The 576,716-nt window shown below is 36.8% G+C and overlaps 4 protein-coding genes and 2 long non-coding RNA genes across 24 annotated transcripts in view; 5 read left to right on the forward strand and 1 right to left on the reverse strand.

The window, feature by feature from the left end:
* The first annotated feature begins 17,679 nt into the window (after window positions 1-17,679).
* CACNB2 (calcium voltage-gated channel auxiliary subunit beta 2) lies at window positions 17,680-267,832 on the forward strand. Of its 12 annotated transcripts, none has more exons than XM_032678280.1 (15): window positions 17,680-17,882; window positions 29,208-29,300; window positions 181,060-181,179; window positions 225,357-225,479; window positions 229,809-229,945; window positions 231,771-231,847; window positions 235,599-235,732; window positions 239,304-239,384; window positions 239,662-239,720; window positions 241,583-241,692; window positions 247,911-247,919; window positions 256,133-256,284; window positions 256,976-257,071; window positions 258,303-258,488; window positions 263,103-267,832. In XM_032678280.1, exons 1-15 carry the CDS (start codon window positions 17,784-17,786, stop codon window positions 263,592-263,594), a joined length of 1,968 nt encoding a protein of 655 aa, XP_032534171.1. In that variant the 5' UTR covers window positions 17,680-17,783; the 3' UTR covers window positions 263,595-267,832. The 12 variants fall into 12 exon arrangements, with proteins under 12 accessions (XP_032534171.1, XP_032534181.1, XP_032534211.1 ...); XM_032678290.1 differs by having other exon boundaries at window positions 263,106-267,832; XM_032678320.1 differs by lacking the exon at window positions 235,599-235,732 and adding an exon at window positions 235,878-235,897.
* On the forward strand, window positions 167,610-174,683 carry LOC116782182. Its single transcript, XR_004355161.1, has 3 exons — window positions 167,610-167,709; window positions 172,694-172,743; window positions 174,674-174,683. It is a non-coding gene; the product is annotated as an uncharacterized LOC116782182 (long non-coding RNA).
* A 2,017-nt stretch (window positions 267,833-269,849) lies between the features above and the next one.
* Window positions 269,850-291,494, reverse strand: NSUN6 (NOP2/Sun RNA methyltransferase 6). Of its 5 annotated transcripts, none has more exons than XM_032678393.1 (12): window positions 291,392-291,494; window positions 289,388-289,477; window positions 288,538-288,693; window positions 286,784-286,863; window positions 285,961-286,070; window positions 283,115-283,271; window positions 281,706-281,787; window positions 280,589-280,708; window positions 278,946-279,090; window positions 277,078-277,226; window positions 274,456-274,581; window positions 269,850-271,565 (listed from the first exon to the last, which is right to left on the reverse strand). In XM_032678393.1, the coding sequence occupies exons 2-12, from the start codon at window positions 289,460-289,462 to the stop codon at window positions 271,353-271,355; spliced, it is 1,413 nt and encodes a 470-aa protein (XP_032534284.1). In that variant the 5' UTR covers window positions 289,463-289,477; window positions 291,392-291,494; the 3' UTR covers window positions 269,850-271,352. The 5 variants fall into 5 exon arrangements, with proteins under 5 accessions (XP_032534284.1, XP_032534323.1, XP_032534314.1 ...); XM_032678432.1 differs by having other exon boundaries at window positions 271,075-271,565; window positions 283,115-283,268; window positions 286,784-286,860; XM_032678423.1 differs by having other exon boundaries at window positions 271,075-271,565; window positions 286,784-286,860.
* A 728-nt stretch (window positions 291,495-292,222) lies between these two features.
* ARL5B (ADP ribosylation factor like GTPase 5B) lies at window positions 292,223-313,617 on the forward strand. Of its 4 annotated transcripts, none has more exons than XM_032698801.1 (7): window positions 292,231-292,431; window positions 302,622-302,682; window positions 303,837-303,984; window positions 306,904-306,987; window positions 308,624-308,775; window positions 310,693-310,732; window positions 313,473-313,617. In XM_032698801.1, the coding sequence occupies exons 1-7, from the start codon at window positions 292,386-292,388 to the stop codon at window positions 313,590-313,592; spliced, it is 651 nt and encodes a 216-aa protein (XP_032554692.1). In that variant the 5' UTR covers window positions 292,231-292,385; the 3' UTR covers window positions 313,593-313,617. The 4 variants fall into 4 exon arrangements, with proteins under 4 accessions (XP_032554702.1, XP_032554692.1, XP_032554675.1 ...); XM_032698784.1 differs by lacking the exon at window positions 292,231-292,431 and adding an exon at window positions 294,376-294,682; XM_032698811.1 differs by lacking the exon at window positions 313,473-313,617 and having other exon boundaries at window positions 292,223-292,431; window positions 310,693-312,984.
* Window positions 313,618-314,709: 1,092 nt separating this feature from the next.
* On the forward strand, window positions 314,710-320,788 carry LOC116780603. Its single transcript, XR_004354532.1, has 2 exons — window positions 314,710-315,607; window positions 315,676-320,788. It is a non-coding gene; the product is annotated as an uncharacterized LOC116780603 (long non-coding RNA).
* An 81,569-nt stretch (window positions 320,789-402,357) lies between these two features.
* The window catches only part of MALRD1 (MAM and LDL receptor class A domain containing 1), a 238,601-nt gene continuing 64,242 nt past the window's right edge, over window positions 402,358-576,716 (forward strand). Inside the window, exons 1-32 of the mRNA XM_032689585.1 lie at window positions 402,358-402,534; window positions 406,617-406,740; window positions 410,630-410,724; window positions 410,804-410,965; window positions 414,267-414,360; window positions 418,762-418,905; window positions 423,634-423,791; window positions 430,224-430,316; window positions 432,511-432,718; window positions 440,085-440,231; window positions 443,161-443,270; window positions 446,661-446,828; window positions 449,148-449,268; window positions 458,789-458,941; window positions 459,094-459,199; window positions 460,484-460,851; window positions 462,444-462,856; window positions 475,420-475,507; window positions 479,247-479,423; window positions 481,706-481,883; window positions 489,395-489,551; window positions 491,761-491,871; window positions 492,715-492,928; window positions 497,370-497,617; window positions 503,010-503,307; window positions 522,818-523,063; window positions 524,232-524,389; window positions 550,093-550,273; window positions 562,746-562,874; window positions 566,278-566,439; window positions 569,110-569,267; window positions 576,075-576,276. Coding sequence (XP_032545476.1) covers window positions 402,358-402,534; window positions 406,617-406,740; window positions 410,630-410,724; window positions 410,804-410,965; window positions 414,267-414,360; window positions 418,762-418,905; window positions 423,634-423,791; window positions 430,224-430,316; window positions 432,511-432,718; window positions 440,085-440,231; window positions 443,161-443,270; window positions 446,661-446,828; window positions 449,148-449,268; window positions 458,789-458,941; window positions 459,094-459,199; window positions 460,484-460,851; window positions 462,444-462,856; window positions 475,420-475,507; window positions 479,247-479,423; window positions 481,706-481,883; window positions 489,395-489,551; window positions 491,761-491,871; window positions 492,715-492,928; window positions 497,370-497,617; window positions 503,010-503,307; window positions 522,818-523,063; window positions 524,232-524,389; window positions 550,093-550,273; window positions 562,746-562,874; window positions 566,278-566,439; window positions 569,110-569,267; window positions 576,075-576,276 — 5,548 coding nt within the window. The remainder of the gene's footprint in view (window positions 402,535-406,616; window positions 406,741-410,629; window positions 410,725-410,803; window positions 410,966-414,266; window positions 414,361-418,761; window positions 418,906-423,633; window positions 423,792-430,223; window positions 430,317-432,510; window positions 432,719-440,084; window positions 440,232-443,160; window positions 443,271-446,660; window positions 446,829-449,147; window positions 449,269-458,788; window positions 458,942-459,093; window positions 459,200-460,483; window positions 460,852-462,443; window positions 462,857-475,419; window positions 475,508-479,246; window positions 479,424-481,705; window positions 481,884-489,394; window positions 489,552-491,760; window positions 491,872-492,714; window positions 492,929-497,369; window positions 497,618-503,009; window positions 503,308-522,817; window positions 523,064-524,231; window positions 524,390-550,092; window positions 550,274-562,745; window positions 562,875-566,277; window positions 566,440-569,109; window positions 569,268-576,074; window positions 576,277-576,716) is intronic.

The following is a 576,716-nucleotide window of genomic DNA, read 5'->3' on the forward strand; positions in this document are numbered from 1 at the left end:
CTTGACCTACTACCTTAAATTAATTCTTATGGAATTCTAATGAGAGTAGAGGAGTGTCGCTCCCCAGCATTACCATTAAGTGTGATGTAAACATAGTCCTTTAGGGAGCAGGAGACAGGGATTTCAACCTCCTCCTGATGAAAGCAACAAGCTAATATCTCCAGCAAAGTTCTTCATGCATTAGATTAAGCATAGGGATCTGTGTTTCTCTCTTAACCACCTCTGGAAAGGCAGTGATCATACTTTTTGTCAGAAGACAGTTCACACATTAGGCAATGTCTTAACTCCGCCACAGAAAATGTTTTATTTCTAGGTCTTGAACCCTTGAAAGATACATTCTAAATTGCTCAGACTGTGACAGAAGATGAATTTTAGGGAGTTTACAAATTGAAAGGAGATATTTAACAAGCTCTAAAAATTATGCATATATGACAACTTTACCCTGACTTTGTCCTCTTTATCGAGCCTTACAGAACCTCCACAGTGTAGAGTATTCTCTGTCAAACTACTGCTACAGACTCTAGAAAAGGGAGATGAGATGAGACAGATATTGCATAGTTATTTCATTCTGTCTAGCACTCCCAGCTAGTCCCCATCCCTTCAAATTAGTACAGTTTATGCTGCACAAGAAACATTAGAGCTGCAGATTTTTATGTTTAAAAGTTTAAACAAATAAACATTTTCAAAAAAATGAAATAAAAATTGCAAACTCTACTTACAACTATCTTCATTTCTGTCAAAACTATGTCAATATGTAAAGTACCCAAACACTGACTCATTAATAAGCTTGTTTGAAAACTGAAATTCAAAGAATAACATTTTCTTTTCATAGGTTAACAGTTTCCTTGCTATCAATAAACTTGTTCAGTTTCCTACACTGCACAGATTTGACTGTACTATGAGCTTTAAATGCTTTTGTTAATCCCAAAATGTGCCCATCAGATAAAATTTTCTATTTGGATAGCACTTCTTCTCTTTCCAAAGTTGCTCATAACTCTGGAACATGAGCTTTAAAATGCCAAGTTAATAAGATGTCTCTTTATCTAAGTGAATGTGTCCCCATTTAAAGCAATAGCCCGTTATATTTCAGAAATCACCTTAAGAGAAATAGGGAAGAAATTAAAGATAAATGTGACTGAATTACAATGATGCACTGAATATATCTCAAAGATGATCTCAACACATTGTAGTTGTATAATTTAATTAAATACAAATTTAATAAATCAGAGACCCTTTAATTAGAACAGTTTTCAGAGCCCCTGGTTCATTTCTTTAGCAGTTTCAGGACTGACTCCTGCTTTAAGTCATGGAAATTCAACTGCACTGGCTGATTGTTCTTTGAAAGAGCCGTGGTGGGGGTAGTGCTGCTCCTCTAGTCTGTTCATAAAGCATGTTGCAAGTTTGTTATCCCTAACTTGGAAAATTTAGTTGAGAGAGGAAGCAACAATAGACTATTAGGTTGTTTGATCACACAGCCCCTGAAAAGTAAACTAAAAGGATCACTGTAGGATGCAGTTCACCCTGATTCTCAAAGATTTAACAGAAGTTTGAGTTTCAACAAGCATCTCCAAGTTACTATCTTCCTACTCAGGAAAGTTTGTTTAAATACAAGTCAAGCTCTTACAACACTACTCAAATGTGACAATATCCAAACCAACACTCCAATTCTTAAAATGCAAACTAAAAGTTCAAATGAAATTTAAAAATATCACAGAATCAATCACTGACTCAACCAGACTGGAAAAGATCTCTGAGATCATCAAGTTCAACCCTTGACCAACACGCCAACTAGAACAGGGCACTAAGTGCCACATCCAGTCTTTTCTTAAACCACTTCAGGGACTGTGACTCCATCACCTCCCTAGGCAGTCCGTTCCAATGTTTAATCACCTTTTCTGTGAAGAAATTCCTCCTAATGTCCAACCTCAACCTCCCCTTGCACACCTTACAATCTGTCACTTGTTACCTGGGAGAAGAGGCCAACCCCCACCTGGCTACACCCTCCCTTCAGGTAGTTGTAGAGAGCAATAAGGTCACCCCTGAGCCTCTTCTTCTCTGGGCTAAACACCCCCAGCTTCCTCAGCCACTCTTCATATGACTTGTGCTCCAGATCCTTCACCAGCTTCCTTGCCCTTTTCTGGACACTCTCCAGCACCTCAGTGTCCTTCCTGAATTGAGAGGCCCATCTAGTCTGGTAAAAACCTAGAAGGGAAATGCCATCTGAAATATAATAGCAAGATTAAGTTTTTTGATTAACCTCTAATGAAGAATTGTGCTGTATTGATACTGTGTTTGTATTTTGTAGACTGAGTGAATTTAAATCACTTTTTCTTTATGAAGTCTTCCATATTCTCAGATGATTTGGATGTCTCTAGCTAACTTTATAGTTATACAGACAGGAAAAGATGTTTTGGTTTGGTGTAGAAAATTATGAGACTACAGAAATGGTAAGATTATTAAAAAAATTAAGAGAAAACATTACTTCTTTCTAAGTGTAGCACTCAGTTCATAAATTTATCCATTCGCAAAAAAAAATTGAATTGCTTATTTCTTGCTGTAAAAAATTTATCAGTATATATAGTTGCAATTATAGCTACATGCCAAATATTTCATCTGTAGAAAACTAAAATTAAATAATTTCATTAACAGTGAAATGTGTTCTTTGAAAGTTCACAAATATACACCTCTGTGTCGTTTCAGTTACGTTTAGTGCTTTGGTCACACACTTTTTCAAAGGTTTACTGGGCAATTACAATTGGGCACTTCACAAAGGTGCTACAAGGTAAAGTGGAGGGCAATCACTGGACTGGACTGGATTTGCAGCAATATTTACTCCTGTTGACTTTTTTCCAAAATGTTCAACATGTGGTTCCTCCAGGGAAAGTTCTTTTATTCACCCTAAGATTCATATTTTACTGTGATACAATGAAAGACAATCTCTTGTGCTGTAAATAGCAATGTAATTCTAAAATAATTCTATTCACCCAAGGAAGGCTATGTTTCAATAATATTTAATCCCAAGTAAATTTTTAATGTGAAATCTTTAAAATGCATTTCCTTGAGAAGTGTAATTCTTCTCATTGTTATATGCTCATCGGTTTGCAATCCATGGGATTTTTTAAATATTGTTTCTTGACATCTTTTAGTCATAAACATCTTTTAGTCATAAACAATACAAAACAGAAGTAGATGATATGGATGCTCTAGATAAACTAATATCTCTTTTCTAAATGTAATTTTTTTCTGGTCATAAAATCATACCAAATAACAGTTCATATCATAAATTGTACAAAAATACTAACAATTTTAGTGGTGAATCTACCTGTATATTCCATGTCGGCCCTGAGAACACATTTATGGTCTGAAGAAAATCTGGAGATAATGAAAGTGGTAGTAAATGCATTCTTACAAATACTGTATACTTCATACTAACCCCTTATTTATGGCATGGGCCAGACGAAAGATAGTAGAAAAGAAAATTAAGAGGTATTTTTCTGGCAGGAAAGTTTACTCCTTTATTATGCGCTAGATATCACAACAAAGAAGGGCTGTTTCTATGTGGGCTTTCCCAGTGAATTGACAAGACATTCGGCTGTCGTCCTTAAAATTTTTGGATACACAAAACCAGGCTTTGCAGTAAATATTGACATTTGATTGTGAGGTGCTTTTTTAGTTTTGTTTTGTTTTGTATTTTGTTTTCTTTTACTGTACCAAGACCAAGTGAGAAAAAGACTTTAGACCCTCAAAAAATGTTGAAGCAATATTTATCTTTTCTCGTTTTAAATCATTCCTCTCTTTTTACTTCTCCTTTGGGAATTCCTAGCAAGATCAAATTGTCTGAGGCTTTTAAAATAACAGAAGAGAAGATTTGGGAGCTGCTGTGAAAAATAAGTTACTGTCATGTGAAGCTTGTTTTCTACCCAAGATCTTATAGAGGTCCAGCAGCTTAGGTGGATAATTCATGTCTCTTAAGTGATTACATTTTGCAAGGAAATAATAATAGCTGTCTGAACAGATTCCCCTTTAAAGGTTTGTGTATTTAAAACAGTGGCTGGTACAAAATCTTGAAGTGAGAGTTGTATCCATTTATTTATTTATTTATTACCAAAGTAAGCTAAGTTGCATTCATGCGAAATTACTACTGAGAAATGGAAAAGATGGTAATAAGTGTAGCTATAGCATTCCCTGCTTTTTTTGTCACTATGTAGTGCAAGACAATATCAGAGTGAGAGCAGTGGCTTTGTCTGGAGTGTCCAGCTCATGACTAGGTAATGCACTGCTACGTTACTTCCCCAGTTCCCAATGTACAGGGGAGTTGTATCAGAATGGGAATTAGATAAACATGTTGCTCAGGTTTGTTGATTAGGACTCAAATTTGGATTCTTTGGTATAATGGTATGACATTGTGGCATCCATATAGGGGAGAGACGTACACTCAATATTTTGACCTGAGTTTGAGGCTACTATGCAAAAAGGGCTACCTAATAGCTGTCAGCGTTATAAATTCTCTGAAGAACAATAGTTTTAGCAAATTTAAAGAACTGCAATAAACAAGCTTCATTTTATGGCAGTTTTAATACTTGATAGAAGCCCAGAGCACTGCAACAATCAAACTAGAAAAATCTGATCTCTTCTCTGGAGTGACTTATCTGGCAATGCTCAGAGAACCTGACCTAATTTGAACTACGCTTCTTGCACTCATGCTAATATGAAATGTGACAAAAGCACTTAAAAACTATTCCTGATAAAATCTCAGGGGCAAGAGGTGGCCGTATCCTGTCTCATTACCCCAGCAGGCAGCTCTACAAACTGAGCTGTCTTAGCTGGAACCCAAATGACTCATCATTTTAAAGACAATTCCAATTTAAAGCATGCATTCTGTAGTAGCTTGAAACACTCCCTATTGCACTTAAATGAGATGACTTTGTAAATAAGAGTGTGTATTGATATTGTTATTGTTTTCTCTTTCTCTTAGAGGTTTATGATAATAATTCCAAAATTGTTCATCCTTACAAAATACATAAGAAGAGTTTTTAGAGAATAATTGATAGTTTTAAATTGTTATTTAAATAATTAGAGCTTGCCTGGCCTCTGCCTCAGTTCAGAGCTCTCCTATAGGAGTTCATCAATGAAAATAACAAATAAGTTATCCCTCCTTGACTGTAGTCATTTTAGGATATCTGATGTCACAGAAAGGTTGTTTCAGGGGTTTTTTGTTTGTTTGTTGTTGGGGGTGTTTATTTATTTGGTTTGGTTGTTTGTTTTAATTATCACTCCTTTTTTACTAGCCTGCTTGCTGAGATATCCTTTACTAGACCGCACTTATATTTATGGAGCTGAAATAAAATACTGAATTTTAAAAAAGTTATGCCTAGACCTTATGCAGTGTGATATGATTGTCTGTGACACAACTAATAATGCGGGTATGATGTTTACAAGTCTCTCAGGATAGTTGTCTTGCTCACAAGTAATACTGGTGAAATGTTATTTTGGGAAGTGTTATCATATGAAGTGTTTTTACTAGCAGCATTCTTGAGCATGTGTGTTGTTAATCTGAGAAGCCTCTGTAAGTGCTACAACCAATGTATGCTTAAAATAACCAGGATACAAGAGCTGTAAGACTCTAGTAATAAAATTGCCAGGTAGAAAGGTGTTGATAACAAAAATTACAATCAGAATAAATACCATGTACAAGGCCATGGAATAATATGGAACAACATGGAGCAATAGAGAAACTGCTGCTTTGATGAAAAGGTAAGGAGACATCAGAGAGCAGATTGTGAAATTTTAGCCTCAAGGAAGTGATAAAATTTATTAGTTAACAAATTATTTTCATTCTGTATGGTGGCTTCAATGGTGTTGGATCAAACAGTGCTTCAAAACCACAGACACGGTTGCTTGGTACTCAATATGACAACCTGGTAGGTATGTATAAGCAGTCAGATGAATCCCAAACCCTGAAATGCAGAATCATACTTAATCTCTGTGTCAATGAATCTTATTTTTTGATTGTGCTCTGCTTACAGCTAAAAGTTTTTCTGTGGTACCTCTCAGCACAGTGTAGCTTTTTGACATTTTGACCTTTTTCTAAGTGGTGGGTACAGCTCTCAACATGTTTTTCTCTTAAACTTAATGAAAAGCAACCGAGGAGCTGTGGAAACAAAGGTCTCCTGGCATATACATACTTACTAGAATGAAAGGGAACTAGTCATAAAAGTCAAAATTTAAAATCCTTCCAAGATTAATTGCAAGATGTTCAAGAAACTTTATTATCAGTCCAGTCAGTCGTGATGTCCTTGCTTTGTGGTATGTGTGATTGTTGCCTTTTTGGCACTGTATATTATTTCCTGTAGGGCTGAAAGGGCTGCAGTTACATGGCTCTTTGTACAAACTGATTTTACTGCAAACCTTTTTAGGCTGTAGGAAATATCAGAAGTTTGTATGGTTTCTCTTGATTAGATAGTGCAATCTGGAAAGTACCACCACAGGAGTCTAATCTGTCTGTACTCTAAATGCACAGGGATTAGTGCTAAAAGAAGTTGCATGTGAGACTCACTCACAGGATCCAGAGAATAGCCAGGCATCACTTCCCATTCATGACATTCTGCTATGTTTATCTTAGGGCATTTTGACCTCAGAGTTTCCATATATGAAATCATATTCACATGGAGCAACCTTCAGCTAAATCATCTTCCCTCTGAAACAATAAGGCAAATGAACCTGAGAAGGGTTAGATTCATTCTGAAAGCCCTACATTTAGCTAACCCACGAGTTTCAGCTCATATCTCACTATAGCCAAGGATGACACAGGCTGAAGCCATAAATCAAAGGTAGTTTTATAAGAGCTGGCCAGCACAGAAGAAGCATGCTTGCATCGGACAGAGTGCAGTATGTGCCAGCCACCTGAGTACTACCAGCTTGCTCAGGCAGAATGTGCAGCCCTGGCTGAACCCCAATGCTTTCCTGTTTTCCGTGCCAGCTCACTTCAGCTGTTTGCAGTACAGACCTCTGGTTGCCGGGGACAGGCTGTGAGACACCTTTACACACTTTGCTAAACCATGTTGTCACAGAGCCACTGTTCCAGAGCAAGCTTTCGTTTACCCTAGGCTTTATAAACCTTTGTGGATCAGCAGTAGCATTTCAAAAAAATTCTGAAGCAGGGGAGAAGGCGATGAAATAATTTGGATTCCCAATCTGCAGTTTTGCTCTCAGCAAAGCCACTGACTGACAAATATTTAACAATTCAAATGTTTTATGCTAGAGATGCAAAAATGCAATCTATCTACAGATGTAATTATTCACAGCATTAACATATTGGGGTTTTCTTCAGAGAGCAAGGAAAGTTGAAATAAAGATTATGAAAATGCCTCTTGACAAGGCTGGTTCTTGTTAATCAAAGGTTCCACAGAGAACAGTAATTTCCTACTGACAAAGATATGATTCAAAGGTCATGTGGTCCCTGTCACCTAACAAACAATGAAAGCTGCTGATTTTACTTCTGCAGCAGATGTACGTCTTCTGTACTGTACAGCCTGAGGGCTTCACACATTCTGAGAACTTACAGGACTACTCTGATATCAGTGAAATGAGAAAATTATATAAAGTCCATGGCCTGCCCATGTTAAAAATATGATTTTCCTATTGCTACCCTGAATGGCTAAGTAAATATTAAAACTGCTTGGAAATTATTTTATATTCTATAGAAAACAATTGCCTTTTATTGAATGTCTTTTTGTCTGTGTTTTCTCTTCTCAAGTCTTTAAGGCCTTCATTGTTTTTACTTTACCAGCAATTTTATTTTGTCTCTTTCTTTCTTCCATCTTTCTTTTCCTTTTTTTTTTTTGCCAAACTTGGTCTTGGATCACCGGTAGATGAACCTGAACTAAGGGTTACAAGTAGGGTTTACTATGTGTTTTTTGCCAATAAAGTTGGCCGTCAAATCTAGTCCTCCTTTTTTGTACAATTGCTAAACCCATTTATAAAGTAATGGCATTGAATCATTTTAAAGAAGTTTGATTCCACCTGTCTGGGCAATGACAGTGGTAGCAGCAAACAATTTTAAGATACTAAACCTTGAAAGATTTCATTTTAGTTTGGAGTGGGAGGGTGTTCTTCATTCTGTAATAAAATGATGCTATACACTAGTTGCAAATGGGTCCCGGTCTGATCATTAATTTTAAATGTAATGCAGTGCTACTTCTAACTCTCTGAGCTCTGAAAATACAAGCAAACTACATTTTCATAATATTATGCCTAAGTTTATTCTTCCATGCTTTCCTTACTGAAGCATATGTTTAGTAAAGAAGATATGAAAATATTAATGAATGCTCCATGTTCCTTTGCACTGGTAAGTTGCAATACATCATTTTACTTCCTGGACATTTGTTTTTCAAGATTTATTTTGTTAAAGGAATTATTTTTAAAACATTCTACATTTATAGTTTTGCACTTGTATGTTAAATTTACAACCAATCTATCTTTTTAATATTTATGATGTTCATAATTAAAAAATGTTGATGTATAGACCAACTGAACAAACAGTAACTGCACTGAAAGAGTTTTTGTTTCTGGTTTTAAGGATATTTTGGGTTGTATTCTGATATCTATTTTATTACCCAAAAGCCAAAAAAGGACATTTTTCTGTGTGTTATATCAGCTTTGTTTACTGCTTGTGTTTTCAATACTTTTGTCATGTTTTTCTGCTTAGAATTGAATTTTTTTGTGTTTTTTTGACAATCAGATTGGATTTCCTCTAAAAGATGTTGTGTAGTATCTCTGAAATTTAAGCTACTTCTAAAATGTATGGGATGATCTAAAAATAGGATTAATCTCCTAAAATGGGATCTGAATTGAAACTCAGCAGTAATAAAGAGCAAACCTGAAAAGCTCTGCTGGTGTGCCAAGGCATCTCGAAGGCACTCGATGAACATCGCATTTCTTTCTCAAGCTACACTTGTGAACAAAGACTAGATAACTTTTTTTCCAAAAGAAACAGCTATAAGGTTGCTTAGATTCACGTCATTTATCTGTCAGGAGGTTCCTGTAACCATTACAGGCAGTGGATGCCCCATCCCTGAAAACATTCAGGGTCAGATTGGACAGGGCTCTGAGCAATCTGTTCTAGTTGGGATGTCCCTGCTCATTGCAGGAGGGTGGACCAGATGACTTTTAAATGTCTCGTCCAAACTAAACCATTCTGTTATTCTATGTCCCTCTGATCATGAATGGTCTGTACTGGAAACACTTTTTATTGGGACTAGGAATGAAAGGAAGAGTAAATATTGGTTTTTAGTCTGATGGTTGAATAATCCAAGAAGTTTGGAATATTCTGAATTTCGATTCCTTTTCTTAAAGGACATTTTAATTTATCCAGTGGCTATTTTGGTTAAAAAGCCAGAATATTCTCACCTTGGAAACACTGAACTCTTCTGTATTTTTTTTCCTGATCTGTAAGTTATAATTTCACTGGCTAATTAAAGTATTATTTCTAATCAACATTATATATAAAAATATTTTAAAAATTTAAATTTTGCAGTGCCAGACATTCACAAAATTACTAATTCTATAAGACATTCAGAATAATTAAAACATTAAATGTACCAGAACACATCTTTGTGCATGAGAGACACTTCTCTTAAGGTTGGGTTTTCCCTCTCCATTGAAGCACAGTAGCAAATACAGAAGAGGGGTGAATTTTCTTACAGCACAGAGAATGTAGCTATGCACATGAAGAGATTATATAAACAGTATAGTAGACTGTGGTAAATAAACTTTTATTGCAGTGGCAAACAGCAACATGAATGCTAATTAAAAAGAGTTTATGAGCTTGTTGTACAACAGTATATGTACAATCCAAGAAAAACAGAGCAGACACTCAGCTACATAGTGATCTAAGTCTGCAGTGCGAAGGAGCGCTTGCGAACCGCATCTAATCTTCTGTTTCTGAAATCTCAGAGCAAGAAGGATATAAGAAATTTCTTTCTTTTACATCATCTTCATGTAGATAGTTTCATGTGAAGTCTGTTTTCATTGCTAATTGGTGAAAACGACATGTAAAAGCCCTTGTTACAACTTTAACCTTGTTTAATTAGGGGGAAAAAAAGAAAGAAAGTTTATCCAGTACACTTACTCTGGCAAAGGTTCCTAATAAAAGCCTTTTTAGTTTACACTAGTGGCTGAACAAACACTGCAGACAAATTAATGTTTCCTCCAGAAGGAACTACACAGCAAATGAATTTGGAATCACTGAGTGGGTCACACTCAGCTGGCCACTTTGCTGCTTTAGGACATTGCTGCTTCAGCAAAAAAAAGATGGCCAAATGGCTACTGTTTGGAGAATGATTACACTCAACATACAAGTGAGAACCAAGAATTAATTTTGTGTTAAATTAGCATACTGGATTTAAAACAGCAGGAGTTCAGGAGTTGATTCACAAACAATGGTTTGGCTACAAGCAGCTAAAATTTCTGTTCTGACTATTTCACTGTGTTTACTGTCATTGTTTCCTTTATGCTGGGTGACATATATAGCAAAACTAAATAAAACAGTATTGTTTTTTTGTAAGACCATGCAATAGAGATTTTTCTCAGAGAAACAACCTCACAGTGAACCAAACTGCAAACCCTTGAGATTCACACTAATACCTAATTCTTATGACATTGGCCTTATTAATTATGCAAGCAGCCATTCACCGATGTGTTATTCAGTTGTTAAGAGACTTACTTTAATACACAGTCATGTCTTTTTTTGTGTGTTTGATCTATTCTAAATATTTTCTGTCAGCCTCTAGAAATGAAAACGTGGGTTTTTGCTATGTGTTGAATAGTAGGTAAGCATTTGGAAGATACAATTGTATTTGCTACAGTAAATATTGCATTAATTTATATAAAGTGTTAAATTTTCATGAAGTAAGAGTTTTGTTAGTATTTATGAGCCATACTGAAATATGTGAGAAAACACATGTGGGATTCTGGCATCCAGTTGAAGACTAAAGTAGAGCACCTTGTAGCTCATGAAAGGTTCTATGAAGTCAATGAAGCTACTTCCATGAATGATTTTCAGGACTCCTTTTGGTGCCTTTATATAAAGCTCATTCACAAATCTCGGAAAACTAGAGCTTAAGTAATAGCTGAACATGAATGGTTCTGGTTTTTGATGCTTCAGGTGAGCATGAAAAATTGTAGGACTTCATGAGCTTTGAGTGTATAAACAGTCACACTGATTATACTAGGAAAAAAAAAAAGAAAGGAAACAAAACAACTGTGTGAAATTTATCTGAATATTGTCCAAACAAAGGCTGTAAAATCTCATCCTGAATATATTTTACTCCCAGGAAAAATCCTTTATGGTTCATTACCAGAGACCATGATACACTTCTTTTCTTCAGGAGGAAATTTTTTAAGGCTTTGCTCATTATCACTCTCTGAAATTATTTTTCTTCCTGTTGTGCTAGAATACGCTCCACGTATCTTTGTAGAATTAGGTCTCTGGCTAACAGGCTGTTTCTTTAGTATTTGTTGCCATGGAGCTGGCTCTCTCTATTGAATTCACCTGGGCAGACTTCAGATGGCACACCAGAGGTGATGTAGCCTGTCACTGACACGTGTCTTCAGTGACCGCAGAATTTCGCAAACACCATAAGGAAAAGCAGGTCCTGATCAGATTTCCTATTAAGGGATTATTTTGAGTAATACTAAAGATTCAGGTTTTTATAGATGCTTTATGAGATCACTGATGGCCTGAAATGCCCTCCTTGAAGGAGCAATGCTTCATCACTTGTGTTCTTTGCTGCCTTTTTCAGAAATATCAATTCAGAAAACTAACCCAAGAGTGAATATGGATGTGTTTCACCATAGCTTTCACTGGAAGCAGAAGCTTATGCACTGACTACAATAGTAGTACAGCATGGTTTGATTTTTAATGTCCAGGGTGGCACAGGTTTAGACACCAGTACATTAGCTGTTTCTTTTAATAGATACTCGTTTAAAAATTGACCCTTCCCTATTATTTTTATCAGTGTAATTCCATCATGAAGGGAAAAAAAAAAAAATACTATGTCTATTTCGAGCTTTTCCTCCAAATAATAAACCAGGGTAAATTTGAGAGAAAATTCATTTTCTTAGTATCTCATAATACAAGGAAACCATACAGATTTGAGAAAGGTGTCATAGGAAGTACTCGAGAGTGTATTTTAAAACACATTGTTTCAAAATATTATAAAAGTATATATTTAGTTTCAAAATACAGAGTAAATTTTATGGATACTGCCACTGTTTTCTTCTTTGCACTGGGATCACAATGTTGCTATTAGGCTTTTGGTTTTTTTTTCTAGAGAAGTCATGTGGAATACCATTGCAATGTTACAATAGAAAATTATTATTTCAGTAAAAACTTGGTTCTTAGGCTTTTTGAAGGACACTTCAATGACACTTATCTCACTAAAATTTAAGGCACCACAGTCAGAGAATATAGTGAAGCTTTATGCACCATCTTGTGTTTCAGGGGAAAAAAGGTTTCCCTCCGAAATTTTTCTCTGGAAATAGATAAGATAGTTTTGATGGCAATTAATTGACTGTGGCTATTAAAGGATTTACATCATGGTATTAATATGACTACTGATATCTTATTTTTCAGAATGATTTTTCTTATGAAACTTGAAGGGTGCTTCATTGAGAATTGTTTTCTTACAAAATTCGAACCTTTATTTTTGTAAAAATTGGGGGAAGGATGAGTAAAAGAGGCTTAGCAATAAGGGAGAAAAAGGAGTAACAACCTAAAGTTTGAAGACTTGTCTTTCTTTGCCCTCTTTTTGCTACATAAACTCAAAGTACTTACCAAAAATTACTTTTGTGAAACCAAATGAACCTTATTCTGCAGTAATGTTCTCAAAACCGACCCTGTTTGCAATTTAATGTTTATAGCTAAGCTGCTTTAAGGGCTGGTGTGCTGCCAGGAAGGAATTTTTCAGCCCTGCTCTGAGTTGTGTATTCCTGCTGTCTCCCCCTTTCACCCTGGCAGTTGCACTACTCGGTCTTCATGGTAGGATGGCTCATGGAGGTAAAGCAGCAGATATACCCTGTGGAAAGGTAATTAATTTTCTGCTGCATTTTACCTTTAGTTCTGGAGTGGAGTCCCTCATGCTCAGAGACACAAGTGTGTGCCATGGAGGATCAGGTTAACACAGCCAAGGCAAGGAGGGAGGGGAATGACATCTGGCAAATATTCACTGTTAAAATCGACTTGATGGTAACATGGAGCAGTGCCATCAGCGATCTGCACTTCAGATCTGTGCATGCCTAAATTGGCAAAGAATTTGTAAACTCCTAGGCGTATTAGCACCGCCAACAACCTTGGTAATGATGAGTTAACTGTCAACCACCTTGAAGGTTTTCCAATCCTCACACAGATTAGAGGTTGTCATTGTCTTATCTTACACCATTTATTGTGAATGAATTTTTGCTTCAGGGCCACAAATAAGTGATTTTTGGGTGGAAAAATAAAACGTCTTCCCAAAAGCAGAGAAGCCCAAGCTGAGCGCAGGGCTTAATGAAGGCTGAAGGAAAGGCAACCCTCAAGGAGATGAGGAGACCTCGGATGCTACCCTTGGACATAGGCCGCATGGTCTATTAAAAGTATTCTCTCATGTCAGTAAGTCACACAGGCTGAGCATATTTGTGGGTGAGAGTGCTATAAAGACTTTTTGTGTTCTTGTGATTCAAGTATTTAATAATAAGAGAGCAATAATGCTATAAATAGGAACACCATAGTTGGTAAGGACTGGGAATACAAAAGGAGATATGCAGTCTCAGTTATGACAGGAGGGGAAAAAAAAAGGAAAGAAAACATCAACTGAAACCAGCAACTTCTGCAGAAGTGCTTAATCAAACATAAACTTTGTATACAACCCATTGACAGCAAATTTGCCTCTCACAAAGTGAACAGCTTGCAAGCAGGAGTGTGCCTTTTTTGGTTACGTTTTGCAAAGGGCTGAAAATATGTGCTTAGTAGTTGTTGTGGCTTTTTCAAGTATCATGAGCCTTTCTGTGCATTAAAAGCATTTTAGCCAGTGTTTATATCTTGCTTCTATCTTCCATCATGTAGAAACTTTACTCCTTCCGATCCCATCTTCCCTTGAATATATTGTAACAATATCAATCAAGACTTTTTTGCTGCATGACGCCTATATCCTAAAGAATAAAACATAATAAACACAGGGTGGAAGAATGGATTAGTTCATTAAATTCAGCCAGATGATGTTGTTCTCTGATACAGACTGATAACGGATTCATAAGTGAGCCTGTTTGGAGTGGTTTTGTTCAGACTTGTGTGAAAGATAAAGTACAAAAATAAGAGAAATCCCTTCAGTATGCAATTGTGACAGCCAGCTCCCAGTTTATTATTGGAGAAGAAGATGAACTATGTCTGTTTTCAGATATTAAAAGCAGGTAATCAAGTGAATTCTTCTTTTTACAATATTGAATTTCTATCTACAATGGATTTTAAGCAGGATGTGACACACAGTAATAGATGGCCAGCATTTCTTTTTAACTGATGGTCCTAAAGAAATATGCTGTATCAGGGCTTTAAACATATGCTCAATTAGAAGCATTTTAGTAGTTTCATAAGAGTCATTGTAAGCTCACTGATCTGTATTTATGCAAGTTTTAAATGAAATCCATTGGATCTCAGTTATAAGCTTTTAGCTGCATTTGCACAAATATCAGCCAACCCTCCTAGGCCTGTTTTTGCACATTCAAATGAGAGTTACAGACTAAACCAAACCTATACTTGCTGTACATGTATACAAGGTTAGGACATGGTGCTGACACCACAATCTCATCTTGGTGGTAAAGAACAATTAAACCTGCAAAGTAATGTAGTCCTCCTTGCTCTAAAATAATATATAATCTCTCATGCAACAAACCCACATATTTTTTGGCACCCCAATCAGGTTATCTTCTTTGTCAGCCTAAGGTCTGGGGTTGTTTTTTTAAAGCAAAACAGACAAACAAACAACTTCAAACAAAACAGCTTCTATTTTTGTCTGGTTTTCTAAAATTTACATGTTTAGCTAAACGCAAATAAGCATGCACGACACCTCTCCATTGCAGATAAAAGTGTAAATAAATGCAGCAGTGTGGTTTTCTGTTGAGCAGTGGCTAGGCATACCATGTTGCTTTTCCCCCTGAGAAAGAACAAGCAATTTAGGACCTCTGCATATTGTTTTTACACACTGATCCTTATCCTGGAGCAGATGTGGCCAAAAACAGGATGCAGAGAGATGACTACATGTATATGTGTTCACCGCACATTTCAAGGTTAGAGAACACTGATCAACTGCTAGACAAAAGGAGTGAAGCAGAGTAAGACACTTACAATTGTATTTCTAGGCTAATCTTCAAGCCACTCATTACATCAAGGCAACAAATTATAATTGCTGCTAAAGAACAGTTAGGTAGAAGGTTTTTCCTCAGGAAGAAGAGCAAAATAAACTTATTAGAAATTCAGATGTCATTAGTGTGTGTTGAGGGGGTTCGTGTGGGTTTATTTAGAGAAAAATGTACAACATAAATATTTATATTTATTTTAAGTAAGTGATTTCCCTTCTGTTTATTTGTGCCTTAAAAACTTTTTTCCTGCTTTCTGTAGCCCGTATATGCGTGTATATAAACAAGCAAAATCATGGTCATTATATTTTTAAAAAGGAAAGAAAAAAAGAGAAATTAATTATAAAAATATAAGAAAGCACACAAAAAATTACCTTTGTTTGATATATTCAAGCTCTAATTTATAAGGGAGTAGAAATACCCTTTCAATCCAGATGTGCAATCTATGGTTTTAGAAACTATAATATTTCCAAAATGGTCACTGCTACTCTTAAAGAAGGATGGTATGCTTGAAAAAAAATGCTGTCACTTATACACCCTTTAAAAAGTGAAAATTCAGAAGGGAATACGAAGGACCACTGTTACATGATTAAATAACTTCCACTCCCTTCTCTGTGTGAGAGAGAACAGGCGATCTCTGACAGATGCCTGAAAATCTACCAAGTAAAGGTACTGAATCATGGCAGATCATCAAGTGCCTTTCCTAGAGTATGATAGAAGGGTAAATGATTCCAAAGCAATCAAGGTGTTAGAAGTCAAAGACAACATCTTTCGATAACAACACCCCACTCAGCAATCATTAACAGGAATATTGTGTTCAGGTTTTTCAGTAAGTTCCTTAATTACGATGATGGTCACAAAAAGTAATTCCATTAAAACAATCTAATTTGAAGTGACAAAGAAATAAGTGCTTTGAGGCCTCTATTAGAAGGTGAAGTATGCATCTTTTGAAAGTTAAGCACATAAAAGACATTCTTTTCACTTAAAATTAAGGTTCTATTTTGCCATGGACAAGAACAAAATTTTAGAAATTATTTTTGAAGAATACTACTACAACATTTCAAAATGAAATGTGAAACTTTTTGGACAAGTGAAAGTTCTCAAGCTTCTTCAAACCTTGGAGCGCTTCCACTTGCAGAGAAAGCCAATTTCTTCACAAAAAAAGTGGGCAGTTCCTGTAGGATTTTCACTATTCATATGAGAAAATCCATAGGGGTAAGCTAATGTAGAGAGAAAATCTATTAGCTATTATGAAAAATGAAATAAATCAACCATGCAATTGAGAAAAAGCATGAAAGTATGTCTCGAAACTGATCTGGCTTTTGTGCTGGCTTTGCTTTACTGGTTTCCTTTCCTGTAAGTGACTATTATATTGCTTTTAGTAATGGTTGTGATTTTAAGTATATGGCATTAGTCCACTTAGTTTCTTTACTGCCTTTTCACTGTTTACAATCAGCTGATAAGAGATTTCACAAGCAATCACGAAGGGATACTGAAAACCTAAGTTTCCCTCTCATGCTGCATGGAGCACAGCTAGGTCCAACCCAGTGATCAAAACGAAAAGTAACAAGGTTACGAGTGGGCTTTAGGGGGTCAGAGGGTTTAGTGTTTATCAAGACAGTCATTAAGCTGGGTGTCACAAAGATTTCTTAGGCATGACAGGTCATCTCGGGGTGGAAGGCGATTTTCCCAGGTCGGGTTTTGAACAGGTCTTTCGAAAGCCTCCTGTGGGGTACCGATGGCACGATTGAGATTGTGCTGCTATAGGTTGTACAAAATTAGAAGGTTGGTTTCATCTCGCTCATCCCTTGTTGATATGTGCACGGAAAGGTCCAAGTACAGGCAAAAACCGTATCAACACGACAGATCTACAGAACTTTATCTTTGAAAGTGCCTGTTTCCCCACTAAAACCATGGATTGGGCTCAGACGAGGGCCGAGGCAGGCGATGCCTTGCGGCCAGGGTCGAGATGTCCGGCAGGGCTGAAAGGACAAGCAGGGCCCGACCCCTCCCCGGTTCCCATCTCCAACTTTCCCGCTGGCCACTCCGCCGCGTCCGCGCATCCAGCGGGGCCGACGGGGAGCCCTGCAGGGAGCGCGGCGCCGCCCCCGCCCTGCGCTGCCGGGAGGGAGATGCTCGCTGTCACTTTCTCTCTTCCCCAGCGCCGCCCCCTGCCCTCCCCCGCGCCCGCCGCCGGCGCTGCCCCGTCCCCCGGCGCCGAGCGCGCTCCCCGCCGGCACAGCCAGGGCTGGGCAGGGCAGGGCAGGGCAGGGCCGCCCGCCCGCTCCGCGGCATGGCCGGGCGCTGAGCGGCGCCTGCCGCCCCGGCTCGGCTCGGCTCGGCTCGGCTCTGTCCCGCCGAGGGGCTCGGCGCCCAGCCGCCCGCTCTCCTCGCCAATGGTCCAGAGAGACATGTCCAAATCGCCTCCCAGCCCGGCGCAGGAGGTGCAGATGGAGCTGCTGGACAACCCCTTGCCCGCGGCGGCGGCAGCGCAGGTACCGCGGGGCTCGGCCGGGCTGCGGCCGGAGCGGGGTGGGGGCGCGGGGCCGGGCTGGGCTCGGAGGCTTCGCCCTGGGGCGGTGGGGCTGCCGGAGCTCCCCGTCCTCAACTTCGGTCCCCGCCGTCAGAAAAGTTTCACGGCTCCTCTAAGGCGCCCGAAACCCCTGTTCTCGCCCCCACCCCCAAATGCCTGGTAATTAACATACATGGGGTGCTCTGTGCCGTAGAAGCGTCGTAAGTCAAGAAAACCTTGCGATTGTCTGGAGGGTGGATATGTAAGAATACGTTGCTATTGAGCTGCTCTTCTGTGCATGTACTGCTCACAGGTTACGGCTATTTTCCCCTGTTTCAGTAACCTGTTGTATCTGTACCTGATGCTTACCATGCGCTGCTGAAACCTCACTTATCTGTTACACGGGCTGGTGGCAGTCTGCGTTGGTGGGGATAGGCGATTCACGCCGATTGTTGAGCAGGAATTTTGGGAAGGCTGAAGGTGTTGAGCACACTGCAGATTTAAGCTGCTCGGTTTCTGTGCAGAAGGGTGGTTGTACAGTCATCTCTGAAATTTTAATAAGTCGGTCCATGTGCACAGTGTTCAGGTGGATGGGTGATGTGAGGGAGGCAGGGTATGGATGCTTGCACACTTGGTAAAGACTTTATATTTTGAAAGGTTGTTCCTGTTTATTATATGAATGTATAATTTCTTTGAGTTTGCAATAGCTGGCTACAAAGACAACGGTGCTATTTTTAAACCCAGTAAAAGGGTGGTAAAATCTGATTGTGTGCAGTTTAAATTACAAACATGTATGTTCTTTTAGGACACAGGTTTTTTTCATTTTGAGGCGGCAGTTTTTACTGTTGCTGCCACAGCTATCTCAGATGCTTTATTTGAGAAGGTGCTTGAGTTTCATCCCAGAAGTACTCCGTTGACAGAGGAAAATGCTGTCAGTTTGTCAAAAGACTTGCTGATTGATCTTTACTTACTGGGGACTGGTGACAATAGAACAAAATCCAGACACTGAAGCAGAGACTAGGTTAAGCTAAAAAAGAAAAAGTGTCTCTTTGGATGTAAATTTGTCTGCAGCCTCCAAGCACAGAACAGACATTTCAGTAGGGCCATATGCTTTGCCAGCTTCTCTAGAAGCAGTGGCAAGGGAACTAATTTTTGACCTACAAATCCCCCCCTTTTTATATCTTTTCAGCCCTAAGCACAGAATCGGCAACTGTCAAGTCATATGGTGCCTCTCTGCTGTGGACAAATGTCAAATACTGATCATAAAATTGATTTCTCACTCATCTTTTAACTAGGCATAAAAAACCTCTGTTTAGAGAGGGAGAATAGTTTGCTAACACCCATGTTATTTATGTTTCAGGTAATAAACTTAGATTCTGTTTTATAAAAGAGGTTTCTGAACATAACACTCATAGCCAAAAAGATTCACTTCTTGAGACAATAATAATGCAGCTTTTTGTTTCAGGAATGTTTTTCAGTTTTGGAATCAAAGATATTAGGCAAAACAGGAATCATATCTCCTCAATAGGTACTTAATTTTAGTCATACATAAACCTTTTGTATAGAGGAAATAAGATTATGGAAGAAAAAGAGCCCTTTGTCTGAATAACAATGGAATTAAATTCCTTAGCATGCACTGCACTGAGAGACAATTATTTTTATTTGAATTTTTGCTCCATTAATGTGATTTTTAAAAAAATCAATATTGTAGAATCTTGCTGCTTTAGAACACACTCCCAGTGACAAGAAGAGGCTTAATAAGGACATGTGAATCATCAAGTAGATTGCCTACAGGTACTTCAGCTATGCACACCACTATCTTTTTCACCAAGGTACTTGAGTAGGAATCCTAGAAACATTTCATGCCGAGTAATGTGTCAGGGAAAAAACCCTCAATATGCGAGCTTATGGAGTGATATCACTCCTAAAAGTATTTGTTCTGAAGTACTACTTCTGGGAATTACGATTTAGCAAAATGTAATTGAAGAGCATTTGTAAAGTTGTGACAAGCCTCAAAATTTCTCTTATCCAAGACTTCTATTTTTGCAAAGCTGAGATTTCTTTTAGCTTACCTGTACATCATGGTCGATGTCTTTGATTGTGCCTGTCCATCCATTTTGGCTAAACTTGTGGCAAAAGGAGTGAACGTAGTTAACATTCTGGAATTATTACACTTAAAAGGTAGTTAAATGTGTGAAATATTCCTAGATAGCCTCTGTGTAAAATCTATTTTTTATTTTCATAATGCATTTTCCTAACAAGATCTGCAAACAAAGTAAAATCTCCTTGGGTGTTGATCATTACAGTAATACTGTATTGTCCCTGGGAAGTTCTTTGCAATGGGAACAAGGTATTGGTGCATTATTCTGTATTATTATTATCTGTGGCTTTTAGTTCCATATTACTATAAAAAACATAGTTCTAGGTACTCACTGTGATCCTAGTCTAGATGGGGTTGCAGTATATTTTCAGATGTCCAGTTTTATCCAGACAAATGTACATGCTAACAGTTACACTGTGGAATTATTCACAATGTTCAGGGATATGTCAATGAAAAATGGTAGTTTGAGGTGTAGCCCTTTTGTAATAAAATTAACATGTGTGATTTTCTAAAATCATAAAAGAAGCAAACTCTGTTCAAATGCATCACTGATGATCAGTATCTTTTTTTAAACAAAATCAACTCAACTCCTCTTTTTAGTTTTTAATTTCAAGAACCCCCCTTTATTTTAGGAATCTGAATTAGTAGAATATTTGATTTAATAACTTTAATTAACCCAGATGCTATGTTGATTTGTTTATACTATAACATAGCCTTTCATGGCAACTCTTGGCCTCTCTTCTTTTTTCCTCTCCCTTCCATATAATTTTCTTATGATCCTACTTCAAAGTCCCTCAGTCCCCAGAAATCATTAGATTCAATTTCTATTGCTATTTTCTTATGATAAAGTTTCCTGTATTGTGCATTAGGAGCAGTCATAGCAAATCAGATCAGCAAATTACACAAGATGTTTCAAAGAAGATATAATGAAACCTTCTATCGAGCAACTACGGACTATCTTGTGGAGGGAAAAGGTATCTTACTCTAGATGAATTCTCCCCTATTCCTCATTATTATTTTCTTCCTGTTCTTTTTCTTGCCTTCTTATGCATCATTTGTTGATGCAGGTCCTAACAACCTGACACATTTTAAATGAAAACAATTCTCTTCTGGATTGTTTTCTTCAACTCTTTCACTTGCATTTAGATTTCCTCCATCACCTGGTACTGTTAAGTGCTTCTACCTTCCAAGTCTAAAGGTTTCATTCTCCCTGGAGTGCTTGACTAGTTTTTCATGTTGCACTGCTGAAGGTAAACTGAATGCATGGGGCTAGGGACAGGCTTGTTCAGTTTTCCTCCTGTATCAAATACAGTTGATGTTAGTATGAATTTTAGAGTGATGTGCATGTGGTGATTCTAGAATATCAGCTTAGTTATTTGGCCTTTAGACTGACTGTTGTCCTTCCTCAATCTCCAGCTACCTTTCCAGTTGCATAGCACCATCCCTTCACTACCTGTATTGTGATGATGAGGAATGGAAAGAATATCCAGAGATTTGTTCTCAGCAAACTAATCACACTGCCCTCTGCTGCTTTCTTTCAGCCGGATGTATCACAATTCATGCGTGTTTACCTATTCTTCAAACAAACATTTTGCAACAGTGTATTTCCCAGTACTGACTTACAAGAATACTTTGTAAGCCATAAACAAACAAGAATTATATCACTTTTATTACTTAAATAATAACAGTACCCATTCATTATAGAGGCATGGAAGGTTTTACTCTCTTCTGGCAGCATCCCTGGAATCCAGATCCAATGTAGCAGCAACTCGGTGGAGTATATACAGAGATAAAATCCTCCATTCATTGGACTTTCTCATGGTTCTCAGCAAGGGGTGGTGTTTTCTCTCCCAATGTGGTAATCTCCTTTCAGTGTTGTACTCCTTACTGACAAAAATAAATTTTAATAGTCCTTCACTGAAGAAAGCCCTTTCGATTTCCACTATTACTTTTCTGATGATTTTCCTCTGCTCTTTGGGTTTATTTGTCCTGAACTCTACCAGTAAAAAGTGATTTTGCATGCTCATCTCTTCCTGAGACATATTCCATTTGGATATTGCACATGATCAGCATATATGGGCTATAATAATTTTTCTTTACTTTTTCTTAGAGTGTAAAATCCCTCAAAAATAATTCAGCAGCTTCAGTCCTAACTTATTTCTGTATCTGGCAACTGTCTTCCAGAGGCAGTCTCTGGATTTGTCTTGTTTTGTCTCTATGTTTCTAATTTCAGACAGTTACTGATGAAAAGTTCCTGTACTCTTCCAAGGTTGGCTTCTCTGGAGTCTTGGTTACTTTTCTTCTGCTTCTTTTACTCAGTTCTTTCCTATGCCAGGATAGAAGAGCTTTCAAATAAAACAAAGCAATGGAAATCACCCTCTCTGCCCCCCAAGGTCTTGGTTTCTGTCCCCGGGGCAGCAGACCCTTAGCAGAGGTCCTCAGTGTTTGCCCAATAGTTGGCTATTGCTCCCTCCAAGTAACTTTCTGTCATAGAATCAGATCTCTTTTTCTGTTTGCTCATGTAAGAGAAATAAAGAGACCCATGGAGAGCAGGTGGGTATGTGCAGGCACGTGGCCTGCAACTGTAGTTGCCAATCTTAAAAAGCTGCAGGAAGCACAGAGTGGTTTGGGCATGAGCTTCAGCACCTTCTGCTGCTGGGAGCTGATATCTTCATCACTGGCATTACAGATACATGTGCAACAGGTTTGCACTGGAGTGGGTTTCCAAGACACTGTGGAGGAGCAGAGCAAGCCAAGTTCTCAGCTTCTTGTCTGGCAGATGGAAACTGCCAGGTGACCTGGTCTGAGGCCAGGGTAAGAGCACTGGGAGATGGCTTAGGAGTGTAGGAGTTGGTGAGAATACGACTATTTCTAGCTGCAGTGTTGGAAAGGCTTTATCACAGGCCAGCAGAAAAGAGCATCTAAGATTTCTCTGTTACAGATTTCTCAGTAGAAACTGTTTTTTTTTTTTTTTTCCTTTTTACGTGGGGGAAAAAGAAGTATGTGTCAAATACTTATTTGTGTGTTATGTATGCAAGTTTTTAGAAATAAATAATTTGTTTGTTTGTTTCTATGGATTTTTTTTTTTTTGGTGTAGGTGGAGGATTCTCTAAAATGTCTATGGAATGGACTTTGCAAACTCATCACTGTAGTTTGCATGAACTTGATGACTGTATATGGAGATCCTCAATTTGATAGGATTCCTGGAGGGAAACCCTGTCTTTTCTGAATGGTGTCCTTATAGCAAATGTTGTTTGTTTAGAGAAATCCAGGTTTCAAAACCTAACTTGGGGATTCTTCTCTGCTATGGGGACAGGAGTCTGTGCTGCTCAGGCAACTTCTTTGCTCAAGGTGTGTCACAAGGCTGAGTGCCTGTCACAGAACTGCACTAATGTTTGCCATGTAGGATGACCTGAAACCCCAGCCCTGAGACAAAGGCTACCCAGAATATTTTGCTATGTTCCAAGTTCCCATCACGGAAGGGAGCTGTGGAGTGCTGGGGAGCTCATCATCAAGGTCTGTGTTCAACTTCTAGCCCTTGGCTGCGCTGTCAGAAGGCTGACCTCATCTCCTTTATGAGATTAGTATGATTTGTGGTGCTAAGATCAGAAATATTCACATCCCTTTCTGTAGAGTGAGGATGTGGGGGTTTGCAGCCACGCAGCTGATGCTGGAGGCTACACTATCCAGTAGCTGAAGGGTATCATTTCTGAGTGGAGACAAGCCTGGCCATGGACCAGAGAGGGCTCAGGGGGGCTGAGCTACGGAAACATTTGTTGCCTTGTTGTAAGGAATTGTTTAAAGTGGCAATGGCTTATTCTTCTAAGGGGAGGATAGAGCTGGATGTGTATATTCTGCACTATCCCGGGTTGCTATCCTTTGGCTAGAACATGGGCATTTTTAACTATTTTCAAAGCTTTGGCCTGGGAAGGAAAAATACTTAGTTCATTCTTGCATTTCTGACATTTCTAGCAATTCTCTAATCCTTTAGGGGTGTCACTCTTTACCTTTAGGTGTTCTCTTGATCTTTATAATTGGTCACTTATTCATCTGAGATAATGTAAGATACATTCTAGCTCTGATTTTTTTTCTTTTTCTCTCCAATTTCTGTCTTGCATCTTTGTTTAAAGATCTGACTTGACATCAGTGACTCTATTGCCTAAATCTTCTGTATCTTTTCATCATTCTTGGAATGAGACCAGTAAGATATTTTTTTAAGGAGCTATTTTACCTATAATAAACAGTAAGGGTTCAGGCTCACTCTACTTTAATATAAAATACCATGAGAGTGGTTACTGGTGAAGGGCATTTTAAAATTCTCTCTGAAGATCAGTTCCCTGGATGTAGATAGTTGGTAATTTTAAATGTTTTATATTTCGTCTTCCGGATGATAGTATTTTGCCTACAGGGATAAACCATGCCTTCTGTTTGTCATGTGTGTTAGAGGATTAAATGTTATGGATGCATGCTTTTCATGTGTTGAGGCAGGACCTCATTAGTATGAAAGGGTTTCACTGAGTGACATTGATCTCATCTGTTTGCAATAACAAGTAAATGTATATAAAACTGTTAATTATCTGAAAACTGCTATGTATGCCTTTAACGCTTCAGATGATTCCCATATTTAATTTGATTACATGGGTTGAATAATGATTGCACAATGTACTTTCTAGTCAGAGTTGGAAAGCAGAGACTTTACTTTCTAAAGACTTTGTTGATGAAATGTTTTTTACAAAGATACTTTGATGGTTTGTTTTCGGGTTTTTTTGGGGGGGTTTTTGTTTTGTTTTGTTTTTTTGTTTTGTTTTGTTTTTGTTTTTGTTTTTCTGTGAGATTTCACATTGTTTGCCAGGTATTTTGAGAAGCTGTAGAACATAAATGTGTGTGTTTTGTTTCTTGTCTCTGGCAGCTCAGACAATTTTAAAAGAATTTCACAGATCTGACTAATAAACCAAGCTACAGTTTTGATCTTGTAAACACTTAAATGTATACATAACTTTATGTTTGTGTAAGATGTTCTGCTAAAATCCAGTTAGAATGTTCCTGTCAGCAAAGTTTTTATATGAACAGGCTTCTTTGCAGGACTGGAGTCAGTTGTATTCAAATTAGCTGGGGCAAATGCTGGTGTGCCATAGGCACCCTCCTCTGCTGGGGGCTGGGATTGTTACCATTGGGCACTGTATACTGGGGTGCGGAAGCATTTGGTCTCCAGTGGTTGTCTGTTGGGTACCATATAGATTAAGAACAATTACCTCATGTTGTTGGTTTTATTGGCCAATGTCCACACATCATGATTCAGCCCTTTATTTTTAGCTACTAAATTGCAGCCAACTGCTGAACAGAACACAGATAAGGCAGCTAATTTTAATATGAAAATCACAGTAACATATTGGCTTCATTGTTAAAAAAATTTCTTTTTTTCTTTTATTCCCAGAATTGAAAACAACTGGTAGATTTTTTTTTTTTTTTTTTTTTTTTTTTTGTACAGAGGTACACTTAAAAAAGCAAAACATAAAGACTGTGACAGGGTGAGTATTCATGAGTCTCCACATGACAGAGATAGTTAATAATTTTTAAAAATATTCAAGACTGTTTTGTTTATGGAAGACTTATTTTCAGAAGAAAGTTTTGTGCATTTTTGACTGTGGGAATAAGCTTGAAAGGCATAGAAGACAAATGTAGTCCCTGATTAGCATCCTTTTAAAATAATGAAAGGAGTCATCAAATCCCAGTTTTCCCTTGTGCCAAAGTTGTCTCCCTTTCCTCTGAGTATCAGTCTGTGCAAAGAAGCCGGTGTAAAACTGACTTTGTCTACACTCTGCAACCACAGCCTGCCATCATGTCAACAGTTTTTTTGTATTTAAGGTCAGTATTTAGCTTGTGCTTCTGAATAGTTTCCACTTATAAAAGACTAGAACAAAAACATATGTTCTGCCATGCAAAAAAAAACCTTCTCAAACTGAAAAATCAAGGTGAGTTTCAGTGTAAGTTGCATTTGCTGTGTGACGTTTCCAGAAATAAATGCTTTTAGTCATTGCTATGCAGATAGAGAGGTGTGCATTTTATCTGTGTTTGTAACATGGTTTTATTCTCCTCTTTGTTTTGTCCTCATCACTCTAGACTCAGTCCCTCTTTTGCCTTTGTCATAATTTTTTGTGTTATAAAAGTGAACACTATGACACTTTAAATAAAATAATATTGTAGAAACTGGGGACAAATACAAACAAAACATGAAGGAGAATATGTATACATTTTTTCTAGTATCTCCTTGGGAATCACACAATACTATACACCATTTACGAAATTGCCTGTATAGTGTGATGTTTATATGAATGCTTTATATTCTTGAGCTCCTTTGAGAATGTTAGAAATTCTATGGTTTTTTCCTTAGTACATTTTTATTTACTTCCACAAAAATTGTAGAAAAGGGGTTCAGAGTGTTTGTGAGTGACAAAGTCAGTTACCTCAATAAGAACCATTTTTAAGAGTTAATTTTGATTTTAAGATGTTGTTGTATGTGGGAACTACTGCTATTAAAGATACTTTTAATGTATTTTAGGTACTTTAATATTATATTAGGTGACATATTTTATTATATTATGTGGAAAAAGATGGTTCTGATAGAACTGTCTATTCTAACCGTAACTGGAAAATATTTTGAAGAATTTGCTGGTAATGGTGGTTTCAACCTACTTTGTATTCTTATTGATCTATGAAGACCTTTCTATTATCAAAAAGTTCTTCTATTATCAAAGATTTCTTTTAGAAATGCAACCCTGTAAAACTATTCCTCGTTGAAATTTAATTTTACATTTTGAGACCTACTGGGTTACAGTTCTAGACTCTTCAGAAAGTAGCATGCTGATCTTCCTATGATTCCGCCCTAACCAGCATGTGTAGAATCAATTTGTGTGCCTTTCAGAAATTTCTTACGTGGCTGTTTTACAGTTTTGAAAAAATCATATGAGCTTGGCAAAATATCTTTCCCATAAATTTGTATTTTTAGGGATAAAGCATTGCTGTTGTTGTAGGTCATTGTTAGGCCAGTGACATAACAGATATTATTTTTACTGAGAGTATCAGGCTAACAGAACTATTGTTGCTTGAGACATCCTTTCTAAAAGATTGGTATGTTCTATTTCAACCAGTGCTCCAAACTTGCCTAGACCCAATATGGTCCAGATACAACTTGATATTGTTCTCTTGCATCTCAAGGAGGCAAGTTACCTGGATTTGTCAAATGATCTGAAGTTTGTAGTGACTATATGTTGTCCTCCTCAGTTACTCTTAAATTGCAAAATATTTCATCATATTTACCGTACCTATTACTGCTAAGAACAACAGTTCAGATTTTTAAGTCATTATCTGAAAAATCTGCCAGTATGAGATTTTAAGTGTCTCTCGGAGCTGCCACTGTAGCCCATCCTTCCCTACCATGAGAACCGGAGGACTCAGGCCCAAAGCTTAGCATGGTGCTCTGAAGATTGCTCAGGCCCAGGGAAGGACACACCTTATGCACCAGGCAGGGTTTTATCCCAGGGTTTGCTGTATTAGGGCCAGGTTATCAGGAGTTCTGTGCTGTAATGCATGCACAGTCATGTTCTCCAGTAAGCTGATCATAATTTTCTCATTGTGCCTAAACCTGAGACCAAGAGCGGCTTATGACCAAAGTCAACAGCAGGATGTGGATGCGTGGACTTGGGATCCTGGGAAGTAGTAGTGGATAAATAATCTCCTTTATTAGTATAATATTTTGAGATACACTAATGCCTTATTATCAAGAGTTTTGGGGTTTTTTTGCTATATATTTAAAGGAGAACAACAAGATTTCTGTAAAGGAATTTTTGTCCCTGGGAGAAGAACTGCAAAGTATTATGGGAGAAAGTAATATGAAATTACTTTCTGAAAATTTAGCATGTTGAGGATGGAGACTGGTGCTTGGTTTTGTGTTGTTTTGGTTTTTTTCCCCTGAGTTATTGTGGAATTTGAAAGTTGGGTGCTGAATGCAGGATGAGAGGTAAGATTGGGAATAGGCCAACACAGACCTTGAAAGAGAAGACAAAGACCTTGTTTATTTCAGGGAACTGTGGGAGGTATTCAAAGAGAGGAGTCATGATCCAGAGAGATGGATTAGTAAAATGACCTTTACAGCAGCACGATGAGTGAGGAAAAAAATTGTATTTATCAGCCTCAAGGAAAATAATGTTTTAAATAGTCAAGACATAATTTTATTGTAAGTTTAGATGAACTTAAACAATTGGACTAGCATAGGAAGGGCTGTGTTGTAATGTCATTCTGCAGAACAAATCTGTGAGACTTTTCTATACCTGGGAGGATACGCTGGTCAGAGATGGTGTCATGGCACAGTTTACAGTCACCACATAAATAAGGGTTTGCAAATAACATAGTTTTGAATTCTTTCACGTTTTTAAAATTTATTTTAATTGTATTTATTGATGATCAGTATTCAATGCACAGAACAAATAGGGGTTTTTGGGGGGGAGGGACACAAACACGTTTGCTATGTTTCTAAACTATGGTTTTAAATTTTTGCTTAAGCAAACCATAGCTTTCTCCTAATGTCTTTTTAACTTCCTGATAGATAAAAGTGATGCCTTGCTTTTCAGTTGCATTTATTCCTTTTCCAGTTACACCTGTATTCCTTTTTTATTATTATTCTGCTTTTACTTTCTTCAAGTTTTAAAAAAAAACATTATTGTAAACTCTCCCTGTGTTATAAGATTGTATCTCAATCAACAAGTTGTTGGTCACTTCTTGCTGTTTAGTGTTCCCTCAGCTGACTTGGCTCATTGCTGTGGTGTACTGGAGACTGTTCCAGTATCTCCTTTCCTACCTTGTTTATTTAAACTAGCTGCAAAACAAACTGTACTTTTTAATCACTGTGACTTGACTGAATAATTCTACATCTATACAAGTCTATAAATGCTTTTCCAAACCCCAATGTGAAGAAAACCAAAAACAGCAAAGCATTTAGGGCTCAATTGACCAAACCTGGCAAGCACTTGCTCACATCCCATCAGTTACTTACTGAAAATTTGCTTATTGATTGTCATAAAGCTGATAATCTGAATCCCTGCTTGCCTAGGAGACACTGAAAGCTTTCTGTGCGACACAAACTGATGCTTTAATGCTGTAATGCTGTTTCTCTAATCTGTGTTTTTTTCTGTTTTCTTTTATTTTTTACAGTCTTATGGTAAAGGGGCAAGAAGGAAAAACAGATTTAAAGGATCAGATGGGAGTACATCTTCTGACACTACCTCTAACAGTTTTGTACGCCAGGTATGGGTTTTTCAGCTTCTGAAAGACTGGATGATTTACTGATGTAAATGTTCAAGTAATTTTTTTTTTTTTTTTGGAAATTGTCAAATCAAAGAGTGACACTGTAGCCTGAGAAATAGCAGAAGCCTGTCCCGGCACAATGAAAAATATTTGGTTGCTATTGTTTTGGTCTTGGCAGGAAAATACTTTTTCATTTCTCATTCATTTCCATGTATAGTAGTTTTCCTTATTTTTGTTACTCTAATTAAAGGTGATTAAAGCTGGAGGAGGAGGCAGAGTCTGATGGGAGTGCCTAAAGTGGCAACATTTGGGAGGAAGAATCAAAACCCTATCAATCCTCAGGGTTTTCCTACTTAAAATAGTCCTGTGTGAGGCAGTGTTAACCTAGTTGCTTTCCTCCCACATCCCAGTGTTATTTTGAGGCATAGTTTGGAGGGGAAATCCCTGGCAACATTTGTCCCCATTGCACTGATGCTGAAAGAAGCCTGTCAAAGATGAGGGGGTGTTGTAGACTCCCATGGCCGGTGTCTGCGTGTCTCTCCCTCAGAAGGAGAGATCCAAATGGAACCTCACGGGGATCCCAGCCCACTGTGGGTGCTTGGAGACAGCTCAGTCTGGCTGACAGAGGTATCTGGGAGGATATCCAGAGTGCAGTGTGGTCTTTGGCTGAAGAATGGTGCTACTGAGACTGTGCTTTTGGGGAGGGAGTGTGTGTTTTGATGTGCTTGTGGTCGTCAACGACTTGGAGAGCAGAAATGATACACAGAACTTCACAGTGACTGAACCTGTGCAGAGTCCAAAACACAGTTCTTCGTGTCCCGTTGATTTAAGTCATGGTATTGTGAATACAGACTTTGCCATTTTTTTCAGAGGGGTTCTTGAATTTGGAAGCTTTCATGGTAGAGTTTTTGGTTTAACCATAAGCAGGCATCACACCTCCCTCTCTACTTGCTTGTTACGCATGTTCCTTCATCTCAAAACTGCATCTCCACTGTTGTTGCGTTGGTTGTATCAGTACACATCTTCTGTTTGCAAAATTCTACTTTGTCCTGGTGTAACGATGTTGATAGGTTTTGTGATAGCCTGTGGATTCGATAAAGTCAGGCCCCTATTGCATTTCAGTGTCGGTTGGACATAGGCATGAAGTATTAATTGATCATGGTAATTTCTCAGTGGCAGTAAACAACATCAAGGTATAAACCCCAGATCAAGTAAATTACTTATTTGTGACATTTTGTCCTGTCTTAAAATACTCTGAAAAAACCAGTCCTAGTCGTGTTTGGGAGCAGCAACAGGATCTCCCCGTTCCAAGGAATCTTTGTGAGGAATTCTGTGTTGCTGTTTAACTTAGCTCCTCGTGGATGTTGCATTCAGCCTGGAACATTTTTAGCAGAGTATGAGTGTTTATTTTACACCAGCTGCACATGCTTCTTTCTTTGCCTTTCTTGTTTATCTAAATGAAATCTGAAGTTGGTCTCAAGTTTATCTCCTTTTGCTGTCATGAGGGGGAACGGGGCAAAGAGGATGTGTAGCACAAGGAGGTGGATCATCAAATAATATAGAGATGTTGAGTTGGACTCCTGTAGTCAATGGAGATCTGACTGTCTCTAAAGACTGTTGAGGCATGATTTATCAAATCTTTAAAACATGTATAAAACAGGGTTGGTGAGCTATACTTTAAGTGTGCCTGTATCTTTCCAAAGTCTCTAAAGGGAGCATGGAGTGTAACTTCCTCAAGTGTTGATTTTTACAGAAGAGATTTATATATTTCCATGAAATAAATCCAAATTTAGTAATTACTTTAGTGACATAATACCAATGATTGAAAGGTGAGTGGGCTTCTGCGAAAAATCAGAGATTTCATAGATTGCTGAAGTGAAACTCAGTCTTGTGATGTTATTGTCACTGAAGATAATGAAGAGATGTTAATGAATAAATGAATTAATGAATAAATATATGTTATGTGACATTGTCCAGAATAAATTTTTAAAAATGCCCACAAAACATTCCAAGCAAGTAATGTGCAGGCAGAGCTGTTCAAGTTGTAGCAGATGTATGAGAGAAATGTCTCTTCACAGTTACTTCTGGGAGGTTTATTTCAGAGTTTGGCTACATCTTCGACAGGCTTTCTTGCTCTGATTCTTTTCCTGGGGCAGCTTGATTTCTCTTGCAGTAAGAAAGAATTGCTGCCAAGATGACCAGGATGCCTAGTGCCCCAGATATTAAACAAAATGGGTGCAGTCATTTTTGGGCTCAGCTGCTCTGTCCTTCCCAGAAACTACCTTGGTGCTACACATTGCTTGTTCCTGTCTGTCTTGGGGGATATTTTGCCTGGTATAAATGAACAGAATTGTTTTGTAATAATAATTTATTTGCAGGAGAAAATGTGTTTCTCCCAAGATAGATGAAAGTGGTAGAAAAGCAGAGAGGATAAATGAATTCAAAGCCAGTATAATCAATGATGGACCCTTTATTTTCTGTTATTTTGTTTGAGTTCTGTCTTAAAACCAGGAAGTGAGTTTTTGCATAAAAGTGATTTGTGGATTTATTTGGCACTTGTTTTGATGCAGACATGGGATACACACAACATGTTTGTTTTAACAATACTTGTGATGTTTATAGCTACCTTTTTTCCCTCCAACCTCATTTCCCCCCATAGGTTCCTGTCATCTCCTTTCCCATTTACTTCTTAACTTGTCCTGCAACTTTTGTGTGCATCTCTACAAGTACTCCCTTCTGCACTCCAGAAAGAATCCTTGGATTGTCCTGAACATTTATCACTAAGATCTGTCTACATTCTTCATAAAGAAGAAAGAATGTTTGGAAGGTGCTTTTGCGTAATATTTAGCTGGCCTGTCCTTAAACTGGGGGAGCTGTGAAAGGTATGCAGGTTGTCATCAGCATCAATGGGAAGTGGATATTTCCTAACAGAGAACTGTATTGGCACTGGATAAAAGAGACAAATATGTTTAATCCTAAAGAAATGTTATGTATGTTGAAGTCAGTGGAGGTATTTGGCAAGAGCAAAGATACAGGATTCAGTCTTTTGCACCTACAGAGTTGCTGGGCATTTAAGTTAGAGCTGCTACAGGAGGGAGCGACTTAGTGTCTATTGCTTACATTGATAAAGCTTTGTTGTGTCTGCATTTTATTATTTCATTAAGGACATATGCCCCTCTAGCTCCAATATATACCTGGCAAGTTTCCTGCTATGCATACCAAATGCTACAGTAGTAAAAATAACGCCAACTTAATTTTATTTGAATGAGAGAGAACAAAGTAAAATTTTACTCAATTGGTTGAAAATTCCTGCTGTTGTATAAGAAGAAAATGCACTCTGCAAATTCTGTGCACAGTGATCTTTTCCTTTTAAATCTGTTTTGCAGAGTGTTGAAAGAAAGCAGAGCAATTTGTCCAGTATTGTTTCTAATGTGTATAGAAGAAGCCTTAAAATGGAGCAAGAGCATCTGTATATAATACACAAATTTAAAAAAACATTCTTTTCAATCCAGTTAAGACTCCTTTGTGCTGGGAATTTTATTATTGATATAGATTAATATTTTAATTTTTCCTTCTGACATTAAGAAAACCCAAGAGATTTTAGAAGAATGTTTTGGATCATGTTCTATTTGTTTGTTATAAAAAATTGTTTGTTTAGTTTTGTCTCCATTTATTGATGATATTGGAGCTTAAAAAAATAACAACAACTTGGCCTTTCTTTCACTTGCCAGCAGCTATTTCTTGACTTTTCAGTAGCAGGAGAGGGACTTTTTTTTTTCCCTATCTGTTTTGTTGTGAAGTTGTATTGGCAATTAAGTCGTGTATTTGGAAAGCAGAAGCATCATTTCTCTCCAATCAGCTCCTAACTGAATTTAATCAGTTGTCTTTAGGGAGCTAAAGGACATTGTGTTATATAGTTTTCATCATCTTTTTGAGCTTTGAGTGATAAGCAGCTTGTTCTGAGGGTTAGTTATGAAAGACTGAATTGGATCTGATCTCTACTTGTTGCTATTTTGACTGATGCTTGGTAATGATTTTGTTCCCAAGGGTTTTTTCAAAATACGGATCAGGCAAAATATTTTGCACACAACACTATGGTGCTTCCCGGGAACATTATTTTAAGCAAATTGCATGTTCTGATAGCATTACATATTTCGTGGTTGTGCTTCTGGACCTGTCTTTGTCAAGGTTTTATTTTAAATCTTAATGATTAATCACAGAGGCAGCCTGAGTTGTTGGGATTTTTATGTGTTGCAAGGGCAGATTAGATTGTGAAATAGGCTGTAGTCTATGGACTGGCTTACAGAAATATTTAAGGTTTTACAAATATGTTTTTTTGCCTTTAAATATTGGCTTGATGCCTGTTACACTGTGTTCACTCGAAAACATAGCTATAAATAATTAGGTAGGGAATTCATTATTCTTTTACTTTCCTCTAAGGACATTTGCTTAGTTGTGTAATTACCTATTGAATTTTATGAATGGTAAAACTAAGATTTGCACTAAAAACCAATTTGAAAATATTGACTTAGTTTTGCTCACAAACATGCCTCTTAATCTTGATTTCACCAGAGAACTGGGCCATGTCAGACATGTATTCCTCTTATTTTAATTGCCTTTTTTTCCTGATGTAGAGCTTATGTTTGATTTTTTTGATTTTTCTTTTTCTTTTCACAAGGGGAAGAGCTTATATATTTAGATCATACGTGCAGCCTGCTAGTGAGGCAATGCATTTACGGGCTGAGCCACAAAGAGCTTGTATAGAGTGGGCACAGATAGCTTTGGTCTTCATGCCCAGTACTAACAATCTTATGCTGAAAACCTGCCTATGCTTTCCCTGCTAGAAGCTATTTCTTCTTCTTGAAGACTATATGTGAACAAGATTGTGGCTAGATGGAAGATCTAAATAAATAATTACAAAAAAAGCTCATTTGCAAATTGATATATTCTTACATTCTTTGTGTGCCTCAAATGATGAGACGTGTTTTGCTTCCAGAGAAAAAAAAAGGAGCTTTTCAGACTTTAGCTTTTACCCATAACAAAATGAAGGTATTTTTGGAGGTATTGTACAAACACTGATTTTAATACATAAAAATATGTATCTACTGCTCAGCTTAATTTTCTCATCTGTTTCTGATGCAAATGTCTGGGGGTATTTTGTTAGGTTCAGATTTTTTCTGATCTCTTTTTGCTGATTCCTCTGAAAGCCACAGCAGTGATGCTGGTGGCCCCTGCTTGCTATTGTGGTTACATTGAAGCCTTACACAAGTGATAAATACTAGAATGTCCGATTATTTAAAACACATCTGAAACACATTAAAACTATTATTTCATGGGCAATTGGTGGAATTGTGGTGCCCTATGTTTTTCACTCTAAGTTATAAGTTATTGAAGGAAATGTGTTGCACTTGGATGAAGCCACCTTACAGTGAGGCTGGCATATGGAGTATGATGTCTGTACTGCTCTGTTCGGGTGTTAGTGGGAGCAACCAAACTTTGCTCTTAAGGCCAGTGCGTGACCTTAAATTGTGGGCAGACAATGTAGTTTCAGGGTGACCTGATGTTTGTATCATACAATGTTAATCAGTTTTTAGTCAAATAAAGTGAGACTACCTTTATTATGATACAAAATTACACAATGTCACTAGGAGTAGTACTAGTATGGGAAAGTAACTGTTTTATATGTATTTCTTGTTGTGTGAAGTGTACCAACTTCACCGAGAAGGTGTGTGTGAAGCACTTAGAACAGTACAGGGATTCATAAGAATATGTCAGTTCAGCAGCTGATGCAGAGTTTCATTCATGGCTTGTATTTGTTCCTCAGTCATGTGGTAAGAACCAGCAAGATGGGGAGTGGGCATAGGACAGCTTTTAGAAGAGACCTGGCTTGGGAGTGTGTGGCTGCAGAAAGAGAGGGAGGAGAGAAGGACTTTCCCTTCTGATGGCAGTTGTGGAGCTGCAGACATGGGGGAAAAAATTGCATTAGGCTCATTGAGCTATAGATTTCCTCAGCTGTAGTAAGAGTTTGAAAAGTCTCCTTTTTTGGCCTGGAGAGAATAGAACAGATGCCCCTATAAAGCATGGGATTTTGGCAGGCATGACTGGAGGGGAGATGGCTGAGAAAAACCCAGCAGAAAAGAAGTTCATTTGTGGACTTCAATTCTTTCATGGGCCCCTTTTTGCTTCAAATGGTTTCTAAGAATAGAAATAAAAATGTTGTCATGTATTTAAAAAACTCACAAACCCTTTAACCAAAACAGACAAAACATCATAAAGCTCTTCTTACATGTCCATTTACTCTTCTTGTATCAGGGTGTGAGAAAATTACAGGGGGGAACAACTGAATAATACTTTATTAAAAATTGAAGGATAGGAGCTCTCTTTGCAGGCTTGAATGGGTGTACATGTTTGATGTTACTCTGTATGCAGCTGAAGTCAACACATCCTTTTCCAAGCAGCAGTAGAAATCTCAAAGATGGGGCTCATATGTGATGGCTTCTGAGATGACTGCTAGCATAGCTTTTGATCTTGCTGAGGTGATGGGTGGGTGTTGCAAGGTGTCCAAGAGGTCCTATGTGGCCTCCTGCGAGAGAACAGGGGAGATGCGAGTTCTGAAGGAGGGTGGGTGGCATCCCTACTAGTGGCAGATGTTGGACCTTCTTTGGCATTCCCGTTGCTGCTGTCTTGCGTGCTGTCTGTGTGCTTCTCCTCTGAGTCTGAGAGGGAGAGGAGAAATGGGGCTTTCCAGTTGCTCAGGATCTACCAGAGCCTGCACTCAATCCAGTTTGGCAGCATCAGGTGCTCCCCTTTTCAACAGGGCGATCGAAGGGTGTGGCAGTACTTGTGTATCTCTGCGCCGGGTGGGACTTCTGCAGAGGAGGAGGAGGTAGGGGCTTGGTTATTTAGATAGGCAGAAATGTGAGGGGTTTTTAAGCAGTTAGACAAACTGCTGAAGTTTAAGAATGATCTTTGCAACTTTGCTAAATATACAGTGGGAGACTCTTCCGTCACAGTGGGTGGTGTATGGAATGAGAAGAAAGGATTAGCTTAACTCAGTGTTTAGGCTTTTTCTTTGGCCAAATATCTTCATTACTGCTCTCTGACAGTCTCTCTCTTTCAGTTGTGTTCTAATCAGAGTAGGTTTGCAAGAACTGAACCTCTCAAAGCCTTACATGTGTGCTGAGAAACTCCTTGCCTGGTTTTGCTTGTCTGTTGGGTGGGGGATAGCAGGAGCTCCAAGAAAAAAAACTACACAGTAGTAAATAGTTAAGATCAAAATTAGGAATAGGAATGAATGAAAATCAAGTGTTTTGTTTTATTTTGTCCCCTACTTCTCCCAGAAAATTCACTGTGGTTTCTGGTTCTTGTATGCAGCATTGTCTTACTCAATAATTTTGAACATTGTGGTGAGATGCGAGGTCTATTATATGTTATCATTGAATGTCTTCTAGTTATGGTAAGCACAAACATACAAAGTATCTGCGATGGGGCAAGGGTTCTGATGCACATACTTAATTATAGCTAATGCAGAGACTGTTGAAAATGTTTTATGAAGATAAATGCAGTACTTTCACAACATTTTCTTGTGGGTCTATTTACTTGGAAGGTTTTTTTAACAAGACCTTAAAATATGGGGGTTCTTTTTAGAAATAAGATGTTATAAGTCAGTTGCAAAATTCAGCTTATAATTACATATAAGTGCACCATAAACATAACTGCATAATTCCTTTTATGGAAAAGTAAATCTGAAGTGATTTTTGTAATTTTAAATATTGCACAGATTTTCAGGGTTCGCTTTGATGCTGTGTGGTTTTGATTGGGAACAAACACCTAACACAAGGGAACAGCTTGGTCCTCTGTAAAGCAAATGTCATCCTCTGCTCCAAAATGCAAGTGTTTTCAAGGGAAAATAACTGCCCGTTGGAATGTGCACAAGCAGCTTTAGTTTCTCTCCCTTGTGAAACCAGGCTGCTCCTAGTCGCTGTCAGGATTCAGGGAGTAAAGAAAGATACTTTGTAATTAGCCAGAGGGATTTACTGAACCTTTTGTCTTTCACGATACTGCACCAGTACATTCCTGTTTAACGCAGGAGTGTTTTGTTTCGTCCCTCACTAAGTAGATACATTTTAACATATACAAGAGCCATTTCTGTCCAATTAGTCACAAAATTGCCAGTTTTGTGGGCAGTAGCAGCACAGAGCTGTCTTCTCTTGGGCTATGCTCTTAGACATTACTTCCAGCACTGATTATATGTTCCTGTAGATTTGAATGCTGCTTTTTTGTGTCATTTCACTCAGACTTTGCTGGAATATTAGGTAGGACCTGAAGCAATCCTAGATATATAAAAACACTTCCTTAAAATCTGGTATTGTAAAATATCTCATTCTTCCACCTCTTCATTAATAGGTCATTAATAATACTGTTGAGATGCATAGTATTATTTCTAAGTTCCACATAAACCTGTAGTCCCCTATGTGTTGAATGATTTTCAGCAGCTGGTTTACTCATAGGATAATCAAGTCTTGGGTAGGAAAGACAAAGAACTGGTTCTTGCCAAAAAGTGAGTTGCTGAAAGATGGGAATATGGGTGAAGTAGAAAAAGGCAGAAATATGTATAGATATGCCTTTGATAGGTTTCCTCCTATTGTCTCCAGTGGTGGTTTTGAGTTTTCAGTTGTTTTGTAGATTGAACTTGGGGAGACTGTTGCAGGATGAAAACTAACCTTCTGCTTTTAGGCCAAATTAGCTTTAAATGCTGTGTCTTTTATGTTAGAAATATAGCTTTAAGCCATGGTTAATCAGTTGGCTCTCAAAAATGTCATTATCAGGCCCAGCTTTTAGGGGGCTCCTCTAGAAACCATGAAGCATAGCTAGTTGGATTTATTTTCCCTAAAAATGATGAAAATTATAGTATTTATTCAGTATTTATTATTCCCCTTACTACTTTTCTAAACACATCTTATTGCACGTGTAGCTCTCTGAAAAATAAATCAGTCTTTGTCCAACTTCTTTGATCTTATTTACTTTTTAGGAATTCTTTTGAAAACAGTAATGTGTCAAGGAAATGTTTGCTTATAATAAGGAAAGATTAAAGACTATTTCAGCCTTGTCCTTGAAATAATTGCCAAGGAAATTGCTAGAGTTAGTAATAGCGTTTAATCAGGAGTCTGTTCGTTTTACACATCTCTTTCCAACATTAGCTACAATTTATCCATCATCTGCCATTTAAACTGAAATGGAAATAAGATGCTTTCCTAAGCTGCTTGTATTATTAAATAATGTGCTGAAATAATATGTTGAAATAAAATTTCCCATGCTTAGGAGAAATAATGTTTGCTCAAACTCCATAAGCAGTTTGAAGTTATTGAAGGATAAAATTTGTAAAATCTTCAAGTTCCTGTTATTATCTGAGAAAAGTGAACAGTATTTTAAATGCAGTTACAGATATGACAAAGAAATGAAAGCACATCAACAGATTTGCCCAACTATTCTGTTACTATACTTTAAAATGTGAATGCATAACATTAGTCAACATGTTACATAATAAATGTGATGATAAACTGTGGTATTGATATAAAGCCTTGGAATGAGATGATACAGCCAAGTGGAAGAGAGACAGCATCAGTCTGAGGCCTAAGAAGCAGTGATTAATTGGAGATAGTGTGAGAGAATTGGCAGGGTACTGTGTGCTTTTTTTATGGAAACAACTTAGCTCTGGAAGGTTTAAGATTTTTCTAATCTTACTGATTAATTGCTCATAAGCAACAGCTACTTAGACCAATGCTTGAAAATTTTGCACAGTGTTCAACCTCCATGTGATATTTATTTATTTTAGAAAAACTCCTGGCAGTTTGAAGTACACTGCAGTATCACATTTTATCTTTCCTACAAATTTTTGCTATTCAGAGTTCAACTCAGAACTTACTTAATTTTGTCCCATTATATGGCTAAAAGTCAGTGTAGTAAAATCCTGTTTAACAGAACTTCAGAATTTGGCATTTAATCTGGTATTCTTCTTTTTATCACAAATCTGCTTTCTGCTGTGGCTAGGTTCATCACATCAGTCCAGAGCTAAATCCCTTTGTCTCCTTGATATCACACACTCTTTATCCTACACCTTGTAGTTTCTTGCAAAAGGTCAGCTAAATCCAGGGCTTATTTCCATCATGCATCAAATGAATATCAGTTAGAGAACGTCCTATTAGTTCTTTTTTTTTTAATGGTAGATGGAGCTCAAAACCACTAGAAAATATGTATTTTTGGTACATCATATCTCTGTAACTGTAGTTTGTAACTATAGCTATGGTTGTTTCATGGTTGATGTGGGAAAGCACTTGTGGGTGGCTTACATTTAGCCAAGAGTTACCAAGAGATGAAATAATAATGAAACTTACTGTTGCAGTGGTTGTTTCATTAAATAAAAGAGGGAAAGATCATCGATGGGAACAAGAAGGGTTTGAGATATTATGATTTTGGGAGATGTGTGTATCATTTGTCCTTTTATCACCAATGCAGAAAAAAGCCCCAGCCCCAGTCGGAAAGAGAGTTTTTCTTCTCTGATGGTTCCCTTGGGGTTGCTCTGAAATGAATTTGCTTGTACTGTGCTTCTGACTAAAGACTGAAGCATGTTGTTCAGAAAATGGCATTGATCTTTTCCATTTGTCTAATTTTTGTGCTGTAAAATACTAACCTGTTTTGACTTGCCAGTACTATTCGTTCCACAGGCCATTTACAAAAAGAGACAGATCTTGACCAGATGAAATTTTTGTCTCTGCTGTTTCCAAGGTAGTTTTCATTTTCCACCATTGGGAAATTTGTAGTCAGTCAGCTTAAAATTCTGAATCAATTTATGCATCTGAAAAGAAGAGTTCTTGATTTAGACATTGAATGACCTCCTCCTATTGCCTGAATATTTGGTAGACAGTGGACTTGGGGGAAATCCTATTCCTAGCTAGTACAAAACTTAAACAGAAGGCTCCCAGGCAGACTTTTTTTGGCAGCACACATAAGATTTTATTTTTCATGCTAGGAAAGTTCACTGTATTTATAAGACTAGTGTTATTCATGGTTTTTCAGAACACATACTTGAAGTCAAGCAGCTGCAATTTACAGTTAATCTGGCAAACATTTACCTCTCTGCTTAATCTGAGTATCACTCAGGGATCTTTCTCTACTAGTTCTTTATAAGACTTTTTGAAAACTCTCACCAAAATTGTTTTTCCAGGTGCAGAACAGGACCTTAACTTGGTCTTGTTTGTACTATTGGACTTTCCTTTCAAGCCTGTTTAACTGTGTGTGTATCACTAAATTTTTCTGTGAAAGTGGTATTTTAGTGGTCATCCAAGAGTTGGAAATACAATATCCCTTGTATTTCCAGGAAGACAGGATCTGTCTTAAAATACATCATCAGTTTTATTACATAAGTTATCCCCAAACCAGAACTATGAAAATCTGAAATGTGTATAAACTTACCTCTACCAGCTTGAGAAAGTGCTTCTTATTGTTTTGCACTTGGCTGATAAGAGTGCTGCCAGCCACTGAGGCAAGGAGACAGCCCTCAGACAAGAGGATGAGCCACTGAAGAGTAATTTACCAGTGCTGTAAATCACCAAACTACACTTGCACTGGTTTGCTGGGCCAGGGAGGCTACACGGGCTGCTCACCTGGTGGTGAGGGGAAGGGTCTGGACGCTGTGTTCAGACAGGTGTCCTCTCCAGTCCCAGGTGGCCTCTGCATTGCTGGTAGGCTGTTTTAGGTCAAGTTCTGCATGCTGCTTCTTAGCCACAGAATGGACCATAGGAACAGTCACATGGATGTATACTATATACAGTACAGCCCAGGGCTGAAGAGTGTGGTTGAAATCCCTATCATGCCAAAACCCATCAAATTTGGATGTCTTGGTCTCTCTGGTTTTGTTCAAACTGCGGGAAGCCCTTGAGTTTGGAGCCCACCCTACCTGTACCATGAGAAGCAGAAATGTGTGTGAGCACACCTTTTTCCTCACCTCCTTATTGTAGTTTTCCTGGAAAGAAGTGAGTTTGTAAGGAGACCCAATCTGCTGTGTGTTCCAGAAGGTTCTGAGTTTGGGCAATGGCTGGACTGTTCTCTCTCTGGGACTGCTGGACATTTCTCCAATAGTTTCACACTTGTGCTGGGGGCATGGACGTCTCTAGCTACTAGCAGGAGAGATTAAATCCAGTTTTGAATTAATGTTTTGTCAAAAAATGTATTGTAAATTGTGATATCAGCAGGTATTCAGTATGAGATACGTTAGGAAGCAGATAGACATGGAAATTAAGTTGATATATAAGCACAGATAAAAATTCCCAGCCTTTTTAAGCAGAAAACCCAGAATACCAGGGTAAACGAAGTGAATTTTCCCACTGTGCCTATAAACATTTTGTACGGCCCATTTGCTGTATAGAGTATTCTAGGGATTTCTGAATAGAACTGATTTATCAGATTGCTAGCAGTCTGTTGTTTGTTAGGTCTCTAGGCACCATAAATGAGGGTGACTGAGGCATTTGGATAAATGTTGTTTCTTCCTTATATGGTACATCCTTACCGTCTAAGAGAGTATCTATTAATTACTATCCACTTTGCAAACTTGTCTGTTTTTTCATGAGAAGATAGGGTACAATTTGAACTATTCTATTTTTACAATCCTTTTTTCTCTGCTTTTATCCTGCTTTTCTAGGAGAAATGGAGAACCTGGTACAGCCTCTGTTGCTTAGCTCATTTTATCTGCCTTCAGTGAATGCTGTTGGCGTCAGCCAGGGCAGAAAGTGCTGTTAGAGCTCTCACCCGAGCTAGCAGCATTCCTGTGTGTGTGCTTGATTATGGAGACAGGCCATCTTTTCCAGAAGTTGATTTGTATTGCCTGAATTAGTCTTCTGCTCTGAATTACTCCAAATTACTCTCTTCTGAGCACAGGGGGAACATCAGTAAACCAGCTTTCTCGTTTAACTGCCTGTGGCTGGTTGCTGTGAACACTGTCTTTTGCTCATACCTGTGTCTGATGGTCAGACTCTCTTCTCAGTTGATGTTTCTGGAGCTGTTTAGCATTAACAGCACCTTTTTAGCTATTGTGCACAGATCTAGCACACATTGCTACAGTGTTTTCTGTGTCTTTGCAGCTTTCTTGTTTCGATGGAACCTTTTTGCATCTGTTCTGCTCTATCGAAATCATATGTTCTATACCTATGGGGTGTAGAATACAGCAGCACATAAGCTGTTTTTAATTTTGTTGCTGTTCTGCATTTAGGAGTGACTCATTGCTCTGGAGACTGAGTTGATAAAACATTTGCACATCTCATTAATCTAATACTGTAATTCCCAAGAAACATTACACTGAAAAAACCTATTGGTAAGATGGTGCATGGTGAGCTTTACTGTATTGTTAGTACTATGGTCTGCATGTAACAAACCTAGGTGTAATTTTCTATCAAATAAAAATAAAGTCCTCAAATGCAAGGACTTCTTCACAGAATCCAAAAATTGATGTCTTGGAACTCAGATCTCAGAGAGCATTGGATCAAGGGTTTGAAAAGGCTGCAGTTTCATTTTGTTAGTCATACCTTTAATTGTCACTAATATCAACTTTTATGCTTTTCTGAGCAGTGACACTTCTCTTTCTTTTTCAACATAAATCTTGGAAATTGGTGACAACCACCAGATTCATCAAGCAACTGGTTTTAGAACTATTTTAAAGCTCTTAGTTTATGTAATGGTAGTCCATAAAGTCATACAGAATAATTAAAAAAAATGGAAACCCACATACAGCCTTGCTCCCCTATGGTTCTATGATTCCCATTTAGACAAATATTTTAATGTATAAAATATCTAAGTGAGCTACTTTATAAATTCTGAGCACTAAACTGATTATCTGCTTGTCTTCACTGACTATTTGTTTTTACTTTGTCTTGGAATATAGTGTCTCATGTCTCCCCTGCTTCCCTTCCCCTCCCGAAGACTTCAAACAAGAAAGAGCTCATGAAGGATCCCTACAGTCCATCTTTTCAGTATAAAAAATTCTAGAAGTGAGGAGAAGTTGAAGGTAACATGTGACATGGCAAACAACCATTCCCAATACTAATTGTAAAGGAATGTGCTTTTTGTAGAAAAGACAAGCAAAAAGTAGGAAGCAAAACCACTGAAGGGTCCATTGGAAAACATTTTACTATAGTCAATCTTCAAACCTCTCACTTCAAAGACAGTAATACTTGACCAGGCTTCAGAGCAACCTGTTTTTGGGGATCTGAGCAGCCTGCCCCCCTGTGAACTTGAAAACTCCCTATGTGGAGCAAAAGCTTGGTGTTTGCTGTAACATTCTTCATGATGAATGCTAGTTTGCAGCATTTTTTTGTCTTCTGAAAGTAATACCTTTTTAGGTAGTAAAGTGATGATAACATACCAAGGGTGAAAATTTGGAATGTGGTAAAATGTATGGGCAGTTCTCGACTTAAGCCAAACTCCGTTCTTGTAAATTTTTTTCTGACATGAGAAGATCACACGATGAAGTAGAGCACCTAAGATAGCAAGCTGAACCTGAGCTTTGTTGTTTTTTTTTTTTTTTTAAGTTATCCATAGTATGTGTGTGTGTGTATACATGCTTTATTTCGTTTTCGTCCAGAAGACATAAAAAAAGTTCTCTTGCCGTGTCACCAGTCACCTGTGGGCAGACTGGTGAGCACCTGATGTGTGAATTTGCCCCACAGTTTCTGGAGGGCAACGTTCTCCAAGTCACAGTGATTTTTTTTGTTGTTGTTTTTGTTTTGCCTCGTGTAAATGACATCTGCTCTGTTCAACTTTGTATGCATTCCAGGGACTTTCTGTTTATTGCAAATATAAGACTAGGCACCGAAACTCCAACTGAAGAAATATTTCTTTAACTTCCTATAACTTGAGATAATAACCTCCAGTTTAGGTTGGAGAGTATACCTACATGCAATTCAGCCTAGCAGGTAGTGTTTTAGCATTTCTTGGTTCAAGATAGAGAAATATAAATGAGCAAATGAGCAACAGATAAATTGTATGGACATAATTACCTGTAATAAATTGATTTTTAGATACCTGAAGTCCACTGATAACCTTATATATTTCTTATGCAGCCTGTCCGTTATCCACCTGGGGTTCTTAACCTCTAGACTAAGATAAATGCCAAAATAGTAACCTTTTTTCTTTTTGATTATGTCCAAATCTTTATTCTTTTTCACAGCTGATGACATAGTGTTGTTTTGCACATAAATTCTAGTTAAAGTTCTCCTGTACAAAACAGGAAAACGTGATGAGAAAGTTATGTCCCAAATATTAGAAGTTTTATAGTAAAAGGAAAAAAAAGAAATATACTGTCCTATACCTTGCTTAACTGTAGGTATGTTTATAATCTTTTTATCCAAGCTTCATTGTTTTTTAGTTTCCATAGAAATGTCTTTTTTAACTGTGATTAATACCATCTTCTGTGTGCTACAGGCAGTAAAATAGAGTACATAATACTTCTAGAGTGTGTCAGACACCTGCTTTCAGTGTTCTCCAAAATATTTATGTGAATTAAAATAGACTGTTTTCAAATTTTTTTGAAAAGTACATCTTCTTCAATTTTTTGGTTTTTTTTTTGTTTTAAGTAAAAACTGTATTATTATGTAGCAATATTTCTAGTACTGGGATTTGTCTTTATGTTTCTTCTTCATTTCAGATACGAAAAGTCTTTCAGGCAGGATTTATATAACACCTTTTTATGCCAAATATCTTGCATATTCTTTAAAAAAAAAAGAAAAAAGAAAAGGCAGTATATTATTACCCAGATGATTCAAATGTCTGCTAAATTGAAATATTAAATTTGATACTGAAACTCTTACCGTATGTTTGGAAGCAAGGAAAATAGCGAGAGGAATGAGAGGGAGTCAGAACACGAGGAAAATTTTGGCAAATGCTGAGACAAGTGCTTCAGCACTAGGATGGACTTCATGATGTGTGGGGTGTGGGTGAGCTTCCATAGCAAGGAGGGCCACCCTGGAGCAGCCTTTGAAGTGGGAAGCAGCAGCCTTTGGTAGTCAGGGAGTGAGGAGACGGTGTGCACCAGGAGCAGGATACCTTGGGTCCTGCTTGGGCCCTTCTTTCCTCAGGGGCTGGTGAGGGCCTTATCCTTGAGCAGTGACATCAACAGGTAAAAAGGTTAATATGGGTGGGAATAACAAACATGGGGGAAGTGTGGTCTCTCATGCCATCTCTTTGGTGTCCTACAAGCGTGGGGGCAGCTCTGTGAAGACCAAGTTGAGCATGAGTGTCCAGCCAGAGAAAATGTATGCCGTGTTTTGTTTTCTTCAGCTTGAAAACAACCAGGAGTGTTTTCTTCGTAGCCTCCTTCAGCATGAGTGCAAGGCACGTGTGTCAGGTGGTGGTGTCTGCCATGTGAGCAGGGAGCAGAGGGGCTCTCCTGTGTGTGACCCTATTAATTGTGTTAAATGGGCAGGGAGGGAGAGAAAAAATATGAAGTTCTTGAACACCTGACAGGTGCATTTGGTGTTTAATATCCTTATCTGCCCAGAAATTTAAGGATTAAAGAAGCATGATTTGTTACAGCCATTTTCCCCTCTTGGATCTGTCATCTTGGCTGTAAGTAATGGATTATTTTGAGGAGGAAAAAAATGCCTCAAGGACACAACTCACTGCCCTCACAAATGACTTTATATCTTTTTTCCACGTATGTTTGAATTACTTTTATCAGAGATTCTGAAACAGTGCCCTGGTACATAAGTTGTGGGATATGGTTGCAAAGGCTGCAAGCTTTTGTATTTGTGAGTTTCCCTGATCTTGATGGAATGCAGACTTGATAGACACAAGTGAGAGTTGTAGTATCTTGAAGGAAGGGTTCTTGGCTCCTTGAAGCAGAGGCAGCTGACTAAAGTTTAACCCATGTTAGCTTGTTGTTTCATTTGCATGCTAAGCAAATAAAAAATTTTAAATATTTGGTTTACTGTTAGTCTACATGCATTATTAATATAAGCTACCAGATACTACCTCTTCTAATTAATCCTGCAGGAAAATAGTTGATCCCTATTAGCAATATTACTAATAATTGATAGTACCAACTATTAAGTTGCCATAATACTTTCATAATGAAACCCAGTTTGTGTAACTTAAGTTTTTTTCACCTTAAGAGATGTGGCAAAAATGGAATTTCCTTTTTTCCTAGAAAGTCAAATAATATATGTTCTCATTGCAATTCAGGTAGTTCAGAAAAATGCTAATTAAATATATTCAGTCGATTGAAGATGTAGCCAGGTTTTGCTCTTTAACTTTTCAATTTACCATTTCCCTTGCTCTTTTCTAGTACTACATATTTGGTCACATACATTCAATAGGTAATCTCCCTATCAGAAGCTTGCGTCATCTTCTGCTTAAATTGCATAAATTAAATTAGCAAATTCCTACTATAGCATCTTGTGTTTGATGTACCACTAAATTGAATACACACTGGGTAACTGTTCTTCATGTTACTCGACCTTTGAGCCTGAGAGCTCCAACAGTGTTGTAAGTTCTATCATACTGGACAGAGTTTGGTGTCAAGTGTTTCATAGAATCATATGATAGTTTGGGTTGGAAGGGACCATTGAAGGTCATCTAGTCCCACCCCCCTGCAATGAGCAGGAACATCTTCAACTGGATCGTGTTGCTGAGAACTGCATCTAACCTGGCCTTTAATGTTTCTAGGGATGGGACATCTACCATCTCTCTGGGCAATCTGTTTCAGTGTCTCACCACCCCAGACATAAAAAATGTCTCCCTTACATGATGTCTGAGATCTAGTTTCCTTCCCATCTATGCATATTGGAAGAAATTTCTTTCCACATCTGTTCCTGTCCCCATTTTGCAGTTACTTTGAACTCTAGAGCTGATTACTGAAAGCTTCAAAAAGGCTCCTTGGATCAGACCAGTATCAGTGAGCTGAAGCTCAGTAATCCTGAGTAATTTGTGTCAGTTTTGGTTCTGTCTCACTACCACAATGTCTAGAGCTCTCCTATGAGAGGACCCACTGTGCTGTTTTTTACCTGCAAGTCACTTTAAAGATAATTCTTCCAAATAAAATGAAATCTGTTCTTTAATAGGTACAGCTCACGAGTGAAATAAAAAATTGCTCAGAGTGGTGATTTTAAAATAGGACTATTTTAAACCAGATGTGCTTTTTGTTTTATTTACTTGCTGGGAGCAGGGTTCAGGTGTCTGTAATCGTTCCCTGTGAGTGACGATGCTCTCGTTACCAGGTTGCTTTGTAAGGAGTACTCTGCCTTTTGCTGCATCAGGGTGGGCAATGGAATTGGCTCTTGGAGATGAGGCCTGGGGCCCTACACCTGATAGGCTTCAGGAATCAAATATTTCAGACTTTGTAGAGGACACTCTAAGTCTTAGACCCAAGGATGAGCTGGAAACAATTCCTGTGGAAGAAGTTCGAGACCTTAAACCTGAAGATTTGCAAGAATCTGCTCCTGCTGAAGCAACGCAGGACACTAAACCAGGGACTGGGCAGGTACAGCAAAGGGGTACTATAGGTTAAAGGTTTGGGGCAATTTTATGTCTACAGTAATGTATTTATTAACAATTATAATCTTACTGTTTTCTCAATTATTCTTGAGAAGACTTGCTTGGCTTTTGTGGATTCAGCCTGTTATTTCTAAGAGGTCAGATCTGTGAAGCCCCAACAAGGCAGTGCATGTCATGCAAGCCCTTTTTGCCCTAGCTAGGCAGAAGTTTATGTACGCCCTGTCATCTTCAGGTGAACTGAGTGGAATGAGAGTATCTGTTGCAAGGTGACCTACATAGCCAACTTCTAGAGATAATGCTGATAGTGGATAAATTGAAGCTATCCTAATATGACGTAGACTTTTGTGTACAATTTGATATTACTAGCCTCTGTTGAGAGTGAGGCTAGAAATACATGTTTCTATCTATAATTTTTGTGGTACTGTGTTCCTCTGTAGAAAACTGCACTCTTTGGTATCACACAGCTCAAGGACAAACATGAATATTGGGAGCTTCAAGTACAGCAGGTGTAAAAGAGGTTTTTTTATATTGGAACAAACTTAAAATCTTTTTCAGTGTTGTTCCAAACGAGTGAAAAAAAGATGTCAGGAATGAGAGACAGGCTTTGATGAACAGTTCTGGTGATCTGATCCTTCACTGTAAAACAAGTCCTTGCTTTTCTGTGCTGCAAGAAGCACACGTCCTAAATGATGGATGGGGTTCTGCCCCCATTTGTATGAACTGTTCAGCTCTCTCTGTAGCAGGCATTTAAAACCTCTCTTACAAACCAGGTGAGTGTCCTACCCAGCAGGTGAGTGGGTCTGTGTCTTTTTCTCTGAGTCAATTGTCCAAATCTACTGGAAGTTGGATCTCAGCCTGCTATGTTTTGTGATAAGTGCTTTGAGGTTTTTTTAAATTGAGATTTTCACCAAGAGTCCTATCTGGAACTTGAGAAGTCTGTCCCAAAGAAGCTTTTGTTAAAAATAGAATATTGTTGCAGAAAGTGTAGCTGACAGATTGACTGCTTTTATCTACAGTGTTGTTCTTTTCAAAAACTCTTAATTGAGAAATGTTAGGAAGAATTCCCTGTCAGAATGAAAAGATGAGTCTTGTTTCTGGATGAAAGAATATTTAATAATGCAACAAAAAAATTAACAAGTGTCTGACATTCTAATAATTCATGAATCTGAAAATATTTTTTACAGAGTGCCTTGACTCTGTTGGAAAATATGAACTTCTGATATTGAATGTTTTTTCATTTTCTTATCGAGGGTTTGCCTGAGTTTTAGAGAGAAGGGTCAAGGTGAGATGTGACATGCTGTCATGCTTGCCAGCAGCCAAGCCCCACACAGCCACTCACTAACTCACTCACTCCCCCACCAATGGGATCTGGGAGAGAATCAGGAGGGTAAAAGCAAGCAAACTCATAGGTTGAGATAAAGACAGTTCAGTAGGAATAGGAAGAGCAAAAGCCGTGTGCACAAGCAAAGCAAAACAAGGAATTGATTCACTGCTTCCCATGGGCAGGCAGGTGTTCAGCCATCCCCAGGAGAGCAGGGCCCCATCACACAGTAACAGTGACTTGGGAAGGCAAACACCATCACTCCAAATGTCCCCCTCTCCATCCTTCTTCCCCCAACTTTTTATACCAAGAATGATGCCATAAGCTACATAATATTCCTTTGGTCAGTTTGTTTCAGCTGTCCCAGTTGTGTCTCCTTCCAGCCTCCCATGCAGACCCAATTGCCTCACCAGCATGGCAATATGAAAAGCAGAAAAGGCCTTGGCTCTGTGTAAGCCCTGCTCAGCAATAACAAAAACATCTCTATGTTATTAACCTTGTGTTCAGCACAAATCCAAAACACAGCCCCCTACTAGCCACAGTGAAGAAAATTAACTCTACCACAGCCATAATCAGCACATATGCAACTCAGATACTAAAATTTTGAAGAATAAATGCTGCTGAAACATGGCTTTCTTTCTACTTCTAAAAATGATTTCTTGGTATGAGCAGACTTCACTCTAAATCTTGGCCTGTAATGGTTGATTTTCCTCTTTGCCAAATAATTTATTTATTTACTAAATAAGAATATTATTCCATCTGTAATATTAAAATGTGAGGGAATTCTTTAAGTTCCGCTTTAACAGTTCATCTTTTATAACTTTTTACCCAAGTAAAATTAACTATTGCTGAATAGAAGAGTGTGATTGATTAATTAACAGTTGGGAACCCATTACATATGCCCTACATTCTTGAGGCTGGTTTTGAGAGGAAATAAGCCCTAATATGCATTTTCAAGTATGGAGTAAGGAAAGGATAAGGGCTATTTTCAAAACCTTGCGATTTAATCTTGGCATAGTTTATTGCTCTGCTCTGATGCCACTGAACATGCTTTTTCAGACCATAAAAATACAGCTCTGTGAAAACATTCGCTTTGGCATAACCCTCCACTTTTCTCTCTCTAATAGCTGGGAACGGTTCTTGCTGTTTAGTTCTGTAATGTTTCCTGAGTTCTTTTTGCTGTTGCTGACTGCATCTGTGGGACCTCATGAGTTCCAGGGTTGTATGTGTACATGGCCCCTTTCAAAATGAAACTATTAATCATGTTGATAAAGTTGCAAAATTCTTGGCACATGCTCAGGAGTTCTTGCTTATATTCAGAAGCTCTTTTTATTGTTTTTAAAACTCATCCTAACATTTCTTTAAGCTCTCTAGTGAACATTTAATTTAGCTAAAAAAAGAGAGGATTCATAAGAAAATATGTTCTCTCTTAGGAAATTTCTTAGTTTTAATACTTTGAACTAGATATAAATGAGTTAAGAAATGATTTCCATTAGGGTTTTAATGTTAGGTAAATAAAAGCAAAGAACCATTTATAAAGAACTAAAGAATGCTATTGTTAGTAATGATACAAAATGCTCAATCAACGCTTTTAAAAATATTTCTGCCTTTTTAGGACTGTCAAGAGGCAAACTTTCAGTGTATTCTGGACACTAAGCACTTGCATTATATAATGATGTGTGTGTAGTTCTTGAACTTTTAAAATAATGTTTAGTTTATGAACTTTTCAACTTGAGATACAGCAGATTCTGCCTGGTGACAGAAAGTAAACAGAAGTTAGAACCTGCAGTTTCATTAGCTGCCTAGACTAAATACAGTTTGTTTTCTAACACAGCAGTGTGAATGCCATTCATTCCCCAGCCTTTATATTCGGGGACTTCTAGTAGATTTATGGATCTTGAGTGTCTTTTTCTTTCTGTTTCTTGGTCTCTGTCCCTCCTTTTCTGGCATCATTTTGTAATGATTCAAATATTCCACTATTCTCTCTTTAAAATGCCAGTAGTGCTTGCTAGAAATGCCAATGTAATGGACTAGGAAATTCTGGCTCCTTTTCTCTAGAAACAATCCAGCATCATCATACAGATGACAAAGACACCATATCTTACCAATTTTAGCCTATGAGTGGGGAATCATTAGCAACCAATAACTGCCCCTAATAATAGCAGGCACTCCTACTATTAGGGGAGCACAGACTGACTGGGGCACAGGAGAGGATTGTTTCCGATAAGGTTTCCTATAAAGTGTGAGTGTGTTTAAATAAGAACAAGTGACATGCTCAGCCAAGTATTTGGGTTTTATTACTCTCAAGGTGTTCTGCATAGCCCCTTGTAATTCCCCATTCTGCACTGTTTGCTCTGCTCCCTTCCTCCATGAGGATAACTTCATTAATTGCTCCAAGTTAGTGTAATAGTTCTGACCTAAAGAAACTAAGTTTGATGCAGACTGGCTCCTTGGTATAACCTAGACATTCAATACCACTGTTCCTGCTGTCAGTGCTTTCTTTGGATGCAATCACAAAGCAACGCTAAAAGGACCTGGAGTCTGCAACATTGGCTCATTCCCAACATTTGTTACATCATGCCTTCTTCAGGGACTGCAGTCGTGTGTCGTCTTCACATATGGTCAGAGTACATTATGAGTGAATGGTGCTCTTTCCCAAAGAATGTGCAGCTGTTTTTTCTGTTTGTGGTCAGGAGCAATTTAGATTGATAATATCCTTGGAGGAAGAAAAAATGTATTTGTGGTGATGGATATCATGATTTCTGTTCGCTATTCGCATTAGAATCTTACTTGTCAGAATTTGCAATGCCTGTGATAATGGCTTTCTTCCCTTAAGGGGATTCATGTAAAATTTTTGAATCATGTACAAATTCATTTACAGGTCAGACTGCCTAATGCTTTCTGAGTTTTTATAAATTAATTTAATTGTAGCTGAGATAGTTCTTGTGATTTTTGGCTTTTCTTCCAGTCTGAATTAATGATTATTACTTCAACTGGTTGTAACAGGATTCACTTGGATATTGGGTAATTGATCATAGAATGATAGAATCAACTGGGTTGGAAAAGACCACCGAGATCATCAAGTTCAACCCTTGATCCAACACTGTCGTGGTTACTAGACCATGGCACAAAGTGCCACATCCACTCTCATCTTAAAAACCTCCAGGTTCAGTGAATCCACCACCTCCCTGGGCAGCCAATTCCAATATCTGATTACTCTATCCATAAACATTTTCTTCTTAATATCCAACCTAATCTTCCCCTGGTAAAACTTAAGATCGTGCCCTCTTGTCCTACTGCTGTTTGCCTGGGAAAAGAGACCAACCCCCTCCTGCCTACAACCTCCTCTCAGGTAGTTGTAGAGAGTGATGAGGTCTCCCCTGAGCCTCCTTTTCACCAGGCTGAACAACCCCAACTCCCTCAGCCTCTCCTCATAGGACTTGTGCTCGAGTCCCTTCACCAGCCTTGTTGCTCTTCTCTGGACCTGCTCCAGCACCTCAATATTCTTCCTGAACTGACGGGCCCAGAACTGGACACAGAACACAAGGTGTGGCCTCACCAGCACTGAGTACAGGGCAAGAATCACTTCCCTGGTCCTGCTGGCCACGCTGTTCCTGATACAGGCCAGGATGAATGTCCTATATCATTGGGATGAATGTTGTTTACTATTGCCATTAGTGACATAAACGAAGGGATCGAGTGCACCCTCAGCAAATTTGCAGATGACACCAAACTGTGTGGTGCAGTTGACACACCTGAGGGATGGGATGCTATTCAGAGTGACCTGCACAAGCTCAAAAAATGGGCACCCGGGAGTCTCGTGAGATTTAGTAAGACCAAGCACAAGGTGCTGCACCTGGGTCCAGGCAGCCCCTGATTTCAATACAAGCTGGCAGATTAAGCCCTGCCAAGAAGGACTTGGGAGTGCTGGTGTATGAGAGACTGGACATGAGCTGGCAGTGTGTGCTTGCAGCCCAGAAAACCAATTGTATGCTGGGCTGCATCTAAAGAAGCATGGCCAGCAGTTCAAGGGAGGTGATTCTGCCCCTCTACTCTTTAATTCATTACTGTGAGCGTGGTGAAGCACTGAAACAGGTTACCCAGAGAAGTTTTGGATGCTCCATCCCTGGAAGTGTTCAAGACCAGGTTGGATGGGACTCTGAGCAACCTGGTCTAGTGGAAGGTGTCCCTGCCCATGGCAGATGAGTTGGAACGAGATGAGCTTTAAGGTCCCTTCCAATCCAAATAATTCTATGAATCTATGAGGATTGGCACGTCCTGAATGGGTCCTGTTTCATAAATGTAACCTCCTGAATCTCAAGCCAGTAGCTGGAACTGAGTTTGGCTTTTCAAGCAGGTTCTGGAGTGTATTGACACATTACTTCACAAGTCTGAACTGAGGTAAACCATTGGTTTTGAAACTGAACGTTCCAGCAGGAAAGAGCTGCTGCTTACAAGCTGAGTTTTGCTGTCCCTGGCCATGGTCAGTTAAGCTGGTGTTAGAGGAGGTAGAGCAAATGTGCTACATGACTTAGCCTACAGTCTAAGCCCTTTACAATCACAGTCTACCAAGTCCTATGTGAAACATGCGTGAGCAGCTGGAGAATTGTGATCATTGCTCGTAATGAGGAGCCATAACTTAGGCAAATATAAATGGTGACTCAGGGGACACTGTGAATTGTAAAACAGAACAGCAGATTAGTTTCAGAGGGGCAGGTAGATGAATGCCCAGCAACCTCCCTTCAGCAACCCAAGGAGTGGAAAATGGCCCATTAAATGCCAAATGATCCAAAACACAAACTCTAATTATATGCATGATTTCAGATTCTAGATGAAAATTAGAAGGTTTCATAAATCAAGTTTTTAGGAGTAGAAGAAAGTATGAGGTTGATATTAGTTTACAAAAAGCTTTTTTTTCAGATCATAGCATTGTGAATCAGGTTGTGTCTCAAATTACATTAGTTTAGAACTTACATTATCTGTATTACTTAAGCAGGTCAAAAGTGTTTTACTACATTTTAGTATTTATATGGTTAATGGATCATCACGAATTTCTTCACTATTTTAATGCTAAAAAAATCACTTCACCGACTTTTCTTCCCTCCTGCCCCCAATAGCCTTTCCTAGTTTTTTAAAGCTGTCATCCACCTTAGTTCTTATAGACTGTCCAAAATGCAGTTACACTCACCTAATTTGTCTAGCTTCAGTTTCTAATCCTTTGCTTTTGTTTTGACATTTTCTACTAGATTAAAGACCTGTTTACTGTTATAAGCCCTTCCTGCTCTAGCTTGTGTGTAATCCTTGTTCAAGCCACCTCCAAAATTTCTCACTGCAATAAACAGACTCAACTGCTTTAACATGCCTGAAGTAATTTTTCCATCACTCCTCTAAGATTTTACAGTTTTTAGCAGCAGCCTAAAAGACATGGGTGCCTGTCCTGCACCTATTATCGTAGTAATAATCTTGCTAATACCATAACATCACCTACTTGCTCTCTCTTGACATTTTTTTATAGGTTCAAATATCATGCTGACCTTTTAAGCTGCAGACTTGCGAAGAGTCTTTGTGTGAAACCAGTATTGTTCATGATCCTTTCTAGATTGCTCCTTTCCAAAATATTCTACTACTACCTAGTTCCCCTTTTAAATATATCTGTGTGTTTTGCTTAAATTAATTAAGTCAGGCCAAATTCCAAGTAATTGAGTCATCTCCATCATTGTTTTTGCATCCTAGGGTTTTCAGATCAACCTACCAGTGAAGTGTCCACTTCTGCAAAATCATTGCCTTAGTCCTTCAAATTTGGTAGAGCAGTGGAGCTCCCAAAGATGTTAATTTTATGCTGAAGTTGTGATAAAAAAGAGCAGGGGCTGTGAAGTAGACAGAAAAGGGTAATTCCGCAGTGAGCAGATGGGTGCAATCTGATCTTTGTCCCCTCTGTATGGCAGTGGTTGGATGGTGAGTAGATGTGAAACTTGTTGTGGAGCCACAAGCACATGTGTACATTCAGGACAGCTGCTGTCATCTCAAGTTTGCCCTTGCAGAGGTAGAAAAGGATACTGGTGAAAGGAGGGAGCCAAGAATAGGAATTTGATGCATGAGGGGGCTTCAGGAATCGGGGACACTGGGCTAATGCACTGGGCTAATGCAATGGACTTAAACAAATGCAGGTTTTGCTGGTTTAGGCTGCCATTAGTTCCACTGAACTGGTTTACCATCCTTATGTTCACATATTAGGTGTGTCATGGGTCTGGGCTGCATATTTAGACTGAAAGGTAATTGTTTGTCAAATATTTTTTATATGTCAGTGCATTAAACACCCAAATCTATCTGAAAAAAAGTATTTCTATTTATGTTAAAAAAAATGATTGTACTATCCTAGTTTTTCTCAATGAAAAATTCAAACGAGATAGTCACAGCTAGAAACACTAAGCAAATATTTTAGAGCAGCAGAAGAAACCTAGTGTTGTGTTACTTTGGGTACTGTATGACAAAATTGATTAGAATGCTGTTTAAGAGCTAGCCTGTATTTTCAAAGACAAATCCTACATGATTAGACTAATGCATTATTCATGATACTAGGGAGAGGTATAGATTTCTGCTGATAGTTACATATGGCCAGCCAGAGCAGTAGCATCTAGTCTTGCCATTACTTGCCATGGGGAAACATGATCAGGACTGTTGTGCTGTTACAGGGCAGTTTAGACCTCATTCTCTGCTGCTGTACAGAAAGCCAAATACAAAAAAGGGAATGGCAGTGAGAAGATATTAATTTATGTAGATTTTTTTGATGACAGTGGTTCAATTTTGAATAACATCATTTAATGATTGTGAGTTGCTGTATTTTATATTTTTGTCAAAGTAATATTTTATTTCTTAAAAATACTCTAGCAGAAATGTTTCTAAACACGTATATATAGAAGAAACAGATAAAAATATTATATGACCTTCAACTGCATCTTTTAGAACAAGTTTTCAAAAAGTTACTGGGCTAGATTACTTAACTTTTTCTGTGTTACTTTCTCTCAATTTTTTAAAATAATATCTTTTAAATAACAATGCATTATGATATATAGACCTCAACTCATGTTGCATGCTCTCTTTAAATGATTTGCTCATTGAATTTGCTCTACCAAAGCTATCTGTTATAAATATTTTGCTGGTGTCCAAGCACTGTTCAAATAAACTTTCTAATAATGTCTCTGAAGTGTGACATAGCAGGTGATTTGTTATGGTTATACAAAGGTAGGACTTAAAAGATTAAGGCACTTGGCCTTGGAGCATTTGACTGTGAAGATCAAATATTCAGTATAAGTCTATACAAAGATGGTGTTGCGGTATTTTTGATTTATCATGAAAATGAAGAAAATTGCTATAACAGCAGATCATTGAAATATTTTACTGTTTCTGAAGACTGCTTTTCTTACTGGTTTGGAAACTGGGTCAGTTGTATTCCCCCCATTCTGTTATCCACTGATGTCCAAATGATACTAATTTCTACTCCATTTTTACATAACCTGTGAGGTCCCATGCAGATTTAACGTCCTTTACTGAAGAAGTGTTTTAGGAATAGTTTTAAGTACATTAAGACCAGAATTGTATCATTTCTATCTCTATAGTGTCTAACAAATCAGATTTTTACATTTGTTAAATTGTTACATGATATTTTAGGTTAAGTTTTTATTATACCTACTATTAGCAATAATTGATTGGAGAGTCAGCTTATATTTTTCTGGTTTATTAATACAGCAAATTTAATGAATTTTTTGTTTTGTTTTGTTACCAATCCTTCAAAATATAACCACAAGAATCCTGTTTTGCCTGGTGAATTTAATGAAATATTCTTTTTATTGTGGTTCAGAGGGGTATCTCTTTACCATGCAAGGAAATTGAATTAAAAGCTGTCAGACTTCAAGGGGAGTTTTTTACACCAAGCATGTAATGGAATTAGACCTAGATTGCAAGAATTAAAAAATATTGTGTTGTTAATAAATTGCCTCACCTATTAGCTAAGCATGCCCCTTTGGTTGCCTCGAAGTAGCAGCCAGTAGTTCAGATAATCAGATTGTAAACATCAGTGTGCAGTGATCTACTCTTGGCCTGCTTCAGGAAATCTGCTAGTCATATATAAAGAAACACTAAAAAAGACACATTTAAAAATGGGTAAAGAAATTTAATACACACTATTCTGTGCATGCAAGTGAATTCACCATAATTTACATTTAATTTCTTGTCAAATACTATGCATTTGATTGTAAACTCTGTGAAGTTGAGCTACATGCTGCAATTGGCATCTTCTGGAAATACTGCTCAAAGTGATAAAAAGTGCTTAAAAGTGTTATTGAAAGCTGGTAAGAAGGAAGAAAGACATTACAAGGAAGTATTATTCCAGATATGTGAGCACAATGGATTAAACTGTTGAATCTAAAATTAGTTTTTGCTAGGTGTTTCTTTTTTCTTTTTGGCCAACACATTAAAGAATTTTAAACAGGATAAATTATCATAGGGAAAAACAAAAAAAAAGGAAGACAGCATCAATATTATTTTTGGAGGGTTTTAAAGTGCTTTTTGTTCTCTTTGGTTTATTTGAATTGTTTTTATTCTTGTGACTGAAAAAAGCAGTCAGGTAGATTAACTGTATTAATCAAAGACAGTGACCAATGAATCAGACGAGGAAGGATAAGAAGTCATCATCACTTCTGTAATACCTGAGCAAAGTATATTGTAAATGCAAAATACAGTCTCCATGAGTGTGCATTGGGACATAATTTAGAGAAGCTGCTAGAGTTGGTTTCTGTTATTCATTCTCTCTTCCTGATCGTACAAGCTAATCGTACAAGGATTAGCTCTTCATATTTGTTATTGCCCAGGTTTTGTAAGTTATTTGCAACATAAAGTAGAATTAAAATTTCCTACAACATATTCTAAGTTAAAAAAGACAAGTTCAAAATGTAATGATAATGTTCAATGTGTAAGTACAATAGCTTTATTTGAGAAAATGATAATTTTTTTTGCTGACAAAGGTGATGCCCTACTTGTGTAATTTGTTTTTGTAGTATCTCATCAACATGTATTCAGGGAAATAGAAAATATGTCTAGCTATATTTTCTAAACTATCAATCATTGTTAGAGAAGCATAATATATGATATATATATCTTTTAATGGCCAAGGTACTGTGTCCATAATTACTACAGGGTTTTTTATTCATGTAAATAAAACCAAAGCATTTTAAAATGTTAAATTGCATAGATTCTTTGTGAAATGTGTTTCTTTTTTTCTACTCAGCAATCAGGCTTAAGTCCCTTTGAATATGGATGCTTATCTCTTGTCATTTTTGCATCAGAGATAAATGTGGTTGAACTGAAGTTGCTGTGTACTGCCAGGACACTTGTATTTTTTTCCTAATACGTATTCTGCTGCATCAACTGGCCAGCAGCACATGTGTGTGCATAACGAATTTCTCTTTTTTGTTTTCATGTATCCTCTGAGGATAAATCTTTTGCTACATGTAATTGTAATACTCAGAACATATTCTCTCAGTGACCCCAAATGTTATGGACTTTTTGGTTCCTGTAGTGTTGTAAGTGTCAGCTAAGGGATATCTAAGCTTAAGAACACAAATACATAAAAATGCAATGCCATCATTCTGATTTTTGTTCTTCACAGTTTAATGTTTTATAAAGTTTCTCAATACAGTGAATAAACAAAAGCATGGCTATTACTTGGTTCTGTCTGAATTAGGCTGCAGTGAGTTCATATAGAATACTAAATCACTGTTTCAAGAATGATTATAGAGAATGATTTGTCAGTTGTCTTATGCTCTGATGAAAAGAAAACTGGTTTTGAGTACAGTGCAAACGTTTCCATTGTCTTCTAAATTTTGAGGTTAAAAAAGTTAGACACAAAAGAAATTTTGTTAATGAACATTGAATGTTAAGTAAATCAATTTCATTGAATTAAAATGAAGATTTAATAGGCAGAAACCAATGTCAAATGGTTACTGAGCATATCTAGGAAGAAGATGAAACACAACTAATTTTTTTTTTTGTATACTTGCAGAGATTGTTTTGGATTTCAAACAGTTACACACACGCACAAAAAAAGACAGGTCTTAAGAAATTCTACTGTAGTTATAAAGGGTAGACCAGCAAAGAGGTTAATAATGTTTTCATTCAGTTTCCATGCAATTGTGTGCAACTTCCACATAAATTGTCAGAACAATCAGATGACAGTGAACTGGTTAATATTTACAGAATTATATTCTTGGATACAGAACTGTTGGTCTGGAAAATGAAATTCCATTTTTAATTTCTAAATATATATTTGTTCCCTCTGTTCTCTGAATTTTATATTTAGTCCAATACACATGACATGGATGCTAAGTTTACCTAAAACAATTATCAATCTCGCCAGCCTTGACAAGGTTAGGGGAATTGTTCTGACCTTTTGCAGTGTCATTTAAAATCAAATATATCTCATGCTGCGGTGTTACATATGTCAGAAAACTTTCTAATAAGAATCGTTTTGATCCCATCTTAAACTGCACCATCGTATGCTAAAGTAGTTCTCTGTTCCAACAGGATTATTTTGTGTTTAAAATTTATGCATGTTATTTTTAAAATTTTCATAATTTTTTATTTCTCTGATAGTGCACACACATTTATCATAGATATAGCACCAAAATAATTAAGTCATAATCAATGAAGCAGCATAGAATTCCCAGATATCATACATTGTATATTAGTCGCACAATTGCAGGGAAAAAGTTCTGCAGTGCTTGAGTATCTGAGTGTATAATTGCTGTTAATGTTCATTAACTTGGTAAGACATATCTTTTGAAAATGTAAAGCAAATTGGATCAAACACTGGTTTTACTAAACCTTTACGGAACATTTTCATATAATTTTAAGGTTCAGATTTTTTTTCCAAATTATCATTTTCTCCATAGACGGTTCATTTGCTTTCATGTTCCCACTTTCACTGTGAGGTTTGAAAGATCAAAACTGAACAAAACTCATAAATTTCCTTGATATCATGCTGAAAATTTTACATGATATTACTGAAGAGACACAAGTCAACTCCGGTCTACTGCAAGATTTCAGGGACTTCTTTGTTTATATATTAAGAATACTTTAAAATTTGAACTGGAAGTAAATTTCCTGATTATAGAATGGTTTTGATAAGCATGATAAAAAGCTAAAGTGGCAGCTGTGTGTAAAAGCAGAAACTTGAGTTATGCCCCAAATGTACCCCAATCCTTTATGGGGTCCAAACCAATGGTTGAACTGTACGTGTGCTGAAAAATTTTGTCCAACACTAAATCTTGTCTGAAATAAAAAACTTTCTGTATGTAGTGGAGGCCTATAGGGGCCTTGGCACCAATTTTTGTTGATCTACTAAATGATTCCTGTTGTGCTGCATAATTGCTAATGGAGACATAGCCAAGAATGTAATCTCCTACCAGTGTTAATTACTTCCTTAGATAACCCATTTCAAAGCTTCCTCCTTAGCATCCCACAACCTCCCCACTTCTTTCTTCTTTAAATGCTAGTACATTTTGTAAAAGTTGTTACTATTGAGTTAAATAGAGGTGGGTATTTTTTCAGTTATTGGCTTCCATTTCTTGCACACTATGCAAACCTTGACTTTTGGCTAAAAAAAGAATTAGGATTGTTAGTGGTATAAGGTACTTGTGCAGCCAGAGCATTTGTTTTTGAAAACTGCTCCCTACATGTATGTATTATCAGGAAGGATGTATAGCATCCTGACATTTGTTTCTATGTTCACTGACATCAGGAATGTGATAAACCCACAAAATGGGTTTGTGGGCAAAATTATGAAAACAACACTTTAGATCTATTTAATTTTGCCTAAATCTGTGAAAAAAAGAGTCTACACTGACTACAGTTGGTGGTTATTTTTCAGGATAATTATAGATCCAAACTAAGGTTGCTTGAGCACTGAGATTACTTTCACAACTAAACAAATATAGATATCTTTGCAAAATGGATTATCAAGGTCTAGAACATGAAAGACTCTCTTTAGCACTGGATTGAAGTCTTCTTACAAGACTCATTCTTAATTCTCTTGTAGTACTGTAGTCAGTCGAGTAATTTACAGCTTTGGGTGGCAGTGGAAGTCTATGTCACGCAAACTCTAGTGACAAATAAACTTCTGACAGCATAGGATCACCATGCTGCTCCCTTAGTGCCCCTTCCACATACTGAAGAGAGAAGTGGTTTTGTTATTCCAGATTGCCCCTTTCTGCCTTGAATGAAGCCAGAATGCTGTAATGCCGACCTTCAGCATGTGGATGATTGATGTTCTGCAAATCAGCATTTTCCCAAGCAAAAGAAATGGACTGATATTAATAAGTTTTATTCACTGTAAGTTCTATAATTTATTAAAAGCCTTTGTATAGCCAGTTACTTTCCACCAAAAATTACATTTAGTACGAAAGTATTTCCCTATCTAAAAGTAAGAGTCCCTTTTATTTTCTCTGTCTTCTAAAATACTGAAAGGTAAAGAAGAGAGTGTCTTGCATCCCTGACATTGAATTTACCTTCCATTCATGTGTTATGTGCCTTAATATAATATTGTTCTGTTCAGGACATGAACTGCAGGACAAAAATGTCTCTCCAGTTGTAGAGGCGTTTAATTTTTTTCTCTTTGTTGTTTTCTCATATCTGCATTTCTTTGTTTGTTCTTTTTTCCTCCAAAAGATGGATAAGTCTTCATATTCTATGTTTTAGAAACAGTGTGGTTAAATGTTTCTGTTGAGATTGATATCTTTCTAAAAACAGTTCTATATAGTAGATACTCAGAAATATTGTACCAGTAGCCCTCTTCCAGTATTTGAGTTTCAGAATAAAATAGTAACCAAATACTTGATGAGCACATGGATTATGGATCTTGAAGGTTATATATGTCTGGGATCTGAAAAACATTGGCTTTTTTATGAGAGTGTCTTTATGTAGTTACGGAGATAGTGCTGGTGAGCTTTAATTAGTATTTTATTAAGTAAAAAGTTTTTTAAGAAGCTTTTGTAGGTTTCTTGCACTTGAATAATATCTTGGGACTAGAGTGGGACATTAAAGAGTGATATATTTTAAATACATGAATAGTCTTCCAGTATGCAAAATCCCCCATTTTGTTTCCTTTGCTAGGTTTCCTTTTGATTACAGATGGTCTGTGTGATAGTTGCTATAGAAACCAGACCATTTTACTTCAATCTCTCCCTGTTGCTATGGTGTGCAGAGAGCTGCTATGTGTAATGTGTCATTTAGAATTTTTTGTGATACTCCATGTAATAGTTAACTTGCAATCAATATTCTCTAACAGCAGATAGAGTAATGTGACATGCTAATTAATGCTTTCTGCCACCAACTGTTGGATTCAACAGTTTGGCAGAAATTAGTTGCAAAGCTAGTTTGATGAATTCTGCAGATACAGCTTCCTTTAAATGCTCTAATATTAGAAGAAAATAACTCTGTTAACTCGCTGTTAGGCAGAATTGTTTTTCTTGCAATAGCACACTCCCTAACTGAGGATGAATGTATACAAGGCACTCAGAACCTCTGAAGTCAGAAACCTTGGGTCTTCGGGGAGGCTACACCAGCCAAAGAAGCTGGTTTTGCAATCTGCAGTTGCTAGTGGCATCTGTAGCCTTCCAGCAGTTCCCAAAGGCAGCAGCAATTGGGATCGGTAAGCGTGAATAAGCTGGATCGCAGCTGTCGTGGCCTCCAACCTTCATCCTTCTGTCAGCCTGAAATAAAACCAGTGTGGGATAGGGTGTAAGACTTGTAACCCTTCCACGTTGCAGTTTTTGTATCTGGATTTGGCAACTAAAAATTTAAAAAAAATAAAATTCAGTTTCTGTCAGACTTCAAAAATTAAATCTTCAGGAAATGCTCTAAGGACGGCATGAACAAGTCCTTGGTGAAGATGATGATCTTGTCATTCGTTGTCCTGAGGTGAAGATGAGATTATTTTTATGCAGAACAGTTATATACAGGAGGAAACCCTGATCTGAAGCACATCACTGAGGACATCTATGTACTATGGCAAATGTTCAGTGATCAGTTGCCTGCCACCAGACTTGGTTTAGTCGTAGCTCCTCCTTGATTTATTTTGCTCGCACCCCACTGCCAATGCAGCATAAAAATAACAGAGCTTGCCCTGCACCTGAAGGGTCGGGAGGAGTCCATGCTATAGGAACGTGGTGGCTCTTTGCCTCCCCTCTGGGGTGACCAACCCCTAAAGGGGCTGTGCTGGGTGGGATCAGGAGTCGGGTTTGTGCGTCACCATAGGCTGGCACAGCACCTTGGCCTGCAGCGCCAGTGTGTTCCCCAGGAGCACATTCTATGCAAATAAAGTGAGTTTCATGGGGATTTCATTTGTTCCCAAGTGTTGTCACCCCAGAGAGGCTTCAAAATCCTCATCCCACTTTCCCCGCACAGTTTCAGTAATAAACAGCAAGGAGTGTTTAGATGATGTTGTCTATGTCCTGATGCTTCTGTGGGCTATCTCTTCAGATGTGAAACTGGTATCATCAGGGTGAATCTGTGTATGGCTTTGGTAGAGTTTTCAAGGGAGAGACTTTAAGTCATGAAGCGGAACTCACTTTGAGACGGGAAAGCTTAGTTATAGTCCCTTTTCAGATGTGAAGTATTCTTTAATATTATTTAACCTGAAGTAAAGAAGAATAAAGAAAACTCTTTGTTCTGTTAAGAGCAGTTCTGAGGAAATGATGTGTGCTCTTTAGAAGTGCAATAAGATAAACCTTTGGAAACATCAGAATCCCTCTGCCAGTGTATGCAGTATGCACTATTTATATGTTTGCATAACCATGTTTTCAGAGTTAAGCCTTGTATAAGTTAAATGACAATTCATGTTCAGCATAGCTAATTACCTCACAGCTCACATTTCGTAGTCATGAATCATAGGATCATTAAGGTTGGAAAAGACTTCCAAGATCCTAGAGTCCAAGATCCTAGAGTCCAACCTTTGGCAAAACACCACTATGTCAACTAAACCATAGCACTAAGCACTAAGTGCCATGTCCAGTTGTTTCTTGAACCCTTCCAGACTATCAAGTCCAGCCATTAACCCATAACCACTGTGTTCACCACTAAACCATGTCTCTGTCACATCTGCATGCCTTTGTACACTTTCAATGACAGTGATTCCACCACTTCCCTGGGCAGCCCATTCCAATGCCTGACCACCCTTTCAGTGAATAAAATTTATTCTGATGTCCGACTTTAACATCCCCTGGTGAAATTGAGGCCATTTCCTCTTGTCCTGCTTTTTTCTTAAATTATGTCCAGCCTTCCTGGACCCCTTTGTTTTTAACCAAGGGACTCTGAACGAGTATCCTGAACAGACCAAAGTCCTCCCTTCAAAAGTCCAAGGCAGAGGTTTTGTTGACCCCCTTGTTGCTTCACCAGAAATCGGAAACTCATTGTTTTGTGTTCACTGTGCCTGAGATGGACTCTGACCACCACGTCTCCCACCAGCTCTTCTCTGTTCATAAACAGCAGGTCTAGTGGGCACTGTCCCTGGTAGCCTTGCTTACCAGCTGTGTCAGGAATTTATCTTTCACACACTACAGGAACCTCCTAGACTGTCTTCTCTCCACTGTGTTGAGTTCCCAGCAGATATCCAGCAAGTTAAAGTCTCCCCAAAGAATTTCATCTCATTTTGATTTTTTTCAAAGTGATAAATATATGGAGTTAAATGTGCTAAATTGAATTTTTTTCTTAATCTGATTTACAGTGCTGAAGTTGAGTAGCACATATGCCTATTACCTATCATTTGAGCACCTAAATCAGGAGATAGTCATAACACTTACACCTTCCACTGTTGCTGTTTGTTTTTTTAATCACTTCTTTTTCTGTTTTTTCTTGACTGAACTTAAAATGAAATAATCAAAACTTCTAGTTTAGGTCTCATGTCTTTGTTTAGAAAAAATACAAATTTTTGCATCTTGGAGAAACATTGGCTCACATAGCTACGAGTGCAAAGCACAGTTCTTTATTCTTTGAGAGAGAGATATGTTTGTCATGTCATAGGAACTGGCATCCTTTCCAACACAGATGTGTACAAATGACAGTCACAGGGTTTATGTTTCACAGCAACTGTCTGTCACAGTCTCTACGGACCATGGGTGTGGGCCCTGTTGCATTCTAATAATATGAATTTTCAGAGTTGTAATAGTTTATTAATATTTACAAAGGAGAGGATAAATTCCAACAGTAAAGTAGTGCACATTTCAGCATAATTTTTCATATTAAAGGTTAAAGTCTTGTTTAACTAGTCTCCTTAATTAAAAATTAAGTCACCAAACACACTACAGAATTGAGGAAAGCTGTCTGAAACTGTTGCTGTAAGAGTCAAAATTGAAATGGAGGGTAACATATGTTTTTATTCTATCTCATTCATTCTTTTTGTTGTTATTGTTGCACGCGAGCTAATGAAAATGAAAGACCTCTAATCTAGATAATTGAGCCTAGTCAGCTAAGATGCATTGAGAATCTGACATCTGGAAACATCAAGGTATATTAATCTTGTCATTTTAAGTGGTTATGTTTTAGAGGACAGTACTAAAACTGCTATGCTGTGTTTATGGTTTGGGCTGTTTCCAAAATCAATCTTTGTCTTAAAATATATGTCCATGTGGATAGTATTGAAGATAGGTATACAGATGGATGCTCATCTGGTGTCATATAAAATGTAATCCAGAGATCGTTCTTAAAATTTTAAGGTTTTATTTTAGAAGTCCAGATTGAGTTGCTTCTTTGTATCACTGTTATCTAGGGAAAACAGAAAAATTATAGTAACCACTAGAAGTCACAGGTTATTTCCAAGTTACACATAATGTGTTCTTGAGCAGGAAATGTTACTTGCACCATGCTGGCTGAAATAATTATCAGTTATTGACTGGAATGCATTTAAATACATTAGTTCAGACATGGCTTGATAATTTTGAGTATAATTTTACTTTTTGTAGCTATGTAGCAACTGGATAGTCTTTAATTACAAATGAAGTATTTTTAATTTACTTCTTGCAGATTGAGCCTGTTTGTACTATTTTAATTCTTAAGTGACTTGTTAAAACACCTAAAACCCAACAAAAATCATTAAAGAATTTTTTTTAAGAGCATAGCCTTTATAGATTATGTACAAGACTACTTCCTACAGAGATTTCCTTTATACCCTAAAGAAGGCTGTTGCATTACTAAATGTCGTTCTAGCTCTCTTAATCCTTCTTCAGCAAAAGAGAGACATCTTTTGTTTCTTTGGTTGTGATGAGCTGTACTTGCTTTTAAAACCCCATGTGATTTGTGGGGTTTAGGTTTGTGCTTACTGTAGGCAAAATATTACCAGTAGTGCAGGGGTTTTTTTCTTTTTGAGAGGTACTTGATGTTTGATGTAGTAGTGCTTTATAATTAGCTGTGGAGGTAGGTTTCTTTTACATTTGTTTCTGGAGAATATTAGATGTGGCATGGATATTGTGTGCACTTGTATTTCTAGAAGTGAAAGTTTCTCTGTTGAAGACTTGAGGCAAAGTGTAATGAAGCTGCTTCTGAAATTACATGTTTATTGCATCTTTGATGAAAGTGGTAGACTTCTGATTGATTTTACTAATGTCTTTCTTCTGTCCTCATGCCTTCCTCCCCCCCGCCCCCTTCTGCTTGTGCTACTTCTAAAAATTACGTTGCAATCTCTCTGGAACACATACTTTGCTCTGTTTCAGTTCCTTGGAGTACTTCGCACAGTTGGAGCAATGAAAATTATCAGATGTTGGAAGTAATACCTCAATTCACATTCTAGATGGTGAAAAGTAGACAAGACTAAACTAAGGTGTTTTTTTTTTTAAAGGAAAGAAAATGGAGAAATGTATTTATAACTTAAAGAAAGGGAAAGAAAAAATATCCTTACTTGTTTTCTTCCATAATTCAGGAGCGATTCTGGACTTAATTTAGCATCCCCACCACTGCTCAGCTTTTACAATTTTTGTGTAAGATATAGCACACAGAACTAAATTCAAAATTAAACTTGCAGGAAGCAAAACTTGCTTTGCTATATTTTAACAAAAATAGTGAATATACTGTTGAGATTCCTAGTGGCAATTAAATCTACAGGATTTGCTGGAGCACAATATAAATTCAAACAACAAGTCCATAAGCGTGCTTGACAACTAATTTCTTCACTCAAGAGAGAACGGCCTCCTCCTTTGTTTGATGCCAAAACCATTCTGTGCCTATTGTGTGTGTGGCAGCAGCTGTATAGAATGATTTCCTATACTGTGAATATAGTTAATTGCTGCAACTATAATTTCCCTTGGTGGAAGAAAAGTCCCATACCATCTGAAGGGGAAAGGAGAAAAGGAAAAAAAGTCCTTCAGGACTGGCATTGTAATTATGGGTTTGTTTTCTCTATTCTTTGTCAAGGTAGATTGGTACTGAAAAGATAAGCCTGACAGTGAGTTGAAAGTTGCTGGTGCACTGGAAGGTTGCTGTCCTTATGATAAATGCAATGCCAACGATGTGACATCTGTGAACAGTGTAACAGATACTCATCTCCATGAGTAATTGATGGCAAATAATGTTCTTGGTTTTCTAAGATGTAGGACTGTGTTAAGAAGTGTCTTTCTTTTTCATGAGATGCATCTTTCTCCATAGAGTGGACCTGTTTGCCCCTTCGTTAACACTATCACTGTCTTTAATTCTGCTGAGGGAAGTGACAGCTTACTGTGTATGAGGCACATACTCTTTCACCTACCCTGCAAAAATGTCAAGCTGCTCAAAATGTTGAAGATGCGTTGGACTCTTTCTTCCCCTGCTTACTTTTCTGACAATGAAGATCAATGCATAGATTTTAGCCTCTGTTCCTGTTTTGCTTTAGTCTTTTTGCCATTTTCTCCCTATAAAATGATTATGAGAACAGAGGTATGCAAAACAATTTTTATATTAATTTTTGGTACTCCTTTTAGGAACCACGGTTGTGTTTCAAAGGAGGAAGAGCTGTAAATTCAGAATTAGTTTCAGTCCCTAGTATAAAAAGGTAAAGCTCTAAAATATTTCATTAATTCCCCTTTTGAATATTGTGCATTTGCTAAAGTTTGTTTTTTCAAAAATAAGCTCACTAGCTTGCTGATTATTGGTGTCACATTATGGACAAGCTGAAGGTGTGACTAAGCATAAGACATGCAAGCTTTCCTGTGTCTGTGATCCTGGACAAATAGAATTTGAGACAAATTCTTCTGAATAATTTCATCAGTGAATGAAACCAAGGAAGTAATTGTCCAGGAGTAAGCATTTGGTGTGTGCTACATGATAGTGGTGTTTAACCTTTTACGAGGTGTCAAGACTTAGTATACCTGATGCTACACAGGAACACATCTACAATTGATCTGAATCCAGCTGTACTCTTTGTTAATATAATTTATGTGCTCTGTCATAACCAAAGCACTATGCAGACATAGTCTAAATCAACCATTTTGTAAGTGAAATAAGCTGCACTCTGTGGAAAAACAGTGAAGATATAAGATTGGTCTTGGAAGATTTTTTTTTTTTGGTCCTATTTACAAAGTGCATTAATTATTGCATGCAGTTAGGTGACATCTAACTTCTGCCCTCTGGAACATGTGAAGGAAATTCTGTTAAGCTTAACTATAGCAATTATTGCTTTTGTAAGAGGAAAAGTCCTAAAAAGAATGAATGATGTCAAAAGATGAGAGAAAGCAAGATTTATGTAACCACTTGTAGTGACCTCATAAAACTGTGATGAAAGCAGCAGAAGTACTGTATTGCTTTTTAAAAGAGCTATAGCAATACTCTTTTTGAATATATTGTCCTTAAATAAGGATAGTCACTCCTGAATTAGCAGAAGCTAAGATTTTTATGCATTGTGAAGAGTAGGTGAGAGACTGGAGAGGATAGCAGAACATCTTTTTGCATAAAGATTTGTTCTCTTTTGACTTTCATGAAGCAGAGATTGAAATATCAGCCCTCAGGTGTGGCATAGATGTAGGAAAGGGTATGCTGGTCTTAACCATTTTCTAACCATTCATGACCAAACTTAGTGGTGGTGTTGAATAGATTGACATTAGATATTCTTGGGCCACCCCAAGCCTTCTACCTGGGAAAATTTAAAGTGGAGAAAACTGGGCCATCTGTTCAGGAGCAGATCCCAATACTGAAACTACTGCAGACTTTAACTGGGGCACAGCAGTACCAGGGACTACACTGGGCAGCCCATGGTCAGAAGGAGATGTCTTCCATTCCCATCTCTCCTGTCACTTCTCATCCAGGTCGGACTGCTGGCAGGTGTGGGAAGGGGCCTGTGTTTGCTCATCTCTGAGTGATGCTGATGCCAATTCCTGGTCTTTCCCTGGGGAGGAGGTGGTGGGCAGTGGGAAAGCATTTGGCTGGCTACCAGCAGGGCCCTGAAGGATATTAAGCTACATTTTAAACTAGTAAAGTTGGTGCAAGGGGGTTTAAGTTCTGGCTTCAAAACAAAGTTTTTGTTTTCACGGTTGACCATATTTTTATTTTTTTTTAATTAAGTAGTTTAAGAATACAGAAACTAAACATTTCATTATAGATCAAGTAAAATGTTTGGGATTCTTAATATAGTATTTCCTGAACTGTTCATGTCTGTGTAAACAATCTGACTTTTTTCTTTTTACTGGAAACCAATTTACTTTCTTAATTTGTGAACAGTTCAAAACCTATTTTATGCAGGACATCTTATGAATTCTGTCATGATTTTAGTTATTTGCTCTTGTTTCTTTTCAGAATGGAGCTGCTATTTTTCATTTATTTTAGGCATCACTCCATGTTTAGTGTTGTACCCATTTAGGATTCAAAGTTGCATCTACAAGGAAATGTAAAGGCATTAGCAGCACATGGCACTACAGTTTGCTTTCTGTATCATACTTTTGTTTGCAAGTGGTAACATTTTTTGACTTGATTATGCCTCTAGGAGAAAAAAATGATAATGACATGCTGCATTTCACAGTATTGTGCTGTATTCTTTATTATGTATACATTACATGGCTATGAAAACTGCAGTTCATGCTCTGCTGCTCTTCCCTCATTCCAGCCCATTTGAACTTCTGATCACTCTGTTGTCAAAACAATATACCATCCAAACAGAGAAGCCAAGATTAGTAAGACTTAAGTTATCATGTATGCAGTCTGTCTCAGGAGACAAGAGCTTCCTGACACCACATCAGGTTTCAAGCAAAGTAGGACTGTGAGGTTTAAAATGTTTTCATTTCCGGTGAAATGCTTTAATGCCATCTGAATTCTTCCAAGCAACAAGTAGCTGGAGGAAGTAGAGATTTCATTAGTTAATACCCTAGGGATATCTTATTTGAGTTCACGAGATGTGCCATCTGGAAATTCTTGTTCATTCACATGCTGCATCCTTTTTTGGACACTGAATAGCTCTGAGGTGCTTGATTTGAGTTGCTTTGGAAGTGCCCAAAATAAAATGGGGAGAAATATTTGAAAGTCTCTATTAAAAAATAAATAAATAATGAAAAAATCTGTTTTCATCTGAGTTGCCCAGGTTACCCTTCTCCGCTATGAAACCAGTCCAAACTTCTCTTCTCCTCACTGCTATGCTCCAAGCACTGCCTTTTTTTCTTCTACTTTGCATCCAGTTATCCCTTAAATTTGCTAATAGGTCACCATCATCAGCATATCCTTCTCTTTACCTCTCTTTTTCTTCTGCCCCTCTTCACCCACTAGAGTCTCCAGTAGGGTTTATAGAAACTTTGGGAACATTGCCAACTCCAGACAAGCATAATCAGCCCAATCATTGTGACATTTTGATGACATCCCTTAGCCATCTTGCTTGTCATTGGATACATTTGCTAGGATGAAGCTTGGGGTCTCCTGGTTCAATTGGGTTTTGCTAGCAAAATGTTAATTTGGGAAAAGTCTTTGATTTGGCAGAGCCCAAAGAGTGTCAGAAGTGTAACTTATGGTTTTCTGTCTCTCTTTGCCTCCTATCCCATAGCCCCAGCCTTGGAGCTCAAGGGTTTCTGGGTTTTTTTAGTCTGGGGTATCGTAGCTGCCCATGGAGCCAGAGATTGGGAAATCCACATCCCCACAGAGACTGGCAAAGCCCACAGGGTGCTGCAAAACTGGTAATAATGTGTTTATTTTCACTCACCATTGCATAACACAGACATCCTTCTTGGGCCTTGGGTCAGGTTGGAGAAGAAAGAATGTTTTGAATTACTTTAATGAAGTGTGCTGAAAATTCAATAATAAAATAGGATTTATTTTGTTATTTCAAAATCTATTCAAATATATTTAGCCTTAGTTTCTAAGGCATTTTGTCCAAAACTATGGCCCTTTGTGTAATAGCAGCCGTGTTTATCCCTCAGTGTTTTCTACAGAATCTACAGTTTCTTTTTACTTGGCTACTCATTTAAGGAAATTTCTTGGAAATTAATGTTAAGTGAGGTTGTCTCCCTTATTCAAATATTACCAAAACTGGCAAATGAGCCCAGTGCAAAGAGGGAGACAAGTTTTATTTTATTAGGAAACCAGTCTAAGAGGTGATTTTTATTTACTTCTGTTTGTTTGGAAATAGTGAAATATTGCCCATCATCTGCAGAAAATCCACTGCATATTGCACCAGCTACTTTTACTGTACTAGATTTATTTTCCTAGAAATGTTTCTTTTAAATAAGCTGTGATATGTATTTTAGAAAAAGTTGGAGTTTTTGTTTGTTTATTTTGTAAGAAAGAACTATCAGGGAATTTAACTGAGTACTGTGAAAAATATGATTTGTGTTGCATTTGAACTTTTCTGTTCCTTATTTTATGGTTTGCCAATCAGCAACAACACAATTCAGTAGAAATACAGTAGCTGTTTTCCAAGAGTCCAACAGATTTTTTAATTATGGAAGGAATATTTGAAGAAGGCTTTAGAAGATAGTGAAACTACTGTAAAAGGAAAGTTCTGTTATGTTTTGTTGGTTTTTTTTTTTAAATGTAGTTTTGGTTTACTTTTTCATAGCAGTGCATTCTTGCAACTTTCTAGCTTCTTCTCAATGTCTATAACAGCTTCACAAACAATTGTAAAGCATCGTGTAATTGTCTTTTGAATACATTTCTTTTCCCATTAGTAATAAGGACAGATTTAGAAAACCAGAGTTCTTTTCAATAAAAATTAAACTGGTTATGCCCTTTCTTACAATACAAGAAATAATAGGGCGTTACTTTCCCATTGTATTCTAAAAGCTAAACATTAAGTAGTATAAGAAATGGAGATTGTAAGTTCTTTCTTTAAGCAACAAGACTGCTGCAAGTTAAATTTAGGCAAAATTCTGTGAAAGACATCGATGGAGATCATTTAGTCCAACCCCCTGCTCAGAGCAGGCTCAGCTAGAGCTGGTTGTTTTAAGTATGTCTCAGGATGGAGACTGCACAGTCTCCCTAGGCAACTCGTTAAATGTGCTTGACCACCCTAACCATAAAATAGTTTTCTAATATTTAATTTGAATTGTCTGTATTTCAGCTTGTGCCCATTGCCTCTTGTGCTGCATGGGGCATCACTGCATAGGTGACGTCCCTTTGGGTATGTGAACATATGGATAAGGTCTCCCCGAACCTTCTCTTCTCCAGGCTGAATTTTGCCAGCTTTCTCTTCTTTCATGTAAGGTGCTCCAAGCCTTTAATCATCTTCATGGGCCTTGGCTGGACTGACTTTAGTCTGTTCATATATGATGATACTGTGTTTCCCTGGGGAAGAAGATTTTCTACAGGAAAGACGATTTGCAAGATTATGCCCCTCTGGGAATGTGTGATGAACTCTTCACCTCATAGAAGCACTGTGAGTGAGTGGTCTGGAGCCTCTGAGATGTGGGGGCTCCCGTGTGCCCTCACTGTGGACATCATTATAAGCTGCTTCTAAGTGACCTGTCAGCAGAATCCTGCGTTTTTGGGGACTGAAAAACAAATGTATCTAGCTGTGAGAGTACCTTGCTCTGTCTCTCATGTACTCCTGAAATTGAAGTGCTCAAATGTGCTTAGCAGGTGCCTTGTCTTATGTTCCTCCTTTATCATCCCCTGCTCCTTCTCACATTGTGCTCTGGATAGAGAAATGCAGCAGTTTAGGTTAAGAACTCCGCGTGGTTCTGGCTGTTTATTTTAACCTCTCGCATTACACAGAAGCTCATAGATTTTGTAGCTGTGTCAGTGTGATCAGTGCTTTACTGACATGTTAAATGACACACATCTAGGAATGGAACTGGATGCTACTGAGCAAAAATACATTCCACATCTACTGCGTGTAGCTGGTAACTTTCCAAATGGGCAGTGCTCATTGCTTTGGAATGACTCGTTCTTGGGCTGATTTCTTCTGTTTTCTTTCCTCCTTGTTCTGAGTGGGATGTTTTTTAATGAGTGTCACTTAATAGAAAGTGCAAACTGCATAGTGTTGATCTTCAGCAGTAGCTCGTCCCCTTTTGCTGTAAAGAATACGATCGAAACTGTTGAGCAGTTCCTATCTGCAGTGGTTGTCTCCCTTTGATGCTCACACTCCTTTTTCTCTCCAGTCTCCCTCCCTTGACAGTGTGATGCTGTAGCCCCAGTGGCTTGTAAGGGGCTTAATATGACAAGAGCTTATCATTAGCACACACACTCAATACAGTAAGTTTATAACTTTCTGACTGGTTAAGTAGTTCAGTCAAGCCTAAAGTCCTTGACATTGGAGTTCACCATACTTCTATCTTGGGGCTAAGCAGGTATTTCCCATGAAACATGAGAAAACATGCCAGGATCCTCCTGCCTTTATGTACTCTTTGGGCACTTCATGCTCCTGGTTAATGTTTTTTATGGGGTTTTTGTTTGTTTGTTTGTTTTGTTTTGTTTTGTTTTTGGTAGAGAGACATACTAATACTGTGAATAGATTTTTACTAAGTGATGCTTCAGTAGCTCTATGGGGACTGTGGGACTGAAAAGCTCTTCTTCCAAACTCCTTTCTTTAACATGAGTTACAGATGAGTCAGGTGGGATTTGCTTTGCAGTATATTTGCAGAGAGTTTGTGGATTAACTAATGTGCATTTCATGTCATGATTAGCTGCATTGGAGCTACAACTGAACCCAGTACATTGGGATGTGTAAGCATAGACAGCTTGGAATTTAATGTAAAGCATGAATCAACAAGCAGATGTGCTAAAATAAAGAGAAAAAATAAGAACTAGACAGAACAGGTTAAGGAGAGTAAAGTACTGCAAGAAAAGGTTAAAAGACTGCCTGTCTTTCTAAAGTATTTTCTGAAAGGCAACCAGATGGAGAGTTTGACTGTTCTGATTTGAAAGGAAGAAAAGCAGCTTTTATGTCAAGAAACATAAGGAGTACTGTGTCTTATGTAGTCAAAAGATAGCATTACTGTGCCTGCTGTCAAGTCAGAAGATAGTGTATGTGTTAATAGGTGTCCTTTTCTAAACTTAAAATCTGTATTCAGTATTTTTATTGCTGCCCAGTGTCGTAATTTCTCCATGTGACTTCAAGAACATCTGCTAAAATTATTTTTTCTTCTTTTATTTTAAGGATTTTGATAGATTGATGAAGCAGTTTAATAATACTTACAGATAATGTCATAAAATATATTTATGATTATTGACTTTTTATTGCTTTAAACTTTTTTATTTTCTGTGGTATTTTTTACATAAGCCTTTTATATTTAAATAGAGAGATATAGTCAAGTTTCAAATATTTAGTTACTAGTAACAGTTCTTTGGTCAACTTTGCCATCTAGTGGCTGTAATTAAACAGAACCGCTCATTTTCTTGATTTTTTTTTTTTTTTAACAAAAAGTAATGTACCACAGTATTGCTGGGTTTTTTCTTTGCATCAAATATTCTATCATTTTTGAGTTGTCATAATGTGTTGAGTTGTCATAATGTTGTCATAATGTGGTTTCAGATGCGACTGAAACCACACCCAATATGCTTATGAAAATAACCACTTTATCTTCTAATGTTTAAAAGCTTAGTAAATGAGTGACTGCAAGTATAGGAGAGTTTGATACATTCATTTTCTGTTTTTAAAAGAAAGTAGTCTTCTCATAATAGAATCAAAAGAAAAAACATAATCCGTGTTAAAATCTCTCATGAAAAGATGTCATTTTAGGCTTCTTTTTGTACTACACATTGCTTTTCCTTTAATATCCTTGTAGCATATGTAAAATAAATTATCCTTCCTCAAATATCATCCCTACAATGTAGAGAAAGGAGAAACCTGCAGCTGCAGTGCTTGTGCTCCTAGTATGCTTTATAGGCACCTTGGCAGGCTGCTGAGTCCACAGACTGTATAAATACTGTTTTCTCCTCTTCTTCTTAGTTCTGATGCAGAACCAGATCCAAGAGAAATAGAAATTAATATGGCTCTAAGTTGTAATTTTGTATATTGTACTGCCTATTTTTCTGTGAACTGCCGTTAAAATAGAAACTGTAACAGCTGTTTCCTCAATCTTCCATATCCTGCAATGGCATGAGCTGTGAACAACTACAGCAAAGAAATGTGTGGTGCAGTAACGACCCCTAAAACCTCTGGACAGTGATCCAGCTGCCATCCTCTGTCTGAACTACACCAAACCACAGGCAAGGCAGCTCCTCAATTGATATGTAATCTTTTTTTTTTTCTCTTTCTTTTTTTTTCAATCTACGAGCATTTTTTTTTTTCTTGCTCATATGTTTTGTTTAAATTTAGGAAAAAGTGGCTTAAAGAGAGATTAAGGGAAAGTTAATTCTTTCATCAGGAAAAAAAAAAAAAAATCTCTATCCATAACATGGGCATTTGAAATTAACGGTGATATTTAATTTTTGAAGATGTCAAAACTGCCACTGCAGCAAGTTGATTTTTAAACATGAATTATCTTCTCTCAATCTCTTTTCAGTTCCAAAGGAACAAAGTAGCTGTTCTCTGAACAGTAGAGTTACAGAAACTTGATTTTCTTTTGTTGTATACCTTTGTTTATTTCATATATCCCAATGATAATAAATCTTTCTAGGCAAGTGACAGCATGTGATGTGACTGATCCAAAGTTATATATATATATGATGATTTCCCACACATATAGACACAATATAGTATTGTAGCAGAGCATGTAATGTTTGTTTATAATTCCATATGATTTTGTAATTATCAGGAGTTTGGGTATCTCTTATTTTATCCATCTTCTAGTAGTCGCCAAGCCTGCAGAAGCAAAGTATCTTGAAATTTCCAGTACATGAATTAAATTGACTAACAAGTGGAGAAACTGATGATGTGATGACAGAGAGAACCATCTGCTGGATGAAAGGAAGAATCACAGAATTACATAAAGCTTTGTTCCCGTAAGAAATCTCGTCTAAAAAGCGATGGGAAAGGTTGTCATACGTCTTGGTCAAAATAGGGCCAAGAGAGCACAAGAAACTACAATAAGAAACTGAAACTAACAGTAAGAAGTAGCATGAACATCTTCTTAATGTTTCATAACAGTCATATTATCAAATTCAATGCAGCAAATTATTTAACTTTCGGAACTTGTTTAATACATTCCTGAAGTACAGGAATGAGTAGACATAAGAGCAGAACAAAAAGGAGGGGGTGGTGCAGACTGTCTTTAATGACAAAGAAACAAGTCCTTGACTTTTGAGCTGGGGACTAGGGAGAGGTGCTGATAATGTCTGAGATGGCGCGAGAGATGACCTTCACATTGAAGGAGAAAACAAAGATGACTGGATGTAGAAGCTGCCAAAAGTGCATTGCTAATGAATTTCTGATAACATCTGTATATGCATGATATGACCTGAACTGATGGCAGAACATATCTGAACATTAGAGTTCTCAGGTGGAAACAGTAGGATTATAGACAAATTGGAGGAAAGAGAGGATACCACATAGAAACATGGTGTGTTCAAATACCTGTCTGACAGGAAAACCTGAAAAGCAGGCTGCCAATAGAGAAGGTGATGGATACAAGTAGAGGATCACAAGGAAAGAAGTTGAAATACAGTTGATGTTTTTGGATAACAAGAGGCAGAGTGAACTGCAGACATAAAGAACTTCAGCTGGCCCGAAGACAACATGTGTCTGTGAGCAGAACTCCCTTTAAAGAAGACTAGATATCTTGGATAGCAGATCACATAAAATATCCTGCATCAGAGCAGTGGTCCTTCTACCACAGTAGTCAATCTCTAACTGTAGTTAAAAATTATACTAGTTGGAGAGGGTAGCAGAGAGCCTGTCAGATCTTTGAGGTCCCTCATTTTCCTTGTTTTTTCAGAGGGTGTATCCCTCACTACTTACACTTGTGTCAGTTTATGTATCTGCTGTCCTTGAATTCGTCCTCTCTTCTTCAGTAGTGTCTGTGGTACTGCCAGTGGCAGCAAATAGCAAAATTTCATATCTAGTGTTGTAAGAAATATTTTATTTTATTTGTTTGATTTTATTTTACTTGTTTGAAACTGATCTCCTAGAAAGTTTAAACTATGACTTGCTGGTTGCAATTCTCTGACGTAAATCTGTGTGAGAAAAATTGCAGCTTGGATGATACCTTAGCAGATTCATATAAATCAAGGTTAGTGATCATTTAAGGCAAATTGTTTATGATCTGTCTTTGAAGAGCTTTAAACATCAAAAAATGAGCTTGAAAAAATTTGCAGTTTGGATTACTTCTCTAGATTAATAGGCAAAGTAGGGTTTGCATACATTGCTTCTTTTCAGGATCAGCTATTATAACAATGAGGAACTGTTTTACTTAAAGATAATTTTTAAATTATTTAAGTTATTTTTGCTCAGCAATTATGTGTGCATAGAAGTTGTAAGCAAGATCTAAATATAGCTGATTAATTAATATATTTGAACCAACAAAAATAACATAGTGATAGATAAAAAAATCAAAATATTTTAGGTTAAAAGCATTTTGCTCCTTTCCAGTCTCTTTAGAAAAAATTAAGTGCAACTTCATTAGCTTTATAAGATTAAAAAAAATTGAGCAGTACAGCTCTGAGGTGGAGGCAGCCAGCATGAAGAGATCTTAATGAACATGAAACTCCTTAACACCAATATTTTTTTCCAGAGAAAGGCGAGCAGAGAAGAGACATTTATAACATTAATAGAAAGTCAACAACGTTCATTTCTGGTGGAAGAAAGAAAGGTGGGAGCCATACTTTGCAAAAGCTCATTGTCAATGATTAAATCAGCAAACTGTTACTTAAAAATGTAATCTGAATGCAGACTTCTTGAGCTAGTATTGCATATTTTTTATATTACATTAACTTTTCTCCTGGACAACAGAGATCATGTATGGATGATACAGTAGACTTATTCTTTTGTAATACCACTAAAAAGGCATCTGACTGAAGAATATTGTGGTCTTTCAAGCGGTAGAAGAGTTAGACATCAAAAAAAGTAGGTTCTTTAAAAGCCTTGTGAGGAATTGAGTGCAGCACATGTTCAGTAAAATGTCATGTGGAGAAAGATGACACTCCTTGAGAGAAGTCACATTCTGAAGGTTATTTCCAGCAGTTTCTAAGAGCCAGAGTTCTCATACTTTGTGTGTGTGTGTGTGTGTGTAATTTATTGCATAATACATAGGAAATGCTTTGTAAAAGTTGGACTTTTGAGAATCTCATATAGGTTTTTTACCTGTAACTTCATAAGCAGAATGTGTTTTTTGGTTTGGTTTTGATTTTTAAGGGGCGTGGACTGCATCACTTTCTGTACAATTCAGAAAACTGAGGGATTCAGAAACAACTTATTCTGCCAAAAAGTCTGAGATGTATTTGTTATAATTTCTCTGTCACCATAGACCCCTCATACAGTTTTGAATGGATGCTTTAAATGCTTTATTTGTGGATAACTGAGTGGTTTAAAATATCTCAAATCAGTTTCTCTGAAGTGCTTCCCATTAAATGTTAATGCGTAAATTAGTCTGTTTAGCAACTGACCAATATGCCAAAAACCTTTAGCTAAAAATAATACATTATTTCATAAACACTGACTCAGGTAAACTATTAAGAAGTGAACCTGAAAAGCTTCAGAAGGATTACAATTAGAAGCAAATTAAACATTCTGATGCAAATTCAGGAATCCATTCACATACTTAGAATGAAGTTATGATGCAACCTAAATGTATGTGCAAATTTTTAGGGGGAGAGGCCTTTCTGAGGGACAGTGATTTACACTGAGTATCCATAACACAAAGCTGATGTCCCAGAAAAGTGGCTTTTAATGATCTTCCGAGAGTCATGATGATTTGGGAGGGTTTTTAAGGACTGGAAGAAAGCAAATATAACCACAGTCTCCATGAAGGCTGAGAAGAAAAAGAAGAATCTAGAGAGCTACAGACTGGTAACCTTTCCCTCAATCCTGGTGAAAGCGCTGGAGCAAGTCCTTTTGGAAACCGTTATTAAACATATGAAGGACAAATAGGTGACTGGGACCAGTCAGCATACATTTACAAAGGGTAAATCGGGCTTGACCAGCTTGACAGTCTTTTACAATGAGGCTTAGAAGACAAGGGTAGAAGAATGGACGCTGTCTATCCTTCCTCTGGTGAAGTTTTCCAAGCTGTTTCCCAGGACATCCTCATAGGCAAAATGATGGACTAAATAAGTGGATGGTGAAGTGACTTGTCCGAACTGCCAGACTCAAAGGATTGTGTTTAGCAGTGTGAAGTGCAGCCCATACTGGAGTCCAGTCACTAGTTTTGTGCCCCAAAGGTGGTCCTGGAGCCAATATAGTGTAACCTCTTCATTAATAGTCTGGATGATTGAGTGGAGAGTACCCTCAGCAAGTTTGCGGGTGCTATAAAACTGGGAGAAGTGGATGATACGTCACAGCATTGTGCTGTCTTCCAGATGGACCTCAACAGGTTGAAGAAAAGGTCTGATGGAAACCTCATGAAGTTCAACAAAGGGAAGTGCAGAAAAAAATAACCCTGTGCACTAGTATAAACTGGGGCTGATCATCTACAAAGCAGCTTTGTAGAAAAGGCAATGGGATCCTGGTGGACTCCAAGTGAACACAAGCCAGCAACATGTCCTTACTGCAAAGCCCAAGAGCCTTCTAGGCTGTATTAGGAAGAGTACTGCCAGCAAGTCAAGGAGATGATCTTTCTCTGCTCAGCACTTGTGAGACACTTCTGGAGTGCTTCATCCAGTTCTGGGTTCCCTTGGATGAGAGAGACATGGACATTCTAGAGTGACACCAGCCAAGAGCCACAAAATACAGGCAATTCCAATTAAACATAAGATAAAGCTTTTTTTCTGCGGGAGTGGTCTAACACTTTTAACAGGTTGCCCAGAGAGGTTATGTCCATCGTTGCAGATAACTTGAAACTCCCTTGGATATGGCCCTGAGCAACCTGTTCTTGCTGAACCTGCTCTGACCAGGGTGTTGGACCCATGATCTCCAGTAGTGCCTTCCTACTTCAACCATTTTGTGATTCTGTGGATAAACTGAAATAATAATTTAAAGAACTTATCTGTAATGGATTCTGAAGGTAGCATAGGGTGCGCAATCAATTTTTCTGTGACTTCTTATAAGGTGTTTTGAGGGGAGGTTTTATTCTGTGGTTTGTTGTTTTTTTTTTTTCATCCAGAAAAAGGATTCAGCATAGGTTTTTTCTGTCATTACTCTCATTTGGAATGGATGCAATGCTGTTTGAGGTAGCTGAGGCAGCTGTTCATTGAGCTTGCTGGCATTAAACACTTCAGATCCATCTCATTAGCTCTGGGCAGTCACTTGATCAGATTATGGACGATCTGGCCACGAGCTTTGGGTGACTGTGAGATGGCAGAGGCTTTACCCAGAGAGTGCTGGTTAGCTGAGGAAGCCAATCAAAGTAAACGACAACAATTCTCTGACAGCCTCTTTTTCTTTTCCCACTCTTCAGTTTATGTAACCTGTGAGATGAAGCACTTAAGGAGAATACAAATAACTGTATCCCTCATTTACCCTCTAAAGGTTCATTCCTATTCAATTTTTCATGCCAACCCATTCATTTAATTTCAGATAGGAACTTTTGTCCTTTCTTCTGTGCTGTTTCAGTATTGGAAAAGCTGCATCTAAATATTTGAAAATCAGCCTCACCTATTACTTCAAAACTCTTCTGAAGTTTCTCCTTATTTATTGTACCTGTCGGTATATGTGTCAGTATTTCTTCCTGCTTCCCAAGTGTCTCTACAAGTGTTCTGAATGTTTTCTATCTGATAAGCTCCTTTTTTGAAGATGCTATTGTTTTGCCCTGTGTGCAAAAACAAAATCAATCACTGAGTACATTAACCTTGGTATTGTCTTAATGATAATGGCTAACTAAAAGGTCATTTCAAAAATACATCACAAGAAAAACAAGCTTCATATATTTATTTTTGGTTTTCAATGTTAGAGCATGGAAAAAATACCTTTCACTGGCTTGGTGGTTTTCTGTCTTTTAGTGAGGTTTTCAGATTTTTAGTTATTCTTGTGTTAGATGCCTTGTTACACCTCCAATTTAAGGCAGCATGGAAGTTTTTTTATTAGAGTGACAATGGTAAGGGGAGTTTTGGTTGCAGTTTTGCTGAGAATCGTTTGACTCTTGCAGTTTGCCTTAAGACTAAGCTTACCCAGAAAGTACAGGGAAGATAGTGATAAAATTTGCTAATACAATAGTCATCATTGTTTCTCTAAATGCAATAAACACTACTAGACATCGTACATTTTGTAATGAGAATGTGGAAGACCAAAAAAAAAAAAAAAAGTAAGATCCTTCACGGCACACTGTGTGTGCTGAAGAAAATTTAACATAAAATGTACATGATCCGATTCTGTATTCACTGCATTGTCCTACGGGAACTATGGAAAAGTCATATTTGCTGAGCATAAAATTTTACTGGATTTCAACTATAATGGAGTTTGCCTTGGACATATTTGTGTTCCTTCTATCCCCAAAATAGTCATCCCCCCCTCACCCCTCCATAAAAAGCAACTGGGACTCACAATGAAAAAAAAATTCTTTGGTAATTGTTTGACGTAAGTCATGACGAAGTATTTTAGTAATTTGGGAGTAGGAAGGGAGAGAGAAAACGAAGCAATTTTCCTGTCTATGTTGAAAGGAAAGATTTTATGGTTAAATTATGAAATCTTTGGTTGTGAGAGTAGTTGTAGACTAATTTGAGCAAGAGTTCTTGTACTGTTTTTTTAAGAGATGGCCGTGGTTGCTATGGGTCTTCTTGATGAGTTTCAGGAATAATTAAAAACATAGATGCATTTATCTTCTCTAGAAGCAATTGAAACTTCTAATATTAATTGATACTTTTCATATTGTTTGCCTTACAAGTGCAACACTTACATGAAGCCAATATTATTGATGATTTCCAAACAAAATTCACAAATCTTTAAAGAAGTTGAATGTATAACATATAGTTGAAGCATGGCTTTTATATTTGTGTTTATGTATGGATCTTCCAAAAGAGTAAAAAGTAGTCATTATAAGGAGAGAATTTAGAGAACTGATTGTTATGTATATATGTAAGGAACTGCTGTATTTTTCTGTCTAGCTGTATCTAATGTATTATTCTATCATTAACTGTTTTAAAAAATGATACTTTTTTATGGTAATGGTCACTATATCCTGACTTCACAATGCTTTTTTCTTCCTGCTAGTTGTCATTATTGGTATTATTAATGGTTTTATTAGAGTAACTCTAAACAGTCCTGATTAGTGAGATTAATGGTCTGCATTGTTTATTGATCTGGTATACTGCTTCTGGACTGTGAAAGTGTTACAAGGACACTTCCTTATGTCTCACCGTGAAGTACCAACTTCTGTTCTTCTGCTAATAAATCAGTACCTATCTGACTGTGTGTTAAGAGATAAAATAAAGATAACTTAGATTTAGGTGTATAGATTAGGTCCTTATATCCACAATTTCCTGTTTTTAATTTTATTAGTCTTATTATATTTTTTTAAGATGCTGAGAGGATCTGCAGATCCAGCTGGGATGAATTATCAGCAATACATCTTCACTAACAGTTGTGGCTTTACACCAAAACTACATTTGACTTAGAAAGACCAGTCAACCCATTGGTGTCTGTAGGAGCTGCTAGTTGTTAGATAGAGTGGAATAAAAACAACCAAAAAACTCCCACCACAAGCAAAACCCCAAACCGATCAAGCTAGTGATATTTGAATGACTAAATAGGCATTTTATTCCCCAAAGACACATAGATGCTTAGCACCACTGCTTTTAATTTTTTTAAGAGGGATGTTGCACATGAAAAAAAAGCGTACTTGAAATTGGCAGGAGTTAGGTGCATGAAGTGAGTTTGAGTTGCCACACTTTGGGCCTGTAAATGTTAACTCTCTTGGTTGCATGATTTCGTCACAGAGTCAGAGGGCTTCTGACTTCTATGGGCCGAACCTCATTATCTTCCACTGGAATAAAACTCTTCTCACCATTCAACTGGTTTGATTATCTGATAACATTTTGCCCACACACAGATAACTTACGTTCTTTGGAGTCCCCTCTTTCAAGCTTGGAACCCAAGCCAACCTCTGAGGAGTACCATCTTCTTTTTCTTTACCTTTTTGAAAAGATTTAACCTTTTCATTAGTCATGATCACACAGTTTACATAAAAACAAGATAAAGATATCTTGTATAATCTCTAATTTTTTCATTGCAGCTTTTAATAATATTATGATATAATTATAGTTAAAATTATTATAATCAATGTAACAAATATTAATGTATTAAATATTCTTTCAGTAATAATAGCTGTTTATTGTACTAAAAATATTTTCAGCATACTGCATATTCTAGTTTTTAGCAAAATGCTGGTAGTGAAAGAGTTAAGTACACCTCAATGTTAAAAAAGTGCCTCATATATTTATCTGACCGTAGATATGCGGTACTGGAGACATTTGAGACTCTTAGACCACTGCTATAAAGTAGTGAAGGATTTAATTTTAAGATATAATGTAGCTATTAAGCCCTTTCAATATTGGAATACTCAGTCTCTCCCAAAAGAAAAGTGATGAACTGTGATCATAAACAGGTTAATTTAATCTGACCTGATTTCAGAAGTGTACCCTTATTACTTTAAGGGTAATAATTTTTCATTATATTTGTCTTTTCAAAATCATTATCTATAAGTCTCAATTATCCAAGTATTTAATTAGTTCTCTCAGTGTTTTTGGTAAAAAGAAAAAAAAGGTTGAAGTGTGTATTCTGAGTTTTAATGTTCTCTCAAGTTCTTTTTGTAAACAGTATCAGCAGAGGAGACTGTGCCTCTGATGCAAGTCAGGTAGCAAGGCCACTCAGCAGTCCTGCCTACAGTTCATGTGAAACACGTATCGCCAGACAAAGCATCTGCCTATTTGGAGGGTGGTTCTGTAGTCCTGTGAATCCGGAGTGAATTAAAGTCACTCCATCATTTTTTCAGGCTGTTGGGAAGGGTTAATTAACAAATCAGATATGCCTAAGACCAGAGGTAACACTGAAGCAAGGATGCTCTTGCTGGTTTGTGCATTGGGAAGAAAGCTGTAATAGCAGCAGCAGCAGCAATAACAACAGCAGCAGCGACAGCAGCAGCAGCAAGAGACCTTCGGAAAGCCACGGTTGCAGTGGTCTGAGATATAAAGATCCTGTTATGTCTCTGTCTCTCCCAACTTCAGAATGGTTGATACGAACCTTACGCCACGTGTAGTAAAGGATGCATACGAATATGGAATTTGCTTTGTAATAACTGGATGCTGAGGAAATAAAGACGTGCCTCTGGGTTTTTGTTGTTGGAGTTTTTTTTTCTGCCTTTCTTTTTAAATCATCGGAAACAGAAGAAATTGATTTACTCAGAGAGAATAAGTTTCGTCTGTCTTCAACATAATTTAAAACATCCTGGGAGCTGAAGGGTGACTGTTTTGTTACCTGTTCCCTTGCACTTGGGGCTGAAAAGTGAGGAGAGATGGACAGCGTCTCAGACGAGACAGGAATGACTGAAGCTTGGTGAAAGCATATCCTGATTGTTGTCTGCTGTCCTCTTCATGCAGTGCTGTGGGTTGGTGCACCGACGGCGAGTACGAGTTTCCTATGTAAGTTTTGATTTGTGTAAGAATGATGCTAACTTCTTTGTTCAACTCCTAATATATTAGATGGTATGGCTGAGGCAGGTATTTTAATGTATAGCTGAGTGACCGACCAGAGTGCTAACTGCATGTGAAGTAAGTTTTTACAGCCCAAAGACACAAGGATCTTTTTAACAGGTATGAGTCTCTTGTCATCTATTTTCTTCTAACTTGTTCATATTCTCAAGAATATCTCTTATTTTAAAATAAACCTGTAGTGTTAAAAGACTGGAAGTCTGACCCTTCTGACTTCTTTTTCTAAGCTGTGTATTTATTCTTGCTAGTAGCTCTGTGTAAGTGGAGTCATTAGAAAAGGACATCTATTTATCTGTGTAAGATAAATGAAAATAAATTAAAGTTATAAGCAATTAGGGTCTGGGCACAAAAATTATTTGAAAGACCCTGAGGAACATAAAAATAATCTTATGAGGTAGTTCTTTTGAAAAAGAGCAGTAGTACAGTGGCAGAAGTATTGCCTGCTGGTTTGCACAGTGTATTTGCTTTCCAGAACAGGGTACTTCAATACTCTGGTGTGGTATGACTGCTCTGTCTTGCAAAATGGCTGTCTCCAACAAATTCCACAAGGAAGGCCAGCACCAAAGCTCAAGTATTAGTAATGAAAAAGATTGACTATTAGTTGAAATATGTCTGAACTATACTCAGCTGATATGCTAATCTGAGTAATTAATTTGTGTTTTAACATTCAGTTTCTATTCTGCTGTTCAGTTGTCAGAGAGACATGATGAGAAGCAGGAGGTTGCAATGATCAGGCTAAGCTGCAAATTGAAATTTCTGAGTATTAGCAACAAGCAGCTTGTAGCTTGTTGCAGAAGGAAAGAGCAAAGGCATCAGGAGAAATAATTCTGTTGTCAGAAATGCTGGGTGTTTCTCTGTGCTGTAGAAAGGTCTTTTAGACAGTGCTTAAAAATCAATCACAGAACAAGCAAGGTCATAAATAGGTGTGATCTAGGTCAAAGTTTGTGTAGGGGATTGATGAAGAGAATAAAATTATTAAAAAGAAAACACATCTCTTCATAACATATTGCAGAGATGTAACCAATTGTAAATGTGAGTGTGGTCATAGTTGTTTTGTACAGCTAATTTGACTTTGGATGTATTTTGTTCTGACTGGTGCAATAGTTGATACTGTTCTCCAAGAAGCAGGCAGAAGTATGGAGCATCAGACAAGATCAAGGTAAGAACTAAAATAGTACAGCATTTTGTATAAATAAGGCAAAAAACAGTGCACAGTTACTTTTAGCCATCAATTCAATATAAAAGCAAAACTCGGACATCTCTTATACAGATACTTATTTGACATATAGCTATTCCCACCGTTATGCAGAAGTTGAAATACAAATACATTTTATGTATTTCTTAATTGTTAGCTCTCTCAAGCCAGTGGAGTTTAGGGCATTTGAAAATACCGACCTCTTGAGATGCATCACCTTTCATTTCTCCTTGTTATTGTAGCACCAGCCATTGTGAATAATATTATCTAGGCAGAATAAAATATTTGCCTGTTTCACAACCTGGAAGTGTCAGAACTCTCATTTGTGAATGACCATGACATCTACTCAGCTTTAGTCTCAGATTAAACCCCATGAATGCCATCATTTTTTTGATGTTTACGGGCAATGGAAAGATGCTTAGTGAATATTTTATAAAGTATTAAGATTTGTACCTTATTTTGTGATACTTTTTGTGTAAATTGTATTGTGCCATGCTGATGGATCTTGTGGTATTCTGAAGACCCCACTAACTGTTTATGAAAAAGAAGGTTGCTCTGTCTTAGTTAGGACAAGTGAAATGAAGTTTGCCCTTGATCTTTTTGATCCAGTCCCTCTTGCGTGAAAGATGACTGTGTTCTTAAATAACTTAATTACAATAAAAATTCTCACTGTTGTTTGAATCCTTGATTATCCAAACCCACTATTATTAAATTTTTTTGGCGTTCCCCATGGCATTGGGCTAATTGAGGTTGTACTGCGTGATTCTTTTGGGACGAAAGCACTGAAATTAAAGTAAGCCAAGATATGACCCTTTTTATTAACGTCTGAGTCACTGGGGAAAAACATTAGACTTTTATTCTGGGTTATTAGTGTACAGTTCTGAAATTGCTTATGAATTTGTAGTGGTGAATGATCCACCTTAGAACTTAGGGGGTTTTTTTCATTTTTTGGGGAGTTTAAGATTCTGTACGTTATGTAACCAAAAACATATGACCAAATCTAACTGACTGTTGTTTGCTTCCAAAACAGCTCATTCTGGTCCAGGTCCTAAAAATTGTGCAGATCTTCAGCATAATCAATCCCTTTGATGATCTTTTGGGTCAGGAATAGATCATTACCCTTAGTTACACAGGCTCACATTGTTTCTTTGGAGGTGCAGCATTGTTGGTAAAGAAGATGGTTGTATTCATATGTTGCTCCTTTCTGTGATCGCTTGCATGTTAGACTGTCATGCACAGAGATTAGTCCTGCATCTTGTGCAGGGATAAAATTGAAGGCCTGGATGGATTGTATCCATCTTTACCTTCTCTCCAGGCTTTGCGGCTCTTGAGTGATGTGCAGACCACACAATGGTAACAAAATGAAATTTGGCTCAGGAGTTCTCTCTGGGCTTTTCTCTCATTAACTGTTCCTTCATCAGGGCACCATGTAAGGCCTGCATTAAGTCCTGACTCTTTCTCGTCCTGTTCTGCAGTTTCTCTGGGTTGGTGGGTAATCAGGGTGATGGGAGGCTGAAGTGTCATTTAATGCAATATGTTTAATATGGTGTGGAATAGTCTGCAGCTTCTAATGGTAGGATATGTCATATGAACATTATGACTGCATACTAATACTCAATTCCAGAAATAATGATTCTTATATTGGGCATTTTCATGGCAAAGCTGGAGATAAGTCCAAATAACTTCTTCACCTTATTCCACTAGTCATGTGTGTGAGATGGGGTCATGCCATTTGTCAGTCAGGATCTATTTGGGGTAGTATTGAGGACCAGCTGTGTGGAGTCCTTCCAGTGAACAATCTCATCTCTTTCTGGAAGTGGAGTTTAAAACTAATTGTATGTTGGCCAGAAATGTTCTCACAACTCTTCCTGTTTGCACTATACAGAACATCTAAAAGCACTGGAGCCTGAAGACTGACTGACCAGTTTATTTCACTTTCAAACTTTAGTCCAGTCTATCCATCTGTTGGTCCAGCTTTCAAGAGAAGTTGTAGTCTGATGGAGGTCACTCAGAAATCTTACACTGTCTCCAGGTCTCTGCTGTTTTCCCTGGATGTGTCTGGAAATGAAGACTGTTTGAACACAGAGTCCAAGATAATTCCAGAGTCTGCACATTTCTGAACAGAGCAATTCTGTCAACCTCTTTGCTTGACTGTATGTGCTACCTTCTCTTACTGCTGTGAGTGATCTCGTTTGCAATGATGCAGCTTTCCAGCCAAACTAGAAAAATTGTTTTTATGGCAATATAATAGGAGTTGATTCTGAACTTTTTATCCATTGCAAGTGAAATCAAGGAGGAGAGTCCATATTGTTTCTTGAAAGACTCTACAAGTCAGTGAACATGGAAGTGACCAAATACACATCTGGAAGTCATCTACCAGAGCACACAGACAGGTAAATTTAAGCACCTTGAGCATGTTAGTGTACTGCAGAGCTTCCTGGCTTCTCAGGGTGCAGGTGTGTTTGCAGAGTACTTGTTTATTGCCGTTCTTACAGGAGAAGAGTAGGTATGGATGCCATGGAGGACCAAAAAGTGCTAATCTGGATAGGCAAGCCATAGGCTGGAATCCATTGTACTTTTAATAACAGCTTAAAATCTTTAGTTGTCTGGATTTCAGAACATTGTATATAATAGTGATTTGTTTGAAAAATATTAATTTGTTTGAAAAGTCATGTTGTTGACCTCTTGAATTTTTGTGTGCTTTTTTGTTTTGGTTTGGGTTTTTTCTAGAATTATCAAATGACTTTTTTGCTTAACTGGATGGACTATTCAGAATAAGACTGAGTCAATGTTTTAAATATTTTCCTTAGCTTTAGAACTAATTTGATAAAACCTGGAGATGACGTCTGAAAGGCAAATATTCATTACTCTGGCTCTAATCCCTAACAAAGGGCTACTGTAATTTGCCATGAAAAAAAGGGGGGTAAAACCCTTTAAAAATGCATTTCAAAACAATATAAACTTTATTTAAATATAAGTAGTGAAATTTATGGTATGGCTTGTACCGTGTATTTTGGTTTAACGTAATTAAGTTCCTTGGTGTCATTTTTGTTTCAAGATACTTCTTGTCTAACAATGGGGACTGTAATTGGAGAGCTTTCTGCCTGCAGCAGCGAGCAGAATCCAGACGGTAGGCTTTTTGTGCCTGTGTCTGGAGGATATTTCAGACCTCCTGAGGAAATGTTCTCTTTTTGGTGGTGTTAGATTTGGACTAGGTCTTTTTTTTTCTGTTCCTTTTGAGACTGTAATCTTTTCCATCTATCACTTAATCATGTTCCTCACCAGACCATTCTTTATCATAGCAGATGCTGTCCTTTCCCTTGTTCCTTTTGCTCTCTACCTCCCTTTCTCTTCTTCATTGCTGATTTATAGTTTTGGGTTTTTTCCAGATATAGCTACTTTTTTTACTCTTCTCCACCATGCTTCTCTGGTTTTGACCTGCAAAATTCTTACGTCACATTTCTAAATTTCTTTTCCTTCTGTTGACATTAGCCTCAGCCTTGTATTTTCCCTTCCTAGGACTGCACCTGCAGGGCTATTTCTATGATCCCTAACACTCCGGTGCTGTTAAACCTAGTCTGGCATCTATCCCTCTTTTCTCCATTGCTGCTGTCATCAGTCTTAGTGGGAGTTTGAGCTGTTCACAAGTAAAAGTTGCAGGCTAAGGCAGCCATGGATGAACTGATGTTATCAGGATTTACCTCCATGATTCTCTTTGTATATTGTAGGCAGAAAAGCACATGCTGAGAAGGAGGAAAGGAAGTATAGAGAAGTTGTGGTTTACTGATGATGAGATTTAAAGCAGTTCTTTTAGTATAAACCTGTTATATTTATAACTTAAAGGAATTGGTTGGAAAAGGAAAAATAGTCCTCTAACCTTTTTTAGTGACTGGACTGCCCTCAATATTGGGTGCCTCAGTACTGTTATGGAGCAACACATAATCTATGGATTTGGAGTATATTTTCTGTATTTAAAATATTTTTGGAAGTTCTTTTACATCTATACCCTTATTTTCTAATATTTCTCTTTGCTGGTGTGGAAAGAAGATAGTAAGTGAATAAAGTGGAATAAACTGATGTGGCAATATTTAAGGGGAAAGTGATCTTAAGCAAGACTCTGTTAGTTGTTTTATACCAGTCAAACTAGGACTGCTAAACTTTGCACTGATGAAATGAAAAAAAATAAATTCCCTTTACCTGCATTTACTCTGCTACAATTGTCTAACAAGTTGTTATTCATTATGCTGGGGAGTAGTACTGAAGCTAAAGTGTTTAGATTACAGCTCCAGTCTTTTCACGTGAAAATTCACAAATTTGCTCCTATTGTTTTTCCTGTCCCATAATTAAGTAGTCATAATTTCTCTTTTGGACTCTGTGGCTCCATTTAAATGATTGCTTTCCATTTTGTAGCACAGAGTTTGGACTACAAAGCCTCTGTTTAAAGAAAATACTTTTTTTCTCTCCCTTCTTTAAATTCTTTCTTCTTTCTACATTCCCTAGGTACAGCCTTTGAATTTAATTAACTACCAAAAGGGGCTTCTTTTGAAAAAAAACCAAAAACTTACATTTAGGAGAATTAAATGGAACATTTATAGCTCATTTTGCATCTTGAAGTAAAAAATATATATAACAATATGGCTGGTGGGTAAAATATTGTAGGCAATATCTGCAGTAAGGATCTGGTGTCTTTCCTTTTTTATTCTATACATAATGTGGCTGTTTGAATAATATATTTAAAAAGTTAAAATTTCAAGATAGGAGTAATATCACAATTTTAATTTTATACTGAAGTAAAGAGTTATAGAACCCCATTTTAATTACTTTCCTCTATTCTCATCTGCTAAGGCTGAATTCCTATTTCTTCTGGTAATCCTATCACTATTTCACTAATTGCTTAACTGGGGCATTATTTTGTTACTCCCTTCTAATTTGGGTGTATCAAATTGGTGACATTATTTGCATTATTACTAGCAAGAAAAGCTCAAACTGGTGAAACCAAACTTCTTCACTTGTAAACTCCTCTTCCTCCCCCACCTTGACTTTATTTTATGCATATTATTTTAATATTGCAGTTTTCTGAAGCTCTGTTTAAATAAGGTGTTTTTAAAAATGCTTTGTGTTTTCTGAAACCTGTGGTATATTACTGAAAATAAGTTGCAAATTTGCAACAAGTTATACACTTAGACCACTGTACGCTCTATGATTAGGCTGTTGGAGTTAATAAGTGGGAATCAGGACTTATAACCTTTGTCTCCAGAACCACCAGTGATTCATCCTGTGGCTGTGAACAAATCATATGGAAAGAGGCCTGGGGCACTTCCTTTCCACAAAACTGACTCTTTGATGGAAGGAGAATCCTGCTACACAAGTATGTGTGCAGAAATATAATATTTTGTATGAAACCTGAAAAGAAGAGTATTTGTTGAAACTAAACACTTAAAACTAGTTTGAGATTGCTACAAGTAAAATGTAATCCATTTTCATATTTCATATCTTTTCAGCTCACAGTCTTTTTATCCTCTGCCTTTTCTCCCACTTCATACACAGTGAACTTTGTCATTCTTAGTTGGTAAAAATGTTTTTCTCCTTTGTTCTTAGGCTTTTATTGGTTTGGTTGTTTCGTTCTTTTGTGATTGTATTTTTTCCTTTTCAGCACTTACTTTTTCCTTCTGCTCTTCTTGGATATAATGTCTTTGAGTACAGTACTTACTGACTTCAGTGGTAGAGGAAAAATTTAAATACTCCTGGCAATTTTAATACATTTTCTGATGAATTGGCATTCCATAATTTTATGAGACTGTGAAGTCATGATAAATTAACTGTCTGTCTTACAATACTAATTGAGTCTCCTGAATTCTCTAAGGAAGATTGCAATGTTTAATGTCTTTCCTGCTATCTTTATACTAAAGTGGCAAAATTAGTAACTTACTGACAGGGAAATGATAGAAAATAAAAGAATACTTTTATATTTGAATGGAAAAGATAGATTTGGTGAAGTGCTGAACATAGCAAAAGTGCTTCACTGAGCAGAATCTCTTCTGGTAAAAGTCTTGCTATGGTCTGGTGTGATTAAACACCCCCTTCCAGCAGGAACATTGAAAGAACACTGAAAAATTTTCCGAGCAAAGCCCTGACAGAATTAAATCTATCCAGAGATGTCAAGGGCAACAACAAAATCTTCTATAGGTATATTGGTGATAAAAGGAAAACAAAGAAAAATGTGGTACCTGTGAAGACAGAAACAGGATATCTGGGTACTTGGGACTTGGAGAAGACTGAGGTACTCAAAAACTTTTTTGCTTCAGTCTTCATTGACAAATGCTTCAACCACACCACCCAAGTCACAGAAGGCAAAGGCAGAGAGAATGTAGAACTGCCTGCTGTAGGAGATCATGTTTGAGACCATCTAAGGAACCTGAAGGTGCACAAGTCCATGGGACCTGATGAAATGCATCTGCAGGTTCTGAGGCAACTGGCAGATGAAGTGGCTAAGCCACTATCCATCATATGTGAGAAGTCATGGCAGTCAAGGGAAGTTCTCACTGACTTGAAAAGGGGAAATGTAATCCCATATGCTATGGAATATGGAGAATAAGGAGGTGATTGGTGACAGTCAACATGGCTTTACTAAGGGAAAATCATACCTGACAGATTTGGTGGCCTTCTACATCTGGGCTACAGCATCAGTGGATGAGGGAAGAGAAACTGACATCATTTACCTGGGCTTGTGCAAAGCATTTGACACTGCCCTGCACAGCATCCTGGTCTCTAAACTGGGGAGACATGGATCTGACAGATGGACCACTCGGTGAATAAGGAATTGGCTGATGGTCTCACTCAAAGGGTTGTGGCCAGTGGCTCAATGTCGTTGTTGAGAGTGTTTAACATCTTTGCCAGCAACATGGACAATGGGATAAAGTGCACTGCCAGCACGTTGACTGACGTTAACAAGTTACGTGGTGCAGTTGACATACTGGAGGGCAGAGATGCCATGCATAAGGACTTTGTCCCACTTAAGAAGTGCGCTTTTGCCAACCTCAAGAATTTCAATAAGACCAAGTACAGGGTCTTGCATCTGGGTCAGGGCAATCCCAAGCACAGGTACAGGCTGGGCAGAGAGTATTCTGAGTGGACTGAGAGCCATAGCCCCGAGGAGAAAGACTTAGAGGTGTTGGTGGATGAGAAGCTCAACATGACTAGGCAATGTGCACTTGCAGTCCAGAAATTCAGCTGTATCCTGAGCTGCATCAAAAGAAGTGTGGCCAGCAGGTTGACGGAGGTGATTCTCCCCTTCTACTCTGCTCTCCTGAGACCCTGCCTGGAGCACTGCATTCAGCTCTGGGGCCCCCAACATAAGAAGGACATGAACTTGCTGGAGTGAGTCCAAAGGAGGGCCATGAACATGATCAGAGGCACAGAACACCTCTCCTATGAAGACAGGCTGACGGAGTTGTGGAAAAGAGTAGACTCTGGGCAAACCTTACAGCACCTTCCAGTCCCTGAAGGGGGCCTACAAGAAAGCCGAACAGGGACTTTTTGCACTGGCCTGTGGTGATAGGACAAGGGAGAATGGTTTTAAACTCAAAGAGGGCAGATGTTACAAAGAAATTCTTCACTATATGAATGGTGAGACACTAGAGCAGGTTGTTTAGAGAAGTTTGGGCTGCCCCATCCCTGGAAGTGTTCAACACAAGGTTGGATGGGGATTTGAGCAACTTGTTTCAGTGAAAGGTGTTCCTGCTTATGGCAGGGGCTTTGGAACTGAATGATCTTTAAGGTCCCTTCCAACCCAGACCATTCTATGGTTCTGTAAAAAGTAAGCTGTTGGTTAGTGAGTGAACAAAGCATCGGTTTGATTTATACCTCAGAGAGCAGTTTCACTTGTAGAGCTCTTTTATATGTCATTTCCAGTCACATCAACTTTAACATTATTCATGGCTGCTGATATGCCCTGTACCATGTAGATTGTAAATGTTAATAGTTTTGATGCTTATAACATTGTAATTTCTGATCAGTTCAACCAAGCATGCACTACTGTAAGAAACAGATTATTTGTAGGGCTGTGGTACCAGGTGGCAGGGCCTTTATACTGAGTGCGCTGTGTTAATGGTTTATATCTATTCTTTATTTAAAAACAACCAGTCATCAGGAACGAGTAGTGTTTACAAACTCCTCCTCTAGATGGAACCACTCTGCTACTTCACTTGGATGAAATACTATTAGTTTAACAGCTGAAGAAACTGTTGCAGTATGTATTTGCAGTCATGATCTATGTTAACGTGCACAAGTGTAACTAGGAGCATACTGTGTGGCATTAGGGAATAATGCAAAACAAGGAATGCTCTTGAGGTTTGTGTTCCTTCTGGAAACAATTTGAAGGTAGCATTTGAAAGCTTTGATCTGTTATAAAGCAATGAAAATTATTATCTTTATGGGAATAGTGACCTATTTATTCTACATCTGGCAAAATGCTTCATCTTATCCCTCATCTCTGTAAAGTCTTTTTCAGAGCTTATAACCAGACTGCTAGCAATAACACTCACCATCTTCACATTTTATAGTCTTTTCTGTTTATGAGTTTGTACACAGAACTCGCTCAACTATACCAGGCATTGACACATCTATTTTCAGCAGAAACATCTTGCTTCATTTCTTGCTCTTCTATTTACATTTGTTACTTCTAGAAACTATCCCAGATAAAATAGCTTTCTTTTTCTTTACTAACACTTTTCCCATATTTTCTGATCACTTTGGATTTTTTCAGTAAGTTGTGAATACAACTTTTCCAAGGTTTCTCTCTTTTTATCTGACTTAAAAATACTCTGTTTTACTCATTTTTCCAGTTGTGAATGTGAGCTACATGTATTAGAAAATGTACTCTTTGCTGGTTTTATTGAATTAATTTGTGAGCCACAGATATTAATTAAACTGGATTTTTTGCTATTTCTAAGAGCATCACTTGTGTGCAAGACTTGTCTCACATGCAAAAGATTCAGAAGATAGACTAGTTTGTTTAACTATGTGCCTACTCAGAATCAAACAGAGCAAAAAGTTGTCCGAAAGAGAAGAAAGAAAAATATTGTAATACAGTTAATCTAGTGGGGTTTAGTCTTCATTTTCTCCCAGAATATTGAAAGTGTGCTGAAATAGCATAGTTCTACACAAAACAAGCATTGGTAAATAAATATAAGATGCTGGTTCTTGGCCCCCAGCAGCTAAGGAAGACAGGCTTAGTCAGGCAATTATTTTAAGACTGTGTCCATTGTTTGGTGCTATCCTATCTGCCTTGTGAGCAGAAGGAGATATGGCAATGGATTGTTACTCATTTCGTAGAATCTTTGTTACCACATAATAATACTGAAATACCAAGTGATGAAACATTGTTACAGAAGGAATAGTGTAACTGATTTGCATTAGGGAAGTCATATATGTTCTAGAAAAAAATACATTTCAACGTAGATGGTAGACGAGACAGAAAAGCCAGTTTATGACTACTGCAGTAAAAAAAAAAGAGTTGTTCAAGAAGAGTTCAACCAGCTGGAAATCAAAATTTTGTAAAACTGCCAAAGTCAGTGAGACCCAAAGCAATTCTCTGATTCAATGATGGTCACATGCTCATGTGCCTGTGTGTTTTCTTTAATTTCTGTACTTTCATGCTGTTAAATTTAAAGCATGCTAAAAAAGGACAAATTAGACAAATAAAACTTGCAGTTATGGTAATTTCTTTAGAGCTTCTATTCTTTTTTTGTGTATGTGACAAGTTTCTGGAGTGCTCTTCAAATACAGAGGTGTGTGAATCACAAATCAAAAGTAACTTCTCTGTCATTTTGTCATAAAAAATGTGGATTTCTGACCTAAGAGGTGGAAAAGTAATTTTTTTTTTTTTTTTAAGAAATTATTACTATCTGGTTCCTTGATTCAATTTAGCAAATTACATTTACAGGTCTAAATATACAAATTTATTTTGCTTAGAGGAAGTGGAATTGTTCAAGGCCAGGTTGGATGAGGCCCTGAGCAACCTAATTTAGCGAATGGCATCCCTGCCCACGGCAGGGGGCTTGGAACTGGAGGGTTTTTAAGTTCCCTTACAACTCCAACCATTCTATGATTCTCTTAATATAAGTGACTAAATTACTGAGATAAATACAGAACTCTTACCATGATTTCAGTAGGTTAACTTTCTCAGTTTGAACTTCAGAGATTCCTCAGTGTACTTCCCATACTGAGTAGGTACAATGTGGTATCTCTATTGTAACACGACAGACCAGTTTGTCCAAGCTGCAGGGCTGACCAGCAACAGTGAATGTTACAACCCAGGAAAAATTGGTTATAAGAAATTCCTTCTTTCAGGACTTGCGTTTCCCAGTAAGAACTGGGATGAGAAAATAAAATGTGTCACTCACGACTCAGAAAGGTCTTGCCCAAGTCAAGCAAATGAGATAAATTTAAGGCCTATTTGCCGGACTTGCAATGGTGTCTTGCCAAAATAAGATGCAAACTCCAGGAAGCTGGAAAAGGTATGGTCAGGACCATTCTCAGCCACCAAGACTGCTTGTCCTGGTTCGGTTTCAATTTGTTGAGGCAGGATGTCAGCGCCAGCCCAGCACCAAGAGGGATACATGAGCTGCTGCTGCACAAGGTAAACCTGCCTCCAAACACACTAAAGTCTTGGAGATCAATGGGAATATCTGGCTTCACACATTTTGTCGAAGTGAAGTTTCGAAACTTTGCCAATGGTTGCACCTTGCTGTGAAGGAGGACAGAGCAGGGATCTCAGGAGAGGCCATTGCCACTGCAGCCACTGCAGCCACTGCAGCCACTACCTGCCTCCTGCCTGCCTCCTGCCTGCCGAGCACCACAGCCTGGCAGCACCAGGGTGGAAAATGGCTGTCCCTGTGCAGGAGGAGGAGGAGGAAGAGCTGGAGCAATGCTGGCTCTTCATCAGCTTAAGTTGAAGGTATATTGCAGCCCCAGTGTTACATGTTGTGAATCATGTTGAGATAAAGATATTTGTGTTAGGTTATGGGCTTTATGACAATCTTTTTCTCTCTCATTTTTAATTTGCATGAGCCCTTCCAGGTTTGCAGACTGGTCTGTCCCACTGGCTGTTCTCTTAGCTCAGGAGGCCACTTTCTGGCACTACTGATAGGACACTCCTGTTAACAGACAGCATAAATTGCTGCACATCATTCTGTCACATGCTGATCGCTTTTATCCAGCAGTGCCCAAGATGTGCTCCTGAGCTTGTTCTGTGCTGGAACATTTAATTTGGTACATGAAAGATGATGTAATTCATGGCCTTTTTCCAGTACAATACTCTTGATTATATTGGATCGTGTTGGGCAACCTAGGAGGATAATCTGTGTATATAATACATAAATATTACCTGGACAAGCTGAACTTTATTTAATTACCTTTTCTTTGTCCCCTGTTCTGCCTTTTCACCCCAGTCTTGTTGACTAACTACAAAGGTACTATAAGCCAGAGCCAAGTGTTTTCCCTTGATCTGTCCTGGGCTGGCCGGTCACACCACTCTTGCTGTCTTCCCTGCACGTAAATGCTGTAACACGAGAAGCAGAGATACAAGTCCATCATATCACTTTGTGTATAGCAAATATAAATAGACATGAGAAAGGCGAGAAGAAAAAGGCTGTATAAGCCAGTATCTTTCTTGATACACGGTCTTCAAGATGGCAAATATTGTAATCTTTTAATAGCATGTTTCAGAGCATTTTTTGTTTAGAAAGCCATTATTTGCAGTATGCTGCTTGTCCCTGAGGAATGATGTGACACGGTAGAACAGATTCTGCTTTGTACTTGCTTTTCATTGATGATTTCATTGATTAAAATACAACATTGTGAGAGTTTAAAATGAAACTGTCTCTCTGAAAGGCTTGCACAGTTCTAGTAATAATTTTGAATATCACTGCTGTAAACTTCATTGCTCACTTTTAGCAATTTTGGCTTGAAATGCTCGATGTTTTCTAATAACAACATCTAATAAGCTTTGTTTTTTCATAGTCTAGGGTATTTGGCTTTTCAGACTGTGAAATTTTTCAATCAATGCAAGAGATGGCCACAGGAAAATAGTATCATCTGATGGTGTATTTAATTAGTGTTAGAAGTAAAAAAAAGTTAAAATAAATTTTTGTTTCTCTCTTATATTCTTCATGGCTTTACTTGTGTGTATGCAATGTTTCAGTGGTTTTGTTATATAAAATATTGCAAATGGGTCAGATCCTTTTTTTTTTTTTGTCTCTGTGTGTGTATTCTGAAGGAACTGTTGGAATAGTCATAAGACAAAGAACAGAAAAATAAAAAAGAAAATATTCAAGTCATGTCAATAACTCATAGTAAAGGATATTAAACAAGATTTCAAATAAATAAAAGCATTAAAAAGCATTTATTTAATGTAAATATATTTGGATGAGAGATGCACACAAATGGGTTGGGGTAGTAGGTTTCATAGTGTATTCACTGTACTTTTGATTTTCTTATGTAAGAATAATAGAAACTTTTTCAGGTGTAGAAACAATTACTAGATTTTGAAAAAGACACCAGAATTCTTATTACTCCCCAAGGCTCGAGGAATTTTGTTTCATGGAAACATTCTTGGAATTAATTATTACTTCAGGAACTGATACCTTTCTTAACATGTAGTATATCTTTCACAGAAAGATTTGATTTGGCTTGCCGTTGATTAATGATTGATGCTTTTGATCATTTTTCTATGTGATTTCAAATGCAATTTAAGACTCACCAAGTATTAAATCTCAGTTCTTTAAGTATTTTTAGTAATTCCATTATTTTTTATATGCAATGAACTGAAATACCACTGAAATATTACATTTACATACTCTTTAAGCTTTCCTTTGCCATGAGCATATCATTAATTTTCTACTTATAAATATCTAATGTGAACTTTTCAGTTACCTCTAAAGCATCATGCAAAACCTTGTAAAAATCATAGATATTTTTTGTTTCACATTTTTTTGGTGAACCACTTTTTTTACACTTTTCTACATTATTATGAAACATTTCTATTTTTTCTTTGTGCTGCTAAATAGAACAGATATAGAAAGAAGTTTTTGTCCTACCAGCTTTAGAAACTAGCTACAGGAAACAGATACTGCATGCTGTTAGTAGCCATAGAATTTCTTCCTGTTCTGAGAAACATAACCCCTGAGTCAGCTGCAGTATCTCAGATAATACACTTTGAAAATATGAATGATGATTATAACCTATGGCAAATACTGAAGAATTATTTTTAAATCAAACTTCAAGTTATCTGAATTTTGGTTGGCTTCAGACCTTTGCAGTTAGGGCTATTCTGGCTCCTTGTAAATCCATCCCATTTTCTTCCCTGCCTGCTAGGCTGCACCAGTGTGGCAGCAGCTTCTTGCCTTGCTACCTGACTCCTTCATTCATCCCATACACATTGACTCCGAAATTGTGCAACTTGGAGGTTTTCTACAACCACGGCCTGTATTCCAGAAGTTTTTTTAGAATGAGATTAGAGGAAATGAGATGATCCTTTGAGAAACATTAGTTACAAGTATGATTTGGAGTAAGCTGTGGGGATCTGTCTAGAGCAAGGAGTCGGTTTGCCGCTGTTCTTTGTTTGGCTGGCCAAGTTGGGTGGTGACAGCACTGGTGGCTGAGACTGATGGGAGGGACAGTGAGGTTGGGAGTCAGAGGAGTTGGAAGGGAGGCCAGCAACTGGGCTGTGCAGTCGCAAGTCATTTGGTGGCAGGGAGGAGATGCAGGAGATGCAGAGCTGGCAGGGAAGCAGGAGGAGGGCACAGTGTCTAAGCAGCAATATCTTTCCACTATCAGTAAGCAGAAGACCATTTATCTGATCCTTTTTGAGGGTCTGGCCATTATTCTGCATAAAGAACAGCATATACAGTTTGGCAGACCATGTCATGGATTCCTGTGTTATGTATACAAAGACTTTTCTTTAATGATCTTCATTAAGCAGTGCAGTCCTATAATATTCATCTAATTGCTTCACAAACTTTAATGAGCAAATTTACAGCATTTCTTTGCAAGGTTACATTCTTATTCTGTTTTATATTGAGAAAGCAGACACATTAATTCAAGTGTCTGGTAAGTTTGGGGAGCCAAAATGAAATGTCTTGGGTAACATGTATCTGTTTCAGTCACAGCTCTGAACTGAGGACAGTTGCAGGAAGTACTGTGAAGATTGTTACAATCAGAATCAATGCACACATTCATTTTTTTTTTTCTGGTGGTGAGGGTGCTGGAACTTTTATTAAAACCTATTAAAAAAGCAAAACCTCTGAAGAAAGTATTGAGATTAGGAATTCAGTTATTTGAAAGCTGAAAGACCCTAGAATTTTGTGTATATGCTGCAATGTGCTATTTAGAGACCAAGAACCACATTCTTTTCTTCCTAAGACCATAGCTATATTCATTACAGGATGACTGATACTCAGAAACAAAAAAACCCAACAATTATCTTGATGTGAGACATCATTTTGTTGCTCAAGGCGGAGTTCACTAAGTCAATGTAGGGCAGGAAGACAGAGGATAGTTTTATGAATCGAATGGAAATGGATTTGGTACTTGTTTGGCTTTTGGTGAGGCTGAACATTTTGATTAAATTGAGATTTGGCTAATAGTCTAAGTATCTTGTGTACCAAAATTTGGGAATACCCAGCTTAAAACAGCTCAATGATCTCAAAATTGAAGTGCTGAAGATTTGTTTGCAGAACTGCTGAGTATGCAAAACAGCAAAAGTCCACAAATGTGCTCTAGATACAGAAAACATTACAGAATGTAAATTCTTGAAAGGATCAGACCAGAATCCTCTCAGACTAGACTCCTCATTAACTAATGGACTCATCTGGAATTTATATTCCAGCTATCAAATGAGAATAACAGTAGCATCTCCCCTCACAAACATCTTCTGAAAACATGTTCATTACAGACAGAAAAACTATTGGATATTGCAGTCATTATACAAGAAATGCATCCTGAGAAAGGAGAGGATGCATGATGAACACATGCAGAATATGTTTCTCATTTTATGTTTATTGTTCAGCATTGTTCCTCTTATGAGGGCCATCCATTTTCTACAGTGAGATATGTGTCCTCTGGAATTAAAGATTATACCATAGGTCCTACATATAACAGCTAATTTCTGGACTTTCTAGTCTTGTTAGCATCTAAATTTTTAACCCTTATTGTCTTTTATTTCATGATAGTTTTGCAGTAAGAATTGTTTAATGTATACCATTGGCACTAATTTAGCTGCTTTAAGTAAAATCCAGTATTACAAAATCCTTCTGTGTGAGGGAATAAATTTAGTTCATTTTATTTGAGCACATGCCTGGCAAGCCATTAGCAGCTGCTACTCTAAAATTCTGTGAACTGAGTTAATATTAAGAAGGAGAAAGCTCAAATGCAGCTGTTTTCCAGCTGGTTCATATGGGACCAAGTTCATGTTTATTATCACAATATATAGGGACAGATCTGATGCAATCTGTTCTACACCAGTGACAGTACTGTAGGATACCTTTGTGTTAGGTACTAATGTAACAGACTTTATACTTATATTCTTTAACTTTCAGAATGGAATAAAGTAATTAATTTCTCCGTGAAATATTTTCTTTAATATGTCTAGACATGGTATATTTGAAACAGAACTGTTTCTAATAAATGCCTAACAACTCATTGAGAATCTGTCTTGTACTTGTGTTTCACTGCATAAAGTTGCTACATTGCTGGGTGTCTATCCAGTCATATACCTTTGTATTCCTCCTGTCCATCTGCTAGAATTGGAACCTCAGTGCATTTACTGGAGGCAATTATCCATTGTTTTATTTGAGCCCTAATCATTTGAAGCTACAGATAGTTCTTTAGCTCTATGAGACTAAGTGGACTTACGAAGAAAAGAGGTATCTAATTCAAAACTTTGTGCATATAAACCTTCATTCTAGTATATGCAAAGCAGAGTGTACCAGACTTCTATTACCTTCAACGTGGATCTGAAGAAGACTGTAATTATTTTGAAATCAGATAGTTATTTCCACTGGAAAATGCGCACACTTTATGTCTATCCTGGTCAGGATAAGCAGTTTCTAGAGTTTTGGGTTTTTTTAACAAAATAAAACATTTATGTTGCCACCTGGGAAAAGACCTTAATATTATTCTAATACCCACCAAAAAATTATGGACCATCCACAAATTGAATTTGTGGAATCATGAACCCATTGCATTTATGCAAATACATTAAATAATCAGTGTAAAGTGACAGATGATGCTTGAAACATAATCTAGATCTGTATCATCAGCAGATAATAATATTAAGTTATTATTTAGGAAGTCCTAGAAAAATGGGGTGTTGTAATGCAAGCTGCATCTGTGTATCATATTCTCAATATCTGTCAGCTGGATTTAATTTTGTACATTTTTTAAATTGTTTTTTATCATCTTGCCCTCTTGTTCTGTTCCACCATCTCCTTCTGTATTTTATTTTTTGTTTTCTTCTTTTCAAGATAAAATATCACCATTTCAGGATAGCACTGTAGTTTTATGATATGTCCTACCTTCTTACCTGCTGACTTCTATTTATATTTAAATAACCTAACATATATATATATTTGAATATGGTTCAAGCAGGTCACTTCCTTATACATTTAATTATATGCTTTGGAAAAAGAACTTTTTAATTAGATTCTGTTCATGAGTTGTGTAGATACCAGCAGTAGGATTTCCAGATGTTATCCCAGGAAAGGATGATCCTTCTCACAACTTCAGTGCTCAGACACCTTGCAGGTACACTTGTACTGGATCCATACCTGAGCAGTAGCAACCAGATACACAGAGCACTTTAGGTACATACTACCATTCTTGGATATACCATGCTCTCTGGTGAATCCATGAGACCCCAACAACCTCTTCCATGTGGAAATGGTTTGAAAGATTCCCCTGTAAATTCATGCAGCTACTGAAAACAGGATCCGTTTTTCTCTCTCTTTAAAGACAGCGCAGTCTGGTTTTTTTCACTGCACTGTTTCTCTTCTAATGGACTGCTCCAAATGCTCTCATACTGTGCAGTGAAGCGTAAGTATTTTGCAAATGGTACTGGCCTGTGTGCTGAGTGAGGGAGCAGAGGTCTTCCTGTATAATCCGATTTCAATCAACTCACTCTAATCACTACTGATAGTTGCAAAATTTAGCCTGGATCTGCTCTGGTAATCTAGATTGACAGGAGGTAAAAGTAAAAGGACAGAAGGGCAGAGGAACAAAGAGAAACGAGCAGGGACAGTGATTTTCTGCCTTTGCTTCCCCTTCTGGGACGCGTGTCTGTGCCGGCGGGTGAGCCCAGCGTGGCGGCAGGTGCTGGGAGAACAGGTGCCCTCCGCAGGGCTGGAGCTGCAGCCACCACACCACGGGCACTGGCGGTGCCACAGGTACCTGCATGATCTGTTGGCATGCATTATTTATTGACATTGAGATCCTAATTCTCTTAATTACTCAAAAGATCCTGGGGTCGTGAAATATTCAGGTATAGCAGCAGTTAAACAGTGCATCCATCCAGCAACTGTGTATCTCTGACATCCTCTGAAGGCAAGTGGCTTCCAGTGTTGGGCTTCATTCTCCTACAACCTCAGAGCTTGGGTGGAAGCTTGGAGGATAACTGAACTCTGCATTTTCTCACTGAAAGGATGAAGTGTCTGTGAAAATAAGTCTTTTTGACTTTTGGGTTTAACTTTTCCAAGAGAAGAGCCAACTTTGGATTTCATGGATATACAGAAGTACAGTCAGCTGCTGCTGAAGACAGATGTGTCTTGGTTTGACTGGATTGTACATCGGGAAGAAAAATGACTTTTTTTATCGTTACCTGACCACATGCTCAGAGTGCCTGTGTCAGCCAGGCTAAGGGAGATACACTCTGGTGTAACCAAGGCACCTGGACTACCCCTCCATCTGACTTTCCATGCTGGTGGGGCTGTTGTTGGTCTTTTCAGCCTTGCATGTTGCCATGCTAAAAACACCCAAGGCTAAAAATGTGTCCTGGGTAAGTACAAAAGGATGAACAAAGTTTCTATAAATATGCATTTTTCATATATATATGAATATGCTTCTCTTTATATATGTAGAAATATAAACTTATACAGACTGAGGTGTAAGGTAGATGAAAAGACTATAAATCATTAAATATCATAATTATTTAAAATATTCCTAAGAATTAAGAAAAAAGCATACAGTATTTTGAATACTGGAATTTTGGAGGAACTGTATTAGAAAATTTTACAATTAGAGACTCTCATCTTACTTGTTTTTTATATATACTTTTCATCTATGCTAGTAAAGGATTTGTGCTGTGTACTTTTAAATCCATTGCAAAATTGCTGTGGCTTTCAGGGTGCACGGTCAACATTTTATGGTTTAAAGATCTTGAGGGGTTCAATGACCAATTATAGTTTAATTTCTATTTTCTTTTATTTCAGTAATTTGATACTGTAGGTGTTCTTCTGTGTGGTATGATTCACATCTTTAAGCATTATTTAAAAAGTCCAGGAATTGTTTCAGTATGTTGTTCTAATACACAGTGGGATGAGAGAGTCCGTTTTAGTGTCTTTTCTGTTGACTTTCCTCTTTTTTACTAAGAAAATACATTGTTATTTTGTTCTTATGTGTTATTTCTGTGCCAGAAACTAGGATTCCTATTGGGGAATAAAGTAAGCCACAAAATATAATTCCTGAGTAAGTAACAGTGCCCTTTCCTAACCCCCATCATATATGATTATACAACGCTACCAGTGCACAGCCTGCTCTAGCAAATAAGCAGAATATCATCAAATCCCAGTTCCATGTAGAGTCCTGGAAATGCTGACAACTGCTCAGTAGATATCTTCAGGGCTTCTTCAGTGACCTCTGAGTCCCAAATACTGCCCCAACTCTGTTCACCATAACTGCATTGCCTTTTCTAAAGTGGGGTTGTTTGGAAGTAAAGGATGTTGCTGCCAGTTGTGAGGATACAGATACCTTCCCTTCCCTGCTTAGTGATTAATAGCTATGAAAATGCATTAAATTTCAGATTAATTAGAAATTTAAGTATGTTCATGAAGCAGGTTGTGGTTGTATATAAGCATAGTTGAGAGGTGTTTGTATCCCCCAATTTATGTACTGAGGGATAAACTGCTCACATACGAAGTGTGTCTTCCTGGAAGTAGAAATCTCATATGTTTGCAGCTATGATGGTCTCCAGGTTTGGGTATTTAAATATAAGGTATATTTAAGTGTCGAAATATGTGTTTCTGTTGGAGAATGCTGAAGTACTTATTACCCATGGTTTTGCAGCATGGAATAATTACCAAGAATAAAATAAATAAGTCCTCTCTCCCACTCCATGCTTTCACTACCAGTTTGCATAAAAAAGGGAATTAGATATATGCTGTCATCGAAATGGTAAATTTTGGTAATTGTTTCAATTGTGTGATTGATACAGATTTTATCTATCATAGCATAGTTCTATGTTGTAGACACTAATGACCTTTAATTGTTTCACTAAACCCTTAGTTGCACACGTGAAATGTATAAAGTATAAACTGATTTGAAAATTTCTGTGCAAATATGACAACTTACATGATTGCAACTATGTGCTATATAAAGAAATAGATGCAGCATCCAAACCACTGTAGCTTTTGGTATTACTTCTACTTCATGTACCATTTTCACATTAAATAAAACCCACAAACAAACCTGCAAAACTTATCTGTAAGGATTTCTGACTTTGTTTTGAACTGTGTTCTATTAGTAATTTATAATTGTGACTGAATAGCTGCTTGAGCAAAAGTAAGAAATTCATAGTTATAAAAGGATGAAGATAGTTTCATGTAATTCTTGCATTCATCTCTTGCTCTTCAGTTTTATTGTGGAATGTGTGTGTTAAATCATTCCATCCATCCTTGGCAATACAATGTAAAAGTCACTCACTACTAAGTGATAGAAGGTATCACTTCTTTAGTAAGTATAATTTTATGATAAGTATTTTAAATGAAAAAAAAGGAAAAAGAATACCTATTGCATCAAGAATGTTTAAAACAAGTAATGAGAGTAGTGATTTCTTTTTAGTGCTTTAATGTTTTGAAAATCTGACGTATCCTGCAGTGAAGTACAAGGGTACCTTACAGAATCAGATACCTGCTCAACGTATCACTTGGTTTAAATCCCAGCAAGTGGGATTATCTTCAACTCCCTGAAAATCTGGATTTTGTCTCTGAAAGTTTTACCTGTCTGGGGATTCGATCTTGACCTTTGTGCATATGCAGTGAAAATATGAGGGTCCAAGGCTGAATCACAAGGATGAGTGCATGAAAAAAATTTTGGCTGTAATTTAGCAAGACACTTTAATATCTGGCAAAATTTCGCCTCATTTTTCACCTGCACAGTATTGAGCTTGTGGCCAACCACTTTGCTGAATCAGAGTCTTTGCTAAATTTTTGCTATTCTGTGATTGAAGTTGACATTCCGTCTTTGTATCTTTAACATACAGTGTTCTTAAGGACAGAAACCACACTGTGCTGGTGTATCTTTTTACCAAAAAACTGCTACTTGCATAATTCATAGTTTCTCTTCAGGGACTTGAAGTGCCTACCTGAGCGCCTGCCCTTGTGAAAAAGAAAATCCAAACCTGCTACAGCGTTTGAAAACTAGGCAGCTTCTGGGACCTTTGCCAACATTTTGCACCAATGTGTCTGGCAATGCTGACTACTACAAGGACCCTCACCTCAGAAATAGCAAGGCTGAAAAATTAATATCTCATGTCTTTCAAGCACTGAGGAGTCAACAACCTCTTAGTGTGTTGTTTCATCCCCAGAAGCTCTTCAGATACCATCTGATAGATCTGCATGCCTTCGATACAGGCTCTGTGACTTGCAGCCATGGTTTTGTGCATACGATCTCGAGGAAAGCTTTGATCGCTGCTGTGTGTGGTTTCTGGCTTTTTAAAGGTTGTAAATGGCCTCCTAGGAGCTGTGGAGACTTCAGTTTTAACTTACGTGGAGAATGTTTTCACTTCTCTCTCTAGTGGCTGCCACATGTGAGTGTTTTTGAAAGTTACTGGGAAGAACTGAAGTTGACCTAGACAAGAAGACTGTAAAATCTGTTTGTCATCTAGTGCCTTGGGGTTTTTTATATTTGATTTGCAAAATGCATTCATCTAATTATCCCTAATGGAATAATTTTTTTAAATTGACTCCTATTGACATGAATTTAATTTTCATTGTCTAACATACGCAATTTGATTGTTTCTTTATGTAACAAAGCTACCTTTGAGCTCTGTGACAACTGTAGTTAGGACCTATAACTGTGGAATAACCAGTAGGTTACAATAAATGCAGCTATGTGACATGATATATTTCTTTAAACCATGTTTTCAACCTAGGCAGTAGATGCTGGTGAGAACTTTGAAATATGAAGTACCATAGCATCTTCAAAATATTGTTTTATGTGTGTTAGTGAAAGATTTTTCCCCTATAGTTTCTTTGTCTTTAAACTATTTGGCTTGTCTGTTATACCAGTATATTAGAGGAATAAACACCTTCCAGTATTCTATAAAAGACATCTAATTGTGTACCTAATGTAATTTTCAAGGGTAGCATCATTTTAGTATTCCAATTACAATCATTTTTACCTATCCAAACGTCCTCTGGTCTTTGGAATCTTATGAGCACTGCTGGAGGGCCACAAACCTTGACTCTGTGCCAAGGAAGCCTACTGAGCAGAAAGGTCATTGAGCCATAAATGCACAAAAATAAATTCTAGCTCTTTAGCTGAAAGCCGTAGAACCTCCCGCCATGCTCTGCTGCAAGTAGTTATAGATTGTGGCACCCACTGCAAAAAAAAGAGCAAAATCTGCGTGCCACTTCGGTAGAGTAACTCTTCTTCCCTGAAACACAGGTTGGGGTGGGTGGGAAATTTGCTGCGTTGCTATTACTGTAAGTAGGATGCTTATGAGTGCGCACACAGTATGTTTCTGCTTTTATTAATATTTAAATTGAGTTGTCAGTGTTGGTATTTAAGAGAAAAATCTTCTTGATTGCAAAGTATCTTTTATCTCTGTCTTCTTAATTATTAGCACTCTTTGTTGCACACCTACTATCACTCAAGTTCAAAGGAATGGAAGTATAGAGGAGAAATACTGACTTTAATGTAATTAACTAAATTTTAATTCCTGGTGAATTCCCTCAGCTAATAAAAGGGATTGATATTTCTATCTCACTTTATTACTTAAGAAGTTATGTGATGATCCACATAGTATTACAACGGTACAGAAAGTGAGTGAAGAAAGAAGTAAAAGAGGATGCAAATAATGAAATATGCTTGTTCTAGCTCAAAATTATTTCAAGATAGGATGGGTCATCTGTGGAACATTTATAGAATAGTTCAGTTATATTGAAACTCTTGAAACCTGAAAAAATGGAGGATTATGTAGTCAAAGAAAAAGGGAGAGGAGGAGATAAAATTCTAGGGTAGAAAAGGGAGATAAAGAAAAAGGAGAAGTAGAGCTTTGAATCTAAAGAGATGTGATAGTATTAGAAAGGAAGGATTACACAAATGTAGAAATACCAAGAAGAGGATGTAGCTACATTAAGAGCTCTATTTTTGTGTCTTCATTTGGGATCAACTTGAAAATAGGAAACTAAACAAGTAGTTTGAAGGACAGAGTGCAAAAAGCCTGGAAATAATAGGAAAGTTACCTAAGTATGATTTCATGTTTACCATGAAACATGAAAGATTATGGTAATATGAATGAAATTTGATGTACTTCTAACAAAGAGGACAAAAGGTTCCCTTGCATGAGTTGTCTTGCTTGAGGTTCTCAAGGCATGTGAATGAGAGGAAAACTTGGAGAGAACTTGCTATTCACAGGCATGCTGTTACTGTGTTTTGGATTAGTAGCGATCTTGTGAAGAGACTGTAAAAGTAAATGAGGTCAGGAAATATTGAAGGTCACATGTCACCTTTCTCTGATACAATAATAAAATCATTGTTCATTTTATAGAGCTGTTTTAAAATGTTACCGAAAGAGGGTAGGCAAGGATCTGATGGAAGGTTTAAGGAGATAGATGCTGACTGCAACAGTATCTCTGTGGTATCCATGCGATAATTGTAACAGTCTGAGATAATTGATACTTCAATTCTGTCTTGCACGGAGGACTTTGTCCTTTGAAAAATCGTGACTCTTGCCATTTGAATATTAACATAGCTGAAACAGCTGTAGGTATTTTTGGCTGAAATGTACCATTACTGGTGACAAACAGAAAAATAAAAAAAATCTTGTGTGTTACATTGCTTATGAAGTGGTGTTTCTTTTCAGTAAATTGATAGGTTGCTGTTTTAGTTCTGTCTTGGCCTGGGCTTAGTGTATGCTAATGAAAAATTATACTCATTCTGTCAAATAATCATAGACTGAAATGACACTGTAATTTGCTTTTTTCCTGGTTGTTATCAAGTCCTCAGTTTCTATTGGAGACAGCTCTTAGCATTCTTGGGTAATAGGCCAAGCTTCTTCAGAAAAGTTCTGATGTCAACTTTGTCTCTCTCTGCTGGCAGCACAGGTTTTTTTCTATTAATAGAGGCAGGCCTGGGTTATCTCCATCCCTCAGAGGCAAACCTGTGAGAAAGCTCCTGTGGCTGCTGAATTGTCTTTCTTCACTTGCACAGTGCTCCCGTGGTGTGCTACAGAAAGTTCAGGGGATTCAAAGCACTAGGAAAGAAAAGGCAAAAAGCTTAGCTGCATATTATCCCTTCCTCTGTTTTTTCTTTTACTTATTTATCAGTGCAATTCCTACTGATTTTGGTTTGAGGTACATTCATAATCCAATTAGCAAAAAGGTCATCAGGGCATGCAGAACTTTGAGTAGTGTGCTGTAAGCTAGAGGACTTGCTTTCCTTGACATTTCTGAATGTTTTGCCTTGAATCAGGGGAACCAGGATTCTGCCACATCCTCAGAGCAGCTGGGCTGTGCCAGCAAACAGAGCTGCATGGATGGCAGCTTCTTTGGGAAGTATTGGCCCATGTGCAAGGCTGCAATTGCACTTGGTCTGCTGGCACTGGGAGTCTGGGATGGATGGGGGTGATACATCCCCATCGATAACACTGCTTGAGTCAGGCAAGACGGCCTGATCTTTAACATTGGGCAATCATGTCTGAAAAATTAATGAGGCATTCCAAATTGGAATCTATCATTAATTTTAGCACTGCATCTTTGTGTAGAGTGTGCTGAGTTTGTGACTACTAGGCAGCAATTTTAAAGAGTCTGGAGGGTAATTTATGTTAAAGGCAGAAGGTTGTTGTTAACTGACTTCATACAGGAATGAGGACTTAACATTCTCAGAATACTTTTTTGTGAATACCATGCAATAGCATATACAAGCATTTACCACAGATTTCTAACTGCTACTTCTAAGCTCTGTGGACTTCTGTAACCACACAAATATAATGGGGAAGGTAAGAGGAATATGTTTTCCCCTTTTTAAGATATAAGAGTTAGAGGTGGGGGTTTTTCACTATCAAGAGTTAATAACAAAACAAGAAGTTACCAGTTGACCCAGTCACAACTGATTTGAGCTACCTTGAAATTTTTAGAGGTCTTATGTTTATTCTGAGACAGAGGAGAGTGTAGGAAAAAATACAAACCTGACTTTGAAGGTAATGTCGTCTGAGTTAAATAGAAGGTGAAATTACAGAAGCATCTGTGCATAAAAGGAAATTGTACCTGTTTTTCTCAGCAGTATTTTTATTGGCCTTTGACATTACAATTGGGACACAGGAATGCCAGCTGTATATTCCAGTGGCTTAGTTATTTCTCTTGTAATTTCATTTTTAGTTTTATAAGTTTTTTGCCCCTGCAAAAATTGGAGATGCTTGCAATACAAATGTATACAGTAATTTTCCTATATTTAAATTGCAAAGATTAAAACTGTCTGGGGTTGCAATTTAGGACAAATTGCCAGATATATCTCGCATTTCTAGAGGCATAAATGGGCCCATAGTGAATAAAGTATAAATGGATTATTTTTCCAATGATGCATGACAAATTTAAACATGTAACTCAAAACATCAGTGCACTAATGGGAGAATTATTCCTAAAACTATGGTAGCCAAGGGAAACAGAAAGGTAGGCAAGAGAGTGCATAGTGGACATTTAGGGCTGAGAAAATACTGCAAGTCTATGAATACTCTATAAAAACTAAAGAAGATGCTGAAGTTTTAACTCATTCATATTTGCCTAATGTTACAGATGATAGGGAAATATTTTGTTCCGTTGAACACACTAGTGCTGTATGTTAAGGCTGTATATTTTCAGTTTGGATTCATCTTTCTCCCTTTTAAAAATACTTGTCCTCATCACAGTTGCTAAATTTCAACTGGAATTCTGCTCATGTATAGATTTGGTAATGTCCTGCCGTTATTTTATACCATTAAGTTATGTTGTCCTTCAAGTAATGTGTGATATGGAACAAAAATTATGCATATCATAAAAAAGGCTCATGAGAAATGTTCAAGAAATGTGTCCATATTTTAGTCATAAAATTTTGGATACATCTGATCAGAATTTCGTGTTCAAACTGTTCTGCATCTGTTTATTTATTACTATGTTTACTCGTTCATAAGAAGATATTTTTATCTAACCATTAACTATTTTATACTTAATTCCTAAAGGCTTCTGATTACATTGAAAACCTTCTAAAGTTCCATTTCTAGTCGGTGGCCTGTTCAGTATTTCCCATGTGGAAATTGTTTTTGAGTATTTAGGTCCAATTTGAATGTAATACTGTGCAGAAAATTAAGCCAAGTACGCCATTAGTTTTTATTATCTATTGTGGTAGAAAGAACTATGATAAAAATTACCACAATAAAAAAAAAAAAAAAGCAGCACATTTAACATAGTTTCTCTGAATGGTCATCAGGAAATACTTACCTAGTTATTATAAAGTGTGTATTTGTTTCCTCTTAAGGTGTCAGTAAGCTGTGTAGTAAGATGTCTTCTGTATAATGAGAACAGCATCATCACTTGTTAACACAGAATATAACAGTTGATTACTAGACTAGATAAATCTCAAGAAAGATATGTAGAGGTATGTCAAACAGAAAAAAAAGCTACAAATACCCTGCAAAATGTTATGTATGTGGATACACATTGGCAATGAAAATATCTCTCCCACTATACATGATTTCTAAATGTTTTCAGTCACAAGTGAAACATCTTGGAAATGAAAGAAGAAATTCAAAGAACAATAGAGAGTGACATTAATTTGCTCTGAAAAAGCAGTAAAGAAGCAAATATAGGTGTAAAAGCTCTAGGTTTCAAGAATTGAAAAGTCCAGACCTGCACCTAGAGCCTGTTGGTGAGTCCTACTCTGCAGCGGCTCAAAGGATGGCCTTATATCTCTGCCTCCTAATTTCTTTCAGTTCATGTTAGCTTGGGTAAATAAGTATTTGGGTACTATAATAGATGCAGTTCTGTCAGATACAGCATACTGAATTCTTGCCATATTTCCAGACTAAATGCTTTTTTTCTCATTTCAATATATCTGGCTTCTCTTCCAGGAATATCCTACTCCGTGAGATTTCTGCCATGTTATAGAACCTGGTTCTTGAATATAAAGTATTTTTAATCAACTCTGTGAGAATTTATTAAGCAAATTTAATTTGATAAACTTCAACAGACACTCTGATACTTTCTGTAGTATCTTGCTTACAGAATTTTTAGAAAATAATAGGAGTTTCTTTGCAAACCGCACCTCAGTTTTTTAGTTTTCAGCATTCCAAAGCAGTACCATATTCTTCATGTGCGAATTATTTTATTACAGGCTCATCTATGTGTATTACTTGCAGGTTTTTCTATCTTGTGGTTTTTTCTTCCACTGGAAGAAATGCTGTGACAAACAGTTATTTGTATTTTTTTATGTGACTTCCCTTGAGTCTTCCAGTCATTTTGAGGGTTTATTGTCTGATTTCCCTCTATATCCACTCTGTGTTGAATAAAGAATTCATATGCACCATAGGAGACAGTAATCAAAAGAGAAGACCATGAAATTCAACCAAGAAAAATGCAGGGTCCTGTACCTGGGGAAGAATAACCCCATGAACCAGTATGGGCTGCAGGTTGACCTGTTGGAAGGCAGCTCTGTGGAGAAGGACATGGGTGTTCATGAGCCAGCAGTGTGTCCATGTGGCCAGGGACATCAAGGATATCCTGCGCTGCACTAGGAAGAGCACTGCCAGTGGGTCGAGGGAGGTGATCCTGCCCCTCTGCTCAGCCCTAGCAAGGCCCAGTCTGGAGTGGTGTGTCCATTTCGAGGCTCCTCAGTACAAGACAGACATGGAGCTCTTGGATCAGATCCAGCAGAGTGCTATGAAGATGATTGGGGCTCTGGAGCATCTCTCTTACGAGGAATGGTGAGGAATTACGAGGGGACCTCATCAGTCTCTATAATTACCTGAAGGAAGGGTGCCAAGAGGATGGATCTAGGCTCTTCTCAATGATACCAGGCAATAGTACAAGAGGCAGTGGGCAGAAACTGATGCACAGGAAGTTCCTCCAGGATGTGAGGAAGAGCTTCTTTACTGTGCAGTGACTGAGCACTGCAACAGATTACTCAGAGAGGTTGTGAAGTCTCCCTCACTGCAGACATTCAAGAACCGTCTGGATGCAATTCTATTCAACTTGCTCTAGGATGACCCTGCTTGAGCGGGGAGGTTGGGCCAGATGACCCACTGTGGTCTCTTCCAACCTGACCTATTCTGTAATTCTGTGAAATATATACAGCACTGTCTAGTGTACTAGGTACTCTTATTGTGAGTAAGGATAATATTTTTGTTAAATAATATTGAACATGTTATTTCTTAAATATGCATGTTATTTCTTAAAATAAGACTAGTAAACAATTTGAGAGAGATGCATTTAAAAAACATAATCTCCTTAAGACTGAGAGGAAGATGTTAAAAAAAAATTGCGTGTTACTGTGTTTGGTCCTCTGAGTGCATTAATATGCAAGATATTATTTTACAGATTTTTTCATTGCTGCACTTCTGAATGAGGTTTCCTGTTGCTAAACTCCAAGTACCAAAAGCTCTGATTTACTCCTTCTTGGACTAACAAAGGCCATTCAGATGTCCTTGAAGTTAAAGTTCCTTCCTAAAGATACAGGAATATCTAAAGACATCAGGAAAACCAGAACGAAATCCAAAAAGCACAAGGGGAACAGGGAAAACAAAGTAATGTTATCCCAGCTGTTGATATTTACTTCTTTATTTGTTTCATATTATAAGGCTTGGATCAAACATGACATATTCTGAGAAACTGCTTACTCGTTATAAATCGTCATCTCAATCTAGTCCTAGAGCTGTTCTTGCCTGTTGGTGAAAATGGGATGTTACTGGAATGCCTTTACTGGTTGTCAGAAATTAGAACAATAGTTAATAAGATCTGCTTTGATTCAGACAGGTGAGTATGAAGCAGAAGCACCAAGGTACAACACCCAAATTCAAGAACTTTCTTCTCACAAAAACCTTGATTTGCAAACTCGGAAGTTGCTCATATACCGTACCTTGTTTCTCACAAACCAGACAACTAATTTTTTGGTTCTGTTTGATTGATCACTTAGAAAAAAGTGCACTTCCTTCTAATTTTATCATACTTTCTATTGTACAGAAATTGAGATTTTAATTAGTGATTTCTGAACACTGACAAAACAAAGATTTGTAAGTTCTTGGTGTGCATACATGCATGGAATACTGTGCTTGGAAGACATTAATACATGGTGATGTTCTTTGGAGTTATTAACAACTGATAGAGAATTAAGCTAATGAGGCAAAATATAACTATAGAATGGACATTAATTTAAAATAACATATTTTTAGGAGTAGATTTTTGCAGAGGAAGAAGAAACACAATCACGCATTGCCATCTAAAGCAGATCTGCAATTTGGCAACAGACAAATTGTATTCTTTCATGGAAAATAAACAAAACATTTAATTTCAAATCTGTTTTAAACTTTTAAAAAGTTTTAATGTAATATGGATATATTATTAATGTAATATTATAGTCTATATTGAGTTTCATTTAGGTAGTTTTCATTTTAAGAGTTTTGACAAATTATTATTTTTTTAAAAATTGTAAAATACTTCTCAATATCATGGAAACTTGTGTTAGGAGATTTTTCCCATTGTAAACAGAAATTAAACAAACTCTGTGCCAGCTATTTCAGTACTGCAGGGCCCTTGCAAGGTCACTTAAAAGAGCTCATAAACTTAATTGAGTTCTCCTCAAGCTTTGATATGACGAGTAAGTAGAAAAGTGTTGGATCGCCAGAAATTTCAAAGTGTTCCCAGTGCCATGGCCAAGAAAGCAGCAGGAGAAGGGACAGGGCAGAGCAGCGATGTCCTCTTGAGTTCCTGGCAAAATGACACAAAGATTACAGCAAAATCTATTAAGTGACTTTCCAACTTTCTTTTGAACAAACTGTACTCTCAAGTGTAATTTCAAATGTCATCAACTTTGTCACATGCTTAATGTAGTCCTATAAGTTTAAGTAATTATCTCTAAATGCTTGTTCAAAGTCAGTAAATCTGTTCTAGTGTAACCTCTGTGCTGTGTAAGTGCAAGGGCAAAGCTAGGTGTGGTTATACTATATTTCTGATGAGTAAAATAGCATCAGTCACATAATCTCTCTCCACTGTCACCAGATCAGACATTTCAGTCTTTTCACCTGCATTAGGGATGACAAGGATTGTGGGCTGCACTGCAAGGCTTATGTTATTGATCTGTTTTTCTCTATCAGATAGTCTCGTTATCAATATATCACCTCTCTACAGTGTTGGACCAGAAGTCTATTTAAATGGGCAAACCCGATGTCTCACCTTTTCAAAACAAATGAGAAGTTTATTTTTATTTCAGCAAGTCTAGTGATCCAGGAACAACCCCCAAGGCCTGGGCCTGGGAAATCTGAGTGGAATGTTCAGCTACTGTGCATGACTGGAGTGAGGTGGTTTTGCTTCAGACAGAAGTTAAGTCCCTGCTGTTAGCCTAGCAGCATGGCTGTTTAACCAGCACCATAATTTCTAATCTGTTTGTGGGAGGATCCAGGTTTGGGGCTGCTTGATAAGCTCCCCCAAACACCATCAGTCACTGCATTGATCTGCCAACCCTTATTTTCCCTTCTCTCCTCCCAAGTTCTTCACCTTTCCCACCCTCATTCTCATCCAAATAAAAAACCCTCCCCTAAATACTTTTTTCCCAATTTGTCCCAATTTTGATATGTCTGACAGTGTTGCCCAGGTAATATGGCCTTACAGCACCTTACTGATAGGGTTACTTGCGCACTGTGTTACATGTGTGACCAGTTTGGTGGGAGAGGGAGGAGAAAGGTTCATATGCTGATGGGTAAATGAGGCACTGGTACCTCTCTAAATCTGAACTGCTACTGGGAAAACAACATGCTAAGTGATCAGATCCAAGTAAACATGCAAGTTTTAATTTGAACTCTTTTGTGGGTGATTCAAACACTCATGAAGAAATGGCTTTATAATTGCAGTCTTTCCTGTAAATTTGCCTTAAGATCTTAGTTAATTGGAAAGAGATTATTTTGAGATATTTTGTAGGTGACTTCTTCCAAGGGACAAAGTGTCTGGTTTGTTTTTCAAAGTGCTTCTTTGAAATGTATTTGTAACTAAAATAAATCTTAAAAATGTGCAACTTGCCTCCTTTAGAAAAAAACAATAAAAAAGTCCAAAACCCAATTGCTCTAAACTATTGGAGTGATTTCTGCATATTTATAACTGGAACAGTGCTAGACTAGCTCATGATCGAGAATTAAAGACTTCTTTTCACTTGCAGCCAATGCTTTTAACTACTCCCTTCTATCTTTTTCTCTGTATATTTATTGTTGCTAAGGGAAATACTTTGAATCCTGTGAGAAATGAGGTATGTTCCCACACTAATGGAAACTACTGCATTCTTGTACTGTGCAGTTTTAAAGGAACTCTTCATGCTGCAAGTTACATCATGAGTAATGAACACATTGGCTCTGGGAAACAATGTTTTCCTAGTGATGGTGTAAACTTTGTTGTAAATATGGCATTTTTAAGGAAAAGGAATGAAAAAGCTCTTTAGCAATGACTCAGGCATTTCAGATTAATTAATTATAGTGTTGTGTGATGGTCTTTGAACTCAGGCTCTACTTCAAGTACTAGTAGCTGATTTATTGTTGATATATTGTAGTGTGCTAATGTCCTACTGATGGGTTTTAGCAATGTGATTTTTATAGCTGTTGGATGGTTGTATTAACCTTTGTATTGTTGCACAATGAATGGTACTACAGTTCTAAATCTGCACAGAAACTTGAAGTAGTGAAGATTTGAGGCCAAATCTCACTGTGGTGTGAGAAAGAGGGGAGTTAACTTTCTACAGTTATTTCAGGCATAAGACATGTAGGTTAAGGTAAATAATAGGAAGGTAAATACTTGCAATGGTAGTAATATTGGAGTATATTTAGAAACAAAGGGCAAACTTTCTCTGAAGTATGTTATACCTTGTGGCATGGAATCTTAGATTGGCTTTGGAGGGACCCTAAAGACCATCTAGTTCCAATCCCATGCCATGGGCAGGGACACCTTCGAGTCGACTGGATTGCTCAAAGGTCCATCCAACTTGGCCTTGAACGCTTCCAGGGCTGAAGCGTCCACAGCTTCTCTGGGAAACCTGTTCCAGTGCCTCATGAGCCTCCCAGTGAAGAATTTCTTCCTAATATCTGTTCTAAATCTCCACTCTTTTAATTTTAAAACCATTCCCCCTTGTCCTATCACTACATGTTCTTGTAAAAAGTCCCTCTTCAGCTTTCTTGTTGGCCCCCTTTACATACTGGAAGGTTGCTCTGAAGTCCTCATGGAGCCTTCTCTTCTGCAAACGCAGCAGACCCAAGTCTCTCAGTCTGTCTTCATAGGAGAGGTGCTCCAGCTCTCTGATCATCTTTGTGGCCTTCTCTGGACTTGTTCTAACAGGTCCGGGTCCTTATGTTGGGGGCCCCAGAGCTGGATGCACTACTCCTGGTGGGGTCTCACAAGGGCACATAACCTGCTGGTCACACCTCTTTTGATGCAGCCCAGGACATGGTTGGCTTTCTGTGATGTGAGCACACATTGCCAGCTCATACTGAACTTCCCATCCACCTACCAAGTCCTTCTTGTCAGGGTCGCTCTCAGTCCATTTTCTGCCCAGCCTGTATTCGTACTTGCAATTGCCCTGACCCAGTTGCACCTGTCATTAACAAGAGACTTAATGGCACTGTTAAAACTCTAGTTTAGGTTGAAGTTTCAAGACTTGACAGACTGTGTAACTTGTAAAAATAGGTAGGTAATTCCTCAAGTCTGTAACTAACTACTTAATGCATGCATTAAGGAGTAAGAAATCCATTCAAAACCATTGTGCTTCCAAAGTGAATGTTTTCTTTTTTTTCTGGTATTGGCCTTGACTTGTATTAAACTACACAAAAAGCAGCCTAATTAGATGTTCACTCTTGTGTGGCCATAATGTGCAAATTGACAGAGAATATGAAACCCAAAGAGAAAAAAATTCTCCCTAAAGATTCCAAGTAGTCATTGTGTTAAAGAATGAGAAGAGAGAGAGTTTTATACCTCACCGATGCAAAAGACTTTTTTGCTAACTGATAAATGCAGGACTCCAAATTAATGTTTATGAGCGTAACAGAGACATTCATCTACTTGTTGAATGGGGATAAACTTGGATCTCATGTAAGAGAGTGGCCAGGCTGTTCTCTACTTAAGACAGGAGAAAAGGATTTTAACAAAAAAATAATAAGCTTTTGGATAATCTGAAAAGAGAGAGTAACTGAAAAAGTTAATCCAGAGGGCAGCGGATGTTCAGGAATGTTGAAATCTTTGCATTTTTATCTGTAACTGGATTGAACTAACTGTAAGCATCCATGGTGGGCCATTTCTTAGGCAAGGATTAGACCCATATATGAGCTGCGGCCTTGCAAAACCATCAGAGGGTGTTCCTGCTCTCCTCTTCATCATGCAGCATGGCCAGAAAAGAAGCCAAGGAGAATAGCCAATGTTTAGAGTCAGAGCTTAACTTTCAAGAGTTGGTAAGACAACAGGACGTGGATCTGATCCCACACTCTTTGAGACAGTGACCAATTCCCATTATAAATTAGTTTAAGGTGGAAAAAAAAATACCATAGTTCTCAACCTTTCCTCTTTAACCCTGCCTGTTAAACTGCAGCTTCTTGGGTTAGAATAGTAAAGTAAATGAAGTACTTTTGCAGTCAAAACCAACCTATCTTCCTTCTAGCAGAAAACCACCTAGAAAGGAGAAAAGATTGCAGACTGAAAACATAATAAAGAAAGTTGAATTGCAAAATAATTCAGCAATAGCATTAATTATTGACAGGACATTTATATAGTAATTAAAAAAATAATATACATTGTTTACTATCTCTTTTAAGGCCATCATCAATTTCTACTCATACATTCATTTTCAGGGACACTACGAAGATACTAGAAACCCAGGTTTGTGTCACCATTTACCTAAAGAATGCATTCACTAAACACTGTAGAACAGACCAATGTAATATTTTGTGCTCAAGGTCTTCAAGTTGCTTACAGTAATTCATGATACCTTTGCAGCTCTGTGCTTAAGCTTATATGTTTTATTTTTTCATTAATATATTGTTTAACCTGAGAAATGTGACTGTGGTTCTGTTGCACAAAATGTAACAACTGTGGCTTCACCCAGACTATCCTGTCTGTGTTCACATTTTTCAAGTTATCCATGGCACTTTAATCCTTAGCAAGTTGTCTTTTGGTGTGTTGTGTCCCTTAATGGTACTGAACTTCGTCGTACAATATTACTGGAGAACTGGTGAGTTCTCTGGCTAAATGGGTGCAACTGCTTAGCACTGTTACTGCCAAATACTTCTTTCTGTTTCTGATGTTTTTAATTTGCATGATTAAGAATTGCTTTGTCTGTTTGCAGCTGTAAATTAGTACAGCTGAATGCCTTTTTATTTTTTTTCACAGACAGAACAGGGCAAATATTGGTTATTTATAGGAATTTATCATAGCATACAGGGAGGGTTTTGGGACCATCTATTGCATCCCTTTGTTACCCCCAGGGGATCTCTCCAGGCAGTCAACCTCTTCCTGGGCTCTCAGGTTTCTGGGGGGAAAGTCTTCCTTCATCGTGACCAACCCATGGTCAGAGTAGGGGATAAAAAATTTAAACCTTAACATTTTGAAGAGTTTTTGCTTATTACCACTGTTCTGCTGATGTAGGCACTCCTACAAGATGTTAGTAAAGATCATCCATCTTTTCAGCTTGCCTTTTCCTGGTCAAACATAACCTCCAGGCTCAGAAGTGTGTCAGGTCCACACATTTGTGAATGTGAATTGGGGATTCTGTGGAATGAGAGGAGGAGTGTAAGAAATGCCTTCAGTGAGACCCATTTCCGTCATTCTTTAAGCATAAGTCAGCATATTAAAAAGAGCTGTATTTTTAGCCAGGGTTGCTTCCTAGCAACGGACCATTTACTGTACTATGGGCTTAAAAAGTATTAAATAATTTTAGCTTTCCTACTTTAACCTCGATGGATTACACTAATGCCTCTAGGCTCTTTTCCTGTGTTATGTTATATGCCTTCCGGTACAGCAAACTACTGTCAAGGCCATATTGTTCTTAACCCCAAATGCTGTAAAACTTTTTTTAGCATATAGATGGGTAACATAATTTCTGCTAGCTTCCTTCTAAGCAACTAATTAGAAACTCAAGAGATTGCTATCTAAAAGCTGTCCTGATTTAGACTTTCACAAGTTTATTAAAAAAAAAAAAAAAAAAAAAGAAGCTATGTAATTTTGTAAAAGATATAAATAAAAATTAAGGCAAAAAAAAAAAAGGAATTGGGAGCAGTTAACCTTTAAAACTGATAAATTTGCAGAATTTTTAGTTATTTCCATTGGATAGGGTGGAATATAATTCATTGACTAGATTTCTGTTATATTTTGAATTTTTAAAAAAAATTATCTTGACTAATTTCCTTTTATTTCTAAATATTTAATACTTATTACTCAACAATTCTCACTTTATGATTCAATTTTGACTTCTTTATTCACATTATAGTATTTTTTTGTAGAACTTACTTCAAAAGTGGTTTTGATTTTCAGCCGTGACCGGTGCACATATCCTGCTGAAGGCAAATAATTAACCTGTCTGGCTTGATCAGCTTATTGTCTAAATAAAGCCTGTATTGTTTAAAGAGGATACTTTGGCTAAAGTATTTAAATGGTCTAGACCTGATAGTGCAAGAAGGCAAAGGTCATGCAAGTCATTTTCTTCCATACCCTCCTGCCTTTTAAATGTTACTTAGATCTGAAGAAAATCACTCCCCTTGACAGAGAACCTGCCTTTCCGTAGGCAAAGTTAGTCACCTAGGCTAAAGCAAAAATTACTTTTACACGCATTTTAAATAGCTAGAAATAGTTACAGAAAGAAGCAAATAACAAACCTTCAGTAAACTCCAGCCAGTGACTACTCCTTGTAGACTTATAAAATATCTTAAAGTTTAATTATTTTGAAAATATTTTAATTTTGATTTTATTTTAAGAAGTTTAAGACTTGAAATATTTTTATCTTCTCCAACTATAAAATGGTGGATATTTGAAATATTCAGTTCTCGAAACAGTTAAAATATTTTTTACCATTTAAAAGAAACATCTATTGATTTAGCCCTTATAACTAAATTTATGCCCTATTCAGCATCAAGGTCAATAGACTACAAATCTCCTATGATTTAGGAATTTTATAATTTTTCCATATCATGTTTTTTGTCCTGTTTCTAGTGGGTTTTTTCCTAGGTCTAGGCTAAGTGTTTTTCCAGTGTTTCTGGAAGTGATAACCTTTTTCTTTACCCTGTTAGGCTTCACATTTAAAATGTGAAGCAAAAGTCTTTGGGCCGATTTTGTTGTTCTTTATGCATGGCTAAAGCAAACCACAGCTGTCAGCTTCTGTGCACGCCATGGAAGATGTTTATGCAAATCACTGAATAGGTCATTATACATGCTTAATGCAGTTTTGCATGTAATAAAAGCCTTCCATTTGAAAAACAAAAGTGCTGATCAAAAATGTCTATTTACTCTGGTTGAGGAAGTCTTTTATTATGTAGAAGGGTAAACATAAATGGTAAGCATATTGCCCTAGTGCTGTGTCTCAGGTCTTGCCTGGTGGGAAGAAAAATATTAGTCTGTCTTGTTTCTTTGGTTCAGGTGCTTTTCTGTTTGATTACCAATTAATATTAACTGAGATAATGAGTATATAGTGCGGAAACAGGAACTGAGTATTCCATGGTCTGGCAGAAGGGAGACATGTTTAACTGTTACTGAGATGCAAAGGGAAACCAATGAATTCATAACACTGTTCATTATCGAGGCCCAAATACCTGTAAGGTTCTGAAGGGCAGCTTGTACTTTTAGCATACAATCTGAATTCAGATATTTCTTCAAATCAAGTCCTGAATCGGACACTGATATTTAATTTTTTTTTTAAACCCAAATGATTAATTTTGCATTTGCATTTCAGTAAAAGTAAATAGAAAAAAAATTTGGTGTATTCCTAGTATTTTACAAGACATTACACAATGTTCCAAGACACTGATTTGGCCCCTGCTCCCACAAAAAAATGATTCAAGCAGCACTAATTAGCAGTGGTGGAACATGACCTTCAACACTGCTTTCCTGCATCAGATCAAGTGCTTGAAATCAGTGGATGTTTCCTACGTTTCATACAGCTAAAAGTACTTATTTTTATTCTCTTACACTTTTTATGTATTTGGGTCTCACTCTTTCCCATGTTATGTTGTAGTAATTTGGTCCTACTTGTGCATGCTCTGGAGCTGCCAGATGAAGTCTGGCAGGGGAGCAGTGCAGAGACACTCTGTGATCTCAGCGTTAGGAGCTGATGTCTTGTTTGTCTGAAGAGTAAGATGCTTCTTTCCCCTAAGAAATTTTGGAGCTTCCAGGAAAGAAGGTTGAAATGGTTGAAATGTTAGGTTTGGCCTCTACTTTTGCCACATCCTTTTCTGGATCTGGTGTTCCCCATCCTTCATGAGCATATGGTACCTTGCCATGAGGCTTATCTGTTTGGCACAGCTGGATGTGGATCCAGTCAGAATGGCCTAAAGTGCCAGTAACTCTCAAATGTAGTCAAGGAGGACAGCTTGAAATTTGTCCAGGTGTAATGCTGTGATACTCCCCTTGTTCCTTGCTCTTTATGCATGAGTATGCATAGGAATGCCCAGCTGTGTGTAAGCGTGCCCAAACCCAGCTGGGAACACCTGTCATGGTGGGAGATTGTACAGCTCAATTCTCTAGCACTGACCATGCGTTGCGCTGTTTTTGGGGTTGGGATAATGCAATCTGAAAACATTGTATAATAAATATTAGGATTATGCTAAGCTTAAAACATTCTACAGTGTCTTTTTATATTGTGCTAGGAAAATTTCAGCCCTTATAAAAATTGTTGTTTGGGATGTCATTTAATACCTATTTTGTATTGAGCTTCTGGTTTTCTCTTTTACATGTAGTTTGACATGAGAAAAGATGAAATCATCTAATATATTTCAGAGCAAAAAGGCAGGGTGAAATGTAATATCCATGCTGATATGGCAATGGGCTGCAGAGCACTGAGCTGAAAACTCTTTTGAAAAAGTCTAAGGTCATATTTTTCAGGTCCTAAATTTTCAGAGAGAGAGATGTTTTAGTTGTGTTTTCCTATACTCTTGAGAAATCTAAACAAGCTTCCTGGCTTGCGTCAGGGCTGCCCAGGCTGGCTGTGGCTGTGGCACAGAGTCCCTGGGGCCTCTCACTGGTTTGTGCTGGGAGGTGCAGAATCAGGTCCGAAATCTGCACTTCTACCTTTTACAAAATCCTGCCATACAGTGAGTTTATGCTGCTGTCAGAACTTCAGGTTTTTATGCTTCCATATTTTCTATTGTCCCAGTTTCAAGACGAATTCTAGAGAGATTATAATAAGAATATGTCTTTTAAATTTTCTTTAGTAAATCTGAATAGATTAGTCTGAATCAAACATATAAGAAAAATATATTAAAGTAGCAGTATTAAAATCCCAAGTATGAAACATCATCCTGAGTTCCTCTGAAAAGTAGCCTTGCCAGAGCCAGCAAAATAACCTTCTTGAAGCCCACTTTCTTCTCTGCTCTGAAGGATTTTCTTATTCTTTTGCAAACAACTTTCACTATCCTGACCCCTTTCTAAAGATTTTGTTGAGCTTCAGAGATATTTATAGCTGGCTGCAGTGTTTTATCATATAACATTCTCAGGTCCAGTTGATGGTACAGGAAACCCTCCCCAAATCCATATGTCTTTTACAGACAGTTGGTCTGATATATGATGTGGTGAGGGGCATGCCAAGTCTTTCAATGTTTCTATGTTACATTTGAGTGTTACAGCTTTAGTGTTCTTTTGTGGCTTTTGGTTTATAAAACTGTATTGGTGTTATTGTAGCAGAACTTAAAAATTCTGTTGCTATTGAATGTAATTTATTTACTGAGATAACTTTAAAAATGGTCTATGATGAATATAAAATAATTACTCATCAGAATTTGTTTTGTTGCACATATGCCTTCAGATATCTGTCTAATTGAAGAAAACTGTATATTTAAATATTTAGTTGACTTGATAGTCTTAGTTTTCTTACTAAAATTGTCTTCAAGGGAATGTGATGGAGTGTAGAGCACTAGCAGAGCAGATACAAATTTCCTTATGCTGCTACACTGGATTTTTTCAAGGTTTTTATGTTTCTGCTTTGCTAGGAAAAAAAAAAATTAAAAATCAGCAGTCTCAGGACTTGTAGAGTTAAAATTTAGTTTTACCATGGATATTTATTAGAGTGTTTTAAACAAGGCAAGAGACAACAGGCGAAGAAATTGAGTGAAATTGAAGCTGTAAAAAAGTCTGTGGTCTTTAGATGGTACCCATATGCTCCGAGCAGAGTCATCAGTGAAAATGAAGAGATATGTCACTCATGTACCTTATGTCATGAGGACAGGGACATCCTGAAAAGTATAGGTGTAGTTATCTGCATAATGTGGAGTTCCTGGCTTTGACATCAGACAGAGCAGCAGTATCTTCTTTCATGCCTTCTGTGACCTGCCCATTTTGCAGAGCTGTGCATAAACAGCAAGTGCAGCCAGGTGAGCTCTTCCTCATTTCTGTAGGCAGCTGGACATGAAGCTGACAAATCCAGGCTGCCAAAGAACAGGAAACCCTGGACTTGGGGTAGAGGCCAGCCCTGTTTATTCCCTACATGGCATGAATGGGAAAGCAGAGTACTTCTCCCCAGGGACGGCACCAGTGCAGATTGCCTTTTATTTCGAATAGATTACAGTGTCAGCAGAGCAGGGAGCTGAACCTGGAAATGTTTATAAAAATGGTTTCCATTTAGTAGAGAAGACCAATTTGTTTGCAGGATCTGGTTTTATTTATATCATAGTTTCCTATGCTAAACCCTCACTCCTAAATCCAGGGTTATAGGTAGTGAGCTGTAAGTGCAGCTCAGGCGAGGAGGTACAAAATGGCCTCTTGAGCTGTCAGCCTTGGGACAATGACATGACAGAATCTAAACTCTTCCCGGCTCTGCTCCAGAAGCCTCTGGGATGCTCAGTCCATCACTTCTCCCTGTGTTCCCCTCCTCTCACAGGCCCTTTTTCTGGGAGCCAGGAGCTAAATATTGTAAAAACAGCTGCTCTGTTCCCGCTGCTCTGCTCTTGCTGCTCCGCTCTTGCTGCTCCAGTGTCTCATTTTAATTGAAGTCCTAAGACACTAAACAAATGGGATTGTTATTTTTATCTTATTCATTAGATGGTTCTCGGGTTCTCTGAAACTCTCTTTCTAAATGATCTTGCTTGTATTTTGTAATTTGTGATGTACCTTGTATAAATACAATAAATGTGGGATGATGCTACCCTTGCAAAGACTCTATAATTTCCAAATGAATGTCCCAATCTGCAGACAACAATAATCGTAGTTGGTTTTGATTTCTTTCTCAAGAAAGATTTTATTGTCACCATTTCTATGTTGTAATACAAGTCAGATGGAAAAGGCTTGGAAATTAAATCGTAGCACTAGGCAAACTGATTCAGTGGCATTGAAATGTCATTTCTAGAATTATCCGGCTTACTGGGGAGTGTTTCAAGGAATAACCTTCTGGTGTGGCCGACTACAGTGGGGGGATTATATGGGCCTTGTGCAGCGGGCCAAATTCTGCCGGTGTTAATTAGGATTGTGTGAGCATAAGTGAGACACGAACTGTCCCAGTGAGTGCCATTTTATTTTTTAAATCTCTGTGGAATATTTATGACACTATTTATTTCAGGTAGGAATGGGTTTATATCCCTTTTACTTAAAAAAAAAAAAAGAAGACAATTAGATGATGTACTGACAAAATTGTTCTACAAAGTCACAGCATTTGTTTTGTTTTCTGAAATTTTGGATATGTTTAGGACCCTGTTTTCAATAGAAATATATCTGATTTTAATTTTTTCTTAGAAACTCTGCAATATTACCCTGTGAGCAGGACCTAGAGGTTTGAAGGTTTCCAAAACATCCTTAGAACACAACTGAATGCTGTTTACAGAGGTTTCCAGAAAGGCAAGAAAGATCCTAAGGAAGCCACAGAGTGAAGAGTAGATACTGAGCCTGCGAGGCAGTTCTTCTGGTCCTACAACCATCCCAGCTTCTGCAACAGCATAAAAAGAAAGAAATTGAGGATGGAAACTTTTGGATTCTACTCCCAAAACCTGTCAGCAGAAGAATATGGGAAGTTAGGATGAACAAACTTTATCTGAAAATGTTAGCATGATGCTTTGCATGACTCCCAATTTGCTATTTAACAGTGTCAGAATGAAATATTAAAAGACACAACTTTGAATTTCGAGTCAGTCTGAGTGTAGAATAGAATATGCAGCCCGCTGTCTTCTGCTTCAAGAGACTAGAAGAAAATTGAGCTGCTTAAATAGCATTAATACTGTTATTTTCAATAATGTTCTTTTGGACTGGGAGACTTTGCTATTTTTAAGAAAGTCAGATCAAAAGTTCAAGTGCTAAGAGGTGCTATAATTGCAATAAGCTTCTAACATAGTGAAGGGAACTTTTGGAACTGTGGCTAAAAGGGTGATTGTTACTGATTTAATGGTGTTCAGTGGGAGCTACCAAACAACTTATTAAAAGCAGAATCCAGGGCAAAGAAGAGGTATTTGTATTTAAATTATTTTTATGAGGAAATAAGACAATATGTGAGCTGTATTTAGGCCACTTCATTTTTACCTGGGATAAAAAATGCAGATGGGTGCTGGTGGTGAGGAGGAGGAGAAATGCGTCTTTCCATTAAGTGACATCATTTGGGAGGCAGGGGTGTTTTCTTGTCTGCCTTCTACTGGACATCTGGCAAACTGCTAATTTCTTGATAATTTCCTGATAATTTCATTGTGCAAATGATTGGACCATTTTTTTAAAGACTTCATAATTCTGTTATTAATTGTTCAGTTTGTTAGTATGCATTGAACATGAACAGGTTTAAAAAGCAGAAGCTGTTGCTTCTAAAATCAAGCAGGTTTTTGTGTTGATTTTGCAATTTTATAGCAACTAAAGATTTTAAAAAATTAATATTATATATATTAAATATAGTTATACTTAATAATGATGCAAGTGATATTTGTGCAATTAAGTATTATAATATCTAATACTATATTAATGCTAATAATTTTAATCGACTAATATTTAATATTATTCAGTTTACTGGGGGAAAATCTGACTAGGCTTGAAACCTTGTAACTTGTGAATGCTAATTTCTTCTGTAGTTTTGCTACAGATATACTCTACTTCATGGACCAAGGATCAAGCCTAATACAATAACTCATTATTTGAGTTCTATCTCTTTCCTTTTGATAGTTGGCATTGGAAAAATATTTAATAATTGCATGTGTTTATTCTGTTAATGGTTTTCATACTATGTATGTAATTCAGGGCTTTTAATATTGTTTTTCATAAAACTTTTCATTTATACTTGCCTTCACAGTTTTTTAAGTAGTTTGGTTTTGCTACTGCCGAGAAATGGAAACCTTTAAAATCAGTCCTATGATTAAATGATAAGATTAGGTAGTAGAAGAGGAGAGTACACAGAAATGACTAACTTATAATTTTTGCCAGCCGCCCATGCACCCTTGGCTCATCAGGAAAGGTGCTGGCAGCTGTTTGTTTATGTTAAGAGGGGATGGCATTTATGTCTTGTGTTAAATCCTTGATTGACGCAAACTGCCTAAATCTCCTTAGGAAGAAACAATCACTGAGAGGCAGGATGGGTCGGGTGGGCAGGAGACGCCTCTCGTAGGCAGAGCGGTGTCAGGACAAGCGCCTGCCTTGTGTTACCGGAGTCACTTTGCTAAATGAGAAGGATGAGGAGCGGCAGCCAAACGCTTCCTTTGCTCTCCCCCCGCGTGGCCTTTGCCGGAGGGCTGCATGGGGTGCGCAAAGCAGTAAACTGTGGTTCAAAACGGTTACTTGAAGTGCAACGGCGCTTGAATTTCTTCTCACAGCAAGATAAGGAGTAAATTGTAAAAATAACAAATGTAAGGAAAAGTTAATTTCTCTGTTCTCTATGGGAATTCCCCTCGATGGATCAATAAACCCAAAGCTGGTCTTTTTTTGGGTTTTTTTGGGTGTGGTTTTTTTTGGGAACAGAACTGCAGCGTTTTGCTTCCTTTAAGTAATCCCACACTGCAGAGAAGGGGACAAATTGAAATGACGCCGCTTACTAGCAAGAATACCTTCCTGTCTCAGTTGAAAAAAAATAAAACTTTTGCAGCCATGACATGACCTGTTTCGTGATCATACTGAGCTTGGTAGTGGCAAACTGATACCTGAGTATTCCCATTCTCTTGTGCACTATTTCTCACATAGACTGATGTGAAAGTGTATCAGGAGATGAGAAATACATAACCAAGGAGAGAGAGGGGGCTCTGAAGCCTCCATCAAAAGTTATCTGTCACAAAACGTCCTGTAAAGCAGCTCTGAACCAAAAATACTAGAGATGTAGCACCTTCCAAATGACCTGACTTTTTCATGTACCAAAATGATTTATATTCTTCATTACAAATTCATTTTTGTCAGGGCTGATCTAATAGATTTACTACAGAAATAAGTTTGTAAGTAATAGATCTTTATTTAGGTCTATTTGATTTCATAAAAAAAAAGAATTAAGAATTTTTTATTTTTTTTAAGGAAACTGTATTTGCTGACAGCTATCAAGTGAGGTTTCAGGTCTTTAAAACAAGAATTATATATTAGTGTTTCATTAAATTACAATTTACAGGGTGTTTTAAGAAAGTAAGATTTGGAGAAAGGGTTTTCTTGCCGATTTTTTGTTGATTTTTCAAGGAACACCAGTATAGGAGAATAACACAATAAGGTGAGCAAGAATGATTTAAAAGAAGAACGGAAAATCATATTGATTAGGAAAAAAAGTCAAAATATTGTGAGAGCAGCAAATGATATAGAGGTAGAAGGGAATGATGACACAGAAAAGAATTAATCCAGAATTGAAGATGAGCTTTTAAGTCAACTTGAGTAACAACCATGTTTGGTTGATGCAGAAGTTGTAATCTGAAACAGAAGCAACCAGAACAACCAAATTCTTAAAAATTCATCTGATTTATAGATATTCTGTTAAGGTACTGTGGTTGGCATATTAATGTTTTAACATGTACCGAGGTGGTAAATTGAGAATACTGGTTTTGTACCTCTAACTTTGGGCTTATTGCTATCAGACACCACAAAACTTTTCGGTTTCTCTGTGTTGTCAACAACATTTGCACAGAACATGGAAGACAACATGATCAGATAAAGAGTGCTTCATTTCTGACATATGCATGCTATTAATGAACCAAATATGTAACATTAAAAATTTAGTCTACAAGATGATTTTAGTTTCTAATACTTTAAGAAAGAGGTGTAAAAGATTAATTCCATGTTTCTTCACCATCCAGAAGCTGGAAAAGGGATATCTCTCCTCCCTCTCTCAGCCTCAGCTGTGGGGTGGGCAGAGGGTTTTGGGTGGGCAGAGCAGCACTGAGCATGCTGCAGCTGTGCATTGGATTCAAAATCATTTCTGTAGTAAAATATGCTCTTTTAGAAAATACATTCGATTCATTCTCTTTTCTTCTTTAATTCCTGTCCCTTCTTTTATCTTTGTTACATAAGAAGCCTAATTGTTTTTACAATTCACGTTATTTCTTTTCTACAATGGAGCCACCTCTCTGCATCATGAGCTCTTATGTACCAAAAATAGCAAATGGGAGGGTTTTTTTTCTGTTTTGGTTTGATTTTGTGTTATGTTTTGTTTTCTCTTTTCTAGAAGCTTCTTTCCAGCAGCCTCTTGTCTAAATACTGCCCAGCAATCCTGTGGCATTCCCCAGATCTGGGACACAAAATCGTTCCCTTAATTCCTGTCTCTGATTACTTTCTGATTCCAACCAGTCTCTGGGGCTGAAACAAACAGATTTCGTATGTTTGATTTGCTGTGCTACTGAAATCTTTTATCGGCCAAGAATAAAAACAGACGAAAGAACTCCACACCCAAACCTCTTCTCTCTGCAGCTGTACTAGAGGGGGCACAGTCTTGGAGGGCCATGCAGTTTGAAATTCTCCCCAGGGGATCCAAAGTGAACATGTGCTTTATTTTGTATTATATTATACTGATCTGAATATGTCCCATGTCTGAAAAGTAAGGAAATTTTGTGTGGAAAGGCGATGAGAAAGGAAGCAGTGCTTGGGCTGGGTCCGTATCAGGGAAAACTTGTCTTAAAGAGGTTTATAGAAATAAACCCAGTTGCAAGAAGATAAATATGTATTTTTCTGAATAGATGTTTTCAGCAATCCTGAATCTGTGTGTAAAATGCCTGGACGTGTGATAGATGTGTATGTTACCAGGTCTTAAACAAACATCAACTACATTAATCTAACCAGGCGTTTAAATGACAGTGCTGCATCTAACAGTTTTGTTTTGTAAACTTCCTTTTAAATACTTCACCAAAGCTTTATGGAAATAATTAACTGAGTAAAAGTAAAAAAGTAAGAAGATTCAGAACAGAAATAAGCTGATATTAGCAGTGCTCAAGTATGTTGGAAAGTCTTGAAGCCTTTAAGAGACGTGAGATGTTCCATGGGCAGCTGATGGCCTGGCCCTGCCTCCTGAGGGGACGAGAGTCTGTCTTTTGAAAGAAAATTCTTGGTGAGCAGGTGAGAATATAAAATTGGAACACTTGAGTTGGTTTAGAAACAATGGTGAAACAATTACCTGAAGGCATTTTAAAGTACATTTGTGGCCAGAAATGGGCCATGGCGTTGCCTGTAGGAGTTACTGAAGCTGTCTAACATTAAGGCTGTTTCTGTTCATGGGAGCTGAGGAGCATCAGAGGTTTCCTGGCAAAGGAACACTCTGTAGAGTTGTCAGAGCAGTCCCTGGTGTGTGTTTGGCCAAGACTAACTTGCAGTCTTCCAGGCAGCTCTTTGGCATCACTTGTGAGACAGCACAGGCCAGGTATTTCTGTGGGACAGTTTGGATTCAACCACCCTCTTTTGAAGGGAAAGAGAGTTAGTTAAATACTATGGACTTGGCAACTCCAGGCCAATTGGCTTTGGTTCAGGAGAATGGTCCAGGTATGTTTGATGCATTAGACCCCAGTAAGAGGAGCCAGAAGTACTGTCCCATGACAGTAGCCACCAATTTATCTTCTGGGGCCCTGCAGTGATTGCTCTGCTAACTACTGTGACTGAACCAGGAGCCCAATGATCCAAGAGGAAAAGTCCTGATCTTTCTCCAACCTTGGAGGTACCTCAGTGTTTATTAAGAAGTATTTCTGTTTCTGTGCTTGTATGAAAGATGGCATTTGCATGGCCAAGACTGCATTTTAGCAATCATTTGTAAGTCATGTTGTGGTTGATAATTCATATAGTAGTAGATGTTTTGCAAAATACTTTTCTTTTTTGACTGAACAGATGATCTGAAATGCAATAAGTGGTATTTCACTGCCAAAAAATCATATGACCCTTTGGTTTCCATATTCTCCACATTCTTCTACTTTTTAAAATATTACTTTCACAAATATGTTCTGTGTTGAAAATGAAGCTTTTCAAACAAAATACTGATGTTAACTATACAGCAAAATTAAACAGGAAGTGCAGTGTCTACTACAACTTCTGGTTATGGGCAAAATCAGGTTTAAAAGCAGGGTATATCATGTCCTTGACTGATAGAGAATATTAAGGAAATAATCATGGGAAAAAATGGACTAAATTATATTAATCAGGAAAATAAAATAACACTATCAACTCAAGTCTCTATTTGCAGATATAACTTTCTGGGCAGTTCCTGTTTTCATGGGCTGTCCCTCTGCTGCCTAGTTCATGGTCAAAAGCACTGTTTAATGCTGTAGGGAAAACTCCTTCCCATAATCTGGTACTTTAGAGTACTAAGATCCTACTAACCTATGTAGTTTAGTGAAAATGCACAGCAGTTCTTTGTGCATTTTTTTTTTGTGTACAATCATGTGAAGGGATTGCATGCACTTAGTACCCCACATTTAGGTGTGATGTGTCTGGGGAATTTGTGCTTTAACACAATAAGAGGTTGCTTTTTATTTTACCAGAGGGAAAACTGAGTCCTTGATCACAAAAAGAGACCCAGAGTTAAAAGAGAAAAACATAAAAGGAATGAAAAGGAAACTTTAAGTATATTTAACACCAACCTCCTTCCCTGGAAGATTTTGCAGAGGCATTTCTAAGCCCTGAAGCCGTAGGAGCAGCTTAGCACCACGACACTTCCTGGGAGTTATGTTTTATATCAGCTTTTAAACTAACTTTGAACATTGAAGAACTCGGTGTGTAGATATAGTAGCCAGTAGCAGAAACAGAGAGAAACATAAGCCCAAAGAAAGTGGATAGTCATACCCCTCCACATAACAGTTTATTCTCCATGAGTACTGGCACAAGAACTGCAGCTGTGATACTTCTCTAAGGTTTATTTGTTCTGTGTTTACTGGCTCTCACTGGATTTGTTTTCCAAGAACGTGTTGTGTCCAGTCGCTTTTTGAGTCCAATTCTGTCATTTGCTGTGTATGCTACCTACTCAGTAGCAATATGGTTTCTGAATTTACACTGCAGATGGTTGTAATGGCTTAAGTTCTTTCTTCCAAAGATTTCCTTACAGGAGGATCTGTTCATGTTGTCAGCTGTTCGGAGGTGAGGCACTGATACAGGAAGCACCAGGCTTTCTCTTACCCACCAAACTATGGTGCTGCAGGCAACAAAAAGACTGCATGCTCCAATTTCGAATACTGACGAGATATTATGTCCCTTTTTGCCCATATTCTGCCCACTTAAAGTCTCATCTGTAAAGTGGGAAAAAAGTTTCCTCCATCTTACTTCTTATTGTGAAGATAAATTTTTGAAACTATAGAGAATGCCAGGGATGAGCTTCTCAGAAAATAGAAAAACCAGAAGTAAATAACAAAGGTTTCAGAACAATACAAGAGGCCTGAGTCCCAAATACTCAGGGGAATGAAGAGGAGAAAAAATATATAAGGTAGTAGATCAGTAAACATTCATCTGTCTGAATGCTAAAAAATATAGGAGCTCCCTGAAAATGAGAATATGATTATATGAGGACAAGGGAATTCAATTAACATTGACCAAATGCTTAATTGCTTTATTTTGCAGTCTAGTCTTCTGTCAAAGTAGGTTTTGTGGGTAATATATTGTAGTTTAAACTTGGTATGACTGTGTTTCTTATCATTCTTTCCCTGCTTACACAAAAAAAAACCCCTCCAGTGTTTGTTATTACTAAAAACCCTACAGTTTGTTATTATTAAAAAGAGTAAATTAGCTTTCTTTTTGCTGTGTTACATTGTTTTCTTTAGCATAATTTTGTGTCTTAATTGGCAAGTAATTGCTTTCTTAATCCAGATAAGTAGTCTTGAACTGTGAATTGCAAAGCCCAGTGCCTTTTAGATTCATGGGTGGAGATCCTACTATTGTTTGCGAAGGATCACTGAAAATACTGCATTATCAGCCTAATAAACTATAATTTCTATCAATATGGAAAGATAATCTCAGATACTTGTAGGCTGTAGTATTCTGTGATAAATTGGGAACATGAAATAAATAGATGAGTGTAAATAATCCACTCTTATTGCATTGATAAGAGTTGAGAAAATAATTTTAAAATAGCATATTTTTAGTTCTGTTGTACTGACCTATTTTTGATATAATCTCTGAGGCTTTAATCTGAAGACCATTCTCTGATTCCCTGTAAATCAGTGGACCTTACTGGGTAGTAGTTGTGGCTTATCTATTTATTTCAGCAAGGCTTTTTTCTATAGTAGTAATAATGAGTGCTTCACAAGGATTTAGTGATAATCCTGTTAACATTTTGTTTTTTGTGCAATTACAAGGATGGATATAGATATCCGAGTGTGATTTTTTTATTATAGGTAGGAAAAAAAAGCAATTTAACAAGAATTTGTAATTGTTCTTCACTGGAGCAAAATTATGCTTAAGAAGAAAGTAGATTTATAAGAGCTCATCATACTTCTACATTACACATATCTTAAGGGCTACTGTGTGGGGAGTTTTCACTGTTTGATAACAATCTCTTCCAAACTTCACTGTGAAGTTGCACATAAACAAATATGCATTCACTTACATATTAAAAATTGCTCTATGTGGGCTCTGCTATGGTGTGGTGTGTCTTTTGTACTTCAATATTAAATTGCTTTGCTGGCTCCTGATTAAGATCACAGACTAATCTAGAATTTACAAGGGATGTATATTTGCATAAAAATAACGTAGGAGAGGAGTAATGACCCTGGACCTTCTCCCTTCCAGTATTTCCAGATGTGGTAATAATGGTCTGCTGTTGTTTTTAACCTCTGTTCAGAGATGGTTGTTAATTTGCAAAGCACAGAACATAAAAAGCCCCTACACTGGAATATCGTGGGGGTGTATGTCATACAGAATTGCAGTATTTATTTCATTATTTTCTTGGAGAATATGTATTAATTTTTCCAAATTACAGGTGCCTGTTAAACAGAAATTAATTTATACACACATAAATTGTGTCTGCTGGAATTTGTATAGTTGAAATGGGCCCCAGATGTTGCAGTTATGTAAGGGCCTAATCTAAAGCCAAATGAAGAGAGCCTTGTGGGCTTCAGATCACGCCAATAAGAACATTTTCAGAAGAATTAACATTGAAGGAGATTGCAGTAAGCTAACATTGTCTGAAGCTATTATAAGCATAAAATCAAAATATATGGATGAAGGGGTGTGCCTTATTCACTGTGGATGGAGTTAAATTTGTACTTTGAATGGGAAAAATGTGGCATGAACTATCTTTAATTAAAAAAAAAAGCCTTCGTTTAAACACTAGCCCAATTGTATGTATTTCAAAAGCCATCATTTTTCCTGTTTACTTAAGCATTTTTGTGGGGGTGGTAAATTATTAGTATTTTGAATATGAGACACCTATTGTGAAGTAGGTGCCTTTTCTGCTTTTAAACTGATACAGTATTAAATTACAGAGCTATTGCTATGCATTACAAAATAGAAATAAAGCTCACAAAGGGGTTAGGCCCTTGATAGGTTATCTCGTAAGGTTTTGCTGTGATCTAGGCTTGTTGCTCCACTGCTACCAGCATCCTTTCCCCTGCTTTTGTTTCCTTTAGCTATTTCATCTTACTGACCCTGAAAAAAACCCCCACAAAACAAACAAGTAGTTCCCTACTAAGCCAGGTATGTCACTGTCCTCCTAGAGGGGTTTAACCAGTGCTGGGGCCAGCAGAGGGGTGGGAAGGGCCTGATGGAGGTACCATAGCTGGGGGCAAGAGTGGAGAGGACTGAGAGCTTTGCTCCCAGCAGTAGTGTTAATTTTTTTAAAATTTAACTGTTTTATGGGATGTTTGTCTTTTATGTGTTGCAATCAGACTCCTGTAAAGGTAACTTAAAATTTCATCTAGTGTTGAAGTTCCTTCTCTGCAGAAATTTAAACCAAACTGTATGTGCTCTGTGAATCCTGCTTGCCTAACTAACACCTAACCTTGAAGTACTGTTGGACACTGATCCTACTTTGTGGATCTTGCAGTAAGGTATTGTCATGTAAAAATGGGAGTTACTTAGACTGGTGGAATTCCACATTTTTCATTAAATTGATTTTTGGCAAAGCAGTGTTTACTTGAAGCCAGGAAGATCGGCATCCATGAAGATGCAGCAATTCACTCTTGAATGCAACTGAGGGTCTCAGGAGCAACAGTTTGCAAGACAATTTCTTCAAGCTAGCTGGTCAAAAATGAGAATATCAAGGTGCAGTTCTTGATAAGCCAGGCACTCTTTTTGCGCATTTCAGCTGTAAAACACAGCTGTGAACTTTTTTTCTCACAGTAGGTATCTAATCAAGTCATCTTGCCCTTGCTAAAAAACACCCATCTAACTCTTCCCTGTCTGTTATAACCAATAACACTGCTGGTTTGAATACTCACCTGTTTCAAACCTTCAAACCTATTCTGAAATATGTAGGGATTACAGAATTTTCTCCTTTATTCTGTGACAAATTTTTCATCTGGAGTCCTCTCCCACTTACAGAAAATAGTTGATTTTTCATTGGCGATGGAGAGAAAAACTGTCCTTTACTCAAACTGGACAGAGTGTACTTGGAAAGCGATCAGCGATCCTACAGCTCAGCTCCCAGTGTGCTGGGTGAGCAACTGGGCTGTTGTCTTTTGCTAGAAGTATCAGCCAGATGCTCTCTCAGCATCTCAGCTGGGGCTCTGCTGTGTCAGTGGGCACAGCAGAAAGTGGACTGGCCCTTTGGTAGAGATCTGAGAGGGGAGGATGAACCTGAGAAACTTTCATGGACTTTGACACGAACTAGGGGATTGAGTGGCCTCCTGCTGACAGGACCTGGGTGGGTTTGCGTGTTTTCTGTGGACAGGTGTTGCAAAAATTTAGAAAATCTGAGTATGGTCTGTTTGCTACTAAATTGTTGACTCCCTGTGATCTTTGACTAATTTATCATCTGTCTTCTCAACAAAAAATTTTTAGATGTCAAAATTCATATATATCAACTTTGCGTAGGCATATGCAGTCTTCTACTGTCTTGCCATGATAAATAAATAAGGGATTTTAGTCCCTTGATATCTTTTGGAAAGATTTTAGGTCTTCTAAAAGGGGAAAACAAACTCTTCTGAAGCTGAATCTTACCAGATGAGAAGAGCTGGTAATATATGACTCTTATAGGAAAGCCAAAGGGATAAATATTAACCTTCAAATAGTAAAAGGGAACAGCTTGGATTGTAGTTAATCCACAACCTGAGGTCTTTGTATGGGATACTTGGATACCTAAAGGTTTGACTGAGCCATCTCAGAAACATGAAGTTATGTTTTGAAAAATTTTGTAAGATTGATGAGATACTTGGTGACTGAATGAAAACAAATGTGATATCTGAGGTAACTGAAGAAAAACAAATGCATTATCTGCCTTTAAAATGGGAAAGAAATAAGAAATAGAATAATTTACCTGTATATATATATATGTATTAGATTTAGACATGTAGATTTACAAGTTGCCATGCATTACCTGTTCATGCATAAATCCATCACAAAATGTCAGATAACATAATTCATAATGAGGCAGAATTACAATAAATTGCCTTAATTTGTTTGCCATATGCTAAGCATGCCCACATGTCCACATATGGATCAGCTGATGCACAATAACTTGGTGATGAGAAAAATTACTCATATGTCTTAAGGTTTTATCAGCTTCTGAGTTATTGACTGTGTGATCTCTAAGTACTCATTTTTGATCTGGTTTGTCAACAAGAACTTTTATAGACTGACATCCATGCTTAACTTGGGATGAAAAGAGGCAGAGTGCAGATATCTCGCTTTGTTAGACAAAGAGACAAAACCAAAAAAACTTAAACATTCACAAGCAAGCCTCTATTAGTATGTTACTAAGCATTTAGTTAACCAGTACTTCTGTTTTCTGATGTTCTTAATGGCATTTATAGTCCAAACATAGTAAAATTTCATAAAGTTGTGTTTAAAATGATTTGAGGCTTCTGATGAAATCATTCTGTAAATACAGAATATTAGATTTAAAGGCTGCTTCTCCATTAGAGCTATACAGGATTAAAGAATGAATTACAATAATAATAATTGGATTAATTGTGTTCTGTTCTCTTAGTAAAGATGTTATATTTTTCTGTAAGGGGGTGAAGGTCACTTACTTTTGTTCTAAGGTACCCTAATTTGTCAGGATACACAGCAGGCAGCTTTTAACAGATCTGGTACTTCTTAGGTGATGATTCACCCTGTTGGGCAAAAATAGACAGAAATCATCTAGCACTTACTGTATACTAATTCCATGACTGTCTGCTCAGAAGTTAAAAATTAAAAAAAAAAACAAAAACCCACAACCCAAACAAACAAACAAACAAACAAAAATGAAAGAAAAAGAGGTGATTTCTATTATTCTATGGATAGAAGATTTAGGGAAATTCGGAAACTTTATGATTGGTACAGGTGAATTTTTCTGTTGTTGTTTCCACAGTTTAAATCATCTTATTACTGTGTTTTCTATTACAAAGTTCTTTTATTTCAATATTGTGATACCAAAATTTACCATGATGACAGCATGGTCTTACAAGCTTAGTTTCAGTATTCTGTAAATTCTGCTGAAGGGTAGAAAATAAGCCTCTGGAATGGGAGCTGCCCTGTCCTAATTGCAATATTCCAGCTGGGACTGTGATTGTGTGTTCTTCAGAGTAGTTCTGATTTGCCCCAAGGTATTTGTGTCCCACAGCATGTGTTAAACTTTTTAAGGATAATAACTTTGCCAAAAAGCTAGCTCAGTAACTTAACTGTAAAACCGCCGACATTATTAATACAGTGTTGCATCAGAAATTGCTATTTTTCTCACAGCCTTCTAAAATTGTATTTGCTGAAGTTTACTGTTTGCTTCCTCGGAAACTGGTAGTCGTTTCAACATTTTGAGTTTAATAATCCATCCTTAGAAGTGCCTTATGGAAGTCAAAATAAGTTATGCAAGAGGTTGTCAATGTTCTGTGTATTTTTCTTTGCTGAATCTATTTCAGGTAAATAGAAATGTCTATTTAATGAGAAAGAAAGGCAAAGTTTCTACTTATTTAGCATCCAAACTGGACCTAATATGAATACTGAATTCTTATTATGAGACATGTAGGTCTGCCTTTCCCTCTCCAAGTACTGTTGACTTTACAGATTCTACTCACAAAGTCAGTGTTAAGAGTTTGGCCTTTGAAAATAGGCAATGTTTTCAGCTCTCATAGACCACAGTTTGGACTGGTTGGACTTTATGGGGCTTTGCTTGTCTGGCATGCCTATTAAAGACCAGTCTGAAGATGTAGGCAGAGGAGAAGATAGCTTAGCTCACTGAGCAGCTGGAGCCAAAAGAATGTTTGTGCTTGTTGCTACTCTGAGGAGTCACTGTCTCAGCATTCATTACCTCAGTGGTAACAGAGGCAGAAGGCATCTTCTCTGGAACTCTTTCTCTGTTTGTACCATTCCTTGCCTGTTGTGCTCCCTGCTGCTTTCTCCTCTTTATTACACTCAGAACCCTCAGACCAATACAAACATATATCTTTCCTTCTTATTATTCACATCTAACCTATGCTCTTATTTTAAGTCTTGACCTTAATCTTGCAAATTCTTAAACTCATTAGGGCCAATAATACTATGCATGTGAGTTTTCCTGATGATTTCAGTGGACTGGCGAATGCACTGAAATATTGCCATGCTGATATGTCTAATGAGGCTTTTTTAGGATGGTGTTTTATATAAAGAATCATGATTAAGGTTCGTTTACATGTATCTTCTAAAATACTAGATCTTCTATCTTAATTATAGTCAACCAGAAATTTCCTACTTAAATTGAGATTTACAGCTTGAAATTCCAGTGCAAAATATCTCTGGGAGTGGGGGAGAAGAAAAAAAAGATTTGTATCCACAAGCATCAATCAATCGATTATGCAGTGTTTATGTTCAGGTGCTTCCCCAGGACTTGTTTCTGGCTGCACACCCAGTTGTAAGTTAACAGGGGGCCATGTGTGCTGCAAGGCATGCATCTGAGATTAATAAAGTGTTATGTTACTCCAGCAAGTGTGCAGGCTTCGTTCCTACAGCGCCTGACGTCACCATGAGCACGGAGCCCTCCCACTCCTCCTTGGTAATTGATGGTGACGGGCTCTCTGCTGAGCTGTAACCTAACATAGGGATTGAATCAGATCAACAGCTGAGAGAAATCGCCAGCAAACAGTCTTGCACCATATAGACAAAAGCTGGGCCCTGTAAACCAGGCCTTAGCTGGACAAGTATTTTAAATAATGGTTAATGTAGGCTGAGTTGCTGAAGTTTTTGCTGGTGCACTGCTTTGCTTCGGAGGTTTTGGTCCTGCAAGAAGTGTTGCTGTTGCTGGAAGGGCTGGCCTGCTTGGAGTGAGGCTGACATGCTTGACAGACGCCTGATGTCTCCTCAAACTAAGCACATTACTCCTGGGGTAAGCATATGCGGAAGGAGAGCAGGCCAGATGCTCGGGAGCCCTTTAATTTTACAATGTGATGTAGAGGCTGGCTTGCAAGTTAACTTAATTACAGTTAAACTGTTTCACTTTGTTCTCATCTAACAAGCTGAAATGTTGTTGAGAAGTGTGTCAGCCTTTTTATGGAAGTCCAAACTATACTTTTTTAAAACATACTAACTTGACTTATAATGTTGAAAAAGTGGAAAAAAAATTAGTCGAGGGGGAGGGAAAGCACTTGCAAGTGGCTGTTGCAGAGAGCTTCTGTCTATAACCCTATTAATGTAGTCAAAATGAAGTAGCTTGCTGTTTGTTCCGTGATTTTGGGGATTGTGCTAAATTATTTTCTCCTCAATATGAGTGCAATGGGACTCTCTGCTGGCTGTAGCTTGAAGTACATTCTCTTTACAGACACAAACATTATACTCTACTATTTTTGTTTGGGTTATTGTGGAACACACTCGGAAGTGGGTTTTTGGCAGCATTTGACCAGGTACATGTATCCTGGGGCCATAGACTTATAGCAGCAGATATCCCACAACAGCTGTGCTCGTAAAATAAAATATAAACAAATGACGAATACTATTTTTAAAGTTCTAATGGATGTGCTTTGTTTTCTTTTTTGCACTGTAAAACAAAGGAAGGGGATTAAAATAAAATTAACATAAACATAATTTTAAGTCAAATGTTTCGCTTAAGCTTGCTGCTTTCTATAACATTTATGAGAGATTTGAATAAAGTTGCAGTAAAAAACTGTACCACAGACATGACAGTAGCTTTCCAGGGTTATTCTGAGAAAATTCAGGGGCATTGTCTTGTGTAACAGCTGCTCCAGAGCTTTTTTCTAGCAGGAAATCAGATTTGGATCATTCTTATTCCTGGATTATTTAGGGATCGCCACATAGGAAGCTAAGTAGTTATTGCTAACATCCATTCTGTTCTCATTTTATGGACAACTTTTCTTTATGGACAACTTCTTTTACTCCAATTCTAATGTGCTTGTATGTTTGTGGGGGCAATAACGCAATGGTGAGTCTTACAGGAAGTATGCCATGAAGTAGCAAAGTGTACAAATACTATATACAACTCCACTGAACGTGTTTTCAGCATGGATGTTCAGAACAGTAGAAATCAGCTACTAATAGAATCACAGAACCATTTAGGTTGGAAAAGACCCTTGAGATCACTGAGTCCAACCACAGCTATAACCTTTAGTCTTTTCTTATCTAATTACTATAGTTGAAAGCTTAAGTCTTTATGTTTTAATTTATATACAAGCAATTATTAAAAGTTCTGATGAATAATTATGTTTTAAGGTTCTCTGACAACTCCAATACAACTTAAATGGGGAAAAATTGGAGCATAATTTTTTTTCCTTGGGAAAAATTTGTAAAGTGAAAAAAAAAAGTCAAATTGGAAAATACTGTTTTCCTAAAGAGAAGCAACCTAATGCTAGAACTTAGCACAAATAATGTCCACGTGTCCATGCAGCATTTTCATCTTTCTGTCTACTGGTTGTCAAATAATGTCATCAAGGAAAAGGTGAGTTTGATTTATCTGGGCTATAGAGTAAAATGAAGCTTTTCCCTCCTAGCACATCACGAAGAACTCCAAGTTCTGTTTAGCATGATCACAGAGGTCCTGTTAGATGGAGGAAGAAGTTACTGTTTGGCAGGGTAAGGGGATCACAGCGGGTGGTGCTGTGGATGTACAGCCCTTGTGAACTGAGAAGCAGCAATAAAGAGGGATAGGTGAAGTGAAACACAGGTGGCAAGGAATAAAAGGGATTCAACCATGTCTGTTGCATGGATATGTCAACATTTGGCCAAAGCTTTTTTCAAAGTCATATTTGATGACCATTCTTTTCATGTTTCCTCAGTTTTTATCCTAGCCTCTAGCTGTGTCACGAGGGAAAGACCATTTAGCTTTGCTAATGTGAATTTTGGCTGTAGTCACTTCTTGTTCAGAAGCATTTTATGGAAAACCATACTTGCAAATTAGCTTTTTTTTTTGGCAGTACTAGTCCTCAGACATTATCTAATTGAAAAAATGAATTTTTTAAATGTCTTTGAGGAAAGTAATTGCGAAGATTAAAGAAGAGATATAGCTTGAGAACTTTCATATTTCTTGGCACAAATAATTAAGTAAATTGATTATTGATGATAGTCTTTTAATGACAGTTGTTGCATCAAAGGTGGATACAAATTGCATAATTGGCCATTGATACATTTTTCTGAATTGTCAAATTTCAGGATGTCCTTGTAGCAGATTGACCCCTGACGTATTCAAGTTAATACAGAACGTTATAGTTGAATGAAATAAAACAATATTTATTGCATAACCACTGATACGTTTTCATCACCAACACAGTCACTGTAACATAAAAATTCTTCAATATGGAAAATTTGGTAACTGCCAGAAAGTGTAAGCACATCAGGCAGAGTAATTCTCTACAGTCTCCTGAGGCTGTCATTTTGTCCTTACCTCACCCTCTATGCAGACAAGTGGCACCCTGCCTTTTTCCAATTTACCCAAATTTACCTGAATTTATGTTTTTACCATCAGTGAAATATATATTTGCTGCTGCTATTTTTCATTCTTTTTTCAAGTTGCAGTGAACAAGCCTAGGAATTCATGAAACTGAAAGGGCTAATTCTGCTATTTACTTCCCAGAATCCATGGTGTGGAAATGCAGCAAAAAAAGGGTGTAAAAGGAGGGGTGGTAAAGTGCCTTGAAACTTCAATTGCATTCAGATACTCATTTTATAGGCTATTAAACTAGGATGCTTTATTTCAATATTTTTAAATTATTTTTTTGCTATGGGCCAAAATACAGGAGAGATCAGAATTTTGAAAACAGGTTGTCTAATTACATATGAATATATAATCTTAAGTCCTTCATTATAAGTTCAGCATTTGTTTACAAATTTTTATGTGCCACTGGTACTGCATGTACACTGTGCAAGAGCCTATGGTTTATACCATACTTGTAACTGCTTAATAACAGCAACCATTGTTCTGTGACAATGATAATTTGGAAATCTTCTGACTGACAGATTAAATGTTTACATTGCAGCTCATGCCATCATCTTATATTTAAACAAGTTGCTGAGTATTAAAGTGTATGGACAGTCTTTGTATAACAGCTATGATTTTTTAGGTTTATTTCCTAAGATTTATGCAATCCCACTTTCCATCTGTTAGTTGTGCTTCTCAGGAACTTCAATCCAATGGCCAATTTAAATCAGCCTTGCAGAGGTCTCAGAAGTGCTGAGTGACTATAACAGACCTTGGGGGCTGGACGGAGTTGTTAAAGCCATTTTCTCAACATGCCAGCATCGGAGACGTAAGACACTCTGGGCTCCTCTGGCATCCAAAAGATAACATCCAGCCAGCCAAGGAGCACGACTTTTACTCTGGAATAGCTGAAATGAATGTTGCCTCTTGTTCAACCAGCAGCTCATGGAAAGGGAAGAGAAGTTTGGGGAGGGGAGGGGAGCTGAGGGTACAGAACATGTGGTGTGTAGGGAAAATGAGAAAGAGCTGAAGGTACCGTGGAGGTGTGTGTGGGAACCCAAGCTCCATTTCTTCTGCTGTCACAAAACAACTTGTTTTTCTGCAGCTCATTAATGATACATTGCATTTTGCAGTATTTTAGTGGATATAAGCATCTATTTTTTCCTGAATATTTTGAGGCTGCTGAAAGGATGCCATCAGATTGACAATTTATAATATTTGTCCCTTAAAAATTTTTAGCTTGTTAGTTAATGGTATTAATGGAATATAATTACTAGAAAAAAATACCATTTTAAAGCTCTGGTAACAATTCTAGATTTAAAAGCTAAATTTCTCTTTGAGTAGGCTCATTCTGATCAAAGGATGCCTGTAGAAAGACTGTCTTACAGTTGCAATAATTGTAACTTACTGTCTTCTGAGTTTGACAAAGTTCTCAGTCAAGTACGTATTATTATTTCTGTGCAATTCCTGCACAGAATTGTCGTGTTAGTACACAATTCAGCATCTCAGTTCATCAAGCTAGAGTTTCTCAGAAAATCTCTGTGACTAAGATGTTCTTAGGCTTTACAGTTTTCCCTCTTATTAAAAACCTTACAGATGGGGTTTGGACCAAAACACCTTTAAGGGTCCCTTCCAACACAAAATATTCTATGATTCTATGAGCAATATTCAGCATTTATTTGAAAGAATCTTTTCATGTCACATTCACATCTACTTTATCATTTTTATAAAATGATAATGTTCTTTTTATAAGCTAACAATGAAGCAAGTATTTTCTAACCATAGTGTTATTTGAAAGAGTAATTTCTTCAGTATCTGTTCTCTAGAAACTTGCAAATGAATATATATATGAGGCATTGGAAAAAGTAATGTTTGAATTTTTAAAATAAAATATTTTATTTCAGCAATTTTTCAGCAATATTTCCTGTTTGTCTTGGGAACGGGGTCACTTTGGTATGTAAGAAATAGGTTAATGCTTGATTATATAATAGTTTCAATACCTGATGCTATGGTGGGATGCTAGAAAAGTCGCTTTCAAACTAAGCACTTTGGTAACTTACTGCAAAATTCAAAGTAAATCAGTGAGTTCCCAAAATATCATGATATTTTCTGGCTGAATGTTTTCTGTCAAGAAAATGTGATCAGGTTCTATTGCTGTGATTTCACATGGATCTCCCTGCTTCATTAGTGTTTGTATAGACATAAAAAAAGCAACTAGCATTGTAATGGGGGAAATATTTCATTTTAGGAAAAGCTTAAGGTGTTAGAACTAAACCACTTGAGAGAATAATTTCCTTATTAAATTTTAAAAAGAACTTTCTACACTAATTCTGGTTTAGTGTAAATCCATTATTCCATTCATGTCATGTACAGTATGATATACAATTTGAGTTCAATTGTATGAATTTAGGAGAGGAGAAATTCTTGCAGCTTGGAATTAAAAATACTGTCTTCTTATAGGTCACTACCATATTAAGATCAACAATTACGGATTTGATTAGAATTCTTGTAATATTGCCCTTTTTCCGCATTTTAAATCAATTGCCTAGTAAGTTTTTTGTACTTAGGAGGAGTTCCTCTGTGACTTCAGCAATTCTCATCCAACTCATTATGTATCATAGATTTGTACCTAAAAAGTTAGTAGAGTATGACTGCTGTATCATAGGAACAGGTTCACCTTTAAAACTCTAACTAGGATGTAGAAAATACCTAAATGCCTTTTTTGGAGTATCAGAGTCCTTCAGTGTCGGACAGAGAAGGCAAGCCTCACACAGAAATGCAATTGGAAGGATTGCTCTTTGCTTTGATGCATGAGCTGTTAGCACTGTCAGCACAAGGGAACCAGGCTGTTTGGAGCATTCTTTTTATAAGTACTGATTATGAACTGTAGCAAGAGAAGGGTAAAAAGATGTGCCAAACAGAAAAATGTAATTGCAAAATCACATTTTTACACCAATCTAGATTGTAAATGGGAAAAAATGTGTCCTTTCAGTGTGGAAGAGGAAGACCTTTTCACCTTGCCCTAAGTGTTCACCTTCTTACTCTCTGCTAACAAGATTCTGTTAATTTGAGTGGACAAGGAAGATTGACTAAAAGTACCTTACCTTCGTGCTGCATCTCATCAGGGCAGTTCTGAAGACGTTGTTGTAACATGCTGCATTAGTTCTCTGTAAGGAGCAACTTACAGTACTTTTTTCATCCATTACATCTCAAACTACTGCCCCCACTTAGCTGACATGCTGATATACTGTGTTTTCACCGCAACACCCTGAGAGTTACCACCAGGGTTACACATCTGGCTTCCTGCTCATCAAACTGAAGTACGTTTCTGCTGTGCCAGGGTGACGCCCAGTCTCATAGATGAGAGAGCCATTACAACAGCACATATGCTGCCTAAATTCCACTTTATTCCTATTTTGGACTCTGAAGTGGGTCTCAAGTGATAGATACTCCTTTCTGCAGAGACAAGTTTTCCAGCTTTCACATTTCACCAGAACTTATTTCACTGGAGTTTGTTAAATTGTACAAGCCAGTACACCAAAAATTAAACACAATTAATTAATAGGATTGCAAAACTGTGACCATCAGAAATATTAGAGGTTTCAAACACAGTAAAAATGAGAAATGGGAACTGAGATTTGAAGAAGTGATGAGGCCAAAGAAACCACAACATTTGGTGATAACCAATAATTTAAATTGGTGGAATTTTGGAATGATGGCTTGTGCCAAAAATGAATAAACAAAAGCAAAGTAAGCTAAAATGCCTGCTGTGGCCTGTTGTTGTGGCTCTCCTGGTTAGGTGCATTTTAGTTTCTGAAATGAGAACAGAATTTGGAGGTTTCGATTGCTCAAGTTTTACAAGCCCTTCTATAAATGCAATTCTGAGATATGGTTGGACATTTTAAAAAACAAAAACATTTTAAAGGACCAGGGGCTCAGACATCTCCTCTATGAACTATTAGTTACTAAGTTAATGTCCTGAGTATGGGAATTGCACAACAATAATACCCAGAGGACAAGTTGTAACTGGAGCACAGTTTTCAGGATGTGGATGTGGCCAGAGGTGGTTAATATCTGTGGTAGTTTGTGGTAGCTCCTGTACACAGCTACAAGCCAACGTTACTCCTCAGTCTGCAGCTTTGGGGGATCAGCATCTGGTGCTCATGGAGCTGCTCGTGGCACTTGAAACATTTCAGCGCCCCCAAAAGCAGACATATACTGAGTGTGAGAGTTAAGAGACTTTCACTGAGGTTAAAACCCACTGTTTGTTTGATGCTGCATTCGGTGCAGCAGGATGTGGTGATGACACTATAAATTAGTAACTTTTCAGTGGAAAGCTGTATGTTTTAAGGAAAAATAGCCAGGACAGGCCATTTTTATGGGGTTGTGTGAGGCTTATATGTTTTATTTCAAGATCTTAGTGTTGTCTCTGAAGATTGGTTCTGTTATTGATAGTCTATGCTCAAAAGCATATTCATTTCCCTTCTTGCAATTAAGAAGTATAGCAAAATGAACATTCTTTCTGTTTTAGTACTCAAAATATTATTTCTCTTAAATATGGTTTTTGAAGACATTTTTTTCCAACCACTTAAAGCTCTGACAGAATTTACTGTTTCAGAAGCTATTTCAGAAGTGTTTGGCAGAACATTTGGCTGCAGGTGACTTCTGTGACCATCCTAGACCAGCAACAGCATGTTGAACGCTTGAATTGTTCTTTCTGTTTATACTCCTGTTCTCTGTGTTTCACTGCAGCAATGTTCAACATGACTCTACATCACATGTAAAAAATAAAAATAAAAAGTCTTGCCCACACATGGGAACAATCACCTGTGAGCAGACCTTCCAACTTTATAGCATTTATAGCACCTCTCCAATATCCAAGTGATGCAGAGGATTCATAATACAACAAGTATTGGTATTATGTATCTGTAATACAAATGGTATCAAACCTTTGCTAAGTTTCTGACACTCATTGTGAGTTGGGTTAGATCTTTTAATATGTAACTGCAAGGAGAACAGCGGTTTGTTATTTCTGTGACACTGTGAGAACATACTTACGTTATCTTTCAGTGCAGCAGGAGATAGCATGTGCCCCTAATGTATGTATGTTTGCAAGCTGAGAAGTTAAGTCTGCTGTTAATGTTATCACTGCTGTATCCTGAAATAGAAAACTGCAGGCAGATTGGTTTGTGTTAGAGAATGGTAACCATAATAACCAATAACAATCTGCAAATGATAAGCAGCTTCAGTGTTTAAAAATAAAATTTACATAGCATTCCAAGAGTTCCATGGGCATACTTTCAGATTTTATTTTATTATTCATTCATTTTAAGCTTGGTTTTGAGATTTAAGATGTGGCATTAATCTGAAGGAAGTGTTTCATTAGTGCATCTTGAATTAGTTCACACTGGTTTTTTATATACCTAAATAAATCTCACAAAAAAAATCTTACTTAACAACCCTCTTTCAGATGTATACCATCCATAAGGGAGAATTATAAGCATTCTACAGGATGTATGGAATTTTATGGAAGGAGATGGACTTTGATTTTATGGTTGGATATAAAATGCATACATTCAGAAAAGAAATATAAAGTTTGCTGCAAATGCATCCTGATCATTTGGAATCTGCACCGTGTTCTGGGATGCTGCCCAACACTTCTGCTGATACAAAAATTAAAACAAACAAAAAAACCCCTCTTTAGCTTGACCCAAACCATGCTATTTTTTGAGGGATGCTTTAAAAAGAAAGGAAGGTGTCATTCAAAAGAAGGAAGAGGTCCAAATTGTGTCCTGGCCCTGCCATCCTTCTCCTTTCATACCCCCAGCATACAAATAGGGTGTTTAGAAGGAGTCTCAGAAACTCTTAATTACGTAACCTGTTATGAAAGTATATGAGCATGGTGTTATGATCAAGCTGTTAACTCTTTTGGGTTAACATGTTTTCATTCTCCCTTGCTGAGACAGCCCCGTCATTTTCATAAGATACCTGAATGTTTCTTAGAACATGGAGTCTTATTTCCCAGTTGCTCTTAACTGCCAAGACACTGTGGTTACCACCATACTGCATTCAGGGAGTTACAACAATGAGAAGAAATGGAAAAGATAGATTCTTCTAAATGTGCTGAGGTCCAGAGGAACAAGGTGTCCTGGGCTTCAGATCCATCCTGTAGCTCCTTCAGGGCAGCAACCCTCCTGGAGGTGTAAGCAAACCACAGTTCATGCTGCTGCAAGTGTGTTGCCCAGAGTTAGAATGACCTCCATGTGAGAAAATCAATCGAAGAGCTAAAATTCATATAAAAACTGAAAAATTGTTTGCTAATCATAACTTTCCCATATAAGTAACCTTGTTAAGACATTATTACGTGCTGGTATGGGATAGTTTGGATGGAGGGTTATTAAAGTGAAATAGTTTTTGCTCTTTCATCCCATACGTGAGAGGGGACAAGTTACTCAGAGGTTTTTTGCCAGAGGTAAATGAAAAATGAAAATAGCAGCATTGCCAAAATTCCTTTAAAATGAAACTGTCGTGTTTACAAGAGACAATTCTTGTTGCTAGCTGTGTAAGAGAGTTACAAGCTGTTGATATTCTTCACTGGGATTTGAATTTGAATCTGAATTAGGTAAGAGAGAGTCAATTGCTTTCCATTACAGTTCCTGAAGAAAAAAATGTTGTTACTGTTGGATGCAAGTTGAAAGCTTCTTGTTTATCAAGAAAGGTCTGTTTAGTCTATTAACCTTGACAACCATGTCAGCAGTTTTTTCTGTTGTTTTCCCAAAGGCACTAAGTTAAAGTACTATGATATACAAAGCTATTTATACTGTAGACAGTTCATAGCTATGCTTAAAAGACATAGGTCAGAGTTTAAATACCAGAGTTAAATCCTATTCTCTTTGGCAATTTGAAAAGTCGTTATGCTGAATCTTGGAATATTGAAATGGAGGGATAGAATCACTACAATATCAATGTGAATCAGATATTTTTACATGAATTTGTTGCAGGTTCACAGACTGATTGAAGTAAAAGGAACCTCTGGAGCTAGTCCAGTCACCTGCTAAGAGCAAGGCCACCTAGAGCTGATTACCCAGGACTGTGTTCAGCTGGCTTTTGAATATATCCAGGGATGGAGACTCCTCAACCTCCCTGGGCAATCTGTGCTAGTACTCAGTCACCTTCACAGTACAATAAAAAGATTCAGCAAAAAAACCACCACCACCACCAAAAAAATACCTATGTTCAAATGGATTTTCCTATATTTCAGTCAATACTCGTTCCTTTTTGTCTTTTCATTAGGAGTCACTGAGAAGAGTCTGGCTCTGTCTTCTTTACTCCCCTCCTACCAGATGCTATACACCTTAATAGATTTTTATAAAGGGAACAAAATTTAGGGAAGCAATCAGAGAAAACAAAGTCCACACATATTGACTCATGCATTTGTACCTGCTTGGCTCTGTTAACAGACGATTAGGATTGCTATTGCTGTCCTTGCTTCTACAGATGAGTAAGAGCTGCTCTAAAAGTGCTTGCATACAGTAGAAAGCTGAATAAGTTACTTATTTTATTGTTGTGATTTACTTCATCATTTGAGACTATAATCTTGACTCTCACCATCACAGTAGTTTATTTTTCTTTACTCTGAATGCTGCTCCTTAAGGGCTACTCTTCATCAAGTTGGGTTTGGGTACCTGTGTAGCTCTCTGTCATACATCTTCAAGAACATGTCCTCCTGAAAAGTACCAGTGGTGGAGAGGAGCAATTTCACCCTTAGCATTGTTTCCACCTTCCATTTTTTAGACCATTTGCTGTGGTTTTGATACTTTCTGCTTTTATCCCAGTTCTGTTGCTATACTAAAAATAGCATAGCAACTTTGTCTCTTGCTGAAGTCTCCAATTTACAGGTTTTACAATAGCCCATATTTGCTAGATCAACCAGTTCTACCCATTTCAGCATTTCTGCCCTGGTCCTCACCATTCCCCTCTTCCCTGGTTACCACCTAGCTTTAGGCTAGTCAGGTAGCCAGCTGTCCCTGTGAAAGTCTTTTCAAATCCTATTGTGCTCCCTACCTGCCATGAATGCTTTTCTTGCTTAATCCTAGTTCCTGCCTTCTGGCCTGGCTTTTAGACTCTCCTCCCTGTGGGTCACAGAGTCACACTGCTTTCTTCTTTTTTCTGTACTCTCATTCCACCACGTCTCCAGCGCCATCATTGCCAAATTCCTTTTTCCAACCTCTCTCTCTCTAATTTCCACTTTTGTACTCACTCTTTCTATGTGGATCATGGGATTCTGGTCTGCAAGGGTCAGCACTAGCTAGACACTGTCCGCCCTATGCTGGTCAGTCCCATGTCACACTAAGATACCAGCAGAAGGCTGCACAGCAAAAACCCACTATCACTTAGCTGGGAGTGGAGCAGAGGTCATCCAGCAGTGCTGTGCTAAGTTTAAACACCCTCAACAGGAGTGGCATTTTTGCAGACTTTTAACTCTTGAATCATAAAAGCTATATACAGATTTGCTTTGTGGAGCCCTGAGACAGACTTTGCTACCTGTCATGATGTTTCAATTCAACAGAGCAATGAGCAATTCAGCTTATTTACTGTCCAAGCTGCCAGACTCTGGCTGCTTGTACTGTCTGTAGTGAGAATTACTTGTGACATGAAAGTCACTTATGGTGACAGCCTGAATAATGCCCTAAGTCTCTGTTGAGTATTTGCAAACTGCAATCCTCCCTTGATTTCTTGTGCCCAAAGTAGAGAAGCTGATAAAATTATTTTAAAAATAATTAAAATCATAATAATTTTCATACGTAGAAAGGAATACGCTTTCCTTACTTTTGATGGTAGAAGCACTTGTAACATTCCTGCTGATTTTTTTTTCTCCAAATTTGATTAGGAGAGCCATATCCAAAAGGGAGCAATCAAGCCATGGCACCCAAAATTCAGTTGTTTATAAGAGCTGTGTCTGACAAACACAGTAATGAGTGATGACACTGGCTTTGCCTAGTATTGACAGGTGTGGTTTTGTGCTAAAAACACTGTGCAGTAAAGCTGAGGCAATTATATTAAAGCTAATAAGTATATGTGACCACACTTGTTCAGCATCGATATGGACAACCAACTTGGGCAAGTGACTCTTACATTCCACTAGTAGTGTCTGATGTCTGATATTTCCTGCCATACAGGAATTGTGCATGTTTTATTTAATTTCTGGGAACACAATGTTATGGTATTATTTGTTTGAAGAGTAATTTGCAGTTGATATAATGTGAAGTGACCAGTTTGGCTGACAGATAAACTGATGCTATTTTGTAAACATATGGTTAGAAATAAGATTAGTGTCTTCTGATTTCTAATTTGCCCTTTCCAACCATTTTCTTGGTTTTAACTCAGCTTGTGAATACATGAATACATACAAGAACTTGAAAAATCCAGAGTCATGAGTCACGTCACGTTTAGTCAACAGAGGACTAAAGGTCTGTTTTGACAGAGAAGGCAGATTGAGAGAAGAATATCCTACTAACTCACACAAAGAAATTGAGGTAGTCAAGACAAAGTCTATTTAAAATAAGCAGCAGATGAGGCAGGAGAAGGAACAGGGAGGATGTTTACAATGTATTTGAACTGCTTCATTTAGTGCTTTTGTTAGGAAAGAGGTCTTGTTTTCTTTCTTCTGTGGAAGAGAAGGAAATCGAGGAGCACAAAGTGGTTTTCAGTGCTCTGTGTGTATCTTGTCATGAGATGTGTATATTATATTAACTCGATTATAGATATAAATGGGCAAGCATACACCCACACATTTCCTCCTTAAGACATTACATATTCTGTATTTTTTTCCTAGGGTTTGTGTATAATTCTGATTATGGGATATAGTGCTAGCAGCAGGAGTGAGCTGAGAGGGGATGGGTTTCCTAGTGCTGTTTTAAAGCAGTTTTGAGTGTGGTCATTTTACTGGGTGCCAGCTGGTGGCCTTTTTCTCAGTTGTAAAGAACAGACTTTCCCAGAGGACACTATTTCTTCATCCCAGATTACTTTATGCTGTTCTAAAACATTTTTAATGGGATTTATTTTTAAGCCCCATTTTAATATTAGTTCGGGAATGCTGTTGGTGAATTAGTCTCTGAAGTCTTTTAGTGTTAAGTGTTTTATTCTGCTCTTTGGCTGCTTTTACTCTTTCCTGCCTGCTCTGCCTGGACTAGAAGTTGTCCAGGAGCGAGGCAGGATCTTGAATTCTTCTGTCACGGTGTGGTATTGCATGCTGGATCTGCTTCCCGTGCACTGGATGTAGCAGGTATACCTTTCTGTTACCTGAGTGCCATTGTGCTACAGAGATAAAATTGCATCGTGTCTCACTTACAGAGCAGTCTGGTACTAATCAGCAGAAGGAAAATGAAGTGAGTGAAACATAGAAACAGGAAAGAATCCTGGGCTGGTTTTGTTGTTATTGGTGGTGGTGGTGGTTTGGTTTGGTTTGGTTTTTCTAAGAGAGAGAGAATTTTTTTTTTTTCTAAGAGATAGTGAAATAGCTCCATGGGTTTCTGCAGGACTCTCAAAGGAGCGAGGTGATCCAGAGTGTGACCCCTCGGTTCACCCAGTGCTGCTGGCTCACCCCCAGCGCTCCGGCCGCAGCATCCTCCCCCTCAGCTTCTCGGTGATGAACACACCGAGCGGCCGCTCCCGAGGCGCGGCTCCCGCGGTGCGCCCGGGCTCTCCACCCCCGGCCACGGCTCCGCGGGCCCCACTCGCGTTTTCCCAACCACGCGTTTCCCCGAAGACAATTTGGGCGGCGCCGTGCGAGGCGGGGCAGGGCCGGAACGCGGCGCTGTCGCCTCCCGCTGCCCGCACCGCCCCGGCTGGGGCTGCCCCGCACCGCCCCGGCTGGGGCTGCCCGCCCCGCACGGCTCCGGACGGGCTCGGGGCTGCCGCTGCCGCCGCCGCAGCCGCCGTCCGGAGAGTTTGGCTCCCGGAGCACTTTTCCATCCCGCCGGCCCCGCAGCAGAGACTCGGAGTTCATGCCCGAGAGCAGCAGCGCTCCAGGAGCAGCCCAAGCGTGGGAAAGCTGTGCCGCCGCTGGGAAGTCTGCCCGGCTGGGACACTGGAGCTGAGCATGCAGGGGAAGATCTGACTTCAGGCGTTTGGGCGCTCTGGGCAACTAGTGTCAGGCTGCGAAGGTGCAACTATGTTCCTTTTTGGCAGTGAGGAATACGAAGCGGTAAGATGTAAACTATGGATTTTTTTTCCCCTCAATTGTTATTTACTTTTAACGTTCCTGTCTTCAGAGTTTGTTGGGCAGCTTTGAATTTCTGTCAATACAGTGGTCGAACTTTAGTACTCACTCATTCAATTACTTTTTCAAAATGACATTTTTCTGCAAGTTCTTGGAGTACTGAGATGCTATTTGCTAGATAAAATGCAATTTACTTTCTCTGTCTTGTTTACTGCATTGTGATGATATTGAAAATATTTAACTACTGAATATTATGAGGCAATTTGGACTCTTGAGTTAAGCAAATCCATGCCTACATTCAGAATTTGTCTCATACTTTGTAATGTAGATAGACTACAAGGAGCTTACAGAACTGCCCTTAATAGTATGTTTGTGGGGACGTTGCCAAACTGTTTCTTTCGTGCGGTTCAATGCCTGTCATTGTGATGTAATGCAATGTCCATCAAAAAAACTGGCTTAAAAAAACCCCCAAACACACCCACATTAAGATCTGACAAATCTTTACTTATGTTTGTAAAACAGCATTTGAAATAAGCTGATAACATCAGAGAAGACCAGAAGAAATTCACCAATAGCTCCACACTGTTGCGTGACATAAAAGTTTGACATAAAATTTTGTAGCCTGTGGTTCGAGTGCTACACTGTAAGCAAAATGGATGCATTCTTCCACCTACTTGTGACTGAGTCCAAACCTGAGGAGCTTTGGGGAAAAATAATGAGACTGAAAAATATGTATGAACTCTATAGGACATCGAAATAAATTTTATATGTTAAAAAGTGACAATTTTTTGCACATAACTGGCAATTGCAAAAGTTTTGTTTTGATTATTAGTTGCTCTTCAAACTATGAAAGGGTCTTTTATGGCAGTCTGGGTTCATTTCAAGGTATAATTCAGTTATTTTGGATTTTTTCCTTTTTTTTTTTTTTTTTTTTAATTCCAACCACCTATGTTTTTGAGGTGCAAGAAATGTAGAAGACATTCAGGAAAATAATTTAAGTGCAGCTGTCCGCACATTGAACTCATCTGTATGTGTGACTTGCACAAACTTTCACAAACCAAGAAAGGCAACTGAAAAGTACTTAGCTTCTCCAAAGTGTTGGAGTCATTATACTGTAGATTGTTTATTTGTGTATAAAAATTGTAAAGCAAAAGAGACTTTGCTTGCTTTGAAGCTTTTTTTTTTGTTTTGTTACATTTTGCAGGTATTTGTAAAGGGTTGCAAATCTCTCTTAACAGATTTTTAGATTTTTGCACAGTCTCCTCATTGCATTGTAGCCTGTAGAGTTACTTCCTGGTTTATATAGCTAGTCTGAAATTTTAAAGTATCTTGAAAATAACCTAGATTACTGAAGAATGGTGTTAGGGCTTTGGGCTCAAATCTCAATCTCTTCTCCTGATGCTGTTTCAACTTTTAGAAAGTATTGAAGTTGTCTGTGTCACGGAGCATAGTTTAATGTTTAAGACACCTTTCCCAGACAGGTGGACCATGTCATTCCAGTCCCTTTTCTACTACATAGTTGTGCAAAGTGAAATAACATCAATAAGAAAAGTAAGAAGTCCACCATGAATTGTGTGGAGTCAGGATTTTTTTTTAATTTTCTTTTTTTCTTTTGTTCTTTTTGATATCTCTAAAGGTCCCTGAAACTGAAGTGTAATGACCTGTTCAAATAAAATGTTTCATTAAGTGCAAACTGAAACATCATTTTGGTCGTTTCTTCTTCCTTTTTCTTTAAAGCAAAATAGTTCAGGGCAAAATAGAGATGCACTTTTTTGGTGTTATTTTGGCAGCCATACTTACCAAGATGTTTGCTTTATTTGGTGGGAAGTACAGTAGAATTGATGGTGTACATAAAGCTTTAAAAACACCTTTATTATTCAGTAAAAGCTATAATCAATGTGAAACTTCTATCTGTGTAGATTTGTCGTTCATGAAACCATATGCTCTGCACTGTGGAAAAGGCATTTGTTTTATCCTCCCACACAAACAATTACTTGAGTCACTGAAAGATGAAGTGAGTAAAAAGAGTGACAGTGAAGAATCTCAGAGTTTAATTTTAAGTTTGCTATTAATTTAAAGCAATTTTAATTTAGTTTTAGGCATTCTAGCTATGGATATAAAATTTGATTTTTATCCCAGGAAGGAGACTCCTGATGGAATGAAACAAAATATCACTAAAGCATCTCTTAGTGGAAATCCATCTTTAAAAACTCAACTTTTAAATAGAGTAATAGAGAAATGGAACTGTATGTGATCACTGTGTGCATTTCACATGCACACATGTATGTCCAGATGAGCCTTCAAACACACTTGCAGAAACATCAGCTGAAGCAATGTTGTAACTCAGTTAAATTTAATAGCAAAACAGTGCAGACTGGTGCTACCAGCTTTTGCATGTGGTGTCCACTTTGCTTTCTTTTTGTTCCTGTCTATAAGCTTGGATTATTAGCTTATTCTGAGTGCATAATAAGTCTAGATATCTGACAGTACTGATAATCAACTTTTATATCATCTCCCACCAACCCCAGCTAAACAGAGATAATATCACTTAAAAATCAGTTATCAAAAGACAAAGCTGGAGTTTATGACCACTTCATCTTAAAAATAAAAACAAGGTGTCATTTTATGACACAGTGACAAAAGCTATATTTTTGAAATTAATAATAAAACCATGTAGCTATGGTCCTTTCCTGTTTCCATTAGTATTTTCATAAATGTTCTGGCTTGGGGTGCAGAGTGTCTTTCACATTGCATTTTAACACTTTAGGCAGATGCTTATTAAGCTCTTTATAACTGGTGGAATAAACATGTAGTACCTTTTGAGGCATTTTTTTATGCCATGTACCTGGCATTGTAGAGGTGCTTGGCTGTATAAGTGATTTAATTTCATAAATACAGGAAACTATAAAATGCTACAGGCCGAACAGTCCCATTTGTGGCTCTAAGTTGTTTGTGTTTCCTGTTTGTTTGCAAAATAAACCTCTGATAACCAAACAGAATTTGAATAGTTCATCGAAAATGAAGCAGGAAGTGGGAGCTCCTTTTCACAGATACCTGGTAGATCACAGTCTGCACAAATCTCCAAAAGCAAAAGCGTCTAAAACTTACTCCCAAGAGTCTTTTGAGTTGATGGCTAAGGGATGATGCTAGTGCTAGCTAGTGCTTGCATGTTTGGGAGGCCTGGCTGGCTCTGCTGTGTCCCCAGGCTGCGCTTTTCCCATGGCTGCAGAGCCTTTGCTCTTCCTCCCTCAGGTGGCCTTGCCAGGGCCCTGGGTGCTGGGCATCTCCAGCTACATCCCCCACTGCCTTTCCAGGGGGCTCTGGGTGTAGGTATGTGGGCCAGGACTGATGCAGACTTGTCTCTGATGGGGTATGGGACACCTTTAGAATTTCATCTCTCCTTCCTGATGGCAGTCTTGCCTGGCAGAAACTTTGGGCTCTGTTGTGGCAGTATGATCAAACACTGTGATGGTAAGTGTAGGGTTAATTAGGATTTCTTCTGAGAACAACCTAATCATTGGAAAACTATTTTTTAGCAGAATAATTCAAGGGCAGGGAGGAGTTTTCATGGTGACTGGTCATTTAAGAAAAATCCTTGCATTTCTTTCAATCTATTGCATGAGTCTTTCAAACTTTTGCAAACAAGAAGCTGCTTTTAACTTTCTTAAGAAACTCAAAACTCAGCTTTTTTTTATCTCCATAGATATTTTTCTTGGGAAATGTTCTTACAAAGAATGGGAAACCTCTTTATAAATCCAGTGGTTGTGATGTTCAGAGCAAATGTTTTGGTTGCCTTGAAAAATCCAGCATTTGTCACTTGTGTTCTCCAGGCTAAAGTTTTGAACTTGTCTATTTAAATTAAATCTTCACTTCCCTGGAGTTTGCCTATGTCCTCTTGCAGGACGGAGCACTTCTTATGGAATATTAAGTATGATGTTGATAGATGCCAGTTATACTCACGGCTCCTGCAGGGCAGCATTATCTTCTAAAAAGTATGAAAATCTGTCTGCTAAATTTCTAAAGGAGGGAAAGATCTTGAAGCAGTCAAATGTCATTCAGGTTTGAGAAGACTTACTTTTTAACTGCTATTTGTGAATCAGACAAATCCCAGTTTCGTGTGCACAGACATTCAGCTGATAGGGCTGATTTTGCTGTGTGAAGGGAAAACCCCACCTATTTTAGAAATATGCTATTGTAAATCCTAGAAATCAGTAGGGAGAACACAGTGATGTGTTTTCAGCGTTTATTCTGAGTCATTACTACTTACCTTATTTCAGAAACAGTGCAGGGAGAAAAGATAATAAGGCTGTTGTTTAAAAATGGAGAGAGTCAGTGTATATGTTTAGCAACAGTAGTTTTAATCATATTGTGGACTGACACAGGACCATGTCTGAAAATTTTTTACAGCATTCTGCCACAGGGAGTTTTACTTGTGGCAGAATGCTGTAAAAAGGTAACTATAACATTTTGGAGTTACTTTTCCATGTTCACCTTAGTTCAACCTAAGGCAACAACACCTAATGCTTTGTTCAAATAGATAAGTAGTACAACGTGTAAGTGTAACTTGAAGTAAAGACTTGAAAGGTAGTAAAATTAAATTCAACCTCTGAGGTTAACATGAGTCCATCCTTGGACAAATCCACTGAGATTTTGATTCTTTGTCTTTAAATATGAGGAGATACTTGGTTCATTTCTAGTAACAATAGATGTTTATTTTTTAAACCTCGTAAATTTCTTTAAAAATATCAGCTTTATGCATAACAAATACTAGCATTTGATTAATTTCCAATCATAAGTGTTGTACAGGAGCACTAGGAATGGAGTTTCATGCCTAAAACTGTGTGTTTGGCAAGAAGAACACTTAATGTGGAAGAAGGAATTGCTTACACATGAAAGATAGATGTGTTCACATCCAGAGCTGGATGTAAATTCATGAAACGGTCACCCTTAGCAAGCCTTTTCCCTGTGGATTGTCTGCAGCAGCCAAAGTGTAGAAGCAATACAGTTTTTCTTTCCTAAATTGGGAAAATGAGGGTCATTCTGTATGGCATCGTTCCCCATGACAAGCTCAGAGACATCGCAGCTGTGTTTTAAGCACTGCGTGTGAGTTTTGGGATTCCCCCAAGGGAAGCCTGGAAGAGCTGCTCGTTTCGATCCTGTAGCAGAATGGCTCCTGAAGCAGTTTCACTTCAGAATAGGGAAACACTAGAGAGGGAAACTCTAATAAACCCATGCAGAGAAAGGTATTGGTCATTTCTGCGTTACTCCCAAAATACCCAGTGTACTTTCCAGTTAGTGACTTGCACAACTGTAGCAACCACACTTTTTTTCCCCAGAGAAAAACCACTTTTTAATCTAACTTCCTGTAGTGTATATGGAGTAGATTGTTTAATAATGATGTTACTGTTTTACCTTCATATGGCTTTCTTTTCCTTGTCTGCTGTCTTTAATTTGAATTTCACTGACTCGGGATGGAGCCTTTTATATTATTGACAATACATTGAAGGTATTTTTACTGTGTCTGACCTTTCTCTACCTCTGTTCCCACATAAACAGGCAAGAAAAAGGCAGGGGGCTCTGTGAAGGTTATAGATGGAGGCACTGAGTTGTAAGCCCTGTTACGTACATGAGTCTGTGAGCGGTAGATCAGCTGCCCCTCATGTAGAGTACAGCGTACCTGTTTTATAAATTAGTGTCCTGGGGTCTGTGGTGCTCTTGGAGATTAAAGACAGGGTTCCACTATCAGGAATTAACTTTTAGAAATAGGTATTTCCAACAGAAAGTAGGAAGCAAATCAACAACTACAATTAACGTGGATCCTTTCGTACTGGACTAGTGCTGAGAGGTGTCTGAAGACAATGGAGGAAGGGAACGAAGACATCTATCATTGTGGAAGAGGACTGCAGTTAGTACACGATGTTTGGGAAGCAGGTTTGTACCTAAGACATGCGTGGGAGGGAGCCCTGTGAAGTGACCAAAGGCCAAACAGTTTTTGACATTTAGAAACCAACCACACCGACCAGCTCCAGGTGACGAAAAAGCAAGGGAGAAGTTTACTTCTGTTTACAGAGCAGAGGCTAAGAGGTGTGAAGTGTGAAAACTGGCCTGTGTTGGGAGGACCAGTGCAGTTCACCTCACAAACATGAAGACAAAATAACAAAAACAGAGTACTTATAAATTGAGTACACAGATGGTGTGGGTGAGCAGCCTTATGAACACTTTTCACAAAATCACAGAATGGTTGAGAGTGGAAGACATTTCTGCAGGTCATCTGGTCCAACCCTCCTGCTCAGGCAGGGCTGCCCTACAGCCAGTGGCACAGGACCATATCCAGGCAGTTTTTGAGAATCTTCAAGGATAGAGACTCCACAACCTTTCTGGACAGTATATGGCAGTGTTCAGTCACCTTTGTGGTGAAAAAGTTTCTGATGTTCTGAGAGAACCTCCTGTGTTTCAGTTTGTGCCCACTGCCTCTGGTCTTGTGACTGGGCACTGAGAAGAGCTTGGCTCCACCCTCTTTGTACCCTCCTTTCAGGTATTTATATAAAACAAAAAGATGTCCCCTGAGCCTTTTCTTCTACAGGCTGAACAGTTTAAGCTCTCTCAGCCTTTCCTTATGTAAGACGTGCTCCAGTCCCTTCATCATCTTTGTGGCCTTTCATTGGACTCTCTTCAGAATGTCTTTCTCTTCCTTTTCCTGAGGAGCCAGTAACTGGACACATCATTCCAGGTGTGGCCTCACCAGTGCTGAGTGTTTTGTTTGTGTGTTTTTATTGTAGTTCCTTTCTTTGCTTCCACCTCCATCTTTCAGCTTGTAGTAAGTACTGGTGGAAAAAAACCAAAGGGTGGAGATGAGTGGAGAGACCTGTCTCTGCATGTCCTCTACCAAACTGCTTGAGGTAGCTCTGAACTTCTTAGCTACTTTTCCATTTGAAATAGCAGTGGGAAGGAGGGAAGGAAGTCTCTTATAAGATCTGGCTTCTGAGTGTGTTGATAGCACCAAGTCCTGATGAAATCTGTAAATTCATTAATTGGTCTTGGTTTCAGGTTTTTTTGCATGTGAAGGAAATGACCGTGATAATGACCTGCATCTTGGCAAAGCACTGATCGACCTCTTGTGTTAACTGGGATAGTTTGCCTTACTGAAGTGAACCAGTACAGACTTTGGAAAAAAAAAAACCTTAATGACTTTGTGATCAGGAATACTTGAGTTTTTCTATTCCATATTCATAATGTACTCAAATGTTAGTGGTAGGGGCAGTAATCTAGGTAGGGCAGCACAGAGCTAGCAATAAACTAGTTGACTGGGCTTCTCTGATTTACGTAGTAAAAGCACACTTAATCCTTGGATTCCTCTGCACATGTGTTGTGTCTGTGTATGTTTCCAGGCTTTTGGGAATTATTTACAGCTCTCTGTTACACCACATATATTCATACTTTTTATTTCATTAGGAGACCAATGTAGCTAGAGAAGTCTTCTGGGTAAAAGATACTAATGGCATGTCTGGTTTAAGCGATCCATTTATAACAGTTGGGGTGGAGCCCAAAGTTGGAGCTATTTAGAAGAAGGTAGCTTGAATGTCTTTGGTTAAAGAAATGGGATTTACTTATGCTGTGTATGAATATGGTACCAAAAAAAAATCCAGATCTTGCAGGAGCCCCAGTGTGGTGCCTTTAACAATAAAGTTATGTTAAAATTTGTTTTCCAGTTAAGTATTTATGACATGCATTTTGATGTCTATGTTGTTTAGCCTGTGGATGGATAAGGTAGCAGAAGGGGTGGCAGAAGGGTTAGCAGAAGATGTTTTATGTGCAAAATTGAAATCGTGACTTCCCTGCAGCACATATGGAAAACTAAAGTCAAGAAGGCATGTTCACTCTGTCTGCATTATGTGCCTGCCTGCCTGGTGCGGCAGACTGCCTGTTTTGGATGCTCTATCCCAGGTAGCAGAACTACTTCCCTCATGTCAATAGTGTGTGAGGTGGTGTCTGGCAGTCTAGATAGTTTGTTGCTCTCTTGACCTTTCAAAACTATAGCAGTTATGACAACTCAACTAAGCACTCCTAGCGTGCAGGCTGGATATAGTCCAGTAGCGTTTTGATAGGAACCTTCCACACAGGGAAATCAAGAGCCAAAAATCCTATTTCAGATTATCTGATCTGAAGTTTCTTTGTTAGTCTTTTCCAGGCACAATTCCTTTTTTTTTTTTCTCCCTCCTTTTTTTTTCCCCCTCTTCTTTTGCAATTGAGGTTTTGTGTTTATGTCTGTTTGGAAATATGTTTCTGTTTTCCAGTTGATAATAATAAGTAGGTCTGCTGAAAAAATTCAGAAACAGTTGATCACAGTAAACCTACCATTTGTTTTTATTTAATATTGGCTCACAGGAAAAGAATCCATCTACCTCCTTACCAAAGCCATAGACATCTGTCTTCATGAAGACATGTCTTCTCTAAATTATAAACAAGCTCTGGGCAACTGGGCTGACCAAATGAAGTGCTGTTTGTTTACTTATAATACATGTTACTTTCCAGATAATGACTTCACCTGATGAATACGAATTACAAAATGCTGAGATAGGTAACTAATCTTTGATAGGAATCATCAATTCTTTTTTCAGCAAGCCTTTTATTTACACAGAAATAGGTAATGATAGCCAAGCTGGCTTATTATTGTTTATTATTTTATACATCTCTGATCAGAATTAATGTGTAAGATTCTGCCCGGAGAAAATCTGGCAAAACTTGAGCATTTTCATTGCTGTAACTACAGCACTATAGGAACCAGACATTTAAAAAAGTTTTTTTCTGAGAAATGGAATAATAAATTCCCTGATAAATTCTCCTGTGCATATTTCATTGTACACTGTTGTTTACAACACAGTGTGATTCTATAAGTTTTAATTTAACAATACATAGGACTTTTTGGCATTTAAAATGTTTGAATTACATATCAAATTTTATGATTTACAATAGAGTTTTAGAGTTCTGTTAGATCTTACAAACCAGTCAAATGGAGTTAATTGGTTTTAATACTTTTTTTTGTTTTTCTTTTTTTTAAGGCATTTTTTGTGGTTTTTTCCTAAATATCTACACAAATGTTCTTATTAGAAATAAATTCTTTATATAAAAATAATTTCTTTAAATTTCTGTATTCATACAAGCTAAGCAATGTTGATTCAGAAATCAAAAATGAGAATGCTACCTACTCAGTTGAGTGCTGAAGTCTAAGGGCAGGTAGATCATTACAGAAATTCTAGGTCAGTTTATAGGAGCAAGGCTGATGCATGTATGTATCATAAGAACATAACTGTATTTCAAAGCTATTCCTTTAAGTAACAACTAAGTGTGATAAGAAAAAGGTTCTCTACATGTCTTTTTATAAAGTTTATTTACCTGAAGGGAAATTATAAACTTTTTTTTTCTTCATTCGAGGTTTATTTTATGTGCAGAAATGGGCTTTAATGAACTTGACTTAGTGCTTAAATTCATAGGCTTGTATTTATCTGCTTGTGGAGGCAGCTCAGTGGCTAATTTTTGAGGTTAAATGTCGTATAACTTCAGAGTTTATTATCTTTAGATGTTAATTACTCTTAGAATTTCTTTATTTTTCTGGTGTAGGAGATTAACAACTAAAATTCTTTGTAAACTTGAAAAATTTTAATCCATGGAGATTGTCAAAACTTAACTAGACAAGGCCCTGAGCGAGCTAATTGGGCTTTGAATCTGGCACTACTGAGCACGAGGTTGAACTAGATGTCTTTTCTCCAGATGTCGTCTCACCAGTCTACTTTTTTTCTGTGATTCCATTCAGAGCATGCAAGCTATGTAGAAGTCTTAAGGGAACCGAAGTAGAAATTCCCAGGTTTTTTATAAGTCAAAACTCACTCTTAGAAGTTTTCATCTTGTCCAGCAGTTGCCCATGATTTAGTTCCCGTTACTGAAGGACACCCAATATAATTCTGAAATTTTAGGCCTCCAATCTGTACTTCACTGTGATTCTTTTACCTTCATCTCCATTCCGTGTAAATATAGGGATATATCTATAAGGTAAGATCTGAAGGACAGAGGTTCAGATTGTTGCTCAAATATAGTCAATTTATCATATGTATATTATTGTGGTTTACTCCATACATTTAAGAAAGTTGTATTCTGTTTCCCTTGATTCCTTCTAAATGGAATTATTTGGATTGTGTGCTGTAGTTCTGTTATTCATTATACAGACATCCTGGCAAGAACATGGGTGGCCTTCAGACATGCTTAAGCAAAATCATAAGGCTCATTGTACAAGGCTCTAGTACCATATGTGAAATTTTGATTTTGCTGATTGAAATTTCACTTGAACTTAACAGTGAGAAAATGCTTTTTTTCTTTTAAATAGTCACCACAAGCACCCATTTCCTGATAACTTAAGCGGGTTTGCCTTCTAAGAGTTTTCCTATGCATGCGTGAATGTTATCCCCCACCTCTCCCTGTAACACAGATTTGTAAGGAGAAATGATTAATTCTGTTCAGCAGTATCATGTTAGTAGAAAATAATGTTCTTATCAGTTTGGATCCAGAGGTTTGGTGGAATTTGCAAGCCAGAACATCTGCAAAATGGTTTAGATGGGACTGTCCTTGGTGTCCTGAGAGAGAAAATACAATCCAACTGATAACATTTCCTCTAGCTGTTGTAGCCTTGTCAGCACAGGAAAAAAATTTCAGATATTTCTGTAATCAAATGCCTCCCAGTAAAATGCATATATTTAAAAAAACCAAGCATGGCAATTTGTGCTGTTTTGCTTAGGGCTATTTTAAATAAACCTGGACATCTGTGTCTGTAAGCGTGGTGAGAGAGATTAGTCCTGCCAGTTACACAACATGTTTTGTGGATCAGCTTGCCTTGTGACAATTGAAAGTGTTGCTCCTGGACTTCTCTGGTAGATTTTATGACGTGAGTGAAATGCTATTTGATTTAAATAAGGTCTATTTTAGCCTAATCAAAGAGGAAACAAGAAGGAACTGCTATAGAGATCATAGGCTATGATAATTTTGAAAATGAACAGGACTAAAAAATGTTGATGCCTTTTCAAACCATAAAAAGATCCATGCCTGCAGACAACTGACAAAACACGAGAGGTTATAAAAGACCATACTGTGTTACTGTGCCAACTACAGCAACAAACATTTCCTTTTCTTCTGCATGATGAAAGAAACAATAAGCCGTAATTTTTGGTTTATGCATTGTAAACTCAAAAACTTTGAATAGGAAGGAAGATGCTAACGTATTAATTGCTGATGAATATTGATAGAGTAACTATTACAGAAGGATTGATGGAAGGAGAGCAGTGCAAATCTAGTGTTGCATTTAGTGTTGACTTCTGACTTTAGCCTGGTCAGGGAAGCTCACGTTGTGTCTGAAGAATCCTTGAAGGGGTTTGAGTACAAATGTATTTTAATTGTGGTATAGCAGCACATATACAATCTACATGACTACTAAGCTGGCAATAGATGTGACCTAGAAAAGATGATGCATCTTGGGTTTCTTTAGAATTTTGTAATATTTGTCTGCTCATGTGTACTTTGGGAACTGACTTCATGTAAAACAGGATGAACACAGAGAGCCTGTTGAATGCTTGTAAGCAGAAAAAACAGTTGTGGAATTAGCTTTCTGTTTATATGCTTCAATTCAGAAGCCTAGAACCACTCGGTATTTATTGGTTGGCTATAATGGAAAATTACATACAGTACAGAGATGGAAGTGGTTAGATATTACAAAAATGTATATTATTAAAAATAATTTAAAAAAGGAAGATAGATTACTAACTCTCCTATTAGTGCCAGGTATATAAGCACAAATAACACTGAGGTAATTTTTTTTTGTTTGTCAGCATTTTTCTACAATATTTTTCATCCTAGAAAAGATACCTTTCTGCTTCTGTGATCTTCTCTGCTGCTAAACTGGAGAGTGAGTGGCAAGAACTAGTAAAAGCTCAGAAATGCTCGTTGGACTACCATCCATCTCTTACATTCTTGAAATATTATCTTATATTTCTCTTCTATTACTCTGAGATTTTTCCTCTCTAACCCTTCCTTGCTACTTTGTCATGGTGCTCCTCTTCTGGGTGATACGGATGATGCCCATCATTCATCTACCTGCTGTCTGCTGGCTCCTTGTTCACTCTCTTTATCTTTAGGACTCTCATCCAAATAAGAGTTGCCTTACTGATTAAGACAGCAGAGCAGCAATCTCAGTGACATCTTTGTAATGTTTCTGTCCCTCAGCAGAAATCCCGCGGTGATAGCAGCAGTGGTACTGATAATAAGTTTAGGTGGTAATACCTCAAGCAAGAGCTGAGGTATCACCCCATGTCCTGGGAGGCATCAGGCAAAGCATCACCAGCCAGTCGAGGGAGGGGATTGTCCCGCTCTGCTCTGCACTGGTGCAGCCTCACCCTGAATACTGTGTGTGCAGTTTTGGGCACTGCAATATAAGAAAGGTATTAAGCTGTTAGAGAGTGTCCAAAGGAGGGCAGTGAAGGTGGTGAAGAGCTTCGAGGGGAAGCCGTGTGAGGAGCGGCTGAGGGCACTCGGTCTGTTCAGCCTGGAGGAGAGGAGGCTGTTGCAGTTACAACTTCCTTGTGAAGGGAAGAGGAGGGGCAGGCACTGGTCACTTCTCTGTGGTGACCAGTGACAGGATCTGAGGGAATGGCCTAAAGTTGTGTCAGAAGGGGTTTAGGTTGGATATTAGGAAAAGGTTCTTCACCCAGAGGGTGGTTGGGCACTGGAACAGACTGTCCAGGACAGTGGTCACAGCACCAAGCCTGACAGAGCTCAAGAAGCATTTGGATGATACTCTCAGGCACATGGTGTGACTCTTGGGGATGGTCCTTCAGCAGAGCTGGGAGCTGGACTCGATGATCCTTGTGGCTCCCTTCCAACTCAACAGATTCTGTGATTCTGTAAACTGGAGGAAATATGACTTTTAATTGAGCGTAAAAATATGAGTTTAAGGAGGGAATTGATTTCCTTACCAACCAATGGAGCAGAGAGGAAAAACAGGCTTTAGCCAGTGCAATTCCTGAAAAAAATGAATTGTCAGGGATGACATGGATTGTCTGTATTTCTTTGGTGAGAGTTAGCACATGTTTTGAGACTTTAAGGCTTACAGAACTGGAGTTTCATTCTTGTGTCTTTCATCATTGCAGGTGCTGAAGACTCTTGTAAGTAGGAACTTGCTAGGGATGTGTTGGAAGGAATCTCTTCATCTGAGAGATTTTACAAAGTTAATTGATCCTGGTAGCACGTTAATAATGCTGTTTTACAGCAATATGAGGTACTGCTTGTCTTAAAATTTTTGAACAAGCTGACTGTTGTATAGCTCATGTAAAATCTATAAATGGAGGTTTGTCCAAAGTGTATGTTTGCTCTTTTTTTAGAATAATTCTATTGTATTTCCAAGGTCACAGATTCTTTTGAAATCATGAACTCTTGAGTCCTGTATGAACAGGAGCACAGGCATTATATCCAGGGAAGTGATCACAGCACTCGTTAGGACATACCTGCTTTACTGTGACCAGTTTTGGTGTCCCAATAGATGAAATATGTGGACAAATCAGAGAGGGTTCAGTGAAGGGCCTCAAGGATGGTTGGGGCTGGATCACTTGGCCTTCAGATGTAAGCTGAGGAAGGAGGGCTTGCACAGCCTGGAGACAAGATTCTTCAGCATATGCAAGGAGGTTATCAAAAGCACAGAGCCAGTCTCCTCAGAGGTATGTGGTGGGAGGGCAATAAGCATGTATTTTCTGTCAGTATTCAGTATAGCAACAACAGATGAAAGAGCAACCAGTGGTTAAAAATTTGGTGCATCTTCTAGAGGAGGAAATGGCTTAGTGAGGGATATGATATAATGTGCTCTCCTGACCCAGGCAAAGTCTGTTCTGAATCAGAAAGAAGTCTGTTCCTGATGTTTCTTTACGTCTGGAAAACAGAAAATGTTTGGTCTTCTGGGTTGCAATAATTTTAGAAACCTGGGTTCAGTTGTTATACTGGAAAGTGGCTGTTGTACTGTCCTAACATTTAAATGTTTCAGAAAACACAAAATATTCCAACATTGAATTAGAAAAGTTCACCACAACATGTGCTGCTTTTATGATTTCCTTTAGTTTTTCTATTGCAATTCATTTATATTTTACTTCCTTTCAGGTTAGCATCTAATCACTGTCACCATCTTCTGCAGTAGACACATTTCTGTTTCCATGTTACCTACAACAGACACTTCTCTTTTAACCCCCCCATCTTTATTTAAGCAGTCATATTTCAGTAATGCCAATATAAATCCATAGTACAATATCTCTTTTAGCTATAAGAAAATACTATATATAGTATATTATATACTATAATACGCAACCTTTTACGAATTCTTTTTTGTAAACAAATGTTATATATACTCTTCACATTCCTGTGTTCCCTTACAGATGGAAAACGGGGACCATAACATACAGAGGCTTCAGAGGCAACATACAGAGATGGGGAGAGTGCTCTAAAAGTGAGCAGAGTTAGAATCACAAACTCTTGTTTTGCTCTCCTTCTTTCAAAAGACAGTGGAGCCAATGGATGGCAACAGTTGGCATCAATCAATCAATCTATACATTAACTGGTATATTTTCATTTTAGAACAAAAACTATGAAGATATATGCTGGAGAGAGAGAATTTTCCAAGGTCATTTTGATATGTGATAGGCAAGAGGGACAAAAGGCCTTTCCAGAGATTTTTCCATTGATGTGAAAGTATTACAGACTGTTGCATTCTTGAAATCAGATGAGAATAATTGTAGTAAGTAAATAGTGAAAGGAGCCTTGTCCTCTTGGTAAAATCATAAGTAGTTGGCTTCAGTTTACTCTAGACCTGGTGGATAGGTAATGGGTATAAAGAAGCAGTCCTGATATTTTTCTAGCAGTGTACAAAGATGAAGGCTGAAACAAAGGACTAACACCTGAAACCACAAGAACTCACGTGACTTCTGACACTCTTGGAAACTGAGCTTACATTTAGCCCATTGATGAGGATATGTGTATTTTTTGCAGTGTGTATATCCTGAAGTAAATGATGCCATGCAGTGTGAAAGCTGCTCACTTGGTGTTTCTGGCAATATCAAAGAGAGGAAGACTGCAGATGCTTAAAGAGTCATCACATCTGCAAGGTATACCTTGACTGAGTCACAAACGACCCTCTGTTTGATGGGTTTGGGCTTTCAGTGAGCCTAGGTTAGGGAGATTCAATTAATTAATTCTTTAATCTTCACTGTGCACAGTTTAACAAAGGTGTTGATAAGAAAACCTCTCCTAATATAAGCAGTGAGCAAATTGCAGTGTTTTATGTCATGACAGTCACTGACTGCTGTTAACAAAAGATCATGACTAGAAAATCAAAATTTCTGTAGTAGATGATGGACTGGAAAATAAACTTAGCACTAGACAACTAGCATGTGATGGCGCTTTTTTCAGAGTGCGTGATTGTCAGACTAACCCATTAAGAGATACGGGGAAAAAAGATAGTTATTTAAACAGATGAACATTATGGTACAGAAATGAAAGGTAACAAGCAAAGCTATATGTAAAAACAGTAGTTACCTTTGAAAGCCGACAACATCTGAGTGCTGGAGCTTGCAGTTGGCATTAGCACAGTTGAGAGCCTCTGGCTAAGGATTAAGGGGCAAACAAAGTGTATATCATTGTGGGAGTCTTCTCTAGGCCACTCAGTTAGGACGACACTGAAGAATTATTCTTAAGGAATTAAGGGATACTTCTAAATCATTCATCCTTGCCCTTATGGAGAACTTCAACTTGCCAAATGTTAACTGGGATCACCACACAGTTGGCAAAAACAGGTCCAGAAAATTCCTAAAACATCTGGATGCTAACTTTATGATACAGGTCCTAAGGGAAGTGATTAGGAAAGATGTCCTTCTTGATTTGTTGCTTGTTAACAGGGAGAGTCTTGTGAGTGAAGTGGTGATTGGTGGCTGCCTTGGCGAAAGAGATCATGAAGCAGTCAAGTTTAAAATCTCTCATGATAGGAGGAAAACTGCCAGCAAACTTCAACACTGGATATGAGGAGAGCAGACTTCAGGCTTTTCGGGGAACTAGTGAGTAAGGTCCCCTGGGAAAATACTTTTGAAGGTACTGGGGTCCATCAGTGCTGGTTGCTTTTCAGGCACCACCTCCTAAAGGCAGAGAAGCAGGCAATTTCAAAATGTCAGAGGTCCAGCAGGCAAAGCAGAAGGCCAGCTTGGCTGAGCAGTGATCTTCTTCTGAAGCTAAGGCAAAAAAAGCCAATGGAAGAAAGGTCAAGTGATGTGGGACAACTACAGAGATGGTACTCACTATTGTAGAGAGAAAATTTGTGCAGCCAAAGCTCTAATACAGTTGAAGCTAGCCAGAAATGTGGGGGGCAATAAAAAGTGGTTTTTTAAATATTTTATTAACAAAATAACAGAAATAACATTGACCTATTACTTGATGAGGATTGTCACCACACAAACGGGGACATAGAAAAAGCAGAGATGTTTAATGCTTTCTTTGCTTCAACACTGGTGATGGGCTATGGGGGTCCCAGAACCCTGAGCTACAGGACCATGACTGTGAGAATGATAAAATCTGTCAACCCTAAAATTGTGCAGGATTTGCTGCTTATGGGGCTTGATGAGAATCATCCAAGAGTACTCAGAAGAGCTGGCTCATTTCATTGCGAGACCTCTCTCAATGACTTTTGAATGGCCTTGGTAATCTGGAGAGATCCCAGCTGAATGGAAGCTGGCAAATGTCCCAGTTTTCAAGAATGGTAAGAGGGATGACCCTGGAAACTATGGATCTGTCAGTCTCATGGACTGGGCACAAAGAGTCATAGTAAATGGGGTTACATCAGGCTGGCGACCTGTCACTAGTGGGGTTTTGGGGTTCCGCAGGGCTCAGTCTTAGGACCAGTTCTCTTCAACATCTTTGTAAATAACTTGGACTAAGGACATGAGGGTATGCCAATAACACTAAATTGGGAGGAGCTGTTGACTCTCTTGAAGGCAGAAACACGCTGCAGAGAGACCTCGACAAATTAGAGGACTGAGCAATCACCAACTGTATGAAGTTCAACAGGGGAAAGTGTCGGATTCTGCACCTGGGATGAGGCAACCCTGGATGTATATACAGACTGGGGAACAAGATGATGGAGAGTAGTACCATGGAAAGGGACCTGGGGGTCCTGGTCGATGGCAAGTTGAATATGAGTCAGCAGTGCCCTGGCAGCCAGGAGGGCCAACTGTGTCCTGAGGGCACCAGGTAAAGCATTGCCAACCACTCGAGGGAGGGGATTGTCCCACTCTGCCCTGCACTGGTGCGGCCTCACCTTGAATATTGTGGCAGTTTTCGGCACCACAATATAAGAAATGCTTATATTCGGCACCACAATATAAGAAAGGTATTAAGCTTTTAGAGAGTGTCCAAAGCAGGGCAACGAAGATGGTGAAGGGCCTTGAGGAGAAGCCATATGAGGGGTGGCTGAGGTCACTTGATCTATTCAGCCTGGAAAAGAGGAGACTGAGAGGAGACCTCATTGCAGTTACAACTTCCTTGTGAGGGGAAGAGGAGGGGCAGGCACTGATCTCTTCCGCGTGGTGACCAGTGACAGGACCTAAGGGAATGGCCTGAAGTTGTGTCAGGAGAGGTTTAGGTTGGATATTAGGAAAAGGTTCTTCACCCAGAGAGTGGCTGGGTGCAGGAACAGACTATTCAGGACAGTGGTCACAGCACCAACCCTGCCAGAGTTCAAGAAGCATTGGACAGTGATCTCAGGTGCATGGTGTGATTCTTGGGGCGGTCCTGTGCAGGCTCAGGAGTTGGACTCGATGATCGTTGTGGTCCCTTCCAACCCAGGATACTTTATGATTCTGTGAAACAGTAAAATAAGGAAAACTTCACTGTATATGCTTAACATCAACATTTTTACCAAGGTAAAAAAACAAACGAGCAAGACAGCACCCAAATCTTCCCTTTGTTATCTGGAGTAGATTAAAAATTTGACATTTAAAGACCAGGTAGAGATTGCATGTACTGAGATAATCTGATCAAATTCAAAGAAAATATTTTTTTTCCCTTCAGAATTCTCCATTGCTGACAAAATTTCATGTTGAATTTTCAAGGAAGCTATTTTTAACTATGCAGAAAATCTTAATGACTTGAACCAAAATCCCAGATAAAAATATACTGACGATCTGGAACACAGAATCTAAATTGGCACTTTTAACTGAGCTGAGACAAATTAAGATGATGGTTGCCATGCTCTCCTGCAAATTCGTTCTTTTTCTAGTTGTCTTTCTGTTTCGTTGTTGACATCCCAGATGTGTTTTCCATTTTTCCTCATTTTAACTGTTTCCTTTTAATTTTGTGGCTGACCCAATCTTTGTCTTTCTCTTTGAGCTCTTTTATCAACATATAGCATTACAATTTTAAATTCTTTTTTTTGAGTTGTGTTTCTGCAAATAAAATCCTTCCTTTGTGATATTTGCTGCTTATTAATTAATACACTCAAAAATTACATTTTCATTTTTTCTGAAAACCTTTAATTTTTAAGCCCCTTTTGCTCCAGTAAACAGCACCACAGGTCAGTTTATTGTTACTAATATGCCTCGTTTACCTTTACCTAGGGGCTTAAACATATAATCAAGTTACCATGAGTCAACCAAGTTGATATGACAATATCCATGTGTGTGCTGACAGTCTGAGACAAAAGTGAGATGATTCAGGTTCATGTTGCTTGCAATCATTTCCTTGGTGTATTTTTATTCCTTTGACACCTGTTTCTTAGTTGTTCCACTGGCAACATCTTAACTCTGTCATTGCTGTGACTTTTCTTTATAGCTCAAAATATTAATAGTTTAATGCCATCCTCTAGATCCAATTAACTGTCTCAAAACATCAAATCCCTTTTTCTTTTTTTCTCTAGTTTTGGGGACTTTTTTTTGTTTTGTTTTTAAAGTTCTCAATTATGTGATTATATTGTTGATAAAGCATTTTTTTATAAACTTGGAGTCCTCCTCCTATTCCTGTCATTGATCTCTCCCTCAAAAGCACTTTCTCTTATTTCATAAATGTGAGAATCTCTCTGTCAGAATATACAGAGCTACCAGATTATCCTCCTTCAGAGGCTTTCACAGAACTAATCTCTGCCATAATACATATAGGAAACTTACTTCAAGAACAACCCACTACGGTTATGCAAGGGATGAGTCATAATGCTGGTATCGAATATTTAAAAATGCTTTATTTTCTATTGCATTGCTACCTTGATCTCTTACTTACTCCCTTTTTTTTTTTTTTTTTTGCTCATATTCTCTCATCCTTTAGATTGCAAGCTTGTTTAAGCAGGGCTTGTCATTCACTTTGTGACTGTACGATAGGGATAGTGCATAGTACTTTAGGGATTCAAGGAGTTTTCCATCTTAGATTTTTTTTTGAAGAAGAAGATAAACTAACACACCAGAGCATCCTAGAGTTTTGGGGAAAGTTTAGCTCTGAGTATGAGGGCTTTCTCTGTTTGCTAACTAAGCTGAGCTCTGCAGCTGCCTTTTTTCATATTGTCAAAATTTTTCTGAAGAAGAAACTTCTTCAGAAAATGGCCATGAGAAGACCATCAGTCCTCTAAGAAAACCTACTCATGCTACTTTTTTGTAGTGAAACAACAGAAGAGCAAACATTTAAGCCAATATAATGAAATATGGGTGCAAATGTGTGGGTTTGTTTGGTGTCAGGGGTTATTTGGATTTTTGTTTTTTAGTTTGTTCCTGATAAAGTAACTGGTACAACTGTTTACCTGGTTCATGAATACCAAAATCTAGTCTTCTGAAAGCTTAAGGGCTATTTAAAAAAATCTGTGCTTTCATCTAGCTGTAGGTTGGATTAGCACCTTGGAATCCAGTTACTGTCGAGCTGGGTGCTGTGATCAAGCTTGACAAAGTCATGTTAAGGGTAAAGAGAAGACTGGTTTCCTATATAATCTCCTTTTTTAATCACATGGCCACCCTAAAGCTCCCAGCTGTTCTAAAATTTCAGTCCTGCTATTTGAACATTCCCCATGGCTGTAGATGCCAACAATGCCCTGTTCGCTCTAAACAACAACAAAAAAAATTCTAATCAACATTGGGTTTATTTTTTAATGCAAACTTAGCAGAGTATTTCAATGCCTACTGTAGGCCTCCTTGCATAGTAATTGTTTATTCACATGTAAATGTGTGTGGGCAGATGGCCAAGCACCGAAGGGCCCATGCCAATGAGGGAGTGGGAGTGGAGACCGGACATCAGGTGCAGACTTGGTAGTTGCCAGGTTGTGAAGTGTCCATGGCACTTACACAAGGAGTTAACAATTCATGCTTGATATCCCCTGAATGAAAACATGGCCTCTTTCCTTTTTTCCTTTGCTAAATGGTATTTCTTCAGTTTGTCATACACTTCAAATATACATTGCAAACAATTAATTGAATTAAATTTGGTCTCTCTATAAAAATTCTACCCTCAAATAATTAACTTTAACTTCTACCCTTAAATAACTAATAATTTAATAAATAACTATATTTAAATAACGTTGCATAGCATTCTCGGAGCAGCGTTTTGTGTTTTCTTCAAAACAATGACATTGTTTAGACATCTGGAGAAAACTTCATAGACAAGAAATTTTCACATTCACCACCTGTGCCACTCTGCCAAACTGAGGTCTTTACTCATGGTGCGTTTGGGAGTGCTTCTGACATCTAACTGTTGTGGCTCACACTTTTTGGGTTCATCAGTTTATGATGAAACAGGATAACCTGTATTCCTTATTGGCATTTTATAATTTGCCAGTGTTATCAGTTTCACTTCATGCTAAACTTTGACATTTCACATATTGCCTTTGTTCTGAATCAATTTTAAAAGATTTTAAGTGAAGTATATATTTTATGGAAATATATTTTTTACCATATTTTGAAGCACTCCAGAAGTAATTGCATATCACCAGGATATAATATACCATCTCAAATCATGTCCTAGCAGGATGTGATGTCATTCTTACTACTGCAACAGGATAAGAAGATAAGCAGTTAACAATAGCTCTGTATGCATTCTGAATATTGAAATGAATTGTTCCTCTTATTGGCGCAGTGAGGCCTGAGTTTTCCATATTCAAAGTATAAATCAAATTAAGACATAAATATATTTCTCCTTTTGGATTTAAAATTCTCATCAGCGTTAAATGAATGAAAAGACGACAAATATATCTCAGAGAAGACCCCAGTATCATAAATGAGGAGTTTTACATATATGTGCCATCATATGTATTTCTTTATTCCCGGTAAAATCTTACTGCATGTTTGCTTACTGCTTCATGCCTTCATTTAATAAATAATAATGTAAAAAGTCTTAACTTGAAGGAACTTGTTTTATCTTTCTAAAAAGAGAATTATTTGAGAATTTTCAGTAATTTGGAAAATTATCTGTTCTAATGATATCTAATTAATAAGTGGATTAGAGTCTGTTAAAGACTCATGGTACTCAGAGGATTGCTTTTATTTTTATGAGAAAGACACAATATAAAGGCTGTGATTGAATTGGCAAGAGTAATGGTAGTTGTATTATCCCGGTGAGAATTTATTACTGTACCAGAACAAACACATCAACAGATTTTACGCTACTAATGTAACACTGCAGTCAAAATCTGTACTTAAGCTCCAACTGTACAGATGAAAGTTAGGCGTGGGTACAGAAAACTAACAAGAAAATTAAGAGATCTAGAGGCACCACCTAATTTACCTAAAGAGTTTCTACCTGCAAGTAAAGGGAAGTGATAAAAAACCCTCTTACTTGAAGAACCCAGTCGTTTGAAGATGACGCACTTCTACAATACTAGAAACATAAGACATTTATGGTCTTGAAGGAAAAGGAGTTCAAATATGATCCCATATGATCATTAGCAATGGGAAGAACATGGGTTCACGTTATGAGAATAGCTCATAGAAACTACTCTGATAAAAGTGGTAAGATGGTTGGTAAATATTTGTCAAGCATGTAATTAAAACAGGAAATTATTTTTTGAACAAAATGAGTTTGTAAACGTGCCAAGTAAGGAAGAAAAGAAGAGGAATAATAAATAGATGGAGTAATTATTAACATGACTTATCTCACTTTTCTTAGACAGTTTCCCATGAAAGATGATGAACTGGGGGCTGCAGTAGAATATATTACATACATATATTACTGCAGCTCTTCCATTTTGCAGTGGAAGAAGATGGAGACCTGCAGAATTTCACAAAGGCTGAATTTCTGAAGCTCTTGGGAAAAGATTCATACTGTTCTCCAGAGCAACCCCATAAGCTTAAGTAACCCAGGGAGGAAAGTAGTTTCCTTGGTTCTCATGAATGGACAGTGCACATCCACTTGTCATTATTTTTCTTAAATAGTAGGGTATTTCTATTACAATTTCATCATAGTTTTTATCAAAGCTTGATTTCTTTTTCATCTTAAAGTGATTGAATGCATTCTTAGTGTAAATAAAAATGCTCAGAAGTTTATACAATCAATTAAATGTAATTGTATGCTACCCATTTTCCTGGATTACTCTGCTGTAAGACTTGATTTTTTTCCATATTTAAGAAGCAAAGAAGCTTCCAACTTCTCCGTTCCACAGAAAATTTGCATGACCACGTCCATCCCACTGGGAAAATAAATGTAATGTTGAGTTCGATTCATGTGATTTGTCAATATAATTAAAATAATTTGAGTCATTATGATTTTTTGGATGTGTGTTGGGACTGCGGCCAACATAAGACATGACCAGCACTGTAAATGATCTCTGTGGCCTGGAAGCTGAAATTCCAATTTTAGCGATTCTGGCCTGACTCAAAAGGCATTTTGCCCCCTTAGGGGAGATAAGAATTATGTTCCTGTGCTTTACGAATTTTTTTATAGGGTGAGAACCATTTAGGCAGCATCCCTTGTGGACAGCAGAATGAAGGATAGTAAAACTGATGCTATGCCACTTGGTCAGTGTCAAATATGATGTGCTCACCATGGAAGTGCTGTAGGAAGGTAACACCTACACTGGCCATCATCTGATTGCCATGTCAGGCTTAATGGCTGCTTTGTTTGTTTTCCTCTTACTTAAAGGTAATGTTGCTTCAGGGTTGGTTTATGACACCACGCCTCAGGCAGCAGAGTGGCACCAAGGAACTGCAGCGCTGGTGGGGAAGGGCTTGGATGTGCCCTTTCCAAAGAGGGAGTGCTGCCGGGCAGCAGAGTGTCCTGAGGGCTGGGACTCTATGGGGGAGCTCAGCTTTGATTAGTGCTGTGATAACATAAATGGTTTTGTCCATAGACCACTGTTGTGTCAACCATGACAGGATTTAAACTCTACACTAAACTTCTGTTGCTGCTCATCTTTTCCCATATTTTCATTGGTAGGTGTGTCAGAAGTTGTGGCAAAGGGAAATTTTAAAGAATAGCAAAATTTGACAGGATTTGGGGAGGTTACAGGGATGTTACAGGGCTTCTGCATTTTCTTAACGAACAAGATATTTTAAAAAATTCAAGAAAGTTTGAGTGTATATTCTTTTGTTGTCTGCTCCTTTTGCTCTAGCTCAGGAGGCATTTTAGATTTGAACAGTCACTGTAACATAGCAGATGTATCTGAACTTCTGAAAAGCAAAATACCCTTTGGAGAATAGGAGTTTTTTATGTCAGTTCAAACACAGATTATAAAACTATGCTGTAACAATTACAGGCTTCAGAAAAGGAAAAAAAAAATAAAACATTTGGAAAGTTAAAAATCTGCTTTATTATAAACCACGGGTTTAGTGAGAACTGTTGTTTGCTTTAGTAATGGTGAAATGTAGGCTGCTGCATCACTTGTGACGGGCAATTTCATTGTTATAAAGACATAAACCATGGCAGAATTCAAACCTTCCTGACACATGCTACAACATATGTATGACTACTGTTCTCAGCTGTAATCTCTATTTGCTATTTATCTTGTGATTGTGAACTTATATTGAAGGCAGGCACTGCAGTCAGCTACAGTGATCTTTTTCTACTGGAATGTTGTATGTCCATCAGTACATCATAAATGCCTTACCATGTTACTCCCATGTCAGTTTATTAAAGGGTAGAGGGTAACTCTGAAAAGCAGAATAGGGAAATTTAATGTTTTGTTTGGCTTTTGCCATATTAGGATCTAATATTTACATGTTGTGTGTTGCAGTTATTCTTCGCTTCTTTCTTCTGCTAATGTCAGAAAAAATATAAGCAGTAACCAGGTGGTTAAATTCCCACTCAACAGGCATAATTTTGGCTTTTGTAAGGGAGCTGTGAGTGGAGCGCAGCGCTTTGCTCAGCGGAGGGCAGCGTTGCGTGACGGAACCGAGCGTCCAAGGGAAACGTGGCTGGCAGCAGACATACATGAAGGGAACGAGACGCTGTACCAGCTCTTCCAGTTTCACAGGGACCTTGCGTTTTCCAGCTGTTTACCCTGGAGATGTAAAATGGCAATTTGGCATAGGCTAACAGCCCGGTGTGATGTGAGCATCTGCGTAAAAGGCTGCACATATGGAGCATGCCCAGTGGTATGAACAGCCTGTTACCCCACCCCCAGCCAATCTAGGAAGAGATGAAATGAACTTTGCACTTGCAAATGTCACTGAATACATTTTGAACAGGATTTTAAAAGGTTCTCTTGCAAGCACTATTTTTAACAGCCAAATCCGCCCCCCAAAACAGAAAGGAAAAAGCCCTAGGTATTTTTCTGTCATCGATCTGAGTTTCTGATCAGCTGAAGCATCTCTCACAACATTTACCTGAAGCCGGTTTTATTTTATGTTTTTATCATTCAAGTTGAGATTTTTGGAGGTGGTGTGGATTTTTTGGGAATGAATATTTTTATTTTTTTTTCTGGCATGAAAAAATTTGAGAATTTAATTGCAGTAGAATACTTGGAAACAGTGAGGCTGGAAGCTTGAAAGGCAGAGGGAAGAGAAGGAAGGCTCTCACAGCAGAGCATGGATAGGAAAGGAGCTGTGATTCTGCAGTGCTCAGTGTGCACATGTTTTATGAGATCAGTGCCGGGCGCTGCAGCTGCGGACAGTAACTGAGCTGTCTGGCTAATGAAGGCCACCTGGATCAGGCTTCTGAAAAGAGCCAAAGGAGGACGTCTGAAGAATTCTGATATCTGTGTAAGCCCTGCGTTTTCCTTATCAGCTTATACTGTATGTATTGCAGAGACAGAGAGAAAAAAGGCGGTGAGGAGAGGACAGTTGTTTTCATTCTGATTGAATTAGCAGAACTCTATTTTGTATGCAGGGAGATGCAGACGGAAAGCAGAGCTGTCATTATTTATAGAGCTGTTCTGGCATTGTGGCTGCTTCCATTGTGGCGATACGGGGACATGTGTTGAGTCCAGACGGATTTTATTAGTTGGAAGTTGATTTGTGGTCATTTGCATGTTTTGCTGAGGGGCAGAGATGGATATGAGCCATTTGCAGTTCTGATGGGGAAAGTGTGTCAGGTAAAGAGGCTGCCCTAAAATAAAAATGCATAGCAAAGGTTAAATCTCTTAGCAGTGATATTGTGTAATTGTAATTGTTGATACTGAATTTGCATTTTGATTATGAAAAGTCTGTTAGCTTGCTATTTCTGTCTCTGTTTGGAGTTTTCGTTTCTGTGGAGCCATCCTTGAAGCTGCTGTGTGTCCTTCAGCCCTGCACTGCACCAGTGCTGTAGCTCTACAGAGCAACTGGCTCTGCTTGCTGAAAAGCACACAAATAAGAGCGCAAGGATAGTGCAGGAAACAAAACACTGGGGAAGACACCTGCACTTTTGGAAAGTTTCCAGAAGAAAATATTAACCTAGGCATAATTTCTTCAAAGTGACTTTCCCTTTGGACAGTTACTCTATTTTCAGGGATACAGAAGTAAGAAAAAAGGCAAAGTGTATAGCCACTTCTACTTTTTTGTTGTTGTTGTTTTTTAAACATCAGAGGAACTTGTGACATTTTTTTCTTTTTCTTGTGCAGGGTTCGGCGGACTCCTACACCAGCCGTCCATCTGATTCAGATGTATCTCTGGAAGAAGATAGGGAAGCAGTGCGGAGAGAGGCAGAGCGACAGGCCCAGGCACAGCTTGAGAAAGCAAAGGTAAGGTGTTACTTCCAGTCACAAACTCATAAAATGCTCAGCTTTAGAGTGGGGGTTGAAATTAGAGGATCTTTAAGGTCCCTTCCAACTCAGACCATGCTGTGATTCTTTGACTGTCATCTCATCTGTTACTCATAAAATGTTTTTAATATGCTAACATATAGATTAGACCTCTTATAAACATACTCCAGGCAGCAGGTGAAAATCTGTTCCATGAAAAATCACTTGAAATAAGTTTTCCATAAAAGGGATTTGATTGACTTGTGTATTTCAGAACATTCTTATTTAAATGTGTGCATTTATTCTTTTATTAAATATATGCATTTATTGCAGTGTATAGGATCAAAGCCATGAGTTTTTACTGAAGATGTTTGTGAAAGTTTGCCTATGGATTGCTATGGCACTCAAAGCTTGCAGTTCCAAAAATCAGCCCTCAAACATTGTATTCATCTCCCTTCAATGAAGGATCAGTCCCTACAAATCATATGTAAATTGGGAGAATCTGTTACAAGGGTGTTTTTTTCCTGAAGACTTCATTGACTTTCTTTAGACTTTGTGTGTTAAATGACCCCATGAGTAATATATAGGTCTCCTACGTCCTACCTCATAAATAGTGACAATTTAGTAAGAAAACACTAAATAAGCTTTAGGTTTTTGATGTGTGTTTATGTATTTTCCATGAGATGCATTTAGGAATGTGAAGGTTTTAGCAGTGGAAGTCAACTGGCTTTTTTTTCTTTCATCCATGCTGTATCTTTAAATACTACTGTACTTGTGAAAATTGTGCTCATCTTAATTATCATTCATTTATCACTTCATTCCAGTTTTAGGTATTTTGTAAGCTACCTGCCAGATTTCAGTGTATTACTGTTTTCCAAAATCTGTTTTTCTTTCTAATATCTCATATTTAAATACACTGTTGAGATCCCTCCTCAGATCTACCTGATCTGCATTCTCTCTTTCCCTCTAACTCCCCTCCTCCATTTTGCCTTGTTTTTTATTTCTCTATCACCCTTCCATCTCCCATTCCATTTAATTTTTCTCCCATTCCATTTAATTTAGCTTTCCCTCTGCTCATTTAGGCCACCTGTTTTACAAGAGTTCTTCAGAAATCCGTTGAGTCCAGATCACTGAGCTATGCAGCTGATTGTATGGCAAGGACCAGCTCTGTAAATAATACAGGACTATAGTATACAAGCAGACATCTTCATTGGGCCAGAAAACCTGAATAGGGAAGCCAAAAATGTTTTTTTAAGATGTAGTTGTTAACTGATGTTTAATAAGAGCTCCTAAAGCAGCTTTTTAATGAGCTGCTGGAATGTGCCAACTGTAAGAGATGATGCACATCTTTTTGAAGTTGAGTCTTGCAGTCCTGGGATCAGTACAGCAGAAACTCGGCAGAAGCAGTCTGCTTTTTCCCTTCAGCCTTGTATCTCAGAAATGTTGCTGATTCTATCAGGAGTTTCAGTTTTATCAGAGCTAATTTTTGCTGGTTTGAGATTTCTTTGCTCTGAGAAAGGTGATAGAAGCTGCCCTGAAATTCAGGTGAAGTGTTGAATTTTATCAGGAAATACACGATCTTTAAAAGAAGAGTTGAAGTAATAGTATCTTGCAGATTAATCGGGGTAGCAGTGCAGCGCTTACTGCTGAACTGATGCATCTCTTAGCGATGAGTAAATCTATGTTAGTGTTGCTATGGGAATTTGGCTTACTGATGCTGGCTTGAATGCATGGACAGCCCTTATGTAATATTCATGACCTCTAGCACAGCTGCCATTGTAGTTTGTAGAGAAACTGCTAGCAGACCCTGACTTCTAAAAGCTGCATTTCTATACATCAAACCGATGTTCCCACTCCAGCTGGCATAAGATGTAGTCTCTAGGTCTGACACCGTCTGAAACTGTAAGACAACTTGTGAACAGCCAAAGTAGTAAAGGCGCTGGCAAAATCAACCTGCTATAACAATGGGTTATTCCACTCACAGAAAACAGAAAACACAAAATTAGTTGTTTAAATCATTTGTACTTTAAAAGGGAATAAGGTTGTAATTACACTAGCAGTTTTGTTTCTCTAGTCAAATGTTGAAAGTCATTCCAGGTTGTAATGTATGGAAATCATTTTATTTAGAGGCTATAGCAGTGTAATACTTAGTCTAGCATAGTATTTAAATTAATACTATTAAATAAAATATTATGTACAATTGGTGCTTATGTTTGAAATAAATGTTTAAAAATATGTTTAAATTAAACCTAACACCATAGATCTAAAATATGACAGGGTGTGTTTTTCTGTCTATACTGGTGTTTCTGTCCTTCACCTCCATGAAACACAGTAAAATTAATAAAGCAGTAGCTGCTGGTGGTGCTGCCTGGCTCCTGTCAGTCCCCAGATCTGTTTCCTGCAGGCAGCAGGTTTTGCTGCCTGTTCCCCACAGCTGCCTCTCCTTTGCCCTGACCGACTTCCAGGCAGAGCCAAGTGACACAGCTGCTTTAACTTTTTGCCTTTTCGCATTGTGAGTGGAGTGTTGATCCTAAATAAAACCATTATATTTGTCACAGGAATTAGAAGAGGATGATACACAGGAATAATGCAGTGGTGGAAGAAAGATGATGGTGAGCTAAGGGGGGAGGAAAACAAACCTATTGAACTCTGTCAGGGACTTAACGAAAACAGTTTAATGACATCCATTTTCCATCCTTACAGCTAAGGGAAAACATCTTAAACTGAAGAGAAAACTATAGTGATATAGCAGACAGTGGCAAATTTTTAGGATGATTTTAAGATTTTTAAATTGAGTTTTTATAGAGTCTAAGTGTTTGTGTACCATGAAGCTGGAATGTAGTACACATCTCTGCATTTTCCCAAACAGAGAGAATAAAACCAGAAAAGCTTGTAAGGAAATACACATTCTGACCACTTTTATTCATTTATATAATAGAGGCATCGATTCTCTGGAATACGGTTAAGCATATTTTGCTGACTCACTTTGGCATGTGACTTACTGTAAGGAAGGTGGGGCCATGGTTGAATATTCAGAGTCGTCCAGGGACAGAAAATTAAGAGGCAACCCATGAGGCTACCTGCAGGCCAATATTTACTCCTGAGAGAAATAGATCTTCAAATGAAGCTGTTAAACCCAAACTGAGATGAAAGGTTCTTTATTAAAACAGTTTAGGAATAAAAATGCAGAAAGGTTGGGGTTTTTTTGGTTTTTGTTTGTTTGTTTCTTTGGGGTTTTTGCTGTTGTTTCCTTGTTTGTTTTATATTAAAAAAAAACATTTCAAAGCATCGAGGATTTCTTTGGTATCCTCCTCACAGACCATAGGATGTGGCTGCATCTAGGATAAAGAGAGAGGACCTGTGTTGTGGCTAAATAGGGCATGGTAACATAACACAAATCTAAAGGCTTGTACAGATATTTTACTGAATTTCCTGTTTCCACGAAACCATGAATCTGAAGCATTCACAAGACAGAAAATAATGATATTAATTGTGTTTAATGTTAATCGGTTAAAAAAATTGTCATTTCTACAGACAAGGTTTTGAAGGATGAAGATTCAAGAAAAATTATAGTAAATAGAGGGGATTTTTTTTTTGTCTGTTCCTTGCAAGTATTCAATTAATTATCCCTTAAAATATTGCACCAAGTGAGAGGGATCAAAGGGAAACTGAAGTACAAGTTTTAATGAGACCTTTAAATTCAGTGCTAACTGAATTAAAATTGGTACATAAGAAAGGGGACTTCAGGAATGATTTTTGGTCCCCTTCAATGCTGGTAAAATCAATTCAGATATGCCACTGATTTCTTTTGCCTCAAGCACTTCATATGTTGTGGACCTAGTTTTTGACTGAAATACAATTAGTCAGGTAGTCTGTAAGCCTTTTTTCTCTTCTGAAAAAAGTAGCTTCTTTCTTCCCTTCAATCTCTTCAGATTTTTAAACTTTGCCTCTTTTTTCTTCCCATGGCTTTAGAGCTCCTTATTTAGAGACAGTTTTGAGCTGAGATCTATAGAATATTTTCACCATTTTAGAAAATTGGTTTTTTTCAGTTATTTCTGGTACATTAGGTACTGAAAGTGCCAGTTAATAATCCAGGTTCTGTTTCTCTGGGATTAAGGGACAGCTTTTTGTTCTCTGTTACAGATTGTTCCCAACATCATTTGCTCCTGAAACTTCTTAAATGACTGTCAAAATCAGATTGTGGTCTTTTAGAAATCAGTAATTGTGTTCATAATTCCTCTCAGCTCTTCTTTGTTTGCACTCTACCTAATGCTCCACTGCCAAGTGTCCTTTTAGGAGTTTGTAAAAATTTGAAATGCACATAGCCATAGCTTAAAATGCCATTTAAATACTTTTTATCTTAACCACTGAACTTTTGATAACAGACATCTCTTTGCTGCCTCTTAGGCAATAATATAAGCTGTGGTGGTTTGCTTTTTTGGTGTGTGCTGTAGTAGTGGTGATGGCTTGTGACTGCGAGTAATAATGCAATATCCTAAGTGTCCCCATGCATGGGTTGGGAACCACAGCTTGAAAAGTGTAGCAGGATGAAGGCATGAAAAAGATTGTCAGATGTAATTATCCAGTGCAATGTGCCAAGACTAGTTATTTGAGTATTTATTCACTCTCGGGCAGGTTTCACAGCCTCAGAATGACCCCATGCTGTTAGCAGGCAGCTGAAAAGCTAGTTGAGGTATATCTGCTGAAGCTGCAGTAGCATTTTTGACAGGCCAGAACTGCCCATCACCTTGATGTGTGTCCTTATATTATGTCAGCTTGTTCCATCATGGAGACTCTTTCTATTTTCTCTTAATTATGAGAACATCATGGTGCTGAACAGCACCCAAAGCTATAACAACATAGGATAGTACTTTGTGTTAGATGTTGTGTGTGGTAGTATTTTGTCATTCATTTCTTCCCCTTTTTCCTTTTGTTTTAGAATACTTTCATTGCATGTTATCATTTAGGTCACTAATGTTGTGTGTCAGAGTTGCTAAGATTACATGGGAGCTGGTACAGCAATGTAGCTAGAAAAAAATTAGTTGTTGATCCCAAAGTACAGTTGCAAATCTGGTTGTTGCTTAGCTGCAGGTGAGTTCTGCATTGCTGGATCTGCTCGAATCAGGTTACAGATACTCTTTTTCTTCATTTTCTTCATTAATTGCGGCTGCTTTTTCTTAGGACTGCAGCATTGGGATGTAAAGCAACTTCCTTTATGCTGTGACCTGTATTTTTTTTTTCTATTCATGATCTATTTTGTCTTCAATTTAAGTGTATACACCTATTTTACACTAGTGCCTGTCTTTATATTGGTTATTTTCCTGAACAGTTTATCTGTTCACACCATTGGGCTGCGTTGTTTGGAGGCTGGAATTCTTTCTTCCCATGGGGTCTCATGTAACCTGGAATCAAATGCCCCAGAGACAGTACTGTCTCTAATTAAAGAACATCTGTCATCTCCCATTCATTCTGTGATTACACAGTGATCAGATCTGTTTACTAAGTATCATAACATTTCCGCTTCTGCTTCTTGGGTGTGAGTAGAAAAAAGGAGTGATGTTAACACAGCCTACATTTAGATACCTAACTGCAGATAGATACTTTAGTGTCCTGACATTCTTCAAATAATAGCTAAAAGAGATAAATTGTCTCCAAGGAGCAGAGGCCATACTGAGAAGCAGTTCTGAGGACAAGCACAGCTCTTCTGTCTGCTCTCACCTGCTGCTTTCACATGAGCCTGCTCGCTCCTTTGATGAGATGTCTGCTCTGACTTGTTCTGTATGGTTAAATTACCATATACAGGACAGAAATACCAGTGGTACTTTGTGTAAAACTAAATGACTTCTTTATTAAAAGAATTCTCAAAGAAATATTTTAACCAAAGTAGGTGTTGTAAGTCATGTGCAAACACCTGCACGTCTTAAATACTTGCCCGTACATTTTTGTGCTCCTCCTCCTGCAGTTCTCTGGCAGACACAGCCAGTTAACTGTCAGCCTCTGCTGCAGGCTGGCACTGCACAGGTTACAGCAGAGGTTCCCAAGCCCTGATGTGCCTGCATCCCACCTGTGGCTGCTGAGCCAAGCTGCAGATAAAGTGTGCTCAGGCCAGCCCTCCCTGTGGTGGTGACCGATGGGTCTGGGTGTTGGGACAGATGCTGATGTGGGGGTCAACAGAAGCTGCTGAGGGTCATGGGAATCATACCAGAGTATGAGAAGTGGCCTTGGGGATGTTCTTTGTGATTGGTGGCGAGTGGGTGTGGCATGGGAAAGGAAGAATTACAATATGCCTTTGCAGCTGCTCAGGCTGGCACAAAGGCGAGCACTTTCGCTGATGTAGGTAGAGGTAGATGCTGCTGGTTGCTCTAAGCAAAGTAATTTCCATTTAAGACACATATGACCTGGTTCATTAACTTTCCTGAGGTTTATAGGGTCTGATTTACAATGTCTGAGACAGTACACTGTAATCCAAGCTTTGCTTTTATCAGCAGCTGTTCCAGCTACCTGGATACCATGGGGTTTTTAGTGGTTAACATATGGTTTTTTACTTAAAAGAGAATACTGAGTTAAATATAGAGGGAAAAATAGGATTTCAGGGCATAGGCCATTGTTAAAGGTAGCTATAATGGTTGTAATGTTTGATTTTAAATGTCTGTGGTTCTGCACCTGTGTGTGCTTATACATATATGTACACATTGCATAAATCCTTATACACATCCCTGTGTACATATGGATATACATTTGTATATATGTCTGCATGCATTAGATAACTTTCACTGGTGACTTGAACTGGCCATTTATATTCTACAGCTGGCTGTAAAATGGTTGTTTTATACATAGGGAGAACTTGTGAGAAAATATAAAGGTTTTTTCAGAGAATAAAGTTATCCTGTGACCAGAGCTGGTAGTGGACTGTCATGGGCTTTTTGGAGGAAAGAATGAGTCAGAGTAAGGACTTCAGTGCAGGCAACAAGTGGTTTGTCTTGCAGAGGTGCCCCAGCGAACACTGACCCACATGATGTGGTGCAGTGCCTTGGAGAAAGACTAGTTTGGACAGCAAAGCATTATGCTTTCTGCTTGTTATGCTGAAGGAACTAACCTGATTTCTGTTCTAGCAGACTCCCAGCTGATGTGTGTTATTATGCAGAAAAGTACTTCATCTGCAATGAAAGCAAACCTCCAGTGACAGTTCTTGAGTCCTTGGCAAAGATCTGAATCCCTTCCCTTTTCACTAACCCACCCTCCCAAAAGAACAGGAAGGAAGAAAAAAAGAACAAAAATCCCAGGTATCTGTAGTTTTGGCTTTGTATGGAAAAAAATGGAAAGAAGCTTCAAAAATAATATCTTTTTTTCTTCATAATTGCAACTTTTTTGGTAACATTACATGCAAGATGCCAATAAGTTCTAACTATAGGTAGCATTAGAGTGCTTTGGTACAAAATTAGACTGACATTAGATGTCAGTTGAAAAGCATTTCCTTTGGAAAATTTAATATTTGTTACATAAACTAGTCACAGATTCTATAAAACTTAAGAAAAATCAGTAGGAGCCCAAAGTAATCCTGTGATACCTGCAAGGAAGATACTGCACATTCCCAGGGTAGGAACATTTTAAGTGCAAAACTCATCTTGAACTATGAAGAGCATCTGGATTCTGCATAATTCATAGTATAAGAGAAATTAATTAAAAATGAAGATTCAGAGATCAGCCACACTGATGCCTTTCTGGTTGTGTTCTGGATAGTTTCTGGATGCGTTCCTGCCATCTTTTCCTCTATATTTGGTGTAAAGCCAGTGCAAATCCTAGAGCAAAAAACATAGCATGGAATTCTCCTGACATTCACTTGTGGAACCTACAGAAAACTCTGAACACTTCCTCTGTACATTAACCTCCTATCCTGCATCAACATTTCCTTCAGCATTTCTTAGCCACTTGGGTTGTATTCCCAAATTAAATATGATAAACCCTCTATTTTATACTTTTAAAATAATCAATTCTGAGTTAAAATGTATGTACTGAGGTACATTTTATGCTGCCACAAAACATCAAAGATTAAACAGACATTTATCCTTGGTGAAAGTATGCATAACCATTTACTCTTCTCCATTAACTTTTGTGATGTGTTGCCAATGGGCTTTAGTCTTACAACTTTTACAACTACCTAGTATTATTTTTGCTTACTTGATTGAACAAATTCAGTTCTAATAACAAGTAAGCAAGCAATCAAATATTTTTCTTGCATCCAGTATGAAATCTTAACATATATGTTTCAGATGTTATTCACTAGCTTTAGATGAGATAGTACCCACTGAAATATTACTTCTTGGAGTTATTTTTCTTAAAACTCCTTCATCTCCTTACTAAATAGCTAAAGAGGGTCGTATTTAAATCCAATTTTATTTTTAGTAAGGCATGAAAATGGTCCCTGTTTTAAAAAGTGATTCAGTGTCAAGCAATACAACTGTGCAGAAAATTCAGATTAATATTATTGCAGAGAATTCAAGGGTTTCTCCTATTTTATTTTTCTTTAATATCTCCATCTTTAATTTACTTAGTATTCTCCTTATCCATATTTGGGTAATTTTAGCATACTGTAATTGTTATATTACTTTTTTGTTTATTCTTTTGGTTCCTTCCCATAACTGACATTAAAATACGAACTTGTTATTTGATTATTCTTAGAATTGAGACTCTGTCTTACTTCTTGGAATGTAGATATATGACTTAAGTACATGTCAGTGAGACTGTAGTTCATTCTCTTTTTGGGAATTTTACTAGATAAGATACATATTTTTGAGGTGATTTTTTGTTTATTACAGCTAGAATCCAAAATCCAGTTTGAAAACTGATGCCTTATTTTCAGTATTTTGAACAAGTCTGCATTTGACAGGTATGAACAGCAAGGATGCACCCGATGGTTTGAGTTTTGTTGTGCAAATACACTTGTGTTATTGATCTGCAAGTCATCATTTTTCAGTGACAGGAGGAAAAGCAAAGGGAAAAAACATCTTGAAAGGGAAGATGAAGGATTAAACTGCAGCTGCTTTGATTATTTTGACTGGAGATGTCAGGTTGTTGAAATCAGAGAAGAGGTGTGCCTGCTGCTTTTTGGCTCCATCCATTCTGCCAATTATTTGAAAACTGAGTTTTTAAAAGTTGTTAGATTCTAATATTTCACCTGGAGTAAGATAGATGAACATAAAGTGCCTAGGGTTACTCAGTCTCACCATCACCTCTGTCTGTCATAAGAGAAACACTCACTGAAGTGAAAATGAGAAGCAGCCGTGGGTATCTGCCATCTTGCAAATCAACTGTGCACATTTTTTTAATTATCAGCAGTAATAAATGGCAGGAATTTGAAAGGCAAATCTATTTCTGACTTTCAGTAGCAGTCAAATTACAGCTGAAAGTATCCTTCCCAGAGGAACTGTAAGGGAATGTACTCTCCTTATCCCAGCTCTCTCGTTACTTTGACCCTTTATTCCCTTTTTGCAGTGAGGCACGTGACTCATCCACAAAATACACATTTCTTTGCCTTCTGCCCTGGTGTTTCCTCGTTGTTTAATCCAACTGAAATGTAACACAGACCCACTATGGAAGTGTTCAACTGTGCTGCCTTCAAAGTAGCCCTGTTGTGTTTGCTGGACCTGGTCTGCTGGGGCTGAGCGTGGGCTTGCCTTCTCCGGCTGTCTGCCAGCTCCCAAGCTGCCTTCTGTGGGCACAGGGATGTGAGGTTTCCTGGCAAGAAGATGGGGAAGAGGAATGTTTTCAGTTTCTGTTGCTGTTCAGTTGGCAGTGACCTGGGAGCCCCAATAACTCTAGCAGCTTGTGGCAAAGGAGTGGTTGCCTCTCGTGAGGTAAACATGAAGAACTGTGCTGGTGTACGCACCTATATAGGTGTGAACTCTAATGCAGTTGAAACACTTGTTTCTCAGAAAGGAAAAGGTTCCTTACTCCTAATTTAAACTCTACTCAGCATAAAATCACCAGATTAAATCACCCAGCCTAATCTGCATCCTTGCTGTTTGCCTTCTGGAGCAAGAGCTTGTTTTGACATTAGGCTCAGTGCTGTGTAAATCTCCAATGGAAGCTCTCAAACCAGGATCTTCTTTTGGAAGCCTGTGATTACAGCATTGGCCTCAGGATGAGGGGAAGTCAGGGGGCAAATGAGTTTTGGAACTTGACTGACACAGCCTTGTTCTGTGATTCAGCTTGCAGAAAATCCAGTGGGGAGGAGAAATGGGGAGTTGAATATTGGCATTCTTGAGCAGGTTTGAAAGACTCAACTTTTATCTTGTGTTTCTCACCTTTGACAGTTTTTCTCACCCTTGATAGTGTTTCTCTTGCACCTTTTGGCTGGTGTGTCTCTTTGGCAGTGCAGTTTCATGGCAGTGGCTACTAAGGGCTCCAAAGCATTAGTTTAAGAAGTTTCCATCCCCATCTGCTCAGTTCTTTGGTTTTGGGAAGGTTAATCAAAGCCCAAGTTAGTTAGGCACAGTGTGTGTGGTGCAACTTCATAGGCAGTGGTGTGCTGTGGCATGGGGACACGGGTGGAGTCGGTGCTCCAAACCACAAGACTGGAAAAGTGAGTGTGCGTTTTTGGCTGAGAAATCCATTTTCTCCTTTGTGGGGTGGGATCTTGCACTTAACCTGCCTCTAATCTAGAGGTAGTGTTGGCTGCTGGTGTTCACCAGTTGCCAATGAATTTGATTGCACTTCAGGACTTTCCTTCAGAAGCTGTCTGATGTGAACAGGGACATGGCTATACACTTGTTAGTTAACTCCACGAATACGATCGAGACATAAAGAGCATAAAGTAATGTATCTGCTTCACTCTGTCATGAATGGAGAAAATCTTATTTTGATCTCAAAAATGACATGTTTCAGTGTTTCTTCCTGTATGGCCCTGGCATATCCAGGCTAGAAATTTTGCCTAATGCAATCTGGTTGATAGTTATGTTCTAACAGTTAGAAGTAAAACTGTGGTTTCTTCTTAAACTTCAGTGTATGTTGCAGGAATTTCCCTGTATTCATGAGCAATAGGCTCTCTGCCATTATGCAGGACTGTTGCATACTCATACAGGAATGAAGACAAGCCTGATTTGACAGCTGGAACATATAATATAGATACCATCCAGTATGCATCTTTCATGTCATCTCAAAGACAGTTTTTGATACCTTTTTCTGAGTTTTTTCTACCACTGGGTTCTTGAAGCTATGATCATTAATTCTAGACACCATGAATGTCTGTTCTCGTACATGACTTCCCACAGAGTCTCCCTGTGCGTTTTAATCCTGATTTGAAGTTCTCACCACAGTGGTCTTTTGACAGAAAAAAAATCCACTCTACATGTAACAAACCATGCCCACTAAAGGAAACTCCTTTGTGAGAGCCTGGAATTGCAGAGAAGAAAGGCCACTAAATACTCTGTAACTTGTATCTTGTTCTCAAATGTTTGTACAAAACTAAAAGTCATTGTATGTGCATCAATAGTATAATTTTTACTAGTTGTCAAAATAGAAACACTTCTCTTTTTGAAAAACTGTAAAAAAAATGATATTGTCAAGTTTTTTATGCATCAATACAAAATAAAAATAACTTCAAGTCCTAAATTCATTTATTTGAAATGATACATAAGGCATATGTTTGTTTTGTCAGATAGTTAATTTAGATGCTCATATAGAGTATTCAATGTCAGTATTGCTATGATACTGCCTGTTTAGATTCTGTTTATCCATATAATCATAGCATCAAGCTCTAGACATTATAAAAGAATGCTATGCTGGTTCTTTTTAAAAAGATCTGAAAAAGAAGTGTTGATTGTCGTCAATAAACTAATTTCTTTTGGGAAATTTCTATAAACCACATCTAACTCAGGAACCTCCATGTCAAAACCCACAATTTTCTTCCCTGTTTGTTTTGTTTTGAATATTTTAAGTAGAAGTAAAAGACATCAAATGACAAAGTACACATGAGGATTTATGTGGTGTTAATACATCTGGAGAAAAGTTCATGTCCTGATCCCTCCTCCAGTGCAGGGCTAAGAAATATCTAAGCATTTAGGAGAAATATGGGAGACCTTAGCTGGATACCATTTTCCTTGATTTATTTCAGGGAGTTAAATTAGTTTCTTTTGCTCCAGGTTTTTTTTCCATCTTCTTATGAAGCATTCTGAAAGTTCAGGTGGAAATAAAAGTGGAAGGACATCTTGTCAAATCACTGAAATTTGTTGATGCTGTTTTTTTCAGTGGAAGAACTGTGAATAGAAATAGGAGGTAATGTCTTACAATATTTTGAGGCAGTTCAGAACATACTGTTTGAATGTAAGTTATAAATTAAGCAGCTAATCCAGGTCTAAGAATGCAAATTCATCTTGTTCAAAGAATATAAATTTAATTGATCAATCTTGTTACAAAGATTCATTTCCAGGGATTCAAAATATGTGTTTTTGTAGAGTTCTGTCAATTTTTTCCAGAATTCTAAATCTTAAAAAGATGCTTTTTACTTGTCACTATTGTAGTAGATTTTTGCTCAAATAAAAAGGCCTTGTTTTCTAGTAGCTTTTTCATTACATTCAATATTTCTGTTGACTTTGATTCTTCACATTTTATATAAAGTTTGAGATCTTTAGTGAAGTGTGAGGTCTTTAGTACAGTAAAAGGAAGATAAATTGTATAAGTCTCAGCAAATTAAGTATGTGATTCCTTTTAGTAACCGTTGAGCAGTTGCTATGTGTGGCTTTAACTACTGAGGACAAAAACAGCTTTAGCAAATGCTGAGCTGTGTGTGAAATCAGTATCAAGTATGCATAGGAGAGAAACCTTTTGCAGAGGTGGGGGACGCACATGTTCTTGCATTACACTGTCAAATTTAGCAGTGAGTTGAATAACACCCAAAGAAATTTTATGCGTGAAGAGTAAGGCTTCTCTAATTAGTTGTAAGAGGCCAAGTAATGGGTACTAAACACTGTATCATAGCAGTAAGCATCTCATCCATCACTCTGTCATATGTAAGAGACTGCTGGGGATGGTGGTTTTTCAGAAAATAGTTAAAATAATAATAATAAACCACTGCTTGGGGTTCACTGTGCATCGTCTGAGGCACTCTTTGTTTGCAGAAAGTTGTTTCATTTTGAAAGAGCACAGAGGAGATAAAATCTCTCAAATCTTCTTTGAACGTTCTGCAGATGTTTCTGATCTTTTTCTCATTTTTTGTTCACTTCTGAGTCCCAACGCACACTTCCTCAGTATCTCCCACCCTGGGGATGGGCAAGAAAAACTTTAACAACAGATTCTCCTCCAGTCGGCTTTTAGAGGTAGAAAACATTGAAATTGCTTCCACTGCCTAACCAGTAGATTTACCAGCTCAAAGATTTAACATCCTTGCTAAAAACCAACTCAGACTGGCATGTGTAAAGCCAGCCATGGCCAGTGGATGATGCTGAAACCCATATTGACACTGTCTTGCTCCCAGTGTCTGCTTTGAAATGTGGTTTCGACCCCATTAAAAGGTGAATTTCTTGGATCAGCTTAATTACAAAACAAATCTAATAGATCTATTTTGTAACATATATACCGTATTTAAACTATTCATTCATCTCAGTCAAATTCAGAGGAACAGGAGAAGTATATTTTAATGTCATTGTAGAACTTAAAAGAAAAAAAACCCTGTTATATATTAAATGGACCATAAATCTTTCCTACTTCCCTTAAGCTGAGAGGAGGTAGGCTGCATATGCAGAAAGCCAGTTTCGAGTGACATATTTTGTTTACTGTAGAATGTTTAAATCACAAAAGGAATTTTGTATTCTAGCCTTGGCTTAGTCATTATATTTAGCCTAGTTAAAGTAGAAGTTAGCAGGTAGGCATTTGCAATTTTTTTAAAATTACTCTGATCAGTTTAGAATGTCTATCAAGGCAGGCACTTATTACATGTATAATGCATATATGCAAATAGTAGATACAGGTAAAGAAATGAGCCTACGCTGACTGTGAAAGAAGTCTGTGTGTTTGTTAGTAGGCTGCAGCAAATTTCTGCACATTAAATAGTGGAAGAAATTCTTTCAACTTTAAGTCAAAATGTAGTCCATGAAACCAGGTGCTTTTATCCCACAGTGACTTAAAGAAAGACATGAAGTCATCAGCCAAATGAAGTTTACATTTGAAAAAGGAACGTATTCGAAATATACTGTATTTAAACACATTCCTAATCAGAATTCATTTGCAGTTATTTTTGTTTTCTATCAGACTACACTAACAGTTAATGATGTAAAAATTAACACGGTATTTTCTACAGTGAATGCTGTGGTCCAGCTCTTGTGCTGGAACAGCTTTTATGTGACTGCATGGTGAAATAAAACTGAGAAGTATTAGAGTTAAATGTAACCTAATGAGTAAAAAACAGTATCAGTGTTGTGATCCTGTTCACTCCATTGCCATCCAGATTGTGGTTTGGGATCAGGAGACAGGCTGCACAGCAGTAAGAGAACATAAGTTGGGGGTCATAGGGAGGTAGTATTTAATTATTATGAGAATGTTGGCTGAAAGGAATTGAAAATATGCATAAAACCATACATGAAGGTCATTCTGAATTATATTTCAATTTCATTAATAAAATACCCTTGAAAGTACATTTAAAACACTTCTGCTTCACTTCATAAAAAATGAGTACATGACATCTGATGCTGGGCCATTCATCTCACCTCTGTGTTTCTCAAAAAGATACTTTATAGGGTGGATAGCTACTTTATATTTAGACATAAACTGACTAGTCCAAATTTTCTGAAGTGTAAGTTTTTTCTAGATTTCATTAGAACAGAGGATTAGGTCCAGATCAACATCTTGTAGACAGTTACAACAGCTCTCTTTGGTGGTATTTTTATCCTAGTTTTCTCCGTCTTTCTCTATATTTTACCTGGCCTGTTACTCTCTTCAGATTTCTAATTCTTTCCTTTCCCCTTTTCCTCAATTTCTCCTTATTAATCATGATGATGAGGTGTCAAGTCCCAGGCAGTCTGCTCCCTTCCTCTCTGCCTGGCTGCAGCATCTCTGCAGGCTGGTGGTGATGCAGAGGGTGAGGAGGTGCTGGGAGCTGCTGTCACCTGGAAGAGGAACCAGAGTAAGGAAACGGCATTTTTACAAATCTTAAAAACTGGCTCTTGTTTAATGAGGAGAGAGGAAATTATGAGAGGAAGGCCATGACCTCCTTTGCAGAATTCCTTCATCTCCAGTAGTTGTCTCCTCAACTGTAGAAATAAACCCAACTGTGTAGACAGAATATATCATCTGTCCTTCAATGTCTAGTCTAGTTTCCAGGGTCTTTCTCAACTGCCTTTATTCATGAGTTTGCTAATCAATTAGTAAGTTGGGTAAAATTCACAATACACGAATTAAGCTGCCTTGAGATAGAACAGGAACTTTCTTATTTTTAGCAATGGTGACAAAAGGGATCATTGAATGTGTGAATTCCCTCCAAATGCACACTTGTATGATTTTCTTACAGTTCTTTGGTCTTCTTTTTTATATAATTTTATCATGAATAGAGCATTAATCCATTCCATTTGCTTTTCTGTAACAGTAGTCCACAGTTTCTTTAAATTCAGAATGTCTTTTTTTCCAGAGGCTATTTTTAACCTGTGAAAAATAGTTGTGCTTAATATAAGGCTTATATTTCAAAAAGATGGAAACTCTGGATCTCCAGAGTTAAAATTGTGTGTCTGTATATACATAAACTTAGATTATTTTCAAGTCTTAAATTGTAGCAGTTCGAGGGGTTTCTGGGGGGTCGCTGCCGGTCGCTCTGAGAAGGTTTTCAGGGCTGGAGTCACTCCCCCCCCCCCCGTCCCTCGTGGCAGGGACAGGCGGCAGAGGTACTTAAGCCAGGAGACAAGAGACCACGCAGGAGTCCAGCAGCGAAGAAGAGACCTTTATTCAAATTTCCTGCAGCTTATAAGGGCTGCTGGGCCAAGCAGGGGATTGACCATTTGGCTAGCCAGTGCAAGGAGACAATATAATAACTATGGCAACACAGAAACCAATGGTAGACAAGTGAATTAAGAGCTTCCAAACCCGACATCTCACCCTTTCCTATTATAACAAAGACAACATTTATAATTTTAATGGGATTTAAGAATGAAGATTTTTTAGTTGAACCTGGGGTAAAAGTTGATATAAAAATGAGAAAGTGAGTAAGACGATTTTTATTGAACTTGGGAAATCAGGTAATTTTAAAATTTATGTTCCTATTATAAAAAGAGAAATCTCCAAATTGAATTTTATTTGAGTCTTTGGGTGACTCTACCCGAGCCTGTTAAGGAGGCTTCCACCCTGAGCGTGTGTGGGTGCTCACCCCGAGCCTGTTAGGGAGGCCTCACCCCCGGCTACCGACGCCTCCTGATCAACTAGGCTAGTCCTTGGCTGTGTCAGGAGACTGTTCCACCACGTATACCCCTTATATAGCTTAGGGCTATGGGGTATATGAATGAGTAGATGACCCAAGAGTCTTTCATCTTGGGGGCCTAAAGTTATCTATTCCAGCTGTGATAACTTTGGGATTAAATCTTTTAAAAGTGGCCACTCGTATTTCAAATAACAGATTGTCAAATCACACCTGTTTGGCGTCCTGTGTGAAAAAGTAGCTGAATTCACGTGAAATAAATGACCAGTTCCTTTTTAAAATGTAAAGGAGACTGTAAATGTAGTGACTAAATATCTCAGATATAACACAATTTTTTCACTTATCTGGATTCCTTCTCAAGGCATGAACCTTTTTTCCCCTCCCTCTAAGACAGCTCTAACTTGATTCAGTGCTGATTTTTCTAGATTGAGTTAGGATTTTCCCTGATGTTTCATGATGCTTTATAAATCATAATTACAAGCTGTTTCCATATATTTATAAAGCACCTCACATTTATTTTAGGACATATTTGCTTGATGAATAATCTGTAGAAATAAAGGGGAAAAAAAGTACCTAATTTGTTTTAGTCAAGCCTTATGTAAGGCTCCGAACACTGAATGCTAACCAAATATGAAGTCAGTGAAACAGCCTTTTGGCCTCAGACTTTGTAATGATTGCTCCTTCTTCTTCCTCTTGTTCTTTCCCCTGTTCACATTATTGAAAAATAGTTTCTTTTTTACATCTTTCTTTGCCACCTAGATCTCTCTGGCTATATGCCACATATATACTCCTTCCTTAGCATGCCTTGCTTGCTACTGCTAAGCAATTATCACAAGTGTATATTATAAACTCTCATTTCATACTCTATTTTTTTGTATATTTGGAGTTTTTCTGTTTTGGTTGATTTTTGGGAGGTTTATGTGTTGTGGTTTGTTTCTATTTTTCCAGATAAGATATCTTAGCTAGTTGGGATGAATGATCTAGTGCAACATATATGATGGATTCAGTGGAGACTTTTAAGTGAACTTGTCACAACTTTGGTAGAGTCGTAGTGACCAGCGCTCCTAATTCCTGCCCACTTGCTGCACAAGAACCCTGCCTACTACTCCTTACAGACTTGTTTTTCTTGGGTTTCTTTTGTAAACTTTTCATAGTTGTCTCATTCCTTGCTGATTTAAAAAATGCTGGGGTTTTTTTGTTTGGTTTTGGTTTTATTTTTGGTTTTGCCTTTTTTTTAATATCCAGTAGTCTTTCACCTTTCAGAAATACAGTCTGAAAACCAGTAACTTCTGTGGTACCTCAGATACCATTTACTAGTTATCGTGCATGTCTTAATCTATTATATAAACACTGTGAGTTGTGGTGGATTTCTTTTCTTGTAAGCCTGATTTTCAAGATAGGAAAACCTCTTGCATGATGACATGCAAGTTACCATAGACGCACTGAGGCCCCAAAACCATGAAAGCCCTGATTTTTGGCACCTCTTTCTTATCATATGTCATCCACTTAAAATATTGTTGATAGTGTGTTCAGAATCAGCTGTGGATGTTTCTCAAGAAGTTGGTAGCTTCTTCAGAGTCTGTTAACAGATTTCTACTGGTATTATTTTTTTTTTCAGTTAATTGACTTTTTTAATAATCTTCTTGAAAATTATCACTGGTCCACACTATGAGAGTAGTGTTGCTATTGCTGCTTGGTTCTTTGTTTCTTTGCCTACTTGCTTCCTTAAGGTTGAAACATTTCTTCCTGTCCAGTTTATGTGTTGTGATAACAAAGATTGCAAGGTATGTGCAATATTGGTAAAAGCAGTGGTCTACATGTCTATTAAATAGAATAGGACATCTCTGTAGTTGATACCTTTTTAATTACTATATTCTTTTGGTGTAGTGAAAAAACACAGGCAAGTTTACATTTCTGATATTTAAAGTGTAGTTTGCCATTGCAAATAATGCCACTGCATTCACCTCTGTTGCATTTGCTTTCCTCATAGTGAGTGTCCCTTGCCATGCTTCCTTTGCTTATGGGTTTTTTTCTATAAGAGAGAAATGTTGTCTTTTCGTATAAAAGAAGGTGCAATGATTGCAAATCTAGTGGAATGTGAGGTATTAAACTGTTCATACATCAAGCATATTTTTATAGATATCCTTTCAAGATTACTAAATAACAGAAAAATGTTTCATGTTTTCATGCCTTATTTGTTGCTCAGATCTCTGAGTTTGCAAAGGTACTGCCCTCCTTCACTCTAACCATCAAACGTTTGCTGTAAGTTCATATAGTGGTTGGCACTAGCTTTCAGATCAAGAGCTCTGAAAGGACTGTTTGCTATGCTGAAGTAGAGAATTTGCAAACATGAATTTTTGAGAGGCTCTGATTTTATAGCCTCAGCATTATACATGGAAAGGATAAAGACAGAGACAATATTTGCCTCTTGAATTCTGGGTGTGGCTCTATCTTTATCTTTATTCTCTTATTTAGGAACATTTGGTACTTTCAAAGGCTAAAAATAGCTCTTCGCAATTTAAAATTAAACAATATTTCACTCAAAAGATTTCTGTTATTCTTTTACTTACTATGAACATACACACGAAAAAATATCAAACTGAAAATCTAGTTTATAGTCCTGCATAGCCAAAATTTGTTACAAGTTTTACCTTATGTTTATGATGTTGCTTGGTTGGAAATTTCAGGAGACCAAGAAGAAGGTTAATTGGAATGTCATACATGCTTGAGAAAATCAGCATTTCTAACTTAACTTTTTATAAAAGAAAACACGGTACAGGTATAGCTTAAGAGATATGGGAATGGTTGTGTCTGCTCCTGGTGCATTAGATGTGCCTTTGCATTTATAGTTTGCTTTAAAAAGTATAATAATTATTATTTTAATAATTAGCCCAAATTTCTACAAATAAGAGTTTTCTCTATAAAATAGAAAAATCTAAATATAACCACAGTGAACTTTGGTTTTGGTTTATTTATGAATTGTAGTAATAAAAAAATGAATGTATTTGTAAATCTTGAATCTTATAAAGAGTAGAAGAAAGACATGAGAAATATGATACTGAAAAGATTTGACTGGATGTTTATTGGAGAGTTTTGAAGCAAAATTTTGAGTGATGTGATAAAGACCTGTGACGTCTATCCATCTAGCTAAGTTTAGCTAACAACATGCAATTTTTCGAGGAGGCGAAAAAACTTTGAGCTTTCTCTATTGTAATCTGTAGGAAAAATGAGCCGAATTTTACTCTTCACTTTTAAACACCAACATCTTTCTTTTGGGAGAACTGATGTTTTGGGAAAAGGTTCGCTAAATTATTACCAGGTTTTGACTCATAAAAAGAATGAACAAAAGGAAGCGCTTCATATGGAAAGTCAGGAATTTATCATTAGTTTCACCAAAAAACTGTTGTCTTTCCAATTTCAACAGTTTAGAATTATAAACAGTTAAAAAGATATACACACAAACGTTCTAATATCTTCCCATTTCTTCCTTCTGCACCACTGGGTTCTAAGGTCAGTGGCAGCTGTTGTGTTTAGGGTGGGGGTACCCTGGGTCATCACAGTGTCCTTTACTGGGAGGAGCCCAGTTCTGAGACTGGTGGTTTCTTCATCTTCCATATAGGATCCATCTTGGGTTGTTCTTGCCTTTGGGGCTTCATTGGGCTTTAATTCTGCATTACAACCATAGCTGCTGTGTGAGTTGTGCTTCACATGTGCTTATAAGGGTTCTTCTCTGTTTACCCCTAAGAGTGGGTTACACACAATGCCCAAAGTTGCACTTGTTTAATGGCCAGTTATAGATCACTGGGCAAGTTGCTTTTAGCCCTTGAGCCCCCAGGGATCGTTCAGAGCCTCTGCCTTCATCCCATACCTGGACTCCTCTCTGCTGCATTTTATTGTAGAGATACAGGCTGTGCACTCCACATAGTTTCATTGTTTGTATTACTCTTCATTAGTTGCAAAAATATCTAATAGGTATTACACAACACAGTTGTGCAGAGCTAAGCAAAAGGTAAAACAAAGTGCATAGCAATTACCTGGACTTAGATAATTTCTGTTGGGAACAGAAAATATCTGTTAGGAGCAGTCCTCTCCAGTCAGGGGAGGACAAGACCCTCAAACCTGTGGTGTTAATTTAATGATAAGCTTGTGGCTGGTCACAAGAGACAGCAGTTCTTTATTTCTTTGTCTCCAAGGCCTGTAGAATCTTGCTGTTTAGCTGCTCCTTCACTTGCCAGGTGACATTTTTCCCATTTTCCCCAGTGAGCCTTTGAAAGGAGATTTGCACAGATGCCAGAGAGGCATCGTGGTGGCACCGAGGTCTGATGGGCTGAGCAGCGTTTTATTTAGTTAACCCTGACAGAGACAGTGGAAGAAGGGAGAGAGGATGTGGTGAGAGCCCTTTGAAAGAGAGGAAAGAGAAAACCCCAAAGAACTTCAAAAAAGCAGAATCTAGGAGATCTGAGAAGCACAGCTTTTGATGAGATAGTATTGAAGGAATGGGAATAAATGGGGGCGGATATCAGAGTAAGTAAATGCAATTTCTCCAGTTGCAGACCTCAAGAAATCACAAGACTAACATTAAAAGCAATGTCATTTATTAAATATAATCCCAAGTTTCTGACCCCTTAGGAAAGGCCTGGGAAATATTTTCAAGCCTTCTTTCACAGTTGTGAGGACTAGAATATTAGCTTTTTTAATTTTATTTTAATGAGAGTTTGGATTTTAACTAAATTATAAAATTCTAAGACCATGGACTTTTGGAATAAGAACCAAATAATCCAAGACTTTAAAATTACGCGTATTGGCAACATTACTTTCTTGCCTTCAACAAAACCATTAACTGAAAGGGAGCGGAGAAATGCAAATGTTCCTTATCTGAATAATTTCAGCTGAAGTTATTATCTGAATACTTCTTATCTGAATAATTTGAGCAAGTAACTTAGGTACTCCAGCACATTACTCCTTTCATGAGTTCAAGGGTTCTGGGAATTAATGGAGACAGTGATGACAATAGGTGAAATACAAAGTGATTAGTATCTATTTCAAATTTTTTTTGTGACAAAGGCTATAGACAACCTTGGAGGTTTTGGCTGGTTGGTTGGTTGGTTGGTTGGTTGGTTTTTCTGTCTGATGTGAGTTTGTATCTCTGAAAACATTATAGAATATATCTTTAAAAAATGCAAATAGCTGGAAAGGCAACTTCCATTTACCAACAAGAAAACCAGTTTTGTTGTGAGCAGCCTTAGTGCTCTCTGTCCACTGACTGCACCACCAGATTTGTGTGAAGAGCCTTACAGAAAAGCCATATAGCATCTAGATTTAGTCACTGCTGTCATATTTCTATATTTAATCAAGAGTTATTATAGAAATACTGCTTTTAAAGTAATAACAATGTCACATGAAGATTATCTCAGAGGACTGTTTGTATCTCTTATGGCTATGACCTAAATTATCTATATTTAGAGCACATCACAGATCTGAATACCTGTGACTTCACAGTTTCTACTGTGAACTTCAAGTTTTAGTCAATCATGAATGCATATAACTAGCAATATAAGCTTCTTATTGTGGCCTTTTAGACCTGTGCAGCATTTTTCGATGGTAAAATGCTCCCATTCTTTGAGCTGGTTGCACATCAGAGTAAGAACAAAGAAAAAATTGTTTGCCATGGTCTTAGTCTATACATGCTCACTAATTATCCTTGTTTTGCATTATTCTAGTAAGAATTTACTGTGTTAGTAATTTTGTATTTTATAGAAGAGGCTTACCTTTTCCTCCTTGAAAGATGTGTTATTCAGGATTTCTGTCTCACCAACTTCCCCTTTGAGACTAGTTCTTCAATGTGATATTCTTTACACTTGAAGTTATATATGTGATTTCTTAATTACCCTTTGTGATGCTTGGTCATTTTTTTGTCTAGGACTAATGTCAAATGAAAGGCAATTTATGGTTATTGCATTAAAGTAATGGCCTTCACAATTCATAGGTTTTATCATATTAGTTGCAAAGGTTACTAATGGAAATAATAATATTGAATGGAGGACAGTAATCCTGCTAAATTGGAATTGATTATATAGTCATATACTTGAATAGCTAATTGAAATTCAAGAATCTTGTATTAAATGCAAAATTGTTACTTGTGAATTAATGCAATGAAAAAAGAACCTTTTCTTTTTAAGCACTCTCATTCGATTATCACATCTTTATAAAACACATTTTTATTTTAAATTAGCAGCAGACATTATTTCAAAACATCTGGTTTATGACACTTTGAAAACAGTCAATTAGTTATTTGTATTCTCCTGTCATGATAGCACCTTAGAGGATACTTCACTATTGATTTTTACCATATAGATTGTTTTATCTTAATGAGTTGTATTTCCAGTTGTCCTGGAACTTTCTGACACATCTAGAAGCTGTCTACCAGGATATTTCAGAGGCAAAATTAAGCATCTGATTCCTTATGAGTTTGGATAAAACTACTTAAAGAATTGTCAGGTTTCTTTCCTTTCCTTACAAAAGACTGAGAAGATTAACTTTCTCTAAAATAGAATAACTTCTGGAAAGTGACTGTTATTATTTATTCTTATGTAACTTAAGTAAAACTATCCTTACACTTTTCTAGAAGTCATTTGCTAATAATTTGATTGAAACCCATACTCCCTAATCCAAATCAATTTTTAAGCATCATTTGGGGCAAGAAGTCTGTAACTTTTAATCAGTACAGCTTAGTTACAATTTGGAACAAGTAAATGAAAGAAAAATTCACAGCCTGTAGAACAATTTCACTTTTTATTTTAGGAAGAGTAAATTGCTCAAAAGCAGAGAGACTGGAGATCTGTCGTTCATGAACTGCTTATACAGTAGATAGTGAATTGCTTTCCCTTAGCTTGTTTTCAGCAACAGCCTTTCCCATGCCATAACCAAGGTTGGGAAGAAGCATCTCTCCTAACAGTTTTAGTGGAAATATCTGCATAGTATCTTCTTAAATAATTAATTAATGGGTATACTCTCTGTTCAATTTTGTATTTTATCTGAATTAAACAGGAGGGTGAGAAGAGGCATTTTATGCCCCATGTGGAGGGATGAGCCTTCTAGGAGACGGAGCTGCAGCTGCCAGGAGCTACTGCTGTGGGGGTACATTTGGAGAGCAGCACCAGACAACAGCCATTCCACCTTGTCCCCTTGGGCAGTAGCTAGCTGTGTTCTGGGCTCCCTCCTTTGTCACCTTGCTGTTCCAAAACTAATGTGCTCCATTAAGTTCAATAAGAATTTTATCACCTGAGTTTTGGTCAAGAGAAATGCAATGTTTTTATACAGTTCATATTTTCATTTTTCAGTTAAGTAATTTGTTGTCATGGTTTGCTGTGCTGTTCCATCTTCCTTGGGCATGCATGTGGAAGATGGTTGTGCTTCAGTGTACTTTAATAGAAAGATTTTGTCAGGTGTTACCTTGTTGAAAGGGTGGTGTAAAACCAAGACCTATCCTGCTAATTTTAATTTACCAGGGAATCACATTAACTTCTGTTTTCCTGCCAAGGTAGCAAACTGAGTTCAGTAAGGTTGTTCAGTGTTGGCAGGATGTCCTAACGCTGCAACCACAGTATTTAGCTCAAAACCTCCAATTATTTTCCATCCTCTCTGAAACCAGGGAGCCAGGAGGAAGGATGGATATGATACTGAATGGAAACAATAGTCAGTGAGAGCACTGCAGGGGTCAGTGAGATTTCTGAGGAACAGGATTGCCTGAGTCACAGAGAGCAGACAGGCTGGAAACACTGAAGTTGGGTACTGGAGGGGAATTGTGTCTTTTCCCCACACAGCCTGTCAGCAAGGGAAGCAATGGAGGTTTTGGCTGCTGCTTTACCCTAGGCTGAAGGAATGGGGTCAGAACAATGAAATCCAGGAGGCACTTGGGAACTTGTGTAAGCTGCAGAAAGGTCTATGAGGGCCAAGAGGATGCCTGTAGTTTAAGCTGGAGACATGCTGGGTGTCCTGTTGGGAAGAGAGAAGATATTATTTGTGAAGGGCTGCAGTGTTCTTTTCGAGGACAAGAACTAGTGAAGTGCATAGGAGTGGCAGACCTGAACTGCTATATTTTCATTACTGTCTTCATTTATGTCTTCTGTCTGGTAGCACAGTTACCCTGTATGTAGGTTACCTGTAAAGATGACAAAAAAATCATGTCTTCTGTAGCATACGTTAAAGAAAAATTGGATAAGTCACAGATTGTTTTGCTATAATGTTAAGATATTGTCATATTGTCTGTTCAGAGATACCCTTTATCCTCTACTTCAGAGACTCGAGTTACTTGTGATTGTTGTCTTTTTCCTCTATATGCAAAGGAAAGAGCAGCAATTTCTAAGCCTCAGCAGATTTTATTCCTTTCCTTCATATGCATTGCCCATTTACAGAAATGCTATGTCTGACTTAACATGCAAGTTTACTTTCCTGGCCTTTTGACCTTTTTCTATTCTTGGTACTGGGTACAAGTTTTTGTATCATGAGCTTAATTGTTTTTTTCTTTAAAGTCAGACATTAATAGCTTGGATTTCATTCAACCAGTCTTATATGTGTAAGACAAAGAAGCAAACAAGTCAACAGACCTATACCAGTGTGATAAAAGAGATAATTTACAATTTGGAAAAAAAAATTAAAAAAAAGTAAAATCCTCACAATACTTGAAGCAGTTCATGAAATACTGATGGTAGAGAAATGACAAGGCCAGGGAGTCTAGTGGTTTGTGAGGTTATGGGAAGTGAAAGCTAGTCAGCTGCCATTACCCTCTGCTTGACCACTTTGATATGGTGAACAAAAAGGTTAAAGGTTTCATGTTGTTTGCTTCTTCCCTCTTCCTTCTGGGAACAGTTGCGTCCCTTTTCTTGGCTGGATCAGAAATAATGTCCTGACCTCATGAGGCATTTTCCCAGGAATTAAAGTCCCCTCCCTCTGTTCCTTGCCTTCCTGCATCCCATGGGATGGTGCTTCTCTCAGCAGTCTGACTAAATAGCCCCCTCAGAGAAGAAGGATGTGTCTCCCAAGGTCTTTTCACTGGGGTGGTAGGATTTTCTCTTTCCAGAAAAGAAACAGTATTTATAATGAAGGGTCTGTTAGAAGCTTGTCTCTGCTATGCTTTTGAAGGCTCTAAGCTTTTCCTAAGCCTCTCAAGGGTTACTGGGTCAGCTACAGCTTCTGCTTCCTGAGGAATTCATTGGTTAGTTTTGATGTTAATGGTTCAAATCTGGTATAATGTACTAAGCCAGTGAAAGGCAGCATGTTCTTCACTGCTTGGAACAGGGCAGAAAAACACTCTCAGGTGGCTTGAAAAAACACAGTTTTTATCTTTTGTAGAGTTTAATGTTTAACTGAATTTGATATTTAGGATAATAAATGCAGTTTGTAGACCCCAGATCCTTTTTCATACTGAATTTCTCTTTATTGAGACTGTACTGTTACTGGACTACCACCAAGGGAAAGCAGTTCCCCAGTGCTACCATTAAACATTCTTTTTCTGTGACTTTGGCTTTTGGTTAATCACAGAGTGTGGTGGACATTTGTGTTTTGGTCACAGTGGTTACACGTATTTTGCTTTTACCTACTCACCTATCATCAGAAAACTTAAGCGTACTTGCTATGTGTAAGACTTCTACTCCCTCTATCAAATTTGTGTGAAAAACTGAAAACCACTGGCTGCAGAGGTCATGGTGTGTGGGGTGACTGCTTGGGCAAGCACCAGAGCACAGTCTCACACCTTAAAGTACGATGCCATGAACCTCATTCCCTTGGGCACGCAGTGTAAAAGTCTCAGGAACACTTTTCCTCTGGTTTATTGCTTTCCTATAATTCCAGTGGTACTGATGCTCAGAGTAAAGAAAAATAAAGTCTCAATACAAAGACCAACATAAACCAAACATCCTCTTATGCCTCCTGAAATCAGAACTGGCCAATTCGATCCTATGCAGAAAGGAAAAAAAAAAAAAAAAAAAAAAAGAAGAAAAAGTGCGAGCAAATAATACTGGCATGGTTAAGTCAGAAGGGGTTGGACTTTGGGAGATTTATGAGAACATTGAGTTACATGGCCAGAACACATTATACGAGCTGAACTGTAAAAAAGGGGGAATACTTCCAGCTTAAATTCTGTTTATAACTTTTGCCTTTGACTTGCTACATAAAATGAGAATAAATAAAAGTAATCAGTTTACAGTTGTAACTGATGAGAAGAGTTACTTGGTGTTTGTTTTGTAGCTCCAATCACAAAAGTGCAAACAGCTGGAAAAGATAGAATTTATACGGAATTTTTTTTTTTTATTTTTATTTTTATAGAGCAAAAAACCCCAATCCAATACATAGGACAATAGACTTGCTACCTAAGCAGCAGCTGTCTGCTTCTGGCCTGGCAGCACAGCCAGGGCCAGCCCTGCCACCCAAGGCTGTGTTTGCCAGAGTTACTTGTTTCCTGCCACCTTGCTGCAGTGCTGCAGTCAAGAGGATGGAAGCATGACAAAAATGTGTAACTGAGGCCTGACAACTCTCCATCAAAATGCCTCAGCTACTTTAGGAACTGCACTTCATTACGACACTGAATTTTTTAAGATTCTGGTCACTTACCAGATTTTCCTTCCTCTCTGTGGCCCCTAGGTCTGTCACATAAACATTTTGGCAAGAAGGTCTGCCAAGCCACATAGAGCAAGTGACACAGATAGTGAACAGTTTTGCACTTGGATGTGCTTCTGACCTTCCTTTAGCACTTGACACAACAGTTGAAGGTGATGTGGGGTAGAGATGAAAAAGAAGGAGGGGAATGAATTTTAAAATATATTTTGAGCAATAGGCTTGCTCGAATGTCCTTGCTTTGCTGGCTGCTGTGCTTTTGTTGACTGGGGAGAGCTGTGTTGTTATCACACCAGAGGTAAAGCTAAAGGCTAGATCTAGCACTACCTCTACTGATTTTCTCCATGAGCAGTGCTGAGATGCAGGGTGGTGCTAGCTCCTGTGCTGGGGCTGCTTCCAGTGGCCCAGAAAGCTCAGTCAGCTGCTGCTCAAAGACAAGTGGCAGAACAGCATCCCATCAATTTCTCTTCTAACACGCTCTTTCACAGCTTAAGCTGTCTCACTCCTTCTCTTTTCTTTGCCTTTTTCTTTATTTATTTTTCCTCTGTGACAGTTTTGTCAGTCTTCATGGTGTTTTAAATGCCACATTTCTGGCAGGTGTAAAAAGCTTTGAATGAGTGAATTCTAACACTTCCCTGTCTGGCCTATGGAGGCCAATCACTGGTTACCTGACCCTCTGTGCTGACTTCCAAGCAGCAGACAAATGAACAAATTGCCCTCTGGAGTACCACCTTGTTCACGTCTCTTGTCCTTTTCCCTGCCTGTTTCTTGGGAGAGTGGGTGTTGAAATCACTGTACTGCCAGGAGACTTTAGGATTGGGACCAGCCTGGGAGTAGCAGATACCTGATGCTTTTCTCTCTATGCCTTAGGTTTTGAGGGTTGACTCTGTGGGAAAGTCTGAATATCCATGTTAACTTCTTGGTAATGTCCTTTGGGCTCAGCAGTCCAGGATGTTTGGCTGTTTTTCTGGCTCGTCTGAGCTTCCAGCTCCTGACATACTTTCTACTTTTTTTCTGTCTTTTTGTAATCTTTCTACTCACAGAAAGATTTGTAGTTGGCTTGATCTATCTTTCTTCCATACAAACACAAGCAGCCTCCTTATTGTGAGGGATTAAAGGGTGCTTTACAGGCCACTTTTCTGCACTTTCTGTATCTCAGTAAATTGCTACCTGACCCAACCTGCTATAGGTGACTTCTGCTCTGAGTAAGGTTGCTCTTTTTCTTAAGGCTTGTTTTCTGCCTAGCAACTTATTAACTTTTTTAGTTGAATAAACCGCACTTTATTTCTTGTAGGATCCAAGAAAAATAAATCTTTCCTTCTGTCCCTCTGGTTCCAGTCTGTCCCTGCCTGCATATTGCCACTGTGAAGCTGACTATGAATACTTTTATGAATTTTGATATATAGGCCTTAGATGCCACATTAATAAACACATGAGAAGTTCATAGAGTACCATAAAAAGGCAATTAAGTAACCCAATATATATGGATACAGAGCTGTGTGTTTGCTTTGGAGACAAAAGGTAGGTAAGAAATAGTTCACTAGAAATATCTCTGTTCATAGAAAAAAATAGTATGAGGTGCAGGAGAGGAGATTTGCTGTGCTGTTGACACCATGAAGTCCAGCAAGAGTTTGACCAAAGTGGAAGTAGTGAAACAGAATCTGAGTGTTTTGTGAGTGTTAGCTTTTCCAGTCGGTTGCCTGGTGATTGATGCCACCTCCTTCCTTCCTTCTCTTCTTCCTTCCTTCCTTCCTTTCTTCCTTCCTTCTTTTTTTCTTTCTCTCTCTCTCTTTATTTTTCTCTTTCTTTCTTTCTTTCTTTCTCTTTCTTTCTTTCTTTCTTTCTTTCTTTCTTTCTTTCTTTCTTTCTTTCTTTCTTTCTTTCTTTTTTCTGTCTTTCTGTCTTTCTTTCTTTCTTTCTTTCTGTTTCTTTCTTTCTTTCTTTCTCTTTCTTTCTTTCTCTTTCTTTCTTTCTTTCTCTTTCCTTTCTTTCTTTCTCTTTCCTTTCTTTCCTTTCTTTCCTTTCTCTCTCCCTTCCTCCCTCCCTCTCTCCCTTCCTTCCTTCCTTCCTCTTTTCCTCCCTTCCTTTGTCTCTCTTCCTTCCTTTGTCTCTCTTCCTTCCTTTCTCTCCCTTTCTACTTCTGTCTCCCTCTCTCCCTTCCTCTTTTTCTTTCTTTCTCTCTCTTTAATATTTAAGTAGTAATAAGTGATCAAACTTTTCACACAATAGCTGGCAAAGACTGGAGATGAAGTCTAAAAGTAAAATAATTTAGTAAATGGACATATTTTGGTTTTTAAAATAGACTTCTGTAAATGTGAAAAACTTCACAGAGTAAAATAAAACTAAGACTTAAAGGGATTTCAAGGTATTCCCAAGAAGACTGTTTTTCTACGTACCACACAGGCATTGTGTAACTTTTCCCTGAAACCTGACAGTTAAAAATAAGTCATTTTCTGTGTTCTCCGTGCTGTTTTCTACACCTCATATCATCATTGCTGCTCCTGTCCAAACTATTACTCTTCTCCTTGAGATGGTGCAACACGTGCTGCGTGAGGCCCCAACCGCTCTCAAATTGTGTGGAAAGATCGTTTCTTGCCTGGTCATCTTCCATGGGGTGCTTTCTTTCACTCATTTAAGACAGTCACTTCTATTTGTGATCCAGTTCTTCAATCCTGTCATTAAGACATTGAGTCAGTTAAATATTTCTTTCTTACAAAGTTGATGAGTTTCTGGTCATCTGCAGCTTTCCTGATTAAATTGTGCTCTATTTGTCATTTATATTATTCTTCCAGTTTAGTAAGACAGTGTTGCAGACTTGCTGCTTTCTTCCACAGCTGAATCACAGAATATTCTGAGTTGGAAGGGACCCATAAAGATCATTGAGTCCAACTCTTAAGTGGATGACCCATGCAGAGACTGAATTCACCATGCTTTAACCAACTGAGCTAATCTCAGGGTCTTTTAGTTTCCCCCAGTTCAGTATTTGTAAATTTAAGAAGGACATTTTGTCTCCCATCATCCAGATAGGTAAAGGAAATTCTGAATAGTAATGGACAAAAACCACAAAGCTGCAGAACATCAATTAATTTGTTTTTCATATTTCATAGCAACTGTTAACTTTTCCAATCCATTGTGCAGTTCCCTTACTTTAGCATTAGTCTTAAAAATTGCTTGTGAGACAGAGGAGCAAGGTTCAGAGCATCGGTCAGTCCAGCAGAGAGAGGGTTTTCTGCCATCTGTGTATTCTCCTATGGAAAGAATTAAGGCTGTGTGACATATTTTGTTACAGAGACTTTCCTTGTTATCTTTGCTTTCTCTTCATAAGCTATTTTTTTTTGTTATTGTGATTTTTCTAGAAACTGAAGCTAGCTCAACTGTTTTTCCATTTGTCTTAGTCCTTTTTTCTTTATTACTATGCTTCAAAAATTACCAGAGCAAAATATGCTATACCTGGAGGTTTATTAAACCTCTGTCTCACTTCTATTTTTCTTTGTATACCCTTAGTTTTTATTCCTTCATAATCAGGGTGAAGTTTAGACTTTTCTCTTGGGTGCAATAACTCTTTTCTTGATCTATTTTTACTATTAGTATAAATTAAAAGCATGAGGAAAAACATTATTACTATTTGAATATAATTTTATGTTGATTTTCCCCATTTGTTGATTCTATTATATTAATATAATTTCCCCTTTGATATACTTTCCTAAATTTCAGGTTATGAACTTTCCATCTTTTTTCATATAGGTTAATTTGTGCTTGTGCCCTTAATATTATTTCACTGAGGACCTGTCACTTTCCTGAACTATTTTTTTCCCTGAGAATTTCTTCCCATGGGAAGCACTTATACTTGAGAGAACGCTGAAAGTGTGATAAAATCTGCTTTCCTGAAGACCATTGTATTCATTCTCCTATTATCAGTCTTTCCTCACTGTTGGGGAGTTTTTTTAATTCCTGATCATTTGTTTCTTTCCACTTTCATGTTTTAAACAGTTTCTACCAATTGATTAGAAGCAAACCTAGGACAGCCCCCTTTATTTTGTTTTACCTCCTTGTGGCTTCCAGCACATTCAAACAGGTTACTCTTGCACTTCTTGGTTCCATTCTCCATAAATGTCTACATAGTTTAAATATAACATTAAGACAATGAACTATCTTTATATAATTTTTAATTATTCAAATAAAACCCTTTTTATCTTCTTTAGACTTGATTGCTTGTAATGTATCTCTTTCATATATCTTCCTTGGCTTGCTTGTTTGGGTTTTTTCCCGATTTTATCCTTAAATCAAAGAGTTTCGATGATCTGTCCCATAGTGCATTCTGAACTTCAGAGAAGGCCTATGTATTTGTTGGTTTAGGAAGCATACTTCTTCTCCAATCCAGGAAATGCTATCTTCTTCATGTAAACTCTGATTATGCAATTATCACATAACTCTGTTTTACTAATTAGACATGATTGCTGTTGTGCAGTGGACTTCCACTTCTTTCCACCACCATATCGGTGAGAATAAAAAGTGACAACAAAAATTTTGTGTAAATTGTTTGGTGATACATAAGCAGAAGAATTAATTGTCTTTGTTTTTTAACTGGATGCTGGTTAATTAGATACATCTCTATAGTTTCATGTGAAACCAGTCTTTACAAACCCATCATGATATCATACACTATTAAATAAGAGTTGTTTTACAGTGAATATTTGAAAACTTAAGCACATGTTCCATTACAGTAATATGAAAATTACAAAGCTGTATAAAGTTAATATTGTGTTTATATTTATTCATTTTAAGTAATTTTTATTCCCATTATGCAGAAAAGGATTCATTTTAAATGAAAATGAGTAAAACACGCTTTTGTCTCCCAATGTCTGACTCAAAAACTGACACAGCCATGAAAACACATACTAGAAATTTTTACTTTGATACCAATCAACGAATTTTAAAAGTTTTTCATGCTAACAAAGAAGAATATTTCTTTGGGATGAAATACAAACGTAAAAAAAGCTTGAAATGTATTATTTAAATAATAACTACTGACTTTATTGTCTTTCCATTCTCCATATCTTGCAAAAAGTTTTATTCACAAAAAGCAGAATGTTTTGACAACATTGCAGCTTAATATTCTACTCTCAAGCTTCACTCCAGTTTCTTAATTTCTTTAAGCAAATATGGAAATATAATATGTCTATTAATAAAACTCATTTAAATTTAAAAAAATATAAAGAGCAGAATTCTACCATCTGTTGTCCTGTATCCCTGGTGCCACTTTGTGCACATGGGCTATGTCATAATAGCCATTTACATGGCATACAACAGCATTTACGCATTGAGGGTGTTGAGGCACTCTGGCATGGACAGGGCTGTATCACCAGACCCATAGCTGGTGACATAGATTAACTCTTTACAGGGAAAGGTACTTCAGGGGGAAAAACAAGAAAAAACAGGGGAGAGGAAGAGAAAAAAGGCAAGGAGAGCCTTGGCCAGCTGGAGAAAGAAGTGATGACATCCCCTGCTAAGTGTCCTCATCCTCCTCTGGGTGTTCTCCCCTTTACCGTATGAGGCAGTGAGAGAGAAACTAGATTTTGGATTTCTCTAATATAAACTAGACCCTACAAAATAAAGGGCAAGACAGTTTGGGGGTTAGAGGGGAGAAGGGCTGATTCTCAGGCCATTGACAGTCACTTGCCAGGAGAACCTGCTGCAGCAACAGGTGATGACATGTGTAATGTTGAGTGTGTAAATGGCAGCTACTTATGAATGAGATACCAGCATGTGTAATACCTGTTGTCTGTGGATAAAACAGCTTGTGCAAATAGGCAGGTGTATCATACAGGGTGGATTCCCTGGTAAGACTGATCACAGGCAGCTCCACTTGCTTTGGTTCAGCCTGAGGAACTGTGTCCCTGCATATCCACAGAAAATTCAGTCCACTAAGCCAAAGAAAGTAGAGTAAATTTAAAATGTCTAGAAACCCAAATTAGAATTCTTACTGCCACTTTGCATTTTAATGCCATGTCTCTTTTTCTTACAAAGAGAAAATAGTTACAATTCTGTGTCATTTTATTTTATGCTTTTATAATAACTCTTGCTGCATCCAGCCTGGAATGAAACCTCAACAGTTCTACGCTATAATAAGAGTAAGGTTTATTGCCAGCTAATGTTTCATCTGCTGGCTAGATGACTAGCTGTGCACCAGCTGTAAAATATATTCTGTAAGGATATCATCATCACAGCACTTCACTCTTGCATCTCATACACCCACCAGGAAACACGTTTTATCTTGTGCTCTGAACATAAATGGGATGTTTTAAGGAAAAGTAAGTAAGAATATTAGGAAATATTAAAGAGAAGTAGTTCTGTTTTTATCTCATTACTGTGAGATAATGTTTTTGGAAAGGAATGAGATGAGAGCTCTCAGAAGTCTGTAGGTGCTGATGATGGGCTGCTCTTGGCACAGCTCAGATGCAGAGTGGCCCAAAGCCTGGCTTTTAGCTGTCCTTTTGTTGGCTTCTCTCCTACATGGTTCTGCCTGGTTTCTGGCTTATGTCAGAGAACCCCTAGTACTGCTCTAGCTTAATTCTAAATCTTTGGAGGATTTTTTTCTGGCAAGAAGGGGTCTCCAGAACACATGAACAAGACCATGACTCTTTTTGTACCAGGGCAGGAGAATTGCAGTGCAACAGCAGCTCAGTTGGTACTAAACCTCCTGGGAACTCTTCCCTTCAAAGAGAAGGGGAAGGGGTAAGCGCTCAGTGGTCTCCCAGATGTGCACAGGCACAGTGATAGTCAGGCTGAGGACTCAAAAATTGCCCTTTTGCTTAAAGCACAAAAGGAGGATTACAACAGACACAGGAGAATTATAATAGATAAAGTTGGCGATGTAGAATTTATTTTTCTTATGTTTGTCATTCTGCCAAAATTATGATATTTGGCCTAATATTTTATATATTTCTTATAAGCTTTATGTAAATTTTATTTAAACAAAACAACAAAAAAAATAGGACAAATTTTAGATAAAATTGTTTCTCTTTGGTTTAGATAAAACTGTTTCTCTTTGTTTTAGATATCTCTAGTTCCCCAGACTCATGGTGGTTCTGCTTTTAGCAAATATTTGAAGAGCAGAGCCAAACTGTGCCTCAGTTCTAGTCCTCTGCCTCTTACAAAATATTAAACCATTTGCAGTCTGTCAATTCTATGATGGAAGTTGCAATGATTTTTTGGCAGTGGATATAGAGATTTCAGTCGTACTGATGGTGTTTGAAAACGTCAGTGTGACAATAGAAATGCATTTCCTGAGTGATCTTTTTGTTGTTTGTTTTAATTAAATGTGGAAAATTGCGGATACACACATAAATAAATAGAAAAACCTACAAACTGTGTATGTAATGTCAGGTACTCTAAAGCTAGAAAATGACAGATGTAAAGTGGTCTATGCTACCTTAGCTTTCCTGTGCTATATATAATGTCTATAATGCTATAGACATTACTGTATAGTCTGATTATATTTAATAACTAGTTGTTGATTGTTTGTTTCTTCTTTCTTGTCTAGGGATTGGTTCATTAGTTCCCTGCTTGGGGGATAGAGAGAGGCAAAAAGTTATTCATGCCATTTTAAAAAGAGATAAATCATACGTTAGTGACCACTTGCTTTTCTCTTTTGAACTGAGGGAGCCTCACTCTTTAATGGTAAAAATTAATCCATTGGAGGGGTGTAGGATGCTACAGAGAGCTTCTTGAGTTTTGCACATTCTTGGTTTGTTGCACAGAGAGATCCCTCCTGCATGCAAGTAAGATATAGTACATATTGCTCTCTACAACTACCTGAAAGAAGTAACTGCCTCTTCTCCCAGGCAGCTAGTGACAGGACAAGAGGAAAAATGGCCTCAAGGTGTGCCAGGGGAGATTCAGGTTGGACATTAGGAAGAATTTTTTGGAATGGGCTACCTAGGGAGGTAGTGAAGTCACTGTCCCAGGACTTGTTCAAGAAAAGACTGGATGTGGCACTGAGTGGTTTAGTTGACAAGGTGGTGTTCGGTCAAACGTTGGACTCAGTGATCTTGTACATCTTTTCCAACCTTAATGATTTCATGATTCTATGATTCTATAGTACTGACGTGAGGGAAGATATAGGATTGTGAAGTTAATGGTTGAGCCATAATACTATACATAGTGAGGGCTAAGGTAAAGGTACCACCACCATCCCCCAGAGTAGCCCCATTTTCACTTTTTCTAGGTCTGAGATGTTCAACTTTTCAGGTTTTAACAAATATTCATTTACCACAGCTTTAAATATTTGTGTTTCTGTGCTCTATGTTTCTGTAATCTGTATCTGGGCTGTCAGGGAGATTTGCAGTTGAGATTCCATTTGAATTTATAAATGAGAAGTATCTCAGATAGTGCAAGACCTACACGAGCAATAGATAACTCAGGTGAGGGACAGGATAACGTCAGCTATGGCTATAAAATGTAATCATGTGAAACGGGCAGGAGCATTGAGTCAGCTATGGTGTGTATCATGTCCTCGTATACCTTCTCAGTTTTAGTTCTGCATATAAGTTAACAGCTAATAGAACATTTGACTTTTAAGACTCTAAAATATCATCCTTGGAACCTATATTCATATAATTCCTGGAAATAGAGCAGTCTAGCTACAAAATGTATGTTTTGAACAGAGGAAGAATTTTTCAGCATTGTTTCTTAAAATAAAACACTTAACATGTTCTGTAAAAGTGAGACATTGTAATAAATATTAATCTTTGGCTGTAGCAATCATAGAGACTTTCTCATACATTTGAAAAAATAAGCTGCAAAATTATTTAAATATTGGAACCAGCAATAAAACTTGCATGCATAATACTGAATTAAGAAACATTTTCAGCAATGCAGCATTTTCTCAAGAGCTTTTGATAATAGTATCTACGTTTTTAACCAACCACTGCATTGCTGATTAATTTAGTGTTTACTTTAGCTTGCTGTGTCACAGATTTATGCTTTTCCTGGAGAATTTTTGTTTGTGAATAGCCTGAAAATGTTACTGCAGATCTTTTCTCTGTGTGAACCTCAGTTTAGCCAAAAAGCTAAGATCTACTAAAATGCTGTCTCATAGGCTTAAAATGTCTCATAAGCATAAAACATCTTCATTGTGACATTGAAAAAAAGAACTTGAAATCCCAGCGCAGTATTTTTATTGCAAATGACAGTTTTCATCTGCTGGCTTTTGCTGCCAGAATAAGCATGTTTTCAGCAAGCACAAACAGACTTTTTCAGCTGTGCCTGTTTCCAGCGGTTCCTGTTAACTCCTCAAGTGGGTGGTACTGAAGAGCCACCTTTCTGGCACACTTGCATGCAGACAACACATGGCCACCATCGAGTTTTGGCATTATGCTCTAATAAAAAAAAAGACCCTGCTCATATGAGAAAGCTCAGTGTGCGTCAGTAAAGCTATTTCAGTCTTTGCTGCCTCCTGAGCTGAATGTAAACCGACATCGGTGACTCTATTAAAATACGATTTCGCAAAAGGAAGTAGGAAACTTGACTTTCAAGCTGTGTGTGAAGATGAGCTAAAATAGTAACAAAAGTATCTCTAGAGAGTACTAGAGGACAAAAAAAAATTTCCTCTGAAGTCTACCTATTGTTAAGAAAAAATGAATCTGTCAGACTCTCTTTTGTACCAGCTGGATGTGTTAAATTTTCTTTCTCTTTAGCACTGAAACCAGGCTTTGCTGTAGGAGGGATTACAAGGAACTAGAAGGATTCAGAGATTTCCTCAGAAAATTTCACCAATGGGCCTCAATCCTAAGGAAAATCACACTTAAGCTTTAAAAGGTGTTTCCATGCAGCAACGCTTACAGCTTGCCCAGAGTCCAAAAGGAGGGCTGATCATGGCAGTGGCTGGTGTAATGGTCACACGTCCTTGCTGGGTGCTCTTGCAGGATGGTGCACATTGGTGTCAGGCACCAGAGAGCACTGGTTGTGACAATTCCTAGGCAAGAATTTGGTGAGCCAACCCTTTGTAAGGTAATGGCTGGGCACAGTTCACCTTGCCCTTATTTTGGAAACAGGTGAGAAAATGCACTCAGATCAAATAACTTCATGTCTGACCACTTCTCTCCCAATCCTTCAGGAGGTATCAAAAAGCCTTAATAATTCAGAAGAGTTTGAATGTCATTCTACCATTGTTGTGCCTAACCTGCTACTTATTAGCTACAACTGTACTGTGTTTTGCTCTCCCACTGTACTCTTCAGCTGCTTCATTTTGTTGGAAGTGCTGAATAGAGCACAAATCTTCTTTTTAGACCCCTTACACTTAGAACTGGAAATTGGTGATTTCTACTAGTAATAATACTTCATTTTGCATGTACTAGAGTATATAATCAAGTATTTGTTATCCAATATAGATTTTTATGTCCCTCACTCATTGATACGTGAGAGACCTGTAGTTCCTGCGTGTCTTTTCACCATCACAGTGGTCAAATACTGGAGCAGGATGCACAGAGGGGTTGTGCTATCTGTTCTTGGAGGTGCTCAAGACTCAGTTGGTCAATGCCCTGAGCAGCCTGATGTAACCAGACCTGTTTTGGGCAGGGAGATCTGTTTTGGGCTAGGAGACACCAGAGGCCCCTTCCTGCTTCAATTATTCTGTGGTTCTGGCTTGCTATCAGACTTGTTTGGTATATGCATCCACACTAATAAAAGAAAACCTGATCTTTCCTGGGAAGTCAAATTATTGATCCCTGCTTTTAGTGACAGCAGCTGCGTATGCTCTAATTTTCAGTTGGGACATCCATGAATTGTTGTTGCTTCCTTAGCAATGAGATTGCTGAGCAGATGCTATTGTTAGAGGCTGGACAATTACTTATCTGTAATGAGGCTCCAGCAATGATCAGCATTTAGAACAAAAATTACCTGTGAATTGTTTATGTTCTCAGGTGGGTTTTATTATTGCTTCATGTGTAACAGATGTATAAATTAAAGTACAAAATAAAAAAGGTAAAATAGGACAGTTATTATTTTTGCTTTTGCATTCTCAAGCTACTTTCGTGACAGTATATATTTCATAACATTGTAAATTTCTTTAATAGTGAAAATCATGTAATTCTCTAAAACATATAGGTTTTGAACTATTCCTGCTTTATCTGACTCTGTCATTAGCAGGGCAAAATACAGTGACATGCTTTTAACACAGCAGTCGTTAGGTCATCAGAGTGCTATTGATCTTTGTCCCGTGTGGAGTATTAATATTGTTTATGGCCCAAATACTATGTACAGGGTTACTCTGTGGAAATAGCGCCAAACATAGGTCATCATTTGTCATATTTGCTCCCTACCAAGACTGCTAATGAAAAGTTTAGTAGCAGTAATCACTTTTCCTGAGCCAAAAGAAATGGCATGGCATTTTAAATTTTCATGAGTTCAAACCTGCTAGTGATTTCATAGAGACCCATTATATTCATTACCCAAGAGAAAAATAATTCCTTGCTTTCCGAATAAGATTACATGCATCTGTGAAAAGTGGATAGGATGAAGGATGAGTAGCTTTACGTAGAAGTAGGGAAGGAGTGGACTTGCTTTGAGACACATTTTCTGAACTTTAACACAGATGCCAACTTTGACAAGCGTTGTTAAAATGGTAACTGTAGTATTTTTTTGAATCAGTTCTTGCTTTTGTAAAGATATATTCTGATTTCATATAAACTGGTGTAAATACAGAAGGGCCTTTACTGTGAGAATGATGGAATAGAGTAAGAAATGAGATCGATCAGAGATCCTAGATCAAACCCAGGTGTATGAAAATGGTTTGGAGAATGCTGTCATCATTTTTTCTACATCTCAGTAGTGTATGGGGAATAGAGATACCTCAATTATGAAGCAACATTCCCAAAATTAGTGGCCATGAGGGAGATGACCTGTTGTGTGAGCAAATTCTATGTCAAAAAATTTCTCATCTTGGCTGGGATCCACTGCCTCCGCTTGGTTTATGGCACAGAATAAAATATCTGAAATTAGTTATAGGAAAAAGGGTCCTGTTATGTTTTAAGTACATTACTAGAAAACAGATTGTATTATTTTGCTGTGCTGTTGAATGAAATATTTCTCAAATACAAATTCAACCAAGCAGGTACAAAATTGTTTAAACTGACAAATTGACTGAGACAGATACAATGTGCAAATGCTTGTGTATGCATTCAATGTGAGTTAGTCATAACACAAGAGTGAGGGAACATAAGTAATAGAGTATAGTAATACTGCAAATAGTTTGGACTTAGTAATGAGGTTAGTATGAAGATGTATAAAGTAAATATAACTTGTAAAGGAAGAAGTGAGATCCAGATAGAAGAAGATTAAATTGACTAAGGTCACTCTAGACTCACTTTAATTTATGTTGGTTGTCAAAGTGTAAGCCAAAGTTGGTTTAACGGTTGGTGAATACGATTTTGTTGATTTATATTCTGAGTTTACATTGGAAGCTGAAACTGGTTCATGAAGAACCCCATTCCAGAGTGTGTTCCCTGCTGCCCTAGTGGTACAGATGATGGTAATGTTCATGTCTGGTTGTTCTCCTTGTGGGTTTATTCAGTCTGTTGAATGTTGTACTTTTACAGGAGAAAAAAAGAAAAACAAGGTGGAAGTGTTCATTCTGAAGATATATGAACTTCTCCAGGCCACTTTGTTTCTCTAGAGAGACATGAAATGTTAAACTGTTTAACATCTCAGAGCATCTGTCCTTGTAGTCCAGTCTGTGGATTAACTGAGTGCTAAACTGCCATCCCATTTTCATATAAATTTAGAGAATGAACAGAAAGTGCTTAACTGTTTTGACCCAATCTAATTTTAGAACTGTAGGATATGTAACCAAATGCTAGATATATTTTAAAGTATACATATGCATATGTGAAAAAAATTACTACTTTTTCATCGGACCCTAATTACGTAACAACTGAACTTTTTTAGTTCAAGACAATGTAGTTCAGGAAAACTAGTTAACTTGACAGTTCTGGGAAAGCTTCAGAATTATTTATTTATGTAAAAAGACTAGAATTTAACTTCTATAAATTAATTAGTTTTAAATATTCAATTAGATGAAGTATTGTAGTATAATCCCATGATAATTCAGTCTCCCTTTCTACCAGTATGACATGTATCTAAAATGGGACATTCCATTTCTGGGAATATCTGTAGCTCAATGTTCTGTTTTGTTTTTCTGCTCATAGAAATTAATTTTTTGATGGCAGAAAATGACAGAGGAGTTTTACCTGTTACTTTTTTTTCATATTAAGACAGGTCTGGAGTAGTTTCTATTTTATTCTTTTTCTTGGATAACCAGGTGTTGTCTTCTAACAGGAAATTTTAGATCACTTCTAAGAAGTATGTCAAGGACACTAACTTACTGAAGATGTCTATTTGTTGTGATGCTGCAAAGATTTTAAAGTCTGTAGTCAGCCTAAAGTCTTTCATCCACTGATACTATTAGGAGTAAGTAACAACACTTGAGCAATTTTTTATATTTGCTAGAGGATACAGAAATTGTGAGAATGGATAAGCAAGCATACTAGCCCTCCTATCAGTGTTAGGCACAGATCGTTCCGCAATATTTCAGTTCTTGTTCTGAGATATATTTCTACAATGACAGTTTCCTATGCTTTACAAAATTATCTTTCTTAATAACACCAAATTATTTATTTGATGAGGTACTATTTGATACTAAACATTGTTTAGAACATTTGACAATTTAATCCTTATTCATATCTGTATTTTCAGTGTTGAAATTCGTCATAGCATAGAAAGCATCACCACTGTTAGTCTGTAATTTTTACATTGGGGAATGTTTTCTTGTTTTGTGTGAATATTAAAAACCAGTAACTTATGCTATCTTTTATTTTTAAGGAAGATACATGATATTGCTGAATTCAGTGCCTGTGTGATTACTTCTTTGTGGCATGTCTAGTTCTATAATAGTTTGGTATCTTTTATGTAAGGTAAATGAGCGGTAGTAATACTGAGAGAATTGTAAAGGAGATGAATAAGACAAATTTGAGATGCCAAGAAGTGGATATACCTGTTGCATCAACAATGCAAGATTTTTTAATTGATGTGGAGAAATCGCCAAAATTTATTTTTGGATGATCACTTTCATAAATACCCATTTTCAGAAATGTAATCATGACTGCATAATCATATCATAATGCCCTTCTAACAGTTTATCTGGTTACAACAAGGTTAACTCACTAAGGATTTATTGTTTACATACCTTTCTCTTATACTGGTGTCCAGAAATTTGTGTTAAGTGCCTAAACTCCTTTTGCAACACACTGGAAAAGATTAGGGTATGAGAAAGATGCCCAACACAATGAGCTAAGACAACTCTTAGTTTTTTATTGTGTTTGTATATATTCATATATATATGTATATATATATATTTTACATATATTTTTATATATGTATATATATATATATAAAAACTGTGGCTATCATCTTCTAACATAGTATGATAGCTAATAAATACATCTACTAAACTCATCTAAACCAGTTGCCTTTGTTATATATTTTTCTACATTTTTTTTCTGTTAATGGGTAAATCTGATTGGCCTATCTATTGTGTAAACATATTTTTAAAAATATTATTTGTGGTTTGAACTTTTTTTCTCTTGCATGGTAAAAATATAATCAAGTTGTTTATATAACCTATATCCATTGAGTAACATACAGAGCATGTTTCAACAGCAATAGGATTTTACTTGTTGGAAGAAAACAGACTTTAAAAATTATTGTCTCTTTATTTCATTATTGTGTTTCACATATTACTCTAATTTTTTTTAATTAATTTTTTTCCTAGAACAGGTTACCTGGAAAAAAAAGCCATTGACTATTTGCAATGTTCTAATTGTGGCTGAGCGGCAAGAGAGACAGTCAATGCTTGAGATGTGTTATTTCAACCTGTAAATATATTCACTTGTATTTCATTTTTTAATCTACCATTGGCTTTCTGGTTTAAATAAGTGTCTGTTTAAATCATAGAATCATAGAATCATCGTGGATGGAAAAATGCTCTATGATCATAGAGTCCAACAATTAATGTAGTGGTGACACTTTCAGTTTTTAGAGCCCTTCTACCCAAATCTTTCCTAAAATTTTTAAGATTTTTTTCACTGATTCCAGAAGAAAGAACAGATGGGATAAAGTTCTTCTCCAATAATTTCCTGATCATCCCTTTGTACAAACGTGTATTTAGATCCAGAATACCACATAAACATGAAGCCAATTCTGCAGTCTCATTGCAAAATTTAGTTCTGTTGAAACTGCTAGTTTCACTTCTGCAGGACCCAGAGATTCTCTTGACCCCACTGTTCTGAAAGAGCTTATTATTTCTCCTTCTAAATTAGAAAGCCTTCCTAGAATGTACTTATAGATGTAATTGTCTGTTTGTGGTAGTTCATTCAAATACAGGCCTATTTAAGGAGTTTTAAAGTCCGCTTTATTGGGACGCTGTGGCTTTTACAGCACATTAGACCTAAATGAAGCAATAAAGGGATCCTTCTCTCCATTTATTTCCAACGGTCCTTTCCAGGCTAGGTGGCATCATCCTGCCTTTAGAATTATTTATGTATCTCCCTCATTATTTTATAATGTATTTTAATGTGACAGGTCTCCGTTCTCTGGCACCATGCGAGTAATCATGGATAGAGCAGACAGGGATTTTTAGTAATCAGAAAAATAGAGAATGACTTTTGTTTTCAGGTATTCATGTTTGCTATCATGAAGTAGGGAGTGCATTTTCATAACTTCTATGTTGAGAAGAAAGGGAAGAAATTCTTTACATAGGAAATGAGATTTATTTTTTTGCTTGTCAGCTCAGTAAAATACCATACTTTTTACCAAGCTGAAGTGATGATGGATACCAACTAATAAAGCTAAAATTGTTTTCTGGTAGAAGTTTTACTATATCTTAAGATGAAGAGTTATGTCATACCTTCCTCAATCACTTGTGAGCACCTCTGAGACTTAGTTCAACATTCTAAAGAATATTTTACCAGCTTTAATGTATAGGCACTTCAGACTAGATAATAAGTACGGTGTGGAGAATTCTGGGATGGGCTAAAAGTTTAGCCTAGGGTAGGACAATGGTGGGTCCTAGGAATACTGTGGGTGGGTCCTTTGTTGGGAGACCAAGGTCAAGGTGGTGTTTAGCATGGAATAAAGCAGAATAAGTTCTCCTGTATTCTGGTTGTACCTTTGAGAGGAGGAAGCCCTCAGTAGTTACAGTCTGAGCTGATCTGGATGGCAGCTTTTATTACTATACCTGTGCAGAAAAATGTTCAGCACCAGTGGTACTTGGAAGGAGAAGGTGGAAGGCAGGGCTGGGGGCCAGTGGGGATGCTGACTCTTCCAGCACCTGCTTCTTGAAAACAGAACTTGGGAAAATCCTCTAAACTCACTGATGTAGCAGTAAAAGTTATAGAAAGAATTATGAAAATGAGCAAATCTCTCTGTGGTTGGTGTTTAGTTATGATGTGACAATCTTGGGGCACATTGCTGTGCTCTAAGAATGGCTTGCAGTGAGATGACTTACGTAGGGGTCACTAACAGCTGCTGGCACCTCTTCTCCAAATTTGTATTTTCCCTGAACACTGCTTGAGGGCTGAGGCTGAGAGGGCTTCACTAATGGCAGCCTTAGCAATGAGGCTGAGGTGACCAGCAGGTGGGGGCCCAGAAAAGAAAGGTATGGAGGGAACAACATGGTGCAGTGCTGTGCTCCCCTTGGCATGCCTTTTGCAGCCCCAGTGTCCCTGGGGCTGTAGGCTTTGTAGCTCTTGGAACCCTACCTCTTATGGCAGCCCCAAGCACAGAACTCAAAGCAGAACTGCAAACTAAGCATATTATATGGATCACCGACTGGGTTGTAGTTTCTAATTACTGACTTGACTGATCTCAAATTAATTCAGAGCTCTATCACTTTCTAAAACTCTGTATTCTATGAAATGTGTTGATATTAAATAACTGGTATCAGTAAACGTGATTCTACTTTATGTTTTGCATGGATGCGATGAGAGTTCTCTGTAATTGTTATGATTTTAAAAGGATAACTTACAGAATTCTTCTGTGTATATGTTTGTGTATATGTTTGTACATAAATATATGTTCACAAGGGAACTCTTCAGGCTGTTTGTCTTTTCTTTTGCAGTCAAAACCTGTTGCATTTGCAGTTCGGACAAATGTTGGGTACAGTGCAGCTCATGATGACGATGTTCCAGTCCCAGGCATGGCCATCTCATTTGAGGCTAAAGATTTTCTTCATGTTAAAGAAGTAAGTAAAACCAGAGGAGTAAGTGAATCTCTCTTTAAGGGTGTATTTGAGTAACAGTGCTACTATTTAACAATGCTGATTACAGTTCACATTGTTAAAGCACTTTTCAAATGTTATTTAAATAAGGTAACAGTGTATCAGGAATTGAATGTTCTTTTAAATGCTATCCTCCTACAAGCAAAGACACAAATTCCTTAAAATCAAATTAATGAAGTTCAGAAAGCAAGCACTTTTCTTGTCTAGTAAAAGTCCCTTATTTATAGCTTTAAAAGTGTGTGTGTCTGACTATTCAAAGATAAAATAATTGTGGTTTTTTTCTGACCTAGTACTATGAGGGTTCATTGTGATTCAACAGCCCAGGGTTGCTTCTCTTTTGTTTGTGTGATTGCATCTCAGTTAACCCCAAAATACTCAGGTCTCTTTTTTTTTTCTTTGAAGTTAATTCCCTGGCACAGACAATATTTTGTTAACAGTTACATGCTGGAGAACTGATATGATGTTTCAAAATGATAGCAACTTTCGTAAAAGGTGCTTTGAGTTTGCTGCATTGGCTTTCTTTTCCTGTAGTTTGGCTTCGAAAAGTTTGAATTTTAACATTTTCAAACACCAAGAGTAATTTTATTTCTTTGCTCCTTGCAAGACAATCCCAAAGAAATAACTTGGTAACTTTGCCATGCAGGCCCTCCTCTGCAGCGTGCTGCTGCCTTCAGAATGATTCCCTCATTGTTTGAGGTTCCCAGCTTCTATTCATATTCCATTAGGGTTTGTTTCAAAATGGTCTATCTGGAAATGGAAATTTATAACAAAAGAACTAGGAAGTTAACTTAAGGTTGATAGCAACTAACCACGCATGTGAAATTATGGCTTTGCCCCATTTTAGACTATCAAAAAAATCCCTCAATAGTTATGATAGATGATGCACAGTGATTCTGGTAGTGCCGGTGCTTTGCAGAAGCAAGAAACATTCCTAATACAGAGATAGAAATACAGGTGGACAGAGACTACAGAAACACAAGAAATGGACTTCTAGTGCCTTCATACTGCTGACTAATGGTCAAAATTTTCCATGTATAGTAAACATGCAAAAAGGGGATACTTTTGGTTCAGATTGTATGTAGTGAAGGAAATATGTTTTCTGTCTGATAGTAGTGTGAAAGAATTGCTCTGTTCTGTCCTATAATAGAAGTAGAGATGAGAAGGCACAGAGTTCTGGCAAAAGAAAATCATCATCATTCTCTGGTGAGTCTTGAAGCACTGGAAAATATGGCTCAGTTTGGTTAGATCAAATGATTTTCTATAGTCATCTATTCCATCTGTACTTCAGATGAAGTGGTAATCTCAGACTTTACATCAAATGTTTTCCCTGTTTCCATATGAACCAGAAACACAGTGTTAGCAGTTTTCTGTTAAAGTTTATGCTTTTTTCCTCACAGCACAACTTAGTCTCAGATGTACAGATACCTGGGAGACCATCAGGATGAAAAATTTCTCTGAACTTTTCTGAATCTCCAAAAATACCTTGAAAGGAAGCTTAGCTCAGCTGAGTTGCTCTAATATCTGTGACCACATGTAGCACTGAGAGATGGAAAAATAGATTAAAATGTGTTGCAGTCTCAAGTGTAATAGAAGAGGCACTCTGTGCTAATAGCCTTTAAAACCACCTGGTTTTCTCTCTAAGCTGTCAAGCAAAGTTGGCTGCCTAGCAGTGCTAAGCCAGAGATGGGTTGGGGACAGGACTCTGTGATCGGGTCCAGGTGGACCACTGGAATGGAAAAGCAGGAAAGGATCTGCAAGGAGTCAGACTTGGACTCTCTGGTTCCATGTTTGGCAGCAGCTGTTGTGTCTGGATGGGTTGAACCTCCCCAGAAGGGTGCTCCAAGCAGCAGCCCCTTTCCTGCATAGTTCCGTCCTCCCCCTCCATCTTCCATGGCCATGTCCTGCTTGCTCTTCAGGGCTCTGTATCCCAACAGATATTGCTCCTTCAGTAGTTTTGGTGCTCCTTGTAGTTAATGCTGGGAGAACTGAAATGTCCAAACTTCAATGATTTATGCAGATTAAAAGTAAAAAAAACATATGTGACAATGAAATGAAGTATTGCTTTTATATTTTATACCTAACTTGTTGCTAGAAATAAAGAAACCTAAGTTAATGTCCAGTAAGTTTTGCCCGTGTAATGATGCCATACTGGACCAATGCTGTCCTCTTCTTGTCCCTGAGGACTGTTCACTAATTTCTGCTGCTGCGAGGGCTCAAGAAAGAAAAAACTCAGTTCAAAATGTACACGGACAATGGTGAAAAGTATTGCAGCGATTATGTATGAGGGAAATTTATTTTCATTATTAGGTTACATTCATTAAAACTAAGTGGACATAAAGATGAAGGATTCCTTCCTGTATGAAGAAATGTGTGCTTCATCATGGTCACTTCTGAATATTTTGAGGCTTTAATTCATGGTCATAATTTTACTTTGCATTTAATTCATATTTTGTGTTTCCCTTGGCACTCCAAGCACAGGTGAATTACAGAGAATCACTCACCCTGGCCAGCACTTTGGGAGCTGGACACCTCACTACCAAGATTTCCATTGTTGCTTTTTAAAATTAGGAAGTATTATGTATGGTATTATCTACTTATAAAAGTACCTTATATTTCTTTTCATATACTGACACAGCATTTAGCTTTGAGACTTTGCAGAAGTGAATTCCACATGCTCTTATTTTTATATGAAGAAAAAATTTCTATGTGTTTAACATTTCTATAACTTCAAATAAAATTAATGTTGTTATGTAGTAATCTCTTGTACTGTAGGACAGCATGAAATAATAGCGGCTGTTCACGTTGTAATTTAATGATGGTTTTTAATTATCTGTCTCCTCCTTTTACCAAGTTGATGATTTAGTTAGCATTTTGCAATGAAAGGTTATAATTTTAATAATATGTTTCAGTCTAATACATCTTTGAGAAACTGCTATTTCAGATTAGCTCCCTATCAAATGCTGGTATTCTTTCTCATAAAGGCATCCCATTGGATGAATATTACAGATCTCCTTATATATTATGTGCTTAAAAGTGCTTTTATTTTAATCTCTATTTTTTTTGTTAGCTAAATGTCTTACAGTTGGTTTCGAGCCTCGCAAGATTTCTATAGTTGCCAAAATGAAAGATAATACTGCAATTTAGGTTGTGTATCAATGATCCACCAATGATGTATTCGTGGTGAAATTAATTCCTCTGTGTGGGAGCCCACACATTTTACATGTTTTATTCCTAACTGTACACTTGTTAAAGCTACTTAATAAATAATTTAAAAAACACTATAATGTTTACATTAAGAGCTTCAGATTCAAGAAGGCAACTTTTATTCACATTCAGATGTTCTTCTACAGTTTCATAAATAATCCAAATTATCTAAAATTCATATTTGGTGGTAGTTATTCCCATGGAACACTGAGAGTATTGCATGTGGGGCCATATAAAAGGGTGACCTATTCTCATCCAAAAATGGTGAATAAATAATAATGGGAAAAGGAAATAGTTCTGCTCTTCAGACCTCTGCAAAAAAAAAAACCTCCTCCCCAACCCCCTTGTGTGTGTATGAATAAATGTATTAGTCATTATCTCATATTACATAGAGCTGAAATTCAGTTAATTGGACTACTGGTGGATTTGTATAATTGTAAGGGCTTTTTAGTTATCTAAAGATATCCATTCCTTCTGGATCTATTATAGTTTACAATGCAGATCATGTGAGCTATATGCAGTAGAGTATATATGAGCAGCAGAATTTAGTCATATTTCAGAAGATTTTGGTGACTTTGGAGGAGTGGGGGAGTTTGAGAAGCAGTATTTTTTAATTTGAATAAGGAACTGAATATAATGGAATAAAACCAATAGATTATTACAGAGTCATAAAAATTGTAGCAGTAGGTCAGAGTAGATCAGAAGAAGTCTCTGATGTTCTCCAAGGAGAACCATGAAGAGAGAACAAAAGCAACTTTCCTGTATGAGGGAAAAGTACTGGGAAGCAAGAAAAAATAAAGATGGTGAAATGGGTGGAAACAAAAGCCAGAAAGAAACATAAAGTCTATGAAGGAAGGTTTCTGCTTAAGCACTGTGGATTTTAATAATTTAAAAGGAATAACTATTTTAATGTATTTCTAAATGCTACCACAATTCTTCATTGCCATAATAGCATAGCAGAGTGATTAAGTGCAGGAAAGAATTAAAAAAAAATGGCATAACTGCAAATTAAAACTAATAACAAAATTATCCCAGATCTAGTAATTTCTCAGTATGTTACTTTTTTCTTTTTTTTTTTCTAATCTGTAGAAATTTAATAATGACTGGTGGATAGGACGATTGGTAAAAGAAGGCTGTGAAATAGGATTCATACCAAGTCCAGTCAAACTAGAAAACATGAGGCTGCAGCATGAACAAAAGGCAAAACAAGGAAAATTCTACTCCAGGTAATAAAAAGAAATCATTAAAAATAGTAACATTGTCTGTGAAACAACTTCGAAATTAGTGCTGTATATTGTTCATATGTATGATTAATTATCGTAAATGGTAGTTACAAACACTTTGAAATAATGAAGGAATTAATATATAATTAGTTATACATTGTTATAGAATATATAACATATTTTATATGTTAAATTATTAATTAATAAGATACTTAATGTCGTTGCTATTTTAGAGAAAAAGTAGATATTTAAATTGTTTTTCTGTGGTGGCCTACAATGGAAGTTGGTCCATTTTTTTTATAAAGTATTTGCTAATATACCTTTCAGTTAGTACATTTACAATGTACATGCACAATTTTTGACTTAAAAAGTAATTTATCTAAATTCTGTAGCATTTGTTACTTGTTTTCATTATCTTGCTATTTATAAGTCATTTTAAAGCTCGTTTTATAAATCTGAGAAAATGTTAAGATGAATTTATTTGCAAGCCAAAGCCAGTGCCCATTAGTTAGTTCTTAGGGGAAAAAATGGTCTTGTCAAATTCATTGCCTACAAATACAGCTTTTAAAACCACTACATTTTATGATGGAAGTGTCATGTCAAGTCATTTGTTATGTCTGACTGCAACCATCATTGCATAAGAAAAAGAGTCAGTATCTATGTATTGAACAATACTGCGAGATAGTAATAGTGCCATCTTTGCTGTAGAATTCTTAATAAAGTAGCTTTCCAGTTACACATGTAGAAGCAAACACCAATTGTTAACCTGTAGGTATATAGGAAACAAATATTTCCAGTGTATCTGAGCGGGACAGACCTTGATTTGGACTAGGAACAATTTGGGAAGCCAAAAATGCTTTCCAGAAATGCCCATCCTCAACAGGAAGGGCTGGGGTGTTTGAAGAGCATGTCTGTGTTAGGAGGACACCACGATTCCGCAGCACTCAGCTGCATTCGCCAGCTGTGAAATGCCTTTCCCATGCGCGTGCTGTCCTCAGCAGAAGGATGCTGGGTTCCTTATTCCTCTTGGGACACTTCTGATACACCCAGATCTGTCCCAGCGATTTGGTCCCTTTCCAAATTCTCCAGAACTTCTCACCAAAGATAACATTGTCCTACACCACAAAGGCATTAACTTAATGCTTATTAATATTTTAAAATAGAGAAAGTGGAAACTAGTACTATCACATGAATTATTTGAAGAGTGAAGTAGGCTTCCTTACATACTTTTCAGGGCTTTTCTCGTTATGGTAACTGAAATAAATGACTAAAAGTATTGTTTGATTTTCATAACTTGAGTAGGTTTTCACAAAGCAGAACATGACAAAACCCTAGACTGCTTTGACTTTGTTTGAGAGACTTTTTTTTCCTAAGTGCTGTCTTGTATTGAGAAAGCAAAAAGAATTTGTACTTCAATTAAATTGAAAAAAGGTAGACAAACACAGTCACATCTTCATTAGAGATTTATCAATAACTCTTCAGTCAAAGGAAACAGATATGTTTACAGGCTTAAGAATTAGTCTTAGTAATGGATTATAATATTAATAATTATATACCAGTAGCCATATTAATAACTGGATTACATTAAGATCATGAAGTAGTGAGAGCAGCAAAATAAATTGCACAGCAGCACAAGGAGCATGATTGATGTTTGCATTTCCTCAGTCCTCAGTACGTGCATTTTGTGCGAGATGTATATTTTATACCACTGCCAGAACTGCTGTTTGTCTCACAGCTAACACCTCATTTAGAAGGCAGGTAATAAATAAACTAGAATAAATACTGAGAAAGCTACAGAACTTCAAACTAATTTATTACTTTACTCCAGTAAATCAGGAGGAAACTCTTCATCCAGTTTGGGTGACATCGTTCCTAGTTCCAGAAAATCGACGCCTCCATCATCTGGTGAGTAGGTTGTAAACCCTTTGGTTTACAGGCCAATCAACCTAATCTGTTAAAATTGATATAGATTTAGTTCTATTTTTCTTATTTCCTATACTTCATAGGTAGAACCTTAATGTTGCACTACCATGTAAGGTTGGTTTGGGTAGACTTGAAGTAATGGAGTCAATGCCAGCAAGTTCAGGCAGTGACAGGCACCATATTCCCTCTTTGCTTCTACCGTGGAGTTTTACAGCAAAACCATAATAAATTGGTGAGACTACATTACAGTAGGATAGTTAAAGCACTCCTGCTGAACAATAAATACCTTCTGGTACAGGAGAAAAAGCAGCAATAAAAATGAAAATTCTTGGAAGGTTTCTGCAGTAGCATCAAGAAATACAGTCTTTTAAAACATCAGGAACTTTCGATTTCACAATTCTGAGAATGTTCTTCACATAATTCTAGGATACTGGATAATTTTTGCCTTCTTCGACAAATTTTTCACAAATACTGTTTTGCATTTAGAGCATCAACAGATAGATTTAACTTCAGGTGGGTTGGATTCAAGCAGTACGAAGCAAATACATGGCAAGTTCGTGGAGAAAGCTGGCATTAGCTCCTTGAAAAAAGCGTAGCAGGTTACAAAAGAAAAAAATTCTATTGAATTCAGCTGCTGCATTGCTGGATGTTTTATCTTTGCATGTACATTTTGAATACTTGAAAGCAGAAGATATTAATGAATGTTACTAGTGACTTGTCTGCTGGGGCAAAGATGTATTTTCCAATCATATTCATTTATACATAGCCTGGCCTACTGAGCAGGTGTCTTAAAATCAGGCTGAAGATTTTAGGGAATATACATGGACATTAAAACAGAGACAGAAGAATTCAATTGTTATGTTAGTAGCTTCGTTTGATTAAATGAATTGAAAAATATTTCTGTCTTTCTTGTGAAACCATGAATTTGTTTGTAACAACCAACTTTATTATGATTGCAGTTTGTTTATCAAAACTCCAACTTCACTTAAGTTCCCTTTTTTTTGAAAATATTTTTTTAGTTTATTAATGTGTGTCCATCACAAGTGGGTAGACCACACCTTAATCTTCTGTTTTACGATGGCTTTAAATTGTTATGTTTCATGTTTAGGCCAACTTTTTCAACAATTGCATTTTTGTAGTAAAATTATCTATTTTGGACCTGTATTGTAATTTTATAATTAGAACATCTTAAATGCTGTAATATTGTTTTCTATCCAAAACCCACTTGAAGATCAGTACATATATTTCCAGAATGTTGCCCAGAATTTAGAGGTAAGAGAACAGATAGCATACCTATGTCACCAGCTGACTGCTAGCCATCCTGTAATTTTCATTGCATTGAGCTGTTTCTTCAGGTGGTAGTTTTCAAAATCATGGTTTTCTGGAGAAAGAAGGAAATCTGGTAAAATTTATTCAGTTACATTGAAGATTTAGGAGATTAGTGCATATTAGCTGATTCTGTGATCGTAATATTTTGAGTCTACAATATTTTTTTGCTTATCTTAAGACACCCTAAAAAAAGGCGAAAGAGACATAGTTTGCGACTAACACAAGAACTCAAGTGATTTTGAAGTACGGTTCAATTATTGTTCCGAAACCTCCTCTTTTTGAAAGTACAGTTACAAACACATAATTTATTTAATGAGTTGAAGAATATTAACTGAACAAGTTAATTTCATTTTTTAACCTTGAGTCAAGGATGGTTTTTTTAAGTATAAGATAGTGCCAGAGAAAAAAACAAATCAAATCAAACCCACAAACAGGACTAAGACCTAGTGAAAAACAAATTGAAAGGGAGGCCCATATAGATTTAAATAATCAATATTATATTGATATAGTAATCAATTCATACAGTCCTGAGTGATCATAATGGTGAAAATGACTTTTGAAAAAACACAGTGAAATAAAGATAATTAACAGCAAAAGAACTGTCACAGAAGATGTTACATAGTGTGAAGATTGAGAATGAGAAAAAGAGATATTGATATCTAGCTGATCAAGTTCTGCATTTCTTTTTTACAGGAAAAGCTTAACAACTGATTTCTCTTTACTGACAATTTTAGTTGAACATACTGAAGGAGGTTTAGTATGCCTTATTATGAGTGATTTGCAGCATCTGTGCTGGCCTGTATTCAAGAAAAGATAATATGTTCTTTTTATACTTATGAAGAGGATGAAGGAACAGTGTTGCTAGAAGAAAATGTTACGTGGCTTCTGTGGCTGTTTTTAGGAGCAGGATTATAGAAACAGGATGTGGATCTACACACCGGCTCCTGGGAAGGGCGAGCTCAAAGGCACAGTGACTCAGGGATATGTGGATAATTCAAATGGGAAAATATACCTTATGCAAACAAAAGAAATCACTGCTCCAGTTGTCTCTTAAATCAGTAGCTGCATGTAGGCTTGACAGAAATATTTATTTGTTACATAATTTAATACCACATGCCACTGTATTAGTTGATGTCCCACTCATCAAGCAGATGAAAGCAGGTCACTAAGATGGTTTCATAATAGTTTGCAATGATTAATTAAGGGTTTGGATAAAGTCAATGTAAACGATTCTGCTTACAGATTTATTTAGTGTTAGATTCAGTTTGACATAATGGCATGGCAAGATAAACCTGTGTTACCTGAGTGCGTTGAAAGGTGGGTAAAATCTTCACACACGAGTGATGTTGTACAGCACACTTCTGGTTCGCTTTTGTGCATCTACCTGCTTTCTGAAGACAAATTTAAATCACTACTTAAGATCAGAATTGATCACAGTAAACAAGAAACCTTTTGTTTTGTTTTGCTTTGTTTTACATGTAGTTGGCAGGTATCTGTTGGACTCAGCATTCAGGATAACATGGCTTTGCGTCTTGATATTATATTTATTACTGAGTCTGTGATGATTTTTATTGAAACTGTTACTATTTACTTGCTAAAGAGGATAAACTATTCATAGTTACGTTATAAGTATTGTTTGCCATATATTCTTTTGGGGTAGAGATTGAACAGCAGTGGTTTATTGTATTTGCTTCCCTTTTGCCCTGTCTACATCCTTATTCTTTACAACAGGATCCATGTCTCTGAGTCAAACTGGGATAAATTTCTGCTCTTCTGCTACCCATTCATTTTAGTTTTCACTATTAGTAGATCAAATTTAATTATTCATAATAAATGTGTCTTATGAATACAATGCATTTTTAGTTAAAGGGGTTGAGTATGCCAGTTGTAGTCCACCCTGTGATAAATGTAGATATTATTGTACCAATATCAGGATGATTTTGTCTTCAAAAGCGATTTTTCTGCTGTTTTCTCATTTCCTATAGACATGCTAGTGACATTTCAAATTTCAGTTGATGATGCCCATTTTGAACTAGTGTTCATTGCTATAAAACAATCCAAATGTTTTGACCAAGTTCTGTTGTTTATATTGGTGAAAGTCTTATCTATTCCAGTGAACTACTTTGGATTTACACTGGTGTAAGAAGAACAAACTTGGCCATTGGTCTATTTTGTAAATGTTACAATAGCTGTTACAGATCACCTTCTGTCTTCTAATCCTAATGTCCTGCACCTTTAAATTATTCCCTTTGTTTTATTGTGTTTTGTTCTCATGGTTGATTTTTAGTTTTTATTTATTTATTACTCTGGACAGTTTTATTTCTCTTTACCCGTAATTTCCTTTTTTAACCTATCTTTACTTTCCCTGTCATCTGATAATTCTGAATTGTTTGTCTGTATGTAGCTATAGACATAGATGCCACTGGCTTAGATGCAGAAGAAAATGATATTCCAGCAAACCATCGCTCCCCCAAACCCAGTGCAAACAGTGTAACATCACCCCACTCCAAAGAGAAAAGAATGCCCTTCTTTAAGAAGGTAACACCGACTTCCAAGCTCCCATCTGTCCACCTGCTCACCTGCACTGCGTCACATTTCTAGTCCTGTTAACTGTCTGCGTCCTTTGACAAGCCAATAACATGCATGCTTTGTTGTTCTTTGTTTCTTTTCCATGCTGCTGTAGCTAAGCAGAAGCAGAAATCGGTAAGTTTATATTGACATTGCCTGTGTTTATCCTGCCACTGGCATCATTAGCATTGTTACTCCAGATTAACAATGCAGCTATTCTAGAACTAAGGAGGAAGAGATGTATTGAGCTGTTAGTGGATTCAGTACAAGAAAACAGTCAAGTGCAGTAGTGGGAAGGGGGGAAAGAGAGAACGAGGAGATCAATCTGTAACTGACTGTGAACAATCAATTGAGATACCCCACTACCTTCGGAACATTCCCAAATCTTCGTTCGCGAAGCCTAGCCATGACAAGAAAACAGACAAGAGTTCAGTGTATCTGTGAAACTCTGCTACAGTATTTATCCTTTTTGATGGAATAATATAACACATTTGAAAGGCCTTCTGAAAGTTCGAGAAAATTATTTCTAGAAAATCCATATAATTCACCTCTCTAGTGCCTGTTTATTCTTTCTATATCTTTCTCAATTATACTTTTTTTTATTTCTCAGTCTATTGAAATCATTATTGGAGTCTATCAGATATCAGTTTGTACTTAGAAAATGAATAATCAAAATTGTTGTATTTTTAGTTTAGTCCATATTTAAGCTTCCAGTTCACTAAGTGCAAAATCTGCACGTGCACAAGACCAGTGGAAAACCTCAGACTTGTTTTGACAGTTTACTTTGAGTTTTTTGTGTTGTCATGTACAAATTATCGGCCAAATGTTCTTGTCACCCATCAGTCAGACCTTTTTAGTATGTCAGCTATTGGAAATGGCACTGGTTGTTTCCAGAAGAGCCAATGTCTCTCCATAGATAACCCAGATACTAAAGACTTATGCAATTGGCATTGTGTTACAATAAACTGCAATACATTTCTAGGATCTTTGCTGGAATAGGTTGGCAAGACATTAGGTAGCAGCCAAACTATGCAGTGAAATACCATATTTCTACTTTTTTTGTTTTAGAACCTTTAGACTTCATAGCTCTTATTGACTTGTTTTTAACCATTCACTTAAATCTACAGGTAATAACAGACTGTTATAGTGCTTATAAATAGTGCCAAGTGACATTGTTGTCCCTGCTGTGGATGCTTTCCTGTTTAGTAAATAGAACTTTGTTTCCGTCTCTCTTTTTTTCTCGAACTCTTTTAAATAATATTGAATCCTTCTCATTTCCTAAGTCATGACCACTGGCTTCAGTAGGGTCTGTTATGCCCGGTGTGGAAATCAACAACAGTTTCTCGCTTCTGAGTAATTTCTTACTTAATGATATTTATAACCACATAAAAATGATAAGGAAGAATAATACATGTTGATGTGTGTTGGATGCTGTCTGCATAAGCATCTTTCAAAGGTACATCTTCTAGATGAACCCCCTTAGACCTGGATGGTGGTTAGTCACATCTCTTTCTTCTACTCTGTGGTGCCTCTATTCTTCCATATCAGAATCATTACTGGATATAGCGAGGTTTGTGATACTGACACTTACATTAAGTATTGGATGGGCGTTTCAAATTAATCTACATAGTCAAACCACTGAGCAAAAGCCGTATTGTCAAAACTGCTGGTTTTCAGTATGAGTTCGTATTTGAACTTAAATCTGCAGTGTAAACTGTATAGCTCACTGACATTAGATTCTCTAATGCTAAATTAAAGAACTTTAATGCTTCCATTAGATAACTCTTACTCAATTTTCTGCCGAGAGCTTCATTATTTCAAGCTTTAAAGATTAGAGAAAAAATTTGCCCATTTTGACAGAATAGATTTTAAGAATAATTCATATTCCATCAAATAAGGTAATTTCTATGCCTGCCCTAACTGTCAAATAGCTGGTTAACTTCTAGCATGTATGCCTTCAGTTGCATTAGTCACATTAAGACAAAGGTCTGTTGCATCAGGACACTCGTTCTATAAGCACTTGCATATCTGTAAAGAATTTTTCATTGAATCTGTCTCTAATACACTTACCAGATTATTAGTAATGTTAGCAAGAACAGTGGAGGATTGCATTTTGATACTGGCACACCTTAATTGCAGGGTTTTGCTTTGAAATGTGTTGAGTCAGTTTCTGTGCTGTGTAAAATAAATTCATTTCACATGCTTATGATGCCTTGGGCACTGGTATTCATTCTTATGTTACTAATTATTTGGTGAAACTACAGGTAACAAAAAACAAAATAAATTATGTTAAAGAACATTCACAAAAATATTTTCTATGTTTTAGACTGCTTTAGACTGCTGCTTGTGTAGCACCTTGTGCTGTCACTGTACTAATGTCTGTCTTTGTGGGTTTGTGTTTTGGAATGTATATACTTATTTTAATGTTATTGTGAAACACCTTGGGATACATTGAGTACTAGAACAATGAACAGTGTCTGTATTCTGTTATCTTGACTGATGTATTTGTACTGTGTAAGCATTAGAAAAATAGATCCAGCATTCCTTTTTCCATATCACTCAAATGTTTCTGGATTTGGATTTCAATCATGTTTTCCCGAAGATAAACCAAAACTTCCCATATGAACAAAAAACTTTTTCTGATAAGACCCATTCTTGGTGATTGATATATGTTGAAATAGCCATTTATTAACAAAGAAAAAAACTCCAAACCAACAGTTTAATTTGTTTCTATTGCATTGTGATAACAATATAAAACCTTTGCAATCTTTGGAAGGAAGTAATCTTTTTATCTTTGTATTTTAAAATACTTTTTAGAAATTGTGCATCATACATCAGTAAGTACTTTGATAAATATTGTACTAACAGAATCCATTCTTGGGTAGTGACAGGAACTTCCCGAAGTGGAAGAATTGCTATCCCAAGCTCTGTTTATGATAATTTTCTAGAAGTACTAACTTAATCAGTCATTATTTTGGTTTCATTTTGCAATTGAATCATGGATGCAAATGTGGATGTCAGATTATGAGTGCTGCCATGGGAATTTGCAGTGATGTCACAATGTTTTGTCAAGCAGTGGGCAGATCTGAACATTAAAAAAAGAGATGTGTTATGCTTTTTCCATCCCGTTTTGTTTTATTTTTCTCTTTCATCATTTTCCTACATAAAATTTTTGTGGGAAACAGATGTCACATCTCTAGAGTCAATCATTTCAAATCATTAGCTGTTGGAAATAACCTTTTCAATTTACCAGTTAGGAATTATGCAAAGGAACATATGCATGTCCCAGAATAAGAGTTTTGTAACTATCCAGAGCAAATGTGAAAACAGTGGGAAAACCTAAAGTCCAAAAAAAGCTTTTTCAAAACAAATCCCTGAACCTCCTATGTCCTTATCTTGTGCTACAAGTTTTTGGGAAAAGTTAATTAAAAGAGATTCATGTGTTGGTGACATCGCTGGAAATTCATAGTTCCTAATGTTATAAACAGTGTATAAACTTTCTCTAGGTGCTGTGACACTGAAAACTTTATCTGTTTTGCAGACAGAGCACATCCCTCCCTATGATGTAGTGCCTTCTATGCGACCAGTAGTTTTAGTGGGGCCTTCTCTGAAGGGATATGAGGTAATTGATTGTTGAGAATATTTTATTTGCCCAAATACTGTGCTTCATTTGTATTTGATATTTTATATCATAGACAAATATCTAGACAGTTTTTACTCCTAGTAAATAGTTGCTTATTTGTATTTTACTTCATGTCAGAATTGAGATGAAGAATAAATTGCATTCCAATCCTGTTGTTCAGATATGATTTACTGTCAGCTTTATTATATAATATTATTAACATCAAGTATTATGAATTTCCTATATGATTATTAATTTTTTGTTTGTTTGCTTCTAGGTAACAGATATGATGCAAAAAGCATTATTTGATTTTTTAAAACATAGATTCGAAGGGCGGTAAGTACTTGGCAATGCAAATATACTTCAGTTCAGGTTATGTTTAGGTACTACCAGGATTCTAAGAAATTATGACATTGTAGAAAATCAAGAATGATGGATAATTCCTTGATAAGTGGACTCTAGTGTGTATTGAAAGTTTCCTTGGCAGAACATGCAGAGGTTGTGTGGTAGTGGGAAGTGTTCAGGGGCGTATATTTGAGTGGAAAAAAGGATGTCTCCTTCTTGATGACTGTAACATTCACACTGCAAATTGCTAGATATTTATCTACAAATTAAAAAGTTTTTTAGGTATTTTTCAAGTGATACCTCATCAGTGCTTCTCAGGTTCTGAGCAAGATGACAAGAGCCACCATTCCTCCTCAGCTCTAATTCTTTACTTGGCATCGAACTTGGAAAGAGAAAAATAAACTGAAAAATCTGTCTTGGTTCAATATACCATAATTGCATTTAAAAAAGACAAAAAATTTCTATTACATGTAGGAAAGAAGACTGGCAGGAAACAAATCCAAATCAAACCAAAAACCCAAAAAGTTGTAGAAGTTTCTAGTGTATATCCATTAACAAATAAAGATAACTGATGACTACCCCAGTATGAGTTTTATTTAATTTTAAGACAAATAGCATTATCTGTGAGGAGCTGTACCAGAAATCACAATCTTTTTAGCTTAAGTTAAATCATGTCTAAATTTCCAAAATTACATTACTAATCTGTATTGTCCAAATAATTCTGCTTTTTCATGTTAACTTCTCACTTGGTTACATTTTTTAGGGTTTTAGATAAGTGTATACACATGTTAAGTTCACTGGGAAATGACCTGTTGGATTACATTTCATATGAACAAACAGCATCTGACAGTGCTTGCTAGAGAGGAGCCCTCCCTGTTCTTAGCAAATCCATTTCCTCCTTTTCATTTGCAAGTAAAATCCTACAAGGAAGAACAAGGGAATATCATCAGTCTGATTTAACTTTCACTGGAAAAATGTGACCTCTGAACCTCATTAGACCAGAGTTTGAAAGGGAACTTAAGGGTGTATTTTGACCCTGTAAAGCAAAACAAACCAAAGTAACTGTTTTCCTAGGATATGCAGAAGGTTATGTAGCAAAATGAAAGTAACCACTTCTTCCTTGGCCCATCTTTCCTCAAAAACACAAAACTGAGCCTGCCAGTTTTCAAGTACATGTTTCCCTATGTTACAGTTCCCATTTTTAGGTGGCCAGCATATTGCTGGATCTTTCTGGAAAACTGGTAACTCTTACACTCTGTTAAAAACCACATGCTAGTAAACTGAACAATAAAATTTAAATAAATAAATAAATAAATAAATAAATAGATTATATTGATGTATTAGTTTCCCTGCTAAGCCTTACCTTTACCATTTAATTCTGCACATCCCTATATGTCTTATACGTATGGCTAAAATAAGCCAGGTTGTCATTCGGTACCATTCAAGAAATTGGGGAAAGGAGAAACCAGCCTTTTCATACTGGGCATAGTTGTGCAAAGTCAGACTTTGCACGGACTCATCGGACCCGGAGACCCCAGGGAAGTCCCATCTTCTGCAGCACATCTCTGACCTTCTCCTGCTTCCCCTCTCCCCAGGCACATGTAGCTTTGCAGGCAGTGGTCATACTGCATTTCAGGACTGTACAGAAGGATGATGTCTTATCAATAGTTGTTGTAGGGGCATTAGTTAGGCAAAGTTTTTCTCTGTTCCCATTATGGGAAGCATACTGTGCTTCTGAGAAGAAGTAATTTTCCTATGGTCTTAGCCATCTTCTAGTGTTAAATGAGAATTCTCCCCATATCCCCGAAAGATAAGTAACATTCTGTACTATTTTACTGTCTTTATTGTTGCAGTATATCAATTACACGTGTCACAGCAGACATCTCGCTTGCCAAACGCTCAGTGTTAAACAATCCCAGTAAGCACGCGATAATAGAGCGATCCAACACGAGATCAAGCTTAGGTGAGTACTGATAATGATGCTATCTGTAAATTGCCTGTAAAGTATACGACTCTCAATTCATATGTGTAAGCTAAAAATAGCCTTCTCTCTGCCGTGAGAAAATCACAATTCCCATAATCCAGAAATCCTGGCACTGGAAATCATTTTAAAATCACTACCATGTAAACTTCATAAAGTCCTGATTTTGGTTTATCCTGCTTATGCTCAGTTTCAATGTTTTGCTGTTTGCCTTGATGGGGAGAAGTAATCATCCATATAAAATCTGAAGACATTCTTCCAGTTGAATAAAAGTAACAGTTTTTAAATACTTGGAATTATATGGATGTTATTGATATTGTGCATTATCTTTGATAACATTATTAGTAATGACAGCTACTGATATGAGGCCTGAAAAAAGTTATTGAGGTACACATTTTATGAATTTTGTATGAGTTTAAACTAATCCTGAAGTTGGTACAAAAAAAGAAGGATGCAAAAGTGTTTTTAAAATATTTTTTAAATGTTTTTTAAAAACTGTATAGCTAGGTTCATAGCATACACATCTGTCATCTTACATGAGTCATTTTGTAGTGAAGCTTGTCCAGTTGTATAAATAATTAAACATTTACTAGCCAGAAAGAAAAACAAGCTTAGCTGGGAAGTTGTAACTAAATGTTACCATCTGCAATACAGGTATCTCCACTGGAGCGTGTCATCATAAGATGTCCTTAGAGCAGAGGAAAAGGTGAACACTTCAGAGTTTTAATTTCTGACTGATCTTAGCCTTTCCTATAGTGTGAGGTCTTTTATATCCAGGACTCTGCTGCTACCACTAGTGCATTTCCTGTGTAGAGACACCTGGAGCTAGGTAGAAGGTGTAGTGGAAGGTTCTCTGCCCATGCAGTGAGGTTAGAGCTAGATGATCTATCTTTAAGGTTCATTCCAACCTAAACTGTTCTATGAATATAAGATTCTAAGATGAATTCTGCTAGGAGTCCATGTACTTGTGTTAGGGCACCCCGCTGAGATATGGGGCACAAGTCCCCTAAAAAATCCTGTTCAAGTCAAATACAAAAAAAAGGAGGAACTTGCTAAATCACAGGTGAATGCTGCAGTCATCTCTCTGCCTTTACATTGCTGCAGGTTTCTCTTAGTACCCTTTGAAAGAGCTTGGTTTCCCCCAAACACAGCATTGTATCTTGAAAACTTGTAAATTTTGTGGAACAGGAAATTAATTTTGTTCATCCTATTAAGTGGATTCTTTATCAGGTTTATTACAAAAAAATTTCTGACTCCACCTGTACCTTGACTGAATATTTAACACTTGCCTAATATAGTTGTCCTTCTTAGAAAAAGCTTCTCTGCCTTAAAAAGTTTGACCTCCCTTTCTTGAAAATTTACTTCTTAAAACCTTTGCTTTCAGCTATGTGGAGTCTGAATTTTTGCTTGCAAGTAGTCTGATAGCTTCCAAGAGTGTCTTATTTTAAGTGTTTTCAAATAGCAAAATGCAATGTACTGTAACAGCATAATTAATATCTTTACACACAAAAATATTCTTTTATGTGAATTTCAGTCTTGTAACCAAAGTCTGTTTAATAATCTATTGAAAATATAAAGTGTCACTTGTTTTGAATAGAACTGAAAATCAGTAATAAGGATGGAGGTCACCCAGTCATGGAATGAACCGAATCATGATGGTTGAGTTCCCAACCTGATCATCAAAGTGTGTTCGATTTTGCAATACTGCACAAATATATGCAACAGCAAAAAGCATATAATCTATTCCTCATGCTAAAATATTCTCACATATGTAAAACAGCTATCACAAAAATGTATACAGGAAAAAAACCTGTAAAAATTAAATGCTGCCCAATCTTGTACACCTTCATCTCATGTAGAACCTTACCCTTGAGAGCATCAACATCTTTTCTTTGTGTCAAGGTATTTTTTTAGATAGAGATATTTAAAATGGAAGTTCTGACAGAACCTCAGTTGGAGAGACTCAAAGACAACAGGGATTATATATATATGTAAATATGTGGATAGATAGATATGTCTCTCTAGTTTTTGTAACAGGCCTGTTATTATTAATTAAGATTTCCTGCTACATATCAGGTCTTCAGTTGCTTATAATTGTTCTAAAAATTAACTGATTTACAAAGTAATTCTGACGTATCTTGGGGAATATTAGATAGAGCAACTGAGTCATTTTAACCATGAAGTTAGGGCAAAAATTAATTTTACCTACGCTAAAATATTCTCAAAACCTTTTTTTTTCAGAAGCTGTAATATTTCTGTAGTTCCAGTAAACTAGCAGGGTTTTGAAATTTGCTAGTGAATTGAATGAAATTTCAGTTACATATTTGTGGGCATTTTTTATAAAAATAACAAGAAAACTTTACCAAATTCTTAGAAGCTGCCATTAACACATGCCAAGCTTTGCATCTGAATTGCCTAAAGACTGAGCTTTTCTTGGGCAAGGTCCAGCAATGATGCTGAGCAGAACCTGCTCCCAGCAGATTGAATCAGGTCAGCCAAGCAGAACTAAAGTGGAAAGATGCTCATCTTTCAAGTTGCAATCCCTACTTTGCTGTGCAGCATGGAATATGGAATAAAAAGACATTTTCTTTGAAGATGTTTACCTGGAGGAAGAGGTGGCTGGCCAGGCTCAGGGAGGAAGGCAAATAGTGAAAATCCGTTATGGAAAAGGTTGGAGTTACGGAGAAGGAGCTGGGATAGTTGTTCAAGGCATGGCGTAAACCACAGAAGGACAAAAACCAGCCAGGAAGGAAGTCAGGCAGAGAAATGATGTGGCAGCAGTGTGTTGGGAGGAAAACTGAGATAAAATAAAATAAGCTGGAGTCAGAAAAGGTAACTGCTCTTGTAAGACAGTGGGAAAACCATTGCACAAGGCAAAATTAAAAAAGTACAAGAAGTGTAACAACCTGTTTCCTTGCTTACCTGCAATGTACCTCAAGGTAGAAATAAGAGGCAGACTCAGAAAATGTCTTTGTAATCTGATGGTAGGTGGCCTCTCCTAGCAGTGGTTCACAAGGAAGACAACAATATACCTCTTCTTTGAGCATTTAATTGGCTGAAGTAGAAGAGGTGAGTGGCAATTTCACACAATATAGTGGATTTTTTTTCTTCAGTTTGTGTGACGAGTTTGCTGTAGGCCAACAAAAAATCCCATTAAATCCTAATTATTATTTTATTATTATTATTATAATTATTATTTTAATTATTAAAAGAATATTATTCTTTTAATAATTTACAAATTCAAGTTGTGAAAAATAAAGGTTAGGAAGTGATAGTAAGAAGGCTAACTGTGTAGCTTCTTAGTAGCTTTAGGTTTATGTATGCTGTGATTCAGTCTTTGTTTAAGTGTTTGCACACTATTTTTCCACCAATCCTCTGCCTTAGTTTTCTTGAAAAAAAATATGCAAACTAATGTGGGGAATTGGAATTGTTCAGTATATTGCTATTTCCCTTATTTCCCCATATTAACTTTGACAGTGTATGGGGCAAGAAACATCAGGAAGGCAAATGAAACTCTCTAAAAACACAACAGGATATTTTCCGTATATGTTCCTCTTTTGGAAAGGGATTTGAATTTCAGTCTTAAGCTACTGAGCACTGGTTTATCTCTGTGGTTCAACAGGTGTTAATTCTCTGTTGAAAAATGGGATGACCCCAGTGGAGGGGGATCTGCTGTATCTAATGGCCTGCAAGCTACAGCACTGCAGCACAGTGTGCCATGGGCCTCTCTTCTGAATCCCAGCAGCGGGCACACTCACCCAGGGCCAACGAGTAGCCCCTTGACACCACTGAAGCCGTAGTGCCGGAGATGACAGCCTTTAAAGCTCACCAAGGCAGTGCAGAGTGTGCCATGTACCGGGGTGACTGCCGGTGCCTCAAGCCAGGGTGGGTGCCAGCAGAGGATGGAGGCACAGAGGGAAGGAGCATCCCCCTCCTTCCCTTGCTGCTGGGTCCCTCCACGTTGACTCCCATCTTGTCACTGGCTGTTGTGGCTTACCAAGTCAGAGATGAGGTGTAGTGCTGAAGGGTGCAAAAGGAGACTCCCTTTTTACTGAATTAACTGAAGAGCCCTGTGCAGTAGTGGCTTTTGCTGCTTCTGATACAGAAATGCTGTATAGTATTGGACTAGTTATTTACAGACTTTATAAAGATGGCTATTTTTTCCCTCATGTTTTCTGCATGCTTCAGGCATGTTTTTTAGAAGTACTAAGTATTGTAGCTGAAACAGAGATTCAAGCATTGAACTTATCAACAATAGGGTATGCCATTAAAATCAGCATGTTGCATGGTAATACACTGAGTTGGAAAAGGCAGATGGAAACCAGGTAGTCCTATGGACTACTGGAGCTCCTGTTGGATACCTTGTGAAATACCAGCCTTGTGACTTCTCATTCCCCAGAAATCCTCTTATTTTAGGCTCTTCTCTTTGCTGACATTTAACTTCAGAGGTATTCTTGTCATTCCAAGCCTAGCTCAAAGAATTCTTCCCTTCTCTCAGATCAGTACTGATATCCTGTACTGACAGTACCGAGCAGCATCAGGAATGTCCTGAGTCTTAGTACTGACTTCTAAAAGAAGCTTCAAGGTTATGTTCCATTTTGGAAGAAAGAATCCCCAGAAATCAGGATTTCCTGTTGGATGGCTTCATATTTCTAGTCTGAATGTAATTTTTACTGTGGTAATTACTCTGAAGAATCAGACACTACATTTCTGAAATGGAATCCCCCCAAATTATTCATAACCTCTGATTATTCTTTGTAATTCAATTTTCTATCTGGAAAATATGAATAATTCCAGCTTCTCACCTAACTAGGATGTTTCAAAGTGAAAAATTGTTTTATTGCATCAATGAAGTACCACCACAGTAAGTCCCATAAAGTAGCCCATAAATAGTTTATTCATTCTCTTTTCAGAGAAAGATTAGAACCATGTGTTCTAAATGAGATCTGAAACACATATTTGACAATGAAGAGAAATTAAATTACTCAATGGCTTCTTTTCAGTGGCTGTTTATTACAGCAAATACAGCTCCCCAGAACTGCTTTATGTTAATCCAGATCCCTCCCTCCTTCCAGATTCAATGGGAAAATATTCCTTTACTCACCCACCTTTGTGAAGTGGTACTTCACGCAGCTAGACAGCCAGGCCACTGATTTATCCCTCAGTTATGCTCACATTTGTGACCAGCAGTTTAACTGCAGCAGAGAAGGCTATTTCTTAGACTTTTGAAAATATATTGTTGGGTTTTAAGTGTTATTTTAATAAGTGTTCTATCAATTACTTAATATATTACAAAGGTAATGTGCTTGATATATTAATACCAAATACTTTTTTTCTGAGAAATAAACCTTTTTTTGAGAACTCTTACCTTATCACCCAATGTAGATCTGTGATATTGTGTATATTGTTCATAATTGTGGATAGCACAGAAAACAGTGAAGTGACCACCATTATTTGGAACTGATTTAATAGATAACCCAGAATTAATTTCAAAGAGGCAGAGACAAACAATGTGATAACCAGGAGTAGGAATAGCCACAAGGAACTGGATATACAGGATTATAGGGTAGTCTCAATCAGCTTAATGCTACATACACCTATTGACTGACAGTTTGCTTTTGTAATGGAATCAGTTAAAAATAGACTTGGGATTTGAATCATTGGAAACCAATGCTACCACTGCATATCTAGTACAAAATTAATGTTCTCAAGAATTTTTAAAAAATAGTGTTTGACTTGTAAAGATTTAGAAGGACAGTACAGTCTTATTCCTCTCCTATGTGAAAGATTGTTTTGTATATAAAGAGAAATGTTTGCTTGCCAATACATGTGTAACATGTGAGATGCTAGAACTAAATTTAAGGAAAGGGCAAATGATTAATTTCTTTAAAAGCCTGGAAGAAATCTGTCATTTTGAACAGAATTTTTTTCTCCAACAAGGTACAGTACATGGTTAAATCTCATTCACCTGAAAATCAGGCCCAGTTGGCTTAGTTAAATTTTTATATGGATACATGCCATTTGCAGAAACTGCTGAACCAGCTTTGTGCTTTTGCTGCATTTCTTCGTCAAAAGAACCCAAACCTTTTTCTGTGTATGTTACACTTGTTATAACCTTACCTCATGCTGTATGCTTCGTACAAAACCTGATTGTCTTGGCTTTTTCCATTCTTTGCTTCATTAATGCTCTCCTTTTCCAGATGTTTTAGGTATGTATACAAGCTTGCAAATTACTTTTCCTGCTGTTTTGTGTTCAGTGCTTTATTGTACCTCACAGAACCACCGTGTGTTTCTCGCATCTGGCTCATGGATAAACAAAAGCTGATCCTGTACTGTGTTGCTAAGTCTTTCTTTTAAAAAACCTTGCTGGTTTTCCTTATTTATATTCAAGTAATTCTAAAAATAGAGTTGACATTGACAAGTAAACGCTAAAGATTAGGTATTCCACTGTATATTTCTAAGGTATGTGCACCTAATCTGCATATTCTGACACAGATGTATGAATGTTGATGTAAAATATGTCATCGTGTGTGTGTTAAGTCAGTTGCGGTCACATGCCTGGGAATCTGTTTATTTGCTTTCTCTGTGCACATGCAATAACCTGTCAGGCATTACATGTGCAATTACATACAGTTTGCATGTGCAATTGAGTGCCAACCTTTGGAAAGTTGTCTATAGAAAACGTATAGAGCTCCCATTCACATCATTAGGTTGATATCCCAAAGTTTTGTCTTCTGAAAATGAAATATAAATGCTTGAAGAAATAGTAGTGGGTTACCTGTGCAAATTTCAGCCTCATATTTTTATTTTCTTGATATTTGTGTAAAAAGCCAGTTGAATGCTTGAAACTATGGTAACAATTTATTTGTTTTGTTTCTATATATATGTATGAATACACACTATATATCCATATATGAAATGTTATTATGTATTCTCCATGTTCGGTAATTTAATGACAATTGTTTGAAGTAAATGCTTCCCCAACCATAAATCAAAGATAAACCTAAAAGAGTGCTAGCTAGGCCTCATAAAAATCCCTCCTTACTTCCAGAGACCAGGAAACAGGTATGCAAAAATGGGATTTAACCAAGAGTGTGTTCCCTTTCCAAAGTCTCAAGGATCTAATATAGTTAAAGAAAACAGAAAAGGTGTTCAGTGCGTTGTGGAAAATCCTGATTGTTCCTTTTTTAATTTTATCTTCAAGGTAGCTGGGACAAATGTCCATAACTCTCACTCCCAGGCATTAAATCTTCAGATATTTTAATCTGTTAAACCTAAACCTGCCTTAAACCAGAATGCTGTAATTAATATAGCAGCTAAGAGGTTTGGGGTTTTCATGAGGATGTAGCTACACTTCTTTTTGCACACAAATGGGGAAAGAGTAGCATGAAGTTCCTGAACCGGTTATAATTTATCAGTCTCACATGTCCCAAAATGCTCTTTTATCCTGCCAGGCCAGCCAAGATTTTCTTAACATATAAGGTCAGAGTTTCCTTAATGAATTCTTTAGGTAGTTCTGGATTAGAAGTTTGGTCCTAACTTTCCAATATTATAACTTGCAAATAAGTTTTTGATACACTATTGACAAAGTATTTTAATGAAATTTCCTGAGTGTTTTCAATGGATCAAGGGTTAGACTTGATGATCTCAGAGGTCCTTTCCAACCCGGCTGATTCTATGATCCCATGATATACGGGTGGAAAAAATCTTAATCTCTGTAAATTAGAGATAACTGCCAGCAACATGTTCCTATATTTTATCATAATACTTCACAGAAATATGTGTGATTGGTAATTATATTGAAACAAAACATGCTAGAGACAAAGGAATATAGCAATGTATTAGAATAATTTTTAAGGTTACAGATATCTGTATAAAAACCAATATTTTTAGCCAGTTAGCTGTTTGCTTAAAAGCAGAGTACAATCTGCATGTCTTAAAACTATTCACACTGTAGGCTGAATGGCTACAGGTTTTTTTCTTTCTCCTGGGCTCACCAACTGATTAAAAGTTGGTGTCTGTGTCCTCATTTTATCCAAGACTATGGGCCTGAGTTGTTTAACCAGAATGCAAAGAAGTCTGGGTTCACTCCTGTTCTCTGGTATGAACTCATAATTTCCATCCCCATGACAGGGCTATGATCACCTTTAGGATGGTTGTTGGTTGGTCCTGCTGAGTCGTACGCACTTTGCATAATAATTAAACTTTCCCTGGAGAAGGAACTGGAATCCATGTGTTTTGCCTCCCACTCTAAGCATCAGGCTGCAGAGTCAGTATCTCTCCCACTCAGTGAATACGCAAATGTTTTGCGAGTGGCATACCATCAGCAGGAGGGGTTGAATAGCCAGTGATAGAGTAGTTCCATATTCTATCTGTGAGAAAGGTTGAACATTTTTATTTATGCTTGTTCTGTAAAAAAACAACAGACCTAGGGAACACTTACTTAGTGCCTATGTATGTCATCATGGCTAGGCTTCGCGAATGAAGATTTAGGGACCTGTGTATGTACCAGAGCTGTAAAAGTCTGTAGCACTGCACTGAGTAATGAGGCACGGTACAAAAATACCCAAATTAGTGCCAGCCTGATATGATGATATCCATTCTGAACTAGGCAGAGAGACTTGCTTGGTCCCCTGGGCAATATAAATTTTAGACTCCTTCTTTGCCCAGTTTTACTATCCCAATTACTCCTTAACAGAGTGTGGGGAAGCCTAATGATGGGAGCCGTGCTATGGTACTGCATGGCACCTTCTGGAGCTGCTCCACTTTTGCCTGGCACAGTCATCTCTATCTCAGTGCAGCTCTCCCCTGTGCAGTGCTCAACCACTTATTTCAGCTGCAACCTGCTGATTTCAATCTTTTCCAGTCATAGGCCATTAAAATTTACTTCCAGTTTAAACTTGGCATAAGAAACATCATTCCATGAATGCTATTGTTTTGCTAGCCCAGAGAAATAGGGGAGGATGTAGATATTTTTATGTGCTATTTAGCATTTTTAAATGACACTATCTGTTTTATATTTTCACATAATTACAGTATTGCATTTCAGGAGATGTTAGTTCATTATAAATAGATGTTGGTTATGCCGAAGTTCCCAAACATGGCATTGTATCTGTCAATACCACTTGGACATGTGTGTGCATTAAAAGCCATCTGAATTCTGCCTAAACTGAGCCTCAGCAGGCAGGAAGAGGAAACCCTGTTTTCCTGCAGCACCTCACCCCACATCTCCCCTTCAGCAGAGCCCAGACGGGAGTGCCAAGCAGAGCAGCAGACATGCTTCTCTCCTTTCTGCCTTATCCCTCGCAGGAGCCCCATCTGTTAGGCATGAGTAACACATGCAGCCACTTTTCCTGGAAAATATTGTCATCCTCCCACTTCCACCTTCCACTTTTTACGTAGCAAGCTAGTGGCTAAGGTATTTGATGGAGATCAAGGAAATGTAAGTGTATTCACTAAACTATATTTGTGTTAGAAATTTGATTAAAACACCTGTAATCCAGGTATCTTTTGACAAATTACCTGAGGACTAAGCTGAAGCATTTATTCTCTCTTACTTGCTTATGTTTTCCAAGACTTTTTCCTTCTTAGCTGGGTACACTGCAGCATACGCTGCAGCTTTCTGCTCCCCAGCACTGGGATGCCCCCATAATGTGGAGTGGGACACACAGTCCTGCCTGGAGACTGCAGGACTAAACCTCCCTGGCTGGGGAAGGAAAGAAACCCTCCGTCCCCTACCCAGTATGACCCCTCTGTTAGCTCCTTGCCTGCCCGGAGCAGCATGGTGCTTGAGGGGAGAAAAGAGGAAGATGAGAAGGAAGAGGCTAAACACTTATATATGTGTGGGGTTTCTTGTTAGCTTGCTCTGATCTGCTCAAACACTATGTAGTTTACTGGATTATCCTCGGTAGCTTCTTGGCCTCCTCGCTTTGTATACAGTGAGCACAAATACCTAGTGCAGCCCAGGGTAGCCTGCTGTGGCCAGGTACCTGCATTGTGGTTTACAGCAATACCTAATATAGACACTTGTGATTTTTCACTCAATATAACACTGTATACACACACGTTCAAAAATTAAAATTTAAAATTTTAATTCTGTCAGTCAAGCTCATGATTTTCTTCTTAATTGAGACTTGTGTGGGCCCAGCTCAATAGTTGTCATTTCCTTTTTTTTTTTCGTTTTCATTTTCTTGGATTTCAGATATGACCTTTATTCATTTCTCAGCATTTTCTTTTTTTGATGCAAGACAATCGACATGCTTTTAAGGCACTGGGAATAAAAACCACATTTCTTTCTTTGGCCTTGATTGTGAATTTGAGAGGTTACCTTAAACTTCTCATTATTCTAATTATAGTCATGGACTTTAGTTATTTTCAACCAACTGTGTTTGTATAAAAGACTTAGTATAAGAAAAATCATGACTACTGATGCTGTTCTCCTTAATTTACAAAATTATTTGAAAGCCCTTTGTGCAAGGTACTGCTAATCATTTTATACGGCATATGTTGACTTAGGTGAGTTCTTTTCATGCCATATGTTTGTAGTATCAGGAGCCCCATTTAAAAAACTAGAATGCTTTGTCTCTGTGGCTGTTGCAGTCCAAGTAATAATTTACATATCTGTTTCTATGAACAAAACAGAGCCATTGATACCATAGACAGTAGCAAAGGTCAAATTAAATAGGATATAAAAGTCATACTGTGCACAGTTGACAGTTTGTGAACCTCACTGCTCCTTGTGAAGATCAAAGTCTCTTTGCTGCTTTTAAGCAATATTTTGTGGTTGTGATTTGGCCTTTGCAGGCCAGAAGCATGTCCATTTTGTGTTTCATCCCTGTCATGAAACTTCCATCTCATCAGGGTCTTCCTAAAACTAAGTGCTGACATAGCCACTGCTCTGTCAAGCTGAGTGTCCCAGTGACTCCTGGCTGCTATGGATGCTTTCAGCCCAAGTCTGAAGGATAGCTGTGTTTCTCCAGCTGTGGAGCATAGAGAATGTTCTTTTACCATGGCATTATATAAGGGACTCTAAATTCCACCATAGTTCACCATGTTATTAGTGAATTGACATAGATAAAATGCAGTGTTGTTGTTTCTTTGCCTTTACTTCAGGTCAGATTATTGTAATGAACTGTTAAAGACTTTTGCTTGAAATTCACTTGTAAGGTCCACCTGGTGTAAAGAATATTTGTCTGCCCCCATAATGGGATAAGCCCTTTACTAGTGCTCTCATTGCACTGAATTTCATTTCAAGGTGCAGTAAGGATATTGAGAATTAATATTTGGAAATAAGTTTAAGTGTGCTATATTTAAAGACGTCTGGGAGATGCGTACTTACTGTTTCTTAGAGTTGTATGGGATAATTACTTACATGCTCCTGTCATTTAAAATATGTTTGCTTTCTGGTTACTAAGGAGGCCATATGAAATAGATTGTAAGGGTGACTTTAAAATTTGATAGCTAATTTCGGGGTTTGAGTGTTGTAGCTGGGCTGCCAGCATTTCATGATGGTTGTCATAGTAGATCTAAATTATTTTTATGCCTCTCATGATTTGCAAATACAATTTATTGGAGTTTAATGTTGTAAGTTCACTCCAGTTATGCCTCTCCAGTACATAAGAAGGGACATTATTCTAAATAGACAGTATTCATGGAGGTGGGAAGATTGCAAAACTATTGCTGTGCTGCTTTGAAGATACCCCTCTGTCACTGTTCTCAGCTCCCTATTTTAACTATCAGTGACATTTGTGTTACTATCCCCAGATGACATTTCGAGTTCTCTGCTTACTTTGGGCAAACATCTGAGAGAAGATTTGTGTTGAGTGTCTTGTGAAGGAATCTGTGGGTATAGAATTAGGTTTTTGAGAGATGTTACTAAAGAAAGATGAAAACCAAAGCTATAGCAGTAGATAAAGTCTTTGTCATCTAAAAAGAGAAGCTACTATTATGTAAGTAAATTGGCACAATCTTATGTGTAAAGCCAGAACTCAAAGAAGATTTCAAGTGAAATGAAAGCTTTTCCAGATGCTGAAGAAGTGCTTTAAGGAACAGAAGATAGGGACCTCTTCATCAGTCTCTGGCATTTTTCCCATCCATTCTTGAGTGAAGAAATAGAGGCACACATATCAGTTCACCAGTCATGCAGTGTAGTTCCTTGACCTTCTCTCCTACATTCAAGTTTAGAAGTACTGAAATACTTTTTAGTTGATGAAAAAGATATCTCTCAATCTTCAGATTCAAGTGGAAACTATTGGTTCACAGAGCCATAGTTACCTGCAGTTATTGCCCTGGGTATATTTCACAATAGAACATATCCTGAGGCATGCTCTGGCAAAGGGGGATTCAAAAAGTATATCAGGAAATCTAGTCCACAGAGATGTGTTCTATAGTGGCAGAAAAGTGCTTCCAGCAGTGTAGCAAATACTGTTATCCCAGAAAAAATTATGATACAATGGCATAGAGGCAGATTTTGCTGGTTATAAATTGTCTTGAACAAGGGTTTTTTAGCAGTCTGGAATGGTCTTAAAATGATACATTAACTGATATTGTTATACTGACTGAAGTTTTGAGCCTGGTTTGAAATTGCAGGAAAGGAATCCAAACTTGTCATCAGAACAAGTTATCTCTGATATGTTTATTCTAGTTGTCATTTGGACTTAAGTTAGGCATAGATTATTGACTATCTTCTACCAAAACTCTGAGACAACAGACTCAGTGACTTCAGCAGTATCTCTACACAGCAAACTTGCAGAAAATGTAATCGTGAATGTGCCAAGAACCATCAGTTCTGCCTTAAAAAATGTGGTCCTGATTCAGACAGCAGCTGGGCCACAGTGTTTTCATTGACCAGCAGAAAAGCATGCACCAATGCTTTCCATATGCCATCCACACCTCACAGTGTTTGCTGTTGTAAATGACTGAGTGGCATCTACTCACCCAAAACTGGAGATGACTACAAACATTTGTAAGTGACCTCTAATAGATCCAAAACAGTGTCAACCTCCTCCAATAAAGGATATCATATATAGATTTTTCTGGTGACCATTTAGAGGTTACTTCATTTATAAAATGACCATAGCAATCACCTATTGGTCTGGAACCAAAACACTGAGCTAAACTAGCTGGGATGCCTTGCTCTCTCTTGGAAATTTTGCAGCCTTATTATGGTACCTGATTTATTCAGTTGCTATTCTAAGATATCAGAAATTGATCTCTTCACATGTCTTGAAAGAGACCCTCTCTAATCACATAGATTGTGTTTCCAAGCAAAAGTAAAGCTTTTGCCAGTACAATGGATAAAAGGCTGATAGTGTAATTTCAAGAAACTCTCTATTAAGTTTTTGGTATCTCTTATTGACCTTTAAGTTTCTGTTGGTTGTCTTCTAATATTTACCTTGAATGGGCAAGATATCTAATCTGATTTTGGTTCATGGAGTGTGCACGACCTTTAAAGGGAAACCTTTATGAAATACTACCTTGTCTACCTGATGACTTTTGTTGCAGACTTGCACAAATCACCTAGCTTCTGTAATTTCTCAGCCTATAGCAAAATTTGAGCAGGAAAATGTGATTCCATTTCAAGGATGATTTTGCTATTACAAGATTCAGTTTTGTTTCATTGGGGAATGAAGACAGTTTTTACACCACTTGTGAAAGTGGATGCAACCCATCTGTCTTGGAGACGTTTGTCCTGAAAAGTGCTGCCAATCAAACAGGGTGCTGAGGAGATGGGAGCATGACTACCAGAAGAGATTTTTCTCTGGGAAAATCACCTTTCCAGATCTTCTGGGGTTGTGAGGAAGACACCATAGCATTATTTGGATTATTGAGTTATTTCTCCTGAAAAAGTGTTTTACACATAATAATCAAAATTTTTACATGGTACCATACTGAGGCTAGTATATGAAGGAAATGGTTTTCCAGAGCTTTGATAAGTTGAAGTAAATGGAAAAACATGAGTTTCTTCTAATATAGGCACTTCAGTACTTCCTAATGCCTATCTCAGGCACTCCAGTTTGAGCAAACTGGTTACTGCATAAGTTTGAACTGAAATTATTTACATGTAAGAAATTTGTGGCATAGTAAGATTACCGTTTGATGCAGCAGGCATTCATACCTCTTTTTTTCTTACATACGTGATCTGAGGTTTTGTAAGAAGGCGCTAGCAGTATCTCTCCAGTCTGGAATAGCAGGAATCGGTGAGGTGAAAGAGGCAGGCTGTGCTGCCTGCAAAGGCAGCAAACTGGGGATGAAATGCTCTCATTAATGTTGCATTCATTACTGTAGTGGGCCAGGGACATGCACAGATAACAACTCCTGCAACCAGAGGAGGAGCAACACACCAATCTACAACATTTTTACATTTCTTCAAACTAATCACCTCTTAGTATTTTTATAACTCTAATTTTCTGTTTCTCTGCAGCTGAAGTTCAAAGTGAAATTGAACGGATTTTTGAATTAGCAAGGACACTGCAGTTAGTAGTGCTTGATGCTGATACCATTAACCACCCAGCTCAACTAAGCAAAACCTCTCTGGCTCCCATTATAGTATACGTAAAGATTTCTTCTCCTAAAGTAAGTATTGTAGTCACTTTCATGCTCTTTCAGTCTTTTTTTAGTTTTATTTTTTGGTCTTAAGTTCAGATAATCACGTGTCTTCACTCAAGTTCAGAGGCTATATATTGTTATTGCTTCTCTTTGGATGGTGAAGTATTACTAATCAAAAAGGTATCTCAGATCTAGTGTTACCAAGATCCATTTTGGAAAAGATGCTGTAGCTCCAATGGGCTTTTTAGTTGGGATTGCACTTTTAGTATCAATCACGTTAAGTAATGCTAATGGTTTGTTGAATCAAAATAATACAGAAATGAAAGAAACATTTTCACACGATTGCTAAACTGTAACATCTTTCATTCCTTGAAAAAACCATGCACAGACCTTTTGAAGAGGCATTTGAAAGAAAAGAATGAATTTGTGGGAAGAGAACTCAGGAGATCAATTAAAAAAATTCAGCTTAGAAAAAAAAATAGAAGCAGCAGAGCAAAGTAGGAGGGGGACCTTTTAGTGACTGTAACAAAAAGTTGTCTGGAAGTTAATGAAAATTAGCTCATTCTGGATTAAAGAGCATGGGAAATGTTCCTGAAGCCAGCAAATTAAGATTTTGCTCTGCTCAATTGAGCAGTTTAAAATGTAAACATTTTAAGTGGTTATATACGTACATGAAGTCTGAACTTGGTCACTTTCATTAATGTCTTACTTTTCACAGGTTTTACAGAGGTTGATAAAATCTCGAGGGAAATCTCAGGCCAAACACCTTAATGTTCAGATGGTGGCAGCTGATAAACTGGCACAGTGTCCTCCTGTGAGTTACTGTTAATTTATGTCTTGTCTTTGAAAGGTGCCTTTCTTTTCAAGCACAAGGTTTATTACATAATTTTCAGCAATGTTTGCCCTCTTCTGGCCATGCTTCACTATTGCTTTTTTGCAGAATGCCTCCTGAGGGCCCCGGGCTCATCACAAGGGTGCAGGGGAGAAAAAAAGTCCTAGTCACAAACAGTTATTAGGATGTGTGCTGATACATTCAGTGCTTCAATAAACTGAATGTTTGTTTTACTTGACAATTTTAGGGTGTTTTTGGCCTAAAATTGAACCCTCTCAGTGACTATGCTTTATCTCTGGTACTTTAGGATAAGGCCAATGGTTTCAGTAGCTCCCCTGGGGCATATATCACCATGGCCACTACTGTTGATGTTCTTGGTCACAGTTTTGGCAAAGAGCTGAGTGGTACCTGAGAGCTCTGCAGTTCTTCTGGTGATGTGCACTGAAGGAAATTCTCTCAATTTCCACCATAAAGCAGAGGTGATGAGACCTCAACTGTTTTTTAAACATGACATGCATTGCTACCAGCATACTCAGCTGTCAAGAGTATGGGTAAGAAACCAGAAAATGAAGGTTCAGTTCAGTGACCTTCACAGAGACCTGCACAGGCCCTCAAAGATGCCTTCTGGCTCCCTGAACAGGGAGGAAATGGAGGAAACTCACCTCCTAACTTCAGAAGCCTAAAATTAGACCATGTGACTAATCTCTTGCCTAGTATTAGTACGACACTAGGAAACTGAAGTATCTGTATTACTTGTGTTTCTTACTGTTGTTAGTTATTGGTCTTAGTTTGTCTTAGTGTTCTCTTAGTTATTCTAGATATGGGGAGTGATCCCTTTTCTTGCCATTTCATTTTTTTTCCTATAACTAAATACTTCAATATTTAACACTTCTTTCTGTATATTTGAGTTTTAAGATTTGTTCAAGCTGCTTCTTCATGTCTTCATTGACTGTTTGTGCATTACTAAGTGGAAGTCATGGGGACTTGTTTTAGCAACATTATTGCTAGTTATGATTGCTGTCTTTTGTATCAATTGCATTCAGAAAAACAAAAAACAAACAACAACAACAAAACCAAACAAAAAAGGTAAAATATCTTAATACGGGTACTAGAAATGTGCTTCATTTTTGATGAATGGAAAGTGTGGTCAAATGTCTCTAGCTGATGTCCCTTTAGCTGGTGATTATTCTCACTAGAACCTCTCCTTTATCAGGAAATGTTCGATGTAATTCTTGATGAGAACCAGCTTGAAGACGCTTGTGAGCACCTTGCTGACTACCTGGAAGCCTACTGGAAGGCTACACATCCACCTAGCAGCAATCCTCCTAACCAGCTTCTCACTCGCACACTTGCAACAGCCACTCTTCCTATTAGCCCAGGTCCAAATATTAATTTACAGGTACAGTTTTTATACTATCTCTTCTTTTTTTTCTGTCAACTTCTTCTTCTTCCAAAGCACAGTGGTACTAGAATATGCTGGATATGTTTCACTGTTGTTGATAGAGTAAGAGCTTTTTCAGTGAACATTCAACAGTTTTCAATATAAAAGGCAAACACAAGCATGCTATTGTTATTACTGTTGTATTCATAGTAGCATGTGTTTGTGTACTGACCAGGGGGCTGGTTTTGATTTCAAGGACTTAGCCAGCCTGACTGAAAACATATGTTGATGTGAAGTGGAATACTTCAGGTTTTATTGTGCCCAGGACACCACTGTGCCAGTAATATGTGTACCAGCCACAAGCATTTTTATAGCTGGTCATATGTAATCCAGTCAGAGAAATAAAAATGGGCTATTACTATGCACATTACAGCCTCTGGTAACTCTCTGACTGATGGGCAGACTATTGCTAATAGGCAAATCCCAGCCCCAGAGACCCTACATGACAAATTGGGTTATGTACAGAGCAGATCCACAAATTTTGGAGGGAAATCTGTTCCAATCTTCCCATAGGCTATAGAGTTGCAGAGGCTGAGAATGACTGACTCTATTGGTAAAGTCTCAAGGTCAAAGTGGCCCTTCTAGTGTTTCCTTTGTTCTTTTATTCACTGGCCACTGCTGTGAAAAGTATATATTTCCTTCAAGCCAAACTCTGACATAAAACTTGAGTCCTGCTGCACATGTTGTGCAGAAAGACCTTGAGAGGCAATATGTTCTGAACAGCGAGGACACTGTCTAGTGAGCTGGGAAAAACAGGCATTATTCCCACCTCTGCACTGATGTGCCCATTGATATGGGCATATTATGTCCCCTCTATTCTCCTTCAACTTTTGGTTTGTAAAATTATATTAAGGTGCTCAGCATAAGGAGATGCTGTCATTTGGATATTTGTTGCATGGCATAAAATGAGGTCTTTAAAGATGATACTTAATTATAAATAGTGAGTGTTGCCTTGAGGCTGAGAAGATCACAGTGGGGGTTATAATACATCTGTCCCAGATAAAATAATGGCTAAATACATCTAAATTTCTACCTGAGTTCCATATATGCCCATAAGTTACATACATATGCAAGTTGCAGTTCATAACTTTGGCTAAGAAAAAAGTCTCCTTTTAGAAAATCAAAGAAAAAAATGTATCTGCACCCCAATTAAAATACAAAAAAATGGTGGGGTTTTTTGTTATGGTCTTGCAAAATCATTTTTTGTGTCAAAGAATTTCCCGTTAGAAAACCACAGACTTTACGGTTTTGTTCTTTAACAAGAAAAATTTCTCTAGCCACCTTGCAGGGTATCTCCTTCTCTTGCTTTCAAAAGCAATTGCAGGAAAAGAGACTGTAAGCTATAGTTCATTTCTGCCTTTTTTTCTGTCCTCAGAGCTGAAACACCCTGAAAAAATTGTGAGCTGGAAGAATTTCTGAGTATGAAATTCAGTTTTATTGTGTGCAGACTTGCTAGATAAACTTTTTTTTGCTTTGTAAACTTTTTAATTATTTTGCTCAAGTTTTTTTATGCCTTTTGGATGTGGATTTATAGTTCACTTACTCATTTTATTAACCACGTTCTCTGGAGGAACTATTACAAGAGTTTTAATAACACTTTTCTGAATGTTGTGCTATCTCCTTACAAACTAACATTTTTATTTTAAGGACTAAAAATGAGAGTGTATTTGCAGTGTCACAGTTTGTTTGTAGGTCTACTAATACAGAAGTGTGAATCAACAGGGGTGCCTTATGGAACACAGAACTTTTACATTGTTTTGGTTTCATTTTCCTATGATACATCTTCAGCTGACATCGAAAACCTGAGCCAGTCACTGTCTTGGCACAGAATGGATTTATTTCCTTATCATGGTGGCATAACCCGTTCTCTCAACAGTGTAAAGATCCTCTATTTAGAGAATTTAAAGTCTCTGCCTGTGCTGTTTTTGTGGACTGCTCTGCTGGGAAAGGCCAAACCACCAGCTGTTTAGCCTGGAGGAGCCACATCTGCACTGCAAAGCGTTGGAGTCATCCTCCCCCAAGTCCAATGCAGTGCCCCTTTGCCATGAAACATACTTGTTTTTCATGATTTTTCAGTCCTGGGTGTATGTTGTAAAGAGAGATTTGTGTTGCCAGCTGCCAGAGTCGGGTTTTTATAGAATGATCCTAACTGTGTTGCACGGCACAAGGTGCTTGAAGGTGTGAGGCCTCCTGGGACTGTTTGAAATTAAATCAGCTTTGGAGCAAACTTGTGTAGAAATTGTTGGCTAATTCCAACAAGACTGGAGCAACCTCACACACACACGGTGCAGGCGATCAGGGACCATAGGGAGCAAGGCAAATTCACTTGGTGGACACAGACTTCTCTCTCCTCTTTCAACACTCCTTAAACTTCTTTCTAAGAACCTCTGCTTCTTTGAAATTACAGCCTAAATAATGAAATAGGCTTATCTCAAACTTTCTCCATTTTAGACAAAAAGCCTTATGAGACTGAGCCATAAAATTCCAGCACAGCAGAATCTAATCCAAATCAGAGCCCTAATGTGGTTATGAACCATAAAGCCAGACTCTAATCCAGATTCAAACATTACCTGTTCAGTGTCCCTGTAACATTTATGGAAAAATGAATTTGCCCATAAAATCCAACAGCCCTACACTATTTTGAAATTGCAGGTACTGTCTAAATTCATTCCTTATGCTCCTTCACATGTACTTGTCATAGCAGAAAAGATGCATCTGAGCTTGTAAAAGTAGCACTGTGTTCAAAGCAGGTTCACATTTTGCATTTGCTCTCAAACCACAGCAATGATGGCTTTTAGTAGTCCTGATTATATACAGGTACATACATATGTGTCATTTGACCATATGAGAATGAAAGGGTTTCTTATGTATACCAAATTTATGTGCCTTAAAAACAGTCATGGTGATGAACTGATAAAAATTGTGTTTACACATTGAAACAGGCACTGCTTTGGACTCTTTCACTTTTCACTTTTCACTTGATTTCATTTACAGTTCACCTCTGTTGAGTCATTTCATTTCACCTTGAACACATCTATTCACGTTTACAATTACTACATTCCTTTCTGGCAAATTAGAATCATCTTGAGAATCATAAGAACAAGAACAGACAAGAAATTTGACTGCTGTTCCTGTTACCTTGCTCTCGTCTATACCATTTTTTTCAAATTAGGAACACATGGAATAAGCCATCTAGTTGCTGGAAAGTTTACAGAATAAAATGCTTTCTTAGAAAATTAAAATTGGTCAAATTTATCAAATTGCTGATTTGAAATATGTTGCTTTTTGTAAGTTTCTGATGAAATACAGATTTTTTTTCCTGTCCAGTTTCCTGTCATTTTACTTTTTGGGTTGCTAGAAAACCCACCTGCCAGGATCTGTGGCTGAAGGACAAAATTTTCTAGCTCTTTTCCAGAAGACAGAAGGAAGATATGTCCATGAACTTTCCTGGAGGCAATCCTTATTTTTTGACAACTCTGAACATAGAAGGGCAAACTTAAGCCTAACTTTGGTAAATTCAGAGCAGTCTCACAAACAAATGCCTCTGTTAAAACCTATTTTAATTTTGTGCCAGCAAGGATGACTTCGTCTTGACGTTCTTCACCTCTTATGAGAAGGATAATTCAATTTCAACATAAACTATTTCTTAAAATTGTTGTGATTAAGCTTGAAAAGTCTTTGGCTATGGCTTGGCAACAAAAGCTGGTTAATGTAATGAAACCCCCAGATGAGTTAAATAATGTCACTTGTTCGTTTTGCAGTGATTTCAAAGCATTATGCGGGTGAAGAGTAGGTTTATTACCTGGTAATTTTTATTTAAGTCTTTTAATAGCAGTTGCGTGTTAGGAAATTCTGTATGTGATAATATCACTCTCCTCCTGCTTTTCTTGGCAATGGTCTATATTCTCAAGCTCTAAAAATTATAAGGTCAACGTTTAATTTTTCATTACCATGAAGAAATGAAATGATTGCTGAGAAAACAAAAGGTCAGTGATACTATTAGTATCATAATACAAACTTTATTCATACCAGATTCAATTGCTTTTTTTTTTCCTAAAAAAATAAGTTTTTCTAAAAGAGCCAAGGTTTTGTGCTTTGGTTCTTCAGTGTAATCAACCTCCTCAGCCCACTAAAATCACTTTCCCATAGTGGCTGTTTCCAAGTGGACATCTGTAAACTCTCGACTGACACCTGCCCTTTCCTGGCATGATATGTCCTCTCTAATTTTTCTGCAGTTTATCTTGTTTCTGTATGCTCTCTTTTTGTTTGGAGGGTGGTGGCACATACTGCTAACTGGAACAGTCAGAAACATCACAAGAGATGTGAAACTGTCATAGAATAACCCAAGTGCCACCCTCCATTCTGATGAGAGTGAAAGGAATTGTTTGTATTATAATACTGAATTTTCATTAAAAGTTGAATTCTAATGGGTTTTTTCTAGTTTAGATTCAAAGTGGATTGTTGTGTACTCGAATTTTATTGGTTTCATGGTACTTTCTAGTTGAATTTGATATTGGAGAAAGTTTTTCAGTGTGTACCTCATGTGCATGAACTTACTGCTGGTTCTGATAGCAGGGATCTCAAGGAGACCAGAGGAATGACCATTCGGTCCCTGAACGCAGTGGTTCACAAATTGAAGAGGAAGCACGAGTTGAACCCATCAAGAAATCCCAGCACCGCTCTTCCTCAAGCCAACACCACAACCATCGCAGTGGTGGTAGAGGCCTTCACAGGCAAGAAACTTTTGACTCAGAAACACAAGACAGCAGAGATTCAGCTTATGTAGAGCCAAAGGAGGACTACTCACATGACCACGGTGACCACTATGATTCTCACAGGGATCATAATCACAGAGACGAGTCCCATGGGAGCAGTGATCACAGACACAGAGAATCAAGGCATCGCTCAAAGGAGAGGGACCGCGAGCAGGACCACAATGAATGCAACAAACAGCGTAGTCGTCATAAATCAAGGGACCAATATTGTGACAAGGATGGGGAAGTGATATCGAAAAAACGTAATGATGCGGGAGAATGGAACAGGGATGTTTACATCCGTCAGTAACTTTTGCCTCTGGCAGTCTTGTGTTTCTTTGAAGTCTTGTAACAATGGCCCTTGAAAATATCTTTGGGTTTTTCATTGCAGAACACATGGTATCCTTCTGTATGCTGATTTGTATTGCTGTTGCTTGCATAGCAATAGCATGAAATAGAATATTCATATACTTATTTTTTTGGTTAGTGCTATATGAATTAGTGTGGTACAACTGAAGAGTTCCTGATGTTGTACTATGACATTTTTCAAGCTGTTTTTGGTAGCTGCCACTTGAACAATATCTGTTGCCATCAAGGTGTTGTTAGTGTTTTTTAAAAAAAAGATACATTTGATGTTTAATAACTTCCCGTGTATTCAGCAAGCCAAGATCAGCACATAAAAGAATCTAAAACTTTTTGTCTGCTCTGATTTTTAATTTGTATGCACTTGATTTGCATATTGATTTAAGCACCACTCTGTCGCTTGTACCTCTGGTGGTCTCCATATGAAGACAGAATTTGTCTTGCCTTACACACAGGGGATCATGGAGTCAAAATCTATTTTCTATGTACTGGTACTGTGTACTGTATATACAGTTTATAAATGTTATTTCTGCAGACACCTTCTTACTATATGAGTTTGATCACACTGTTTTAGAGTCCTAATGCCAAGTCAACAGATTTGCTTTTGAATTACTGGCAACTGGAACTAGCCTCACTTAGGAAATCTGTAACAGTGTTCAATCTAAATACTACTTCTTCTGTAGCAGAAAGCTTATACTTATTGTAAATACGGATGAGTGCTTGAGATAAAGGGTGTAACTCTTTTACTTTATGCTGTCCTTGCAAACCCAATTTTGCATTTCAAGGTTATGGTAAAGATAATGACTTACCACTATAAATTATTCTTCTCTGTTCAGGTCACAAGATTGCAATGGGCACAGCTTAATTTTTGTTCTGTTGTCAGTATACTAGAGCACACATGTTGGAGGTGTGTATGTGAGTGGTGGGTGGTGGATGGGCGTACGTGTGCGTGTGCACATTAGGCAGTGAAGTGTGAGATTCTACTGAAGAAAACAAAGGTTACTCAACAGCCCAAAAAGTCTGTTTCTTCATTCTGTCTGTTAATTTAAAAATCCAAATTGCAGTCAGGGAATATGAGGGAGTTTACTGACCCAAGTAACTGGGAAAGTAGAAATCTGCTGGCTCTTTGTTGAGACTTCGGGAGAGCAAAAACAGGCAACTGTTACTGTGAGTTTCACTGGAAATGTAAAATCTTTGTTCTAGAGTATTTGTTTTAGCAAGAAAAGTTTACACAGCTTGTGGAGAGATATTTTGTTGGAAAATAAATTTTTGTAGCTTCTCCACTTTTTCTACACTTGCCAATTCCTCTGCATTCCCACTCTGCAGCCAGCTCACTGCTTTTCCTTCACCTAAGATGTTGTGCTGCTGGTGAGAGTATAGAAAAATGACTGTGACAAAATGCTTTGTTAGGAGCTTTCTAGAGAAAATGCATTGAAATCAAAGGGAGTGAACAGTTTGTTTTGCATTGAACACCTGTTGCACTGGTAAGTGGGGGCAAATTCACTATTATTTTTGACTCCAGGTTCCATACCCTTGCCTAGTGTAAAAGCTGTTCTGCATCACATATAGTCTTTGTAGTACTTGTATGAATGAAATACTTTTTGTATTTCCCTGTAAATAGCACGTTATATAAAGACTGTAGTGCGATAATAATTAAATTAGCTGGAAGTTGTTTTTATTTATTATTTAAATTCTGGGAATATCAGCATTGCCTGATTTTGAATATCATTTTAGTGAAATGGATAAGATATATGGCAGGTGCATGTTTTCTCCAATCTCCTATCTCAGCATCCAAGTAATTCAGTTTAACTCCTTTAAACATACTCTGTCCTTCCTCTCCCTCTCCCACTCCTCTCCCTGATGCTTTATAAACATTTTTTACAACAACCTGAGAGTAAGAAATTCTGCTGTCAGATATCTGGCCATTCCTCCCATTGCTGCTGACTCTTTTGGTTATTCAAGGGTAGGTTTTGGCTTAAAGCATGAACTATGGGGAACACAAGAAAAAGGGTTATTTTTCTAGAAATAAAATTCTCATCATTTTTCTAAACATCCTATATGACTTTGTAGACAAAGGAAGAATAGGTAAGTAGATCTGTTGTATTAGTAAATGGATATATAAGAGTACATAAACAGTGGCTTTTGATACAAGAGAATTTTCAGGGTATCTGTGAAAAATAACATTGCAAGACTTTGTTGTTTGAATCATATCAGATCATGTGTAAGTGGGAAGAGAAGTTATATTGTCTTGCTCTATATTGCCTGGCTTTAGCTAATTTACCAGCTTCAGTAAATGCTGTTGCTCCCTACAACTCATGGTGGCTATGTCCTCTAAGAAGTGATTCCACTTCAATACATTGAATATTTTGTTCTTTTTCTGTTGGGTTTTTGGTTTGGTTTTGGGGGGTTTTGTGAGTTTGTTTGTTTGTTTTTACTTTTGCTCCAGAGAGTATTTATTTTTCACCTTTCTTAAAGTATTTTTAAGGAATATTTGGCAGAATTTCAAAGCACTGAGTAGTATATGAAAACTATGGAGTAGGTAGCCATGTATAGACATAAGAAAATAAAGAGCATAGTCCAAACACTAGTATTTAAGTATGGCCTATAAATTGATTTATGGAGTATAAACATCTTATCACAAAAAAGGACAAGTCCCAATCCAGCTAGTCATAGAAACATGTTTTGTATAGTGCTGCTGATTATGTACAGACAACGTACTAACAAAAACACATATTTCTTAGACAGACTCACTGAATAGGTTTTTATTAGCCTTGCTAAGATACTTTCCTTCAGTTACTGTTTTAAGAGTGAGAAATCATTTGTAATGTGAGCTTGTACTACATATATTGCACAATACCACCTGCCTGCTGAGCACTACTTTGAAAAGCACTTTAACAGAGTTATGTCAATAAGAAGCTTTAAATATACTCCAGCTGGAGAACATATCAAAGGTTATTGTGATAAAATGTCTTTGCAAAGTTTTACCAATAGAAAGTTTAATATTATTGTTTTCATTAGGACACTAATGGGTTTGTATTTCTATATCTGGTTTCAGGGGTTTGAATCTGAGAAATGGTAGCGGTCCCAGTGAGCTCCAGTCTTCTTATGTATGTGTGGTACGAAACAACCTGTAAAATTTCTATTCAAATGAGCTAACATACAATAAAATCAGTGAAAAAAAAGGAAAGGGGAGGAAGATAAAATAGTTAAGTGATATGTAAGTCTTGGCAGCTCTAACTCTATATTTTTCTAACGAAATTTCAGTACATGGAAGGAATGCGATGCATTTCTAAATTTGCATGTATATATGTTAGACGTGAATCTTATTTTTGTGTGTTTTTTTCAAATGAATATACATCAGTGCTGAGTAGCCTGAGTCTATTTTTACCAGTTGTTTAGTGTCACACAGACATCATGAAAGAAAGAATTCTTGAGGAGGGACTGGAAGGAGGTGACAGTAACAGTCTCCAGACCAGCTAAGGGACAGGACAGTGGGGAAGAATAAGAAAAGAGTTTTGTGCACAGAGGCAGCATCAGTAGGAGTTAAGAGCTGAAAGTAACTATTTTTATTAAATCAATCCATAAATTATTGCCTAGAATTTAAAGAATTCTTCTAGAATGCTCATGAATTCATATTCTGTGTCTGTCATCCAGAGTTCAGAATTTGAAGAGAGTTCTGTAACTTTTGCTTCTCAATGTATAAAATTAAGGCTTTGGACCTGTTTAATGAAGATCAGTTTTAAAGCCACAAAGAGTTTCAGTGGAGCATTTCTCTTCACAGAAATCTGTAAACTCTTAACCTATAGCCCTTGTTATAAATGGAGGATAAGGAAATAGAATTCCACTCACCAAACCCTGAATAAAAGTAAAGACCCATTCTTACTTCTCCCTGCATACCTGGTTACTCATCCTATACATGCAGTTCCTGCCCAGGTCTAATACCCTGCCCCTTAATACTTCCTGTCTTTTATGAGTTTGTTAGTAAATGTCATTTTTAAGCTCCGTTGTAAAATCATGCTCAAGTTCTGTGACACCTGCAAAGGTTTTGATGGGGTCCACTATGATTCCCTCAGCTGGAATGAAAGGAGGGGTCTGGCTGCTTTTAGTCAATGTCTGTTCAAAGTAAAAAAGTAGGTGTAAACCACCTCCTGTGTTTGTTAGTTACTAAAGACTCTTCAAGATTTATTTTGGTTTGTGGTTATGTTTGACCTCTGATTGCTTTAACACATCAGGCTGAAAGCTATTTCCCAAATGTTTTTGACTTAAATTCTTCTCCATCCATGAAAATCAAGCACGTTGCAAAAAACTTGATTACATAGTCTAAAGAAAAACAGAGAAATTATTTTTCAGAGTGTAATATAACATTTCTGGTGTACATATATTTATTACTTTATTGCAGATCTTTCACCAAAATTTTAGTTCTTCTATCATCTGTAAAATACGGATGCCATTTTTACTGTGAATGTTTTTAATCAAATGTGATTCAATCAAATTTATTGCTTGGCAATTTGTCTGTAATTTATTTCCCCACTTTTATATAACAAACTGTTACATATGAGCTTACAGTAGTTTTATAGACAGTTTCTTTTTATAACTTACCACCCTAGAAATGTGTTCCTACGCAAACTCAAAAAAGATTCATATCAGATATAATAGAGATTAAGCCAGTTCTTCTAACTCATCCATGTTCTCATTTCTTATTTTATTCTTGCCACTTTTATCTATCATGCTATCATGCAGTACAAGATTGGATTTGTTCATAAACTTTTTAGTCATGAACAATCAAACATAAAAAGAAGGTTCTTTATATTTTAAACTACCCACTCCAAAGTAATTTCTTGTTGATCACCATCACCAGCCTATTTTTTACTAAAATACTCCCTTTACCTTAAAACTTATGAAATCCTGTGATCCAAAAAATGGTGCATTCCATAACACTGAAACAGGAAAAAGCTGTATAATAATTTCATAATATATGAGGCTGCCTATTTTAGTATCTTTATATTGACCAAGATGAATATTTAGATTTGGCACTATGACTAATCACTCTTTCTTCAGAGAGAGAAAACTACTTTTCAGACTTTCTTACAGACAGGATCTGATTGCATGCCTAATCTATTTTGTAGGATTAATCTTTCATTACAATGACAAGAACAATAACTTTTTAAATTTATTATATAAATGTCTCATATAGTATATATAAGCACATATATATATATATATTCAGCTGTGCTTCAGCACCAATCACTGAAGTATAATTATTCAGTGTGTAAAGATTCTTATAGGAAACTAATCCTATTAGGTATTTAAAACATATATACAGTATACATCAGAAATGTGTCAATGAGAAAGCATTCCTACACTTCTAGTTAAAGTCACAGTAAGATTGGAAAAGGAGAAAAAAAAAAAAAAAGAAGGGCATCCATCGAACTTTAGTCATCTAAATTAGCCAAACCTGTAGTCAGAGAAAGGATGCTGGCTCCTTCAAGGTATGATTTGGAGCATCTCAACTGAGTTTCTGTTCTGAACTGCATGACGAAGTCTCTCCCCAGCTACAACAAGGAAAGCGGCCTCGTGGAAAGAGCTGAGGCTTATCCCTTTAATATGCTGAATGCTCTTTTAAGTTCAGCAGTTGACTTTTGCAGAAACAAACCTATTAGTTAAAGTTCACCTATCAGTAATTTTTTTCAGCTGAAGTCTGGTCTGCAATTACACCGGAATCAAATAGAAGTTAGCTACTTTTTCTTCCCACTCCTCACCCCCAAGAAATTTCTCATATAAAATCAAGGGAGGTCACCTTCTTGAAAAGCATGTTTATCATCCAAAACTAAAGAAATCTGGGACAAAGTCTCAACAAATCTTCCACTAAAAATTCAGCAATCTTAATTCCTTCAAATTCTGCATTGCACAAATCCTGCTACTGAAACTGGAGGTAAAGTTCCTTACTTTATATAAATATACAAACTTCAGTATATAGTCTATGTGTGCTGATTAATGTTTACAAAATTTATATATTCTGCAAAAAAGAAAATGCTTTTTTATTAGCACCGAGTTAAAGATTTCAACACATACTAACAATTTGTTACCAGGTAATTATTTTAGCCATATTTAGACTAAAAAGACTGTAATTTATAGTACAAGCTTCCATGATTCTACATAGGATATCTCACCTACTACTGATGAAACAAAATTACTTTAAATCTTCTTTAGATATGTTGTGTTTAATGGCAAGGAGTGACCAACAAAAGCAGAGTAGTACACAAGAATTCCATCCTCCTATCCTTCTAGGATAGTTCTTACAGAGGATGGACTAGTCAACCTTGGCAGAACAGGAGACATTTGTTTTTTATTTTAGAAGAGTAGAAAACATATGGTACCAAAACATTTATAGAAAATATAAGTAAACAACCAGACTACTGAGAAACAAATCTATAGATCGTTTTGATTGCAAGCAAATACAAATGCACTTCTGACAGTAGAAAGACAAATGATAAAAGAACTATCACTCTTTTTAATCCAACAAATAGTTAGGTGTGAAAAGACAGACATTTTTCAGATAATGTTTTTTAAAACTGGAAATTGATGAGAGAGAGGAAAGAAACAAACACACACAGATGTCAGTTTACGTTTTTGAATTGTACTTACCTTTCCTTCTAATTCTAGTGATATTGTCAGTTCCAGCAGGTCTGAGAAAAGAGAATCCTGTTCAAACTGGAACTGAAGCAGAATTTTCAAATACAGCTAACATCTTTAAGAAATTTAGGTTATTAAATCTTTGAGCAATGTATTAAGGCAGTTCTCATTAGCATGCTTCTCCATTTTCAATTTTCACATGATTTTAGCTGGTGATGCTTTCTAACCAATAAAGAGTTAATATTCTTAGTTCTTTGAAAGGTGATTTGCAACATTTCAGATGGTATTATGCATTGTTTTCTGTCTTTTAATATATTAATCACAACTGTAGCCCCTTCTGTTGCAAATGTTTGATTTTAAAATTGTCACTTGTCAGCCAGTCCAGTAGCCTATTTCAGAACCAATACAGTTTATGCATGGGAAGTTTGATGTTGAAACAATATTTATTTACATTCCCAGAGTGAGATGGTTTAATATATTCATGCTGCTATAAAAGACATGCTACAAAGCCTAATCGTATTTTGTGTATATACTATGTGTACAGAGAATCTTGCTTGTATTAAAATAAAAGAGAAATGAGGTTCTAAGTATCAATTTATAAAACAGTTCTTTGTAACATGTTGCAGTGTTTTGTGAAGCACTATTTAATGAAACATTAACTATCAGTAAACCTCCATAGAAACTTCCTTTTCAAAAATTCATTATAATAGCTCCCATTTATTTTATTTATGTTTTCATTTCATAAAGTAGTTTACATCCCCTTCCTATGCTTGCTGCACCAGATAAGCAACACCAGTATGAGTGAACATACTTGTCATTCAGGCACTGACCTGCTGTAAATACAAAAGCGAAGGAAGACTTAAAAATGATACTACCCTTCCCCCAACCATGACTTTCTTGCTGCAACCTGTGGCTCTTTCCCATCAGAACAGCTGGCAGATTTTACTGCTGCCATAGCAACCCTGCCGTCAGTCCGTTGGCTTGGTAACATTGCAGCAGGAAGAAACGCACTTCACGTCTGAACTGTTCTTAGACTCACTGAGGTATTTTTTCAGGTTGCATTCCCAGATCCTTATTGACTCTTCGATTTAATAAATTTTGCAATGAAAAATCCTATACAGTCCTTATTTGCCAATGAGATCAGGTCATCTTCTCTGGAATCTTGCAAAGAATTAATATCCATTCCTTGCGATGTCACAGCAGCTGGATCAAACCTCTGCAGCAGCTTCAACTGATCAAGTGTCAGTCCAGCTCCCTTCATGCCTTCTCCTCCAATGTGAGGTTCCTGTTCAAGTAACAAAGAAAAGCAGATTATTGCATCTGTAAAATTCTTAAAGGCCTTAAATGTATTCTGCTGAGTATATGCAGAATACTTAACTGGTAGTGTGGAAAAGCTAGGTTTGTATCATTCACACCAGGTGGGATTCAGAAGTAATGTGGCCTTCTTTTCTTGCCTTCATCTGGCCAATATTATACAAACACATATACAAGGTTCAGAGTACTCTGAGGAGGTGGTGGTGCCCCTCACCCACTTCAACCCGTTGCTTAGAGCACTTGTTGATGATAAGTACACAGGTCTAAATCAATTCATTACTCAAAGGACTGAAACATCACAAGAAAGCTGTTATCACCAGACAGCTGGTGCAAAGGTTTTAGGTTGCCACTTTTAAATGATGTAGCACTTCTGTGTACTGACTAATAGCTGTGTACTGACTAATAGCTATTAGTTAAGTCAAAAATAGTCATTCCTTAGCCCATTACTAATATACTCAGTAACAGTAGTAGAAATACCTGGATTCTTCACATTGAAAACTTCAACTGCAGAGACTGAAAGCCCCAGTCCAGAATACTTCATTGCCTGAGGAGGCATCATTCTGGCAAATGATGCAGCAGAAAAATCTGAACTTCAGATTTTTTATATGTCATGTAATAAGACTAGTAGATAAATGAGACTACTGTTACATGTGTATGTCTATGAGGCAGAGAAAAAAAGAAAGCAACGCTTAGGTATCTGAATTCAGGAGATGACATTTGGCATCAAAATCCTGGAGAGGAGAAGGGCTTAAAATCACAGCCCTTTTCTCAGTGTTTCTTGTGAGTAGCCTTGACTGCTTTTTATTTAATACACTCCTGGAAGAAATCTAATTCTTAGCGGATTTGCTTTCAATGCATTCATTAAGGAATAGAAAAAATGTACAAAAGCTGGCACTGCAATATCAAAAGTAGATCTCCTTTGTCAATCTAGTCTAATGTAGTCTATAATGCAGCCTGCAGCAGAGCATTTTGTCAGTCATCACACTTTGCAAACACATGATCTCACCCAGTCAGCACATGATGTGAGTTAGCTGCTTAACCACATACTGCGTGCAGTAAAGCTGGGCAGCCAAGAGGTTGCAGCCTGATGCTTCTCTTCCTTTCCCTCAACAGGATTTCAATGTTTTCCGGGTAAAAGACAACAAGAGGTGTCTATTGCAAATTGAGAGAAAAATAACATACAAAGGGAGACAAGGGTAGCAACTTGAAGTAATGCAGTAGAAGGATGGAAAGGTAGAAATCTATGAAAAACAGTATTGCACAGGTTCAAGCAACTTGCTCAAAGAAAGACCAGTGTTTTCGTATACTTTTCATTTTTCCTTCCAGTTAAGTTACTGCATTTAAGCTGATCTGCAGTATCTCCTGTGTAATGCCTAAGAGGAAGTAAGTCTGCACAAAGGATCAGCTGTGACGTGGTAACTTCAGCCTATGAGAACAACACCTATGGCTCCATCTCCTGTTCTCTCCTTACTCATCTTACCCAACATGATTCCAGGATCTGTTGCCAAACTGAGAAATGGGGAAACACTGGACTGGGTGTAAAAGGAGGTGTCCAATAAGTGACTAAAGAACACAGGAAATAAATACATAAAGGAACATGAGGTAAGTAGATCTTAGACTCCAGGTTCCTGTTCATTGGAAAAGATCACCTTGCTTTACACTACTGGAGAACTGGTTATAAGGTACTAGAAACTATCTATGGGTAAACAATTCAGTGTCATTTAATTTAAAATATACTATTCAAAAAAATTTATTCTTATGGCGTTTGTGTGTGAAGAACAGTGCTTTATTTAAGACTGATATTACAGGTGAGAGAAAGTCTATTAAACCAGAATTAATCTTGCATTTGAGTTAATAGGGCTTGTGTTTCACTTTGTCATTCTATCAGGGAGAATTGTTTTATATTGTTAGGTAAAATGTATAATCTTAGTTGAAATGGCTGGAACTGAAAAATTCCTAGTAAATGGATGGGGAGAAAGCAGACAGAAGAACAGAACAAACAAATCCTTGAAGAAGAGCTTCAATTCTGTTAAATCTTTACCAGTCTTCATATAATTTCTTATTGTATACCTGTTGTATATATTTTGTTAATTTCAGTTAAAAGGTTCATCTAAACTTCTTAAGACAGGTACAAGTCATAACAGAATGTATAGGTAAGCTAAACAGGTATTGGAGGTAGATTTTTCCTTAAAGCCATGACGATAAACAACTACCCCACCCAGCTCATCACATCATCAGAGGAAGAGGGATGCATACAGTGGGAGGGACAGACTCCCTCAAAGTACTAATAAAGGTAACAGATATTTTTTAACTGTCCAGAGTATGTGGTATAGATAAAATTTCTAGCCCGAAATAAATTTGTTCCCTCATTCCTTTAAATAAAGCAAAGATAGCACCCATACATATAAAATCCTCCTTCCTCAAAACACAAGTTTATTTTCACTTATGTCCCATCCTTTATGTATGTCGTCACGACTTCAGTGGCATTAATAAAACAATTTTCACCTTTCCTATCAATGTGCAAAAGAACAGAATAAAATATATGCATTAAAGAACAATTGCAAGAGAAGTTTTAATCTGTCTGAACTATCTTTCGTCCCTGTTGTGTTTTAAAAGACTGTTGCACAAATCAAAATAACCACAATACACAGTGGGAAACTACTTAATGATCCCTAAACAAAGCTCAATTAAGCACAAAATTAGATTTTAAAAAAGCTGAAATCCTCACGTTATTTTTATCCACAGCAGTTAAAATTTTCCACAGTGAAAAAGAGATTTATTGATAGTAAATATAGTGTGTAACTTTACAGTTCCAAAACAAGCTCATTAGATTGCGTGAAGTACCCTAAAAATACTATTACCTGTGGATGAAGCTGGAGGCATGGAAATCTTTTCAGGGCCCAAGCAACTTGCTCTTCATTTTCAGAAAGTGTAATCGTACATGTACTGTATACTAAAACACCTCCTGGCTTCAGCAACTTCACTGCCTGCAAGGAGAATAATCAATAGTACAGCTTATTTTTAAATGTAAAAACTTTCATATTAAGCAACATTAACCAAGAATCCGTTAAGCTATAATATTAAAATTTAGCACTTAATTAAACTCAAATCTTTCTAAGAGAGGCATTAGGATACTAATTTTTCTCAGGGAATACAGTAAAGGATCCCACGGATTAGAAAGGTTCTTCTTTCTAAACAGGCATTATAGCTCATGCAGTTTATTAATGCCATTGAGATGATTCACCTTGTAAGAGTTGTTATTTATACAGCTCTGCATATCCCAGACAGATTAGTAGGTCTGTTTTCACCACCTGCTGTCAACCATGGATACACAATACTTTTATCAGTTATATTAGATGTCAACTGTTTCCACATATTTGGCATGGAAGCTATATCTATGCTCCTTTTCAAGCTGTCATTCACTTTGAATATGTGTCATAGAATCATAGAATCAGCTGGGTTGGAAGGGACCTCCAAGATCATCAAGTCCAACCCTTGATCCACTACCACCATGATTAGTAGACCACAGCACTAAGTGCCACATCCAGTCTCATCTTAAAAACCTCCAGGGACAGAGAATCTACCACTTCCCTAGGCAGCCCATTCCAATGCCTGATTGCCCTTTCTGTAAAGAATTTCTTCCTAATATCTAACCTAAACCTCCCCTGGCACAGCTTAAGACCATGCCCTCTTGTCTTACTGATAGCTGTCTGGGAGAAGAAACCAACCCCTACCTGGCTACAACCTCCTTTCAGGGAGTTGTAGAGAGCGATGAGGTCTCCCCTGAGCCTCCTCTTCTCCAGGCTGAACAACTCCAGCTCCCTCAGCCTCTCCTCACAGGACTTGTGCTCGAGTCCCTTCACCACCAGCCTCATTGCTCTTCTCTGCACCTACTCCAGCACCTCAATATCCTTCCTGAACTGAGGGGCCCAGAACTGGACACAGTACTCCAGGTGTGGCCTCACCAGTGCTGAGTACAAGGGAGGAATCACTTCCCTGGACCTGTTGACCACACTGTTCCTGATACAGGCCAGGATGCCATTGGCCTTCTTGGCCACCTGGGCACACTGCTGGCTCATGTTCAGCTTCCTGTCAATCCAAACTCCCAGGTCCCTTTCTGCCTGGCTGCTCTCCAGCCACTCTGTTCCCAGCCTGCAGCACTGCAGGGGGTTGTTGTGGCCAAAGTTCAGGACTCAGCACTTGGCCTTGTTGAACCTCATCCCGTTGGAATTAGCCCAACTCTCCAGCCTGTCCAGGTCCCTCTGCAGAGCCCTCCTGCCTTCCAGCTGATTGACACTCCCCCCCAGCTTAGTGTCATCTGTAAATTTGCTGATGGTGGACTCAATCCCTTCATCTAAATCATCGATAAAGATATGAAACAGAACTGGGCCCAACACTGATCCCTTGGGGACACCACTGGTGACCGGCCACCAACTGGATGCAGCACCGCTCACCACCACGCTCTGGGCCCGGCCCTCCAGCCAGTTCCTAACCCAGCACAGAGTGCCCCTGTCCAAGCTGGGCTGCCAGCTTTTTCAGGAGAATGCTGCAGGAGAGTGTCAAAGGCTTTGCTGAAGTCCAGATAGACCACATCCACAGCCTTCCCTTCATCCACCAGGCAGGTCACCTGATCATAAAAGGAGGTCACATTGGTCAGATGGGACCTGCCCTTCCTAAATCCATGCTGGCTGGGTCTGATCCCTTGTCCATCCTGTAGGTGCTGTGTGATTGCACTTAGGATGATCTGCTCCATAACCTTGCCAGGCACTGAGGTCAGGCTGACGGGCCTGTAGTTTCCTGAGTCCTCCTTCTGGCCCTTTTTGTGGATTGGCGTGACATTCTCCAACTTGCAATCATCTGGGACCTCCCCAGTGAGCCAGGACTGTTGGTAGATTCCTCTTGGATTACAGGGGAACTATTCAGCTTCTTAGCTCTGTCTACGCTCCAGAAGGCAGCTGTCCTCAGGACAACCTGTCTTACTGTTGAAAACTGAGGTAAAGAAGGTGTTAAATACCTCAGCCTTTTCCTCATCTTTGATAACCATATTCCTGCCTATGTCCAATAAAGAATGGAGGTTTTATAAAAAAAGGAGGTGTTATTCAGATTTAGACAAGTTGCATTAAATTTTATCTTTCAGCATCAGCCCAAGCACACTCCTCAGCATGCTCCTAAGAAACTTTCCCTGTGACTTAGACCCTTGCAATTATTATAAACTAAAAGTGATTAAACTGAGGGATTAAAAAAAACACAAAGGTTTTTATTTACTATGTATTACATATACCTTTCCCATGCTCCAATGAATTGACTTCACCTAGCAATAGATATGGTGGAGCTGAGAGGTTAACTGGACCCTTACACTTCTTAGCTGCTGAAAAAGTAGGGAAAATAAGGCACCATTTTTTCAGTATGAAGTTTTATGCTGCAGAAGCATTTATGTTCAATTTAGTAATTGAACACTTATCTACTCAGTGTTTAATACATACCACAGTGAAAAGCTTGCGCTGTAGTGGTTGATAAGAGGTCACTTCCTTTAAAGTTGAAGAATAAGCCATGTTTGGTCTCTGTCCCATCCCACTACATGGAGCATCAAGAAGAATTCGATCAAATGATTCTGGTGAGAATGGAGGTCCTTCTGTAAAAAGCACATAGTAATGTAAAATTTGTGTTTCTTTCCTTGAGACCGCTGCAGAAAAGGACAAGCTGTTACTGCTTCCTTGATGTAAAACATTAATGTATAGACAGTGTCTGCAAAAGTAGTCTCAGAGACAAGTCTCAGCACTGCTGGTGGTAGTTTTCATCTCCCAGAAAACTAAACAGTTTAAGTTCTGTGAGCTCAGAAATTATCCCTTTAGACAATAATATTTTTAAACTTAATTTAGTAATTTGAAAGTAATATGTAAAAGTAATCAAACAAGTAAGTGGAAATATGATTTGTCAGAGATGTTGAGTACAGAGTTGTACATATAGGCTGTGATGAACCACAGTCAGCTCATAACTGAAACAAACCTTTACTGAGAGAAACCTGTAGTTAATTGTTACGACTGCCTTAAATAATAATAATTGGAATGTCAATATGATAACTATTTCTTGTGATGCATGCATATCCATAGAAAATAAAGCACCCCAATAATAACATGAACCATTACAAGTTCTAATGTGTGACATGATGTCTCCATGGCAGGACAAGTCAATAAACAAGGATTGAGAAGACAAGAACAATTTCTAACTACTACTTGGATGATATGGGAATATGTATATTCTACACACAAAGCCTGCTTTAATCTGAACCCCACTGGCTCAACAGCCCAAAAGTTTCTACCTCCTCAGTTCTAGAGAGGCTGTCCAGCTCAGTATCTCCAGGTACTACTGCTCCCATACTTCTACTATCATACTACTGCTAACTAGCTTGTGCCTGCACTACAAAATGAGCCTATCTGATTTATCTACCTCTGATCCATTACTAAAATGTTCAAAATATGTCATGTCTTGCTTGCAGGGATGTACAGAAAAGCCTTCATGATCTCTGGGTGGTACATCTTGCTCTTGTTCATCAGTGTAATTGCTACACACCACCTACAATATTTAATGTTCGTAAAGAGACTATTAAGAAAGTTTCTTTGTTCCTCCAAAGCAGGAATAACTGCAAGGCATAGGGACAAAGAAGGTGAATTATGCAATCTGATTCCTACTTAGGCTAACCACTGACTGAGATAAAATAGAGTGAGAAAGAACAGCATACTTTGCACAACAAACTAAAAATAATCAAGACAGCAGATACCGTTTAAATCATTCCGTCATGGGAACAGAACCAGTATCATAACTGCAGCACTTCAGAAAAGCAAATGAAATGAACTTAAAATAATACACTGTGCTTCTCTATAACTTTCCCCTGAACAGCTGAACAAACATCCATGAACTAAACCTTGCAGTACTCCTGGGAATTAGGTATTAATAACCCAATTTTACTGATGAGGATTATGAGGCAGGAAAGCCAAGCAAGTCTGCACAAATAACTTTTTTCTCAGACTAGGTCAGACAATTGAGACTATGGGGTTAAATGGGATCATGAAAGAAGCTTTAAGGCTTCTTCTTTCTTTGATATTATCTGGGAAAGGAATGCATTTCCTTTGAGCATATTAGGTTGTGATATGGACAGATCATTTGACTTTTGTATTTGCTTCATAGGGAAGCTGATAATCACAAAAAAAGTAGAAAATAAAAGTGCATTCACAGTGCTGAAGCAACTTAGGAATCTGCCAACACTTCAAGGACTTGTAAACCTGTGGCAGGTTTAATACTTTTAGTGCAAAACATTCCTATTTTCTTCTAAAAGCCAAATTGTTTATTTTACCTTGTTCATCCTCTCGTTTCTCAACTGAAAGAGCCTTTGTTCCATCATAGCAAAAGGCCTTAATGCAATTCAATTGTAGCAATTCAGCGTTCAGCTTGATTTTTTTGACCTTGTTAGCTATCTTGTCCATGGCTATTACTTCACCCTGAAAAAAAAAACCAACAAAGTTTTCATCAAAAGCACAGGGATTAAATGGATGTGCATTTTTTGATTTCCTTTCCCCCCCCCAGCCATGAGCAGTGAAATGAATAAAGCTTAGTTTTCCCTACAGAATCATTTTATTCTTAAAATCCACACTCCTACAGTCCTTGTTTGCCCATAGTCTCAATGATACCCACATTACTCCAGATACTAGTCTGAAGCTGTGTGCCTTCTGACTGGCACTGACTGCTCGGTACTGTCAGTCTAAGGGACCCTATAATGTCTGACTTTGGCAAGTGGGTTTTTTGTTTCTTTCCTTTTTGTTTGTTTTGAACTGTTTTACTGGGCACTAAAGTAAAAATGTAATCATTTGAAAAGGGTAAAAACCTCAAATACATGGTAAAATAGGTCAACAGGTTTAAATTTGCATGGAGATGGTAACAAACACGACAACATACAAGTCAGTCCTGAGGAAATGAGGCCCACAGCCCTGCCTTTGACTTGCTCAGACTCATAACATACTATTATACTTGCAGTAGTTGCTACTCAATTTATTTTGGGAAATGGTGTAAATACTAGAATAAATTTAGAGGTTGGAGGAGAGAAATCAAAATGTTTCTTTCCCTCTCCCAAGATAAATTAAAACAGACACAAACCACTAACTGCTACATCAAACCTATAAACAGAAAGGAAAGCAAACAGCAGCATCAGTAAAATCCAGAACCATAATACTATTTAAAAAAACCAAAACAACGACCAAAACGCTCTGCTAGACTTGCTATAGCAAAACAGAATCTGCTGAGGAAACATGACAACTTTTCTCCACTTTATGATGGCTCTCTAAAGGCTTATGGAAGGGTAACATGTCTAATATTGTAGCTGTTGTCTGTATGTTATGTTAGCCATTATGTAGGTCTACGACTGAGAAAAGGATACATGCTGCATCAATGATGTCCAGCCTTCATGAGATAGTTTTGGATTTGTAACATTCTACCACAGAATCACAAATTCAGACTAGAAATTCAGTCTCAGATTAATATCTGTATGCATAATTGATAATTTTTACTGAGAAGAAAGTTAATCAGATAAGAAACATTTTAATATGTTTTTGTACAAAGTTGTGCATTTCTTTTGCACATAGTAGTAACTCCCAATTTTCATGTATCTCAGTTTCATGAATTCAGCATATTCCTGCATAAGTTTGCCTTGCATGTTATAAATTTTTTGATTAAAAGTAAATCAATAGCATTTAAAAGTGAAAATAAACATATTTCAACAAGTCAATTTGCAGCAAATAAGGTTTTAAATGTGATGGTGAGTATTTGATAAAGACTGTGCCCATTTCAGTAACTCTGATGTGTAGCAAAATGTATTGGTAAGCAGAATATTGTTTGCTGTTGTAAATTATCTGTGCATTCTCACAGCTAAGTGAAGGGAGCTGTACAAATGAACAATGGTCAGACTTCTTCTTTAGACGGAAAATTTCCAATGACTTCCCTTACCTGGTCATGCATTAATGTTGCAAGATGGGTTGCTTTTCCTCCAGGTGCAGCACACATATCCAAAATTTTCTCTCCTGGCTGAGGGCTTAAAATGTGGCTCACAACCACAGAAGGTAAATTCTACCATAAAAACAAATACAGGAGAATTCAAACCTTATACCCCGCATCAATTCCTTTACTAAGGAACGACAAACTCATTGAATAAAATAATTCATTCAGCAGTGAAGATACCTATGATATTGCTCTCAGTTCTTTAACAGAAAATTAACTATTTGCATAACATAAAAAGGACAGTATAGGTCAGAAGTCTCCAGTGGCTAGTTTTTTATTTAAAGCTTTATATGAGTGTCTATGACTGAAGTTTAAGAATTCATGACTACAGTGCTAAAAGTCAAAATAAAATAAGCTGATACTGTCTCAGAGCAGCTCTCTCTATCACAAATATATGAACCTGTTTGTTGGAACATTTAGTATATTAATATATTGATGCAGTACACTGAAGAAGAGTAAGATCAATAGGTAGAAGTTTAAACTTGCTGATCTAAAGTACCAGGAAGCTGAACTGCACTATTAATCGTATAAACAGAATAGGTGCTCCGAAGAGAAATAACATGCAGTAATTGTGTGCAGTATTGCATCTTAGACAATATGGAGATATTCTTTTCTTAGTTCAACACAAAGGTATAAAAACCTTTTAAAGTTGTCTTTAGCACTTAAATAACAGCTTAAAGCCAATTTAATATTTGGAGATTTTCCTGATAGTCTGCAGAATTATGTACCCTGAAAGAGGCGGATTCCAAAAACTAATACGAACTAGAGTTCATAGGCAGATTCCAAAAACTAATAGTTCTATGCAGAGTATCTGTGCAAAAAGAATTTCTACATTTTTAAATATCTCTTAAGTCACTTTGAAGTCCCTTATCATATCTCAGACACAGTATGATTAAACCATCTACATATAGATACTGACTTCATTCCAAACGCTTTGTTTTCCTTAAATCCAAAGACTGAATTAGATGCTAAAATACACAACGAATATATAAAGTATTAGTGTGTGCTAAGACAATATTCATTATTCTGTAAATAGTACAGACTTTTATCTTTGTAACAAACAGACCTGTAAAAACAAATGACTAGGGAGCACATTGTCGAATGAAGGACTAAGGTAGACTGGCTCTATCATTCTTACGCCAAGCCCCCTGAAAAACATGAAAAAAAATTTCAACTACTCAGTTTTATAAATTTTAACAGTATTCAATTACAATTGTTATGCTTACAAATAGCAGCTTGAAACACCAATCTTACAAAAATGAAAGAATTTATAAATGACATAAAAATACTTTCATACTTCTGTAATCTGATATTCTTTAAAATGACATCATTAAGTTGAGTAAACCATGACAAAAAATGCACTACACTGTAAGTTGGAATCATCTGTAAAATTGTATAAAGCAAATTTATGTTCTTCTACACAGGACAAACCAAGATCTAATCCAAGCCTTGATACTGTAAAGAAATGCATAAAAACAGTTCTAAATATGTTAGCTTCAATCCATAACTGCTTTTGGCTAGCCATGTATGCACCAGGGCACTGGCATATGATTTCCTACTTAGATTTTCCTCCATTTTGTAAACTATCTGAGGTTTCAGTCAAATAACTACAGAAATCTTATATGAAAAGCCTTACAGGTACATCGATTTGCCTGCAAAGCAAAGGTCTGAACTTAGAAGCAACCTGAGGTTTTAAATATGGATGAAATCCTGACACAGATTTAATTGTTAAAACAAATGTATCAGGAAATTGACAACAAGAAAAAGAAAACCAAGAAAAAGCAATTCTGAGCCTGAAAACAAAAGATTACTAAAGAGAACAAGAATGAGTATTATTTTGCATATGTACTGGATAGTTCAACATGGAGAAGGAAGGATATGAGAAAGCAAACTTGAAGACACCAGATTCACTTTTTATGTGTTTTAGATGACAGGAGAGGAATAAACCATATGCTTCAGCAACAAAATAGAAAAGTAAGTAATCTTGAAATAGATAACTACCTTGGCAGATGCTATTAATTTTTTTAAGATATCTGATCTTATGTTCTGTCCCCTGTCCCACCAAAACAAAGGCCCCCACAGATATTTTTAAAAGATGGAGAAATTGGCAAGGCTGCCCTTCTGTTCCATCCAAACAGGGAAATGGCACAGAATAATTCACCAAAATGCAATTTTGCCACAGTGAGAACATTTGTCAGTTCTGTTTGTTCTATATTGCTGAAGTCACATGCTGTACACAAATTATGAAAAAGCTCCCACTTATTTCCTCCTACCACTCATGTAAACTGGTATCTGGATACCACTACGAAACTAAACACTTCCCCAAAAATACTAGAAATCCCAACATACAACAAAGGTCTCAGTCAAGGCCATCTTATGCTTCCACATAGGGTCCAGAACATTTCAAATCTTTTCCCAGCTTCTTCCTTCCCTTTGCAAATTTGTAGGTGTAGATTGTAGTTACAACGGGCTTACTTCAATGGGCCACTTGAACTGAAGATTTCACTGCGACTCAGTTCTGAAATCCCATTTCCAAGGAAAACTTTGACTCCTTTGAATTCTTTGGCTCCTCTTTTACACTTCCCTTCAATATCCGAATACACTGAGACCAGATCTCCAGCTTTCACAACTGCAGATAGAAGAACAGAAACTCTGAGATCAACATGACACTTAACAAAACAGTAGTGACCAAATAATTTAGGATTTTCAGTAGACTACTTACTTCAACTCCTGCATCATATCAAACTTTAAACTTTCTTCATGTAATCAAAGATGAAGATTAACTGATACAAAGTTTTAAAGTGTCAGGTGGTAACTGATGGCTACCAAACGACTGGAGTTACTGAGAAACACCAAGCTGCAAGTCAGATAGTGGGCCTTGTTTCCTAAGAGGTTACAAAATCTGCACTTTATTTATTTGATCACAGCAGGGTCACCCATAAATTTTCAGCACACTCTAGAGGATGCAGTCCTTGCCACGTGCTCCAAGCACATGAGTACATCAAACAAGACCGGTTCACACTTACTAAACAAAGACAGTAATGCTAAATTTGTCTAATGACCTCTCAATAGCTAGGTAGAGCATAGCTATAGCTGCTTTTTCTCTAACTATTGCTTTAATACAAGTGATTATATATTCTCGTTCTAGTCTGGTTTTCTTCCCTCTAAGGCAACTGCTGTTCTCAATAATCCTCTTAGAGAGTTTTTTATCTCCAATTAAAACCTACCAGATCAGTGAAGTATGTAAATATGCACCAAACACTAGAAGTGTAATCATTCAGACTTTAAAAAACTTGTTGAGTTAGAACAAAAATAGATGGAAAAGGGGGATGGTTCAGATGATTTTGTAGAAGAGTGAGCAAGCTCTATGCACTGACTGGATGAAAAATGTTAAAAGTAAAGGTCTCTTCTGAAAGCAATAAACAATTTTCCAGAATTACATTTCTGACATGAGTGACAAGGTGGAGGAACCAGATGGTATAACAAGTAAGATTAATGACAGTTCAACTTCCCAGGAATTCTTTGAATTGCACTTGGGAATCCTTTTTTTCCATTTTCAAGTGGCCTTCTGATTATGCACAAATACCCTGAAAATTTTAAATGGTAATATTTGTTGGGTAGCCACTGAAATATTTTTTTTTTTGCGTAGCTTCTTTTTACACAATGTGACACAAAATATTATGTGATAGCTCACTGTCTGATCAAACTTCACTGAACAAAAACCTACAGCATATCTGCCAATTATGTTTTGCAGTAATCAAATGGAAAGGATTTTATTTCACTCTCTGCTGACAACTGTCCTTTCAAAATGCATTAGTACTGTATACAGTTCTTAAGCTTTTTGTAGCTTATTCTGGCATTCCATAAACATAAAGCTTAGGGTTTGATTAGTTAAATTAAACTCAAAGTCCCCTAATCATTAGTTTACCCTCATTTGGCTTGGAAGTTCGGTGATTAAATGTGTTCTTGCTGTACTATTTTTTTTCCCTAGTTAGACCATCTGTGCTTAATACAGCCTTATTATATTTGGCATCAAGTGGGTAGCATGCCCTTTAATTTTATTTTCTTATCTGCAATTCCCCTGAAGTGTTCCTGAAGTTTTATAATATCTTTTCTTTTCTTTGAATTGATGTTGCATGCATAATTACATGCAGCAATTATGATAAATCACTAGCTGACTCAAAGCAGGATTTGAATATTTATTACGTTGTCTAAATAAGCAGCTTCAACAACTGCTCAGGCAATATACTTATTTCATTATTGAGTCCTAGATTGAAAAACATTTCTGTTCAATGAATTGGACTTAAGCACATGCTCAAAACTTCTTAAAGTTTTTTTTTCCTGAAAGAGAATTGAAGTGACTAGATAAATGCTTTCCTGACTCACTTTGTTTAATAATAAGAACCATGATGATTAGTAGGTCTCATCACAATAGAATAATAAGGTGAATCACCCAAAATTATACTGGTTTTACAAAAAGATAATTTGACCTTTAAATAAAAAATAAATAGGTTGCTTAACACAAAGCATGTATATGTAGATTTTTTTTATCTTGTCTCTCAGGCATTGAAACATAATTTCCATTTCTTAAGAATCTGACATTAAAATTGAAGATTTTTCTCATCAATGAAAAAAGATTTTTACTAGATCTCTCATACACAAATAGTATCAAATGAATTTTCAATGGATTTAAAAAAAGGAAATTAGAGTTTTTATAGATCTGTAACTTAAAATCTGACAAGATGATGAAGGTAAGTGGCTTTGTGACTGAATGAAGAAATAACATATCTGGAAACACTATCTATTGAATAATCAAGATACATCCAGGCACCATCCAGATGTGGCATCCCATGTTTTTTGGGTTTTCCTTACAAGACTGGAAAGCAGCTAACTTCTGTAAATTTATTCAACTGAACATCCATATTAAAAGTTACAGTATTTAGTTCAAAAAAATTCTTAAAAGGCCATGTTTTACTTTGAAAATGCTCTTTAAAAAGGTTTTGAAATGCAACCAAGAAAGTGAAATCCTTGAGAACTAATACTTAAGGTAGAAATTACATATGGAATTTAAAACAGGCCAGGTGAGAAATAATTACATTTAATTCATTACAAGTACAATGAAAAATAGTGAAAATCTCAGGGAGGAAAAAAAAGCCAGAAAAACCTTAAAAATGTAATTAGCACAAATTACAACTAAGATTAATTTCAGCTGTGAATAGAAAAAAATTTCATGTCACTATTTATTGCAAATTGTCATCAAAGGTTGATACTTTTTCCTGTCGGCTTTACAACTTAACTGGCTGTATTCAGAGAACTCTTACATCTTGAGGTAGATACGATTCCAGGGACATAAACGTGTGCTCCTCGAAGTACTGCGTATCCACACTGGGCTCCAACAATTACTTCAGATGGATGTTTTTTTAAGTCTCGCCTAGAAATACAAAATGTAGTTCAGTTGAAAAAAAAGTATACTGAAAAAAAGCCAAATACTCCCCAAGTAAACTCTAGTTCATAAATACTGATTTTGTCAGAATATAATAGAAATAGTACTTAAATATCATGTATTACATGTAAAAGATTTATTTTAGTCCCAGAGAAATCAAAGGAAAGAGCCAAGAAGAACAGTCCTCAAAACAATGCAGATTCTGGCACATTCTGCCAGAACCTAACACAGGAATACAAAAAAACTGTACAGGGATGGAGAAATAAACCTCTATCCCTCTCTAGGCCAGGTGATTGTAAAGTAATTTTTCAGTGTTTAAAAACTTCTCAGTACTTCTTGATTCCACTTGATTTCTTCCAGTGTAAAAAAACCTCGCCCATATTTATCTATAGTTCTATATTCCGCTGCAAAAGTTCAGCTCTTCTGTATGCCACCTACCTGCCTTTCCAAGGAGGATGCACTCATGTTACATTTTCCCTATAAAACATTAGTCTCATAAATAAGCACAAAACTCCTTCTATGTTTTCCTATATCTTTTAAAAACTAAAACTCTGACCTGATTAGTATATGACGGTCACAAGGTCATAATATAGTTATAACTAACTCAGTTACAGTGAGTTAGTTATCACAACTGTTTAACAAGAAATCTGTAAGTAAACTGTGTTACAACATTTTAAGGTGAAAGACTGAAAAATTCAAACCTGGGTCCAATGACAGGAATTAACAGGATGTCCTGGAGTTTTGGGTGCTCAAGAACTGGAACACATAGTCCTTTGAACTGCTGTTTCATTAACAGAAGACATAATTATTAGGCACTACTAATAAACTTAATATTTAAATACTTAATTAGACCGAAAACTATTTTTCCATTCATAATTTATAGCTGTAGAGCACAAAAAACAAAGGCATTGAAAACAGATAAAAACGAGTGTGAAATAGCGTGTAAGGGGACACTCAATATTAAAAATACTGGTGTAAAAGTCTAAACATTTAATAAACTGAGAAATAACAAGGCCACAAAGGGATTGACTGGGATTGACTGAGAACTGATTTCAGAGAGTGGGAAAGTGTTTTGACACTCATATCCCTACCACTGGCTTTTTCTTTTTTCTCAAAGAAAGCTGAGTCGAGTTGTCATCAGAACACAGTAACACCACCATAGAAGCTTGGGTTTAATCTGTGTTATTTTTTTGATGTTATTAGTTTAAAACCACTGTCTAACTCTACTCGTGTATTGTCTGTCTCCCTTAACATGCCAGGTTGGCAATACTTTTAATTTTTCTTGTCAGCTTAACTTTGGATACTGAGAGCTGAGTTGTGCAGATAGTTGAAAAAAAAATGACAGCTTGCCATTTCATAAAGGTTCCTGGATTTTAAAAAGATGATGTCTTCTCTCCTGAGCCTTCTAAATTATAACCTTAAAGCACGTCAAACCATAAATCAGTTTGCTTCTGATAAATAAGTATTTTCCCTTAAAAAAAAAAAATCCATGACCATAATTTTGTTCAAAACTGTGTTATGTGGCTTCCTTTTCTAATCACACTTCAAAATACAAAAAGTTTGTGAAAAGCCAGTCTTAAGTCAGTTTTCAGCAAAGCCTTTTCCCTTGAAGCAAAGTATCATACTGCAATACCCACTTGCAGATTTCTACAATCAAGCTAAAATTAGCATAGCTCATTACCATTCCAGCCAGCAGAACACTGTCAACTGCCTCTGCATCACAGAAACATCTTGGCTCCTGTCATGCAAAAGCTCCCTGTACACCCACTAGCATTAATAATTTACTTAAAGAAGAACTAGATCCTTTCAGACAGAGTGAAGATCTAGGACACAGTTTCAAAATAATAAACTTCTTAAACATAACGGCTTATATATTATCATATAAATAAATGTTTAAGTAAGGTAAGTAAAAATCCACAAAAATATACAAAACTTAAAAACAGGTTAAAAAAAAAAAAGAAAATACAGTAGCTGCAGAGCATCACTTTGTCTCCAGTTTCTAACACATATAGATTTTCTCACTTTCCTAAACAGTTTCTGCAATGAGATATACAGGCATTCTCCTTTAATCTCAAATAAAAAATGTTCTAAACATGCTGAAGACAGCATACTGAACTACAGTTTTTATCTTCCATCTTCTCTATAGACCGATGACACCTTGACAGCACTTACTACAGTAGTACCTCAATCCTAAGGTTTGGATCTGCCACGTGAAAAAAAGTTGGTTGCCTTTTCCCTCTGTTATTGCCTTTCTTGGATGGATTAGATGAGGAATACTGCTAGACAGTGAATTTTCATTTAACATTTAATGCTGACAGGAAATTGATATGATTGCATAATGCTAATACTACTGGACATGCATTAAGGTAAGGTGTAGTTTCCAGTAATGAAAAGCTCTCACAATCAGGCAAAACATGAATTATTCTTTCTTTTGTAACAAAGAAATTGCACAAACCTTCTGGATCTCTTCAAACAGCAATTTTTTCACATGTTTCACTGAGGACAAGTGGGTATTAACTCTTACAGTTGTAAAACTTGGTGGATGAGACAGACGACTTAACAGAGACTGATACTTATTCTCTGCCTCCTGTCCACCTAAAGCAGTGATAAGCTGAAAGTGAAGGAAGAGATTTTATATTAAAGAGATTCACACAGCAGCCTCTTGCTCAGTGCAAAAGGACACCACTGAACAAACATTCCATAGAAATGGAGGAATATGGTTGTATGGTGTGCAATAGTGAGAAATGTCAGTATCCGGAAGTCTAATTCCACTGGAAGCCTCATAAATTTCTTGAAAAGCACTCATTGGAAAAACAGTTGTATTAGCAAAATCATTTCAAATAGTCTGCAGTAAGTATCAAAAGTGACTGCTCTGTGATAGAGATACTGTACACAAAGTAGTCCTAAGGAAATGGAAGGATAGATTCAAAACTGTGAATTAGTAACTTTCATGTAATTATTTTATCCTTTGGCATTAGGAATTAAAAGATTGTCTATCATATTTTTGGTTCTATACTGGGGTAAGGGAGTATGTCTTGTCAATATTATGTGGTTAATAAGTGGTTAATTATCTATGATCTCTCTTCAGTGGGATCAACTGAATTCTCTGATTTTTGTTAAATTTAATGTAAGTATTTATGTTCTTTTGAGCCAATGGGCATAAACATTAATTTTATATTTTAAATATAAATATGTTTTATATAAAAACTCTGTTTCTAATGTGAGGACAATTACTTTATTGTAAGGTCTTAATACACAAAAAATTTGATTATTTGTTGATGATTAGTAGTATCCATGTCACATACCTCATTATTTCTGAACACTTTGGTGAGATACTCTTCAACTTCACACTGGAAAGAGATTTTAGGGAAAAAGGACATCTTCCTTTATAAAATCTGCTGGTAAGGAATGGAAATAAGCAAAATATTTTCACAGTGGTTCTTATCATATTCTCTAAGTTTATAAATGTAACGTAACTCACAACCTAAGCCAAGGTTTCTGATTCTTCTGTTTTAGTAATGCAATTTTACTGCACTCATCACTACTCTTAATTACACTGAAGAATATGTTCATTAACAGGTTTAGCACTTGCAATCAACTTAAAGTGAGGTTACTGGTTTCCTTGCTGCCACATCCTTCCAAGTCATACCTTCCAAGGCTACTGTATCACTGTTTGAAATATGAAGGAAGTGTTACCACCTCCAAATCCTGTCCCGTTGTCCTGGTTTCAGCTAGGGTAGAGTTAATTTCTTCTCAGATGCTCTTACATGCTTGTGTTTTGGATTTAGAATGCGAATGGTGTTGATAACACACGGATGTTTTGATTTTTTGCTAAGTTGTGTTTATCCTAAGTCAAGGACTTTTTTCTTGTCTCATGCTCTGCCAGTGAGGAAGTATGCAAAAGAAACTGGGAGGGACCATAGCCAGGACAGGTGACTCGAGCTGACCAAAGGGATATTCCACACCACAGAATGGCCTGCCCAGTATATAATCTGGGGGGAGTTACCCGGAAGGGTTTTGGGAAAGGGGGTCTGGCGTTCATCAGTGAGTAAAAATAGTACCCAGGGGATTTCAATTCCCCCAGTACAGACAGGTAGACTCACACAGAAGCATGATGTCAGATCTATGCTTTTAACCACAGTCGATGAACATTTCAGGAAGTTACACAATGCGTAATGGGAGAAGTTAAAACTTGACCGTGACTAGTTCATCAAACCTGGTATGAAACATGACTGCAGAACAGTTCCTCTGTCACAGAAACTGCAAGGTATGTGGACTCAACACATTCATTCGAATGACAAATACCACATGTGCTTATTTCAGGGAGAGGAACAACACAAATGAAAATCAACTCCTCAGTAAAAAGAGCTTTCAAAAGAATAAAATCATTGTAAGCTGCCTGGAAATGTCAAAACCACACAACTGGAGGTTCAGAGCACATCCACATAACCTGCAGCTTGAGTAGGGTATGTATGCCCTTTCCGCAGTCATTATCTCAGAACAGATGCAATGCAGCTTAGAAAAAAGACGATTATGATACATAGGGAAATGCTTTCAAATATGGAAAAACTAAACAGGTTGCAATCTTCAAGTCTGGGGAACATAGCTGAGAGGGGATAGAAGCTTATAAATTCAGACACGGCAGGAAGCCAGGTGGATGAGGGAGACAGCCTTAGTGCCCCTCCAAGTACAAGACTCGGACTTCAAGCGTTCAGCAGGTGGCAGGTTCGACACCTGCTAGAGGTATTGTTTTGCCCAGACCGGCTGTGCCGTACACAGTAAAGGCTTCACGGACTTCAGAAGAAAGCCCTTGAGGGAGCCTCCCCTCCCTATTCACCACTTCCCTGCACTGTGCCTCAGTGGGGAGGAAACTGCAGCGAGGAACGCGACGCCGGACCAGAGCTTTGATCTAACTACGCACATGGACACTGTGAGCTGTCAAAGGCAGTCAGCACCAGAGATGCCGACTCTTTCAAACCTCCCTTCCCCACCCTTTCACACACGAGGAAAAAGTCAGTCGGCTCATTGCTGTGGGGAGCGGAATTTGGGGCGCTCTCCTTTATTTCCCCATCCGTCCGTTATTGAAAACACCACGGGGTGGGACACGACACACAGCTCTTCGCCGCCCTGAGAGGCACCTCAGCCCAGGAGTACGGGGAGGTGCCACTGCCGCCACCGCCCCCTCAGCCTCGACGGACACCGAGGGACAGCCGGGACACCACGAGAAGGGCGGAGCACACAGGTGCCGGTGACGGACCGCGTTCGACCCTCCGGCGCAAACCCCGACACACCGCCAGACCCGCACCTACCGCCGGGCCCGGGCCGGTCCCGCCTCCTCCGGGACGACCGCAGGAAGTCCCGCCTGTGCGGAGTCGCCATGGGAGCCGGGAACGCCGGGGCGGGGAGTAGGTGCAGCCGCCGCACCCGCTCTCCACTAGGGGACAGGGAGGGCGGCAACAGGGCGGGGGCAGAGCCCGGGGGCACCCGAGCTCATTGGACAAGACGTTGCTGAGAGCGCTTTTTTTTTTTTTAATGTTTTCCCTCTGAAAAAGCTGAAATGAGTGGATTATAATAACGTTTTATTCTTCCACCCTTCCTGCATCTACGTGCCTATGGACTCCCCGTCTAGGGCGGAGCAGGGCTCGTGCTCTCCGACTGACCTCTCCTGAGTGATAAAAGCCGGGTACCCGCTCAAGAGCTCAGTATGCAGGAATCTGCAGTACAGCACTGAAAGCGAGCCCAGCTGTTTTTACACGCTTTACTACACAGGAGAGAACTGTGAGCCTTGAAACCCGCAACCCTTGTCAAAGGCAGAGGCCGCGGACCGGCCACAGCATCGCCCGGCTGAAGGACACGGGGATAGGGACGGGCAAGGTGCGCTGCCAGCGCCTCCCGTTGCAACGCCGGGCACCGCGACTCCCCTCCCTTGCGAGGCGAGGCGGCTCCCTCCTCCCGACCGTGCCCGGCCCCAGCCCCGCGGGCCTTTCATCAGACCTGGGCAAACGGCCGGGCTCTCCTCGCAACTGGCCCCGCACAGGCACTGCCCGGCCCGCCCCCGCGCTGACGCGGCAGTGACGCGCCCGCCGTGCCGGCGCTGGGGCGGCCCCGCCGTGCGGCCGTTGGCGGGGCGGGGCGGGGCGGGGCGGTGCCGCGTGCCCGCCCCTCCCGCCGCCCGCCCACTCCCGCTGCTCCGGGGCCGCTGCCGGAGGGATCCGGGGGAGCTGGTGTTGCTGCTATCGCTACTGCCGCCGCCTGGCTGAGCCCGGGGTGTCCAGGAGGCTCGGGGGGAAGCCGGGGCCAGGCATGGGCCTGATCTTCGCCAAGCTGTGGAGCCTCTTCGGTAGCCAAGGTGGGCGCGCGGGCCCGGGACGGCTGCGGGACGGCGAGCGGAGCCCGCGGAGCTGCGGGGGCCGCGAGCAGCCGGGGGGGTCTCGGGGCCAGCTCCGCTCGCCGAGTGTCCCCTGAGGGCCCGCCCAGCCTAAAGTTGGTCTTTTCTTTGTGCAGCGCCGGGAGCGCTGGTGCCACGGCGCCTCATGCTCGGGGTCGCTTTGTCTCAGTTCCCGAGGTGGTCCCTCCTCATCCCCTCCTCCATGGCCGCGTTAAACGCCCCGTGTGCCCCGGGCGGCCCTTCGGGCGCTGCGCTCCCGGGATCGCACGGCGGGCACGTCTCTGCCTCCCGGACCGGGTTTTTCCACCGCGATCGCGGCTGAAGCTTTGATGGACGATGCCGGTCGTGTTTGTGTTTGCAGACCTTAGTTTTTTGAGTCGAGGTCTCCTGTTAAAGTCATGTTATTTTGGTCTTCAGTTTAAAGGGGAAAAAAAACCCGCTAAACGTGTTGGGGCCTTCGAGGTAAAGATCTGTTTGTGTTTTGGCAAAGATGCTGGTTAAATACAGTTAGTGTCCCAAGAAAATCACTTCTCCAGCCAAGAACAAAAAGGTCATAAGGGGATAGGATTGATTTACATACTCTCCTCTCTAGCCCAGGCCCGCAGTGTTGGCTCATGCTGTAATCCAGAGCTCAGAACTTGGGGCTTGATAACCACCTTTACTCAGGTGGTTCTCATAAAATAGAAGATTGTAGTTGTTCTGTTAATTTATTTGTTTTAATGGATTTTGTTTACCTAACCTTCTTTGGTTAGAAAATAAAGAGTCGAGGAATTTATTGCTTGTATTGTTTTTCCTTGAGGGCCTGAGCTTGGAGAAGGCAAACTGATGTTAATTATTTTCTCATCAAGTTTCCACATGCACGCTTCATTTCCACTTTAAAGTTACTAAGAATGCAGATAAACTTTTCTGTTCAGTGCTCTGTTGCAAGTTTTTGGAGCATACACACCTGGTATCCCTTTAATAGTCTTGTTACTGTGTTTGCACATAACCCGTCCTAATTTTGTAAATAACAGAGCAAAGCCTCAGTGTGTATACACATTGACATCTGTATATCAAACTGTCTTTCATGGGATGAGATTGGGAGGGATCCCAGTCCCAGATCATTTATCTTTCTCCCACATACACTATCTTACCACATCGTTCCTGAAGTCATCTAACAGTCTTCTAAATTTGTTCCTGTTGTTGATTTCTTATTTTTCTGAATTCTCAAACCTATTTGGTAAGGTTTCCCCAGTTCTCCAGAAAAATACTGAGTATTGTTTTGATTTTCATCAGATAGTGCAATCTGCAAATCCTTTCCCTCCCTGAAGAACTCCAAAGACTCCAAAGAGATCTGTAAGCAAAGAACTGATCAGGAGATAACTGGGGGCTTTTAATGTTGTTCTGTATGGTACCTTATGATGTCAGTATTTATCTTCAGGAAAACACATTGTCTCTGTTATTATATATTATTTCCCGCAAGAAAAGTTATTCTTCATTATGGTGGCTGGATACCAGATGCCTGCCAAAACTACTTTATTGCTCCCTTCCTCAGCTGGGCAGGGGAGAGAAAATATATAAAAAGTCTCTTGGGTCGAGATAAGGATAGGGAGAGATCACTCACCAGTCACTGTCATGGACAAAACAGACTTAACTTGTGAAATTAATTTAGTTCATAATCAAATCAGTACAGGGTAATAAGCCCAGCCATGATGATGACAGGGTAATAAGAAATAAAACCAAAATTTCTGAACTCCTTCCCCCTGTCCCTCCCTTTTTTTCCCACGATTAACTTAATTTCCGGTTCTCTCTACCTCCTCCCTGCAGCAGTTCAGGGGAATGAGGAATGGGGGCTGTGGTCAGTTCATCACATATTGTCTCTGCCACTCCTTCCTCCTCAAGGGGAGGACTCCTTCCCCTGCTCTGGTGGGGGGTCTCTCCCATGGAAGACAGTCTTCCACAGGCTTCTCCGATGTGTGTTCTTCCCATGGTCTCCAATTCTTCACTAGCTGCTCCAGCATGGGTCCTTCCACAAGGTACAGTCCTTCAGGAACTGGCTGTTTCAGCGTGAATTCCCCACGAGGTCACAAGTACTGCCAGCAAACCTATTCCAAAATGGGCTCCTCTCTCTACGGGTCTTGCAAGGAGACTGCTTCAACATGGGCATCCCATGGGGTCACAGCCATCTTTGAGCATCCACCTGCTCTGGCATGGGGTCCTCCACATCCTGCGGGTGGGTATCTGCTCCCTTGTGGACCTCCATGGGCTGCAGGGGCACAGCTGCCTCACCGTGGTCTTCCCCACAGGCTGCAGGGAGATACCTACTCTGGCACTTCCAGCACCTCCTCCCCCTCCTTCTGCACTGACCATAGTGTCTGCAGAGTTGTTTCTCTAACATATTTTCACTCCTCTCTTCTCTTGCCACAGTTGCATCAGTGCAATAACTTTTCCCCATCTAAAATATGTTATCCTAGAGGCATTACTCCTGTTGCTGGTGGGCTTGACCTTGGAGCCAGCTGGCATTGGCTCCATAGACATAGGAAAAGCTTCTAGCAGCTTCTCACAGAAAACACCCTTGTAGCTCTCTCCACTATCAAAACCTCACCAAGCATACCCAGTGCATTCATATATTTAAAATGTTAATGAAAATTTGTCTCACGGTTAAGATAGATGAGATGATATCATGAAATATTTACTCTTTGGCGTTTATCCCAATAAGAAGTTTCTGGGGTATGTTCTGGTCTTGTTTTGTTGCTGGAGTTATTGTTGGTTTGGTTTTTGTTGCTTTGATTTGTTTTTTTTCCTCTTGTGGTGACCACAGAAAAGAAAACGAGTTTCTTTTCATGGCCAAAATTGAACTTCTATTCTAGAAAGTTTGCTTCAAATGGACAGTTTTGACGTATCTAATGGGAAATTATGCTCTATTTACACAACTGTTTTTCTCTAAATAATATCATTAGCAATAATGAAGGATAGTAATTTATGAGTTGGTTTTGGTTGCTCTTTTAGTTACATCAAATCCAGACAGTTCCTTGGGGAATTCAGAGACTGTCCCATGAAGCTGTTTGTTGAGCAGACCAGCACAGTACCTTACACATTGATTTTGACTGTATAGAGTGAGTATTCCAAAGATGCAAATAGACTTCAGTGTGGGAGGAGGATACTTTCAGTTCGTTGTGGTTAGTGTGAGTTGTGCTGATAGTTTGGGGCACTTGATACTGGCAAAATGAAAGGTTAAACAGAGCAAAGATTTGGAAAGTCCTGTCTGTGTTCCATCAAATAGAGCATGGGGGAGGAGGTGTGCCTAAGTGCTCGAAAATACAGAATAGGGCATCACTGGCAATTCATTCGAGTATTATTAATGATGCACTGCAGTTTTGCTTTACATAAATGTGACTAATAGCCAAGCTGAAGATGCCCAATTCAAAAGGTACTTGATCAGTAATGGCTGGACAACTTTAAAGAAGTATTTCCCAGTGAATTAATGCCGTTAACTTGCAGGAAGAAGATATATGTGTAGCTTTCTGAAAAATGCACATCTTAAGATAACTAACATTTCATTTTGTGCTTTGGGGTTCAGTCCTGTTGCAATAACCGTGTAGTATGGATAAAGTTGAGTTCATTCATAGTGACTTCTGCCTGGCAGGAAAACCTTGTAATGGAGATACCTTTAGATCCTACTAAAGCTATAAATGTCATCTTATTAATTTACACATATTCTTTACTACTTTTGCAATTTGATTCTCCTACCTACTTTTCCAGTGGAAAGGATAAGATACTACAAGGAATGTCAAGAGACTGGACCTAATTTGTGTGTAAAGACATTCTGTTGCTAAGTGTCTGTTGACTAGCATATCTATTGACCTATTCCTGCAGCATTTCTTATTACTTGTATTCAGCTGTTTTAGCCCTCTGTCTTGGGTAGCATCTGAGTGTCTCCTACAAGGGAGTTGAATCTGTCTGTTCTGTTTCAAGTCACTGTACATGCAATAGGAGTTGTTCCAGTTGGTTCAGCCCATTTTGATTATGGTTACCCCATTTTGCCAAACCCAAGCTGGCTTGTAAGAAAATGCAACAGTTAAAGTAATGTTATGTGGCTAGTGCACGATCTACTCTCCAAATCTGGTATGTGAGATTATGAAATAAGAAAAGCTGCAGTGCAAAGCAGTTTAAGGAAACTGGGTAATGCCTGTGCTGATCCATGAGTCAATGACTAATGAAAGAGGAAGGTTAACAGTCTGAGTACAGTCTGTCAAGGAATATCTGTTTAGCTCTGTTGATACATTTGGAAGGGTTCATTTATGGTTTGAGTTTGTCAATAGTCTTTAAGCAGTGGCTGGTTATGTTTGAGTGGTGGTGGTGGTATTCCAGGGCCTTATTTAATCTTGTTTTCTGAATCAACACGGCCAAGTCAGATATGGCAATGCACTTTCTGAGTCCTTTCTAATAACTAGTGGTGTGAAACAAGGCTGCGTTCTCGCACCAACCCTATTCACAGTCTTTTTCAGCATGATGCTCCAAAGGGCCATGGCAGACCTTGAGAATCAGGACGGTATCTACATTCGATACCGTACTGATGGAAGCCTATTCAACCTAAGGCGACTGAAGGCCCACACTAAGACCTTAAACCATCTTGTCCGGGAGCTGCTCTATGCTGATGACGCCGCCCTTGTCACCCACACAGAAGCAGCTCTGCAACGTTTAACATCCTGCTTTGCAGAGGCTGCTGAGCTCTTTGGGCTGGAAGTCAGCTTAAAGAAGACACAGGTTCTCTATCAGACGGCACCTCAGGACGTCTTCCATCATCCCCACATCACCATTGGCCAATCAGAGCTCAAATCATTCCAGCAGTTTAATTGCCTAGGCAGCTTCATCTCCTCGGATGGTAAGACTGATGGAGAGATAGGCAACAGGTTAGCAAAGGCATATAGTGCTTTCAGAAAGCTTCATAAAAGAGTTTGGCAAAATAAACACTTGAAGGAAAGTATGAAGATCAGTGTTTACAGAGCCATAGTGCTGTCTACTCTCTTATACAGATCTGAATCATGGGTCATCTACCGCCACCACCTGCGTCTCCTAGAACACTTCCATCAGCGCTGCCTCCGTACAATCCTAAACATTCACTGGTCAGATTATGTGACCAATACATCTGTTCTAGAACAAGCAGCAGTCACAAGTATTGAGGCCATGTTACTGAGAACACAGCTTCACTGGGCAGGACACGTCTCAAGGATGAAGGACCACCGCCTCCCTAAGATCTTGCTTTATGGTGAACTTGCCACCAGCTGCCGCAAGAGAGGAGCCCCAAAGAGGAGATACAAGGACTCCCTGAAACAACATCTCAGCCTTGGCCATATTGATCAACATAACTGGTCTACTCTGGCCTCCAGTAGGGAGGTCTGGAGATACACCATCTATAACGCTGCTGATACTTTTGAGAACACATGCAGGATCACCCTTGAGGAGAAAAGACAACACAGAAAGAATCGTGCCTTGCAGAATTTACCACCTAAGGAGTCTTTCTGCTGTGCCTTTTGCAACCGGACGTACCTGTCTCGTATTGGCCTTTTTAGCCACCAACTCGCTTGTAACAAACGTGGGTAGAGCCCTTCCCAAATCTTCATTCGCAAAGCCCAACCATGATGATTTAATCTTGTTTTCTGGTCTCTGGGCCTTTTCAGTGCAGAGATTAAGGCCTGAAGGAGGGAGGAATATAAGCATTTGTGTGTCTTTCAGCTCTCCGTATATATTGTGCCATAATCAAGTAGTAATTGAATGATGTGAATTGAAATAGAGGTACTTTTACTCATAAGAGAAGCAATTTGGCTTAAAATAGACTTTTGTCTCATTTCTAGGTGACTTTCTAATGGCTTCCTGATTCTTTTTCCTTATTTTTGAAACTGACAAAAAACATTGCCTCAAGTGTTGTTTTTGTTTAAAATTTTGTGCCCCACAGTCATTTAAGGCTAATTACTAAGTGACTTAAGATTGAACTTACTTATACTTACTATAAAAATAACTTACTTCTGGAAGTTTGAAGAAAAAATCAGATTTCAAAAATGACCTGCTGAAGCTGTGGTGCAGTACTCAGATGGCACAGTCTTCTAAGCAACATGTAGTAATATGAATAAATGGTGGAGCAGCTTAAGTTACTGCTGTGTTACATGACTGAGTAAAACTTGTGTGACATATTCTATTAATGCTATCAAGATTGCTCTTAATGAAGCTGTAAGGAAAAAAACAGAAGTGAATGTCAGCAACACTGATAGTTGTCGATACCTTGGGGTTTTTTGTGCGTGTATGGTAAGTTCATTAAGAAGCTCACAAATCTGGTTTTTAATTATTTTAAAATGGTGGTTGTTCAAAGTCTTCAGGGTGCTCAGAATAATTGCTACAGTTGTAAAAATTGTTTTAAGAAAACTAATGGTAAGTTCTAATTCAAGGAATTTCTAGAACTCCACAGTTCACGTCACTTAGGCTTGCTGAGAGTTCCCAGACTGTACAGTCAGGTTGGAAGAGACCATTATCTGGAAAACCAAATAGATTTTGGTTCCAATGGCTACTAAATACTATTGACAGTTTTTCTGCCTTCTTGTAATCAAGTCTGGAGATACAAGATGTATTTAAGCAGGTTTTTTTGTGCTTTAAAGAAGACTTTAAGGTAACTTTTAGTGTCCAAACTGAGTATTTGTATTGAAAGCCTTTGACCTTTAGAAATATGCTATTCCTCCTGCCTCCTCTTCAGTAAACTTCTATCTGCATTCTGTCTTCAACTTTGAAACTTCCAAGATCCTTACTATTCGAAAGTAGATGTGTGTATTTTGTCTGAAAAGTATTGGTACCCTTTTCTTCTTTTAAGTGTGTTGGAAGAGCCTCATCATAATTGTATTTAGAATTTTTTTTTTTTTTTAATTTAACTTTTGAAAAAAGAGGGAAGGGCAAAGTTGTGAGAATTGAATCTTCAGTTTTGGGCCCTTTTACCACAGAGAAATATATATGAGTAAGTGAAAAAAAGAACATATTATGTCTTTCTTGTAACATCTGCAAGAAGATAATTTTCACTGTCCTGCGGTTTTGTAATACTAGACTGCCAGAGATTTTTTGTGAGCTAATAATGGTTGATATAACAGAAGTCTTTGGATTCTTTTAAAGAGTAGTCTAATACTGTCTTTTTTCCCCCCTACATATGCCTACTTTTTCTACTTCCCCCCCCTTCCTACCTGATTAATAAAGACTCTTGTCTTCTGCTCTGTCAACTTTGTTATGGATTTTCTTCTTCCTTTGCCAAGAACATGGTGGACTGGGAAGATATTCATGAATACAACCCAAAATGAGTTTGAATACCAGCCAGTATATACCAGGGAGAAACTTGGGTTAGTTTGTAAGTACAGAACACCAATAAACACTGCCTATGGTTTACCCCATAACTGTCCTTTCTCCTAAATGTGGCATCTGTCTTCTACTAGTTGCTCTTGTAAACAAGTATTTGTCTTGCTAAAATTCTGTTCTGTCTTGGTTTGGCAGTTTTTAAGTTCCCATGTTTTTCCTCTAATGCACATCTCTGTGTTAATGTTCTGTATTTTAACCAAACTAGACAGAACTTCAACTTTTGAATGTAAGTGAAGAGTTTTCCATTACTATAGTTCTATATCTAGAACTATAGAATGGAAATACAGAATGGAAACATAGAATAATAATCTAGAATATGTATCTAGAGTTTGCCATTACTATAATATTAATGGCAACTGCCATTAATAAAAGGTGGAAACTGCTATTTGTGTGAGATACCAATGCGTTCATCTTATTATGTTCATCCCCAGATCACCATTAATAACCATTTGTGTGACTATTTCTTGTCTGAATATTGTGATTATTCAGTTACTATGTAAAATACCATTTGACTATGGAGCAACACAGATAAGCTGTGCCTTTTTTTCCAAATAATGTCAAACCATTCACACTTTGGCGGCTTTCATAAACAGTCATCTCAGTGGAGATCTTTTTTATTACTTTAAGTAGGGTGATATTGTGTCGTCCAACACTTCAGTAATTCACACCTAAGCATTGTATTGTAGTGCGAAGATGACAAAGAGCAATGTAATGCCTGACTGGAATTCGTTTTCTTCCTTGAAAATAACTCAAAATGGAATGTTGCTAAATTAGGGTCATCTTCTTCCAGGCAATGGTTGATGACATGTCTGGTTTGAAAACAACCAAAGAGTATTTCTGTGTCTGAACTTCGAGAGGTCTTTGACTGAATTTGAATAAGAGATGGACAGTCAAACTATGAGGGATGGTTTATCAGCATTGAAAGCAGAGAGGATTTCGTAGTATTTCTGTATTGGAAATGTTACTAATAACTGGTGCTGCTGCTTATGGTGCTAGAAGTACTACTGGATTTAAGACCAGGAAAAATTCTTTCCTTAGAATGTGTTGACAGGATGCAGTAGTAGGGGAACTGGCACAAGGAAATACATTTCAGCATTTGTTATGATGGTATTGCCTAGCAAAACTTCTAAAATTCCCAAAATGGAATCTTTCATTACAATCACTTTCAGTATGAAGAGACGTAGGTAATTACGTGTCCATAGATTTAAGACCAAAACAAAACCCAGAAAACAAACACTTTAATACTGCCTTAAACCACCCACTTGTGGGCAAAGCCCTACCAATTTGACATTTATGATAGATCTTCTGATTTTCTACCAAGTTTTTATAAGTCTTGTAAATCAAGTGCGGTATTTTACAGGAAATCTTTAAGCTGTGAACCATGTTTTGCTTAAGAGTAAGTGCCCTAGCATTGTAAATATTATCCCTTCAAAAGTGAGCTTGTTCACAGACCTTGTAAATACATTTTACTTCTAGTATCCATTTGCAAATTCCCTAGTCTCAAGTGACTTGCCTTTTTGTCAGTAAGTGGATTGGTACCTTTTAACTTCACACATGTAGCAGAAGAACCACTATTCTAATTGGCTGTGCTGCTGGATTTGAAATTCTTAGAAGGATTATTTACAGAGAAGCATATAAATTTTGAAGGGTTTTTTTGTTTGTTTGTTTCCTGTTTTGTTTCCCCGTGCCTAGAAAAATTGACATTGCGGTAATTGAAAGATCACTATTCTATAAGCTGGACTTTGCAGCAGGGAGGGTCTGGGTTTGTCTGATGCAGGGAAAAGCGATTTTATTTTTAATAATAAAAATTTATTTTTTTTTTTGAGGGAGGTGATCTCTCCTTTCTGCTCAGCACTGGTGAGGCCTTATCTGGAGTAGTGTGTCCAGTTCTGGGCTCTTTACTGCAAGAGAGAAATGGACATACAGGAGAGAGTCCAGTGGTGGGCCACAGGGATGATTAAGGAATTGGAACATCTCACATATGAGAAAAGAGATGCAAAAGGGACAGAGTCAGATTGTCTCAGTGGTGCCTAGTGACAGGATCAGACAACAGAGCACCTGAAACACAGGAGGTTCTCTCTTTATGTCAGGAAACTGAGCACTGGCACAGGTTGTCCAGGGGCACTGTAGAGTTGCCATTCTTGGATATATTCAAAACCCATCTGGCCATGGTCCTAGGCTGTTGGCTCCAGGTGGCCCTGGTTGAGCTAGAGGGTTGAACTAGGTGACCTTCAGAAGTGTCTTTAGGCCTTCTGTCATTCTGTGACTATTCTGTCATTCTGTGACTTTCAATTTAGAAGTTGAAAAGTTGGAATTTGCAGTCTATTCAAAATGCAGATTCATCTTAAATTCCACTCTATGGATAATGGTGGTCCCTTAACAAGTGGCTTTTATTGAGCCTTGACCATTAGGCTAATGTTTTTGCAGTCTTTGGATGTTTGGTGATGTTCCTAAGATGATACGCTGCTATGAGTTACATTTTTTCATTGTACTTTTCTTTCTAAAACTAGATTTTTTTGATGAAGTAACCATTCCTTTCTGAAGATCTCCAGTGCTGACTTTTCCCAAGATTGTAGTCTCAAGAGAAGATGAGGCTTTGTAGTTTTGTTCGGCTTTTTTTTTTTTGTCCCGAAGCTGCCACTATTCTATGTAAGCTATTGAAATAAGGCAAACAAGCTGTTGCTTTCTTCAGTAAGGAAAAGTGATTAACCAGAATTATAACTGTTGCTGTTTCCAGTAATTTATTTTTGTCTTTTTTTTTTTTTTTTTTTTGGTATATCCAGAGCACAAAGTAATCATAGTGGGACTTGATAATGCTGGAAAGACTACTATTCTTTACCAGTTGTAAGTACATGAACTACTTTGTTTTCCTCTTTGTATTTTAGTATTTGTCACTGTTTAATCATTGAAAATTCAGCTTTGTAACCTGGCAGAATCTCTAGGATTCCAGATCACAGTTTGTACGTCAACAGTATTAGCTGTTCTAAACAGAGTAAATATTTAAAGGATAAGAGAAGCAATTGCCATGCTTTAAAACTGAACTGTAAATTGAATAACAAAATTGTACATACAAGCACAAAGTGAACTGCAATTTTTTTACCATCAAAGCCCATCTGAATTTGTAAGCGTAGAAATAATCCTGTTACCAGTAACTGCAGAGAAGAGCATGTTTTTAAATTAATGGAAATTCTAGCCACTCTGCAAAAATCCATAAATATTTCCAAATGTTTCTCTGTTCCTGTGTCTAAAATTTGTGATGGAGAATTCCTAAAAATACTATTTCATCTTGCCCAGGTTCTACTTTAGGCATTTTCAATGGCATCATTGCACCCAAATCTTGCCAGCATTACAAGAATATCCATGATAAATTCAAGAATGTCAGCAGGACCATAATTACTATTGTAATTGTAGAAAAGAGGGAGGATGTAGCTAAATTACTATCCGTATATTTGGATACAAAAGCAGCAGAGTATGTTTTCCCAAAATACTTTTTTTTTCCCTAAGCATTTTTGAGAAAGTTTAAAGGTAGAACTGAGGAATTTTTGGCTATGTAACCAAACAGTCCTTTGGGATTGGTTGTAATATTGAGTTACAAAGTAGAGTGCTCTGATAAAATTATCTTTTGATTTATATTTTGCACAGTTCAACATTCCCATATTTGGGATCTTTAGAATAGCAACTTCTGCTTTAAGACAAGTGCATTTTAAGTATCTGTTAATGTCCTTTAAAAAGAGAATCCTCCTAAAATGCAGATGCTTATCCATTTGTTATGCCTTTTATGTGCTTATTTTTCATTGCTGATGTCTTTAAGCATGTCTACAGTCACTACATTCCATAAATTTCAAATGTATAGCTTTTTTAAAATATGCCTGGTTTTTATTATTTTTTTAATCAGTTACACATATTTACTTTTTCTACAACAAATTTATTATAACTGAGCTGTAACAAGCCTTGTGGATTTTTTTGATTGGTCCTTTGTGTGATATTGTTTCCTTTAGTTTAATGAATGAGGTGGTTCATACTTCTCCAACCATAGGAAGCAATGTAGAAGAAATAGTGGTGAAAAACACTCATTTCTTAATGTGGGATATTGGAGGACAAGAATCATTACGGTCATCGTGGAATACCTATTATTCAAACACAGAGGTATGAGAAGCTCCTTTGCAAGTTTATTAGAAATTATATTTATTTATTAGAAATATTGGTACATTTTTATAAAGATTGCAGCTGTATTGTTTTTAAATCCTATTGAGCAAAAACAAACCCAAAAAGTGTGAGGTATCTCTGGTATGCAACCAATTCTCTGGTAATATTTGAAGTATTTTTCCTGTTTACTTTACAGTACTGTTGTTTGATCTGTGATATAAACTATGAAGTTAGACTTTTTTCCTAGACAATAAATGATATCAGTATACATTTCGGATCAGATTTCTTGCATGGTTTCTTTAAGTAGATTAAAATGAAAATTTTGCATTGTAATTTGCAAATTTAGTGAGGATTTGCAGTGGTCAACCTGACTTCTGTACATCTAGTGTGAAATGTTTTTGAGATAATGATAATTAAGGATGAAGAATGAAACTTTCTCTAGGCAATGGTATTTAAAAAGCTCACCAGCTTGTGGCTTTTATCCAAGGGTAAAGGAAAGTCTAACTTTGCAATACTCATGAGGTACTGGCAAAGCTGCCGTTGCTGGAAAGGTTGGAATTCAGTGTCAGTTGTCTTTTGGGGGGTTGTTTTTTATGCCAGCCTTTTTGCTGCCAAAAGGTTATCAATACAAAATGCACATATAATCTCTGAGGACTCATTTTGAGACATCTACATTGATGTAAACTATTTTAGGCTTAATTACTTACAATTTCTAGTAAAAGCAGAAGTCTCTTGTAGATACTGCTCATTATGTAAGTATTCCATCCTCCTGTAAAATGAGATTTTTCTGTCCTGTGCTTCTCTTGGAGAGAGATGAGATTAGCAATCCATCCTAGGTCTACTGAAAGCCTGGTGATGACATCTCAACCTTCATCTCTAGTGTTTTAAACTAATTTTTAACTTTTTCTGGAAAAGTATAGCTACATCTATGACACACATGAGGTTGAAGACACTTCTGCTTGCATTATCTGCTAGAGAGCAGTAAGTTCTTGGCTTTTGAGTACCTTTGATTTTGGAATTTGGAGAGATGCATATATTAGTTCTTTTTCTGATACTTTTGTGATGTTCTTCATCATATTCTGGCTACTAAGTGTTTGAAATCCAGTGCCTTTTAGTACTTGGAACGAAGAACTTCCCTTTTACTTAGAAGCTTTGTCTGCTGGAAACAGTTGAGGAAGAAAAGAGATCTGTTTAGTATGCCAATCCTAGCCTCCCTGATATGAATAATTCTTTTACTGTTCCTCCTCATCTGCTAGGCATCTCAAAGTCATAGCAGCATTAAATTGACTTAGTTTTTCATTCTCTGTGGTCATTCTCAGTGGCTAATGAATCTCTTTAATTTTCTAAGGCAAAGAGATTTGGAGCATATGTTGGAGAATTATAGCAGTGATTTCTAATTCTCCTCTTCTGTTACTGTCTCTCTTTTCTCTCTTTCCTTGTGTGCAAATTGGAGCAATCTACACAAAATCTTTGGAGTAATGTAAAAGTCCCACAAATAAACATTTTAGTGCATACCTGTCCTAATTATTTTCAATTTAATATGGCTAGTTCTGCAATTCTGTTTTAAGTGTTAGATCATATTCTTACAGAGAGGATGTTAAGACAGACTTAGAGATAAAAATCTGGGAGGACAGGAAAGGGGAGGGAGCTCCCATGGTTTGCGGGTGAACAAAAAGAGTTGCAGTGAAGCAGAAAAGGGGTTGAGAAGTACTGTCATCTGGGCATAGAAGTAATGGAATCTGTCAGATGAATGTAATCTTCCTGGTTTCCTCTCCAGGGTAGCATATGTCCCCTGTAATTTATTTTATTGTTATTATAGTATCTGCATAATTTTCATCAGAATGTGCTTGGTCTCCCTACTCATTGCCCCCCCCCCATGATGCTGTTAGCACTGCTTGGAGCACACTGGGCAGGGCAAGTATTGAAGTGTTGATCAGTTGTTATGCTTCGTGTGCAAATACTGTTGTGTGATGCTTACGAGAATTTGCTTGAGTGTTACCTACTGCTTAATGCTGTGTCTTCTTCCTCTCTAGTGCAAGGCTATAAAATAGAAGGTACAAAACAAGGAGCAGAAAGAGTGGGTAGTAGACAGTCATTTTCATACCAGTGACAATTGCTTCCCATGGGAGGCCTGATCTACCAGACCTAGCAGTGTCCCCACAAGTGCAAGGCCGTAAGAATTATGTGCCTAATGGGAATAGTAAGGGTAAAATCACTGCTACAACCATCTCCCAAAGCCTGGAAGGGCTTCACCAAAAGATGGAAGGGTGCAAAGTTGTGAGAGGCCAACTGCACAGGTCCTTGGTAAAATGAAGTTTGCAGCAACATAGTGCTAAGCCCTACAGATCCATAGCTTTGTGACATCTGATGTACTACTTTGAAATAATCTTTTTTAAGCCTTGTGAGTAAAATGATGCTGAACTGTAAAGTAAAATATGCTTCTTTAAAAGTACATAATTTCAATTTCAGATTTATAATTTCCTGAGTATGCAAGTAGTAGTGGACAGTAGCAGCTGTTTTCATTGATGACATCTGTAGCACATTTGTCATCCACATTTTAGATGTAATCCACTATCTCTAGGTGCTTTTTGGTAGTAACATAGCTATTTTGAGTATGATATATAGCCTGAAAATCCACCAAGGAGATTTAGCCGTAGTACATATAGGCAGATCTTAATAATAATGCTGAAATGTGCAAGCATGACATTGTTAGAGGTGGTTTTTTTTAGCTATAATCTTCATGTATGATTCTCACAGCTTTAGCAAAAGACTGTAACAATAAAACTTTTCCCTTTTCTAGTGTCCTGCAAGTGTATGTCTCTTCTAGAGGAAGACTTGCAGTTAGTGATCTCTTGAAAATGTGCTTTCTGTAATTTATACTTTTTACTTACGTATTCTGCTGTTGGGTTTTTTCCCTAGTTCATCATTCTGGTTGTTGACAGCATTGATAGAGAGCGACTGTCTATTACAAAAGAAGAACTTTATAGAATGCTGGCTCATGAGGTATGGTGGGGAGTTGGGATAATAGTTTTGTTGAGAACAGTCAAATAACATTACATACTTCCTATGCTAACAAAAATTATACTGTCACAAAAAAAATCTGAGAATAAATGTGCGTGCATGTTAGTCACATTTTAAAACCACATAAACTATAAATAAGCAGAAAAATTATTGTGAAGCACTCTCTATTAAGGCTTGCTTGATTGTAATCAGATCAATCTTTGCAAATGTTGAAGTTCTAAAACATGCTTCATATTAGTTTAAAAAGGAATTATTGTCCTCTACCACAGTCTCCTTTCAGTTAAATGGTTAAAATTTCAAGAAACATTTTATTTTTATTTTAGAAAAATGGAATTGCTTACTTTTTCTTGTTTGTTTTAATCCTGTTCCATAAAATTAAGGAGCATAGATAATACTATGGATAAATTAATTTCAGTTCATTTTCCTTATGGATTGTTTTGTTTGTACTTTTGTTTGAGTTGTTCAACGTTGGGTCAACTCCCTCAAACTTTCTAAACTAATATGTACATTGGATTAGCTAAACACTCACCAGCTTAATTGTTTGTTTTAAATCTAAATGTTCTTCCTCGTTTTTGAAAGAAAAGGATTTAGTACAGTGCAAGTAATTCTATTCAGTTCATTTCTCCAAGAATCTTGCTTTGTTTTGAATAAGTGAGTTTTTGCTTTACGGTTTTATATTAAAGTAGTTTGGGTCTAGTAGTAAGGAACAAATACACTACCAAAAAAAGTGGGAAGATGACTTCTTGTAGTGAAGTTTTCCCATGTAGTTTATTAGTTTCCAGTCTTAAACTCTTATGAAATTGTGATCTGCCATCTCTTGAAAACAGTTGGTAGGCCTAGACTGGACTCCTTGTAGGAGAGAATTTTCAGCTTTAGATCATAAAACTTTGTTGTTGTTTTTCTTCCTCTTGATGGAAAAATAGTCCCAGGTTTAATATACATTGAAGTATATTGAACACTTGCAACTGTCAGCCTCCTGAGCATTTGTTTACCCTTCTGCACCTCTAAAGCCATACATCCCAGTTCTTGCCTCAATGCTGTTTGGAATCCTAAATTCCACACTGAAACAAAGCAACTTTTAAGTAGTTACTAAAGCTGCTGCAGCATTGTTACAGCTCCCTTTTTGGAACACCAGGCTTAAACTTACATGAATTCAGATAGCTTTCTTAATTTATTACTGTTTTAGTCACTACAGAACTTGTTTAATGACGCTGAAAGCGATTTCAAGGGAATGATATCTAGCAGGCTTTTCCCTTTGAATAGTATCTATTGTAGAGTTTGAAATGTTTGCCAGTAATAATTCTGCTGGCTGGGTGGTTTGGAGCATTATGAAATATATTTTAACAAGACTTTCATTAGTTATATATGAACATGTTGCCAACACCAAAATGGTACACATATAATACATTTCAATTTGATCCTCTGTGGTGGAGAATTGAATAAATTAGTTTCTTCAGTCTTAATGTAATGAATTTTTACTACAGAAAGTTGGTTAAAACTCCATACGCCTGTGTAATTGTAGATTAGCTTGAATACAGTTCTTTTAAGAAATTAAGTTAGCACAATAGCCTTTTAGTTTTTCATAATAACTGTTATGAGTACTCTAAATCATTTCTAGGATTTACGGAAGGCTGCAGTTCTCATCTTTGCAAACAAGCAGGACATGAAAGGCTGCATGACAGCTGCCGAGATATCTACATACCTCACCCTCAGCTCCATAAAGGATCACCCGTGGCACATTCAATCCTGTTGTGCTTTGACAGGAGAAGGGTAAATACTTACTGCTTAGTACACCAATTTGTGGCACATGAGAATACTGATTTAGAATCCTTTTGATGCCAGTGTGGATTTTCTGAAAGAACATATTTTTTGCTCTTTACAGTTAAGAGGGGTATTTTGAATTTTTCATATTTTTTTTTTAACTTTGTGGGTTTTTTCATAGCTCGAACTCCATGTTCGTATGAAAGTCTTTTAGTTTATTGTTAAAAACTCCAAAACAAAAACCAAACAACACTCTTTGACCCAAATATGTAGCTGTGGGCATAACTCTCTACTCTCTGTGTCCTACTCTTTTATTCTGTATGTCTTGATGTATTTAAAGAAATAAGCTCCTGTTTTCTTCCTTTACATTCTAATCTGTAGGAAGCTTCTAAATTAGTGGGTTGGGGTGGGGTTTTTTTGGTTGATTGGGTTTTTTGATAAGCATTGAAACATAGTTTAGATGAAAAGGTATAAAAAGCCAAAATTGTTATCAATACTTAACATTTTGTTTATATCTGGCTAATGTAGCTAATTTTGAAATTTGAATACCTTATGCCAGCAATTACTAAAATGGGAAGCTGAGCTTTCCTTAGATCTCTTGTCTGTGAAGATCAAAAAACAATTTTGGATGCCTTTTAACAAGTTGAATAATGCCTTGCTTGTAGGTGTGAAATGTGCTAATTTTTCATCTTGATTTTTAAAGCAGTCTTATAATGTGTAATATTTAGAGGGTTTTTTTCAGCGGTGTTGTACAACCTTTATAATAATACAGTCTTGTGACATCAAAAATAGTGAATCCAACTGAGTATTTGGGAAATGAGAGCATCTTCCTCACTTTCTAATATGAAGTATTTTCTAATGTAATGGAGATATATTGAAGAGTGAATGGTGGCATTAACTTCCTTAGGGTGGGATGCGTTAGTGAGGACAAACTGTTTTTTTCATTGAGTCTGTTTCATTCTAAGAGTTAATTCTGGTTTCCTTCTACCAATTTTGCTAAAGTCACTTTTAACTACTCAGTTTATGTACTCAGATCTTCAACCAATTTGACATTTGAAAGCAAGTAATAATTAATAAATATGAACTTTAGTTTAGAAAGAGTGGCCATCATAGGCTGCTTCTTTCTTATTGTAAAAAAAAAGTGAATATTTAGAATACTTTAAACTGTGACAATAGTAAGACCAATAAATAAAAAAAAAATCCCAGAGTTAGATTGCTGAGCTGAGTCTTCCTTGGAAAGATCTGACAGAAGTCTGGGGAGATTAGCCCTGTGTTCGTGAAGTTAGCATTCTTGAATAGCTAAGTCATGATTTACTTTACAAAGGTAAAGCTTGGGGGGCGCAAACAAGGTAACTGGATCGCTAGAAAATCAAAGGAAAGACGGTGTTCTAAAATGGAAGACTTAAATGGAGATGGAGATTGAGTTAGTAAGAAGATTAGATCCCATGCAGTCTTATTATTCAATATAAACATACTTTTAATTTTGTAATGTGATTTTGGAATTTTTGGTACACTGCCTTTTCATTAAACAATTCAGTCTGGTTAACCTCACCTTTGTCTTTTAGTTAGTATATAAAGGTCTAGCTTTCATGTAAGCAGTCTTTCATGGGAAATCTGTAGAAAAAGAAAAACTTGTTTGGTTCCAGGTGCTTACGAGTTAGCATTTAGGAGTAGTGTCTCTCAGGTTTACAAGGAAAAAAAATTGAAGTGCTGCCAAGCTTCAATAAAATAGAATGCATGACCATTTTCTTGTTGTTAAAGCCTATAGACTTAGCTTAAAACACTGCTTACTCTGCTCAACTTTCAATCCCATTTCTAGTTGATTTAATTTATTTTAAGTAGATGTTTTTACACATAAAGTCAACCAGAAAATACTTTCAAGATTTTGGGGTAGAACAAGTACCAATAACATCTCTTATCTTTCAGATTATGCCAAGGCTTGGAGTGGATGACCTCCCGTATTGGAGTGAGATAGCTTTTTTCCTTTTTTTTTTAATTCCTCCAAAAGAAGAGACTTCTATTTATCCTGTGAACATGTACATTTTTCTGTACTTTTGGCTGCTGAGGCAGTGACCATGTTTAATTTATATCAGCCAACTCCTAAGCTGTGCTTGAATCAAGCGCAGTTGAACTGAAACACAAAAGTATTTTCTTAACTTTTTTTAATACACTAATCTTCCGGTGGATGAACATATGTGAATCTGTTTTTAGGCATTGAAATTCCTCTGAATATGTATTCTAACTTTTTCGATGGTAGCCTTTTAAAATCTGTTTTGTCATTGTCGATATTTCATACTTCCTCTTTCTAAATAGTTTGTATAACTTACTAACATAAATGAGCACATTTTATTTAATGATTAAAAGTAGTGATTAGGTTAACTTTACCATAGCTTTCTTTAACCTCTAAGGATAACCATATCTCCAGCTAGACTTCCCAGAACATCAGTAGCATTCTAGCCAGCACTGGAATTAATAGTTACGAATACGAATTTTTAAGTCCTTAATAAGTTAGCTATAGTTAATATTGTGGTGGCTTTTAACCTGGTATACAGTGGAACTTCTGCCTTAAAAAAAAATCTGTTTCAGTCTCAGTTTCTCTGGTATGTAGTTCTAGGAGATGATTCTTTTACTTGAAAATACATCTCTGTACAGAAGATGAAAAATTTTGTTATTAAGTGCTAGAGTAGTCATTTAGAACTTGAATACCTTTTTAAAAATAAATCTCTCAATAGTTAAATTTGAAATCACGACAGCCAGTGTTATGTGTAGACTTGCTGTATACTGTTAAAGTTTTTAATTCTGTATACATGAGCCTTCCTCACCTTTTAGTGAGAATGCTGTTTTCTAAATGAATGCAAAATCAAAAGGGAAGCCAGATTTATAAACAAAACAATACCATGGTGCTGTGTCTGTAGACTTCAGACTGAAGCTAATCTTGACATTTATTTACCTACTATCACATATGTTTTCAGATTTTTTGCAGAGAAATTATTTTGCCTTAATTTTTGGTTTTAGTCTTATTTGCACAAGGAGAGAACTTTTGGGGGTGTTTGGGTTAGATTCCTTCACCTGAAATTTGAAAAACAGATGGTGAAGGATTGGACCTAGTAACTCTTAATTCAGTTTGAAGGGAATGGAGTTAGATCTATCAAGATAATGTAAAGATACGGAATTAATTGAGAACATTAAGGATCAAAAAACCTGACCACTAAATGCCCAAAAAGTCATATGAGGATTAAAAACAAAAACAAAAACAAACCAAAACCAGTAGTGGACACCTAATTTCTAGTGAAGTCCCAGCAGCAGTCAGGTACCTAACCTGCATAAATGCTTGCCAGGCCTTCCAGTTCTGTACTTCTGCATGCCTAAAAGCCACGTGGAGTCTGGTTACCAGAACCATTTTGCGAATTGACTGTAGGCCTTTAATGACAAAATGTTTTTGTTAAATCTTGTTTTGATAATTCAAGCACATGGATTTTTCTTTAATAAAATTTTAAGCTTTGTAAATTTCAATTTGCTTCCATTTTTACTTGAACAAAATTTAATGAAATTTTAAAAGTATCAACAAATATGTTGTTATAAATGTTAAAAAGACTTTGAATGCATGTGGAAACAGTGATTGGTTGAATGAAGTTGTATATTGTTGCTGGTTAACAAAAGTCACATTTAGGAGAAAGACTGTTGAGTATTAAGTCAAAAACTCAGAAAATAATGAAAATCGGTGAAAAGTGTATAAAAAAAGATGAATGCAAGGCAAGGTTAAGATCTGATATAAAGCTGCTTGCTCTGATGTTCAGTTGTTCTAATGTACGGAAATAAGTGGTTTTTTTTTTGTTCTTAGGGAAGAAAATCATAAATGAAAAAAATAAAATAAAAGTATGAATGATGTTTCTTCTTTCGTGACTTAATTTCAGTTTGCAATTTAAATTTATTTTCAAGTTTATTTTTATGTAATTCAAAATGTAGTCCTCAATACTTATAAAGAGCACTGTCTAGATGTATAGCCTTTTGATTGTTTAAAAAAAAGGATTTTGTATTTAATGCCTTCTGGCTAAAACCATTTGTAAATCTGTAGTTTGATTCTAAATCCAGTCTCACCTGAGGGAATACATATAACTTTGATTAGGAGGAAATGGTCAGATTGTAGACCTTAAAATATCAGAATAATGGAAGGGGGTTTTTTTAATTTCTTGGCTCTTAAAACCTTTGAATATCTTTCATCTTAAAAAATGAAACATTCTTGACAATTGCTATGATTTTGATCACCTAATAACTTCATTTTCTATAACAGTTTTATTGATAATATCAATTTGTTCACAGCATTGTTGCTGTGATTTGTTTCGGGTCTTTTTTTTAAAAAGGCCTGGTGTGGGATTTTTGGGGGTCTGTTTTTAATAACTTCAGTGCCCATTAAACCAGAAGTGATTTGATTAAAATTAGTTTTAAAGGTGTGCCTTAGAATACTGCATATCTTTGCATTGTCAAATACTGCATAATGTCTGCTAGTCTGAATGTAGTAAATATATTGCCGATAGTTTTGCACTTTGAAAATATTCTGTATTTAATGTGTTGTTCCCAAAGAACAGTGTTAATCAGCTTAAGTTCAAGAAATTAAGATGTCTTATGCAGATTTATACTGTACTGCTGTAAATGCGTTGGCACATGGCTTTTTATTTGTTTATTTTTTTTTTTACTTTCTTGTGTAGGTGGTAAAGAGCTTCAGTATCCCCAAACGAGTGATTCTTTCCAGCTCTTTAAACACACAGCACACAGTAAGGGGGAGAGGACTTGGGCACAGCTGCTCAAAATATTTGTTGTCAAAATAAAATTGAGTTGTTCTGTTAAAATTGAGAGGTTTCTTATTTGTGAGTGCTCTTTGGTGAATAGGTATCTCACAAGGGTAGCATTGTCACTTTAATTTCATCTCCAGTCTGCTCACTGGGGCAGACTTAGGGCCTGCATCATGTGCAGCTGTAGCCAGTTCTCAAAACATCTTGGCTGGACACCTGCTTCTTTTCATCTTTGGGGAAGAGACTGTCACGTCGTTTCAGCCATGGGAAGCGTGGGTCTTTGTTTGTTTTAGTGAAGGGAGTTTGTTTTAGTGTACTGTTCCCTTTCAAAGTAAGAACAAAACAAATGCAAACAAAAGAGTGGGAAAAAACTTGTATGGATTTTTGCCTGTGCATTTGACTATGCTTAGTGTTTAGCTGAGTTTGCTCCTTTCGTTTTTAGAGTCTGCCTTATGAAAGAGTCTACCTTATGAAAGGCAACACTGAGGAGAGCAAGTATGAGAAACCTGGCCACAATGCCAACATTATCAATAGAAACTTGCATCTTGGAAAAGCCTTTAACTTTTTCCAAAACTGTGTTGATGGTCTTTCAACATTCAGTGTTTCTATGTTTCGCTTCCTAGAGGGTGGTGCACTAGAAAGGTACATGATGTTTACACAGTGTCTATGCCCACCATGCAGGCAGGAGACTTGAGACTTCACATTGGTGATGTATTGGAAATCAAGTTCTGAGTTTCTAAGCTAAATTTTCATAATATCAGGTGTGAAACAATTAGGCTTTTTCTGACTTCCTCACTTTCTGGGTTGACAGACAATCCTTTTTCTTTCTCTATTGGCTGTTGACAGTGACACACTGCTTGTAGCATCACACATCTTGCTGTCTTGAGGAATCAAGGAAAATCAAAAGGCTTTTCTCATGGCTGTGTAGCTCAGAAGACATGGGTGTATGTCATAAAAGTGAGGCTTAAATTACCACCTCAATATTTTTGCTGATCATTTAACTGAAATTTACTACAGAAAATTTTAGGATTATGCCAGAATTAAACTGTTACAAGTATGGTCTCTAATAAAATAGTTGTGCTATTCATCAGTTAGGGTTGTTTCTTGGTAGGTGTGTTACTCTTCAATTAAGTTGATTTTTGTTTTACTGTATGTAACTGAAGACAGTCCTCTGCACACCAGTTTGTGTCCCCTAGATGGCAGGAAAGGATCAGTTTAACAGTAACAAATCTGCTTTTGCTTGTATACTTCAGCATCCACCTGAGAGACAAAGGAGAGGAAAGTTGAATCACTTCTGTGAGAGGGAAGCTTATGGTGAGGTATGAATAAATTTGAACTCAGTTCTGTATCTTAAAAACATTTTGTCTCAGTCATTTATTGTGGCTTCACCACCTCAGTTTATGTTTAGAATTATATTCCACACCTTTTATTGTTGCTGCATCTGAGAATACAGAAAACAAAAAGAATGAATACAATTCCTGGCATATTTCATTACAACTTCTGTCTGTTGTCCATGACGTGCCTTATTTTTTTTTGAGCTTTGGTTGATTGACAGTTGCTCGTCTAGTGCACTGCAAAGTTGCACTACTACTACTCAGAAATTGCAAGGGTCTGTAACATTTGAACTGTCACCTTGCTATGTGTTTAGCTCTGATGATGATTTGTAGTCTTCACTATATCCTTACTGCATATGAAGGCTAAATTCAAGTAAAATAGCAGTTTTGGTGCAAGGTTTAGATCATCATTAATGGTAAGCAGTGCTCAAAATAGCAACAATCACAGTGGTCAGTACCACCAATAGGCTTTCATGGCTTAATGTCGTTTCTGTTGCAGTTGATGTAATGGATGTCTCCTCTGAAACAGCTCTTAAGTCCGCTATAGTTGTTAAATGATTCAGTATTTAATCAAAAAAATATGATATTAAAGATTTAAGGAATGTATACTGGTACTAAGTGTGGCTAGGTTCATGCAAATCAGTGAAGTATTTGAGAGACAGTTGTTCCTGCAAGATTTTTCTTTCTCTGAAGTTCAGATAGGGGTGAGAGAAGAGAGTTGAAAAAGATTAACCTGTAATGTTGAAATAATGCTTCTTGCTGAGGAAAGGTTGGAATGGAACAAGGATGCACAGCCTGATGATGTGTCCTGCTACCAGTTCTTCAGTAATTCTGTCATTTGGAAATATGTGTGCATTTGGTTTAGATAAGATAATTCATAATAGGAAAAAAAAGGTAGTGCTGTTTGACTTCGTACTTTGTTTTGCAGTAGAAGAGGATGCTGGCTTCTATTAAGGGGTGTCCTATTGATGACTTCGATGAAGGCAGTAGAATTTGGCCAATCTTGAGTTGTATCTGAAACTTGGTTGGTAGGTGTTCATGGTCACCTCCTTATGGAGGTAGAGACACTGCTCTTCTATGACTAACTAGAGGAGGTGCTTCACCACATTCACCCTTCTGGCATCCACCCATTTGACACTTAGAGCTGCCTTGTCTCTAATTGTTGATGAGCAATATCAAACTAATTTCAAAACAATTGTTCTAAACTAATTTGTAGTTCACAAGTTACAGTTTTTATTTCAGACCTGAAGAAAGATTTATACAAAACATTGCCAGCCTGGCAGTATGAAAATATTTGGAAAAATTTTGGTCTAATTATATTTTTAGAGAGAGACAAGCTATACATGTGAGTGTGTTAGTTCAGTGTATATTTGTCATGTCAGTATCTTCTACTTGGCACATTCTGAAAGTTAAATTTCTGGGCAATATTGCAAAGGAGTTTCAAGATGAATAGTGTGCAGTGGGGATGGAGATGGACACTGGTGGAAGTAAGTGCAGGGAAGCAAGAGCAGTAATAGGATGTTGTTACTCAATGATGAGCGCTGCTGCACATGAAGAAAGTATCATTTTCTTACTCATCTATTTCTACCATTGCTTCTTGCTTTATTTTTCCTCAGTTCATCCTTTTCTGAATACTCCTTTCACTTCCCTCTGCACATCCAGCAGATTTCAGTCTGGTTAGTTCTGTTTCATTCTCTTTGAATAAAAGTTGGAGTTTCTGCCAGGTGGACTGAGTCTGCAAGAAGGAAACCTTGCAAAAGGCAGTGGCAGCACAAAGACCTTGCAGTTGAAGTGGTAGACTAGAATTAGTGCTCTGTTCACAGGTAGAAACAATGTTAATTTTGGGAAAACAGCAAAATGGTCTCCGGTCCCTGCTAAATCTTTCCTTCTGACTTTGCAAAGCCCAGTGTCATCATATTTACTCATGGAATATAGTATTCAGTCTTCAACTGGGCAGCATGTGTACAGAATTTTAAATGATTTTCTGTAAAATACATTTAAATATGCACAAGAGGAAAACACAGTCTTATATAAATTCAAGTGGGAAGCTATGATTCTTTCTTTATATTTCATATTTCTTGTATTTTGTGTATTTCTCTCTCTCTAGTGTTGTAAAAAGCTATTTCTGTTATTGCTATTGATGAGAGTATTGCCTAATAATTAGCATTTCATTTTTATGCCCACATTGAAAGTTACTGCTGGCCAATCTTCATTACAGGTGGAATTGCCTTGTATGGTCTCAGAGGGCTCATCCTATGTACAGGACAAGAAAAGAGGTGGTAAAAAATGTTGGGGCACCTTGAGAGGGAGTGAAGTCTATAAGATCATAATTTCAGGTCTTTTCTAAACATATTCCTTAATGGTGAGCAAGAACTTCTTGAAACTCACTTTCTATCAGTTTTGGCAGTGCATCTTTTACAGCTACTAGCAAAAGTTAACTTTTACGTACAAGTTGTATCAAAGAGTTTAATGGAAGAAACTTTTAGACATCTAGTGGGGCGGTTGGGAGCAGTCACGACATAGTTTAGCTGTACTTTGAGTCTGTAGGGTGAGACTGTGTAAAAACTGCAAGATTTCCACATGCTTTCTTAAGAAAACTGACCTGTAGATCCCCACACCCGGATTGTACGGGTACACCCTTTCTGTGGCTGGCTGTCCAGCCCACAGGAGCTGTCTCCAAAGCCCTGTGCAGAGGCTTCTGTGCTCTACAAAGGCACATGATGCACTTGCTGGATCAACAAAGAATGAGGAGGATCTGTCTCCAGAGATGACTTTGGTCGCACTGCACTGCTCTCCAGAAATGGCCGTGATGACTGTTGAAGACACTGGAAACTGAAACGAAAAGGTACAAAGATAAAATGTGGTGAAAGTATTGATTGAAATTTTCAGATATAACCACTGAGCTTTTGAAATTTAATGAATAAAAAGGCACTGTTGATTGGGAAAATGTCTACTGAGTTCTTTCAAAGAGCCTCAGAGAACATGTTTCAAAAATAGTGCTGCTAAAACTGATAGTGACTTAAGAAAATCCTGGTAACTGGCTAACATTGTTCAAAATCCTTGACAGTTCTAAGAAAAAAATACACCTTTTCTCTACAAAACAAAACTCTGGTTTCTGGCCCCTCATTTTTCAAGACTGTACTTCTAATGCAATCCTTTCACTGAATCATTTGAGCGCTTTTCTTTTCCCATCAACAACTCCCACATCCCCTATGAGGTTTTATTCCATTCTGTAGACTAGTTCACTAGTTTAGGCTTGGAGCTTTGTTATTCTAATCTCATGTTGAGAAAAGACCTTTTGGTCGAGCTTCGAAGTTTAACGACAATGCCAATACTCCGGTGTTGGGAAAAACTTTGAATGCATTTTTTAAAATTGGCATTGCTAGATATTTGGTGTAGATTTCAACTGAGTACACCACAATTAGACAGAGGCTGAAGAAGCTAATTGAAAGATTAATGTTAAAACTTGGAGAGAAATAGGAATGCCTGATTTTTTTGAAAGATATATATATAAATTTCTCTTACATGTAATGGAAGTTGATGCAGATATATATTATAGTCTCTCCACTGAGTATTGGACAAGATTAGTATTGATCCTACAGAGGCCCAAACACTCAGTTCTTAGATCTGCTTTTCCCATCCAACAGTTGCTGTTGGATTCAGCACCTTTCAAGGATTAATATAAACTCTTAAAATATTTTCCTTCTGTTCTTTTATCGGTGAGTTGCAAGACGGCAGCTACTTGATATAATCCATTTTCAATTTAGTAGGAAATGTAATATACTTCTGTTCTGGAGGAAAATTGGGAAGTAATTACTGTAGAATTAAATCCTATTGCTTCTGTGAAAATAAACAATATAGGAAGTGTCTGGGGACTTGCAGTAGGACACATAATCCAACAGTACTCATTCTTCTTTATAGAACTATGTAATTAGGAGTTAACGAACAAAGTACTGGACTGCTTGCAATTCCATACACTGATTTTCTGCAAGTGCTGTAGAAAGTTTCTTTTGCTTCCTCTGAATCTTCTTTTTGCTCTGCTTTTTAGCTGCAATGAAAATGGGATTTTACATTAACATGAATTGTTTATGTCTGGATAATAAGCAATTAAATTCACTACCTTCTTAATTCAGTTGTTGGTTTGATTGTCTCTTCTGTGGAGTCAAGACTGTTTCTTCTAGTATAGATTTATAATTTTTTCTTAATAAAAAGGAAAAAAGAAGGAAAAATAAAAATAAAAAAAAACATTAACTATAAGTTGAAATAAAGAAGGGGCAAAAGTACTCTTATCTGAGGTCAAACCAGTTTTGCCTCATGTGAATCTGTGTCTGCCTTGTCCTGGGTTTCTTTTGGAGAGAAAAGAATTTGAGTTTTTTAATTGTGCTGAACAAGTACTAGACAAGGGCCCCATGTGTGAGCCATAGGCTTTACATTCCAACCATTCTCTTTTCAGTTCTATACCAGTCATCTGGTATTTCTCAGCACTGAACTCTCTAAGATTCCTGGGCAGAGACTGTATTGGAGACAGAGTCATAAAGCATGGCACACTGCTGTGCCCTGTTTTGACTCTGCCAGGATTTCTGGTTTAAAACAAAGACCCTCAGACTCTCCCAACCACTTATGAGGTATAAAGACAATTTAAAAGTTGTCCAGTACACTTATAATGGGATGAGTAACAATAAGCTATTGAACCTATAAATCTCCTTTATTATACATACTAATGAATTCAGGGTTATGGACAAAAATACTTGCAAGATTCATAAATATTTGATTGTTTTGAGACACAGATGTCAGTGGCTTTGTTTTTAATGTATAGTACTAGAATCAGAATTTTAATATTGCTAAAATTATGCTAAAGTGCTGTTGGAACTTCAGGCAAGATATGTCTAACTTGAGTAGTAAATCTATTTCATTTCAAAGGAATACAGCAATAAAACCCCTGAAGCAAGCATTACCTGAACGTAATTGACTGCATCAATGAGTTAAATGTTCCAAGGAAAAGACTGTTTCTAGCTGACAAGGTCAGTTATCCCCTCACTGTGTCCTTTTCGGGTGGTACTGGCATTCCAAACATATCCAAAAATTGTTATCCATTTTTCTGCTCTCAAAAGTTTTTTTTTACTTTTCTAAATAAAATTCCTATTAACTATTTTTTAGAAAAACAGATATTGGAGAAATTTCCACTGGAGTAATGCACAGAAATAGTATTAATCCTGTGGATATATGAATTTCACTTTCAAGTAGCAGTTGCATATCTATCATCACTACTGATTGGGTAGAATCATAGAATGGAATTTTTGTTTTTTGTTGTTTAAAAAACATTGACTGTAAAATGGTACTGTGTGATAAATGGAGTAGTTAAAGGTTAGTGTACCATTTTTGTATTTGGGCATCCCTGTAAGCCCCATTTCTGTTATGGATGGAATCCTGATGAAGTAGGAACAAATTAAATGTACGTGGGCCCAAACAAAGTGTGCTGAACCAAACAGGGAATTGGTAAAAGGTCAACCCACTGGATCAGAAACCAGTAGGCAGAGTTCTTTCTTCTTGTTTTTTTTTTTTTTTTCCAGGTGTTCAAGTTCAGCTGGTGAGACCCACACATGAGAAAAGCCTCCTCTGCTCTCTGTGCCTGAGGAACAGGAAGTAGATGGGCTCTGTCAGGCCCTCTCTCCCCAAGGAAAACCCTCAAACTCTTTCCATAGCTGTTTCGGATTTGATGCCCCTCATATGGGCTTTACGGTGAAGAAACACAGACCATGGCACATCTTTTATTCCCTTTTAGGCTTTTTAGCCCCCTTTGGCAATACTGTATATAGATTGTACCTTTTCCCGTGTCTTAGTTTCCTGTTCATTTACTTCATAAACTTCTTTGGTTGGGAATAAAATCTTTATTATAGCGTTTGAGTTTCATCTGTTTTCCTGCAGCTTTTCTCTCAAAAGCAACAATTGCCATGTCCTGATAACACCAGATTATTCATCTGTGTCCAATTTGAAGTTAACATTCTGCTTTCTTTAAAATTGATAGCCCAATCACTTTTTAGTGCAATGTTGTTCATTTCTTCCAATATGTTAATAATGCTGTTTCCAGCCCTGCTCATGCTGTTTGTACTCTGTTAATGTTTGCATTTGTTTGGGAAATCATGGAGCGTCTTTATTGTTTTATTTTTAAGTGATGTGCATATTATTGGCTTGTGAATCTGCCAGATAATTTAATGTTCTGTGCAGCTTTTTGTCTTGTTTTGATTCCAGTGCTAGACTCTGCAAGTCCTTCTTCTTCTCTCTCTTGCTCTGGCATTTTGTCGTGTTTGCAGTGCTGTAGGTTGCTCTGTACATCAAATTTCGTGTCTAGTTGAGTGATATTTGAATGGGAAATTTATTATTTCCTTAAAGATTCTGGGTCATTTTGTCCCACACTCCCATTTTTTTTATTGGATTCTTTCTAGAATAAGTTTAAAAACCATATTTATCTCCTCAGTCTTTAGTTGGAGACTCCTCCTACCTTCACTTACTCTTTATACTGTCTATTTAAAAGTGTGCTGAAGCCATTTCAGAATTAGTAGCTTGGAACAACAGTGTCCTGTGGCTGTCTTCCTTTCTCTCTTGAACTACTTCTAGGAGCCAGAAATGGAAGTGGTCTTTTAAACCTTCTTTGATGTCCTTCACATTTCCAAGACATTTTACTGTTAACAGATATTGAGAGTATTTTCTTAGCTTCATGTGCTCCCTGATACCTTCTTCAGTAATTGTTCAAAAGGAGATGCCTGCTTTGCTGGCTTATAGGGTGTCTGAGTAGGATACTGCATGTGTGGTAAAAGGAGAAATGAATGGTGAAAAGAAAAAGGAAAAGACCTCAGAGGTGGAAATGCCTTGAGTCTGCCCAGCCAAGAAAACATCAAAGTCTGTGTGAGTCAGAGAGCACTGCTCTGTGGCAGCTGGAATAGAACTGTGGCTGGAAGAAATAGCTGAGTTCAGTGCCTGGCCGAAAGCAGGGCCAACTTCAAACTTAGGCTTATATCCTTGTCCAGTTGTCTTGGTCTGCACTAACTGAAGCACTGAGTGCCAGTGCTTGCCTACGTTGGCCTCTTCATCTGCAGTCCTGTCTCCATGCCCAGGGCATCAGTTTGAGAATTCATGTGACCACACTGAGACTCAGGAAGCCTGTTTGGCTAAAAATCAACCATTAAGTTACTTCAAGAGAAATAATAACAACATTGATGTTAATAACATCCTCTCTTGGCTTTTCCTGAGAGAAGTAAAATGGATAGATACAGAAAAGAAACAACCACTTGGCAAGTGCAAACGTTGTCCCTTCTTTCTTCCCTCCACAAAGCACACACAGGTGAACAATGTAGGAAACTTCTTGCATTTAAGCATGTGAGAAATTTCACCAATGTAGATTGTGCTTTGGAAGAATTGACAACACAATCAGAAGCTATTAAATTCTTTTTACTTCCCCAAACAGTCCGCAAAATAAAATTTTGAAATGCTAAGTACCTTTTTCAGCAATATCTCAAATTTAGGCTTCATGTAAAACTGTGGTGGAAAAACAAGCATTTGCTGTAATTTTTCAAAGCTCACTGAAAGCTACAGTTCATGTCAAATTCTAAATCTGGATTTGTTCTGAAAAATGTGTGTGAAATCCAAACTGTGGTGTTTAGTAAACAAACAAAAACCTCACAAAACCTTTCTGTCTCAGATATTGCTCAGCTTTTCCATAGCCTAATATTAAGTTCAATGACAGCCAAAATGTTCTCTGAGGTTTATTCTTTGGTATAGAAAAACCTTTAATTTACTCTCTAGGATATTTGAACTTGGAATGGAGACCTGTCACATTCACTCTGATTCTGTGTGTCAGTCTGCTAACTCTAATGCTGTTCAGTGCTTTATACTGTTTATAAATAACTTTAAAATGATTTCTGCTGCACTGCATCAGGTTTCTGATGCACATACCATGATAACAGGACAATAAAACATCAAGGGGATGAAGTTTTAGCAATAGATAGTATTTTAAGTTCAACAACCAGGTCTAGTTCAGAGATCCTGATTTTCTGTTATTTAAATCCTTGGTTTTTTTCATCACAAGGACAATGTGGTCAAAGAAAATGGGTGTGGGATTGGAGCTGGGGGAGTGTGTGGTGAAAGGGGAAGGTTTAGGTGTCGTAAAGGTGTATGCAAAAAAATAGACACAATTCTAATTTATATTCTGTTTTTCATCATTCTCTGAATGTTTATTTGTTTTCTGTGGTTTCTTTGTTTCTGTCCTTTCCTTCCCAAGCTTCTAAGTGCAGCATCAACTCGAAAGATTTTGAGTTTCCTTTTCAAGGTTTGTATATTATAGTGGAGCTGAAACTTAATAAATTGGGCCATCTGAATAGCATAGAGTATTATAACTGTAAATGCCATTCTCAGGTAACTAATACTGTCTTTGTATTGCATGCATTTTTCATTTGAACAGTTTCCTTAATATAAAATGGTAGTTAGTAACCTGAGACTTGTGCAAATATAGAAAATACATGTTTTAAGTTCTTCCCACATGCACCAGTCCTACCTTCTGTTCTTCCCCCACTAGATACTGGATGAAGCCTAAAGGAGATGCACTTGTGATGTACAATATATTTTTCTGAAGATTTAAACTACTTTATTCAGTAGTATTATTCATGATTTTATTTGATCTTGGTTGTTTGCTCTAGAGATCAAAGAGTTCCTTTTTAGCAATTTATTTCATTACTTTGTAATGACACAGAGCTTCATTGGGATCTTTAAATTTAAAGTCTTAAAGATATTTGGTAAATATAACTATATTTTAATTCAGCTTATTTTTTCAGCTCGACTTTCCTTTTATTTGCCATCAAAATATAAGAAGTTTTAACATCTATTATAAACTGCTTCCCTGGAAGAAGAGACCTTTCTATACTGTTATAGAGCAGTTGTCCTCTTACACTGAGTAGTTCAAACCATATTCTGTACATAAATATCTGCTTGCAAATTGCTACAGTAAAATAGACATTTTTATTCCAGACTTGTGAAGTATTATATTCATTAAAATAATCATATGGTAAAAAACTCAAGTTTCATAAAAATATGAATGCTATTGGAAGTGCAGCTCAAATTGAAGTTAACATTAAATGCCTGTATTTATGACAGCAAAATGTGCTTTGAAAACAAGACACAACTTAGGTTCTACAAAGATATTAAAGGAAGACCCTTCTAATGGATAGCAATTTAGACACTATGCATGTCTTCAGCTGCAAATTGGAAGCTGGCAAACTTTGAGATTGAGTATCTTGGAGGCAATAAAAGTTAAAAACTAGAAGAACAACATTAACTGCTGCGAACCATGAACATTACAGGTGTCAAGCATCTCTCAAAAACAGTCACATTGTTGTAGAGCAAAGATTGCAGGAATGGTTGATATGCTGACTCAGCTCCTCTTTCAATTGACAACAAATTCATCATTCAGCAGATACCCTGACACCGTCTGTACTTGTGTAATGAAATTTGCATGGTTTATTTTGTGTGAATGCAATGTTTCAAATTATAATCTAATATTCTTCAATTCTGACAACCTTCCACTGAATCTATAGATTCCTGCTTGTCTTACTGATACGTGTTCTTCCATGGTAATCAGTGAATTACTTTGGCAGCTGATCATACTATGTACTGTATAGTGGATTATTCAAACTGCAAAGGTTTCACGTAAAATGGTCTGCTTATCACCATCAATGTAAAGCAACAAGAACGAACAGGAAACAATAAAATGCAATCAAATTCATGAAGGAAGTGCAATGTAGTTTTCTATGACTTGCTGAAAAACTTAGGTCATGTTGGTGATATAAATAACTTGTGAAAATTTAATGTGCCGCATTACTTCCAGAATTGTAAATATGCTTTGCTGAGCTAGAGAGTAAGTTTATCAGCAGCTATCAACCCTCTTAAAGCTCTCAAGAATCTACTAAACACAGGCAAGTGCCAAATAACATTTCTTTTGTGGTTTGACTTTGAGAGTCACCAAAAGTACTCAATCTGACTTAGTACATGGAACCTGAGTACCATTTAAACTGTCCAAACAAGCAGCATGCATTTTTAAACACTAAGTAGATGTTAAATAATAAAACCTGTTTTATTTTTGTTGTATACGCCACCTAATGTATAATTAATAGCTTTTAGGGGTGTTCTCTAGTGAGTTTGCTTAATGGGGCTGCATTCTGTATAAAGAGCTTCATCAGAAATGGGTACTGGCTTGAGCTATGTGCAGCTGTGCTGAGCTTCTTAGGATTGCAGAATTTGCTATTTGTATGGAAAATGTCTTAAAAATGCATAATGCATACAATTTAAACTGTGTTTAAATATGAACAAAATTATGAACAGACACAGCTGTGTTTGGATGTGTATTCTTTGTCACTATCTCACCCTGTAGGTTTATGTCTGTCTTCACTCCCATAAGAAAAGAGGAGGAGGAGATAGTTGAAAAGAAATTGTTTTACTTGCTTGATTAAAGCACACTAACAGTTCCACTAATTTATGTGATCAAATCAAGACTTTCTGTCTTTGTCAACCCCAGCAAAAAATCAATGTGACCTAACATAAAAAGTTTAAAATTACTAAAAGGAAAGTAGTAGATCTAGTGATGGTGAAAGTATTGCGCTGAAATGTCTCTAAAACTGCTTGGGTAGTTCCTATATGTTGACATTGGAGCCAGCATATTAGTATATTTATTGCTAATTATGTTTTGAGTCTGCACAGGGATATTCAAGGTGTGTTTCATTAAGACATTAACAGATAATTGCTACTCTGAACAGAGAACCATCTTCTTAATGTTTCTGATACCTGGTAAGTGACAGTTAAGGAGTAGTCATGTAAACTAGTGATGTGGTAATTCTTACTCGGGAAGTTATGTGTGAATGTTGATGGCTCAGTTCATTTTCTTTTCCCACTTTGGCTATTTACTTACTTGTTATAGTGAAAGGTTCATTCAACCATTTCCTTATAGTAGGGAATGTTACATGATAGAATGTGAAGAAAATATCATGTGAAAGGGCTGAAGATATAACTTAGGCATCAAAAAGCTTCAGAGCGGTTGGAAGTTATTTGCAGGCACAACTGAGGTTTAAAAGACAAGACCTTACTGATATGACTGATCCCTGATATGAAATTAGCTGTTCTGATGAGAGTGGGGCAGAATTGCATATAAGGAGCTCCCCAGCCTGGTGTATTCAGGTACCAGCTTGAATTCAAATCTGGGATGTGTCACAAGTTAAAATGAGTTTGCACCCTTGTCCTCAGGGGACATTATCTATACACCAGTGTCATCCTGCAGTTTGGCACAGTAGTAGTGTGATAAAGCTTTCTTGGGGGCTGACTGGCTGTGTGTCCTTCTCTTGCTGTGAAAACACTTCTGAGTAAATCACTCTCATTCATCATCAGGATGAAAAATTAAAACAAAAAAAAATAAAATAAAGAAAAGTGTTGCCAAAGAAGAGTTATAGGTATTGGTTTTTTACAGATCTATTTAATGATTTCAATATGTGAGTGATGTTATTTTTTTTCTTTATTAAGGACATCAGTTGAGGAGGAACATTAAAATAGAAGTGTTTCTCTATTCATTGTTTCTTATATTTGTACATTAAATCTCCTTCAAAATGTTATGTAAAATTAGGAAGTAGCAATCTGATTCCTCTTGAGGGTAGACTTTTATTTCAAATATAATCCAAAGCCAACTGATTTCATAGATTTCTTTGCATACCTAGTACAGGTATCATTATAGATGTCCTCTTAACTATCTCTACAGTTTGTAGACTCTGTTCAATTGTTATTTAGTTGTCATCTTTTCCAATTAGATGAATTTCAGGAACAAAATAACATGACAGAAAATAATAGCAGCTTGTGCTGTATTATGCAGAAATAGCTGCTGTGGCTGAAGTATGTCCCATTTCCAGTGCTCAGGTTAGGGACAGATTCTTACACTTTCTCCAACGGAGGTATCTGCATCCTGTCACAATGTGGTTACCTTAGACCAGAAAGCTGCTTCCCTTCACTGAACCAAGTGGGGATGGATATCAGGGATATCCCTGAGAGATTCAGGTATGCTCACATGTCCTCAACATGCTCATAAAAACTACATAATTCAGTACTTCACTCCCCATTCTTTGTCATTTTTCTGCTACTGCCTCCAGACTCTCTCTCAGCGGTGCCGGTTTCTTCCTTGCGTGTGAAGCAGCCACCACCTCCCTGCTTAGGAGGGCCAGGAAAAAGCAAATGCAGCCAGGAATGAAGAGAGGGTGCCAAGGGCACTGCATGAACGTTGGACAGCCAAGGAAGAGATGAGGCAATTACAAGTGCAGTAGAGCAGAACACCTATAGTGAAGTTCCAACAAAACAAATTTTCATCATCCTAAATCCTCCCACAGCCAAAACCCATGCATTTGTCTTGTAGATTTTAAGCGTAGCAGCCTTTTTTTTCAGATTATACAGCTTTTCTTGATTACCTACAACTTCAAACATCCCTATTTTGATTCAGTGTCCCCTCAGTGTTGCATTCCAGAAATTGTAACATATCACCTAGGCAAGAGTCCAGCAGTTTTACTTTTAGTGAGGGTTATGTGTTTTGGGGTTCTGTGGGGGTTTTTTGTTTGCTTGTTTGTTTTTGCTTTTTTTTTTTTTTTGATTATTATTTATCTTGAGTGAATAAATATAGGGAAATGGAGGCTAGAGTTGTGGGACATGCAACATTTCAAAAGATGGAGTTCACCAAGACTTTTTAATTTCCCCTTATTACTACTGGGGAACCATTGCCTAGGAGCACTTTCTAAAACTATTGTTATTTCTTTCCTAAATGTTACTTGCCTTACTTGTCATACAAGTAATCATTCTTTATCAGAGGATATTGGGATTTTTTTTAACTGTTACTTGTTTCAGTGTACAGAGGTGCTGTAAAAAGATGTTTAACAAACATGCTTTCAGCTACCTAACTTTTCTCGCACAAGCAGGTGACTGAAGTTTCTGAAAATAGGGCATAAGGGATTGGTAAAATAAAATACAACTATATGGGGAACTGAGAGTGGAAAAGAAATAAAAATGAATTAATTATTTAAATCTTTTTTAAGAAGAAAAGCAGCAAGTTACAATACTTCAAAGAGAAAAAAAATGCATTAATTGGATTTGACAAAATTTAAAATGTAAACATTTCATGATAAAGCTTTTCTGATAGTTACTTGAAACTGTGTAGTCAAAGCTCCATTTAAAATCACTTTTTCTTATCGGAGTCATTTCTGCCTGAGGTGAGAGTGATGCATTTTTTCTAAGTGTTGAATTTAGCACTGTGGGATAATTTCCTAGGAGTGTTTCATCGCTTCCATTATTTAATGTAGCCCTGGTTAAGTGTAGCAGGGGTGCTTCATGCTGTGAGAGAGCTACAGACTTTGAAACAAAAAGCTGGAAATGGGTACTGGAGTTCTGTGCTGTGGCAAGAGGACTTCCTGAAATCGGAGAAACAGATGGTGACTGATCCTTTGAACTGTCTGGGGGAGGTTTTAGCCTGAGTGATGGAGGGAGCTGTATCAAGGAGGACAGGTTTGTTGGGAAGCAGGGTGAGAGGTGGACGTGGAGGCTGCTGATCACTTTGTAGAAGGCTTAGCCTCTATTCCTCACAAAGTAGCTAGGCTCTACCTTTCCTTTCTTGAAAGACTGGAAAACAGACTGATATGGACTTTCAGTATTGAAAGAATCAAGCAGCCTGGCCTCACATCTGCAAGCACACTAAAAATGAATCTCCCCCCGCCCAGTGCCCTCACCTGCTCCCCCATTCCAGCCCACCCCACTCAGTGGGACTTCAAACAGTGAGAGAGAGCTCACCCAGCAGGGCACTGTGGTGACAGCCCAGCTGGGCTGCCCTTCTCAACTCTTCTGTCTCTCATATGCCACCCCTTCAGATAGATTGCCACATGTCATGAGCAATTTTCCATAAATTAAGGGCAGCATACAGACCAGTGCATATCAGTAATTGCATGTTTATATTAAAATTCTAAATTAAAGTGATGCTCAGAAAACTCGTCCTAGTGTTTTACCATATAGTTACATCGCTGTGAGGGAAATCTGAAATTTTGTGTTTAGTTTGAAGCTTGCACTCAAATTGCTAAAGGCTAAGTGGTGCTTGTAAGAGCCAAGTAATTTTTTGAATCAGAAGGCGAGGTGAGATTGCTGAAATGTTGCTCCTAACCTGTCACACTGAAGACATGTTTTGCACTGTTCTAAGAAATTGCTGTTACTAATAATATTTATTTCTACCATTGAGGTGGTAGAAGTAAATATTTTTTTAAAATCCTGTGTTGTTCCCCTTGGGCTATCAAGTGTCTTTTCCACAACAAGGAAATAGGTAAGACAAGTACTTTAATAAAGGTGTAAACGGTTTCTTGATCACTTATAAAATATCAAATAATTAGAAAAAGTATTACAGTACTGACTGAATTTAAAATTCTCATATTATTAATAGCACTTGTTGCCAAAGTGTTACTGACTTGGTCTATGAATGTTGCTTCACCTTTCTGGCCCATTTGCTATCTGAAAAAATGGAAATAATGGTAGTTTAGAAAGTGCTGAGAGAACACAGGCTGACAGGTGCAGTAAAGCTGCTGAGGGGATTTTAAGTCTAATCTCTGTGTTCCTTCCTATGACATCACTATACAAGAGATGTTGCTTTCTCCACCTTTCTCTGTCTCTGATCTCCTGTTATGTGCGTGTTGTGACCATAAATTCAGGTTTTCTAAAATAAAAAAAGTAAGAACAGTCCATATTCCAAACAGGAACCTAGTTGAATCTGTTGCATAGTTGTTCTATTTGAGAAATGCTGTTGGGATATCGTGGGAATCCTGGATGAATAAAAGCTATCATAAAATTTATGACCAAAAAAGGTAAATTCCGGCACATGTTTAGTGAAACTGTGACATTTGGAAGCTATTCCAAACTGTAACATCTCACCATCTAAGGAAGATGTTTGTGGTCTAGATCATTTGTGCTGGTGTAGTTCCCATGCTATTTCTCTTTATCTTTTCCATTTGCTTTCGATCAGCATTTTCTGCAACTCTGATCTTTCCCAACAACCTCTTCCTCAATATCACACTAGCAATAGCGTGTCAATTCCTGATGCACCATGGTTTTGGAATTAACATCTGTTATGCTTTGATCTGTGCATAGGTTGAAAGTGGTTACAAATTCCCCAATGTATCTACTAACCTGTTCCTGAATCAGACCTGCCTGGATAAAACTGTTAAATTGTTAACATTAAAATAGTGATTTCCATATTCTCTACTGGAGAGGAAGCTGACTCTTCTTATTGCTCAAGTGTATAATGAAAATATTTGGGGAAGAAAGAATTATTGCATTTACACATTCAGTCTTCCCCAGGCTACAGTTTGTTTTTTATTTCTGAGAATCAATTGCCGAAACCCCTATATCGCTGCTGCTGTTTATAAAACTGCTACTTGCAGTTAAAAATGTAACACTGCTCAAATCTAAAATAGTTTACATACATCCATCTCCCAAAGAAGTTCCCCAACGTGGGAGCTTCTACAGTCTTAAGAAGATGCTTATCCCAAAACTTTCCTGGACGCTTCAGGGTTGAAAGTGAAAATCCCTCGAAGCTCTTTATTTCTTCCCTCCTCTGCTGTGATATGGACAGGACAGGTTTGGTTTATTGGAAATTGAGCCCCATTCTCTGTCATGCCAGTTTAGCCCTCCACCCTCCTGCTGGAACCTGCCTGGGAAGCAGTGAAAAGTCTGAGCTGCTCACTTCAGTATCCAAATCCTGCTTATGGTTAGGCAGCAGCAGCCGGAATGAGCCAGACAGGAGCACTGAGCGCACATCCTTCTCCTCTCAGAGCCAGAGGTGACACTTACAACAGGAACATTCCTCATCTTTGCAGGTTAGCTGCTATCCTGGTCCTCAGGTGTTCAGGACATGCAGTAACATAATTCAGTAGCATAACGTTTCTCTCTCTTCAATCTTCAGATCTTGACACAAAATCATTTGGGAGTATTGATCGCAAAGCTGCTGCTGTTAAAAGCTGTTAAAAGCTGCTGCTGTTTGTTTATTTATTTTCCTCATGAAGAGAGAGAGGTGCCCATGAGTGTTCTTATTAGCTCAATGAACTGCAGAAAAGTTTCAACCATCATGACACTAAAATTACTTTTTCCTCATGACAGGAAGTAATAATTCTTAATAGTATGCCCTGCTATATTTGCTTGTACCTTGAGCTTACACTACAGGTATTTTTCCAGAAATGGCATCAGCTATGTATTCATTAAACTCATGATGGTTTAATGAAACAAGTTTCCTATACTTCTGAAGTTTTAGCTTTCTTGTCTATTTTTAATAGTCCCTATTGCATGAGATTAATCACAGGCACCACAGGAAAGGCACAAAGAACTGAAAGAATTTTGAGGTACTGATATTAGACTATGATACAGGTTTTATACCTTCATCTCTGTAACGAGCAAAGAGAAAGAACAAAGCTTTATACCTTTCTGAAAATAGAGGAGAAGGAAATAGGTAAAGGTTCTTTCTTAAATATATTACCACCGAATATTAATGTATGTTGCCTAAATGACAAGAAATGTCAAAAAAATCAATTAGAGCTGATATTTTCTTTCCTTATACAGTTCCAATTGAATTGACATATTTGTTTCTTAAATTAATAAGAAAGTTACTGTGAAGAAAATAATAATAATAAAAAAAATACGAAATGTATGTCAACCACTCCTCTTTGACTAACATAGACCCTGTTATTTCTTAAAGGAATAAATTACAGTAAAAGAAATGTGTGGTTGATGTGTTACAGACCAACTGTAGTGGTTTGGACTTTATTTTCCCCCAGAGGATAAGAAAAGTGGTAGACCCCGAGGGGTGGAAACCCCTGGAAGTTTTAAAATTCTGTCCAATGAGCACTCCTGCAAAAATGTAAACATACCACAACCAAACGGAAGAGAAGAGTTGTAGTTTGGGGTTGGAAGTAGTAGCCATGTTGTGAAAGACCACGAGGAAGGGGGCTCGGAGCCCTCTGGGGGGGGCCTCTTCCCCCCCCCAGCCCCAGCTGGGGGCTACAGAGACTTGGAACCGTGTTGAGCTGGACTGTGTGTCTGTAACTGTGAGTTGGAGGATGTTTTCCATCGTGAGTGAGCAGAGACAGAGCAGAAGCGGCGGCAGCGTCCAGAGGTTATGGCTAAAAGCCAACTGATAAGACCTGAACCAGGGAAGCAGCAGAAACAGCATGCAGCCAAGGAAGACTCAGAGCTGCTCAAGCCGAGGTAGAGAACCGGCAGCAGAGAACAGAACTAAGTTTCTACAGAGAGAAAACTTGGGGGTAAGGACTGTAAAACTCCCCTAAACCTCGTTGGAGATCCCTCCAAAAATGGAGGGGGTGGACTCTTACTGATTAGAAGTCCTAAATCGGTAAAGGAGCTAAGAAGCTCAGTCGTCCTGAGAGCTCAGCCAGGACGGAGTGTGGGAGGTTGGCCTTGAGGGCCCTCCCTTGCTGCAAGCTACAAAGAAGCTCGCAGCCTGAGACAGGGCACAGAGGCCCTGCAAGGAGCTTGAATCTCCTGGAGATACCAGACCGTCACGAAGACCCCCTGTGCTTCGTGATATGACCGTGGTGAAACGACCTTGTCTGGGGTGACGAAGGCCACGGAAGACCCCTCGGTTGGTTGACGACGGGGCTGAGAGAGAGTTTGGATACCTCTCTTGTGAGTGCTGGCAGAGATCCAGCAACAGCTGCATGCATGAGAGAGCCTGCTGCTTTAGAAGAAGCTGCTACCCTGAGAGACTGGAAGGGATCTGTCCTTCTTTCCCTCCTGGACTTTTATTTGGAGGGGAGAAGAGATCTGATCCATTGTAAATACTTATGTCATAGTAGAGATAGCTAAGGTTGTATATAATGTATTGTAGTATTTATTTGTATAGTCATTGTAATATATTCCCTTTCCCCATTCTGAGTCTGAGTCTGGTGTGTTTTGTCTGGAAAAACCCATCTCACATTGGGTTGAGATGTGGGAGGGGGAATAGAACTAGAGAATTGGATTTTGGGCTATCTCAAACCATGACACCAACTTACTTCTCTTGTTTGAATAAAAATATCTCTTTTAGAAACAATGGAATCGGGACATGCACTATGTAAAGAAATAAAATTATATGTGTTTCTCCTGATATCTACTTAGATCACATCTGCTTTAAAATACAAAATTTTTAACCTTGGCCTATTTTGTATTACACAGTAGGGAATGTCAGGTAATAATGTATGCTGTGAGAACCGAAGCCCAGATCTTATCTTGATGAGCCTTAATTTATCAGAGCCTTCTGAAAAGTTCTTATTGTCTGTTCAAATAGAAAATAATTTATCTTTACTTTTATTAACGTATTTCTTATGTGTGTGACTGTACTTGCCTCATTGGGCTGGAACAATCCTTGGAGTGAGCGCAGCCCTGTGTAGAAGAGGAGGTGAACCCCAGCTTGGAGTGCACTCAGGGGGACTCAATCCCCTTAGTGAGGAAAGAAATGAACTTTAGTTTTAGTAGTCGTGAACTACATTCATGAATTTAAGCTTTTTATTTTTTCTAAGAGAACTATCCTAAACCACTTCCACTGTGCTAGTAATGACAGCACTCTGCACTGTACTGCTGATGGATCACTGGAAAACTGGTGTTTGCACAATGACTGGGTATTCGTTGCCCCTGAGAGTGTTTAAAAAACAGAAAACTGAAACAATGAAATTTCCTACTTTGCCCAGAAGCTTGAATAATGAGAAACAATACAGTGTTTTGCATAAGTATTTGCTATTGCTTGTTTCAGCCTGGTTTTAGTGAGTTTAGGAACGTGCCTAAGGCAACTGTTTCATCAGACCAACAATTATCACACACACACACAATTCAAAGTATCATCATGACTGAAAATTTGACAATTAAAAAAACAATTGGAAAGTTTCAGTTGATACAACCATGTCCTCGTAACTGATTTTTTCCTCAGTATTTTCTCCAATTCAAAGGTTTTCCTTATTAGCTAATATTAATATAAATGGAAATTTGCTACTGATTCTTCATTGAAAGCAATTAAGCTGACCTCATAGAAAGGAATATTACTTATGGAAATGCATATAATTATTTTTTTCCTTTTATGTTTTTGTTCTATGCTTTCTAATAACTATAGCTTGAAGCAAATCCCAGTTTTAAAGATCTCTCCAGAGTGCTGTGATTCAAAAAATAGTTTAAATATCTATTTCAGCAAAACACAAAGTTCTCACTGCAGGTAATAGTTGTGTGCTATCTGAAATCCAGAGGGCAATATCTCTGCAGTTTTATCTATCTTTCAGACCACATTTTTAAACTTATACTCCTAGTCATGAGGGCTTAGCAAACTTTCACAGAAATGGGAACTGTCAAGCAGTGATGATCTGTGACCAGCATGAGGTTTAGAATGACTGGAATTTTCACATTCATTCCATCAGTCTTTACTTGCAACCACATTCTTTGGGCATCAGCAACTCTCCAACAAATAGTGGTAAAATGAACACAAGCAAACAGAAAAAATGCCTGGTAGACATTGTGGATGAATCCGAAATTTAGACAGTTAAATATTATTGTTGTACATAGGTAAGATATTTACACTATGCTCCTTCTGCAGTCATCTAAAAGAACTAGCACATGGTTCACTTGTCCTGTGTTAGATGTCAGCATTAGGATGGCATGAATTTCCCTGCCTACCTCTGACTATATCTGCTAAATGTCACTTGAAGGTAATTGTACATGATTAGCTCAAGTGTAGATTTTTTACCAATTCAGATTAATCCCATCCTATACCATTGTTATTTTTTTGAAATCAATATCCCGTTGAAAAGAATGCATTTTTGATGGTTTTGTTTTAGTTTATTAATAAGTAGGCTTACAAAGATGGTTACTTCATTTTTGTATAATTCATAAGTATTTGGACAAAAAAATTAAATGAGAAAATAATGAAGTTTTTGTAAGGTATAATATTTCCCTAAGATAGGTTAGGGTTCTTGGGCATCTTGAAATGCTCATACTGTATTGATATATACTACATAAAACTCAACAAAGTAAATAAATATACTAAAAGGTCATAATTTCAAATGGAAAGCCTACAATTCTGATGTCTTGCTTACGTGTTAGACCAAAACGCTTGTCAATCCAGTTTAGAAAAACTTCAATAATAAGTATAAAACTGAATATATGAAAAGAAGAGTAAAAGGTCTGAACCTAGGGTGGTATATATCATCAGTAATATATAAGTATCATGGTGTTTGATACCATGGTCCAGTTCTGTTGTCTTCACTGTAAAACTGGGAATGAACAAAATTATAAACATTCATCTTGGATGCACCTCTAAAGCTGGGTAAAGCCCTTAATCAGTGTGTGGCTCACTAACTATCTCAAAAGCCACAGTGCTGTGAAAATCTGTTGGTGCACAGTGCCAGTGCAGAAGAGACTGTGTCATTTGTCCTCTGAGGGCTCAAGTGATACTCTGAAGACAGAGAACTTGCTGCTTACTACATCATCCAACATAAACACAAATCAAAGGCCCATGAAGATGCTAGAATAAGGTAATACCTGTTGCAGCTTCTCATAAGATGATCAGCAGTAAATGACCAACTCTTTAAAATAATATCCCATAAATTAATATCTGGTACATCTGTGGCTAAAAGTATCTTTCTCAAGTTCTAGGTCACTAATTGGCAATGCTGAAGTTTGTGTTTGCCTGGCAATCATCTTCTACTGTTGTCATTTTCTTCTGCAGCAATTTGCAGTTGACTGTTCTTTTTCACTCTTTCTTTTACTGTTTCTTACTTGTAAATAATTTCTCTGCAGTTTTCATGGATGTAGAAGACATAAGTTTTGGGGTTTTTTTCTTACATTAAGGGGTAGCAGAATCTCTCTGATTCTTTTTACTCAGTGAAGCTTCTGTTCACAGCACATTTTAATAATCCTTTTGAAGCCTCTGAACTTCCATGTTCTGTAAAGTCTAGTCAATTTTTTATTTCACACCATCATGCTTGATCTTTTTACTGCTAAAAATTGTTCCACTTTGGTAATGGGCATGTCAGTCTTCATCACACCAATACGTATTAACTCTCATCTCTTGTGCTCATGATTGACTTATCATAGTTTCTTTTTTTTATCTTATAAGCAATCCGCCTTTTCCACTTTTTATCACATATAAAGCCATTTGGCTATTTTTATCTTGAATTAAATCAGTGGATAGGATATCTGGCAGATAATGATAGCTCAGTTTTTCACCTGGTAATGTTGCATTTTAGAGCACAGAAGAATGAAAAATAATGTTTGTTATTCCCCATAGAAATGTAACTAGATAAAAAAGAAAAAGTGAACTGAAACCTAGATAGAACAGTGTTTGGTATGTGGAAGTGTATCCAGAAATGTAAAAAATTTGTAATAAGACAAAGGAAAAACTATGGATTGTCCTGTTATTTTTCCACCATTCATCTAAAAAAAAAATTAAAAATCTCTTGTGCCATACAAAAGAAAAAGCAATAATTTTCAATACCTTAACCTTTCCTATTTGGCTTCTAGCTGCAACTCAAAAAGGGGATGGAGTCCAATAAGTGCTGAGTCACATCTCGTAGTCCAGTGTGGGTATTGTGGGTGCTTGAGAGGTAAATATGGCACTAGACCCCAGTATTTAAGCAGCTGAATCCCCTACCTTCTCTTCACCTGTCAGGTCTTGCCTAATAACTTCAGAGTCTATTTTTTTCCTGACAATTTGTCAGAGTGATGAAAACCCAATAGGTACTCTCTTTTGTATGACTTTTGTATGACTTCAGTGAAAACTGTCATTCATGTTCAGGACAGACCCCTTGGCCATGGAAAAGCAACTTGGGTCTTCATGTAGGCATGGGATGGCCTGGCAGCACCCAGATGATCCTCATCAGCTCAAGTCGATGGACAGGAGGGACATGGGCAGGAGCTGGAGGGAGCTTGCAAGATTTCAAATCAAATCCTTCTACTGAAACCAGGGGGAGATCAGCTCAGCTCTGGAAATCCTGCTGAATTCAAGGATTATGTTTTGTCTGAAGATGAATAAGGTTGCTCTTAAAGAACTCTTCCCCTAGATACATGGTTGGAATTGTTTTCCCATACTAAGTTGTCTTTCACTTCAAACGTTGTATGAGAGAATAACTGCAACACACAGAACATGTCAAATATGAACCTAAATTTCAGTCTGATCACAATATATGCATCCACATTTTCCCTTTTCATAGATTTTCTTTGTATATATATGCTTCTCATTTGATTTTATTTCATTTTCTTATAATGATTTTTCCTCTAGTGCATGTTCATGCTCTCTCTCTATTGCTCTTCCTAAATGGAATGCCTAAATCTCCTTGCTGTAATTTACACAATGCCCTGAGACACCAAAGCATTATTTGGTCAACTGTGCTTCATGTTTTTTCTGCCCTCTGCTCTGGGGCTGGTATCAGTTTCTGTTAAGAGGCTCTAGCATCTAGGGGTTCTAAGTTTCAGGTAGCTCACAAGAACACTTTTTTACCTTTTGTCAACAGTTTCAGTGTTCTCAGACTTACACTCGATGTCATACTGATGCTAATGCATCATGTCATGGAAAACTTGTGATTACTCTCTATACATTTCTTGTGCAACCATTTGTGATAATTTTTTGTTACCGTACTTTTATGACAGAGAGAGTTATGTATTCCACAGGCTGAGATTTTGAAGGACTTGGAATTGTATGAAGATGTGCTTTTCTAATTCGGAACAGATGAGGAACTGATTAGGAACAACTCCTGTTTTCTCCTTTGCACAGTTACATAACTATAGCAGCACAAAAGCACTCCTTTGCTTCCTGACAAACAGTGCTGTTGATTTTTGTGTGTGCAGTCATTTTGCATGAAGTTGTCCTGATCATTAATGAGAATCAAAAGGGAAAAAATGTATTTAACAAAAAGAAAGTATGGCCAACTTGGCAGAGTGCAGGTACTGAATCTCTGCTCCCTTTCTTTCCAAGTGAAAATAATTGCTGTGGCATGGTGTGGACTCGGCACGGCTGCTGTAGCTTGGCCTACATCAGTTCCCTCTGAAGACAGCAACAGCTATTCACTGTAGCCATGGGCTGCATAATTCTCTGAAGTAAGTGTTAATGAAAGCATTCAGAAATCAAAAAGGGATTAAATTAGTTAGCTGGTATGGAACTCATTTAGCATTAAGGATGCAAGATAAAAAATAGTCAAAAAACTAATGAGAAATGTGTAAGTCATGTTGGTGCAGAAATATCTATGTATTTTATTTTAATCTCTCTCCCCTTCTTTATTTTGTATTTTCCTTGATCCTACTTAAAGTTATCTGGATGAAATTAGACCAAAAAATTGTTCCCAAGTATCCTCTTTCTTATGAGGAGTTGTAGCAGATACCTGTGAAGGAGACAGAGAGCTGAGCAAATATTAAGTAGCTTTTCCCTCCTATGCTCCTCCAGTTTCCAGTGACCTTCAGGTCTTTTCAAGTTCTCCTGCTTTCCAGTAGGTTTCCATCTAAATTAAAGTTGCCACAAAATGACATATGAGAAGCAGATTTGACCAGCGATGTTTGACTCTCTGGACTTCATTCTTAAAACTGTTGCAGACAGTGTCTACTACTCTTCTTTTCTACAGTCCTGGGTGTCTTTGGTGCTCCTCAGTTACAGCTCTTCCCAGTGGCACAGCTGAAATGAACTTCAGGCCCCTTACTGGGCTGAAAAAAACCCAAAAGGCAGATAAAGCACAGGCAGCTTTTGAATAAGCATGAGAAAGAAAAGCTTACTGGAAAAAGAAGCTGCAGAAAGGTCACAAAGAAGGAATAAAAGTTCCCTTGTCCTGTGTTATACAGGGTATCCTATACAATCATTTTAAAAGAAAATAGATAGGATTAGTGATTTAACTGAGGTTTAAGAAAGGGTAAAGGCTTATGAATATTGGAGATGATAAAACATTTGATTCCCTTGTGGCTCAAATACTAGGATTATTGTAATAAGGGAAGCAGAAGTTTATTATCAAATTAATAGTTCTCAACATACTATATTAACATATTAAAACAAATAATCCATCTCTCATTTATCCTCTTCTATTCAAACTTGTACTGCACTCTCTTCCCTTCTGCTTTCCTCTTTTTAATAATTTTTGTTCACAAAAAGGGCTGATGAAATGCCTCCATGCTTGTCTTCTCAGTTGACTGGTTTTATTTTGTGGTGGGGGGAGGAATTTGACTAACACAGAAAGCTTTCTACTGTCTTCTGGTTAGAGAGCTTATTCTGGACTTTAACCTTCCTTGAATCATGTTAAATAGATCTTTGAAAAAAACTCAATTTAAAATAGTTTTCCCAAATCTGGACTGGTTTTTGCAACTCTTTTCTGATCTCCAATTTGTCAATGTCCATGCTAAAGCATCAGCAGAAACAGGATGTGGCGTTACCAGGGAAAGGTTCATCAGTGCTTCAGATAATAATCTAAATTTCTTCCTGTTTCTATTCTTTCAGTAATAAATACTATACAAAGTATAATATGTTCAACTTAAATATTTTTAATTGAAGTGGTTTGGACAGCTAGTCTGCAAAATACACTTAGTTAATTAGTCTACTTGAACTAATTTTTTGTGTAATGGACATCTGTCAGTGAGGCACTACCTTGGAACCCTTTTTCTTTCTGGGTCTTTGAGAAATCCCAGTATATTTTAAGGTGAAATGTCAGATGTACAAATTGATGTCCAGCAGAAATGTAGCTTATATCACCTTTACAAAGATTGCCTAAACACTTGTGCAGATAAGCATTTCTTAGTAATACATCAAGCAGCCAAATGTCCTGAGCATCACATTTCCACATCCATAGTAGCTGATTTTTCTACTGGAAGGTTGTGAAAACACTTTGGTTTTTTTATTTCCTTTTAGGAGTTACTTTATTTTGCAATGTAAGAGGAAAATTAGTTCCCTCTGACACCTCTACATATTCATATTTTATGTTATTTTTCATTGTGCTTCATATACACATTGTCACATTATTGTCTCTGGTGGGAAATCTCCAGATAATGCCATAGAAGGGTAACATGTGTGGTCACACAGTGAGCAGCTTGATGTCTCTGGGGAGGCTTAACCATATATATAGGAGAACTTTATGAAGTCCAGAGACACTAACTTATCCAAATGAAAAGTATGCATCCAATTTTATGTTATGGCATAAAAAGTTGCAGATTATGTACGTAGAAATTGATGCACCTACAGCGACATGTGACATGCTTTAGGACTGTAAACATCAGCTGTTGAGTAAGGGAACATGAAGTGAATAACAGTATGTCTAATTAACACAGGAAGGGAGATTCAGTTAGTCAGAATGTAATTTGGAGCTGTTTTAATTTTGTTTCAGTTAAGTTAAAATATGTGCTGTCTGTAGAAGCAAGATCATAGCAGATAAAACAGTGGTGATAGATTGCTTACATTACTGAAAATGTTTCTGTGGTTATCTTTAATCAGATTTTATCAGAAAGTCATATTTAATTCCTGCACCTACCCTGTTTATATTAGCTTGCCTGTGCAATCTAATTCCGATGATTTTAAAACTTAGTAAGGTAAACATTTTTCCTTGAGATCTATAAATGCTCTTTTTTTCTAGTTCTAAATTAGCTTTTTTTTCCCCCCGTCTCAGGAATCTTTTACATAATCAGAGCATTGATTTTCTTAGAGACCCCTGAACTTAGCATTCTGTTGGTTATTTGTCTTCTTGTTTGTACTTTAGTTTTTTATAAGCTTCAGTAAGTCTTTCAGCTGAGGTTAAGGCATTTAATAACAGGTAGTAACGAGTTTGAGATAAATGATTGCTTATGAACGACTTGATTCTTTTTTTACTCATCTCTTTTTTTACTTTATCTCTTAGAATAACATTGTAATGTCAAAAAATTATCATTTATCACAAATTACAAATGTTGTTTACCACAAGGAAAAGAATGGGTTAAGCTGATCATGCTGACTGCAAAATCTTGACTGAATACTGATTCGTAAATTACTTTATAGTTTTGTCCAAGTATTGGATATCTGAGAGGCTTTAATCACAAACAAGTCATATGGTATTCTCCTTGTCTCTGTTATAAATGTCCTTGTCACACTTTTCATATGAGTTTCCTGGGATAAATATAGTGTTAAAAATGAAACTGGCTCTTGATGGCTATTCCTACAATTTTTAATCAATGTTTCAGTGCCCATTCTGGGAAGCAAGCAAGTGGTTCTAATACCAATGAAGGCTGTGCATATTAGAAAAAGGCTCTTGAATTGCACTATTCTTTGGAGACTCAGTGCAGTGCAGTGGTAGTCAGGTGTATTTATGGTGACCTCTGACACTTAGTAGACTACACTATTTAGGACTGGTTGCTGCTATTTTTAGACATTCTTAGCTATGAACTGTAGTCATGATGACTACAGCTGAAGATCATGAGTGTCTGAAACACGATTGTGTGTATCTCAAATGGTGGAGACAGCTTTCTGTCACCACTATCAGAGGCAGATGACCACAGCTATAATGGGAATGCAAAGTAATAAAGACTTCAAATGAATCCTAAGTTTGAAGTTCTCCTTTGTGTTGGAGGTAAAAAAAAAAAAAAAGAATTTTTTTTTTCTTTCTGCCTGTCTGTCTTGATATTTCTTCTTCTATTAAAAGTAAAACAGCAAGGCTTGGGGGGTGGGTGGGCTGGGATACGCTATCCCTCAAATTTAATATAACTAGACATCTGGAGGAGTTTCTTGTGCATTTCTGTTGGCTTAGTACTTTCCTTAAAGACCTTGAAAATGAAAGACTAAGTAGTCACACTTTGGATTCAGTTTGCAGTGATTATTCATCATTAGTTTTTAGCTCTAAAGCAGTTTAACCAGTTGGCTGGTACCAGCAGTAGCAGTGAATTCTGTTTGTATGTTCCACCACGGGTAAAGGAGAGATGATCTGTGAGTGCAATGCCATACCCTATGCCTCTCATGTGATCTGAGTCTCACAGAGCATTGTTTAGGAAAATGGATGTCCCGATAATGTAGCAGACTTTTTATAAACTTCTCCATTTAGTATTGTTTTGAAAATTAATCTAGGTTGTGAAACATTAATTAGTGGCATCAGTAGTGTGATGGCTTCTTTAGTGTTTGTCAGTGCATAGGTATTCAGTAATAGATTTCTCCCTTTGAAGCATGGGGTTTTCTCTGATAAAGGTCTTAGCTGTGGTCAGAAGAAGAGGCAGAAGGCTTGCAAGCATTAAGGCTGCCTACGGACTCACTTTTCCCAGAGAACTTGAAAACACACTTGAATTCAACAAAGCAGGTGAGAAGACTCCAATAATATAGATGTATCCTGATGTGATCCTACCGTGGATATCATGGAGGATAAGCTAAATTATTTTTGGTGCTTACTAACCTGTGATATCTCCTGAAGCACTTTGTGGAGATGAAGCAGAAGTTCTTGAAGCAATAGTAGAATTTCTTAGAAAACTAAGAGATTAAAACAATCTGAACCTAGGAAAAACAATATCTCTTTGAGCCCTTAAGGGTAGCAAACCTCCATATATGAAATAGTGTTAGGGTAATACTCTATTATTGTGGATTTTTTCCAGGACTTTTGTGACCATTGTTCACATGGTTGTCAAGAAAAGAATACTTTGGTGTCATGTTCCCAATATTCAAAGAATTGCTGTTAGGTTTTCCGAGTTCTTTGACTTTCTGATTACTTGGCTTGATTCAGTAGTATAATTTGATATTGATATAATCCAAGTAATTTCAAGGGTTTCTAGCTTCTTGACAATGCTGGTTTTGCAAATAAACCAGAGAATGGTTTGATGATTGATTTTATTTATGTGTGGAGCAGAAAATAGCTAGGTAAGTTTATCTCTGGAGAATTAAGGTGGCAACACATTTCTTGGAGCATAGATTTTAATTTTGGAAGGCTACAATATTTTTGTATGTATTGGAGTATTTGATCAATACTTAAAGACCTATAACACGTGAGAAGTCAGATTAATTAATCCAGTTATTCTATTTTGCTGTGTTTTCTATGAAATCTGTGAAGAATTTATAGCATAAATTCTATTTTATTGTTAATTTGTTTGGGTGGGTTTTTTTTTGTTTTTTTTTTTGTTATGGCCTTTGTTTTTGGGGATTTTGTGGGATTTTTTGATGGGGAGAAATTTTACTGCAAATTGGGGATTTCAAACTGTAATTGCTTCCTACCACCATGTACATATGTGCGTGCATTTCTATTCTAATTCTGGGAGAAGCTGTTCATTTTTGCATTTTCAATCTGAACAGAACTATACAGTCATGGTTTTGTGAGTGTATTTTTGTATACAGGGAACATAGTGATGTGCCACGAGATGGAGCATGCACTCTGGATTTCATGTATTCTCATATACCTTTCAGTAGCTGGAGACATAGCTTATGTCTTTGAAATGTGAAAGTGAGAAAGCACAATTGAAATTACTGCTTCTGTGCTCAGTTAGTTAGGGAACATGGGAGACAAGGAAGTGAAGTTAGCCAGAGGTGATACTGCTTTATGTTGGAATTATTTGTTTATCTCTGGTTTATTATTTTATTTTGTGGTTAGTTTTAAGCAAAAATGGATAGCTGAAAATGTCTTTATTCATTCCCAATAGAATATAATGCAGAGTGAAACACTTAGGAATTATGTAGCTGAGGGTCTAGTAGATTTTGTGCTATTAGCTCTGGGGACTCCATAGGCTCCACAGGAAAAGTCAGCAGGAAGAGTGGCTCCTCAAATTGGCTGTTCCCAGCAAAAACCTGCTAGACTCCTCACTTTCCCAAATCTGTACATTGTACTGTCACTGCAGAGGAGGCCATGGCTTTTGTCCTTTCCTCATTTGCAAAATAAACGTGCTGGCTTTGCAAAGCATCTCCCTGAAGTCGGACATTGCCTGGCTGTCTCGTTGTGGGCATGTACCAGTCTGTTGAACTGCATCCTGCAGTGCTGCTCTGGCTCCCCTCCACTGTGGGCAACAAAGGAAAGCTGAATTGTTCAGGATTCACTAAGGTAGACTTCAGCTATGAACTAGGAATTGAAGCAGACATGGAGAAGAGACCATGGGAACATGCAGAGCTGAGGCTTTCTACATCTGTAGATCTTTTCTGCTTTGCTGCTCCCAACCTTTAAGGGCAAAAGATTAGGTCAGAAACCACACAACAAAAACTAATGCAAATTTCTATATGAGAAGAAAGTGCACAAGCCACAAAATGTACATGGTGTTATTCACATTCATTGACAATCCTTTAGCTGGTAACTCAGTCCATTTCAATGTGTGCCTGACATAAATTATCTGACTTTATGGACTTTAATATATATAATGCTGAAAATTCATCACCTCCCTTTCTCATCAATTCACCAGCTGTGGTGTGCTATAGTTTTGAGTGCAATGGTTGGAGGTTTTGCCATTTACTGGGTATTAGTCTTGATGGGAATAGGGCTTGTCCCAGTTCCTGTCTACCACCATTGACTAAATATTGGTAAGAGTCATCCTAGAAACCACTAGGTTCATAAGGCTTTTTCTGCTACAAATAGAAACTCTTCCTTAGTGAAGTTCAGCCCTATAGATTTGTTCTAGTGAGATTTTATAATCCTTCTCCAAGGGCAAATTTTTATGCTATGTTTTAAACCCCTCATTTTTCTATAAGTGCATTAAGTAATGGTAAAGTGGATTAAGTAATGGTAAAGGGAATAACAGATAAAAAAATCTCCCTAGTGTGGATTAGCTCTTAAGTATTCAAATGGAGTTTTCATTCACTTGTGTTACCTTACATTTACTTACAACTTTTTTTTCCATTACACATACAGGGCTTTTGTTTGTTTGTTTATTTTTTTAGCACATATTCACCTTTGAGGCCATTCTTTTTCTTGTTGCTGGCAAAAAACTCTGCTCAAGGCTGCAGTAGTTTCGTCTCTTTGATGATTCATATATTACAAAATCTTTCACGATTTTTGATATGGAAAACAATGAAATTCTTTACATTAGTCATCCAGCTTTGTTGGATGTGTTCTCCATAACAATTCCTAGACATACCTGAGATGTCTCACCGGTATGTGAGTTATATATACATTTTATAAAACTGAGGTGTGATTTCTGTGTAGCCTGTCCATAAGAAATAAATAGTTCATCATTATAATGTAAAGGTGGAAGCTGATGTGGTTATTTTGTTTTCTTACTTGTTTCAGTAGCACAGATCCAAATCTTTTAAAGTATCGAAGAGTTGTTAGATTAACATTATATTACTCAGAACCTTCCACTCCATGTAATTTCAATTTTAAAAGTGCTGGGAGAGACACAGTGCAATAATTAAAAAGACATAATTTGTATTTATGGAGAAGCTGATAAAACTAGCACAATAACATAAGCTCCATAAAACTTGTCTGTTCCTTTCATACGTTTTCTGTGACATCACATCTTGCTGTTTTCCACACTCCAGTGTTTTCTGGAATCTAAAGAGGAACAAGTCAGACAATTCCACCTCTGAAGCATAGACTTTTTTTTCCCCTCTTTGGATAACAGATAACTTGCTGCAGAAGTTAGCAGTTTCCTTTGGCTAGAGTTGTGCTTCACATAATTTTTTCCTTTATTTTTCATCTCAATAGTCACAACCTGAGCCCTGAGTCCTTTTTTTTTTTCTATTGTCTAGAAAAAAAAACATGGAAGCTGATAGAAAATGGTTTCGGCTTCGTGCTACAGTATAAGACAATATTAGGATTGGATGTCTCGAATTACACGAGTACTTTTTCAAGGAACTGGACACAATTTGATGGCTTTCAAAGCTTTAGAGCACCTGGGAATCATGTTATTTTCAATTAAAACTCTAGATACTCATCACTTTGTACTAATTGTTTGACGATTGTGCTTTTGAAAGCTGTATTCAGGCTGTCATATAAATCTGATAGACTCTGGTTTTGTCTTCCTTTTTTTGTCTGAGGGGAAAGTTTTCCTACAAATGGCCTGTGGGACTTACAAAGCACTAACATGCAAAACTTCACATCTTTTTTTTGTCCTGCAAATTGCTAGTTTAATTTGAGGTATAACACCAATAGGAAAAATGAACATGCAATAGAGCACTCTCTGGTGCAGAAGAACATCTGCATCCTTTAGTTCCCTAACTGGCATATATGATTTCTTTCTGCTGTGTTTACAACTGCTTATGATACCATAAGGAAGGATAATATTGATAACAAATACATAAAAATATTTGGGTTTAGATTTTTTAATCTATAATATATAAAATGTATATATGAATAGTCCCAAAATATAAATGAGATACTGTGTTATTACGTTACATGCTATATTCCGTATAACATATCATACAGAGTTACATATATATATATGTATTGTTTGGAGTAAATTGCTGGACAACTGTAAACATTAAAGGATAGTGAGTGTCCTATGACTGGCAAAAGTAAGATAGACCCAAATATGCTCTAGAACTGTGTGTGAAACCTTTTCTCATTCAGCTTTTAAGGCTTCCTGGACTATAATCTGTCAATTATGGCTGAACGCTCTCCCTCAGATATAGCAACTGTATTCTTAGTCGTGGTTTCTATAGTAAGCACATCATTCTGTTGCAATATATCCACAAAATAATTATATCCAATTCATTGGTGTAATCACTAATTTGGCCAGGTCTGCCTTCCACCGCTGCCAATTTCAGAATTCTCTGGTCCTGACAAGTAGCTATTTCTGGGCAATTCCTGGAAAAAATGGGCATTTAGAGCGGGGGGGAGAGGGGAACTTGGTAACAAATTGTTTTGCAGAAGACCTCTACAGAGTGGATTTCCCACATCTGATGTACCAAATCCATTTCTGGTTCAGATCTGTGTTGGAACATGAGATAGTTGCCTTCACTTTCCGAGTGAGTACCCATAGAGGTTGAACACATCAGTGATAGCTGCACCCTCTACTAGATTACGGACATCTAGATCAAGACAACCCCAGCACTTCGCTAGCAAATAAAGCATTTTAGATGTTAGAAGAAAAATTCTTTTGAATTTCTTTAATTGAAACTCTCATGACAGTAGGTATATGACTTAATCACTAATTTGGCTGCCAGTTCTGGAAATGTCCCAAAATTTAAACCTCGTTTTAGAAGGAAGTGTGTTTTGTGAAAAGTGCAAGATAAGTGTGTATTTGAAGTGAAGAATATATTTCCTCCCTTCATAAAACTTGTATGTCTGTTAGTAGGACTAAAAGGTATAGTTTTAGGTGAGAGCTGAGTGTGGTATTTCTATTTCCCTCTAAGATAATGTGTTTTGAGAACTGGAAACTTTGCATATAGTGTATTTTATAAAGCCAAAATTGATTTCAGTGAATACAGTAATGGTGTGTAAAAGGCAGAAACTGTTTCTTTTAAAAAAAAATTTCAATATTATACATTAATGATAATATGACCTTTTAACTATCACATTATTTTTCTTATCTATTTGATGGTCTCCTTTTAAATTTGTAAATGAACACTCATTAATGTGCAGTACAGATTGGTGAACTCCAAAGGATTTAAGCTTTTGATGAAGAGCCAAAGAACTTTAGTTCTGTTTTGAGGCTTCTGCAGCATCCCTACCTGTGTCAACTAGCAGAAGCAAATTTAATGAAGAGAAGCTTGACAAATGACTTGCAAGAGGAACAAAAGTATTTGGAAATGTGATCTTCCCATCTAAAACTAATTAGAATTATGGCTCCTGCAACAGTTGATCTGCTCACAGCCCTCAGGGGAAAGAATAATCATAAAATGCACATGTAGGGAGGCACTGTGCATGTGCACATGATGTTCCAGCAATCTTCTTCTATAAATTTAGTTGAAAAATCCATACAGTAACTGCCAAGCTGTAAAACAAAGTAATTGGACTGATCATATAATCTAAAGGAGCTTGCAGTTAGAAATATCCACAGTTGCTTCTGTCTGTAAATACAGCTCCAAAAATTGGGCAAAAGATTCAGCCACAATAAATTTGTTTGTTTGTTGAAATTTTTAGGACAACACCATTTAGTACCAGATGTTGCTTGAACCCACAAAGTCTAGACACTATTGCCATTTCAGCAGAGGAAAGAGATTTTCAGCAAAGAATTGGAAACAATGCACTAGGTGAAGTGGATACTTTTATTATAATTCTGCATGCTTCTGAATGCTGATATCTCTTTATTGAAAGGATTATTATTCCCAAATCTTTTTGTGTCAGGGTGATAGAGGGCTACTTGATTGATTGCTGAGAGGCTAATCTTGGGAACTCTAAATAAAAGCTTTGTAAAAAAGAACAAATCCATCTGAGAGCCTATGAAAAACAGTTTAGGCAAATGCTCATTCTCATTTCATTATTTCTCTCGGTTTTATACATTGTGGGTTTTTTCATTATTAACATGTCTGAAACAAAATTTTTATTTAGATAAGCAACGTATATATGTCCAAAAGAGATCAAGAATATTTTCCTTTTTATTCAGTCAGTTCTTCCAAACATATGAAAAAAAAAATCTATATTCCACAATCTACGCTACTCTGCTGATAAATTTGCTGGAAGTTCAGTAGCTGACTTTGATTTTTTTCTACCTGTAGAGCCATGACATCCCTTTTTCATACCCTGTGTCTCTGACAGTCTTGACAGTTGAAGCAAACTTCAGAATTTTGCAGCCCTCATGGACGTGTACCAAACTTTGGTGAAAAACTGTGCTTTCATGTGTCTGTGTGGTATTTACACTGATATGCTGATGAGTACTTAATGCTACTTGCTATAAACACTTTTAAACCATGGCTTGTAAAAAAACAACTGGCACACAAAATGAAAACCCAGACAAGAGTTTCTTCAAACAAACATCTTCAAAACAGATTTATAATTTGTATTCCATAAAGAAGATTGTTGGTGTGCTCATAGAACTGGAAGTCCTATGGGAAGCACTTTTCTGGAGAAATTAGAACTAGCCTAAATGTAAACACACTTCCACACTTGTTTACCTTAGCATAGCTGCATGCTATGAAAAAATGGAAGTGTCATCATCTCCTACAGCAGCTTTACTTTAATTTTTGTCCACTTTTCACGCAAACAGAAAGCTGTTCATGGAAGTGCTGCTATGAGTAAAGGTGAACAGGGGTAGTGTACAGCTTTTATGAGTGGGACTGATGTGGAGAAACTAGCGCAGAACTTTTTTCTTTTTGGAACAAAAATCCTCAAAAGTAGAAAAAAAAAATGGATGCTGAGTAGTTTAAATTCATTTGTGTTCTGCCTCCCCAGCCCTCCCTCCCCCCCCCTTTTATTAGGCAGATACAAAGTACACAAATTGCTTTTCCATGGAAATTTTGTCAGGGACATCTACACCAAGGAAATGTTACACTAGAAGTGTACTCAGTTTGAGCATTTTGGCTTTCAGAAGTCATTTGGTGATCCTTTTCTTCCAATACCAAATTAAGTGAGTTTGAACCCCTGTTACTCCAAGAGAAATTAAGTAAAAACTTCAGCTTTTTCTGATCTTCAGTATGAAGGCATAAACCAGTTGAGGATTGCTCTAAGATAAGCTCAGTGTAATTAACTGGGAATTAATGAAGTTATACATTAAAAAATATACACCTGACAGCTGCAGAGTGGAATCAGTACACTGTTTACAAAAGATAGCTATTAAGATGTTTCTAAAATTGGATGTTTTGGTCACTGTTGCAAAATGAAAGTTGCATTAAATAACAAGATAACTTAGCAAAGGACGTCAAAACTGTCTGGGCGTGCAACTTGATATGATAGAAGGATAATTGGACTCACTAGTACTTGAATAAAGAACCACAATAGACGTCATTCAGAAAGATCATAATTAGTACTACACAAATGTCAGCGTTTTCATTATTTGTTATGGTAGACTGATCAATTTACAGATGTCTACTACTGAAATGACCTTCATTAATAAACCTGTGCCTTTAGAAGAACTGGAAAACTCTTTCAAAGAATTAATGAACAAAGAGTTGATGCAATCTTAACCTGGTGTGACAATCATGCATATAGCAAAAACACTTCTGTCTGAACTCCTCCTGTGGAAGAAATTTTAATTTGTGTTTTCCATAGTATTAATATAATCTGTTCTTAGACCTTCACTGTAAACTACATAGAGGAGATGTCAAAGGTGGCCCAGAGGAGCTTCTTTGAATTTTCCCTGTCTTATTCTTAATTTGTTTGGCTTTCAGTTTAAGGGGGCTGCCTTACTCACGGAGAGAATACGAGTTAATACACTTCCTAATTATTCCTGCTAAAGGTTTTTCCTTTTGGGGAAAATCATAGCCTTACCAGTATGACACCTCAAAATGTACCAGATGACTTAATATTACAACATTCCCTTGCCTTTTTTTCATTCATTTTTGTCCTTATTCTGCTTTTCTGTTACTTTTGTTTTTATCTCAGTCTATTTTGCCTGGTGCTTCTCATTACACTCCTTGTGATTGCATCAAAAAATATGACTGCCCTTCTTAATATTACTTTGTGTGCATTTTTGTGTATGCAAATAAAATCAGTGTGAATATATGTTTGATGTGTGTGGTTACAAATCTGTTTATGGAAGATTCTACTATTTTAGTCACAACCTCAAGGGACTAAAAGCGGGTGTCTGACTTTTTTGGCATATCCTTTTCAATCAGCTTTCCCATTCGTACAAAAGGAATGATTTCCATGGTTGAAAAACAGAGCAGAGTACTATAGTAATATGTAGTATTTCTATTATTTGTAACTCTGCATTTACCACTAGCCTTTCTCATAGAGGTTTTTTTCAGCCTATTGTAACTGATGGTAGCATACACTCTATATTACCCAACCTTGGCCCTTTTCTAATTCAGGTCGTGTTTTGCTCAACTGCATTTTCTCTCATTAATAGTCCTAACTTTTAAGACCTATAGTGTCAGGAATAAGTCACTCCACTAATACCAGTATGTCAGAATTTATAAGAGCTTTATTCAAGCTACTCATAAATGCCAATAATGACATAGATTCTCCTTGAATCTATAAGTACTTAGCTGGAGCTAATGTCTTTACTGAAATCCCCCAATCACCTGTGAAATCTCCTTTGCAATCATATTTAATCTATTATTAACAAAGAAGCCTATGATGTCCTCACATTCTGGTGACCTCAAAAGCCAAAGTCCACGTTCATGAATGCATGAAACACCAGATTATCTGAAACTCATTAATGTGAACAGCTCAAGCATAAGGTGAACCTCCCATCACCCAGTTGTTCCACCAGATGTCACTTTTAGTAAATGTACTTTAAAGTTTTGGGGGTTCCTCCTGGTTTTGTTTTTATCTTTTTAACAATTAATTAATTTAATTTAATAAATTTACTCATAAATTTCTGTTAATATTTAGCTAAAGATATGTATTTCAGTGTCATTTATTCATCTCTAATAATCATTATAAAGTAGATACAAATATTTAATCTCAAAGCTCTCCTATATACATTATAAAGCTACATACAGACGAGAGCTCTTCCAATGCATGCATGAAAGAGCAGTGAAGCCACCTTATGAATATAATTGATAAGAAGTTGTGTTTTGGTCTGTTGTTCTTTCAAGTTACTAAGAAACCCTGACTCCTCTAAAAGCAAGTCTGAAAGTACTGAACCTGGTACAAACTGCTAACCCAGAGACAAGTCACTTGGCACATGGCATTCTGATTCTTACAGTTCCTGATATAATTTCACAGCAGTAACTTGAAGTCTTTCTAATAATCCCACTGCGTATATATAATTTTTTTAATGGGATGCAGTGGTGTAAACTATTTTACTTCTGTATTAGAGCAGAAACTTGGAGTGGAGTACTTAAGACAGAATTTGGAAATAACTGCTGAGATTCAAAGAAGAAACTAGATAATTGTTGGGGGAAATTAAGTTAATGAGGATTGGTTCCATTTCAGTGTTTACTTTGTTGATATTAATTAAAGGTACAGAAAGCTTTATCTCTGGAAGGAATTCTTTTTCAGTCAGAAAAATAATTATTTCTGAGAATGGGAAAGACAATCGACTGATAGAAAATGGCAAGAAAATAAAAATCTCTATGAAAGTGATGAATGGAAATTTCTTGGCTCTTTATCAGTTGTGAATTAGTACTTTTCTCAAAGTCCACAGAGCCATGCCAACTATGCAACCACAGATTTAGCAGATCAGTAGGCCAAAATTAAATAGCTATTTAATGAAAACATAAATCATTTGGTAACATCTTGTTCCAAAAGCAGATTTTATTGCTGAAGAAAGAGAAGCTTGTTTATTTGAAACTGTTGTATTGCAAAGAAATGCAGAATTTTTCTGTGTGATAGACCACATTCTCTTTTCTTAATTCAATTTTTTCTCTTTTTTTTTTTTTGCTAAATCAGTATGTGTTTCCCTCCCTGAAAAAAAAAACCCACCAGTTAGCTCATTGCAATGGAAACAGAAAGTCTTAACTAACATAATAATTACAAATCAATTAATTAAAGCAAACCAAAAGGATGATGCATACTAATTTCAGGAAAGACAAACAAGCTAGCTCAACGTGCATCATTTGACCATGATAATTACTCATTCATGCACTCTACAGACATGACAAGTCACAAGTTAAAATTACTTAAGTCTCAGCTAAATAAGATTAAAGTAAGTGTTGCTGCTTCCTTTTGCCACAGGTTTGGGGTGGACAGTGTGCCATAGCCTCATTTTTGACCAGTGACTTCTTAAGCATGTTAACTTCGACCAGGTGTCTGGATCTGGTAGTTTGTGTCATATTTAAGCTAAACTTAAATAACTTATAACTAAAATGTTGTTCCTCGTTAGCATTTTACTGCTTTAAGCTAATGGGGGCTTCTTAAGAAGACCTATGTTGTCCATGCAAAACAAAGGTAAATTCAGTCCTCTGGTATGTGGAGTGTTCCCAGTTCTAGTGGCACATAATTTCAAGTAAAAATGCTGCACACACTTCAGGCTTCAGAAGAGAGGACTGGACCCCCATGAGCTTAATGGAATCTGTAATTGATTTAGTAATCCTGTTCTTTAACTGGAGCCTCAATAGTGTAATTAAAAAACACCATTTGATTATAAAAGCAGGAATTGAACATCACTGAGAAAGATACTGGGTCTTACATTGGCAATTCTTTTGTTTACATGTAAATGTATTCTAAGAGTTCTGTGTGTCTCTGTAAGGATTGCTCTTTAATACAGATTTGTAATGGTTTTTGATATGTAGTAATATATTGGAAAAAATAAAATACTTGCAGCTTTTTCTGTTTTTAGCAACTGCACATCAGTGTTGTAGGAAATAAGCATCACCTGATGCCATGGAATGAAGAGAGGTTTTTTCCTTTCAAAAGACCTGAAGTCATAAATAGTTTTTGCTGGCTGAGCTAACAATAACTTCAAGTCATGAAAGTGGGGATAGATAAAAATGTCAAGTTAACCATCACCTATTCAATCAGAGGCAGGCATTTCCTAGGTAAAGCACAATAGGATTGAAATTAAAAAGATCTTCTAGTTCTTTATGAATGAGATGATATAACTTGAAAATGGTGCATTGGGTTTATGTGGCAAGGTTTTGGTAGCAGGAGGGCCGCAGGGTGGCTTTTGTGAGAGCTTCCGCCACATCAGACAGAGCCAATGCCAGCTGTCTCAAAATGATCTACCACTGGCCCAAAGATGAGCTCATTGCTGACAGTGGTGTGATAACATATTTAGAAAGGGTAAAAAGGGCTGTGCAAGAGCAGCTGGGAAAGAGGAGTGAAAAATGAGAGCACAATTCTGCCGACACCAAGTGGTGAAGAAGGAGGGGAAGGAGGTGCTCCAGCATCAGAGCAGAGATTCCCCTGCAACCTGTGATGAAGACCATGGCGAGACAGGCTGTTCCCCTGTAACCCATAGAGGGCCATGGTGTAGCAGAGATCCACCTGCAGCCCATGGAGGACCCATACTGGATCAGGTGGACACCTGAAGGAGGCTGTGGACCTCATGGAGAGTCCATGTAGAGCAGGATCCTGGCAGGACCTGTGGCCTTATGGAGAGAAGAGTCCACACTGGAGCAGGTTTGCTGGCAGCACGTGTGACCCTGCAGGGGATTTATGCTGGAAAAGTTTGTTCCTGAAGGATTACACCCCACAGAAGGGACCTACACTAGAGCAGTTCATGAGGAACTGCAGTCCGTGGGAAGGACATGTGTTGGGGAAGTTCATGAAGGACCGTATTCCATGGGAGGCACCCAATGCTGGAGTAGGAGGAAGAAGTGCAGAGACCACAATATATTCACCCATGTCATATTTTTCTCATCCTGTTCTGTTGGAAGGAGGAGTGATAGAGCAGCTTGGTGGACACCTGGTGTCTAGGCAGAGTCAACTCAAATGTGATTGTGAATTTGCTACCCACAACAGAATTCAAATCCAGTTGTCACAAGATAAGTGTTCACACTCTTTATTAAAAAGAGTCTCTAGTGGGATTTAAGTGGTTAAAGTGAATCTGTTGTGCCATTAATTCTAAGCTGTAAGAAGTATAAGTAGGAGTTTGCACATCCAGTAAGAGAAGTATTCAGAATGGCTGTGCCTAGGGTGACAGTTCAGATGTGCCTATTTGCCTTGCTACATACTCTAAAGACACAAACATGCCTAGGAAGGTTTGCCTAAAACTAGTTAATTTAACTCATTCTCATTTTCTCATTGACTGACTCAATTTTTCATTATGTTTAATCAAACCAACAGGATAATTTATTTCTTAATTAACATAGCCTTGTTTTTAAAATTAATGAACTTTCTATTTAGACAAATCACTGATGCATAAAAGAAACCTGCAGTGACTGCAGAAAATAATAATTTTTTCCCCACCCAGTAAATGCCTCATAACAGTTATAACTTCTGTTATACAAAATTTTAGACAAAACAATCCTAATGGTCCATTATGTACATAAAACCTATGAAATAATAAATATTCTTCTCTATACCTGGCCAAGTAACTTTGTAGTATAACCTCATACATTCTTTTCAGCAATCTTAGTAGTCTTTTTATCTTTTAAATTATGTTCTTTTATGTGCCATCCGATTATTGGTTCATGCATAGTCAGTATAATATTTATTTATGTGCTGCCATTCATATGTGGGGAGTATATGTGCTTTTTGGTTAAAAAAGTAATATATTGTAAAAAATGACAAGTGTACAGACTTAAGGAAATATCTGAACATGAAGAACTTGTTGTGCTGGTTTAAAGGTAAACCAGCAGGAGAAATGAACCCAACTCAAAAGAGACTATAAATCAGAGCTACAATTTAATAAAAATAATACAATTATACAGACAAACAATTGATTTTGACCCACAAACCCCAGATGTATAACCCAGCACCCTGGAGCAAAAACAGAATGGTGTTGGTTGGCCCCCGTGCTGAGCCCCACATGGTCCCCCTGAGTCCAAAGTAAAAGGAAAGGAAAACCTGTTGGTGAGAGTGCTGTTGCAGTCTGGTTGAGAGTGCTGGTCACAGTCTGGTTGAGGTTCTGGTCCTCCTCTGGATCCTACAAGTGGGCCCAGAATCCCAAGATCCCAAGATTATATACCCTCAGGTTGGAGCAGGCAATGCCCAGTACCTCCCCCAGGGCAGGGAGTTCCACAATGGGTGATTGGAGTCGTGAGATATTTTTGGAATCCTTGATGGCCCATTAGCAGACATGACCCCTCAGGTTGGGTGTGGAGGTGCTAATGACTCCCTGAGGGGAGTCATCACACTTGAGTTGTTGATACGAGGACAGGAACATCCTCCTATCTCACAGGCTTCTTAGCACCCAGCTTATAGCCTGAGGGGTCCACGTGTGCTCTGGGCAGCTGCTGCAGATGGTCTCTTGTTAACATTCCTGGGAATGTAGAATACACAGTTTGGGTTCCACCCAAACAGCGATGAATTGTTCCTGGCTACTCTAACTAGGACACCTGTGAACCAAACTAGCAGCTGTGCAGAGGGCTGATTTAGATGGGCTTGTGTCACTTCCATGTGCCATTTCACAGTACCTCCTCCTCCATTTCCCTCTCACTTGGTAAAGGTTTCCTTAGACAGTAAACCCTGAATCCTTGGCCCCAGGCATTGTTTGGTGGACTTTCAGGCATCCATTCTGGTCACATGGAAACTAAAATGTACCTGTTCGGGCCTGCAGTCTCAACTTTGAAATATCACTTACATTGCAGGGGGTTGTGGCTTGGAGAAAAGCAAGCAAATTACTTCCAGCAGGTTAATAATGTACCAGTAATACTACTGTAGTTGAATAGATATATAGCAAGTAGTTTCCAGCTTTTTCTTCAAAAAGAGGAATTGGTATCATAGTAATTGATTCTGAATTTAGCCTTTCTATTTACAATAGATTACCTTCCCTTTACTAGCTGTGTTCCTCCTGCGTCATATCCAGCTTTTGTATGGAAACTGATGTCCCTGCATAGCTGTACAAACTAGTGCGAGAAATTCCGTAAGTTTTCTTGTGGATGCCATATTTGCACTGCCTGGGGTCCCCAAACACAAGGATCACTATCAGCTAGTTCCTCCAGGGCACCCACTGACTGCCTCATATATCTGGGGTTTTTTCCATGGTGATATAACAGCCATTAATAATTTATCACAAAAGAAATACCTCGGTAAAATACTTCCCAGTGGTAAGAGACAGATTCCTCGACTACTGATGCAGTACCATATTTAGTATTCCATACTCAAAATTTCTGAGTATATAATAGTTTGTTCTATCACCATCATGACTGAAGATGGAGGAGTTCCCATTCTGATTCAGCCTGCAGGTCTGTAACAAGTCTCATTTATGCCATCAGCAATTTGAAACCTCCAGTTTTTCCCAGCCATGGCTCATTATTGTCCACTGTACTGACACAGTTACTGAGTACCAACTCTATTTAGTTTGCTAGCTTTCATACAAAAAGGGGCAGAAACATTAATCAAAGCTCCAGAGTAATCAGCAGGTAAGTTTCCAGTCAAAGAAAAGAAATCTATCCTTTTACATCATTCTAAGTGGCTCATAATTTATGTCAAATGAGAACTAATGGGAGCACCAGGCAGCAATTTCCTTCCAGTGGCCCATGCAAAGGAAGGACACATTATTTGTTTAGTGGTCTAGTGACAGGTGTTAGTGCCTCATTTCCCATCCCCGCAAAAGGAAAAAAACAACAAAAAGGGATTGTACAGAGCCATAAAACAAGAGACAGTGTTTTGAGAACTTCAGTGCAATTTTATGCTTTGTAATTCCTGGAATCAACTCTATTAGATTATTCATTTTTAATCTGATTCACTATGTAAAGAAAACACATTTTCAATCCTCCTTTTTTTTTTCTTTTTCCTTCAGTTTTTAGCTTTATTGCTGAAGATGTCTACCAAGGCAACTTTAAATATTTTTTAATTTAATTGTAAAGGGTAGGTTTGTAAAGGTAAAATCAGCTCTCCAGATTGTTCTTGCAGATAAGTGTATTGTTTTAGACTCTTCTTTCAAATCTGATGCTCTAGACATTTTGATTTGACTCTGTAGTCTTACAATTTGATGGTAACTATCAATATTAGCATTTTTTTCAGCATCATTGTTAATTAAAGAAGGAGTCCAGAAAGGGCTTTGAAAACTATTGCTTTCTTTTAAACTCTTGTTTGTCAAAGAATTTTAACTAAAGAAACAAATTATATTTTTAAATGTATGGAGATCCGTGTAAAGTTAACAAAGAAGATTATTTTTAAACAGTATTCACTCTACTTCCAACAGTAGGAACAGACTTTTTAAAATTTTTGTGAAAGTTAAAAATTTGCATTTTTCTGAAACAAATCAGATCTCCAGGAATCTTGAGTTCTGATCTGAACAAATCCTCTGTTCTTCTGTAAAAAAAAAAAAATAGCAGCTCTAAGACCCTGCTCAGACAGACAGTGTTGGGAAGGAATTTATGGTTTTTTACTTGCTCATTTTGACCAGACATTTCTTCCTACTGACTGAAGTGCCATTTCCAATGAAAAGTTGGGGGCCAGAGCAATCAAATTTTTACAATGGAAAAATGTCCTCATCATAAATTGCTTTTTAGTCATTATTCTTGCTTGTCACTTGAATTGAGGGACAGATTCTCTGCTATTTTCTACTTTCAGCCTTGGTGACAGGAAGACAAAAGTCTTCAGCTGTAATACACCTGCTTATACCACCTCTGAGCAGCGGTTTCTCTGACAACTGGCACTTATACAGCCTTTGTGAAAGATCTAAGCCTGGAGATGAGGACTAGAGGTGACATGGTTAGCTGGGTGGCTGACAGTCTTCTCACACATGTACCTGCTCCAAAGAATGCCTAATTAGTTAGAGAGGCAGAGTAATTTCCCTGACTTCCTCCCTGGTTCCCTCTTTGCTCTTCTTTACCATACCAGAGTTATAAAGAAATAAGAACTTCAGGCTTCAGGGTGTAATAGCATTGGTTCAGCTTTTTGGACTCAAGAGAGGGTGTCACTTCTTCATGCACATCAAAATTTTCTGAAGGAAATGTGTGTGTTTGTTTTAGCATGGTATCAGCAATGGAGGAACAGCAGTCTTAGAGTTCTACATTACTTTTGTATTCCACTTTGTCAATAGATCATCATTTTGTTGGCTGACCTTTTTGTTTGTCTCTTGTTTAGCCTCATTAACCTTTGAGGAATGAGGTACATGGGGCAGCAAGCAATCAAAACACAGAGAACTTGAGAAGGTCACTGTAAGGTGGTGTGCAGCTGGACTTCACATAATAAAAAGGTACATATTTCCTTTCCTTTTTGTCGCTCTACTCCATATTTCTTAAGGGAGGAATCAAAACAGGTGAGTTAAGTCTGTGCTGGTTCCCCAGAAGCACTGCTCATCTCTTGAGCACACAGGGACCTTCTCTGTGAGCTGATTCTATCCCTTGACATCCAGGCGCTCATCAGCTCCCTTCCCCATATTTTTGTAGCAGTGGGAAGTTATTTTGGGCACACAAGCAGAAAGGAACCATAGTTTGCACTGACAGACACTCCATTCAGGACAACGTGGGGAACCAGAGCAGTGCAGTATTGCATGTAGCATTATGAACTTATTTGGTCAGTGCTTTCTTCTTACAGATTGAGGAATTTATAGTTTGCAGCACATCCTAAAAGGTTTTCTTGGGGATCAGGGTCTTTTGCAAAACTGACAAGTCTTGTCTCCAGTGGTCTGAGAAGATAGCTCTTTGTAGTTTTTTATCATTCTGGGGGCTCAATTTAAGTCATTGGGGTCAGATTATCCTTAACTCGGTGATTTCAAAGTGTGAAATCTGCAAAAGCACAGCAAAATAAGGAGGCATCGATGAAATATTTGTAAAAAACTGTGAAGGGGATGATGAGTTTATAAACAACATTAGGTAAAAAGAAAATAATGAGCAAAATAATGAGGAAAGAAGTAGTAAGAGGAGAAAAGTAATTTCAGGGGATTTTTTTTGTTTCTTGTGCTGCTCCTTTAGGAGTACTGACCATCTCCTAAGAAGTTTGTTCTGGATAACACTGGGGCATAGCTGGTGTAATCAAATTCTCACAGCCAGAGCCAGGTAAGTTGGGTGAATAAGAAGGCACTGGGCATGAGCAGACGTAGAAGTTTCTGTGTTGTGACTTTGCGTATGTAGTTGAAGTTTGTTGTGTAAGAATTGATACACGTGCCAATAAGCCCAAACCACATGACCAAACCACAGCTAAGGTATTAAGGAAAAGTTTATTTTGAAGTTGGAAACCCTAAATACACTGCTAAATCATGCAGAGGGTTAAAGAGCACAGCAGCAGGCCCATTCTGGTGCTTTTATAACAACTTTCACATGTACATATCTTCAAGGCTGTGCTCTTCCCTGCGCTTTTACTATTTCCCTCTCTCCCAGCATGGGCCTCAAGCATGTGAGAAAGTGTTATCTCTACACAGGAATCCTAATTCTCAAAACAGGCAGAGGGGAAACATCAGTAGATATTTGTATGTCCATACCTATGACAGTACAGTCACAATCTTGGTCAAAAGCCAGCATCTTCCTGCCCTTTTAAAATCTAGCAAAAGATAAAGGAAGCATACTTTGACATGCAGGGAATCATGACATTTTAAATGCCTTTGAAATGTCTTTTTGGTAATAAGGGTGAAGAAAAATCTTAACAAAACCAAGGTTTGATTTTTTTATGTTAAAATTATGTTTTGATTTGCAGTTTTAGAGGTATAATGCTGTGTGATATAGAAAGCTGTATTATTTATCCAGCAAAAGTATGTATGACAGTTTGGAAAGATAATCTGTGATAGGGCTGGAAAGATAATCCATGATAGGCCTGTTCAGGTATCTCACTTGAGCATTTTCACTGACTTCAGTGACACTGCTTCCAAGTACATAAGCAGGATTTGATTCTCTGAAATTGTGCTCTGACTATTACACTGTAAATTGCAGTACCTTGCATTTGCTGCTTAAAGGGAACTGTACAGTAGGGTAAAAGTAGACTATAGTGATGTTAGTCCAGAGCCTGAGAACTCAGTGGCATTATTCTTTTGTTTTGACTTAGGCAAATGCTTTATGAGATCCAGAATGAAAATTGTGAGTCTCAGGATAAGGCAACATTAAATTTTTCTTTCTTTCTTTAAAAATACAATTCTTACAACTCTAAACAAGAAATGAAAAAGCCTAAGAAATATCAAGAGCTGTTCATTGCAAAAACAAGCATGGCTGAGCTTTATAGAGCCAGAATTTATTTTTTTTTTTATGGAGTATGTGATTTAATATCACTGAGACTGAACCAGATTGTCAGGCTGATGAAGCAAGCATGAGCTACTTAGCCCTGTTCTTGCAACAGCTCTGTCATAACCGGTGGCGGCATCTGTTCTGGCAGCACTAAAATAAGTATGTGAATAAGGAGGTGATCCAAACAAAATTAGCCATTTCTCCTCCAGTAAAGATATAGTGATATAATTATCTAGTAACAGAGTGAACAGAATAGTGGCTTTCTCCATTGCTTTATTTTCTAGTTTCTTTTTGTATGTGTATGGCATGTCTGAGAGAGCTCTAAACTCTAGAAAGGATCAAAACAGCTTCCTCCAAATTGAGGGAGGAGAAGCAAGAGAGGAACCAGTAAAGCTTGTTTGCCTACATTTAGATGTTATTAAATAGATAGGATTTGAGAAGTAAAAATAATAATTTTGTGTCACTTGCTTTATAGTTCCTCTCTTTCATTTGAAATTGTCATCTAGTGATGGTATTCTGGGGCTTCACTCAAAAGACTTTTGTGCTCCCCATGTGACCATTCGGGACTTTAATAATTTGCTGATTTGAATCTCTCACTACCTAAATCATGTCTTATCAAGTACTGCTGTGTCTGTGACAGACCCCACTGAAAGTGGCAGGACTATGACTGTTTCTCTGACTGGCCCATGCTGCAAAGAAGATGGGGTCCAGCCTCTTTAGGTCTCCTGGTAAGCTTATGCCTTGAACATTTAATGATACTCCAGCTTTCATACTTGCACAGAGACCATACTATCCTGAAACATAAGCATTCTGGGACATAATGAAACAATGACAAGAAAGGCACAGGCCATGTATCTTGAGCTCAGCTAGACTTGGCTTGTGTTATCCTGTGACTTGCAGCAATTTCTCCTGTGTCACACAAAGTAAAGTGCACTCCATGTGCAAGGCATGTTTCAAACAACTTTTGAAGATGAAAGTTGTTGAAAAGATGAAGATGTTCAACTTTTCCTGCCCTTTTGAGCTCTTCATGCTGCAAAGACAGAAATCTCTTCCTGGGCTGTGGAACAGTCTGTACTGACAGAAGAGTGAAAAAGGCAAAGATTATGCCACCTTCTGTAAGACAAATAGACATGTGACTTTCTTTTACCTACTGATGGAGATGGAGAGTTTTGTCTTCAAATCTTAAAATTCTAAGAGAAAAAGAAGGAGAAAAGGTTTATAGTACTGATATTCAGCGCTATTTGAGGACACCTCAGATTCAGACTCAATGGCATGAAGCCTGGATGGATCCATAGATACATGGAACATTAAATCAGACAGGGGAAAAAAACCAGAAATGGCTTTGGCATTCTTTTGGAGGGAAAAACCCAACTTGTAAATCTATATAATGTACACTGGTAGTTTTCTTTCAATATCTGCATATTCCTTACTCATTTTCAAGGTATATTCCCAGTATAGAAAGTGGTCTTTTTCTGTTTTTCTGGTCATCACAGACTTACAGCTCAATTACATGATCCTTTTGGATTTGAAAGCCTGCACCGGGAGATGGAGAGAGTGGATGATCCTTTCAGCCTCAGACAGGAATATACATTCATTTGTTTTCACAGTAAAGCAGGCAATATTAATAAAAGCATCATATTGAGAAATTGTTTTTGTTTTTAGAAGCTCAGAGCAAAATGCATATTCAACCAGCTGAAGTGACGCCTGTCATTGCAGAGATGTTTTCTTCCCACCTACCTTGAGGCTTCTAATTAAAGGAAGAAATTTTTCTTTGACTCCTAAAAAATCACTAGGTATAATATAAGAGGATATGTCTCCCTTTGAAGAAGCCTACCTGTCCTGTAACTTCATGTTAGGTAAAGGGAATGCCCCCAGTGTGATTAGAATTAGATTTGGTGTGAATAAGATAATAACAAGATGTTATATTGTGAACTATGGAGCTATTGTAAGTTACAAAACATGTATTTTGCTAGGCTACTCTAAAGAAAAAAGTACAGGAACTGGCTTATTTTTTTCTACAAAATATAAATTATTCCCCTGAAAAACTTACAGAAAATTTTTTCAGATTTACTGATAGTATATCACTCAGTGAAGGACATTATTCAAACACATTGAGCATTTATGTACAGTTCTCTGCTTTCTGAGGGTACTAAAACTCTTGAGAACTGGCTTCGCGAACGAAGATTTGGGAAGGGCTCTACCCACGTTTGTTACAAGCGCGCTGGTGGCTAAAAAGGCCAGTACAAGATAGGTAAGTGTGGTTGCAAAAGGCACAGCAGAAGGAATCCTTAGGTAGAATATTCTGCAAGGTGTGATTCTTTCTGTGTTGTCTTTTCTCCTCGAGAGTGATCCTGCGTGCTTTCTCAAAAGAAGCAGCAGCGTTATAGATGCTGTGTCTCCAGACCTCCCAACTGGAGGCCAGAGCACACCAGCGATGGAGATCAATGTGTCCAAGGCTGAGATGTTGTTTCAGGGAGTCCTTGTATCTCCTCTTCGGGGCTCCTCTCTTGCTGTAGCCAGTGGCAAGTTCACCATAGAGCAAGATCTTAGGGAGGAGGTGGTCCTTCATCCTTGAGACATGCCCTGCCCAACGCAGCTGTGTTCTCAGCAATATGGCCTCAATACTTGTAACTGCTGCCTGTTCAAGAACAGATGTATTAGTCACATAATCTGACCAGTGGATGTTTAGGATTCTATGGAGATAGTGTTGATGGAAGCGTTCTAAGAGTCACAGGTGGCTCATGATAGTGATTCCTGAATAGACAGAGTAAACATGACTTTGTACAGCTTTCTGAAAGTTTAGGACATGGCATAATAAAAAGCGATAAGTCTTCAAAAATGCTTTTGGCTTTCATCTTTTCATATTGTTAATACATGTTTAATTCCCAGAAGAGATTCTTCATTCATTTATAGTCATAATTTTCCATTTGATGCTTTTCAGGTGATCTCTTTCAGCAGAGGACTGTTTTCACTGAGGCAGACAATGGCTCACAGTACACAGCCGAGATGCAATATAAGAACAAGGTTAGGAAGAAGACAAGGTTGAGGAGAAAACAACCAGACGCAATGTCACAGCTTCCAGCAACCTAGAGCTCAGAGATTAATCTAGATGTCACTACTTTGTGTTAGTAGTGCTTGACATATTTTCATTCAACTGAGGTGTCAAATCACTTCTGAAATCAAGTATTAGGGTTCTCAGCATCTTGGGACAATGAATCACACTGTTTACCTCTGATTTCTGTGGAAAGTATTCTAATTTTTTATTTACTACTTGCATTTGATGTCTTCTGCTTTTTGTATATTAAGAAATGATGAACTGCTGTTCTTTATTTCCCTTTATTCATGTTTTTATAAAATTTTATTGTATTTCCTCACATACAATTATTTTTCAGGCTTCAGAGTCTAAATCTATTAAGTTTCCTTTTCAGAGTGCATTATATTATTCTGTTGTCTGCAGCTATTTTAGTTCTACTCAAGTCTTTTGGTGACGGAAGTGGAAGACCCATTTAAAATGTACTGTGGATTTATTCTGTAGTATAGGGGTATTTTTTGCTGTGTTCTATATTCCTTTCCTAAAAAATACTAACATCCCAGTTGCTTTTCTGAAAGTATCTTATTTAACCTATTAAAAAACTCTAATATCTTTTCCATGAGGAATATTAGCTCGTTAAGAATGCATCAGTGTGTATGCATCTAGTCAGTGATGGTTTTCCTATGTGCATTACCTTATCTTTGTTAGTCATTTATCTCCCAACGAATTGTTCAATGACTTACCTCTAGCATGTCCTTTCTTAGTCATTTGCTTCAGACTTTTGTATTTACTAGCCTAAACTTATAATCATGATAAGATATTGTCATCTTACTTTGTTAACCTTCTACAGATTTCTGAACACTTACCAGAGTTAATAATTTATGCGTATGTTGAAAAGTATCAGATTGAGCTAGGATGCTTCTGGCATGCAAATGAGTCTCTCACCTTCTGAGTTTATTCTTACTCTGCTTCCTATTTCGCGTCTAAGAATCTACAAGACAACTTTCTTCCTTATCTCATGGCACTTATAAACTATATTCTTACATTGACAGGGATTTTGTTAAAAACTCAGACAAAGTCCCAGGTAAATGATGTATTAAACAAATCACTCTGGTCTACAAACTTATTTTGATTAATTCTGGAAACTCCAATGAAATGTGGTTGTGACCCCTCTCCATAGACTCTACATTGGTTCTTCCTCAATATTTGTTTATGTACATAATGACCCATTTCCTTTTTGGGTCACAATTAGCAGGCAGACTAATATAGGATATTGTGATGGACATCAGCTGCAGACTGCCTGAGCAGAAACAAGAAATAGATGAGGCCTTCTCAGACAACTAGAAGAAACTGAACATGCTCTAGTCCATGGAACCTGATGAGATACAGTCCCAAGTGCTGAGGAATTTGGTTCATGTATTTGTGAGGCTACTCTCGATCATTTTTGAAGAGTCATGGTGACAGGGGAAGTTTTCTGAGAACTGGAAAAAAGCACCCTCAGGAAGTTTTTGATGATTCAAAGTTGGAAGAGGTGGTTGATGCAGCACAATATTCCACTGCTATTTAAAGGGACATTTACAGGCTTGAAAAAGGGACTTTTACAGGCTGGAAAAAGGGATAGTCAGGAAACTCATAAAGTTCAACAAATGGAAATGCCAAATCCTGAACCCGAGGAGGAAGAACCTATCAGCATCAGTACAGGCTGGGGCTAATCATCTGGAAAGCTTTGTAGGGAAGTCCCTAGGGATGCTGGTGGACAGGGAGTAAAGCATGACTCAGCAATTCACCCTTACAGCAAAGAAGGCCATCATATTCCTGTGTTAGGCATAGCATTTCCAGCAGGTCAAGGGAGGTGATTCTTCTCTGCTCAGCCCTGATGAGTCACATCTGGAGTTCTCTGTCCACTGCTGGGCTCCCTAGGACCAGCAAGATATGAACACACTGGAATTCATGTAAAAAAAGTAAACCTTTTGTACTGTGAGGATGATTGAACAAGGAACAGGTTGCTCAGAGAGATGTGGAATCTCCATCCCTGGAGACATTCAAAGTTTGCCTGTTGCTGTAAGCAACTGACTTCTGTTGTCTGGCTTTGAGCAGGGGTTTGGATTACCTCATGAAGGTCTCCAGAGATTCCATCCAACCTCAGTGATTCTGTTTACATGTTTCTGTGATTGCTATAGTTTCTAACAGTTTTCCCAGTGCAGATGTCAGAAACAGTTGTCAATATTTTACCATCAGAGCCTTTCAAGATGGATTACTTTTTTACTATGTTCCACTCGCCTGGTACTAATATAATTTTAAGGAATAATTTAACAGCACAGCTTATAATATTTGGATTTTTTTTTTCCAGAACTTTTTGTCATTTCATTTATCTTTTCATTTTCAGTATTTTTCTAAAGCATCTTCTACTAACACTTTTATCAGAGTCAGATTCTTCAGTCTATTCCAAGTAAAGGAAGTTTCAGTCATCACACATTTTCTAATATCTCTACAGTGATTACAGGTATAAATTATTTGAAGACCTCTCTTCTTTAAAAACTTCTTTTACACTTTCATTTTCTGACCCCACAGTCTATTCATCTCTGATTTTGGAATACTTATTACACATTTATTATTAGTCCTTATGTCATTAGCTTTTATGTGTTCAATTAGGCACTGCAGTGCATAGACTACCTTGTATTTAAAAGGTTACATCAACTGTGCATTGTATTTATGGATATTTGGGAGAAAATACTCTTTATCCAAAACTATGTTTTAGGGATATGAAAAAAGTTGTACTGTTGGAGAAGACAGGTCCGACTGGGAAAGGTTTCAAGGGTGGAGGGAAATTTATAACCCCTGAATGGACTTGTTGCTACCTGAATGGACTTTTTGCTACCGGAATGGACACTATACTTTACCCGTATTGGACCGTTTTACCCCAGTTAGCCGCGTTCATGTTTACTGGTGTTACAGTGCTGTATGGACCCCTGATTGTTGTTTTAAAATCCTGTCCACCATATTGTCTTCTTCTCCCCTCACAAGTTTTCCCCCGCCAAAACCTTTGTTCTCCCCTGCTTTCCCACTCCTCTGCACCTGACTGGGCAAGATTTGCTGCAGTGCAGAGAGAGCTCCCATTGGTCCTTTCCCCCGGATACCCAAAGTTGCCACCCATCCTTCCCCTGGAATCCAATCCCTGCTTTCCCTGGGTTGCCTGTCATTTACCCCTCCCCTAGCCTGAGCCCACCTCCTGATCCTTCCCTATTTAAGTCTCTGCTGTCCCTAATAAAGTTGGCATTGCTTCACCGACCTCAGCTGTGTTCTGACCCTTATTGCAGTGCCCTGTCCCATTGCCCTCTACCCCCACGAGCCGTGGCATTGTACTGTTTTTTTTCCCTTCTCTCTAGTGTTCAGAATTTCTAGATAATGACTTTGACCTCATCAGGACCTTTTGAGGTAACTAGAAAACCAGAAGGATGTGTATGCCTGGAGAAGACTGTGTGGGGTCAAGAAGTTCAATTTCTGAAACATCTTCAGGGATAAAGCTAAAGATTTTAAAGGACATTGCTAGACACAAGTGCAGTGATATTGAATGTTAATGAATATAGCACTCTGTTGGGATGGTCCCTGTCCTAGCTTATGCTATGAATGATGGTCTAAGTAATGTTTGCTTTATCTTCTTTAGGTCATGAGAGTTCTTTGTGTGCACTATTATTTTAGTAGCTGTTCATTGTCACTTCATCTTTATCTTTATCTTCAATCTTTAAAAAATACCTTTCTTTTTGTATTCATGTACATGTTTGTGGATATACTTGTTTGCATTGTTGATGCATTTTTATTTGTATACTTATAGGCATTTTTTATTGCATATATCAAAATTGAGAACCCTCATTCGATATTTCATTAAGAATGAAATAATTTTGAGATTTTTAAAAACGTATTTCCCTTCATATTGTGACCAAGAAAGGAGTAGGAAACGATGAGAAACAAAAGATAGCACATTTTAGTCAGTATTGAACCAAAAAGTAACTGTGCCCACAAATGGAGTGAAAAATGTCCTGAATGGAGAAATTTTTGGCACTTAAAATAAATTTCTGTGAAAATGAAATAAAGATAACGGTCTATAAGAAGCATAGTTATAGATCATATATATCAACAATATCAGTATTTCTTTGGATAATGTTTGCCAGAAATTCGGTTGTTCATAAAAATTCCTGTATTATTTTTCATCATTTCAAAGATGGGATGGTAATTCCAGTGGGATATTATCTGACTTAAAGGAGCATATTTTGTTTAACTTACTTAGTTTTGTGTGGATATAGATAATATATTATTTGAATTCAGACTGATTGCTTGTATTACTGTCCATAAGATAAATTCTGCCACTACAAAAGTGTTTTTGCCTCCAAGACAGAGATTTTGTTCTCCAAGTAGCTCCATATGCTAGCTAAAATCAAGGGCTGTGGAAAAAAGACTGTTTGGAAAATGATGTGGAGTGAAATAAGCTGCTGAACAACAGCATGTCTGCTTTAGGACTTCTATCTCTCTATTCCATGATAAATTCAGAGGCACTGCCAACTGCTGCCAATTTTTGCCACAGAAGGGTTTATGGATCCCAGATGTAGCTCCACCTTTTCATCAGACAGCAAGAAATTTGAAGTTGGGGTAAATCAGGCACAATTTTCCAGACAAATAGGCCAATTCTATGTATGCTACACTGTTGATAGAGAATTTTTACTATATAATGTTTATACTAAAATCTCAATCTAAATTTTATTCCTAAAATAAGTATGAGCTTTGAAATAAGAAACTGTTCAGGAGGGTGCTATGTTGTCCCCCTGCCTTAATGTATGGGAAGGGAGTTCCATGGCTCTGAAATGGACAAATTTACAAATTAGAGTCAACACACTGAATTCTATAGGAAAGATACCAGAGAAAATTGCACAGGTGAGGAACAACTGGAAATATAGTTCCTGGATATGGATCACACTAAGCAGGGTGTATAAGAAGGTGTTTTTCACATTACTTTGGGGCTTTGGATCCCTGTGTATAAAAGGCTTAAGATCAGTACTGTTCTCATTCGAAATGCACTGCAACACAAATCTGGATTAATTTAAATAGGTATATAAACAACAGCCTTGTCTATAAACCAGCAAAAGTTGTTAGAATCAAATAATCCAATAAAAACAAAAGTGCTCCAACTGAACAGAAAGGGAAAGAGTTATACAAAATTCCTGATATACCTGGAATTCTAGACTTATAGAAAAAGATCAAAATTAGCAGAGATAAGTTGCAGCTTTATTATTGACTGGAAAAAAACCTGCTAGTCATGTATTTTTGAGGATGTGGAGAGTGTATTTTCTGCTTGTCAGGCAGGCTATTCTCAGAGGAGAATTTAATCTGTGATAAGTCAGTTTTTTACTTTCACCTCTTCAGTCGAGGCTGTGTTTGTATTTACATAGAAACTGCTCTTTAAATTCATTATGAAAGCTTAAAAAATCTAGACTGAATTTTGCCAATGGTTAGTCCTTTGTATAAAAAATTAGGCTTTCTAATGAGTTCAGCTTTGGTCACAGTGATTTGTTAGAAGCAACAGACCATATTCCAGTTCATCAAAACTTCATTATATTCCAGTTCCCAAAAGTGACAAGAAAAAATAACATTGTAATCTAAGATGTCAAGGAAATAATGTATCCTAACAGTTTATGTGCTTCTTAAGGCCTAGTGAGGTGGTGGTGCACTGTGCTGCATCTTCTTATTTATTACATCTGGCAATATATTAGATCCAACTTTTACAGCAGGAATAATCCACAGCCAAGAACATAGTCCTATTATCTTTATCAGAGGTATTGAAAGTTATCTTATAATTGAGAGCTTCTTTAGGTTCTTGGGGCTGTGTGGCAATCTGCCTCCTTCATGGCTGTTCAGAGTGGAGGAAGGATAAAATCTGAAAAGCATTTCCAATGTCATCTGTTGCAAGATCTATACAACATAAGAGGGCAATGTGTACTCCATGGCACGTATTCCCTTGAATGTTCTCGAAACTCTTCAGAGTTTTGTCTGTGTTTTCTACTGAGATTAGTCAGAGGCTTTCAGTCTTGCAGTTTTAGTATTGTTTCATGATTAAATTCTGCTTATGTCCCCCTTCAGTCCTCTTCTAGGCCTGTCATTCAGGTACTACTATAATGATGATCAATAGGAGGGGAAAAATGCCTCAAAAGGGGCAAACTGTATTTCAGTGTAAAGTAGGGAATGAAGGAAAACTGAAATCTCTCTGTGTCCCACGCCCCGAATTCTCTAAGCGTGTTGTTATACCTGAGATCTGCTTTCCACTTCAAAGGAGGCTGTAAAGTGATCATTAATGTTCTCTTGGTATAACCTTAGCATTCTGATGAAATTCTATCTCAGATAATTGTGTTCTGCCTTCCCAAATCCTCTGTGCCATTTCAGTAGGATATTTTCCCACTATCTGTTCCTAGCTGTTGTAAGCAATTGCTGTCTAGAGGCAATGCTACAGTGGGTGAGCAATCTGCTTACATTGTCTCTCCATTTATTTCCTGAGGAATGTTGATTCTTGATTAATATTTTTAAAAACACTGTAAGAGCAACTGCAGTAAGTATTGCACAAAACATTGCTTTCTTTGCTGTTGCTAAAAGCTTGTTGTTTCCCTGCTATTTCTATACAGAGTCACAGAATATTCTGAGTTGGAAGGGACCCACAAAGACCATCGAGTCCAACCATCGAGTGAATGACCCATAGAGGAATCAAACCCACAACCTTTGTGCTACCAACAGTTTGCTCTAACCAACTGAGCTGATCTCAGAGTGTATAAAATAGTATAACATTTTAAAGATGTTTACTAAGTATGTTAATTTTATAAGAATTATAACTTAGATGTAAATCAGTCCTATTTCTTCTGTTTCGCAGCGGTAGACTTGCCTTGCTCCATAAGGCAGAAATAGGAGATGATCAAGTGAATGTACAGGAAGAAAGAGGAAATGAGGACTGTACATAAAGCAAGAAAACTAAACTAAATGCAATTTCCCTTTCTGAGATGTGGTGTGAAACATATAGTTGTATGACAGAATGACAATTTTTCTGCTATTATGCCCTCTTGATCACATTGATTAACTTGTTCAACAAAAATAAAGATGTTTTCTTTAAATGCAATATCGAATTTGCTTTGAATGCTAATGAAATATAGCAGCAAGGGAAGAATTTGTTTCTTGATGAGTTGTGAACCTCCCTGTGTTTCAACAAAGGATAGTAAAAGTCTTTGGACATATCCCACATAATAATATAACTTCTTTATTGAGAGTAACTCCATCAATAATATTTTTAGATATAAGAATGGGAATTTGGCTATCTATGTTAACTAATATGCATATTTTTTTGCTGCAGTTCTCCTATGGACAGTGATCTTTGCTATAATTATCTTCTTTAAGAGCAAAGGCAGAAATCTGTTGAATTCCAATGTTAAAATATCATGTTCTCTCTTCATATTACGCTGGTTTCCGCAGCTATTGAAATAACTTTGGCAGTTACGGGGTAATGGAAAGCTTAATTAATGCTTTGTATACTGTCACCTACAACTGGGAAGCAATGTCAGGTCAGGTAGGGCAACTCCTATCACAGCATGAAAGTTTGTGCCTGGAATAGATTACTAGATCATAGTACACCATCCAGTCAAACCTCCTGTATACTACATGGTATTGCATTATATACACAAATTAGATTAGAAGGCATCAGAAACTGACCTGCAGAGTCTCTTAGTATTTTGGGGAAATCCTGTCCAGTGGTTAATCACCCTGATTATAAAATAAAATCCTTATTCCTTGTTTCACTTATTTTAGCTGCAGTTTTCAGCTTGTTCCAATAACCTAAGTGGTCCCTTCATATCTGGTGCTCTCTCTCAACTAAAGTGCTAAGTACTTGACTGTATTTTCATGGAGCTTTATTTTTATTATTTGAAAAATTCTGCAGTTTAAAAAAAAAGTATTCTAAACCATCAGACATAGTTTAAAACTTTAATGGAAAAATATTCCTTTTTGTAAAACTAAACTTTCAAAAAGCCATTTCTAAATCAAATATATCAGACCGTACAGAAGAATCAATGTAATAGATGATAAACTTCTGACTTGAGCTTCAGATACCGTCTGTCATGTGCATACCAGCTGACAAGTTGTTTTGTCATGTTTTTATTTTGGTTTATTTTCTCTTTGTGAGGAAGATTTGTGCAGAACTTTCCTTCTATTAAGTTGTTCGCCATTTTTATTTCCACCTTAATTCAATGTTTAAAATATTGATTTTTAGCTGAGGAGGATTTTGACTTCCCAGATATGTTCTTTTCAGAATATTCAAGTCTTTTCTTATGAAACAGAAGTAAAATCATCTTGGTTCCTTTTTGATAGTCTTTGTTTTTGCAAGTAGCAATTGTATTAAACCCTTTTTGCCTCACGGTGGCTCCTTGGGACCTGACTATTTATTATAACTCCCACACAGTTTCTGCAGTTTTTGTTCCCAGATGAGGCCTCCATTCCTTGTTTCTTGCTGTAAATGTTTGCATTTAGATGTATTGAATCAAAGATTTTGTAAAGACCTCTTTAACCAAGAAATCTATGTTATTTTGCATGTTATTTTATAAGACAGACCTTTATATCCCAGTTTGAGCATCAATAGTTGAGTACTATTGAATCTGTCTAAATGTTATTAGAAAATTGATGAGTCTCACAGACACTCCTCCCAAGCTTGCCTAATGGGCCAATTTTTAATCTTCTTATTATGCACTCGCAGTGCTAATTCAAATGTCTTTATTAGTCCTAGATTCTTATACTTCTACAGCAAGAAGATTTAAACAAATTTGCCATTTCATCCAATGATTAAGTGAATTTTGCTTGACAAGATCAATTTCCTGGAAGATAATTAAAAATTAAACTATTTGGTTCCTGTAACAGGTTTTCCAAGAGTTTGTCTCATTTAGTATCAGTTACTCCTGTCATCCTCTTTGTCTTTTGTGGCATTGGCATAATTTTCTAGCAATATTTTAGCATTTCCTCGGAGTTCCAGATTTATTTGAAGGAACATATGCAGACCAGAGATTGTCCACTGGTTTGAAAGTTTACCCATCACTGTTAAATGCTGATTAACAACCTCTTTGGCTATTTTTGTGAAGTCTTCCACATTTGTCAATTTTTACATTATCCTACTTCTTCCCAAATGTAAAGGAGAAATATTTATTGAACACTTCAGCATGCTCATTAATTGTTGCTGTTGTTACTATCATTAACTTTTTCATCTGATAATGAATAAAAAATGTTGCTAGATTTATCTTTTCAATATGCTTAAAGCACTTTTTTCTGGTCTTTTGCTCTGCCAACAATTGGTTTTCACCAATATGCTTATTATACTTTGTCAATTCTATATACTTCATAACTTCTAATTTACTTTGATTTCCATTTTCTCTTTTCCTCCTTATTTTATTTCTAATTGTTTTCTTATTTCCAATTGCTGCATTAACTTTTCTGCTGAAACCAGAATGGGCCTTTAGACAAAGATGAATTGTTTATAGATGCAGTGAAAAACATAGAGTATGCAAGAGACCTAGAGGAAAACTGGTATAATTCAGTTAAATTCAGGAGTGTAGTCTATAAAGAATCATTTTGGATCAGTTGAAGTAGAGTGAAGCCGTGTTTGTCAACAATGGAAAAAACAGAACCCTGAAAGGGGTACTCGTGTCTATGAATTGTCAGGAAAGCCTGTGCCTTAAAGACACTTGTCAGGAAAAACTACAAGAATGTAGTCTACCTGGATTTGAGGACAGATTATTGGATCTGAGTAGGCAGTAGATATAAAAGGAAGCTTTCTGGGGTAATAAAGGCTGAAAAAGTGATTATTGAAGAAATTAGCAAGCTCTGCTTAGTCGTGTTTAAATCACACAAACAAGGAGACAAAAAGTGTCAGAAGGTCTAGCAGAGATTTGAGTTTGAATATAAGGTGGCAAATCTAATGGCATAAATGAATCTGCACATCCTAGCAAAGAGATTTCGAAAGCTGTGCTTGCAATGGAGATCATAAGTGAAAAAGAAAGCACAGAGGGTAAGAATGGGGTAAGATAGGGTAAGAATACAGATTTGTGATTTATAATAACAACTGCCATTGAATTCTTTCACTGTTTCAATGAGATGAAGTTAGCCAGGTCCGTTGCCCATCTGGTTATAGAAGTTGGAACTGAGTGGGTGAATGAACATGTGATGTTATTATATCTTGTTACCTGAAGAAGAAGTCTATGATAAGTTTCTGAGACTTTCACTATTTCCTAAAAAAAATAGCATCAGAAACAGCTGGTGAACAACTAAATGGAGATAATTTGGGAAATATTACTATTAACACTTTTTGTTCCAAAATTATATATATGAACATATTGTGTCTTGATCTCAGTTTATGAGGAATTTTTTCAAACTATTGTCTCATGATTGAAATGGTGCATTTTCCAATCTGCATAGAAATGGGAGGGATGCAGTCGGATTCTTTTTTGTCATCTTATGTCAGAATCCCAGGGGAGAGGTCTGTAAACACTGTCTTTCATCCACCAGAAAATAGTCTATGCCTTTGAAAAAAAGGAGGAAGATCTGGTGAAAGTGGCCAGCATGGTTGTAAATGTCTGTAGCCAGTGATGCAAAATGCCTAATATGATTAATCTTATTTCAGTCACCTTTACCTGCTCAGGTCCTCTATTTGCAGTGAGATACAGATCAAATTCAATTCCTGAAGCTGTAGTGGAGTGCAGTTCACTGTATGGTACCCCATAAAGAAGACAGCATGTGAATATGCAAGGTAATGATTTTAAAGTTGGTTTCCGTAAGTAAAATTTTGCTTGGAGAATATCTGCACCAAGCTAATCAAAACTGTTAAAAAAAGTTCATTCTCTAAAGTGACTGCTGTGATTATTGTTTTCCCTAACCTACCACTTTCAATTAGTGATTTGGTTTGTTCCCCTTGGTGTAAGACAAATAGAAGAAATAAGTTATTACTTATGTTGTACAGATTAAAACAATCAAATATAGTAATGTTGCTACCAGGTGTTTTAACATGAGTGAGCTAGTTCCCTCTAGACCTATTCAAATTGTGCTGAGGCTCTGAAGCTCACAGTAGTGGGGGGGCAGAAATGCCTATAATTCCACTGCTTTGGCATCCACCTTCAGTGAAATAACCATCACTAGTAAAGTAATACCTCTGTCCCAAGCATGGGACATCAGCCAAACTTCATATAGATATAAAACAAGCCTGTTTTTCACCGGCAAAATTATTTCTATGGTTTGTATAAAAATGTTATAACAAATGTGTTGCCAATGTTGACAAAGACTTCCATAACCTTTTCTGATATTTTTTTTTTTTAAAACTAAGCATTTGCTAAGTATTTTACATCAAAACCTGCCAACGGAATATATAGCTCAGGATTTCAGTTTGTTGGTTTTTCTTAGCATCAGCAACAATTCATAACACCTTGGATCAATTTCTAGTTCCAGAGTGCAGCATATTCCAAACTAGTTCTTCCCTAAATTGTTTTGAAAGGTATTATTTGCTAATCATGACAACAAAATAATGCCATCATATTATTGTACCTTGGTATTAAAAATTGAAGATGAGGAATGTTAATTCAGACAGCATGTGCATTACTGCTCTCACTGTCATGTAATTTGATCTACTGAAAACAATGATATGCTGCTCTAAAGTGTAATCAAGAATGGTGCAAGTCAGTCAAGCAATACTTTCCTCAAGTTTATTCCATATGTAAGGTCCTACTACTTAGAAAAAAGAGAATCTTTCCAAAGTGGTACTAACTGCTGTACACTTTGAGTTCTCTTGTAAGTTATGCAAGAGAACATCAGGGTAAAATGACTTTTAGTCTTCATTTGTCATGATAATGAAATTGTAGAACATTGCTTTAAATTTTCTTCATTTTAGGTGCACATCATATAATGATAATATATCTTGATAGCCACTATTCTTCATGCAATCAAGTTGCTATTACAATGATTATTTGATTTGAAAATATGAAGATATATCTTTATAATGATATTATGTGGTGAAAGCCAATGGCATTTGTTTAAGGTGAAGCATGTGAAGGCACGAAAATCAGGTAACAATTACTTTTTGAAGAAACATTAGTTTTTGTTCATGGAAAATATTCTACAGAAAATGTCTGTGTCGTGATAAGCATGGGCTTTCAAGTGAGCAGAGGATATTTAAGTTTTAGAATCATTCTGCCTACTGAAAATAAATACTATTGTATCAGTATTTCATTGTGACTACTGAGCGTAAAAATATTTTGACTCAGTGTTGCAATTGATTGTGGGAGCAGTTCTTGCTAGGCAAAAATTTACTATTTTTAGTCCACTATTTTTACATACAGACAAGGCTTTTTAATGTTGTCTAATCATTACTTATGTTAACTATTGTTTACATTTTTTTAGTTTTGTTTAAAATTTGAATTCTTTATAAGGAACAATGCTAATAGATCCATTAACAGTTAATTACAAACATTTTAAAGAAAAGATCCTCCACCTTCTAGTTACTTGAAATGCATCTAAGTCTGTTTCCAGAAAAGTCTCTAAGTTAGGACTTTTTTGATTTGCTTGGTCTAAGTGATACAAAGAACAGGAAAAAGAGGTATGGATCTCAGACTCTTTATTTCCCATACATCACGTGGTTTTGTTCATAATACCTAATAAATTCAAAGTTGAGGTTATGACTGGATAATCACTTTTTGCATGCTTCCTGTGTATGCTGTTGCATGTATTGCATGCATAATATGCAAAGGTATAGTTATATTCTGTATAGTCACCAAGAATAGTGTATATGTGTGTGCATATGTATAAAACAGTCAAGTGTAAAGACATATACAAATATATGAAAACCATATTGATATATATATGCACATAGGTACAGACATACATATCTTTGGCTTGTAGGACATGACTAATCACTTTGACTTCCATTAGGAGCTCAGGCAATCATCTTTGCATTTTCACCCTATAGGACACAACAAATGCTAGCAAAAGAAAAACAGGCAATTCAAAACCAATTCATGCCTTAGCTGTTGCTCTCTTTATATTCAGTTATCTTCCCTATATAAATAAGTCATTATAGCACAAAATATGTTAGGAGACTACGTACAAGGACATGTACCATCCTAAATAGCACTGAAATGAAACTACCATTAACCTAAAGGAAGTAATTCCTTCTGAATGAAAAGCTGTTCTGTAACTCTTTGGCAGACCATACACAATTTGAAACACACCTTTGAAAGAATATATTGCTAGAGGGAAGGAGAACCATTAAATGATTAAAATATATGTTAAAAAGCATATCTATGTTTTATGGTAGTATAAAGTGTGAGGAATCAAACTGAAGAGATTTTGAAAAAGTGACAGCAATTGCTGACACATTGAAGCTCCTGGGTTTTCACTGATACTGTAATAAATCACCTTCCCCATTAAAAAGAAGCCTTGAGAACTGCCACACCTGTAAATTCACTGTAGGCAGTAGAATAAAATCATTTATCTTCCACGTAGATAAAAAATAATCCAATTAGGACCAATCAGGCTGTGGTGGCACATTAAAAATGCTCCAGTTTTACCTTGGGTCATCACAAATGTGTATGTATTGTAGATGCCAGAAAGCAAAAAGGAGATATTAAAAGACAACCATTGGAAGTACACCTACAGTGAAATTCCAAGGTGTATATTTTGACTTTATGTTTACTTCATCTTCTCATTATAACCTTGGTCTGCCCTTATTTAATATGATTCTTTTTCCTGTTTCTCTTTTCTCAGGCAGAAAAATAAGTCTATTATATTCACTGAGGAATCTTAGGGTAGTCTATGCTTGTCCTCTGAGATACAACCTTTATTCCCCCTAGGAAAGAACTATCTCCAAAAGGATTATGAATTGGTTTTTATCTAGATCTATAAAGAGTGCTAACTCAAATTAGTCAGATTACTTTGACATTCTTTTATTGATCAGGTGATTGGACCAGATTCAGCTTTAAATTAGCGGCAAAGATGAGAATAAAAATTGTAGCCCTGGCTACTGTTTCAGACAACGATGCGCCACACCTGTCTTTAGTTGATCAAAAGTGAAGTTTTGACTCCAGTTTGTGTTGAAGAACTACACTTTTCTGTAGGTTAGAGATTTAATCATAGATAGTTTATGACTGTTTATTTTTCTCCCAACACCCTTTTATTTCAATATGTCCTTTTGATGTGTTTACCCTCCTGTCTGCTTGCCTGGGCTTGTTTCTTCGTATTATTTTAGTCTGTTTTTGTGAGATGATGTCTTCATATCTTTTCTCAGTCTAGATAGTTTACGGTCATTCCTGTAAATAAACATTTTTGTAAATGAAAGACTAATGCTCTGCAAGAATTTGTTGTGCACTGTCATGAGAGTTTTGGACAATGGGGTTACACTTCCTCAGCTCTGTTCATTATGTAGCTTCTTTTGTGGCTACATTGTAAGCTGTTAGCTGATGAGTCTTCCTCCTCCTCTGTTGTCTCCACTAAACTTATGTTTTTGACATCAGTGAAACTCATATGACCCTGTGTTTTGCACTGTCATTTTACCCTATCCTGACTCATCCCTTTCAGAGTCTGAAATGTTTGTTATTTTCTGGAATGGGAAAATAAGGACATTACCCTAGGTGTTAACAGAGACTACTAGGTCCTTCTTCCAGAGTATTTATGTATTTCGGTTGTATCAACAACTCCCTGCAGTGCTACAGGCTGGGCACAGAGTGGCTGGAGAGTAGCCAGGCAGAAAGGGACCTGGGAGTCTGGATTGACAGGAAGCTGAACATGAGCCAGTAGTGTGTTGCTAAATTCGGTTGTTAAATTCTGCAGAAAGCCATATGAGATGACACTCCCCTTGCCACTTTCAGTGAGTAAGAGGAAGATAAATCAGAGACTATGACTGGGATTATGGACTAGTTAGCTAATCAGATTTTTTTGCATTGTTAACTCCAAGGTGCTTCTGAGAGAGTTCTATATCTTTGGAACAGGAACCATAACTATTGGTGAATAAAGTGCTTTTGGGGTCTACAGAATAGGTAGTGAATGACCAGGGTTTAAAGGATTTTGGATTTGAAACTATGTGCCTATACTGTGCTTAACTTTCACTGTAGATATTTTGTTGCGGTCTATTTTGGATTTCAGCATCACATTCTATGCCTCAGTTCTCCATTCTTAAAAGACTGAAGAGCCTCCTGTACATAACAGAATTGTTACAGAGAGAAATTAATTCCTGACTATGTAGTACTTGAAAAATTATAGAAGATGTAGAAAACCCTTTATATCCAGAAGTGAACTGGAATACTGTCCCTATTGCATCTGAATGCTCAGTCTGTCAGGCATTTTTCCCAGCAGTGGGTTTGGATCTTCATTTCCCATCTATTTCAGGCAAAGTCAGGATGATTTTGGTTTGGGTCTTCATTTCCCATCTATTTCAGGCAAAGTCAGGATGATTTTGGTTTGGGTCTTCATTTCCCATCTATTTCAGGCAAAGTCAGGATGATTTTGATTTGTGTTTAATGGCTCATTGCTTACTTATCAAAATTCTTATCTGACATTTTATTTTTACCAGAAACTTATGCTTGATGCAGACATAAAGAAGTGAGAGAAGAGAAAAGTGTCTATTCAGGCCCCACTTCCAGTACAAGTGTGAGGTAAATGCCTCACACATTTTCAGTATGCCTGAAAACACACTATCGGGTCGATTCACAAAAACTGGTGAGATTCTTTTCTCATGAGAAGTTAAGAAATTGCCTTATAAGGCACCAAGCATGCTGCCTTAGTCTAAAACATCAGCACAGTCCCTTCTTCAACAAAAATTTATGTGAACAGAAAATGAAGTCATACTTTAATGCTGTGCTGATACACAGTACTCCATAGAATTTGCACAATACTGAGACCTGTTGCTATATGTAATGCTTTACAGTCTTCAGATCCAAGAGACAATCACAACCACATTGGTGTTGTTGGGTATAACTTTGAGGATATCAATTAATCTGGGTATCATTTAGCATGTGCTATCAGTATTATTAAATATGCAGATTTATTAATATTTCAGTGCATCATTTAGTTGGATGTTTAAAAAAAGATTTTATGAATCTATTATTTAAATGAGATAAAGGATTTTATGGTTCTTTATGCAGAAAATATATCTCATCTCTCTTACTTTATTATCTCATTTGGTTTTAGATGAAGGATGTCAGATTGCATAATGAGGGAACGAGATCTCATTTTCACAAAGACTGTTCAAACTTAATGCATGGCTTTCAAGCTCCACTGTTCTTCTAAGTAATAAGACTCTATATGTCATACTTTTTGCTTGTGAAATGTGGAGTAGTGCATTGTGAAGCTTCTATTTCTAAGGTGCTCAACTGCCTGTGACATTATTAATTGAAAAGACCACAGTATACTATGGCTTACTGGTTACAGTTTCTTCTTTTAATATGCATGGGATTGTTCCTTCGGGGATTTTCGAAGAAAGAAAACAAGTGTGTTGTCAAAGAATATCTAGCAATGATGCATCATTGGTATTCTTTTATGTACAAGGTGTGCTATTCAAATGCTTTCTAAAAACCTAATTGCAAGTTAGAATGGATTTCAGAGGTAAAACAGAGTCAGCAACCAAACAATTTTTAACAGATTACTTGATTTAAATTTTATGCACACCACCTGTCTCTAGCGATCAGCTTCCACTAGTATTGTCATCCTTGGGTTCCTCAGGCTTTTTCTTGGAGCACCTAATTGTTTTTGTTAGCAAGCATGTGTGGATTGCTTTGAAATGCTCAGACTGTGTCTGATGATTTATAACCAATGGTGGCCAGATTCATTCAAGTGAATGAATCTAAATCTAGTGAAATCATATGAAATTATCTAAGTCTAATGAAAAATAAGCCATCCGCCAAAATCTGGAATAGTGCCAAGACAGAAACTCTGATTTTCTTGCTTTACTTGCTGGGTCAGGGCTGACAAGGTCAAACCTCACATGCACAACTAAGTGAAAATTAAAATAGCGCTGTTTACAATAATTTCTGGTGACATGTTTAAGAATTTTAAATTGCCCTAGGAAGTCAAGATATTTAAAGACTATTCAGCCACAATTAATGGAATTTTAATTGGAGTAATAGTCACAGTGGGTCATAGACCTAGAAAAATAATTTCTGAAATGCAAGATCAGTAGAATAGCACATATTTCATACTTGTGGGAAAGTTAGGCTTTCTTATTTATTCCTTCCCCCAACCTGAGCGTGAAGAAAAGCCAATTAAGGTTTCTACCTTTCTACCTTTCTACAGGCATTATGGAAGGTTTTGGGGCCCTTGGGAAGGAGATAATATGCAGGATTGTAGTGCTGATCAGGCCAATGTGAGAACAGAATTGCTAGAAGGCTGAGTTCACAGGATAAATATGGGTATATCAAGAAAGCATAATTTATTGCTTAACAGAGAAATTTGTTTGGTTTGGTCCAAAAAATCAGCAGAAATTATTCCTTAATTTTTCACTGTGATGTAGGGTGTTGTGAATATTCAGATGACTGACCATATATAATTAAGCATGAAATTCCTGAGTTAATTTATTTTGTTGATTGCAGAGAGAACATTTCATTTCTTATCTGTGAGGAGGTGTTCTTCACACCCTTATTCTCTCAGCTTAGCATTTTGACTTTTGCACTACCATTTTCATATATTTTACGGTGAACATACCAAGCAACAACTTGTCCTTACTATGGCACTGCTCACTTTGTAAACAAACTTGAGTCACTATTCAGCAAAGTGAGTCCAAGTTCTAGAGTCTGATCTGCAGAGATAATTGTAGTACATTACAATTATAAGTAAAAATTAGTACAAGGCTTTAAAGCTGAATTTTGTAAAATTTGAAAACACATTATTAGTGCAGATGGCAATCAAACAAAAGATATAAATAATCTAAAGGCATGTCATCTTTGCATACCACATTTATTGGACTATTCTGCTACAATAGATCTCCAGATGGTTCCCATAGATATATTTAATAGCTAACTGAAGTGTCAGATGAAACTTCAAAATGAGCTGATGAAATCACTCAAGGCAAATCTGGCTAGCTGATGCATACAGCATTTGTCATTCCAATATGGGCCCTTATTGCTATTGTTGTATTAATTTTAAATATTGTATTTTTAATGGCATGTAAAGAAACTTCAGTGAACATTACTCAATAATTGAAGACTGATTATTTTATTAGTAGTTTTTATGAAGGAGGAATTATTTTCTTAGTGAGTTTGGGATTGAAATGTGAGTGATTTGACTCTCACAAAACTAATTAACGCATACTCTAGAATTATCTGATCCAGCATTTCTGCGGGTATCTCTGTGCACATTCCTGAGACAGAACAAAACTAGGTCTGATGATATTAGCCCAACATTTTGGTATGCATACATAAATAAAATGATCCTTATAAAAATACTAAAATTAATTACTGGAGAACAGGTTTTTTAATTTCACCTGACAGTTTAATTGTCATTATTATTGCTAATGAAATTCCTGAATTTCTTATTGATACCTTAGTTAAAAACTATCTTTGAACCCTCTTTACATGCTTGGCCACAAGGACACGCTCCTGGCTCATGGACAGTTGGCCATCAGGATCGCCAGGTCCTTCTTCACAGAGCTGCTTTCCAGCGGGTCAGCCACCAGTCTGTACTGGTGCAAGGGGTTGTTCTTCCCCACATGAAGGACCCTGCATTTGCCTTTGTTGAACTTCAGGCAGTACCTTTCTGACCATTTCTCCAACCTGTCGAGGTCCTTCTGAAGGCGTGCACAGCCTTCTTGGGTATTGGCCGCTCCTCCCAGCTTTGTGTCATCAGAGAACTTGCTGAGGAGGCATCTCTCCCTTCACCCAAGTCACTGATGAAGAAGTTAAACAACACTGGGCCCAGTGTTGAACCTTGGGGGACACCACTAATCATAGACCTCCAACTGGATCTTCATGCAAAAGGCCCTGAGACAGCCTATTTTGTTTGCACATCCAAAGCTCTTTGTGTGGGGAAGATTTTGGATATTCTTAGTGTTACATTCTGGTTATCTTTATAAAACTCATATAGACAGGATTTGTTCAGAGGATTGAGTTGAAAGTTGATTAGTATTAGGTGAGTGTTTTATTTGTGCTGTTGATCTAAACAAGTCTGCTCTTTTTGCAAGCAGAATATGCATGGGATCAGCTTCCAACAGTTTAGATTTCCAGGATACAAAACCGTGCCCCTGCAGCATGATAATATCAGATTTTCCTCCTTAAGCTTGACTAAAACATACTTGTATATTCACTGAAAAAGAATATAGGGGATACAAGACAGCTGTGAAAATGACTGAAATGGCTTTAACTGTTGTCAAAAAATGACAAAATAGCAAATGGGAATAAAACATGCAGTGTAAACAATCATAACTTTGTAGCACATCTATTGAAGTAATCTGGTGCATAAAGATTTTTAAGACCCTCTTTATTCCCTTACAATTGTCTGTTCATATTTTATTTCCTCAGTGTTTATTGCAATTGGTCTACCTGACATTATCAACTTAGAATTTCCCACTGTTTATTTAAGTGGGAACTTGACATTTATTTTCATAGGCTAAAGGCAAAGGTAGGTATACAAACATCTCTTACATTTCAAGCTAGTCAGCTGGGCTGGATAAAACTCCAATAGGTTCAGGTTATTTCCCTCTACCATTTCTTGAGAAGATTTGATCAGAACACATGAAAACTCACAGAATGGAAATAGACCCATCTTTTGAGTTCATACATATCAGCTTTGTGTTCTTGAAATTTCAACCATAAAGCAAAAATATATTTTATAGAAATAGTCCATAAAAGCTTCAATACTGGATTTCAGTTAACACCACTATTAATCCAATACCAAAATGTATGTTGATGTAAAGCAGGAACCTTTGTATTTCCATGGTTATGGCTGTACACAAATATGTCAAAGGTGAAGCACAGTGCCATTTTTTCTCTGAAGTTTTTCCTTCACCTTCCTTGGAATTATTTATATTTTTTATAATTTTAAAAATTCAAGCTTAGTTTTTTTGAGTGGTTTTTTTTGTTGTTTGTTTTGTTTTTAAATTGGTAAGTTTTTCGTGTCCAAAGTTGACTACATGAGCATGTTCTAGGGCTAAAAAATAATTTTTAAGAGTTAAGAGAAAAAATATGTAGTTCATATTAGAACTTCAAACTTACTCACTTTTATAACTGAGTAATTTTACAATCTCAGTTGATTCCCTCTTCCCTTCCAGAAACAATTTTTTAATGAAAATGATGAAACTCTGTACTTTGGTGAACTTTGTGAGATATTTGTCTTCAAATTCAGTGGAGTCAGAATATTCCAGTGCAAACATAATTTGAAAAATATTTCAGGGAGGACACTACAAGGGAGAACTCCTGGGTTCTGTAAACACAGTCCTTATACCTCACGAGGTATGCTCAACATGAGCACTTCAAATTCATGTACTTGCCCATGTTTTGCATTACAAGGAATTTATTAACTTTGATGTTAGATATAAGGCATATATTCTGCATTTATGTATAGAAATACAAATAATTTGGTATCAAAAGTTCTAACTACTACCAGTGTAATGCATATGATGATTGGCATTCATGAAGAAGTCTGCTCTGACTTACATCTGTCCATTGATGTAGGTACAAAAGTTTACTCAGATTTAAAATTCTTCCTTAAGTGTCTTTGATCCTAAGATATAAGGAATGTACAATATTATTACTTACTCATGTAATAACATTCTTAGATATACTATCAGTGCTTATAAATTTGTTAAAAATAAAAGGCATAATAAATAAGGCTGCAAAAAGAAGATGATTTCCCTGTACCTTACTTCTTAAACCATGAGTAGCCTTCCTCTTGGTTTTCAATTGGTGTAATTCCTTCTTTGTTTCAAGCTCTCATGTCCACATAATTTCCAAATTTTCTGTATGAACTTCCTACCTTCTTTTCCAGCATCAAGTTGACTAAGTTGTTTGGCTATCTATTTAAACTCATTAAATAGAAGAGTTCTTTCTACGAATGTAAGACCATTTCCTTTCTCTCTCCCTCTCTTTTCTACCTTTCTCTAGTAAATGAATAATGTAATAGCATTATATTAGTATTCGTACACATCCTCATCATTTAGTGATGACAGTAAATCAAAGCTGAAAACACATCTGTTTACAGAGAAATTACCATATTTCATATACTGTATGCAAATTCTATGCAACTTTTGTTATTTCCTTAAGGGCAGAATTCTCATTCTTGTGACACAGCTAATTACTTCCACATCCAAGTTTGACTTGCTGATGAGATATGTTTATGGTTTTCAATACTGAATCTGGAGTCTTCTCTAAACAATGCAGTTCATGGACTTAACATACTGAATTCAAGCTACTGGAGTTGGCCTCATCTTTAAAGACCCTATCATTTTAAGTATGGTAAGTTAACACAGAGGGAAAAGAGCATTATTGTAAGCAATGTGAATAAACCATAATCAAAAGTTAAATAAAAATATCTGATATATTTTTCATTGTAACTTAGTTAAATTATCACAAGGCTTGTGCTTTTAATTAATTATTTTTACATGCATGCAAAAAGACAATATTCTTTCATCAGACATTTAATTGCAAACCTACATTCTAGGACTGAACAATAACACATAATGCCAGTAATATTTTCTTTGTTAGTAAAAGAAATTTTAATTTCTTCATAGTTTCATTGAATAGATTTCCACTGCATAAAAAAAGCCAAAATTATACATAAATAACATATGATGACTATTTGAAATCAGTTCTATCCCTTATGGCTTATGTACCTTTTACTAAGAGTGAATGCACACACTACCACCTAAGAAATAAGGTGTTTTATCTGGACATTTCCTTGACAAAAAGTTTTCTCTTTCACAGATTTTGTTGGTATTCTGATATCATATAAAGAAAGCATGACTAGGCGCCCAACAAAGATGCAATGACTAAAAGAGGTGCACTTCAAACAATATTGGCTGTCTACCAAAGTATAGCAATAAGTGGCAATCAGTTCCCCAGAAGAACTTTGATTTTTTTTAATGTCACATAATATTTGTGTGCTACAGACTATTGGGAAATGCTTCCATAATTGACTGTTGTAGAGACAAAGTCAGCAAATATAGTTTTAATTAGTAAAGTGAAACAGTTCAGAAAAAGGTTCCAACAAAACTTCTGACTGCTTTTTGAGTCAAACATTATTATCAAGGCCATCTGCAGTGATGCTCTAATGATTAAAATTATGTTAATAGTTCATTAGTTGATGTTAGGGTCTCCTTTCAGTGCTGCAACTTCTGCAAATCTACGTACTTAGTGGAATGGAAGTAGAACAGAATTTTTATTTCCTGTAGAGAAGTGGGAAAACGCATTCTTCTCTGCTATAGTTCCTAAACAAATATCCACAATTACTTTAAGGTCAAGGGCAAGTTTGTCACATTACACAACAAAATAGTAAATCTAATTTATTAATTAACAATTTTTCAAGAAAGTGATGAGCAGCAGAAGAGTGATTGACATTCCTTCAAAATTGTGATGGCATCAGATTTGTCTTACTATACTGTCTGCCTTTGCTTAATTTCATTGTAAATCAGGCCATGATTTGGTCTCTTCTCTTTTACACATATTGCAGTTCTTGGAGGAGAATTCATAGCTGGAGTATGTACAACTATTAGAGAAGCTTCTCTTTAGAAGCTGATGTATTTGAGGACACAGTATTGTTTTGACTGTAGGTTTAATTCTTATGGTTTAATGGTTATGGAAGCTCTAAATTATGCTTTGTTAGCATAGCTAGATATCTCTCAATTAATTAAAGTAATTACTTCATTCCATTGCTTTTTTTTTTTTTAACTATTTTCCATAATTTCCTCATTGCTATTATAAAGCATAAGACTGCAGCAGTGCATCAGAATAAAATTCCCTTTGGTCCCCTGTGCTCCTGTACTTCTGCAAATGAAGGTACCAAGTGAATGTGAGCTGCCTTTCCATCTACTCGATAGCAGTAAAACCACTAACTAAAATGTACAAACATTTTGAATAGCCAAGGGAACTTTTCCGTTTCATGACTTTCAGAGAATTTAACCATTTTCAGAAACAAAATCCAGATCCATTCCTGTATCTTAGCTTTTCTTCAGTAATCTGCTTGCTTGAGGCAAATTTATTCATTGAAACAAAGAATCAAGAAACTAACAGCCATTTCTTCTTGCTTTGTTCATCCTGAATCAAGCACATGTTGATACTAGGTCAAAAATTCATATGGGAATGCTATAAAACTATCCATAACTAACAGCCTATTTGTCTCATACCCCTCTCCCCCAGATGTTTCCATCATCTTTATATTTCATTAAACAATATATGAAGTAAAAAACTCTTAAAAAAAAGAAAATAATATCATATATGCAATATATTTGACAAAAGAGAGTTATAAAAACTTGAGATATAATAAAGAACTCTTTCTTTGAGAGGAGCAGATGTCTAGATAAAATGTTGTTTTGAATAATTAAAAGAGGAAAAATAATTTCTGCAATTTGAAGTTCGGCACCGTGTTAGTAAAAGTCTAAAGAAGATTAATTAAGTCTTTATTTTATTTTAAAAATCATTATGTACCCTCCCAAATCCTAGAAATAGTAAGTGTACTCAGGAAAACCTCAAAAATCTAAAATCACCTGTATTATAGCTACAATTACCTAGTTATCTATAATATGACTAAAATGGAGGCAATTATTTAAGCCATGCTTGTGGAGGTTAGACTCTACCCCTACCACTGGCAGTCAAAGCAGGTGGGCAGAGCAATTTAAAACCAGTTAGCTCTTCTACTTCCATGAATTTTATGAATTTAAGTGTTAAAACTTGTTCACACTGTGAATGAAATAGCTGTTCATTACAGTAAATGAAACAAAACATTAGCTATTTCATGTAATCAGATAGCTAAAGCAAAAACCTCCATCCAAAGTGCTGGTACTTGGCACTACCCAAAACTCAGACAAACTAAATTACATACACCAACAAGGCAGCGTGGTGGCTGGCCCCACCCAGAGTACTGCATCCATCTCTGGGGGCCCCCAGAATAAAAAGGACATGGACCTGTTGCACCAATTCCAGAGGAGGGGCACAAAGATGATCAGAGAGCTGGAGCACCTCTCCTGTGCAGAGAGGATGAGAGAGCTGAGATTGTTCAGCTTGGAGAACAGAAAGTGGTGGGGAAACCTTAGAGCAGCGTTCCTGTACGTAAAGGGCATCTGCAACAAAGCTGGAGAGTGAGTTTTTATGAGGATCTGTAGCGATAGGACAAGGGGGAATGGCTTTAAGCTGAACGAGGGAAGGTTTAGATTAAATATTAGGAAAAAAATTTTGGTGTTATGAGTGCCCCCATCACTGTCAGAGTTCATTGCCAACTTGAAAGGTGCTTTGAGCAACCTGGTCTAATGGAATGTTTCCCTGCCCATGGAAGGGGAGTTTGAATTAAATGATCTTTACAGTCTTTTCCAAACCAAACCATTCTATAATTCTATGAATGTGTCTTTATCTGAGAGAACGAGGAGAAAAATTGGGAATACAGGAGTGAAAATCAAAGCCACAATGAAAAAAAATATTGGGAACATAGGCCTAAGGGAAACACATAGAGATTTTAAATAAAATTCTGGATAAATGAGTACTATACTGGATGTCAACAAACCTTCCTTCTGTAGTTGTGGTGTATTCAGAGAAAAAGTTTTCCCATTTTTCTAGAAATATGAAGAAATGGATCAAAAATCATTGTTATCAATATCATTTCAGTGGCATTATTTGGACCCCATAAAGACATAAGACATTATTTGATTTATTTTTATGGATTTTATTTAAAAGGCCTGGTGCTAAGAAGCAGAACTAAGGTAAATTAAAAAAAAAAAAAAGCACTAACCAAAAAACCCGTCAAAAAACCCTCCACCCATAAAAAACAACAAACTCTCCACCCCCAAAAAACCCAGACACGTAAAGTTAAGCTGCCTAATCTATAATGATTTTTTAGTCTTTCAGGAAACAATGTTCTTTGACAGCTTCTTTGTTTTTGCCTTTCACTTTTTATCTATGTTTCAGGTTCATCCAATATTCACTTGGGTAGAAAATCTGAGGACGGTGGTAATGGAATTGTAATTATGAGTATGATAAAAGTGGGCTTTGCATAGTCTTAATTTACTCACTGAGGGGCTGGAAGGAAAAGGAGTCTTAACTGTCTTCATTGATCGCAATAAAAATCTCATTTATCTTAAGCATGTCAATCTGAAAACATAATCATCTTCTTGTAATGAAAAGCTTTAGGGAGACTGGTGGGAGAACTTTCAGACTCACATTCCTGCACTAGTTACACAGTTACATTTGCATATAAGAAGAAAACAGTTGTGACAGATATGAAAATATTGGAATTCGATGCCTGAATGAGAAAGACGAACAGAGAAAGGAAAATAGGAGAGATAAGGCACTTGTTACCCCAGTTAAATAGCATACTAAGGAGCTATGGGCTGATGACCACTATGGCATAAGTAGGTTTATGGTTTACAATCAGTATCAGAATGATACTCTGGCTTAGTAAGGGAGGTAAGCATAGGAGTAGACTGTAATATTTTACATGTGAATAGTCCTGGTGAATTCTCAAGGTCTTGATACAAAGTTTTTTGAAATCATTGATTGCATTTCCTTTGGCTGAGTAGATTTTAAAGCCTAAATATCGACTGAGGAGGTAGAAGATGCTAGCTGCATTCTGCCACGTGTATTTATTTTGCATTTCTCATTATTCTTAAAAAGGTTTTAATTTTATAGAAAGTTAAAATCAAATATGTTCTTAAAGTCAGATCCAACCAAGACTTAACTTCTTTGTCATGTTTATACTTTCACATCAGTTCTCAGTAAAATAAAGTGTTATTTGATATTTAAAATGAGTAAATCTTCTGTATCTGGAGATTAATGATCCTGGGGAAAATTATTATTATAATGCTGGATATATGATTTTGACAATGAAATATGTATTTTTTTAGTACTTCTGGCAAGGAAATGATTTAATATTCTTAAATATTTAGAAGAGTTAAGAAATGAAATGCAAATGTGTTTCTCTATTAAGCCAGTATATTTCCATCCAGTCTGAAGTGAAAAAGCTGGTACAGTGGGATCTCTTCAGATTCACACAATACATAATATGAAAAACAGCATCCCCAGCACATTTGTTCTGTCTTTTCCAGCTCATTTACTTTTCATCTATAAGCCCATTTGGAGCTTCTATTACACAGTGAATGATTTTCCAATTTATGCCACATTCACTCATATTTTACTAACTGTCAGTAATTAAAAGAACAGTTTTACCTTTAAAACTTAATTTTTATTGTCATAATTAAGTTTATGTCTTAATCCTGTTTAATTTTATAGGAATTTTAGTTCTGCGGATGGGAGGGGAGTTGGCTCAGGCTTCTCAGCAGTACACTGGGACAGAAACGGAAGACCTTTGTTTACTAAAGGATTGTAAGATTCTTTAACTGTGTGTATTTCATCCACATCATCTGTTTTGATCTGAAAGCTTGTCCATGTGGAAGGACTTGTTCCACTAGCAGCATTAACTTTGAATAAAGTTTGCATTCAGGAGCAAATCTGGGAATATAAGAGATGTCAGTGTTACTCCATGTGACCATGTACAAACATGCATATGCATATACACATAGGTAACACCCACTCCATCCTCCACACACCTCATGTTTGCCAAATCTTACCTCCTGAGCATAACTCTTCTGTACCTCATATGTTGTGTATTCCTGTTGATAGCCCTGTTTGTGCTCAAGGTGCCATAGGAGCTGTTGCTATGAGTTACATAGTTCTCTTTTCATATTTTCCCTTGCATTCTCTTTTTTTGGTGTTCTGCTACCAGACCTGGACAAAACCTTGGAGAAAGTATAGGCTTTAAGATAGCTGACAGCCTGTGCAAGGCGAAAATCCTGGAGACTGACTTCATTTGTAATGTACGAAAAGGGAATATTACACTTTCTCAGCCATCCTCTTTCATACAGATTTAAGAAAACAAGAATAAAGGATTGATTTCTCTAGCAGAGGCAGCTGTGCCACAGCCTGCTAACCCTGCTTTTCTACCCCCAAACCCCAGTGGGATTTAAGTTTAGGAAAGTCCAGCTCAACAAAAATCCCAATTATTTTTTTAAAAGTGAACTGAATCAAAGATTAGCTTAGTGTTGTGGTGCTAGCAAACTATTTGCATAAAGCCCATTTCTATCAATTTGGAGATGTGCATATTTCTCTATGGGTGACATTTATTTTCATTTTGCTGCCCAGTGCTTACATTTTGTAAGCACTTTTAACTGTGAGTGACTGTGGGAGGCATGTAACAGTATTATTTAAGATTTCAGAAAGTAATTCTCCTAACAAATTAAATTAACTGCAGACTGTAGCACTGAGAATTCTACCATTGTGCTTTTTACTGGTGGAACTCCTAGCAGACATGTGTTTTCCTCTTTTGCCTAAGTAGTTTTAATTTACTTGTTTGGACATTTGTATGGAACTTAAGACATCACAACCCTTACCCAATCTGTCTTGCACATCCTGGCACATTACTGATCTGTTTTATTTTTTGTTTCATGAGATTTCTTTCTAAGGCTGACTTTCCAGTCTTAGTGTCATTTTCGATGACTTTCCACTCTTGTATCATTGAGTCTCTGCTAGAAATATGGCCTCTAGTCATCAGAAATACTCTGTTGTTTGTGCTTGATTAGTGAAAAAACCCCATTAGTCAAATGGGTGTAAATAGTGTCTTTCCATCTTAAAGATGCATCTTAACATTACTAAATCTCACTTTTATGATAGCTGTAGAGGACAGAATTCAGGACAAAAGCAGATTGCTCTAATCATCTGGTCTGACTGTCCACAATAATTTACACTGGCATTTGTCCATTGGTACTACATATCATTATGTTCCTTGTGCACATAGGAGTACTAAGGATTTCAGTTTCTTTAAAGTCACAAATCAGCAGTTAGAAACAAGCAGCTCAGTTTTCAGCTTCCTTCTCCTAACCAACAAAATATTTTCTCCCAAAAAAAGTCTTTGTCTATTAAGCCCTGGGAAACCAGTTCCACCAAATTAAACTAAACACAAAATTAAACTCGAAAGTGTGGCCTGGATGATGTTGCCAGTAGGTTTTGACTTTGTTTTATTCTTAAGAATTCCAGAGAAAATTCATTTCTGCAGCTGTTGATTACACTGTCAGAAGGTAATTTATCACCAGAAAGAACAAGGAAAGTTTTCATTTAAATTCCCATTTTCAAAACCTCCTCAGAGTTCATATGTTGGAATAGGAGGTATCACACTGTATTTGATGCAAACAACCACAGTTTCTATCTTACTTCAGGATGAATAGTTTTTACTAACTGTTTTCTATCTTGCTAGTACTTATAATTTCAAAATAAAGTATTTTTCAACTATTAATTGTAAATCTAATGTCTCTCTGACTTAGGCTTTTGCTCCATAGTGGCACTTTGTTCCTGTCACTTCCCTGGACTCCTCTGGACAAACACTAACCATTGCCATGATCTCTCTGAGTTTTTGTTGGAAGGACTTTACTGTTATGATGTCACAGGCAATCAGACATATGCGAAAAAATTTATTTACTCTTTGTCAGAATGGCTCTTTTCCAGTATAATAATGTTTAGAACACACATTTCACACAGCGCATTGTATGGAAGGAGATGTCAGAACACAGGACCTGCTGATAACAGCATTAGAAGACAGAGGGTAATTATGTTTTGTTTTTCTGCCCCCAAATTGTCTTCTAGGCTTTGGTAAGTATTACTCCCTCAGCATGGCCTGGTTTTCCTCCTGGGAAGGGTTATAACTCTGACAGTGTACTTTTCTGTGATCTATTTGCTAGAGGGTTGCGTGCAAGGGATAGTCTAAGAAAGATGCCAAATCTCTGCCAATATTTCCTGCATCTGCATCTAGCCAGCTGCAGGACCTGTCTTTGTCCAGACACTCATTCTCATTTCCTGCTGATCATTTTGCATTAGGTTTTGAGTTGATCTGTTTGATTCGGAGTTATTTATTCAAAACTTTTTTTGAGTTTTGAGCATAAATGAAGTTCCTAATTTTACCCAAGTCATTGGTTGATATGATTGCATACTTCTTATCCAGATATGCTGCAGATAGGCACTGGTAGATTTGTACCACAAACTCTTATGCTGCCTGCTTTCTTGGTATATATCTTCAGCCATTGCTGTGAGCATTTCATTCGTGCCACCAGGGACTGAAATTCATCAGTATCTGTCAGCTGCTGTTTGCTTGTCTCCTATGGAAAGAGTCAGCTATGTCAAAGCTATCCATGGTTTATGTCTCAGAAATTACTGCAGCCAGAACTGGCATCTTGCTGGCAACAGCCCCAGCAGAAGAACAAAGGAACTGAAGAGCAATAAAGTCTGAACTAAATTGACAAAAATCTAAAGAAGCATTTTAAATCTCCTGAGAATCTGCTTCAGAGGCATTGCTAACTTCTGGTTCCCATGTGGGGCAATGGGTAAGCTGAATGTTCACCATGGTACTTGGGTATAGTCTGTTTCATTGGACATGTGATGATACTTTTCCTAAATTCTTTCGCTAACTGAAAACTTCCATTACTAAAATTTAATTTTACGATAAGCATGTCTAGGTACATATTTACCGAGCAATCTGAATTTACTAGTTGTTTCATCTCAACTTTTGGTGGTTTTTTTTCTATGATCTTGTAATTAGATTTTATTTTTATTTTAAATTGAATTGCCATTAATAGTTATTTCTCCTAATCTTAGTAGAATATTGAGGATGGACTACAATGTGTCATCTGTATTTACCATATACGCAGAAAATAATTAACTGCTTGTTGTAAAGTAATTTCTACCTGCTTGTGAAACATTACAATGGGCTTCTACCTCCTCCAATTGTAAATTTACCTGATATTGTTATGTGAGTATTCTTTGAAAAGTTACCTCATTTCTACATAATTCATGCTAAAAATGTAATTTTCTCATTTTAATGGATGTTCAATCATTTATTTATTGTGTCTTGGGAATTTTCTTTACAAAATAGAATTTTAGTAGGCAGTAAATCAATTAATATCCACTTACCAGCCTTCGAAGATTAACCATTTAGGGTAGAGCTCTGACTACTGTTGGTTGCTATCTGATTTCTGACTTTGTGCCCTGTGAAGGTTATGCTTAAATTGCTTCAGTCCTCTTGGTTGCAGTCAGTGAGGCTTTTGACCTTATAAAGACAAGCAGAGGACTCATTAATCAGTAGGTTTTTACTGAGAATAAGAACATGCTGACTTTCAGTGTTAGGTAGTGCATCTTGAAGATTTTGAAACTGTAGATTTGACATTGCATGCCACTGGTGGAACGCACCACTCACTTTTTTTTGAAAAAGCTCACAGAATAGGTCTAGATGACATATATGTAAGTGGTCAAGGACAAAAACGTCAAAATATTGTATTGTTCTTCATTTTTTTGTATAATCCGGTATATAAGATATTTGATATGTGGTCACAGCCTACATGTTAATTTGACAGTGCAGGTCCTAGGACCCATCAGAACTTGTCTTGTTCTGTTTGAGCTTGTTTTAACAGTTTTCTACCAATCAATTCACTCTAGCCTAGCCTATTTTAGCATAAACTCTGCGATAACTATCTGCAGCAAATGTCTGAAAAATGTGTATATTCCCTCAAAAAACAACAGCCATTTACTTCTGCTGAGGATGATGGAAGCATTGGTAGCTTTCATACTTCACTTGGGAACCAAAGAGAAGGCAGAAAGTTCTTGCAAGAAAACATGCTAAATTGGACCCAAATGCATCCTAGACCAAAGATGAAGACTATTTGAATTACGCCCCTAAAAGAGTGTTATTGGCCTTCTGATGAAGACATCAGGTTGCTGATGACTTAACTCAATACTCACCTATTCTTGAGGAAGATCGAATTTGCTAATATTAACACCCTTAGGATCATTGCAGAGATGAATACAATGTGAAGAAAAGAGTGAGATACTTGGAATGCCATGTACATCAGCTGAATTTATTTCTGAAATAGCTTGGATTATTAAAACAGCAATTGGATGGTTTAAAAGCCCCAAGTTCATATTGGGGTTTAAAAGCCCCAAGTTTTTCCCCATTACTTCAACAAAATTTTGAGTGTAACAGTTTCATATATTTCAGATTTACGTTATTTGAAACTGAAATAGAGCCACCGGAGTTGGTGAAACAATTCTGCCTCTTTTTAGTGTGGGGGACATCTAAACATTTATCTTTTTGGGGAAATTTTTGGCCTAACATAGAAATTCTCGAGACTCGAGTTTTTCCTGAATGTTTTGATAACACTCAGCTAAAAGCTTCATCAGAATAGTTTAATGGAGCTGCTGCTTATGCAGTTGAAAAAAATACAGATATGAATTTTTTCGCTCAGGTGACTTGTCTTTTTGATGTGGTAAACACATAACTCACAGCAGCTGTCTAGAACTTTAAATTAGTAAGTAAAAGCTAAAGAAGTTTATTGCCATAGTTGAAATAGCCTGTCATTATCTATAAACACTACATTCCTTTTAAACTTTGTAATTCGATGCAAACATTCAATAAGTTTGATATGGGCTGAAAACTACTGCTGCTGATGGCAGTTGGGCAATACCTAACTGTGAAAAACAAGAGCCATGTAGACTTTGGAAACATGATTTAAAATATCAATCACAGCTTTGTCAGCTGCAGTCTGACAATACGTGGTGCATCTCATGGAGGAGGGGATGAAATGAGAAAACATTTCTTTTAATCTCAATTTTTGATATATTCAACTGCACTCAAAGTAACTCTGGAAGTAGTTTTGCTTGCTTCAAGAGGAAACTCCTGTGGTGATAAACCCATGCCATGGCAGCTTCTCTGGCACTGGTACTCTGAGACTTCAAGCTTTTTCAAGAAAACGAAATCCATCAAATTTCTAGGCAGCTTGTAGATAAAACCATAAAGGATTTTTTCCTAAGAGAGTAGCTGAAATCTCTTTGCTTTAAAGCAGCTGTAGTGGATTACTACCTGATGAATCATGGGGAGAAGTAGAAGTCTGGGTAAGAACTGTAGAGGAAGGGTAGGTAATCAGGAAGATCTGGAGTCTGCATGCTAGACTAAGGTACGTGGGAGTTTTAGGCTGTGAATGGCATTTAGCTTATATATTTTTTTCTGCGATTGGGAAGAATAATGTGTTTACCTCAGCTGATTGGGACTTGTCCAGTCTGCCAGCTACACACCCTTTCCTAGAAGTGGTCAGGAGCTCTGGGGGTGTTCTGTATTACTGGGAGATGGAAATAGTGGTATGGCGTGTTTATGATTCTTTCCCTATCTTGGGTGGTTCTAAAAATATCATTTGAAGCAGCTTCTGAGCTATGGTTGCAGCTGCCACTTTTAGAGAGTTTTTACAGTAGTGGAAAAATTTCCATGTCTTAGTGGCAGCCAGTTTAGGAAGGACATAGGAATGTATGTTCTGATTTTTCATTTTTTTGCTTGTCCCATTGATCTCTCACTGTAAGCAAAGTCACTCAAAGTACAAAGCAACATTAACACATTGTTAGAACCAGTAAGGAGAGTTCTTACCTTTTGGTGATCTACCAGAACATATTACATTTCACATTAACTCAATAATGCATCTAGACTGAGGTTCATATTCATTTAGCTTAGATTTTAGGATTAAATGAATCACTAGATCTACATAATTTTTTTTTTTTTGTACTGACAGGACGAAAAATAGTCAATAAATTAATAACAATGACAGAATATTTCCTACAGTTCCTCAAAGTGTGATACAGCTCTAAGTAATACACAACTCCAATCGAAAAGTGGTTACTCAAAATAGAATTTTTAGTATGTCTGGGTTAATTTAAGGAGCATAACTAAGCATTTTAGACTTAGGCTGGAGCTGCTTTATTGAGACAGCACACAGTCACACTGTGATTCATTTTAATTATATTTTTTTCCAAATGGAGCACATACTCTGAAGTTTTACACAGTTTCATGGTGTAAGTGCTAAGCTTCTGCCATTAATCTCCCCAATGCTTTAATTCCTAGGACCCTTCCCAAACCCTACATGTGCCTTCATTGGATAAAGCTCAACTTCGTACACAACTGCACTGAAAGTATGTTTTGAAGGAGCTATTCTAGGTTCAGAATGTCACCTTTTCATTTCATATCTCTAAAAATCAGAGCTGGAAAGTATCCCTCTCTTATTTTAGTGAAATATTATTTCCTTGGATATGAGGATATTACCCTTATATTGAAGGTTGACTTACAATTCGTGGAGAAAAGTTACTCAGGATTATTAGTTTCTATTTAGTCTTACTTATCAGGAGGTATCATAAATTTTCTGATGACTTACCTATTTACAGATGAAGAAATTGAGATAAATGGGAGTTTTGACCAAGAAAGATTTGTAATAACACACCTCCTGTCTCTTTTTTGGGGAATATTTTCTAGAAATGGGTTGAGCAAGCATGACTGCTGGGAAATCCTCAGGAGCAGTGTCATGCCAGAGATGTCAAAATCAATAATATGGGAGTAATTAATAATATGGGAAAACTTGGTGGATACATTTATTTATTTTTAGCCTGGTCACTAAGGTATATACTCTGTTGAGACTCCCTCTAGACCTTAGCAGCCTAATTTTCAGCTCTTTGGCACGTGGACATGTTGATAGCAGAACTCTTTAATTTGGTTCAGGTTTATTTTTATATATACTTTTCTCTCCAAACTTTGAAAGAAATCTAGATCTATTTATATTTCTTAGGGGTGAAGGGAAGGTCAGTTCTTGTTCCAAGAGCCATTAAGCATGCTTAGCACATTAGCGTTTTGGTATCCAACAAGGAGTGCCTAATTGAAAGAAATCTTCCAACAATTCCTGCACAGTGTGACCTAAAGCAGAGCAGCCACGGAGAGTGTGAAACGGGTACCTTTGCATGAGACTAGGGCAGAGGATGAACTCCAGGACTGCACTTAATACACCTTGGCCACTGACGTGTGTTTCTTCCATGGGACTGGAGTCTGGAGCGCTAGAATTTAATACCTCGTGAAATGTATTTTGTCGTCTGATGTAATAGTTCGTATCACATAATGTATCAGGTCCTCTACCCTAGGGATTTCCCTCTCCTGTGAGACAGTGCTACTTGATAAATTAGTTACAGAGACCAGGCAGCTGCTTATAGGAGAGAACAGAACCAAAATGCTTGGTAGAATGATGTGATGGAAGAAAGACTTTCCTATTTACTTGGACGAGACTGTATGTGCTGAAATCTGTTGGAAGTTTTTGATCTGGAAATCAAATGCTGAGAAAATCTTTATTCCATTCAATTTCTCTGAAAGAACACATAGTAGGCAGGAGATAGAAATGTTTCTACCTGATCAAAGGTTATGCCAATTAATAGTTTTGCCTTTTAATAGGATATTGCTTTATGGACTAGAAGCATTTTTGGTAATTTTTCTCCCCTGCTTACTTGGGATTTAGAGAAAGAAGGGCAGTTATACTGAGCTCTTGATAGTTCATAATTGAAGTATTTTCTTCCTCCAAACTCTGGGTGCGGAGACAATTCGTAGCACGTGAGGTTAAATGAATCTTTTGTATCTCCCATTGATTATTTTCTCTATCAGCACAGGGGATCTCCTCTTGAATGTGATATGTATGGTCTGTTATTACAAAGATGGAAATTATGCTACTGAATTTTTTCCTGAAGTGCAATGTTTTCTTAATCTGTAATGATCTAGGACTTTGATTGACCTGAGTATATCTAGCCTATCACACCTTTCCTTAATATTACAGACTTTTTTTCTTTCATTAGGTGTAACTGTGGTGTTCATGCTCTACACCAATCAATGAATTAAATTTGATTTTAACTTCTCAATTGATTTTACCAATTTCTTTTCACAAATGAACATAAGTGGTAAGAAGACTTACCCAGAATCCTTTTTGATCAAATGTATTAGTATCTTAGTCCTCTTTCAAGACAACTATTGCATTAGTGCCACTTAACTGGAAACAGATGCTATGCAATTATTACCTTTCACATCAAAGTAAAGGATTTCACCAATTCTAGTTAAAAATGGATCAGTTTGGGGTAACAGTGAATGCTTGGCTTTCTGCTACTGTGCAGATGTCTTCCAACTCCGATTTGACAATTAAAAACTAGAGTGGTCATACGATAACATGAGTAGCATATTTTTGGGAAGGGGTTCTTGAAATGAAGTCTTGGCTGAATATTTGTGAATTATTTAAAAAATAAATTTTTGGTGTTTTTATTAATGATTGGCTAAAATTGTTCTTGCATAAAAATTTGGAGGATTGTGTTAAAATTAATGACGTTTACTAAAACTGTACATTAGGAGAAAATTAGATATATGTTAAAGATATACACACTGGTAAAGTACTGCTCCCTAGTTTCATAATACAAAAAAAAAAATATCATCTTGCCATAAAAAGGTTATATTAAACTTAATGAAATTTTGGCTTCTCAGAAAGTGTGACTGTTTTCTACTCATAAGACTTTTCCCTGAAAGAAAGTTAGTAGTTGCAGCAAAATCTGAACACTGTTTTCAGTTGGTGAAGCTCATATCCCACTTTTTAAGTTCTTTTCTCAGTTTCATTGTCGATAATTACTGACTCCACAAAAACTTAATGGAGAATTACTAACTGCAATCTGTTTTCTGCTTCAGCAAATAACTTTCTGTTCACATGAAAAATGGACTTAATGCAAAAGTTTTCTGGACCTGTTTCAGAGCCTGTTTGGACTTCTTTCTAAAATTTATCTTTTAAAAGTCATAAATTAAATATCTACAACTTTTTCAATTGATTTACTTAAACAAGTTGAAGACTGAGTGGGCAATCTTTTTTCACTTACATGAAATGCTTTGTCTTACCTTAAATTAAATTAATTAGGCTAAGCCAGATAAATCCAGCCTTAATGTAAATTCAAGCAGGTTTTTATTTTAATTTTTTGTTTCCTTTTCAAAAACTGCTTGTTTGCTAAAGTAGCTTTGAAAATAGACATTGTGCATGGTTCTGCTTGCTTTCTTTTTGGCTTCAGTTTCTCTGCGATATTTCTCTGCTGCTTTAAAAAATACCCTTTGATTAATGCCAATATTTCTGCTTTTCTGGTGTCCTGCATGTTTTCACCAGTTTTTACTCTTCCTTCTCTCTCTGCATCTCCTTTTGGTTTTCATGGTGCTTGCAGTTCCACACTTGAATTGTTTGTCCTTTCAACTTTCCCTGAAAGTCCTTTGCTTTTGAGTTATCTTTCTGTCCCTTTTAATAGGATTCTCAGAACTATAAACAACTGTGTTGTTCTTATTGTTAGTTGACAAGAAAGCTGAATTGTTGCACTCATCAGCTCTCTCTACATGTACATAGCCAAACACTTACAAAACAACAACAAAAAAGACAGGTTTCTTTTGTTTTGCACTTTCTGTTAGACCTTCACTAAAATACCTTTTTTTCCCTTCTTCACTAAAGATCCTTGGATAACATCCTAAATGCTTCCTGAATATTTGATGCATTTTTCATTTATTTCCACTCATAATGGATTTTATTGTGGTTCTGACTTGTTTGGGTTATGCAAATTTTCTTCTTATTAATGTTATAGAGCATATTACAATGGAAATGAATACCAGTTTCTGTAAAAATTACCCTTTGACTCAGAATACTTGTATACAGATTTATATTATGACCAGAGCAGTACAACAGTTTAGAACAATGCAGTAAGGGTTTTAATAAAATGGGAAAAAACTGAAAGACAGTGAAAATCTGTCATTGTGAAGTGCATCAATGTGAGGAGTTTTAGAAGATATAGAGGAAAAGAAGAAATAAGATGAATTATTGTATATTGGAGAAAATCAATTGGAAAACAAAGCAGCTGAATAGCACAAATATTTAAGCCTTTGCAAATGAAGTAATGTGACATTATAGGGCATAATTTATTTTTTGTAATGTAAGCTCCTAATATAAGCTGTATTTAACAGAATGAAAACAAACAATTCAATGATGCATATTGTTGAGGAATACATACACACACACATATAAATATATATGAAGTCTTAATTAATTTATTCTTAGTTCTGCTTTTCATCAGGAAGTTTTTCAAACAGCTCTATGACCTGAGGAAAAAGTGTTAAAATAAAGCAGATAAAATTATGTCCACAGAAATAGTGATGAAAAGGGTGGAGTTGAACCAAATGAACTGGAAAATGCATTCTAGGCAGAACAGGAACCTTTATTACAATAAACATGTACCTGCCTCTGGTGTTGTAGATAATAGGAAGTTGCAACAGACCTTGCACTACTCACCTCCAGGCGATGTAGGAGTAGTCATCTTTGTACCCTGACAAGAGATTTCTTATATTATGAAAATATGGATCTGCAATAATTGATAAGCTTCCAGGCAGAGGCTGCCTGTTTCTCTTTGCAGATATTATACCACTTGTGCTTTCCAAGGAACATGCTTTAGTTGCAGAGGTATATCATAATTCTGCTTACCAGGGCTAATAGGCAAATTGTAGTTATGCACAGTAGAATGTGCATTCCCCCTAATTGATTTTGTGAATTTGCAGGTGATGAAAACTCTAGCCCTGCTGGCATCAGTTACTTGTTACAAGCTGCCACTTGGGAAATTGTATGATCCTTTTAGTAAAGTAATACAAGTCTGTTATAAAAGAGTTATAATTTTTTCATCCTACTATTCCTATTAAAGGAATGCCAGCCCTACATGATTGTCAATCTAATTTTGTCTAGTTCTTACTGTCGTTTGCCTTGGGCTAATATTGTCCTTTAACTTTTGCAATCAACTTCTCTTTTTTCTACTATGTCTCTCTCCCCTAGGTTTTGGTCTCCCCTAGAGTGCCTAAGGTACTTAATTAATATAACTTCCTTGTTTTCATGTGATTCTAGGCTGAATGAAACAAGTTGATTCAATATTCTCTTATAAGGCTGGTTTTTTTCAATTGTCTGGATCTCCATCCCCACTTTCCTTCTTTCCTTACATCATCTGTGTAAAAGCATTGCCACAACCAGTGTGTTTCAGTGAAACATCAAAACATGGTGAAACACATTACTAAGACATCTTCATGTGAAAGGACTCCACCAGTACAAGAGAAGGAAGTTTTCCACTCCTTCTGATGCAAAATCAGCTTTGAATTTCTCAACTGTTTTTTACATTTGATGCACAAAACCTTCTTATATTTTGTAGGCATTTGCCACCTCCCTCTGAGCAAAGAGAGGTCTTTATGAATATTGGTCATTTAGTAATTCTACCCTGTTTCCGTATTATTTTCTTATCTAATGTATTTTCAAACCACTGGGCAATAAATACGATCAGTAAGTTAATGATATACAGTTGACTTGCATAACATGCGCCAAATTTTTTTAGTCATAAAACAATGTTATAATTCAGTTAAATATTATCCCAAGACACACAGGGTTGAAAGTCACTGCTTAAGCAGAAATCATATTTCCTTTAAGCTGCAGATTCAGAAAGTGAGGTACTAAAAACGTCATTCAGAGAGATGTGTGTAAATACAGCTTGGTCAAAGACACTTCATGACCAATACTAGACAGTTAAAGTAATTATTTTCCAAGTGAAAGCTAGGGTAGTAATATAGCCCATGAATAGACTCACATACTTCTGTGTGTTATATTACTTTGCTCTGGTAAATACTCAGTCATCCATAGGAAATGGGTGCCAACGTGGTGATGGCTCCTCTGCTCCACCTGGAGAAATGTGCATTTCCACCAACCAGTATGGAGAGAGTAGTGAGGAGAAACAAGGTAAGTCTGAGTGGGCTTCAGCATAAGTGTGATAGTTTGATAACTGAACATGTCAGCAGAGAGAACTAGGGTGGATTTTTTTATGTTTCAAAAATATTTGGGAATTCTTTTTTGTTTGTTTGGTTGGTTGGTGGTTTTTTTACCCTCTTCTTCATTAAATTTTTGAAGAAAGTTTCTTCCGGCTTCAATTTGATTTTTCCCGCTTAATTTTCAACATCTGTAAGGTCCAAGTCTCTCATAAATCTTCATACGGATATTTATAGCAAAGTGTTTCCTCATCCAAATTCAATGGAGATTCAGGAATTAATACCTTTCTCCTTAAATTGCAATAGATTTGTTTGATAGAATTCAGATTTAATCCAAAATACCTAGACTGAGGTACAGGCAACAAGAGCTTTTTTTTTTTTTTTTTTTTTTTTTTTACTTTTTTTTTTCATTTTTTTTTTTTTTTAAAGTCTAGGCTAGTGTGGAAATTTTCTTGAATCCAGGAACTGATTATCCTAGCTTAATCTTTGTCACATTCAGAGGTTACAAAAACAGTTGCTGCTGTTTCCTGTAAAGAATTGATCAAAGCAGTGAGAGTGCATTTTAACTACCACTGTCTGAGTAAATTAGCATCAGAATTCTAGTATTTCCAGAATACTGTACTAAAGTGATGCTGCAAATAATTTCATACAATGCATCAATTCAGGTTTCTCCTGTGACAAGTGTAATTTTGAAACCAATCTATGCAAAGTATTTCATGAATTTAATTTACAGTCTGGATGGATAAGATAGTCCTTCTCCTTGAAGATTCTGGTTCTGGAGTCCAAAGAAGAGCTTAAATTTATCAAAAATTATAATTCTGCCTAAAAAGCCTATATAAGTTCGTCTACTCACTGTGCAACAAAGGAAGCATATCTGTGGGGATTTTAACATTTCGCTTTAAGTATGAAATAGATTGTCCATAGAGGAGCCTGTGTCTTTCTGTGCACTCTGAAAAATGCTAATTAGATCATGTCAGCTACCACTGAATGCAGCTGAAATCTGTGAGAAAGAGCAGTAAATTAAATCCAGATTCTTCAAATTACCATTGTGTGCTCACCTACATGAAGTTTTTCTTCATCCAGTAGGACTCCCTGTTTTATCCAAATAGTATGCAGAGATCTGTTTGGGACAGGAGTCTAGAATCAACTCCAGAAGAATTGATATTTTATTTCTCTTCAAATAAGACAATTGTTAAGATTGTATTGGATATCAATTCTTTTTTGTGTTAGTTTATTCTGCTGTACAAAAATGTATTAAATGGCAATGGCTGGAAATTATGTCTGTTGAATTCCCTGACATGTCTAACACGTCTCAGGCTAGCATATTTTTTTATTATTTGCACAAGAGGTGGTTATGCTAAGTTTCTCTGCATAGCTTTGAAATCCTCATTGTACTTGGTTTCCCTGGGAAGGGCATTTCCTCCAGGCAGCTCTTTCTGTTATGATTGTAGAATATAGAACAAGAGATGCATTTTTCCATTAGTTTTTACAGCAGCTTTTTACACCTATTTGTTGAGGGAATACTGCTATAGGTAAATGCTTATATGAAAATAAAGAATTAAAGGTTGTTCCAAAGACTGATTTAGAAAAATGAGCATATGGACTCTGTAAAAGATCTAAATATTAAATTATGTTGTATTTTAATAGGACTGAGGAAAAGGTGTAGAACTAGGCTTTGAGAGACAGGCTGTGTACTGGAACTGCTTGGATAATTCTCTGGGTTACTCTAGGAGATAAGTCAGCTGTCAGATATAAAGATATAGATCAGACTGTATCAAATTGAAGATTCATCCTGCTGCCACTTTCTTCTGATTTGAGATTATTGCAAAACTATTTTTCCACTTAGGTTTCAGCTCCTGATCTTATGTTGATGACAGGTTCCTGCTCTTTTCTCTGGGCTCTATTCAGGTTTAAGTCAGTATCTACAGTGAAAATATATAAAAGATGGAATTTCAGTTTTTATTGTCAATTTGGTCTTCATATTGCAAAAACACAGTGAAGAAATGAAAACTAACTACTCTTAAAAATGTTTTGCTCACAGAATATCACAAACTGAGATATTATACATATGCACACTTGAAATAGAACCTTAAACTGCAGTCTTTTCCTCTGAGACTTGGAATTTTTCCTTAGAGGTTATTTTAAATATTTGTTTTGTTCGCAGGAAACTCTGCAGAAATTATCTAGAACATCCCACATATTCCTTCCTTCTGGACTTTTCCTCTCTAAGCAGTGACTTTACATTTTTTAGTCAAACTTCCAGCAAATTTACTTTGGTTTGCTTCTTAAGTTGTATTTTCTGTGAAAATGAATACTGCTTTGGAAAATAATAATGAATGATCAAGGATTTATTTTTTTAATTAAAAAAGGTAGCATTCCTGTTATTTGTGAATATTGCTTTGCAATTGTTTTTCAGCTATGAGAAGATTCCTGAGGAAATATGGAATATGATTTGGTGCATTTCGTGCAATGTGAAGCAGATGTGCTTCAGCAGTGTTTGTGGTTTTGACGAACAACTGACACGCTTTTCAGGCACTTAAAGAGCTAAGGAATTAAAGCAGCAATAAAAAGTTGGTTGATGAATCAGCCAATCTGCACATTAACTTGAGTCTGGAATGCTTACACGAATTATTTCTGTTTTCCCCTCTCTTACCTTGTGATTTAATTGTTGCAGTAAACTGATGTGAATATGAGAGCCATGAAATTGAACATCTTAATGTGACTATAAATGCTGCAGTGGTAACTTTATTTAAAACTATTGGTGAACTATGATAATATAGAATAAGCCAAAAGCATTTACAGGGGCTGGAGCAAGAACCAATCTGAGAGGGTGTGCTAAGGCATTGTAGCTCGTGTCTAACCAGAATCACAATTAGAAGGCAGGGTCTTAACTCATCTTCCTCCACTGTGTAAGGGATAAGGAGGGTGAAAGTTTCCACTTAGCACATGAAATCTGGAGACAGTGCCACCTATCAGCCGTTCTGTTCAGGGTGAAGCTGCAATAAGTTTGCTCTTCACAGATGCATCTGCTTACGCTTTTTTTTAAAATTAAATCTTACCAAGACTACAATAAATGGTTCAAGGAATGGGTCTGTCCAGCCTGTCAGGCACATGCAAGCTCTTTCATTCAGCTTGGATATGATGCATAAAGGGCTATCTGACACCCACACAGAAACAAACCTCTGTCCCTCCATCCCAGTAAGCAATTATTTATCTGGTCGCATACTCTCCTCAATTTTCCTGAATGAACTGGTACAGCAGACTGGGGTCTCTGCCAGAAAGACATGTCCTGCCTCCCTTTTCTAACCTATGCTGCCCTACAAAGGAATGTGGAAAGGGGAAAAATGATCCATCTTTACCACGTTGCTACGTGCGCTGCAAGAAATAAGGCAGAGGAAAGGCAAGTGGGGAGACGTCATTCTGAGGACTCATTTCAACTCTTCTCTAAATGATGTGGTTTCTAATTTAATACAGCAACTTTCTAAAGACTATGAGCACTGGTAAACTTTGGAGTGTGTCATATGATGAGTCTCACCTTTCTGTTGTTAGTGGAATAGAAAAAAAATATTTTTGCTGTCTGATTATTTCCTGGTGTTAAGTCTTTGTTTTTCTATGCGAGAACCCTGGACAAACAGAGGACATACTGAAATTCTTCACATGATAGCTGCAGTGTGTTTTAAAAATAGCCTCTGCATATAAATTATGCTAGCTTGGAGAATTTCCTCCAAATAAGTAGCTGCACTCATATATGTGAAGAAAAAAGTATATGTTATAGTAATATAATATAAAGAGACTAGTTTGGATTTGGTTTGGTGAAAGGAGGGCTTGGTGGTCTGTTTTGTTTTTTTTTTTTAATGTTTCTTCTCTCTCATCTCACTTCCACTGCCCTGTTTCTCCTTGTTCAAGATTTAAAAATTCTGGGGTTTCTTGCTCTTTACAGGAGTCTGTTTGGAATTTTCCTGTGTGCTAATTAGACAGCAAGTGATGATGAAAACATATCCTTTTGCTTCTGTTTTTGAGCTTTTAATTTTTTGTTTGTTTGCTTCAATTCAGGTTTCTCCTGTGACAAGTGTGATTTTGAAAACAATCTATGCAGAGCTCTTCATGAATTTAATTTACAGCCTGGATGGATAAGAAGAAATGGTCAATCTGGCATGGGACCACCATACTCTGACTACAGTGGGAATGAGAGCAGTAAGAATCCTCATGTTCTTTGCAGAAACCATGGACTCTTACAAATTATGTAGCTTTCTGTTCTCTTTACTTATTTTTGCTATTTTATTGATAGTTCAATTGTATTCTGCCACATGTTTTCTGAGGACTTGTGTCTAGGTTTTTAGGTGATTGTAATTGCAGTGACCTGGAACTAAAAAAAAATGGTCTGTTTGAGCCAGTTTTTTCTAGATCTTATTCCAATTCCATTTTGCCTCGAAGACTGTCTCTCAACTAATTCCTTTTCTCTGTCCTCAGACAAAATATATCCCTTATACTTTTCCTATCTCCAGGTTAATCCTGCTTTCTGAAACCTGTCTTCTTCCTTCTGTTATACATGATTTTCTTCATAACTTTTTAGCTAAGTCAAGCCACTTTTTTTAGCTGCAACAAGCCTTCTCCTGTTTTCCAAAGCTGTTGGAAGGCTTGTTTGTAAGCAAGCAAGGAAGTAGGGAAAGAATAAATGGGGACTTCTGATCTCATGGGAAAGGGGTGAGCTGGTTGAACCAATTACTGTTTAGTTCTCTTCTCCATATTTTCTGTTATTCTCCTTCCCTTCCTCTCCATCTGCTCCCTCTCACCTCTCCTGGGTACAAGCAGTGCTGTGACAGGTCTCAGTGCAAGCACCTGAAGGCAGTGTTGGGAGTGTATGAGCACATAAATATGTGGGATGCAAGTGTTGTTGTGAGACTGATTAGCCCAGGTGTTTTACACCTCTCTTCCAAACCGTGCTTATCTGGGAGTCTGGAAATCTGTGCTGTTCTAAAGAAAGCAGCACCTCCTACACATTGCATAAGATACCAAACAGGTAGAAATTCCATGTAATGATGAGTATGAGTTGGTGGTTTCAAGATTAGCATCTGGAAAACTCGTTTAGAAATAAACAGATGAAAATGGAACACAACTTTAAATTATTCTCACTGAAAAATATCAGCAAAAAACCCCAATCTACATTTTCCTGCAAGTTCTTATTTCACAGTGGACAATTCTCATGATGCTTGTAATTAGGAAACTTTATACATGTGATGTGCTTTTTAACAACTTCAGGTTTTACTTGTGTAGCATACAAGCACATCCTGCTCTGTGCACTGTACTTCTGAAAATAAGGCTGCTTTTAAATAAATATTGATTTAAACTGATGCTGGCAAAAAAATTTGAGCAACTACCAAATATTTTCATAAATGTAAGCTTTATTTCAAGTATGTAAGTTGTGAAATAATTTATCTTTAAAATAATAACAGCTCTTCTCATCAAGAAGCACAATTAAAAAAATAAAGGTACAAAAGTACCAGGGAATACAAATACAGCAAACTCTTGGCTAGAATCAAAGTTGGTTAACCAGGCAACAGTCTTGCTCTAGTTGAAGTTTCTAGGATTTGTGCATGATTGGTGGCATACACCATATCAGAATGTAGCAAAGACCAGAAAGATACTCTTGGTTATAACCATAAAAAAGGTTACCTTATCTTGCAAAGAACTGGTGAGGAGCAGAAAATTTAACTTATGTAGACAGCAAAAGCCAACAAAATATTGAGAATCATCAACCTGAAGGGTTTGTTACAGACAAAGCAAACTGCTTAGTCACTTGAACAGTTCAGTCACATTTGCTTGTTTTGGGCACTCAGTGGCTGTTGTATCTTCCATGTCTGAATTGTGTGGTAGCCATGTTAATCTAAGTTATTTTATTCAGGTAAAAGAAAGCTCAAGTACTTGTACCTTTTCGGCTTTCGCGAGGCTGCACACTCAGATATGTGAACTGAATGACTAAGGAGATTTAAATGCATTTAGTTAATTTGTTTTTCTACCTAGAGAATGTCTAAACCGTACTTTCATTGCCTGACTGCTGGTGCTAATCACCTCGGAAATAATTATATTCTTATGGCAGTTAGTTGAGTTTTTCCATGGCTGGCTACTCAAGAGATTATGTAATCAGTTTTATGTTGGTTCCTGCTTAAAACCTGGAAATGATTCTATGTGGTGACAACTGAGCAGAGTGTGCTCTATGGCAGAGTGTTAAAGGGAAGAGTTCCTGACATCGGAATAATACACGCACATTAACAGAAGAGCAAAGATCACTTGGTAGATGTAACTCCTTTGAAGATTTATGTAATAATTTACTAGAACCCAACATGTTTTTTTAGTGCTGCCTCTCATGATTCTTTTTTTTTTTTTCACTGAAAAGGTAGTTGAACAGACCAGTGACAACTGTTTAAAAAAAAAAAAAAACAACAAAATAAGACACAACCTGTTTTTACTAAATGAAATTCTTGTCTATGCAGAGGTCTAATCTGAAATCACTATTCAAAGAAGTTCTTGAAATTATTATTTCTCTCCCATTTGTGTAAAACTTCAAATTCCTGTGGCAGGTAAAAAATAAGTTTTTGAGTCTTAGATACATTTATCTTTAGGCAACTAAAAGAAAAATTTCAAAAATTTATGGAAGTTAACATCCAGTGGAACAGATTGGAGTCAGGGACAGGGCTCTGCAGAGGCACCAAGCCATCTGTTGAGGGTAGGAAGAATATCCTTGCAGCTGGCAGGCTCTGAAAGTGCTGCCTGAGCAGTCACAAAAGGTCTAAAACCTGGGAGGAGCATGGCCATTGCTCTGGTAGCAGGCTACAAAATGCTTTTCTGTGGGGGATTCTCAGGTGGCTCCAGCACTGAGCTAGTCTTGTGGTGCTTGGTCAGTGACTTTCCAGTTGCACACAAGGATGAAAGGTCGAGACGGGTGATTTAATAGATGAAGTGTTTAGATGTTCTGACACTGATATCTGGTTTCTGTAATAATCTTTATTTTTAGGACTTTTCTTTATTCCTTGGGTCCCACTTGGCTTTTTTCCTCCTTCATCTTCCTCCTTTCATTTACATGTTAATGTCAGAGAATGACAGTTTACTTGACATTGCTTGGAGTTTGGGAAGGAGAAGAGAAGGGAAAGGAATAAAAGAAATTAAAAAGGAGATTGAGCATTTTTTTATTCTTTATTTTCCCCATTGCATCCTTTAACATCTAACATCTCTGAAATCTTTGTGTTCAGAAAGAGCCAAATTTTGACTAGCTGTATTTATTATCCTAAAATAGGGTGGTTGCCTTCCATCTTTTATAAGATCTAAAACAGTATTGTCAGGAAGAGACATGATCGGTCAAAAGGTATGGCAACAGCCATATTTTACTGACTCTTGTTAATCTGTTACACTTTCAAGGGAAGCAAGGGCTTGTTTTAAAGTGGAAAGGTAATGGTATTTTTGATGGTAGCTTTGAAATTCCCAAGAAAATTGTGTATATTGGGAGTGTGTGCAGGAATACCACAACCTCCTCTTTGCAGTGAGGCAATTTTCTGAGCAGCCAAAAACCAGACACCTATCTGAACACATGCAGAACCTGTAAGATCACCACAGTCTCCTCTCCCATTTTCCACCATCTCCTTAAAGACTTGAACCGTCATGATAAATCTATGATTAATCTGTATAGTTAGTTTCAGCAGTTTGATGTTTAGGCATGGAATATATAATCTATTCAATAATTGGGATTTAAAGTCTTTGATCAGCTTGCTGAGATAGTCTCCCTTTGTCCCAAAATTTTGCACTTCAAAGTTGAGTATGCATGCAGCAAATGAAGCATTTTGGAACCTTACTTAAAATTTTAGCTGGAACACGGAACATAATAATAATAATAATAATAATAATAAAACTATATTTAACATGAAAAAAGTTTGACACACAATGGCTGCAACTGTTATATTTTCTGGGGAAAAAAATCTAGATGGCTTTTTGGTTATTAATTTATACCTGTATGTATGCCTCTTCTTGTTTTATTGTTTTTTAGGATTTTTTTTCCAAGCTTCTAAGTTTTCTCTTTTTTTTCTTTTAATAGCTTATTTCCTCTCATTGTCCCCTGAAATGCAGTCCTCTTCTGCAACTTTAAGGACAAATGTTTTCCTTCCAACTGATGAAGAACATGTCTGCCAGGTATTTTGGTGCATAGTCTTTGTATTACGTTGTTTATCATAGTATTTCCCTGGAATAATCAGACCTTTTTTTGTCCTAGATTAGATTTCATTACTGGGTCAGTCAAATGAGTGGAACATTAATGGTGGGACTTCAAAAGCACTCTGAAGATACTGTTACAAGTATCTGGCAAGTTTCAAAAGAACTACAAAGTCAGTGGAAAGCAAATACCATAACAATCAATAGCACCAAGAAGTTTGAGGTTAGTAAATTGAAGTTACTGTAAATGACACTTGTTAAATGGTTTCTGAATTGTGGGTCTTTTTTAATAGGTTAAAACTAAATATTTTGTAAATGGAAAGAAAGCATTATCATGAGGTAAATAAGAGAAATGCTTAATAGGATTTGGAAGATCCTATTTAACAGTAAAAGATAGTGCTTGTTCTTATCTCTTAGTGGTGTTAAAACTAATACCAAAAATTGCTTAAACTGTGCATGTGTCTTAAACGAAACAATTGGTCTCTCTGAGTCATAGTTATCTACCAGTCCTTAGAGGTGATATACTTGTGATCTTAACTTTCAATGCAGTATTCCCTTAGCCTCAGTCTAACTGTAATGATAAATTCAAGGTTTCATTTATATAACAAACAGAATTTTATACTGTAAGGTAGTTTTATAGGGGTGTTTTGCAATGCAAATGTCATAGGCTATTTAAATGTTTTTACATGTGCATTTACAAAAAACTTTAGTACAGTAAATGTAACTTAAGGCTATAATATTGTAGATGATGTATATTTACTGTTGTGCATAATACTGGTGAGAATGTGGGAAGCAAAGAAAATGGGAGGGCTTTCCTTCTACGGCAGTTACTGTGAAGTTGGTTAGCATACAAGCCTGAAGGCATGGAAGCATGAGCTCATTTCAATAAACCATATGAGTAACATAATTACTTGACTTGCATATTGTGCTAAAGCATCCAACAGGATCTGAATTTTTGAAGTAATACTCACCTGCTCAAACCTTATTGTACCCAACTCAACACAAGTATCAAAGTTGTTGTTGTTCGATATATGAGCACTCCAGCTTTAAAAAGGCCTGTGTCAAACTTACTGCAGTAATCATTACAACTGGCTTAAGAAATACAGCTCAGCACCTCACCAAACCTAGAGTCTGAGCAAAATTTCTTCTTTGCACATTTTTGCTCCAGCGAAAATTTGCAAGACGTCACTGTCATACAAGTGGATGCAATTGACTTGCCCTTTTGCACTTTTTCTTTTCATATGACAAGATGTTCAGCCTACAGGGATTTCTGTGGAATTTTTCAAGATAAAATGTTGATCATTAAAGTTTCTATGGCAAATAATTATGAGAAATAATTTTTATTTGGGTGTACAAATCTTTTGGAAATAGGATGCTTTAATGTCTTTGCTATTTTGCACACACACTTGAAGTGAGATTTTAATTAAAATTAATCTCTGAACTTCCGGTGCTTTTTTTTTCCTCATTTTGATGTTAAATATTTAATAGTCAAATACTTAATCTCTTCCTACTAAAAAAAAATAAAATATATTGATTATCTTTATGGAATAGGAGATTTTGTTTCAGCACTTAAAAATCTCTGTTTTAGGGAATTCTGAAATACAAAGACTGTCAGCGATTTAACTGCTCAACACAAGGCAAGATCAGTATGGCTGGTTTGGCTGGGTTTTGGAGAACTGTATCATGGTTTGCTCTCCTAAGCTACTTTTGCTGTGTTCTACTGAGAACAAATTTCTGTCTCCCAGACTTCATAAAGACAAATGGTTCTAGGCTTGGGGTTCACTGGTTAGTCTTTTTTAGACACAAGAGCAGGTGGAGGCATCTAAGATTATTTTCTTCTGGAAGTGAGGAAGTTAAGACAAGGCTTACTGTTCGTGAGTTTTGGGGAAACACAGATCAATACAGGCTCGTGGTCTAGCAGAATATGAACTTGAAGCAGTCTCTGGTTTTGTACCAGCTAAGTGAGACAGCCTCTCTTTCACATTGTCTAAATCACTTTATCTTGCTTTAAAATAAAATGTGACTATGAAGCCCTAACCACAAGCTATATTATACAGTTTAATGCGTATTATAAATTAAGTTATTAATAACTGAATTTTGACTTCGAAATGAAACATAACTCTGAAAAGGTTAAGTATTTGTCAAATCTTTGATACTAAAAATATTTCTAATTATAAAATGGTTCACTATACTGTTTTGGAAACTTATCTAAAACTATGTAATGATAGAAAAAGAAAACATGAATACACTGTCCTTCAACTGATGATGTCATGAAAGTACACATTAACTATATGTATCATTGCAGCAGAATTCAAGAGTTCAAGACATTATTTTCTGAAACAAATCAAATGAGCAAGTTTCCAAGATGCTCCATTTCACCCATAGAAACATCTTTTTGCACGTGATATGGCTGTTATACTTCTTGTGCAAGCCAACTACAACTTAAGAAAAATGAATTAACAAAACACAAAAAAATTCCAACCCTCAGAAAACTCCAGCTTTTAACATAATGGTCATATCCTTAGATAAGTTAGTATCGTCTTGTATAGCGAAATACTGTATTCTTTGCAATTTATAGAATAAATGCATGTTTTCTGCTACAATCTTTTAAACTATGCAGAAAATGGTTGCTGAACTTTCAAAGAAATATCTGGAAAAATATTGCTGACACTGTGCATTCGCTATTAAGAGCTAAAATGTACACCCAACCAAGACTACGGAAAATCCTGGAGCTATGACATCCCAAGGTTTGCCTAGGGAATAATTTAAGGAATGCTATCCATAAGATTGATTTTTTTTTTTTTTGGTTATTTTGATTGGTGTGCTTTTTGTTGGGTTTTCCCAAGGACTGTGGTTGATCAGCCAGTTCCCCTTGTACACCGCTACAGAAAACCTGTAGTAGCCTGTGCATTTACAAATGCAGATTAAAATCTGCCCTTAAGATGAAATGTAAAATATTTGTAACAACTTGTGTAGAGAAGATGCTTTTAGGGGAAGAAAAAAAATCACTGTTGTAACATTAGAGCAGAATAACTGTTTACCAAGTACTCCTCACAGTTTGTTTTGGCTAAAAATTTGATGAAAGGCATCTGACTAATGGTATTTGTTGATTGACTTTGCTCCAGGTCTCTGATAAATTATGAAACCAACCAGAAAATATTCACATTTCCAACCACTGGTGGAATAGTGGCTAGATAAAACACAAAATTCTTTGTGTTTTAATCTTTAACTGTCACCATTCTTGCTTTGATTTAAGGCATTTTATTGTGATTTTCAAATCCTTCTTCTTAAAAGCTACTTCAATATTGAGTAAGACAGTTAGTATATATATGTGTGCTGACGAGCCACATAAGTGTGAAAAAGCCAGGATGGTAATCCTCAAAAATTGTTAAGTGTGGGATTAAAGTTCTCACAGTTCCAATAGAAACTCCATGGACTAGACTGGCATGTATTGTAAGGCGTTTCATCTTGTCCATGACAGTGGTAAATTTGATTTCTTGTTTATTTGCTGTTGATCTCTTTAGGTTATCTTTTGGGGGATGGTAGAGACCCAGAGACAAGATGAAACTGTTGCCATTGATGATATTACTTTCAGTGAAGGATGTTCCCTGGCATATGGTAAGATTACCTGTTTTTTCAGGAGACAGGTCGTTTTACTTTGTCTTTTCCTTGGATTTCCTTAGATTTCCTTAGAAAATGCAATGGAAATCCTTTTGCTATTCAAAGGCTTTCTAAACTCCCAAAGTGTTTTCATCTGGCTCATTTTCATTTCCCTAAACAATCTTTTCACATTTAAACACAGTTACAAAGAAAGACAATAAATACTTTAAGAAATCTGATACAGTATAAATGTAGGGCTCAGTGGGCAGAAAAGGTCTACTGTTTTTGGCTGAAGAATTGATGTGTTCAGCCAGCTTTGGGGCTGACTTTAGGGAGATTCCCAAGGCACTTGTGTATATTTCTAAATGCGTGGAGGTCCTGATCCTCAGCTGTGCAGAGCCACTGTGTTGTTCTACTCTGCTACACCCAGGAGTTGTAATGTCAGGCCAGTCATGTCTCCAGTCAGACCATCTCTGCGTGTCAGGATTCTTTAGCAAAACATTTCCTATTTCTCTTTCAACCCAATGTATTTTCATGGGAAAGGAATACTACTCATCCTAGCATAAATTAAATTGCTTGTTGTGCTGTATTGCACAAGAGTATTGCCCTGTGCACCCATGTCACATCCTCAGCTGAGCACAGTCAAAACACATCTTTTGTTTTTCTTCCCCTTATTCTTAGCACAGGCACTGAGGGTTCAGACTTCAAACTTCAGGTATGGAAGCAGCGTTTGACACAGACCAAACTAGGTTACGTGATTAGGTTTGTGTTCACCGTAATCCAAAATAATGCTCTCTATATTTCCCAGTAGGAAAAAAAATATTGAAAAGAGATGCCCGTGGTTATTAGCATGTTAGAGAAATAAGAAATTGCAGGGAGATCACACTAAGAGCAAGATACAAGTCTTGATTTAGTGGTGGAGGCAGGCATACATATTTATCTCAAAGGGGGTCTATATTAGGGAAATGAAGTTTCATGTAACTAAACTTGGTCATGTCAGTTTCTCCGTGTTGCAACTTTCTAACAGGAGAGATATAGAAGTAAATGTTATATAAATATATTTTCATGCCAGAGCACATCTTGCTTTTCTGCTTTGTAGACGTTTTTCAGCTGTATTACTTAAATAAGCAAGGATGTTAATTTAAAACTTCAGGCATGCTTGTTTATGAACTAAGAAAAGAGTACAGTACACTTAGCCTGAAAAAAATTAATTTGAAATGGAATTTGAAATCTGTCTCCAATGTAAAGAGGACAGACGTGAATTTTTTTCCCCAACTTCTTTCTTTTCCTTGGAGGATTTCTGCAGGTAAAATGGGATATAAAACAGAAAAAAAACCCCCTACATTGCTAAATTCTAGTGACCTATGTAATTGATTAACCAGTTCCTGCAGGAGGATATAGATCTGTCTGTAAAAATATATTGAATTTTTTCATAAACAAAGTTCCTAAAGCAAACAAAAATTAAAAAAAAAATCAGCTATAGAGATGAAATACTGTCTCAAAGAGATGGAGGGAAAAAAAAGGGAAACAGAAATACAGGTTCTCACCAGAACTTATAAATCCAGGTCTTAATCTTACATTACATGGCAGGTGTTAAACTGTATATTGTGGCTTACAGAATGAGCTGCTGCACTGTTAAGTACATCAAGAATATTCTAATAAGAACCAGTTCTTATCCTGTGTTTCCCCATTAGAAAAGTCAGCTTCATTAGGTGACTTTTAAATGGCTCACAGCGGCCAAAACCAGGGTCAAAGGATCTTAATTTTGTCCCTGAGAGAGGAATGTTACTACTGAACATTCTCCAGTAATTAAAACAAAAGGTCAGACTAATGGTTGGTTGAATTTGGAATCATTTTTTCTCTAGTTCTTTTGGAATGTCTAGATAAGTAGACTTTTAATGAAGACCACTTCAATTGCATTAAATTCCTAGTTAAAACTTGCATTTTTAATGTACGCTTCATGATTTTTAATCTCAGTATAAATGCATGTAAGAGATAACCTGTGCATTTTTATTCATTAATATGACTGTGCTTTTAGGTCCATGAGTAAAATTTCTTAAATTTTTGTGCTGTCAGGACTTTCTTCGTAAAAACTGTGATGGTTAAATATAAATGTAATTTCATTATACTGGAAGTCTTTTCTTCACTTCTATTCCTCCCATCTCCCAAATCATTCCCCTTCAGTCTGTTGTCCAGTATCACTAAAGACTAAACTTAATACCTTTTAAAAAATACAACCAAAATTCTATCTTCAGTATTTTAATAGAAGATACTCTACAGTTCGTAGGTTTCCCAACAGCTGCAAAATAGATTGTTATCACTCAAAAACCCCATAGTTCTTTTTTATACAACTCCATATGGACTGCAGAAAAAAATAGCTGTCAAACAGAAAATATTAAAGTTATTTTCTGAAACATACATGACACAAAATCTTTAATTATACCTTTAGTAGACCTTCTGTTCAAAGGCCTCTTATTCTTATCTAAGTGGCTGTTCTGCAGAACTCCCTCTCAACCCCATAAGAATTATGAATGTGCAGAACTCCGTTAAGACTGTTCCTCTGATCTCTCTGAAGAAATGAAAGCCAAGAGCTCTAAGGTGTGAAAGTGGAATGCTATGAGGGAGTAGGAGGCTTTAGTCCTCCTTAAGTCACTTGTTACGCAGAAGTTACACAGCTTCTCTGCAAAGTTGTGTTGTTTCTCAGGAAAACTGAATTACATATGTATTACTTATAATGCATACATTTTTTAAAAAATCCAGTATGAATACTTCAAGTGACAAAATCTCGGACTTAATTCCGTTGTTAATTCTAATCCTGCAAAGATGTAGCTTTTAATATTACAGACGTAGGTCTTTGAGATGAACTGTTACAGGGATGGGAGTCAGAAAATCCAAAATACTAATCTTACTGTTGTCTGACATGCTGTGGAATTAAGAGCTGGAAAATGGGTATTTTGTCAAAAAACCCCAAACATCAAGAGCTGGAAAATGGGTATTTTGTCAAAAAACCCCAAACATCAAAAATGTTTAAAACTAAAGTGAAAAAATGCAGAATGAGTACAAATATTTTGTATTAATAATTCAAAAGTGTTTAAAGAACTTGATTCCTTTTGACTGTACTTGCAACTTTTTTTTAAATGTTGAAATTTAACAAAATCCATCCTTTTTCCTCGTGGAATTTTGCATGTTCCCTGAGATTCCTCACATAATACACAGGGTTTGAAAAAAGTGCATATTTATGCATCACTGGAACAAGGAAGAAATGAAAGGTTTGAAGCACTAGCTGGACAGGCCATCTCACTGAGATGTCAGTAATGTGAATAATACCGTCTCTCTGAGATGAAGTAGCATCTATCTGTAGTGACCTGAAATTGTTTTCTCCATGCAGTTAGGAATCTCTGTGTTTTCTCTGAGATACCCCAATTGCTATTTAAAAGTCTACCTTAACCAGGAGATTACCTTTCCCCCACAATAATATTAGGGGAATATCAAGGGAGACCTTATCACACTCTGCAGCTAACATGAAAAGAAGCTGCAGCTGGGTGGGGTTTGGTCTCTTCTCCCAGACAACCAGCAATAGGACAAGAGGACACAGTCTTAAGGTGCATCAGGGGAGGTTTAGGTTGGACATTAGGAAGAAGTTCTTCACAGAGAGAGTGACTGGGCATTGGAATGGGCTGCCCAGGGAGGTGGTGGTGCACTGTCCCTGGAGGTGTTTCAGAAAAAACTGGATGTGGTACTTAGTGCCATGGTCTAGTTGACAAGGTGGTGTTGGATAATAGGTTGGACTAGATGATCTCAGAGGTCTTTTCCAACCTAGCAGATTCTGTGATGCTGTGATTAAGAAATGATACATCCATCATCATAGTGTAATCCTGCTTAAAATCCTGGCCACTGTTGAAGGCAACTAGTCAGGCATGATTTGCCCTTAAAAAAAATTCTGGAAAATATGTGGTAATGTATTCAGAAACTTTTTATCTCTAAAGAGAAGCATTCTTTTACAGGTATTTTGGAGAAGCTGCTGAGTTAAACCTCTCAGTTAGAAGTGATTTTTATGTAGCTATCATCTAGAAAAGTAAATAGGTATTTCTTATCATGACATATCATTTTTTATGTTACCTGGCAACTCTCTCTGCGGAAGTGAATTCACGAAGGTTGCGATGAGTGGCTAACATAAATAGCACTCCATTGCTTTGAAAGAAACATCCATCATGAGGGAATGATTTTTTAGAATGGTATTGTTAAAGATGGCAGCCTGAAATACTGGAGAGCAAACAGGGATACACAACACTTTTGAAGTAACCTTTTGAAGAGGCAGAAATGTTGTCGAGTAGTTTAATAAGTGTGTGTTTCTAATGGGAAATAGGTTAATAAATAATGACTTAACAAGTTAAGTGATAGCTTTTCTTTGTCTTTAAGAACCACAGATTTCCAGTTTTGAGCTTGACATATGTGAGTGGCATTCTGACCAGCTGGCTGAGCCTTCTCAGTGGGCACGGCTGCAAGCTGAGCACAAGATTGCCTCCTGTTCCATCCTGAAGGATTGGAGCAACAATACTGAAGGTAGGAATTAAAGTTAATTCAAAATTACTAGCTGTCATGAAAAATATGGTGCTTTTTAGGGCAAGATTGTGACCCAACACTGAAACAGAACAAAACTACAAAAAGTAATTGTATGCATTTTGTATTTAAATTAGCTTTTGATTTGGCCATTTGGTAAGAGTACTGTGAACACACATGCTGGTAAAACATGAAATATTTTAACATAAGAATTAATGAATATTTTCAAGTATTCATGAAACATTTTAATGTAAGAATTCCAGTATAATCCAAGAACTGATTTATTCTCCAGTTAATTCTCTTTATGAGAACTGTGTAAGAATTTGGTGAAATTAAATTAAATCCACTTAAGCCAAGTCCTTGGGTGTGTTTTTTTTTTCTATTTTGTTCTGATTTTGATACTTGGCAGTTTTACTTTTGTAGTACTACTCTGAACATATAGTCAGGAATTTCATCTTAAACCTAGGGGAACTGTAAAGAAACAATTATTTTACAAAATAGTTTCTTACTCTTTTTGTAAAGTAAAATTTGTCAGTAAAATTTGTCCAGTTGCAATTTTCAGAAGTAAAAAGCATCTCTTGTTTTAGAACTGTGTAGTGCGTGTTTTGAAAGCTTAATGGATGTAAATCTCTAAGTGTTCTAATGTGAAATAGAATCATCTTGCCAGGTGAGTGTTTGGCTTGTCTACTGAGACTGCCTTCAGAGGGGTTAAGTGGGGCTAGTTGTAACAGTATAATTTGTGATGTAGCTTTGAAGGACTGATAGTGAAGAGATAACTGTTTGAACTTTGAACCCACAGAAATGGATCACATCTCAGTGATAGAAGCAGAATGAATGCTAGATATTGTTTTTATTATAGAAAGATTTCTAAAATAAATTTTAGCATTCATTTCAACATGGTCTAGTAACTGTAAATCAAGTTATAATGGAATAGCAGGCAAAAGTGCCTGAGTGTATACACTGTTAAGATGAATTTTTGCATGTATGTACAATGGAGAGCATATAGAATAGTCAAGCAGACTTTTTTATTTTCCTTTTTAAATATGAGGAAAAAAAGTCACACCACCTTCCGATTTCCAATTAGACTTTTAATTTGATTTTATTTGAAACATTTCTCTGAAAGGTGTTCTATCTGTGCCATACTTTAACACAACATCTCAAGGGCTAGTAACAGGTATGGATTTCCCTTTTATGGCAATATTGTGCTAACAGAAAAGATATTGAAATTCTGTAAGTGGCTTTCATAGGACTAGGTCTAGGACTAGACTAGCAATGTCTATAGAAACAGAATATATCTGGAAATGTTTGCTCTATAGGTGCTTGGGCATTATTGTATGAATATGCACAGGTAGCTGAGTAGGCTGAATCTGTAACACAAACAGCTGCTTGGGGACATTCCTTGTGCTTCCTTGTCGTCAAGGACAAAGTAAAATGTGAGAAGAAACAAGTGTCAAAACAACACATAGAATTTAATTCATCATTAACATTGCAAAGTATTGAAAAATATGAACTGTGACTGCTTGCCTCTCAATACATTCAGTATTTCTATTCATGCAGATTTGTTGAGGCATAAATGAAGAGGCTGAATATTGACTAAAATTCTAAAAACTAAAGAAATGGGATGCAAGCTGAAAAAATGCCATGCTTGAGGTCTCAAACTTGCAATGCTAATAGAGCTTGACTAAGATTTATTTTCTGATTTTGATCAAAGGTTTCGCTTCTATAAATAGAAAAAGGTAAGAAACAAAATTATAAAGTCAAGGTCTACACAATTTTATATATAAGGAAAGGATTGCTTATAGTCTTTGAATAATCTTCCTTTGCTGGTGTTCTTAAATTTAATAAAATACTTTCTGTCTTTGAATGACTTTTTTTCTTTGTTCCTTTATTGCTTTTCTCCAGTGTTGTAGGCACTTTCTCTATCACTTTTTCTCTTAATTTCTCTAGTGTCAAAAGTTCTTACAGAAGTTTTATATTCCCCTGCAATACTGTTCAGAAAATACTTTTTTCTTCTTGTTTTCTTTATTGATATTTCACGCATGCTGTGTAGTTTCCATAGTTCATGCTTACATTGGATTAAGCTGGTTTCCTACATCTAGGATAACACTTCTTTAAAAGCAAAATTAGTGAAACAAATTCTTTGCATAAGAAAAATGAAGATGAAAGAGAAATTAAAGGAAGTGCCAAATTTTTAAACCCAACATTTCAGATAACCAGTGATAAAATTTACTCAAGTTAAAACATGAAAAAAATAGTGACATCATTAGATTATGCAATTCTTTTTCATTATCTTTTTTCTCTCTCTTTTTCTTTTATTTTATTCAAGGATTTAACCCAGGATTTCTGAGTTCAAGAAAATTCACAATGACAATTTGAGCTCTTTTTTCCTCTAAATGGTTGAGTGGGAGAATTGTTGCAGGCCTTTGGTTCAGAGACTGAACAGGTCTCTGCTTGGGAAGAGAACTTGTCAGAAAAGAAAAAGTCCCACTCAGTGGCTCAGTTTAAACTGAAAGCTCAGTATTTACTCTTAAACCAGTAACACAGATTCAAAGTTGTGTCATTTGTGAAATAAAAATCCCACGGATTTAAGTGGGAGTGATGAGATTTGAGTCAGAATATGGTTAAGATAGAATCAGTTAGCTAAATATTTATAGGCTTTTAGTTTTCAACATAGTGGGATACTGGCAGGTTCACTAGCCCACCTCAGCTCTAAGATGATGCTGGGCCACCTCAACAGTAAATCATAAGCTCTGCTTCTTAGTTAAGTACCAGTGTAGTCAGTGGCTGATCTTTCTGCAGGACTCCCAAGATTTTACTTATGACAGACAAAATTTTCCTTCAAAATTGAAAGAAACAAGACTGTTTAGCTAAAACCTGATTAAGCAGCCATGTGGAGAAAATAAAAGACCTGTTCTGCCTTTAAAAACAAGGGGAAGTTTGGCAGTTCAGAAAGAGCAAGTTGGGAGAATTTATAAGAACAAGTCATAAGGAAGGTCAGAGCATAAACACAGTAATATGCTGTGCAGACACTGCACTGAGGGAAATTCAGACCTTAAAGGCATGAAAGGTGCAGAGGTACAAAGTTTGCAACAAATGAAAAAAACACTCTTCCCAATACCTTTAATCATTGGAAAACTACTTGATAAATGTTGTCCAAAAGTAATAATAATAAAAAAATCCCTGGAAGAGGGGACCACTGTTCTGCTTTTACAGGCTATAGAGAAGAGGGGAAAAAATTAATAAAAAAGTCAATTTTCAGTTTCTGTAGTCCTAATTTCTGAAGCTAGGCCTCAATTTGTCTAAGAAGCACTCACAATAGTTGTGTAAAATGCATTCTCTAAAGAGCACTCAATCTGCCTCTTGGACACAGAATAATTCTGGATGCTTCATAGAACTTCTGTTTATCTAGTGCTGTTCACTTGCTTTCTCCTCTAAAAACCATGTCAGCTTCACTTTGCCCTGTTTATAAAGATTCATGAATTTGAAATGAAAAGGGAAAAGAATGTTAATTATCATTTGGCTCAGAAACTAAACTGGGTTGGTTTTATAATGACATAAGAGAACACTGAAGTTAGAAAAAGAAGCAGCAGCATAACTTCTAATGTTGTTGCATATTTCTCTTATGCACAACAAAGTATAGAAGTGTAGATGCTTTTTTTCTGTCAAACAGAAAGTTGGGTTAAATCTATAATACTAGCTTTCTTTGAGATTTGCTTGTGTGGCATGAAATTGCAAGCTTAATTCCAGCAAAATTGCAACCATGTTTTTCAGTGTAAATCATGGCCTAACACATAGAGTAAACTGGCAACAAAAGGAAAAGAATGTTGTCCTCTATAATAATGAACGTTTTCCTTGTGAAATGACACTTTCTCCCTTCACCTTGAGATTGTGCAATATCTGCATTTGAGATAAGTTTTATTTAGAAAAAGGAACACAGAAACTGCTGACTTAAGACCTTTAATCAGTTCTTGTTTACTATTTTAATAGTTGCTTTGGAAGGCAGCAAACATTCAGTGGCTCAGGAGCAGGGGGAAAAAAGACCTGATATATTCAGTAAAAAGTATTTAGGCTTTTTATTTCTGACAACTAAAAGACACTGTTGAGGGGATGTAGTACTCTTTTAGATCTCAGGATAAGGGCTTTTATAAGGGGCAGTAGGTCGAGAAGAGCACAAATTGCTTTTCTGCTTCAGATGGAAAGACAATATACTTCTAAGATTTTCTTGCAGAAATTCTGGCTGAGAAGTAAAGACCTTGATTACACAGTGGAGATATGACTACCTCCTGTAGCAATAAAGCAGAATACCTTTATTATTTTTTAAGTATGGGTGTAAAAAGCATATTTTCTGGAAACCACAGTGGAAGTAGGAAGAAAGCCCAGTTTCCACATATATTTGTCATTAGGTTACAATTGAATGATTGTGAATGTAAGGAGGCTGAGCTGAATGTGGGACTTCTAACAGCTTTTAACATGTGAAGTAACAACTTCAAGATACTACCAACTGATATAATTTTTGGTTGCTGGGGCTATCTGTGAGTAAAATGAAGATCTATCTTCAATAGGAAACACTTAGATGACATCGAAGTCACTTAAACAGCCTGATGATCAAATTCAATTCTTGCTGGGATGGGTCTATGGTTTAATTATGTGAAAGCAGTCCTTATTTTCATAGACTGAGGAAAAAATGAATGTTCTGTGAAAAAGTGACCTTTCTCTTCTTTCATTTTTCAGGCCATTTTGAATGGTTAGAAGCTAATGACAATGCATTATATGAAAGTGCTTATCTAAACAACTCCACCTGTCATTGCTCCAGCAAGAATTGCCATTTTCAGTTTCATTACTCCATGGCAGATAGCAGCGATCTCAAGGCAGTACTGTTTATTAATCAGGTAATCAGGTAACCATGCATTCATTTCCAAAAGGTAAAGGCATGGCAACACAGGTGTTACTAGACAAAATGCAAGAAGATACACCTGCTACTACATGCCTGCCCCCTGAATCAGTTGGTGCAAAACAGTACCTTGGTACTGTTCCGCTGATCTGTGCAATTGCAAAGCCTGGGTATTTGCCATCTCAGCCATAAACTAATTTGATGGGTGAATGTTCTGCAATAAGACTTCAAGGGCACCCCCAAGCTATTACAGAATTAAATAAATTGGGGATTTCAGGGGAAAACAGCTTTTCTAGCCTTCTTCCTGTTCTGGAAATATGAAAATAGGTGCTTTTGTCTACGGAGACACAGAAAAAAATAAAGTTGTTGACTCAGGATAACTGGAAAGTTCTTGATTAGATACTTGATTTGTTTTGCCCAAGTCTTAGAGAAGTTATTTTCCTATTCTTTTGCCTATTAGTAGATAAAACAGCCTTGTCAAACTGAAACACAAATCCCAGTTGAGCTATGCTATTTCCATCTTTTTTACCTCCCTTGCCTTGTAGAGGTTTCTGATGTTCTCTTTTGAAAGTCTGGTTTAATAGCTTAATATTGATGCTTTGTACTGCTACTTAATGAAAGCAAGAGCAATAGAGCTGGTCTCATTAAGTTAATGGCTCTCATATCGTGGTGTTGGAGTTGAATTCTTATCACCCAACAATACATTTGTATTTAAAAAGAGATCTACTTCATTCACAAAGATAAGATGCTAAAAACCCCGAAGGGTAACACTACCAAGAGGTCTAAACATAGGAACAGGTAATGGAAATAATTTATTTCTTTCTGACTCTGAGTACTCATGAAAACAGCATGAAAAACTGCTGTGTTTCATTTATAAAAATAGTTGTATTTTTCGATGACCCATTACTGTACCAGGGAATTGTAACATAATCAGTGTTCTGGTCAGAATGCATGGAGATTTGTGCCATAGTACTCGCCAATAAATTCCCAGGTATGACACTCATGGCAACCTTGAGACGGAATCCGAATACTGATTTTAGTGGTTCACCTAAGTAGGATCAGTGTACCCAATTTAAGAGTTTTCTTTTCCTGAAAATAGAGCAAATGATTTGAGCCAAAACCATAAGAAAACTGATATTTGAGTTCCCATAGAACTGGGAGCCTAGATCGAACCAACTAATTTATAAACAGGTCCTTACATAAGCATAAGAAGAATATTTTTGGTGGTTATTACATCAGGTCAGTCCATTCTGTTTCCATAGATTCTCTTAGCCCTTTTATGTTTTAGTTATTTAATTTTACCTTCAGTCAGAAGTGTTTTTATTGCACATAAAGTTATTTAAAGCTGATGCAAAATTTGCCATAATAACATTAAGAAACTTCTGTTGATAGTTTCAAAAACAAAACCATATAGACTCATATTTGAGACTTCTTAAGCAGAAAAGAAGGGAGAGTTGGGGTTTACACATTTTTATGAAAACGAAATGAATCTTCAAAGCTAGCCAATACTGAGAAACAGAAATGAAAGACAAATGCTGATTCTGACCCTGGAAGACAACAGAGTTGTTGTCCTGGAGGCTGTCATTCAAGATGACTTCTCAATTGCATGTTCCATGCAGTTTCTCTGCACATCCTATTACTGTATTTATTGATCAGAACCACTTGTCTTTGAATAACTTTTGCTAAGTCCCAGCACTGACAGGCCTGACACAAATGGAGACTGGATTACACTTAATGTACAGTTTTACTACTGTTCTTAGAGAACAAGACCACAGATGTTGTAAATGTATCCCTGGCCTTCCTCACCCTTTCAACAGAGAGAGCAAAGAAGAGTGAACGTATTGTCTAATATAGATATTATGTCATCAGTTGTAAGACAGGGAATCTAAATTGCTCTTGGGTTTAAGAAGGACAGGGAAAATGGACTCCTTTTGTCAATAGAAACCTATTGTTTACTTACATTTAGTTTGCAGTCCATTATAATCTGCAGCTTTTCTTCTTTTATTGCTGGCTTGGCAAAGTTGCTCTTCATTAAAGACTACTATTTGACCATTTGATTTTTCTTTCTTAACTGTGATTCATATGTCTTTGAACTTTGTCTTATTGGTTTAAAACTGGGTTGTGCATACTGAGACGATTTTAAATTCTAATGATGTCCTTCAGATTTCTTGTAACTCCTCCCAATTTAGTGTTATCCACATTATTTTAAAATTTATTTGTCATTCCACTCTCCACACTCTCCAGTAAGTTCGTCAGCACTATAATTACACCAGGACCTGGAACAGAGCTATGCAGAGCTCTATTATAATTTTATTTTAGTTTGATAGAAAACTATTGATGTCTCCTCTTTAAAATAATCTCACATTTCTATTTGTACATCCATGTAATTTCATCTACACATTTTTTTTAAAGAATGTCTTATGACATTATGTTAAAAGCCTTTATAAAGTGAAGTAAAGTCTACTTTTTCAAGTCTATTTTGATGAAAAAAACCACAAACATTGCACTCACTGAATGCAACTCACTCCTCATTAGAAGCAGCTAATGTTGGTTTCTCACTTTCTAATTCTCTACTTGCTTACGAGATTGCCATGAGTAAATTTGTTCATTGTCTTAAGAGTTGTTCAGCAACTTTGCTATAATTGCACAGTCTGTATTTTTCCCTTAACTGCAATATATGTCCTTTGTTGTGCCAGTTCTCTAGTTTTCCGCACATTCTCCTCAGGTTCTCAGAGCTGGCTGTTCATAGTGAGATATTCCCTTCATTATGTAAACTTTACTTAACACTTCCTGATTCCATTCCAGTTTCAGTACTTAATGGTTTATAGATATTTGTAACATTATTCTTCTATTTCAGCCTTGTTTGCATTCCCTTTTGGCAATATGAACTGTTCAACTAACATAAAATATTCATAGAATCATAGAATATGCTAAATTGGAAGGTACACATAAGGATCATTGGAGTCCAGGTCCTGACCCTGCACAGGACAGTCCCAAGAATCATACCATGAGCCTGAGAGCATTGACCAAATGCTTCTTGAACTCTGTCAGGCTTGGTGCTGTGACCACTTCCCTGGGGAGCCTGTTCCAGTGCCCAACCACCCTCTGGGTGAAGAACCTTTTCCTAATATCCAACCTAAACCTCCCCTGACACAACTTCAGGCCATTCCTTCAGGTCCTGTCACTGGTCACCACAGAGAAGAGATCAGTGCCTGCCCCTCCTCTTCCCCTCACAAGGAAGTTGTAGCAGCAATGAGGTCTCTCCTCAGTCTCCTCTCCTCCAGGCTGAACAAACCAAGTGACCTCAGCCACTCCTCATACGGCTTCCCCTCAATGTCCTTTACCATCTTTACTGCCCTCCTTTGGACAATCTCTAACAGCTTCATATCTTTCTCATATTGCTGAGCCCAAAACTGCCACAATATTCAAGGTGAGGCTACCCCAGTACAGAGAGGAACAATCTCCTCCCTCGCCCAGCTGGTGATGCTTTGCTTGATGCCTCCCAGGACACGGTTGGCCCTCCTGGCTGCCAGGGCACTGCTGACTCATATTCAGGGACCCTGAGATCCCTTTCCCTGGCAATATTCTCCAGTGTCTTGTTCCCCAGTCTGTCCATACAATCAACAATATCAATTGTCAGATAAATTTTAAAATTTTCTGTGAAAACTGAAACCAAATAATATAATGTTAACTTCAGTCTATCATTTGCCATTCTTTACTTGTTTATTTCTCCCATTAAGCAATGGGTTTCTTCCTTTTATCTTTACATCTAGTACAGCTTAAAAAACAGATGGAAATTAGACAATAAAATGTGATTTCAACTAATGTTTATATGTGCAATCATATTTGTACCCTAATGAACTAAAATTTTTCTGGGTGTTCACCAACACTTGCAAAAACCACATTAAGTACACTCCTTAGTGTACTTAGTGATCAACACTAAGTTGATCCATTAATCATTGTTCCATAAATCTTTGTTCCAAATTGCTCTCTGAAATGAGAGAAGCAGGAACAAAATAATGGGTGCAGTTGCACAGTAGTGCTTGTATCTGTAAAGAAATATCAAAAAAAAAAAAGGTCTATTTCAGAAATGGAGTATTTTAGTAAAAGTCATGATAGTCTCTTCTGTCCTACAAATCTGACTAGTGTTATCTCAGAAAAAACATTGCTGGGAAAAGGAACAATTCTTACCCATTTTAGTTTTACAAAAAACTGTTTATCAATAGTAATATATCACAATAAGGGGAATAGAGTGAAGGTATCTTGAGCAACTGTTCCCCAGCATAACTGAAATAAATCTTGAAGGAAAGTACTGGAAAACCAATACTTTCCACATTTTAAAAGAAAGCTAGTGATGCAAGGAATGTGCTAGAGGTGTTAACCTATTTGTTCCAAAGAGGTAGAAGAATCTGACAAACAGGATGAATGCTGGCAGAGAAATATTGTAAGGAAGGGAAACAATAATATTGGTTTCTTAGAGCTGTATAAAATCAGAGGGTAAAGTCTACTGTATGGAACAATAGACAGTTTAAAATTTTGGTACATCTGAGGTGACTTCAGTGTAAAAAACTGCCTTAGAAGATCTGGATACTAAAGTGCACAGAAAAATCAAGTTTACTGCTACAAGTTGTTCTTATTAAAATAAATTTGGGAGAAAGATGGTCATGGGGCTAGATATCTCAGCTGTTATTTGAATGTGAACTAAGTTATAGTATCCAGGTGCATACAGTGAAAGACACAGCAAATGTAGAGTATTCCCAAAGGGTATACAAATGTGTTTGGAGCATTCGTATATGTAGGTGTGGGGGGAATACAGTAGCTAAAACAGTCACTTAACCACAGGCTATGGTTTCTACCTAGCATGCAGTATGGTTCCTAGTACATCATCAGTTTCTGTGTCTTATATGTACCCACTGTAGGCTAATAGATTTCCTCTGGAAGCTGAATTATTTAGGAAAATGAAGTAAGTTTTACATAGAATTAAGTGTTCTCTATATTGAAAGACTTTTGCTGAATATCTGTTACATGAACAAGTGGACAAATACATCCCATACCTATGTGGAAACTCACAGCTGACTTTTAGTTCTGAAATCAAATATGTCATGTGGTTTATCCAAATTTGATCTCATCTGTAATTTAGTGTTTGGAGTAAGGGTATTGCCTTGGCTCTGTCTTGCAGTTTTCCGATCTTTAAATGTATTTTCAATAGAGATTTAACCTTCCGGTATTGTTGGTATGTCAGAACAGGATTGGTAAAGAAAGAACTTTAATTGGCTACACATCACAAATCATATCAGTGTAATTCTGCTGTCAGAGACCTCAATGCCTATCAAGCAGTAGACAGCATCTTTCTCCTCTTTTTTATATCACAAGACAGGAAAGAAGATAACTGTCCTTGTCCATAGTATTGGTAACGTTTCACATTCCTATCATAATCCCACTTATTAGTCTCCTGTAAGATGAATTGTTTTTATACTTTCAATTTATCTTCATACAAGGGACTTTCCCTTTCTCTTACTCTGCTTTGAATATTTTTCTGAACTGTCACTAATTCTGTAATATCTTCTGTGGAAAAATTATGAGCAGTATTTCCTAAAAGGAGTCTCAATATTGATATCTGTAATGGTGAGTCTGTTTGTATGTATAGCCTTTATTAAATTTTCCACAGGTTTTTTCCGTCCTTCTGGTTTTGGTCTGTTTTGAAGCTGTTCTTGAAAAGATTCTGTGTAGGTATATGAAATTCAAACTGCTACCTTCTTTTCTTTATACTGGCCTCAGTATATTCCAGACAGGATCATGACCAGAAGCAGGATGAGCACAAGCTGTTTTTGCCAGATTATTGAATCAAAAGGGCTTTGAGTGCTTGCATAAAGGCAACCTAACCATATTTAGCAGACTTGCTTTTATCCTTAGGAGGTGGAGTGAAAATAGGGATTAGGGTAACTCAGAACATGACTAGAAGTTGTCAGATTGTACTCTGTGTGCTTGCTTTACAGATTTAAAAAAAAAAGTTTTAGCGCAACTGACAGATCCCAAACTCAGTTCTAAGAAAACTAAATCTAACACAACCTAATATTAGCAGTTATTTATGAACAGGAAACTTATGTAGAGAGCACCATGGAAAGATATTGTTAACTTCAGCAATAACATGGCTTAATTTGCATATTAATTAACTTTAATTCTCCCAACTCCTGATAACTATATTAGTCTGTTTAATCACAGTGAACATGTCTTGTTTCCCCCCTCTCCCATAGACCTCAGTGCAAAGATTGCAAACAAATATATGAAGCTCTATTTTCTCACATAGAGCTACTTTGTATATATTGGCCATTTGGTTGGGTTATGAAAAGATCAAGAACAAGAAAATGGCCTTGATAATTTCTAGAGGAACAAAAAATATCTTTATAACATTGTTTTCTACATTTTACAGGAGGAATATGTCTTATGGGAAACCAATATCATGACTAAGAAGGAATGGGTCAAAGTAAATATACAGCTACCAAGAGGACTAGAAAAATTAAAGGTATGAATGAAAAAAAGTACATGCTCAATTTTTGGAGATGCTTTACTTCGTTGTTTACAGAGCTTCTAGGAAAATGAAAAAATTGCTAAAATTATATACATCCTGAATATCTTGCTGTTTCCTCAATATGAATAAATATCTGGTTGTAGCTCAACAAAACATCTACACAAGCATCGCATGCAGAAGCTACTGATCTCTAATAACATGCAAGAAAATGAATACAAATCTCACCTGATTTGATTAGTCATCTGAGTCCATCTCAGGTGTTATTAATTCATTTAAATATATATACTATTGTGTAAGATTATCTAAATAATCTTTGCGGGATTTCAGAGAAATTATGTAAACTACTAATTGAGAGGATACCTCCTCCTTGAGTTTACAGGCACAGAGAAGAATGTTAATTTGCAACTACTCCATTCTTTTATTAATTTACAAGTTTTCATTTTAAGTAAATTTTAATTTTTTTTTTGTAATTCTGCAAATAACCATCATATTTTACAGTTTCAACAATCAGTTGAAACTATAATCTCTGTGAAAGGACAAAGACTAAGCCTACTGCAGGAATCGATGTTTGGACAGATATTAGAATGAATGCATTTCAAGAAGCTATTAGGTTCTCAATGCATGTTGTTGCCCACCTCTCCTTTTCACACAAGGACATGTGTGAATAAACAAGCAGATGTGTAATTAGGCTATCTATAGTATCTAAAAATAAACAAACAAATAAATAGTAACAAAATAAATAAATAAATAAAAAGCCTGCTGAAGTTGTATGTATATAAGTAGAGATCCAAAACTATGTATTCTTGTACAAAGACTGCAAGGATCACTTGTACTTAGGAAAGGAAAGATATTATCTTTAATTATGTGGCTGTGTCATGGTTTCTGCACAGCATTGTGCTGTTTGAACCAATAGAGAATGCAGAGTGTCAGAAGGCTTTTGTCATTGTGAAGAAATTGTCTCTAGTGGAAGATAACGACATATAACGTTCTCATTGTTTAGAAAGAAAAATGCCTCTTGAGATTTCACTCCAACCTAATTCCCAGGCTTTGGGGAGTATGCTAGACCCTTCTGCTTATGTCCCAAAAAAACAACTGTTCTATTTCCTTCTGTTTTGTCCGGTACTCTTACACTGTGCTTTCTGACTTTTGCGTGTAAATACTTTCTGGGATACAGTATGGTCATGTCCCAGCTGGTCAAACCCCACAACTCCATTTTTATTTATTCCTATTTATTCCTCCAGTTCTTGTTTTTCAGTGCTTTCTTTCATTGCAGTCTTAATCTTTTTGATATCCTGCTTGCTGTTTTAGCTCAGGTAAAAGAAACCTGGAGAGTACAAGTGGGGTAATCTCCTTGTTTTGAGGCCCAGTGGAGGTGGGCTCCTCCATGGCCAGGAGCAAGAGATGTTCATCTGAAATTTCATTGCCATAAATCAGCTTGTCCTAAATCTGCTCAGAGCAAGGGAACTCTGTCAGAAAGAAAAATGCTCCTTGAATTTCTCTAAATCAATAGCAGTAATATAACCCGGGTGAGGGCACAGGCCCAATATTGGTGAGTGACAGTCCATATAATTAAAACATTAGCATGGTCCCTAGCAAGGATTTGACCCAAGCAAATCAGCCATCTCCCAGACAGTGCCCAGAACAGCTCCAGGATAACAAGCAAGTAGGGACCAATCTCACTGCAGAGACTGGGTGCATCCATTTTATCTTAAGTTATGAAACAGGCACGAGTTGTTAGGCTCTGCTATGCCAAGTGGTGTCTGAGGACAGTCCCCAGCCCATTTTATGCACCTGTGACTGTAAGTGAAAATTTTTCTCTTAGGTATCTGCAAAATGAGGTTATGAAGAGACTTCAGAAAGGAAGATGGAGTCTTTAGGATATTACATTTCAGGACACCTTTCTAAAGCACAGAGACATTACAACTTTTTAGCTAAATGCTTATGAGATTATGAGTTTTTCTTTAAAATAGTTTTTTGTTGTTTTTTTTTTTTTAACTTCATTCTTGGAGTTCATCAAACCATTTTAGCTGAAAATTTTCAGAAATCTCAACCTGAGATAATCATACAAAATTTCAGATTATTTGTAATGGAAAGTATGCAGTGCTTTTTAAGCTTAGAACTCTTTTATATAAATAAAAATCAGTTTGTTGTCTGTTAACACAAATATTTTAACTGTAACAATCCACAGCTTATGTTTAAAGGAACACTCCAGAGCAGGGCAGGTTTCATTTGTCTGAACAACATCCGGCTCTTGGACATTGCACCATCAGAGTCACCAGGTTTCTGCTCCTTAGAAGAATTCACCTGCAGAGATGGGCAGTCCACAGCACTTGGATCAGCCTGTGACTCCCACTCAGATTGTTCTGATGGCAGCGATGAGGACCCAGCAGCCTGCTGTAAGTGAATCTCATTGTTTTAGAAGAACATTGTGCTGAAGAATATTGTGAAACCCAATGAGTTCTATATAACAAATCACTAGAAAAAATATTGTTAATTTCTATGGCTTCTTTTCCCCAGAATACTTAATTGCTTTCAGGTTAGTGAAAATGTTCATAGTATTTTCTGCTGTGCATTTTTCTTCTTCCCATTGCTTTCTGTTTCTCTGTCAGACCTCAGCATTACGTTTTAGATCCAGATAGTAATTTTTTTAAGTATTTGCTAAAATGCAGTATTTAGCATATTTTTACTTGTATGTATTCCCTATATAGCACTTTTATAACCTCTACTTCCCTAATTTGCTAGAGAATGAAATCTACCTTGGGTGGCATTTGTTGTTAGAATAGTTTTCTAATTTAAACTGTCTGTGAGTTACTGTCAGAAAATGCATTAAGTGACATGATATTTGCATGGTGATACAAATCATCATACAAATGGGCCACTGTTCAGAAGCTACATCTTCTTCATTATATTTGCAGTTGAAGGTAACTTTGGTTAGAAGCCACAATTTCTACTGTACAAACAAGAGTAAAAGAAAATACTTGAAATTACTGGAAAATGTCTATAATAATTCTGAATAATTTTAGATCTCCTGTGAAAACTACTTTAGAGACTTCTAAAATTAACCTTATAGCGTGTACATCTGTATGTATATTTGCCTGTGGTAGTAACACTTAAACGTATGTTGCAGATAAAAACTCTTCACCTATTTAAGATATCGGTGATGATATGTATTGCTGCTGGGAGGTACCAATTAAAATTTTGTGTATTGCTCAAGATAGCTGGATGAAAAACACTGATAATGTTTTATTTTCTAATTGCCTGATGAGACTTTAGGAACTATTTGTGACTACGAGCTTTTTTTTTTAACTCACAGTCTGAATCTTCAATTTTTTTTTCGATTACTTAAATAACCCTGTGGGAACCATCTCTGAAACAAGTAATATGTGCAAATGCTGAAATAACATTTTAAATAGGAAGGTATACACTGTTTTATCTCTAGGTAGAATCAAAACAAACATTAAAGTCTACAGGGTCTCCCTCGGAGATCTCTTTTCCTTTTTTACAAGACTTGACCCTATGCTGCTAGCTCTGTGTGTTTGCTGGTAGGAGTGAGGAGAGTCCTCTTATGTTCTTTATGAGGAATGGAATGAGATTTAATTGTACTTTAAAAATTGGACTGCATTTCTCAGCAATTTAGCCATCTCACTTCATAACAATGGGAGAGAATTGTGGTGAATAGTGACTAGGAATATAAAAGAATAATTTCAATGTTTAAAAAGAGGATGAAAAATAATTGTCACAGTTGAAGGGCAGCTGTTAACCATGTACTTACAGGTACACCCCTGTGCCTCAGACACTGGACGTTGGCACTGGATGACCAAAAGACTGACAAATTACCTAGATATAGTCAGTATTTTAAAGAAAGATCACAGTGGGTCTCTTGGGAATATTTCTTCCATCATGCTGATGTGAATGGGTCAGAGAAACTGGGGAGTGGGCAGAAGAAAGAAAAATCAGAATGGCCTGGGAGTCTCAACGCTGTTCTTTGTGGAGTCTCCAGAGTTCATGTGCTGGGGTAAGGACTGATGGCAGGCGGTCAGTGCAAAACCTTCTTCAATTGCTCTGCATAGTGCTCTGCTCTTTGCTGCTGCCTCTGCAGTTAACTTGGGTTTACCTATTGGACTGATTCTCCACTAACTCCCTTCAGTTTAAAGAAAATAGTACACTCAGCTGAACCTGAGGTATAGGGATTGTTTGCTTCACTGTGTTGAGGTAGTCAGAGGTTAAGAGGTATCATTTTTTTGGAGCAGAGCACAAAAGTGTACTTGGACTCTCAAAAAAGAGTGAAGAAAGGTTCTTTTCTAAAGTAAAAAAAAATAGCCATCTTTAAAATATCAATAACCATTTTTAAAGTTGGTCTATTTTAATGGATAGTATTGTCTTGGATACTTCACACACTCCTTTTCAGGAAAGAGGACCCTAATGGTGGAATTTGGCTATTCAATGGTTTAGTCAGCTTAGAAGATTCACCTTTCTAACACTTTCCACGATTTTGAACAAAAGAGATGTAAAGAAAAAAATCCTGCTTTATCTTTGTCCTTTGCTCCTTTATTCCCATTACATCCATTTTCCACGAGATCTTGAAATTGTCTGTGATGTTTAGAGTGCACTATGTTCAGTCACACTAATTTTCAGTAAAAATTTCTATCTGGTACAATAATGCACATTTTAGTCTTTATTCAGTGTTTTAGCATCTGTCCTTGAACACATCCTCAGTAGTTTCCTTTGATGAGGTACTCTCATGTGCTGAAAAAGCTGACATCTCCATACTGAATGAAAACAAAGGCAGACAACTGCTACTTAACAATGTGAAGAATGCCCCTCTTCTCTTAAGAATTTCTTTGTTTCATTTTAATAAGGAAGTTAGAAGCAATGTCTCTCTTTGGTCATGTTTACTTGGCATGAATGGTATTTTAATAACACAATTTATTACAAGAACAAATACCTATGTGTTTTGTAACGCTTCTTAATCTTTCTGTTTAATCTCTACTCATTTGTATAAATATGTATTTATGTATATGAGACTTAAAAGACTCAAAAAGCAGGAATTTGTCTTATACACGAGTAAACACCTTTATTTCAGTAGCTTTGTTGAAATCAATGAATCTAATGAACTGATAAATTATGAAATTAATGGTTTTAATATTAAATTCTCCATTTTCATTATGTCTTTTTGAATATCACTTATTTGTGATCACTTCTAAATTTATTTCACAGTGACTGACAGCAAACTATCAAAACCTAGTAAATATATTCAGAACAGAAAGTGAAATGCAGTACCTACATCATTTAAAGGACTATAAAGATCCCTTTCATGCTGATGCCTTTTCTTTACTTTCTACCAAAGATAAAGGAAGTTTTGCACTAAATACTGTGAAAAATAACTTATATTTCAAACACTATACCTACTATTATTTTACATTGTTTATACATAACATCCACAATACATATAAAAAAATCACAAATTAATCAGCAGCTACCAATCCTAGCAACTTAGAAAAAGTCTAGCCTTAAAAATATTAATTATTTTCAAGTAATGTCACACTTTGATACAGTAGAGTTTCTGGAAATTGCCAGAAATTATTGTAGGGAGGAGACATCCTACAGCTGTTTCTGAAAGAGCATCACCTTCCATTTAGCCTAATTAGAAGTTTTTTTAAAATACCTGTCTTTACCTCTTCTGCTTTTAATTTAACCTCTCTAGTATTAGCTTAAATATTCTCAGCTTTTCATAGGATTTGTATAATTTATGAATATAAAATATGTAGGATGAAGGAAACTCGTATCATTTCAAAGCCATATACCTTTTACTGCATTTCATTTACAGTATAGAAATTTACAATTGCAAATCCTTGAAACCTTCCACAGCAGATGAGCACAGCTGAAAATTCTTTTACTACAAATCCAACTTTAAAGTAGAAAGAGCATTTTTTAGTAAGAAACATTTGTTTTATTAAACATTTACGTGTTTTCTGTGACACACTATTGTTCTGAAATTGTCAATATCTGTTCATCAATCTTGTATGTGCATGTGGACAACAAGAAGCTCCACCCATATTATTTTCACAGACTTTATTGCTGACAAGCACTGTGTGTCATTGCCTTTGGGTTTCACCAGAACCATTAGCTCAAAGTCAGCGGAACCTCTGCAGACCAAGGGCTGACATGAGATTCTCTGAACACCATAAGCCTCTTAACCCTAATCAAGGTAACTGAGGAGTTTCAGGAGATGAGACCATCTCACCTCAGGGAGTTATGAGGTATCTGTCTAATGATTTATGACATATGGAAGTTCAGGCTAGATGACCTATGGTCATCTGTGATGTCTCTGTATGCATCATTTAGCGAATTCCACATAAATAAAACTAATCACACTGGTAGGAAAAGTGCACAGAGAGTCAGAAAGAAGGTATGTGTGTAACCCTTCCCTTTCCAAAATTGCATTAAATGTTAACCAGAAATGACTGTCCTTTTTTGTTGCTGTCCATACAGATGGTTTATACCCCAAATTCCAAAGAAGCTTAGGTGCTGCCACACTGAGTGAGGGTAACAGTTCTTCTCATTCCATACTCTTAGCCAGGTAAACACCAACCTGATGCAGAGACTAACTGAATGTCCCCAGCTGTGTTCATTTGATTGAACTGCCAGAGTAGCATTGAAAACCTTCATGCAGTTTCAGGTTAGCAATACTGAAAGAATATTAATTTGCTGGTAACCCAGCCTAGTTAAGAGAATTATTTTGGTTTTCCCCCAGGGAGGATCATGAGAAGCTGGGAGAGAGTAAACTAGTCAAAGAAAAAAAATATTCCCATTTTACCTCCCAGTGCTCTTGGAATATGTGCTTTGCTTCCTTTTCCCCTTTTTTTTTTTTTTTTTTAATATGTGGAAAAATGGTTTATATTAATTGAAAAATCTTTCCAGTGTATTTTATGGCTTTCGTAAGCTACACTTTTTCTTGAAATTCAAGTGTTTGCGGAGTATTTTTTTTATCCTGGTTGCATCATTGATATTTGTAGAACTGGTGTAATAATTTACTTCTTGATTAACTGAGATACGCTGATATATCCACATGGAAAAAAAATTTGGCTTGTTATTAAAATGAAAGCACATTGTTGTTTCATTTCTATTTTCCTTTCTGTTTTACTGAATTATAAATAGATGCATGTACAAACCAGAGAATTGAGTTGTTTTCCATTCAAAATGTTGAAAATCCTTCTACAGTTTGAATCCAGTGAAATCTTCCTAGTGAAATAAAAGACATAAGCTCTGGTGATAAAAGTTGCATTAGGAAGGGACATGATATGTCAGAAAAGAGCCTTATGTCAAGCTTACTTAACTATAGTATGACTGCTCAAAAACTATAGGTGATGCAATTGCATCTTTTCCGACTATGGAAAGCGAAACATCTATAATCACTTGAAGTTTCAGATAAAAATGTAGAAAACAGGCTGTGAAGAATAAATATTATGCACTGGTTTGATGGGAAAGGCACATTTCTTAAGGTTTATTAATGTCTGAGCAATGAAAAAACACATTGAGAAACTGTCTCACTTGGATTTGTTTTTTAGCCAAAGCACAGAACTTTTCTTTCAAGCTTGATTAAACATTTACAAGCACTTCTTAAGTTTTTAGAATTCAGTAGGGATAAAGTTTAAGTCAAACTGTTAACTTGGACAACTGGGTTTCACTCACATTTGGTGTCTAGCTGTTCTCCAGTATATTTATACTTTTAAAAATGAAGCATCACTTCCAGAAACTACACAGGGTGGAACACTTGGGTTTGGTGAGTGACTGGCCCAGTGTTTCTGCAGGGCTGGATACTTGTATAGAGTATTAAATTTCAAGTGACAGGTGTAATTAAAAAAAAAAAGAAGTAGCATCTAAAATGTGGTCAACGTTATCATATTTTATTTTTTCCCCAGCCCCCCAAAAAAACCCCCAACAAGGACAACAACAAAAAAACCCAAAAGTGCACCACCATGAATGTTCTTCCTACCTTTATAATTGTGTTCATACTTGAACAAAGTTTGAAAAAAATCAGTGAACAAAACCAATTTGGGATTGTGTCTTCCTGTGTGTGCATGTTTGTTTTTGGTTTTTTCCCCCACTGCTTATCTATTCAGCCCAAAATTTGATATTTGGACACTTCTTTCTACATCTATAGTGTTAGAAGAAATTGTACTAGTGACTACCAATGTACCAAATCACTATTTCACACCTTTCTTCCTGTTGAACACCAAGGGCAGTGATGGGCTTTGTCTAAACACATAAAAGATGTTGAGTTTATTCTGATTAGTTAAAAGCAAACAAAAATTAAATGATTAGCTAAAAGCAAATAATAATAAAAAATACTTTTGTGCTAAATATCTTCTTGATCTTATCATTAGTACCATCTTGATTTCTGTTTTATGTATAAACCATTATTTTAACTTCTTTTTTTGTTCCTACATAGTCATTTATTTATGTCTTTTTGGATATTACTATGCAGACACTGCAACCAGCTGCTTATGCAGATCTGTTACGTAGGCCAGAAGAAAGAGATTTTTAAGCAAGGAATGTTTGCCTTTTTGTGTCACATTGGTTCTCTCAAGACTGCTTAGCTAAGGAAAGCACAATGCCTAGACATAGTATTAATGACTGAACAGCAAAACAGCTTAGTCTTGGATATCAATTTGCATATTGGACCTTAATGTACTAGCAACTGCAACCTAATTTAAAAGATACTTTGTCAAAAGCACAAGAATTTGTAACTAAGTTAACCAAGTTTCTTGTTTAACTAAATATACTGCATTGCACAGAAAAGCATGCACCATTAGATTTTACTGTATACAGTGAAGCCAGATAAGAGGGACTGATATTTGTGATTTATTTTGTACCTTAAGATTTAACTGCTCAAATAACCTCTTTATTCCAGGGAGACTTTTACCATAGAGCTTTGCTACCACAGTGCTCGAAGAAAGATGCATTTCATTTTGATTTTGTACAATATGAAAATTGGAGTAATATATATGATGGTGTCTAAGGCTGATACGATCAGATGAATGTGCCATGAAAGTGGAAAGTGAAAAATACAGTTCTAAAGTAATGGTTGCAGTTGCAGTAAGTGACCCGAAGAGTTAAGTGTATTGCTTTGGGAAGCTGTTCTGGACCAGGAAAAAAACCTCTCAGAGTATAAAATTTTCTTATCAAAATATTTATTTGTACTCAATAAATGAAATAGTCTGTGAAATTGTTATAAAATTTAAGTTGGTCTGATCCATACCAACTGAGAAAATGGTCTTTTACTTTGCAATAAAAATTTCTAGGAGATCTGAATAGTTCACAAATTTAAATCTCATTTTCAAAAATAAATTAGGTGAAAGCTAAATTCATCTTCACTTTCCATGTATTTTAAACTCTAAATACATTTGATTTCCCCCACACATTCATAATTAAGTTTCCAGTACAATTCATCTTTAAAACATATATAACATTACTTTCATAATCTATCAGCCTATGTACAGGTCTCATCTTTACTATGATATAGTTTGCTCTCTTGCAGGTAGTTTGCTTCATGGTTCTGAGTTTGCTTAAGAAAGGAAAGATCTGCCTTATCTGTTACCTGTATTCTAGAACTTTTTGTCCGTTTGAATAATCTGACAGTGAAATATATTGGTGCTCCTTTAAGACTCAGTACATCTAAATAAAAATAGTCATAGTTTTGGCATTAAACTGCTGCATCAAATTCAACTTAGTGATCTCTTGTTATTGCTCTTACAACAGCTAATTACACCTTATGTGATTTTGAGACTGACCTTTGTGGATGGAGGCCACTGAGCAGAGGTGATGCTGACTGGAACATAATGAAAGAACAGGCTCCCCTTGACAGGAAACTCCCTGGCAGTGGTCATACAACTAAAACGAGGCATGGTGAGATTTCTTTCTTTTTTATTTCCCCCTTATTTCCTCCTTCTGCCATGAAAATTCCTTCTTGTAAATGGTCATAGACTGATAATAAAAACTAGTTTGAAATAGGTGCTACATAGTATGTATATAACATAACTAGTGTGTAACAGAAAGCTCATCTGTTTGGGCTGCTCTTAGTTGGGATGTGGTTACTATGCCTTTGTAACCCTCATTTTTGACTGGCACAATCTGACGTGGCGACTTGATGCAGTTTTTTGAGATATTGACCTTTGAACTGACAGATGACTTTTTCTGTGCATATCATTAGCATTGTTTACCCTATACACACAGAGAGGCCATTCCTGGAAGTATTATTTGGGCAAACTATGACTGTAGCTTTTTGTAGAAGGCAGCTAAAATAAATCCACATTGTATGGGAAAAATAGAGTGACTATAATATCCTTTAAAGAGTTGTTCTTCCTTCAGCCCATATTTACCATGCAATGCATTCAGCTGGAAAAACAGTTTATTGCAGTAGAGGGCTGTTTTCAAGTATTTTTTTTAAAATTAAAGTGTTATTATGGCACACTGCATAACATAAAATTGCTGAGCATGTTTATCATTGTCAAATAATATTGGCAAGTATTCTGTGACTAATTTTATTAAAATGTAACTACTTTGCTTACACTGGAGATCAGATTATTTTAAAATCTGGGTTACAGTCCAATGGCCCTTTAAGTTAAATTTATTTAATGATGTGTATTATCTAAAATCAGACCTCCACACTTCTCTCCCATGTTCATGTCAAAGGAATGTGAAATATTAAGTATTCCACCTCAAGCACTCGAAGATAGAGCAACTCTAGGGTTAAAATTCAACTGAGCAAACATGAGGATGTGTTTCTGTGCCATAGAATGATTCTAACTGCACAGTCATGTACCTATTTTTCCATTAGTCCCCGTGTGATGAAGTGCACCAAAGTTGCTACTCACTTTTCTCAGCATCTGTTTGATATTTCATTTTGTTGTCTCTGTAGAGTGACACTGGATCTGCATTACTGCATTGTCTGTGAACACTACTGTGTTACAGCTTCCAAATTTTCAAAACCCCAGAGAGTAGCACTGATCTGCCTGTGTCTTTCTCTGTTCTAGATGCTGGTGAGATCTGAGGTGTAATGTGGTCATAAGGAAGGCTACTGGCAGAAACATCTGTTCTGCAGCCTAAGTAGCATGTTAAAATTGCCCATATGGAACTGCGTGCTTTTGCACTTAAGCTGCTTTGATACCTGAGTCATTACAAGTTTGGTTCAGTGTTGCTGCAGGTTGAAGCCTCAAGCAGATCTTGAGGGTACCGTGCCTTACCTCTTGAGTCCAGCAATGTTGCATTCCACGTATAGGTGGTATTTCTGAGGTGTTTTTTTACCATTCTATCACTGTGCCTGTTACAGCCACAGCTTTAGAATTAGGATTTGAGAATTTGAGCGAGTTTTTGCCAGCATTAAATAAAGATTCTTCAGGTTGCAACAGTTCCTTGTAGTACCACCATTGATGTCTCTTCTCTCCTGGGGAGGGCAGCAGCAAATTTTGATTAATTGAGATCTTAACAAGGTTAGTGTAGAGCCTCAGCTGCAAATTAAAAGAAGGTCCTTTGAAGTACCCTTGCATTCCAATGAGGGGAGCTTCCCTCGAGCTGCAAGTGCAACATGCCTGTTTGTACAGGGAGCTGTAACGGTCCCCTCTTTGTGCCAACCTTGCTAAAGCGATGCCATTATTCACGTGGGGCTGGACCTAACCCTCTGCTTTATTATGTATCCATGGGAAATAAATGGCTAAGGAACATGACTGTGGCAGCACAATAGCTGATTTTCCAAGATGTAAAGCAATATGTGTAATATCAATGCGCAAAAAACGACTGAGCCTTTAGTGTTGTTTTGCACAGACCTTCATGAAAAAGTCTCAGTATTCAGCAAAGGCAGCACTGACGGCATTCAAAATATGCTGCTTTAGGGCCCCTTGAAAATGTTTACCCTTCCCTACCTTTGTCTGAAGCACATCTGCTGTAGTTCAAATCCAAACGGAGTTCATTTGCCAGAGTTCAGATTAGATCTTTAATTAAGCTTTCATCCCCACTAGCACAGACAACAATGTCAAGTCTGTGGACCCCATGAGAAAATATAGCTTATTCCATTGGCTCCTGGGGTCTGCAACACTGTTAGCATGCTTAAAACTGGCTGGGCTGGGCTGAGAGTGAATACTGTACCCTAAAGGAAATAATTTTTGTTTTAAATTCAGTTTGAAACATTATTTAAGCCAATTAAAATGCATCCTTTAGTGATCTCGGCTGAGGTCTGTGCTGTTTGATCTCCAGGTTGCTCTGTGTTGCAACTCCTTTACTCTCCCCAGTCCATGCTGAGAGCAGATGGGCATCATGCAAAGGTGATGGGAAGTAGTTGTAGTATTTGGAGGTTGGAGATCTTAAGTTTTTGCTTGAAGAGAGCAGATAAAAAATAATTCCAGTGGGTCTGCACGGTAAAGCCCTCAGAGAAGCAACATCTGAACTCCTTTTGGAGTGCTCCATATTCACCTCCTCAAGTTTAATTGGTTGCAGACACCACAACAGGGTAACCTTAGCAATGGCTGCCCACACAGCCTTATTTCCTTCTCCCTCTCTTCTTGTCTTTGGAATTAGTCATGATAACTTTGCAAGAGGGAAGAGGCAGGAGCATTTAGCAATTGTGTTTTGCCTTTGCCCACATAGACGCTGTTGCAGCCTGTTACAACACCTTCCTCATTATCCACAGAGACTGAACTGATGGCAAAGCTGTTTCATTTGTTTTCATCTATGAATAAGCTTTATGTGCCTCATGGAGCACATAGTTACATCTCTGAGGTAGCTATTTGCCATTGGAGCATGACATATTTCTCATACTTTTAAAAAAAATATCTGTTTTTAGGAGCATTCATTTACTTCAGTGGATCACATCAGACGAATACAAAGGTGGCCATGTCTCATCTGGAGAGCCCTTTTCTTGTCAAGCCGTCCTCTGGGCTCTCCTGCTGTCAGGTAACAGTTTGGTATTAACTGCCCCCACGTTTGCAAGCTATCACTCACCTGATGAGCAGAGATGGTATTCTTCATACTGTAAGTGTTGCTAGTGAGGATTATTTCAAGAGCAGTGGAAGGAGTTACAAACAAATTCTTTGGGAGGAGGGAGATGCAGCTGACATTTTACTGCTTTGCTGCAAAATTTTTATATCTGATTATTATTGTTGTTTCTAAAGCACCCAGCAGGTGACTCAGATTTAAGGATACCCTTCAGGTTTTTGTATGCTATGACAAACCTATCTGGACAACAATAAATAACAGGGCCATATCAAATATCCACTCTGTTGTCTGTAGGCAGGAAAGTCACATAAACGGTGTTCCATAATAGGAAACCTAAGGTTTGAAGTCATTATATACATTAGCTATGTTGGTGTGACCAGAGAGAATTCACTACCATGCTCCAGACATGTATTAAATTTTAATTGATGGTTTGAGAGGATGTTTTTTAAGCTGACTAGTGCAGTACTTGAGAGTTACCTTGAAATGCTTTTTTTGTCAAATGTCTTGTGGCTCTGCAGAGGAATGCAAAAACAACCTGCCAGAATGGCACTTGATCTGAGAATCTAGAAAGGTACCTTGAAAAAAATGGATCAGAAGGGCCAAAAAATACAAAAGTAATAGATGAAAAATGAAAACACACTTTTATAGCTAGAGTGTTGTAATTTTAAACAAAACATGTAAAGCAGAATTTGAAGAAATATATTAAATATGTAGAGCATCTAGTCACTGCAGGAAAACATTCCCAACTGGATTGGCCAATGAATAAAGTAAATAGATATTGTAAAGTTTTATAAAGTTTTTTTCTTTTTTTTTCAGGAGGCTTTTTTTTGTTTTCTATTCTATAACTTTTCAAAGCTTATGCCATACTGGGGAGAAGCTAAGTTGTGTAGTTATGATGTTAATTTTTTTCTGCTACTGCATAAATGCCTTCACAGAGAAGAAAGGGAAAAGACAGAGAAAACTTGCCAAAATAATTTTATTGTGTTCAGTGGCAAAAAGAGGCTTTAGAGAAACAAAATAAAATTTAGACTTATTGCTTAATTTCTCAGACACAATGTAGGACAGAAAATGTACTTGCACTTGGGAAAACTTTTTTTGAAAACAAAAATTTCAGAAAAGAAGGAATTGCACTTAAAGGCCCAACAAGTAGCAGAATTTTATTCCAGCAGGATCTAGGCTTCTTAGGTTTTATCTCATGTAGGGGACCTGAAGCAAGTGCTGGCTTAGCTAAATCTGTTTTACTTGAAACTGTAGCTGACTTGGACTACATACATCAATGAGTTATCAGATCTCATCTGAATAGTTGCAACTTGCAGCTGAGGAGTAGAACCCTCTTAAACAATTTAAGAACAGTTCCTTACTGTTTTTTAATGCAATTTCTCAGTTATTAATCTTCATGTGGCTTTTTAGTGTTGTAAAGCATCAGAAATTAAATAGATTCAGGATAAAATCAAGCAGAATGCTGTTGGAGGGAACTTGTAAGGCCTCACAGCACCCCATCGAAGCCTTGCATGTTGCATTACTCCTGGGACACCCAACATACTTTATATCCACCATGCATTGTTCAGGCAGTTTCATCTTTCTTTTGTAGACTTTGATGCTGAGTAGATAACTTAATCTGTACCTTAAAGGTGTTTATCTTAGAAATCCTTAAGGCAGACTGGGCACTTCTGATATCTGAATCAATGAATTATTCTGGTTAGATCTACTTCAGAGTTTGGTCTGCATTCAAAATAAACACAAGTGCAACGGGGATGCACGTATTTTTCTCCAGTTCAAAGGCAGAAAAGAAACACTTTTTATTATAAATATATATGTTTTTAATGTATTCGAAGTTCTCAGATTCAACAAAATCTAGAGGAAGTTCTTACCTAGATATATGTGTCTGAAAAGAGGGTGTTTGTGAAGCCTGGAAGCCTGGCTTTCTGCCATATTTTCCCTGCAGACTTTTATTTCTGGGAAAGAGCAAGGAGTAGGGGTTGTCCATTAGGATGTGTTATGTTCTCTGTGTATAAATGTGAGATGATGCCCTCATGTCCCATTGAGAGGATAAAAGGATCCACATAAAGAGGTCTGTGTTTATTAATAGCTTTACAAGTTCTTTGGCTCCAGTTGTTTAAAAAAAAAAAAAAGAAAAAAGAAAGAAAATAGGAGTTGAAGGATAACAGATTTATATTGTGCTTTTCTGGTTAATTTAAGCTTAGAACTAACTTCTTTCTGCAACTTCTTGTACCTGAGTCTTTTTGTAGACATCAGCTACATTTCTTCATTTCTTCATTTAGCTCATCTTCATTTAGCTCAAGGGTTTGGAGTTGTAGAAGCAAATTTCTAGTCCCAGCTCTCTGTTTATGACTTTTAGTGGACACAGTATTTGTATAGCCGAACATGTAGACATAGAGAAGGAGGGTAACTTTGTTTCTTACATAATGAAAACATAAATTTGTTTGAAAAGGTTAATAGACAAAAGCCATCTAAATTGTTCAGAGTGTAGTCCTTCAAACAGCTCATTTTGAAAAGAGTTTGTATACCTCCTGCTTTCTATTTCTTAAGCTTTTTGGTTGGGAAAAAAGTTACATGAAAGTATTTCATTTTAATAATAAGTCACAAGATTATTTTATGTAAAATATGATTTTCATGCATGGGGGAAAAAGAAACTCCAAGGAAAATTGAGAGACTGAGTCCACCAGCCATGAAACCAGAAGATATTAAATAGTAGGAGCGTGTTTTAACAGGAATATTTCTTAACCACTGATCCAGCTCTGGTTTTACCTCTGTGAAGACTCAAATACTATCAAGTCTTTTGCAGGGAAATAACGATACTGCAGTTGAAGAAAGTTTAGTCTATCATTATGTGAAAAAGCAGGAAGGACTCAGGGGGAAGGAACAATTAGTCTTTGAAAATCTTATTTCTTCTCTGCAGTTACCAGCTGAATTTTTGCCTTGGTATTATTGAAAAAAAAAAAAGCAATTAAATGTATCAGGTTTACTCTGTATTGCAGGGGAAGCAAGTGAACCATGATTCTCACTAAAAAAGAAAAATAATCTTTGAGAAGTTTCTAAGGACTTACTAAACTAAAAAGAATTAAAGGAAGTTATATCATTCAGTCTTAATCAGTTGATAGATACAAGTTAAAAGTTGTAAAAATAAGCTTTACTTTTAAATATGGCTTTATCTTTAGACATGATACTGCTCTTCAACATGCTGTAATTTCATAGTTCCCATTCTTTTATGCCAAATCTATGTTTAGACCTGTCATGTTATAATGTACGTGTATGAATTGGTGCTGAACTTATTTCAGATTTATTATGTAATTTTTTTAAGTGTTTCATTAAAAACTCTTTCAACAGGTAAGATTTTGGTACAGGTTATCTCAGGGGTCCCAGCTTTCTGTCTTTAAGAGAACTGCATTGGATGGAAGTTTGGAAAAATTATGTGACATTTCAGGATCACCTGAGATGAAGTGGACAAAAGGGAATATACTTGTAGAAAGTGCAACTGAGGAATTACCCTTTCAGGTAATTGCACTTACATTGCTTTCAAAAAGTTACTCCAGTTTGGCCTTTAGAATTAGTTTACTTTTATGATGAAACGTAAAAAGAAAATTACTATTCTTTAATACTCGTATGAAAAAGAATTTTATTCCGCTTTTTCTACAGGTGCATCTACTAAAGAACATGGCCATTGTTTCAATATTCTATGCTTTAGAATAACTTTTGTAATAAACATCAGGTAGCAATAGTGTAGTAGCTTTTAAAAAATGAACTTTCTATAAAAACTGCTCCTCAGAGCGAGGACCTAATAATGTTGTGCACAGGCAGAAGAATCATAGAATCCTGGAATCACGGCATTGATTGGATTGGAAGGGATGTTAAAGATTATCTAATTCCAACTCCCATTGGCAGGGATGCCTTTCACTAGACCAGGTTGCTCAGAGCCCCATCCAACCTGGCCTTGAACACCTCCAGGTATAGTGCATCCACAGCTTCTCTGGGCAACCTGTTCCAGTGCCTCACCACCCTCACAGTAAAGAATTTCTTCCTAATACCTAATCTACATCTACTCTCTTTCAGTTTGAAGACATTCCCCCTTACCCTGTCACTACATGCTCTTGTAAATAGTTTCTCTTCATCTTTCTTGTAGGCTTCCCTTGCAGAAAGCTGCAATTAGGTTATCCCAAAGGCTTCACTTTTCCAGGCTGAACAATTCCAATTCTCTTAACCTTTCCTCATGGAAGAGGTGCTCTATCCCTCTAATCAACTTAGTGGCCCTCTTCTGGACTCAGTCCAACAGGTCAGTGTCCTTCCTGTTCTGGGGACCACAGAGCTGGACATAATACTCTATGTGGGGCCTCACAAGAGCAGAATAGAGGTGCAGAATCACCTCCCCTGATTGGCTGCTCAGCTTCTTTTGATGCAGACCAGGGTATGATTGGCTTTTTGGGCTGCAAGTTACATTGCTGGCTCATGTCCAGCCTCTCATCCACCAGCACCCACAAGTCTTTCTCATCAGGGCTACTCTGGGTCTGTTCATCCCCCAGCCTGTATTGATACCAGGGGTTGCCCTGACCCAGGTGTAGTAGCACCTTGCGCTTGGTCTTATTAAACCTCATGAGATTCCCATGGCCCCACTTCTCAAGCTTTTCCGAGTCCCTCTGGCATCCCATCCCTCAAGTGTGTCAGCCACACCACTCATCTGCAAATTGCACTTGATCCCTTCATTTATGTCATTAATTAAGATATGAAATAACACTGGTCCAAATACAGATCACTGAGGGACACCACTTGTCACTGACATTCATCAGGACTCTGAGCCTTTGACCACTACCCTTGGGATGTGACCATCTAACCAATTCTTTATCCACCTAACAGTCTGCCCACCGAATTCACTTCTCTCCAGTTTAGAGAAAAGGATGTTGTGGAGGCCGTGTCAAAGGCTTTGCAGAAGTCCAGATAAATGACATCCATAGCCCTTCACTGATGTAGTCACTAGGTTTTTCAGGCAGAACTTGCCCTTGGTGAAGCTGTGCTGGCTATCTTGAATCACCTCCCTGACCTCTGTGTGCCTTAGCATGACTTATAGGAGGATCTGTCCCTTGATCTTCACAAGAACAGAAGTGAGACTGACAGTGCAGATATTACAATTTGCCACATTAATCACAGTTTTCAAGTTTAATTTTCTTTTTACATAATCTCAGGCTACACTTTGCTTAAACCTAGAATGGACATGTTGGGGAAATCAGCAACTCAAATATAAGGATTCAGTAAACCAAAATTCCACTTTTGGTCTCCTCATTTTACGTCTTACCTACAAAATGATCAAAAAGAAAGGACATTATTGGTAATTTATTAATTACTTTACTCTCTTTTATGATCTCCTGAGTGTTTCCTTGTATTTACAAATGCATCCGTACAATCCCCACCTTTACAGTACCACATGCTGTTGACTTCAGCAGGCATGGTATAGATGAACACAGTTAAATGGAGTTGTAAATCATCATATTTGGTAACCCTGAATAGCTAATATAAGAATATATAAACCGTTCATTCAATAGTGATGGCTTTCACCAGTTTCGATTGAAACAACGTCATCTGGGTTGCATAACTTGCCATAGGTAAAGGTAGCTATGGCTTTGACAGCTGAGGATCAAATTTCTAACCTGGTAAAATCTCAATTGTAGTTTTTCCTCGCTGGTATTTAGAGTTGATTATAGGCAGTATTTAAATGTTTTAAATTATAATGGAATATATATATATATGTATGTATGTATGTGTATATGTATGTCTTTTTATCATGTCACTTTTAATGAACTACCTTTTTTTTTTTCATCTTTACAGATTATTTTAAGAGGTACTATTCTGACAACAAATGCTACTGTTGCTATTGATGACATCAGTATAACAGAAGAATGTGTAGTTGTGAATAGATCACTTCCAGATGTCAACCAGGAAAGTGAAGGCAAGTTTTGTGGTTTTCAATACATCTTCCCCAATGTCTGTTATGTATAACTGTGATTTGTCCAACAACTTGAAAATACCTTTAATAAAACAGAGGATAATCTGAAAAAAAAAGTCTGTATGCTGTAATCAATCACCTGCCTTGAAGTTTCAAGCCAGGTTGGCTGGGTCTTTGAGTAACCAGGTCTAGTGAATGGTATCCCTGCCCATGGCAGAGAGATTGGAACCAGATAATCTTTAACATCCTTCCCAACCCAAACCATTCTGTGATTCTATAATGAAGGCTCTCATCCTTGTTTTATACAGTAGCTGCTATAAGTAGTTTTTCCTGATTCCGCAAAGTAAGCTGTGGTGAGAATTTCCAGATACCACTTACTATGTAGTACCTGCTCACATACACATTTGAATGCAAAGGCAGAAGCAAAGCATCTTATGTCTTGCACTGGAGAGCAAATTCCACTGCATTACCTTTAGGACAGGAGGCTTCTTCCATTATTACTGTTAAATATATAACATATTATAATAAGTGTCCACCATACTTATTTGTGTACTCACATTCTATAGTCTCGAAGTGCCAACAGATGGAAATATAAAATAATCTTACCTTCTGTCAGACAGCTACTTCTAGTTCTCTTGATAATAATAGCTACTTTTCAAAAATGGCACAGGCACATATGCAGTCAGGGGTAATGTTGATGAATTATAACCAGTCGATAGCTGAATTTCTTCTCTACTGAAAAATTTAAGGGCATAATAGAAGACTTCAGTGTTGTGTTTTTAAGGGTTCTCTGATCTCTATATGAAGGTTGATGGTAGCTGAGTATTTAAAGAAACATTGATTATTTTCCCTCCCCACTTACCCATTAGTCACACAGATATTGTTCTTAGAAAGGAGTGAGTTTTTTTAAAAAAAACCTGTCTGGATAGAAACAAGAGTATTTAAAAAAGTTAAGTTACACAATAAAGATGAGAAGCTGCTCATCATTCCTCTCACTTGCTCTCTTTCCAGAAAACTTCTGAAGTAAAACCAGCAGACCCTGGGTTTTGTTTCCCTATTCATTTAAATTTGGAATGTTTTCTAATGTGTAGGTTGAGGTGCAAGCTAATAGTGGTGCAGCATCCAGCTTTCATCTTCTTGCAGCTTTCACCTTCTTGCAGCTTTCACTGTGATCTGAACACAGAGAATCCACCTGCTCTCTATTCCAAGGGAAAGAGCAGGCATCTGTGCACAGCCACTCACCTCTGAATAGCCTGGCTGTGCATTTGATAATTTTCCACACAAAAGTTTGAATATTGTGGAGAATAATATATAGTATAAGAGCATCAGACATTAAGATCAGCTGTGTTTCTTATAAGTTGTGATATAATCTAGCACACTTCATAGGTGATGCTATGTTCTTTACACCGAGTACATTGCTATATTAAAAGATGCTTTGCGTGTTTTTACTCATATATCCTTTTCTGATTTTAAGGGAAAACAGAATTTGCAGATGCTAATGCTTCATCTTTTTACTGTCCACCGGAATTTTTTTCGTGTGGGGATGAACAATGTATTTCATCTGACAAATTTTGTGATTTTAAGCCTGACTGTTCAAATAGCCAGGATGAAGCCAAGTGCCGTAAGTGAAAATTTAAAAACCTCTGTTGTTAAGCTCCTGTGACTGTGTTTGTTTGTCCTATTTGCAATGCTTTCATGACCTCATAAATCTTGCAATTTAATTAAAAGTAAAAGCTCTTGAGAAATAGTTACTTCAGTTTGATTCTGTTCTGTGAATTTTTCCTCTTATTTGCTGTAACAACTACTTCCCTCCTAGTATTAAAACCAGAAAAAAGTTTTTAATTATTTAATAGAAGCTACTGCTTAACAGACAGTATTTTATCTTGTATGTTCAAATTATGATGTGAAGATGCCACAACTGTCACCAATACCACAAACATGCTCACAGATATTATTTAAGCCGAGTCAGCATTTTCTTTTTGGATGTGCTATGACTCTTGTCAAGGCTTCATAGGCTTTCTCTGTATGGAAACAAACAAGTAGGAAAGTAGAGGGAGGTGATGCATCTCAGAGTCTCTCTCCACTGTACAGTCAGCAGGGAGCTTGGAAATGTTTCAGAGTCTCTAACATGTAGCTTCACAAGTCTTTTTGATTCATTCAGTTGCCTGCTCTGCATAAGAAATCACAGTCATATCTTTGAAAATGAGTCTCTTGCTTTGAACTATTAACTTTGCTATAAAAGTCATGATGCATTTTCAAAGGGAGTTACCATGGGTACTATTTAATACAAGCTTCCTTTAAAAAATATAGCATGATGGTTTTCACACAAATAACAGAAATATTGTAGACAAGATCCTCCATATATTTTCTTTGCTGTGTTATGTATGACAAAGCAAAACCTTCTTCACAGATGCTAATACAATCCAAATTCACTGCTTATATTATATAGTTTTTATTAGGATATTTGAGACCTGTTGCTCAGTTAAACAAAAATCTATTTGACTATTAGCAGTCAAAAGAAATAATTACAGCTTCTATTTGTATTAATGCAATTTCTCTACAATTTTAGTATTCTATCTTTCTTGGATAGAGCACTCATGTTGAGCGTTTTAGGTGTTTAGAAAGATTGGTATCCGAAATATACAGACCTTTAAGATATGAAACTATATTTTGTTTTATTAGACAGCTGTTTGACTAGTTAAAACCAGAAGTAAATATTAAATGTTTACTAAGCAGAATATCTTTCCTCTTGTGGGCCAGAATAAAGAAAATTCTGATGTGACCATGGCATAGTTGAGGTTGGAAGGGAAGGGATACCTGAAGATCATCTACTTAAACCCCACCCTGCTCAAAGCAGATGAGGATGCCCAGAACCTTATACAACATTTAGGTTCTGAATATCTATGAGGATGGAGACTACACAGCCACTTGGGGCACCCTGTTCCAGTGTTTCATCACCCTTTCAGTACAACCACAAGTCCCCGTTGGTTCTTCTCGTTTCTCTGGGCACTACCGAGAAGAGTTCTTTACTCCCTCCCTGTCTGTGTTACTCATATTAAAACTCTTATGACACTCCATTGCTGTTTGACTTACTTCATGTTTTTTTCTATTTAACTTCAAAATATGGTTACACATCTTATGCAGCATTGGGTATGATAGTCTGGATAGCTCTCACATTACCCTTTTTAAACTCTGATACTGGGTATTTGTTCTCTGTCAAAATAATAACTCTTCCAAATCAATAGTTTAATTAAAAACATTCTAAATAGATTTAGTCACATGCAACTTTCAGTCTCTGGGATAGCAGTGAACTGGTAGCTTTTAATCATGAAAATTAAGATCTACTGGGTTTTTTTGCCATTTATATTTCCTTTTAGCTATTCAGCCTGTGTTTTCATTTCATCATTATACCTAAAGGTGAAGACAAATGTCCAGCTGGTGTTTAACCAGTCCTAGACTAACTTTAATTGCAAGTTGCCTCTGTGGCAACTGATTTTCTCTTTCTTTTTCCTCTAATTACATGACTGAAGAAACCTTTATTACACCGAAGTCTCGGTTGTCCAGACAATACATTAACAATGCCATGTTAAAGGTTAAACTTTGGAGCCTTTATATTTATGGTGATCTTTGCTCTAAATATGTTGCTGACTTATAAATCATTGTTATTGCTGAGCTGGCTCAGTGTGTGCTAGCACTACAGCTCGTAAAGTGAGAAGCAGAATCTAGGCACACAAAGGGCCATGCAAGTAGTTTGGCAAGTTGACCATTCCAAGCAATAAACTTACCTTTCAGCATATTATTCTGGTAGTCTACAACACTCTTATAACAACTCTTATAATTCTTCCCAAATGTTATCTCATCACTTTCATGCTTATGTAGCACACCATTACTTTCTATATTTATGTAGATTCTTCTAATTGGATGCAAGCATTTCATTTTTCTCAGAAACTTTTCCTAATTTCTGAACTTGGCTAAGCACAGATCTTTCTTTTACTTCACCTTTAATGACTACATTGTTCTTTTCATCAATATTCACATTTTTTTTCCATGATGTTCAGTCTAATAATGATTGTATGCATCTTAACCTTCTTGATGTTTTCCTTCTTTGTATGAGAACCAAGTAAGAATATTACATGGGTCTTTCAAAATATATTTAAATTAAATCCTCTTATCTTAAATTCCAGTAAGATGATTTCCTTAGATACCTGGATCCGCTAAGTCCATTGATAAGCAGTCTCCACACAATTTTCTTATCTCACAACACCAATTCTTCAAGACATCTCTTGTTTTTCACTGCTCCTCAAATGGGTTGTTCTTTTCCGTCAGGCCTGAAAGAATTCAGCTGAAGATTTCCACTTCTTGGACTGTCTTTTTTACCTAAAAGTGGATTTTTGAGCTCACAGTTTTTGCAAGAAACTTTCTGTTACTTTTCTTCATATACAAGGCTTTAAGTGAATTTGTATTCTCTACTTTGATCCTTTGGCCTTAGAACCACATTCATGTTCTTGATGCTGAAAGGAGATGAGATTATTCTTTCTTCCAGGTTTCTCAGTTGCATTTTACAAAAATGCATGTCCTGGACCCAAAGACATTGAATGTTGGGTTTTTTTGAGTGCTGCTACCCTTGACTAGGGTACCTAGCTTTTCTTCTACAGATGAAGAATTTACTATGGTCATAAAGCTATTATACATGACTTCCATGCATTAAAGCAGAAGAAAAAAGTAACAGCCATTTTCAAACTGCAGATTTACAGCGGTGACCCACTACACCTGTCACATTGTGTCTTTGTGCTCTGGAAGATGAATGTACAGCATGATTTCTGTGGTCTACATCCTATGCATTTAGTGAAGTCTAAATGCTCATTTTTCCAACCAAAGAACGATGATGATGGAATAGGAATAAGATCATGTTGGAAAGTAATCTGGTAACATGAGTGTATTCTTGATATTCTGTCTGACCTTTGCTTATTTTTCCCTTACACTCTGTCTTTTGTGTTTGGTTTTTTTTCTTTTCCTCTGTCTACTTACAGTGTGGATTATCAGGAATAATTATATGGGTTTATATATAAAATAAATGTGAAATAATTTACCATGGCCACAGACACATCAGGATGTACCTGTTCTGCCATGGGCTTATTCTCAGCCACAGTGATACTAGGATTGAGAAGGGGTCAGAGAAGAACAGCTGTGGAATAGGTAAAAGGGGAAACAGGTTGTGGAAAGGAAGAGCATGGAAGAAAGAGCAAAGGCATTTTTCTTACAGAGATCACACATTTTCAGGATATCTAGGAACACAGAAGGCATGAGTCTAACTTTTCTACTTCTTTCAGCAAATACATACATAGTATTTTTGGGCAAAAAATATATCTCATTGTATACTTCCTCCTATTTAGTTCCTTGCAAATTATGCACTGTGACAACAAATATTGCATGAGCTTCAGTGGCAGAGAAAACAGGGAGAATAAAAAGATGGTCTGAATAGTGACCATTGGATTTTATTTTTGTATAGTTCAGGAAAACCAGGACCTTTCCCTTCAGTTGCATAGAATTTTTACAGAATTTTATATCTCCCTGTAAAAATCTTAATCTTTGCAACTCCTACAGCTAAGTTAGGAGACAGTTTTTAAAAATGTAGGTGCACAGTGAAATCACTAGATGTATTTATAACAAAATCTTTTTACTCTGCATATTTTCCCTGTCTTATACACAGAGCTATTTCTCTTTTCACAAGAGATATACACCTCAGTGTTATGTAGAAGATATGTTTGTCTATTAGTAAAAAGCCCACATGACTGAAATCACAAATAGGTCTGTTACAATTTCATGGTTATTGAAATGGATTTCCCAACAGAAATTAGCAAAAGAAAATGTCTGGAGTGTTTTATTTCCTCTGTAGAGCCATCTGTAGAGGAGACTACCATATCTTTTTGTCTTAAACTTTTAAGTGTGGGTGTTGTGGTTGTTTTGTTGTTGTTGTTGTTGTCCTTTCAAAATGATAGCAGATAATATTGGGAGATCGAAAGTGAAGGAAGATCCAATTTATTTGAGCTTCAAATAGTGACTTGCTTTTTCACTTGTTTGTTGTTTGGGTTTTTTTTCCCAGTTAGCATTGCTTCTTGCTGATGAACTTTTGCAATAATTTTTTGATTGACCTCTATTCAGTTTTTCACTGTAGAAAATACACTAAGTGCCCTGCAAAGTACAGTCTTAGTTGACTGAGTGTATATCAAGAAATTATTAAATGGTCACTGGGATAGAAAACATAAATATGAGAAGGTAGATGTAAGACTTTTCAGTGTTTTTATATTATAAAGGGAGTTAAAATAACTTTTTAGGATGAGTATGTCCAGAATTAAATTTGTTTTAGTTGCTAGGTTTGATGATAGTTTTCTTCATGCCATCTAGTGATAAGTTCCTAAATTTATTTTAAAATTACTGATTAAAAATAGTTTAAAGCTTATTAGCATATTAAAGCCTTTTAAAATAGCTTTTAAGCAAAAAAAAAAAAAAAAAGTTGTAAGCCAGTAATTGTCATGATATCTCTTCACCTGGATTTTTTTTTATGGTGCCTGCTGTATAGACTTACACGGGCTGGGAGACAAGGAGAGATTTTTCAGATTGTAGATACTGATGAACTTCCAGTCTTAAAGAAGAGCTAACATCTTAAACATTTATTTTTAAAATATTGTTTTCAGCAGGACTGTTTGTTAAATTCCTGTTAATTGTCATTCAGCTTACAGAGAAGATGAATATCTGATTTGAAAAGGCCTTTGAGTAAAGCTCCCCCAAACAGAAAAGGACACAGCACTTTGCATAAGAGCCCAAAATCAGAAAAAATCTGGAGTCTTGTGGTAATGAGTCAACTCCGAGCAAACTAAGTCTGCTGAAGATGTAAAGGCAGCCTTCTCAAAGCATCAACAAAGCCAACCACTCTTTAATGCTATCCCAGTATCTCTCTGATTCCTTTGTGATTATTGAGGGAGCTTGTTAAAAAAGAGTCTAAATGGGGCAGGAAAGAAAAATGCATCCCTACAGATGGCATGTATACCACTAGAAGTTAGAAGCATAAGATAGGTGAAGTATTGTCTAAAAGAAAAAGAAAATATTACAAAGTTTGATAGATTAAGTGCAAAAAAACAGTAATAAGATGAGACGAAGTTTAAGAAACACTAAATATAAATTCATCGAACACATGAAAGAACACAGCCAGGTAGAGTCCATAGGGTCATGTGATGGTTAGAGTATAAGAGAATATGTAAAAAAAAAAAAAATAGAAGAAAAGCAAAAACTAAAGTATTAGGAGAGAAGGCAGATTAGTTTGTGAGTTTACTGTGAAAGAAGCTATCCAAAGTTTACTGTGAAAGAAGTATCCAAGCAACAGCCTTTTTTTCTGGACAATCTGTCCAAAATGGAAGTACCAGTCAAAGAAGTTATGGGACAAGACAATTAGGTGATTGAAGTGTTATCAAGTATCAATATCCAAGTGCATTTCACCCAGGCTCTACCAACTTACTCTATTCTTGTATTTTCCCTAGCTGTTAAATAGCTGGTCTGAGATTCAGCTGAAAGTTTCAGGGTTATTTTATCTCTGTGTATTCATCCATGCTTAAACTAAATGGTCTGGTGCATCCTTTCTTTTATGTTTTGTCTGTGTTACAACTTACAGATGCAAGAAGTCTCGGCTCAGACTTAACAGTTTTATCTTGTTTATTTGCCTCATTTGGTGTAACCATCTGTGTCCAAGGTCTGTTATATTCTTTGTTGCTGTTCTGCTGGGAATATGGAATGGTTTCTTCTATCGAGCAAAAAGCAAATCAAAAATAGCTCTCCATATTCTCTTATCGTTTTGTTCTGTCAGGGGATTTTCAGTCATTTCTCTCATGTCTAGGTCCTTGAATATTTGTAGGTATATTTTGTCTTCATTTTATTCTATCAAAAAATTCTGTCAAAAATGTCTTCCTTCTGTTCTTTAGTCACATTTGGTCTACATCATTTTATCGTTGACATTTCTAACCCACATACACTATATGTGTAGCAAAATTATATTTTCTTTGATCTCTTAAACATTATTTACTCTTTCATATTTGTGGAATTATTTTTTTTAAGCTAACTGTGGATTTCTATGTGCTTTGCTTAATAATCCACAAAACCTTGTCTTTTTAGAAGCCATAGACAACAATAATACTAATTTGCCTCATTATTAATTTTTTATTCTTTCTAAAAAATTGCATATAACTTAAGGCGATACAGTTGCTAAAGAGGAAAACAAAACAAAACCAAACCAAAAGAAAAGAATAAAAAATCCTCCCATATCTTCCATAAATAAACACTGATATAATCCTATTCCCCAAGAGACTTCATATGATTCTGAAATATGGATAGTTTATACCATAATATGACCACTGAAAGTTGTGATAAGAGTTATAAAATAATGATAGAATTATGACAGTCATGCCTGCATATTTGTTTTATTTATTCTATGTATGTGATTGATAAATTATTGATTAAAAATCTTTAAATAATTTTCTTAATGTCTTCCATTAAAAGCCTCTTATAATTGCAGGATTTGAAAATATAATTTTATAATTTTATGAGGAGTTCTTATAAAGTGAAGAAGAGGAAAACCTGATGTACAGAAGAAATTCTTTACTGTGAGGGTGATGAGGGACTGAAACAGGTTGTCCAGAGAAGTTGTGGATGTTCCATCCACGAAAGTGTTCAAGGCCAGGTTGGATGGGGCTTGAGCAACCTGGTCTAGTGGAAGGTCTCTTTCAACTCAAACCATTCTATAATTCTATGTTTCTTCATTATAACATAATCATTATTTTTCAATTTACATTCATTCATACATGACACCCTTCCACTCCTTTCTTTCCTTTGTTTGGAATATACATATTTTCTAAAATATCATTCTCTTTGAAGTGAAGAATTGAAGAATGCACCTCAATATGGTTTTCAGATCTTTTTCACTGCAGAGTTTTTGATTCAGGGATTACCAATATCATAGTGTTTCAGTAATGCCTGATGCTTAACTTAATTCCTATTACAAATAGAGGAAGGGTTTTGTTGTCATTAGCATACTTGCTGACATTCAGGAAATCAGGGGTTTGATTTCTAGTTCCATTATCAGTTCCCTAAAAGATCTTGCAGAATGTTTGTTACTGCTTTCTGTGCCCTATACTCTTGCTCTGTAGCATGAGGATTGTGAGGTCTGTTCTCAGCGCTTCCTCATCTCCTCTGAGTGCTTTGGCTGCAGCACCTTAAGAGACAAGGAGTTGTTTTCTTGAACACATTGCAGATAACGATGGCTTGGTTGCTCCTGTGCGACTGTGGTTTTACTCAGCTGTTATTAAACAAATACCTCATCTCTGGTATGAAGCCATACTCTGCCTCTCCATGCCCCTTTCTTGGATGTATTTCTAGAATATTGTTGAAGTATTAAAAACATTTTATTTTCATTTTCATACTGGAAAAACTTGTTTGGTAATGTCAGATAGAGAAATAAAATGTCTCTTCATTTCAGCTGCTGTATGTGACTTCGAAAGAGAGAGCTGTGGCTGGGTTGAAACTGTAAACACAGATGAATTTGATTGGGTGAGAAGTTCCAGTAGTGCTCTTCCACCTGTATTTCAGAAGCAAGCTCCTCCATGGGATCACACCTACAACAAACCTGAAGGTAAGAAAAGCCAGGCCTAGAAAACAGAGAAATGGAATGGGTAAACCTCTTCTGTAACCAGATTTTAAGTGGAAACCATGAATGTTTTAAAAGCTTTTAGAAACCCTTTATTTCTTCAGCCTCAAAAGGTGTTTTCTGTTTTATTTTAATAGGTCATTTTATGTTCATTCTGAAGAACAGCACCAGCATTTCACAAATAGCTCGGCTACGAAGCCCAAAGTTCAGGCAAACTGGAGCAAATTGCACACTGTCCTTTTGGTATGAAATAATTTAGACATAAAATTCCTGGATCATCTCACATTTCTTCTCTTGAACTGAAATTGAGGTTATAGTTTGCAATAGATGCACCTTCCTCTAAAGTATTTGTTTCATTTTATTCTATAATCATATGGATGCAGACATAAGCAGAAGCACTTGGAGAACAGAACTGAAACAAGGGATGACTTTGTTGTCAGGCTCTTGACAAAGTTATATTAAAGGCTCGTGTCTGCATATACATGGACAAATACCATGCTCTTTTTGCTAATAATTCTTTGGTAAATAAATTTGAAAATGTGAAATTTTATTCAAGAACAGGAAAGGACTGAAAAATCTAGTAGGTCCTCTAGTCACCTCCAGTATCCAAAATTAGATTTCATCATCTTTAAGCAAAAGCTCCAGCACGAGAATAGGTGTTTGCTTTCAATTTTTTTTTATATACACAGATAAAAAAAGCCCAAACAAAACCCCCCAAAACCCATTAAAAAAAAAAAAATCAACAACCAAACCCAAAGAAATACTTTCAGTTATTGTCTTGTCTCAGACTTTTTGCAACCTTTTCAAAGATAGGCAGAAAAAATTGTGATGATTTGTTTACTAAGGTCAAATTGATACTACTGTTTAAATAAATGTTTGGCCTGACCTTGATGTTATTAAGTGCGGTTTGTCTCAGTAGTATCAAATACATCTGCCACAGGAAGAGGAAATGTCTTTTTATTCAAGGCTCATGACTTGAAGTTGGAATATAGGTTTGGAAATTTCAAGTTGTTGGTTGTATTTCTGATTCTGCTTCCTGTTTTGTACAATTGCCAGTCTAAGTATTTATTATTTTTAAATGCTTTGAGATCCTCCAAAAATGCTGTAAAAGGCAACATGTTAACCATTAGTAACATAGATACAAGGTGTACTTTTGCATTCAGTAAGTATTCTGCTTTTCCTTTTTGAAAATTTACAATTATGTACTGAATTAAATTTATAAAAAAATGTTATGCATCTGAGTGTTTGTTGTTTAATATGAAAGCAAATGTGTCTCTTCAGTTATGGGATTTAATTTAATGAAGCATGCTTCTCCTTTCGAAATCTTCAGTTCTTAAAATGAGGCCCGGACTGATATAGCAACCTATCCTGCCATCATTCAGAAAATGTATTGAATTACAAGTAAACTTGTAATAGGCACTAGGGACTTCCTATGTGTCATAGAGATATAACAGAAAATATAGTATCTACCTGAAGTGGTCCATTTTCATAATTTGCCCATTTAACATTCTTTTTTTGTCGTTTTAGGTATTACAACTATGGACAGTCAGTTGGGGCAGCAGAGCTCCAATTGCTTGTAGATGGGCTGAAACAACCTACTGTCCTTTGGAGGACATATTACAACGAGGGAAGTCAATGGTTGAAGGCAGTCATTCAGCTTGGACGCCTTCCACATGCTTTCCAATTCTCACTTGATAAAATCAGTTTGGGTTTTTATGACGGTGTCTCAGCAATTGATGATATTAGATTTGAAAACTGTGCTCTCTCACCTCCAGCATTAAGTTGTGAGGGTCCAAATCACTTCTGGTGCAGAGACACAAAAGCATGCATTGACAGTTTGCTGGTCTGTGATCTTGTGGATGACTGTGGGGATGGATCAGACGAAGACGACTGTAGTAAGTACTTTCCATTACTACTTACTTTACATCACACAAAAATTTACTTGCCAGTTCAACCCTTGAGTGAAAAAACACAGAATTGTTAGAGGCTATCAATGTCATAGCCAGTGATGATTCCACTGAATATAGTTATTGATAAAACAGAATGATAATTTTAAACCTAAATGCGTATGAAGAGTTACAACTGAGGGTAAATGCAATTCAGTCTCCTTCATCCAAACCAGTTATATTTCTTTAACTCATGTAAAACACAAACACACATTACAAGGTTATTTTAAAAGACGGGATTTGCAGTCTGGCACTTGATTTAGGTCAACATGCTATCTTTGATTATACTGATGGAAGTACAGTGTAAGACATACTGATGGACTGAGAGGAGTGTATGTCCTATCTTTTCTTATGACCTATACTGTTACTATCAAAGAAGTGCTAAAATATCTGTACTAAAGATAGCAGTCATGCTGGACATAATTATCCCTTTCAAGGAAAGAACTTGTAAGTACCAAAGAAAGCCATGAGTCATTCACATTTTTGACACTCACCTTGCAGTGCTGAAGGGTGCTGTTGATGGTTTTCTCCCTGAAGCACGCATTCATCAATTTTAAGAATTCAAGAACTTTAATATAAAATAAAATTAACTAGCAGTTGCTTTATCACATCCTAAGGTAACTAAATTATGCAAATCACAATCAGTTTGAGAAACGTGAGATACCTTACATGCTTGAGGGGTTATCAGTCTGCAGTGATATTTGCCAACTATTAAATTAAAACTACCCTGAATTCAAAAGAAAGTGAAGGCTTTCCTATCTCAGTTTTCCCCCTTGTGTAATGTCTATCTTCTTTATAACCCATTTTGAGGTCCACAGTAAGATATGAGTTGCAGTTTTAAGCATCATTAAAGATAACAGCTTAATTAAAAAAAAAAAGAATTGGCTATAGTTTCAGTTACTGTTTCTGAAGAGCACATGCAAAGTTGGAATGCAAGTTCACCACCCCTGACACATTTTATTGTTTTACATTAGAAGTAATTGCGCTAATCAATATTTTGCTTTGGTGTCAAATAAAAAAGTGCAGTTGTTTTATAAAGGCCTCTCTTGAATTTAGCTTTGATAACGCTATTGTGCTACTATTATTGAGGATAATAAAGATCTAAACCACAACCACATCTGTCATGCAAAAATATATTAGGTCACACATACCTACAAGACCGTATCCTGTGGTTTATTTCATTCAATTAACCTCAGTTTTAACTCCTTTGCTCAGTTCAGTTTCAGGTAAAGAACTTTGCATTATTTAATTGTAATAATACATGAAATTAATAGCATGGATAATAAAATGTTTTTCACAGTTCAGTTTATTCAATAAATTATGTAAAGTTTGACAGATATGTATTGAAAGAAAAGGTAATTCTTTCATGTACAGACAAATGTATATTTTATCCTTCAGACAAGAAAGTTTTCAAAGAGAAGATATGGACGTTTTCTATAAATTTGAAAGGGTTTTTTGCAAAGATAAAAAGTATATTAATTAAAGCATTATCCCCCTTGCTTTTTGGGGTCTTTTTACAATCTGTTCTGTTTACGTTTCAGATCCTGACCTACAGTGTAACTTTGAAAATGGGCTGTGCAATTGGGAGCAGAGTGTAAAGGATGACTTTGACTGGATCAGAATACAAGGTCCAACCCCCACGGTTAATACAGGCCCTTTAAAGGATCACACGACAGGCACAGTCAGGGGACACTACATTTACATGGAATCCTCTGGGCCACGCCAATTCCAAGATAAAGCAATTTTGCTTAGTCCTCTCTTCAACCCTTCTGACAATGGAACCTGTGTTTTCCGCTTTCATTATCACATGTTTGGAAAACAAGTTTACAAGCTGTCAGTCTTCCAAAGAACTGTGAGTAATACTAGGGGATGGCCATTGTGGTACAAGTTTGGAAATCAAGAAAACAGATGGATCAGACAAACACTCCACATCAGCAGTTCTAAACCATTTCAGGTATGATAATTCTAAGTTGTGAAGTGCTTATTTGCTACATAGTAAAACACTGAGAGTATATAAATGAATGGGCAATCTCAAAGCTATTTGTAACTGATCAAATTTTTTTTTTTACTTTGAAATACAATTGTAGGGTTTTTTGAGGAAATATGTAAAATAATTTTGTTGGTGGTGTTGCATTAACTTTTCCCCCTAAAGCACTTAATTTTAATGTTTTGAACATGAATATGTGTTATTTAAAGTAGATAGCATGTTTATTTTTCAAGTATCTCATGAAAAAAAGTTTATCAAAATCTAATACAAAACATCTTGGCAAAAATTTTGATTCATTAATGTAAAGACTGTTAAAAGGAATATCCTCTGCTCTGTCTTACTTTTCCAGAGTTACAAATTAATCTTTAATTATATAATGCCAGAAAAGATATCATTCAAAATTGGCTGCTAAGCTAGACTAACAATCAAATATGTTTTGGAGAAAAATATGATTAGAGTAAGTTAATTCTATAAATCTTTACTTATTGTCTCACCCTTTAAATATTTTAAATATTATTTACCTTTCACTATATATGATCTGTTTAGTCTGGTTGGGATATTCTGCAGGGTTAGTAGAGGATTAGTTCACTTGATTGTCAGCTGGTCACAGAATTACTTAACACCCCACCACCACCACCTTCCCCATATTGTAGAAATAAACATCTTCCATTTTCCTTTTAAATCTGCTATAATGCAATATTTTCTTTAGATTGTTCACATTTATTTCCTAAAAAAATTATTTTTAGATACAGAGAAGTTCTATCCCCTTTGGAGGAAAACACATTAATACTACTGTGCTTGCAAAGAGGCACCTGGAAAGAGAGTGCTCATTTTCTGTCCAGTCTTTTTGTAGGAATGTAAAGGTGTATAAACATAATGGTAACAAAACCCGTTCCTTCCTTCCTTCCTTCCTTCCTTCCTTCCTTCCTTCCTTCCTTCCTTCCTTCCTTCCTTCCTTCCTTCCTTCCTTCCTTCCTTCCTTCCTTCCTTCCTTCCTTCATTTCTTCCTTCCCTCCTTCCTTTTCCTTTCCTTCTCCATATCCTATGTCCAGTAGTTTATCTAAAGAGCTACAAACTGATGTGTCCCATGTTTGACTTCCTGAGGGTTAGGAAGGTCTATTCAGTAACTGAAAATATTTTTCATGATTTAGAGATGTAGGGGTTTCTGTTGTACTTGCCCAGTTCCACACAGGGAATTTCAAAGATCTTGTATTCTTTTGATGTAGTTTTTTTTTTTCACAGTCATTTTTGAGGGGCATGGGGTGTAAGATTTGATAGTTTGTTCTGAAGAAAGAGATAAAGATCTGATGTTCATAATTGTATATTGTGTATCTTATAATGGAGCTTGCTGCGTCACAACCTACAAACCTTCAAAACTCAGAAATGTTGGAAAGCAAACTGTGCTCTATTTCTACTAAGCTGACAGGTGCTGATGTCTTTCCAATCTTTCTTTTAAGTGTATTGTGCTTGGATACTTCCAGAGATAAAGACACATGGTGGAAAGATCTTCACACTGTTACTACTTTGTCTCTGATATATTTCTACTGAGATGTAGACTAGAATAGCCTCTCAGTTTTGGGGTGTTTACTGGCTGGGTAAAAATTTTAAAACTGTAGATTCTATACTTTGTTGTATTCCCCATACCCTATAAAGTTATTGGTTCACTGCTTTCACACCACAGGCTTTAAGTCTTGAGGATCACCTCAGTGCTTCAAATGAAATGTTTAGGTTCACTTGAAAACGGATTTTTTTCATGAAATTCTAAAAATAAGAATAGAGAATGTCAGATTCTAGGAACAAAGATGGTCTAAGTCATTGTAACAGACCTTCATTTTGCTTTTTCTCTTCTAAATATATGGGATAATCATACATGTGAGATACCTCCTCTTCCTCTTTCCTCCCTTTGTAAGTAGGTCATTTGTTTACCACATTCCAAGAAAGAATCACTATGAATAGTAAATCCCTCAAATTCACATTTTCAGTTTATTTTGCGAAGCATGGTAAGCCAGCTTTGGGAGTATATAGATAGTTGTACCTATGTACTAACTGCTAGGAAAAGGAGGAGTTGTCAGCCCAAAATTCAAAGCAGTAAAGAAAGGCACTTGAAAATCTCTTAAAAGCCAGATTCTCTTTTGAAAGTTTCAAAACTTTAGATATGATACTGCAGGCCCTTTAATTGAATCCTCTGGTAGAAACCCAAAGGGAACAGCACGTGCAGATTCCCTTGGCTCACACCAGCTCCCAGTAAGCCTCAGAATCTTAATTTTGTCAAGAAACCTTTGTTCTAGCTGCCAGTAAACCATGGCTGACATTTGTTACCGTTCTGTCAGATATTTTACAGCAGAGTGTAAAATGTGACATCAATAAGAGGAACAGGAGTAGCTGGATGAGCAAAAGGTAAATTTAGAGCTAAATTATTTAAATGAAAGAGATGAAGTTTTCCAAGCCAAAATTAAGCACCTCCATCAAATACTAATACTTACAAGTAACAGAAATGGTCCAAAATATGCGTGCTTATAAAAATTTTGGAACTTTATTGATCTAGAGTTTTCCTTCCTCTACAAAGGATTTAATAATCTGTAAGAATTATATTTTTTTTTATTGGGAAAATTCAAGTTTAAAAGATATTCCTTATAAGTTATTCCTTTTTATTGTATGGGATACTTGTTTCAACATGGAAAAAACCCACTGTTGAGTGTCCTTGTCTCTGTACTTGATCTGCATTTATTTCCATCTCCCTGAGAAGTTTACTTACATGTCTTTTCCTTAAAAGAATATTTGAAAAGATAGTAAAATAAGAATCAGTCTATGGTCACCTACTTATATTGATGATTAATAGTGTTCACTTTTATCTTAGCATAATCATAATAGCTGAAATAGTTTCAGAATAAAGTGCAAGTATTCTATTTTAACATCTTAGATAAACATTTCTCTCTTAGCTTGCTCTATCATTCATGTTTCTGTGGATACAAAAAAAAAATTATAATATGTGAACAATGACAAAATTTTGTATCTCAATCCTTTTAGTCATGATAAAAATTACATACCTACTCTGTCTGTCTTAAGAGACCCAGGGCAACTTTACTGCATTGTGAAACAAATTATTAAAAGAATTAGTAAGTACCTTTAGCCTGATGAAATTGTTCACTTGTTGCTCATCTGCAATCTATATCTTTATCTCCATAAATAAAAATTATTATAGATCTTGGATACTTCAAAACATATATAATGCATAAGGGAGTCTAACATTCTCTGATGGTTTTATAAAGATCAGTTTTTTCTGTTGGCTCTTATGAAATTTAAAAATGCAAATACACTATTTAAGTACATGATTAACTGTTAATGTTATATTTAGCATCATTACTAAAATTTATTTTATTCTGAGTATCATACATAACAACTTACTTGTACTTTCAAATGTAGAAGTTCCTCCATTTAAGTGTGGAAAATAAGGAGCAAAATCAGGAGAAAATAAATAATGAAGGTTCATTGAAAAATACTAGCTTATAAAAGTTGATAAGTAAAGTAAACTTTCAAATAAGTAGATATAAAATGTATTTTGTATTTTCTTATTTTACAAGTGGTTAAGAAAAGTAAACAACAAAATTCACTGTAACAATTTTATTCTTTTTATCAATTATGTATTAGTTTAGTAAGTAATGGAATATTGATTTAAAATTAGAATGATACATTTGCTATGAATATAGAATAGCACTGTGTTCTGTGAACACAAATACAAACAAACTTTCTTTCTCCAACTGCTATTTTTAGTATCTGTTATGCATTTGTTTTTGTTTTTTTTTTTGTTATATCCAGGTACTTCTTTTATTATGGTTTTTGGTATAGCCTTAGACATATCAGTTTAGTGTTAAACACATATGTGGTGAACGCACATCATTTGCATTCAGGCTCTTGCCGTTCATTTAAAATGAGAGACAGAAAGGTCTAAAAATTGTGTATAAGTTACTACCAGCTATATAGTTACGATCACATAGGCAGTTCTACTTTTCATCCTCTAGTCCCTTTCTTTTCATTCCTCAGTGGGATGAGATAGAGATTATTCCTTGGGGATTCTGACGATTTGCTATGTAATAAGTGAAACAGCATCACAAAGCTCACTCTCCAGTTATTTCTGCAATTCTAGCTGTTTCTGGAAATTACTTTTCTGATAAGAGACAGGATTGACTAACCCCTCCACTCCGCTAGCCATTTCTGTAATGAAAAACTCAGAATTCTAGTGGTAAATGGAATTTTTGGTACAATTCTACTTTACAAACTATTTTTAAATGGGTTTAAGTTCTGTTTCAAGCAAAAAGAGTCTGTTCTGGCAATTTGTGAGATTTCAAAATGTAATGTTTTTCTTTCATACATTTCTAATGGTGATAATTATATTTCATACAAGAATAGTACAGGAGGACTTGTTATAGTAGACCAAATGCCCTTTGTACCAATTTAAGATAATGACTTGCTAGTCTTCCTCATTAGCTATAATACTTTTGAAGTAAGAAAATTCAACATTTCATTTCCTACACAACAAACATCAGAACTATGGAAATTACAGGTTCTAGATCTTGTATCACATTTCACAGCCCCTCACAGAGCAATTTTTAATAGGGCTTTGTGGCATCAGTACCTTTGTAGATTGATTTAACTGTGTGAATTTTTCAGTCTTCTCTAATCAATAATGGATAAGAATCAGATTGAAATTCTGGACTCACATTGGTGCGCTCCAGAAGATGGGGCTGACCAAACTTAACCAAATTTCTTGCACGCAGCTTCTCTGTAAAGAGTGCACATAACTCTTTTTTGTCCCAAGAAGAAGTATTCCTTCCTGTGTGGAAAGTAATGTGAGGAGACCATGGTTCAGTCTGTTAGAGTTGCATATCAGCACACACAGCTAGGACTTATCTTTACTACTCACAGTGTGGTTAGAAGGAAACTTGTTATGTAGATTTTGTGTTCTTTCTTATATATGTACTAAAAACACAAAGTAATTGTGTATTTGCCTTTACATTTGTAACATTAAAATGGAAAAAAAAAAGAAGTAGAAATGTTTGACCCTTTCTAGAACACTTAGGTAAATAGTGTTCCTTTTAGAAAGGGAGATGAATAGATACAATGGAGAAACATCTAATCAATAGTGTCACAGAGAAGCTGCATAAAGATCAGTTGTGATTTTTCTGAATACAGAGAATGAAAGATACTCTGTGAAATCATAAAGTAAAACAGTCAAAACAAAAGGAAATAGTATTTTAGGATGGTCTGTTGTACAATTCATTGGTGAGGGATGTTTTGGGTGCGATGAAGTATGGAATGGAATGGAATCAATAAGTATCTTGGCAAATTATGGAAAGAAAAGTCTGTTAAGGGCTAGTAGCACAATAAGGAGACTATAACCTCCCACCTGTGATGCACTGCTGGGTATAGAGTCTGGGTGGTACCACTACATGCTGGGCTTGTTGTCACTGTGGAAGTGGCAGCAGTCTGCGGGGAGACACACACTGCCATTGACACACACCCAGCCACTGCTGCATCTGTCCTCATGCTGTGAGGCATTGTGCTGCAGAGAGCTTTCTGTGCATTGGGAAGCTCACTCTTTGATATTCTAACTGTGATTTCAGATTTTCTGCAATCACTTTCGCCCTTATTGAACCAGGTTTACTATTGTCAAGTGTTGTTAGCCTTCTGCCTTGATTTGATTGTCTTTTTGCTTCCTTCTTCAGGGCCTCGTTTTCAGAGTGTGTAGACATACCAGTAGGAGTTTGTTAATGTTTAGTTGGTCAGATATGTATTTTTCATTAAAATCAAAAAATTATCAAGGACTTCGCTAAGATGTTTAATACACCTCTAATACCCACTTGTGATAATTTTTCTGTTATTGCTTTTGATCCTTTTCCTGGTAGCAATTTCCATACAGATTTAGTCATCATGGATTTTCCACTCAAGCCATAGTTTCAGTTTCAATTTTCAATTTATCATTCTTTATCTTCCTTTGCCTGCTCTGCTCCTTTTTACTTTCCCTAATAATCTGCTGAGATTAGTATTTAGAAATTCTTTTTTTTCTTTTTTTCTTTTTTTTCTTTTTTTTTCTTTTTCTGTCCTTTAAATGTTACAGTTTGCTTCAGTTGCCTCTTAGTCCTCCAATACTACTTCAAATACATGGATGTCCAGCCATATTTGATGCATCTTAGTAGCTCTTTTTCTAACAATTCTTTTTTTTCTCTGATCTGTTGTGTAGGCTCTAGTTTGGACAATTCATTCTCAGGTTTCTTAAACAGTGCACAATATATGTGAGAAACAGTATATGTAGAGTGGGCAACGAGGAAACTAGGGCACTTGAGGGAAAGAATGAAAAACAACCATAAGACTTTGTGGTTGGTAGTGAATTTTGTCTTGATAGTGAAGACTATTCAATACCTACAGTATGAAATGAAATACTGAGAGTTTGCATCTCCAAAATATCTGTGGTGCAATGCAGTATATTTGAAAGGCCAAAAGTAGTGTGAGTTTTTTAAAAAGTCATTCCTAAACATCAGTATTGCCATTTTTGACAAGTGGATTTCAGAGCACAGAAAACTGTGGAAATAAGGAAATCACATGGGAAGTCAGGAATACATATTTTACAAACCTCAGAGAATATTTCAGGGGTTTAGTTCAGTTCTTTGGGAAAGATAGTGCCCTTTCATTCAGTGCTATCACAATACTTAATATTATGAAGCTATAAAGCACTCTAATAATAGAAATAATTTATTTTTCTATTGTTTTATTGATGTCATGGAAGACTTGTCATGACGTCATCAAGTCACAATGTGTGCACAAAGGGGACTGAGAATAAGAATTTCTAATCTATCTTTAATAATACCTTTCCCAGTGAAAATTATATTCTTAATTTCACATCTGTCATTTCCTTGCTTTTTTTTTACTTCAGAGGGGAGAAGATAAAGGGGGTAGGGGTTAGTGTTTACCTTTTTTCCTATTTACATGCAGGCTGCTCAAAGGAAATCACACAAGGTAAAAATAACCTTTCTATACACCACTGAACTGTCAAGTACTGCCCACATTTTTAATATAGAAAACCTGAAGTAATGAGAGGTTTTCAACACCTTTCAGAACCCACCACCCACTTAGAAACTGTTGAGCCATTTAAATTTGAGGGAAATCATGTAAGATAAGAGTTTTGCTTTCATGAAAATTAAGAGTAGTGTTTCAAATTTCCTATTGCTGTTACTATATTATTTATTGCTGAACAGGAAAATGAGACTTGGATAACTTTGCAAGGAGAAGGAAAATGTTAGTGACTTTTTTCTCATTCTTTTACTGGATCTAGAAGACATCTTTGAAAAGGTAACAGGAAGATCACAGGAAAGCTGTAATTCATTTAACTTTTAATTAAATTTCCTTCCATAGTTCTATGCTTTATATCCAGCAGAGTCCTTTTTAAATATTTTTTTAATAACCTTTCTTTTTATTAAGTACACTTAGAGCAGAATTTAGAAACAATGTAGAAATTCTACTCCACTGAAATATATAGTAAAACTCTCATTATCTTTAATGAAGACAGGGTTTCATGTCAAGTCACATGTCCCAGTGATATCCCTGTGTTATTGTTTTCTTACTTTGGGAGGTTAAGGCCGTATGTGTGGATGTAGGAACAGTAATTCCATGTAACTTAGTCAGGAAAAATCCTTTGGATCAAGAAAGGTCCTCTTTAGGCAAAAGATTTAATAGTGATCCCCTTGCTCACTAGCACTTGCTGCTGAACAGATAATTCACTGTGTTGCTGCCACAGATGTTTTCATAAGCACTGAAAAGAAAGCAATGTGTGTCTGCTCTTAGGACACTCCTCAGCTCAGCATGGAAGAATTGCCTTAGCAGTAACACTGCATAGCTCAGATACATGTTTGTCCATTCAACCTTATTCAGGCTTCTCTATCTCAGCACAGAGATGTGGAAATGTCCTTATGCAGCCCTTGATATCTTGACATGCTCCAATATACAAAAGGGAGGGACAGAAGTATTCAGATCATAGCAAGTCATGCTGGTCAGTGTAAGACATATTTCAGGACCATAAGGCCCAGAAATTTGATATAGTAACTCAGCCAGAATCATGTTATTTATTTATTTACTCATTTACTTACTTACTTACAAAGTCTGGGGGAAAAGGTGTTTGGGAGAAAAGAAAGAAGACTTCTGTATATTATTGTAGATTAAGAAAAAAGTAACCATGACCTTAAATTGTATTAAATATAGCTTTAGAATTATAATTGCTATATAGATGTTTCCCAAGTGGTCAGGCTAAACATGTTTGTAAAAAACCTAGAATCTCAGAAATTTTTAGCCACTGACAATATAATACTTCTGCAATAATTCTTCCAGTGCTAATATGACAGAGTGAAAACAGGATCTTTTCTCTTGAATGAAATTTTGTGGCCTTAATACAGCAAAGACTGTATTATGCTTGTCAGCAGTCCCACCAACATTGCCGAAGAATCTGAAACAGGACAGAATTGTGATTCATCTCTGTACTTTAGAGAAATGCTTTGAAAAACATCATAAATCAACATGGGAGTTCACAAACTTATAGTGAAGTGTGATGAAGTGCTTTACTGAACTAGAACTAGTGTTTTTCAGTATCTTATAAAACCAAACAGTGTAAAACATCAAATATTTGACACAAGATTTTTCGTATTTGATGTGTTCAACCTTAAGAATGTCGGTAACAACTCATTTGGGCAACTTCGTGAAAGGACTTTTTTTTGACTTTTGAAGTCTTGAGACATTAATTTCTAAAGCATTTTTGGTTGTTACAAAAGAAAGGGGCTGATGGGCTTTGAAGAAAGGCAGTGGGATCTCAAGCTTTTCTGAGTGTATCGTTAAAATGTCGTGGTGACCCAATGTTGATAATCTCTCCAAAAGATGATGGTCTGGGTCCACTTGTTCTTGCTTTTGGTGGCAGAAGGGTTCCATGCAAAGAATAACAGCTCTGACTGCCTAGTCATTCCCCTCATAAGGGGGAAAGCTGGAACATGCTGTGACGACCCTTCTGCATGTTCGCACAGGGGTTTTTTCCAAAGAGAAACCATGTTGCAGAAGATACAGGGGAAAAGTTCGATGCCACAAAGTCAGGATGCAACTACTGGATATCTAGATGAGAGATTTAGGAAATAGTCTCAGGTCCCACAGTGCCTACTACTTTGCAGCTGAGAAAGTAGAGGAAAAAAAAATAGGGAGGAATACATTGCTGTGTTCTTACTCAGTTATCAAAGAAATCAACAAGTCTTATTTGACATGAACTAATAAGTGATAAAAAAGTCAAAATTAAAACTAAATGTCTCCATTTTTTTTTTAAATCACAATTTTTCTGAAAAAAAATCATCTTTGCTTGGTAAATAGTTTTCCTCTTTTATGTACTTATATTATTATAGGAATAAGAATATGTTCACATGTTCTTGAAAAAAATCTTCCTACATTAAAGACTTATTTTGACATGATCATTGAATGAAGATATCTTAATAAAAAGGAGTTTTGAGGCTTGATTCTATGGCTTGTCCTTTGTAATTACAGAAGTTCTATCATCTCATAATGGATTTGTTACATTTCTTGATGAAAATTTATTGGAAATTTTTCTTTATTTATCCCTAGCATTAACATGTAAGAGTAGTTTACTTCAGAGATATGGGGTGAAATGTATATTATTTTCAATCTTGCATTTGCTTTCAGTAAGTTACAACAAAAGTTTTTGAAGGCAAAATGCTTTGTCAGTTATTTGTGCTATTATCCACTTGTCTGGTTGTTCTTTCTTCTTCAAACCAAATCAAACAACTTCTTGCTAGAAATAACCATAGCAAACCTAATCCAAATTACCATGCTCAAGCAACTAATAAAATCATTAAGTAAAACTGTTGACACTTCCTGTGACAATCCCAAGATATTGTTCAACTAAATCACTGGTTAAATACATTAGAACTAATATCACCATTTCCTAGTCATTCAGAAATCTTTAGAAATTTTAATACCTCACAGTTTTTGAAATTAATTCAATTTTAGCTTAAGCTATGCTTGTATGGAAATTAAGATTTTATTTTGCTAACCTTCAGTGGGAGCTGCCTAGTGACAGAAATTAGTACTGCTGTAAAAATTGGACATTTGTACAGAACAATATTACCCATTGTAATTTCTTTATTAACACTTGTGGAAGGGTTACTTCACTCTTAAAAGCCTATTTTGTTCAAAATCGTAAGGGATCATTCCTTTTATATATATGGACTGTCATTCTAATACAGTTTGCTTTTCATGGAGATTTTTTCCCCCTCTTTTTTTAATGTAGAATACCTTTTGATACCTTTATAGTTTTCATTGAGACTGGATCTCTAGAGTTCTGAAAAAGAGAAATTGGGAACTATTTATTCTTATTCAAATAATAAATGAGATGTGAAATGAGCTTCATGGTGGATGAATTCCCTGGAGATTGTTTAATAATAGCTTATGAAATTTGCAGAATTACAGCTGGCAAATTAATTTAAGTGGTCAGTGTTTAACCACAGGTGCAGAGAGACTATATTCTATATTGAGGTATTAACTCATAAATTGGTCTTATTTTCAAGTCTCTACCTACATCTCTGTTATATTTCCTGTGTTGCTAATGAGCATCAGACTCCCCAGCTACATAAATAAATTAAAAAATTATTTTGGGTGGGGAGATTTTAAACAATGCAATCAAAATCATCATCTTAACAGTACAGAGGTATTCTGAATTCAATTACCCCTACAGAACTGTGTCCTGCCACTTCTAGCTTTGGATAATTTTAATCTCCTTATAATATATTCCTGCCTAAATTCCATGAGTGCAACTTTCTCAAGGGAAGAAAATTGGTGTAGTTTTGAGGGCACCTGGATTTGTCTTAGTAATAATTGTGTGAGTAAACAAAGCCTCTTTCTCTTTGTCTGAATTTAATTAATAAGTAATCGATTACTAGTAGTTAATATTTCATGCTTTGAAAACAAATTCAAAGTTATATATAAACTACTGTGTGTTTGCCAGTCAAAATTACACTGGAAGGAGTAATTTTGGAATAATAAATTTTCTTGCATGGCATTTCCAAATAGCAGATGTCTTGGTTTGTCCTGTTTCTAATCATTTTATTGGTATTGGTACCAGTACTGTAGCATTGCCCACACTTTAATCTAAACAGGAAACAAAGACTGGGATAATATTGTAAAGAATATTTATGAGTATTCTGAGGTAAAAATAAGAACTCTATACTGAGATGAGAGCAATAAGAGGCAATTGTGTCATTCACTGTTGTCATTCACATTAGATATATTTTATGTTAAAATAACCTGTCTTAAGCATATCCACAGTAGGGGACATATACCTGTCTTCTTTTAGCATACCCATTTTTTTTATCTAATGGACATCAAGTATAAATGATGTGCAATCATTTTTATTTACTCTGGTGATGTCAGCATCAGTAATAAATCTGCTATTCACATGCAATTTCAGAATAGCAGAAAAATTGCAAATAATTAAATTGCAAAAAAAAATTAGAACTGACAGTATTGTGAAGCAGGACTGCCATATTTTTGCGGCTATTTATCTTTATTCCTGGGCAGGAATTTTCTGTTGAACTGAGGAACAAACTGTAAAAAATACATTAGAAATTTTACGCAGCATTTCAGAATAAGCTGGAAGCTTGAATGTATGTATATAGTATGTGACAGAAGTATTTTAAAAAACAGCAAGGAAATAACTTTAACATTTGAACTCCACTGGATTGGCAAAAACATCCATTTATCTTTTTTTCAAATTGCATGGTTTGAGAAAGCTTTTTTATTTTTATGAATAGAGATTATTAATCAGTTAAACTAAGACAATTCTTAGTAATCTTTCCGTAATCACCTGCTTGGATATTTACCATTCAGCAACAGTCAGAAGAAAAGAGGCTTATTTAGTGTTCCAAAGAATATTTCACAAACACTAACCTCTTCCATTCCTTGGCAGTAGGCAATAACGAGAAAGTGAACAAATAGAGCATTGACAACTCTAATGAAATAGTAGAAAATTTATCTTTAAAAGGTTCCATAGCTCTTCTCTAACCTGCTTAATTCTTTTCATCACACTGGTATTTGTGTAAGAGTCCATAATTTATTCAAATAAATGTTACTATATTTAGGCATGATTAATGTTATTGCAATAAGTACCAAAGGAGCTAATCATAATATGCCACTTATGATAATGTCTTGCCATCATTTTATATCACAATGATGTTTCAGTGAATTTACACCATTGTGAAACCAATCATTCTGTTACAGTTCACTGTGATTAATGTAACCACCAGTGAAAGCTGATAATAATTAGTCTCTTTCGTAAAGTATCTCTAAATAGAATTTTTTCCCCTAGAATAAATTTAATTTCATTTTAAGTGTGAAACATGGCAAATGACTCCTCTATCAATTCCTGTTAAATATTTAATGAGTAGTGGAAGTCTACTATATACCATAAAATGTTTTTGTAATTCTTGTTCCCCTAGATCTTGGTGGAAGGTACTGTAGGCGATGGTTTCACTGGAGACATTGGACTTGATGACATGTCTTTTCTAGGCTGCACTCTTTACAATGGTAAGAGTTGAACTGTACGGCTCCTAGCTGTGAGCTGACTCATTGGTGTTATTTCTAAATATTGCTACTAGAAAAGCAAAACCCAGATCGAACTGTTACTCATGCCTGACAAGGAAATTCAGACTTGTTTCCCTGCTTCCCTCATATCCAGGCATCAGCACAAAATAGTTTCTGCTGTGCGAGTGAGGCCCAAAGCAGATCCTCAGCGAGAAATGTGCAGCTTCCAAACCCTGTGAGATCTTGATTCCTAGAAGGAAAAAGAAATTTAACTGTGTGTAAAAAACCTAAACTTTCATTCAACCTATTCACTTGGATACAACCTTCCACCTCCCCTCAATAATTCATGTATTCACTGTGCCAATTGCTCTCACATGACAGCACACAAATAGTTCAGATGATAAAGCAACCTGTTCTCAGAAATCCTTGTTACTAAGGGTAGTACAATGTCTACAGAATTGTAAAATATTATATTGCAAAATACACGTACTTCAAGACACCAGACATAAATCCTTCATCACAGAAGGATTAAGAGGACTGCTGTTAGCTGCAACAGGCATTACAGGGTTATATGTGGTGTGCTAGTTGATGTAAAGTCATGACAGGACTAGTGTCTAAATATTAGCATCCTAGCACTAACTCTAAAACACCCTAGTGCAGATGCATTTTTGCTACTCCAAAAATTTCTTGTTAATATAACTATGTATACTAGGAATATGAAGTGTGTATGGCACTTCTTTTGCAGATAATGATCTCATTTTTTACCAAATTTATACAGTGCACAGCATTTATTATAACATTTTGAATATAAAGCGGTTTTTTTAAATAGTTAATGTACATTAACTACATTATGTACTATATAATGTACATTAATGTACATTAGGCCTGCACAGGACCATCCCCAAGAGTCACATCATGTGCCTGAGAGCGTTGTCCAAATGCTTCTTGAACTCTGTCAGGCTTGGTGCTGTGACCACTTCCCTGGGGAGCCTGTTCCAGTACCCAACCAGCCTAGAGGTGAAGAATTTTTTTCTAATATCCAACCTAAACCTCCCCTGACACAACCTCAAGCCGTTCCCTCAAGTCCGGTCACTTGTCACCACAGAGAAGAGAACAGTGTCCTACCCTCCTCTTCCCCTCATGAAAAAGTTGTAGATTGCAATGAAGTCTCCTGTTGTCCAGGCTGAACAGACCAAGTGCCCTCAGCCACTCCTCATATGGCTTCCCCTCAAGGCCTTTCACCACGTTCATTGCCCTCCTTTGGACACTCTGCAGTAACCTAATATCTTATTTATAATGCAGTGCCCAAAACTGCACACAGTGCTCAAGGTGAGGCTGCACCAGGGCAGAATAGAACAGGACAATTACTCCTTCAACCAGCTGGTGATGCTTTGCCAGATGCCCCCAGGACACGGTTGGCCCTCCTGGCCGCCAGGGCACTGCCGACTCATGTTCAAATTGCCATCAGCCAGGACCCCCCAGGTCCCTTTTCACAGCACTGCTTTCCAGCATCTCATTCCCCAGTCTATCTGAACATCCAGGCTTGCCCCATCCCAGGGGCAGAATCCGGCACTTTCCCTTGTTGAACTTCCTATGGTTGGTGATTGCCCAGTCCTCTAATTTATCAAGGTCTCTCTGCAGGGCCTCCCTGCCTTTAAGGGAGTCAACAGCTCCTCTGAGTTTTGTGTCATCTACAAACTTGCTTAGTATCCCTTCCAGTCCTGCATCCAAGTAATTTATGAAGACGTTGAAGAGCACAGGGCCCAAGATGGAGCCCTGCAGAACCCCACTAGTGACAGGTCTCCAGTGTGATGTTGCCCCATTCACTATTACCCTCTGTGCTTGACCCGTGAGCCAATTGCTTACCCAGCCCATGATGTGTTTATCCAGCTGTTTGCTGGACATTTTGTCCAGAAGGATGCTGTGAGAGAGAGTAAATCAAAAGAGAAATTTGAAAAGTATAGAGGGTCAGAGTTTCAAAGTTCATAAATAAGAAAAAAAAAGTTCATTTTGTATGGAAAGATAAAACAAAAATACTCAAGTAAAATGGTGGACAGGAATCAGGTTTTGTGTTCTGTATATTTTTAAAATGTTTTTAGTTTTGAAGCAATTTTTGAGGCACTCCAGGGTCCTACCTTTATTTTATTTCCTCCATGCCATAAAAATATCCCAACAACCAAAAAACAGTCAAAGAGACTGTGGGAAAAGCCTAAAAAAATAAACAATAAATATGGCATATTCCACCATATTTAACAGAAGTTGGATCAGGTTGAAAAAGCAGGGTTTCCATATCCCTGCAACCTAGAATTAATTACTAGCTGCCCAGTTGCTCTTGTTCCACTTTAAGTAACCAAAAACTGATTAGGAAGAGATGGGTTTGATAGCTTGGTGGTAAAGTCCCTCTTAAGTGATATAAAAGATGTTGAATTTTGAGTGTACCACTTCAGTACATTATTTGAATGCCCTAACCAAAGGTTATGATGCTTACTCTGGAAAATGGTATTTCATAAACAACAGAAAATTAATTGTTTCATAATAGAGAAAGTGTCAGATCTTCCTTTCTTCTCAGGTGTAGTAAAGGTTACAATACTCCAAATTTCTTCTCCCATTCCAGTGGATTAGGAGACTTGAATGTGGCATTTATATTTAAAAATTTTTAACCAATAAGGTCTTTGCTATTATTATGAGCTGTAGATAAATATATTAATTCATACAATTCTTCCTTCAAAAGGATTCTTCCCCCAAGTCTTTTGTTTGAATCTTAAGATATTATGGGAGTACCATTCATTTGATTGGAGTGTAATTTATTTATCTTAGATTTGCTTTCTACCTTCTGAAATAGAGATGGCTCCTGTTTTTGTGTAATTTATTATCATTCTTAGTGCTCCAGGCTTCAAGAAAAAAAAACCAGCAAAACCATCCTTGCTGTCTCAGACACACTTAATATAAAAAGTCGTCACATGTACTTTTTAATTAACTCAGGTGTATTGCTCAGGTGCATTGTGCACTACAGCTTATAATTTCATTAAGGATTAAATTTTAAAAAGGAGTTTTATAATGAAAATTCTTTTTATGGACAATAATAGCAAAGGTTTTCAAGCAATGAGAGTAAGCCTGAAGAAAGGTGCATAGTAAAGTATAAGAGGAAAAGAAAAGACAATTGATTTGAAAGAAGTGGTAATGAGTTTGAATGAAGCATAAAGGAGGTGGTGGAACAAGGTGATGACCTCAGAATAATTTCTTTAATGAGAAAAGAATTTTTTTTCAGTGATGAATTTACAAGGTAAGAAGGTTACATAGTAATTTCCACAGTCACTTGCAGTAATCGACATGTTAAAAAAAAAAGCCATTATCATCAGAATAATCTGTTAGCCTTGGTTCACAGGGAAAATAAGTTTCTGTGATTGTTTTTCAGTCTCAGTGGCATCAATTTTTTGAAATGACTCACTCAGTTAATCCAAATTTGAAAGGCAGGCGAGAGGTGTAAATAAATTCCTGCAAGTATCGAAAACTGTATGGATCGTGGTTGGCTGGCATGACAAAACTAGTGCTTTCCACTGAGGAAATGTTCAATTTAGCTCCTGCTGAGCAGCATTTAAGTCATTCAACTCGACTGTCCAGGCATGTTTCCAGTAAATCTATACCCTTGACAAAGGGTGGGAGTGGCAAGGGGAGAAATCATTATGAAGCTAGAACGCCTTTATCCCGGGCACTCAACATTCTGTTGCTTTGTTTTTCAAAGGAAACTTGCCCACTATCTCTACAACTACTTCAGGAACTTCAGTTCCTGCCACACTCCCCATGAACAACTGCACAGAGAAGGAGTTTGTCTGTAGAGCCTCTGGTCGCTGCATCCACATGACCCAGAAGTGTGATTTCAGACCTAACTGCTCTGATCAGTCTGATGAATCAGATTGTGGTAAGTGTATGAAACCTTGTACTTTGTTATCTTACTAGTTTCTGGCTGATAAACACTTTGCTTTAGCTGCTATTTGTTTACCTTTGGAATTTGGTATTTTTAACATGATTTTCCCCAGAAAAAAATAATTGCATTTTGCTCTTAACATGGGAATCTGCAATGTTATGCACTTTCTGCCTTGCGATTCAGACTTGACATTTCAAGTTACTAGTGAAATGTGACAGGGGAAGGAATCCTCAGTTGCCTAACGATGGGTACATGACAATTTTAAGTCAGCATTGTTTCTTAAAATGTTCACTGGTCCAGACTGGAAGAGAGAATAAGTTTACTGTCTCATTTTTCAGATGGACATCTGGGAGAATGGGATCCACTTCTTACCTACTTTAATAAATATGGGTTTTGTTTTCTTGTTAGGGTATTTTTTTTTCATACAAAGTAGTTGCAGTAGCAGCAATGATTGTGAAATTCAGCCTATTCCACTAAGAAGTGAGTTACAGCCTGTAAAGCTCTGGTAGTCAGATGGGAACATTGGAAGTGAGACTGTGGACAAGGTCCCCATATGTTGTCCATAAAGGTCTAAGGCAGTTGTTGATTGCTTCTGAGTTGCAGCAATTCACACTATAGCATTTTAGAAGAAGCTGTTAATGACTTTCTTTTGCCTCAAAGCACAGTACTTGAAAGTACTGCTTTAGGGAAACCCATTAATGAGGGGGACAAACATCAGAGAGTGACCTCCTCAGCCTCGGCAAGCAAAATTATGGTCACTGAAGATCAAAACTGAATTCATTACACTTGGTGTAGGGAACTCAATTATCTGTCTCAGGGCTGAGGGCTCAGCGAGGAGAAGGAATACTAGACTCACTATGTCTATTTCTTACGTGGGAATAACTGGAAAAATGAATCTGATATATAAATGTCACTGGGTAGTTTCCTGTAGTGTGAAAACACACCAAACACTGAAATCTTGCCCTGAAAAATAGAACAGAACCCTCTGAATAGAACTTTTATTTTTCCCCTCAGAAATTTGCATTATCTTACAAAACATCCTTTCCACCTGAGCAAGATAAATACTGTGTAGAATACACCTTTACAGATTTGCTTTGTGTGATGTCTCCCATCATTAAGATGGCAATTTATCCTTCAAATGAAAATACTGGAATAGGAGTTAAGTATGTCCTGACTGAAACAGAAAAATATTCTCAGATAGGTGTTATCTTTGTCACAGGTACTTGAAACATAATGTTTACAAAACACCTCAAAAAGGGGAATAAACTCTTAATGCTATACCACTTTTCATTCTCAGGAAACATCACAAATCTTTATATGGGCAACTCTTGAGATTACACTGGCTTCAGTTTGCTTCCTTACTGAGGATATACAAGCTTTAAATCAAAACTTCCTCTCTCCTTACTCTACCATTTTTACCCTCCAAGGAAAGAAACATCAGGCACATTCTCCTAACAAACTGTAATTTCTTGATGAAACATTTAAGCTTCATGTGTTAAAATAAACTCTCATTTCCCTTGCATAATTCTCACAAGCACTCACTTAGACTTCAGTATTATAATTTGTTCCAAAGTTCTAGAGAGTGACTAGACTCAATTTGGATTATGTAGACAAAGTTTCTGTAAAATACTCAAGAAGATGTACTGGAGAATTAGTATTCACAGAGGAAATGGAAAATATGTGGGTTTCTTTCCCCTAAGGAAGGTCAGTACTGAACTTACTTTTCTTGCCCAGTTATTCCGGAACCACAACTTCAGTGATGAGCAGCTGAATATTTATTTAATAAGATAACAATTCAGTATTTGACACTAGTGCCAAATAGCTGTCTGAAATATTCAGGGGTTTTTTAGAGTTTTGGTCATGGACTTTGTACACAACATGCAATGATTTGCTAATGCCACCAGTCTACAGGACTGAAGAAGGAGCCCCACAGCAGCTCACAGATTTGCAGTTGATGAATTTTACACACCTTTCCACGTATATCATAGGACAGATTTTTAGAATGACCTGAAAGCTGTTCAGAACACATATGAAGGTAGATATTGAAGTGCAAATGAATTGATATATTGCCAAAATTAGAATCTGCCTAATAGAAAACATAGAAAATTGATGTTTTATCTATAGAGATAAAACTATGCATATTAATACTGTGCAAGTATTCATGGTTACTATAAATTGAATCCTTTGTGTTTCCATGTTGCTTACTCTATTGTACCATCAGCTAATGGTTTTCAATCTTTATATAAACATGAAGTATTAACTGTTCATCTCTAAAGTTATGGAAGTCTGTGACTTTGAAGATAAAAACCTCTGTGGATGGCATCAACCAGCCTCTGAACAGATGTCAGGAAGTTATTCCATACATACCACAAACATATTCAAGTGGAAACTTGGAAGAGGGGCAAATCTCTACCCTGAGCAAGAGCAACACAGCCCATTAACTGATCATACTACGTGAGTACAATTTTTCAAATATGTGAATTTGTCTTAGAATATGTGAGCTTAGCCACCACAAATGGATTGTCAGAGGGTAAAACTCTCAGTTCACAATATTGAAGCAGTGTACTGATTTATTAATGACATGTAATTAGCTGACAATCAGTGAAGTAGACATGCAGGATCAACAGCATCAATCCAACAGATCAATCAAAATACAAAACATTAATAAACAGGTACACATTCCTAAACACCCTTCTATGAGTAATTCCCAAAAGTTTCAGTACCTCTCCATCCAGAGAAACATGTGTTGCCCCTTATGGGAAAGCAAGTTTGGAAGACATGCTGCCCCAGCTTTATGTGTACACATACCACTGCCTACAATCTGTTAAACACGCCATGAGAAATCAACCCTCCTTGTAGCACCCCAAACCGTCAGCCCACCAGCTGGCTGCTGGTTATTGGCAGCATGCAGTGGGGGTGCTGCTGTCTGGTCTGTGCAGTGGTTGTGGTCAGCAAGATGATTTCTGGCATGTCATAACCAGGGTTTGGCTGCTGCTCTTTCCACTCCATTATAAATCTCCTCTATTACAAATTTTCATCCTACTCTTACATTTCTTTTCAAGCTGACTTCTCCTGTAAAAGCTCTTTGTAATTAATTTGGTAGAGTAGTTGATGGTGGTCATCATCTGGATCAGTTTTGGGTCAATACTTTCTCAGAGAGTCTTCAGCCACACAGACAACTTATGCTCACATTTTTACCTTACTGAGTGAAAGTCACATGCTTTAAACTATTTTAATTTAAAATATAGATTCTTTTTCTGAAATAATATACTTACAAAAATTTTTATTCAGGGAAGAACCTTTTTGGAGCCTATTAATATGTTATGTGTCAAACCCTGCAAGACAGGGTCTATGAAAGATTTGTTCATATGCTATGATCTATAATAGGCCATCCTGTATTATCTACAGGAGGATAAGTAATCAAACTATTTCTGGTGCAGACACCGAATATCTAACAACCATAGATATGAAAGAAACAAGTTATTTTTTTCTTATTCTCCTTCTTTCTCATTATAAATCTTCTCGTGTTTCCTAGAGATGCGCTTTGCTTTATCCTTTCAGATTCACAGTCACTACACATCTTAAGTAAAACCTTGGCACTGCCCATCATGGACTACTCTCTCCTTATATCACATATTGCCTTCTGACTAAACCAATGGGCATAATGGGCAGTGCATTGAGTAGCTGTTAAAGAAAACATAAAGGAAGTGATAAATTTCTTCTAGAAGGAATGCTTGAACATTAAGGTCTTTTTCACTTCTGAATTTTTTTAGCATTTTTTGTGATTTCTACAGGAAGATATAGTGTTGAAGAAAGTGTTAGTGTTTGTTTTTCTTTTTACAGAAGGCTTTTATTTATTTATATATTTATTTATTTATTTATTTCTATAACACTTTCTGTAATATTTCTAAATTACTTCTATCAACCTTTTAGCAGTTTCCCACTTTAAAGTCACATTTCAAATAAACAATGCCATAGGTACAGCTTTCCCATTTTACACTTAACATATTGAAGTTAGATTGGACTCTATATGGACACATAAAGATTAAACTGTTCTTGTATCTCTGCCTGTTTCCTTTGGAATACTGTTATAATGAAATTTGAATGCTTATGAATATTCTTAATGCAACTTTTGTAGCCAATGCTAGAAAATATGAAAAGTTTTCTGTTTATACCTACTTAAATTTTTACCACAACTTTCGTATCATTTGGTTTCTGACACTGTAAACAAGAATTAATAGGAATCAACATAAAATGAACATAAGCATGATGGAAAGGTCATAGTATTTCAGTTTACAACCATCTTGTGTCAAATATATAAGGCATTAAAATACCAGTACTATATTCTGATGACATAGTACAAGGAAAAAAAGTGACAAAAACATAAGCATTTTCTCATAAATACGGCTTTTAGGAATTAAAAGAATTTAACTCCTTCTTAACTAAAAACTTTCTCAGAAATCTTCTGAGGAAGTGTTTTTTAACTGGGAAATCCTAGCTAATCTGAAATTAAAAATCTCCTGCAAATACCTTAACTTTGGCAAAACTTCTGTCAGCTGGTTATCTATGCTCTTGGGGGAAAGAAGATAGAGAAGAGAGTGATCTCCCCCCCCCCCACTACCCTGATAAAGGATGCAGAGGATGTGGCAAATGCAAACTGAAGCCATTTTCCTGATATGTCTAGTATCACACAGTCCTTCCTCTTTGGTCAAGACAGTGCTACTTTTGAATGTCATCTTGTTCCCTACGGGGTTTTCTTGACCACTATTTTGGTTTTTTTCTCTGTACAGAAACCCATCTGGTCCAATAACAGGTCACTAATCTGGCACATCTTGGGCAGATGGTGTTGGAGAGCTGAAGAATAACACTTTCAATGTGTAATAAGTCCAACACGTCTATGGGGCTCTGATTTGCTCTGTAGATACTGCACAGTGTTTATGGACATATATATTCAGGAAAAACGAAAATGCGTGTGGAGGCGGTTGCTTTCTGAATTTCAAAATTTAATATGGTGTGCTAATCATTGGGACACATATAACTCTAAGGAAACTGAAATTTTCATCTCTTTGACAGGAAGCTGAACTTGAGCCAGCAGTGTGCCCAGGTGGCCAAGAAAGCCAATGGCATCCTGGCTTGTATTCAGAAGGGTGTGGCCAACAGGACCAGGGAAGTGATTCCGCCCCTTCACTCAGCGTTAGTTAGGTCACACCTTGAGTGTTGTGTCCAGTTTTGGGGCCCTCAGTTCAGGAAGGATATTCAGGTGCTGGAGAGTGTCCAAAGAAGGGCAGTGAGGCTGGTGAAGGGACTGGAACACAGGAGCAGCTGAGGGAGGTGAGGCTGTTGAGGTTGGAGAAGAGGAGGCTCAGGGGAGGCCTCATCACTCTCTACAACCACCTGAAAGGAGGTTGTAGCCAGATGGGCGTTGGTCTCTTCTCCCAGGCAACCAGCAGTAGGACAAGAGGGCATAGTCTTAAGTTATGCCAGGGGTGGTTTAGGTTAGACATTAGAAAGAAATTCTTTACAGAGAAGGTGATCAGACATTGGAATAGTTTGCCCAGGGAGGTGGCAGAGTCACTGTCCCTGGAGGTATTTAAGAAGAGACTGGATGTGGCACTTAGTGTCATGGTCTAGTTGACAGGGTGGTGCTGGGTCATGAGTTGGACTTGATGATCTCAGAGGTCTTTTCCAACCTGGTTGATTCTGTGTGATTTTATGTGATTCTGTGGTTGTTGTTTGTTTGCTTTTCTCATTGCTGAGATTTGGAAGGAAATCAGAAATCTTTAATAAAATGGAGTTGTTTGTTTTCTAATCAGATTTAGTTTTCAATCCTAAAGAAAAATAATGAGTAAAAGGTATTTTATAAGTCCATTTACGTGCTTAATTAGACATTCTCAAAAAATTTGTAGAAGATATATAGATGAATTAACACTTTAAAAACTAAGGTATGTCCAGCAACTAATTAAGCAGGGCTTAAACTTTCTGTACAAGAAAGTTCAGCTGATTAATATTTGATCCACTTTCAAACATTCCAACAATAGACAACTACTACTGTGAAATGTGTAATTCACAGCATGAGACATTACTTGTAACACTACCAGATTTAAGATGGGCTTAACTATTTGATAGGTCTCCAACTTTTCTTAACACATCTAATCTTTCCCTCACTGTTAATTCCCGTTTAGTACATTCAGTTGACTGTGTTCTTTTGAATGCTTTGAAGAGGGAAATACAGTGAAGATTCTTTATGAATGCCCATTCTTTGCCAACTACGGTTTAAAAGATATTTGAAATATTAAGCTATTAACAAAGACAAGTGTGCAAATATAGGTCAGTTGCTTATGTTGAAAATTTTATATCCATTAAAATGTTGTGAATTTCCCTCTGAAATTAATTAGGATTATTACACTGGCACAGGAATGTCTCTATATAGGGAATACTTTCAGTATAGAGGTAAAATTAATTATTTTCAAAGGGTAAGTATCAAGATTTTAATGACACTGTAGCTGCCAACTAAAAGGTTTTCCATGGGATAATTTTCCAAATTAGCCTGAGCTCTTGAAACTATTGGCAGGGGAGTCTTGCTGTGTTCTGCTGAATTTCAGCACTTACATAAGATCTACATTGAAAGCCAGATTTATTTACTGTTACACATGTTGAACAATATCTTGTTTTACACTTGTTATCACTGAGTCCTTGAGATCTCACTAAAAAAAAAAAAAATCAGAGGAATACTTTTATGGAATAGGAAAGAAAGGAATTTAAGGAGGGGTCAAATGATTAAATCACAGAATGAAGAAACTGTTACCTTCACTAACGATCACTTAAAAACAAAGATGGTGGATGAAGACAAGAACGACTTCTGAGCAGAGTAAGAGAGACTTATAATTTGTGTTTATGGAAATTTTGGTATACCTTGTCTCTGTACATTTCTTACTAGTTTAGGCCATCTAAGAAATCTTTTACTTTGAAAGTCAGAGCTTGACAAACTGAATAGACGGTTGCATATATGTTAACTGACTCTGCTACAAAAGATGTATCCATAGAAGATGAGGGACCCCTAGCATATGAACTCTATGCAAACATAATGATTTCTTATTACTTTCTTCAAACTCTTCCCTGCCTCGGTCCATAGGGATAGGGGAAATTGGGACCAGGCACTGCAGCTAGGGTTCGGACGCAGTTGAGGTTCTCATGATGCAATGCCAGTTTATTCAAGGGAAACAAGGGTTTAAAAAACCGCAGTTTGAGGGGTGGATGCTAAGCCAGGGAGGTGCAAGAGATTGACAGTTTAGGGAAAGATGTGGTAGGGGGACGGGGAAAGATGGGTGGAACTCTCGGGTATCAGAGGGAGCTGATTAATGGTAGCTTTCTCTGCACTGTGATAGCTACAGCTAATCAGTAACAGAGGCATGGGAAAACAGGGGAGAAGAAGAGATAATCAGCTTTCAAAGGGGAAGCCTGAGAGAGAAATAGGGACAATATGGAGGTACAGCAGGATCTATACATTTTGACAATAAACCGGGGTGTACAAGGGTTCATAAGCACACAACAGCAAACTGGGGAAAAACTGCCAGTCTACTGGGTGGATTATTCAGTGAGTAGAAAGTCCATTCAGACTCCATTAATACTTTTCCAGGCCACATATCTCTCCCATTCCGTCTTTTCATCCATCACACTTCCCCCTATAGAATGTGCACCTCCCTGTAAATTCCATGCAGGTTGCTAGACCAGACAGCTTCAAGACTTCAAGATAGAGAAATTTCTTTCTTCTGTGAGCAAACATGATGCAAATTAATGTCACTAGGAGAAAGCATTTCTTTTAAAGTACATGGATAGATCACAAGTATGTAAGTCTCGTAGTCCTAAGTGTAAAGACTTCCATAATAGGAGTGAAAGTCAACAAGAGTGCTTGACCCATCTCTTTCTGATCCTTCTGTTTTCCCGCTACTTTCCCGTGTAACCTTAATATTCTTGTAATCGCATAAGGCCACCAAGCTTAATGTCTAACACTCTGTGAAGTGTTTCACTGGTAAACTTAACTTTCCTCTGGTTTAATAGTTTTAAATGTGATATTGTAACAAACACTGAAACAAGGTAAAAAAAATTGCAATGACCTCTGCCACCCTAGGATGTGCTATGGGGCAAGTAGTATCTAGACAGAGATGTGATCTTTTGTCTGCCTTCAGGACAAAGACGTGACTAACAGAACATGTCGATAAGAGATGGATGATTGAATGTTGTCATAGTACTGACTGTACCCTACCACTGCTTTAAACTAATCTCACTGAGAGGCACTGAATAACCCAGGAAGTATGAGGGCTGTAAGTGCTACTTCTTTTCAGACCTTTCCGTCATTCTGCTTCTTACAGTCCTCTTGAATGCTGTTGTAAATACAGAGCTAACTCTCTTGGGCCACCTAAGGCATGCGTTCCCAGTAGCAAAGTCTGAATTTTTAAATATTTTGCAAACCTTAAGAGAAATGGATACTCTCTTACCTCCAGGCCAGACCCTGATAGAATACTCAGCACCAAGGAAAAGAAGAAACGTAAAATTGTTACATTGTTACACCTTTCTTCAGTAGAAAGGAGGGAAATAAATTAATATTCCAAATATATACTTGCTTAAAAGACCTGTAACTATGAGTTTTCAAAGTTTTCCACTCTTAATTATAGTACCTGCAATTTGTTAGGAGAAACTTAATATTTAGGCTGCCGTATAAAGGATAATGTAAATGCAGGAAGTAATTATAAAAATGTCTCAGTTGTCAGGATTCAGTGATAAAAGAAAAGCTTCAGCAAAAATTCTCTCATCTGACTCAGAACGAAAAGTAAAATAAAACTGTGGAGAAGATCTTGATTTCTACAGGTCATTATTCTTCCCCCTGAAATCTCCCCCTGACTGACTTCAGTCCCTGCTGTGTTTATGAACAGTCTTCACCGATTTCACTTGTAACATGCCTGACCTACACCAAATGATGGTATGCTCCACATTTTAAAATGTTGTCTTTTTCATTGTTTTGGTGGGGGTTTTTTGTTTTATTTTGTTTTTCACTCCTAGTGTGACACCAGTGGAGGTAAAAGCAGTACTCTGAGTAACAAGCAGTGAAACAGTCTGTTTTTTGAGGATTTTTGAAAGGTTATTTCTGAATCTCTACCATCAAACTCCTGACTCTTCCCATTAGGCAAGACTTTCAGTCTGGGAAGGGCCTGATACCATGATATCTTTGGGCTTATCGTATTTCTCTTGGCAGTGCTTGCTGGGCATGGTCACTGCCTTCTCGCAGCTGTACTGGTACAACTTTACAGAGTGGTTGCTCAGAACTTGGTCAGTCAAGAAAACTGAAAAGCAAGGAAAACCTAACACCAGCACCTATTTAAAAACATAGGCTACATCATCAGGTTTGTGAGCACTTGTTGGAAAGGTTGTTTTGAGAAGCACTGAGCATGAAGCACCTCCACTGGGGAGAGCAGAATCTCATCTTTGTTTAACAGCTGCTTTTTACTTGGGAAAGCAAGTGTTTTAGGGGCTAAATCTCAGATGCCCAAAACACTAAAACTGCACTGGTCTCTCTGTACACTCTGATGCTTAAGTCTGATGCTTACTTCATCCTTCCATCTTTTCCAGCAGCTCAGGAGACAAAATTGCACTCAATGTCTTGGATGTTCTTTAAGGCAGGATTGAACTCTCTGATTTCCCTGCGGAAAGAGGGTTGTAGGGAAAGCCAGAGGCCCTCTAGCCCACATCTGTATGATCCTGTGGATAAAGGTTGACTTCAACTCTTTCTTTTTTTTGCTTATCTTGATATGAAAATATTAGCTACCTTTACAAGGGTTTCTTGGGATTCTGGCTGCACACTAGAATGTATTCAGATACCCAGACAGTAGATACTAGCTAGAGAAATATTACAATCATAATTATGATTATATTTTTTGTTTTAATAAATATAACCTTTTTTCTCTGAGCAGGAGTACTGAAGAAGGATGGTATCTGTTTACAGACAGCTCAAATGGAGAATTTGGTCACAGAGCTGACTTTGCTACCCCAGTCATCTCCTTTACAGGTCCCAGATGCAAAGTCATGTTCTGGAACTACATGAATGGTTCAACAATAGGTTCTTTGGAGGTATGGAGATGCTATTTGTTTGGGATTTTTTTTCTTGATTGTTTGTTTTGTGGGTTTTTTGTTTGTTTTGTTTTTTGGTTTTGGGGGTTTTTTTTACAGCATGAAATTACTGTGAGGAAATTTATGCCTTCTCTTTTAATTTCATTAAAGCCTAGGCTGCTAATAAATGAAAATGAACAATTACTAACACTCTTCTTCTCTCAATATATTATGATCTGAAGGAAGAATTAGCTTCAATAGGCTGGGGAAAACATAACCCATAGCAACCAAAAATTCTAACCTTATAGACCACAGTTGGAGCTTCCATACAAGGTAAAGTCTGGTATTACACAATACCCTTTGACACTGCAAAACAACAATAGATAATAGGGCATCAAGGTCTTTGCCTGAATGTTGGAGTAGGAACAAAAGAAGTAATTGAATCAAAATTGAGCTAAAATTTGTAGAAACAGCTTAGTCCTTGGAAAATTGAAGATACAACTTTCAGAGTTTCATTATATTAATGTAAGCACCATTGAACTATTTCTATGACATACAAGTAACTAATGTGCTTACCCATACCTTTTTCTTAACTCTAGTTAAAATAAAGCACTTCTTCAAAGGAAATTTAACTCATTAGCAGCTTGTAGATCAGAATCACTGCAAAGAGAATGAATAAAACAGCAGCATTGTTCTGAATGATTTTTTTTGCCACACAACATAAAATGGGATTTCCCATGATTGTTACAAAATACCTACAGCATCAGAAATGGATTGAAAAAAAATACTCAGGATAAGTCACTCAATCACCTCTGCATTCAGTATCAAATTGGATATATAATAGAACAGGTAACTCACAGTCTATGTAAAAGCATGTGTGTATGTGTCTATACTCACACATGTACCTTCAGATAAAAATATAGTTTGTATGTGAGAGTAAAAAAGATATTTTCTTGTTCAGCATCCTTTATTCTCTCAAATAATATCTGTAATTCCTTTCTCTCTAATTTATTTTCTCTTAAATTCATGTCTTCTATGGACAGTTCTTCTTGTCTGTAAAGTGAGATGTCAGTTTGTTTTTCTATCCAATTTAATATGTTATCTGTTCCTTTTGTTTCCCTGGAATAAAAACTCCTTAGTGTAAGAACCTGCTGTTTGCTTGGAGGAACTTACCTGTTATGCAACATCATATACACATGGGACTGCATAAATTAAAACAATAAAAGGGTTTTTTTCATTATGATGAAAAATGCCTGGGCTGCCCTAAGAAGATTATGCAGAGTAGCAGTAAATCCTTGAAAGCAGAAGTAGTTCAGGCAACCAGTGAATGGATGTTTAGCTCTCTAGTACTGGCTGGAGACACAGCTCGACACACTTCATCAAACACTCATCTCGTTGTTATTGTCAGCTCAGTTGAATTTGGATGCCCAAGAGGTTGGAGCAAATCATGTTTCGGACTTTCTGCTCATGTTGAAAACTGCCATTTTTCCCCAGTTCACTGACTATTTGCAGGGGTATGGGGGTTTACAAGTCTTTCATTGCCCAAATATATGAAATTTGGTCTTTATAAAAAAAGACAAAGTTTTTATTTGTAAAAGAAAAAAATGTTTCATAAGAATCAGGACAAGAGAATCCAGAAGAGCAGTCTAATGTATGTGTGAACTAGTATATTTTTAGTAACACCTGTTAGTCATTTTCCCATGTTTTATAACTGAATTACAACCCAGTAATGAAGAATTTTTATTCACTGTTAGCCACTCTGAGTAAATTAATGAGATAAGTTAGTCCAAGTTAAGGCTCTGGATTGAGTACGTTTTTCGAGATCAGAGAAGCTTAGAGCATTATTTCCTTAATACAGTCACTTATGCTGGCATATCCATTTGCATTGGATAAGACATCAGGAAAAGGTTCTTCACTGAGAGGGTGGTCGGGCACTGCAACAGGCTCCCCAGGAAGTGGGCACTGAACCAAGCCTGTCAGAGTGCAAGGAGCATTTAGACAATACTCCTAGTCATATGATTTCATTTTAGGTTGTCCTGAAAGGAGTAGGGATTTGGAGTTGATGGTCCCTTCCAGTTCCAGATATTTTACGATTCTGCGACATTTAATGATGGTATAGAGATGAGATGTACAGGATGCTTTTGTACTCTTGTATACAATTAAGGGACCATAAAGTGAGTTGGAAATGGAAAGATATTTTTTAGTGACCTAGAATTATTTCCCTTTTTAGGTACTCTGTAAAACCAGTAACAGGACTTCTAAATTGTGGACTCAAAGTGGCAACCAAGGTCCCCAGTGGAACAGAGCAGAAGTGTTCTTGGGAATTCGATCAAATTTTCAGGTGTGTATTCCTATACTATGTGTTTCCTACACAGCTGGCTTTAGTACTTCTATATTATATATACTTCACCTCCTCATTTCCCTTTTTACCCTGTACATGTTTTCTCTCATCCGAATAACGAAAGTCATCTCTTTGTATGTCTGAGTGGTTATCTGAGCTGGACTCAAGTTTTTTGGAGATTTCTCATTCCTCTTTAATCTCAGACTGATATCCATCTTCAAGACTGAGAATCCCTTCTGTCCTTGAACCCAACTTACGTTAAACTATTCTTTCTCCTTATTGTGTATTAAGTAAAAACATCTGGGTTTTGAAAAAAGAATCTTGAGAATGATGTTTGCTTTGAAATAAGAGTAGATTCCCAAGACCCTTAGAGATGCTTGTCATGCTTAGTTGTAGTCTTATGAAGAAAAAACAGTCAGGAACATATTTTTAAGTGTTACATTATCTGATACTTCTGTCATGGACTTTTGATGAAACTTTAACATTCTTCTTACATTTATGGGAATAAATGACTACTCTTTTTCAGACTTACTTTGCAGAAGTAGGTGAAACTCTTGCTATTAATTCAGGATGAGTGAGGGCTGGTATGTATGTTGCACAATTTATTTCCTTTTTTTTTTTTTTTGGTTCTTGGTAGTGTTAGAAGATGACTCTTCAATAACTATAGTGACAGATCTATACAAGTTGTAGTACAAGCTTTTGTAGGACTGAGCTTTGAAGGACTGAGCTTTCATATTCTAAGATTTGCAAGAACCACCAGTCTCTGTTCTTCTCCTGTTGTGTGTATAAGCTTTTCTATGCCTTATTAGTGGCTTAGTGTAATAGCTCTGTAATTTTTATTAGGTTATTTTCAGGGCAAAACGTGGTGTCAGTTACATGGGAGACGTGGCAGTGGATGATATTACCTTTGAAGATTGTTCCCCTTTGCTCATCTCAAACAAACCATGCACATCAGAGGAATTCACATGTGCCAACAAGTACTGCATCCCAAAGAATAATCTGTGTGATTTTGTAAATGACTGTGCAGACAACTCGGATGAAAGCCCTACTACTTGCAGTAAGAATGGATTCTTTTTTAATATAATTATCATAAGTAACTGTGCCTGCTGTGAATTTTTATTTCTTGAATACTTTTGACAGCTTATCAGCTAAGAAAACAAACAAGAATAATTTGCTTAAGTAATAATTTAGTTCTATTCCTTGGCTTTTAAGGATTTGAAATTGCTATTATTTAATTTAAAATCACATTATAGAAAATACAAAGAGCTGGTAATGAATTTCTTAAAATAACTCAGAAAGCAGCTGTCTTTAAAAGTAGAATACAATTATCCTGCTTTCCATATGAAAAGAATGTATTAAAGCTGAAAAAAATACTTCAAGCATAATACCCTTGGGAGATGAGGGACCTACCTCCTTAGATATTTCAAGGATTGTCTGGTCTCTCAGCAGATCATTTTAACCTCAATACTGTACAATATTGGTTTTACAAGAGGTATCAGGAAACAGCATATGTAGTATCTGATTCAAAGAATGATGTTTCACATCAAATGGCTCCTTCTGGATCACAATATATGGTATTAAAACTTTCTTTTTTTTTTCCTACTACAATAGTGGGAAAGGCTCACACAATCAAATCTACATTATTTGGTACCATATGAAAAGGTTCTTCATTTTTATGGAGAATATGAACACAGTTTATCAAATTCTCAGTGATACAAATTCTATGAAGCAAAAGTATGTTGATATTCTATTGATCTAAAGTACATGGTGAAGGGACTGTGTTTTGCAAATTATTTTGCAAATTATTTTCGTTTAACTCCTCAGTGATTTCCAATCCAGAAATAGTACATCACTGATCTTTATGGGGATATTCACTTCAGATCTTCTTTAATAGAAAATAAGGACTGTTTCAATTGGAATTACTTTATTGAAAAAGATTCTCAGGCTTTGGCTGTTACTTTCTGAAATATTTAAAAACTGTTTACTTTTTTTTTTTGAGATTTTAGATTGTCTGTATTTCCCATCAAACACCATCAGCCAAGTAAAAACTGAAGCATCAAAGGCAAAATGGTTCAAAGAGTCTGATGAGATTTAGTTTTGCAACCTACTAAAGTAAGGATTTTATTCTGATTTCCCATTGGAAAAGGTGACTAGACACAGTCCCACAAAGTAAATGGTTTCCTCAAAAGTGGTTTTTTATTGTTATTTTTAAGTAAAGAAAAAAAAAGTTAAAAAATTCTCAAAAAAAAAAAACATTTCCCCATCTGCATTTTAAACTGTAAGCTTTACAGTGAAACACTATGGAGCTTTAAAAGCACATGGCTCATTGCTGGGCTGAAACTTGTAAATCAACATGTATTTTGTTTCAGATAAAAAAGTAATCCTGTTTCACAGCATCTAATTGTACTGTAAATACTTGGCAACCAATTAGGACTTTTTTCTTAGGTCTGGTGGTGCTTTATTCAATAGCTTACATCAGGAGTTAGCCTAATTTTTCCTTTTGTTTTTCTTTTTTTCTTTTTTTCTTTTTTCTTTTTTTCTTCAGTTTTGAAATAGGTATGCTGCTTTAAATTTCCACAATATGCCGGAGAATTTGGCATTTCTTTTATCAATCTTGCCTCTGCCTTATACATTTAATAATGTAGAAATACATCTTACAATACTTGCTGAAAATATACCTAACAGAAAAATACTAGTTCTTTTTTTTCCAGTTTATTAATAAGGCAGGCTACCTCCTAAAAGAACACAATCATAGGAAACACATATTTCCACTCTTTATGCAGAGTTTTTTATTCCAGCCATCAAATATTTTTTTCCTCACTACTGAGCGATAGAATGGTAGCTTGAAAACCTCAAACTTCAGAGCCTGATGAAAGCTCTAGTAGGGCAAAACAGGATAGACCAAAGCACAGAGAACAAGAAATGGGCAGTTTTGTCCATCCATAGCAATTTTGTTTAAAAACATGAAGACAGATAACTTCTAGACATCTCCAAAGCACCTTTCAGGAGCAGTCATTCCTGGATTTCTAACTCTAGCTGTAGATATGGTGAGCTATGTGCATGAAGTCATCATACCTTACTTAAGGAAATCTTTCTGCACCATATTGAAGGAAACTAGTCTCTAACCTTTGTTATGTTCCTGAAACTCCAGAATGTCATTGGGACTACATCTCAAGACAATACTCACCAAGTCCAATTAGCTCAGTACTGCTGAGCTATAAACTATGCCTCATAAAGCTGAAATATTGCTATTAAGAGATCTGTGCCTTGGTTTTATTTGCTTTGAGGAGGACTCTCTTAAGTTAGTTGCTTGACAACAGTGCTGTAACATAAGTTAAGTACAGATACACTGTTTTGTCAAACTTTTAGAAATTATTCCATTAGATAAGGAATGAATGATCCATACTCAGAGCTGTTTTGCTCTACAGGTCTGCTCCCATAGTTTGCATTTCTTGCTCATCTAGGCATAGTTGGTAATAATATGACATAAAACAGCTAAAATTTTTCTCCAATTAATTATTTAGTTTATTACAAAGATACATTAGATCATTTGTGATCAATATGACTGTCTTACAGTTAAGTGTTTTTCTTAAATTATTAAGTTGTCATTCAGTAGAACTAGTTCAGCAGCCCTGTGTCACTGCTCCACAGAGAGAAGGATTAGTTTAATTTTTGTACTTCATTAGTAAGAATTCTTTGTAGAAGTGTCTATTACCAAAGATTTAACATGTCATCTGCTGTATGACATGTTACACAGTCATCTGCTGTAACTCAGGCATCTAAGCAGGCTGCCTAAATTCTCTTTTTCATCAGTGGAGTGACTAATTTTCAGGCTGAAGTTCATGCGACTTACAATCAGTTATTTGAGTTAGATTAAATACACTGTCCTATAGATATGAATGTTTCTCTTTGTTGACTATAGAGATCCTACAAGGACACCCACATTTAGCTTAGGTAACACAAACATCTACAGCATTAGCAGGGACATTCAGTGATCATGAGTTAAGGTTTTGATTCTTGAAAACATGTCTTTAAAATAAAATAGTCAGTTGCATGCATGAGTTTTACTGACTCAAGATGGAACTTTTAAGTAATGGAAGGAATTTCTTAAAGAAGGATCCTGAAATTTAAGTAACTAAGTAATCATATGGCAAAATATGAGGACTAAACAATTTTATGAGCAGTTGAGGTATACCACAGTCTATATTTTTCATAAAAGGTAATCATATCATTTAGCACATCAGGTTTGGGTGATTTTAATTGTTATTTCAGATGGCCTCATATATGCCGTAAAGGGCAAACGTAAAAGGCAGTGAAGCTATTTTTACTAAATAGTTCATATCTTTAAGAAAAAGTTTCTACCTTCTTTTTCATCTTATGACCTTAAGAGAGAAAAATACAAGGAAAAATTATTTCATCTGATTTCAGCCTGAAAATTTTGAGGTAGCTATCTGCACTCTTTGAGTATGTGTGTAGATTCCATAGATTCCAACTCCTTGGCCTCATTACTGATACTTCTGGTGAGCTGTCAATTAAATAAAGCTACTTTGAAATGGCTGAACTTTATCAGATCCCAGAAGAGGCTCAGGTTTTGTATACATTTTGCAAGAGAGCTTTTGTAATTTCTTATATTGTCAGACTAAATAATTGGTACAGTTTCCAAATTTGTCTTCAAAGCACTTTCCTTTCCAGCAATAATAATAAGAATATTCAGGGCATAGTCAAAAGTCTCTTGAAGGCTCTGCTGAAATTCCAGCTTATTTCAGCAAATTTAGTCTTACTTGGTAATCATTATAATTAACTTATAGATGCATAGAGGGAAAAATATACAGAACTTAAACTTCTAGAGTGGTGCAGTTGACCTCACCATAATTTACGTGGACAGTTTACTCACCATGGTTGTTGTTTTGACATTCAAGATTTGAAAATTGGTAAAAAACACACATGTTGATTCATATGAAAAACAACCAAAATTATGACACCTACTTCTTTTTCTAGGCATTAAATACAACTTAAGGAGAAATCTAGATAATTATAGAATCACAGAGGTTGAAAAAGACCCTTGATATCCTTAAATCCTGCTGTTAAGCTAACATTGCCAGTTTCACCACTAAACCATGTCCCTGAGCACCACATCTACACATTTTTTAAATACCTTCAGAGATGGTGACTCAATCACTTCCCTGGGTAGCTTGTTCCAATGCTTGACGATCCTTTCAGCGAAGAAATTTTTCCTAATATCCATCTTAACCTCCTGATGTGACTTGAAGCCATTTCTCCTCATCCTGTCCCTTGTTACTTTGGAGACCCCCACCTCACTACAGTCTCCTTTCCTGTAGTTTTCATGAGCCTCCTTTTCTCCAGGTTGAACAACCACAGCTTCCTCAGCCACTCCTCATCAGACTTGTGCTCCAGACCCTTCACCAGGGTACAGTATATGTATCTAATTACATTCAAAAAAAAAAATCTCTTCTCATGTGTGTGCAAATGTCTTTCAGGTACATCTATTGGGCATTGCAATTTTGAGTTTGATCTTTGTGGATGGAAGCAAGATGAAAATGATGACTTCAACTGGAACCTGAGAACCAGCAGTACATCAAAATTGGGCACTGGACCAGCTACTGATCATACACTGCAAGAACCAACTGGTCATTATATTTTTATAAAGAGTTCATTTTTTCAGCTACCAGGACAGAAAGCTAGGATTTCCAGTCCTGTCCTAAGCAGAAGGAATAAAAACTGCAAGGTACATGAGGGTGGGGTATTACCAGGAAAAAAGGATTTGATTTCTAGATTGCATCAAGACAGTACTCATAAAATGAATAAAGTGATCGCTGAAATAATTCCTCAGGAAAAAAACAAACAAACAAACAAAATTTTTTTTGAAAAGTCAGGACCAGATCTTATTTGCTTGAAATCTTAAGAAAATTTGTATTTTGCTGTGGGAGAAAAATGATTTCTGTAAGTAAATATGTGTCTGGGAGATTCAGGTGAAGTTGACAATGAATAGAGTGTCTGATTTACAATGTCTTATGCAACACTTGTCCGAAGTAGCAAACAGCTATTTAATGGTTTGCAATTTTATGGAGAAAATTACAGTAAAAAATTTATTGAGAAAATACAGTAACAAAGGGTTTTTAAAGAGTACAACTGGAAGTGGTAGGATGTGTGACAGAAGGTTTTGTTCCCAGCTCTCTAGAGAATGGAGAAATGTAAGCCTTGATCTCCCACAACACTCCAGCACATTGTAGCAACTTCAGCTTGGTCATTTCTTTGCAAATCTGGAATAAAAGCTTCATAGTTTTTATATATCTTTTATAGTTTTGCTAAAAGAATAATATTCCAGAAAGTTCAATCGTGCACTGTTTTGAAATGGCATTTTTCCACATTTTCATAGTTTTTAAGTGTCAAGGCAAAACTGAGTGGTGTCTCAGTTTCTAACATCAGAGTCAAACACAAAGTGGAAGTTTTAATGTGAATATTCTAATTGCTATTAAAATTAGTAATTTTTAAAAATAGTAATAAGAAATACAGCTAACAAAATATCTCTATATATTATTTACATGGAGAGGAATATTGCGCATAAATGGAGCTGTGGTGAGAGGGAAAGCAGTACTTTTAGCTTTTGGAAAATTAGCAAAAAAATTTAGAAAGACTGTAGAAATCTAATCAGGCAGGAATGGCTTAACATTTTCAAGGTAAATTTAGGAATGGGTTTCCAGAATTAAAGAAATGATCTGGGAAAAAACATTTGATTTGATATGAAGGAATTAATCTCTTGAATAGTTAATTGAGACCCAGACATTCATCCTAACAGATTAAATGACCGCTAAAATTATTTTACTCATTCTGTGAGTTACTACAGTGGAAGTGTGACCAAATCCAGTTGTCTAAGTCATATACCAGCCTAGATTCAAAAGAGTTTTGAGCTACTGTAAGTAAAAGCAATATTCAGACTTTATTTTTCTAATTATTTTACTAATAGCACATGAAGATTTGTGTAAGTTGGTAATAGGAATATTTGTGGGCTAGCTACTTGGTTAAATAAGCTCAAGAGCTCTTTAATGAGCTGGCCATAAAATAGCCAATTTTTTCTCCAGCATTTGGAGCATCTCCACTACTGATGCCACACTTTGACTTCTTCCTCGATCCATTTATTGGAGCTACTTGTCCAGAAACTTGCCTGAGATTATATCAGTGTCTTTATATTTATGGAATATGTAAAGTTTTATTAAACTTTTACCTCTGAAATAGGACATGTAATTATTTTCCCTTGGACTTTTGTCCTTAGTTGTCCTCATTTTACCAGTTTGCCTTCATACATCTAACAGCCAGATCCCTCAAGAGGGTAATTTTGATGGAATTGTTTTTCAAAAAGCTTTTGAACTGAACTATTTGTGTGATCACAATACTATGCACGTCAAATGAAAGTTGTCTTAGACTGAAACAATCCTAAACAGTTTGCTGTGTATGGAGGTGACATCTATGTTCAAAATATCCAGTCATTTGCCTCTAGTTTCATTTATCTCATACTAATCATGAGGAAAATCAAAACCAGTAAGAGTTTGTCTGAACATGGAAAGAGTTCAGACAAATCTTGGAAATCTCAAACTCCTTGAGATTTCTAAGGAGTTCATTTTACTGGAATTCTTCTTTTCTTGAAAACTCCCCAAACTCTTTATAGATAAGAAAGCCAGAATGTATTAAACATAGATGACTTGATTTTATGATCCAAACAAAACTTTACTAATTTTATTATTCAGCAGCAAAACTTAATTGGTCTTTATAAAATTATCTTCAAAATTTGAAACGAGTTCATTTTCTATGTTAATTTTCTATATTACGTAAAATACATATATTAAAAAAAATTCTGCTCACACAAACTTGGAGATGTTGGCTTATTTTGCTATCACATTTGAAAGTATACCTTTCTCAACCTTATCTGGTTTTGTGCTTTAAAAGTAACTGTTTCACTATTTAAGTTCTATGAAGAGTAAAACACATGTAAAGAAATGCAGAATGACTGAGAATAACATTCATGTCTGAATAGCTATGATGTATCAGACATTAAACACAATTAAATGCTTGAAACATAGCTATTGGAAACTATTGCTTTTGTTACATTAAAAATTATTTACAAAAAGGAGCATTTCTACAGACAAAACTTCTGACATCCATGATGTTGCCTGTAACAGTCAGTCCTATTTATGACATTATATAGTGCTTTTTTGAAGGTTCTGACCAGTTATGAAACTTACTTTGCATTTGACCAAGCAAAGTGAAATTTCTGGTAAATGATATTGTATTAATGAAAAAAAATTATTTCAAGACCCAGAGCTTCATCTTAACAGATCAGAGAGTCCCTTAAAGTACTTTACTCCTTGCTATGTGTTATTACTGGAGCAAATGTTACACCATATATTACAATAGACTTATGGGATCTTAGGCCCTTTCAGATCAATGGAAAATGTATATTTACATCAATGGGATAAGTTTTATGTAGAGAAAACAAATACACATCAGAAAGTATAAAGGGACATACACGAACAAAAATCTTTTGTCTGTATACAAGACTTTCACAAACAAAGCTTCGTCTTCAAAAGAATAGAAATCCAAGCAAAATAGTCCAAGTAGAAAGTAAGACTATGTCAAAATATATCTGCAAAAGAAAAAGAATTCTGCATCAAAGCATCAGTGATAAGTAGTTATATTATCTGGAAACTTCAACCCATAAGAAAATCATATATTTATATATTTATATATTATTGTGGAGTAATACAAAAGTTGTGTTAAAAAATAACACTTGTGCACCTTTTTTTGAATTATTATTCACTGCAGAACATTGTGTAGAGACAGCAACCTGGTACTTCTGGTGTCTCTATAAGGAGTGCTCCTTCAAGCCAGTGTTGAAGCACCATTGTTGCAGACTGTGGTGTCAAAAGAGATGGTGTTGAAAAAAAGTCTTAAATTTAATTGTAATTAGTACCAGAAATATTTAGCATACTTTGTGATTCTGAGGGAATTTAAGAATATTAAGAGAAAGCATAAATGATGTCATTAATATCAGCAATTTCTTTATGTTATGTGTAGTAGGAAGCATTTCATAGTTGTTTGTTTTTGCAAATACTATATTTTCTGTAAATTTTTGAATTGCAATTTTTCCAATTTATTTCAGTATGAGAAAAGTATTTACAAATGGGACCAGTTGTTATAATTCTTTCAAAACTCTATTATAAATTCTCCAGAATAAACCTGAAAATATTAAGTAGCCAACTGATGAATGACAACATCCAGAAAGACTTGTAGAACTAAGACCAGAGAGCTAGCCTATGTCCTGATGAAAAGCAAATAAGTATGAGAATGAATATTTCACATGAATTCAAGTTTGAATAATGTGGGGCCCCAGCCAGGAAAGGACTTAGATATATGCTTAAAACTAAATTTGAGTATAGCTGTTAGGAAGATGATATTACTGCTATATGATATATCTTGAAGTGATGTAATAGAACAGAAGTTCTATTACAATCAACATACTGCAATAGACAGTATGTTGACTCTAATATATAAAATCATTCAGTGTAATTGAGATAAGTGTATTGCAGATAAATGTGAAGTAGAGAAAGAAATATTTGAGGTCAGGGAAGGGGATGGAGTATAATTCAATTATCATAAAAGAAAGGAAAATATACAAAATACAGTCTGGTAATTTTGAAAAGAACTGTAGTCAGTCAGGAGTTGTGTGATGGGAAACTCTATGAAAATATCTGCTCAGAATTTAATGACAGAAAGCAAACAAAATTCAGCAGTGGTGAAAAGAAAGAGATTAATCCTAATAAAATGTGAAAACATTATATGATCTAAAGATATACGCATATATTGAAAGAAAAGCCTCATTTAAAGGAGGATTTCAAGAGAAATAGAGTAATCACAGGACAGGAAAATGTCAGGTGAGTATAAATATTTCCAAGTAAAAAAACTGACTTATAAAAATTAGATTTGACTACACTGCACAGGAGATATTCTAAAAGTAAACACAGTAAAACTTTCAAAAGAATTGGAACACAAAGCCCTGGGTGGTTTTGCTAATCAATAATTAAAGAAAATAAATTAAATAGAAAGGTAGGGGATTTTTTTAAATAGTATATTTATGCAATGCAATAGACTGCAGAAGCCTATAAATTCTATAGCACCAGGTAACACAAAGAGACATGGCTTTACGTCTGCATTACGGATATCATAACATCTGCTATTATGTTTTTATAGCTATAATAAATAAGTTAAGAGTTTTCATACTTCAGGGCTTGTGCCATGCATTATGCTGGGAAGAAATTTGGGCTATAGACATGTGATATGATATATATTGCATGATAGCATATGATAGCATGAATTACCTTCTTTCAGGATCCTACATGATTTTTGGAAATATTCTTTTCTTTTTCAGAAACAAGATAATGAACTAGATTAAGTATTAATTTGACTAAATTCCTTTGTTACTTTTGAACTGGAAATAACTTAGAGTGCAATTAATGGTGAAGAATTTTCACAGCGATTTGTTTTATTTTCTGTATTTATTTGGTGTTACTTTTGTGCTTCATAATTTGTTTTCCTCATTCTAATTAAAAATAAATAAATCGCTGTTTTCTAATCCAAGGACATCTTATATCTTATTTTAGATTTTTTTTTCATTTGTGCATTTAGAAGATTTGCTCCCATAACAGATTAGATTATTTTCTAATTACACACTCTATAATCTGGCACAAACATATCTATAACCAGATAATTGTTCAGTAAACCGAGTTGCTTCCCATATTGTAAATGGCACTATTCTATTCCTCTGTTTCCTTATTAAGTATTTTAATTCATTTACACTTACATGCAATAGTTATTCAAAGGGATGAAAGATCAACTGTTGAGTATTTTAGTGGGGGCTTCAAAGTTTGGCTAATGGGATAGTTCAAAAATTGCCACTAGTAAGTCTTTTTCTGTGCATTTTAATTAAATTGTTTTTCAATCAATAAAATTAAGGGATATCGTGAATGTAACCAGTAATGCTCAGTTTAAGAATTAATGTAAATACAAGAGCAGAATGTGTCTGAAGTCACCTGTTCTATAGTTGATGCTCTTGTTCTTGCTTACAGATAATTTTCTATTACCATATGTACGGAGCTCACATTGGATCATTGATTGTCTACCAAAGAACTACATTAAAGCATGAAAGAATTCTTCTTAATCTTACCGGAAACCAGGGAAATTTCTGGCAGCGCAAGGCACTGACGCTGGCTGGAAATGGAAACGAAGATTTTCAAGTTGTCTTTGAAGGGATAGCTGGAAACGGTCCCAAAGATGGCATAGCACTCGATGACCTTACGTTTTCCAAGGAGTGCTTACCATTGCAGGAGTTTTTACCAGCAGAACCCACAAAGCTGCCTCCAACAGGTATGTTCTTGCTGTGGACAGTCTAGGTAAGTCTAGAAAGAAGGAATAGCAGCAATGCTTTCATTTCTTTGTCTCTTCTTCAAAAGAGAAATAGAGTAAAGACATGTAGAAACTAAAATGCTTTTAGGCAATCCATGAAATTCTAACAAAAATATTTTATGAAGTAATTATAAAGTAATTTTTTGGGTACTGATTTAACACCTGTGAAGCTTCTTGTCTGGTGATGTTTACTTAGACAATATCCTGGTTAATTTAGTAGGATTTATTTTTCAGTAGTTTTAAATGTAGTTATTGTAAAATAAAAAACTGAATGGGAAAGAGCCAATATGGATAGTTTGCAATAAGGCCAGCAAGCTTTAATACTTTTGGCTGGTGGGAACTGCTATTGATACTGTTTAGGCACCACATCCATCTTCCTGTGTGGTGTGGTGCCAGCACTGGTGCAATTATTTGCACCATCCTCACTTACTACTCAAGGGAAATAAGATTCAACAAACACCAGATATAATAAAGTTCTGATGAGGATGGATCCCAATAACACCAAGGTAAGAGCTACTCATGAAAGTGCTGATGTTTTTCATTACCATTATTTGCTTGGACACAAATGATGAAGGAGAAACTCTTTCTGACAGAACAGGACCAATATTTTTTCCTCCTTCCACATTTATCACGGAGCTACTCAAATGTAAACCCCTGAAGTGGAATTCAGGAGATGCATTTTTTTCCTGGACCTAGTACAAATTTCCTGCATGGCTGCAGAGAGTCGTTTTATCTCACTTCTCTGTGTTTCTGATCAATAAAACAAAGTTAATATTTCCCAATGTCATGGACTACCAGGAGAATGAATCATTAATTTATGTGTACTACTTTGCTTTGTTACTGCTGCTAATGGGTAGCCTTCCCCTGTAGGATATCATTAAGCACTGCTCAGGCATTGAGAAATAACACTGATGAGAGTGCATCAAACCCAACAAATTACACTGTACTTCACACACAAGATAAGCAGAAAAGATACAGGCAAAGGTTCTAGGCATCTCTCTGTTAAGGTGCCAGTTACAGTACATAGTATTGTGTTCCTACTTCTGCTAAACAAGTCACAGGAATTTATTTCAAATGAGATTGGTATTTTAAAGTTCAGCTTTATATGAACATTACTCTAAGAGGAACACTAACCAGGATTTCTAATTCTTTATTTTGGTTGTATTCAGGCTCTATCCTCTTAATGGTAGGTGCAAGTCCCTATGGCAATGTTAGAAGCTTTAAAAGCTTTGGGTTTGATAGTAAAGGATGTTCCAAAACACTTTTATTATATATATAATAAAAAAGCTACTAAAATCTCAGGAAAGAGCCACCAGAGACTGATTTCTTGGTGTATCTCATCTAAGATGTACTTTGTGAACTTTGTAGATTCACAACACTTTGAGGTAATGGTGTAAATTCATCCTTATGGTGAACCATTTTTTCTATATCAACAAATTTCTCTTGTCCGAGATAAGAGTTTGCATCAGCCACTGAGAGGTTCAACTTACAGCTACCATTTAGCAGTGATATCTGTTTGGATCATTGCTCAAAAAGCGTACTTACAAACCAGAGCATACCTACAGAAATGCTCTGAACAGTGACAAAATGCATGCTGGAACTTGTGAAAAGTGCTCTGCGATGCAACTTTTTTAACTAGAACCAACTAGAGTGACCGTGACAATCAACTGCAAAAATGCAGACTCTTAGACTTATCTGCTTATATGCAAAGGAAAGTTTAGCCAAAAGTGAAAGATTTTTTATCCATTCATCAAATTTTTTCGAGTTTCTGAGGATGATGATCTGTTCCTTTCCTGTCTCCAACTAGGGAGAATGGTTGTTAAGCTAAAATATTTCCTCTCCAAGAGAGAGATTTGTAGTTTTTGAGGTCTATTCTAATACAATTAGTTTTTAATGTCTTTTTTTTTTTTGTAAATTATCTTCATAACACACACAGCAAGGGAGAATCTACTGAATCTTATTGAGCAGTATTGCTGTGTAAGACAAATATACTAAGGAGGTCTGTGCTTGTTATTTCTGCACATAGAGAAATGGATGTTGGCAATGGATGTTGTGCAGAGACTAAACAGAATTGAGTTATTAACTTTTCCCATCTGTGACAGAGATTCTCACTGTTCAGGAGGATGGTTCCCTGACTCTATATAAACACTTTGAAGTTCTACACATTAACAAAAATATATTCTAAGGTGGTTATTTCTTTCAGAAAAGCATGCAATAATGTTTAAAGGCTAAAAGCAATCACTGGACAGCTAGAAAAAATATTTTTGAAAGTTAGCAGGTTATTGTAGACTGTCCTCATGATGTTGCTTAGCAACAGCAAAGCTGAAGTGGAAAGCCTCTGAGAGCCACTTAAATTGCTGGGCCTGAGAAACAATAAATATCATTTTAGCCTGGCCTTTATCAACTTTTCACTGTACGAACAGTGATGCATGGAGAAACATCAGGTTTTGTTCCCACAATCGTACCATGTGTAGGAAAATGCAAAGACAGTTTTGTTCTGACAATGCTATTTATGCCTGTTGCTGTGTCTCTGCAGTGGGGTAAGATTCTTGACTTAGATTCTGCTCTGTGTGAAGGGCTACCTGTATCCACACCTGCCCAGGGACAGACCCTGGCCACACTGAACTTCATAAAAGTTGCATTTGTTTCTGTATTGGGTTTGCATGGCAAGGTTTTGGGGTGGGAGGAGGGCTGCAGGGGTAACTTCTGTGAGAAGCTACCAGAAGCTTCCCTCGTGTCTGACAGAGCCAAAGCCAGCCAGCTCCAAGACCAACCTGCCGCTGGTCAGGGCCAAGGCCATCAGTAATGGTGGCAGTACCTCTGCATTAACACACTTGAGAAGGGGAAAAGCTGTTGCACAACAGCAACTGTGGGTGCAGAGAGGAGTGAGAATATGTGAGAGGAACAGCTTTGCTGACACCAGGGTCAGGGAAGAAGAAGTGAGAGTAAGTGCTCCAGGTGCTGCTGCAGAGATTCCCCAGCAGCCTATGGCGAATACCATGGTGAGGTAGGCTGTCCCGCTGCAGACCATGGAGCTTAGTGGTGGAACAGTTATCCACAAGTTATCCATGAGTCATATTTTATACTTATAGTCACTTTCACAAGAGACATCACAGATTTGGCAACAACTTCCATGTCCTCTAAATTTGCTTGTCCTCTCTTATTGCCATCCCTTCCCTCCTGCACTGTTGTTACTGACTATAAAAATGGCACATCCCTCCATCAGAGTTTCTGTTCCTGTCTCTGTACCATTTGCTTGAGAATATAACAGCTGTCAAGGGCTGCTGATCAGATTAGCAGGCTACAGTACAGAAAAACTATTCCCAGAGACTAGAGAACTGCTCTCTGCTTCAGTTTTGTAGAGAAGACAGTTATTTTCAAAAAATTAAAAGCAAGTCACTGAAGTGTTGCATATGTCTTTCAGAACACAGGAATATTCACAGAGGACCACATCAAGGTCCGTTTCACTTGATATCCTGTCTCTACTGCTGTCAGTGAGATGCTGAACATATATGATGCTTCCTCCTAGTGTTCCTAATATTTCCTTTTTAGGAGACCGTATGAACCAAATGTGGTCTTGTATATGTAATAAACCTTAATGTATTTGCCTTCTGTGTAGAGTCTGGTTTCCCTGGGAACACATTCAGCCCCTTTCTCATTTTTGGCAGCAAGTTGTACAGTTCTGCCACTTGCTGAGAAAGCAACTCTATTTACACCCTGTCTCTTTTGGCTGAAAATGGTGAACAACAGTCAAACACACCTACTCCAGATTGTTCTCTTTGCACTCATTGCTCCTTAAGCAACGTTATACACAAAAGGAGTTCCAGCTTATTTCTTACATGGAAACTATTCCATATGTTTTCCTTTCTCTCACTTTTTAAAAAATCTACTATACTCTTTCAGGATTATAAAATCAGCTCTGTGTAGAGCATTTAGGAAATGAATGATCAATGGAATAATACTGTAACAAAATTATTCTTTCTCTCTTTTCTCTCTTTCCTGATAAATCCTAAAGCCTTGTTTGTTCTGTCCTTTTTGAACACTGGGCTTTTGTGTTCCTGGAGCTATTTCAGTACTCTGCTCTGTCAGTCTTTAGGAGTGGTAATCATAGGATCCCACCACCTCTATGTGAAGACAGATTGTGTTATTTTCTGTAACTCAAGGTCTCATTTCGTTGCCAGTCACTCAGGATGCAATTAATTTGCTTAACTGTGGCTGTTTTTCTCCATTGTAGTTGTATAAAATAACTGGCACACCTGTTGGGGTTGGATGTTACAGGGATTCTAGGAAAGCCAAATGTCCTGCAATGCAAGCTGATGTCAGGAAGGTTGCCCAGTTTATAACTAGCAGTGGGAGCAGTCACATTAAGCAAATTAAATTTCATAAAATGCTTTTTCTATTACTTGTAATTATTCCTAGCTTATGTCACCCTAAATAACTTCGTATCACTGTCAATGTTTCTTAACTCGTTACTCATGCACTTTCCTTGTCTTTTATAAGTGCTAAAGAACACAGTCTTGCTATGTTTTTTCTGTTCTTTGCTTAGTTATTTGTTTGTTTTGGTTAGTGGGGGTGTTTTTTTGTGCCAGACTGTTTAATCATTTAATCATAAAAAATCTGTGCCAGATTTTTTAATCATTTTAGCACAAAAGTCTAATTCACAAAAAAAAATTAAAATTTGTAGAATTCATCAGCAACATAATAAAAATAAATATAACCAAAGTAATAGAATTATCATAAAATCAGATTTACCAAAAATATTTTCATTTGAAATATTGCTCAAAAGTTTAGTGTACTCTAAAGGCCAAAGAGTATTCCTTGTATCATTCTTTTGCAATTATAATTAGATCTATAAAAATTTACAGACACATAAACAGAAATAACCTTGGCAGTTATTGTAGCTAATATATAATTACAAGAACTTTCACATTTTATGCTTCAGTGCATAATGTGATCTTATACTGAAAGGAGGAAAAATATCTTTTTATGGAAATCTAATTGAATAACAAAGTATTTAGAGCTTTCTTTGAAACAGCCAGAATCAACCACTAACTGTGAGAACAGCACATGAAACAAATAAAGTAGAATGTCTAAAGCATTTAAAAACAGTTCTAGAAAAAGAGAAACAAAGCAAAAAATGAAACTGAAACCAAGCAAACAGACAAATAAATGAAAAACCCAAAACAACTACAGCAAAAGCCAAACCACAAAACCACAGTCCTCTATAAAGAGGACTCATAATTTCTTTTGGAAGATTGGCTATATCTATATAGCTGCCTTAATTGCATGAAGCAAGTTGTGAATTTTTTATTCATTAGTATCTGAAGAGAAACAGACTCAGATGTATCTAGAATGAAATTCCACGTAAGTGGCAATTTTCATTTTCACCTATATAATAATACAAAAAATTTATAATTATAGCCTAGACTTTTAAAACTAAGAAATTGACAGGTTTAATTTTTTCTCTCTCCTTTCTGGTACAGGACACAATTACTTCCATACTTTTCAGAAAAATGGTGGAAATACCATAGAATAGGTAGATCAATTTAGTAGCTTGATATAAAGCTACTAATTTTGGATATAAAATAATCATGCATACAGGCGAATTCAATTCAACTTCTACATATATTTTCTGGGTGTTACAATGAAAATTATCCTTTTATTGACAGTGAAGGAGAAAAACATATATCCCGGATTTTCATGTTGCATTTTCTGATTCTGTGAAGCTTTCTCCAGTTAAATTTCTAGTCCATGTAATTGCTGTACTTTATCAATTTAATTGGAAATATTGCCCTTGCACCACTTTTGTCATTCCACAGTTTCTTCATTTTGTTTGTTGGTAGCTAGGACTTTGATCTACCTCCTTTTATTTTGAGTTCTAGCATTACCAGGTTGTATGAGGATTTGAAAGCAATGTGCCCATTTGCTAAATTAGAAAAGAAAATTCCATTTATTTGTACTGGTCTAATTTACAAAGTAATGACAGATATCTGATACACATTGTAAATTTAAAGCTAAATTGGTGTTAAAAATATTTTTTGGGATATATTTTTGTCCATAACCAACTACCATATTTGAACAAAAATGAAATACAGATAATTTGCAGGCATTTCCCATAATTCATTAAAATTTTATGGCAAAGAAACAAATTTTTTCCCTTGGTGTTCCCAGATCTAATACCTTGAAAGTGAATTAAAGCTCAACAATTCTTTGGATCAGCAGTCTGAGCCTGGACTGGGCCCATAACTGATTACAATTCTAGAAACTGGACCATGGAATGTGATTAATGTCATCTCAGACCATGATTAATGTCATCTAAGGTCCTTGGAGGTAGGATACTGTCAGCACTTGTTTTTCTGTTTTGCAGAACAGTTTAACATGTTCAAAACTTTCCTCACCTCTTGGGTCTCCACAGACTTGCTTCTGAGTAAGGTGTCGCAGAGCAGACATCTAAATAAGTAAGAGGTCAGGAGAAACAAATTTGCTCACACATTCCCTTATGTGTTACATATTCTACATTAAGGGCTGACCTCTGATTGGCTGAACTCAGAACACAAAAGCTCTAACCCTACTTTGCATTCCAAGAACTAACAAACAAATTACTCTTACTTGAGTGTAATTATTGCTTTTCTTTTTCTCACACACCTAAAAGTAGAGAAATAATGTTGCAATAGAGCGCGTTCTCAGAAATATCAAGTGTTTTTACTATTAAATCTCGCAACAGCAAAAATTATCTGAAAAAAAGTTATATTTCACAGTATCTAGTCTTATTTTACTGTCAGTGCAGTACAACTTTGCTGGGCATTTTGAATTGTCAAGACATACTGGAACAAAATTTCCATGTGTGGTTAAGACTGAAAGCACGTGTGTGCTTCTTTATTCTGCCTGTCTAACTGTAGGAAACAAGCTGTAACTTTAATGTTTTTTCAGCACAAACTTATCAATAGTCTCTTCAGGTTACATTTTACTTTCTTAGTTATGGTGTTGCGTTTTCAATATGGTATACAGTAGACAAAAAACACGTTATTTTTCATAAGATATTTGTAAATTGTATTTGAAAGTTCAGTTTATACATTATGATTTACAAAGCCAGTTTGAGGCAATTCACTGCACAACTTCATTTTCATTCTCTGATTTATTTTGTTCTCAGACTTGTCAACAGAATATGACTTCCAAGTAGAATGATACTGGAAGTTGCACGTTACCTAACTGTCACAAGATGTGCCTGGATGCTGTTTACTGTTAGGATAAACAAAGTTAACAACCAAAGAAGTGGTAAAAAGACTGTTGAATGTCAAAATTTGTAAAGCATTCCTGACTGTGGAAGGACCACCATTGTTTTACGCTTAAAAGTCAGAACACCTCACATGACTTAGACAAGGAGAAGAAATTAAAGAAATAGAAATTAAAAAAACTGCCATTTTGATGATTGGAAGCTTCCAACTATCTAGCATACAAGCAAAGATTGTGTCACCAATAATCATGGAAGTTGTCCTCTAAAAAAAAAATGATGGGAAGCTGTTGACTGAGGTTTCATGGTCTTCACCAAGCAGAGAGGAAAAAAAAATAGCTGATTTTCCTCTCCAACTAGACTGGAGAGGGAACATGTCAGTGAACTGAAGAAAACAAAGATTCTTTTCTCCTCCTTTCTTTTTAATAAACACTTCTTTCTTTGAGGAAAGTCCTTACTATTTTTGTGCTGCATTATTAGTTGTCTGAGTAAAAAATAAATTTGGGGGGAAGAGGAGAGACAAAATATCTTCATTGGCATATAATCATTAGGTAAAGTAAATTCAAATTTTATGAAAGTTATCTAAGACTTGAAATGTTTAGAGTGGGATTCAACTCCAAGTTAAGACTGAAATCAGGTGTCATGTACTCCAGATGTGTCAGATATCTAAACTGCAGTTATTGTAAATGTTATTGGTCTTTTGCTGCCCAGACGCTTGACACAACTGAATAACACGAGAAGTATTCATTGTTTGTGATGCAGTAGGGTGTCTAAGAAATCCTGACAGTGCTGACAGATGTATAACAGGAAATATGGAAAGTATGTGCCTTCACGTGGTGACAAGGGCACATTCTGAAATGCTATGTGGGTGGGCAATCAATTAAAATTCTAGGTTTCTACTTTAGCATAATGGGATCATTCTTTGCAGTCCAATGATTGTTACCAACCAGAATCCCATCAATTTTAAGGGCAACTTGGACACTTAGCTTGTCTACATCTAAACATACCAGTATATGTCTCTATGAGCTGAATACCACCTAAGTTTTTAGTTTAGGACTCTTTTAAACTCACTAGGCACCACGAAATAGTTCTATTTTCATCATCTCTTACAGGCCTCTCTCTTTTGCTGGATTAGTTAAGATTTGCTTTACATGTGATGGCAGTGCATTATGTCCTCTGTCTGCTTTAAAATATTTATTCTTCAGGTTTCGATAAAAGAAGCTCATGCAAAGCAAATGCTTATCTATAACATCTTTTTGTGTCTAAATTTGACAGAATAGTTTCCTATTTAACAAATTTCTATTTTTTTTTTTAAAAAGAGAAATATGACATTTATCAACAGAAATTAAATGTGGCTATTTAATAGCCAATTATCAAGTAAAAATTAACTATTTGTTTCTTGAGATTAAAAGGAACACACCCTGTACACCAGACCAGGAGTTGTGTCTATTCTGTGCTTCCCAATGGAGACTGTACTTTTGGTTTTCCCCTGTGTATCTAAAGATACAATCCTAGAGCAAGTACTGACTTCTAATTATCAAACTGTGTGAGAATAAATTTGGGAAACATGGGTGAAATAACTCTTCTTGGGACATTTTGTCATTTTTCTTGCTTCTACAAAAAACCACAACAGCACACACCGAAAGGCAAGTAGAATTTTCCTACTGAGAAAATGAATAATGGCTACACCAGTCCCCTTTCACGTGACAATATCAATAGCAAGTTATAATCATTCCATGTTCAGAAACTCAGGAATGATTTTGATCTTAAGCTTTTAAGCCTACTTGCTGAGTATTCATAAATCTGAACACAAATATTTTAGTGGGATATACAAAACCTAACAATTAGAATGCTAGATAGCAAGTTACTTTTTCTAGTGATCAGGAGCAATCAATAACTGATACAGAAAACAAAAAATCACTATCCAAGAGAGAAACTATTGTTATTCATAAATATTTTTTATAATACAATAACAAATCCTTGATAAATAGTATCTTAAGCTAAAGAAGGAAAAGATCCTTTCTGTAGCAGAGCTATTGCTGCACTGTTGTGCCAAGCAGGGACACAGATAGATTCATGCACATCCTACAACTTACTTCCTTTGGAAGCAATTTCTGTGACCCTGCATAATGACTTTTAGGAGATGTGTATATATATATATATATATGCATTCAAATGTAAATGCCCAAGAGAATTATTTCCAAGTAGATGTTATACATTCATCAAAAAACTATACCAGTCATGAGCTAAAGTGCCAAGGCTGCTATAACACAGCTTTACTACAATTCTTTACTTCTATCCCTGAAGAATATTCCAGGATATTGAAACTGGGTTTTGAGAGAATATTTACCTGTTAATGGAGATAAAGATTTTCAAGAGCTGAAATGGTTAATTTGAGTGCTTGTTTAACCAGGCCAGTATTCAGTATTCTGGCGCATACAAAACACAATCAACCAATGTATGAACCTGGAAAGACTCAGAGATTTACTTTAGATTAAAAAAAAAAAAAATCAATTTGGATGCCCACCCTCAAGTTTCTGAGAACTATATGTCACAGACATATAAAGCAGACATGACACAGGAAAAATCTTTCTTGTGTTTTTGTATTTTGAAATTGTCAAAGCTTCAAGAGAGGATTATGTAAGAAAGTTTTCAGCTTCTATTGGACTTTGAGATGAAGGTTTGAGCTAGGTTAATATGAAGGGTTTGAGTAGTATTGTTTTTTGGGTTTCTGGTGTGTTTGTACTTCTGTATTTCCCTTACCTTCCCTTCTAAGGGAAGGAAAGCTGAATGGCAGAGTTTACATAGAGATCAGTGTATCTGAAATGGCTATGAATAAATTTAGGCTAGATGCTAAAAGGGTTCCTTATCTGAAAACCCAAAAATAGCATTTCGGTAACAGCAGTGGAGAAAGGTACTGATTGAATTGAACACAGAGAAATTGCTTGAGGTCGTTGCCTTTCATAAAAGTGAAATAGACCTAGTGATTTGAGCAATTCCTTTTAAAACTCGAGTTCCTGTGAAGTGGCATAAAACAATTTCATCAGGGCTCTCTTTTTAACCGTGAACTATTCTGCTGTTCCCATGTTCAGACACTTACTAAGCAGATGTGCTACTATTTGTTTACCTTAAAGTGCACTGATAAATGTGAACACATGCTGAATGGAGGTATAGTTAATGAAGTTATTATTGCTTTGGGGAATAAATGACTGTGCTGGATTGGAATAATGTTAAACGAGGATAACAAAAAAAACCCGCATTGATCTTAATTGTTCAGACTGTCTGGAAAAAAGATAAGGAACTGATCTACTTAATATCACTAGGAGACATTAACAGTATGACATTAGAGCATAGCAGTTCCAAATGTAATTGTTGCTTACAGAACCTCACCTCAAAGGACTTATGGCAACTTTATGGGTATAGTGTTAATATTTTTCTTTCTGAGAAAGAGAAAATCTTGGGGTTTTTTTGTCTGAGAAGGACTGTAACACAGAGAAAAGGCAAAAGGCTGTGTTTCTCTATAATACTGAGTGATTAAAGAGTTTGCTGGTATCTTTCTCCTCCATCTAGCAAAAGATATTTTTCATTTTCCTGTTGACCCCTTCAGTGGAGGCTCAAAGGTGTGTGGAAGGTTGTTCAAGACATCAGTAAAATCTTTTAATCATCATCTCCTCTTCAGCTCACTATAGCATTCTGTCTAATACAGATAGAAAGTTTTGTAATAAAGTGTAAATACATCACTCCTGAAACTTATTCCTTCTGAGCAATGACAGATGAGGATTCATAGGGGTCATGAGATTCAATTTAATCAGTTTTCGATGTTTTTAGTTTCTCCTACACCTGACTCTTACTCAAGTTATTTCTAAAGAATATAACTTAAGAATACTATAGAATAAATGTTTAAATGCTGTAATTGCTTGGAGAAATTATGTTACTTGCAGCTTTTTCACACTTCCATCCCATCTATACATAACTGAGAATACTCCAAAACAGTTTCCTTTGTAATTTACATTTGTATTGTCGAATCACAGAATATGCTGAGTTGGAAGGGACCCACAAGGACCATCAAGTCCAACTCTTAGCCCTGCACAGAACCATCCCCAATAGTCACACCATGTGCCTGAGAGGATCATCTACATGCTTCTTGAACTCTGTCACATTTAGTGCTGTGATCACTTCCCTGGGGAACCTGTTCCAGTGCCCAACCACCCTCTGGGGGAAGAACCTTTTCCTAATATGCAATCTAAACCTCCCCTGACACAATTTCAGGCCATTCCCTCAGGTCCTGTAACTATTCACCGCAGAGAAGTGATCAGTGCCTGTCCCTCCTCTTCCCCTCATGAGGAAGTTGTAACTGCAGTGAGGTCTCCCCTCAGTCTCCTCCAGGCTGAATGGACCAAGTGACCTCAGCTGCTGGAATGTTAATACAGACTTAAGGAAGTAGATTGACATTTGTAAATAGTGGAGCTGCCCAACTGATAATAGATAGACATTATGAGGTGGTCCAGTAATGGATTTAATTTGGCATAAGACTGTTCAGGATTCAAAAGCGAAGATAACAAAAAGATGTATAACTTGGCAAAGAAAATGTCAGTTCATGGAAGAAACATCTGAGCTCTTAGGGACATATAATAAATACAAAGACTATTTACTGCTTAAGCAAGCCATGGTTTTTTATACCTTTGTTTGGCAGAGAAGGATTTCTAACCATATTTTTGCTCATACTTTCAGCTGTGGAACCAGCGCTTCTCAGGTTCTGGGCCTCCATGTCCACTATCTTCTCTACCTAGGTCAGATCTGACCAGGACAGTGTCCAGCCCTCTGATCTGAGAGCCAGGTCTGTGACTGTAAATGAGAACTGATTGGTCAGGCTTTGAGTAGGATTTTGGGGAAGCATAAACCAGCTGTCAAATTTACTGAGCACAGTACAGCAGCTCTGGGAAGTTGTACAAAGGGAATTTATCACTGCACTGCTTTCACTATATACTTTGGGCAACAGCTTGGAGTGTGGTGGAGAATATGAAAGGAACCTATATTCCAGTGCAGCCAGTGAAGATCTCTTCTCATTCAGACTGAGGTATAACATCATCTAATGCTTTCAGTTCAGTCTACCCAACTTTCCTTTGATCTCCTTATGGAAATTCTCTTCTGGCATACCTCAGCTATTCAGAGTTTGTGCAACCCATTCCTCATATTCAAACTGTTCTGATTTATGGGTTTCTGCTTTACTTCAAGACATTTTTTAGATTCAACCTCCAGATTTTTCTCCCATCAGAAAAGCAGGCGGTGAAACCACTGACCAGAGCCTGCACTAGGCACCATGAAATGCAAATGCTATACCTTCTTCCACCCTCCAAACAGTCATATAACAACAGGACCATTAAACTGGAGGTCACAGAGAAACCACTTTAGGTTCTAAGGTAGAGATGTCACCAATTATGCACCAATCCAGGCTTTCATTAAAAAACTATTACATTTATTTGCTTCAGGCAAGATGTCGGTGTACAGTCATACATTTTATGTTAGCTGTTGAGTTGTACTTCTAAAGGCCATGCTACAGCTTTTTGACATATTTTTAGATTGTGGACTTTATACCTAAGGAATGTTTCTTCTTTCTGTGTCTTTACTAAGGAGTTTAGTTAGCAAATATTTAGGTTTCATTTATTTATGTTTTTTTTCTAAGAGTAAACTCAGATGAACGAATTAAGCTTTTCATGTTAGTTAGTATTAATTTTCCTCACTGTAGTAGATGCATATGATGATTACTATTGTTTCTGAAAAAGCTTTGCTTAAAAACTATATTTGGATTACTTTTCTCTTTGTCCATCCTCAAAAAGATAGGCTATAAATTTCAACTTGGCTTTGGAAAGGGAATATTCTATATAAGAACTGATACATCAAGTGAATTCCTGTTACAGCATTTTTCCTTGTCCGTCTATTTCTTTATGTTGGAGACATAAACCACCTGCTTAGGACTGCAATAATAATGTTGACGTGTATTGTATCTTGTTTCCGTTTTCTGGCAAGGAACAAACTGATCTTGATGCTATTACAATCTGTCAGTTAATCCAGGCCTAGGTCTCTTCTTATTCTGCATGGGATTTTCCCACTTGAAGAGATTAACTAAAAATTTCCTTTTAAGTGGATCTACTAGAATGATTTAGAGAATAAACAGGTGTAGAATTACTTGAGTGATGTGGAAAGTATGCATTACTTTTACTACTGACAGTATTAGTATAAAAGTAGTGTAAGAATAAATGAGTTAAAAAGACCTAACACCTCCTTCTCTAATCAAAACCTGGGGTTTTTTATTTCTTTTTAGTGAATGCACATATACATGCATCTAAGCACTTGAGAATGAAGCTTTTACTCTTTACAGCATTATCTTTAGCCTATAGTATATACTATGCCTATAGCATATGCAGTAAACCTGGTCTGAAGAGGTACTGAGTGCCAATCTTGCCTTCAGCTACTCAAATTCTCCAGAAATTCTGGTAAACTTAATTAAAGTAAAACACCATGTTAGGACCCATTGACTGGGTCACAGATTGGGTATGTGTTATAGTGTATTGAGCAACTGATAAAAGCCCATACTTTTCTAATAACAAACTACAAACAAACAGAACAAAGAAGGTTCTTCAGTCCTCTGTTGTGTACAGAGACAATAACACTGGACAGTAATAGGCTACCTTGCAGTATGTGGTTTTGATTCTTAGTGTTTCTGAGGTTGAAGATTACAGGATCTGATTACAAGAAAAGAGTTCTCTTGTCTGTGTATGTGGAAATAGACAGCATGAGGAATCACCTGAGGATGCTGTGGTTGTTGTTGAAGTCTTCTTCTGCTCTTTGTAATGGTAGTAACTTAGAAGGTTAATAGTTTCTTCTAAAAGTCCATTTTGTAAATTAAATGAAGCTGTTGTATTTTTAAACTTTCAGTTGCTCATAACACAAACCAATATGTCAAGGTACTTGAAAGGCTTATGAAACCAAATGTTTGTACTCAATCCTAGAAACAAAGGGTTATTTAAAAAAAAAACCACAAAAAAAACCCCAAAAATAAAAACAAACCCAAAAAAAACCAAACAACAACAAAAAAACCCAAGGCTGATAAAGTGTGATAGTTTTTAAATTTTCTTTTGTTTCCCAACACTTCAACCTCTGAAAGTCTTTAAAAATTCTTGTAACTTCTAAAGCTTTCCTTTTGAAATGAGATACATTTTTCACATTCCTGCGCCGACAAGTCAGTATTACTATGCATCATCAACAGTGATGAAAGTACTTTACTCTGTGTCCCTGGGTTATACTGGTGAGATATTAGGGGAAAGACGTTCTTGTTAACAAATTATTTTTTTTAAGGACACATAGATTTCAGTCATACAGTAATGTCAACTCAGAGCAGGAATGATAATGGAGTAATTGTTGCAGGGAACAAGCTAAGAGATCTAAATTATCCAGAGAGCCCCTATCCCTGGGATGTCACACTCTTAGCCTGCTGATTAATTACTCTGGCCTCTATGTCAGATTATGGTTCTACAGGAGCTCTAGCTTTGATTTAGGAGCTGGTATGCTTCTAGTTACGTGAATGTAAATAAAATTTCTGAAAATATTTTGAAGCAGATCTAGCTTTTCATGCCCACCAATAGGTTATTCTGATAATTCTGATAATTGTAAACTATCCCATTCATTTAATTATGGATGTTGATAAGATTAATTATAATAAATTTAAGAAGCACAAGTTTAACAACTTTTAGAATATCCTTATCACCAATCTGTTTCCTGTTGTTCCAAAACATGAATTACCTTCCTGGTGATTTTAAAACAATGCTGATACACAATAAAAACTAATAAACAAACAAGTTTAAATTATGAGATTAACTGTTAAATGCTCATAACTAGAGTCATAACTAGTATAATCCCATATGTAGTCGTAGAAAAATAGAATTCTTAAGGCTGAAAAAGACCTCTAAGATTATCAAGTCCAACTCTTACAATCATATTTTTGCAATTTTCTAGAAGTTCTTTATCAGTTTAGTTATCATATTTAAATTACTTCTAATAAGCAAAGATATTTAAAGGAGCAGCTTCAAGAAGATTGGAATCTATTGGAAAGATCTTAGATTTTCCTCTCTATTTTGCAGGTACTATAGGCATGGAAAAATGTTTAGTTTATCTGTTATAAATTCCCAAAATAATATAAGCAAATTATATATTATATGCAAATTAAGGTTAATAATTAATATTTAATTTAACCTCCTATATAATACTAACTATGTTTTCATCTAGAGTTTTCCTTGATTTGTCAAAGAATTTTAGTTTAAACTAAAGCATATCTCTTGGGAAGAAAATCAGTGTCTATTTAAAGCCTTTAACTCATAAAGTATTTATCAGTCTTTGGTTATCTGTTCAATGGTTAATTGCTCAACCATTTCATTTTAATTTCCAATTCAGAAACTTCAGTTTTCCAGCATGTAATGATGGGCTTTTTTGTACTAAATTAGAGTTTTCTGCTATCACTGTTTGTCTACTTACAAGTAATTACAGAACATGATCTAGTTATTTCTTAATCTTGTCTCTAATAAATTACATTAATTGGGCTCTATGTGGTCACTCAATGTAAAAATGTAATGAGAAAACTCCTTTAGGAATCTTTCATGGCCAATCCAAGAAATATGACACAACTTGTTTTCACCAATACCGAATGTAAATGAAAGGGTTATATACTCAGATATGAGTCCAAACACCTGTGAGAACCTGTATGGATTTTGAGGGTAAAGTGATAAGTGGAAAAAAAACCAAAACAACAAATCCCCCCATACCTAATATCTATTATAGACATAAAAGGAAGGATGAGTGATTCTCATCCTGAAATGAAAAGGAAACTAAATATTATGAAGGAAACAAACAACTGATAAAGGATTTGGATGATAAAAACAATAGGTATGTGAAGTATCTGATTAAAACAATAGGTATATGATGTTTCTGAACAGAGATATAGGAAGACCACCTGAAGATCTTCAGAACTTTTAAGTGATATTGGAAAAGATTAAGTCCTTCTCAAATATCTCCATCTTCTAAGGTGAAAGAAAAAAATAAATAATGTGCATCATCTTAGCATATATTAATGGAGTTAATTTATTTTAGAGATTTAAAATATTACTTTTATTTATTTTAAGAGAGGAGGTAAACATGCAATAAAACTATTACTATGATATAGGGTGATATAAAATATTAGTTACCTCATAGAAAAACCCTGTTTTGACACAGGCTATGGTTTCAAAGGTTAAAGAATTTTTTCACATTGGATTTACTCCTTTAAGAACACAACTGGTCTTACCAGAGTTTTAAGATTACTTAAGTGACACACATAGAGGCTGTTTCTTAATAGGAATATATTTTCTATAATTTATTGCTGTTCTGCTTCAGTGGTGCGAGCTATATACCATGTTAACTTTATCCAGAGTTCATTGATGTAGAAGATAAGCCATATTTCAGTTCTGTTACTAACTTTATTTTCTCTCTTGATATTTGCAGGTACTTTTTTTTTTCAAAATGCATTTAAGAGAAACACCTTTATAAAATAAAGAGATTCACCTTTGTCCTAACTACATATTTTTAGATATAAGTGTTCCACCTGTTGATTTTGCTCAGGGTATATAAAACAATGGGATTATTGACTGGCGTAGCAGTTTTTCTCTGTTGTGTAAATCCTCCTCAGTTCAAAGATTATCGATCTGAAAGACACTAGGAGTCCCTTTGGACCTACTGCAGCCTAATTTGATGCAGTTACCACACAAAAAGTCTACTTGCTAATAATCTTCAAGATTAGAGGAAAATCCAATCTTCTCTGATTGGAGGAAAAACTTACTGAACTTTGTTTAGTTCCTCTCAATTAAACATCTCTCTTATACCCACAAGAATCTATATAACAGAGTGTTTGAATAGTTAGGATTGAGAAAAAGCAGGGAAGAAAGGAAGAGAGTTCTAAAAAAACCCTTTTCATATAGATTCAGGGTTGGCTTTTTGGGGTGGTTTGTTTGTTTGGAGTTTTGGGGGCTTTGTTTTGGGTTTTTTTTGCTACAGTTATAAAGCCTTATAAAGTAATGTCACTTAAAGAGAAGCCATACTATGGAAGCCCATCCAGAAACAAGTCACGTTACGGACTGAGTTAGGCAGTGTAATATGTATCATTCATTACACATGCTTGAAAAGAGTCATTCATGCCAGGATTCAAGATGGATTTTTTTGTTTTTCCTCAGGGAACAAAGACTTCCACTTTTCAACTGGTTTTTTTTTTTTTCCAACCTGAAATTGGAAGTAATGCTACAAAGGGACTTCAAAATGCAATAGTTATTGCAATTATTTATCTTTGAACTGCAAGGAATAGTATTTCAAGGCATGAACTCCATCCTGAAATTTAAATTCCTAGTTTGCTGACAAAATAAGTGTGTTGCTAAAGTCTTACTGCAATCACATAAAAGAATGTAGGATAATAATAAATAGCTCCTACAAGAATATGTCATTTAACTTAAGCAGCAATTTTACAACAAAACTCTGTCACCCTTTTGGAAACAGGACAGATGATTGAAAATCTGAAGCAGACTGATAAAAGTTTCTGATAGACACTGACTGATTCATTGATACAATTGCACCATTCTTTTAACCAGGACCATTTTCACAGATTGTGTCCTAATAAAAATCCACTGATGATTTCATAAGCTTGTAACTGTGGACTTCGAATAAGTCTTTTTCTTTTAGTCAGAGATTACCTGTTTTTCTTGCCTCTAGGTCTGGAGATCTTTGGCTGATGTTCTTGGCTTTCAATGAGTATCACATTTTTATTCCAGTTTGTTTCTTTCTGTTCAGATATTTTTCCTCCTTTCTCTGAGCGAGTGTTAAAAGCCAAATCATGCACACTCTTCTGGAGCAAACGTGATACATACTTTTATGTTATTAAGTAATCAGGAATTAAAAATTAATATTTTCCCTAAAAAAATTGCTAGATATTTCTATGGTATTCCAATATTTATTTGTATTTTTTATTAATTTTTAATAAGTATTGTGTTAGGAGGATTTTTACTTGAAAAAAGAAAGGTTAACACTTGTATTTTTTAGCTAACATCTAGAAATTCAAGACTTGTTTTCACTTTACCGAAAGCCTACAACGAAGGGGTCTGGCAATGGTTTTTCACTTTGTTTGGGGTATTTGTAATTTAGAGTCTGGCTTAAACAAATACCTAGGGATGGAGGTTGCCAACTGAATACCCCATCTCTTATTCTCTTTTTATTAATAAATCAGTTTTTCTGATCTCTTAATAAAATCCAGCCTTATGTGAATTTCATTTAACTCCATCAGGTCCTCCTTGAAATTAATACAGTGGCAATGGAAACAAGTTTTTAGCACCATGTGATTTTCAGTATCCATTAACTCACATTCTCCCCACACGTACAACTTTCATATATGTGCATATTCTAATTTTATTTCTGTTGAGTTAATATATTTATACTCCTAAATTTAAATAAAATTATGCTTGTTCATTTATCTGGGGAAGAGTAGAATGCACGAAGTAAATGGGGAGGGCTACATTTAAGAATTTTGGGTCTTGTTTCTTGATTATAGAATGTAGTGAAGGGGTTGTGTTTTATCCAGAGTCCTGCAGAAACTGATCTGAAATGAAAACATGAAACTTGGAAATAGATCCTGTGATCCGAGTCTTACAATCTTTAGACTGTACAATAGTAGAATTACCCCTGAATAATGCCAGGAACACTGCACAAAAAGGACACCATCAACCCACTGAACTTGTCAGGAAAAAAATAAGTCTATTAAAAGGCAAACCTCTCTAGTTAAAATAGAAAAGTTTTTTCTTCCAAATTAGAGCTCTTAAAGTAGGCTCAACTTTGCAGCTGAAATGAAATGATTTAATCCTCCACCACATGAAAGGAGAATGTCAGCAATTAAGTCAAACTAGAAAGCTTTGTTAGTGAAGGAATGCCTGGCTGGAGCTTGCCCTTCAAGGCTTTACAAGGGAAACAGTAATTTATTTAGGCAATCACTTGACAAAATACAAAAGAAATAAACTGATAATGGATTGGCACTTCAGGGGAACTAAAGGCCTTAATAAAACTGCTCTGGACCACCCTTGTCCTCCTAAATATCAAGCTCTCTGAGATGTAACCTTCCAGTAACCTTGCTGGGATGCATAGCAGTGTGATTCACCAGTGTGATTCTTCTCTTTTCAGGCTCCTGTTCACATGGTCATCGGCAGTGCCAGAACGGCAACTGTTACAGACCAGAACAAAGCTGTGATTTTGAAGACAACTGTGGGGATAATACAGACGAGAGTGAATGTGGAACTTCCTGCACCTTTGAGAACGGCAGATGTGGCTGGAAAAATTCTCTGGCTGACAATTTTAACTGGGTGCTAAGGATCAGTTCGCCTCAAAGTCTTAGACCTTCTGGGGACCACACGTTTGGAAATAGAACTGGTATGTTTTCAGTTCACAAACGAGACATAATTGTCTACACGAAGTGTCTCATACCTCCCTTCTCAGGCATCAGGGGAGTTCTAACATGTCTGATCAGGGTGTCATTTTCAATGTGTGACAATATAAAAGTATTAATTATCATTGTACAATGACTTTAAGTTAGGAAAAATCAGTCGTTTCTCATATGAGTCAAAAAAGATAATTTGATACTTGTCTGGAGAGAGACATCTGGTCTGACTGAAACTTGCAAGGGTGAGTTAGCTCAGCTATGAGGTCCACTGGGTCCCATTCCTTCAAAGCTTATTTTCAGGAGGCTTATAGTTACCCATAGTGACTATTCATACTTTAATTTTAGATAATGTAAATAAATAAATTTAAATAAACGGGCCTCCTTTGTTAGTGGTAGTGCACCTCCTGGTTTGTTTTGGACAAAGCACCCAGTTATCTGTTCTTGTCCTTGCTACAAGCTCTGTGCCTTCATCTTTTGCTTTTGAAGGTCCTACAGTTCAGGCAAAGATGATATCAAAGCTGAGCTCAGAACTGACCTTAAATGGAAATATTTCACAGCAGAACTGCACAAAGGTGTGATAGTAGTTGTTGAATGTTTGCATGAACTGCTGAAGGACAAAACCCAAGAAACTTAAAGATATATAGGGAAAAAAATTAATTTAATAAATATTTTTAAAGTATTGTCATGAATATGTCACTAAACATGTTAATACATGCTTGACCTCAGGGAAAAAACAAATTTCTCATCCCATAATATTATGGTAAACATCTACAATTGTAGTGTAGCCAGAGAAGTGTCAAAGTTAAAATAAGCCCATTTTATTCGATGTTTACTGAAGTAATTTTTTTTCTAAGTCATACATAAAATTTAGTAGATATGCAATTATAATTTAAGTTTGTTATTTATACTACATTTATGTTTATGTGAACTACACATTTGTTATTTGTACAAAGGAAAGAATGAACTTGAAAACTTGTAGAATGTATTATGTTTCTGATTAAGAATAAAGATGGAAAACTCAAGGACCATATCAGGATTGGAAAATATTAAATCTAGGCATCTAGTTTTACAATTTCCTCTGACTAAATAATTTATATTTGTAAGTGTATAATTTGAAAGTCTAAAACATTTTTTCAGTAACATATATTTTAATTTCAGGACACTTCCTGTATCTTGGGGCCACTGCAGTAGGCTTAATAAATGAAAAAGCCCATGTGAAGAGTTCCATATGGAAAGAATCAAGTAGGACTTGTGTGATGAGCTTCTGGTACTTCAAGTCATCAAAAGCCATGGGACATATTCAGGTTCTGATTAAGGTAATAAAAAAACCCTTTTATTTTGATTATATTATATCTGCAAGGGTGTATATGCTCCAGTAGAATGCTTCAGCACTTTGACATTTTGTTCTTTGGTTTGTAGGCTGGAAGAGCTCCCACAAGCCTCCTAGTTCAGTGCTGGTTTTTGTTACTCTTGTCTCTTAAATAAATCTCTCTTAGCATTTCACTTCCAAAAGAAGCTTCTCTTAAAAGCCACAGGAAGTTTTAAAATCTTCTTTCCATTTTCCATCTTCACATACAGTACCTATCTCTTTGATATTCTCCATGTGAGGCTATTTTCATATTTTGCTGCCATCCCTATTGGTAGCTATCAGTATACAACCCTATTATTCTGATGGGATGGCAGCCACAAAAAAAAAAAAAAAAAGAATTAGTAACGTGCACAAAATGAGAATAAAATTCAAAAATATGACTGCATTAAATAATTTATCTTTTCATGTAAACAAGTACAGAATATATAATCAATTTTCTTTAGAAATGGCATTTTCTTCACCAAATGTGTAATGACCAAAAAATTATTTAAAAAACGTATTTAGTTATTAATTCACAGGTGAAAACTGAGACATTCATTAAAAATTGACTGTTCCCTTGTTGCTCATTAAAAAGTATTAACTGCTTGTAAAAGCAGTTTTTAAATCATAATATGATTTTGAGTAGAAATAATCAATGCTCTTCGGATCCAATGACCAAATATAGCACTTCTAGACAGAGTACAAACCTTTGCAAAAGACACTGTGTGTATTTGTGCTCATTTGTGCTCATTTGTGCTCATCAGCGCAAGGAGTTCTGGTTGTTCCAGTGGTGCAATTTATTTACCATATGATATTCTACAATATCTCTAATATTGTCCTGGTGAACTGCCTTGAAATATTCCAATGCATATGTTGACTGCCTTATCTTTAAATGATAAACTATATTTTTCCTTGAAAATAAACTACTAAAAATTATTTCTCAAATGTTCTGCGTATTATAAGAATAATTTAAAAGCCTTGAAGATAAAAGACTTCAGTAGGCTTTAATATCTAAGGATAAAATCTAGGATGTATCTGTCTGAAATATAAAAACAGTGAACCCTTTGACAGGCATTACGAGATTTTTTTCATGGATTAGTCCAAACACCTACAAATGACAACAGGCTACTCATCAAGTAACTGTATAGCAATGAAATATATTTACACAGTTCTTTTTCCTAGAAAGGCTCAAATCTGTAAATGAGGCAAGTAGATTAAAGAAAAATAGAAATAATTGCTTAAAAATAACTTTCAATTCTCATTGTATTAAAAAATTAAAACAAAAATAGATCCTATTACTTAAAATGAATAAGGTACAAAAATAAATATTTATCTTAACTCCAAGATCAAATTATATTCTTATTGCATTACTCAACTGTGTTTATTGTAGCACCCAAATATTGTAATTATGAGCAGTTTAAGATTGCATAATTTTACTTGCAAGCTAACTTGTAAGATAACTTTGGTGGAAAATAAATATTAGCTGCATCAGGCATGTGTGAGTGGTTTGCAGGTAGTGTTTGTATCCCTGTTGACTGTGTACTGTAATTATCACGTTAAGTATTTTGCAGCACAGACAGTTGCCTTAACAGCTTAAAAATAATTCTAATCTCATTTTATTATATGTAGTGAATTTAATAATACATATTCAAATACTTCTGTTAAACAGGAAACAAAAGAAGTGAAATAAAAGAAAATCAAACAAACCACACCACCTAAAATGAGTTAAAAAGAGACATTTGTTCTCTGCTGAGATATTATCTCTGAGGGGTTCAAGTCAAGCAGTTGAAATTCTTAATTATTATTTCATCCTCAGGATAGACAAAGGGATTTAATTTTTTTAGTTCATTTTTTAAAAAAATAACCTGAGCAGAGATTTACCAGGTAGTTATCCACATCAATAAGAGTCTATAGAGATTATTTTTCACTCTACTAATATTCAAATGTATTCATTCATTCATGGCTAGGCTTTGTGAACGAAGATTTGGGAAGGCACTATCCACATTTGCTGCAGGCACGCTGGTGGCTTATGGGGCCAATACGTGACAGACATAACCGATTGCAAAAGGCACAGCAGAAAGACTCCTTAGATGGTGTATTCTGCAAGACACGGTTCTTTCTGCGTTGCCTTTTTTCCTTGAGAGTGATCCTGCGTGTGTTCTCGAAGGAGACAGCTGCGTTATAGATGCTGTGTCTCCAGGCCTCCCGATTGGAGGCCAGAGTAGACCAGTTATGGTGATCAATATGGCCAAGGCTGCGATATTGTTTCAGGGAGTCCTTGTATCTTTTCTTCGGGGCTCCCCTCATGCGGCAGCCAGTGGCAAGTTCACCATAGAGCAGGATCTTAGGGAGGCGGTGGTCATTCATCCTGGAGACGTACCCTGCCCATCGCAGCTGTGTTCTCAGTAACATGGCCTCAGTACTTGTGACTGCTGCTTGCTCTAGTACAGATGTATTGGTCACATAATCAGACCAGTGGATGTTAAGGATTGTATGGAGGCAGCGTTGATGGAAGCGTTCTAGGAGACACAGGTGGTGGCGGTAGACGACCCATGATTCGGAACCATATAAGAGAGTAGACAACACTATGGCTTTGTAAACGCTGATCTTGGTGCTTTTCTTCAAGTGTTTATTATGTCATATTCTTTTGTGGAGTTTTCCAAAAGCACTATATGCCTTTGCTAACCTGTTGTCTATCTCTCCATCGATCTTACCATCTGATGAGATGAGGTTACCAAGGTAATTAAACTGTTGGACTGATTTGAGCTCTGATTGGCCAATGGTGATGTGGGGATGATGGGGGACTTCCTGAGGTGCAGGTTGATGGAGGATCTCTGTCTTCTTTAAGCTGACTTCCAGGCCAAAGAGCTCAGCAGCATCTGCAAAGCAGGATGTTAAACGCTGCAGGGCTGCTTCTGTGTGGGCAACAAGGGCGGCGTCATCAGCATAAAGCAGCTCCCGGACAAGATGGTTTAAGGTCTTAGTGTGGGCCTTCAGTCGCCTTAGATTGAATAGACTTCCATCAGTACGATATCAGATGTAGATACCGTCCTGATCATCGAGGTCTGCCGTGGCCCTTTGGAGCATCATGCTAAAGACGGTGAATAGGGTAGGAGCAAGAACACAGCCTTGTTTCACACCATTCTTAATTAAAAAGGGCTCAGAAAGTGTGTTGCCATATCTGACTTGACTGTGCTGATCCTCATGGAGTGAGACGATCATTTTAAGGAACCTGGGGGGACAACCTAAACGTTCCAAAATCTACCACAGACCTTTTCTGGTCACAGTATCAAAAGCCTTGGTGAGGTCGACAAAGGTTACATAGAGACCTTTGTTCTGTTCCCTACACTTCTCTTGCATCAAATGTATTACTTTTATGGAATTTTCTATATGACAATCAGTAATATTTCCTTTGTCTAGGTTTTGTAAATATTCTTTATGTTTTCTCTTTCTTTTATTTTTATTGCAGTGACACATTACCCTCTTATTTTTTTCACCAAATTTAATTATCCTAATAAACTTTTGTTATTTTTGTTATTTTAATTTTTGTTATTTTAAAACCTTGTCTCCAGGGAGCCTAAAAATATTTTTAAAGGTAGTATGAATAGAAGACATTGGAGGCATGACTAATTATTCTTATTCTACCTGGAGATATGAAAAAATATTCTCATTATTGTACCTGGGATTTTTTGCAGATCAGCTTCAGTTTGCCTGTTATGTTGCTCATAAGGATCCATAAATCAATATTTTAATTAGAGTTTCTACTTAGCAGTGTCTGTACAAATAAAGTCTAATTAAACAGCACATAATCATGGGAAGTCATACTGAAGTTTCTCCTAGTTCAAACTGTAATACCAATATATTTCCCCCCAAATTTAGTATCTCTTGATTTAAAGTAAAGTTAATGTCAATGAAATCATGTCTGTAGGTAGTGATTATTTGAAAATGCAATGAAGAGGAGAGAATCTGGAAAGGTAATTACCTTTTCAAGTTTGACAGCTTAGCAAACTGTCTCTAGCTAAAGTCATCCCATCCATTAAAAGTTGAACTGAGAGTGAACACCATACATACAATGGTATAGCAATGAACAATATGATGAGAAAATAATCTATAGAGGTAGAATGAGGAAGACTTCCTCTTCCTCCTGAAATATCACAGTGGAAGAAAAACAGTAAACAAGAGTAAAAAGCCATTTTTAAAAAATCATAGTTTGTGGTATGCACTGGTGTTGTCTCTTAATATTTGCATTGCTTGTCCACATTCAGGAAGTCTAAGATTATTATACTAATAAAGCAGTATCTCAGATTATGATAGAAACAATAAAACTGAGGGATCATAACAGGGGTGCTATAGCCAAGCATGAACTTTCTTCTGTTAAGATTTGCTATTGGAGAAAACCAATTCATTTTCTTAATGGAATTTCTCTGCAACTACTGTTGTTTTGATTTTTTTCTGCTGAAATTGTACTACATATTCCCTGGAGAAAACCGTCTGTACATGTGATAATAATCCAATCAAAGTGATGGGCCATTGAACTAGTTGCAAACATATAGTATTCTTCAAACACCTTAATATTTATGCAAATGAAAGATATTGACATTTCAGCTATTTACAGAAACTGCAATATCCAGCTCACCATACATCTAAATTCAAATTACAAAATGTTTAACAGCACTGCAAAAGTTCATCAGGCAAATGGAATATTACCAGGAAAGATCTGGATACAAATAGTCAAAACTTTGCTACTCCAGTGAGATTTTGAGATATTTGAATCTTCTCTGTGGCAATTGTAAGGTAATACAATCCATTACAGGAGATATATTGAAGATAAAGTGCAGCATATTCACTGTGCCTGTTTTAGTACCTTATCAGCACTCAGTACTGATTTATTTTATGAGTTAGAAGAAACAGTGCATTTTTAAATGTGCTTATAGAGAGACAAGCAAGAATTATTAGGTGAAAGAAATGATAACGTTTTATTATTCTGATAATCTAAACGTAAGTTTCCTACTGCTACTTAAGTTGCTTCTATCATAAAAAAAAAAGAAGCAAGTCCTAGGTATCACAGTGGGAAAGGAGCACCAATCAAAGAATAAAACCACTTGTTGAAGATAATTTTTGTGGTATCAATGTTAATTGCTTTGCATATTTTAATTAAAAAAGATAATTTAGTATTTAATATAGTTGGGGGAGATTCTTTCAAAGATTTGAAACAAATTTCTGAAAAAAATATGCAGATGTATAAAGAAGGTGAAACCTGTCATTAGTAACTACCTCTGCTGACTGTGACAAGGCCAACACACACAGGATCTCATTAAGAAGTTCCAGTGGACCTTACTCATTTGATTAATTCCATCCAGTTACAAATGAGCAAAGACAGAATGATATTCAAGAGGACAGAAAGTCCTGGTCAGCTCATGGCAAGCAAAGCAGGGCCCCATTGATAGAGCTGCAGCAACAAACAAACCTGGCCAAGGGCAACAGGCAGCTGGAGCCAGGATCCCACCTCCTCCAGCTGTTCAGGGCTGGTGCAGCACAGATCCTCTTACCTGGCTGCTGCTGCTTCTCAGCAAAAGCTGGAAGCCATCACAGTTGTTCCCTTGATATTGTGATTGGTTTTAACCAGCCTAATGGAGGGAGGAGAGGGTTAGTAATGTAGAAGTGTGCAGATCAGCACGTGCCACAGCTCAGGTATAGACGACTTACAGTGGGTTTTGTAATTACCTGGTTATTTTTAGTGGAGCAGCCTACTACCCTGTGCTGTCAAATTGAAAACCTGAATGAGAGGTGCTGCAGATGCCAGCTGATATATTCTGAACATTTGTATTTCTAGGATCAAGTAGTCTAAAATGAAATTTTCACAAATCAATATATATGACCCTACTCCTATAGGAAGTCACTCAGGAATAAAGTTTGAGGAAGGAACTTATTCTACTTCACAGCTTAAAATAGACTATGTATTTCTACATTGATTTTTCTCACTAACTGCATGAAAAACAAGCAACTCCTCACATTAATGTAGGAGTTAGAGATTGCATTGGGTTCAGGTAGCCTCAAAGCAGATTATCTGACCTCCACGAAACTAGAGGAAAAAACCAAATTTTAAAAGGTTTGCTTTAATATTTTATTTAAGAGTTCACTGAATGTCAAATCATGATCCAAAAAATGTAGAATATCTGTAGATTTAATAAACATAGAAATAATATTTATTTCATAAGCAGAATAAAATTATTAAAGAAATTCTTCAAAACTAATGGCAAAGTGTAAATTTTTCTAGTATTTAGTTTCATGTAGAAGCACAGTGGTAGTGGCCTTTATTTAATGAGTATCTACAGCTCTCAAAAGGACACAGTTTTAGGGTATTTACTCCCCTTATTGACCTATGAACTGTTATTAAATGTTGCATTTGAGTCAAAGAAATGTCTCATCTGACTTATGAGTGACAGTAAGGGAATATTATTTGAGTCCCAGGAGTCTTGAAGGATATCAGTGGAGATACTGTGAAATAAAATAATGCTTGTCAAGAGTAAATTTTATGGCATTTTTACTTCCCAGAGCAAGATAACTTTGTATTTATATTTCTTGTATCTCGAACAGCACTTTCCATCTTTTTAAACATTGTTTCAAACACGGTTGTTTTAGGCCCAATTTTGACCCCATGACATAAGTATATCTCCAAGGAAATTGAGACTGAGGCACTGATTAAACAGAAATGTCAGTTTTCAGTAAAAGTACAATTTTTCAAAAGTGGTTTATATAGAAGGGACAAACAAACATGCACAACTGTAGGTAAGTGCAGACACCATTCAGTGTGTTTTATTTTCTCAAATGAGTACATTAGGAAGCTATTTCAATCTTCATACTGTCAATTATTGGAAGCTTATAATTCATTGTACTCATATACTGCAACCAGATGTAAGTATTCATTCCAGAGTTGGTGAAATAGAATAATATATTTGAATGTGCTTTGAAGGAAAAAAGTATTTTGAAGAAGGGTTGAAGAATCCTGCTTGTATTTTGGAATCTTGTTTGTGAAGACAAGAGGTTAATCAGAAGATTTTCAATCCAAAAACATCATTTTTCTAGAAACACATATAAGTGAAACTGTTCATATGTGAATTATTAAGCATTTTTTTGTTCAAATTCTTTGAGAACTTGACATTTTTCTCCCTCTAGGAGATGAACCTGATGAGTAATATAGGATTAATGTTACTAAGGGCATGTCTCTGTCCTGTAGGGCAGTGCCTGGTTATAAAATTGAGCAGGCTGACAGATTTTGACAGCACAGTGATACCAAATCATTGAAGCAACACAGCAATATCCTGTAACATTGCACCTGGAGTCACAAGCCCTGTGTCTCGGATCTAATACCACTCTCCTTGTTTCTATCCCAGACTGGCACCATATTGCATAATGTGACATAGATAACAAATCCACGGTTCTGCAGTGTTTCACTGAACTCATTCCTCAAATCAGAGATCTCTGCGACTGATTTACTTTATTGATTTGTCAGCTCATAACCTCATAGAGTGCTATTACAGTGCTCCTTTTTAACATTCAAGGCTTTGAAGTGACTCTGGGATCTTTGTAGGTCAGACTTCTTTTGCTCTTTTCTAGCACTTTTCAGGGCAGACATTCAAAAGCAAAAGTTGTGATTTAAGTGTGTCTCAGGGCAGAGTTCTTTTAAGGATCATAGAGCTGCTGTTTAATGATTTTTACTGAAGCAACAGACATTGAAATCAGATTTTTTTTTCAAGAGCTTTGAAACAGACATAGGACTTTGTCTGAATGATAGAGGTATAACCTTCAACTTTGAGTGTCTTCATTAGTTTTCTACACCTCTTCTTTTAAAGAGGTAAATTCAGAAATTTAATTAACCTTTTTTTTCTAAGATAATAAATAATACAAGATGTAACCTGGTGCCTGCTGATATCTTTTATAAACCGTATAGCATTGATCAGATCTAAAATCCCAAGGCATTATCTAATTTTCCCAATCAACAACTCCACTTGGTAAAAAAAAATTCTAAGAAAAAACCTGAGCATTTCTAAGAGTTCTATTTGACACCAGAAAAGGTGAAAGATCTTTCTTTTTCCTTTCTCATCTCTCTTTATATCGCAAAGCCCCTCAGTCTTCCACTGACAAAAGTATCTTCTTTTTTTCAAACAAGTACCGAACTGAGTAGATTTTATACTGAGAACCTTCAGCAAGAAGAGATTAGCACTAGTGCTCAAGGTGTAGAATATTAATTTGTTACCAGTTTTATAGTCCTTTAATGCAACTTTTAATTCACTGATCAGTTTTAGTGTCTTGGAAATATTCTAGTTTCTGGTAGTCTTTGATCCTTGCCAGGCCTGCAGTATCAAGTTGTAGCATGCTTAAAATTATTTTGATTAATCGATAAGGGGTTTTAAGTTGAGTCCAATTTTTAACCCTACAGATTGTTTTCAGTTTCTGACCTTCAGCTTTGAATCCTTACTAACTTCAGGAAAAAAAAGATAAACCAAACAAAAACTCCAAAACATTTTTCTTTCTGTATTTGCTGTAATTTATTTCTCAAAGATGGAAGGATCTGATTCCAATTAATGTCATGTGAGAGTCAGGCTAGGTATTTTTTAGTACCTATATTTATGACTGTAATAATCTCTACATGTATTTGTTTGTAGGTTGACCCCATTGCATATAATATAACTGCATGCCCTAATCGTTGCCTGCCCATGGTAGAGAGCAATTATTATTTACGCAGAGAGTAATAGTGTCAATGTAACGGGAGCTTTTAGAGACACCACTTTCTTCCCACTATCTTACTTACTATGGAAAGAAACCCTTCCACAACCACATAACTTTGTGTTGCTTGCTGGTGAGAAGGTCATTTAAGTTCAGAGACTGATTTCCTGCAGACTTGTGGAAACTCCATAGTCCACTCATAGCAGCTTCTTATCTTGGTATTTGGACTCAAATTCTTCCAATAGTTCTTTATATTCAGTCACACACCTCAGATTTCCAGCTTCCCTCAGCAGTCCATGCCTCATTCCTTTGTAACTTCTTTCTGCAAAGTTTTCCAGGCCATATCTGCAAAATTTAAAAAAAAAAAAGGAGGGAGCTCATATAAGGAATTTTAATATAGCTAAATTTAAATATAGCTAAAAAAACCCCATATTAACATGATTTCCTTCTTGAATTAATGAAGTCATGAGAGATGATATTGTTGTATTACTAAAATCAGGAATTACAGACCATTTGCATTAAGTCTGGAATATGTGGGTGTAACTGTGTGGTCTGCAGGGTATATTTGATTCCGCCTTCAGCAGGAGCACTAAAAGATGAACACTAAAAATTGAATTTCTTATCTCCCACATACCAGATTAATTGAGGCTCTTAATCTATCTGTGATACTGCTTTTTTTTTACATCCAGGTTTTTAGATGATATGGTGTTTTGGTTGGGTTTTTTTAATAAATATATATTACAAGTGTGGATCTTATGGAATTAACAAGTAAGGGGTATTATTTAATCTTTGGCTGTAATGGTGGGCTGTAATGTGAACCAGGAGTAACTGGGTGTGGTCAAAATATGAGCATTTTCTTAGCAGAATTGAGGACTTGTTTCCAAAGAGAGTGAGCACACCATAAAAACTCACAACCTGCAAAACAAACAAAACACCTCTTTCACAGAATCACACAGAGTCAACCAGGTTGGAAAAGACCTCTGAGATCATCAAGTCCAACCCATGACCCAACACCACCCTGTCAACTAGACCATGACACTAAGTGCCACATCCAGTCTCTTCTTAAATACCTCCAGGGACCGTGACTCTACCACCTCACTGGGCAAACTATTCCAATGACCACTCTCTCTGTAAAAAATTTCTTCCTATTATCCAACCTAAACCTCCCCTGGCACAGTTTAAGACTGTGCCCTCTTGTCCTACTACTGGTTGCCTGGGAGAAGAGACCAACCCCCACCTGCCTACAATCTCCTTTCAGAGAGCTGTAGAGAGTGAGGAGGTCTCCCCTGAGCCTCCTCTTCTCCAGACTAAACAGCCACACCTCCCTCAACCACTCCTCATAGGACTTGTGCTCCAGTCCCTTCATCAGCCTCGTTGCTCTTCTCTGGACCTGCTCCAGCACCTCAATGTCCTTCCTGAACTGAGGGGCCCAGAACTGGACACAGTACTCAAGGTGTGGCCTAACTAGTGCCGAGTGCGGGGGAAGAATCACTGCCCTAGTCCTGCTGGCCACACAGTTCCTCATACAGGTCAGGATGCCATTGGCCTTCTTGGCCACCTGGGCACACTGCTGGTTCGTGTTCAGCTTCCTGTTGATTAGAAACCCCAGGTCCTTCTCCACTCTCCAGCCACTCTGTCCCCAGCCTATAATGCTGTAGGGGGTTGTTCTGGCCTAAGTTCAGGACCCAGCACTTGTTAAACACGATACCCATGGATTCAGCCCCTTTATCCAGCCTGTCAAGGTCCCTCTGCAGAACCCTCCTACCCTCCAGCAGATTGACACTCCTCCCCCAACTTGGTATCATCTATCAAAATATTATTTGGCTGCTTTTCAGATTTTCATAATAAATGAAAACTACAAGGCCAATTATTTTGCTTAACTTTCAAATTCATACAACTGAAAAAAATAAAATTCTTATAACGGAAGACATTCTAGTGAAAATCTTTTTTGTTGGATAGCAGCCACTGAATAAAAATACAGTGATATATTGTATACTAGTTTTAGTTCTAGCACTCATAACAGGAAAACAATTAAAAGCATGGTGAACAAAGAAGTGCAAGTAACCTTATTTTTGCTTCCTTGCAAAATCATCTCTCGTCTATAAACCATCAAATATCACCACACCTTTCTTATAAGGATAGGAGAAAGTTTGATACCATAGGAGCAAATTTTATTATTAATAATTTTATTTATTATTTGACATCCTATTTTACGGATGTCAGTTGCTCTTTCATTGAAACATAGGAAGAGACAGATGTTGTGGAAAAGTCACGTAAAACCACAGTGGAAACTTAGGCTAATGCAATTTTATAACACCATTCTTTTTATATAGGTAACTTCTCAGTTTGTTGAAAACTGTGGTTTATTGTTTGAAATTACAGTTAAATGGAGCAGGCACTCAATCTATGTTTAGCTGAATCAATAAATCAAGACACAAATGTGAATCATCTTTCAGCTTTTAAATAGTTTACTTAGGCTTGTTTTCTGTGCATTTATACCATTTCATTTAGGCATCTGAAAAAAAGCACTTCTTTTTACTGTTGGTATGTTAAAACTACTATGTCATTTATCCAATTAAAATCTTCAGCCTACATTTAGATGTTTTTTGGTCTTCCTCTCAACACGTCACTTTTACCTTCCACTCCTTCCAATGAATAGCATAACTTAGTATATTACTGCTTTCCAGTTTAATTTAGTTTGATCTGCATGGAAGAGAAACTTCTTTAAATAAGAGTTTCCAATGCAATACAGAAGAGGTAGTATTTAAATTTTGATACATGAGGCATCTAATTCATTTCATTGATCAGCGAACACAAGAAGACTCTTGTTATTATGACATGGAAACACTCATTAAATGTGAAGGATTCTGCAGTGCACAACATTATTCTGAGCATTTTGACAGTGTGATTCAGTTCAGAATTTTGTTCAATGGGATTTCTGAAGGGGGATGTTAGCAAAAAGTTTATTAGCAGTCCAAAATTATTAAAGTGGATTTCTATCTCTTTAACGTTTTATACACCAGCTGTATTCTTCAAGTGTTACTAAAAGAATGAGAGTTCTGCTTTTTTTCCCAGCAGCCTAGCTGTTTTAGGAGTATGTGGGCTACAGAAAGGAATTAACAACTAATGAGAATCTTCCCTTGCCTCACAAGCTGCACATTTTTAACCTTAGATTTTGCTTAGTTAGTAGTATAATCTGTTAAAGTCAGTTTCTTTGGAATTTAATTTCTATAAAAATTGCAGTTTCCTCATTCCAAGTTTCGCGGAGATTTGTTGCTCAGAGAACTGAGGTGTTTCTTCAGGTTAGGTCTGAGATCTTTTGACAGTTATGGTGCAGTAAGATTCTTCTAAAGAGACCCTCTGTCTTGAAAAGACCAATGCTAAACAGCTTAACAAGAAAAATTTTACTGTGTGTGATTGATGAACCTGAATGGTCTTACAATAGTATCCACAGAAGCTGTGGTCATATAAGGAGGAAAAGTAGAGGAGACCATGTGGCAAAACAAAAGTAGGCCACGTGGTAAGCAGTACTAAAATAACTTAAAGCATACTTAGTCCATATTTTCTGCAAATGCCAATCTAATGGCTACAGGTCAGATGCCTAAAGCCCCTAAGGGGTTTTTTATTTTTCTAATACTTGTAAGCCTTGTAAGTTTTATAAGTAGTGGAAGTAGACTCTAAAAGCAGCATCCCTTGTCCCTTGTCTCTTTCCCTTTCCCTCTAGCACCCTTAGTTTACACATTCCTTAACCCTCTTACCCCATTCTATGCTCCCTATATCAGTCCTACCCCTGAATCTAGCAGAAATGTTTAGTCTTTTGTCAAGGCAAGGCCTAGATTGTTGGCAGAACAGCATATCAGGGCCTAAATCACAGAACACGGTCAAAAACTGGGTTACTATGTACCCTTTGTGCTCTGATGATTGTGAAGATGGGATGAAGAGAGGGGCCCCAAAACCCCCAGACCCATTTCTCAGGGGGTGGACCGCGGGGCAGTCCAGAGTAAAGGCCACAGGGTGGACACATCTGGGATTGGATGGATGGTATTATAAAATGTAACATCTCAGGCACGGCCTGGGCGCACGTCTTGTAACATCTTCTGCCTTGGCAAAATAAATCCTTTCTTATCTCACCCCTAATTAACTGCTCTGGGAGATTTTTTCAGCACCATAAATCCCACGGCAACAGGTTTTACGATAACACTTAGAGGATGCCATTGCTGTAGAAACTTCCTAGCATCATGTTAAAATATCCCTTTCCATACAGACATGATCAGACTGAATTTCTGCTGTAGAAGTGTTGGAGAAGGTACATTCTTACACAAATTCCTTGGGGTTTTCTTATTTTTAGTTGTTTTTTCACTCAGTGGCTATATTTTTCTTTGATTTGCCTTTTTTAATGTTGCAATATTTCCTCAGTTCACACTAAAAGGTTTATACTCTTCTGATAATTAGCTCTGCATTTATTTACTGTAGGAAATAAATCCACTTAGAAAATGCAGACAAAACTTCACTCTCCTCAACATTTAGGGAAAAATGAAGATGTAGAACTAGAGAACTATCACAGCTACTGAAACTATAAACCAGAAGTGGATTATGTAACATTTGCTGCACTGTGAAAAAAATGAGGGGACCTCTGAGGCATTTTAATTGAAAACAAAAAAAAATTAATGGAAGGGAAAAAAATACCACTGAATTTCCTGTTCTACCTTTGTTTTATCTGTATTTTTTGACAGGTTGAATGTTATTACAAATGTTTGAATTGCAGTTGATGCTTGTTCCCATGTTTGTCTTCAGATCAGTCATTCTGCCTTTATCTGGAAAATTATGTCTATGTTACCACAGGAAAGACATCTTAGAAAGAGGTCTTTGCATTTTGTCCAGCAGGGAGATTTCTAAGAAATATGTTAAGGTCACAAGGTCACATGACCTGCTGTTAAAATACATTTTTTCCCAATCTGAATGGGATTCCTACTTTTAAAGTCATAGATGCCTCCAGAACAGCCACTGCTGCAGTCATTCTAGCCTTTCTTTGTTGACAGTGGGCTTTACTCCCCACATCAAAGGGAATCTTGAGTATGATTTATCTCATTGTAAAGCAAGCATCTGCAAGAGGAAAAGTGTTTATTATTTTCCATATATCTTTCAATAAGTAATATTGGCCACCATCAGGAAGGCCACTGGATAAATATTTGAATTTTGGATATTTCAGTAAATATTTTTGCATTTGCATGTAAATACTTAATATCTGTGCTGGCAATACAAACAAAAAAATCTCATGAGTTTGTTTGCAAACTTTTGTCTTGTACATCTTTACCACGCTATAGTTATATATTTATAATTTTATATGTTCTTGAACATACTAGGGGGTGACCATTGGATAGAGAAGTAAGGAAAGAAATATATTATTATTAATATAATAATAATATATTATTATTGTTAATATAATAATTATATATTATTATTAATATAATAATTATTATATTATTAATAATATAATAATATCTGTCAGCCATGAGAACCCTTAATTTGTAGATAATATATTTCGTAATTGCAGATTAATAAATTAAATCAGATATCTGTTTCCTCAGCACTTTCTAAGAATATCCATCAGATCCTATGAGATAGAACTGGAGTATTTCTCTTAATGTCTCATTGCTCAGGATCAATTCAGAGAAGCTAAAAGTACTTAACTTAAGAGCTTTAACTATATAAAGAACTTACTAATTTTTTCCAGTCTTAGTGTTTTGAGTCCCCTGAGGCTGTCCAGTTCATCCAATATCCCAGAGGATTTGTTCTATATTTCTACAAGTCCAAAAGCTACAATCCAATTGAAAAGAATATTCTAATAGAATACAAATAGGCTGTATAATAGATGTCACAAAGAAAGATATAGAGTTCTATCCCAGTGAACATCCCATGGCATCAAAGTAGGGATGACACTTGACTGACATTAATCATTCTTTCATACATCTATGTATGATGTTCTTTGATGATTAGTAGGGAATAATTATGTCAATCCTTGTCCTGCAGGTTTTTCACTTTGAATAGACAGATTAAATATTTAGTGAAACTTTAAAAGTTTTAATGACAGTGTACACGAATTAAGAATTACTATTGCCAGTCTTAATAATTACTACTAATATTTTAATTTTATTGTCCTGCCTAAAGGAACCTTACTTTTTCCTTTCAGGTACATCAGATGTATATACTTCTTTTTCCTTTATTTTATAATTTCTTTTTTATTTTTCCCTCAGTAGAATCCCTGTAAAGATGTTTTCCCACTTGTTCCATCCAGTTTTATACATAGAATCAAGATGGAATCAGAGTTGAATTGCTAAATTGAAATATTGATTAAAACAAACAAAATCTCTGAAAGATTCCAGGTGCTTGGTTCAACTGAATTGGTTTTGCCTTGGAGGTTTTATTTTTCAAGGCAACTCTAATGATAAATCTTTAATTCTTCATGAAGAAACCTTCACATTTTGAAGAGCTGAGGGGACTTTAACACAGACTGATTCCACAATTCCCACTTTGTTGAACTGATTTTGTAAACACTGTGACACTGTGAATAGAAAAATGCTTCTGACCTTCACAAACATCTGTCAACATCTGTCAAAGTGTCAGAGGAGAAAAGTCAGTCCCACCAGCACAGCTTCTGCCTACCCACTGTGTCATTCAAATGATACTTTGATCCATGACATGTGAAAAGAAAGTTGCTTCACCATCCTTCTAAAAGACATCCTGAACAAATACACATTGGCAGTATCTGGTCTGTGGACCTGAAATGTGAGTTTTACCCATGTCTCAGTTTCACTGTGGCTGGTCATATGCACAGACTTTCCAAAACACTCAGGGGTCTGTGTCTTGCCATCGTCCTTGCCAGTGGGTGCTCTGAGGTCAAAATGCATCATGGATGTCACTACTAGTTCTAGAGTTATTAGAGGCAGGCATCTCCTATTTGGGTAAGTTCATATTCCTTCTCTCATTCCATATATAAAAAAAAAAAAAAAAAAAAAAAAAAGCAGAAGATGATTTAAAGAGTTAAAGAGTTAAAGCTGCATAACAAAAAGCTGAAACTTTGCCTCTTACCTCTCAATATGGTATTCAGAGTATTCCCTATGGGAGCAAAAATATGACAGATTTGAGGTTGTCTCATTTCTACAAATAACTTTTTATGATCTTCATTAATAGACTGTTCTATCTCTTAATCTGTATTTTTTTAGGTAGTCAGTACAAGTAAAGGTTTTACTTTTATCTTATAAACCAAGGAATCTAGCATTGCAGAGTTTAGCACACTGTCCTTGTTTGGCGCTATGGACAACTTTCTAACAGCTGTCCAGAGTCTTGTTAGAAATTTTGTAACTGTGATGATTTCTCTTTCAAGCTTTGGTTTTTAAAAAAATTACAGTTGCCTCAACGCTGAAATGGGGAAACATCCAGGGAGATGTGTAAAATGTGATTAAAACAGAGGTGTGACAAGGTTTGAAACAAAGTGAAACTAAGTTGCTTGAAACGCTAATGGCCTTAGAAAATGTCTTTGATGTTTATTGTTACTCAGTCTTAGCAATAGAATTGAAGGAAAAAAATGTAATCCAAGCAATCAAAATTGTATCCCTTAAGCTACCTAAAACCAAAATCAAACAAAGGTGGATTATGATAGGAAATGAAGAAGAAATGTTTGCACTTGAGTAGAAAGAAGGGCTGGGAGGGCTAGGAAATGAGGAGAGGATGAAGTAATACAATGTACCTAATGAATCTTTTTTTACAAAGAGGGCTTGCTTTATTTCTCTTTTCTAATAGGTAAGTATAATATATAGAATGAAGATATATTTTAAGAGCCAAAGCACATAAAAGTATATTTGATGCAAATAGTATCATGAGAATGTAGAAGGATGCAAGTTTCCTTGGTTATAGAAAAGCTGGCTGTAAGGAAATCTAGGAGATTTAATAGTTACAACAGGATAAATCAAAGTTTTAAGAAAGTGGTGTACAGAGAATAACTGAAAGAAAATCAATAAAGTATTCTTGCTTTCCCATTATAGATTTCCAAAATAAGTGGTTGTAAAGTATAACTTCATCTTTGCTAATGAGCAATTAAATTGTCATTCCTTGAAATGTCTACCCACTCGAAAAATGATCATGTCTCACTTTTTATCAAAGTATTTTTTTAAACTGACTTTTCTCATCTCAGCACTTACAGCAATTAAGAAACAAGAGTCTTACCATTTAGTTCCTAGAAATATTGCAAGTGCTGGCACCTGTGGCAGGGTGAGCTGTTAATACCTTTTGATGCTCTGAAAGAATTTACTACGAGATTCCACCAGAATTCCAAAACTGGTGCATTTTAAAAAAGGACTTTCATCAGTGGTATTATTTTATTTATCTAATTTTTTCATTAAAACGCATGTTTTGTTTTGTTTTGTTTTTTGAAATGCATTGTCCTTTATTATAGTCTTGTTAATTTTGGAAATGAGAATTGGGTAAAAGATATTTCAGAGAATGAAAATCATCTTAATGCTTTACATAAAGGAGGAAATGAAAGAGGTAGATGGTTGTGCTTTGTCATTAACTCTTATTATGAAAACTTACTGAGACTAATACACACAGATTGTAGTAAAAGGCTTGGAGACTGAAATATCAGTGTTTCATCTTGCTGTTTTCCTTCATTCTATAATGCACCATGAAAATGCAATTATGTGATTTTTTTTTACGTTATCCTTAAAAGTGAAGCCAAATTTTCATGCATGTTAATGCACTTAGGCAGTATACATTTTACCTGAATCAAATAATTTCTCAAATATGTAATTTGATCGGCTTGATGTTTCTTTTTCAAGTGTTTTTTTTTGAAGGCAGAGATATACTAAATATTGTTTCTGGTTCCTGACAAAATATAATTTAGAGAGAAACTGATTTTTAAGGTGTTCTTTTAATTGCTGAGAATCATGAACCTTCATTGAAGTTACTAGAACCTGAGCAAGCTTACATCCCTGAAGTAAAACTCACCCTGTTGCATACTCATCACTAACTTGTTCGTACCTTTTGGGACCACTACTCTGCAGACTGTTGCAGTTCTATTATCTGCTTTTTTGATGTTGTTTCTTCATTTTTCACTACCTCAATTTGTTGAATAATGCAGAATCCCACAGTGTACATCCCTCAGCATCCTTCAGTTTAGTGATGGAAAGTGTAAATTTTGAGTTTAAAACCTCTTCCTATGTTGAAGTTGTTTCTATTTGTCTCAGAGTTATTCTAGATAGACAATAATTTTGAAATTATATGTTTAATGAAGAGGTTTAACATTCTGATAATTAGCAGCAACTTTCTTAATGTAATGGTAATCTTAAACACAAGTCTCTGTGTGTTACTCAATAAGAGGGAAAATTTTCAAAACAGTAGCTAAGAGCAGAGCAATAAATAACTACTACTGTACCTAGATTTTCCTACATTATCAACAACATCTGCAAATGCTTTATTTAGTTTGTTTCTATGCACTTACCAACCTTACACTTAACATACAGAGTATGTGTCTTCCTCTAAAGTAAAGTAGCTGAGCGAAGTAGTGTTGTTGTTATAAAGTGCCACTGAACTGTATTGAATCGTTATCAGACTGGTGATTGACAGGTGTGCCAGAGGACACACATGTTCATTCATAACTCACATCTTCATGGCCTTATTGGGCTTATTGGCTGCTCTCCTTATTTCTTCATGTCATTGTGAAGAAAAGATAGAAGAGAGAAAAAAATAAACAAGGAAACAAAGAAAACAGGATGGGATGAACGAATCTTGACTTCCATTCGTCCTTTGAGTCATTTTAACGCTTTTGATAGTTTGATGCTCTGTGTGCATTTTTCTGATGTAAAGCTTTTTTTCTTCTTGAATAAAATATAAAGTCAAAGTCTGTAGGGTTAAGTTACTCTTTTCAAGTAACCTAAACAATATTCTTTTAGGAAGTTCTAAGAGAAAATCAGTTAGAAATGAAGAAATATAGACTCTGTCATGTACTTTGAAAACAACTTTAGGTGAAGGAGACAAAATAATTACATTTTTTTAAAAGAGATTCTGCTATACAGCATAAATCTTCAGTTTTATTGTATTTTAATGTACTTTTGTTTCAAGATATACATGAAGGATTTAATCCTAGGAAGCGAGATCTTTAAAAATAAGCGAATATTCTGTGTACTGCAGTGCAGAGGTAGCAACAGCTCAACTCTATAAGGAAGGTGCTCAGAGTCTGCTCAAAATAGGAGTTGTTCTCAAGCAACAAAACCGAAATAAGTAGATAAATAATATTAGAAGTATCAGCAAAGATATTAATTGTTCCATGATTTCGAGATAAAAAGATTCACAGAAAAGGTAATTAAAATATGGACAAATAAGGAAAAGCTATGACTCTTCTTTGTTCTGTCTCCTGTTTCTTTGATGTACATATAAAATGCTGGACTGCACTCCACTCCTTGCTGAAAAAAGGAGAAAGTATGGAAAGAACACACCACATCATGGAATCATCATCACGGCTAGGCTTCATGAACAAAGATTTGGTAAGGTCTCTACCCAAATTTGCTGCAAGCGCATTGGTGGCTAAAGAGGCCAATGTGAGATAGAGAAGTCTACTTGCAAAAGGCACAGCAGAAGGACTCCTTAGGTGGTATCGACAGGACATGGTTCTTTCTGTGTTGTCTTTTCTCCTCGAGAGTGATCCTGCATGCGTTCCCAAAGGAAGCAGCAGCATTATGGATAGTGTGTCTCCAGACCTTCCGACTGGAGACCAGAGTAGACCAGTTATGGTGATCAATATGGCCAAGGCTGAGATGTTGTTTCAGGGAGTCCTTGTGTCTCCTCTTTGGGGCTCCTCTCTTGCGATAGCCAGTGGCAAGTTCACCATAGAGCAAGATCTTAGGGAGGTGGTAGCCCTTCATCCTTGAGATGTGTCCTGCCCAACACAGCTGTGTTCTCAGCAACATGGCCTCAATACTTGTAACTGCTGCCTGTTCTAGAACAGACGTATTAGTCACATAATCTGACCAGTGGATGTTTAGGATTGTACGAAGGTAGTGTTGATGGAAGCGTTCTAGGAGATGCAGAGTAGACAGCACAATGACTCTGTAGACATTGATCTTTGTACTTTTCTTCAAATGTTTATTTCGCCAAACTCTTTTATGAAGCTTTCCGAAGGCACTGTATGCCTTTGCTAACCTGTTGTCTATCTCTCCGTCAATCTTACCATCCGAGGAGATGAGGTTGCCTAGGTAATTAAACTGCTGGACTGATTTGAGCTCTGATTGGCCAATGGTGATATGGGGATGATGGAAGACATCCTGAGGTGACGGTTGATAGAAAACTTCTGTCTTCTTTAAGCTGACTTCCAGCCCAAAGAGCTCAGCAGCGTCTGCAAAGCAGCATGTTAAACACTGCAGAGCTACTTCTGTATGGGCGACGAGGGCATCATCAGCATAAAGCAGCTCCCAGACAAGATGGTTTAAGGTCTTAGTGTGAGCCTTCAGTCACCTTATGTTGAAAAGGCTTTCATCAGTACAATATCAAATGTAGATACCATCTTCTTCATTGAGGTCTACCATGGCCCTTCGGAGTATCAGGCTGGAAAAGATTGTGAATAGGGCTGGTGCGAGAACGCAGCCTTGTTTCACACCACTGGTTATTAGAAAGGACTCAGAAAGTGCATTGCCATATCTGACTCGGCCTCACTGATCCTCATGAAGTGAGATGATCATTTTGAGGAACTTAGGAGGACAACCTAAACGTTCCAAAATCTGCCATAGACCTTTTCTTCTCACAGTATCAAAAGCCTTGGTGAGATCATCAAAGGTTACATAGAGACCCTTGTTCTGTTCCCTACACTTCTCTTGCAGTTGTCTGAGAACAAATACCATGTCTGTGGTACTCCTGTTGGCTCTGAAACACAGAGGAGAGAAGTCTTTTTCCTAATTGTTTAAGGGTGCACGTAAAAAGAGTTTTACTTCTCTCAAAAACCTGAAAGGTCCTGCAGAAAGAGGAGTCTTTTGAAACAGTGAATCTAGAAAGTATGTTATTGGTATTAATAATAAACAACTAATAGTTTTTTGATGAGTCATTTGAAAATATTCTGTCTCTGATTAAAAAGCCCTCAAGTATATTTGCTTTGAAGAGTCTTGGAATATTTAGCAAGTGTTTTCATTGCCTCCATTCACTTGGTAAGCTCTGCTTCATTTCCTGTGGCTCTGCTGAAATAAATACCTGATGCAAATGAACCAGGGAAATATTTTGAACCCAGCTCAGAACATGAATAGAAGGAGAGGTGCAGATCAAGAACAAAATCTGTGTTTCATTGCTGTTTAACTGCAAATGCAACAAGGGAGATTGTCTCATAGAAGAATCTTTATAATTTCGTCTGGAATACTTAGTGTATTGTTCTGAAAGAAAGTGTATTCATAAGTTTCTTTGCAACATCTTGTAATGCAAAATCACATACTCCTCTTTCATGCTTTGGAGTGAGTTCCTAATATTATTCTCACTCTGCTAGAAATGTAGCCCTGAGAATAATGGTGGTCTCTGCTGCATAGGAAAAATGTTAAACTCAGCCACAAAATAAAAGGAATTCTAAGACTGAGAGAAATCTTTCCCTTTGCTTTCTTCTTAGTATCCCCAAGTGAATTAATGAACTTATTGAGCCTACTAAGTTATACCTTCCCCCTGAAGTGCTCAGAAGAGAAGCTACAAATACTTTAGATCATTCTTCAGATAAGACAAGCATGACAAAGATTCTGAACTGCGATGGAATGAAATCATTAAGAAGTAATTCCCCTCAGACTATCAGAAAGCAGATAAAAAATCCCCTGAATATGAATATTAACTTTCCAATATGGCTAGGCTTATAGACCTACAGATCTAAATGGGTTATGGTCATCTTAGAAGTAATCCTGCCATTTTCTGAGAGCGTTTATTGCTCAGCATGATGTGTCGTCAATGCAAAAATATGCCCCTTACTCTTAAGTTTTCCTCAATGATGGATCCTCATCTCAGCCTGACCTTTGACTATGTTTAACCCACAGAGGACAGTGACGTGCAATTAATAATAACTTTTCAGAGCCTTAAATGAAAACACCTTTTGGTTTTGGTGGTCTTGGTCTGTATTTTTGGGAAGAATTGAAAATTATTTGAAGTGCTCTGTCATTAACATCGGACTTTCAGAATTTCTCAGGTTGAGTTCAGGGAATTATAAGGTACAGACTTACAAAATATGTTGTAAAAATTATCTTCCGAGGAACTTTCCAAAGCTTTTTTCCAGAGGTATTGCTTGGTAGTAGTCTGCACTAATAAATAGCAGACCACATGCTGGGAATAAATAAGTCCAAACTAGAAATACAGATGCTCAACTAGGAGGTGTTCTTCTCTCGTATCCTGTTTTATAGACCATTCTTTATAGAATGGCCTGCTCATTCTATAAAGCTTATAGGTATGACCCACAAACAATCCTCTTTAACTCTTTCTGACCGCATCATGCCTACATGCAATGAGACTCCTGTAAGTTAACTGGTAAATGAGATTTCTAGCCTGAGCAACAGCCAATACAATCAGCCCCCACACATACAGACAGCACTGATAGCATCCACCAAACCCACAGATCTTGGCAATCTTTTGTCAGCCTGTTGGAACATAGAGTTTGACTGTGCCTTTTTCCTCCTATCAGCCCAGGCTGAAGAGCAAACTAGACAGTCAGTATGAGCAGGAGTCAGTAGCAGAATAACCTCTTAGAAAGAAAGGCGATACTGTGGCCTCCAGCTACCCTGAGATGCATTTCCGCTTGTTATTTTACTTATGTCTCCTTTACGTTAATATATGTGTATGACAGTGAAAAAGATTGAAGGTTTTCTGAATGCAATAGGCACTCCTACTTTGGAACCCAGACAGGAAGAGAAATGTCTGTTTTATGATTTATTTGTGTACTCATATTCAAGAATTTGTGAAGTGCATGGGGACTGCCATAAATTTTCTATCTGGAAAAAATTCTTCCTAACAAAAGTATTTCAGTGTCTCACTGTATAAAACAAATGCCCCAGGGCCTGTAATTGCATAAAGATTTGATACTTTATGGCTATGATACCATATACAAATTGACTGCTACAACATTTTTATGTAGTTATTTCTAAAGAAATATGTGATCAGTATTCCTTGTTACTTGCAGCATCCTTCACCCAGAAACTGATGTGATAAACATAACACAAGTCTGAACAGAATGTCATGTAATAAAATATAATGTGAAATCAATCAAAATTTGGCTAACAGCACACATGAGGGCCATACTTTGGTTAACTGTGCAACACTTAACATTTCCAGATTTTACATAAATATTTATATCTCTGTATTTTAAAAAGCTCCACTAACTTCCATACATCCAAACTTAAATACAGGTAATTTTTTTTATAGAGTTGGGGCTTAATGCTTGCAAAGATATAAGTTTTGAATTTTTCTATCTTGCTTAAATGTTTGAAAGTAAAGAAAGTCTGTTATCATTTAGTATTATTATTATTATACATTTCATTTTAAGTTTCCTAAATTCACCACTAATAAACAGCACTGGGCTACTTCTGTAAAATTGATCAGTAATTTATATTCCAAAAAATTGTCAAGTGCAGACAGAAGAGGCTCTAGATACAACAAATGGATTAAACGTTTAAAAGTGCTTCTTTACTAAGTTTTGGGTTTGTATTCTGTGTTGGAGACCTTAAGACCAAATGTAACTCATCATAACCACCCATTTTATTCATGTCATGAACAAGTGGAAGATTTTTGCAGACTAAACAAATTACCTCAGTAATAACTAATACTCTCTTGGAGGTTATTAAAAATATCAGAAGCAATGGTATATATATATTACTGAGTTATTGGAATAAGTAAGTTAAATTGTTGAATACGTTTGAGAGACAGGAATAATAGGAGTAACATTAAAATTGATTTGCCACATTGTTTTACCATTGTTAAAATCAACTTCAATTACTATATCTACTCCTTTTGAGTACAGTGTTAATATAGAGTCTTCTAAGCTGTGCCTCTATGTTGAAACGTTCGTGAAAGTTTTAGAAGAGGTCTTATGCTCATTCTGATTCCACTCCCCCTTAATTGCGTTGATTATAGGCTTGAAAGGGGCTTCTTCAAATGGAACAGGCTCCCTGGGGAAGTGGTCAAAGCAGAAAGCCTGTCTGCGTTCAAGGAGTATCTGGATGATTCTCTTGGTCGTGGTGTAGTTTTAGGTAGTTCTACAAGAAGCAAGGATTTGGATTTGATGATTGTCATGGGTCCCTTTCAACTTGACATAATTTATGATACTATGATTCTATTAAAAGAATGGACCTCTGATGTTATGGCACATAGAATAAGGAGTCTCACTAGGAGAAATACACTGAGAAAATGAGAAAGTAAAGCAGTTGTCATCAACTCTGGAATTAGTGGTGCAAAGCACCAGTGAGATCCTGTTATATTATTTTCACTTTAATGGACTGTGTCATTGGCCTTAAACCACGGAGACATAACTGAAGAAGCAATGCCCTTAGTACTTGTAGTGCTCAGACATCATGACTTATTAAAGGGGTGCTATTACCACTGGTCCAATATCATTAGTTATGTGAAGAAATAGTTATTCAGATGGATATCTGTGACTTTACACAGTTAAGTATGCGTTCCATACGCATATAGAAACTCTTCCATGTGTTTTTTTTTTCTACTTAGCATTTTAAAGTTGTCATTGTTTTCAAAAATTGTTTTACAGTTAATTATGATATTCCAGAACACCCTTGCCAAGCCACACTTCAAGTATGTCTATGCTTTGGTAGGTCTGAGAACCTGCTTCTAAAAGATACCAACAATTCTATGAGTTCCCTGATTCAGAAACAACTAATGTAATATTTGTCTGAACTTTCTTATGCAGAATAAAATATCTAAAGGAGCAAGATTCATTTTCTCATCATAAATATTCATAAGACAATCTTATTAACATAAATCTGATCTAATAGGTTCACCATGGATAAAAAAGGTAATTAATTTTCCTCTTTGCTTATTTTACTGCTGTCTCTTTTTTCCCTAGATTTTGCTTGTTCGTGTACTACTGTCTTAGAACCTTTGCTATGCATTGTATTTAGCTGTTTGATGCATCACACAGTGCTTTCTCAACCCTAGCTGGAGTACTACTTTTGATAAGAAAAGAGTAGAAAAAAATTTTCTTATTTACAGTTTGGATGATTATTCACACAGTCATAAAGAAAAACGAATTTAGACACATACAGAACTTTTCCAAATATTTACTTTTGATGTTGTCATATATACGTGTAATCCCTTCACAGCAAGCGAAATTCGTTCATCTGCATTCTAATATTATGATTAAAAAATGAAACGTTGTTTGCTGCTGACTTGCCAGTTAGGTAATGTGACAGGACATTTCAAGAAAAGCTTTAAAATATATTAGCATACTTGAAAGGCAGAATGCTCTTATTACTTTCAAATAAACTATACTAAATTTATCATTATCTTATATTTGTTTTTCCTCCCTTATATCACCATTGTCACAGCTTTTTAAAGATTCTCCCTTAGATACCCTAATCTTAAAATGGTAGAGTAGCCTTGCATACGGTAATATATTCTCGAAACAAAGAACAGTGTTATAAAAAGTTAAATACAACTCTACCAAAATGGATTGTTTTGCAGTTGAATCATACAAATAGTAATTTCTCTACCAAGACTCTGTCTACTATTGATGGTTATGTTATTTGTTCAGTAATTTCACTACATTTCCTATTATCCTAGCAAAGTATTTGTTTACCAATTGTTGACAAAACTGAATGGGTGTCTTCTAGTATACTCTCTGTTTGGTTTTGTTTGTTTGTTTTCCAAAAAAACTTGTATTTGATAGTCCATACTTACATGTATCTTACTATATATAATTTATTCAAATTTCAGACTGATGATGGGATTGTGAAAATATGGAGTGAATCAGGAAGTCATGGTTATGAGTGGAACAAAGTTGAGTTACACTTGGGGAAGCTGAGGAATTTTGAAGTTATCTTTGAAGGCATTCGTATCAGAGACTTAGGAGGAGGAGCAGCAATAGATGACATAGAGTTCAACAACTGCACCACAGGTAAGTTCAAGAGGGAAGTTTCTTGGGGGATGTTACATGGAAGTTCTTGTTTGTTTTTAAATTAATTTGTTTTCATTCATAATTTAAATACCTTCTTCTGCTCATACAGAAAATCTTGTATTAATGCAGTGTTCATTAAATTATGGCAGATAAATCCAAGAAATTATTAAGTTTTTGTTTCCTTAATTTATTCGGTTTTGAGTAAGAAGTTTCTTTCTTTACTTCATTGGTAAATTATTGAGTCTCTGATGTTGTATACAACCATTAAATATAAATTATGTTAGATTATATCATGTGTAACCTGTGGTCTTTATGTTTTATCATAAAGGCTCTTGCCATAAAAATGAGTGGAGACTACAAATAAACCACTGTCAATAGTCTTTTTCCCAGTTCAGTTGAAGTGTTAAAGGCCAACAAAATAAAGAAAACCTTTGACTCACTCACAGAATACTCACTCTATTTAATTCATGTTTTTGTGGACATAGGCTAAAATAAGAACAGCGTTGACCTTTATTAAAACAACAACAACAAACCAAAAAAAACCCAAACAACCAAACTCCCTCCCAAAACAAAAACCAAAACAAACAAAACCCCCACAAACAACAACAAAACAAACAAACAAACAAAAAAACCCAAAGAAGATAAATACTGAGTGGACCATGGCCTCTGTCAAGAAAGAAAGTGGTCTTTCTCTCTGGTAGGAAAATGACACAGTATAAGTGGATTTTTTGAATGAGGTGATCATTACTGATGCCACCTAGCAACACTGTATGAGTTTTAGGTAAGTTGTTTGGGCACACTTTAATCTCCTGCCATAGACTGGGTGCCCATTATCAACTGTGTACAAAAAGTGAACTTCTGGAGAGCATCTTTCAATCTAGATTCATTTGAAAGAATGAAGATTTTGCATTCAGAAATCGTTGTGTTGTATAAATCAAAGAATGGAAACTGGATACAACTTGAAACTTTCTTCAGAACTGAACTTGAATAAAACTGTAAGGCAGATGTACTCTTAAAGGCTCTTCCAAGCACATGAGCATTAGCCATCCTCTTGTGCTTTTTATAACATCACATGCTGTGCATGTGATTGTTCTCTGAAGGACAAGGGTAGAGAAGTAAGGATACCCTGGTAGGAGATGGTAGGTCAATATCCCTCTATCATCTGGAAAAACAAAGTGGATGCTGATCTCTCTTGCAATTTGTTGCCACTGTGTTCACATGTGTTAATTCATACAAGTGGGGTCTATTTAAACTACATTTCTGGGATTCTATCCCGTTTTGGGGCTACAACAATTTGGACACTTCATTTCACAGTCAGATTCATGAGACATTCAGCAAATAAAAAAACCCTAGGATTCCTTTTTTTAAGGAAGAAGTAATATCTCTGTTAAGTTCATAAAGATTCTTCTTACTCTTAATTCCATACATTATATAATAACCAGAAAAAGGACCTTATATAAACACAACTGGAAATATTCCACAGAGTTGTCATTTCAAGAAAGGAAATTGTTTCAACAGGGTTTCGGAAAGTTGTCATATGAAGGATCTTAAATCTCTTAAAATGCTAAGATTGCTGAAATTTACATTGCTTTTAGTCTATGGCCCTACAAATCTGAATGTTAACAGTGTTTTATAACCAGTGTGGCATTAAAATACCTTTGCGGTGAAACAGTTCAGAAAGTAACCTGGTTTATCACTTTATAGCAACCATTTATTTTACAGCACTGCTTCAACAAGAAGCTCTTTTGGGAAAGCAGTTGCACCATATGCTCCCACTACTTTCACTTACTTACAGCTTCAGCATAGTAATATTCCTGTGTATAGGAAAATTGTTGTTTATGAAGATGTATGATTCAGGGGAGGCTTTTTTCATCAAAGTTTGAAATGTGCAGTTGAAGCTCAATATGAAAGACAAATTTTTTTGAGATTGATTTGAGAAAGTTGGAGACCCAAGATGCTAATCCTTTACAGAGCTGTCACTTGCATGGTCATTGTTTTTGCACTCTAATAAGGCACAGTCTTTATACAATCAGGAATCATTCACTTACAGCATCTCTGGTATTGTATGCTAGGTACAGCAGGGTTATCAGTAAAGTTTAGGTGTATGTATCCTGTGGGAATGTGTTTATGCTTATGCCTTTGCTTATCAGCAGGATCAGAGGCCTGTCATGTGTTTGCTTTTTAACTGTATCTATGTGCATCCGTGCAACGTATGTCTGTCAAAAAATGAAACAAACAAACAAAACCTGAAAAACTAACCCACACCCCACCACAATTTCATTGCCTTTAGTGCCTTTCACATTGGCTCTGTATATGATTTTTTGCCTTCTACTCCACAAGTTGAGACCTGCTTACTGAATTTTCTTGAGACTTTTGGTGTGCTGACCTTCCTGTTGGCATGACGACATGAAGAAGCCTGGTCTGACCTTTCTCATTCTTGTTGTTATTGATTGTTTACCTTTGTAGAACAAACAAGCAAAATATATTTTGCCAGTTTCTCAAAAATAACATTTCCCATCTGAGCCAAGCCTGGGGCGTTCAGGATGGAAAAAGCATGTCATGTACAGATTGAATTTTTTTTAGGCACAGGGTGAACAGTTTTATTGTGTCTATTATAAAAAAGCTAAAAGACAGCAAACACAGTCTTACTGTTGCAAACTCAAGAAGAAGAGCAGCATACAAACCAGAAGGGGTTTCTTAATCAACAAAATGACTTGATTTTACAGCAATTACCCATAAACTGTGGTTTTAGGTGTAGAATTGCTGAGCTAGACACATGACCAGAGTCCTCTAGGGTAACTGAGCCCACGTTTGTATTTTCCACTGGAACTTATAATGCTAAAGTAAAATCTTATACAATATTATGGGTATTCTGGACACATTAATTACATAAACAGTGGAAGACAGCATGAGATTAAAAACCTAGAAGATAATTGAAAATAATTAAAACTTTAATGACAAGTTTTAAATAAACAGAATGGAATTGAAATGAGAAAGGTTTATATTGCATGGGAAAAAAAATGAATACTTAGCTGCTTCCCAGCAGATGGATTACAGTGTTGGAAAAGAATGTTAGAGTAATTATAGAGCTTTCAAATATTTTGGAATAGCCTCCTCCTTACAGACTGTCCTTTTGGAAGCTGTTGAATTCCTGGAACATGGTTTACAGTCAAAACAATAAAATAATTGCCTCTTTGTAAAAATTATGTACTCAAGACAGTAAAAAGGGAAGAGAGAGGTAACTTGAGTGATATTCTTAACTTGGGAATATCACATCTATTTTTTGAGATATGGTAATTTTCAGTGGTTATAGCAGCATTTAATAAATCTAAATACTTATCTTATTGTACATGTATTTTCCTTCAGCTTGCTTTCATACAGTGTGTTACAGAAATAAGCTCTATACAACATAAAAGTATCTGCATGGAGGTGGATCAGAATTCTCTGCTCTTCACTTATATAGCTGTGATTTACATAACTCATGTGATGTGAGGATTGTCAACTGAACACAAAAAATATTTTCACTATTTGCTTTTAAAAATTAGTTAATCAACAGGTCCTATGTCAGTAGAATTCTAAAGATAACTTTATTTATTATGATCTGAGCTTCTGGGGTCCTGTACTTCAAGGCTCATTTCCCTCAGGTCTCACTAATTTCTATGGAAGCAAAGGACAAGAAAATACCGTGGGTTTATTGGCAATATGAGTTCTTGGAAATATTGTCAGAGATAGAAAAAACAAAGATATAAAGGAGTCTTATGAATTGGTTGTGAGAGAGTAAGCTATGTACTGATAACAAAAATAAATTAAATTCCAAATCTGATACAATTTATTTTACAGTTTCAATAAAAATTCTGAAAAATAGTGGAGTCACATCACACCCAGAGAAAATTTATTCTTAATATTAAATTAATTGAGGTATTGGTATTTTTTTATCTTCTTGCACAATAATTTTTTACACATCTTTAGTGACAGACTGTGTGGCTGAAATGGAGTTTAATATGGTCATTTCTTATGCTTTTTAATAATTGATTTTGGCCATGCATAAGGTTATTTGCAGGCTAGAAAAAAATGCCTGCACTTTTGCCTCAATAAAAAGGTAAAATACCTATGAATGTCATACCAAATAATACCCAATGATAAATTTATTTTTAAGACTTATGACACTTCATGATAACATCTAAAAAAATCTGTCAGAAATAAGCTGTGGTCTGGTATCCTTAAGAAGCACTTCAAGCATTATTGATTTGCTTTTCCAGCTGATGGCCCACTGTCATATAATAGTGAATCAAAAGCACAACTTGTTAGACATGCTGTTGCCAGTAGTCTGAATTTCATACATTTGTAATTTTGAAGAAGAGGAATCTTATATTTCAGATACACAACAGCGAGTATAAACGTGGACATATACATTTACTCAGCCATATCACACACACTGATTTTGGCATCCCAGGGCACCACCTGGAAAACTAACAGTGAAAGATAAACAAAAATAAGAGAATCATAACTCTAAATTAAAATTCAACTGAAATTTCTAGAACTTTTGGTTATTTAGTTAATTGATATAATTTTTTCATAGTCTGGGAACTTGGTGCCATACAAGTCCAGGAATAAGAAAAAGTGATCTTTGTGGTTGATTGACTCTACAAGCTTTTCTTCTAAGGTTTAGGGTAAATAAGATAGTGTCATTACAATTATATCTAGTTTTTTGAAAGAAAGCAAAGTAAAAAGGCCATGATCTATTAATAGGAATTTGATTTACCAAATTGAGCTGAACAGAAATTTTGTTTAAAATATAGAAAAGCTTGCTTTGCTTGGCAGTAAACTTTTTCTTTCCCTTTCTCCTCATATATTTGTATTCCTCCTCACCTACTGTTTATGGCAAAGACCATAGGTGAAGGTACTGAAATCCTTTGAACAACTTTACTTCCATGCCCTCATAAACAAGAAGCTTTGAAAGTCTCAGCAGAGAAATCCTTTCTCATTAGAATTCTGTCCTAGCTTTGCAGATCAGAGATACAATAACTAAAATATCCTAGTGTTTGTGCCTGTAGGCCAGCTTTTTTATTCTTAAAGCAAGCCAGTGTTTTCTTTGAATCCTCAGCTATGTATCATGCAAAGCTTTACATTTAGTGGAGAGCTTAGTTCCTTCTCCTCAGACACTTGAGAAAAGTTCAAACTCTTATAACAGAAATATTCAGTACAAACCTAGACCTGAAGTGAGAGGAAAGGGAATTCACACAGAGAAGGATATAGATTTGCGTTCAGACAGAATGTACACCCAGTTACTTGGGGGTTTTGATATCTTCTTTTTTTTCTCCCTTCAAAATATTTTAATGATTCATGATGTCTTCCAGTAGTTTTTGTCAGTGTCAGGGTATTTTGGCATTGGGCACTGGAATCACATCACCTGGTTAAACTTCTTAGTAAATGTGCTGAAATCAATGCTAAAATCCTTAATTGTTAGTCTAATATTTGGATTTTGCCTTTAGAAGGAAATTATTCTTCAATTTCATTGTGAACTGTCAGTTTAAAAATTGCTGATACATGTTGAATCTCCATTACAGAGAAAGAAAACTCATTTTAAGAAGTCTAGAACTTTTGGTAGCTTTAGCTTAACTTTAGTGTAACATAGATTAACATGAATGTACTTTATCGTTTGAGGGAAAATTTTACTGAACTCAGATCTCATTACACTCAACAGAGGACACAGGTATGCACATTTCGGTTCTAGACAAGAAATAATCTCCCTTTTGGCAATGTGAAAATCAGTCACAGTTGCCTTCCAGAGGACATCCTGAATGCCCTTGTATGAAGGACTCAGTGGGGAAGGCAGAGTTCTCAGGAGAGATTTGAAAGAAATACAGGCTCCCTCAACTCAGCTTACCAGGGCTGCCACAGTTACACTGCAGGAAGAAGACATGAGCTCCTGCACAAGTCACGTTATGCACAAGTGTTTAAACAGCATTGAATATTAAGACTTTCAAAAATGCATGAAAAATATAAATTCATTTTTACTGAAGAAGCCAATATTATATAGTCTGGATTCAGGGAATTAATTGCATTTGATAATCTCCTTTGAAAAGATTAAAAAAGGGAAAAAAAGAGAAATATGGCAGCGTCTTGAAAATCACAGAATTCTCTAGTTTTTATTGCACTGTACAGAAGTCATTTACACATCTGTAACACTCTAGGGTTACTATTTCTGTTTGAGATTATGTAAAAATTGTATGAACTTAATTGAAAGATTTCTTCAGCATCTCTCCTTCTTTTTGCCACTCTCAGATTGTTAATAGGGAAATACATGAGGTCATTTGCCACATATTTTGAATAAGAGAAAGAAACAAGTTATAACTTTTACCACATTTTTCATGAAGAAACAGCAGTGGCTTTTTAAGCTTCTGTTTATCTCATGGGAAACTTCTGAAGAAGAGTTACCGACTCTGAAGATACTTTGTTTGCTAGCATGTGGTTGTAATTTCCAGTATAAAATTAAAATCTCTTAATTTTGATATTTACTTCACATATTGCTTACTCTTCATATCTGATGGTAGATTTCTTAACTCCACATATTTCAAATGGGCCACAAGAGAAGGCTTTTTATGGTTAGTAAAATATACAGGGTAGAGGTGGATGGACTCTAATTTTTTTTTAACTCATAATCTAAAAAGGTGGTGCTAGCATAATGACCACTGTCCCAACATGAGTTCATTTCTGTATGAAGTTACTGTAGAAGGTAGGCACCTTTCCAGTAGAGCCAAACTGCATATAACAGTTGATCTTCTGTAACCCATCATATACCTCCTTGCAAGATGACACCTAAGATGAGTTCCAGATCTGATGACGATTCTGTAGAGCCAGGGAGAGCGTTCAGCTGAGGAAGTGTCTCCTTGTTGCAGATAATTGCAGCTTGCACCATGTGCTGTACTCCATTGGTCTGTCCATATGACCCCTGTGGACCACATCAGAACAAGTCCCTGTATTAAAACAATAAAATATTCATATGAGATACTTCTAAGAAATTTTTGCTAACTGGAGAGAGAGGGCTTTTATTGAGTGTTTTGGATTTATTCTGCATCACAGCTGAAACAACAGCTTGACAGTCATTTTGTAGGGTAAATATCATTGAAAAGCTCTAAAAATAATCTGTTCAGCTGAACTTTCTGAACTTTCAATGTAGCTCTACGCTGGAATTAGGATAAAGGAGAGACAGGGAGAGGAAAAAGGATCAAGCAGTAGAGAACTCATGTCAAACTGCTTCAGGAGATATTTTTATCAGCTGGAAAATGTCTATGATTACTGAGAAATAGAATTTTCTGCAAAAGTATGACTTTATATTTTACCCTATCTCCTCTTTTCTGTTTTCTTTTACCACTTGCAGACTCCAAAGAGATAAAGCTATCTCTCTCTAGCATCATGAAAGAGGGGAGGGAAGTGACATAAGTGCTCCCAGTATACATGACAATTTAAAAATCAAATAATAGAGATGATTTTTCAACTAGTTTGAAAATATTCCTACTCAGAAAGGAATTTAATTTCTAAAAAGACAAACAATGGGGAAATAATTCTCATTTCCATTGACTATACATTATATGTTTTGTTTCATACTGCTGACATGGTGGTGGTGTACTGTTGAGTGAGTGCACGTGTTTCTCTTGCAGATCAAAGATGAGACTCTCGGTAAACAGCAGGTCAATGTACTTGACCTTTAGTTCCACACTTTTTTCCTAAACAGCTCAAGATCTTGTTCACTGCAGCCTTTAACAGCCATAATAATTTGGGATTCACACTATACCTTTCAAAATCACAACACAACCTTTGACAACCTATGTCTGTAGTGTTGTAATACAACATGGCAAGAGCATCTCTTCCTTTTGGCTGTGTGATCAATCACTTCTTTCGTGATGAATATTTTAAATAGGACAACATTCACTGTGTCAACCTAACAGCCAATCTGTGAAATTTACTGCTATATGTGAAACTTAATTTTTTTTGCATTTTGCTTTAGACAATCAAAATCTATAACTTATGGGACTGATATTTAACCTGTCTGGTTCTTTCTGTAATTTTAGATGTAATGGATATTACAGGAATATTTACATCTTACAAAGCATTGCTAAAAGTAAGCTCCTGTACTGTGAGAGTCAGAGAAACAGTCACTGACCTGTTGCTGTTATCTAGTAGCAAACTTAAAGGAAAGAAGACTGGTTTTGTGAGTTTGTTCATAGTCACTCTTTTCTTGGTAGTTGAAAAAAAAGTGTCTGGGTTAATAATGTTGTATTTATCAGCTATCTGCAAATGAATCTTGTCATATCTATAAATTCTGTGAGTATTGTGTGGATTAGTCTTCCATAGATAACATATACTGGAGATGGATAAAAAATATAACTTGTGCTGTATTGGTAATAGAGTTACAATTTATTTGTGGTATACATGATGTGCATCTATATCTTGCTTGCTTTCTATGTACATACAAACACATAGAGGTATTCTTACTAGGAGAGATCTTATCTTTGGTGGTATTCTGAGAATTACACTGTCGAGAACAAAATATGCAGAAAAGAAAGTGGGTGTATGTAAATGCAAGTTCTATGGCAACTATCATTAACATGCTTATTTTGTAGGGTTTAGTGATCCAGAAGCCAAGTCAGTCCTATTGGTCTTTTAAAAACTACTTAGAAGATTTTATGGCTCTTTGCTGCATCAATACAAAATTGTACTTAATTGAAAAGTGATATCCTGTGCACGCTTTTTCCTTTTCAAGTACTGCCATTTCATTTGGCATAGGAATTTGCAAAGCATTATGCAGTCATTAATTACTACTTCATCTAAAATATGATCTTGTTGTAGTTTCCATTGGTGTCCTGGCTTTTGGGAAATGCTGCAGTTCCAAAGGGAAACCAAAGAAATGAGTGTAATAACCCGTTATCATTTTTCTATGCCATAATAATTGTTTTAATTTTTTTTGAATTTATAATAATCTAATACCCAAGTATTCACTGTAGCAGAAAAAAGTTATTTACAAGGATATGTGCTGTGACCAGTTATCTAGGAGAAAATAGATGGTTTAATTGCTTCACTGATTCTTGTTTATCTACTTATTTCTATGCTGTTATTATATGCTATTAAATTCTTCTCTGTGTTTATGTTTTATATTCTGTATTTTATTTTGGTTTACAGTGAGTTTTTTTGTTACCTATATTGTTTTTTTCTGGGAAAAGAACAAATTGAGGTCTTTTGACCTGCTGCATATCCACACTCCCTGTAATTCCTCTTATATCTATTTTGTGACAAATCCATGTTTGTGCATATTTCACTGTTTCATACCTCTGATATTTTCATACATGGCATCAGCTCATTCATTTGCTTGCTGTAGCTCACTCATCCATTGTAATGTTGTAGTTGCTCAAAGATAAGTGCAGAGTAACACAGCAAGCAAAGTACAACTGATAATTTTTTTTCTCATTGTAATCTTCGTCTTAATTTGTTTGGAGAGTATTTAACAGTAGATAATTTTTTTCCTTATAGGATTCTTGAGTTGTTGCAAGAAGAGGCAAGCAAGAAAATTTGCCATATTTTCTCATACCTTTTTTCTGCTTAGAACAGTTTTTCTGTATGTTTGGATTTCATGGAATGTTGTGATCGAGACTATTGGGAAAAAAATGTAATATTACATGCTATATATGATTAACCATCATCCAATGCATGCTATCTTGTTTTGATTTAGGTCTTAGCTGGTGTAGAAGTTTTGGTCAGAATGAGTGTACTCTGAAAAGTTGATTTTTTATGCCAGAATTCTGAATAGAAGTTTAGGATATTTGGTTTGACTGTGCTATGTTAATGCCAATATGTTAATTTGAAGAGGGATTTTATTTCTCTCTGCCAAAGGCTGTGGCAGAAAGTCCATTATTGCCATAAGCATGACCTGATATCCTTAAAACTTACATATAAACAAGGTCTTACTCCAAAAGGATAAAATTCACAGATAAGTGAATCTGTGTTTGGGCTTTATGGCATTCACACCTGTTGAGATAAATGTTTCCATTACGTCTGTGTATGGATCAAGTTTTATCTTAGGATAACCAAAGAGATGAAAATATTCATAAATGTTGGTACATGATATGTTTAAAGTACTATAAAGTAGCTTATTTAAAAAAACCAACTGTAATTAAGCGCTAAATATAAATCATAGTGCAACGACATAATGTTACTCTCTCAAGGTAGAGGTGTGGAATATGATCAGTCACAAAACCACGGATTTTCAGATGTTGTTCCCCTTTCATTTGCAGTGAAATAAGATGTGAAAATTATTGTATGCTAGTGGTTCTACCATTACCTAGTTTCTGTCATTATTTAAGCCACTGAGTGACTTAAGGAAGTAATTTAATTTTCCAGCGCATCATTTCCAGTGCATAGGAAGGAAGGGAGATGAGGGAGTCAGACTCTTCTCACAAGTGCCTACTGACAGAAGGCAATGGGTGCAAATTAAAAAAAAAAAAAAAAACCACAGGAAATTTCATGCAAACACAATAAACCACTTTTACTGTGAGGGTCACCCAAGAGAAACACTGCTTGTTCAGAGAGGTTGTTGAGTCTCCATCTATTGAAATATCCAAAACCCAACTCAACATGGTCCTGCACAACCTGCTGTACTACAGGCTGCTAGAGCAGTGGGTTGGACTAGTGAGGTCTTGAGAGGTCTCTTTCAACCTCCATTATTATGTGGTTTTCTAGAATTTAGGATAAGCCATATTAATGAATTTTTGGTGTTATCTTCAGTTCAGGTTTTATCATATCATTTTGGAGATGTCTGAAAAACTGCCTTAACCATCACAGATGCTTCATTCATTTTTTTCTCAAGAGTCTGTTTCTCTGCTAAGGGCTCACTGTCGCATGAATTATGTGTAAAAAGCAGCCATAGCTTTCCTTGTATTTAAGGCATTCACAGCAATGCTGTGGATTCCCTGACATCACTCAGATCAAATTGACAGTGTAAAAATAAAAAATAAAACAAGATAGATATCAATTTAGAAATAGATATTATTTGTATCAATGCACAGACACCTTTGCATTTTAAAGCAGAAAATTTTAATTTTAAGCTCCTGCAAGTAACCAACATTACCACTGCTTCATTTGTTTGTTTGTTTGTTTGTTTTGAACTATTTTAAATATTTGGATTACATTTTCATATGGTATTGTCACTCAATTTAATATTACCTTGTCTACATGTTGAAACTAACCCAAAAGTTTAGTTCTCGTTTTCTATTTTGTTTCAATGAAAATGCACCTCCTCAGTCTGTAAAATTCAGTAAGTACCACTATCTGAGATTAAAACCCTGAAACAATAACTTTTCCTCTGGAAATATGGGCCTGCACAAACGCAAATATCATGGTGTTCTGGTCAGGCTGTGTTTAAAAATGTTTTATATTTTAGTCATGTTTAAAGGAAAAAATGAAACACATTACAATGAATAGAGTAAAAATAAATTTCCCTAAATCTCTTTTTGCACAACATGAAGCTCTAGACTGAAAAGCAATCTAAGGTTAACAGGAGTGCATTTGAAATGTTGTGTTTGGGATCATCAGAACTGTTTCAATTAGTGTTAGTGGAAGTTATGCACACAGTGCAACTAAAAAATAACTTGAATAAGTTAAAAAAAGTTTAAAATCAGTTAAAAAATAAGTTAAAAAATAACATTGAACTAAAGAACTTATGTAAGTTTCTTTATAGTCTGATAGTGTCAGGGTGGCTGAATCTCAGCATTCTTTGGATTTGACACTAACATTTTATGTGCAAGTTGCTAAGTTAGTCTCATTTTATGAGATGATTTTTCACTCACTTTCAGAGATGAACAAAAACTGTTGTAAAAAAGATCTGTGTATTCAATACCAAGTTAGTCTCATTTTATGAGATGATTTTCACTCTCTTTCAGAGATGAACAAAAACTGTTGTAAAAAAGATCTGTATATTCAATACCGTAAGAGGAATATCACACTCAGAGCAGAAGTATCTCTAAACTCTTCCAAAAAAGTTGTGTCTTATAATGGCTTTAAAAGTTTATGCATTAAGCAAATGTGTATAACAGTGATTTTCTGAGTTTAAAATGTTCTTATTTTCCAAACAATGTACTATAATTATGAGCAGAATAAAGCCTTTATCCTTTTCAACAGCTTTATACTTTTCAACAGCTCATAGAACCCTCTTTTATGGAATGTCCACAATACACTAGGGATACAGTTATGTTGATGCCAAACTGAATTTTCATCAAGGCAAAACATTCTACCCCTGAAGCTTTGGGCAAGGCCAATACAGTAGTCTAGACATGTATAATGCAACATTAAAAGAGTGAGACCAAATAACATCTGTTGGAAGCAGATACATCCCTAAAGTCATGACATTTAATGGCTAAACATATAAAAAAAATCCTTTGATTTAATCACAATATTGATTTAAATGTCCTGTTGGTTTCAGTTGGAGAGAATCCCAGGGAATGCCCTGCCTTCACTGATTTTGTGTGTGGGAATGAGAATTGCATAGAGTCTCGGTTCGTCTGTGACTATAAACCAGACTGTGAAGACTTATCTGATGAAGCTGACTGCAGTAAGTGTCTCTTTGTGTGTTAATGAAATCTCCAGTTACAATTATACCTTTTAATGCTGTAGCATAGCTTAGGTGAGTTTACACAGATGATTCGCTCAGAAGGTGATTACAAGCAGTTTGCCATTTCTTCATTACAGAATAGTTGGAAAAAGTCCAGTCTGTTTATGTTTTGTGAAGTCCTAGTGAACACTGAAACAAGATTTGTCTGTAGGCGTTCTTTGCTATGGCTGATTGAGACGGCAGGACACAACTCAATTTTAAAATCTGGATCAAGTTCACAGGCTTTCCAATTCAGGCTTGAAACTCAGAAGAAGTAAAACATTATGTCCTCGTTCCTGCTCCATGTCTTTGTTTAGTTACAGTTACTGTCTGGACCCAGCATCTGGAGCAGGAAGAGTTAGTAGTCTGTACATACAGTTCAGTAATCAATCTAATTGTTAATCTGAGCTGGAGAGCCAAATTCTGCTATAATGCAGATATAATCAAAAGTAACTTTGATAGATAAAGCAAATGCATTAAACAAATTAATTCAATGTTCATCTTGTGTGGAAGCAAAAGGACTTCATTGAAATCAAGAAATACTTGGTGATCTCTTGAAAATCAAAGGCCTTTTCACTTGCATAGAGTTGCTATATGCTTTGACTGGACAGGATCACAAAAACAATGTCCCTTTGTTGGGCAATGGAAATAATATTGGTTTAGCCAGGCAGCAGACTTGCAGACTTACACTTACTGGGATACATGCTAGATGTCCCTATAGGAGATTTAACTTGGAGGTTTTCCCTTTCATAAAAGCAAATAACAGTTCTGAAGTACGTATGCTGAAGGTGGTGTCACTATTTCTGGTTTCTACCTCTTGGAGTGCTCTGTGTTGTGGAGAATTTTGTGAATCATAAACACGGAAATTGATCTACATTGAATCATAACTTTAAAATACTAGCTTTTTAAAAGTAGATTCCAAGAAAAGATATATTTTAAACATCTAATCTGATTTGTTGTATACAATATTAATTTTTTCAGGAGTTAGGCAAAGTAAATGCAGCAAAATATTCTGTAAACTCACCCTTATAAAATTTTTCAGGCCTAACAGACATATAGTAAATCTGAATTGTGTCCAAAGTGAACTGCTTGGTAAAGGTATTCAAAACACTGTGGAGGCACTATATTGTTAAATGATATAGCAACTTCATTGGGGGAGAGCATTGTTCTTTTTTTTCTGAAAGGACTGTGATAGCATCAATTCTCTCTTCTTGGTCAGATAATAGACAGAAATATTTCAGGTTATAAATGACCTTAAATCACAGTAAAGCAACTCAGTCCTTGCTATACTAAACAAAATCTTTTCCAAGGGAAGAAGATACTCACTTTAAATAAGTAGAGTGAAATATTATTTTAGATGGAAATGTTGCAGCTGCATCAAAATAGACTTGCTGTTTGTGCAGAAGTGTCAAAATATCAGTAACATAGAGATACTGTAATCTGACATTCAGAATATTCAGATAAGCCTCAGGTATACTATTTCCCTATCTGTTATATCTTAGTTTCAACAAATGATGCCTTACATTTAGATAAATACACCTTTCCCCTGAGCATATATCTTATAGATGGGAATAAACAATGTTGATGGGCATATAATGCCTTCTAGATATGGAAACCTCATTTTTTAATGAAAAGGCAACAGGAGCTACTTAATCAAAAAAGAGAGCAGAACAGGCACAGAGAAAGCCCTTCACAGTCTAACCTGTACCATCACAAATGGTTATGGCCACATTTGTCTTGGGTTTTCTCCTTTGCACTGAGCTCAAGGTCTGAGCTTATTTCACATTCTACAATAGTTTTATACCAGTGTAACTCCAAAGAAGTAAATGGACCATAATCTACTCAGCAGCAATTCCTCTGTACAGGATTTACAACAGAACCTGAATGAAATGAACTGCATCCATGTAGGCTGGTGAACTTTTTTGTTTTAAATAAAGTCATGGAAGTTGCTTACTCTGTGCTTCATTCAGTCCAGTCAGGCAATCTTGCAAAATTTTCATTCTCTTTCAGTTACCTGGTGAAAGTACCGAGGTGAAAAAAGCACACATGAAAGTAGTTTCAATTTTCATGAATTGCAGGCAATTGTACGCACAGATTTGATTAATAAGAAGCCTCAGTGTTGATGATCCAACTGGAGGTGTGCTTGAATCATTGAAATAAAAGCAATTGTTTCAATAAATGGAACAATCTTCTATTGATCTTCTATTGACTTCTAAATAGGCTATGCTCAGTCATTAAATATAAAGCACCCCGGAGGTACAGATATGTCACATGACTATAACACCAGTAAATACTATTTATAAATATTTATTAATAATTACCTTCTGAAAGCACTGTTAATATATTAGGGTAAAAATCCTGAAGTTGGGTATCCTATTATGACTAGTATAAATTCTAAATAAATTTGGACTTTGATCTTGTTAGAGATGTACAAGCAAATTGTATTTGTTTTTTTGATTAATGAGTTCCCTTCTTTGTCCTACCTGCATGTGATGGTCTTAGTTGTCGGAGTTAGGCTTTATTAGGCTTCCACGATGCTTGTAATGCAGTGCCAGTGCAGATGATCAGTACATTTGAATAGTACTAATAAAAGCACAGAAGAGTTGAAGTGGGAAGACACCTCTGGAAATCATCTAGTTCAGCTCCCTGCTTGAAAAAGAGTTCACTGCAATAGGTTGCACAGGGCTTTGCCAGTCAGGGTTTGGATATCTCCAAAAATGGAGACTCCATAACTTCTCTGGGCAACCTGTGTAAGTGTTTGATCAGCCTTACGGTTAAAAAAGTTTTTTCTTAACCTTAAAAAGTGCTTCCTGTAGTTTTTACCCATTGCCTCTTGTCCTGACACTGGGCACCACTGAGAAGCGTCTTCTTTAAACCATCACAGCAAATGTCTATATACACTGACAAAATCCCACAGAGCATTCTCATCTCCTGAATTTAGTCGGTGTCCTAGTCACCAAAACATCTCTTTCATCATAAAACCGCCTTCAGGCATAACATTCACGAGGAAGAGCCACATATCTTTATGAAAAATACCACTGCAGAAGTGCAGTCCAGTTTTGCTAGCTAATTGACTGGAAATCATTCTGTGCATTCACCTTGGATAAGAATTAAATTTGGTGAAGTCCTCAGTTTGTCATCAAGAGTTACATGGGCATTTATCTGTAATAAAGTTTATATGTGTTCATGAAGAATTAGTTTTTTCTTTCCTCATTAACTACCACATAATATTTATGTCCATACACGGAATGCAGGGAAACAGAGTTAGCTATATAGAATCCTTTTCATTACCAAGTACAGTATGTTCATTATAGCACCTTTACAGAGAGCTGGGGTGATAATTTACTTCTGATTGTATTTTCAGGTTACTACACAAATATTCCTGGAAGCTGTAACTTTGAAACACAAGACCAAGAATGGACAAGTGCATGTGGATTAACACAAGACCCTAATGATGATTTTGACTGGAATATTAGCAACAGTGCTGTCATGGGACAAATGGGTCCTCATACTGACCACACACCAGGTATTGCCATGTGTACTACATCATTTCTGGGAAAATTAAATATTCACTAAATTAAAAAAACACAACCAACTACCTGCCAAGGTAACAGCTAATCTCAGTGTGATCAGCTGATGTGACAGAATGGTTCAAGGCTGCAATAGGAAAGATTCAGATTGGACATTAGGAAGCATTTCCTTACCGATATGGAGGTCAAACACTGGAACAGACTCCCTAGAGGTGGTCAGTGCTCCAAGCCTGACAGTGTTTAAGAGGCATTTGGACAATGTCCTTAACAACATGTTTTAATTTGGTCAACCCTGAATTGACTAGGGGCAGTTGGACTAGATGATCACTATAGGTCTCTTCCAACTGAAATAATTTTATTCTATTCCAATAAAAAATTTTATCTATACAATGCCAGTTTCTGATATTAAAAGATGAATTTTTTTAAAGTATAACTAGCTACAGTAATACTCTTCTCCTTGTCAATATTTTAAACAATCTACTTTTCCTGGAGTGTGGTACCATCCTAATGAATTCTCGAAAAACATGCAATTATATGTAGGTCCTCAGAGAATGGCTGAGGAGCAAAGTGTGTGGATGTGCATGAAATGCTTAAGGTTTCTACTTTGCTTTAATTTACCTCCCTGGCATTGGCTTGCCAGAAATCTTAATACTGAAGTGCTACTGAAGATGTTGCTGATAGACTGCTACCAGAATGCCTTTTGATTGTCAGAAGAATTAAATGTATTTATAGGCAATTACAGTAATCTGTGTTATATAGACAGTTGAGTAATAATTATATATTGTATTACATAAATATTAAATAATATGTTATCTACATTATACAGTATATCTGGATGGGAGATTAATTTCCATCACAAATACACCAATCTCTATTTGAGAAGTACTTAGCTATCTTTTCAGAAGCCTTAATGATTGGAAACCCTGTCTTAATTTACACCTGATCAGCAAAGTATCATTAGTATTCAATCTAGAAGTATCACAATCTCTACTGGTTTTGTTTTGGATTTGTGAGCAGCATGATCTCCAGGTCTTGACTCTTTTTTTTTTTTGTGTTTTATGTTTCCAAAATCAACAGAGATGTCTTATCGTGGGTGGCTGTAACCATTTCTGTTCTACCCGTTTATCCTCCCTTTTCCTCTAGAGGATTCTGCACCTGCTGCAGGAACTGCTCACCTGATCATGAGGGAACTGTTTATCTACCATAAATCACAGCTTTTGCAGACATCCACACTAGTTTGTGTTGCTACTGCAGCCTGTAAATGTGGAAGTTCATTCTTCTTGGAAAGGAACAGAACAGACATGTAGAGGTAGAAATGGCTGTTCCAGACAAGCTGCCCCTTGCAAATAAGTAGTTTGACTTGCTTTCTTGCTGTTCCTTTGATGTAATATGATGAGAAAACAACGACTAGCCCTTGGCTTTTCAAGATTTTGTATGATTTTCTATTTCAGTTTCTGTCATTTAATTAGTTCTTTGTTTCTGTGAAATTACCCAGCAATTGTAAGAAAAACAAAGTTAATAAAAAGTGAAGCAAAAGGAAAACAAAAATAGAGTAGACATGTTTGTAAAATTACTCAGAGTTGTAATTTTACTTGTAAATTTACTTGTAAATTGCCAAGGCAAGAAATATTCACATTGGCTATAGAGAAATCTCTTGTCAGAATTGCCATCAGCTTAAATACTGATGGCCTGTAATGTCCAAAAATATCTATCAGCCCATTACTGACCCAAATCCAATTCCTTCTTGTTCCAAATTAATTTTGTCTAGTTACTAAGCATATAAGTTCAGTGTACACAGCATACATGCCATTATAGTAATATAAATAAGTCTGTGATATTATATCTATTATGTATTAAGTGCATTGGCACAACGTTGTGTGGAGGAATCTCATACTGGTTTAAATGTTTCTTGTATTGCTTCATGTCTTCTGTCTGGTGACCAGTGAGAAGACCCAAGGGAATAGTGTGAAGTTGTGTCAGGGGAGGTTGGATATTAGGGAAAGGTTCTTCACCCAGAGGGTGGCTGAGCACTGGAACAGGCTCCCCAGGGAAGTGGTCACAGCACCAAGCCTGACAGAGTTCAAGAAGCATTTCATCAATGCTCTCAGGCACATGGTGTGACTCTTGGGGTGTCCTGCTCAGGACCAGGAGTTGGACTTTGATGATCCTTGTGGGTCTCTTCCAAGTCAGATTATTTTATGATTCTATCTAGCACAAGGGACATCTAGAAAACCAGGGAAAAGTTTTAAACCAAAGAGGAGATATTTCGGTTATAAATTAGGAAGAAATTCTTTACTCAGAAGGTGATGAGGCACTTGAAAAAGTTGCCCAGAGGAGCTGGATGGGGCATTCATCCCTGGAAGTGCTCAAGGACAGGCTGGACAGGGCTTTGAGCAACCCGCTCTAGTAGGTGGCATCCCTGCCCATGACATGAGGATTGGAACTAGATTATTTTTAAGGGTCCTTCCAACCCAAACTATTCTATTATTCTATGAAATATGAAAAGCATTAACATGGAAGATCTCCATACAACCAAGGTATGGTATACATGTGAGTGATAAAAAAAGATTAAAAAAATGTTAACATCTATGTGTGTAAAAATGCTTATAATCTGAAGCATAAAATAGTATTTAAAAGCTCCAAATGTTTTTTATCTTTTTATTAAGGTAAAGGACAGAGGTTTTTGTATGTAAACTCATCTGCCCAGAAGGAAGGAAACAGAGCAAGGATAACTACCACCAAATTCTTCCCAGCTAGTCTTGGGGTCTGTAGGGTTCGCTTCTGGTTCTGGATGTTTGCTTCTAGGCAAACAGGAGTCCTAAAGGTAAGAGAAAAAGTACTTCTGCTACATCATAATAATATCTACTTTAGTACTGTTCGCATTTTTGTGTCTAGAATTAGCAAAATCTTAGGAATTCTTGTTAACAATACCTAATCACAACTTCACTGCAGTTACACCTATATACAAAATTTTTGTTGACAAGATCAAGTGACAATTCTACTTCAGTTTTAGTTCCACTTGAAGTCCTTTTGTTACATATGTAAGAATTAACACTGCACATTTGACTACCATACTTAAACCTGCCCAATATCAGCACAGCTCTCTGCACAATTCACTCATTTACATAAAATAGAACTGGTTCCAATGTTTAGTGGTTTAAAATAAAAGTTTTAAAAATATTAATATAGTCATGTGTAAAGGGTGTTTTATTAAAACAACCGCAAATAAGGTATTTAACCATATTAACAATTATAGCTCAAACTTCCATGAAAACATCATCTTGCTCTTCCCCAAGCATCCTTAATGGGTACCTCTGGTTATTAAGTACTCTAGTTCAAGCAGTGATGTGAACCCCTGGTAAAAAATTCATTTCATGGGACTCACTGAATAAATATATTCCACAGTTCCTTGTTAAGCGGACTGGGCAAGACTCCTATCTGTGGTGGTTTGTTAGATTTTGAAAATACAGGTTATGTTAGTTTTTTAATTTGGACAGAATAGAAAAAATGTGCATATGCTAACTTCTGAACTAAGATAATCTATTTTAAAAGTGAACAAGAATATCTTTGTGGCCTTAGACCTCAAATTAAGTCTGGAAGTTTGTACCACTGTTTTCTTCACTGGAAAAGATAATCATAGCACAGTCCATGGGATTATAGTTCAGTTTGGCTGAAAGGGCCTTAGGAGGTCTCCAGTCCAACCTTCTGCTCCAAGTAGGGTCAGCTACAAGATCATGGCCGGTGGCTCAGAAATTTACCCAGTTTTGAAAATGGACGTAAGTGGAGACTATTGAAACTCTGTGGGCAACCTCTGTCACTAATCAACCACCCACCATGAGAAGACTTCTCCTTATACCCAGCCAAAGAATAATATTAACTTTCATTTCACCCTTTGTCTCTTTTTTTTAAGCATTTTTTTCTGGATGGGATTTGCATCTCCATTTTATCTCTAGTACCTAGTTTATGAATCCTCTGAGTATTGTTGTAAACAATTAATAATAACAAGAAAAAAAACCTCACTGTATTGCATGAAGTTAGTATAAGCAGCAGTAAAAAGCAGATAAATTGCTTTTTTTAATTGATTGATAGCTAAATACTACGAGATTATCTATTATTATGTACTTGTTTAAATTCAAGTACCTTGGACATTACAGTGTGCAACATTGACAGTGAGACTTTTCGAAGGAGCTTCTGAATGTCTCCAAGCTTCCCAGAACACTTAGTGTTTCTGAATAAGTGGGTGTGTGTGGCTTCTGTGTGAGTTAGTAAGCAGATGGTCACACAGAGTCTGCTTTTTAATTTTTTTTTTCTTTTTCATTTTAAACAGACTAGTTTAATTAACTCTCATTGCCTTCAATTTCATAAAGAGATCTATAAAGAATTGTCTTACTTCCACACACAAATAAAGTTCCCTGTTTATGGTTTTGCAACATACACTCTTTATGTAGAAACATGTAACAGTATTTGCAACAGACTGAAGCACTCAGCCAGGAATATCGTCCTGTCACAGGCTCAATTTATCCCTATGGACATTTTGGTCTTTTCTATCAAACTAATAATCTATTTAAGCATCAACTCTTGCTGATATTAAGTCAAGAATATAAATTACCCGTAACCATTCAAGAGAAAAAGAAAAAAAGTCCAAAAAGAACAAACAAAAAAGAGCAATAAAGTCAACAGCCCAGTACTTCTAAAGCAAAAGCTCTGTAAATATTTTTTTTTTCAGTTTGCACTGGAGGTGAAAGAAGTCAAACTGTAATAGGAAGTCTGAATAATGTGTTGGAATATAATAACATCAGTACAAAAGCTGATGTTATAGCTCTTATCTAAAAGACAGCTCTCTGGTCAAGTCTGAACTAAAAAAAAAAAGGACTGCAGATAGGACGTGCTGAGGTGTGTGATTAAAATGACATACAGGGAACACATAAAAAAGAAAGATAAAAAGGAAGACTGTATTGGTATAGGAAGTAGATGTGGTAGAACTACACAAAATAATCTTATTTTTACCCCAAAAACAACTAGTCACTGAAGAAAAAGGATCTAGAAGTTCTTCTTTTCTGTATTCATAGTGCACATTTCAAGTGCACAATTCCATTGTCATAAACTCTGTAATTTGTTCATAGAGAAACCAAAAGCATAGGCTATTATTATTATTATTATTATTTTTAAATAGGACACAACGTTTACAGCAACTTTTGAATTAACATAGAATGGATACTATTTGAAAGAGATCTGAATATTAATGCTTCATGACTTCAGTCAACTATTTGCCAACAGGAGTAGAAATTGCTTAGCAATTATTAAGTACAAACCCACTAGTTTTCCTTAGAAGTATGTGGTGTCAGCATTTGAGATGGAAGTTATTCAGCACTAAATACATAGTTAGTCTAATATATCAATTAATACGCTCTGAACAAGAATAGCTTTCAGTACAAACAAATTTTGCTGAATTATGATGCAAAAGTAAATTTTTAAAAAAAAGTCTCATATTTCTCTTTGCATATTATGACTATTTAGTTGCATTTAATGATGCAGGAGAGCAGTTTCAGCAAGTAATGAATGGGTTTTTCACGTCTTTGTTTCCATTGGGGAATTTTTGATCATCTGTCAGTTAGACTGAAAATATTCAGCTTTTATTATGCTTTAGCATTCTTTCTTTGCCTGTTTATTTCGGAAGTTGAGAATTAAAATGAAAATTCATTCCCTACGTGATAGCATAACTGATATATCAGTTTTCTGCTTTGGTATTTGTTGATACTAATAAAACTGAGGTATAATGGATTTTATTATAGGACAGATAATTTGTTATTGTTTCAAATGAATGTTTAGATGAAATTTTTTGTTACTTTAAACAAAGGTTTAGAGAAATAAAGAGAAAAGAGGTAAGTAATTTTTTTAAGTGCTTCTCTATTGTGAGGGTGAAATGTGATACAATTTTGTAATCTGATTTTTGGACTTTGGAGAAACAGTTTCAGTTTGTCTCTGGTGTAGGTTCAGTCCAAGGAAAATGAGCAATGATAACTGCCAAGGAACATGAGGAGTTCAAGTGCATGATTTTAAGGATGTAAAGCAGAAAACATAGCATCATTATTCATTGGAGTCAGTGGAGACTTTCCTCAGCTGACTCAAGCCTCTAGTGCCTAATGAAGTGAAAATGCAGGTTGTCTTTCTCAAGATTTTCCTTCTTCCTTGGCTGGCAATTAAAGGCTATGTGTTGTAAACAACGGGAGAATACACCTCTTATTAGGCACCCTTTAGATCTCCATTGGCTTCTCAGTTATTAGGCAGTTCAGGTGGAACATTGCACCATCCAGCATGCCAACTGCTAGATTCAGGCAAGATCAGGAAGATAATTATCTTGAAAATCAGGATGGGGTACAGGATAGCCACCTAAGTTGTAGCTGCTGAAGAATAAGTAGAAAATAGCACTTTATATTTCATGACCTTCAAAAGTACATGCACTTTCACCATTCCCAGAATGAAATAGAAGTTGAAAGGATTCAGAAGTTTCTAACACACAGGACATTCCGTGCAGAATTGGAACTAACTCATGATTTTGAGGCAGGGTAGTGGAATCTTCTGAAGAATGTTGTTCTCTGCAGACCAGCTAGATCAGTATTAGTCTGGAACACAGTCTTACCAGTTGTTCAATAGGACTTTGCTACAACTTGTTTGGTTGGGGTTTTTTGATTGCTTGTTTTGTTGTGGTATGTTTGTTTGGGTTTTTATTGGTTTTCTTTTCATTACATACCATAGAGTGAGATTCATCTTGCTAGCTTTTTTCTCTGTCACATCTGAAATTGTTTTCACTATCAGGCTAGTTTGTACACAATTCATGGGACGCTGTGCAAGTAGTGTAGTCTCTGGAGCTATTAAGTGCCACACAGCTATACCTTTCCAGGGCTTAGGGAGATCTTATCTATGAGAATTTGCTCTACCTTTCATGTGCTGTATATTTTTATACAGGCCAGCAAAAATCCTGCATACACTTAATGTACTTCCTGACCTAGAAGATGCTTCAAACTCTCAGTGGCATGGGTAGTCCCAGGAAAGAATATAGTATTATATCTTACAGTTATTTCTTCACTTTCACTCGGCACAATCTCTAAGAGAATAAGATCCATACCCAGCTAAAGGTACAGAGTCCTTGGGCTTCCCATTTTTCTGAACTCTCCTTTAATTCCATTGGATTTACCATGGCTTTTCAAACACGTATTATTCTTTTCAAAAATTCATCTAAATTTTTTACAAGGCATTTAAGAACACGGATCAATTCCTGGCATAGTTATGGATACATAAAGACTTGGAGAACTGAAGCAAAAGTATTCAGAAGCACTTTGGCCAGTAGTGGAATGACAAATGGAGCAGAGCTGGGAGCTCAACTGAGATTTCCGATGAACCAGTTTAGTGATTTCCACTAAATGCTATCAGTTTCCTCAGATTACCTGTGTGATTATTGTGAGAAACCATACACCAGGTTGAAACTTTAGTCTAACTGAGCACAGAGCCACATAAATCACCACAACATATAACCTAATCTATAATAATTACATATCTGCACATCCTTACTCTTTGATAAATATAAATTAAATATCAAGGAAAAGAAAGGCAAGGATATAAAACTACTTTGTATCTATGTGAACAGTAGCTAATGTCATGAAAATGTCACACTTAAAACCCAGTTTGACTTTCTGCCATTCCAAACACATTGGCCAGTAAACATACAGGAGGTTTCCTGATTGATTTATGGTTTGGGCTGAGTTTGAGCTATGGGATTGATCTGTATGTACACAGAATGATTCCATGCTCCTACACCAGGCTTTGTATGGACATGACACAATTCCTCAGTACCTAGAACTGTTCAAGCAAGTATTGTGCCTTGAAATTTTTAGTATGATAAACTTCTCCTACTAACCTAACCAAAAGAAGTGGGGAAAAAATATGATTTTAAATAATAGGACAATCCTTAACTGTCCTGTAAGAGAGATTCCAGTATTGTCTTCAAATGCTTTTGATTCTTCCCACTTTCCCGACATGTATTTGTGCAGCTGCGAGACTTAACAAGGAGATATATTGAAAGTGATATTATCTCATTTTTTAGCAGAAATTAATACTGAATGATACAGTAATAGCTAAAACCACACTAACACTGTTATGTGCTGTAAAATTCTAGATCATCAAGATTGTTGTCTTTCATGATTGGTAGAATAGTGAATGGTTCTAGAGACATAGACAGGTATTGTAACTTAGTCCTAACCTCACATGTAGAGTTATTCTAATCAAGGGTTTCAACTTATTAAGGCCTTAGAGCCTGGAATACTGTTACAAATAGTTCTTAATTTTATTATATGGGTTGAATCAGCTATTTCTTCTTGACACTTGTCCTTTTAGCCCTGCAATATGCAGACTTTTAGGAAGAGAGTACAAGATATTGCTGTTACACAGTCCTTTAACCAAATATCAGGCTTGACTAAATTAGGTCCTGACATGGATTATTGTATATCAGTATTCTTGATGTTCACCTCCTCTAAAAATGAAATAACTTTTAAGAGCATCAGACATCAGAGATATTTTAATCAATACACCAAGTTCTACAAAGTATGTGGTTCATGGTGACATTTAGGTTTTTAGCTTATTTGTCCTACTAGGTTGACTGGGAGAATCAAGGTTATTTAGTTATACAGATCATTTTGTTTATAACTTTCTTGAGCCTCAGGTTTTCTGTTCCGTCATTGAACTGGGACATTCAGTTGGCATCATGAATCTATGGGTCACTAGAAAATCAGTTTAAAGGCTTAAGAGAAATGTGTTGTAGAAAGTGATGAGGACAGGATAATGATTAAAATATTCAGGCTCTTAAAGAAATAGTTATCATCTGGAATGGTTAGAGTATGCCTATTTTCTTTACTCCAGTTCTTTTTCATTATTTTTGACCTGGTTTAGATTGTATAAGGATTTTGAATACTTGAGTGAGAAGAGCAATTACCTCTGTATTCTTCAGTTTCATGTGCTTGACATAAATTCATCAGTTCTTGGATAATTGTGACTTCATTCTTTGTCTTACTGTTTTCACTATTTAATTATGTTATTTATTTTTATTCATGGCTTTGCTAAATATGCTTGCAATAATTTTCGGTGACTGTCTGAAACATTTTATCATAAATTGCTTCTACCAGATAACAGCCTTCAATCCCCAGTTGCTAAGGCTTTTATTTTTATCTCTAAAATCTTCATTCCATCTATCAACTATAAGGAGGTCACCTTTTAGAGATGAAAGGATAGCTCAAGATCCTTTTCAGTCTTTTCTTCAATTTTTAGATTAATTTGGGGTTAAGTCTTTACTCATTAACTTCTATACATCAGGCTGAGATTGTCTGTAGGTTTTCATATTAGTGATTGTATTAACAGTTCTTTTGATTTTCTTTTCTTAGCAGCTTTTTATCTGAAGCTGAACTAGCATTGGTAAAATTATTCAGTAACATCTGGTCATCACCAATAGGATGTGGATTTCAACCATGTCTAAGTACTACCCAGGCAGGAGCTGCACTGCTGGGCTGTGTTCCTCTAGCTCCCCGCTTTCCTGTTGCTTAATGCTGATTCAGTTGCATCTCTTGGGTTTTGTCATCAACAGGTATATACAGTTGAAGAACATGGAATGGATATTCTTATGTGGTCTTCTAGTAGAAACGAAGAAAACAAATGGATGTATGCAAGTGTAGTCCTCTCCAGCAACAGCCCTTTCAGAGTTGCCTTTGAAGCTGAAGTGGGGTGGAGTGAACCCACAGAATTTGCTCTAGATGATATTTCTTTCACCCCGGAATGCATTGATGGAGGTATGCTATTACACAAATATATCTAATACATGTTTTTCTTTTCAGAGGGAAAGGAAAATTGTGGCATTTCATATTTCAATGTGTATCACAGTTACAAAAACTGAAATATTTTCCTTTTGAAATTATTACAATAGTTGTACGTTTTTACTTAATTCCAAAAAAAAAAAAAAAAAAAAACCAGTAGAAAAGAAATGGGTGCAGCATAATCATGCAAAGAACTATGTGTTTTTCAAAGGAAAGAAAAATGTGAAAAGGAAAGATCAAATTTATCATGTATGACCCTCATGGCAATTTTTTTCATTTTTTCCCTAAAGGAAAGCCATTAAACCTATCAGAGGGGCTCCTATTTATTTGTTGTCTGAGCACAGTGTCTAAATGAAGTTATTTTCTCATGGTTTGTGGACGACAGTTTTGTATTATACCAACTCAGAGTATTACTT

The sequence above is a fragment of the Chiroxiphia lanceolata genome, chromosome 1, assembly GCF_009829145.1.
Source record: "Chiroxiphia lanceolata isolate bChiLan1 chromosome 1, bChiLan1.pri, whole genome shotgun sequence".
Classification (NCBI taxonomy): domain Eukaryota; kingdom Metazoa; phylum Chordata; class Aves; order Passeriformes; family Pipridae; genus Chiroxiphia; species Chiroxiphia lanceolata.

What these genes read in the sequence shown, in the direction of transcription:
- CACNB2 (XM_032678280.1), top strand. Translation starts at nt 17,784, where the DNA reads ATGGTCCAGAGAGACATGTCCAAATCGCCTCCCAGCCCGGCGCAGGAG. An exon ending in GAATGCCCTTCTTTAAGAAG is followed by an intron (nt 235,733 to 239,303) that starts GTAACACCGACT and finishes TCTGTTTTGCAG; the next exon opens with ACAGAGCACATCCCTCCCTA. An exon ending in TAAAGATTTCTTCTCCTAAA is followed by an intron (nt 256,285 to 256,975) that starts GTAAGTATTGTA and finishes TACTTTTCACAG; the next exon opens with GTTTTACAGAGGTTGATAAA.
- NSUN6 (XM_032678393.1), bottom strand. Translation starts at nt 289,462, where the DNA reads ATGTCCTTTTTCCCTAAAATCTCTTTCCAGTGTGAAGTTGAAGAGTAT. An exon ending in AATCGTATCTACCTCAAGAT is followed by an intron (nt 283,272 to 285,960) that starts GTAAGAGTTCTC and finishes TTCTTCTATCTG; the next exon opens with CAGTTGTGAAAGCTGGAGAT. An exon ending in AGCGCAAGCTTTTCACTGTG is followed by an intron (nt 274,582 to 277,077) that starts GTATGTATTAAA and finishes TTCTCCTTGCAG; the next exon opens with GCAGTGAAGTTGCTGAAGCC.
- ARL5B (XM_032698784.1), top strand. Translation starts at nt 294,469, where the DNA reads ATGGGTCCTTCCACAAGGTACAGTCCTTCAGGAACTGGCTGTTTCAGC. An exon ending in ACTACTATTCTTTACCAGTT is followed by an intron (nt 302,683 to 303,836) that starts GTAAGTACATGA and finishes TGTTTCCTTTAG; the next exon opens with TTTAATGAATGAGGTGGTTC. An exon ending in TGTGCTTTGACAGGAGAAGG is followed by an intron (nt 308,776 to 310,692) that starts GTAAATACTTAC and finishes CTTATCTTTCAG; the next exon opens with ATTATGCCAAGGCTTGGAGT.